Here is a 488,396-nt window from a genome sequence, read left to right on the forward strand (position 1 = left end):
TCCTCCAACAACCTTTTGAAAGAAACATTTTTTTGTCTTTCCTCAATTTTGAGACCAACTGAACCCACAAACCTGTAGCTCCAGACCCCAAACTAACCAAATTTAATGTTTCCTTAATCAGCACAGTAATTTTAACTCTTGGTGTGTGATGTCTACTCACAGTTTTGATGCTTGCTTCTTCGACTTGATCCACGATTAGCTCGACACCATCTCTCTGCTGTTTTCTCTCTCCTCGTGCTTCTCCTTCATGCGTCCTGTCCTCGGATATAATCCAACAAGCTGCCTCCTTGTTTCCTCTTTGACTTGTGTTAAGTTAAGAGTTAAGAGAAATCCAGAAAAGTTTGCCTGCTTCAAAAGCTCTTCCAGCTGCCTGTCTTGTTGTCCTCCTTTAAATGTTTTCTTTTGCATTTTTGTATTTGTATTTTTCTGACTTCATATTGCCATGATAACATAACACAGAGCATTATGGTAGATTAATTCAGGGGGTTCTGTCCTCCTGCAGAACTGTCGGTGATGTCATGGGGAGCAGAAATCTAAAATTGTGTTAATGAGATTTATCTTTAAACAGACACTCACTGATCCTGCAAGAGCAGGAATTTAACTACAAACCCTCATAGTCCCCATCAGGATTGGTCATTGTGCTCTGCAGTAATGGTCACAGTGGCTGGTTTAAGTTTGTCCCATAGAAATCCTTGATAATTTTCAGGGTGCATGAGTGTTAGATTGTATCTCCATCTCTTCCTAAGCAAGTTGCAAACATGTAGGCGGCATTCATCCACAAGATTTTAGTTTGTTTGAGCTGAAATTCAGTTTTTCATATTCTAGTTTTTTTCTTCAATCAACAGGCAGCTTAAATATCCTGAATGACAATTGGTCATTGTCACATACATGTGTTTTTTTTTAACATGATTTCATTTGGATGACTTCACATACACTAAATTAAAATCCATGTCAAATAGACAGGGTGGGCCATTTATATGGATACACCGTAATAACATGGGAATGGTTGGTGATATTAAAGTCCTGTTTGTGGAACATTAGTATATATGAGGGGGCAAACTCCTCAAGATGGGTGGTGACCATGGTGGCCATTTAGAAGTTGGCCATCTTGGATACAACTTTTGTTTTTTCAATAGGAAGAGGGCCATGTGACACATCAAACTTATTGTTAATGTCACAAGAAAAACAATTGTGTGCTTGGTTTCAACGTAACTTTTCACCGCAGGGCTGTTTGAGCACTGTGGTAGAAATGTATATGTACTAGCTCGGTAAGAACAGTTTAAAGTAGTAGAAAAAAGAAAAAGAACATTTTATTCTTTATTCAAAATATTTTTGTAATTATGATATCTCTTTAACCTACACCCACTACACATTTTTTTAGACCATCACTGGTTTCTTCCCGAAGATCTGGAAGCTGATTGACAATAACACCACTGCTATTGTGAGAGTGGCGCTCAGGATTGCAGCTCTGGAGCTTACATTACATTACATTAAGATGAACTATATGGTGAATGGATGGGCCCCGAAAAGCGCTATATAAATGCAATCCATTATTTTTTTAAACATTTTTTTCTCCTTTTGGCACCTTTTCTTACCTTATTTTTGAAATTTTAACCCCTTACTTATGTGCCATGGCTTTCTCAGTGATCCTAGGATAAAATCTAAAAGCATCAAACTACAAATGACAAAGGCCTCAGAGGAATCCCTTAAATCACTTGAATCTTTCTACTTCTTTTATCACTTCCTGTAATGAAAGTCTTATGCAATCAAATTTAATAAATCACATAACAAATCTATTTTGCTACATTTAAATCTAGCTAATAGATGCAATTAATGAATGTATTTTATCAATGTAAACATCTATGTATGTATGCTATCTACTTAAGAACATTTTGCATTTATAAAATCAGCTAAGCACACTGTATACACACACACACTGTATATTTGACCAGTGACTATTTATTGTCTTCACTAATGAGGAATTTATTGATAAATGTATTCATTGTGATAATGAAACATAACCTGTCATCAATATTGGAGACTGAAAGGACTGCTATAAAAGGGTGTTTTGTTTGTTTGTTTTTGTTTCCACAATTCAGCTTGTAAAATAGCACCAAGGTTGATACGTGATATGTTTATATAGTCTAAAAGTGACTGATTCTTAAATAAAGTCCCGATTTCTGGGAGCTTTTGAACTGGCTGCAAGCATTTGTGTCATCGTACAGTAGGTAAGTGCAGGGAAGAAGTGATTAAAATCCTTTAGGGTTCTCATTTATTACACTTTATTACACAAGAAAACACATTGAACATATAGAGGCTACCTTTTGCTTTTAACTACAGAGTTTAACTTATCTGAAACCATTAAGACAGGAAACATGAGCTCAAATGTGAAATTCTACATGTTTATGTATAACCTGGAGCAAATGGTAGCTTTAATATGAGATAAGAAGGTTTTTGTGTTTGACTCAGGCAGCATGAATTACTTACATAGAACTGTTAGCAGAGCTGAAGTTTCTCATCCTGGTTTAGTTGTGTATAAATTTGGACTCTGGCTTCACTGGACACTTAGAGTCTGGATAAAAAACTTCCTGATGCTGAGTGAACAGTTGATCTCTGGAATTTTGCTGGTTAATAAAAGTACAGGACAAAGGTTAAATGACTTGTCTGAGACAATCTGCCTCGAGTGATTTCCACCATGTAATAAATACACTTGCTCGTGCCAAATGGCATAGATAGCTAGATAGCTAGCTAGATAGAAGAAACTATTAGCTTTGGCTAATAACATACTTTCCGGCTCAAAATTAAAACCCTGAATCATCACTACTGGTGTGAACTAAAGGGTGTCATCTTTTTCTTTTCAATCCATTAAGTACCACATTTTGTAGACTGAGCAAGAAAGGCAGTAAGCTCTTCGTTGTGACCCCAGAAATTTTCATTTATCACCTGCTAGCATACAGCTGACACTGCTCGACATCTTGCAGTGTAGTGTAAGAGTCCCGCCACAAGGAGGCACTGCAGGCCTTTCAAACCAACAGTTGCTGTTTCCAAAGCGGCGCCAACCATCACCACCGATCATCGTATGGATGTCTGTTTGTGTTGATACACAACTTAAAGCCAGCGCTGTTCAGGCATCACATTACAGGGGTTGAAAAAAACAACCTTTGCACTGACTTATAGAAGTACTACAACCCCACCTTCTTTTTAAAAAAATATTTTGCAGTTCTCGATTTTAGAAGTATTGGTAGGATTAGGGTAAACACTTGCGATTGTGTGTTTTTAATCAAATATGTTTTATTATTAATATTGAAATGAGTTTTAATCAGGTTAGTTCTTGTCAGGTCAGGTCAGTTCTTGTTGTTGGGTCATTTCTTAGTTACACTGTAGCATGTGACAATATTTAAAAGCTACACTTTAGCTGTGGTGTGTCAAACTTATTTTACATTGCGGGCTGAACACAGCCCACTATGACCTTAAGTGGGCCGCACCAGTCAGTCAGTATAAAGAAGTTACATGTTTGACTGTTTTTTCACAGGACAAAGAAAACGCTGCTGTGACAAAGAAAGAAATCTGTCAGCACAACTCTTTGGGCTACATTGTAAGAAATAAACGTGTAAAATTACAGAAAAAGTTCTGGTAGCTCAGACTGTAGAGTTTGTATAATGTCCTGTTTGTTGTTCATGGTCTCTAATTTCTCCTTTTGTTTTTCTCTCTTTGGTTTCCTCTCACCCTCCAAACCAGTCACTGCCTCTCCTTGAGCCTGGTTCTGCTGCAGGTCTCGTCCTGTTAAAAGGGCATTTTTCCTTCCCAGTGTTGCCAGGTGCTGCCCGTGGGGGACTATCCTGTGACCTATCCTGGGACTATCCTTACAGTAAAGACAACTGTGGTTGTGAACTGGTGGTATATAAATACCTGTCAAATCTCAGTGTACTCCTTGTAGTAAAAGGCACTTGTAGCTGCCTTTATTAGCAGTAGATTGTTGTTCACACACTGAAGAAGTGTTCACACACTGCGTAAATGTACATAAAGTACACACACTTGCTTCAATCAATGGAGTGACTGACAGCCAAAGAAAAGGCAAATGTTTAAGGAAAAGCTTGCCTATGAAAATATGAACATCAATACAAACAAAAGTAATGTGTCATTACCCATCCACTTTGTTTTTGCTGACCATGACCTCCTTTTACATGATCTCAAATTCATCTCTAAATTTAATATTCAAGCCATGATATTATTGTTTCCAAGTGTGATGAGGGTGGGAGGTTTTCTCCACACGATCTGATAGGTACACACCAAGAGCATCTCTTTAAGAAAGCATGTCTGTCACACAAGGTTTGAGGCAACAGCTCACTCTACCAATAAATTATTCAGGCTCCTGTGCCACTGAGTTTAGACATGGCAGAACAGAGCTGGAAGGCTGGGCAGAAACAATTGTGGGAATTTTATCATTTTTTATTCTTCTATATCATTTTTATTCAGCTTTGAGTAGTGGCATTTTTTGAAAACATTTATTAAACATGTAGTTTTAATCATGTTATTACACATATTGCAAAATGTGCTCATAAAGAGATGATCTATTGTGAAAGATGACAGAGTGCAGAAAAAGGTCAATCCATAACACGCTTACAAACACAGACATCACGTAGACTCATTCCTTGGGTAGAGGTGAGATATGTTTTTCTTGTAACTGCAGTTTGTACCTGCAAAAGCAACAGTTTTGTACAGGATGTGCTCATGATGTTCCAGAGATAAGAGTGGAAAAAAGGACGACGACAGGAAACACATGGAGCGGAAGCTTCTTAAAATGTGTTAAAGGTTGTCAACAAAAGGTGTGGTGACTGTCATTAACTGTAACTTATGCATGTTATGTATCTGCTTGACGCAAGAAGGGGCGTAAACCCTGACATTTAAAAGCCATTTGAAGTGTGCTTTCTAGTGGAGATCTATGCTGATAATGTAGTGGTGTGTATCTTCCCATGTGTTTAATAAAATCATTGTTTGGACTCACTTGGACCAGTGGTCCTTTGTCTCACACCTCAATCGCGAATCGGGACACAATACACGACTCCTGTGTTTTCCTCTAGTGGACACTAGTGTGCCAAAGTAATCATAAAAACATCCCACTTTAAAAAAAAAACAACGTACACACAGCAGGGAGTGTCTGCCGAGTTTAGCATGTGGTGATTCATGGGAGTGACATCATCCTGTTTTATTCACGTCTGTGATTCACACCACTTACATTTTCTGTGTGCCGTTTGAAGCATGTTCGTTCTGCGAGGAGATTAGACCGTGAAATCTTAATGCTGATGAATTAAATAAAACATTTGCATGAGAGAGAAGTGGATGAGACAGAGAGAGCCCAAGAGGGATTTTATATGGGGCGCCGTTTGTAAACTGAAACATCGTTTAAATGTGTGTGAGAGAGAGAGCAGTAGGACTGGTAGGACTGCGCAAAGAGCAAGGTCACAAAATTGCATTGTGTTTCACTGAGGCTGAAACCTGAGCAGTTAAAGTATCCTTCCACCAGACAAAGAGTTCCTGTTGACTGCCTTTTACTGCCTAAACCTTTTTGCAAATTGCTGCAAATTATTTTCAGGAAGAAAAAAAAGAATTTGTTCAGAAAGCTGCTCCTCAGATGCCAAATAATAAAATTCATTTTTTAAAATATACACATAAGATTTTTTACACTGGCTGTCAGTGAAAATAAAATGTATTGATCTGTTAGCATCGAGCTTTACAGGCACTAAATCTTCATTGTCCAGTAGCAGGATCCTGTCATCTTTTTTTTGCCAGTGATGTAGGGTGTCTACACATTCCCCTAACAAATAAAAGCTCCCCGGTTTGATCCCAGGAGGAGGCACAAGTCTCTTTCAAGGCTGTGTCGACTCAAATATGCAAAGTTACCTGCTGTGGCGACGCCGTGTGAATAAAGGAGCAGCTGAAAGAAGCTTCTTCTTCTTCTCTCATCTCTGTTATCAACCTGATGCTTAAGTATATCCACAAAACATCTCTCTCCAGGTACTTTATCTGCTCTTTTTTCTCTGTTTCTGATTAAATAGTTCTGCTTTAGTCGATATGATTTAGTTTCTCAGTGAAATTACTTAATTATTCTTTATTATTAGTGGTCGATGAAAATAAATTATATGAAGAAGATTCAAATTCGTCATAAGAGCACTAGTAAAGGTTATTAAAGGCATTCTTATGGACTCAGGGGCCTCTTATTTACCACTTTTAGTACCAATTCAGACGAAAACTGAGGTTATTGTAGACAGTCCTAAAATTCTTAGAAATATGGTTTCTGGGCAGATACCTCCAGCAGCACTGAGGGGAATCTTGGAGTCATTTTTCACCACAATATGTCCTTCAATGTACACATTAAGCAAAAATAACTGCTCTCTGTCAACAGTGCTAAATTGTAAACATCCAGTCACTATAACTGCATTTAAAATTCTTCTTCTCACATGCAAAATGTTGAATAATAAGGCCACATCTTATCTTAAACCTTATATTATGTTATAGAGCACTTCACGCTCAGACTGCAGGCTTATTTGTGGATATTTAAAAGTAGAATGGGAGGTACAGGCTTCAGCTGTCAGACCCCCTTTCCTGACAACTCTTAACTAAGAGGATCCAGCTGTGTGGTGTGTGGCGTAAATGCTTTCAAATGTAATAAATAAGGCACTTGTAGAAAAAAATGCTGCTGTGCATATTAAATGGAGTATTTATTTGTCAAATAGGCATACTGTCACTCCTTAATGTAGTCAGTAAATTTGAAAAAATAGAGCTAGAATGATGAGTTTTTGAATTTTCATTCATTCCATCTGATGGAAATTGTGTGTTTATCTGAGTATCTCTCTGAAGCAGACAGTGTTTTTCTGCCTGTAAAAATGGTCCTCTCTCTCAAGGAAAATTTAACTGAAATTTTATTGATCAGTGAAAAACATAATATGACATCAGTGCTTCTTACTGCCATGAGTCAAAATCTCTATATTTTGGGAAAATGCAATTAATATAATTATAAAGCTGAGACTCATTAAGTTCACTTCATGGAACTGAGTCATGGTTGTCAAAAAGTGTCTTAACCTGTGCTTTTCCTGTTTCAGATGTTCTAATCCACAGAACACGGGTGGAATTAAGGTATGACAAATCGTCCAGAAATGATAGTTTTCACATATTTTCATTTTTTTTCAAGAAGCTACATAAAAGTGGAAACTAAAGTGTGGGTTGCATGTCTTAAAAGAATACATACATAGGTGCATGTGCATTTAGCTGCTTCCTTTTCAAAAGGAAGGTCAAAAAACAAACTGCACGTATTGTTTGTTTAGCAATCAACGTTTATTATTTGCTCCAGTAAAATACAGCGACACACTTTAAAACTGCAATGCGGAAACAAAAATCGTTGTCATAAATAAACACATCTCAAGAAAAATAAAAAATTTGGGCCTTATATTGTTGTTTTTTGCCGTTCCCGAGGCCTGGCTCTACTCTAAGAAGCTGTATTGGATGTTTCAGTGAACACTCAGTTTCCATGCGCGGCGACCTGCTTTGTGCCACTTGTCTCCTCTCGGCTTGATGTCCCTGATCTGACCTACTAAACCTTACAAGTACAACACCGTTTGTGTGTCCTCACATGCACTGCTTCCAAAACAATCCTCCAAGTAATCCAGGCTGATTTTACCCCTTGAGAAAAACACTAATTCCCCCGCTATCCGCGAGTTTTACCTTTAATAAAAGGGTTTTCTCTATTACAGCTTTCATAAGAGGTCATAAGCGGGATACTAATCCCACTCCCTGCCTCCGCCTCTCCCTCTCTCTCTCTTCCCACTACTGCATTGATGCTGTTACCTCCCTCGGTGATGATGTCACTGGCTCAGTGGAGCTCGAGCATCCTTGCCAAAGACAGGGAGACAACAGAGCCGTTTTGATCGCTTCGGCCGAACATCCCAAGCTGCCTTTCCGTTTTCCTTGAGTCCCCACTGGCAGTCACGGGTGGAGGAAGAGGAGGTACAGGTACAAGGCACCAGCAGGCGGTGACTTCCTCAGCCCTTCATGGAGAAGGGAAGCTGTTAGCAGGGGCAGTGCCAGACCTGGAGGAGAGCAGCGGAGGTGGTGGTGGTGTCCGCGGAGCTGGACAATAAAACAGACGAGCACGAGAAATAGAGCCAATTCACGTTATTGGCATTGTCGAGGTAGGGCGGCTTTTTTTCAGTGTTTCCATTGTCACAGTGCTGATGCAGTTTTAATGAAGCAGCCTTTATTTACTTAGTGTTAAATCTCCTGGGGAGAGATGGGCTTAGGGTGCGGCCATTGAAGAGGCTGTCATTGTCGGGAAAAAGGCAGCCTAGAGCGATACAGAGGCATTAAAGCTGCTGTCTGACACCAGCTATGTGCTGTTATTTAACTGCGTCTATTTTTAATAAAGAGGCTTTTATTTGTGTGAGCAGGACGGCAGCAATAAATGCACTGTCATTGGGGGAAAGGTGAGGTAGACGTGTGCGCGAAAGTGTTGTGTCATAACGCCAAAAGCTGCTGAAATGACGCAATAAATGATGTTTTTTATCAAGTCAAAATGGTCAGTTTAAGCTTAATAACGACAGTGTCCATGACTTGCGTTTTATGGACCTGCTGCCATCCTGAAAAACAAAGTTGTTTGTTTTTTAAAAGCATTTAATAAATTCACAGTTACCTAATCAATAAGGAAAATTTGCCTAAAGTCTTGTCAAAAACATTATGTGCATTACTTTAGTCTTTGTCACTGGGAAAATGGTGGCCGCCCAGCTGAGCTCCATCATCAGCTGATTGGTGTGTGAGCAGATTATGACCATGGATGTTATGTGGAAAGGGGAAAAAAAGAAGTGGAAATATATTTTCACAAGATGCACAAGTTGCACTGTGACATGATTAATATTTTCCATTTCAGATAACAAAACCAGAGCCGATTTATGGCACACCTTGTACACCATTCGCTCCTTTTCATTTATTAATCCTGATTTTTAGCCTGCAGTCAGTTCACACCTGTTTTGCTGTTGTACTATGTTCCCTGCATGCATCTTGCCAGTGAATCTGTTCAGGTGCCAGCTGGAGAGGATGTACCAGGAATCGGGGTGACACAGCAGATTTACATTCAGTGATGAAAGACAATCTGAGTCACGAACACGCTCTGAGTATTGGTACCAAATCTGACGTGATCCCAAATCTTAGGCATCAGTTGAGTAAAAGAAATGACAGACTCTCTTATTAATATTCATAGCTGTACCTGATGCAGCATCACTGAAATCTAATTGTATCATAGTCAAGCTTATTGATAACCACATTAAAAATTTTGATGAGTCATGTTTGTACTTGATCCACCCACCACACACTAAAATCTATTGAATGTAATTTTTTTGCCTTTTGAGTGACTGCGTAACGAGTCGTTGGTGAAATGGAGCTGCTGAATGGAGCCAGACCCTGGATTTGTGGCTGGTTTCAGTGCCATTGTCATCCAGAGAAACAGCCTGACATTTAGCTGCTGCTGCACTTCTTTTGTTACAGCTTGCTTTATTATCCATTACTCCCCTGGCTGTAGCTGACCATGCATGGTCTTTTCATGTTACAGCCACTCAGCCCTGCCCTATGCTATTGTCCCAGTCTCATCAACCGCAAGATGCAATATTCCAACTTTACAATTTCTAACAAAATAATGCAAAAATAAGACAACATTTGTAATATTATGCAAACAGAGCACATGCTAGAAAAGTCTGCTATGGCATGACGATCACTTATGAACTGATGGATGTTTATAAAACCAGTAAATCTAGTAATAAGGACAGTCGTTCCCGACCTTTTTCATATAACATGCCTCTGTAGGCCTGGGAAATGGACTCAAGTATCCCTTCTTCACAATGTTAAAATTAGAACTGTACTTTTACTAAACTGTATAATAGTTGATATTAAACATGACCAACAATTGAAATAATGAGGTCATCAGGCATTCAAGAAATTCATGTGAGCAGAAAGCTTGATTTTTTTAGATTGATCTGTCATATCGAGGCCCCACCCATTTGCTTTTCACATGCTCTTTTTGCGAGGGGCAGCCAATCAGAAGAATGCTGGCTTATTAGGATACTGGATAAACGTTGATGATTGAGTGATCCCACTCCCTCCGCTGAAAAGTAGTTAAAATACTTTTAGTTGTTTTAACCCTTTAGACATTTTTTATCTAATTTTAAGCTTTCAGCTCCCCATTTATCAGTCGTGTAAGCTGGCCTAACTTTTTGTCTGTGGTTAAGCTTTTTGTCCATTTGACAGTTCATCACTGCATTTTATGTGGTATTAAACATGAACAAAGTTTCAGATAATTGATCGGTGTATGTACAAGTAATCCCTTTGAGCCCACAGCTGTAAACAGTCAGCTTCTTTACCCTTAGATCCTGATGATGTCATCGTGAAGGGATTTGAATTTGAAATATGGCAGAAAATATACTACTAACTATACTCTATGTTTCAGTCTTCCTTCTCTACTCTTTAGTGACTTTATGACTATAACTTATATATTCAGATCACGTATGCATTCCTTTTGCCGTCCTGTTTCTACTGCTTATCCATTACTTTGAATTAGCTGTTAAAATGCTGCTTAAGTTGATTAAGTTGCAGTTTCTGGGTTTCTTGGGGAGTGGTTTGCACATTAGTTTTTAGTTTAGTATTGGCAGCAACTCAGTTGTAATTCATATTCTCCTCCTTTCAACAGACTTGCAGACCGGCATTACAGAAAGCACCCCAAGGTGCTAAGAAGACAGCACCATGGCAGGGGCCTCTGTGAAGGTGGCGGTGCGGGTCCGCCCCTTCAATTCTAGGGAGATTGAGAAAGATAGCAAACTGATCATTCAGATGTCTGGAAACACCACTAGTAAGTACTCTAACTAGGATTTTTTCATAGAACTGTGGTTTTACTGAAAAAAGTGCATGTTTTTTTATTATCTTCGAGGCTGACTTATACAGTGAAGTAAAACTGTAATTAAGTCTGACAGATGTTTGCTTAACCTGGGGGAGGCTTCTTCTTCCACAAGGCATTAAGCACAAGGTTTTCCAGCTGTAGCTCACCTCGACCTTTAACCTTTCTGTGCGGTTGGATTACTGAACCATTAATTTCCTCTGTACATGTAAGGCGTATTTCAAGACACATCAAATTAGCAACATTTTATAGAGACTCAGACTCAGTTTCTGTGGGAGCAAACCTTTTTCCTGCCTCAGACAAAATGTGATCTAACTGAACTTGTTTGAGACAATATGTAATTACTGCAGGGTCCACCTTTTCAGCAGCTAAACCGAGCAAGCAGTGAAGGATTTAGCACATCACCAGCTTTGCAAATCAGTTGAACATCACGTGTTAGGCGACATAAGCTTCTCATTTATTTTGTAGAAGTCCTGCTATTTATGAATACAGATTAAAAATTATTCCTTCTTCACCATTTTATAATTAATCTTTCTGTTCAAGTATATGCAGTGAACAATTTTGTTATAATCCAAAACCAGCCACATTAATTTTCCTAGGAAACCTGCTCTGTAAGTTTCCTTCACTTTTAAAAAAACATGTACTTAAGAGCAGCACACATTCATAGATTTAACAGAGGACTGAGCGAAGAGACTGGAAAGACACTCGATATGTAGTCTGCTTAGCAAGGTAAAGCCGTTTGTCAATAATTGATGAGACTTCCTAAAATATTTACCGTTTGGCCTAATTTAGGCATCTCCCTCCTCCCTGCTCATGTCACGGGTGACTACATAACGAGCTGGGTGGCCTTTCTGGGCCGTCATATTTTTATGTGGGATGGTGTTTAAGAACTCGTTTGAAATTTTTTACTGTACAGTAGGAGTGATGTTACTTCGTTTGGCTTCCTTCTCTGTTTCTATGGCAGTGAACAATAAGTGTTTGCCTACTTCAGCAGTGTAAACATAGACCAGAGGTACCGGAGTCCATTGGGAATAAACTGGCAGCGTGTGGAGTGATAAAAAGTCCTTGAAGATGTACTGTTTTAAGCCATCTGTGAATTTGATTTTTAATCACACAAATCCCTTTTTTATGTTTTTATCCATGACATTATCCACACACATGTAAATTTAAAACACTTCACGAACACTGCCATCATTGTGTAACACTGTTTAATGCTTGTCTTAAAAAGTGCTTTACAGTAAATTGCTTTGCAAAGATCACAAAAATCAACTAGTCGAACGAATACCAGGGTCTCACACTTAAGCTAGAAATCATTTAAACCAAGAAATAATCAGGTTTATAACTTTCCTGAGGAGGTTTATTCCATAGGTTTTGGCCCACAAATTCTCTGTCTCCTTGAGATTTCAACGGCACCTCTGGTTCAGATAAAACAATCGTGGTGATAGCTTTGGTCTTGGTTCTAATACAGCGATCTACTTTAATCTAGTATAACACAGGTTACTGAAAAAGGTATAGTCAGACCTGCATGTGGGCAAATATGGAAGCATTTGTGTTTGATTTGTCTAATTCTGATCAGAAATTTAAGACGACCTTCTAACAAAGTGGCTGCTGCTATGAGCTAGATCTGATGTCCAGCCCACAGGAGCTGCAGCTTGAAATAATGCACTGCTCAAAAACCAAAGCAAGTGCTAATAAATTAGATCAGAATCAGAATCAGAATCAGAATACTTTATTGATCCCTGGGGGAAATTATTTTTTGTTACAGTGCTCCATTTTAAACCAACATTAAGACAAGACAGACAATACGCTAACTAAGAATAGTACAATATATACATATATATACATACATACATACATAAGTCACTTATAAATAAATATTTGGAAAAGAAACATGTGTAGTTGTAGCAGCAAACAGTGTGTTAAGTGGATGCGTTGTACAGGGAGATGGCCACAGGCAGGAATGATTTCCTGTGTCGTTCAGTGGTGCTTTTCGGTAATCTCAGTCTCTCACTGAACGAGCTCCTGTGACTGACCAACATGTCATGGAGTGGGTGGGAGGTGTTATCCAACATTGTCTTTATCTTGGACAGCATCCGCCTCTCCGACACCACCTTGAGGGAGTCCAGCTCCATCCCCACAACATTGCTGGCCTTACGGATCAGTTTATTAAGTCTGTTGGCATCTGCGACCCTCAGCCTGCTCCCCCAGCATGCAACAGCATAGAGGATCGCACTGGCCACCACAGACTCATAGAAAATCCTCAGCATTTTCTGGCAGATGTTGAAGGACCTCAGTCGCCTCAAAAAATAGAGACGACTCTGGCCCTTCCTGTAAAGTGCTGTGGTGTTTTTAGCCCAGTCCAGTTTATTGTCAATGTGTACTCCAAGGTATTTATAGTCCTCCACAATGTCAACACTGATAGATGAATGCAATATGAGTTTTTGTAGCAGAGGCTTGCTTCTGTTGTTCTCCAGCAGAAAGAAATAATGGGGGATTTTCAGCCACCTGCCCTATAAAGTTTATTAAAACCACAGTGGGGCTTGCAATAAATATATGCAGTATGCTTTCTGAATTTCATATTGTGTTGATGCGTTAATCTGGAAAAAGATACACATTAATTCATTTATTCTTACATATTAAAAGGAAGTCACCACTTTATGTCATATATAGGTGTGAATTTATCATATTTCTCTTTCAGTTATTTTTCCTAAAACCCAGACATTAAACATCCTGTCAACACTTTTAAGAAGCTTCACGTTTTTCAGATGCACAAAGCTGCTTTCAGTGAGACTGCCGGTCTTTCAGTGGAGCAGATTGTTCTCTTCCAAACTGAGTCAATAGCTCTGGATGTGGGCTGGAGGATGTGAGCAGGCTGATGTCATGAAAAAGCCCATTGGTTGCAGTGTCTGGAGGGGATAGAGAATCGGGGTATAAATGCCCCCTTGTCTCTGTGTAGTCTGGGTTGAAGAAAGGGAAAAGACGAAGGAGTTCTGGATTTTGTGTGTGTGTGTGTGTGTCTCTCGCTTCTTTGTGCTCCCTGACATTCATGTGTGGGTCAATAGCCCAGTTCCCACAAAGCAGGAGAATGGCAGTAATCTTGTTGTCTGATAGAAGTTCCCTCCCACGCCGACCTTAATTAAGATGCAGGGGAAAGACCTGAAGGAATAAGGGGCCTCGCTTTAGAAGACTACTTGCTGCAAATACTCTGTAGATTTCTGTTAATTTTGCTGCAGAAAAGTTATGAAGACATCAAAATTTTCACCATCGCAACATAACAGTTAGTAATATATGCAAAAGCAAGAAATCTAATCAGGTATATGAGTGTAGATGCATTACTTTAACATGCATTTGGTGGTTTCTTTCACATGTGTTCATGCATTATATCCCATTTGGACTACATTCTAAAAAAAAAAAAAAAAAAAAATTGCAGTTTCTCATTCAAGTAGCATGAGCTTAGCAGTGCGCTGCACTAAGGATATGAATTGCATATTGGAATTGGCTGCAGCCTAAACCTTGATGCTCTTTCTGTCATGAATCGCTGTGCGGCAGGCAGGAGTTGGACCCAAAATGCAGGACTCAGACTCGGGGAGGTGAACTCAAAACACAGCTTTATTTGCTGGTAGAACAAACATACAAAACTAGACTAAACTGGGAAACCATAAACTAAGAACTCACAGGGAGATCCACACACACAGCATGAGGGACGACGCGACACTGACTCAGAGAAACACAGGGTTTAAATACACTGGGAAGTAACGAGGGGAATGAGACACAGAAGGAGGGCACAGCTGGGAGAAATCAGGACTGACGAGACAAGCAAAGCAGGACGCATTCACATGAGACACGGACCATCAAAGTAAAACAGGAAGTATCACACAGAGACGCGAACTTGACACAGTGGAGACAGCAACTAAGAAATACAGAGACATAAACCATAAGGCAGAGGTCTAAGAACCAAAATACACAGGGAAATACTCAGCTGGGAACACAAGAGACTAGACTAGAGAGAGTAACAAAAAACCAACCATGAGAACATAATGCACAATGCAGAGTGACAGAAAACAAGAAACTCAAACATGCAAAGACACACAATTACACAGAACAGAGGGGACACAGAGAGACATGAAGGGCAAGGGATCAAAACTAGAAGCCATAGAATAAATCACACACACAAGTACAATAATACAAAAATCACAAAGAACTAAAAACGCTGGGTCAGGAGACCCAGGACCGTGACAGTACCCCCCCCCCTCAAGGGCTGGCTCCAGACAGCCCAAACACAGAAAAACAAAACCAAACAGAAAACAACCCAGGGCGGGCGGCGGGGGCCCAGGACGGAGGGCTCGGAACAGAAAACAAAAGAAGAGCACAGCAAACACCGGAGCCCAAGAAAACAACCCAAACACAGAGCAGTTCAGGGGGCCGGCCGTGCGCAAGGCAACGGCGGCGACGTGGAAACAGTTCAGGAGGCCGGCCGTGCGCAAGGCAACGGCGGCGACGTGGAAACAGTTCAGGAGGCCGGCCGTGCGCAAGGCAACGGCGGCGGCGAAGGAGACAACGGAGCAGTTCAGGAGGCCGACCGCGCGGAAGGCAGCGGCGGCTCTCCAGTGTTAGGCGTGCTGGCCATGGCCCGGTGGGCACAGGACCAGTCGAGGCAGGACCAGGCGACGACGGGGCCGGACCAGGCGACGACGGGGCTGCAGCAAGCGAAACAGAAGCCAAAGACGAAGCTGGGCCAGACGAGGACGAAGACTCTGAGGCCGGGCCAGACGAGGACGAAGACTCTGAGGCCGGACCAGACGAGGACGAAGACTCTGAGGCCGGACCAGACGAGGACGAAGACTCTGAGGCCGGACCAGGCGGAGCTGCAGAGGCTGCGGCTGGACCAGGCGTAGCAGAAGCACAGGCAGAGGCTGGCCCAGGCGTAGCAGAAGCACAGGCAGATGCAGCCGGACCAGGCGACGACGAGGCGGTCGCAGGTGGCGGCTGGACAGGCTCCTCGGGCCCTCCAGCGGAGACAGGAGGCTGAACGGGCCCCTCGGACCCTCCAGCTGACGAGGCGGGCGGCTGAACGGGCCCCTCAGACCCTCCAGCGGAGACGGGAGGCTGAACGGGCCCCTCAGACCCTCCAGCGGAGACGGGAGGCTGAACGGGCCCCTCGGACCCTCCAGCGGAGACGGGAGGCTGAACGGGCCCCTCGGACCCTCCAGCGGAGGCTAAAACAAAGCCAACAGGCATGAAGTCCTCTGGCGGACATGAGGACAACTGGCGCTGCACTGAGCACTGACTCTGCCCAGGCAATGCGAACATGGTGCAGTTCTTAGGGGGCTGCTTAAACTTCAGGGGTCCAGAATCAGCTGGGGACTGAGACCTAGCCTCTGGGGAAGCCCTGGAGTGGCCAACTGTGCCAACGGCGGCTAAACCATGAAAAGTACCCTGAGTAGAAATCAAGTTACCTCTCTGCATGGAGTGAATGAGCAAAACTGGCGACACAGGAGACTGAGCAGAGAGAGGCTGCTGGGCAGCTAACTGAGCTACTGGAGACACGGGTGAGAGTGGGAGCTGAGCTACTGGAGACACGGGTGAGAGCGGGAGCTGAGCTACTGGAGACACGGGTGAGAGCGGGAGCTGAGCTACTGGAGACACGGGTGAGAGCGGGAGCTGAGCTACTGATGGTGGTGAAGTAGATAACTGCACGGGAGACTGAACTGAGGGCGTCTGCACTGGCACAGGGGACTGAACTGATGTCTGTTGTAACGGAGGTGGTGAGAGCGGAGTAGGCAGGGGAGTTGATGACTTCACAGGAGAATGAACCAGAGGTGAGTGCACAGGAGACTGAGCTAGAGGTGGTAGTGATAGTTGAGGGGAAAGTGGAGCTGGTGATTGAGTGGATGACTGTGCTAAGGGATGCTGCACTGGGGACACTGGAGACTGCACTGGGGACACTGGAGACCAGAGGTGGGACCAAGTCATTGTTTTGCAAGTCTCAAGTAAGTCTCAAGTCTTTATCCTCAAGTCTCAATTCAAGTCTCAAGTAATGTCAGGCAAGTCAGAGTCGAGTCTCAAGTCACTGGTGTAAAAGTCCGAGTCAAGTCACAAGTCTGAAACTTTGAATTTCAAGTCCTTTCGAGTCTTTAAAAAAAAAAAAAAACAACGAAAAAATAATGTTGCAGTTATATGCTAAATGTAAATATTAGACCATGTAATTTTAAAATCTGTGTTTTTCTCAACACATGACAAAATAGTTAACTTAGAAAATATACACAAATTGTGAAATTGCACCTCTTTAAAATGCAGCTCAATTAAACCTAGCTCCAAGAATAGTTTTCACCGACAGTTCTGAGATAAGCTGCATGTCATTCTTGGATGCGGTTGTAGGACCAGCTTTAAAATCGCATGACAAAAATATCATACACATTAAAAAAAACTGTATCACCAACGTAGCCTGGACAACATTTGCTAGTTAGATGAAGTCAGCTATCTCATCGTAGCATATTTATATGCATATTTATAATCATACGGTTCTTGGAGTGAGTGCATACACTCATGAAGTTTAGTAACTTCAGGTCACTGCAACAAGCCCAGGTACAGTTTACCGACAGATGGGTGCAGGACCTTGAAATGCACCGTGTAGAACGAAAGACCATCGTACGTATCATAAGTTTACCAGTCTCACAAATCGTCGTCATAAATACACATTCGTTAACTGTTTATTAATAGGACCTTTGAGCTCAACGGTAATTAATTAGTAGTGGAAATAATTTCTGGTAGCATCACAGAAATGTAGCAGTGACAATAATATTGTATGCTGTAATCGTACTGGGCAATTAGTGATACAAAAAACCTGTTTTATCCTGTGAATAAAAGTATATGTTTTTGTCAATGTACCATAATAACAGAAGCGAAACGCAATATTGTGTCAGGACAATTCACTATTTATGCACAATAAATAAAGGAGCATAGCGCGACAATTTCTGTTCAGCGCCAGACTTGCTTGTAACCTATATCACCAATTATGTTATGAAAATGACGTATTAACTACTAAAAAACACTGACCTTTGTGTAAATGCTTGGAGCAGACTAACCTGTGAGCTGGAGGGTTCTGGGACGTTATATTTGACCTTTGAATGGCTGCAATCCAGGCCATCCGTCGCCTCTTTGTTACTTCGGAAACATGGCTCGAACAATTTCTCTTCAACGAGGTAATCCGATAACAACCGATCTCTTTACCCGTCGGCTTCCCGTGGCTGTCATGCGACCGGCTATTGCAGTTAATAATACAACAGCTTCTTGTGTTTCTTTTTATCGCTGTATAACTGATTTTAATTGAAAGCCTGCGTGCGCTAGTACCGCTTGCCACGAGTTCCCAGAATCCTTTGCGGTTCTACCCGTGAATGACGTCACATTTTCAATCTCTATATAATATGCATGTTAAATTTTATATTTGGGGTAAAATATCAAGTCTTTTCAAGTAAACCGGTTCATGTCCAATTCAAGTCCCAAGTCATTGGTGTAAAAGTCCAAGTCAAGTCACAAGTCTTAGAACATTTTTTCAAGTCAAGTCTAAAGTCATAAAATTAATGACTCGAGTCTGACTCGAGTCCAAGTCATGTGACTCGAGTCCACACCTCTGCTGGAGACTGCGCTGGGGACACTGGAGACTGCGCTGGGGACACTGGAGACTGCGCTGGGGAAAGCAGTGATGGTTGTAGTGGAGGTGTGACGGGTGGAGGAGTGGCTGAAGTGGCTGCGGGTCGGGCGGCTAGTGGCACAGCTATAGAGCATATTAACGGCAGGGCTATGGGTTGAATGTCTGACTGAGTAGCAGCCTGAATGGCTGGGTGTAGTGATGGTGGTGGTGGAAGGGAAACAGGTGGTAGTGTGGATGACGGAACTAAGGGCGACTGAGTGGCAGACCGAACTGATGACTGAAGCGATGGTAGAGGTGAAAATGGAGCGTGTGGTGGAGTTAATGGCTGTGCTAGCGGGGACACAGGAGATGGAGCTAGCGCTTCTGGCTGGGCAGCTAAGTGAAAAAACACAGCCCCGGAATAAACAGTCCCAAAGTCAGGAAACTCTTGATTGTCCCTTCCACTCACCACAGCTGGCAACTCAGACGTCTCGGGGTCTGGCTGTGGCGGTGGGTGTCGGCGGCGTGAATGCCGTTTTCTTCGGGAAGCCGGAGGTGCGGTGATGGAGGAAACTGGCAACGACGGAGAGATCACGGCCGGCTCCTCATCCTCCGACCACATTGCTGCGAGAAAAGCAGCGGGTGAGTGACAGTCAGAGTGGAGGGTGGATGGAGAGGAGTCCAGTGGCAGCGGCGTGGAAACGTTTCCCGATTGTGGCGGTCGCTGTTGCGGTATGACGAGCTCGCGAGCTTGTACTGTCTCCTTGGCTTTCTGCAGATTGGACAGTAGGCCCGAAAATCCTGAGAGCTCGCGAAGATGGGGATTCCCCTTGAGAATTGCCTCGATGGCGTTTATCCCAATGGACATTGCTTTAATGTCCGAGGCATGGGAAACTCGCTCCCACAGGCTGAAGATGCGGGCCAAATCGCTTTCCCGGGAGGAGCCTGCTGGGTCCATGTCTGGTCGCGTCGTACTGTCATGAATCGCTGTGCGGCAGGCAGGAGTTGGACCCAAAATGCAGGACTCACAGACTCGGGGAGGTGAACTCAAAACACAGCTTTATTTGCTGGTAGAACAAACATACAAAACTAGACTAAACTGGGAAACCATAAACTAAGAACTCACAGGGAGACACAGGGAGATCCACACACAGCATGAGGGACGACGCGACACTGACTCAGAGAAACACAGGGTTTAAATACACTGGGAAGTAACGAGGGGAATGAGACACAGAAGGAGGGCACAGCTGGGAGAAATCAGGACTGACGAGACAAGCAAAGCAGGACGCATTCACATGAGACACGGACCATCAAAGTAAAACAGGAAGTATCACACAGAGACGCGAACTTGACACAGTGGAGACAGCAACTAAGAAATACAGAGACATAAACCATAAGGCAGAGGTCTAAGAACCAAAATACACAGGGAAATACTCAGCTGGGAACACAAGAGACTAGACTAGAGAGAGTAACAAAAAACCAACCATGAGAACATAATGCACAATGCAGAGTGACAGAAAACAAGAAACTCAAACATGCAAAGACACACAATTACACAGAACAGAGGGGACACAGAGAGACATGAAGGGCAAGGGATCAAAACTAGAAGCCATAGAATAAATCACACACAAGTACAATAATACAAAAATCACAAAGAACTAAAAACGCTGGGTCAGGAGACCCAGGACCGTGACACTTTCATAGGCAGCAGGAAGTGAATAGAGTAGTTTAAAAGCCTGTGGGAAAACAGCCATGATTCTCACTTGGTTTATGACCTTGTTAACCACTGTTATGGTGACTTTATGGTCTGATTGCTATTTTAAATTGTTCTTTAGTGCATCATAATGGTGATCTAAATCATCATCTCCATTAGAGTAAAATAGACACCAAAGCAGGGTATTCTTTAAAGCCTCAGCTCAGCCCACAAGCGTTGTCCCTTGTTTCAAAGACGATAACGACAAACTTGAACTTAAAAACAGGGGTGAAATTCCCAGTATTCCCCATTCTATTTATTATTCAACATTGTGACTTTTTCCGGTAACAGTATATCTAACATCTAACGTCTTTTTGAGAGAAATTGTGGATTCATGCCTTTTCTTCATCTGTGTAGTAAAAACCCTCATTACCATAATGATTACTGCTCTTTTATGTAAAAGTGCGTCATGCAAAGACTCATTTGACAGTCAGACTTCATAAACTCAGATATAAATCAGCAAACAGCTGCTGCGGCTGAATATAGTATCTACGTGGCTTTCCTCCAGTCCCTGTCAGTGAGTTCATATCCCCTCTTTCAGACCTGCTGACGCAACCACATTTCGTCTTCTATTGACTGGGGCAGGTCAGCCGTGACAGTCCTGAGCAGCATCACTCAGTCACAATTATGAAGACCTAGCAGCTATGACAAAGACAAACATGGAATGTGCAGTAAAAGGATACTGAAAACATGACAGAAGGGCAACTGAAATTAACCTCGAGCAGATAATCGCTGCTATAATTAGGAAAAAGACGAGGAACGTGGGCGTTCCTGACAGATACAGTGATGAGTGGAGGCATTTGATAAAGTGGGAAACTTTAAAACTGGGCCACCTGATCAGCATGAGCAGTACTATTTTCAGTCACGGTTACGTAAAAAGATTATTTGATGTTATTAGGGAAATATTAGGAAAATATAAAACATATGGAATGCTCAAAATTGGAATACAGTGTAGTGGTATTCTTTCATAATACACAGCTATAAGAATACATTGTTGCGAGTACATTTTAAGGTGGTAAACATTTGCAAAAAGATTAAACAAAAACAGTAAACAGTAATTAATTTTTTTGCCCAATAAGTCCTTCATTTTAAAATTCATAGAATAAATGTTTATAAAGACATATAGATTCAACATTGTAAATATAGACTGTTAATGCAAATCATACACTGTTGTTTTAATAAATCAAATTACATTAACTTAAAATATTTTGTTATCACATGCCGGTTTTTACAGTTCAGTTAATTACCTCCATGCAAAAACTGAATTAGAAACAGCTTTTATTGAGGTATTTGGGTATTTAGAACACTGAAAAAAAAAAGATCAGCAGTTTCTCCGTCTTCATACATTTTTAATATTTGATTACCAAGATATCTTATGTGTATAGTAAAGATGAATGGCAGTGGCCCTGGTGTATACTTTATGTTGATAAATGTATCGATTGGGCTTTTACTTCAAAACACTCCAGACGTGGTGACTAAGACGGAAGAAAATGAACTGCTCGCTTTTCTCGTCTAATTGTCTGCACTTAATGATGGGTCATCAATTAAATCTACAGCTAAAAATTAAAAAGTGCTTCCATCATAAAAAGGGAAGATAGATGGCAAAAGTGGATACGGCAAGGGTTGAAGGAGGTCTCCTCTGTGTGCTTGAAATGACGCAGAAACTGTCCTATGGTGGAGAGATAAGCGATGATCACTGGATGAGATACCTCAGCTATTGATCTTAAACACTCAGTCCTGCTCCCGTGTCTCACTGCAGCCCTCATATATGGTCGGTTACTAAATTAGTTTCAACAATTACTCAGTCAGAAATTCTCTTTTTGTTTGTGGCTACTTTCAGAAAAACGTTTCATTGCAAATAAAAACCTTACATGCATTTAACAAGCTTGGTTAGGATAGTATAAAAGAAGTCTGTACCCGTGCAGTCCGCAAAGGCGGTACCCGGTACTTCCGCTCTGATGGTAATTCGTGCTGCCAGTCACCACCACTCCAAAGTAATTACCTTATCTGAATGCAAGACACTCTTGTATTCTGTGCTTAAGTAGGGATGCAGAGGGCTCATCTTGTATGAATCACAGCGCTGTTGAAGATGAGTACGTTTAGAGAGGATGTCATATAGCGAAGGCTTCTGGGCAATAATGAAATCTTGGTTTTTTGTGTTTTTTTTAATTTTAGGGGTTTGATAAAGCAGCACGGTGGCACGGTGGTTAGCACTGTTGCCGCACAGCAAGAAGGTCCTGAGTTCAATTCCACCATCAGGCCGGGGTCTTTCTGTGTGGAGTTTGCATGTTCTCCCCGTGTTTGCGTGGGTTCCCTCCGGGTACTCCGGCTTCCTCCCACCGTCCAAAGACATGCAGCTTGTGGGGATAGGTTAATTGGATAATCCAAATTGCCACTAGGTGTGAATGTGAGTGTGAATGTGAGTGCGAATGGTTGTCTGTCCATGTGTGTTGGCCCTGTGACAGACTGGCGACCTGTCCAGGGTGTACCCCGCCTCTCGCCCTATGACAGCTGGGATAGGCTCCAGTGCCCCCCACGACCCTGAAAAGGATAAGCGGAAGCGAATGGATGGATGGTTTGATAAAGTAGTTCATGTCTCCTTTCAGTTATTTACCGAGTGAGTGAATCCAGAGTTTGTAAAAGCAGATCAGCGTTTTCTGTCAGAATGGACAGTTTCCTGATTGTGTAATATTTAGGTAATATTTACTATACACCCAGTTAAAAGCAATAAGTAATGTGACTACTAATACTGCTTAGTGAAATATGTCAGAAAAGGAAATTACTGCATAATAAAAGATGCAACACAGAATAAGCTGCAGTGAAGCAGCACAAACTCCTTCGCTGCTACGTAGGAACTGTCTTTTGTTTCGGTAACCCTAACCCTTTTTTAAAATTTGTAACCCTTTTTTAACCCTTATTTAAATAAGAAGTAAATGTAGAGAGATTAGTAATCTCCTTTGGGAGAGCATCCTGTTTCAGATAGGCAGCATTAGCAGAGCATGTTTTCCGATGGTGGGAGAAGCCGGAGATTCTGGAGAATATCCGCACAGACGGGCACAACATGTTTGTGTGACAGAAGCAGCACAGGCAACAGTGCTAAACATTAATAATAATTAGTGAGCAGTCTAGATTTGTGATGGTCAGCAGCAAGATACGATGATGATAAGATGAATGAGGATTATTTTTTAACTTTCAGCCAGGTTTACCTTTAACCAAAACTAAGCAGGCCAAAAATCCTAAAACATTGTGGAAAGGTGAAAAATGGACAAAAGAAGAACATATTTCTTTAAAACTCAATATTTTAAGTGTATTGACGTTGATTGAAGATCCTCTCTTCAAATGTCCTTATGGTTCTCGAAATTGTTTCTGTTAGCAGCGAATACAGACTACACTGCTTGGATAAGTATGGCAAATATGAGGACTGTAGTACATCTATGTTCATATCTGGCCTTCTTCCAGAGTACCAGGATGAGTCACGGCCAGTAAGTGAAGTCTCATCTCTTAGTCATGGCGAGGATTAGATCTGAAATCTGAAACCCAAGTCAGCCACACTGGCCTATATTTCATAGCTGGGAACAGTAGCAGTGTAGAGAGGAAATAAAACTGTGTACACTTACTTGAGCTCGTACTTAGCTCTGGGCCTTTTCCTCTTTTATCGACCGCATCTGCATTAGTAGAGAAAATGGTCTGGAGCCCAGGGAGCAGGGAGGAAGCATCATGTTGGCACCAAGACCAAATGAGATATGTGGGCACACCAACATGTGGAGTAGTATTCATGCCAAAAACAAAAAACAAACTAATCTCGATTTCATTGTGTCTGCTGAGTTTGGACAAATCAGGGTGAAACTGTTTGATGCACAGAAAAAAAAAAATCTCAAGAAATACTCTTTATTAGATGTTTTTGCAGAAAAAAGATAATTTGTGTATCTAATATTTTACGTTGTGTTTATATTGTAATGTCTACGAATGAAAAACAAGCACAATAATATTATCAAAAGGTTTTACGTGTAACTTGAAATATTGCTTTCCCCAAAAATGTGTTTTTCCACAAGTTAAATCTATAAAAAGCTGTAATTAGTCCTTTGGTTCGAAGTGCAAAACCTTTTCCACTCAAAATACTTTAAATACTCTATGCTTTATTTTTGAAACCAGTGTATCATCATCATGTCGATCAGGCCTCGGGGCAGACATCCTTAACATGACGTTAGATTAGCCATCAGTACGATATGATTTAATTATAAATCACTGTTTAACTGGATTTTCTTGAGTTGTCGTCATTCTGGGGATCAGACTGTTAGTGCTTATTCCAAAATCAAATTTTGGCTGCAGAGATGTCTGCCTTCTCTTGAATGTAATGAAAATGTAAAAATCTGGTGTATTTTGGTGCTCAAAACTTGAAAAAAAAATGCATTTAAATAACTCAACATCTCTTATTAAAAATATTGAAATACTTATTTTTAAAAAAAATCACAGCTTTTGATGTGAACAGTGTCATGTAGGAACTATCCTTTCCACCATCTTCAATGACCAACATCAGCTGAGAGGAAACTCCATTAATATTTAAACCCGGCCTGTCTTCATGAGAAGATGCATGTTTCCTACTTCCTGCACAAAATCTTCACAATAAGGTTTTGGCACTTTTTTTGAGTAACTACATCATGAAACATTGAGTATTTCAGATGTATTTTTTCTTTGTTTATTCCGTTATATTTAACAGAAACCAGGCATCTCTGCAGTCAATATCTCGAAAACTGGGCAACCTTCACCAAAACAGTCTGGATGAAAAAAAAAGCAATTCAATCTGGAGGGAAAAAATGATTTAGGGCGAATTGTCCCTTTAATCTGGGATGAAGTTATACGCTATAACTTCGCTATAACAGTGAATACACTGTTTAATGGGGAGAAGGCATTTCCTGTTTGAGTACCGAGATGGATGCTTAAATAGCTCATGGAGGATTTGTGATTTACAGAACAGCTGGCAGACACAGGAAGACATAAAAGCATATAGACACTTCACTGGCCTTCTGGGAAGACTGAAAGTTATAACACTGACAAAGGTGGAATTTATTGGAGGGCTACCAAAGGTCAGCGGAGCCTGACAGATTACAGCTAAAAGCGGCTGGTTGTTTCAAGCTGTATGCTGTTGAAAGATGAGCTGAGCGCAAGGTGTCCTAGAAAAGTCCTGACAGGTAACAAAATAACTGGCCTTTTTGCCTGTTTCTCAACTGGTTTACCTCATTGACTGGCTGACGGTGTGTGACCTCAGCCTTTGATTTAACAAATATTGGATTTTATACTTTGACATGGTCTCCAATGCCTTCTGTTTGGTCCTCTTCTGGATGAAGTGTTCCAATGTGATGCGTTTCTGTAATGAATTTATGTAGGCCAAGCCCAATAACTTAATCCCAAAGGTAGCTGTTGGTGCAGAAAGGAGAGGTGACTGAAACCTTTCCAGCTCTACTAGCACAACATGATACTAACCCAGCTCAGATCCAGTTTCACATGGGTGGTTCTCACCCTCCCTCTGACCCATGTTCCTTGTCCTGTCTTTCAGCCATCATCAACCCTAAGCAGGCCAAAGACAACAAGAGCTTCAACTTTGATTACTCCTACTGGTCTCACACTTCGGTAAGTCATCCGTGCACCCCCGGAGCCCAAACACAACGCATCCACATATTTTCATCAGTTTTGGATATATTTGTTCAAGCCTTACAAGACATTTTTAGTCTTAAATGACCAATTATTGATCTCTGTCCACAGCCCGAAGATGTCAATTATGCATCGCAGAAGCAAGTGTACAAAGACATCGGAGAGGAAATGTTGCTTCATGCCTTTGAAGGCTACAACGTCTGCATCTTTGCATATGGTCAGACGGGTGCAGGCAAGTCCTACACCATGATGGGGAAACAGGATGTGAAGGATCAGCAAGGAATTATTCCCCTGGTACTGACACACTTTGATTAATTTAACAGGGCACATAATAAATTAAATAATTTATCTTTTTGCGGATTATTATGTTTTCCTCTTCCAGCTGTGTGAAGACCTTTTTACAAAGATAAATGATAATACAGACAACAGCATGTCCTACTCTGTAGAGGTGAGTGTGGGCGCCCCTCCTGTTTATACAGTGGATTCAGACCTCACATCTGTTATAAATGTTCAATCAACTGTCAATTTGAAACAGGTAAGCTACATGGAAATCTACTGTGAGCGTGTGCGGGACTTGCTGAACCCAAAAAACAAAGGGCACCTGCGTGTGCGAGAGCATCCTCTAATGGGACCTTATGTGGAGGACCTGTCCAAGCTGGCTGTCACCTCCTACAATGACATCCAGGACCTGATGGATTCTGGCAACAAGGCTAGGTAATGTAGTCAACTATTTCTCGAGTCTCAGGAAAAGGCAGTGAACCACAGGAGGAGTGCTAAGTTAGCACGTTAGCTTAGCAAGTAGCGTAAACTGCCATAAACTGTGTGAGTGCAACACTAAGGACACATATACCCAGTGTTGCCAACTTAGCGACTTTGTCGCTATATTTAGCGAGTTTTCGGACCCCTTAGCGAATTTTTTTCTAAAAAAAAGTCGCTAAAAAAAGACGTGAAAGCCCGTATTGCTTTTACTCTCAACAAGCAGCGGGTGCTGTAACGCAGTCAGTTCTTCTTTTACTCTTTTACTCTTATGCTGTTTTGTGGATCACAAGGTTTAAAACTACTTATAAACACATAAACACAAAGTAACTCCACCAGAGTGCCTATTTCGGGTCACTTTTGCCGGTCCAAGCCCGGGTAAAGGAGCAGGGTTGGAATTGTGACATTAAAAAAAACAATAATTGCTAAAAGAAATTTAATTTGTAGTTCTAAATAAACTCTAAATGCATTTAGGACGTTTTTTACTCACTTTATGTCTCTTCCACGATGTTATTTCTCTCTCCAACAACATAGGTTACAATTAGATAAGCATGACCAATTATGCAAATTAGGCGATGACGTCATTTAGCGACTTCTAGCGACTTTTAGGACAACCAATAGCGATTTTCCTTACTGAGGAGTTGGCAACACTGCATATACCTGCCAATTAACAACAAAATAGAAGCACAAACTTGTTAAGCGAGCTGTTCCTCACAGCAGGGCTGATTATTCAACAGATATTTACATAAAAATGTTCCAAAAGGTACAAAGACCACAAACAGGGTTGGAAGATGCAGTTCAGTAGCGACTCCAGTTAATAGAAGTTAAAGCAATAAGTTATATAACAGTTTACCACATGGACAGTTGTTATGGAGGCTGGTTTTCTGGACACATGTTTCTGTTGTGATATTGCATTTTAACATTGCAGTCTATGTGGATTAACTCACTTTTGAAGGAAGTTTAAAGTGGCTGTTTGGGGAACTGCAAATTCTATTTAGCTCTATTTTAGCTCCAGAGGAAATGAAATGAATGAAAGGGCTAATTAAAGAGAGACTCCATTGAATTAGTCACTTTCTTTCTCTCTTAAAGTAACTGCACACAGGATATGAGGTTTGCAATAAGGAATGAATGAAACTCTAATGAAATGTATGTTTGTGGTGCACTATAAAAATGTCAGATGCATTGCTTAGCAGGCTCCAGGTTTTTCCATTTATAATTCTAGATTGGTTATGATTGTGAGATATTAAACGTCTCTCTTGTTCTTAGACTCTGAGGTTTTTGATTTTGGCTGTAGAATTGGTTGAAATTCCCTCCAAAAATGATTTTAGGGCTTAAGGAAAAACCTAAACATCGTGGCTTTTTGTGCTTTAGTTTTGACCCCTTTTTAAAAATCTGTCTTGCATAGAAGGATGGATACATCCACTCGGACCATCTATGAATACATACAGTGAAAACAGAAGGGAAATGAAGGGAACGTTTACAGTCAATATCAATTTAAATATTTATATATAAATATTAAAACGACAATAGACACAGGAAAAAAATGAATGATCAAAATAAAACAGGAAGCATGAAGATGGGAAGTGTCATAAGGTTTGGGGGATAAAACACAAGCACAGTGACCATGACGTTTACCTAAACATAGCTGCTGTTACACTAAATATACTTTTTTTTAAAAATACGCTTTATATATAACTACCTATTTCTACTTTGAATAGTGTTTTATGAGTGTGTCATATAAAAAAACATTTTCATTAAATTATACTTAAACCCACATCCTGCTGGCTAAAATCTGAACTGTACAAAGTAATTAAAATTCATTGTCTCTGTGCAGGACTGTGGCTGCCACCAACATGAATGAGACAAGCAGTCGCTCGCACGCCGTCTTCAACATCATATTCACCCAGAAACGCCACGACACAGAGATGGATAACACTACCGAGAAGGTAGAGGATTTTTATCTGATCCTCACTGAATTTGTTTAACATCGAGTTGCTGTCTTGGTTTATCTGCCCTCTGACTGATGACGCTGATTTAAGTCTTGATGGGACGTGGAAATCAATGACTCCTTGAAGGTCATGAGGATAATTCTTAAGCTGTTTTTTTTAATAAGGCCTGTCTCTATAATAAAGATGAATGCCTATTGATTCTTTTTTTGTGTTGTTGAAAGCCCATGTGTTGCATCTTATTAATTGGATTCTACTGATTTGGTGTGTGCTGTTTTAGGTCAGTAAAATCAGTTTGGTGGATTTGGCTGGCAGTGAGAGGGCCGATTCTACCGGAGCCAAAGGGACCAGGCTAAAGGTGAAAACACTACAAAAAAAAATCTTAAATCATGTTTATTTATCTGACTAAATCCATGTTAAAGCAGTCTGTGCTTACTGTCATCGTAATCCTTATCTGCCTACTGTTCTGTCACAGGAAGGAGCAAATATCAACAAATCTCTAACCACGCTGGGGAAAGTCATCTCTGCTTTGGCAGAAATGGTCTGTATTAACCATTTGTTGTATTTTTTAAGGTGAAGTCGATTTTGTGTTGGATAAAAATTACAGTTTCCACTGTCTCATTTCATTTTAGGGCTCTGGGCCGAATAAGGTGAGTGATTCACATGTTATTATCCTAATTCATTATTTATTTGAACCTATAGTAAACACAGAAAAAATTAATTCATGCTGACTTTTTGTGTGTCTTTTATTTATAAACAGAATAAAAAGAAGAAAAAGGCAGAAAGCTTCATTCCATACCGAGATTCAGTTTTGACTTGGCTACTGAGAGAAAATTTGGGTATGAACACCGTTTTTCAAAGGCATTGAATGTCTCTAATATTTCTAACATCACTGTGATATGTAAAAGAATCCCTCCAGAAAATCGTGCGTCTGAACCCCAAAAGCTAATCACTTTTACATTTTAATGCAAACCACAACTTTTCTGTTAAATGTAAGATTTATGTTGTACTTATGTAATTGTACTATATGTAATCAAATGACATTTTTTGGGTGTAGCAAAATCTAAATTTTAACTTGTTCAGACAGAGTGTTTTCCTATTTTCCTGACACCACATTCATGCAGAACTAGTGACAATCAAGTACACATTCTGAACTCAAAGCATAAATTTACATCTGTTCTTCTCTGTCAGGGGGAAATTCTCGAACTGCGATGGTTGCTGCTCTGAGTCCAGCTGATATCAACTACGATGAGACCCTTAGCACGCTCAGGTAAACAGAGCAGACAGCACATTTTGTGCTGCAGATTTTTCCTCCCACACAGCTGGTGAATGTTGCTTTGAAGGACACCGGTGTTGGTGAAACGCAGGCATTGTGTAATCCACGTTTCCCTCAGAGGTTTGCCTCACTTTCACACTTCAAACATCCTTCACGGGTTGCAGCTGCAGCTCCGGGCTGCAGAGACGGGGATGTCGGGGGAATTATGAATGTGTATATATGTGTGTGTTTCTCCTCACACACCTGTGTCTCAGTGATCTTTTGCATTCCCAGGTATGCTGACCGTGCCAAACAGATTCGCTGTAACGCTGTCATTAACGAGGATCCCAACAACCGATTGGTGCGTGAGCTGAAGGAGGAGGTGTCTCGCCTGAAAGAGCTCCTCTTTGCTCAAGGCCTGGGTGACATCATTGAGAGTAAGGGACCATTCATTGGATTTATGTGCCCATTATCTGTAGATTGAATTTTAAATTGTTCATAATGGTCTTGGACCCTTTTTTTAAGAGTCAGCCTCAGCTCAGCCCACTCACAAACAAATTTGTTCTCCCTGTGCTCACAGAAGCCGTGATGTACTCACAGACATGTTGATCTGTTCAAATAGGCCAAGAAGCAAATTAAGAACCAGCCAGGGCAATAAAATCAGTGGGAAGAAGTTAATGAAAATGAATAGATAGCAAGTGGTTTCAGACAGCAGTAGGACCAAACTTGGCACGAATGCATTATTCTCCCATTTGTGTCTAAAAACAGGCTGGAAAAAATGGTGTAGGCGTTGTTTCTAGCATTAGCATCTGAAGCTAACACATCATACCAGCTATGTGAGAGGAAATGTTTTGCCTCCACTCCTGTCCTTAGACAGGCAGGGTGCTCTTACATAAATAACACAGCACAAGTTATACATCTCCTTATATTGGGAAGTGAATTCATCTTGATTAGGTATCATCTCAGTAGCACTTTTTTATGTCAGAAACCATTACAGATACCACAGCCTCAGTTATCCACAAGCACCGATATCATATTCCCTTTCTTAGGCACCTGAACAGTTTATAGTGTGTTTGGTGGAACACAAAACTTTTGGATGAGCTGTACAGCAAACCATATATTTGTTCAAATCATTTAAAAATGGTTGAAAAAAACAAATATGGTCAAGAGTTCCAGCTCAGTAATGTAAAACAGCATCAGCAGGAGAATCCTAGCAGCCTGTTTGCACAAAGACACAAAGTTGAACAGTTGATTTATAGTAGAAAAATTATCTATAGAGGGTGAAACTGTTTTGTAACTGGCTGTAAACATTTTTGAATATATGAATATTTTAACATGGGATTGATTCATTTTTGGAGCCAGCCTCAGGGTGACATTAAAGGAACTGCAGTTTTTGATACTTCGTTAGAGGTTGATGCTCACTCATGACTCACCTCTCCTATGCATTAGCTTAGACTATATTACACTTGTTTTTCCCAAAATGTAATCCACTAATTTTGGTTAATTTATATAATTATATCTATATAAGTTATAAAGTATATATAATTTTGGCCAGAACATATAGTATTAGCTCATTGCGTCTCTAATCTTGATACCACTTTTACTGCAGTACTGCAAACAGATGTATTAGATGGATGTTATATTATTTTGAAACCATGCACAGTTCCTTTCCCAGAGAAAGATCAGGATTAATGTTTGGAGCGCATAGAGCATATTAAGACTGCAGTGCTCAGGTGTTCACCAATAACTAAATGAACATTTTTACCTGTGGAGAATTTAACTAAAGGTGTTGTGCTGTCTCTCTGTCTCTTCTCCCAGCATATCGAGCGTCTGGTGCTGATATCGAGGGTTTGAAATGTGTGTTCTCTGTTTCTTGCTTTCTGGCTTTGCAGCTTAGAATCGCAGCTGATTAATGTGGCAGTGTTAAAGTGGTTTTTCAATGTTCTCTGCAGCACCAAAGGAACTGTTCTGATTGTTTTACATGATTTTTAGTGAAACGCGAGAAGCTAATGTTAATGAAATACAAACAGCATGTTTTCCATCCCTATTCAGGCTTTGCTATATTATGGTGCTGTAGAGATCTGAGTATGACTTTATAGATGCACTGATAGGTCAGCGGAGCAATATAGTATGGAAGCTTGTGCACCATAATGGGATTCATTTCATCTTTAATTTCCCTGACGTAGAAATTGTGACATCCATTTCCTCTGGCAGGTCTGTGTGTGTACGACGCGCTTTATTTTTCCGGCAAGAAAACACACATATCACATAAAAAGATTTAATGACACATGCAATGCAGTGCAGTAAAGAATTAAATCCCCTAATATATTCTAAGCAATATATTCACAAAGCATTTAAAAAATAGATAACGATGTAATAAAAATCTGAATAAACCTCAATAAACAAACTTAAAAGTTTGGATGTTGTGAGAAAACAGAATGCAATAATTTGCAAATCTCATAAACATATTTTTATTTTCAATTAACAAAATAAAACAGTCTAAGAAAAAGATGACCTCATCTTGAACTTGATGGCAGCAGCACAATCAAAAACGTTGGGATAGGGTGATTTCCCACTGTGTAGCATCCCCTCTGCACTCTTAACAGGAAAACGTTCCTTCCTTGTCTGATTGAGGATTATAGTCCTGTTATTAACCTGTTGCCAGTTAACCTTATTAGCAGCGATATTTCCCTTAATTTTTTCCTCTTAATTGTTTCTTCCTTCCAAATATTCTCATGAAAGAGTAAAAAGTCTCAGTTTAAATATTTAGTGTTCTGGGGTTAATGGAATATGCGTTTATGAGATTTGAAAATCATGCTGCCTTTATCTCCATTTCAAACATTATTCCAAGTGGGGTTTTTTTTGTATTTTATAATGAATAAATTAAAGAAAACGTACAGTATAGTTGGTCAATAGTAGCAATATAATTTGAACAGAAGTAAGCTATGTATTTTTAAAAATTATAGTACAGCTCAGTATGTTTATTAAGGTCTTTTTAAAGACCACACTGGCAGCAGCACATATAAAAAAATGTTTTTATCCTGTTTTAGCTATAAAGCTATATAAAAGTGGACCAGGTGATATAACACCTTTCCTGTGTTAGATCCCTAAGTTCTCAAGTTCCCTGAAAAAGGTCATTTGTAAAAAATAGAACTTTTAAGAGAAAGAAAATGTCTCTACTTTAAAAAGATATTTGGATAATTACCTTGTTACATTTCCCTTTACAGTTTACGAATCATCAGTCTGTCAACGCCTGTTGGCAGGCAGGATAACAGGGCACAGAGGAACGATAAGATGAGGGTGATGATGTAGTCTTCAGACATATAATCACTTACATAATAGTGGATCTTTTAGGTCTTCTGCACTTTTCATGCCATAGATTTTTACAGTCTTTCCATAATACACAACTTAATTAACCGCAGAGGCAATATTATGTGATCAATCTTGGCGAGCCGAAGCCTGTCCAGATGGATGGGTGTGATACACTTGGCCAGTTTATTGCTCTGTGTTGCCATAGCAGCAGCAGCAGCAAGGTTGTTATTATTGCTTTCTGCTCAGGCCTTTCAGGTGCCACGATAAATCCAAGATAAAGCTCTGAACAGAAAAATATAAGGGGCCCTTTTTTATGTGTTACTTTAATAATAGATTTACCCAGAAATTTCATTCAAAGCTAATCAGACAAACTCATCGCTGTGTCTGATCCTCTACCAGAGAAATGGATTTCTGCTTCCATTAATTTGTTTGACATTAATAATTTCAGCAAAGCATGCTGAGCAGTAAATGCATCTTGCTGCTTTTAGATAATAATCTTAATTGAGAGTTCTGGCTTTCTAATGTTCTGTGCAGAAAATAAGACGCCATTAAAAATGAGTCATCGTGTTTGCGCACACAGGCTCTGCAGAGCTCACGTACTTTGTTTTCCATAACTGGTGACAGTTTTTAATTTTTTGGTAGAGATGCTTGAATGGGAATGAGTAATGGAAATCTTTTCTCATGCTGCTCGAACAGTTTCTCAATGGTTCTGCATTAGGGCTGCCACAAACGATTATTTTGATAGTCGACTAGTCACCGATTATTTATGCGATTAGTCGACTAATCAGATCATCATCCACTGGACGTAAAACTACAGCTTATTGCACCAGCAGCATCTGCTCTTATATAACTATCATTAGCTTACAGCTTTAAGCTTTTAAGGTGCTAACTAAAAATGAAGATGATAGTTTATTCAATTTTAATGAAATTTGCAGATTGTTTCGGTGAAGTTTAATAAACTCCTTGCTATCTAAAATATAACAGGACAACGGAGTATATTCTCCAGCATCTCACACTTTTGATAATCAGCTGTCTGCTTGACGTTTATTCAGCTGTGTAAAAACTATAACTTTAATCTCAGACAAACCGATTTACTCAGGAACAAATAAAATACAAAAAAAAAAAAAGCCAAACAACATTTTTAATTTATCTAAGTGACTCATATATATTTAACCTGAGTAGCGAAAGACGGCGGTGGGTTTGAAAACAATTTGCCGGGAGTCCGGTGTTCTCACCGCGCTAGTGACCTAGCCCCCGGCTAGCTATCGAGCTAGTGGGTAACAGACGTCTCCGAAAACGTCGGAGCGCTTTTGAAAATATGTGGTGTCCTGATAAACTGAGCCGATATTTGAGGTTTACACAGCTACATTCTCAGCTGAAAATATGTTAAACGTTTATTTTGTGACCCAGAAAGAATAATAAGAGTAATATTAAAACTAACTAGCTGCCGCCATTGTTGGAAACTGAGCTGGGCCGCGCTATGAATTCTGGGACACAGCTGCTTCTTCTTCTTCTTCTTCAGGGTTTAACGGCAGCTGGCATCCTTGTACATGCAGTGCTGCCATCTTCTGTTTCAGTCCGTTATTACACTCTTAAATCCTGCTACTTATTCCTGCGTCTTTTGGGATCTTACAAAGCTTCAAACGACGCGTCGACTATTAAATCAGTCGTCGACGGTTTTGATAGTCGACGTAATCGTGACTAGTCGACAAATCGTGGCAGCCCTATTCTGCATATCACGCTGTGCTTGAAGTTTTGTATGGTAGCTACATTTTCGTTGAGTCGTCTTGTGGCTGGATGGCCTCCTTGTTGCATCATTTGAGTTGTCTGTGGCTTTCTGCTGGTGCTGCCCTTGCTTCTGTGCTACCAGTTCAAATTTCTCTCTGTAAGTTAGATTTGTTTCAAGACACGTGTCTTCTTTCTTTTCTTTTCTATTCTCTTCTCTTCCTTTTCTGTCTGCATTTCTCCGTTCTTTTACTCCCTGTTATCGATTACCCCAATCCCCGCTTCCTGTCCCCACTCCCCACGCCCCGTCCCACCCTGGCAGACATATCCGATTACAAGAACAATAACAATAAAGGCCAAGCTGTGAATCAAAGGGATGATCTCTCCACAGTGACCAATGCCATGACGGGGATGAGCCCCTCTCCATCTCTCTCAGCCTTGTCCAGTCGGGCCGGATCTATTGCCAGTCTGCACGATCGCATCATGTTCAGCCCAGGCAGCGAGGAGGCCATCGAGAGGCTGAAGGTGAGCACAAAACCCAGTTTAACCCCCACCCCAGTCTTACACAGTCAGGAAATAAAACTTCAGTGAGATTCACCAAGCATTTGTTGAGGTTCAGAGTCTTTCTAATTGTGGGCAGATTCAATAAAAAAGTTCAAAAAACCAAATTGGTCTTTTATACTTTTTGCCTTTCTGAGCATTTCCAGTAGATTATAACCAAAAACCTGATTTCCTAAAAACAAATGGGTCTTCAGAAATTCCCAGAGCCCAACAAAATGACCACCAACAGGCTTCCCACGCGCATATTTCTGACCAAAACCCAGACTAAGGCCATTACACACTGAGCATATTGTGAAAATTCTGAATTTTATCGATGCAAACACAGTACACGTTGCATTTTTGCAAAGAATTTGTGGGACGTGTACTCACAGCCCACCACAATGCAACTCAATTCATCAAAGAACAGCAGAACTGGCAACCAGTTCTATTCACAGGTTCACACCGAGCACATGTGACAGACGTGAAAAAGGCTTGAGACGCCGTGGCATCTGTCACACGTGCTCGGTGTGAACCTCATCTGTGAAGAGAATGGGGCTCCACTGGGACACCTACCAATTCTGGTGTTGCCTGGTGAATGCCAATCAAGCTTTTTATGAGCAGTGTAGTTATAATTAAAATGATGCACCAAGGAGGACAAGCAGAGCAGGGTCACCCCAGGCCCCCCTTTATCTGTGTCCCTGGCTCTTTCGGCCATTTTAATACTCAATGAAGCTCTACGTTATGGCACAAAGACATTATATTCACACCCTTTTTTACATGCCAACATAAGGTCATCTAATGAAATCACAGATATGGGTCATTTAATTTCTGCTACTTAAAAAAAGTAAGCAATTAAGTAAGCTAATAAAATACTGGAATTCTATTGCTTCATTGCTGAATTTGGATGTTTCTTTGCATTAAGTCCAGATATAGTTATTATTTAAATGATTATCACCACACTTTTTTATTTTTTAACGTCAGGAAACAGAGAAAATCATCGCTGAGCTCAATGAGACCTGGGAAGAGAAACTTCGCAGAACAGAAGCCATTAGAATGGAAAGGTAAGACAACCAGATGCTTAGTTTTATTTTAATTTATTTTATTGCATTGTTTAAATTCCTCTTTAAGATTAAACTTTGGAAATACTAAAGATGCCAAAACAGGAACAACATCCTAATAATTCAAGAAAAGAGAAACACAGGAGGATTACAACACACATACAAAAACTTAAATGCTGTAAGATGAGAGAGGTAATATTCAAAGGAAAAAAAGGACAATTTCCTGAATTAAAATTTCTAAATTTCCAAGATTACAGTTGTTCATTTGCAGGAAAATATATTTCTTTAAAAAACAAACTTTTTTTTGTTTTTATGAAAGTTTTATAAAAGTTTTATAAAAAATAAAGAAGTTCTCTAAGGTTAGTAGTAAATATTCAAAGTTTCAAGGACATTAAAGATATTAAAGTCAAAACCTGCAAAAACTAAAGATAAAAAAGCATAAGAAACCTTGGTGTTCTGAGATTAAAGTCACAGGCTGGATAATCTCACCTACACCACAGCGGCCATCAGGAAACGCTGTGTTAACGTTGTGATTCTGGGCTCAAATCAGGAATAACGTCATATTGCACCAAATGCAACCTACTACAGGCTAAGCTATAATCAACAAGAAAACCAAACTGATGTGGCATGTCCTCAGGTTACAGGATTGTAGAAGCAGTGACGTCTAGCTGTGGTTCTGTGATCAGATTGAGCTAATCTGGCAAAGTAACTGTTTGGCCAAAAATAAAAGCTTTCGGTGATCTGAGTATAGAGCAATTGGTGCCACTTCCAGAATAATATTGGGTCTATGCTTTATTTAGGAACATTTCTCATTGAATCAATGTTTAAAAAAAGTATATTTACATTAAAAAAAATATCTCACTTGGTATGCTGATGATATTCGTCAACAGAGAGGCCCTGCTGGCCGAAATGGGTGTAGCAATGCGAGAAGATGGTGGAACAGTTGGTGTGTTCTCTCCAAAGAAGGTAAAAGATGTATTCTACTTCTCCAAAACCACTGTGATATAATCCTTACCGCTTCGATTATTCACTGCTGTGCTTGTTTATTTACCCCCAAAGCCCACTGATAGCCCTAGAAAGCCCGAGCCCGTGTTTATCGACACAGTCGGGCTGTTTTCCCCCAACGAGGTTTGTAGCTCTGAAGTGTTTAAAGTGTCTCCTCTGATGAGTGCTCGAGCCTCGTCGAGGCAGATCAGACGAGAGTTTCACTGTTTCATTAAGTGTTATCCTAAATCTACTTCATTGCTCACTTCAAACACTCCCTCACTGCACCGAAGGCAGCCATGGGTGTAAACATGGGGGAAAAGATAATAGCAGTGCCCTAATTTCAGTGATTTATGGCTGCTTGCCTGCAGCCCCAAAACATCTGACTTCATTAAACACTCCATGCTGGGACGCTGTGGGGAGTGACTGCATGGTTTTAACTATTGCTGATTGTTTGATGTTTCTTACTGGGAGAGCTTGTATTTCAGACCACCTGTTGTGCACAGCTGACATATGTTATAATGTGAATAACATATGGATGTTGAATGACTCATGCATATTGCTTACCGAAAGTTAACAGTGAAATATTCCCCGTTCTGTGTCAGACGCCTCATTTGGTGAACCTCAACGAGGACCCTCTGATGTCTGAGTGCCTGCTGTACTATATCAAAGACGGGATCACCAGGTTAGAGGCTGACATTTTACAGCGTAATAAGAGGAAGGTGGTTCTCACCCTGAGAGGACAAAACCACTGCAGGGGAGACCAGGAGAAAATGCGATGTAAACAAATGTGATTTATGTAGAAAGTAAAGTCTGCTGAAGCTGTCATGATGACCTTTATTTAATTAAAACCCCACTTGGATCCTTTTTATTATTAGATGCCTCCCATATTATTGCGAATGACTCATAAAAAGTGTGGGGTCAGCTTATGATGAGGGCACACCAGAAAAAGTTTAAGAACTGCTGTATTAGAACGATACTGATTAAAAAAAGGACATTGTTTTTATGCTAATCTAACTTCAAGAGACAACAGGCCTGCATTGTAAACATGTTCTCATCACATGGCGTCATATAATGTTGTGTCAGATGCCTGTGCCTCACTGGCACTAAATGTTCTCCGCCAGCGGCCCAAATGTGGCTACATAGGCCACCGAGAGATAGTGATCCCCATTTAGAGACCCACATTTTCCACAGAAGGTTGGTCACAGGTTTATCAGCCAGGAGATTGTGGTTTGTCGCCCATTTTGACCCTTGTATTGTATTTAGTACTTGTTTTTTTTCACTACATACACTGATTTATATCATAAATGAATATATTCATATACATAAACTGTATATGAAAGATGGACATGCCATAAAGCTGTAATGGTTTTAATAGGCAGTAAGTGGATGAGAATTCCTGTAGTTGTTAAAAAGAAAAGGCGTATTTCTTGGTCCCTGTCCTCAGTGAACACCTTCCTGATGAGATTATGGGCTTAGATGCTAGCTTCAATTAGCCACTATGTGATTGTACTCTGTCACACTGATGTGATTTCAAAAGGAGAAGTAGCAGAAGTGTCGCTCTTCAGAAATCACCGCCTGGTTACTAAAAGAAATTCACTCAGCTTGATGTGAGCAGCTTCCTGCCAGAATTCTTTTTTTTTCTATGGATTCATCAGCCAAAGTAAAGGTATGGCTGGCTAATGATGTAGCCCAGCTAAGGAGGAGGCCATCAGTGATTACTTCCTGTGACACTGTCACCACCATGAGCCTCTTGTCACGGTGGATGGACGCTTTCTTCTGCACAGTGATACGATCTGATGGTGTAGCTTTGAACTGTTCACAGTAACGTTTGTGAATTTTTAAAGTAACCAGGTCATGATTTCCGAAAACAAACATTGTTACTGTGTTTTGGGATTGGGGTTTGGTTTCAGGTGCTTTCAGCACATCTGTATAGCCCAACAATTTAGATGAATAAAAAGCACGACATGCAGGAGGAAAAAGACTACATTTGATTTTGAGGTGAACTGTCCCTTTAAATGAAAAAGGACTAAATGTTACATAGATGAAGTGTGTTATTAACTTGCTTTTATATATATTCATACTAACTTTTATGTATTTTAGGGTCGGTCGTTTAGATGCCAGCAGTCGCCAGGATATAGTCCTCAGTGGTCACTTCATAAAGGACGAGCACTGCACCTTCACTAGTTCTACTGGCCCAATGGGAGAAAGTGAGACTTGTATCTGTGCACATCAAAGTTAAATATTGCTGTAATGTTGTCAGCAAAGCCTCATATGGAATTTTCTTTTCCTGAGCAGCAGTAATCCTTGAGCCTTGTGAAGGAGCTGAGACATACGTTAATGGAAAGAGGGTGACAGAACCCACTGTTCTGAAATCAGGTAGGTGCAACCTGTGCCATAACTAGCACAAACATTATATGCATAGATGTTGTACTTGTACTCTCTGATCTGATGTGATGCCCTTGCAGGAAATCGCATCATCCTGGGGAAGAGCCACGTCTTCCGTTTTAACCACCCTGTACAGGCCCGGGCTGACAGGGATAAGAACCCATGTGCCGAAACCCCTGTTGAGCCTGTGGACTGGGCCTTCGCTCAGAGGGAGCTGTTGGAGAAACAGGGCATTGACATGAAGCAAGAAATGGAACAGAGGTACGCCTTCAGGAATAAAGATACAGTAAAAGTCCATTTCTGGAACTTAAGGTAACAGTTAGTATAAAAAAAGGACCAGGTTTGCACCAATTCTTCTAGATTTTGCTATACCTATTGCAAGGTGCAATAAGGAAACAGTTTGTCCCAATGCACAGATAAACTGAATAAAATGTGTATTTTTATTCTTAGAGTAGATTTGAATGATTGATTGTCGTTCCTATCTTTCCTGTTTTACGTCAGAAATCAATCCCTGTCTATAAATAGTTCTGTCGTCTCCTCAGCCTGCTCATTTTTGTTTGCTCTGTTTGTTCCTGCCACATTTTTGTGCTTTGGATTACGTTGTTTCCACATGTTTTGGATCTTCTTTTTTTCTTTTGGACTTTGTTCTAATTTGGGCTCAGCAGTTAAGCTTGTGTCTTAATTTAACAGTCTTCGAGGGTACCACTCCAGAGACCCGCAGCTATTTCTAAAACTGCATTCAGTTACTTTTTAATATTTTCTGAGTCTGAGACTTCTGAGCAATTTATGAGCCAGTCTTCATGTATTAGAGAAAAAGCATCAGATAAAGCAGTGAGGTTAAAAACAGTGTAACCATGGACTCTTACATGGTGTGCATAATCTATATAGCTTTATCCCCACTGTTGCTACTGGCTGCTTTGTAACCCACCTCCAATCCAGTTCCTCATTTTCATGCTCAAATCAAAGTCATATATATCTACTGTCATTAAAGTCTGATCTTTTCTGTGCTGGGGTCCTGCATTCAGGAAAGGTGGAGAAGTCAGGACATAACTTCCATATCTCCAAATGTAGATGACTACAGATGGAGTGAGAATTTGCTTTTGTGGTCCTGTGACCGAAGTTGCCACTTTACCCAAGCCTGAGGCTTCTTTCTCAGTATCAATGGCTTAAAAACACACAGTGAGGTAGGGCATCACCCACCTACATCAAGTCTTTTTTGTTCACTTTGTTTTTTTGTCCTCAGGCTGCAGGAGCTGGAAGATCAGTATCGCAAAGAAAGAGAGGAGGCCAGCAACCTTCTAGAGCAGCAAAGACTGGTATGGTAATGAGAGTTCAGCTTTGACTGCTATCAGCAGTAATCATTAAAGTAAAACCAACAAAAAAATCTATCTGAACTGTCTTACACACAGATGTAGCTGCAGTTTGTATATTTCAGTATTGGTATCTACTGTTTATATTATATAAACTGTATTATCAGTGAGCAGATTTACAGAAAATACCAAATAAAAAAATTATGATGGTGTTTTCAGATCAAATGTGAAGCAAAGTTCACCTTGCTGGAATTTCTAGGCAATTTTGCAACTCACAAATATTACTCAGCAGGAGAAAGAACCGATACCTGGGATTACATAACAGACACATTTGCACAGTATGCACAGTTGTACGCCGCGACACATTTTTCCGCGCTTTAAGTCTAAATGCAGTTTTTTGGGGCCTTTCATTTCACCAGTTATTAATGATTAATTCAACGTGAATGGCTTGTTCATGTATTTAAAACTTTAATTATAAATTATTAGGATTATGAAAGCAAGCTGGAGGCTCTTCAGAAGCAAGTGGACCGTTATAACCCAGAAGGCCCTGAAGAAGAGGAGGAACCGGAAGAAGAAGGTAAAAACAATTAATACAAAGACACATTTATAAATCTATATTAGGGATAATCATACCTTCATCGAGTCCTCTTTCTGGCCTACAGTGCAGTGGACGGAGAGGGAAAGAGAGCTGGCTGTGTGGAGTTTCCGTAAATGGCGATGCTACCAGTTCACCTCGCTGCGTGATCTCTTATGGGGAAATGCCATCTTCCTGAAGGAGGCTAATGCGATCAGTGTCGAACTTAAGAAGAAGGTTAGAAATGTCATTTAGACTGATGAATATATCCACAGGTCTACGCTGTGAAATGGCTCTTTGAGCATACTCGTTCTTCCCCTGCAGGTGCAGTTCCAGTTTGTGTTGCTGACAGACACTCTTTACTCCCCCCTGCCTCCTGACCTGTTGCCCCCAGAGGCAACTAAAGACAGAGAGAAGCGACAATTCCCACGTACTATCGTGGCAGTGGAGGTGCAAGATCAGAAGAATGGAGCAACTCACTATTGGACATTAGAAAAACTAAGGTGGCTGAACATGCACGCAAGTCTTTGATGAACAAAATCTTAAACTTATCTTGGTAATCAAAAATTCATTAAGTGTCGCACTGAAACTCTTGTTTTAGTGCTCTTCAGTTTGTAAGTCAGTTTCTTTTATTGCAAACATTCGCTTCAATAATTGCACTTCCAAATTAAAAATATCTACCAACCTAATATCGAACAGCAATAAAAAAAGAGCCATGCTTCAGTGTCTTCCTCAGTGCTATTTTATTTCTTCCAAGCTGTTTACTTTTACTCATTAACACCCTGCTCTGTTTCTTTTTTATGTCTTCATTGTTGGTGCTTTCTGCAGGCAGAGGCTAGATCTGATGAGAGAAATGTATGATCGTGCTGCTGATGTGCCCAACAGTACTGTGGAGGACTGTGAAAATGTGATGACGGGAGGTGACCCCTTTTACGATCGCTTCCCCTGGTTCCGCCTGGTTGGCAGGTAAATACTGAGTCCAACACATCGGGACAGGAATAAGAAATACAGAGGCCAAAAAGACCAGTATTAGCCATAGCTATCAGAAATTTAGGATATAGGGAGGCTGCTGTCCACTTTTCCACTTGCAGGACGTCGTTCCTGAGAGTTAAAGTTCCAGGCACTTGGGTTGGAAATGCGGCTTTACTGTGTGTGGAGTGTACTCCGAAATGATGGGGACACCTGCATTAATTATCTGCAGTTCATTCAGTCTGGTGTCCCTACTTGTCAAACTTTGTATTTCAGCCACTATAAAACCTGCCAGTACAAACTGAAGTAACTGTATCAAATACATTTGATAACAATACATCCCAGCTAATGACAGAGCTTTCTACATCAATGGGAAAATCATCTATGCAAGATTTGAGAAAAACATTTCGTCAGCCCTCCTACTCAAAACCTGTTGTTTCTTTCTCTTCCACCTTGGCACATGGCCTCCCAGTGTCTCTCTCTCGCTCTCGCTCTCTCACTTGCACCTGTTATGTAATATTAAGCGTCTCACTCCAGCCTTTAATGTTATTCAGCTCCTGCAAGACATGGAAACATTGGAAACTGTGCCCTTGAGCTGTTCTTTTTCAGGTTTTCAATCTGTCTGTCCATATTATAAAGGTGAAAGCAGGTGTATATTTATCCAGATGCACAACATTTGATGCTTTCAATGCTTTTAATAGTTTACTGCTATTTTATACTATATCCTTTACACTTGCAGTTTAAAAAATTTAAAAAATGTAGCTGCTGTCGAGAACTGATGGGTTGAATTAATGCATAACTATATACAAGCTCACTTTGTACATATGTGGCTGATGTGATAACTCAAAGTGACTGGCCATTTTCAAATGAAATCTGTATGACGTTTAATTTCTGTCATTACCTTTAGATGCAATTAAGCAAGCCCGTGAGCAAATGATCTTATTTCACACACATAAATATTCACTGCCAAAGCTCAGTTGCAGCATATAGAGTACCATTACAGTAATCCAGTGATTGCTGGGAGTAAATCCAACTGTAACAAGTGCCTGTTAACAGGTTGGTCACCAGAATTCATTTTGTGAGCAAATATGGTGTCAAACAGCACTGTCTACAGCAGGAGTGGGGGCACTCCAGGGCTCAGTGGCCGGTGTCCTGCAGGTTATAGATATCACCCTGGGTCAACACACCTGAATCAAATGATTAGTTCATTATCAGCCTCTGGAGAACTTCAAGACATGTTGAGGAGGTAATTTAGCCATTTAAATCAGCTGTGCTGGATAAAGGACACATCTAAAACCTTGACACTGGCCCTTGAGGACTGGAGTTGGACTCCCTCGGTCTATAGAACTGAAGCTGTCATTTAAGGAGGTTCTTTGCATGTGATCCCTTAAAAAGTGATCAATCATGGGACAGAGCTCCTTTGATGATTGGCTCACTTGGCATGATTAACTTTGGTTCCTTCCCCTGCTCACTTTTTTTTAACAGTTTAGATTACAGTTACCTGCAAGAGCGCGCATTCCTTGAATTGCCTTCTTTACATTTTATTCATCTTAGCCTCTTCTTTTAATACGCATGTGTAAAAATCTGTACTTAAAACAGTAAATTTGAATTCCCCTGACACTCACCAAGCAGAAACTTACATGTGCGGTTAAATCTGCGCATGAGGACTGGGCAAATTACAGTGAATACCTGTGTAGGTGAAATAATACTTGTTTTTGACATCTATATCCCACGATCAGCACAACATTTGTAGCTTTCTGCAGTCTCCCATCTGTCTTCTCTTTCTCTGCTCTTTGCTCAACACTGAAACAAACAATAAAAGCTGTTTCTGACTCAGAGGGAAGAAGGTTTTCTCCTGTGGATCAGTGCGTCCCTTCTCTCTAACTGTACTAACCTAGTTCCCATGTCTCTGGCTGCACCAGAAATCCCATTTTCAACACATGCATGAGCGAGCGCATGAGTGACCCCACCCCATCCCCGACCCTTTCCACCTCTGAAATTACTGAGCTGGCTGACTCGCAGCGGGAGGGTCGCGGGGAGGAGGAGGAGTTGGAGGATTTGGACGACCTGGACGATGATATCTTTTTGGACGACCCGAGCTCCGAGCTCGGGGTAGAGGATGATGATGATGATGATGATGATGATGATGATGAGAGAGAGCTCTGCCGAGGCTCCAGCGAAGGCCTGGATCCCTTTTACGACCGCTCACCATTATTCAGTGTAGTGGGAAGGTTGGTGAGGTTTCAGGAGCATGCTGATGGAGGAAACTAGCTCTTTCACGCTGAGATGCAAGGTCCCTTTCCCTTGGCAAACATCAGGGTATATGGAACAGTATTCTTGGAAAAGCAGTGAATAATAGCGTGTATATCTTCACATAGCCCTCCTTGAGTTGTGGGCTGGGTATGCATAAATACACAAAATATAACCATAGTGTGCTTTGTTATTTTATGTGGCAAACATGAGGTGTGATCTTAAAGTGATTCTCTCCATAAAAATTAAAAAGCAAAGCATACCTAAGTTGATTTTTGCCAAACACCCCTGTAAGGTTATCTCTTTGTGCACCTCTGGATAGCTTCCAGCATGACAGCAATGTTTATATGACCAAGACTGTCTTTATTTGGCCCAAAACCACAGTTCAGCTTGTTCTCAGATGCCACTGGATGTTAAAGTAAAACTGTGCATTTCCAGTCAGTGCACTGTATTTTGTGAATTTGACATTTTGAAGCTACATTATTTGCATTTTGGCAGCTGCTATGTTGTTTATTTGGACCCCATAGTGATCATATCGGAGGTTGTAATGCTTGAATTCATCAAAATTGGTACAGAAATTTATTGGATGGTCTTTATCACAGAGGTCAACATTAAAATAGCATTTTAACATGGGAGTCAGTAGGGATTGACTTGCTTTTGGAATCAGGATAAGTGGTTACTAGTGGAACCGCAGGCTTGGCCCTTGGATGCTGGCTCATGTTTTCAGCCCTGCAGCATCTCCTAATCCAGGAGACTGACTTAGTTCTTGGACACTCTTCCACTGAAAAAAGCTCTTTGGTCGTTGGGTTGTAGATAGAGATCCAGCTCTCTTTATTAAGGATAATCCTGAACATGAACGTAGTGACCTAATTTTCATAAAGTCCATGGCAAACCTTCAGGTGAAAGTGGTCATCCATCAGCCATCCAAAGAGTGATTCAAATAGACGCTACACTGCCAGCACTCTAAGGTTACACAAGGAGATGACCTTGAAGGGGAAATTAGTCAAACTGAAGTCTTCTCCAAATTACTGTCCACCTCAGAGATCTGCTGGTTCAGTGTTAACACTGGCATGAAGCATTTCAGTTGGAAAGCTGCAACCGAAATTTGGAAAACAACTTTTCCTACATTTTTTTTAATTGTGGTATTTCCTTTTACTGATTTCCTTAAACACTTGCTTACACTTGCTCAAAGTCAAACCAGACCCTTTAGTGTCTTGCCTTAGCTGTCACAGTATCTCTAAATCTTGAGCTGAAAATGTTGAGTACCACACCATGCGGACACTGGAGTAGACATTTCTGGACTTTAAGGTCCATCTTTTCCTTTTTATCTTTAATCTCTCTTTCAACTAAATGCTTATTTTTCTTTGCTTTTGGAGTGGGGGTATACAGTGGCTCGATGCGTCTCACTCTTACTTAAGTTCTTCTTAAATTCAGTCCAGAGTGGGTCCATGTACGCTTCTTGTTTCTATGCAGTGCTGACGCTGAACGGCTGTTTGAGGTGTATGTCAAATCATAGTGGCTTATAAAAAAGAAAAAGGACTTTTGACTCCCCAAAGCACTGATGCAGCTCAAGAAGTAGATAGAGGTCTGATGTGCATAGTAAGAGGAACAAACAGCGAAATGTTCTCACCGTGCTGTGAAACCTGAATACAGTTGAAAGAATCTGAAAATTTTTGAGCTAAGTGGTGTTCGAACAAAGACTCAAAATCTCAAGATGAAAGAGCTGGTTTCTGCAGCAGCTGTCTCTTTTAGGCATGCCAGAGCACAAGTCTTTTCATTTTGACCTTTTTTTTTTTTTTGTCGGTTTTTACGTGAATACGTCTGATGATGAACTCGTACCCCTATTTTGTACAAATTACCACTCCGGCCCAGGAGGTGCACTTTGATTTCTGATGTCATTCGTTGGTTTTTGATGTAGCATACAGTCTATGAAGCTGTTGGCAGTTTTGATTCAAGCTGAGCCATGTTCCGTATGATGATTTCTGTTCCATTTGCTTTTGATTCCTTTTGAGTCAAAAAGTTGAAAGCATTTTTGTTTACCTTTTTTGTCCTGAGCATGCCTTATTTGCACCTCACCAATCTTGTCATAAGCCTGTCCTTTTTTACGCTGTCCACCCTTAAATGTCTATCCCTATTGGCTTGTGAAAAATGTGGATCAGTTATTCTATTATTTTTAAGAAAAGCATTTCTAATGCAGCTGTTCCCAAATTTCTATTCTCAAAGAAACATAGTCTGTAGCAAAGTGCTTTAAGTTCTCAGTTTGGCTTTATACATTATATAGAGTCATTGTCATGATAGCATGTGATCATAAAGCAATGCATTAAAATGAATTCATTGCTTACGACGAAAACATCTGCTATCCAGCAAAGTCTTGAGCTGGGTTCTAATTTTTAAAGTTAATAAAAAGAATTGAAAGTTTAGCCTTACATACATGCTCCTTAGCCTCACTATCCTTCATCAGTACAACTCAAAAGTTTAGGGTTATTGCATGTGACCCATTATTGACCTGATTATATAGTCATTATTGGATGATAAGGATAAGCCCACTCCAAAGCAATAGTAAAGGGCAGCCATGGCCGTCGCAAGAGCAGTCCCAGCTTCTGTTTGGTTGCTTTGCAGTTCTGTGTTCTGTTGTCCAGTCCAGTGATTTTTATCAAATGTGGCACGTCTCCTTGGTCTGGTTCTTGTTAATGCTTTTTTTTCCCCTTTTATTCTCTCTTTGGCTTCCCATGCAGGGCTTTTGTTTATCTGAGTAATCTGCTGTACCCGGTTCCGCTCGTCCATCGCGTGGCCATTGTCAGTGAGAAGGGAGAGGTAAAGGGCTTCCTTAGGGTGGCAGTACAGGCCATATCAGGTAAGGCTCAAATCCTCAGACTCACGATCGTTGAAGCGATTGACGGGACAAGCTGTGTGTGATTTCTGGAGGGAGTGAGGTGAAGGTTCTTTGTGTTTCCCTCCAGCTGATGAGGAGGCTCCCGACTACGGCTCCGGAGTGAGGCAGTCGGGCACTGCCAAAATCTCCTTTGAGGATCAGCAGTATGAAAAGGTAGTGAAAAACACACTATAGTTATTACAGTTAGTTTTCACAGTGTAGGATTTACTTCTGTATACAGTTGCCGTCACAATTTTTGTGATTTTAGGTGTTTACAAAAAGAGTTGAATTACACGCTGTTCTAAGGCTTCTTAACATTTGTAACATTTTTGTAGAACTCGATGTACCCTCTCAATAGATTTAGGGTTTTCTGGCCATACAAACATGCTGGTCAGTGGCTTTGACCAATCACTTATCTCGAATGTAAAGAAAGGATCCTGCCATCATACAGCGCTGTTTACTTCACTCAGATGGCACCAAACTGTTACTTTTGCTAATATTCCTGCCTTCTCTCCAACTGATAGATGTATTTTGTATTTTTTTTCAATTTTAGAAGAACTTCTTTTACCATTTAAGTTTCCTTTGATGCATTTTCTGTATTTATAGAAACAGCCTCCAAGTACAAGGGCCAAACTCTGAATCATCTCCAGACCTTTTATCCACTTATTTTATGAAGAAATTACCAAGAAATAACCCATACCCGTCATTAAAATTGCCTTTGAGAGAATTCCAACTACATCTGAAATATGTGACTATATTTAGAAATGTGTTATTTCTCTACAATGAATGCAATAGTGGCGCTCAAATGAAGAGGGAAATGCAAAATAAAGCCCTCGTTATCATATACAATAAGTGAAAAATGTTTTGGTAGACAACTAAATGAGTAAATGATGTAACTGTTTAAAAATCTGAGGACTGTTCACCACTCTGCTGTGCTCCTGTAGTTCCAGTCAGAGTCCTGCTCTGTAGGACTGTCCCACACTGGGATTTCTCAGGAGGAGCTTCGGATCGTGGAGGGAGAAGGGCAGAACGCAGAAATGGGGCCGTCAGCTGATGAAGTCAACAACAACACATGTGCGGGTAATCGTATTTTACGAGTGAATGGACACATGTTCTGCGTGTTTGCTTGTGTCTGTATGTGTGTGTATGTGTGTGTGTGGTCTCCTTTTTGGCTCAGCAGACTGAAAATTCACAGGAAAGACTTTAAAAGAAATTATGTTAGATAGGCTTGGATTTAGAGGGCAGACAATGGCAAACGGTGGCTCATGTGGAAGACGTATAAATTAGCCCAAATGCTTGTCTCCAATTTCTTGGTAACTCCAGTCCATTCCTGGTCTGTTCCAGTAGAATTTATTGACAGTCAGCTCAGCATCTACCTGGAATGCAACCTACCCAACAAAAACATTAAAAAGAAGTGTCTAAACATCACTGAGATCTGTTAATGAGTAAAAATGTGAAAAACTTGTCTTTTGAAGTCTTTGAAAACACATTTCTTTACTCCTAAAGAAAATTTACTACTAAATGTGGTTGAAATCTAAAAGTGGTTGAAGTCCTCACCGACCTCCCCTCAGACAACCAGGAGATTTGAACCCAGATGCTTCTTGCTCTTTTTTTATTAACACTAATGAGATCATCTAATGGTCAGAATGATGCTGTAAAGTATTCTGCGCCAGACATTTTACAAATAAAAAAGATGCAAAAAACAATCAAAAAAGCAAAAACACCCACTAAATCTAATAAAAACACACAAAGGAGTAAAAGGAGAGGCCTTTTTAAACAGCAGGGATTTATATAACATCCATACAGTGTTATACAATCTTGCAGTGTCTTTCACCTCACGTACATGTATGCAGTATTTACCAAAGTCAAAGTGTAGAATGAACAGTGTCTGAATTTCTTGATCAATAAAATAGATCACTCTAAGTAGATTGATGATTTATTCATTGCCTTTAGATCAAAAAACTAGAATATCAACACTGAAAAGTCAAGACCCTTGCTACTGGGAAACCTTTAGGTTGTCCAATATCCTCGAATAACAAAGCTTAATCTTTAAAAATTAAACATGAAGGTCACGCCCACCAACCAGATTTAGGTTAGGAAAGAACTTTCATGGATGTCTAGTCTAGTTTCCAACCTGCGTTTATTTTTCTTTTTTCCTTTTTCTTTTTTGTGGTTCCTTGCAGCTGGATCAGATGAGGTGGAGAATCCACTGAAGCCTGGTCTGGATGGAGCACTCGATACAACTCTGGAACATCTCAGGATCGGTAATATTTTTACCTTCAGAGTGACTGTCCTGCAGGCCTCCAGCATCTCTGCGGAATATGCCGACATCTTCTGCCAGTTCAAGTAAATTGCTCTTCACAATATTTCCGCTGGAGATTTGTGATCGTTGGTGTTCTTTTTACTGTTTTACATGCAAACTTTGCATTGATTACTTTGTCTTTAGCTTCATCCACCGCCATGATGAGGCCTTCTCCACTGAACCCCTAAAAAACACAGGCCGCGGCCCTCCTCTCGGCTTCTACCATGTGCAGAACGTAAGAAGAGTCTGCTTGTGTCCTGCACAGCTTTATGCATTGTTCTGTATTTAAGAGTTTAGGCACTAAAATGGACTGTTTTTTGTTTTTGTAGATTGCTGTTGAGGTTACTAGATCATTCGTGGACTACATCAAGACTCAGCCAATTGTGTTTGAAGTCTTTGGCCACTACCAGAAGCAGCCTTTTCTTCCTCTTTGTAAAGATGTCATGAGGTACTGTGTTTGCTTATAGCATTTACTGCATTTATACACATACTATGATGAATATGCTTGCAATTCTTTATATTCATACGTAACTGTGTGTTGTGACACCCAGTCCACTACGCCCCTGCAGGAGACAGTTTCCACGAGTGATGCCTCTCTCCAAACCAGGTAAATAAGATGCTCTGCTCGTGTCTTATCATTTATTTTTGTTGTATTGCTGTGGTACTCGTCTGCTTGCAAGTCGTATCATCTCAGCTTCATGTTGTTGGGTGCGAGCAGTGGATCCTGATGCCTCGTCGGACCGGGAGAAATCGCTGGAGCTCATCCGATACTTGGTCCCAGATGTGTTCAATGGGTCACTGGTGGACTCGCTGTCAGGCCACGCTCTGTCTGCCGCTGGCTTAGCTGCTTCCTTCCTGCTGGAAGGAAACGAGCAAGCTCAGCTGCCAGCTCCACCCATCTCTATCTGTTCAGTTATTAAAGCTCAGAAGCCGGGTTGGTCACTGATCGGTCAGATCCAAGAGAATCCTGCAAGTGGAAACCCTTTTTTATATCGAGTGTTTTTCTTGGTGTGACTTAAATGAGCCAAGTGCATTTTAAAAGCACTAAAAGTATCTCTTCCAGCTCTAAGGTTTTGTGACTGAGTCGCCTCATAGATGAAGCACTAACACAAATATTCAGTGTCAGTTACTAGTTGCTACTTGCTGTGTAGTAAAACTCAAGTTAATCGATATAAAAGGGGAGTTTTCATGTGTCAGGATTCTGCAGTTGGATTGGCTCTCTTGTACTGTGTGTTCACTGTTATGTGGTGCGTTCTCCTTGCAGTTCCCTCTTTGAGCTCCTCTTGATTGGATCACAGTGCCTTTCTTCTATATTAGTCTGCCACGAATGAAACTCTCTCCGATGGGAATGTTAACTATAATGTACATTGTGGTGCATATGCATGTATAACACACCTGAGATTTATCAATCCCTGGGAGTAAATTCACATGTTATAATAGGAAAGCAATCAATCCAAGGAGGTAGAAAACAAACAGATGAAGAATTAAATGCAGCAAAAAGGCAACCATTTTACAGGCTACAAATTTGTCTCACCTACTTTTAACCTGTAACAGTACAGATATTTAAAGCAGTATATGTCTATCTGTAGTGTCACATCAGTTTTGAGCTGGCTACATTTTTAAAAACATTTTAATGAACAGCTAAAAACTAAAACCTGAACAATATTGGTGTTAGTTATCCACCAGATTGTTATTTCAGTTATTCCATTGGCTAAGAATTATATTGCATCTCTAAAAGTGACACTTGAAGCACCTTTAATATATATAAATACATAGTAACTCCCACAATGCATCACATTATACTGTATTTATTCTTATAAAATTGATTTCTGCTTCAGCTTGGGACAAATTTAAGGGATGCATGGATTTTTTTTTCTTTACCTCTGAACTGCTTTTGGGCACCAGTGGAAATTAAAGGATTTCTTTAACTCTTAGTCAGTCTTATTAACATTATAGACTTACTGTACAAAAATGTTACTATTATCCATCAGGCGACCAAGCTTTTATAGAGATTAAGATGTCTGGCATTGTAAATATCCCCACTTGGTCACCTGAACGTTAAAGTGCTTTATAAAGACATACATATGCATTCTCTCACCTAAAGGATGGTTCAGACTTTTATTTCTTTACACAGAGCGATCGAAAATGTGCTAAATGAAAAAAAAGCTTCTTGTACAGTACTGAGTGGGTGCTCCTTCCCTGAATCACTGATTTCCTTTCTTCTCCCGTTTCTCTTTCCTTTGTAGGGTAGGTAGCTGTTCTCCCCGCTGTTAGCTGCTAGCCTGCACTAGGTTTACCCCTATTGTGCCTTCTTGTATAATCCTCTTTCTAATCTTTTTCAACGCAGTACCTGCCACCAAACTGACGGCCATGACCCGTCCACAGGCAGGACCCTGTCACTGTAAATATGACCTCATGGTTTTCTTCGAGATCTGCGAGCTGGAGGCGAACGGGGAGTGAGTATCCCGAGTCAGCAGAAAATTGGGAGAATTTGATGGGCCACAGAAATCTCTGAGACTCTCTTTTTTCTGTCATTCAGCTACATCCCTGCAGTAGTGGACCACAGAGGAGGAATGCCCTGCCATGGCACATTTCTTCTGCACCAGGTATCTTAGTCAGGCTGGGAGCAAATATGTTGCAGTCAAATCAACTGTCATCAAAGGATCTTTTATGCCTGAAGATATTCGCATTTGCCCTCTCATAGCTCTGCTCTGAGAGGGCAAATGCAATTCTACCCAGAATGACGCACATCAAAATCGTCTCCAATTTGGTCTTAGTAATTGTAGACAGCCTGTTCAGTGGATGTGTCACGCTCTGCAACCTTTGAAAAATGTCTTAAAAGCATATTCTGTGTGCTCACTCTATCTTTGTTCCTTCTTCAGGGCCTCCAGAGGAGAATCACCGTTACTATTGTACATGAATCTGGAAATGACATAGAATGGAAGGAAGTCCGTGAGCTTGTTGTGGGTAAGACTGATGTTCAGCTTCTCTAAAGCTGAATACATTTTACCAATAGTCTGTATGAGCTGTTCTCACTGAGGCATTTCTGCTTTCCCAGGACGTCTGCGCAACACGCCCGAATCTGATGAGACCATCATTGATCCTAATATTCTATCTCTCAACATTTTATCTGTTGGATATGTCAGGCCCCTGCACGATGACAGGTATGTACTATGCTTAATGTTTGAAGCAAATATTTTTCATTTAAATAGCAAACTACTGTGTTCCCATAGCTTTTTGAATTATATGGCAGCTCAGCTGAATTTGGAAACCACTTTACGGTTCTGATGTTTGTGAGTCTTATCTGAGAGTGCGCGTTACTGCTGCGGCAGCTCCTGCACTGGAACACGACACACGGCAAATGCATGGCACATATGGGGTGACCAGGTGTCCTCAAACTTCATTTTATTAACCCGTTCTCCCACATTTTGATTAGCTCATGTTTACCAGAGTCAACAGATGCTTGCAGGAAATATGTGGCTTGAAAATAAGTGCGCTGATTTATGAAGTTACCATAAAACCTAAAATGATTTGGAAACAGAATAGCAATTGAAACAGAAGCTAACAGTTTTAATGCTTTCTGGAAAAGACAAATGAAATAAACAAGTATGTAAAGACCATTAAAACAAGCCTTTGCTTCCATTTGTGCTCGTAAAAAGTAAACCATATTTGTTCTTCAATTACAAGTGAGATTTATGAAATAATTTATAGCCCACAAAATCTTTAATGACATCTAATCTGCTGGGATCTGGTCACCCTAAGCATATAAGTTGTAAAAAGCATGGCAGCAGAGTCACAGCTTGAATGTTATGTAAGGAAACTCTGCAAATTCCCTTTGTGTTCTTATCGTTATCACTGTAACTGCATGACTATGCTGTAGATCCCTCTTTCTGACAACAGCAGGTCAGATCCAGAGTCACTTTCTTTGAGTTATTTAAGAATCTCTTTAAAGCTACACTTACCACACCAGTAGCTCTGAAGTCACTCGTCCATGCTGGCTGCGCGACCCTCCTTGGTGTTAATATATGCTGCTGTTGGTTGTCTCATTGCACCTACATGTTGCATCTCACTGTGTTCATCACCTCTCATTTAAATCCTCTCATCACTGACCCCAGTGTAGGTTTAAAAAGTGTTTTTTATTAACCGTGCACCTTAATTTTACTCTGTGTAAACAGATCAGTATAAAATAGAAATGCATGCCCTTCTAACTTTTCCACTGCCATGCATTTCTTTACTTAAATATAAAATCACTAACACACCTTTAACTATTTTGTTGTTGTTTTCTACTCAGTGCAGAGTCATTCATTTGACATGCAGCATTTCATCATTTTATTAAATCACCTGATTGACCTTCACTTTTCTAATGACCCTGGAAATGATGTTTCTGGGTGTGATGTACAACTGGAGCCTAGTTTATAAAGAAAAACAGAAGAACAGAGAAGGTGTATTGTTCCCTTAATGAGTAATAGCATAACTAACACAAAGTTCACAGGAAAGAGGTTAGAATGAGCTGTGGTGAATGTATAACAGAAAAATATGTTCTGACTTTTATACATGCAACTTTTTGTACAGACACTCATTTTATGCATCATTTCCTTGCCTCCTTTTCTTGCATTTTATCACAGATGCAAACCAAGGAGGTAAGAGAGGAGTTGAGCCAACATTTAACAGAATGAGAGGCTGCAGAGACATCATTTTAAAGTGATTTTAATTCAAAGTGTAGTGCAGAAGCAGTATCTGGCCATTGCTTTGTTACAGCCTGCCACTGGTATTATTTGATAGCGGTACACATTGTGAGAAGAGTGTAGAGATATCATGCATTTTTTTTGATAATCCTCTCCACACTAATGGAGACAGGCAGAAAGAAAAAATGAATACAAAAGAGTAATTACTTCTCCTGTTATGGTTTTTACATACCTTTCAAGCTCAAAAGACTTCCATAAATTACATAAATGTATGTGCTTCCTCCTCCTTCCTCTCCTCTGTGTGTTTTATAAATTGAGACATCCTTCAGGATTGATTTAATGTGGAGTGTCTGGCAAAGGATGGAGGAGAGAGGAGTCGAGGAAGTGCAAAACAGAGAAATGTAAAAAGCCCAGTTTGCACAGCTTAATGTTAGCATCCCACCAGTAGAGGGCAGTAGGTTTCTTTTTTACAGCTGATGAGAATTTAGGATTAAACAGCAATTGATTTGTAGATGGACCATTCGGTTAATAAATCAAGTAATTGCTGCCATAAAAGATGTTATTAACTCTTTTTTTGCTTCTTTATTAATATCTAAAATTACTTAACTCTCGTCCTTGTATAAATCTTATGGTAGTAACTCTTATGTAGTAGTAGACCTCCGTGAGTATATTTACAATATAAGAAATATGAATGATGATATTGTAATTATTCACCTAAAAAGTCCTGAAAATTATAGCGCATCCTGACCCTGCTTTTTTTTTCTCATTGCTTAATCTCTCTTGCTTCCCGTATCGCCAAGAAATCTAACAACATCAGCAGCAGCATCGTCCAGATTTGGGTTTACTGCGTTTTAATGTAAAGCAACCGAGAGCTCCATACTGTACTAACCTCTAACCTCTGCTGGATCAGCCTTTCTTTAACCCTAATTGTTTGTCGTGTTATGGGCTCAGTAGCCAAAACTTAAGCTTAATGGCTAAGCGCCAGATCAAGCTGCAGTCCAGTGTGGTCAGAAACTAACATCACAGTATATGATGCTAACATTTTTCTCCCTCCAGTCCACTAACGGAATGTTGTTTTTTGCTTTTGCAGACAGTTTCTTGATTCGGACATGCCTAGGTATATTATTTGCCTCTGTTTTCATGCTCTTAAGTTACACGAACGCCTCATCTTTCTAACGTCCTCCATACCCTGTCATCTCTTTTGTGATTTTGTTACCTTCTCTCTGACTCTGTCATTGCTGTCAGCATTTCAATTGTGCCTCTTTGCTTCTCTGGCTGTGTTGGATGTGTGTTTGAGCTTCTGTCAGGCCGATGACGGACGGGATCTGCATGGCTCTGCTTTGTTTCGCGTGGACTGTCCTTGGCCGTGTCTCTGCTGGAGGTGTCGTGGGGCCAGTATCAAACTCTCGGTTTCCACTTCAGCTGATGAGGCAGATTTTAGAACACGAATGTTTACTCTGTCTTTAGCCTGTTTGTTTACAAATGCTCCTTTATTTGCAGATTACATTGAGAAGGCAGTAAAGTAAAACTGTGAAGAAGGTGCATTTGTACTGGTTACCAGTAGAGGGTGGTAGGAATCCATCACAGAAACATAGCCTAATTCTACAAAGGCAAACTGATATTTAAAAGAGGCTAAAAATAGGTTATTTTCTGCTTTTGTCTCTCAACACTGTTTCTTATGTTCATTTTTTTGGCCTTTACAGTGAAGGAATATTTTGAATCCATGGATATGATTTTGTTAGTCACCTCTAATCCCAAGAGTCAGAGTGTTTCCCATCAAAGCTACAGAATATTAACAGGAACACTGTTCGCTCGCTATTTCTCAAGTGCTGCAATATGGATCACATCATTTACAGTACGCGCTCTGGCACGATACTCCAGTGCAGCTATTAAAATGTATTCCAGTGAACCATTACCTCACCAGTAGCACTTTACACAAAATTGCTGCAATGTTGTGAATATTTTTAAATCCTACTCGTACCTCAGCGGAACTCTGCCAAACACCAGAAACAAATGGTTCCTCACATGTTATGCCAGGAGCATGACTTCAGTGCTGGCTCCCACTTTTTTAGGAGTCAGTAAAGTGCAGAGAAGCACATGTTGGAGGGGTGCAGGGAGGAAACTGCTTCGTTGTAGTGTAAGCGAACAGGTTCCTACTACTGGGGGGAAAAGTGTGCATGTGTGAAGGTGTGAATTTGTATGAACTTGCTAATTGCTGGCAACAGAAAAGGCACCTCTCCTTTATTCACGCGAGCTCTACGCATAGATGTTTGCTTTCTTCTTAGTGACACTCTGTTCACTTTCCCACAAGGTCACCTCAGTCCAAGGCCAGTGGGCCCAACATCTGAACCTCATGAAGAGTCCGTACGGCCTCTTTTCATGGCTTACAGAAACATTAGTTTCCTTTTACAGTTCTTGCTTGGATTATCTTTTTTAGATTTAAGGCAGCACCGGGCTACTGGCCAGAATAATAAGTGACTTCAGTGTGTGATTATTTCCCCTCGAGGGACACGAGGAAAAATTGTGTACATTAGTGTATGGAGTAAATCATCGGAGGAATAGAAAGCAGCATTGTTGTGCTTGAAGAATGGTCCCGTGCTGTTATTTGACCTTCTCTAACGTACAGTAAATCAGCCGTCCTCACAGAACCTCCTCGCTCTATCTGATGAGCTTTGATGAGTTATCAGTGTGAAAAAAAGGCAAACAGCATCCCAGCCACACAAGCACAACATACTTCCTGACTCTCACTGTCTATTCTTTTGCTGATTTCCTCTTTCTCACAGCATTTCCCTGGGAGTTGACCATAGGTATTTCACTGCCCTGTGCCTCATGTTTACCTGCTCGTGCCTCATCCCTCCATTGCCTTTCTTTCTGTACCAATATTCATCTCTGCTCTCTTTGCTTTTCTGTGATGTTTTATACAAAGCAAACATAACTCAGTCTGTTTGTTGCATGCAAAATGATCATATAAGAGCTTTTGTTTTATTGAAAACTAGAGAAATATTTACTAAAATGTTTATATATTGCACAAGTGGATCAGTAAATTGATTTGCTTCTGTTTATAAATCATGATATTAGGGCACATTTTTCTGCTTAAATTGTTTATTACTGGAAATTTTTGGGATTTATCCAGTTTTTTATGTTTACATCTGCAGAGTAAACTTTAGCATGGGTTAAGCTCTGGCAGCTAATCTGTTGTTTTAGTAGAGGAACTTGAGTTTCGACTGCTGATTCAGTTTCTTGGCTTCTTGTCTCATCGGACCACCTCAGAACTTTCTTCCGGTTTGAGGCTGCTTGGGATAGCTCAATGCACAACTCCCTGCTCCTAAACCGAGTCACTCCATACGGGGAGAAGATCTATATGACCCTCTCAGCCTACTTGGAGGTACTGTACACTGCCTGCATTCATAAGAAGGAGAAATAGCTCTTACAGGATCAGAGGTGACGTGTGAGTTACTCTAGAGGAACAATGTTGGAAATGTCTCCTGTTTTATGAATTGCAGATGGAGAACTGCACGCAGCCTGCAGTTATTACCAAAGATATCTGCATGGTGTTTTACTCTAGGGACACAAAGCTCTCAGCTTCCCGATCAATCCGTAACCTTTTCGGTACTGGTAGCCTAAGAGCTGCAGATGGGTGAGGCATCTTAATCTTTAAAATCATCATTTAGCTAATTTGTTCTCTCTGATGATGTTCTATAAAATGTTAAATGCCCTCTCACTCCTGTTTTTTTAGAAACCGTGTAACTGGAGTTTATGAGGTCAGCCTGTGTCACCAGGCAGATGCAGGAAGCCCTGGTAAGAGGCAAGAAAAAAAAATGGTACAGTTTTGCATTTAGCTCAGTCGTCCTGAACTTCTAACATTGCACCCATCCCTCACCAGGAATGCAAAGGAGACGCAGGCGGGTGCTGGACACCTCCGTGGCCTACGTCCGTGGGGAAGAGAACCTGGCTGGATGGAGGCCACGTAGTGACAGCCTCATTCTGGACCACCAGTGGGAGCTGGAGAAACTCAGCCTCCTCCAAGATGTAAGATTTGTTTAATTTTTACTGTCTCTGTTCTTTCGCTCCGGTTGAGTTAAGCCTCGTGAATTCTATACTGGGCTTTGGTGCAGCTTTGCAGTTCATCCACTGCCAGAGACAAGTTTAGAGAGACAAGTTGTTGCTTAATTGAGCCTTCAAAGAGTAACTGAGATGAATGTCATTCAAATTGTACATTTTCCTTGACAAAAAATGCTGTCACTAATTAATGCTGGTTACGTGTCAGTGAGGGGATATTGAGGTTTTCCTAGGGCAAGTGAGAGACATAACGTCTCCCTTATCTCCTGGGTCTCCTCCTGGTTAGACACGCCGGAAGACCCTCAAAGAACTACCTCGTCTGGCTCCTTTCACCCACTTTCACCCAGAAGAAGCTCATTTCCACCACTTTCTGTCACTACCCACAGCTCATGGCCATGTGTGAAAATGGGAATCATCCAATAAACTGACAGTTCCGACTCCGTGCTCAGATTTGCCCTTAGTAAAATGGACCATTGCCACTCTTACCTCACTCCAGATTATTCACCAATACATTTGTCATTCTTCTGCTTCCACTTGTGAGCAGCACCCCAGCTTTCTAATCAATGGATAAGAAGAATTTGCCATCAGAAAAATATGAATAAAGCCAGCTGAGTCCTAGGGTTTATATTGCCCCATTCAGTTTTCTAATGTATGATATTAGAAGTGCCACAGAGAGCCGGCTCTGCTCCGTGCTTCTGATGGAAACCAGACTGGAATTTATCAAATAAACAGCTTTCCTTCCTAATTACCTCTTCAGGCAGGGGGCATTGTTTGCTGTTAGTGACTGATGTTTTTCTGCTAGGTGGAAAAAACCAAACATTACCTCCTTCTGAGGGAGAAACTAGAGTCCACGCTGCTCATGGGCCAGGAGACCCTTCAATCCTGTGTCACCGATGAGCTGAATGAGTCTCCTCAGCCCACTGAGATGGACCCCGAGGTCAGCTGCAACGAAATCACCACTGAGAGGCAGAGGGAGCTCGCTGCTAAGGTCAGCCGTCTTTACCCTGTCAATAATTTATTTCAGGTTTGACTTTATTGTAATGGGTTCTGTTCATATAAACGTTCCTGTCAAGCAGAAATGTAGTGCTTATCATGTCACACGTGATTTTGTTATATAACCCGACATTTTAAGCTCTCTCTCCTTTTTCCGTACAGTGTTTGCGGCTGCTCACTCACTCCTTCAACAGAGAATACAGCCATGTGTGTGTGAGCGCCAGTGAAAGCAAGGTCAGGCTTTAGGGGTTTAAACACACACACACACAGAAAATCAGATTTCTGTTTTTGTCGACTGAGTCCTCACATTTGCTCCGCTGTGGATCCGTGTGACTGTGTTCATTACAGATCTCTGAGATGTCCATCACAACGTTAAGAGAGTCCACTTCAATCTCTGCTCTTAACACAATCACCCCCTCCTCTACATGCCCTTCACTTGTTGAGGGCTGCTACAGCAATGCTGGACTCAGGTCAGTGCTCAGATTGACATGGTTGTTGTTCGTAATTATCAGAGCAGAGTGTTGACATTGGCTGCAGTTCACTTCCAGGGTGCTCTCAAGATGTTCCTCAAAGACATCTAAAATAAGTATTAACATCTCCTGCTGAAAAAACAAAAAAATATATTTAAAATGAATAAATAAAGTCGTAGTTCCAGAAACTCTTGACCTTAAGGTTTCCGCTTTTATACCAGACCCGCATGTAATAAGACAGAGATATAGAGCTGACAGAGTTGAACTCTCTCTCTTTTAAGGTGTTTGACATGTTTCATGTGCTTATCATCAGGAACAGAATCAGCAAATAGGTCTATTATTTTGAAATTCTCTGGTATTAACAGTATTTGGGTCTTGTAAGGCACAGAGAGCTCCTTTGTTGCTAGAGCTCAGATATTCTCTATTTTTACTGCAGACCCCCTGTCCCTCGCTCTCGTGTGGTTAGCTCCGGTCCTGATGCACAGCAGGACGCAGAGGCCAAGAAGTCCATCAACGGAGCCTCTGAAACTAAACCTCAGACCCGGAAGTTTGTCCCAGATATCCAGGAGATTCGAGTCAGGTGAGGAGGAAGAAGTCATTTCAGAACATTTTATTATTTGAGCCAGACCCAAACATGCTATTATATCATCTTTATCTTTCAGTCCCATCGTGTCGAAGAAGGGTTACTTGCATTTCCTGGAGCCGCTCACCAATGGATGGGTGAAGCGCTATGTTGTCGTGCGGCGGCCGTACGTCTACATCTACAACACGGAAAGAGACGCAGTGGAGCGAGCTATTCTCAACCTCTCCTCTGCCCAGGTGGAGTACAGCGAGGACCAGCAGGCAATGTTAAAGGTTGGTGAACCAGACTCCTCCATCAACAGTTTTATTAAGTTATTTTTTTAATGAACTTCACTTTAAGTCAGATCAACCCAACAGGTTTAAGTTACACACATCGCACAGTAAGTGAAAGTTAAGGTGCGCACTTTCAATTTAATAAAAATAGCAAGTTAAGGAAGCAGGTAGAGTAGAAAGTAGAAAGTTGAGTGAGAATCATTCAAAACGTTGCATTAAGCTTGCTGCATTAAGCTTTCGTGGCTCTTTCCACAGACCCCAAACACATTTGCTGTGTGCACAGAACATCGTGGAATATTGCTTCAAGCCACAAATGACAAAGACATGCATGACTGGCTGTATGCTTTTAACCCGCTCCTTGCTGGAACTATCAGGTAAGTTAAAAAAAATCTCAAGGTGGAAAAAAAATTCTAACTGCAAACAAAATCTATTTTTAATGGACATTTTCTCATCTATCTCTCAGGTCAAAGTTGTCAAGAAGACGAGCCGGACAGATGAGGATGTGAAACAAGACATTTTAAAAAATGTCATGAGAGCAACTCAAAGACTATGATGTACATAGATCCTTGTCTCTATCCCGTTTCTCCTGCTGAGCCCCGTCTCCACCGCTACAGTCACCAACAACCATCTCTCTCCCCCGTACGTTCTCTGTTTATCACTAGTGTCCTCAGCACCTAAAGCACCCATTTCCTGTCAGGCCTATTCTGCAATGTGAGTCTCTTAGTCTGAAGAACCTCTTCAAAAACCTGTCACTGTACTGTACTGGAGTTTGTTCATAACTGGACGAGAGAAGAAAATGGAGGGAGTAGCAACAGTTTCTTATCTCAGATTACATGCGTATGGTAATGTACTGTAGTTGTTGTCGGTGACACATCAAGCCTTATACATCAGTTCTTAAAAAAAAAAAAAAAAAAAAAGCAGTGACAGGCATGTTTTCCTAAAGCTGCAAGGATCACATTGCTACATTTGCATCAGTAAATAGAAAAACTCTTCTACAGCTATATATAAAGGTCTAAACTGATTTGCATACAACATACAGCTAAAAAATACGAAGGGACAGTCACGTGTCTCTCTCTTAGGAATATTTCTCTCTTCTTTCTGGTCCATAAATCCTGATATCCAGTAAGCTGCTTCCTCTTCCTAAAACTTCTAGAAACCTTAGCACACACAGCCTGGCACGGGAATGGCATCTCATCATAAACTTTATGTCGCTGTAGTAAATTCATATTGTTTTTAGCCACTCGTAGGAGCACTGAGGTTACCTGCATTCCCACAAGAAGTAATCAGATGTCATGACATTAATTCTCCCATTTTAATCTCTACCTGTATTTTATTTGTTTTAAAATGTGATATATTTAGATATTTAACAGTTTTATTATTTATTTCTGCGTGTATTTATTTTAAAAAAAAGCATTTATATTTCTAAAGTAGTAGTACAGTGCAATTTCTGCACACTGCACTTTTTAATGAGTTCTTTAAATGTTTAAATGATACAACCTTTTCCCCTCGTAATGAATATTACTGAAACAATTTAATAACTCACAGCTTCTTTATGCTGAAAATTACTTGAATAAATGCAATCTGATAAGCGATTAGCATAGTCACACCTTAGACCCAGCTAACGTGCATTTAAAATGCCCAGTAATTAGGTAGATGATATAAGTAGGTGGCCAGTTCATCCTCTGCTGCACAAAGCTACCTTATTCAATCAAAAGAAAAAGATGAAATCTTCTTCACAGTACAGAATATGAAGCTGTTTTTTTCCTGAATGATATGTATATTGATTGAATGTAGTGCCTCTCTTTTCAGGCATACTGCACACTACAGTATGCCTCTGCACCGGTTGCTTTGAAACTACATCCTTCATGCTGCTAAAATACTGTTCTGGGAGTGTCTGCAGGTCATATCATCACTTTCCTGCCTTCCATCATCATCATCGTCATTTCAAGTCCAAGCAGAAGGTTTCATTTATGATATCATAAAGTGTGGAATTTCCATAACACAAAGCATACTCAGAGAAACATATTTCAGGATTTTCACTCATACAAATGGCCATATTAAAAGGAACCCTGACTATGACCACATGTATAGTTTATTATATTAACATTAAAATCACTTAAAACTTAAAAGGGATGCCAATAAATCCACTGTAGATGTGTTAGTAATAAAGATTTGAACTCAAATGCTACCTTGGTTAGAAACACTGAACACGTACAAACTGCTGAGCTGATTGAATGGTCAGATTTTCACCTTTTCTGTAAACAGAGTCGTGATCTTTGGTTTGCTTTCAGAGCAGAGGGTTTACTGTCAGCAGCAGCTATTGTTTCCCATTTTTCAGGTTTCTTCAAGCTATTTTGAATCACTACCCAAAAACATTTGGACGCCTATAAAAAGATTGCTGGAACAGCATTTAGTTTCAATGATCATTTCCAGCAGTATTTGTCAGCTTTTTTAGTGACTAAATGCATTAAATGCATTAGTGCTGAGAATGCAGCCACAGGTTCTTTCTCCTTTTCTCAGCAGCAGGAGATTAATGATCATGTCTCTTGTTTCCTTACTGCTGGAAATTACAATCAAAAGTAGCAGGGATACTGTTTATGGTTTGTATACTGCAGGTTGTTAAAAAGAGCATTTAGTTTACGTCACTGACCCAGAATGCATTGCATACTAATAGTACTTGCAACAGTTTTGTTGAATGTTGGCTATTTAAAGCATATTAAGGCCCACAAGTTAAATAGTCGGGGCTCCTTTTACACAGTTTTAGTCCTGTTGGCAAATTTTTGATGAAAATGCAACCATGCCTCTCGTTTAAAAACCCTCAACAGATAAAGCGTGTGAGCTGTTGTGAGAAGTTGGACTGATGAGCGTGCCTCAGGTCATCCAGCCTAGAGAGCATGCTCAGTGAGAGCATGACATGTCATTTGAGAGTAAGTGAGAGTAAAATTAAACATAACTCCAGTTCAGTATGTTCTTAGTTTGGCTGCTGATGTAATACCTTCATTAACGTCTAATAAGAAGTATCTTTCCAGAGGTTTTAAAGTATTCTGTGTGCTATGGAAATCATCAGTTCATCGACAGTTGAGACAAATCAAACAACCAGAATATTTTTTTGTAACAAACAGATTAAAGTGTACTTCAGGCCACCATATCTCAAACATGTTTTTGTCGCATCTCATTTCCTAAAATTCAACGTGGTCAGAAAAAAGAATGCGTGTCCCCGGGTTTGCTCCAGTCTGGTCTCCATGGTGACTTTTTTCCTCATGTTTTAATTGGGCCTTTTAATGTACATCACATTTGAGCCAACCAAAGTTTTGTTGTTGCAGTCACAAAAATGTAACACTGAATGTAAACTGATCTTTGAAAATACTTACTCTGCTGAAATAATCGTTTTGAATTGTCTTCACATTCCGGTTCCTTATTGATTGTACGTAGGTCAATATCAGGGAACCTTTTGGAGGCTGTGGGACATAGCTGAAACAGTCTGTCCACTAATGTATGGGAGGGTGGTGGTTCACTGTGTCCCAGCTGGGCATCATGTACAGAGTAATGCTGTAGGTTACCTTACTGTCGAGTTTTCAGTATCACCGTCATGCTCTTGGCAGCCTTCACTTAATCTACTTTTTCTAAACCCTCCCCTTTTCAAGGAACATCATTTCCATTTTTGTGCTTCCATATCTTTTTCACACCATTACTTTTCTTTCTCTTCAGATATTTTTTTGCATTGTATATAAACATGATTGCTGTGAACACTGTATTATAAAGTTGCACCCATTTACAAATGGGCCGTAGTTCAGTCGATGTCTCTGAGTGTTGGAGTTTTAGCGTCAGCTGTTTGTGTACACTAAACACATTGTCATATATGAAATAAACATGGAAAATATGCAACACAAAAATGACTTCTCTCTTTTTTTGTTAAAGACAATACAACTTTTGATTTTGGCTTGTCAGTTGGGCAATCACAGATATTGTTATGATGTTAATAATGTTTATCCGGAAGACCCAAACTCAAAAACCCCAAATCAGACTTTAACGTACCCAAAGAGCTCTGCCATCAAAGTCCATCTGGCAGACTTTGCAACTAAGACATAGATGCATCACTTTAGTCTGTCATGACATCAGTTACAGCTAACGGTTCCTCCTTCTGCATTGCTTGGCTTATCAGCTATTTAACAGGTAACTATGCTCAGCATAGAAATGTGTCACATGTCAGTCCTTATCTTGAAGTGACTCTAAGCCCAAGCCAGCTGTATTAGTGTTAGAATTATGAAGGTGAGAACTGTATGTTGGTGTTGTATGTTTTAATAGTACTCAGCAGAGTACAAATCACACATACCTTTCGTGCATTACACTGGAAAAAATTGAGGCCTGCAGTTTGTGAGCTGTGAGCCCATAAAGTCATCAGGAAAGCATTTACTGAGTTCACAGGTTAAGTAGCCAAGGCGGTTTTTCACACACTTCTATATGACTGAAAATCTTTGAACATAAAATGTGGGTTAAAACATTTCAGCAGCTTCATACGGAGGAGGATTAGGGCCGTTGGGGGGGAAAAAAGTGGGCACGTCTTTTTTTTCTTCTTTTCCTGAATTCTGAGGGGAAAAAAGTCAGAATTCTGACTTTAATCTCAGAATTCAGACTTTTTTCTCAGAATTCTGACTTTAATCTCAGAATTCAGACTTTTTTCTCAGTTTTTCTTTCCAGTGGCCCTAATCCTCTTCCATAGCTTCATTATTAGGGAACCTGCATCAATCTTTTATATACAGTTCACGTCATTTGTGAAAAACATTTCTGAAAATGACCCCATCATTTCCTCCATATGTAGTTGTAATAAAGTATAATTCATATAAAGAAAATTAGTTCATATCTATATTTAAAAATGTTTCTTAAAGTTTATATCGGACCCGAGAATCCATTACTGGCCAGGCTCAGGGACAAGACGGAGACAAAGAATCCTGAACTGAAATCGTTGGGAGATTTCCACAACAGCTTCCAAAGCGAACAAAATATCTTAAAATGTTTGTTTTCTAAAATAACTTTTAACTGTAAAAAGAAACAACTTTTTTTTTTTTTTACTGAATCAGCCTTTTTATGTTGGAGTTAAATAAAGTTAAATAAAGCAGTTAAATAAAGGTACACTGTCTGTTTTTTTGAGCTCATGAAAAGTTGTATTTAGAGATATGTAGTCCTCAGCCACGCTAAAAAAAAATTACAGACAAATTATGGATAATTATAAATTAAAAGTCCCAAATGAATACAGACTATTAAGAATGAATTAATCGCAGAACAACTACGATCAGAGAAATAAAATACTCCTGGCACTTTCAGCTCCCTGGCTGTTGCTAAGCAGCAGACGCCAGTGTTGCCATGTCTGTGTGTCAACGTTTTTTAGGAGCTGTTTCTAAAATAATTCTCTTCTTATTTTACTTACTTACTGTTAACATAAGTCTTCATCTTCTGGATTTAAGTTGATGAATTATTATTCTTTTTTCAACATGGTACCTGCCGGACTTCAAACGAAAATAAAACTAACCCTTCTGAGTCTTCCCCAAGTTGTGAGGTGACAAATCTCTGAATAATTTTTGCTTTTTAGTAATTAATTATATTTACAAAATAAAGAATAAAATACTGAAGAACATGACAGTAACGCTCAATTCTTCTACATAATAAATTAATATTTCTTGTGCGTTTTCTTCGAGATATTAAACTGTGGGGTTTCCTTTAACAAATCTGGCAACCCCGTCTGGGACGTGACAGAAACATGCTAGCTGGCTGATGATTGACCCGTATAGTTGTAAATCCATTTAGGAAATCTTCACATCAGCTTACAAGGTCAGATACAAAGCTTTGGCTGTCCCTGGATGATTCAGTTCCTTTATCAATTTAAGCTTAAAGGCGGAATCACAGTTAAGTACGATGTTATAGCGAAACTAAGTTAGCTAAAAATTAGCTAGCTGCAGGCTAAAGTGAGAGCTGTCACAGAAAGTTAGCGCTAGCTGGATAATGAAGAGCTCGAGCTGACTGACAGTGTCCCTAAAGATATCTGTGGTTCTTTTAATACGTTTTCTGTGTGCTGGTTGACTAGAACAGTGTTGTGAACAGGGCGCTATCAGCTGGATGTTACGTTTGCTGACTACTGACAAGACACTGGACAACTATGACCATTAAAAAAATATTTTTTAAGACTGTGTGTTCACTGAACTTATAGCACTATAGAGGGTCTGCTAATAAGTGCGCATTTCATAAATTTGTGAAGCTGTACGTGACTAACACTGCGCGGTGAAGCAATCCAAACCGTGTGCGTGGCACAGTCACTAGAATTGGCAAGCATTCAGTTTGTGATGCAGAAAATCCATGAAAAGGTTTTAGATAAGTTTTACACTGCTGGAAATGCAGCGAATGGGACACAAGGTAGGCAGTCATTTAAGCTGTTTATCACAGAGAATATCCAATAACTACGTTTCAGTTTCCTTTTTAATGTGCAGCTGTCACTTTAGAAATAAACAGCATCTCTTTGATGAGAAATCCATTTAAATCCATTAAAAAGCAAAGAAGCAGATGAACTGTGAAATAAACAAAAGTTGCATATTCAACAACACGTCTCTGTTTTCCATATCCTGTCAGTCTGTCTCTACAGATTGCAGATCGCAGCCAGAGGAACAAAATCTTGTATTTTATGCAAAATAACAATAATGTGTAAATCTTTGTATAATTAAAACAACTTACTGAAATAGATAAATACTTTAGTCTTTATTTATAATCCAGTTTTATAGACTAATGCTAATCACCACCAAAATATTTTGTAGTGACTGCAATTTTTACACTTTTGGTGGGCGGATTCAGGGTAAGGGTCTAAACTCATTCAGTCACATTTTGATGTGTGACTGAACAAAAAACTGGATCCCAGATATCAGAATAAAGTAAATAAAATGACACACACACAAAGTATCAGCATCTGCCGTCAGTGAATGTCATCTTATTTGCAGACAGACTGATGCTAGTTATAATCTAGTTATAATCTAATTTATCTATTCAGACATCCAGATAAATGAAATAAATGTCCTTTCCTCTCCAAGGGTATTATGGCCAAAAAGCTTGATGATGTCCCGCTGGTACAGGGTCCGACCTTCAGTGAACGTAATTTTCATCACTTTTCTGAGATGAATCTAGACAGGTAAGAAAATAATGTTGATATATATCAAGTTACTTGTACAGCAGCTGTGATGCTGTAACTTAGGACTGCTGAATTAATATTGATTTATCATAGTTACTGAGGTTATAGGTAGGTTTTAGAAAATTTGTGTATTTTCTTTAAATATTTTTCTTATTTTAAGAATGGTCAGAAACCAAAGTAATTGATTGCAATTTAAGTAATCGAAATTTCACTTTTTTATGAGTTGATCTTGTTAGTAGATCGTTTATTAATATGTTATGACGCATATACTTCCCATAGGACAATGCACAAAGTGTGATGAGAATATTTTGTATATTTCAGGATCTACATGGATTACAGTGCTACTACCCCTCCAGAACCAGAGGTGATTCAGGCCATTTCTGAAGCCCTCCAGGATGCCTGGGGAAACCCAAGTAGCAACTATATAGCAGGTGAGGAAGGCTTGAAGCTGTGTCAAAACTAACAGGTTTAAAATTATTGTTATTATTTTTCCATGTGTATTGAATAAAGTTTTGTGAGAATTTTTTTTAAAATTCCATATTGTATGCGCAAATCCCAGCCTAGTGACAAGAATTGGACATTACTGCTCTAACTCTGTATTCCTGTGTGAAATATGACAAGGTCACTCTACCAAATAAATACAATAGAAACTGTTAAATGTATGTTGTGTAACTGGAGGAGGGAATACAATCACAGCAGCTTGTGTGGATTAAACTTGTGGCTTTCTCTGAGTGCTGAATGTGAAGTTTTTACTGTTCTAAGTGAGTTTCACTGTCAAAAGAGAATGCTACATCTAAATGTTTCAATCATTTATATTTTCAGGTGCTAAAGCTAAGGCTATCATCAATCAGTCCAGAGAAAATGTGGCAAGAATGGTTGGAGGGAAAGCAGAGGACATCATTTTTACCTCAGGCGGAACTGAGGTGGGCAGGGCTCTTTTTTGACGCAAATAAGTTATATGAGTAATTTATGATCCTGGGACATTACAAACTGGTCATTTACAGTAAAGATTTTGTCTTTCAGGCCAATAACCTGGTGTTGCACACCGCTGTAGAGCACTTCAGGAAGCACTGCAGGGCTGCAGAACAAGGTGCAGGACACCAGAATGGATGCACGGGCCTTCCTCACATCATTACTTCTAATGTGGAGCATGACTCAGTCAAACTAGTTGCTCAGCACCTTGAAAAGGAAGGAAAAGCAGGTAGGAAGCCACTCTGTGTAGCTTTTATTAAAATAAAAGATTAATAAAGAAATATTTCCTGTATTACAAAGGACAGTCTATGCTTTTCTTTATTTTACTTTAAAGAGAAATCTGTCAATAACATGCTTCAGATTTTCTGTGGGCAATCAAAATGTCTAAAATAAATATCAAGACAATTAAAGGTCTTAAATTATTTTATATCCCATTTGCTGCCAATAACATTAATGTCATAATCTTTTTTTTAATGAAGATGTAGTACCTTCTATGTGCCAACACGTAAGAGTGCTAACCCAATGGAAAACTTTCATTTAATTCCGCTTTTTTACATTTTAATTATTAATTATTGAGTTTCTGAAAAGGTCTTGAAAAGTACTGATTTCCATTTTTAAATAGTGCCGGATCCTTGATACTCTTCCAGTCATGGTTCATGTTAAATGTTGTCAAAGAAAAAGTGGATTCAGCATATAAACTGTTAAAGCACTGCCTCCTGGTGGTGAAAGTTTTGGTTTAATTCTGTGGAGGGCAATTACAAAAAGTACCTTTAAACAAATCAAGATTTGCATAACCTAATGTAGGCTCCTTGCCTTTAATTACTCTCTTTGTTTTTTGTTTTTTTCCATAGACGTGACTTTTGTGCCCGTCTCTAAGGTGACAGCCCGGGTCGAGGTGGAGGATATCATTGCCGCTGTGCGCCCCAACACTTGTCTCATCTCTGTTATGCTGGCCAACAATGAGACAGGAGTCATTATGGTAAGATGAGAGAGAGGCTAGAAAATCAGCCGAGTTTCTGCTAGTACTAATCTATCCATTCATCAATTTTTTTCCACTTACCCAGTTCAGGGTCGTGGACGGGCTGGAGCCTATCCCTGCCATACTAATGTTAGAGAAACCATTTTTGGGTTCTTAAATTAGACGATTAACACGTAGGATAGTGTCTAGCTTTAAAGGAGCTTATTTTCTTATTAAATCATTACTTATAATTGCAATGTGTCTATGAGTCTATGCAGCTCTGTTTACAGCTGAATGCTGAACCACCTTCTTGTTGTCAGCCGCTTCAGGAGATCTGCCAAAGAATAAAGTCTCTGAACAAGCAGCGTGAGCGCCTCAGGATCCTGCTCCACACAGATGCTGCTCAGGCCTTGGGGAAAATCCGAGTTGATGTCAGTGATCTGGGAGTGGATTACCTCACCATAGTGGGACACAAGGTCAGGATCTGCTGTGTGGGACATCTTAAGAGCTTTTTATAGCAAGACTAAAATGTTATTGAGAGGTTTTGTTGTGTTTCTAGTTCTATGCCCCTCGCATTGGTGCTTTGTACGTGAACGGCCCTGGGACCAAAACTCCATTGTATCCGATGCTTTTTGGTGGAGGACAGGAGAGGAACTTTAGACCAGGGTGATGATCTTTACTGTAAAATACTGAATAAGAATGAAACACTGGTATTAATGAAATAAGTGCAGTTCTAATTTATAAGTGTCTCCTTTCTGTCTTTGTTATTATTACAGCACAGAAAACACACCGATGATTGCCGGTCTTGGAAAGGTGCATTTCCTTCACTAAATGTACAGTACTGGAATGATTTCTAGGACTTTTCTAATGTTTCTCTTGAAGCATAAACCATTTATTTTCTCAATATTTTCTCAGTTAGAGGCCCTCAAAGTACAAAGGGATTGTTTAAAATAATTTTTCCAGCATTTTTTGTTTAATCAAAATTCATAAGTGAAGGACATATCCACATGACATTTTCTGGCCAATAATGGTTTAAACTGATGTATGAAACCTTGTATTTCATTAGTTGCATGTTATAAATGCTTTATACATACAGCACTATTAAGTGGTACCACAGTTTCTTTACAATAGAACTGCAGTGGACAAATAACATGAACAAACACATGATATTATTTTGGTTTGTTGTACTGAATGTCTGCATTAATTACTATGGTTAAAAGCAGTCAAAGTTCGATGACTAAAAATGGTTATTGCTTGTGGTGGAGATGGAAGATTAATCAGTAATGCTCTAAATATAAATAATGTGACACTTTCCAGCATTTAAAAAGCTTTCAAATACAGTGATTTATTGTGGGTGAATGTTTATTGATACATTGTTTACCACAGAATCTGTTGTGTTAGCATTATAATCATGGGCAAAGCAAAACACTTATTATTGCTACAAATACTTGAGTTGCATAATATAAATATTGTACTACAAGTATACTCACCAATCATTTAATTAGAAACACCATAGAGGTTCTCTTTGTCTCAGCTCTGAGTGTCAGGGGGTCCAAATAAAGTTGGAAACATAGCCACTTATCCAACTGTGGTCATGGGGAGGTCTGAACTGGTCCAGCTTAGAGCCAACACTTGGACAAACCCAGCAAGTATTGCTGAAACAGTGACTTTACTTCCCTAGTTTACTGATGAAAACTAAATCGCCATTGTTTCCACAGCATTGGTCAGATCGTCACTTACAAAGCAAAAAAAATATCTGTTGAAGAAAACAAATGCACATGTGTTTGTTTTTTAAAATACATTTAATTGACAACTGATTTGGTTAGTAAAAGGGTGTGAACAGACAAACAAAGCCAAAGCAGACTAAGGCTAGTGTTAAATCACACTTCAAAAAGTAACTATAAACAAGGGGACTATAGGGACAGAGCCATATTACCAAACAAGTAGATGGAACAAGTTGGTGAGGAATCGGAGGATGATTTTGAACTGATGTGCCAGCTGAGGCGGGAGCCGAAACCACAACGATGCAGTGACCATAAAACAGACAAAGAGAGAGTAAGAAATAGAGGTGTTGGGTAGACACTAGAGGATGGGTGTTATGAACGATACCCATCCCTAGGTACACACTGAATCCAATGTTTTTGGACTGTAGGAGGAAGCTGGATTACCCAGAGAGGACCCTAAAATCCATGAACATGAGGATTACACAGAGAGAGACCAGGAGATTCAAATCTGGAGCCCTGTTCCTCCAAAATGACAGTTTTAACCACTGCGCCACCCTGAAGCAGGTGTTTATTAAAGGTTTCTGGAGCTGTAACCTCTAGAATCGACACTCAGACCATGATTTATCGCTAGTAAGAGGTCAACGGTGTGCCAGAAAGAAGAAGACTTCCCCTACTGCTATTAGTCCACCTGAACTAAACCAAAAGGCAGATTGGTTCATGAATTCATGTTATTTTACACTTTATATTGTTTTATATTCTTTATATTGGCAGACAGAAGACTGCCTGAGAAACCTCCTGTGTTTGCCTGAACACCATTTTTACATTCTATGTGAACATTTTTGGCTTTTTTTGCCAGACAGAAAACTAGGGGGAACAACATGCAGGAAACGCTTTGGGGTGGAATCGAAGTCAGACCCTTGCAGTCTTTTTGGCATATGGGTCACATATGCCCATATGCTTATGTGGCCTGCTGCCAAGTGATTGTCCTTTTTTGCTTTATTGAATAGTAAGCAGGTGTGGAGGTGTTTCTAATAAAGTGCTTGGTAATTAAATAGCTGTAACAGTGTGCCTCTTTTAAAGCTACCTATTTATTATTTGTGTGTCTATTAGGCTGCAGAGCTGGTGACCTCTAATCTGTCAGATTATGAGAGTCATATGCAAAGAATTAAACTTTACTTAGAAGAACGACTGCAGGTGAGCTTGAGTCTGATGTGCACCTTAGTTTTGTTTGTTTGCATTGTGATGAGTAGTCTTGAAATTGTGGTTTTGACGGTCTTTCTCCTCCTTCTCTGTAAAATGTACTCCTTTGCGTTTCTTTCATTCTTCCAAAGGCCGTGTTTGCAGGCCGGATCCGCTTCAACAGCCATTTCCTCGGCTCTGATATCCTCCCTAACACATGTAACGTGTCCATCCTGGGCCCAAGATTACAAGGTGATGTCATGACTCTTCTCTGTCCTATGTCTGTTTTGGCTTGCTGGTCCCAACAGTGTCCTCTAACCCTACACCAATGTTTGTCAGAGGCAGGTCATGACCTGCACGAGGCTATTTGTAAACTACAAAGGCTTTGAATGATTAATCTCTCCCCCTCGTGCTTTAGGCTGGAGAGTATTGTCAAACTGCAGGAGGCTGCTAGCCAGCGTCGGCGCCGCCTGCCACTCAGACAGTGGAAACAGGTAAAAGAGTCCCTCTTTTAAGCTGTTATGCTTTTGTCCACACACTGTATTGTTTGCTGTTAGATAACACTCCCCTCCTGCTCTCCTCCTGTTTATATCCATCAGACCTTCCCACATCCTTCTGAGCTGTGGCGTCCCCTCAGAGGTGGCAGCTAACGCTATGAGGCTGAGCGTTGGCAGGGAGACGACTGAAGCAGATGTGGATGCAGTTGTGGAGGACCTGAGGGAAACCGTGCAACTGTTGGAAGAAATGAACTGATGGCTTTCATTTGCACAAAGTTATTCTGCAGGTCAAATAAGAATGCACAGAGCTAAACATGCGCCATCTGTGTTTATCGACACTTTAACCGATCATGTAAAATGCATGAAATATTTCATATAAATAATAAAAATGGAAAACTCAAAGTGACCTTAGGGGTGATGTTATGTAGGAGTGTACTCGGCTCCCATCACGTCATGTGAGGAGCTCTTCAGCTAATTGGAGTCGGGGAACATGTGTGAGTGTTATGAAATAAAATATTTACATGCACTTTTAATATTTTCTCAAGTCAACGATGAAATGTTTCATGTGGGTTATAATATTCTACATGTACCAGCTGCTTAGTCGCCCTTCTCTTTGATTAATTTTTAAAATAGTTGTAAAAAATGACTCTCATTGTAATCCACCATGCCTTGGCTCGGACTTCTCCCATTACTTAAGTTTCCGTGCTGCCTCAGCTCCCCCATCTCCAGTGAAGTGTGTGTGCATGTGCCAGCATATGGTCACTGCCACTCAAAGAGAGAGCAGGAGGCCACGAGTGCTGCGCCTCCACCCGTCTTTCATTACCTTTCTTTCTCACCGGCTCTGACCCCCTCCTCTCTCCCCAACAGCTATGCTGGCCAGCTGGCTCCCGCTCGAGTGTCGCTTTCCCGGCTCAGGAGGAGCCAACGAGTACACGAGGGCTTTTTTGTTGTTGTGTGGGACTTTGTGCGTGTGAGATGGTGTTTTACTGGAAGGGAAAGAGCTCCAGGGAGCTTGTTCAGCCTGTGCCATAACCCACTGATAGCAGCGAGGCATGGTGCTTCATCGGACCATCCAGGCAGCTCGAGCGGGAGATCTCGCAGCCCTGAAGGAGCTCGCCTCTTCTGGTCACCTCTCTCCAGGCATCACTGATGCTCAGGGTGCTGGCCCGGTGCACCACGCAGCCAGGTGTGGACGCCTGGACTGCCTGCAGTTCCTGGTGAGCGAGCTTGGGCTGGGTGCTGATCCCCGGGCCTCGAACAAGGCCACACCAGCACATGATGCTGCAGCTACTGGCAACATCCGGGAGCTGCAGTGGCTTGTGCAAGAAGGAGGCTGCAACATTGAGGTAAATATATCCACTCATAGGAATCTTGGCACAAAAAGTTAGAGAGTGAAACCCATCCTGAGAACTTAAGGAATTAACTTGACTTCCACTGGCTTGAGTACATTTATTAATGTATTCCTTTCGCAGGTAGTTACACCTGTAAAGGCTAAACCAAGAAGTAATTGTTAGAAAATTCTTTTTTTAAAAACTGCAGTGTTTATTGAACCTTTTGATAAATTACATTTATTAAAAGTTTTTTGGGGGAAAATCACAGTGATGATGTAGAGTTCTCAAAAACTCACTTGGCATTACAGAGTTATGATAAATTAACAAATTATTACATTGTAAATGATTAAAACACAATTTAAAGAGATATCAGCTGAAGTGGAATAAGGGCCGGACTGTACTAGTGTGTAATACCAATTTTTACCACAAGATAGTGGAAGTATGTCATTCGAACCTTTATTTTAGTAGGTAAGTCACTAAGTCACTTCCTGCAAAGGAAAGGAAAGGAAACCTCCTGATAAATTAAGAATAAGGCTAAAAAGAAGTGTCAGAAGTTAAAAGAATAGCAGCAAAGATGCAGAAACTGATAAAAATAAATAAATAACAGCCATTGGAAAAACAAACTCTGCCCCCTGGTGGTGAAAGTTTTAGTTAAATTCTGTAAAAGGCGATTGCAAAATGTGAGAAATACATCATCATCTTATTCATTAAAGATTTGAGAGTTCTGTTTTTCAGGTATTTCAGTAAGCTAAATGTTTTCAGTATTCCACTATTCCAAATTTCAGATTTTGTTTAAAACAAACATGAAAGTAACAAAGGATGAAAAAGAACTATGATGATTTAATTGTTAGTTGTTGTTTTTTAAAGTATTACACGGTCATCAATTCATCTAAAATTTGGTTAAATGTATTTTAGAAGACGTAACATACAAGGATAGTCTGAAGGCAATAACTGAAAACTATAATTAATGGAATTAGAAGACTTTAGAATATCTGTTATATGCAAAAGAAGCAGAATAGGAATAATAAACACACATTAAAAACATACTCTTAATGACTCCACTTGGTTATTTTAGCTATTAAAATCATTTTGTTCCTTGAGGGTCGAAAAATAAAGGAAAAAAAGTAATAACAGTAACAGCATAGGGAAAGGAATTAATTACAGTAGTTAAAGTAGTTTAAAAAAATTCTCTAAAAGCTTAAACCTATTCTGATGTATTACTGACTGATTACATCATATGGTTTTGACTTAGCTGACATCCATTATGGTAATGTATCACATGTCCAGTAATTATGCCCAGATGGTTGCAGGAAGTATAACAGAGTAGAAGCAGAGTAAAGTTTATTTACATTGTTTTTCAAAACTGAATGTGCAAGATCAGATTTTTAAGCTTCTATTTTACTTACTGATTATCGGAAATCTCTTAGATAAGAATCTCTCCTGCAGCTTTTCGTATAAAAAACAGAAAGCATTTACGGTTCAGTCTAAGGAGCTCGGAAAGTAAGGGACTTAGGCTACTATGACCTGAATGACTGAGAACCTGTGCACACACAATTACTCTTTACTTGTTTTATGTTACTGAGCCTGTAGAGGAGCAGGTTTTCAGTTTTGTCCACATCAGATCTCTGCGAATGTTTCCAGGATAGAGATGCTGCCGGTGCCACGGCCCTTCACCTCGCGGCTCGGTTCAGTTGTGTGGAGGTCATTAAGTGGCTGCTTTCTGTTGGCGGTGTGGCCAAGGTGGAGACAAACTGTGGAGCTGTGCCTGCTCACTACGCCGCAGCCAACGGGGACCTCACCTGTCTGAAACTGCTCATTCAGGAAGCACCTGGGTGAGTTCACAGCCCTAATTTCACTTCCTAATATTACAGGCTCTGTTTGCCTGCCTGAGGATGTTTGTACAAAGATAATCATCTGCATCCACACTTTTCAAAGCCATCCAGTGGGCCGAATTGGACCCTCTTACTAGATTAATATTAACTGACTTTGCGTTTCCATTTTTCCATTTGTTTTTAGTAAGTAAGTTTAGTAAGTATTTTGTTTTTGGAAGTATGTGCAAAGAGTTGCAAGTTTGTGAAACTTCAAGTAGCGCTGTTAGGAAGAAACTTAAAATGTTAAAAATTTAAAAGTTAGAAATGTTATACCTTAGAATAATTTTTGATGATACTTCTGATCTGCTTTATTTTCCATGGCACTATAGTAACTGACGGACCCAAACAAAGCATAATAGCACCTGAGCCGCTGCTATTGGAAGTTCTTAAGCACTGATTAAGTGCAAGTTTAAAAAGTGGTGTTTCAGACTCATTCTTCTATCAGGCAGGTATTAAATTTAGAAACTTTTGCTCTTTTAAAGCATTGAAAACACTACTTCTCTTTGCCACTGAGCGATCACCACAGATCTATAAGCATACCATCCACATAAAACGAGATTAGCGGTTATACGATGGCCAGAGACCGTGGAACAACAGTCATAAAGTGAGCGAGTCCTAAGTTAAACGTTTTTCAGTTTTGAGTGATGCAGCTTCCAGTGGAAGTGAAGGATAACGCTGATTGACATGTGACAGCGTTGGTTACCTTTACAACTAGAGCTTAAACTGTCCAGCATTGACCAACTGTTAACTACACAGCAACTACACAGCAATGCATGAAGGATTTTCTTTATGCACAGAACTACCCATAAGGAGTCCTAACAGCACTTGGGTACAGAGCCTAAAAAAGGCGGGCGTTAGCTTGGATCATGCCTCCATTAGGAAGATAAAGTATTTGTAGACATTATGAGCAACTAATCTCAATCCGTCAAACATTTCATTTCAGTTTGTAAAGTTTCTTCTTTTTTGTCCTTAGCAGTGAAGTTATATTTTTCACTGCCCATCCCCATTTATTTAACCTGCATGAAACAACACATGAAGGACACCTTAAGAGCATGCTGGGTAAAGAATCTACAATGAACTTCTTCACGATGTTGTACTTTCAGATGCATGTCCGCAACATCCACAATCACATTATTTAGCAGTCTGCTGTAAGTATAGTTCTCTGAGAACTGCTGTTCTCTTTTCTATAGATAAATTCTCCTCCCTAAAATCGCATCTTTTTTTCACCTCATGATATGTTATCAGTTGAGACCAAGGTAATGGGATAAGACAAAGGTGATTTTAGGTATATTTTTTACTGTTTCACTGCAGCCCTAGATGGCAGATTAGTTCTTTTAAGAACTTACTTTGTAGAGTAGGGCTGGGTATCGTCACTGATTTCTAGAATCGATTCGATTCTGATTCACAAGGTTCCGAATCGATTCGATTCAATTTGATTCAAATCGATTCAATTTGAATCTGGGAAATTTTGCTGCTGGTTCAGTCAATATTGTTTGGAGAGGGATAAAACCTGCAGCTTCAGAATCAGTGCAAAAAGGAGGTAAACACAAAGCGCATACCTGCTGAAACATCAGAATCAGCAAGCTGTCAGCTTTCAGCCGCGACCGTGTCCGTGCCGTCGGGTGAGAAAAGCGACATCTCACTGATTCTTATGCGTTAGTGCGTCCACGCTTTGTGTTTACGTCTTTGTGCAGAATCCGTGTACCTGCTCTCATTTACTGTTTTAGCTGTTTGGTGGTGGTTGAAATTTTGTGACTTGTAACCTGAGATTCTGGCGTTTCAGGCAAAATAAATTTATAATAAAAAAATCGATTCAGGATTTTAATGAATCGATATCACGTTATCCAAGCTAGAATCGATATAAATCGATAAATCGATAATCAAAAAACAACCCCTATTTAAGAGTGATGTCCCACTTGATCTTACACTGACTCACTTCCAAACCCTTAAAAAAATCTTATCAATAAATATCTGTGTCACCAGAAAACAAAGTAACTGCAAATTACTGGATAAAAAGTATTATTATTATTACTACTATTGCGCTGTTATTTCTCTTCAGCGTAATAAAGTTGGTGCAGAAATTCGTAGTCCCCAGATTATGACTGCAACTGCTGTTGGTCTGGCTTTTCCTCTACTGCCACCATGACACCGACATTTGTTGTCTGCATCCCCACAGAATTATCCTCAAAGGTGCTGGAGGGTCAGTCCAAAACGCTTTGGTGACTTTTCTGCCATCATCTGGTCAAGTTTGATGTTTGTTTGAAGTTCAGGAGATTTTGACCAAGCTCGTGATATTGTCAGCAGCCACTCTTTACCTGCACAGTTTTATCCCTGTTCATACAGATGCTAAAGGACAAAAGGTCAAGTATAGAAAAAAAAGTCTTTACCACTCTAAATGACAAAAATAGAATTACACATGATAACACAGGGAAACAGGTTCTAATACAAAAGTTAGTTCAGTCATCTGCAATTCTTAATGAGCATAACTTTTTCGATTATGGCATGAGGTCACATTTACAGACATCTGAGATGATTAAAGGATGTACGGTATTGGGTTGCGCTCATCAAAAGGAACAAGTAAGTAAACATAAGCACCAGCCCTCACTTCTTCCTCCAATTAAACTTTTCCATCTCCTAAACCCGAGACAGCGGCACAGATAATGGCGCGTGTGGCTCTTCCTGCCTTATACTCTTGTTACAATAGAGTCTGACTGTAATTTGCATGATGCATGGCAGAGTTTAGAGCATCACAAGTAACCATCAGTGACCTGTGAATAATACATGGCTACATGTTGTCCATCACATTCGGCCTGCAGTTGTTAAAGAGCCGTGTGCACACCAGTGGAAACGCTGCTTTGAGGACCAAAAAAGATTTAAATTAAAGAAGAAATTTCCCCTGTGACATAATTTAACATTATTGCTTATATTAGATTTTTGCATAATTTCCACATCGATGTCCAGTGTGATGTGTATCCATAGATACACGCATGGTGTGCTCATTATTTTTGGTGTTATTTTTAATATGTTTTACCCACATTCAGCAACTAAATATTTATTTAATCATTTCCAGAATTAAAAACATACTTCAATTATCTGTGCTTTCATATTTCATTAAGATATTGCTCTGTTAGAACACATCAGACCATGTTGGCCATGAATACCAGATTTTTCTCTCTTTACAAAAACCTTACACATTATAACAATTTCTAACTTAACTACTAACAAAACATTTTTAACAATAGCAACTATAATGAAATAAGCAAACCTATATGTATCTTTGAACTAATTGAAACTGAACTGAAAAGAAAGAAACAATTTAAACCAAATAAAAATAAAAACAGATGAAATTATAAGCCATAAACTCTATTTAACTTGTATGTTTAATGAGAAAATGCTCACAGTTAAAAAAGCTGAAACGGTACAACTCTGATATTTTAGTGGAAAAAGCACTGTAGGTTTTTTCAGGTATTTTATTAATGGATCTGAGTAACTGTGGTAACTCTAACTAATACGATACAACAAAATGATTTGTTAACCGGAACAAAAATTGGAACTAGACTTATAAAAGAGACAAAAATGAACTGTTAAAATAAAAATAAAAAGGATATGTCCTTAGTTTTAATCACTGACAGTGGTTAAATTTGCTATACCAACAAACAAGAGAAGGCTTTGGTGCATATTTTTAAAGAGACTGGTTATTTCCATGGCCTGAAGTGTTGGATCTGTAGTGGAATATCTCTTTTTAACTTCTTAAATCTGCCTGTGCTCATATATTTTTTTAATGGCTAACCTCCATCACCTGTTTGTGCACAGGTGTGTGAACCACCAGACGGCTACCGGTGCTACTCCGCTGTACCTGGCCTGCCAAGAAGGGCACCTGCATGTTGTCGAGTACCTTGTGAAGGACTGCAGGGCTGATGTGCACCTGAGGGCCTATGATGGCATGACCTGCCTGCATGCTGCTGCTCACATGGGCCACCAAACTGTGGCGTTGTGGCTGGTAAGTGAAGAAGCATAAATCTATGAAGCTGTTTTTTACATTTGATGCTTTCTTTGATCCGTATTTAATTAACTCTGAACAGGTGACCTGCACTGATATCAACCTGTCCTGTCAGGACATAGATGGAGCAACTGCTCTGCACTTTGCTGCCAGCAGGGGACACTATTGCATCTTGGAGAAGCTACTACACATGGGTTCAAAGGTCATGAAAGATTACTGGGGAGGGACCCCACTTCATGATGCTGCAGAGAATGGAGAGCTGGAGGTCAGAGCTAACTTTTTTCCACATTTTTTATATCTTATGTTTTGTGTTATGCCTGAATAAACTCAATTGTATTAATAAAACTTGTCTCGTTTGATCTCTCAGTGCTGTAAGATCCTGCTGGCCCATCAAGCCAACCCCTCAGATCAAGATATTGATGGGTTCACAGCAGCAGATTTGGCAGAGTACAACGGACACGCTGAATGTGCCAGATATCTCCGTGCCATGGAGAGAAACGTAAGATGTTTGTCACCTGCAGTATATTTTATTTTGCACGTTTTCCCTTGTTTGTTTCCTCTCTTTGTTTGCCTTGGCATGAAAATCAAAGCTCGAGTACGGTCAAACATCTGGAAGATCTTGGAAGCTCAGTGAATCATTTTCTTAATTTGTAACATGTATTTCATTCAGGTCAAGCCTATCATTCTCCTGAGCTGTTCTCTTCCACTCAACCTGATTACATTGCTCTCAGTTCAAGAGGTCTGAGAAAGTGGAGGATGAAGGCTTTAGGGCATTACAGGAGATGATGGCGTGAGTACTGTGGCGGGGGGGGGGGGGGTATTCTTCTTTCTTTGTTTTCCACAGATGAGTCTGTCAGGCTAGCTCTTTTGGTTCGTGTGGAATGCAGCGCACTCCTCAATGCGATTGATCAATATTTTAGAGCTGACACCTTGTTTTTGCTGGTGTTGCCTGTTCAAGTCAGACGTCACTGCAGGAAGCACTTACCTGCATTAGGGTTAATCAACTCAGAATACTGTGATGTAAGTCATTCCTCCTGACATGCACAGAATCAGGTGATTTTTTTCAAATAACTTTGGCATATTTCATGAAGACAAGAACAATTTGAGTTACTGACTCATAACGTCACATGAGTAGGCTGAAATTTCATAGCTTTTAATTTGCATTCTGTAATTCACAATTCATTTTAATTCAGTTTTATTTATACAGTGCCAAATCACAACAACACTTGCCCCAAGGTTCTTTATATTGTACGGTATGTATATAATATAAATATATAATAACAGAAAGAAAAAAAGAGAAAACTAAACAATTATATGACCCCCTAGGAGCAAGTGCTTTGGTGACAGTGAGAAGGGAAAAAACTCCCTTTTTACAAGAAGAAATTTCCAGCAGAACCAGGCTCAGAGCAGGGTGGCCATCTGCTATGACTGGTTTGGGTGAGGGGAGGAAGACAGGACAAAAACACGCTGTGGAAGAAAGCTTAAGAAGATCCTTTGTAACCTTTACTAAAGCTGTTTCTGTACTGTGGAGAGCTCTGAAACCTGAATGAAAGTTCTCAAATAAGAAAGGACAGAGGATATCCATTTGAAGTGCTGCTTAAACCGAATCCAAATCAATTTTAGACCGACTCTTAAGTGTCAAAAGTGTCTGAAATCGAGATCTCGTCTTCTTCTATAACCAGTTCTGAACATCAGTATGATAGGATCTTATCATAGTTTGAGTAAACTCCACTAGCTGTCGGCCAATAGGATCCATGAATAAGTCAGCGGAGAAGAGCAGCACTCATACATGAAGAGGATGATGATAGGGAAGTAGTGAGGCGTGACTGCCGAGCTCCTCTTAAGAAATAATCCTCCCATGAACAAAGGGAAGCTAATTAGCGCAGGGCTGCTGTGGCGTCCGACACAGCCCGAGCCACCGCCAACTAAGGGCCTATCAGTTACTTCTCTCCAGCGGCTCAGGTGGAGGGCCCGCGGGTGAAAATGCTGAGCCCGTTATGGGATCCACAAGCTTAAGTTTCAGCGTTTTCACCATTCTGATGCCTGGAGCCGGCAACTCTATCCCTTTGTGGAGCTGGAGAGCAGGATGTCATTGGCATCAAACACACATTTGACTGTCAGTCATGTTTTTTTCCAAGAGGCTTGGAAGTGCTATGATTGTCACCTCTGGATGCTGTGTAATGATGGTAGCAGACTGAATGGTATATCGTGTTTCTTGGCACTTTATGAATTGGATACACTAACAGAGACTCAGTGTGAAGTAAAAGGTCATCTGACAGACAACCGACCAAACAGTCACTCGATTTAAATCTTTATAACATTTACAGGATAGAATATGTAATGATTTAAATCCAGCTGTGGCAGAGATAAGGTGTGCAGGTAGACGTGCCTTAATTACATTTCTGGAGGTGTTTTACGTTTGTAACGTAGATCGCGGGTTTCATCGGTTCTTAAGTGTCAGTTGGATAATCTCATTTCCGAGAAGTGACCTGAATGTAGCGGGACAGTGACCGCTGCAGATCTGGACTCGCTGCCATGTTTGGATCACTCACAGCGAGGTCAGACTCGTTCAGCGCTGTCATCTACTCTTCCCTCATCTCGCATCTCAGCAACAGCTGCAATCAAATAAACAGTGTGCGGTGTGAGGTTTACTTCACACGCACACGCGCGTGCACACACACAGAGCAATCAGGCCAAAGATACTGGTGTTTGAGATTTTTGTTATTTTTAGAAACCTTGGAAAGAGCATTCATCAGTCATCACTTTGGTTTTTAAGACACACGTCTAAAGTTTTACATTTCTTTTGAGAAATAAAACACATGTAATCTAATAACTTTAAAGAGAATTTAATGAATTTTGTTGGGCTCATCACATCACTTTATCCTCTTGCACAACAGAGCTGTGAGTCTGTCCAACTCATAATGTTTGGGTGCAAAATGTGATATTTATTAGGAAACTAGTGCAGAGATATTTTACAGCTCTATAAAATATGGACTATATGGACAAAGTGCTGAACACATTTAACCTACCGGAGCAGCTCAGTCATGGAAGTACATGCAACGAAGCTCCTGGTGCACAGTTTTTGTTCTGATGTTAATGGTCAGAGATAGTTTGGAGCACTGCAGTTACTAAATCTCAAACCTCGCTCTGTGACTCACATGGTCTGACACTTCATGGCTGAACTGCTATGGTTCTTATTTGTAAAGCCAGAGTACATTACCAGGTGCTTCATTTTATACATCAATGGGCTAAAGAGGTGTGGCCCAATACCTTTTGTCAGTATAAAGTGTATCACTCATTATATCCAGTGTATCATGACTTTCTTTTGCTATTATATATCTGGTTTTAGACTGCAAAAAAATTTTGAACCCTGAATTTATTTTTCAGTTTTATGTGCGCTTTCATATACGCTATAAAAGGTGCTGTATGGGACATTTTGCTGGCTAGTTTTGGGTCCACGGGCGGCTTCAGAGCAGTGGTTCTCAAAGTTTGGAGGGCCTGATACCCCTTAGAGAAGGACGGCATCATAGTGCCAGAGTGTAAAATATTGTTGTTTTGTTATATCCCTTTTTTGACTATGAGATCGATATGATTGGTCCGTCACTCCCAACTTCTTTCAGTGTGATTGGTTACTGATGTGAAGGTCTATGTTTTAACTAAGTAGTATCTTTGAACCCAATTTAAAGTGAGAGAAAGAAAAACGCAACATTAAGTAGAAAAAAGGCAAAACCAATTCCAATTAGAAGTTCTATAAACTGCATCAGTTTTATGTCTGTGATGTAAACTTCTATATATGGTGTCGTATTGTGATGACCAAGTTACAGCACATGAAAGGTCGAATTCTTTCCCTACATTTTGATACCATGTTCACCTTCTATTCCTTCTGAGTCAAAATAATTTTCTAATGGAGTCATATCTGTGTTCACGTGTGATACTTTGAAATATAATGAAGCTGTTGTACAGAGGAAAGTCGGCTGAGTCTGAGGGGTTTGGGTGGGAGCATTTTTGATTGATGAATGAGCTCTTCTATTCAATCGTCCCAGGTGGAAAAACAAAATCACCTGATTACCCACGCGCATGTCTCTGCTCCAGGTGCTTTGACAAGTCTTCCGCTGATACCTCCCTGCGTGTAACAGCATGACCGCTGGTTTGTCAATGCATTAGTGACATTACCGGCCATCCTATCCGGTCCCTCAATTATTAACAGCATTCTCCGATCAGAGTTTATTGTTTATTACCTGGCGGCCCTTGGCCACTGTTAAGAGACGCTGATGATGGTGTCAAACAAGTGGACGGTGATCTTAAGATAGCACGCCCCAATACCTGGCTGCACAAGTCGGTGTGAGTCATACCACGAAGTGTGCGCCGAGAGAACTGCTCGAGGTCAAGGTCGGTGAGTTTTAGTTTGGTCTGTTTGTCAAAGTGCAATCGTTTTTTTTATTGTGCTCATGTGATTTTGTTTGTGCGTGTAAACTGTATGAGTGGTGATCTTTAATGTTATGTGCTTCTGTCTTTGTTGCTCTGTGCCAGGAACTACAGTTGAAAAGCCTCTGTAGTTAAATTTGGGCACATTTACACGATGGACCCAAGTGGTCGTTAATTAATGAGCATTGTCCCTCACCATATTATAAGCTCTCTTTCTTGTTTTTATACTCGCGCCTTATTTTTCTTTGAGCTGAAGGAAAGTGAGCGGACAGGCTGAGTAATTAATTTTGTGAAATGAATGGAAAGTTTTGTATGTTCCGTTTGAGAGGCCCGAACTGGCAGATGTTTTGGCAGCATTTTGCCTATTTTCTGATCAGTTATAGCCTGTTACGGTTAGGCATGAGTAACGCTCCAGGCTCATGACCTTACTTTATTTTGTCATTGTTGATTTTTGCAAATTGGATGTGTTTTCTTTAATCTTGCAGTTTCCAGACATGTCCAATAGTAGTTACAATATTTCAGCACTAAGTAGACAAATACTTTCAGTTATTACTTTTGTAGCTGCAGCAGATGCAAAAAAAAAAGAAAATGCTGTAGATGTTCCCAAAAACAGTATATCTGTCAGTTGGTAGTCTCGCAAGCATTTACCTCCATGGAGGAAACCTGAGAGTATATTGCCATGTGAGTGGACATGTATTTACACTATAGCGGTCTGTGTATAATGTGCAGCCGCTGTATACATTCCCTGTTGCAATTTATCACTGTGAATATTTCACGTGGAAGCAGGTTGTTTGAATGATTGATTCTAGAGTGCAGAATTACAAGACATGTTTCTTAAACACAAACTGTGTTTCTGAAATAATTAAACTCTCCCATGGTTCGACCCACAGGGACTGCAGATTACTGGAGCTGCATGTCTGACAATGAGACAGCATTGAGTAGCTGTTTCTTAACTCCCTGGCTCCTAATCTGTAGCGATCAGAGCCTTTGTGGTCTTCGACAAAAAGGAGAGCAGATCCAGGCCAAAAGCAGGGTTAGGCTATCTGAATATGCGTGGCAGTAGTGATGGGGGAGTGATGAAAACCAAATGCTCTCTGGCCACTGCATCTAATTAAACACACACATGCAGGGTTCATCGTAGTTTTTAGGACACTGAACTGTTACGAAAAAGGTCACAAAGGAATCGGGCTCCCCCTTCCCATTTCCCAGCCCGCTTGTTGTTTATCTATTTATGGATTGCACAACTTCTGGGAAGATTATTCCTCCGCCCGAGCTGTGTCACAGCATATTTCGTGTTGCTCGACATCAAAGTGCCGCGTGAGAGGAAATGGCACGGACCACCTCATGGACGTAACGCACAACAGCGTGCAGCAGCATATTAGGCCTGGCTTTGAAGTTTTGGCTACTAATAATGTCCTCTGAGAGGTGAATTTGATATGTATTCTGTATGGAGTGCATTAGGACAATGCAGGTTCATTAAAGGCGACCTAAATGCTTCCATACATCCGACAGCCTGCCTGGAGCGGTGTGAAATGCTGCCACCTATTCAGCCGTGCATGTGCTTGTTTTCTTCTTTGGTTTGGTGCGAGTCTTCAGGCTGTGAAATGTTTCATGTGCTCATTTGTACATCATAATCAGAAACTTCCTTTTTTATTCTAATTAAAAACCTAGCAGACTTATATCCTTGATAGCCTGTAAAAAACAACAAAAAACAACAACAACAACAACAACAACAACCATATTTAACCTAAAACAACTGACACTTTTGACACTTTCTGGCACAGAACCTGCTCCCATATTGAAATCATCTCGTGTGACTGGTTACACTGCCTGAATCTACATTTTTAATACTTTAAAGGCTCCCAAAACCTGCTGTAATCTGGGATTTCCTGTTTGTGCCTAAACTTGACATATTTACCTGTTAAGTAGTTTGTATTATGGACAAAAGTATTGAGCCACACCTCTTAATCTTTGAATTCAGTCGCATTGCCACAGGTGTATAAAATCAAGCACGCAGCCATCCAATCTGCCTGTACAAACATTTGGATCTTTGTAAAGAGCTCACTGAATTCAAGCATGGTGCTGTAATTGTGCTGAGGCACATAGAGAGTAAAAGTTGCCAGTGCTCTTCTGACTCAATAACTGCAGAGCTCCAGACTTCCAAACCTCCTCTGGCATTAATGTCAGCATAAAAACAGTGTACAAAGAGTTCCTGCAGGGGTAATGGAGGTGATGTAGCATAGGTCCCCAGTACTTTTGTCCAAATAGTGTATGATTTAAGAACAAACTGAAAGAAAAAACACACCTGAAAATCATCTTTTCCCCTATCTACAAATGATGAATGGAAACTGTTGTAAATGTAAGATTTGACTATACTAACAAAGAGAAGAAATTATGTCCTCTCTGTGGTTGGTTTGATGTACTCCTGTAAATTAAGATTAAAGACTACAGTCGTACTTTACACACAACTATCACACAGAAGTAATAACAAAAGCAGTCTGAGACTGCATAGCTTCCCTCCACATCATGGATGAATCGAGTCCCTGGATCCAGTTGGTGTCATTTTGTTGTGAACATCAAGGCCATTTCCCCCAGCTTTTCCTCTTTCAGTTTAAGATATACTTTTATCTATCTTAAAAGTTGAAAAATTACAAAAAAAAAGAACCTAAAACAAAATAAAATAATGTCCTTTTTTAACAGTTTTTCCAGTTCAGGGGGCTCGTGTGGCACTGAATCCTATCCCAGCTGTCACTTGGGGAAAAGCAGCCATACATTACATTCATACCTACCTACGGCCAGTTTAGAATCAGCAACCTGACTGAACACGCCTGTCTCCGGACTGTGGGAGGAAGCCAGAATAGAAACAAAGACCCCAAGCAGGCACAGAGAGCCATCTCCATGTAACATAGGTCAACAAATTCAATAAAGCAAAACGAGCACAGCAAATGTGAGGTGAAATTAAGATGGCTCAGTGTACACACAGGGTCAAGTGTAGAAGGACAATCCACACTAAAATGTGTATGTTGGTACGTGTTTGTGAAGATATGATGCAGAAAGTACAATTTTGCCTCATTTCGCAATATTAAAAAAATCCTTGCAAAAATTCCTGGATCGAGATCAACTCCAAAAGTGAATTACTTCTAAGTTGGGCAAAGCTCCATTTCTATTAAACTTCTCATGCAAAAGTTCTGTGTGTAACTTTTTAAGTCAGGCAATCTGAACCAATCACATAACCTCCTTGATGGAGATCTCTTTTCATCTGTTTCTGTGGTGTTCGCTCAAACGAAATCTTACTCCATAATGAGGTCACACGTAACTAGACAAACCAGGCTCGTTGCATGAAAAGCACTTGTGACGTCATGCAACGGCCACCAAACTGCAGTTCAGTGTGATGGTGGGAAACCTGCAGCAGTTCAGGTGAGGTGAAGAGAGAAGTCTCTGAAAATGGATCATCTTACAGCAGGCATGATGTCACCTGATTTAGATGACAGGAAAGATATAACGCAGTAAGCACTTCTTTGATCCTCATCATTTTCTAAGACAAAAATGTGAGTGTTTAAAATAGAACTCTGACTGAGCACGTGCCTTATTTTATTAACATTAACATCAGTCATTTCAAATTAATACTTATCAAACTCCGTATGTATCTCGGTTTTTTAAAAAGTAGGAAAATAATTTCAATCAAAGGCCGCTGTTGTCATTCATGGAGTCTGGGCAGTGGCAGATGTCAAATGGCTGCAAAAGTCAACCTTTTTTAGTTTAAACCTGAGAGTAACATAGCTGAAGAGGTAAATAAAATGTACATAAACAATTGTTTGCTGTAAAGAAGTCAGCATGTGTGTCCAATAGTTGTATTTTCACATGATAGCATCAATAACCAGCATATAGTCCTCCTCTCCTTTTTTATTCAACTCAGTTTCATGCTCACACATGTAAGCATGATTCATAATTACAGGCTCAATACAATGGCCAGCGTACAGCTGCATCCAGCCGAATAGCTACATCGGTTAGCTGGAGACGCTGATTGACTGGTGCTTCCTCTGTGATCAGGGTCAGAACTTTTGGGTCATTTTCAGAGCTGATACTTTATTGCTTAGCTAGAGAGCATCTATGTTTTCCTGTCTTTCACAATTCTTAAAGCATTTTCACTCAATATCTAAGGGCGTTTGCATGGCTCATGGGAGAAAATTATCGTCACGGTGTTTAGCTTTAGTCATTGCTTATAACCAGCAGCATTTATGAGCCATAAATAAGTAAATCAAATACATCAGGAGGGAAGTGCCGAAAACACAGCTGCAGCTCTTTTGGAAGTTTCCCGCTCCTTCCCCCTCTTCTTATCGACAGTAAAGCTGAACAATATTGCTTCACTTGTTTCCTTTTGATGGGAAATTACAACCAAAAGCAGCACAGTGTGCTTTTTGCTTTACTTTTTTTTCATTATTCAGAAACTGTGAGCCGTTTGAAACGACGACAGCTCTGGAAACCATTGCACACACAAAGGAATGGAGGCTTTCCTGAGTCAAAACATGCATTAAACATTTAGGGATTTTAAAATCATGAAAAAGTGTGCTTCAGCTGAAAAGAAATTTGGAGCATATTAAGGCCAGCAAGTTGTAATATTCAGGGTTCATTAGACCTGTAAGTAATGTATAATTCCATTGATAGCACTGTCAAGCTAAAAATCACAAAGGCTTCACAACAAAATGCAAAAAAGTTACCCAAAAGCAAGTTTTAAAACTTTTTAAAAGAAACAGCTGAGTCCACAGATCTCAGGCTCAGACAGAAAGAGGTTCAGAGTCTAGGGGTCACTGTTGCAAAAGCTCTGTCTCCTTTAATTATTAGCTGGCAGGCCGTAATCACCTGATCCTAGGGACCTGCTGGCGATGTATGGATGTAACGGTTATCTGATAACCAGAATCTTAAAATAAATCCTAAAGTCAGTGGAGAACCAGTGCTGCAGAATTAACCATGGTGTGACATGTGAACAGCTAAAACTGCAGAACTGCAGGAGGTAACGGTAACGATGGGTCATTTCAAATCCTAACAATCCAATTGCAATGAAATGAAGGCATGAATAACAATCCCCAATTCAGAGCATAACACAATAGACCTCAACTTGGTAAGCAAGGTAAAAGCTGAAACAGCAGTCACACCAAGCTTCCTGATCCTGATTAGCAAAAGTGGCAAGGGGAACTAGAATTTGCATTACAGTTTTTAATAGAGTCAAAGCACGTATGTAAGATGTGTGACTGGGGCTTAAATGAGATACAAAACTGGATTCCATATATGCAGCAGTGATAAGAAATTTCTTTAACAGTAATCAAAATGTGCTGAAGAGGGAGCAGCAGAAACAATAAAGTCCCCAAACAGGAGCCTTGTGGCACACCATAGGCAAAAGAAGTGAAGAGGACCTGGACTTAGAAACAGCCACAGAAAAGGAGCATTCAGAGAATTTGAAGAAAGATCAGATGTAAATAGTGGAGCAGCACGTTGGCACGGTGGTTAGCACTGTTGCTGCACAGCAAGTGTCTGTGTGGAGTTTGCATGTTCTCCCCCGTGTTTGCGTGGGTTCCCTCCGGGTACTCCGGCTTCCTCCCACCGTCCAAAGACATGCAGCTTGTGGGGATAGGTTAATTGGATAATCCAAATTGCTACTAGGTGTGAATGTGACTGTGAATGGTTGTCGGTCCCTGTGTGTTGGCCCTGCCACAGACTGGTGACCTGTCCAGGGTGTACCCCGCCTCTCGCCCTATGACAGCTGGGATAGGCTCCAGCGACCCCCGCGACCCTGAAAAGGATAAGCGGATGGATGGATGGATGGATCAGATGTAAATAAAACATCTTGCAAATGAGAATCATTTTGTGGTTGTGACATATCTTCCAAGTATGAAATAATTGTACAAAAGCAGCTAAAGGAAGCTGCAGTTCTGTAAGTGCAAGTATAAGGACAAACAAGTATTTGTAAAGTTTGTGCATCATTCTGCTTCCTTGTTGAAGAAACTTGTGTTTTGTTTTTTTAGTAACCCGTATATTGAAGTTTGTAGATTGCCGGTTAATTTTCGATTGTCTTTGGTGTTTGTTGTCTTATTTCTGTTTGTTTGTTTGTTTGTTTTGCTTTTTTGAATTATGAATAAATTTTAAAAAATCATTTATTCAAACTGAATATAGGAGATGCTTCTTTATTATTCCACGTTTTTTTCCTTTTTTTAATCCTTATTACCTCTTTTTGTCACACTCTGTTTCCACGTTTTCCAAGGTGATTATAATTATAGTGCAGTAAAGTGCAGTAAAGTCTTATTCTAAATATTTTAAATGTTTGCAGGCCTACAGTGTAGATAAGCCCATTGAGGTTCCCACTCCAGCAGAGGAGGTGAAAGTAAAGCCAGCCCTGGTGTTGCCGCACAGCAGGGAAGACTACTACGGGAGCCTGAGTGACACATGCACAGACAGTCACAGCAGTAACTCACACATGGACAGTTTAAAGGTAATCGCAGTTTAGTTTTTATGATGCTTTCTGTTTTTTTTGTGGTTTCTTAGAGCACGCCAGTGAGTCCTTTTATTTGTTTACAATAGCAGCATGAGAATGAGGAGTCTCCACAAGCAAGATGCCCTCAGTCCCTGCTTGCACCTTCTTTACCTTCTGGTTCATCTACACCTGCCCAGCCTCAGAGGACTGCCGTCAGTAGAATAGAGCAGGTTGAAATCACAACATCTGGTGAGAGAAACATCTGTGGAGCTTATTTAATTGCTCTTATTGCAAAGCAAGGCAAAAATTTATTGCACAATTTCATGGTAACAGTGAGTCATTTCAAATATTAATCTGCTTTAAAATGACTGGGAAAATGACTGCTCATGACTTGTACTGCAGTTATTAGATGTTTCAAGCAACCCAAGGCCGCTGGGAGTGAGAGAACTGTCTGTACTGATAAGACAATGTTGCCTGATGCAAACCTCCTGGCTGAAAGAAAACTTCTTGGCGACATGAAGTCCATTAAATCTTTGAAACAGTCAGGAATATCGGGAGTTTTCACTGGACAAGCGGTAAGTATTCTAGGCTTCCTTATTTTAAATATCCTGTCATCAGATTCACTTCCTTTCTTTGGATAAAAAGCTGATAGCTAGAACTCTGCCGCTTCATGTATCTCTGAAGAATAAGATGGTGGTCCTACCTACTGAGGAGGCCAACCTGTCAGACATTGATTATCTGGTGCCCACCCATGATGAGAGAGGCTGTCCCATAGCAGAATGGAAGAGGCAAGTCATGGTGAGACAGCTGCAGGCCAGGCTGCTGGATGAGGAGGATCAAAGGAGAAAGGTAATGTTGTCTGAGAGATGAATTAGGGCACAATTTAGTACTTTTAATCAAGAAGTCATTGTGTACAAATCGGATCTTCAAGGTGCTTTTCATGTAGGACTAAATCAGAGAATTTCGGGAGTAAACCAAGATTGATGTGACTTTTTAGACTAGCAGTTCCAGAGAAAAGGGAAATGAGCCTGATTGCCATTTAATTGTTGGCTTTTAAGTAGAAACAAAAGACTGTAGCCCCAATCCAACCTTTTAAAATTTATCAAACAGTTAGTCGATAACACTTTAGTGTATGTCCTGTATTTAAAAAGTGTCAGTTTTTGCTTCTAATGGTACTTCTAAGCCCTTTTAGATTATACAGAATGCAACTGCATGCAAAACAGTCATTATGTTGTGTGGATCTTTACGTATTAGATTCTTTATAAAATCCTTTGTGTTATAGGTTGGTATAAGTTGTGTTTAATATTTCAGCTTCTGTAACAGGAAGTAACCCAACCGTTGGGTTACACTTGTAGGTACTCGTGCACACACTTTCCCCATTTCTTTTACATTTAAATCCCAAAGGCAAAGGCCTTTCTGGTTTCTTGGAATAGTCATTTAAAAATGAACAAATATTTGGGAAAATATTTGGAGTGTTTCTTGGAAAAGATGGAGCACATAAAATGAATAACTTCATCGACAGACAACTTTGAATTTCCGCCTGCTGGCTGAGCAAAAGAAGCTATCTCCACTTCTGGGTGGAGAAAGCTTTATTTTCTCGCATTAAAGACAAAACGGCTTTTAGTCAAGAAATGACCACCACAATAATCTATAATAATCAACCGTAGTAAGGTCTGCTATTTGAGGTAAAGCCTAATTTAAACAAAACCTCCCCTAAACAAATGGTTACAGTCTAAACATAATGAGAAAAGCAAAAATTGCAGCTCGTTCTTTGTGTTGCTTCTCTAAATCTGCATTACTGAAAATCTGAAAAACACTTGGAAATTCAGTCCCCATTTACTTTTAATTGCTCATAACAAATCACTGAACACATAGCACATTGTGAGTCAAGTCATATTTCTGAGGTTTGGATGAGGTCTGTGTTGCAGTTTTAATGTATCATTACTCTTTTTCTTGCATGCCAAAACCCTCTGAAATGTTTAAAAAATGTAAAAATTACATCCTGCGTGTTTATCTGGTGTTTGCCTCTTCTTTTACAGGAAAACGGGAACAGATTTGCCAAAGTCAGCTGGAGGTACTCCCAAGCCCACAATGCCATCCTGGGGCCCTCTGGTGAGCTGCTGACTGAGGGTGATCTCATCTATCTGGAGCAGCAGATTGCCAACGTCTCCCTGCAGAGGAACTGTGAAGGCTACGAGTTGGAGTTGGCTCGTCTAGCTGAGGAGCTCAGGCACATCCTGCCGGCCCCCATAGTGAACATCACCGTCAACACGCAGTTTGGGAACTTCACAAATCAAGTTCCCTTACCTGTGTGGTGCGGCCGTATCTCGGGGATCGTAAAGAGCATGTCTCTACTCATGACCAACCTGACGGACCAGCCCTACTGCAAGATGCCCAATACAGAGCTTATCACAGTGTTTTCTCAGACGTCAGACAGAAAGAACTCCACTAGGGGACGCAGGGAGATGATCGAGGATGAAATCCATCAGTTTGGAGTGTCTGTGAGGACTCTGAAGTCAAATTTTGAAACGCAGAACTTGTCGTTGTTAGCTGAACCTTCAGAAGCTCACATGTTAACCTCTTCCACACAGTTTGAGGCCCCAGAGTCAGGAAAGCAGGTTAAAGGGCTGAATCCAGCTGCAGAAATAGATCAAAACAGTGACTCTGGTATTGACTATGATACAAATGTTCCTGATGTTCAAGAGACCATTAGTCTTAGAAAGGAGAGGATAGTTGTTCTGTTTTTAGGCCACTGGAAGAAATCTGCTTACACTGTGGCAATGAAGAGCAAGGATGCAGCAGAGAGGAAGATAAGTGGAGGAAACCCAGACATGGGTGACAGATCTGGTCATAGGAGTAGCATCGAGAGTGCTCAGTCAGAGATGATGAATAGTTCCCTGGGACACTTCTTCAAGCAAAGAAGTGCTGTCAACAAGATGCTGGGAAACTGGAGAAATATGATTTCCAGTGTCCCTTCAAGGCAGATAAGAAGGTAGGATGGGGTGACTTTCCCTTCCTATTGAAAACTGAAACTGTTCACATCTTTAAGTAACTTAATCAGAGATTTGCGTGGATGTTTGTGTGTCAGATCATATTGTAATTTTCACCTCACATCAGAATCATGGAGTTAAGAACAATATCTGTTTTCTTTTAATGCATATATGCTGTTCCTCCATAGTAGATGTTTATATATTTACCCAACATGCGAAAGGTCACTGGTTTGAGATCAGGAGGAAACACAAATACCTTTAGGGTTGCGGGTTGCATCGTCAAGATTTGCCAACTCAAATTATCTGTAAATTATCTGTGGTGACCCCTTGTAAATAAGGGATCAGCTGTAAGAAGCTTTATACTGTATAAATGATACACGAGAAGTGTGGTTAACGCTCAAGCAACCAAGCTAATTTAGCAACTAGAATTACAGAGGGGTTCATTATAACCCTATTATACGTTATATAGCAAAGTATAATGGGTGTGTGTGTGTGTGGGGGGGGGGGGGGGGGGGAATTCTGTCTTGGGCAGGCCTGGCAACGAAGCTCGAGAGAGAGAACACCAAATGGCCAGGCATTAGCCTAAGGGGCCAAAGAGGCAAAATGGGCCAGCCTTCTTGTGGGCTCACCAGCTGCAAGAGATACCATAGGGGTTGGGTGCAATGTGCCTGTTGAAACTAGCTCTTGGGACATGGATTGTCAACTCTCTGATGGGAAAGGAGTCTGATACATTGGGGTTTTCCCAGCTGAGCTTGGAGAAGGCGGTCAAACATATCCCTTGGAGGTTCTTCCTTTTTCAGGGTTCTTCAGATTTATGGCCCCATTGCTGGCGATAAGTCTGACTCATTTCCGTTAGGTGTTGGACTTTGCTAGGGATGCCCTTTGACACAATTTTGGAGTGATTCTCCCTGACCTGGAAATGTCTCATTGATTGCCTGGATAAGCTGGAGAAGGTAGCTGGGGAGAGGGTGGTCTGGGGCTTTGGTTCCCATCCCTTCCCCTGTCTCGACTTAAACTAAATTTAAGCCTGAAACCAAATAAAAAATATTTTTCAACATAAATACCAAATATCAGGCTTGGATTCTGCTTTTTTTTTTATTTATAGGACATTTATAGGACAGTAAATCAGAATTAGAATACCTTATTAATCACTAAGCAAATTATGTCAATAAGTGTCTATAAGTTTTGTACCAGTACTCAGAAAATACATTTATATTAATGCTACATAATTACATAATTTTGGGCTTGGTAAACTATGGACATATGGTATCTCCTTGTTCATGCTTGGTGAATGACAGATAGTCAAATACATTGTTGTGTAACCTGCAGTGTTATCAACAGGCTCCAAAGGCAGAAAGCCCTCTACTCGCCAGAGCAGTTCTTACCCCGTCTGGATGGTGTTCCTGTAGAGTATGACAACCTGACCCTAGATCTCTTCATGCTGGGCTACTTTCACATCTTGGAGCTGGACCTGCCAGTCGATGAACGGAAAATGAGGCATCTTCTGTGCTTCGAGGTATTCGACCATGTGGGGAGCTTCCCCTGGGAAATGGTCAGGGACTTTCATAAGGACGTCATTCAGGACATTGAGGCTGGGAACCGTGAGTGGAAGGACGGCTTCGAGGACATTAAAATAAAGTTCTTTGGGAATACCTTGAGTCAGCCTGAATGCTCTACAGAAACAGTAAAACACAGCCTCCCAGAGGTTAGACAGGTCCCTAAAGTCATTGTGCAGACGCCTACGCCAGATGAGGGGACACTCTACACTGGAACTGACATTTCCAGTTTTAGTAATGAAGAAATTTGTAAATATATTGACCGTAGTTTTGCTTTTTGGAAAGAGAAGGAGGCAGAGATTTTTGATTTCGAGTAGTCACTTGTGTCATATTTTTAGATAACATCGGGGCTGGCTATCAAACTAATTAATGAACTAAACATTTCCATCATCAGTTATGAAGTAAAGTTGGCACAGATATCTTAAACCTAATTGTCGGAAGTCTTGTTTACTTAATGTTTCATCGTAAATTTCTTTGTCTGAATTATAATTTTGTTATTTATTTTTACTGTTTATAAAAAATATATATGCTTTTAAGAGTAGAATATTTAGGTACTGTGGTAATAGTATTGAAACTCAGTCAAATAATTGTCAATATCATCAAGTTTCAGACGATACCCAGCCCTGTTAAAAAAGAGTGCTAAAAGTGTTTTTGTTCAGTTCTTTGTTAAGAGAGCATTTTGTGGTAAATATTTGCAACAAAGCCTCAGAGTGATCCATGGTCTGAGAGAAACCAATTCTGACATTCTTACAAATAAATCTTAACAGAGCTCAATTGATTTTCATTGTTTTCATATTCATTTCACTGATCTTATCCTTCATTAAAAATCTTACTTTTTAAATGTTTTTTTCTTGTTTCTGAGACTCATAAAAACATGGACCTGGAATCTCCTAGAACAGCTTTGAAAAGTTCTTACTTACCATGTTTTGAGCCTTGGTGATGCACCTCAGTTCATCCTTAAACAAACAATATTTGTTTCTTCCGATTGGGTTACGTGTAAACACAAGGTTTGACCACCAGGTGGGTGGGTCTATGCTCGCAGACAGATTTGCGGGGCTTAAAGTCATGCCATTTTCTCAGATGCCACTGTTTTTACCGGTTAAGCACAAGTTATCCCAGGTGAGACTGAATCTGCCACACCAATAACGGACACATTTGAGAGGAATGAGACCCTTTTTCATTGATTTCATTCATGTTTTGCGTTTTAATTGTTTTTTTTTTTACTTCTGGTTTTGTAGCCTGGTTATGTTTAGGCACAAATATGTTTCAAAATTTCTGGTAAAACAAGTCTCTTCACATTTAAAAATGATCATTTGAGAGTGACCTGTCTTGTTAACGCTGTAACCCAATGTGTCAGGGCACAGACTTCATAGGACACTTTCTGTGTAAATGAGGACCATCACTGGCTTTGATAATCCAATCCAATCCAATCCAATTTTATTTATAAAGCACTTTAAAATACCCAGCACAGGAACAAAGTGCTGTACAGAAAATAAGTTAAAACAATAGAATAACAAAAAACAGCAAATTAAATAAATAAAACACATAAGACATAAAATTAAAACAGCCCTATGTTAAAGCAAAAACAAGATAAAACAGCATCGAATCACCTAAAAACAACTAAAATAAAAATAAAAAACCAACATCTCACGTGGTGTCAAAGGCCAAGGTAAAGAGGTGGGTTTTCAAGAGTGACTTAAAAACAGATAAAGAAGTGGCCTGTCTAATCTCTAAAGGAAGCTCGTTCCACCGTTTGGGAGCTGCTACAGCAAAAGCACGATCTCCTCTAAGTTTACGCCCAGTCCTGGGTATCTTCAGGAGCAGCTGATCAGCTGACCTGAGAGAGCGGGTGGGTGTATAAGGCTGTAGCAGCTCAGAGAGATAAGATGGAACTAGGCCATGGAGAGCTTTAAAAGTAAATAAAAGAATTTTAAAATGAATCCTAAAAGAAATGGGCAGCCAGTGAAGTGAAGCTAAAACAGGGGAAATGTGCTCAAACTTTCGAGTGCCAGTTAAAAGATAAAACAGGATTAACTGACCGCTTGAAAATAAAAATGTGCTAGATGACCGTACAGCACACACTTGAACTCCTGAACAAGGAACAGTTGTGGCAGCATTATTGTTACTCAGTTGTCAGCTGTCACATTTCCAATTGTTGGTCCTCTTTTGCCGCTCCCAGGCCTGTTAAGAAAATCCAAAATATGCGCCTTTAACAGCAGCTGCAGGTCCTATACATGTTGTTTGGAATCTGACTTCAGCACAGCGTCACTGTCAGCCCTAAAAATAACTAAGACGACAGAAGGCAGTCCCCCTCCAGTGACTTAGCAAAAGCTTTTTGCCATGCTACCCGCTCCATATTGATCTAAACAGCCGCTGCAATCCCCATTTTTACTAGGAGGATGAAAAGTTTTTTTCTGTTCCAGCTTATGTGGTGAGTATGTTGTTAATTCTGTATTTAGTTTTTATTAGATGACAGGAAATGTTATTTGTTGTTGATTTCAAGACATATTTTGACCTAACTATAATATCATAGGCCAAAGGTACTCTGTGGTCAGCACATTAAAACTCTGATTTGACTGTTATTGTCAAATAAGAACAAATGTTTTCTATTTACTCTACAACTATCATGTAAGAGATGTCATCCAACTCCTATTCAGTGTTTAGAAGCTGTCATTTCTCCATATGATGCTGCTACTTCATATATATGTTTACCACATAATCCGGTTCATGGTGCTAAATTTCGATAGTTTTTGGATTTTGAACTTCATGGTGAGGTTCTTGCTGATAATTAATATCATTTTTTTCTTGCATTTATTTGCTTTCTCTACACTTTTAGGTAATTGCTAATCTCAGTTGTTTATTGCACCAGCTGAAAGAAGATCTGAGCTACATTTTGAAGTTGATAATGGTGCGTAATGTGGATGACCTGGACTTCTGCCTGTCCTCCCATCCTCAGAGCATGCTCGAGGGCTTGCGTTCACTCTGTTCTCACCCCAAACTTGTGGATGTGACTTTGAGCGCGGGAGGGCGAGATTTCCCCTGTCACCGTGGTGTACTGGCGCTTTGTAGCATGTACTTTCACTGCATGTTCTCAGGGGATTTTGTAGAGAGCATTTCAGCACGTGTGGAGCTTCATGATGTGGATCCTGAGATCCTTAGCTGCTTGCTTGACTTTGCCTACACAGGCAAACTGACTATCAACCAGAAAAATGTGGAGGGGTTGATCTGTACCTCCAGCAAGCTCCAATTCCAGACAGTGCGAGCCGTGTGCAGCCGATACCTCCAGCATCAGATTGATGAAACAAACTGCCTGGGAATCCTGGAGTTTGGGGACATTCATGGCTGTCCTGAGGTGGTTGCCAAAGCATGGGCCTTCCTCCTGGAGAACTTTGAGGCTGTACAACAGGGTGATGAGTTTCTGTTGCTGGGAAAAGATTGGCTGATCTCATGCCTGTCTGATGAAAGACTACAAATCCGGTCAGAGTGCGCTCGTGTGGAGGCTATCCTGAAATGGGTTAGGCACCACAGGGAGTCTCGACTCTGCTATCTCCCTGAGCTCCTTAGCTTGTCCCGTCTCTCTCTGCTCAGCCTGGACTACCTGGCTGACACCCTGCTGAAGGACAGTCTGCTGCAGGCCTCTCCCAGCTGTACAGAGGCTGTGGAAAAGATTTACAGAGAGGTTAGTGAGTTTCTACACTTTTTCTCTTCTTGTTCTGCTACGAGTTATATTACAAAAATAATGTTACTTTCTAGAAAATGGATTTAGCACCTGAACATGTGGACCGATTCAACTCCCAGAGCCCACAACCAAACCTAGAAGAAGTTCTCTTTGTCATGGGAGGTCATTCAATGGATGATGAGGACGACTCTGATGAAGAGGAGGACCGAGACCCAAGACTGGAAAGACTACAGCCCAGAAACTGTGCCTTCTACAACACAAAGACCAGTAAAAAAAAAAAAAACAACAACAACAAAAACTCTTTCTCCCCCATTTAAAATTTCAAGTTTGTTTAAGTTCAGATTCCATTTTAATTTTCAAATTTGTTGGAAAATGTCTGTGGGATTCCTCAAACCAGTTTGGCACATTCTGTAGGTCGTTAAATACAGTGTTGACAGAAAAATGGCCCTTCAGAAATGTGGTCTGGATGTGACAAAATTGGATCATCTTCTCAATTCCTGAACTGAGCATTTTTATTGCTCAGCCTGGAAGAAGGCATTTATGTTATGTTTTGCACATGGAAAAAGTTTTTGTAAAGCCATTTTAAGCTTCCTTTTTATGTGGAGGGGCAAAAGCTGGCCAGGAGTTAACGACCTGCCAAAAAGCTTTTTGTATTTACTGTTTCAGCTCAGCAAGCAAGAACCTATCGGACCTTGTTTGGCAATATTATAGCTTTACTTAATTTCACTCCAATCCATTTGTCATTTGCACACTGTATTTGTGAATAATTCATCAATTGGTCCGTGAAATATTCTCAACTTCAAGTCATTTTCTCTGCAGAACGGTGGCATGAGCTCCCTAATTTCCCGAATCCCAACAAGTGGGGTTACTCTATGGTCTCTTTGAACAATGATGTGTATGTGTCAGGTGAGTCAAGTATACTCCACACTTTTAATCAGAATAGACAGGTTGCACCTCAAACAGTCCTGGAGCTCAGTGATTTCCTGGTCCAGGTCTGGGGAGATCCCCCAGGACACAATCTCACACAATCTACCTGAGTACTATTTTGCAGCAAAATGGACCAGCCTGCCACATCACGTTTTTAGTCAGATTTTTGGTCTGTCTTTGAGTCCTTGGTTGATCATTTTCATTTCCATGAAACAATGTGCCATCCTTTCATTTCTAACACGATACCCATTCCATATCAGTATAGATATCCAACATGATGTTTTTTCCCCATTGAGAGCTGATGTGTTTCCAATGTGTTTCTTTCATTTTTTAGAACACTGTTGAAAAAACTCTTAGGTTAAATGACAAATGATAGAAAGTCAAGAGTGCAGCTCTCCAGTTACTTTTGTGAGGAATCTAAAACAATCACAGACTTTTGACAAACTGATCCTTTTTGCCTCACAGGGGGCTCGCGAGGTTCGAATACCAATACCTGGTCGACCACAGAGACCTGGAAGTACATCACAAGAGAGGGGAGATGGGTTACTGTGGCACCTATGCTCCGACCTCGGACTAACCACACATCAGCAACGCTCAACGGGGAGATTTATGTCATCGGAGGTAAGAAAATAAATATCGGTTTTGCATGTGGTGCCTTAAACCTGCAGCAAAAATCACAGAAGATAATCACCACTCTAGCTGCTTGCTTCAGCTTCTCTGAGGTTTTCTTTAAGAATGTTTTAGTATTTCTCCATTGTTGTGGAATATTGTTGGTATGGCCAACTTTTTGCAGTTGCTGAAACTCTCTATAACCCTCCAGCAACCAAATTATTTTATAATGACCAAGTTGGGTCATTTATGACAGGAAGGCTTTAATAAATGGCTATGTTTGTCTTTTTCATACCATTTCCTTTATCTGTGACAGGTATTCAAAAAGTCTTTCTATCATGTTTAAGCAAAAAGGCTTTAATACTTCTGCAAATTAAAACAAATCAGTTCTTTGGAAATGTGACATATTCCATATATTTCCATTGTAACTTTCAGTGTTAAGTGTCTGACTAAATCTTGGTCTGTTAGCCAAGGTTCTATGTAGTGATTAGGAGTGGAAAATTACAATAAAATCAAAGCCTGCAGCACTAAAAAATGTAAATATATTTACCAAAACATTCTATTATGTGAGCTACACCAGTTTTACTTAAAAACACCACAGTGGCTCATAGAAATATCTGGCTGGGATACTAAATAAGTCATTTTGTCACTTGAATGTTAAATGTGACTATCGATCGTTAATTTTTCCTCTTAGGCACAACGTCAGACCGAGTTGAAGTTGAGCACTACGACCCTTATAACGACACCTGGGCTATGACTTGCCCCGCCTTAAAGTATGTGACAAACTTCACCGCCACAGCTTGTCAGGGGAAGCTTTATGTAATTGGGTCATGTGCAGTGAAATACAATGCACTGACCATGCAGTGCTACAACCCTGTCATAGGTAAGGATGCCCTGAGTACCATCCTGAGCACTGTTCACAGTACTTCTATAATGCATGCAGTCCTATTGGTGGATGTTTTGGCATCTTCATTTTAGCCACTTTAAATAATATGTTATATTACTTTTTTGTAGCAGTAATTTCTTCAGTGTCAGATGCATATTATCCAAATTAGAATCTCTTGAGGTATATATGGATGGGTAAAAATTTAGCTATTTTAAATTTGCATAATTTTTTCCAACATTAATGATCCCTCATAACATTGCAAGCATTTTTCTGTTAAACATGGGAGCAAAATACATTTTACTCCCACAAACGTCACAGTATAAAAAGTCAAAAATCTTTTCTGTTCAGCATCATTTTTCTGTGAGCATCAGTATTATGAGACGTATCATAGTTTCAAACGTAAAATCTCTGTTACGTAAAGGAAGAGAAACAAGCACTGGTACCCAGGATATTCAATCTCTTTTCTAATAATTTACTGGGAAAAAAACCTTTATGGTCTTTTTTGTTGAGCTTTTGTTTCTCAGTTTTTATCTTTTCTTTGTGTCTCTTGTCACATTTTTTCTTTTGGTGTAACATTGTTTACTTTATAGCATTTATTTTATTAAAACTGAATGAAGTGCCATAATGTTCCCATAAAGTGCCATAAAGTGCCATTTACTTTGGATATTTGTTTGTGCTTTAATCTAATAATTAACATATTTGTTATATTTTTCTTCATAGATAGCTGGATCAGCGTATGTTCACCATTTATCCCAAAGTATTTGTCCTCTCCTCGTTCTGTCTGCGTGGATGGAACTATATATCTGGTTGCTGACAACACTAAAAAAGTCTATGCTTATGATCCAGAGGCAAATATATGGCAGAAGGTGGGTTTAGTTATCACTGCAGACAGCAAGCTAAATACATTAAATAGTCCCTTTGCACGAATTCATCCTACCAGACGTTTAAGTAATACCTTTGGTTTTTGCTCTCTTCAGGTCCAGCTTCTACACATGCTCCACGAGAATGGCGGCCTTGTATCACTTGATGGGAAGCTCTTTGTTACCGGAGGCCATTGGAAAGGTATGGAGGGGGACTATGGGGTCGAAGTGGAGGTTTACAACCGAGCATCCAACATCTGGGAAGTGGAGTCCTCCCTGCCAAGACTTTGGTTCTACAGTGGAGTCTGCACCATCTTCTTAGACCCAAACCAGTGGCCTGAGCTTGAGTCAACATAAAGTCCTCCTCAAGGCCAAAGAGTTAATAGAGATGTGTTCCTCTCATACAAATGCCTACGCTGCAAAAGGAATGCTTATCCCTGGATGTCATTGTGCCTGAGAATAGCACATTACATGACCCTCAGGTATTCTTGGATGTTTTTTAGGGCTGTGCTCTACTGCTCAGCAGGTGTTTATTTATACTTTGTATCATGTGTTTGAGACCTGAATTTCTTTGTGTTACTGTATGGTGCACATGAATCATTAAATGTTTGCAGAACTAGCTTGTGGGCTTCTATTTTTAGAGTTTTTGTCTGTAGTCATTTAAAATCTGCTAATTATGTTCCTGAAAATTGGTTAAAGATTTTATAGCATAAAAATATTTTAGACCATTGTATAAGGGATCATTTGAAAGCTCAGGCTCTAATTTAATTGAAATGTAACAGGATTTATCCTATGTATAAAAACAGTGTACCGCACCAAAAAAATGAAACGAGTGGGGTTTAATTTTCCAAGTTTTAAATGTATTTCTGTTTATTAAGTGTCCACAATAAGAGGAAAATGCATGAATTTGTATTAAGTAAGGTGCCTTTACCTTTATCCTATATCTGTTACCCGCCCCCCAAAGACCCTTCAGATATCAGAGTTGGTTTCTTCCACCTATCCAGTGACTTTAGTGACTTTAAAGTAAACAAGTAAACTTGAAAGTAAGTAAAATGTTTATATACATATACACACATACATATATAGTGTTTCTGTTCACCTTCAGTGCTTTGATCATTAACCCCTTGGAATCCTGTTGCCTGGCTCCTGGTCTCTGCGCTGCCATGAAAACGGACAAGCAAGCGTTCTGCTTCTATGACAACGGTCCCGGAAGCGCGTGGTCACCATAACAACTGGCCTGGGATTGAGCTACATGTCTTCAGTCTTCTTAGCTTAAAAGTTTCCTGTCCGTGATTTTTGTTTCAGCTTTTGAAGTTTCTCCTCACGCAGTCGCAAACTAAGACATCTGGTGTTTTCATCTTATTATTTAAGGACATGCTTGGTTTTTGCGCTTTTTTTCACTCAACTTTTAATAACTGTCGGACGAAAAGTGTACCAGAGTAAAGCTAACTAACCACCGAGCCCAAACGTTGAGTAGACTAGCAAACCTTTTATAGCTGAAGCTGGGCCGCGATGACTTCTCCACAGGAGGAAGGTGCACACTCACCCAGACTGGAGGCAGTGATTCAGGTTGGTAACTCTTGATAAAGATAAGGAAAAGTTTATATTATTGGAGTCATTTTAAATATTATTTTCAGAGTTTTTCCTGCATGGGTTTACCGCCCTCTACAAGATGTTTGTCAAAAGCAAAGGAAAATCATCATTAATAAAGATATATTTATTTAACAGTTTGTATTGTTGGCGAGTCATTTGAACGTCATTCATTTAATGCTTTTTTTCATCTTAATTTCTCAAAGGACCACGAAGCTTAGGTAAAGACACACTGTATAAGATGGCATGGACTTACTTGCTTAGCTGTCATTTAAAACTCATTTAGAGTCAAGAACAGGTTGATTTTATTCTAGTTTACATCTATGTGTACTTTGAAGTTTCAGTTTTAGGAAAATATAAGTCTAGTATAAAAAGCAAAGTGGTTTAAAACTGATACAAGTTCTCCCGTTAATTAATTTTTTTTAAGATATAACGAAAATAAAATAAACCTATTACATCACCACTGAGTATTACTAATAATATAATTGGTACCCAAATACCGTTATAAATAATATCGGTCAGACAGGCTGATATCAGTGGGAAATAGTACTTTAGACTGCAGCTAGTAGTGGCTTGGTATCACCATATGAAATATCTTTTATTCTTATCCATGACCCAAAATGTGTAAGGTAGCTTAAAATTATGTCAGCCATCACAACAATATAATACCATTTATATATAATGTTACAGACACATAAACAAATAAATACAAATACATTTTGTCGTGACTCTTAAGACTTATGCTGTACTGGGATACTCTGAATTTGTGGTGTTCTTGCTTTTAAGACAAAAAAATTTCCTGTGTTATGCCAGCTAAAAAATTAAAGGCGACCTATAATAAAATAGGTTTAACAGCTGGAATAAAAATTAATAACTCATAATTAGGGCTGCCACGATTAGTCGACTAGTCACGATTGCATCGACTATTAAAATCGTTGACGACTGATTTAATAGTCGACGGTCATTTGAAGCTTTGTAAGATCCCAAAAGAGGCAGCAATGAGTAGTAGGATTTAAGAGTGTAATAACGGAGTGAAACAGAAGATGGCAGCACTGCATGTACAAGGATGCCAGCTGCCGTTAAACCCCGAAGTAGAAGCTGTGTCCCATAATTCATAGCTCGGCCTGGAAAAGTTGTCAACAATGGCAGCAGCTAGTTAGTTTTAATATTACTCTTATTATTCTTTTTGGGTCACAAAATAAAGTTTAACATATTTTCAGGCGAGAATGGAGCTGTGTAAACCTCAAATATCTTCTCAGTTTATCAAGACACCGCATATTTGCAAAAGCACTCCAACGTTTTCAGAGACGTCTGTTACCCACCAGCGCTAGCCGGGGGCAAGGTTCACTAGAGCCGGTGAGAACACCGGACTTCCGGCAAATCGTTTTCAAACCCACCGCCGTCTTTAGCTACTCAAGTTAAATATATATAAGTCACTTAGATAACTTAAAAATTTTATTGTTTGTCTTTTTTTAGTATTTTATTTGTTCCTGAGTAAATCGGTTTGGCTGAGATTAAAGTTATAGTTTTTACACAGCTGAATAAATGTCAAGCAGACAACTGATTATCAGAAGCCTGAGATGCTCGAGAATATACTCCGGTGTCCTGTTATATTTTAGATAGCAAGGAGTTTATTAACCTTCACCGAAACAATCTGCAAATGTCATTAACATTTAATAAACTATCATCTTGTCTTTATTTTTAGTTAGCACAGCGGTCCCCAACCCCCGGGCCTCGGACCGGTTCCGGTCCGTGAGTCGTTTGGTACCGGGCTGCGAGAGTTGAGGCTCAGGTGTGAAATGTATAGTTTTCAGGGTTTTTATCGGTTTTCAGCATTATTTGTTATCGTTTTTATCGTTTACTCGGTTTTCCTGGGTCTTTTCACACGTGTTGTGAATAAAACCTTTTTTTACCGGTACTAGTTTTATTTTGTTGTATTTATCCGTGACACCTTAAAGGCCGGTCCATGAAAATATTGTCGGGCATAAGGTCCGTGTCGCAAAAAAGGTTGGGGACCGCTGAGTTAGCACATACCTTAAACACTTAAACACTTAGGGCTGTAAGCTAATGATAGTTATATAAGAGCAGATGCATGCTGGTGCAATAAGCTGTACGTTTTACGTCCAATGGATGCATGATCTGATTAGTCGACTAATTGCAAAAATAATCGGTGACTAGTTGACTACAAAAATAATCGTTTGTGGCAGCCCTACTCATAATATATAACTCATTATCAGTTGTCAAGATAAGTAAAGGAGCCAAGGTAAAAGTCTAAAGGCAGTGCAATATACTTTTTGTAATAAATAAATAAATATAAAAAATAATATATATAACACAGCACAGAGCACAATAATTTAAAATCTAAATAAAAGAAAATAAGTAAAAATGAATGAATTAATAAGTGAATAAGCAGTAACAAAACCTTTGTAAATCAAATGAAAGCTGAACATATTAAAATAAAGATAATTAGAGTAAAGTGTAAGACTGAAGTAGTACTCCCATAGTGTAATCTCTAGGGTAAAGTGTTGTGTGTTGGTGTAATTGTAGAAACTGGAGGAGTCCCTCCTTCAGTCTGATGGCAGCTCAGGAGAGAGAAGTCTGACACTTCAAGAGGAGGGACAAGAATCCATGGCCACACCTGTACCTGTCTCCTCTCGCATCCGTCAGATCATCACCCGCAATCTAGCCGAGGATCCAGCAGGTACTGAAAAAAACTTTAAATGGCTAGTTTGTAGATTAACTTAACATTACTGGATATCTGAAAGGTGAATTACAACCCTTTCTTCTGATAATCCCTCTGACTGACTCTGACTCTTCTATATGTCTGATCTGTTTCCTTGTCTCAGGCAAGAGTTCAGAGTTCAGTGCACTGGAGGAGAGGAGGGATCTAAGGGGGCGACTGTCTCCCAGCCAGATGGACCAGGACCAGCTGGTAGTCAAACAGTCCGGTCTCACAGAGAGGGTAGGAGTGACGAATTCTCAAGGTCAACAGTAGCTTTCCTGCCAAAGGCTACTATCACAAATTTTGTTTTCTTTTTTGTTGTTATTATTTCTTATTTGTCAGGGACCAGGCACAAAACATGGAACTCATAAAAAAAGAAAACCATGTATGCAACCCCTGGTCCAATACACACAGTTAAAAACAAGTTATAAAATAAACATATCCAATATACAAGAAAAGTAATCAAATGATCAGAAATAAGAACCATAAAACCATGAAAAACAACTGGTGCTCATCAGTTTGCCAAGGGTCATAAGGTCATTTACAAAAAATTTGAAGCAAATCATTTTACAGTGAGAAAGATTATTCACAAGAGGAGTGGATGTCACCTCGAGGTCAGATTGTACAATGCTCAGAGAAACGTAAAAAAATGGGAGCTACATCTCAGATTCTACAGGCCTCAGTTAGTGTGTTAAATGGTAGGTTCCCTTTCAGTCGATTCACTCGGTACAACACATAAGTATGGGATATCACGCCCTCGCGTGTCCTGGCTGAAGAAACCTTTATTCACGCCTTTACGGCAGATGACGTGTGATGACACGCGCAAGGCCCCGCCCGCACATATAGCCGCTGCCATCACCGTCATCCCTCAGTTCTTACGCTCTTCACCTCGCTGAGAACACCTCTGCTGAGTTGGGCTAGCTAGCTACTGCTAGTTAGCTCCGTTGTCTGCCAACTTGAACCTAGCTTAACTGCCCCTGTTGGTGTTAGCCTCCACCGCCCAGCTGGTGCGTAGGCTGCCCGCGGAGCGCTATTTTCAAGTTTTTCTTGTGCAGCGTTTCGCTTTGCGTTTTGGGAATGGACTCCAAACCGAAGCGAGCAAAGCAGAAATCTTCTGTTCGCCCCTGTCCTCAGGGATGTGGTTTCTCTTTGCACGACAGCGACCAGCACGATGCCTGCCCTGTCTGCCTGGGGATCGTCCACGCTAGGAGAGCGTTGACGGAGCCCGAAGCTTGTGCGTTTTGTCGCCAGCTCCGACGCTCGACCCTGGAAAGACGGGTGACGTTTGTGGAAAGAGTGCTGGGACGCTCGGCTGTCGCACGGCATGACCCTCTTCTTTCCGAGTCTGGAGCCCCGGCTTCGTCCGAGTCCGAAGACGAAAATTTTCAGGTCGATGTCCCCGCGATTAGCTGGGCTGACCACATGGAATACGTTGACGGGTTAGCCGATGACGGACCGGAACCATGCAGGAGCGCTGACGGGCTTCAGCCTGGGTTGAAGCCCGCCAGCGCTCCCCAGGAAGACGATGACGTGCTGGACATCGGCCTGGATATCCATGGTTTGTCGGAGGATGAGCAGGAGAGCTCATTGTCGACCCAATATGCCGCCGCTGCTGCGCCGGTCGGCCACGATGACACCTCTCTTTTCTCCCTGTTTCGCCGTGCCGCTGAGAAGCTGCAGGTGGACTGGCCCTCTCCTCCACCAGCTCGGAAGCCGTCGCGGTTTGCGGGTTTTTTCCTTCCACCGGAGCCCGCAACGGCCAAAAACTGCCTCCCCATGTTCCCAGACTTTCTCTGCGAGCTAACAGCGTCATGGGACAAACCTCTGTCTACCCGCGTCACTGTGCCCGGCTATGGACAGTACATGGAATTGGACGGCGCCGAGGGAGCTGGTTTAGCTAACCCACCCCCTATGGAGCCGTCTCTGGCTGCTTATCTGGCCCCGTCCCATAACCATGGTGTCGGTGGCCCCGCAACTCTGCCGTCCAAGCACTGCAGATTCTCGGCCTCGCAGCTGGAGAAGATTTATCGGGCTCAGGCCGGCACCGCTCGAGCCATGAGCTCCGTCACCATGCTCCAGACGTACCAAGCAATGTGCCTGGCGGAGCTTGGATCGCTGGTTCCGGAGGACAGCCCGCTGTCACCTCTTCTTAACGAGGTTAGAGTCACCACGGATTACATCCTCCGTGCGTCTCGCTGTGCAGCGCTCTCCCTGGGCAGAGGGATGGCTTCGACAGTGGTGGCGCAGAGGCACCTGTGGCTGACCCTCTCCGACGTCCCTGATAGAGACAGAGCTGTGTATCTGGACGCACCAGTGTCTGCGGCTGGGTTATTCGGACATTCACTTGAAGCCATTCAGGCTAGATTCGATCTGAGGAAGAAGCAGACGGAAGCTCTGCGCGACATCATCCCCAGACGCCAGCCCCAGCCCAAGCCCACTGCTAGCTCTCACAGGCCCGCCGCTCCTCTGACAGCTGGCAAGAGACCGGCGCCCACTGCTGGAGTGGGAGGGCCGCCGGCGAGAGCACGTACTCCGGCCCGAGCTCCACGCCAGTCGGCCTGGGGCAAAGGCCCTCCCCCGGGCCCCCGACGGGACCCGACGCCCAGGAGGAAGAAGCCTCAGCCCTCCTAGCTGTGATTGCGAGTGGGGAAGGGATCCGGCAGCAGGGAGACGCTGCTCTTACCCCTCTGTTGCCGCACAAGAGGTGCCGCTTAAGTTCTGTTCAGGTTGTCAGCCCCAGAAGGCGCTGCACTTCCCTATCGCGGTCTCCCAAGCACATAACCCCTGCACACGGTTCAGATGTGTTGAATGTTCAAGCGACCACATCGAGTGTTCCCGCTGTTTTTCATTGTTATGCCCCGAAAAAGGTGCACCCAACAAAATGTATAAATGTACATGTTCCCATGTTGCAATCAATAAAGAGTGTTGTTTACTCTCAAACAATCTCAAATGCTCAACCTGCAGGCGAAATGAGCCAGGTCAGGCAGGGGATGCAGTCCCCTGCAGACACACTGGGGGGCGACGGCGCCCCGCCGTCAGTGCTGCAGGCCAGCCGGCTGGCTGCTCACTTCCCTCAGTGGCGCGCTTGCGCCCCCTCTCCGTGGGTGCTGCAAACCGTTGCCATGGGTTACCGGTTGCAGTTCCGGGTCAAGCCGCCTCGTTTCCAAAGAGTCGTGAACACGATTGTCAACCCCGAGGCAGCCTTGGTACTCAGAGAGGAAATACAGGCGCTATTACAGAAGAGAGCAATACGGGTGGTCCCCGCTTCGGAGACGGACAAAGGTTGGTACAGCCGTTATTTTGTCATTCCGAAGAAAGGGGGAGGGCTTCGTCCCATCCTCGACCTGCGAGTCTTGAACACGTACCTGCGAACGTACAGGTTCAAGATGCTAACACTCAGACAGCTCCTGAGTGCAGTCGGCCCGGGAGATTGGTTTGCGACAATCGATCTAACAGATGCTTATTTTCATGTCGCTATACACCCGAAACACAGGCAGTTTCTGAGGTTTGCATTCGAGGGCGTAGCCTACGAATACCTAGTGCTGCCGTTCGGGCTGTCGCTCGCTCCCCGCACCTTTACGAAATGTGCCGAGGCAGCGCTAGCGCCCCTCAGGAAGAGGGGCATCCGCATCTTGGCCTACCTGGACGACTGGGCTCTCGTGGCTTGCTCCAGAGAACAGGCGGAGACGCAGCTGTCGCGGGTTCTGTCACACATTCAGACACTGGGGTTCTCTGTGAACTTTCAGAAGAGCTCGCTAATCCCAGGTCAACAGATCGCTTTTCTCGGTCTGGAAATATGCTCTCTTTCCAGCCGCGCACGGTTGTCAGAGCACAGAGTGGCCGCGTTTCATCGCTGCCTCGCTCAATTTCAGCTGGGACGCAGACTGCGTTTCCAGACGATATTGCGCTTGTTGGGCATGATGGCATCTATGATCGCCGTAGTGCCGCTTGGGCTGTTGAAAATGAGAGCGTTTCAACGCTGGACTCTCTCTCACCGTTTGTGTGCTTCGCGTCACCTCCGGAGGAGGCTGCCGGTAACTGCGTCTTGCATGCTAGCTCTCCGTCCTTGGAGGGAGCCCGGGCTACTGCACCAGGGCTCTCGGATTGGGAGGGTGTTGTTTCGCAAGGTGGTGTCCACAGATGCTTCCCTAAGTGGGTGGGGAGCGCTGTGCGAGGGTGCGTCAGTGAGAGGGATCTGGTCCGCGGCTCAGCGCCAGCTGCACATCAACCACTTAGAGCTGTTAGCAGTGTTCTTAGCTCTAAAGCGTTTCCGTCCAGTCCTGCAGGGCCAGCATGTCTTAGTCAGGACGGACAATTCAACAGTGGTGTCTTATATAAACAGGCAGGGAGGAACACGCTCTCTTCCCCTGTTGCAGCTGTCTCGCTCTCTGCTGTTATGGTGCAGTGTTCATTTTCTGACTCTAAGAGCCACCCATGTCCCGGGCCACCTGAACCTGGGGCCGGACCTTCTCTCCAGGGGGGGTCCTCTGGTGAGAGAATGGAGGTTACACCCTTCAATAGTGGCTCAGATTTGGGATCTATTTGGCGAGGCGCAAATAGATCTTTTTGCTTCCAGGGTGAATGCTCACTGCCCCCTGTACTTCTCCATAATCGACCACGATGCACCCTTGGGCTTGGACGCGCTAGCGCACCAATGGCCAGACGTGCTCCTGTATGCATTTCCCCCAGTGGAAATGATATCTCCAATTCTGGAGAGGGTGCGTCGGCATTCCCTCTCTCTGATCCTGGTGGCCCCTTGGTGGCCCGCGAAGTCGTGGTATGCAGAAATAATCAGCCTGCTTGCAGCAAGTCCTTGGCAGCTTCCTCTCCGCAGGGATCTCCTCTCTCAGGCGGGGGGGGAAGTGTTTCATCCGCGCCCGGATCTGTGGCACCTTCATGCTTACCTGCTGAGAGGTTAAACTTGGTTGCTAAGGGTCTGCCACCTAGTGTGGTAGCGACGATTCAGAGCGCCAGGGCCTCGTCTACTAGAGGCTTGTACGCTTACAAATGGCGAGCCTTCGAGCGATGGTGCCAGGACCGCCACACTCTCCCATTTCAGTGCTCTATTGTGGATGTTTTGACATTCCTGCAGGAGCTGTTGGATAAAGGCCTTTCGTTTTCGACGATCAAGGTTTATTTAGCGGCTATATCTGCTTGTCATATCGGTTTTGACGGGGTGACACCAGGTGCGCATCCCCTCGCCGTGCGTTTTCTGAAAGGGGTTCGCCGGCTGAGGCCCGTGCTTAAGTCCAGTGTCCCGGCTTGGGACTTGTCTTTGGTGCTGGAGGCCCTTTGTGGCCCTCCGTTTGAACCCGTTGAGTCGGTGGATATGAAACTTCTTTCGTATAAGACCGCATTACTTCTCGCTTTGGCCTCGGCGAAGCGAGTGGGGGACCTTCATGCGCTGTCTGTGCATCCTGCCTGCACGCAGTTTTCTCCTGATGGCCGCAAGGTCGTATTGCGTCCGAATGCCGCCTATCTTCCCAAGGTCATGCCTGCATCTTATAGTTCAATGGAGTTTGAGTTGCTGAGCTTTTGCTCCCCTCCTTTTGAATCTGAGGAGCAGAGGAGGGTGCATTCTCTTTGTCCGGTGCGTGCGCTACGCACCTACATTGAGCGCACTCGGGATGTGCGTTTGTGTGACCAGTTGTTTGTCTGCTTCGCTAATCCGAATAGAGGTAGAGCTCTGTCCAGACAGAGGCTGTCCCACTGGATTGTAGAAGCTATCTCGCTGGCATACAGCACCGGAGGTTTTGCGTTGCCCCACGGGGTGGGAGCTCATTCCACCAGGGGGATGGCGACCTCATGGGCTCTTTTTAGAGGGGTGCCTGTGGCTGATATTTGTGCAGCGGCTAATTGGGCGTCGCCGCACACTTTTGTGCGGTTTTATCGGTTGGACGTTACAGCCCCTTCGGTGGCTCATGCTGTCCTTTCTGCTGGGTCTACCACTCACTAAGGATGTGGTGGTCCCGTTCCGGTTCGGTGGCTGCTCTGCGGGGCGTGTATATAGGTCCCATACTTATGTGTTGTACCGAGTGAATCGACTGAAAGGGAACGGTTAGTTATGTCTATAACTTCTGTTCCCTGAAGGAGAGGAACGAGGTACAACACAGGGTGGCCCCACTGAGCAGTTGGCTCGGTGAAGAGCGGCTATCGAACTGAGGGATGACGGTGATGGCAGCGGCTATATGTGCGGGCGGGGCCTTGCGCGTGTCATCACACGTCATCTGCCGTAAAGGCGTGAATAAAGGTTTCTTCAGCCAGGACACGCGAGGGCGTGATATCCCATACTTATGTGTTGTACCTCGTTCCTCTCCTTCAGGGAACAGAAGTTATAGACATAACTAACCGTTTCATGACAGTACACTCAGAAAAAGACTGAAACTGATGGCTTGCCTGGAAGGGCTGCTGGGAGAAAGTCTCTTCTCTCTCAGGTTAGGTTTGCAAAGCTGCAACCAAACAAACCTTCTGGAACACTTCTCTTTGGACAGATGAAACCAACGTCAAGATATGTGGTCATGAACAGCACCACACAAACACAACATATGAACACCTGCTGTCAAGCACGGTGGTGGAGGGGTGTTGACTTGGGCTTGTTTTGCAACCATAGGACCACCCTGCGAAGTTGTCTCTGTGACAGTTAAAGTTTCATGCAAAAGGAGAATGATTTCATGTACAGCAGAAAATATAAGACATATAAGACAAATATAAGAAAAGAATCGAGGAGATTTAAGAGAGCTGTCCATAAAAAAGCAAATCTCAGTTAAGTGAAATGAATATTGTAAAAAAATAAAAGTACCCACACACACACACACACACACACACACACACACACACACACACACATATATATATATACATGTATATAGTTGATATCAAGCACACTAGAGCATTGACTGCAAAAAGCTTCGTAGGTTTGAAATGGGATATGTTTACTGTGAGCGTCAGTGTAGCGCTGTTTTTTCCAGTAGGGAAGCCTGTTTGGGGGCTGAACAAACTAACATTGAAGGAAGACTGAAACTCCACTTAATGTATGGTAGTAAAAATCTAAGGAGCGGAAAGGGCAGCATACACATGCTCAGACTAAATTAATTTGACTTTGCACATGTATGTATATCATACTTTTTTTAATGAGTTGCTGTAGAATTACAGTTTACATATTAAGGTAATTACTGTATAAGCAACCATTGTGTGTGTGTGTGTGTGTGTGTTTGTTAGTGTAAATAAGAGTGGGGAGCGTAGTTCATGAAGGGTTTCCTTGTAGTCTGTTCAGGTAGACCTCCTGTGCTCACGAGGACGCGTGTCTCCCTCCGCGGCCCCCCATGGTTGCCCCTCCATGTTTTGGGGGAAAATTGTGAAGGTCACTGGCCTCCTCCCCGAGGACCGTTGAAGAAAAACCTAATTTTTCATAGTGCACAAAGCAGCCATTTATGATCACACTGCCCTCATTCTGCTGCTTAAATCTAATGATCTCGCACTGCTTGCTTTGCTCTTGGAATTCATTTTAAAACCGTGGCTATAAATAAAACGTATTTAGGTTGGCTTGTTTATTTTGTGAATATTTTTAGAAGTGTGAAAAGGCACTAAACAGACGAAACTAAAGCACAGCTTGTGGATATTTGATGCTCAAACCCAAAGAGTAGCAATTTGAATCTGAATATTTTGTTTGGTGGTGACTCATAAGTCAAGAGGTTCATTATGAAACTCCTGTCAAGACTCATTTATTATGCTGAAAGCTCTTGTCTTCGTATTATTTCCTCTATGTAAAAGCAGCTTGATTTTTTTTGGCAGCTTTGCTTTTATGTGATGGTAATGCAGTTTGCTCATCAGTACCCGAGAGCCAAAAATGCTTCCTTGACTTTGACGCTAACATTCAGGCCAGCAGCCTTTCATTCACACAGATTTCTCCATCAGCACTTACAGCTGAAGGGCTCATATCACTGAATGTATCACATACATTGCATCCAAGTAACCTCCGTTTAATTAATCAGTGTATTGTACCTATGTCAGTATGTCTCATTTGCCCCATATATAGCAGCCAGAGAATATCACTGTGTCAAAAATATGATTGGTCAGTAATTCAGAATTGCTTATTGGCTTTCAGTGTTAACATTGATTATCAGTTATATTTTCCAGCCTTGAGCATTTGTAGCTGTTCCATGAGACCTTGTGTGAAACATTTTAAGTCAGCATTTGTCCGAGGTGCCCTCAGCTTGAACCTTCTTTCCTCTGTAATTTGCATTGACTACTGTGATTGAAATTTCTCTTGATAATTTCCACATTGTTCATAAACCTGCACTCTGCATTTTTTGGTGGGATAAATGTACAGGCCCACCTGGAGTATAGGGTTTCTAGTGCTAGTTTTTGATCAGCTAGTTTTTGATCAGCAACACACTCTGGAGAGCTTCTCAGTTGGGGGTTGGGGGCAGTTTTCACCCTGCCATCCAACAGCTACAGTCTCACAGCTGGAATATGTCCCCTGCAGTCCTAGGGGCTAAAATAACAACAACCTTAGCCCATTTTATGCCATAACTTTGTGATCAGGCTGATGCATTGTGACTAGTACGAGAAAAAAAAAGTTTCTCCAAGGACGCTAGTCTTCCTGTCTCCATTTCTGTGTAATTGTCGCTTAGTATTTTTCTAGCAGTGAGGAATCCCAAGATCAGACGACAGACTCGATCTCTCCAGTGTGTCCTGGGTCTGAGAGTCTCAGAGTCTTCCTCCTGTGGGACATGGCGAAAACACCTCACCTGGGAGGTGCTCAGGAAGCATCTTAATCAGATGCTTAGCCCTCTTTGGGTTGTCTCTTTTTTAAAGTAAAGGGGGAAATGCTGTACTCTAAGCCTCTCCTGAATGACTGAACTCCCGAGGAAGTATTTGAGATTTTCTGTCTCTGAAGAGGCCACCTTTCCAATATACACATATCCATATCCACACATAAACAATATCCACAGTGGTAGGCCAAAACTTAAATAACTCCAGAGTTGAATACCAAAAGGTAATAGGTGGTATAAACACAAAAGTAATAGTTGACAAATCTCAAATACACCAATTTATTTGGCCATGCCAACAAACAGAAACTAGCATTTCTACTTAAGTACAGAATGTCTTTACCTCTGATTGTTTTTAAAAGAATCACATCATAATTACCTCACTACAACAGGTACTTTAGTTACATCCATGCAGATGATGTGCCGATCCATCTGTCAGTCTCTTGTTCCTGTCTCCTTGACTCGTGTACCCCATGACACATGAACTTCTCCACTTGAATAGGAACTCGTCCTAAGCCACTGTGGGTATTCCACCCTTTTCTGGCCTCAGACATAGAGGTGCTAATCCTCATTCCAGCCACTTCACATTTGGCATCAAACCACTGCCTTCATAGATTGATGAAGTCACATCACACGTCGATAAAAATAAAAGATGTGACCCTGAAACCAACCAATCTTGAAATTGCACCTTGAATTTCTGTCCATAGTTATCGTCAGAATCAGTGTTAAAGGGCAGTTCTGCCAGAGTCCATCAGCCACTGGAACAAAGATGAACTAAATGAACTAAAGGAACCAAGCTCTCACTGCACTGCCCCCTGCCCCCGAAAAAATGAAAAACAACCAAACAAACAAGTTAAACTGCCATATATATATATATATTAAGCAATACAATTATAACTAATATATGCAAATTATTATTTAAAATATCATCACATGGTTTAATGAGCATTTCGTTTTCATTTCATTTTCTTGTAATTATTTCAAGGTTGAGGCTTTAAAGGGTTAACAATTGTCCTAATAATGCATACCGTCGAAGCACCACTCACAGGACACCGTGGGGGGCTTCAAGCTGAGGTCAAATCCCTTGTCCAAATTCACAAATACGAGTCAACAAGTTGGGCAAACTCATAAGCATCCTCAAGTATGATTCTTGAGTAAATAAGGAGCTGGTCCAGACTTCTCTTACCAGGAATAAAAGTGCATCAAATAAAGTTTTAAAAGCTTTTTTTTTTTTTTTTTTACTGAAGTTCTACTTCTGTTACACAACATTCCAACTTCATTCATTGCTCAATCCAGTGTGCCAGCATTTGCCTAATTGCACCAGAGTAATAAAAATGGCAAAAACGAGAGAATTTCACCCACCTATATCTTGAAACCACACGTGAAAAACAAGTGCCACAATCTGTTTCGTTTCCCCTGTAGATTTAAGGGTTCTTTGAGTGCCGTGTCTCTATATCATAATGTTTGTGGCCCAAGTCAGTTGAACAAAGTGTGTGACAATTCAAAAACATACATTTTGCCAAGCTTTCCTTAAGGCTCTGAGCTGACAGAAGACTGTTAACATAGTGCTGGTGAAGTCACACCTGGACTCTTAAAGCCTTCCTCTGTGTCTCTCTTAAGTCACTCTTCGTGATCCCTGTTGACCCCAGAAAATTGCACCTGAACCAGGATAAACCTTGACCTAGTTTGTGCGTTGGATGGCTTCAGGAGGTTGGAGAACATGTTGGGGTGAATTCTGAACCTTCTGTGTTGCTTTTGGAGGCCTGCTAATGTGCATTTTCTCAGACACGGACATCCATACCCTACTCCTGAACACTTAGAGATTGCCTGCACAGTACTGCGGTGTGGCAGTCAGTTGGATAAAGATAACTCATGCTGAATGATTTCTGACACCAACTGCCATTTGCCAGTGCCCTGTGGAATTTTAAATCCCCCGGGTCTCTCCGTAAGAACCCTGTCAAAGAGATAAAGTCTGTTTTTAAGGATTGTATTACTGTCTTCTTTTACTGTTCTACCCCCCTCTGTCCCTAGTTTGTTTTTCCTGCTGGCACAAACCCATTCATTTATGCTGCAATTTGAATGGAAAACAGCCAGAAAGTCAGACTGTCTCAAAATTGTAAAAATTAATTACTTTCCCCAGAGAAAGAAAATGCTTAAAAGCCCTCCTGAAGACTGAATTTTTTGATGAAAGTATTCCATTAAACCTCGTAGCCTTTGACATTTCTTCTGCTTCTCATGTTACCTAACTTTAAAGTCAGACATAAAGCCTACTTTTCAGCTCTTTTTCACATGTCAGAGATCTCTAATCAGATGTGAAGTCTGTACTGATTGAGTTTATGTATGTATGTGTAGGTTTTGAATTGCATTGTCCTTGCTGGACACATTTGTGTTAAGCAGTGCATGACCAGCCGCGTGTTTGTGAGCACTAAGCTTGCATTATGAGTTTGCCATTTTTACACAGATCACTTGTATCCCTTACAGGCCATCACAGCAGCTGTCCCCATGACCCAAAAGTTCACTCTATGGTAACATGCTCTCAGCAGTCCCTCCTCTTTTCCTTCCATTCTCCTTGTTTGTTATCCCACATTGTGTAATTACTGTCAGTGATGATACATAAACAGCTTTCACAATCAGCTGGGGCTCTTTCACAGAGTCAGCACTCAGGGGGTAATTTGAGGGGAGGGAGGAGCGGGTGAGCTGTTCAAGTAGGACAGTAAGTTTTTGGGCAGCTTGGGGGCGATGGACATCCGCTCCAGCTGTGTTTAGGAATCTGACAGATAGTGCACTCCATTAATTCCCTTTATTAAGCCTCTGGGTCCAGGCCAAGCCAGAGAAAACGATTGCAGCTGTAACCCTTCACATGCTGGCTGGAGTGCGCACTCACGGCCAGATGTCGCCCTGGGTGAACCACAGATAGAAAGAAAAGAAGACTGAGGTTGTGAAATAGTTCCTGGATAAGGCAGAAAATTTATATCTTTGTTGAAAATCAGGTATGAATTCACAATGTCATATAGCAGAAAACGAGAGAATACGCTTCCCAAGATACTTTATCAGATAGATAGTTATCAGATACCCAAATGTAATTACATTAGGTCAGTGAGAAGATATTGCAATCCTGAGATGCTAACTGAATGGGCTGGATTCTGATCTTATACCACATGAGCAAGGCAGCAAGTTTTGGCACAAACACCAAAGACTTCACAAGGGCCTTGAAAATGATTCTCTTGTTGCTTGCTGGCAGATGAATCAAAGCAAGATTATCCCTTGATGTTGTCTGAAATATTTATCAAAAGAGACAATACAAGGAGTGGCAGAAATCATAAATATCAAGAAGTATAAAAACTCTAATTCAAAGCACATTTTAAGGGCCTGAAAAGTCTTACACTTTGGAGCCATAAGCAAGGCTCAAGAAACAGATACTTGGAAATTAAAAAGAAGAAAAGAAAAGGACTCAAAGCGACCATATGGAGGAATAAAGTATACCATGACATAAAGGCTGGTTTTTGTATAAATTGCATTTTCGGCATTATTGCAGAATGGCAGTAGATGACCTCAAAGAGCAGAGCTATGTTAGGATTGGGCTCAGCTCACTTTAGGGAATCATGAAAGCTGATCGAGGGTGATTGTGCTCTGAAGCAGATCATAAATAGCATGGGTGTTAAGCGAGCGCAATTCTGGGCCCACGGTAAGCCCTGTAAGCCCCGAGTTAGTGCAGAGGGAGGACTGGGATTACTTGCTTCTCTCTTTGGCTTTACAGTCACCACCGTATGCGTGTGTTGTGAAGGACAATGAGTTCAAGCTCACTTGGAGATGTGAGTGATGAGAGTTAATGATGCAAGCAGAGCAACGGAATAGATGGTGGTGTAGGAGGGTTAAGCAGTGGTGGGGTTCTCCACACCAGGCTGTTATGGCACCCTCCTGGGAGCTTCCTGCAAGGAGCATGGTTAATCCGGAGCAGCCCCTGGCCTCCTGCTTTACAGCTGACTGGGGACAAACTATAAAAAAGCGTCATCTCTGTATTTTGTGGAGTAAGGGCGAGGCGCTGGCAAGAAGCCCATGTGCTGCAGCCATGTATGAAAAAGCACAAACAACCCTCGGTGTCAGGGTAGGGTGGGGCCCTTGAGGAGTTACCAGGGTAGCCTGGTCATTGGGTGCATCAGGTAGTTGGGTGGTAGGGATGGTGCAGGCTAAACAGGCACAGATGCTGATGGAAATTAATTTCTTGTGCTTTATAAATAAAAGACAGTTTGACTAAATTAAAGAAAATCTGTGTTTCCCTGACCTTCAAGCTCTAAGGGGCTGTATCCATGCAAATCTAGTTTTAATGGTCACATATTTTATTTTTTAGAAAGTCAATGAAGTCCAGAGAATAGAAGATAGTCCTGATAAAGCTGTAGCTGTGTTCTACATTAGAGCTTGTGATATGAGTGTTCTAATAGTGTACTGCAGCTTTAGGTGTGTATAAATTCTCAGTCCCATTTAATCCAGGGTTCAGACATGATCATCATTTCAAGCTCATCTAGCAACTTGAACTAATGCTCTAATACTATGCTAATTCCAGTTTCAGACACAGTGAGTTTTCTTGGAATGTACTTATCATGTACATATCATTCCAATAAGTACAATTATTTACATCTTTACTACAGATTTGCCTGCAAAACACTGTTTAAACTGCTGTGAGAGGACAATCCGCGACCATCTTTGCAATTACTGAATATGCATATGGAGAAGATGAATATAGTCACCATGATGCTGCCCATTGACTTTAATGTAGTCATTTTGAACACTGAATGTCAGAATTTTGGCCATTGCATCTTGGTTTTGTGAAACTAGAAATTATCATGTTTAGATGACAAGGGTAAATCACAGGGTAATAAAAAAGCTAGAATTTCATAGACAAGAACTAAGCCACAAACTTCTAGGACAGACTGAACATGACAAACCCGGTTAAGGGATCCAGTTTAGTAAGTCAAATTAGCAGCTGTTGGTGTGGCAGCTTTTGGCTGTAGCTACCTGTGTTGGTGCACCAATCAATCTGCACAGAATGAGACTAGCAACAACGTAGCAACGAGTGATTATGGAAAAATTTGTCCAACTCAATGATTTGTAGCAGTGATAGGGAAAATAACTATTAGCAGCTTAAAGTAGGTGCCCCCAAGAAAATGTTTCTCATCTATAAGGGAAGTGATTAAATGAGGTAGTAAAAACATTAAAGAATTATCCATGCAACTGGATCCTGATGTAATAAAACCCAAATGTTTAACAGAAATGAAGAGCTGCTGTGCTGGTTGAGGAGCCAAAGAGTTGGGTTGACTGGGAATCTGGAACATCAATTTTTGTGGTTTTTATTATTGTTATTGTCATGAAAGAACAAAACAATATTAGCAAACTAAATCTGCTTATTGTAGCAGGCTGTAAAATTGTTTATTTCTGCTGTTAAGTTGAACATATTAACATGGCATCTATGAGGGTTGACTCACTTTTGGGCCCTCAAGTGGCCACTGCAGTTTTCTTCATTTTTCAGGTATTACTCACCATAATTGGTTGTTGGGACATTGCTACAAATCTCTACGTGTTAGTGCATAGAGTGGTTCAGTACTGTTGTAGAATAAAAGAAATGCAAGGCTCAAATTATACATGTATAGGATCCTTATGCGCGTGCATAGACAAGAGGCATGAAGATTTATCGCCCATCTATTGTAGCGCCTGAATTTACCAGGATCCTTTATCTGAATCCTGCATTCTGCACCGTGTATATTGAAGTAATGGATATTTTTTGTTGTTGTTGTTTGTTTATGTTTCTTTTTCTCACAGTGTTGGATTTCTTTTTGATGTGGCTACGAGAGTTACAGTTTCAGCATCACATGGCACCGAATATACATGGCGCTCATATCCTGTAGTATTTATAAAGTGCATGCTTGTTAGTAAGTCAGTGTTATTGCTTTAGTTGTGCCAAAATACTTAAAAAGATGCATAATCACCAATGCTCCACACACAGCTGTTTCCAGGAGTCCCTTTAAACACAGCTGCTGCAGTGCTGTGCGTTTCAAACACTCCGCCCATGTTGTTCCTCCCTTCTCAGTCCCTAAAGCTGTCACCTCAACAACGGGCAGTAAAAGATGTTTTTGTGCTCCCCATGTCCTCAGAGAAAAACACCAAAAGCACAGAGCCAAGTGCGTGATGACCGTAAGTGTAGTTTGTAGTATAAATTTCTGAAAAGGGCATTTGAAAATGTGTTAATAATGGTGGCAAAGTGGCTGGGTCCAGTGTTGAACACTGAGACTATTGTCTTGGCTCTCTTGGAGCCTGCTGGAGAGATTAAGCACCAAGAGAAGAGATGAGGTACAGAAGAGAAGAGGGAGGGAGTGGGTCGCAGGGTTGATTTGACGAGCTTGGATGGTGGTTTGGAGCGTATTGCAGGGGAGGGGGGGCTCGCTCGCTTGCTCTCACTCTCTTCATCTCTTTTTAAATGAGAAGTCGGCAAGGGCAGCTAGAGGCACGCAGTGTGTTGTAGTGCTCTAGGGCCATGTGGTTTGTATTAGTGAGGACAGGGTGTCTGGCACCAGCATAGAGAGTGGGTGGTGCACAGGGAGTTTAGGTTGTATGGGGTTGAGAGGTTACAGGACATTTGGATTTCAGATACGGGAGAGAAAATGAGATTCCACAATGAGGAAGACCAGGACAGTATTGATATTATCACCCCTTACTCTGTCTTTAGCTTAATACTGCTGCTCTTTAGATTTTTAAAGCCAATCAAAATTTGACATTTTTGGTTTGGAATGTATTTCAATGAGCTAAAATACTTTGAATACTTTGAAATACTTTACTGAAAACAGTAATACTCGAAACCACAGAAACTGCGTAATGGTGATTGAGTCTAAGACAGCATGGCAGAGCTGGGTACTGGTATGAGTCTAGACAATGCCGATGAAGATGAAGCAGATGGAGACTTAGATGAGGCTCTTTGAACGACCAGGTTGAGGAAGACATGAAGAGGAGGTGGAGAGAGGTGCAGGGAACAGAGGCTGATTGGCTTGTTTGAGGCAGATAAGAAAATATCAGAACACAACAAAAGAAATGAGTTGACACCATAGGAAAATGGGAAATTATGTCACGGTTTGCCCTGGCAGACCGTGGGGATGTGTGGAAGGAGGACCCGAAACCTGGACTCTTTAGTGAAGACAGTGCGTTTATTTACAGTGAGGTAAATAACAGATGCATACAAAATTCCCGTTGCTTCCTAGACTCCCGTGTGTGTGTTCCCCTCCGTGCTGTCCTTCTGGTTCCTCGTTCCGCCTGCAGGAAAATAACAGAAGCAGCCGTCAACACTGACCCCCGCGGGCATACACGATCTGCACTACCGTACACTGACGCACACTAACTTGGGATGTAACGCAATGATCCCACACCGGTGGGAGCTCCAACACTCTCCTAAATAGCTCCCCCGACGAGCCCTGATCAGCAGCAGGTGTGTGGCAGGGACTTCAGGTGTGGCCAGTCCTCCAGCAGGGCCACACCCATTAGGCCTGCAAGTGCCTGTCATCCATCCTACAGCCACACACATATACACACACACACACCCTGCCTACACATACAATAAGTGGAACACAGACATGACAGCATTGTGCAGAAGACACACACATCACAAAATAATAATAATAATAATTATAATAATTATAGTCCACCCCGAGTCCCCGGAACCGGGTCCGTGACAAATTATGTGAATATTTTATACAGTAGCTACTGATTATATAAGATAGACCTGCATTCATCTATTTTCTGCCACATATCTGAGTCCAGGTTGCAGAGACAGCAGTCTAACCGGAGGTGTCCAGACCTCCTTCTCCCCAGTTACCTCCTTAAGCTGTCCAGGAGGGAAACTGACACATTCCCAAAGCAGGAAAGAGACATAATCCAGGATTGCTTCCCAGTTGGACGCCTGAAACACCTTAACTGGAACTTTAGGTTATGATAGAGCAATGAAAGCCCAAGCTCCATCCATATTACTGCACTGTTCCTTCTGCTCCATTCTTCCCCCACTCACTAACAAAACACCTGAGATACCTGAACTTTACTGCTTCTGTGTCTGCAGTAAACAGGAATACAAGAGTAATAGTCTATAAAATAAATAAATATTAAGGTAGCCTTTTGTTGCACTTTGCAAAAACTCCTGTCTTTATGAATAGTGGGTGATTTTACAGTGAGTACCATACAGCAGAGAGAGTTCAAGGCTTCTCTGAAACTCTGTAAATAAAATAAAGTTTAGGTTTTATAGAGAAAAGACTTCTGAAACTTCTCAAAGTCCTTCTGATAAACTGGTAAATGAATTCAAAGGCCATGTGTGATGTGCACAATAATGTGCATCCTTCTAAGGCTCTGTTGCTTTGTTGTATTTGTTTGTTGCTCTACTCCAGCTTGATCAGATACTGATGTTGCAGCCAGCGGTGGACTCAGACCAGCACAGTGTATCAACAGAAGCCATGCAACCACAGAACAAGGAGAGAGCCTATAGGCAAAAACTGCTGGCCTATCAGGAAGCCCAACAGAGACAAGTCCAACTTGTTCAGAAGCTGCAGACCAAGGTAGCTAGAAATGGATCTCACAGTTTAGACACCTCTACACGTATGCCTTGAAGCTTCCTAACCATCCGTCTTGCATTTGTCTTATATAAGGTGATTCAGTATAAGAAGAGATGTGGGGAACTTGAAGAGCAAGTTCTGGAGAAGACTTCGGAAACTGAAAAGATGAGATTGTTGGTGTGTTTTTACGACAGTATTAGAATCAGTACTGCTTCGGTATAAATTAAAAATTTAAGTTTTATAAGCCTACTAGAGTCATCTAGAGGTTCATTTGCTCCTTACACCCAACTGACTGTTAAGCTGATGATGCATGTTTAAAACAATCTTATTAAGCTCTTTGTTTTTTATAAATTTCAAATGCAAATGATCTCGCCTGATAAAGAAGGAATGTGGCACAATGCCGGGTGATATTGATAAAGTCAGTCTTAATTATTATCACAATTGCATTACAGTCAAATAATTAAAAAAGTAATGTTTTACATTTTTGCCCTTTTTAATCTCACACAAAATAATTATTCAAAATTAATTTAAATATAATTTAAAACTATTAGCTATTATAACTCAATCTGGAATTTATTTTAGAATCACGTTTAGGTTTTCAGACAAATGAGCATATTGTAAATGTATTGGGTTTGAGCAAATATTGGTATTTTACCTATACCATTTTACTACTCAATATACAGTATCACCATTACTAATGAGTTCACTGTTTAATAAGCAGTAGACTCTGTTTTTGTGTGATCTTTGACAGCTGTTAACTTGGGCAAAGTTAGATTTTTGATGCTTCTCTGCTCTGTGGACTTGCTTTCAGAAAGTACCACTTTTTTAGTTCCATTTATATAAAAGATGTATGTAGCCTCTGTGACCCACTGGTTTTTAACACTGAAGCTTTAGTGTTAGCATTTGTCTGCTCCGTGTTGCTTGTCTTGGATGCAGGAGTAACCTTATTTTGAATTTTATTAGCTAGCACTAACAAGCTTTGTAAACAAGCCATGTCCAGAAATTGTACAGATGCACAAACACAACATCTTCTAATTAGTGATAAGTAATATAAATAAAACACTACAATTTCCCTCACCAAAAGTTAAGCACAATCTTCCTAGAAAACCCTATTAAAATGATTTTTTAAAAATGGCTGAGGTTAAGTGTACTGATTTCACTGAGGCCTGAGGGCAATGATTGGCTAAAGCCGCCCGTGTGGGAACACCTATAAATCAAAGATACCAGGCTGTAAATTTTAGCTCAGTTTTGGTACTAACCTCAAGTGGCCATTAGAGGAACTGCATTTATTGGCATTGTCTTTTACCCCTGGAAAATGTCAAACACTAAATGTACTGCATTATATAGTGTATAAGCTGTTTTAGACACACAGGTAAACTTTATTATGTCCCACTTTTATTCAAATGCACTTAAATGTATCAGATTGCAAAGCCCACGCAGAGACTTTTGATTAGTACACTGTAATTATGGTGATTTTTGTATATGGCCTCATGGTTATCAGGATGCCCGTAGTAGTTTTGTGTGTTTGTTCAGCTGCAGGGCCACCTAGACAAAGTCGAGTACCTGCAGCGGGTTGAGCAGGATCTCAACGTAGCTATCCAGAATAAGTCAGCTCAGCTGGAAGAGGAACAGAAAAGGTGAGTGGTGGGCACTATGCAGTGGAGGTACCCATGTTACACAGGCAATAAAAAAATGTGTCTTCTACTCATAATTAATACATAACACTGTAAAAAGTGCACAAAGTAAAAATCCATAAATCAGAAAAGCTGTATCAGAAGGGAGGGATGCAAGAAATTTGCTTCTGTTTTCTTTTTCTGTTTCGTCTTGAGAAGCAGAAATCAAGTTGAAATATTTCTGAGAAATGTTTGGATCAGAGATATTCCCAGTAGTCGCTCGAGCTTCCCTGCAGTTCTTCCTTTCCCCGTGCTGCAAGGGAGAGGCTGAAACCTGCCCTTGGCAAATGACCTCGGCATCCAATTTGTCAGAGAAAATTAGTGGGACTGTTTTGACTCTGTTCTCCAGAACATTTTAATAATGCTCCACATTAAACGTGGGCCAACCTCTGGAGCCGAGGCCAGATTTTAATGCCCAGTGATTTATACAATTATGGAGCTTTATTTGAAATACCCGTGGTGCAAAGTCTGCCAGCAATCAGTCATTTTTATTGCCTAAATATCTCACTTATTGCAGAGTTACCAAGCTCTGTTCACTTTAGCACTTTGTGTAATATAAGTATAGTGTAGAGATAAGTCCCACAGCTACCACTTACAAGTCCTCATTATTGAATCCCTCTTTCCTCACATGTCAGTTCCCTTTTAACTCGATATCATCCCATTCATGCAAACAAGGGTTTGGCTGCCTCTCAGACAGATAACCAAGCAAAACAATGTAGCGTGCTTTACTGTAAGAGGGTGTGTGTTGAGTGTGAGAATGATGTAAACATTTGGTAAATGACTCTACAGGCAGATCTGGTTGATATTAAATCTTATTCAACACAGATATTGTAAAACTGTCACACATGTTTACCCTGTAAGCGCAGCTGGCAAGTGTGGATCTAAAAGAAATATATGTTTGAGTGATAATGCTGACTATAAGAAGTTTGGGTTCTGTGACAGGGTTTATAGGAGGCTGTCAACACGGCTATTTGTCACTTTGTCATACGATGGGTTTTTTCCAGGAGTGCCAGCCTCAGCCAAGTGAATTCCATGCTGCGGGAACAGCTGGACCAGGTGGGCACTGTCAACAAGGGGCTAACCGAGAGCTTATGGAAGGCCCGTGAAGATGCCGAGTCGTGTGATACTCGTTTGCGGAGAGAGCAAGAGGTGAGAAAAACCTCAGGAATGAGGTGCTTGAGGCAGAAAGGCAACGGGGTTCATCCCTTTCTGTATAGAGATTGTGCAATTAAACTCCTGTTGAGTTCACATGGGGTGGGAATTCCATTCATAGCCAGTTTTGTCAATTCATTCTCATTCCCTGTTCATTTCACTGCTATGATTTTTGAGTTGTTGTTTCCTGTGAAAACATTCCAACTGCTGAGGGGGAGGAAAATTTTGTGCAAACAATCTGGCGTTCGTGCTGTAAATGGGCTACATCTGTTGATTCAGGGAAATCCAATTATTTGTATGTTTGCCAGCGTGAGTCCAGGAGTTCTATTATTGCATCTGCTTGGGATCACAATAAAATTAAAGGTTGCTATAAGCAGCCCACACCACCTTAACGCCAGGTTCTACTCCGGTTTGCTGCTTGTCTCTGCAGACGTGTGCCTCCCGGTTGAGTCGGGAACAGGCTCATGTCAGAGCGCTGTGGCGCCAGGCCGCCTCCCTGCGGAGCAGTTTCACCCAGCTAAGGACGTTCACTGACAGGTGAGTGTGGCGTGCTGCCAGAATCCCTCCGGCAAGTCAGAATTCCACAAAACCCCCACCTTCTCCTGTGAGTCTCACGACTGTGACAACAATCCACCTCTCTCAGCCACACATCAAAGTGGAGCAGGTCAACAAGGTCATTGGCCCCTGCTTATTGTTTCTCACTGTGGGGAAATACTGCTCAAGGTGCCTGCACTCACTGTTAAAATCATCCATCAGGACGAAGCCTAAGCTGTTGTCTTCAGGGAGACTTGGCTTCTATAGTGCTGAACCACTGTATTGTAGAGTACTTTGCTTTTATAGTCAGTGCTCAGTTCATAGACAGCTTTGTCATGTCAGATGCTGAGCTGCAACTTAAACTTAAGACACTTCAAAGAGAGCTCAGTTCTCAGAGCTTAATCATGAGAGGCATTCATCATCTTTTAAAAAAAAAATTAGGATAAAAGTTTGCAACTGAATGTAACCATCATCCACTTTTCTTATGCTTTAAATAATTTCAAATGTCATAACACATTCTGCAATCCTTATTTTCAACAGAACTCTGTCTGATATGCGTACCGAGTGTGTCGCAGCTAGCCGGCAGCTGCACGCTGCCTGTATGAATTTAGAGGCCAGAGTAACACAAGGAAGCCCCTGTGGTGGTGTGGAGATGTCCGCTCTGGAGAGGCAGCTGAAGGACAAGCTGAAAGAGGCTATGCAGCTTCAGGCTCAGTGCGATGCAGAGAAAGTCAAACTCAATTCCAGGTAAAGGCCTCCCCAAGTACAAATGTCAAGATTAAAGTCAACGTGTCAAGATTAAGTACAAGATGGTAAAGTTAAAGTCAACATCTCAGAATTAATGTCGGGATGTCAATATTAATATCAAGAACAAAGTCGAGATGTTTAGATAAAAGTCAAGATGATGAAAACGAGGTGAAATCTACTGAGTTAACTTTATTCTTGAAATGTAAAGTGTAATATTGACTTTTTACTTTTTCTCTCAAAGCTTTAACTTTATTCTCAAAATGCCAAAACTCTTCTTCCTCTAACTTTTATTTTTTCAGCTCAGCTTTATTCCTGACATTTCAACTTTTTATTGACTTTATTCTCAAAAAGCAACATACCTAAAAGAAATCTACCATGTCTGTCTTTTAACTTAATGTGGTTCTTGTGTTCCTTTGTGAAAATGTCCTATGGTTACCTTCATTTTGTTTAACAACCATCCACCGCTGGTTTCAGACTGAATATAGTAACTGAGTAACTCAATCTGTGGGTTAGACTAACTGCTCTGGGCCGTCACTATTCCATTTTCATAAACTGAAACAGGAATACTGGCTTCAAGGTCATGTGCAGTGCGATTGGTTGATCATTTAGGAAATTCTTATTTTTCTATGCCTGAATGAAAAGACAAGTATAATCCTTTTGATGAAACCCCAAACCTTTATATATGGAGTAAATCTAGTTCTTTTATCTAGTAATGGGAATCAAGTCTTTTGTGCCATCTCTTGTAGACTATGAGCAGAACATGATAGCATTGATGGTCTAGAGGGAGGAGTACATCCCAGTCTCTTTCTGTCTTCTCCTTGATGTCTCCTGAACTCTCCTGAACCCTCTTTTCATGGTCTATCTAGAATCCTGGAACTGACCGACACAATGAAGCACCTCCAAAGCCAGAACAGTGAGAAAGATATCAGCCTCAACACCATGCAGATCAGTCTGGACAGGATGGTAGGACCTTGGGAATATATGGTAGGAGGTGACAGATAGCTAAATTGGCTCTAGTCTGGACCTGAGGCTTGATAAAGTCCATAACTTCCTAGTCTAGAGGGCTGCAGTCTGGGGAATGTCAGACTTACTCCATGTACGCTGCTTATCTGACTTAAATGGTTTCCTGCTCAGGAGACAAGGCGAACCGAGGATAAAGCAGAGATGGAAATACTCCACACAGAGATCCAAGCCCTCCAAAAGATTTTACACCATGTTCACCAGGTCGGAACAAAACAAAGTAGTGAATTAGATTGTGAAGCTGTTATGCAATGAAGTCAATAATGCCTTTTATTTTTACTATAATTTCTTTATAGTTAGTGAGCAGTGAGGGGGACGGCTGTGGCCCTGAGAGTGTGTCATCCTCGCCTCTTCATGGCCGTTCTCCTCTTAGGAACGCTACTGTGATATCAGTACAGAATGCTCTCTCCAAACACCAGAAACAAACACAGGTATAACAGTTATCTAACACACAGTCTGTGCGCTTCTTCTAATTTATATCTGAAAAAGTCAAACTTTTGGGCATATACTTGTAGTATGTAATTTCAAAGAAACAACAATCTCCCCACTTTGTAATAACAGTTTTGTGTTTATAAACACACGTAGCACATGTGTTTATGTGTTAAGAGTGTGTTTGCCTTGCAGGTTTGTGTCTTTGATTACATGCTTTAACATTACCTAGTCCTCTTATCCACAATGAACTTTAAATAGTTTAAATAGTTTATTGCCTATAAATGGAATGAGCTACACAAAACTGTGAGGACATTAACTACTACTATAAGCTACTATGAAGTGATTTTTTTTTCATTTTTTTACTTTGTCATATTTGTCAACTTAAAAAAGTTAAAACTTAAAAAAAAGTTTAAAAAGTTAAAAAGTTTAAAAAGTTCCTACCTCAGCTGGACTGATCAGAATCAGCTGATTTGTTTTTAGGGTGTTTAATAAAGACATGAAAAACTTTCATACCTTCACATTCTGAATATTTTCCAAGTAACAGGGCCACAAAGCACATAACGGAAACTTCGCAGGTTCAGAGTCAGTTCATTTTTGCAGCATTTTTGAGCCATTGTAGCTTTACAAATCCAGGAGAATGTGAAATTTTCAGGGCTGAAAAACACATTTAAGATCTGTTGATGCAACGTGGAAATGTAGTACTTTTACATTCTCTGCAAGTGTCACAGTCTAAACTCAGAATCGTGGGTTTGAATCCTTTGGCTTAAAGCGCCTTAAAGTGACTGTTGTTGTGACTTGGCGACTTGTTGTAATGTGGCGTTGTATGGGTAGAATTTAATGAATTGTATTGGCGATTCTAAATCAGCTTCAGGTATGAATGAGTGTGAATGGTTGTCTGTGTCTCTCTCATTGTTTCTTCTCATGTAACTCTGTGTTATGTGAATTTTTATGTTGCAGCCTTTCAAGCATAAAAAGCTCAATCACTCACACTGACATATAACCTGCAGGAGCTACGTGCACGTTTGGGGGCTGCTCTGGAGCAAGTGGATACACTGCGCGAACACCAGCAAGAGAGGGACGCTGAGAGGAGAGAGTTGGAGCAGAAGATTCAGGATGTGAGGCGGGAAAGTCAGGAGGATAAAAAAGCTCTGGAAGAAAGCCTCAGGGACAGCAACAGATATCACCGCTCACTGGAGCTCATCTCCAGGTACATCCTCACCAAGTACTTCTACTTCTTTTTCTTGACTACACTTTGATTTTGGCATTTAGAAAGCTATTGAACATGCTTTGTCTCTTTCATGTCCACTGCTTATTTCTTTCACCACATCACACAGTGAAAAAAGCAGCCTGGAGAAGCTGCTGTCGGGGCTTCAGCAGGAAGTGGACTCCCAGCGTGCTGAGATGGAGGTACTACGGAGCTCCTCGCTAGAACTTCAGAGACAGAGGGATCTCCTGAGGCAGCAAAGGGAGGATCTAGAGATGCAGCTGGCACGCCAGAACACGGAGGCCCAAAGAGGGTACAGCAAGATCACAGAGAATGACCATTACACAAAGCACATCCTGACAGGCATGATTGTTTTCAAGCCCCATTTGTTTAGAGTTCAGATCAGTAACACATGTCATTCTCCAGCCGGCAATGCACCCACATGACATTTGGATGAAAATGTAAATGATTTACATAGCATTACTGAACTCATGCATGAGGGATACTTTTCTTTCCCATTTTCAGGGTTTCTTGGGCTAAAAAATTTGATTAGCTGAGAATTGGAGAAGGACATGCAATTGAACAAAAAACAATAAAAACAGAAAAAAGAAAACTCGGCACTTATGCCAACATTTCTTCATTTTTTTTTTAAAGTACAGATGGATTACTGTTAAAGGGATCGTGTGTGAGACCAGCAGAACAGTGGTGGGGAGTTAAACATGTGATATAATTTCTGTTTCAGTGAGAGGAGTTTGCAGGAGCTCGAAGGGAAGCACTCGGATCTGCGCAGGGAGCTTGTGATGGTGAAGGAGGCTCTGAGCCAAATCACCCTGCAGAAGGAGGTGTTGGAGGATGACAAGGCCAGCCTCACTCTGGCTCTCTCCAAGGTTAACAACTCAGCTCCTCAGCGCAAGTTTTGCAAAGTTTCTCTGAGATCTGTCATAATTCTTTTAATATTATTTGAATCACTCTGCAGATTGAGTCTCAGAGTGCTGCGCAGGAACTGGCCTTCAACAAACTCCAGAATCAGGAGGCGGCGCTGAAAGATTCTCTCGACAAAATGGCCGCCCTTAGTGAAGGCTTAGCAAAAGACAAGGTGGAGCTCAGTCGTATTCTGCTGGAGGTCAGTAGCCATGCAGTTCCCCCATAACATACAAAAAAAGTAGAGAGCACGAGGTGAGATGACTAACTTGCTCTGCTGTGTGCTGCACTGTGAGTCACAGATCTGTCATCAGGTGCTCCCAAACTTACAGTATATAAATCATATAACTAATATATAAAGACTATAGGGTTGATTTTGATCAAGAGCATATTATTTGATATTATTGACTTGGAAAATTTCTCTTGGTCTCACAAAGTCATATAGCTCTACTCTATACCTGCAGTTTTTGTATCCTGGTGATTGCTGAAATTAAAGTTAATTTAGAAAATAAATAAGTGCCCAGAGGTGTAACCAAGCAGACTTGCTACTAGAAGGAAAGGAAGTAAAATGAAATATCCTGGCTTCCCTTCCAGACAGAAGGAGAGAAGAGGGAGCTCTGTGAACGTAGACGGGAAGCCGAGGCGGAGCGGGCAGCAGCCAGAGAGGATGCAGCGCGGGCACAAAAGGAGATGATGGATCTGCTCGCCGAGAAGCAAGCCCTGGAGAGCTCCCACAGCCACTTGCAGGATCTCTGCCAGAAGCTAGAAGCAGAGCTGAGTCTCCTGCAGAAGGAGAAAGCTCAGGCCCTGGAGAAGCGCTCGCAGGTCAGGCCGCTCACGCTCCTCCCTACTCCCGACGCCTTGGAGAATTGGCTGATGTTATTAACAGCTTTCAGCAGGTTCACGGAGCTTGTTGTCACATTAAAATGCATAGGAGGTCCTGGATGCATCTGCTGTGTTTTTTCCTCTCACATTTGATATGCAGCGCTCCACTGTGTGTTTTATATGTAACTTGGGACATAACAAGCAGAGGACCTTGGTGAACAAATGTGAACTGGAAAAGATAAATAGACAGACATATAATATCCAGCAGGAGTTTTGGTGAAAGCAGCAATAAATTAACACCTAAAGTATTTCCATTCTTCCTCAGCAGATCCAGATCCCCCTGTTCCGTCCTCTAAAGAATGAAAAGAATCCTCTCCTGCTGTATTATCTGTTCTGAATGTGAAACTAGGATATCCATGTTGATCTGAGCAAAAATATAACACACCTAAAAAATCTGACAAATTCCATCCAAACATTTTTAGATAGCTTATCTGTAAAAATAAATCAAACTTGGATGAAGCAAACCCTGTAGCGGCATGCATCGCACTGAGCTCATGTTTCATCCCCATATTGGGGGCCTACACACATCCATAACATTGGTGTAATTCATCCACTTGAATATTTACCTAAGGAGAGGCTGAAAGACATTGTGTGCTAATATTTAGTTAGTGTGAGTTCATTTTTTTTGTTTGGTCCAAAATCAAATTATAGTGATTGTTGCTTTTCAAACATTCTGCCGCAGTGAAATATTAGAAATAGCAGGGGTTGGTTAAATATAGTGTGCTAGTGTGTCAGTAACTGGTACAGTATATTAGGGTCATTCTGAGTACTTACTGATAAGACTAATCACACCTTAAACACTGGTCAGCACCAATTAATAGTTTCAATACACTGCACCAACTTATTGTCTCTGATGTAGAGGAACACAAACAGCCATTGATGCAATGCATGTTTGACCGGTTTTCTAATAATTCACTGGTGGAAACTTCAAAAGTGTCTTTTAAGTTAAACTTCAAGACTCAGCATGTGGAATAGGTGGCTACTCAGAACAAGTTACAGCACTGGAAAGACTTCATATGGAATCACCCGACTAGTGTCGTGTGAAAAAGCAAGTTTAGTACAGCCAGTTAATATCTAGCTTGTAGAACCACCTTTATATAAGCAATAAGTTGATTGTTTTTTTTGTATGATATTTTCAGTCTTTCGCATGGTTGTGGATGAATTTTGGCCCGCTCTTCTTTACAGGGTTGCTTCAGTTCATTGTGGTTTGCAGGTGTTTAAATATGCGCAGCTCTCTTATGGTCTTGAAGCCTGGACTTTGAGTTTGTCATTGCAAAACCGTGATTCCTTTTTTTCTCCCACTCTGTTGTACATTTGCTGCAGTTCTTGGGGTCATTGTCCTGTTGCATGAGCCAGTTTGGGCCAAGCTTTGGCTTTCATACAGATGGACTCACATTTTACTCTAAAAAACTTTGGCATGCAGAGGAGTTCGTGGTTGATTCTTTGACTGCAAAGTGCATCACATCATCAGCCCTCCTTCATTGTGTTGACAGTTGATATGAGATTTTTGTGCTGTGTTATTTTTCTCCAAAAGGGGTGGTGTCTTATGGTCAAACATCTCCCCTTTGGTTGTGTCTGTCAAAAGATGCAAGTTTGTGAACAAATTGTGGTGTCACATTGGTTGTAGAGAAGAGGCTTCTTCTTGCCAACCCTTCCAAATAAGCCATACTTGTTCTTTTTTTGCCCCCCTTGTACTTCGATGAGTCTTTACACACTAACTAAGGCTGTAGAGAGATGAGACAGTCTGACATTGGGGTGAATTCACACTTCTGGGAAGGCTTTGGTTGTGTGTTAACACACACTGTAATGCTCCAGATCAGACAAAATTTGTACTTTTATAAAAGCTGTTGACACTTAATAGTGATCTACTAATTAAGTGCATCTTTTTAACATATGGCTAGTACCTACCCTTTTAATTCCTACAGAAGCTGTGAGAGTGGAACCCTGTGAAGCTTCTTTCTCCATATGTATATATTGTATGTATTATATTTTGTATAAAAAAAAAAAAATGTAAGGTTGGACCCGGGAAGCTTTATTCACAGTAAGACAAGAAAAGATGGGCGTGTGTTACTCAGGTGGCTGCTAACAGCGGTAATGGAGCTCTGGGAGAATCTTTGAAATGGGAGAGAATCAGTTAATGAAGTCCAGAGCTGTGAGGTTGCCTGAGATTGCTTAATGATTCTCAGCTTAGAAATCTTACTTTGTCCGGGGAGAAGGGTGAGACAAGGGAGGGGTAGCTGGTAGGCAGGCTGGCAAATACTTGTTTCCAAAGAAAGTCAGAAAACATGAATGCAGATGAAGAACAAATCCGACTGTGGTCTTTTGACTCCACTATAGGCAGCAGGGAGGTTTCAAAAGCAGTAAAGCAGGAACTCCAGGAGGTAAACTGGGAAGCAGATCAAACGCAAGAGTTACTTTGCGAAACTTGCAGAAATCTCAGTTACACGAGGTTGGCCGATTTACCACCAAAGTGGAGGCGACAATCTGGTGGAGACACTGCCACAGCCGGTCCTTAAGTACCTAGTACTGATGAAGGTAATGAGTTGCATGTGTGCAGAAACAAACCCGAGAAACGACAGCTCTGCCCAGCTCTTCACCTGAGAGCAAGACAGAGAGAGAGAGAGAGAGAGAAACCGACAGCATATACTCATATGAACTGAAAGCTCTTGTGCTTATTATAGAAGCAAATCAATATGCTTTTAAATTAAAATAAAAAACAAACCTTCCCTCAAAATGATTCAGTCCATTCTTCAACTTATTTTCTTTGCAAACTTAAAACAAAGGATGTGTGAGACATTTATTATTTATTTTTGGAACCATTTTGTTAGTTCCATTATTTCACAGTTGAATCATGTTTCAGTGCAGTTACTATACTGTTACGGGGCGCTGTGTCTCCTAATGAATGTTTATGGAGGCAGGAGGTCTGTCTAAATTTAAAATCATTAGAGCCAAATTTTTTAGTGGTTTAGTATTTATTTCTGCTAGAATTTTCATGTTTCACAGGGTTCACCCACCTAAAAGGTTCATTGTCCTCCCCAAAAGACACATCACTGTAGTTTCCAGGTCTGAAATCTTAAACCAAAGAAATTATTTAAACTCGCAATCTTTGTAATGGCCTCCAGGGGGCCACAGCTCTAGTTCCAAAAAGACTCCATATATAGATGTCTGTGTGAAAATAGCCGTCAGCTCCTCTACTCTGTGACCTCAGGGAACAATTTACTAATTGATTGCTTTTTTTTAGGCCATATTCAATCAAACATGAACTTTATTTGACAAATTGTGATGAGTTTTGGAGTCGGAAAAGGGGATTATCCAGGGTATAATCATGAGATAGTCCTCTGTTTCACAGTCAGATCTGCCCCTCATTTCAAGACACTAAGATGGCAACAGGACTTCACTAACCACTGGTTGAAGTCATGGTGTCCCTCTCTCCACTCCTCTGCTACCCTGTGTCTTCTTCAGTTTGGATATTGCTGAAATACAAGTTGTTCAAAAGGCATCTCTGAACCACATCAGCTAATTTGCTTTCAGATGGAAAGGAGCAGCAGCGCTAAACTCAAGGGCTATGTTGGTTGCCCTGTTTAAAGGCTGACCCAGACACCCTTCAGATGAACCTCACCCCGCCCCCCACCTAGCAAGCAGGTCTGGCCCGGATCTGGTATCAAGCCGGCACTGCTGGCTGACTTCTGGCACGATAAGACATATGTCATCCAGATATGGGTCAGGTCTGGCAATGTAGCCACTGTTTGTGCGATGGAATGCCATATCTGGCCGATTGTGGTTTGGTTTATGTGGCCCAGGCTCATAGAAAACAGGTCTGGCCCGGATCCGGCATCAAACTGGCACTTCTGACTGACCGGTGTCATGGCAGGGTGTATGTCAACCAGATGTGGGCCAGGTCTGGCAATGATGGCACTATTTATGTTCCTATTTTCCTATTTTAGTTAGAAGATCCAAATGTCTTGTTGCAATACTATACTGCTATGGTAGCCAAAGTTTCAAATGCAGGTTTGACAGGTTTGTGAGTGGGCACTTTATCCAAAACCTATTGAGGGTTTACTCATGTTTACCACTGGGTGGTTGTAGCTCAGGAGGTAGAGCAGGTCACCTACTGATCGGAAGGTTAGTGGTTCGATCCCTGGCTCCTCCAGTCTGCATGCCAAGAGTGTGAATGTGTATGAATTTAGTTAGGAAGCACTCGGTTTAGAGAAAATGGGTGAATGTAGCATGTTGTATAGAACACTTTCAGTAATCTTGAATAGTGAAAAGCGCTACATAAGAATCAGTCCATTCACTGTCTGAACAGAGTTTTGTCATGTTACTTTTGAACTATTATGCACATGTTGTTATTACATGGCTTGATTAAGGTACACATTAGGCTGACATCTGGGGCCAGAGCTGAAACTTCTGGGCAATGACAGGGCCACCAGTGTGTCTGCAACTGGTCTTGTGCTGGCCCATGTGTGGGCCACCTCTGGCAAACCTGATCTGGGCCACCGAAGGGCCGTCATTCTTTGCGGTATGTGGGCCATGTGTAAGCACATTGTGTGGGCCAGATCCAATCCATACCAATGTTGCTATGTGGGCCCTTATATCCATGGTTTTTCTTTATTTCATTCCTTCAGTTGCCACACGCAGGTCGTGGCCATAGGTGAGGGTATCCATCTGTCTCCCACTTGTCACGAACAAGACTCTGGCTGAAAATAATCAAAAATGTATTTGTCATAAGTCTGTTGTGAATTGCAAATGCAATATTTTAATGTTTATAATGATGTTGTGTAAAGAAATGGTTTTTTTTTCTGCCTGTGCTCATCTCCAGGTCAAAAGGCAGTTGCAATCTGTGACAGAGGAGCTGTGTGCGTGCAAGAAGGAGCTTGAGACACAGACCGCAGCCATAAAGAGAGCTACCCATGACAGGGAGGAGTTGGCCAAGGACAAGGCAGCTCTGGATGTCAAGCTAAATTCCGCTGACCGAAAGGCCTGTGGTTTCACGCAGGAGCTGGTTGCATTGAGGTCTGTGTGTGTGTTTGTGCGTATTTGTTTGTGTGGTTGGACCTCTGAAATGTTTGGGACCAATTTGATATTTAAAACCAGCTTCACCAGTTTGTTTTTTAGCATTTGCATTCAGCATAAATTGGAGTTAGGCTTGTATCAGTAATGTTTAGTTTGAGAGTGCAAGGAATGAATGTAAGTGAGCACAGTGTCCTCAAAAGCATGGGTGTATCTCTGTGTGTTTGTTTAAATAAAACCAACTGCCGTCGGGTATTTACGGTCATTTTGACTTTTTTAAACAAATTTTACTTTCTAAAGCGTAGCGAGTCTCGTGTAACAAGAGTCTTTAAGTAACATGGTTTTATTTGGAAACTACGCTTGTGATGGATTATTGGGTTTTATGACCTTCTACACCTAAAAGGTTCAAAGGTCTTTTTTCAGCACTCAAACCGTTTTACCACTGTGTTGCAGAGCAGAGAAGGAGTCCATGGAGACGGCCCTGTTCGAGAGCCAGGAGCTTGCCTCGTCTCTGGAGGCCGAGCGCTCCAGGTTGGAGGGGGAGAGGCGCGGCTTGCTTTCAGCTAACGAGGCCTTGACGCGTGAGTAGCCCTCTCCCTCAGAGACCCCACTGTTCTCTTTGCCAAGCCCCCCGGCCGTGAAGCCTTTCCAGCAACCCACAAGAGATCCATATTTCAGCTGTGAGCTCTGCAACAGCTGGGCTGCAGCATCACTGGAGCTGCTTTCTCAGCTGACCAGGGTCTCACCACTCTGCACAAACATACGCATGAATCAGATAAGCAGGGGTTAAAGTGAACTGAAACGATCCAGAACAGCCCTGCGGCAGCTTTAGTTGATCAGTGGTTATATCTGATAGGCAGTTTAATACATATTATTATAAATTAAGTTAATTTTCTCTGTGCCGCAGTCTGGCTTTGCTTACAGTTGATGCCATGGAGACACTTGCTCAACAAATCAGAAAATAATATTATCCCATGGTCACGCCTGCATACTTCACACACATCCTTTTAGACTCCCCTGCAGATGTGGTATTTTTCTTTTCTTGCTATAAAACAAGTACCACAGGACGGGAGTGAGTATAATTTTTTTTTCTTTTAAGTGGCAGGTAAACCTAAATTAAACTATTCAAACTTCATCAAAAACAAAAAACCTGCTGTAACTGAAAAATGTTATGTTTGGGAACGTCACTCTCAGAGATAGGAAGGTTATTTTGAAGAGTAAACATGCCTCAACAAGAGATATTTGACAAACACATTTAAAGCTTGCATGTAATGTTACCACTTTTTTCAGAGATAGTGTAAAAGGTCTTAAATTGAACGATAATGAGTTTCTGTTTCTTAAAGGTTTTATTTAAGTTTCTGTGCGTTTAACAGCTGCAGTTCAAACTGGTTAGTTTGACTTACCGTGGTAAAGCGTGGCGCTTGTGGTGTCCATGGTCAGTGTTTGGTTAGGTATTGGGTAACAGTTAAGTTTGAATTTAAGCTAAAGAAGATGTTTAGTATCATTTGCCAAGTTCCACTTTTATGCTAGCTTTATGTAACATCCACTTACGCTGCATTTCGTATTGTATTAGTTTGTCCTTTCTGTCCACTGCACCTCAAGATCTTTGGGTCTACAAATGAGTGCCATTAAGCTAGCATGTTCTTTGATAAAAACTCTGAATAAAATATTGCTGCTTCTGTAACATCAGTGGTTTTTAAAGTTTGTCTGCAACTGAGGTACATGGATGTATTTACCTGTGCAGGTGAAGCTGCTCAGATGCGAGCAGATGCTGAACGGCAATGTGCACAAGCAAAAGAAGAAAGAAGTAAGTTGGAGGAAAAGCTGGCTCAAGTTGAGAGGAGTACCCTGCTGACTTTGACCAGCAAACAGCAAATTCACAGAGAGCAGCTCGAAGCAGAACGTCAGCAGAAGGTGCACTTTGAATTTGCTGGTCTCACTGTCTATTAATCTGTTAATTGTACTGAAGTGTCTGTTTGCTGGTCCTTAGGAGCAGCAGCGTGCAGAGCTGATGCTTCAGCGGGAGCAGGCCGAGGAGCAGCTGCGCAGACAGTGTGAGGAGCTGCGTGCGCACAGCCAGAAGGAGCTGCAGCAGGTGCGAGAAGAGCTGGCCAGGCTGAAGCAGGAGTTCGGCCAAAGTCTCCTGCAGGCTGAGAATGAAAAGCAGCAGGTACATGAGGTGGTCTTTGCAGGTTTCTTATGGTTCTTATGATTGTCAGTGATGTTTAAAATGTTTGTGTATTTGAAGGTAGGCCAGGGGACGACATCGCAATTCTGAGCATGCAGAAGATCTGCAGATGAAATATAAAAGGACTGGAAGATAATACAATTCCTAAAGAAAGCAGAAGAAGCATGAGTTACAACAGAAAAATGAGTATGCAGAATACAAACAGGGTTACAAACAGGGTTGCGTGCAGGTATAACCAGTGAGAGGAGGAAAAACACAATCAGGTGAAGGCAATCAAGGAAACATGAAGAAAGGACCTTAAAGTAAAGGAGAATAGCACAGAAAAACAATAGTTAAAGTAAACCAGGAAGTGGAAATGAGGAAGACAAAGGTTCAAATTCATTGGTAAGTTAGAGGGAGACAAAGACAGGGAAAGAGTGCAGACACTAGGACAATATAAAAATTACTGACAGTAAATGACAAGTACGAACTGTGGAACCGATTTCTTTTTGTCCAAGAACCAGTGGCCAAGTCAGCTTCTTTTTCTGAGCTACGTATGAATGATTCTGACCTCGCAGTGTGTTTTGATCAGGCTTTGTCTCAGATGGAGGCAGAGAAGGCTGTCCTCACAGAGAAGCTAGCATCCCTGCGAGAGGACCTGGCCACAGCGGAAATGGATATGGAACGCCTGCAGAGGGAATCACTTCGCAAACAGGAGCAGGACAAGGTAAAACTATGACGGGAGCATACTGGCTCTGTTCACGTTTCCTTGCCGTGTTGTAACTCGGCTGACCGGTTTGTGTTTTCATATGCTGCAGAACCAAATGGCTGTCCTGCAGTCTGAGCTGCGTGAACTGCAGCTGCATTTTGAAGAGTCTTTGAACTCGCATGAGAGTGACAAAAAGAGTCTCACTGAGCAGGTCAGAGAGTTGAACCAGCAGAGAGAGCATGCGCAACAGGAGGTAGGAACTTTTAAAAAAAGTTGATGTAAGATTTTAACTTAACCTATTTTGAGTTTATTCTCACGAGTATCATAGATCAGACCAATCAGTATTCACTGTAATACATAATCATTGTGAATTAAATACCAGCCACAGGTACCAACCAAAGGACCCTGAAACATTACTTGTTTTCTGTGATTATACTTTCACCACATAATATCTAGGAAGGTACCGTGTCTCTTGTTTTTTTGTTTTTTTAAATATATGGTGTATCAGTTGGCTCTCACTAAATTGGCACAGGTTTGTACAGTAGTGTCACAGAAATGGTTCGGAAACTTTTAGTTTGTTTGGCTTGGCATTGGATGGGAGACCTTTCATCTGCTTCTGCTGTGAGGGAGAGTTTGCACCAATTTGTACCAGTACAAGCGAGAGCCATTTACCATAAGCCTATGTTGACATTGGCTGGTGTCACAGAGCTTTGCTAACATCAGGGTGCCATCAGGTGCAGCGTGCACTGGGCCAAATCCTGCAAGGAAAGGTGGTGCGGTGTCCTCTCTTAAGATTTCTACTCAGCTCGCAGTTTCTGTGTCCTTTTCCTGTCAAGTCCACAGGGGAAAAGTTTGGTTCTGTTGACCTTAATATAAACATTAAAGTGCAATTAGAGACTATAATTTTGGCTCAGTGACATACCTCTCGGAGCCAAATGAGGGAGCCGTAAATCTCATCTCTCAGGGTTGCTTAAGGTCAGGAATCCAAGCACAGGGTCGCTGGGCGTTTTAGTGAAATAACAAGCTCACACTCACCTCATTAAGATGTAACTGCAGAGCTGTAAAGGCCCCACCATGCCATGATTTAAAAGCTTGGCCTTCCTGGAAAAGGAGATTGTTTATCTGTGTGGGGCTTATTGGTTTCATTTAAAAAAGAAGCAAAATTTAGCGTCACCCTGTCTTCGTGCTGTCTCCTTAGTCATGTCAAAGTATAGTGAATGGGGATGAGTGGAGCCAGAGCACAAGAGTTTTGAGGTTTGGCCGGCCCTCCCTACCATATATCAAGTTAGGCTTCAGCAGCGTTGTCATATTTGGCCACCCCTGCTCGCTTCCTTGTTTGATTATTTTCACTAATCCCATCTCAAGATTCTCATGTCAGAAAGCAGGAGTGAGGACATGTGACAAAGAATCGAAGAGCATGAAAGACGAAGAACGATAAGGGGAAAGAGGTAGAACGAGAAAGAGGAGGATACGGTCTCTGGTACCATAATATCAAATCAAAGTTTAAGTTAACCTCTTGTGTAAATAAGCCAGCGGTGGAGTGTTTATTTTCTCCGTCGCAGCAGCGAGAGGCTGGCTCCGCTGGGACTCCGGGTCCCCCTCTCCCATCCGCATAACACAACACTGCTGCCCTCATATTCTCTGCCTCCTCCACTGCCCTCCACCCCAAAAAATCAGATAAAATAAAGTGGAGTTGGGCTGGATCAGCACTGGCTTGTTTTTTCTCACTTTAGAGTTTATAAGGACGAACCATCTTGTGTGGCCTCTAAACATAACACTCTTCCTCCTCCTCATCCTGCTCCTTGTCCTCCCTCTTCTCCCTCCTTCTCCCCTACCACTTCACCAGGGGGGCTGCTGTTTATCATGTCGCTGTCTTCGCACTGTGAGCTGCAAAGAGGAGACAGGGAGAGACAGCACCTGGCTAAAGGCCCAACTGGCTCTTATGCGTGCCCCGCTGAGCTCGGGCCTCCCTTCAACACACAAAAAGTTGCCATAAAACAGAATATTGGTCAGAGAGTATTTTGAGATAGTGCAGATAATGCTTAAAATAGGAGATGTTGAGGAATAGCTTTCAAACAGTGAGGCTATGATGCATTATCCGATCCTAAGTCGGCATGCAGGAGGATTTTGTTACCAAATAAATTCTGGGCTGGAGCGAGAAGAACTCAAGAAAAAAGCTCAGTGTTTCTAAACTATTTATTTCATTTTCTTGCTCTTGTTTGTGACCCTCTAATTTTCTTTATTGATACATCATGCCTTTAATTCTCTGTAACTTTCCCATGAAGTTGGAGGGCCTCCGTCAACAGCTGCACGAGGGAGAGGATGGACGTTTTAAAGGGCAAAGGGAGTTGATTGAGGCTCACAGAGAGCTTCAGGGCTGTGCACAGGAGCGAGACAAGTTACGCAAAGATGCTGTGGACCTGAGAAGGCTCTTGGGTAATGAGACCCGAGAGAAAGAAGCCATCCAAGCCTCAAACCAGGAGCTGAGAGCTCTCGTCAAGCGAGCCGAAAGTGATAACAGCAGGTATGGCTGCCATGCAAGGCACGTTGCTATAATCGTCCACCAACAGTGGATGTTTATCATATTTTTTAATGTGTAAATATTAACCACGTCTTGACTAGTTTGAGACGAGCTGTGGAGGAGAATGAGCAGAAAGTGGCCGTCTTAGAGGAGCAGAGGAGCTCAATGCAACAAGAGGCAACAGCTCTTCGGAGCGGCATGAGAGAGCTGGAGAAGTCTCGTCTGCAAGCGCGCAGAGAGCTGCAGGAACTGCGCAGACAGGTGAAGAATGACTGAGGTCACTGGTTTCCATCTGATTTATTTGAAATGAAGAATTATATCGGAGTAATTTGTGCTGTGCTGACATGAACAGGTAAAGGTCCTTGAAGGAGAGAACATCCGGCAGAAACAGGAACTGCGAGAGCTGCAGGCCAGGGTATGTGAGGAGGAGCAGAAGGAGGAGGAGGCACGTCGTGAGGCTTTCACCCTCAAGCAGAGAGTGCTGGAGTGTGAAGCTGGCAGGGAAGCGGTGCTAAACGAGGTAGAAGGCCTCCGGGAGTTAGTATGCTAACAACACGCTAGAGCAAACATTCAACCTTGGCTAACATACCTCACATGTCACACTCACACAGTGACAGTCAGCATGAACCATAACACACTACTGCGCAGTGGGTTTGAAAAATCCAAATGTTGCTCAACATTTTAGCAAATTATTGAATTATAAATTCATTATTCAAGCTCTTCAGTCCCATAAATTCACATTGAGGGTCCCTAAATTCCCATGACCCCTTCCAGCAGTAAGTGAATATCGGGTGGATGTGTGTATTCTGCATGCCAGAATAAATTGATGATCATTATGATATATTAGAACGCTGATTAATGATGATGTTTCCCTTTTCAAACTACATATAAACCAGTCTGTAAGCTCAGTAAACCACTTTAGGTAATGGCCAATATATTCTCCAGTTTGATCTGAAACAGGCCGGACCAAGAACGTTTTTAACATAAAACATCTCCACATTATCTAAAACCAATCTGAAAACAAATGATCAAAAATAAACTCGTGAAAATAGAAGCAAAAAAATCAGTTACACGTAACAGCAAGTCTGCAAAAAGTGCAAAACCTGTACGTTCAGAATATTTTGGAGCTATACAGCAGTAACTTCATTTCTTTATAAGCGAAACATGCAACATTGCTACAGTGGTTAGGGCTATCGCCTCACAGCAAGAGGGTTGTGGGTTTGAATCCACTGGCCAATATAGAAGAACAGTTCTATATTTCTTATTCCCGATGCTAAATACCTCTCAGCATTAACTATGTCCCACCAAAACACACTTTGTCCCACATGTAGCTTGTTGGGATCCCATCACTTAAAGTGGTCTGCATCTTTGAAACTCTTCCTTTAAACCCAAATGGAAAATAAACAGAAAGAATTGACAGGATTGTGGGTTTCATGTTATGATTTACTCGTGAGACTGATGCCCTTTTGCGTTTTTCTAGAAACAAGTGCAAAGGGACACCCTCATCTTCATTTGAGAAAAGCCTGATGTATAAAACTTAAACATTTGCTATTGGAGGAAAGTTTGTTTTTATTTCTCTGACATGTAGTGGGTTATAAAGAAGGGTCAGGGTTCCACAGTATATTAATCAATTGCTGTTACTCCTTATTTTCTCATTTCTGAGGCTCTATCAGTGAAGTCGACAAGCTTGTCATCGGGAAACAGATGAACTTCTTAAAGCCATGTTGTTTTTATTTACACAGCTACATTTAGGCCACTAAAAATCCTTTGGAGCATGATTGGAACTACAGTTATCAATAATAATGTTTTAAATGACAGTTTTTCAGTGTTGTAGATCAATTTATGTTCACATTATTAATGCTGCAGTTAAACAGTTAAAGATTCAAATACATGTAAAGATGTAAAAAAAATTTAAAAAAAGATAATCATCATCATCATCATTTACAAGATTGACATATTTTGTAGTGAGATTTTGGTCTCTTTAACGTTTTGGTTAAGGAGCATTTAATAACCTGTTAATTTATTAGGTCGAGCTGTGTCCTCAAATTATAATAGATTACAAATTCTGTTATTGGTTTATCGCATTTATCACATGAACACTGCTAAACATTTTCTACTTTATGTAATTAACACATGATGAACCATATTTAGTTTTGCTGATTTTTTCTTGGTGTTTGCACAGGTCGCAGGTTTACAGCGTCGTGTGATGGAGCTGGAGTCCACGGAGCATCAGAACCGAGAGCTACTGCAGGAAAAAGAAACTTTTCAGCGGCAGAGTGACCAGAGGCACAGGGAAACCACCGCCCAGCTGGAGGCAGCACTGGAAGATGCCAGGGCGCAAATCAAAGAACTCTCCATGCAGATTGGTGTTGCTAAAAACAAGGCCCAGAGCGTGGAGGAGCAGCTGGAAGTGAGCGATGCCAAATGCAGGGACCTGGAGCTCAAGCTGGCGGGGCTGTATGCAGCTCTGCGCCGCACTGTTGGCATCAACCACGTGAGGCTTTCAGACAAACCAGGGTCACGAAGACGGTTTCCTTCCCCTTGGAGAAGCCACTTCTATTCAAAAGGTATAGTTGGGTCTTACAATAGGGCATCATGGTGCCATGTTTCTCTCTGAAAAATTGAATCGATGAGTGTGGTGTCTGGTCAGGAGGAGAGAGTGTGGCCAATGGATCTCTGCTCTCCGTGGCCTATGGTGAAGACAAAGAGCTTGACTTGGAATCAGTCAATACAGCCCTGCGGGAATTCCAGCAAGAACTCACAGATGCTCAAAGAGACAGGGTATATTTAAAAATCTTAATAACTGATTATAAGTTCAATGATTCAAACTCTGATATTATAGTCATATTTTTTTCACTTAAATAATGGCTTTGCTTTCCTCAGGATGAAGCCAAGGCTCAGGTAGTCAGTCTAACTCAGCATGTGACTGAACTCAAAGACAGTCAGGATAAATCATCCTCCCAACTACTACAACTACAAAAGTCTCTGAAGCAATTAGAGGAGGGTAAAAACCCACTGAACTCTTCACTCATACACAAACTAGCAGTAGTTATTTGCCTAAGCAAGCAATATGTTTTACATATATAACAGATACATATATTCTTTCAGGAAAACGAGACGTGGAAGAACGATTGAACCAGGCACACACTTCGCTTTCCCTGCAGGAAGAAGCAGCACATTGCACAGAGAGAGAGAAGAGAAGCCTTGAAGAGGAGCTCAGGGCTAGTCTGCAAGCCGCTCAGGCTGAATCCAGAGCACTTCAGGTACGTAAAAAGCAAAATATTGTTGAGAGAAATGTTGACAGCATCTTCTTTGAGGCTGAGGAAATCCTGTTCTTCTCCCTCTACAGGACAAGTTGGAGGTTGTTCAACAGTTAGAAACTTGTTCAAATTCAGAACAGCAGAAACTGAAGGAGTCTCTGGAGGCAGCAGAAGGCAGGGTGAGAAGTCTGGAGCTTTCTCAACGTGCTCTCGAAGGCGAGCTGCAGAGGGCCCAGCTGAGAGTGGCAGAGCTGGATGCTGAGGCAGGTGCATTACAGGAGAGGCTGACGGACATGAGGAGAAAACTGGGTGAGAGTGAAGACCGGTGCGCGGCGCTGAGGTTTAGTGAGGAGAGACTGGCCACGTCATTGGCTCAAGCTGAACAACATGAGAGTCAGCTGAGAGAGCAGATTCACAAACTGTCAAACACCCTCAGTGACAGCAGGAGCAACACGGGAGCCCTGCAGGAGCAGATAACGCAGCTGCAGAGGGCTCTGACTGCCAGCGAGCAGGACCGAAGGCTGCTGCAGGTACAGTCTCTCACCTGAACCCTCCATCCAGCAGGAGAACAACTCCCATGTTTTAGCTGGCCTCATCAGCTGTGGCATATTTTTTATTTACTCTGCTGTGGTTTCATTCAAACTCGTCAAAATCTGAGCAGTAAATTAGGCGCTACATCTATCCCATCGAGCATTTTATCCGTTGATTAGAGGTCTAAAAGATTCTAAATGGTCCGTGGCAATCAAGACTGAAATTGGGTTAAATGTGAAATTAAAAAGTGAAATTAAGTTGATCTTTCGATTCGATTGGACTTTTGTGACACAATGTCCAACTGCGCTAAAATAAATGAATTGTTGATAATGTATCAATACTCTGCATTCACTCATTTGGCTAAAAATCTTCCGTCTGCGTACCCAATAAAGGAAAGAGTAAAAGTGTCATGACTTCAACCAAACAGGGGATTTCAACAGCCATTTGTCGGAGTAAATGTCCTAATATTTGCTAATATTTGCTAACATGGTGCCACAAGTGAAAGAAGCACCTGGAAACCAAATGTCCCTTCTGAGAGAAACTTCAAAAGAGAGCTGGCTCTGAACCAGAGGCAACAAGACTGTTGGTTGGACTCTGATTGTGCCTGATACGGAGATGAAGGCAAGATGTAAGCTAGTGGAGTATTCTTGCAAAAACATTTTACAAACGGGCTTTCACAAAAACCAAACAGAAACTGATGGATATGACACATGATCTAGAGGCTAATTTGCACAGAAATGAATACATCTGTGCCTTGAATTGTTTGGCTTGTCTTTGGTGTAACTTGGGCACAAAAGGTTTTCAAAAACACTGATTTAGATTTGGAAGGTGCAAATGAATATGTTTAGTAAGGCGACCAAAGTGTATCAAGAGGGGTTATTTGAGTTACTTCTGCACTCTTATTAGTAGTCTGGCCATTTTGCTCTGACCTTTGACATCAACAAGTCATTTTCTCCCAGAGAACTGCCGCTCTCTGGATATTTTCTCTTTTACAGACTATTTTCTGTAAATCTTAGAGATGGTTATGTGGGAAAATCCCAGGAGCTCATTAGTTTCTGAAATACTTAGACCACCTGTCAAAACCCAACAACATTCAGACTATCTTAAATCATCATTCTTTTACACTTTGGTGCTCAGTTTGAACTTCAGCAGGTCATCTTGACCATGTCTAAATGCTTTACTGGACAGGGTCCTTCCGTGAAAAAGGTGATCCATTGCGTTGTGTTTTTGTCGATGTGCATGTGTCCATAGGAACGTCTGGATAAAACACGAGACGCCCTTTCAGAAAGTAAGAGGCTGAACCACATGCTCGCAGAGCAGAACCAGAACCTTCAAAGAGTCCAAGAAAACTCAAACTTTAATATTTCTGAGCTAGAGAAACATAACAGAACACTAAAGGAGGTGAGTCACAGTGGTAGAAGTGTAAGCAAATACAGGTACAAAGGTCAAGACACTGTTTTGATGTGTGGTTGATTAACTGTGTCCCAGAGCCTAAAGCAACAGCAGGAGGCTGAGCTTCAAACCTCCCAGCAGCTGCACAGAGAGAAGAAAGAACTCCAAGAAAAGGTCGCCAATCTCCAGAGCTTCTTGCAAAAGCTCCAGAGTGAGAGAGCTGAGATCGAGAAGGTGGTGACACGCTTTGGTAAAGACAAATCTGCACTTAGAAAGGCGCTGGAGAAGGTGAGCTGATTGGCCTGCTGCACAGTGCTTTCAAACACTGATTACACTTATCAGCTTTCTCCCCGAAATTCAGAAAGCTCGGTGAGATTCTGTGTGGCTGTTGTGTCAGTGTGTAAAAATAAAACCTGAAACAATTAGCATTAAAAACTAATACATTTTGGCAAGTGCTATACAAATAAACTTTATTATTTAAACAAGGGATCACCAAAAATGCAAAACAGGAGAAACATCCATAATCTTTAGTTGCTTTACTTCTTATTAAACCCTGAAGGGCCAAAGCTTTACTTTAGGAGCTAACATGGCTGAGTAAAGTTTTTTTTTTTTTTTTTAAGATTGTGTTTCTCATATCAGTGTAGTTTCCTTTATTTATGAGAGATGTTCTAAAATACTCTAATGTCATTATTTATGGAATCTAAGTAATTTTATCCAAATCCATCATATTTCCACCTGATCTTTATGCCATACTGTTCCACTGTAGAAGGGATGTATTGCCTGAAACTACACCCGCCTCTGAAAGCTACCAACTGTTTATCCAAACAGAGACCAGTACCAGGGAGATAGTATTTGGGTATCTGGGCAACAAACAGTTTTCCAAATAAGCAGCAAGTTTGTCTGAACTCTGGTTGCTCTGGTTGTCAAACGAACAAAAAAACGTGGACTTTTTAATATCTCTTAATGTTTCTGTAGTTCTGTTAGCCGTGATGCACGAATGCACAAATATATTTTACACAAAATCCCCATTATCCTCGTCACACCAGTGGACCGGTTCCTGTGAAAACTATGAAAAGTTGTAAGAAAAGTAAATTGACAGATTTATAATGTTTACAATTAAAAATATCACAACAGCACGTGTAAATATATGTGTGGGGTTACTGGAATGTTAAAGTCAGTCGATCAAGACACGGTATACACGAGATTTCAGTCAGGTGTTAGAATACACTGATTGTTAAAAATGTTTTACTTGTGTGTGTGGCACACAAAACCTAATATTATAAAGCTGCCAGCCTTAACAAACACAGGGGAAAACACAGATGCTGTAGTTATAAATAAGCATGAAAGAGGATTATTCATTATTTGGGGCTTTTATGTCATAAATCAACATAAAAGTAAAAAAAATAAGAACAGTAGTGACAAATACTGAGAATGAATCCCAGTTACTAAAAAGCAAAAAGCTGAAACAAGGCATTAAAGCCACGATCTTAATTATTTTTTTAAACCCAGGCCCTAAAGTATTACTCTGCTTTTGGTCAGTGGACCTAAAAGATATTTTTGCTGAATATGAGGTAAAATATCTGTAATATACGAGAAAGCCAAACCACAATTGGCTTTAAATGTAATTAAAGACTGCAAATTCTACAACTGCTGGAAGCCTTTGTGTGACAGCAGCCAGGTCTGAAGTAATCCACGTTTAGTGTTGGTCAGAAGGCTCCTGGACCAAGTGAAGACATATAAGACACATAAAAATACTGAACACTGTCTTTATTATTCTGTAGTTTAGTGTTATTATTTCCTGAGCTTTCTGTTTGCTGTAGAAAGTCATCCCAAACTGAGGGAAATACGGAGGTGGACTGTGGGAACCGAGAGGCTCTGTGCTCGGCTTCTGCTACACCGATTACAGGAAGGCACACGGGTGCAGAACAATCATGGTAAAGTCGTTCACGTTATGTCACCCTCGTGCTGTTGTCAGGTGGAGATGGAGAGGTTGAGGAAGGAGGAGGAGGCAGCATCTGTCGCCAGAGCACGAGAGGAGCTGGAGCAGAGGGTGCGGAGCCTGGAGCAGCAGCTGGCTGGAAAACAGAACGAGATGCAGACTCTGCAGGTGAGAAGCTCCAGGATTACAGCAGAGGACGAGCAGGGACTGCACTGGCAGCACAAACTGTTTTATAGGATCTATACGTAATCCTCAAACAATCCAGCTGTTCCAGCAACTGAAATTATGGTTATATTTTCATCATTTTTAATGGCTATGTTGTTTCTCATAGCATCCTGTTTCCTTCATCTATCACAGACAATCTAAAGTTTTCTAGTGTTCGTAATGATGATGTTAAAAACTCCAAATAAACAGAAAAAATCATTTCAGCTGTCATCGCTTCAAGATACTGAATTTAATTGACACTGAGTCATTTCTGTGCACTCCATCGCTGCTAGAGACAGTATGAAAGATTGATTGGTTAGTGTAGTCAACTCAATGCGATGAGCAAGGGTTGGATCTGACTTTGAAACCACACACCACACACACCCGGGATAATCTTTCTTTCTGGCTCTAATAACAACTATAATTTACAAAATGGACTTCATGTTTTACTTAGTATGACCTGAAAGTAGAGTCCATAAACTCATCAGAACATTTTTATTGTAAAAGGATTGAAGGACAAGCAGTACCAGCAAACAGTTTCACAGCAAATATCATAAAGACATTTAGTAGATTGAAAAGGAAAATTACAGCGTCGTCGCATGTTTTTTATCATTAAACAAAAAGTAATTTTAAGTGCTTAAATAATGACTCACCTGACTAACCTAATTAAAACGACTCTAAGATGATGTTTCTGAGATAAATACCATCCATTTTCCACTGGTGGGTCAGTCTTGTTATGACCTACGATGTACATACTCATGTACATGTACATACATATAGAATTGACTGGGCTAACTCAGTTAAGCCTTTCTGGACCCAAAGAAGAAGACTTTCCCATCTCAAAGTTCAGGAGTTAAACTCTAAGTTTGTGGTTTCTGGAACAGGATCCAGATGTTGTACAGCTGTGGCATTCAGGTGTGGCAGAGAGAGAGAGAGAGAGAGAGAGAGAGAGAGACGGTGTCTTCCATAAAGAAGCCAAAATGTCAGTGGATCTGAGAGCAGCCTATAAAGACACAACAAAAGAAATGTGTAAATCAGAAAATGCAGAAGTTAAAGACAGCTGCCTTCCAAATAATGTGTTTGTAAAAATTTGTGATCAGAGAACCCCACCAGGAGACACTAAAAGTACACAAAAACCCGAATTTGACCTTTTCTCTCTGTGTTTTCAGTCTCATAATCTTTTCTGAATTGTCCTCAGGCCCACATCTCCCAGTCAGAGCATGCTCACGCACACCGCCTCCTGGAGGTGACAGCACGCCACCACCAGGAGTTGGATATGGAGACGGAGCGTCTGAGAGACAATCAGCTTCAGGCAGAGCAGGCTTTGGAGAGCAGGGAGAAGGCACATCGACAGAGGGTCAGAGGCCTCGAAGAACAGGTATTTTAAATCTACCTGTGAATGTTTTCTGTGTGATTACAGATATTGTTTTTTTTGTTTTTTTTATCTGGGGTTTTTTGCAGTTGCTGGCGCTCAAAGAGCAGCTCGATCAGGAGACGAGAAGACGACAGGCCTATTTCAATCAGATGCTTCAGCCCGGCGTGTAGTGAGAGTGAGAGCGTGCTCCTCCGCCTCTGTTGGCTGCTTCCCAACAGCGTTACGTTTCAACCTACATCTCCATACAGAGAAACCCACTCCTGCATTCGCTCCCACCTCGCACATGTGCACACAGGATTACATTAATCCAAAGGAAAACTCAACAACAACAAACAAAGAGCGTTTTGTTTATAAGTGAACTGGATGTGCCAAATTGTTTTAAGGATTTCCTCTGACTCACCGCAGTTGGCGTTTCTAAGTCTGCTCATGCTGTGTCAGTTTTCTTGGTTCATACTTTCTTCTTTTTCCTAGATTTTTTTTTTATTTTTGCAAACTCATTTGTCATATTGATCATGTGAATCCCAGTAAGAATATATATGAGTGCAGATCCAAATATTTAGAATAGTCATTTGCAGATTTTAAAAGATTTTTTCTTAGGATGTCAAAAAGACTAAATAAATGAATGTTATCATGTGTGGTGTTTGACTTAATCAGTACTAATGGTGCAGAAGTTTTGATTATTTTCAATAAACTAAAGCGCAGTTTCAAAGTTTCACAATAGTGTTGGCTCTTTCACGACGTGTGAGTTTTGCACTCTTACAGCATTTGTGAATTTAGTGTTTCTTGTTTTCCTGTGTGAGAGAATGACCTTCTGTCGCTGTTGCCATAGATTTCTGTCAAAGATAGGTGCACACTCCTCATGATCCTTTAAAAGTTCACTGCCACTTATCCTGTAATCATCCACAACCCTGAACTATCGCAGTAGCATGTTTTCATTCTGACTTTGAGTATCTTAAACACCAGTAACCCGTTTCCATTTTCTTCCATTTGAATTCACACTTATTTCCCCAACAGTTCACACACATGTCTTCTCACTGTGTCACATAGCAGGAGTTTCACTGAAAGGGGAAAATCCTGTCAGTTTCTTTAAAGCAGCCCTTTGATTACCATAGATCCGCCCAGTGCTTATCCAGTTACCGGCCTCGTTCTAGCTATTGGCTAGAAGGAGCTAATTATGCAAGGTAGTGAATCCCTGTGGGGGAGGTGGGGCCAAAGCTGAAAGAACTCCTTTGGCAAGCAGAATAGAGCTTTTATTGAGGATATTTCTAAGCTGACTATCAGGGACCAAATCACTGGATTGTTTTTAAAAAAAAAAATCTCAGCTGAATCAGGTTGCTCCCCCTCTTTCATTCCTTTCCTTCGTTTCATTTCAGTGAGACAGAGTGTAGCTCATGCAGTGCCCAGCAGAAAGCAGAATGCAAGGAATCTGCAGTATTCCCCTGTCTCACACAAGAAGCCCAGTTCACCACTGAAGGACAAGTGAGGAGAACCAGAGAGCAGTCAGAGGAGGATTCAGAGGGAGAACGTGCGGTCTTGTCTTGTTCTGCTCTGCTCTGCTCTTGTTGCCTCAGGTGTACGCGCTCCTCCCTCTCCTCCGCTGTGCCTGCTGTCAGCTCCATCCCTGGGTGGCTGAGGCCATGGTGCTGGTGCTGGAAGCCCTGCTGCCCTGCTTCTGCACCCTCTTCTTCCTGACCCTGCTGCCCGGCGTGGAACCCGCTGTGCCCCTGGAGGACTTCTACCCCTTTGGCCGGGACAAGGGGGACTCCCAGACCATTGCTCAGGATGACGGCGGCTCCGGGCTCCTGGAGATCTCTGTTGCATTCCCCTTCTTTGGAGACAGGCACACAGGACTCTATGTGAGTACAGAGGAGTGTGTTTCTGCTGATGTGTTTTGAAATCACTGGTTATGAGTGTGCATGCACTTGGTAGCTGGCAATTGGATCTGAAATGTTGTGGATCGTATAAGAGCCTCAGGGAGCTGAGATGTGGCACACAGCCAAATACTACATTGCGGTACCCTCAGAGAATTTGTATACGTTCATGTAGAATATCGCGTTTTCCCCTCACGGGTGTAATCATACTCCTCTGTGACTTTCTCTTTACATCTGCCCCTTTCTGCACTCTGAGGTCCCTCGAGTGCACAGAGGCAGAGCAAGAGACAAACTATTAGCAGCACAGTGGTAACTCCTGTTATAATAAATCTGCAAAGAGCTGTTAAAGGAAGTGACAGTTTGTGTTCTTACTGTCGCCGCAGCATCTGTGAGTGGTTCTCTTTTCAGAAGGAGCGAGAGAGCGGAGGGAAAATATGCACAGCAGAGAGAGAGAGAGAAACAGCACTCATGGGAGGAAGCCCAACGGTTTGACAAGGATTTTCGCACAGCACAGTGAAACAGCCTTTGATCTGCCTTTGTCATGTATTGGGTTCGGTTCCAGCGCATGGAAAGGCAGAACTCCCTTAAATCAACACCACCTGTTGTGGTGAGGCATCTGCGTTTGCGCTTCATATCTCCCCTTCCTCCCTCTTCAAACACTGGGCGAGGGAGGCTGAGGAACCATGGCAACAATGGGCAAGGTCAGAGGTTGTTTTTCTAATCTGAGCGTTTACGCCACGAGCGGTGAGGTCAGCTCCCTCATGTGGAAAAATGTAAAACTCTCCTGCATCTAAACGCAGCGTAAAGACAGAGACGCGATGTTTACGAGCACAACTGCTGGCACTTCTCCTTTAACAATACTGATACTCTGCAGTGAAATTAGACAAGATAAGACATGTTGCTGTTTGCTTGGCTTGTTGATCTTAGACTGAATTATCATCTGATAGAGAGATAACAATCTAAATCTGAAAAATGTGCTGTGTTGGTAGTGATGTGATACCCCGTGGCTCTTGCTTTGCGTCTCATTCTGAGGTCAGAGAAAGCAAAAGCAAATTATAGAAACCACTTGAAATTACAGTCACGCTTGTTTTAAAACCTCACCTGAATCCATTTAACATGCGCTGTAAAGCAGGCGGCCCACAGGGCAATATCTGCCACCAGAGAGCTGCTTTGAACAGGTAATATTTCAGTGAGTACTAAAGGGGTAAATTTGTATGAATAATTTCTCCCAGGACTTTGTTCCAAGCCTCTGGGCTACATGGAAGCTGCAGAATCAGACTGGTTTTAGATGGTTTGTGGGCGCTGTCACGCTTCATTATCATAACTGATTCCGCTGAGCAGTAAACATGCCTCGGAGCATATTTCTGAACCAGGACGTCTTGTTTGCAGGAGTTTCCGTAGATTTAAGGATCATCACAGCCATGCAGCGCTTGTTTACAGATACTTTTAATGTCACCTAAGATACCGACTTGGTCCCACTCCAGTCCCATTTCTGCCTCGTAACCAGGCTGTCCCTCTGTTACGGTCTGTGTCAGGGAGTTTTCTCATGTTTCTCTCCTCCTCCGGGTCCTCCCTCCCCTCCTCCCTTCCTCCCACGCCTCAGATAACATGGCAGGGGTCTTCCCCCTGGAACTGTCCAGCTGCTTTATCTGAGAAATGACCAATCACTTTAACATAATGCAGATGTATCTGCAAAGAATCTTAGAGGGCTTCTAAACAATGCGTTTCATGGATTAACTACTCTTACGGATGACCGGCGTAAACACAGCGAAGGAGCACATCCAAGGTCAGAGAGGAAAGAACACAAGTTTAAAAGCAGATGTGAGAATAGACGGGCACAATCAAAGGGAGTTAGTGCAGAGAGAAACTCTCATGGATAGTGGAAAAAGTCCCAAGTCTTTCAGTGGATTAAATAGACTATCACTGCAAAAACTCAAAATCTTACCAAGTATATTTGTCTTATTTCTAGTCAAAATTATCTCATTACACTTAAAATAAGACACAATCAGCTACAGGGCAACATTTCAGTAAGCTAAAGGAACTTGTTTCAAGACAGTGAATCTTGAAACTAGAGAAAAACTAGAGATTTTTCACTTGTTCCACTGGCAGATTTTTTCACTTATTTTAAGCTAAAATATCTTGTATTAAGTGAAAAAATCTGCCAGTGGAACAAGTGAAAAATCTCTAGTTTTTCTCTAGTTTCAAGATTCACTGTTTTGAAACAAGTTCCTTTAGCTTACTGAAATGTTGCCCTCTAGCTGATTGTGTCTTATTTTAAGTGTAATGAGATAATTTTGACTAGAAATAAGACAAATATACTTGGTAAGATTTTGAGTTTTTGCAGTCACTGGAAATAAATGCACGTAAACAACATTTCAGTACATTTAAATGTTTCCACCGAGAACGTTCTACAGCATATCTGTATTTTTACAGATTACACATCTGCTAGTGCTGATCTGGTCTTCTGAAGAGCACCAACACTTTGTACAGTTTCATTCACTCGTTTCACTCACCACCGTGTATGGCCCAAAGATGTGTGCGTAGAGTTTTATTCTTTGTACTCTGCATGGGTGCATTTTACATGCATGTGTAGGATGAGAGATGTGTGTTATATTAGAAGCAGTTCATCCTCCAATGGAAACGATTTTTCTGCACATACTTAAAAACATCTTAAAGTGTTCAAGTGAATGATGCTCTTTTAAAGAATCGGGCTTTTGGGAATACACTTCTTCTCTTTGTTGCAGAGAGTTAGCGGAGGAGGCTGATGCCACTTTGAAGCAGTTTAAGGGAAATGTCTCTAAAACTAACACTTACTCACAATGGGAGTACTTCAGCTACAGCAAAGCTGGAGTATTTATTTGTTCACAGGTAATGCATGACCCAAAAATAAATGAAATGCCCCACTGTTCACCGGTGTGTGTAGGAATGTCCCAACAATGTTAATCAATCTCAGCTCATGAGGAAAAACTTTTGTTAGTTTTGTTGATGGAAGAAGTCAAGCATCTCGTATTTGCTTAGTTATGGCCACAGTGATTCTTTCTGAGATTCGGGACTTTTATTCGTGATGACTGAGCAATGCCTGCGTGCTCTTGCACATGCACTACACAAAGGTCAAGTGTGTGGTGGTGATTGCCCGATGAATGCCTGGCCTGGGTGTTCCCAGCACTCAGGATAAAACAATACAGTTCTGTATGTAAGAACGAAATGTAGGCTTTTTCTTTGGCAGTACATACAAAGCAACAGATTCGACTCCAACTCGTACACGTGTCAAGTGCCCCCAAAAAATACTGACTCTTAATATTTTTTTGTGTGGAGACAAACACGTTGCATTAAAGCAATGTAAAAAAAAAAAAATCTACTACACGCACAAAAAAACGGGTGAGGTCCAAACACCAAGAAACATAGAGCACAATCAATCTTATGGTGGCCCTCACGAAAAACGTCATGACAGGAAGCAATCATAAAAATACAGATTTATTTAATCATCATGAAAAAGTCATCAAAATACAAAAAGTAATGCGTTAAAATGTTACAGTACACTAAAGAATCGTATACATGTATATATTGATCACATTCATTTTTTTAACTGTCTACAAAAGCATTATAAGCACAAACCACATCATGAATAAAAGTGTCAAACCTAAAAATCTTCTAACAGTGAGAGATTATTGATAGTTTGCACTGATGACGACTCATTGCGAAACACATTTACTTTGCCCACAGGCAAGATGAATGTGACGAGCGACACAGGGCTCTGACCCGCGCACTCATTGGCTAACAATGTTTTAATCTGTTTCTGGATTATCGTCCTTTCTGACACAGAATGGCCAAAATTTACAAAACAGACTTTATGTTCCATTTAGCACGACTCAATATGAATCCCCACAGTAGACTTGTGACTTTTGACCATTAACATCTGGTAAAGGCCCTCAGCGACCCTGAATTGGATAAGTGGGAGAAAATGGGTGGTTGGATGGACCCGAAATAAGTGAATGAGGCCATAAACTCAAAGGAAAGTGTTTATTGAGGTCAGGGCTGAGGGACATTATCCCATAGACTTCTAGAGGACTGGAATCTTTTTCCAGCCACAGGTATCAGCCCCTGGAGGCCATTAAAAAGAATGCAGTTGTAAAGCTACATCCATCTCTTATACTGTGTATGGTCTTCCTCAGTAATTGATTTTTGTTAGAAGAATATTTAGCAGTGCTGGTATTCTGTTTGGTTTTGTATGTGGCAGAATGTGAAGAAAAAAAGACTGAAGGTGGGATATTTCACAAAGTGTGAAGTCAGCAGCTGATTTTGGACTCTGCATTTTGAAACTTTAATCCTGGTGTTTTGGTTGCCATCATTTTTGGTTATGTTGCCAACAGAAGTGACTAACTCCAGTATCTAGTATTTTAAAAAAGCCCAATGTAGAAGAGGGAGAACAATGAAACCTTTATGTTTCCCAGGATGGGAACAAAATTGCCACAAAATTAGACATTTTAACATGGAAGTCTATGGGGACTGGGTCACTTTTGGAGTCAGCCTCAAGTGGGCACTCATGGAGTTGCAATTTATGGCTTCGTTTTTCAACCCAAGAGATTGCTGCTTGATTGTAACCTGTAGATGACAAATGAGGTCCTTGATAGAAGTCATTTTAAGCTCTTGCACTTTTAACTGTATGACTGACAAATTAAGACTTTATTTGAGTGCCTTTACGTATATATTACACCAACCCTCCACTTCACCCGTTCTGTGAAAGCATTTCAGTGCTTCCCTGCAGTTGTCGACAGGATTTATTGCCTCGCTCTAAACTCTTTGTAGCATAAGGTGAGCCGGGGCTAAGGAGTTACAGGCCAAGTGCACAGACTGTAGACTGCAGTCACTTCCTCTGGTCTCGTCAAATAATTGGACAGGGTTGTAGCTGTGAAACCTCCGTTTCTGACAAGGAAAATTAATGTTTTCCTGAGCCGATCCATGGGCACCTTTTTCATTTAGGGGTTTGCTTTGGCTTGACTTAAGCCAGATGAAAGTTTATTTTACTACATAAATTGCTCAGCTCTAAAGAAAACCACCCAAGCAAAATCCTGGATGTATCCGGCAAAGAATTCCCAAAAAATAACAAGAGCGTTAGGAAGAAGCAGAAAGAAGTGGCACCGTTCAGAGTGAGAGTAAGAAATATGGGGCGAGAGATGCTTCTTACAAGGTTGAATGATCGCACCACTCTTCGGTCTGACTCTGACCTTGGTCACGTTACAGCGCAACACATGGCACTGGCTTTGAACCCATTCACTCTCCCACGAGTGTGATGTAGGAACATCCTTCTCCGGTTTGGTACAATCTAGTTAGAAAACGCAAGCACAGGAAAATAATGCGATATGATGCAAAGCAATAGGGTCCCAAGTTCATTTTTATTCCTCTGAGGTCATTTTCATATTAAAGTAGCATTAAAAAAAACCCAAAGAAGTATAAATACACTTCTTTAAGCCGTTCCAGATGCTACAAGAGATTCGATTAGGTGATTAAACATATTCCAGTATTAGAATATACACTCTATTTAGTGTTCATGACTTCCTACACTAATTCTGCTGTAAGATGATTCACTTCCAGACCGCTGCCACCACAGGTCTCTCATTAGTGGGCATGTGGGTGTGCAAGGTTTGTAATTCATGTGCGTCCTTCCATTCCTTTAGCGCTGTGCCCTCTCTCTTGTTTTTCTCCCAGTATCGGATGGCGCTCTGGCTGACCTCCGGGCCCTGCCCCTGCACTCGCTCCAATGTTTCCCCCCCACACATTGGCCACATTCTCACCACATCACCCTGGTGCAGAGGGGAAGGCTGTGGTTGGGCAATTAACTGAGCCCCCGTGCTGTGCCAAACAAAACTTCCTCAGCTGTTTTTACAGCAAAGTCCTTCAAATTATGGTTTTCATACATGCGTGGAGCAGAGCTGAGCCATCTGACGTTGCTTTGTCACTGTCATATGCAGCTCGGCCTGAATGTTAAAAGAGAGGTAAAGTTCACGCCAGAGTTTAGCGGAAACAGGGTTGGTGCTATGAAGGGAAGAATCTCATGCTGTGGGTGCACAGAAATAATGCATGAATGAAAGCCTTTCACACGGATTCAGCCCTTTATCCCGCAGAACTTTCCTCTCCACTCAGGTTTAATCGTACCTGTCAACATCGGGATTTGAAAAAGTTTTTCCTGCACTCTGCCCAGACCGTCCCTTCACCCCTACCGCTGGCCAAATAGCCTTACATCAGTGGTTCTTATACTTTCGAAGCCAGGGAACATTTACAAGGATGCTCTCATAATTCCACTTAGCTGGTTTGGGTTTGGCATCACTTGATCATGAAGACTGACTCAAATGTTTGTCCATGCTCACCAGCTAGCTAGCAAGCACAAATCCAGATACAATATGATGCTTTAAGAGCTACAGTGCTCCCAGTTTGGAACAGCAAAATGATGGACTTATAGATAATTACTTTGTGGACCACTAGTTTGAGAACCATGATCCTACATATAGACAAGGATTGGAAGACTGAATATTCAGGGATTGGGTTCACTAGTTCAACACAACTCCTAACCTTTCCTAATGTCCAAGAAAAATTTCATTTTTCAGGAATCAGGAGAACATGAATTATACTGGGAACAGTGGTTTAATTTAATTTTTTTTTTTTTTTAAAAGAACAACAATTAATAAATTGTAAAATTATGTGCTCTTATGTGGGCTGATCCCCACAGAGGTTACTGCTGGAAAGCACCAGTTTCATTTTGTGTGGGTGCAATTATCTTTTCTGAACCCCAGCTGGTGAACACTGTGACCCATTTGTATTTAATGAATAGTTGGGTTTCAGATCCACTCTTTTTTATGCACAAAGTCTGCACAGGTAGACTCCTTCCTAAATTATGCTTAATTTTCTCACTTTCTTATTGCAGTGTCCCTTCAGGAGGAGAGTATCCTAGCTATTATCCCAGGTGTTTTTGTGGCTACAATTGAAAAACCTAATGACAGTCATGTTGCTTAATTGAAAAGAGGACAGCTCAGAGGAAAGCTGAATGTGTATGTGATTGTGTGTATTCAAAAAGGTGACCACGAAGAATGGGCAGATTGCAGCTTTTGTGCAAATTTCTCATCCAAACTTTATAATAATTTGTAACAACAAATTTTATAAAAACGTGTCCACCTGAATTTCTGAGAACTAGTTTCAGTGGCCTGTCTCATTCTTGGTTCCAGGGTTAAAGTTTGAACTTTGAGCTGAGCACCAAGCAAACATACATACATACATATATATAACAACATTATGGATAATTTAGCAGAACAAAGTTCTGATATTAATGTTATTTCCAATGCAGCTGGAGACCAACTAAACGTGTATACCACAGAAGAGTCAACTGTGCCCTCTGCTCTCTGCTCTGACTGTGTCATGAGGCTTTCTCCTTTCAAAGCGGTCTGTGAAGAGCGTCACTGTCTCTGCTCTTTTTGACACGTGTCAGGTTAGGTATGTAATGTCCTCTCTGTAGGTTCTCCTGGGCAACTCTAGGGAAACTTAGTTTTTAATAAATAAATGATCCTGTTTTTGGCCTCTAGAAGTCCAGCTGTTTTGATTGTAACGATATAAAAGAAAGAAAATCCAGAAATAAACCAATAAATATATATTTTTCCTGATTATTAGTGTGACTCTTGATGTAATATCTGATGACTTCCCAATCAGTTAATCAAGTGATTAATTCATTACTTTACATATTTTAAGAAGCTTATATTCTGCCATGCAGTAGAACATCCATGCACATTTCTCACAGGGGACAGATTCGTTTACCTGGTTATTTTGCTGCGGGCAAATGTATGGATTTACAGACCGTGAAGTTCTTCCTGCTGTGATGACTTTGCAGGTGTGTGATCAGCAGAAACTGGGTTTTTTCAGCTGCCGTCGTTATTTGAAATAAAAGTAGTGTCTGTTCGCTACACAAAAGTGCAAACATCCGTTATGGGAACTTTCACCACCCCATGCTGCTGTTTATTTTGTGAGGTCAGAAATGCTCCCTCCAGCTCTTCCTCAGCACGCTAACCCCACCAAGTCCTCCAAAGAATTCACAGTGGTTAAATCTGATATGTAAATCTATCAGTTTATTACTGATTTAACTCCAGCTGTTCCTCCGTCTCAGGTTAACAACAATGGCCTTGTGTCCTTCCTGAGAGAGGTGTCGCAGTTCACACCTGTAGCTTTTCCAATCGCTGGAGACAGAAGGGTCGTGGCGCCGTTCTGGGCTGATGTGGACAACCGTCGAGCCGGGACAGTCTTCTACAGAGAGAGCCAGGATCCTGTGATCCTCAGGAAGGCTTCGGGTGATGTCAGGACGTACTTTTCAGAGTTCCCCAACTTCAATGCAACGTGGGTCCACATCTCTACATGGCATCAAGTCACCTTCTTTGGAGGAAACTCTCAAACACCAGTATGAATTCTCATTTAACATCCTGCAACCATGTAGACGCAGTACAATGAGGGCCTATCATGCTCATTTCCAATTCTATTTATTTATTTATTTTAAATCTGCATTCAAATGAATACAATCAGCATGAATTTATTTTGTCTTCTGGAATGGTTTGTGCCAGAAAAAGGTTTAGAAATAATGTTTAAGGGGCAAGTTTTGATTGGTTGCCCCTCAAAAACAGAAAGTTTGAACAGGTTTGTGGGACTAATGTGGTTGCATCTTAAAGATCCAAAAGTAGAAAAACAATTAGCTGAAAGCTTGTATAGAGACGAGCCACCTCCTGCTGCCCATTAGCAAGAATGCAGATTGAAGGCACTTCTGCTCTTTGTTTCATCTTTTATCTACAGTCTTTTATGAGCTGAGTGTTTAGAGCAGTCTGAAGTCTGAGCTTTTAGTTCACAGCAATTGCTTTTGCATACACTGACCTCACTTTTGAAACCTTGACCATGTTTAATATGATCATCCAACAATGGAACAGGAGATACATGGCAGAGTATAAGGAAAAACAGAACTAGCCCTCTTTAAAGTGCCTTTAGGGTCTAGATAAGTGACTCTTAACCAGGGATATAGTTTGGTTTCTTGAGTCTTACAGAGTAGTTTTATATGAATGGCCTGAGTAAATCATCACCTTGAGGATTCTGATTCTTACAGAATTTCCTAGAAATCAGGAAGCCATTTATCTGAGCCTGTTTCTCTTCTCTGCAGGTGAATACTTTCCAAGTGGTGCTCATTACAGACGGAGAGCTTTCCTTCACTATATTCCAATACAATAACATCACTTGGACCACAGGCATGCATGCCAGCAGCGGAGGAAACCTCATTGGGCTAGGCGGGATTGCAGCACAGGTAAGGTCACATGTTTATCTGCAGACGTTGTACCTCCGGTGTGATACGCTCTCCGACAGCATTAATCTAAACTGTAATTCAGCTTTTTTTCTTTTCTTTTCTTTTTTCTTTTCTTTATTATGTCTGCCTCTTCCCAGGCAGGTTTTAACGCTGGTGATGGCAAGCGCTATTTCAACATCCCTGGCTCTCGCACAGCTGATGTCGTAAATGTTGAGGGAACCACCAATGTGGGCTTCCCGGGCAGATGGGTCTTCCGCATAGATGACGCAAATGTAGAAGTGGGAAGCTGCAATAACTCTGGTAAGTGCTGGTCTTTGGGGATTAGTTCTTCAAATCCACTTTGTTGTCTTAAGGAAAGCTACTGTGCTCATTTTAGCTTCATTTTAATGTTCTTGGACTCAGATTTGCATGATTCATAGCTCAAAATAATCCTTATTTGTCTTATATTGGACTTTGGTGCAGCCCTTTAGTTCAGTGTCCTAGTCTGGAACAAACCATTTAGCTTCTTTTCTTTTTAAATAAAAGAGACTAGAATGTGGTAAATGTAGATGTTAGATTATTTTCCCTAACACAGCATAAACTTAGAGCAAGGCCTGGATAAGTAATAGCACTGGTGCCGGACACCATCTAAACAGGTAGACCTCACAAGTAAAGCAGAGATTTAGGTATAATAAACAGACACAGTGATCATTTCCACCTCCTTATTTTTATGAAGAACCTTACTAGAGTTGCTTTGCATGATTTATAGGTAAAACAATAATCCTTCTTTATCTTCGTTACCATGTCCCCCAGCTAAGCCACTGCCTAAAACAAAGCTGTTTTTACATAATGTTTGGCTTCCTTTTTAGCTCTTTGTTTTTTGGCTACATCTCAGAAACTGAACTCTTTCACAATACATGACATCATACAGATCCAAGAGTTAAAAAAAATGTTTTAAAACTGAGTGTTCAGAGTCTGAAGCCTGAGCTCTGTGCTCACAGGGATTACTGCACATACTCTGACCTCTTTATTTCAAACTTTGGTTTATGTTTAATATGACACAAGACTGGAACAGTACATATATATGATTAAAAAAAAACAAGGAAAAGCATAATGCCACCTACCCAGATCTAAAAAACAGATCTAAAACAAATCCTGTCATTGTTAAATTGAATCTAAGGTAAGTTTAGCATAATTAATAAAGTTTTACACTAGTTTTTACACAAGGCTCATCGTCGTGATTCCTCTTGGGTTAAAGTCGTTTTCTAATACAGCCAGATTTTAACACTAAACTTACAAAAGATTAACTAAACAGTTCCATCGACCTCCTTCTGCAGCGTCAGTGTGCCCACACCTCCGCCCATGCCTGAACGGAGGCCAGTGCATCGATGACTGTATTAAAGGCAACCCCTCCTTCACTTGCTCCTGCTTGGCTGGCTTCACCGGTCGAAGATGCCAAATCGGTGAGTTATGGTTCACACTGCTTCCTGTTCTGTCGCTCTGCACATTGTGAATGACTTCCTGACTACCTGAGATGAGGAAAATTAATGTCAGCAGATTTTCTCTGCCTCACCGAAGGGACACCTGGATAATTCCTTAATACCTGTATCAGTTTCTTCTCATTACTTGACCCTGACAAGAGGATTCTCTCAAATTAAAAATGTCATGCTATCTCCTCTGTGTTTTGTGTTCCTGTCACTGTAGATGTCAATGAGTGTGCCTCACAGCCTTGCCAGAACGGAGGGACCTGTAAAGACCAGATTAATAGTTTCATGTGTCAGTGTCCACCTGGTTACACTGGGATTCTTTGTGAAACAGGTAAAACTGACACATTACCATAAAGTGGTATCTTTTCCAGTTGATCATTCATATTTGCAACTTTAAAAATGTACTTTTAACTTAAATGGAAATATATTTTTTATTTAAAATTTCTCCTATTGATCTGGAAGAAATGCAGTTAATTTAAGTAATACATATTTCATATGTCATGCTATCACAGAAAAAGTTTTGTGTGATGTCTGTGGTTTGTTTATTTGCTACAAAGCAGAAAAGCTGAAAACTGCTTATTTCAAACCGTGTGTGAACTGTGGAGTGCCGCACTGTAATTGCTCCAGTTTAGCATTTTCACCACAGAAAAGGTTGAGGGGTTTTGTTTTTTTAGGATATCTTGGTCCAGCCTCTCTGGAGCTTCTGTGCTTCTTCCCACAGTCCAGCCTGTGGAGATGTATCAGACCTCTTTTAATACCTTTCGCAGCCAGCAGCACATACTTGGAGAGTGAGGGGAACAGTGTGGCGGATATATTAATCAGCTGAGTAAATATTCCATGAGCGTGTCTCTCTGTTTCTCTACATGTGTGTGTATGTGCGCACGCTCGTGTGTGTGTTGCAGACATTGACGAGTGCAAAGACAGGCCGTGCTTCAACAACGCGACGTGTGTACGAGGCGCTGGCGCTTTCACCTGTGTGTGTGAGCCGGGTTACACTGGTGTCCTGTGTGAGACAGGTGAGCGGGGGGAAAGTAGGCATCATTCTCCAGAGGAAATATTTTCTGCTGCTTTCTACATCAAACTGAGTCTTTTGGCAGATGCTTCTTTCCAAAGAGCTTCCCAGTCTACCTAGACAAATGGGTTACGGTTGAATGGATTTGCAAACCAACTGGTTTTTTTTGTGGGGGGGGAGAAAGTTCACCAAAGTCACGTCGGCCTCCAAACCAAAAACCTTTTTTTACTAGTTCTCTTTAATTGTTAATGAAACTTGAATCTAATGGTGGATTTAATAATCGAGCTCAGCACAGCTCATGAGTTCTTGTTTGTACATGAGACCAGATTATTGTTAATCCCACACACCTGGTCAGTGAAACTGTACGCTTTCCGGAGGGAAGCTCAGTGCTCCTAATCCAGCAGAGCGTCTTACTCAATAATGTCTCGTTTTTCCCCCTGACGATTAATAAATCTTAATGACTCAACAGCAGATAAAGCTCTCGTGTCTAATTAAGTGGCTTTTGTTAATCCTGCAGACATAGACGAGTGTGAGTCGCAGCCCTGTCTGAATGGAGGGGAGTGCATCGACCGGGTGAACAACTTCACCTGCATGTGCCCCGCTGCTTTCACTGGGACACTCTGTGAGACAGGTGAGCAGAAGAGCGTGTTCAGAGAAGAAGTTCTTGACATAACCTTCCTGTTTAGCTTTCCGTTACGTGGCATTTATCCAAGTGGGTCGAGCACAAAGGGGGAACATTTTTAGGTCTTTTGGAGTGTTTGTAGCTGAGCTGCTTCTCCAGTGTTCCAACATTAGGAATTTCATTCTATTGCCACAGCAAATATTTTCAGCTGACAGCTGTGTTCAAAAAGGATATGTGAAAGTATGATAAAACATCCCTAATCATGAAGGAGAAAAGTGTGCCAGTTATTTATCGGAGTATGAAGGTTAGTTTCCCTGTGATGAGGTCACCGCTGTATTTATTTGTCCATCCTCCTCATTTCCACAAACTCCAGCAGCAACATCGAGAGCTGAAAAGTAAACCCGGTATCAAGTGCCAAAAAACTTGCAGTTCCACTAATGTCCACTAGAGGCTCTAAAATGAGTCAGTCCCCATAGATTGTCATGTAATAATGTCCAGATCCTTGGATTGCTGTGACCTGGATGACTGAGAGCCTACACAGACATATTTTACTGTGATTATTTTTATGTTGGCTTGAAATAAAATATCTCCCTCTGCTGGTACTGTAGCTTTCTGCAACTTTCTGAAACTTCTGCATGTGTGTCCTTTTCACACTTTGGAGAGGCAAAGTGTGCAATTAGACACAGTGGACCGGCGTGTCCATTTCATGTTTTGCCGTGACACTGCATTGCGCAGACATCTGATCAGCATCTGTTTATCTCAAATTTTAAGATGTTTTCCACTTGAATATGGTGGTGCTGAATCTGTGATCCCTTTATGAAATGTTCTTAACAACAATTCTAAAATGCAGGAAAAATCAGCATTATTTTCTTATGTTTTATCCAAGGATGTAAAGGGTAACGGCGACTAAGCTACAGTTAAACTAAACATGACATTATTATGTGCTTAAAAAACTCACTAAAGTAAAATCAGGTACCTGCATGTGTGTGAATCTTCATAAAGATTTTAAAATTTCTTAAATATTGAAATAGGGTCCAGAGCCCAATCACTAAGCAGTAGCTCAGAGTCGCTCCTCCACATCGAAAGGAACCACTAGTTCAGCATCTGACAAGGATGCTTCCTATGGGAAAGACCCATCACACTCTAGCAAGATGATGGAAATGGCCTGACTTTTAAATAACACCCTTGTAGTTTTACTGTCCCCTCAAAGCCCCCAGAAGAACTGAAGGAGGCGGTGTGGGAGGTCTGGGCATCTCTGCTTAAACTGTTGCCCCTGCATCCAGAACCCTGAAAAGTGCCAGAAAATTAAAAAGAATAAATATAAATAAATAAAATCTGGTGAAAGATATAGTTCTAATGTATAATATAGCTATAATGCTGGCTGTTATGACATTTCATTCATGCCAAACGTACTGGAGTTGTCCTATACGCTCATTTCAGAGTGAGGTAGGCGGTAGGTGAGGAATTATATCTGCTTGAATGAACCACCTTTTAAAGGGCATTCCTGTCTCCCCCTCTCAGAGCTGCTACCAGTTCAGGTCAACCCCACCGAGGCAGAAAACCAGACAGGTAAAAGCAAGCGCAGCTCCAGTTAAAGCTTTGGCAAAACGTTTTCTCATATTATTCACATCACAGCGTTTCACGTTTTTTCATCTCCAGCCTCGTGTGAAGAGCTGGACTGCAAGAAGAACCAGATCTGTGAATACACCAGCTCGGGAATCTACAACTGCACGTGTGTTCCAGGCTTCTACGGTGACAACTGTGAAGGTATTGTGCAGCTGGCCCGGCTGATGCTCACTGCAGGCAGCTGGGCAGGTAGAGAGGCAGACTGGGGTATTTGAAGAGGAGCTGTGCTATCCCACAGGAATTTGGATCCCTGCCCTGGAAGAGGCTGCTGTGATGATGGATTATTGTAATTATCAAAACTGACACGGCCTCGCCCAGTTTATTACGGGAACCAGTCGCTTGATGTTGTGAATAATTGTTTTATAGCACATTTTATTAGTTTACCAACAAGAGGAAGTGCTTTGTCTAGACTTAAAACGGCCTCTTTATGAGTCAAAGCTGCTCTATGGTATTCAGGCCATTTCTGCACACAGAGCTGCTGAAATATCCTTCCGCACCGCTACTTGCTTCCCTGCAAGTTGCACCACTCCTGTTGCTTCAGGCACAGCTGCTGCTTGCATAACCAGCTTAATCACAAAATATGTAAAACCCCGCCTAATGCTTCTTTTATAAATGCATATTAAGTCATTTTGTTTTAGGGAAGAAGAACAGCAGCAAAGCTAATTCAATCTCCCAGGAGAGGCTGCTGACACCGACTGATAGCAGTTGTTGCGAGGCTTTATTTCACCCACTGAAAGGCTCTTTAACAGCATTTGAGCCATTGCAAATGCATGCTACTTCTCACCCTTGAGCTGAAATAACTATCAGTGCTTATATAGGCTCTCTTAAATCTCCCAAATACTTTCCTGCCTGGCTCACTTGGAAGGCACAGCGGAAAAAGGAGCACGATCCTCCAAGGAAGAGAAAGTAGTGGGACGCAGAAGTGCCTAATCAGGCTCCCAGATCAAAGCGCCTGGGCCGCACAGGTGGCCAATGAAAGTGGCTCTTGCAAAATTAACAATCCATTAATTGCCCTCGGGGCCTTAAGTTTTGGTCACAAAATATGCTCCATATCATCAGAAAAATAATACCCTCCACCGAGCTCCCGGGACTTCAAAGTGGAGCGGTTTAGCCGCGATACGGCCGCGTGCTTTGATCCACTGCTGCAATTAGGAAGGAGAGGAAAACACAAACATTCTTACAATTTGTACAGAGCGGATGTGCAGCGCGCTGACTGCTAATCTTCTGCTGCTGTGAGCTTTTTTGGAAAAGATTAGGGAAAGAGAAATGACAGCGAATCAATACTTAGTTTACAGTATAGCAGATGAAAGACACTTGGTGCACATATGCAAGCATATGGTGCACATGTTGACCATTTATACCTTCTGTCTATGTTTACACTTGGGCCAACACTGAAAACTTCTTTTAAGTGCATGCTTTTAAGCAGCTGGAGCAAACTTTCCAGCTTTGACTCCCTCTCCTTCTCTCTGTGTGTTTGCAGACGAGTGTCTTTGCCAGAATGGTGGCGTCTGTGTGGACATCAACGGGACCTGTGAGTGCCCTTCAGGCTATACGGGGCTCTACTGTCAGTTCGGTGGGTATGATATGTTTAACCCTATCAGGTGTCATAAAAGACCTTCGATTACTTAAAGATCACAGAAGCAGGGTATATCCAGAAAGGACCCCCCGTGGTTTCCCCACACTAGTGCAGTTAATCGTAAAATGCCCAGTGGCAAAGGATGAGAGCATGTAAAGGGTGAGTGGTGGAAACTCTAAAGATTACTCAAGTACAGCTTTTTATTCTGATTTCTTCTTCTACAGCACATTTTGTATGCAAAATATTGCACATGCAGTTGGATCGAAATTTGGTTGTATTGTTTTTATCCCTCGTAACCTGTATGGGAGATATATGCGTGAAATTTTATGGGCTGAAAAACATATTTAATCTCTGCTATGTTTATGTGTTTTTACCCACAGCTAGTGAGTATCACTAGCTGTGAGATTTTAGTTAGGAGAATAGTTTTTAAAAATGTCTTTGTCCACTGGAATTTAGCTGGCAGATTGTCTGTTCTAATAAATCTAATACATCCTTCAAATTATGAAGTTTATTGTTCTTTAAGTCAGCACCATGTGTGACATGTTTTAATTCTGTTTTTTAATGTGCAGCCCTTCACCCTAATCAGTATGTCTTTTTTATTCAAACATGCTGTTTTTATGTTTCTTTTATGCATGATCAAATGTTCTGATTTTCTGGGGATTTCCTTGCCTTGTTCTTGGTTCTCTTGGTTCTTGAGTCTCATAGAAATGAAGCAGAAGTCATTTTTCAAACACTTTTTAACCCCTCTCTCCCTCAGAAGTGACCCAGATGCCATGCAGTAACGGCAGATCGTGTCCTGATGGAAATCCGTGTTTGGAGTACGGAGGAGCGTACCTGTGCACATGTCAGACGAGAGTGGAGCTGGACCACAAAGACTTTTACCCCTATGGTAAGAGGCTCAGGCACCAACCCAACAGCAGTGTTAGTGCGCGAGCAGCTGGTTGCTATTGCAACAAAACACATTTTTTATTCACTTTAAAAGAAACGGTTGTATTTACGACGTGGGGAGAAATTTATAGATGATTGATGCTGTTATTGGAGGCGCTTATGAGATTTTATAATTGATCCAGTCATAAAATGACAAATAATCTGTGTTTCCTTTTAAATCTGGACCGAACCCATGTGCTTGAATAAAGTTTTCCCAGCGCAGTGGAACACAGTCAAGTCTCGGTGTGTGTTTTTCAGTACAGCCCGAATCGGTCTGCGATTCCTCTCCCTGTCTGAATGGCGGCTACTGCTATGAGCTTGACGGAGGCTACACCTGCGAGTGCAAGTACGGATACTGGGGGAAGAACTGTGAGAAAGGTAGTACCATCTCTTTTTTTAAAAAGGAATGCTTGTGTGTGAATTCATGAAGCACCGTGACAAAAACATCCTTTAGGTTTGTGCGTTATTACTGCGGGCTCAAACCCAAATGCAGCTTTAAAGCACCAGGAAACATGCCATTACTTGTAATGCTGCTTGAAATATTGCAGCGCTGAAAGGCTTAAGATAATTTGTACTTATGGCTGAGTTATGAGCTATTTTCCTGAATTATGATTTGAATTGCAATGTACTGGAACAGGTTTATTTTGTGTGATTAAAAGCTGGAGTGGTCTCTGCTTCAAGGATTCCCTTTTCCCTGTCTCCTTCCAGTTAGACTCAATACCTGTGCTTCTGGGCCCTGTCGCAACGGAGGCTCCTGTAAGGAAGAGGCTGACAGTTACCGATGTGTGTGTCCTTACAGGTTCACAGGAAAACACTGCGAAGTGGGTGGGTGCCAACCTTCCACTGTAATTTACAAACTTTAACTCTCAAATTTACGTGAAAGCAGGTACAGAAATACACGGCAGTCCTTTCATCAGATAACCTTGTCACTAATACATCTGTTTAAGTGTCTTTTAAACCGAGCAAGTCAGTTTAAAGTCTAACCATTGTAATACTGCTTAAGGAAAAGTGCAGAAGTATCACCAGTAAAATATATTTGAAGTATGTTCAGTTCATTTTAATTTAATTTCGGTTATAAGGCCCAAAATGTCACACGTTTAACTGAAGTCCAGTCCTGGAGACATCTACATGCCAATATCAGATCATCGAGTAGGAGCCGGAAATCCATCAAATCTTTAATAAGCTAAAGTTAAGGTAACTAAAAAAAAATAGCATTTTTTTAATGGTAGTGAGTGGTGGACTGTCCACTGAGGGTATGAGGGTATTTCCAGGTGGCCTTGGCGTCATTTTCCCCCTGGTGTAAACGTCAGGAGGAACGAGATGACAAACTCTTCAAAATCCAAACCTCTGCTTCGACTCTCAGTCTTGCTTATAGACTTATAAGCTGTCTGCTCTCACTACGACATCCTTAGCGTGTAAGTTTACACGTCAAAGGGATTAAATGGGATTAATTCATGTTACCATGAAAAAGCTTCAAGTTCTGTTTTATTATGTGGATGTTTTGTTCCAGGGAAGCCGGACCCCTGTGCCTCCAGCCCCTGTCTGAATGGTGGGACGTGTTTTCACTACATAGGAAAGTACAAGTGTGAATGCACCGATGCCTACAGCGGCAGGCACTGTGAAATAAACAGGAGCGCGGTGCATACCTCTGCAGGTAGGGAGACTGTATGTCACCACACAGCAATGCCAGTCTGATGCTGGTGTTTATACAATGTTGACCTTAGCTGATTGGAACATACAGGGGATATCCTGAGCGCTCAAGTGTACAGATACTGGCTTTCTGTCTGAAGATAATCTTAGCAGTGTTGCTGCTCTAGAGGCCCCACATTTACAGATATAGAACGGCTGCATAACCTATAAAAAGTGAGACCTGATTAGACCCGGTGATTCACGTCTACACACTGTAGCAGCATGCTGGAGGTAATTTTAGGCGCCTGAATGGAAAACACCTCTGTTGCTGTTAGTGTGTCGTGGAAGAGCTCGTTTAAGCCTCAGTTTGTGTTGCTATGCAGCCACACTGACATTATCGCCATGTTTGTATCCGTTTCAGAGCTGGGCTGTGGGTCACCTCCACAGGTCAAGCACACAGAGGTCCAGTTCTCCTCAACAACACCAGGCTCCATGCCAGAGTACATATGCCACCCGGGCTTTACGTCTGTTCCCAGAGCCACCCAGAGCATCAGTGGCATTCAGGCAGTGTTCATTATTGGGAAGCAAATTTTGATTTTGATCGTAAGATTATAGCAGACAAAATCCAAAGTAGATTCAGTTATAATCTAAAGTTCAAAAGTTTGTTGTTTTTACTGGTGAGAGTTGCTCCACACGGTTTACAAAAAGTCAAATGCAAAATGTGTTCACATGTCTACTCTTCTCTTCCTCCCCAACATTGACATTTTGCCACGTTTTCATGAAAAACAAGGAGCATGGGAGCTGCTTGTACTGTTTCCCAGGGTCAGATCAAATGTGCATGTCTAACCTTATCGCACCAGGAGATTACTTCTGGTTAGATCACTTCCAAACTACAAACTTAATTAGTTCTGACTGGATCTCATGTCTCCAGTTTACAAAAATGTCAATACATTTCATCATTGTATTTGTCCTCGTTCACTGGTTTTTATTTAGTTATCGTTTTGTTTTTGTTTAAAAAATAACAAGACAAAAGGTCATTAAAGAAAAGTACGAAGTTACTGGGAGATTGTGTTAATGGAGACTGGATCCAGCTGCCTGTTTTTAAGGTCTGTAACACATCTGGACACGTGGATGGCTCCTCAAAAAAGATCCCAGGGTCATTCCACATGAAATCAATCAAATTTGGAAAATGTTTCAATCCAACTCCCTCAGAATCAGACATTTTTATTGTTTATATTTGTTATATTTGAGGAAGTTTCACCTTCATGCAATTTTTTTCCAAGTTATAGACCTTTGAAATGCACAGGCATGAGGATGGGGTTGACTTTTTCCCTATTAACTTTCAGGACTGCAAAATGCTGCTAAATCACTCCAAGTGTTTCAGTCTAAAGCCGCAGTTTTGTCTTTGTTCTTTTTGTCTTCGAACATCAGTGTCATGGGGATCTAACGCTCCAACAAATTAATTACCTGTGACCCACAGAAATATGCACTTATTCCCTGGATGTTTGATCTATTTTCTGATAATTCACTGGATAAAACTCCAAAAATGCTTTTTGGGTAAAACTCTCAAAGATCATATCACCATGTGGGATGGGCGGCTGCTCAAAACAAGTTACAACATACGAAATGTCTCAGACTTACTGACGATCTGATTCCAGGCTGATGTTCTAACCATGATTGCTTCTGTGTCAAATTAATTTTCTGTTGCTGTCATATTTTAACATCTGTGAATGTAGTTAACGGCTGTGAAACAACAATGGTGTTCACATCTTCTCTATGATAGTTTGTGATAGACATCACAATGATCAAAAATCGTGAGATCTTCAAGGTCTCAGAAGGGGTCATGTGAGCTGTGAATGCTGTCTTTGCAGTTTTTGCTTCATTGCATTGGTTGTGACAGTTTTCTTTGTGCAGAAGATGGTATGTCCCTTTTTATTCAGAAAATAATGGAAATTAAAAAACACAAAATGTAATTTTTTTATGTTGAACGTAAAAACGAGCAGAGGGAGTCAGGTGGGAGGTACTAATTGATTTTTCATGGAAACCCCAGTTACCACGACAGGTCTAGGAAATGAAAGATGTGCATATATTTAAGAAAGTGATTTTCTGAGTTCTAGAGTAACATCTGGAAACTCCAGGATTTTGTTCTATTTGGATTAGACTATCAACTGATATTTTTCTCTTTGTGGTGCAACTTGTCATATTTGCTCAATCCAGCCTGAGAGCTGAATTAAAGTAGTATTTTCTTCATTTTGTGATGAAGAATTTCATGTTTTTCATGTAGCTTTTTTCTTTTTTACATTATTGTGAAATTCAGCTAATTCAGGTTTTTTAGATATAGATTATATAAAAGTACTGCGAGAAAAAGGCCCGAAATTGGGTCGATGGACTATTTTTCAAAAAAGTGTATTTGAAATCTGAGGCTAAAATTTCACTCAGTCATCATATATGTGTGAACTTCATGTGCGAACCATAAAAATTTCCTGGAAATTGGAGATGATTGAGCAGAAAATGTTCTAAAGATCAGCTGAATTGAGATTGAATGACCTTGTTATCTTTATTCATACTAATTTGTTAATTTCTGCATTGTCACAGAGATCAACGAGTGCTTATCCCAGCCTTGTCTTAACGGAGGCACGTGTCGAAATAAGATCGGATCCTACCAGTGTGTGTGCGCCAGTGGCTTCAGCGGAAACCGCTGCCAGATAGGTAAGGATCAATCGAAAGCTTACACTTACAAATACGTTCACTTGGACCACCTGTACACAGGCACGTGTTTACTTATGTGTGCATCTTTATCGCCTTAAGACATAAACGAGTGCCTGTCGGAGCCGTGCATTAACAGAGGAACGTGTGAGGATCGGCCGGGCTCCTACCTACTAATACATTTTTATTTTCATAAGTGACTTCTGGTCGATGTTGTTGAAACCAGCTGATTATAACATCATCCAAAAAGCCTCTTTACCCTGTAAAAGGCTTTCTCTCTCCAATGGTAAATTGTTGTGAAGATAGCTGAATGCATTGTTAATAAATTCTGCCACACTGTAAAATGTCTGTGTGCAGAGCAGGACATGTGCGAGTCCAACCCCTGTCTGAATGGAGGCGTGTGTCGGGGTTACAGAAGAAACTATCTTTGCATGTGTAAAGACGGCTTCTTTGGGGATCAGTGCCAGATGTGTAAGTATGTTGTGCTGATGTTATGTGATGTTATGTATGATATCCAGTTTTTAATAACCCTGAGTTTACTGAGTTTAGCTAAAGTTAAGTACAGAAGAAGTTTATTGTACATATAAAAAGGGTGTGAGGTTGCTTCCTCGCACCTTATTCAACATGCCTTGAAACTATTATCTAAGCCTTTAAGGTGTTCGGTAGAGTGTTTTCTGAAGTCACAGATAAATTCCCATTGACTTCTATACAACTAGAAGTCTTTTTGCTGCCCTCTGCTGGACTTGGAAAAGAAAGCAGGTTTAAGGCCCCTCTTTTGGCTTCGCTTTGCAGATCCGGACACTACATCCATCTTTGATTTACTCCTGCATACTTATAATGCTTCATTTGCCTCACACACACTGTCATGCATTTTTTGGGATCTATTATATGCGAACTGGAGCACATAAAAATCTGTCATAGATAACCAAAACAGTGTAAATATGCTAAAAACAAGTAGACCCATTAGAAAAATATTTATGAATAAGATATAATAGATAAATGGATAACTGCACTCAGTTATTGTAGTTGCTAAATAGCTTGGTTGATTGATGGTTATTGATAAACAAGACTGAGAGGGGCTTGCACACTTCAAAGGTTGCTCACTGTTCCCGGGTGAATCCTGTTGCTGCATTAGTTTGTCTTTGTCGCCCACCAGTGGAGGACCCGTGTGTGTTAAAACCTTGTGGGAACCGTGGCCGCTGCTGGAGCGACAGGAGAGGAAACTACAACTGCATGTGTAAAGTGGGACTCACGGGCAAAGACTGCGAGAAAGGTCAGTCGACAGCCTCACCACTCAGCACGCTCAACACTCAGAGCACACTTAACATTCGGATTAGATATGTAAAGTTGCCACTGTCCCCAGACCTGCTGCCCCCGCCCGGCCTTCACGTGCTGCGTGTGGAGGAAAGCGAGGTGGAGCTGCGCTGGGATGAGCCGGAGCCCTCAAACAACCTGATCAGCATGTTTGCCGTCACCTATGCTCCCCTGGGTCAGAGCAACTCCAAAACAGACTACCTAGACAGGCAGAAGTCCACCCACGTGATGCGAGGCCTGATGCCCGGCCTGCTGTACAACATCTCCACCTTCTCCATCAAGCTGAAAACCAACAGCAGTGACACAAGCCAACCTGCCACAGCACTAATACGCACCAGTGAGCATGCTCTTTAATGCTCTGTAGTCTTAGTATAATCTCAGAAGCTGAGCAACCAACTAAGGCACACAGATAGATTATAGACCTTTGATGAATCAGAATACTTTATTAATCCCTTAGGAAATGATGTATGTTACAGTTGCTCCAAGACAGTAACAGTAACTGACTAAAATATTTAAATAATAAAATATGATGTCTCTCATCTACATCAGATATGATGACATTATAATGTTGCCTAGCAACCACCTACAGGGGGAAAAAAATCACAGACCAGAATAATACTGTACCATGAGCATGTGTTAGATGGTCAAAGATGTCATTTTGACACATTAAAAAAATGGATTGAACCGTTTTTAAACCTTTTTATAAAAATCCGAATTGGTCATAGAAATGTTCAGAATGTCGATGAAGGTGAGCTTTCTTTAAAAGAGGTGGGAACGCAGTGAGTTCAAAAGCAGGTGAAGAAAACCATTGAATAAGGAGCTGTTAATCATTATGAAATGTTGAGCCCAGCAATGTTTATGACTTTTTTGTGGGTAATAAAGTAGTAAAAGTAGTTCACCTGGAACCGGAAAGCATTTCTTTGTCTTTGAATGTTTCCCTGCAGGGCCCCAGCCGGCGGAGCAGTTGCAGGTGGTCAACGTGTCCTCCTCTCAGGTGTGGCTGCAGTGGCTGGTTCAGGCTGCCCGCCATGCAGCCGTCAGCAGGGTGCACGTGTCCTTGTTGCCTTCAGATGGGAGGGAGGGTCGCACTGCTGTTCTCAACACGAGCACTACTGAGTACACCTTCAGGTCAGGTGCAGCACTTTAAACCAAGCTTTTATTTTTACATGCTGCCGGGTCATTTGTGTCTACCAAATGTTGCTGCCGAGGTCCGCTTTAAATGTTTTGGTGTAATATCCCTTTCAGCCACTAGTGGGAGCCATTTCATCAAATTTACTAAGCTTTTAACAGGGTACCATGAAACAGATAAGTTGAGGTATGACTGATGCGGACTCTTTGTGAACCTTTCACAGCTCATTACAGCCGGGTCAGATGTACACTGTGGATGTGTTGACTCAGAGTGGAATCAGACCAGATGAGTTTCCCTCCATGAGCCACTCACCAGGACCTCTGTCATTCTGGACAAGTAGGTTACATCACTCAGCAGCGAATACAAGAGCTTATACAACAACTTTATGTTGTTATTTGTATTTATTTCCGCAATTATGAGAAAACATAAAAAGAAACCCAAAACGATCTTTCACCATTCTTACGCCTCAGCTGTAAAAGGCTAATGGGTTGCTGTTGTCACCCCACCTGGTGGACACTAAAGTAGGTCCCTCAGGTAACACAGACTCACTGATGGGCAGACCAATCATCAACAGTCCGTGTCCCCCCCCCCCCCCAAATTACTATTTTGAGCCAGGAAAAGCCTGGAAGTACTGAAGATGACGCTACATTATCTGATGGTCCCCTGTGAGCCATATTTAGAAAGGAAGGAAGAGCTGCCCTGTAAAAGGAAGAGACCTTCAAAAACACACTGGCTGCAGGAGGAATAGACAACTACTATTGGGGTGAGGGGAAAGAGAAAAAAGCAGGTGCGTGCAGCGAAAAAGGTAAAAAAACAGGAAGAAAAAGGAAAAAATTAAGGAAATGCATAATAAAATGGAAATTGAAAAAAGGAGAGTGGATAAGTGCCCAGTGCATCACGAGAAGTCTATAGTAGAATAACTGATCCCGCTCTAGCTCTAAGTTTTATCAAAAAGGTTTGAAGCCTAACCACAAGTATAATGTCATTGATCATATTTTATATACATTTTATGATATTTGAGACATTTCTATAGTCTCCAAAACTTTCTCCAGACAAGGCCTTGTACAGGCCAGAGCAAAAAAGCTACCTAATCATTTGAGGAAACTCAGCCAAGGAAAGAGATTATTTTAATCCATTTAATACAATCATTTGACCCTCTGGATGTGTTACCCTCAGGGCCTCTTCCCCCACAGAACCTCTCCCTCTCACACGTGACCCCAAACTCAGCCTTGATCACCTGGAGCCGCCACCCGAGACACGTCTCAGACGGCTTTGTGGTCAACGTGACCCGAGGGTTGAATACCAGGAGTCGCTTCTTGCCCAACGGGAGAGTGGGATCGTACACCCTCCGTGAGCTGACCCCAGGGCAGCACTACTACGTTGCCCTCACGTCGGTCAGAAACACGGGGCCGGAGCAGATCCACAGCGTGCCTCAGCACCTTGCCTTCACTACCTGTGAGCTGTGTGCAATCACCTGGATTTGTTTTTTTCCTTTCAAATTTGAAATCTGAATTTCCCGAATCCTGAAATGTTTTTTTTTCTTTCCATGTAGTGCCAATGCCGGTCAGACCGGGAAGGAGAGAAAGACCAGCAGGGACAAGACAAGATACCCCATCTCAGCCTCAGGACGTGGCAGGCACAGCAGAAGAAGAAAACTCAGAGGAACTACCCAGGTACATGTAGCATGTCAGTTACTATTATAACTGCTTTAAATATATAACAGTAGATCAACAGTTAATGCTAACCAGATAGCATTTTGTTAATCTGTGCTGCAGATACACAGAACTCATTGACAGGAGGGGAAAGATAACAGCAAAGTTCACTCACCTGCCTCGAAAACCCATCCGGCATCGAACTAGTAAGTATAAGCAACTATGTGAGTGTCACCCTATATTTTAAAATATTTGGATAATATGAACACTTAGCCATAAACCAGGAACAAAAATCAATGAAATATTTTGGAGTATTTTAAATTTTTACTCCTGAGTCACCTGAAAAACTCCCCCCGTTGCTAGGGGAGTTGTCCAGGCTATTCAGATTTTTTCTCAGTAAGTGCTGCTGTGTATTTTAATGGATTCATTCTACATTAGTAAGAACGCAGTTCTTTCTGTCAATTTTTTAGTTTTATGGGCATTTTAGTTGTTGAAAAAACCCCCAACCAAAATTAAATTTGAAAATCAGTACCTATATCAATAGACAGATGTCAGCAAATGAATTATTATGATAATTAAGACACAGTAATAACAGATTTTTTTTTTTAAAAAAAGAGAAAAACAATAGGATTGCGAAAGTGATTTATTAATTAATTTATTAATTAATGTATTATTTATTTATTAATTTGACACAAGTCAAATTAATTTAAAAAAAGGAATAAATACATATAACTTAAAAAACAACAACAAGGAGATGCCATAAACCCTAAGAAAAGAGTGGAAATATTTTTTTAGCAATAGACAATCAACTCGAAAAACTGATAAAAACTGGTAAAAAACAAACAAACTCCAAATTATAATATAATTAAAAATATATATAATAAAAGAATAATAAAATAATGAATAACAATGAATGGGATAAATGGCAGCAATTATTATTAATATTATTATTTCAGTCTTTTTTATTTACAAGTTTAGCAGTTTTAATCCTCTGCACATGCACCCATGATGCTGTAATACGTTTTAACCATTCTGTTAAATCAGTGGTTGTTTCAAGCTAAGGGACTGGTACGTAGAAACCTCCTCAAAATCTCAGTTAACACTTAAATTTCACCTTTCCGACTTTTAATTTGTTTTTTTCGTGATGATTCTAACAGGAAATGCTTTACCTTACAGAACCTGAGCCACCAGTTAGGTTAGAGAAGATGGAAGAAACAACAAACAAAATCAGCCTTGCGCTGGAGATCCGAGAAGAAGCTTTAAGAACAAAGCTTGGTAGGTGTTTTTTACACATCCTCTCATGTAAGCTGATCCCAGCGATGAGCCTCTTCTACACATGACACTCATGTTGTGTTGTGTGGGGGTAGAGCTGGAGGCTATCAACACATGCTATCAGCTGTGGATAATGTGGAAGAGTGAGCCTGAAACCTGAGCTGAGGATGTTAATGGCAGCTGTTGTCTCATAGAGTCGCCCCAGGACTGCCGCAGTCTGCCCTGCCAGAACGGAGGTACGTGTGTGAACGGAGGCGACACCTTCATCTGCGACTGCGCAGACGGGTTCAAGGGCAGGCAGTGTGAACTGTGTAAGTTTATGTTCAACTTCTCTACACGTTCAGGGTGGGATGAGTCAGCTGCTTTTTGGCAAATCCTGTAAAAGAACTAAAGCCTGTATATAAAAGATGGATGTAGCCACCCTGACATCACAGCTGGTTTTGAAAGCCTCAGTGTTAATAGTTACTGCTGCCATGTTCGTTTTTTGGAGTCAGAAGTGGCCATATTTGAATGAGAGGGTGCAAAGTTATCTTCAATGAATGTATGAAGCTACATTCATAAGTGGAGGTGGATTACACCAACTACTACTAACAAATTCCTAGAATTTCACTCAGCAAGCATGAGACTACACTAGCTGTGACACAGACTTATATTTTCTCAGATTATACCATTAAACTATAAACCTAACTGTAGAAAGATGATGATGCAAAAATGAAATCTTAACAACCAAAGAGTCAAATCTGCACTGGACTATACCCCATTTCAGTAGAGACCTGACGTACAATATACACCCAGTAGCGCCGCCCACTCTGAGAATAATTGACAATAATTAATAATTAAGTAAAAAAACAACTTATAGTTAGTAGTCCACCCTCTCCGCCAAATAATAACGTGACTTCAGTCTTCTAAAAAACAACACGGTAGTAGTCGAATAGCTAACAATAAAGTTTCACAATGCAGGGTGCAGAAACCAGGTGATGTCACAGTGGCAGCATCCATCTTTTCAATACAGTCTATTTGTGGTGCTAGAGACGATGTTTAGGGATCAGTGGAATACATGCTCGGGCAATCATGAATATCTTTGATGGAGAGGTAGGTGACAGTTCAGTGAAGGGTTGTTAGGTTCATCCTCTGGGGACCATGAGCATGTGCGAATGCTCACATCCCACCGTGTCTTTCAGCAACGCATGCTTGGATCGATACAAACCCTCCTCTACGTCACAGTATAAATAATGCCACTCTATCAGTGCAGCCTCTCAGGTTGTGAACATCGACTCATTTATGTTAGATTTGCATGCTGTCATGAAATGTCAACGTGAGAGCAGTGAGCTATGTATAGACCTTCATTATCTTAAAAGCAGGAGCCACAATCCACTGCGAATTGACCCCTCTGACATTTATGAATGGCTCTTACAGGTCAGAGGCACGATAAACAACACAAATACACCATCACTCGATTCGCACAGCACTGGCCTGTGTGCACTGAGCCACCTTCCTCACATTCTTTTGGGAGCTACTGTCAAATTTATAACTCAGTGTTTCTTATGGATGTTCAGGAGAGATCTGCACTTCTACACACTGTAGGCATCTTGGTTTAAGTTCGAATCTTTCCTGTGACAGAAAAATCGTACTCGTTTAGGGTTTCATTTAAAATGTTTACACTTAGAAACTACTTTGCAAATTGTAAGTAGTTCACAAGAGTCAGAAATTAGTTTTAATGGATTTAATACGCGATGGCTGACAAATTAAAGGACAAGGCAACTTTAAGTGTTTTAGTACCAGCAAAACTCAGGCTACTGAGTGCAACCAGCTTCATGAAGGAGGTTCAATATCCTTCTGTCTGGATTCACTTACCCTAACAGTCAGGATAAAACGAGTTACTCTGCCATCAGTCAACCTGTCCATGTTTGTGAGTGATTTGATGCTGTCAACCCTGCCTCTTTCCTTTTGTATGCATTCACTGGTAGATTGGGAAAGTCTTGATTAATTTATTGAGTTGATAACCACCCTCACTCACCCTTAACCTGATTGTTGCTGTTAGATTTGTGGAGACACATAAGGAGGGGATATCCATGCATGCTGACCTGGTTCGCAGTTCATCACAGGGCCAACACAGAGATAGATAGACAGTGTCAGAGCATATGAACTGGACAGGCAACCAACTTTTACAGCATTTGGCTCAAGTCACTTCAAGAGTCAGTCTTATGTGATTGATGAACCTATTTGCTGGGCCACTTTTACAGGCTACACAATAAATTTAAGGATAACTAAGCTACTTTAAATCGCATCATGAATCATGCATGGATGATATGCTCACAGAGAAATGTAGCCACGTTTAGAGAAGTGTAGAAATTAGATTGCAGAGGCAAAGCTGGAGATAATCAGGAGAGACGTTGTAGAAATGAATCAGTGAACCCAACGCAGAATATTTTGAACACATTGTCATTTGTTTTGCAGTTTTCAACTGAAGGCATGCTTTAAAACTACCCTATATGAACAAAAATACTGAGTCACCAGCACGTTAAAGCTACAGGAGCCGTAAAAACCCCATACCATGAAGCTCCCAGCATACAGTTTTTGTGCTGATGTTCATGCCAAAGGTTGTAGCCCAGTAGTTTTTGAGTTAGCAGAGAGTTGGTGACTTTTGCACACTATGCATCTCAGCATAGTGTGTAAGGTCTCAGATGCTGCTCTTTAGGTGGTCTGATACTGTGCTGCAATGAAATTTCAGCAAAAATGGACTAGCCCATCATTTTTTTCCACATTGATTCTTGGTTTAAACAAGTAGCTTAATTAGATTCTATCTTAATTCAAGGTTATTCATTACAATTTGGAATCACGTCGTATCTTATTCTAATTTTGACAGTCCACTTGAAACTTGAATGACTTATTTTAAATTATTTGTAATTTTTTAATTATAATTTCCTCCTACTTTGTTCTTCAGTTCTGTGTTTCTTTTTTAGCACTGGTTTTAAAAATGTGCTATACAAATCAACTGTAATAATATTATTTATTATTATATATTAATGATTGTTGGTTGTAAAAGGTATGACTGTTGTGGTTATTTCACAGTATAACTGTTTGTAGTAGAATATGCACATGCCTTTATTCGAAGCATTTGGAAATGACTAACGCTGACTGAACAGTATGTCTCAAAAAGGGAATAAACCTTATTACAATCAAGTCATGCACCTCCTCCTCCAAAGACAGAGTAGAAGAATATTTTATTTCACTTATATGTACATGCTGATGAATGTGTGTGTGAGGACACAGTCCACATACCCCACCTCCCCGCTGACTCTGCACCCAAACATCCAGCGTCAGATTGTTTAAACATTCCTTTCCTAAAGCCATCCATCAGCCGCAGAGAAGCTCTGCTCCTAAACCATCCCGCAGACTTTTCCTTTGCTGATAAAGCACTCAGACCTCATGTTGTTTAACTTTAACCTCTGTTTTTGCAGCGTGCCAGCGAGTGCCACACCCGTGTACCCGCCTGTACTCTGAAACCAAGAGCGTGCCCGTCTGGGAGGGTGGTGTGTGCCATTACCTGTAAGTCACGTCAAACATACGTCTGCCAATCTGGGCTTGAATTAAATGTTTAAGTGTGGCCTAATGGATCCAATAAAAGTGCCTGCATTCTCTTTCGTAGGTATAAAAGGACATATAAAGTGCAGCAGGATGTGTGTTATCGAGAGATTTGTGAACCGACGCCTTCCAAGAAGAGTCAGAGTGAGTTAAACAATCTGTCTGCGCAATATTTGTAAGACGATAAACAAATGCAATGCTGTTCACAGACTAACTTTAACTGTCTTAACAGCCAGAAGAACAAACACACAACAATAAAGGTTTGTGATTTTTTTTTCAGCCCTTTTTATGAACTGCTATTGTAGAGGATCACAAGATTTTCAGCACTTACCCTCAAAATGAGACTTTTCTTTTCTCTCTCTCTCTCTAGAGCACTTGGAGCCTGAAGAAAGGACTGTCATCACTGTCATGTGAAAAACCTCCTTACTTCAATTTTGGTGTTTATAATCTACTTGAAGTAACTGATTATGGTCATTTTTTGTGCTGAAAAACCCTGTCAGAGCCCACTGTAACATTTCACAAACAAACCATCAACCATCTGAATATGAGGCTGCATCCCAAGAGTTGCCTTTGTAGCTCGCGGTAGCACGATCAGTCAGATGAAAAACGTCCCGCATCACGTATCATTTGCAGTGTTTGCTGACTGAGTTTCATACAACCACATATGGTATGCAAATATGAATCCTAGGCAGTCAACTGCACTGCATCAGAGACCTTATATACCTCATTTCAACGTCCAATGCTGACACATTCGGAGAGGTTTACGTTTGTGATTCAGCTGCAGGTTTGTCCCTCAGGGAAGTAAAGGCAGAGTCTTTTCCTTACATCAGTCCCATCATCTCCTTACGAAGACAGCAGGAAATGTGTACTTTCACCCTTAAACTGATCTCGTCCTCTGACAATGATGCACAGCGTTTTCTGTGTAGAATATGTTCCTCTGTGTCTCAGCAGGCGTCGCTGCTCACTAATCTGTAAATAGTGTTTATAGGCCATTTTGTAGGTGAATATTTTAATAATAAAAATGTTAAAATGATTCCTGTTGTGTGTGTGTTGCAGTTCTTGCCATCATTTGTCACACTGTGTTGAATCTATCGTGTTTTGACAGCATCAAAAACTATACTAAAAGTATTTTATTAACAGATTAAAGGAGAGCGGTTGTACTCATTTTTAGCGCCATTATACTGTTTTTGGAATCTATTACAGTAGCTTAGCACAATTTAGCATTAGTTCATGGCTCACAATAATCCTTATCTTAAACTGGGTCTTGGTGCAGTGCCTCAGTTCGCCCTCTGTCTGAAACAAGCTGGTTTGGCTCATGTCTTTTAATGTGTTGCCCCTCATAAATGGTTTGAATAGCAAGTAAGTGGAGTTGTGTGCCACAGATGACCATATTAGGGATATCCTGTTTCACTGATAGGCATCATGCAAAGCCAGAGTAGGAAAAAATGTCCATAGGCTATGTGCAAAAGATAGATGTGACCACCTTGGCATCTATATTTTGAAGACTCAGATTTGTAGGCATGACTATATTTGTGTTCGTCTGTTTGTTTTGTGCTTTTTTAGAGCTATAAATTACCATATTTAGAGATTGCTAAGCTATCAGCTAACACTGACAACTTAGTTTATTAGTACTTTTGTGTGGTGCTAATAAAGTGGCATTTATAAATTGTATAGCGGCTCACAGAAATGGAGATATTTTCTGATTAATGCCAAACCAACATCCAAATAAATATCGTGGAATTTCACTCTTTAAACACAGACCGCTTGGATGGTGTGCACTTTACAGCAAGCCAGATGAATGCATTAAAACTGCTACAAAATACACCAACAGCTCAAACATGGTTAAGTGCTACAGTTTAATGACACTGCTTGGTAAAGGTGAAGCCTAAGAGACCGACCAGTAATTATCCGCTTGTTATAAAGGAGGAAATTAACTACAGAGCTCAAAATCTTTACCAGGCTGTAAAAGTATTGTTTATATAGCTGAAATTGGCTATTTTAACATGAGAATCTGCGGAAACTGACTCACTTTTGGAGCCAGCCTTTAAGAATCTGAGCAACTGCAGTTTTTGGTTCACTAACTCTGCAATCTGAAGCTTGAGTTTTGGGCTCCCAACCTCACTCCCTGGCTACTTTTAATATGAGCATCCACCTGTGTTACAGTATAAGTTTGACAGAAAATAAGGAAAAGCAGAATAGGCTCATTTTAAGAAGAGAAAACACCCACAACTTTGTTTACTCTGTTAATGGAGACTTTTTTTTTAAAAGTTTACTACTGAACGTCACTGCTCTTCTCTTTGTTCCTGTGTGTGTCTGGTTTATTGAGTTACTGAAGCATGCAAAAGTGGGCGGAGATGCAAAATTAAAGACTCCAAATCCAAACTTTAGCTTTAATCATTAAATTAGGCCAATTTGGGACATACTTCATGAAAGAAAACAGAGCATGGGCATGCCTTGGGTTTTGTTAATCAATCACCCCAGTCAGAAAGGAGACTGCTCTATCAGAACATCACCACATAACAAAAGCTTCCTCGCTGCTGTAATTTGTCTGCCTAACGCCCTGTAGTCATGAGTCTCTAGCTCTGCCAAAGTGACTCTTCTAAGCCTCAGGCTATATACAGACAGGGGTCAAATTAAAGGCAAATGTAAACTAAATAAAGAAGAAAAAAAAGATGACGAAGGGCCACTGATCGATGAGAAAATAATATGAATCATATTTACCAGAATTCAAACCAGCTGGAGGCAGATGAAATATTAATTTGCCATATTAGACCCACTTGTTTACTGCCTTAAAGAAAAGCCTCACACCAGAGCCACTGGGGTATTGTTTATATTACAGTGGAACAGCTGATAAGGACACTGCAGTGAGTGTCACAACAACTGGATGTTCTCAAGTAAAGGACATGCCCTCCATGCCAAAAGTCCAAAGCTGAACAGACAGTGAAGCAAGAAATTTCAAAGAAAGCTTCCACTTAAAACGGAGAAGCTGTGCCATCCAGATCCTTTAAGGATTTTGAAAAACTTCTTGACGACCTTAAGTTGTTTCATCAGTATATCTATGAACTGTTATACAGAACATGTAAACAACAAAGTTGTTTCTCCGTTTCACATCTGCTGGACTCAGAGACCAGTGTTGCTAATCTAGGAAACCTTGTTTCAGTGAAAATGAGCTATCTTGTGTTGGGTTATATGACTGGAAAGAGGTGTTGTTGGTGCTCTGATAATGTTTAATCATAATCATTGATCTCATGAGATCAAATATGTGAATTTCTTTGTGAACTTAAACCTAAAAGATAATGTCATTCCTTTATTAAACAATTATTTTTTTCAGTTTTTCTCCTAAATATATCCGTTTTTAATATTTTTGTTCCTTTTTTCTTTTATTTCCCTTTTATTTCCTAGTAGATTTATTTTTAAACTGCCATTTTTTAATAAAAGAATTTAAAATTTGTCTTGTAAATATTTCCCTCACAATTTATTTAATTTTAAAAAAATAAATATGTCTGGGGGTTTTTTAATCACACGATTTGAACTTTTTCCTTTTCAGTTTGACTTTTCATAAATATTACATTTTGTCTCATAAAATTTCCATTTTTCTTATAAATTTAAATAATTTATATCAATCTGGAACCTTTTGCCATACTTTTTTTTTTTTTTAGCTTTTGTCATTATAGCTTTTTCTTATGCGTTTTTTGTAATTTGCAATCCTTTTCTTTTAAATTTAACTGGTTTTTTTTTTGTAAATTTCCAACCTAAATCACCAACCCAACAAAAAATAACCTTTTTTTAAAGTCTAACATGCCATCTAGATAAAGTCGGTCTTTTTTCCACTTTATGCATTCTTTATATCTTTATTTGAGGCATGCGTATCTTTTAATGTAGAAATTATAATAATATAAATAAATAAATGACATTAACTTGTTGTTTCCTTATTGTCCGCTGGCTGTAATATTTCCGACGGCACGTGAAGGCAGCAGAAGCCAGAGCGCTGCGCGCCCCCGTTGCCCCCCTTCCTGCCCGGAGTGAAAACTGAGAGGAAAAAGCGTCGGGAGCAGAGACCATGGAGGGGGAAAGCTGGATGTATTAGCTAGTTTGCTGCTTAGGGCACTTTTTACTCTTCTTTCGCTTCTACCCACAGAAATCAAAGCGTCTCAATGTGGAGATATCCGGTGTGTATTTTACGTTGCTCGTAAATCTCCTGAACAGTCAAACAATCAACTGCGAGTCGGACCGCGGACGGTTAGCACAGCCTGACTGAAAGTTAGCCCGCTCCGGCTAACTTAGCCCGCTCCAGCTACCACGAAAGGACAAAAAAAACCCTAAAAACGCGATAGTGAGTAAGAGTGTCGGGGCTTGAAGTAACTCGTAATGTTGCCTCCCGGGATTAATTTCAGATACGGATGAGAAAGAAATTCTCTGGGAACAGCGAGAACAACAGCGAGCCAGACAACCACCGTCGTTATGCTGGGGTTGATCCGCGGCTCCGACAGCCCGTCCGAGTCCCGAGTGTGGCCGCACTCGGTGCTCTGGAGGCTGGGGGGCTTCTTCTTCCTGCTGCTGCTGGAAGGGGCCGGCTGCCTGGCCAGCCCGGGCAGCCCCGTAGGCGTCAACAACAACAACAACAACAACCCCGGAGTCAACATCTACATGAGTGTGGAGGAGGTGAAGAAGCTCCTGGGTAAGGAGGCCTGCATAGTAATCCAGCTGTGTTCAAACTTTGCAATCTGTCCACTTGTCTGTCCACTTCATGTGTTTGTGTGCCCCTCACATCTGTAAATTTAGCTTTAAAACTTGGACGAACTCCACCGAACTGTTACAGCTAATTGTGCAGGTACATTATATCAATGATTTACAGCTGTGATTCTTTTCTATTTTTTTCTAGTGTTTCCTCTGTATTTGTAAAAGTAAAAAAAATTCTCATAAATTCTTACTTTTTATCTGGCAAATTTTTGAGTTTTCTCTTCTAATTGTGTTCGTTTTTCATAAAATAATATTTGTTCTTGAAAAATTGCCCCCTTTCCCGTATATTTCACTGTTTTTGTCTTTTGAAATTGCCCTTTTAATCCTAAATTTGCCAGTTTTTGTCCATTTGATTCGTCAATTAGTTTGTGGGGGTAAATGTTTCAGTTTTTCTAGTGAATTTTCTTTTTTTGGGGGGGGGGTTTCCCCCAAAAAATTCTCTCGTGAATCAGACGTTTTCTACGGAAGCGTAGAGCTGCCACCCAGGCAAAAGAAAAATACAAGTGTATCACGTTATAAGGTGAAAGGTTTATTGTTCTAACAAGATACTTTTCCTGTTTGTACAATATACTATCATGTTTGTACAATATACTTTTCACGTTTGAACAACATAATATCACGTTATTACAATATACATAATTATCACGTTCGTACAATATAATATTTATATTGTACGAACGTGATCCTATATTGTACGAACGTGATCCTATATTGTACGAACGTGATCCTATATTGTACGAACGTGATCCTATATTGTACGAACGTGATAATTATGTATATTGTAATAACGTGATATTATGTTGTTCAAACGTGAAAAGTATATTGTACAAACATGATAGTATATTGTACAAACAGGAAAAGTATCTTGTTAGAACAATAAACCTTTCACGTTATAACGTGATACAATTGTATTTTTCTTTTGCCTGGGTGGCAGCTCTACGCTTCCGTAGTTTTCTTTTACTTTTCTCCTTTTTTTTTAATGTCCTATTTTTGCACATTTGTCTAATGAATTTATCCGTTTATCTAGGAAATATAGGAGTTTAAAAATATTTTAAGTTTATCACTTATGTTCTTGTAAATTGGCAAGTTTTGTCTTAATTTAAGACTTTCTTTTAAAGATTTTTTTGTCTAATTATTTTGTTCTATTTGGTAAATTTGCAAGTTATTTCTTGAATATTTATTTAAATTGTCCTCGTGAATTTATTAGTTGACTGCCAGTGTCACTGATGAGGCATCAGTACTGTACATGTACGGGTCAAAGTAACCTTTACATGTTTCTGATATGTTGTGATATAATTGGTCGTCGTTTTTGTTGTTGTTGTTGTGGTTGGTCAGTTTATAAGGTTGTGTCTCATGATTGTTATGATGTTGCTGATTAGGATTAAATGTACAGTGGCATTAGAACATCAGCAGAATAATCAGAAGTGCTGGTTGTCATCTCATGACTGTGCTGCTGTTGGTGCAAGCCATCAGTGTTATGTTGGTCTAACACTGTCTGAATGTTTAAAATCTTAGTGACAAGGTGAAGCCAGCCTGTGAATCGGTCCTAAGTTGTTAATGGAGGGTTTGCTTTAGAAGTGTTGAACGTGCACTTTGAAACCAGCCATTTACCATGTGCACAGGCTAATGAAGGGGTAGAAGTGTTTGTATGTAATGTCCCCGTGGAGGGAGTAATCTCGTGTTGCAGCTCCTGCTAACTGACGTCTTCCTTTCGATAAACGAGTCATCTTATAGTGGCATCAGCAGAATTATGTTGTTTCTGTTGGGGAATCTTTTGGGAAGTACCTCCAGCTGCATCCAGCTTTTTTAACAGGACCGTGTGCTGGTAAACCTCCCTGTGTATGGGCCTAATTTATAGCAGGGACTTTTGGGATGTGGTGTTAAATCATTTGTTTGAGAATGACCGGCACTGTTGTTTGATTAGTTATTGAACAAGTGTTTTTTTTTTGTTTTTTTTGTGAGGTTACGTGTATTTACCGCATCACCAGGGATTAGCAGATTTAAAAACAAAAAAAATTACAATACCCTTGAGATATTTAAGGAAGTTAAATAGGATTTGATGGGGAAAATACCCATTTAGTTTTCTTTTTCCATAGTTTTTGAGCCCTTAAGTCTTCAAGTACAGGAGATGTCACATGAGTCACATGAAGTCGTCAGGGCTGTTCTTCTACATCACTATGTGAATGTCTCCTGTACTTTGAATCTACAGGGGCTCCGAAAGGGTGAAGTAGTAATGTAAATTAAAAAAAAAAAAATTGTAATTTTTAACCTTGATGTACTTGGAGGCTTTGTAACACATGAATTCAAATATTCACTAGAAAAAGTTGCATTTCCTGTGAAAATGCAGTGTGAATGCCTTGTAGTGTAATCTGAAAACAGCAGAAGAAGGAGAACCTGTTGAAAAAACACTGTGTAGAAGCTGAACTCTTTGCTGAAAATGGCTCTATTTGAAAGGGCAGTGTTAAGAAAGCAGATTACATGCAAGCAGGGAAGATGTGCGGCAACTGTCACATGTAGGATTCGAACCATTGCCACCGGATCTCACGGCGGCTGCTCATTCCACTGAGCCAAACCAGTTCTGGTCTCAAGCAGAAGAAGCTAAATTGTGCTGAAAATGGGTGAAAATGCTGAATGTTCAGCAAAAAACAGACAAAGAACCTGAAAATTGTCCTGAAAAGAGGTGAATCAGCAGAACCCGGCCTGTCTGCTCTAAGAACGGTTGCTCCATCTCACTGAGCTAAAACATGGCTCAGCTCAGCAAGCTAAACTGGTGATCACACTGATAATGTTGTCCCATTCAGCAAAATGGCCCAAAAAATCGCATAAAAAGCTTAATATCTGAAAAAGTATAGAAGTTATGAGCACCAAAAGATACAGCACGCTTCAGCAGAAAGAGCAGAACAGTTTAAAGTTTGAAAATCGGCTGAAAACTGGGGGACTAGTTAACCAGCAAAGGTCAGAGCAACTAGAATAATAATAACTAGAAAAAGTTGCATTTCCTGCGAAAATGCAGTGTGAATGCCTCATATTGGAATCTGCTGAAAACAACTGAAAAAGCAGAATTATCTGCTGAAAAGAGGTGTAGAAGCGGAAGTGCTTGCTGAAGATGGCTGTATGTGAAAGGGTACACTGAAGAGTGTCAAGAAAGCAGAGCGGAGGCAAGCGGGAAGATGTGTGGAAACCGTCACACGTAGGATTCGAACCTTTGCCAGCGGGTTGAGGCATTCACACATTAATATCATGGTAAAAGTTTCTGTGTGTAAATTTAATATCCTAAACTTAATGTCCAAAAAATATTTGCTGATTTTGAGGGTCAGGGACTTTTTCCAGATTTAATTTTATATGGAGTGACTGTGCCGTGTATAATTGCAGGAAATGTAACGAGAATTTCCTAAATTTTCAAAGAAAGGACTGTAGTCTCCCTGCCAAAATTATGCCCCCACCATTTCCCAAATTGAGCCCTTGTGTCCTCATGCCACATGCATTCAGTATTTCATTGCCTGCAGCCTTGACTTGTTAACTGCCCCGGCACCAATGTACCACCCTTTGTGCTTTCTCTCTCCTCTCTGACTGGTGTTGGATCGTTGGCTGACTCTGTCCCTTTGGGTTCCCCTTGTTCTCCATCACGTTACAGTTAATCTTCTGCTGCCAGACCAGGGCCTCTCTTGTGGTTTGCCTGAAACCTCATCTGGTTGTACGGCGAAATCTCTTAATGTTTGACAACTATGTCTGCGGCGCTAAAAGTATGTGTGGACAGAATCTTCCATGATGCAGCAGTAACTGCAGGAATTAAACTTGCTTGAGAGTTGAGTTGCCCGGTGTCAGCATCGTAATGTAGACAGCCTGCCGGAGAGTCTGACTGCAGTTTACTTTTGGTTTTAATCAGGTCTCTGTATTTTGTAAGATGTCAAACACATTTATGAAAGCAGATTTATAACATGCATCTACAAAAAAATTTAATTTCATAGGTCATAGTGGGGATAATTCAGTTTCTGCAGTTTTTTAAGACTTCGAATAATTCTATCAGGCATTGTCAGCACTAAGTTGCACTATGCTGTGTCTAAATGTGACATAGTAAAAGTGCAGGTTAATGTGTCTTCAATAGGTTAGTTTGACTCTGAACTGACATTGAAACATAAGTCACAAACCAGCTGATGAGCAACTGTCATTTTATGCAAGGTACAGTAAGTTCATGTGTTTTATTATTCATTGCTGAATCAGTGCTGTCCCCTTATTCACTATAAGAATGCTTTGAGAGCAAGCTGTTGCATAAATAAGACTATCTACAACAATCAGGTTGAGTGGAAACAATGCAGCTTTTACATTTTAGTTAACACCATATGGAAACACCTTTGAAACCCCCAAAGTGGGGGTATTCAGAAGTGCACTTTACCAGCCTTGTGTGCAGGAACATGTCCGTGACTTCAGCTAGAGGGGGCTTTAATCTCCTAAAATAGTTTTCACTACCACAACAGGAAAAGCTTTTATTTAATATAAAGTAAAGCTCTGAGCCTGAGGTATGTGCTTGGCCATGTAATTAATGTGTTATTCACACAGCCACTCTGTGTACAGTTACACTGTTAACTGGCCTGTGAGTCAACACATAAGACTCTTTTCTTGGGAATCTTTGGGACAGATCAGAGTAGGAAAAGCAGGTGTAAGTAATGAAATTGGCTGGCCTGTTTTTCAGCATTGTTGCAGGTTGTTGCATTATTTCAACAAACAGAGGGCAACTCATTAAGTTTCAGGAACACTTTGAGTTGTATAGAAATCTATGGGAAAATAGACTCTTGCTTCATGACATCAGTAAACACATTCCTGGTGAGTTTATTGCCTAATTGGCTAGCTTCAAGTCTTGCTTGTGGGAAGGCTGCTTGGTATTTGTGGCCATTGAACCAAGCAAACTGTTGGCAAAGGGAACAGAATTTAGAATTTTTTTTGGGAAACCCTGCATTTAACATCACTTAGGCAGGTAAATGATCAAGGATCTAGTTGTGTCATCTGCATAACAGCTGACACAAGTTATCAACATTCAACTTCACACTCTGCTTCTGAATATGTTTCTATTGCGGGTCTGTCTTAGTCGCAAATGTAGGTGACACATTTGCATTTACATTACGAGATTGTTGCGGTACAGAGCCATGTATTAAATGAAGCTTCAAAGCAAAGAATTTGTGTCAGATTTTTATCACTGAATTATTCAACGTACTCAATGAATCATTGCTGCCCTAAAGTTGACCTTGAAGGGCTTGGCTAATGTAAACCATATTTTAATGTTATGTTAACATGACCCCAGTCTACACCCCCCAACAAAGTATTATCAGAATTTATTCAAAGTTTTTCGAGCTATCAGCAGCAAACACTACCAAAATCATTAACTTTTTGGTAACGGTAATAAAAGTGGACCAAATGTAGAGCCTTGAGGAACACCGCAATTAAAAATGGAGAGCAGAGGAGCTATATTATATATATAACCACAGAAAAGTTTCCATTAGAGAGGCGAAGGTGGAGAGTAGAGCTCAGCATTGTAGATTGTGTAGGAGAATAGTGTTTGACTATGTCAGAGGCAGCATTGAAAAAGCATTGAGAAGTTGTTGTTATAATAATAAAATGTAATATAACCATTTAATGTAGTGTTGGAGTGGTGTGTGCGCTCATAGCTGATGGACTGTCTGTTTTATTCTGATAACTCTACCAAACAGTCTGACTCTCAGGGGGCTGGTAAAGAACCGGAAAACTCTCTGCATGGATGACAGACGGGCAGCATCCCTGATTGATTTTGCATATGATAAATGAGTAGAGAACTGTCTGCCTCAAGAATCCACATGCATTCCTACCCTCAGCTCCCATATCAGCTCTTTCTCCAGGCCCACATCCTTGGTCTGAATTGTGTTGCAGCTGTGCAGGTCAGATTAAATTACTGAAGCAGTGCTCGAGCCCCAGGATCAGTTTAAAAGATGAGCCAACTCTTTTTACAAAACGTTACACTCCTCCTGATATGAAGGAGCGCAATGAACTTCCATGAAGGTTGAACCCATAGTTTGTTAATCACATCTGTAAGAAATTACATTTAAGTAGGGAAAGAGTTGGGTCAGTTAAGTAACAACAGATCTTATTCAGAGGAAGAGGAAAGAGGGGAGTGTCTGTTAATCAAGTTATTCTGTTGTCCATAAAACATCAAAAACCGAAACAGGCCATCACTTTCTTACATCAAATATAAGGATGGGAATCAAGAAATAGTTCCATTTGGAATTCTAAGCTAAACATTTATACTTTAAGGCAAAACTTTACTGCTAAAACTTTAACTCACCACCACTTACCAAATGTGAATGTTTACTATAACAGTCTGTTAGATCTTCCATTTTAGAGGCTTTTCAGAAACCTCTTAAAACCACCGTGACCGTTATTGTTCGTTTGGTTTTCACACAGACGCTGCATCACATTGGCCACCTTGGACTGCATTCATGCGGCCCGTGACCCGAGCTGTGACACTGGTTTTACAGGCCTCAATGGCTTTCTTTGTGTCTTTCTCTCTTTCCTGTCATGTTGACCATCCATGCGATTATTTAAAACATGAAGCAAAAATAAGTTTTCTGCACATTCATTTACTGTCACCTATAATAACAACCTCACTGAGCCTATTTTTCCAGGGTACGATCCCCAGTGGGTTAAATCTGTAACACAGAAGATTTTTCTTGGTGGAAAAGCTGCATACAAGATCCTTGTTGTCTAATCTTTGCTCTGTATTAGTGCAATGCTTTTCCAGAGCTCTACAAGTCAAGCAAAACCTTTGCTTCCTCAGACCCCAGCTAAAAATTAGAATTGTGCAGACAAAATGAGCCGTTTTCCTATTAAAATTGTTTTGAAATACTTTTGGGTAAAATGAAATATCGTGATAGAATATGGGTGAAATGCGCATGCACAGTGCCTTTGTTTTCATTCACACATGGCGGAAAAAGCATGGTGGCGACGGAGAATGAGAAGGGTGAAAGCGGATTGTTGAATGAAACGGATGAACCAGAATTGGTTTGTAAAAATAGTGCAACTTCACTGGTGTGGAACTGGTTTGGCTTTCGTCCATCAGATACACACCAAAGCACAATTTTTGGTCGAGCATGCAAGCGGGCCGTTGTTATTACTGTGTTTTTCGGAAAAATACGGCACACTTAAAATCTATCCTTTGATTTTCGGAAAAATCGACAGTGCCCCTCATATCCTGGTGTGCCTTATGTATGAATTCTGGTTGTGCTTACTGACCTCGAACCGATTTTATGTGGTACCCTGCTCAAAAATCTGTCAAAAATGTTTGAGTACGACTTTGCTAAACTACGAAGCCACACCGCTTGATGGATTGTCGGAGCATTACGGCTACCGTAGTCAGGAGCCTCGCGGAGTGATATGTACTGTGCTTCAACATAATATTATCGTATTGTGTGTGTATAACCTCTTTTTAAGTTTTGTGGATATTATACATGGTTACGCTCAGGATATGTCGGCCAATTTCCACTGGAAATGCCTTTTGGTTAAACTGTCAGCAAGGAATTTGCATTTGCAATGTTAAATTTTTATATAGCTTTAATGCACTTAAAAAAAAAAAACAGCTGCTTGTTTAAGTGAAAATACATTGATGGTTTTTTTTTGCACTAATAAAGTTGTGGAGTTTTGTCTTGCGTCAGTTATATCGTTATCGCATATTTTCAAATCTATATTGTGATAAATATTTTTGGCCATATTGCCCTGCCCTACTTTTGGGAATGGGAATTACGTTTAATGCATCTAAATTTGTTGAGAGACTGAGTCAGTTTCATAAAGGAAATCCAACAGAAAGCATCATAGTGCTACCAGAATAGTTTTATTATTAATAATAGATTGCATTTATGTAGCGCTTTTCGAGACCCTCAAAGCACTTTACAATTCCACTATTCATTCACTCTCACATTCACACACTGGTAGAGGCAAGCTACAGTTGTAGCCACTGACTGACAGAAGCGAGGCTTGCACCATCGGCCCCTCTGGCCAACACCAGTAGGCGGTAGGTGAAGTGTCTTCTTGCCCAAGGACACAACGACCAAGACAGACAGAGCAGGGGATCGAACCGGTTACAAGATGAGCTTCCCAACCCCCTGAACCACGGTCGTCCTTAAAGGGCCCTTAATAACTACTACTAATAACTACAATATAAATATATCTAATGGCGGAAAAAAAAAGATTTTTAAAGACAAACAAGTGAAATAATGTTTGACATTCTAAGATGTATGAATTATGTTTATTATTGAAACACGTGATATCATAGTTTGGCTGCTCGATAACGCAAGGCAATTTACAACTACATCGTGTATTACATGACTGTATTATTTTGGACATGTTGAATTACTGCTTTGCTGGTAGGTTCACTCTCTGCTGTAGCATGTACAGCACATACACGAACAGCATAAACATCTTAAGGATTCAAAAATCTTAATAAAACTGAAGATGTCTATGATGGGCTGATCAGGCAAGTCTGTGTTATCTTACTTAGTGTTCAATGCAATATATTTTACTTTATAACTTCTTTATTCGTCAGCTTTATCGCTGGTGGGAGGAGCTGGAAAAAATGCTTTTCTTCACATTTAAGCTTGTTGATCAGATGGTTTGAAGGACTGTCACTGGGTTTTTACCTCTGAAGGATTTGATTATGATCACAGTAATGAGTGCCGTTGTTGTCAACTCTGGAAACCCATTTTCTGTTTTAGGGTGCTGTGCCACCAATGCATTGTTTGCTATGTGTCATAGAGATGCAGTCAGTAAGCGTCAAATAGTCTGAACAGTACGTTATGATGAACTGAGGTGCTGTTTCAAGGCCCAGTTTAAGATGAGGATTATTTTGGACTGCGAGTCAAGCAAAGCTACTCTAGTAAAGCTCGAGGAAAAAAAGATGGAGTGAAGATAAATTCAGAAAGACAAATGGAAAGAGAAAGACGCTAACGCCAGAGACGCAGAGGATGAACTGTCAATCATATCAAGGAATATTTTCAAATGTGACTCATTCAAAGATACTCTTAGACTGCAAGAATCTAAGAGCAGCTGAGACGAATAATTTTATTTTAGTAGTCTAACATTAAACATATAAAGCTGGAAATGAGCATAATAGGTTTCCTTCAAAACATATAGATCCTTTCCTTTGCACATCGTTGTTCCTTCCAAGGGGAAAACTTCTAGCTGTGTAGTCATGTTTTTCAGTCTCGCAGTCAGGCGAGTAGGTCAGAGTTGAGTGTAAATCCTCCAAAAATGACAAATAAAGCCAGATCTTTTTCAACATGCAAGCTAAGGAGTAAAACTCTACGTCCAGGTCGGGTAACAGGCTTTCCTCCCCTCCTCCAAAGACCTGAAAGACAAAGCCGGGGCTTTGAAAAAGAGCCTGTGAACAGTGAGGAGTGATTGGCAGCAGTATTCATTTCTTTCATGCCACTCTCCAAGGATCCCGTAGCTGAATAGAGGAGCCCCTGCCTTCACATCTTTTGTCTGAAAATCTCTGCACTCAGAAGTTCGTTTTAGAAGATGGTTGCCCTCCTGTTGAAATCGGAAATATACTGTCATGTTTTCTTTCAGTATTGTAGGGTTATTTAATTTGACTTGAGAAATGTTAGGAGCAGGAGAAGCTTAAATCAGATGGAGCCTTTTCATCTTTGTGCTGTCATAAAATAGGTGATATGCTGTGTTAGGGGAATGCACCTCCCTACATCTGACCTCGTGCTCACAACCTAGCCTTTCAAAGGCTGCTGTACAGTCGTGACCAAAAGTTTTGCCAGTGGCCTCACTGCTAAAACTAAAGTTTTATTTATTTGCCAATAAGTTTTTAGATATGTGTGAAATCCTTGTGATTGTTGTTCAATAAATCACAAAAACGTGTAAAAAAACAAACTTTGTGCCACTGCCAAAACCTTTGGCCACAACTGCACACACAAAGCCAAATATAGATGAGTAGGTGTGAGATGAGAGGCCTCTTAAATGACCCTTTATTCAGGATGAAATGAAACTGCTGATCATTTTCTCAGTGAACTGGTTGATATTTGTTGAGTAAACGAATGAGTCCCTTTTGAGCAAAAAGTAACCATGAATGAGGAGCCTTTTTATAGGACAGTCTTCCCCAGATTCCTCTCCCTGCCTTCATTCGCGTCTGCCCTCGGGCTGCTCCAAGGAAGAAAAGAAAGAAACTGATGTACAGCCTCTTTGAAGTGAGTGAAAGAAAGCCACAAAGATGGTGACTTAATGCGAGTTTTTCTTCTGGCTTTAAGGAACCCTGAAGTTCATCTAGTGCTGTTGTTTGCAGGCCATCTGTAAAAGCTCAGCAGTGCTCTTCGTTCGGGAAGTTCGGTCATGCTAAATTCACATCATTAAGGGGGATTCAGTTTTTTATTCCTAAGCTTGGATGCTAAAACTCCTTTTTAGTTACTGGATGTAAAGAAACTTCTAAAAGTGGTTTTCTGCAGAGAAAAGCGACTAAAATGTTTCCAGGGAAAGAGATGATGATGTGTTTTCAAGAAAGAAGATTGATCCCAGTTTAGTTCAGTTTTAACACACGTTTACAGAAAATATGCAAAAGTAAGGGTAAAGTAATGTTTCCGTGAGTGTGAACAAAATAATCAGAAGAGAAAAAAATAAAACTAAATTAAAGAAAAAGTTTTAATGTATTCATTTTGACTTTTTCCTTTCTTATAAATCAAGCCCATAAATCAAATCCCGTTACAGCAATGCACTGTAAGAGCTGAGATGACTAACATCTTCGAGGAGGAAGTAAAAACCACAAGGTTCGTGTATTTTGAACCAATGGAATGATCATCAGTTGAATTCTGCTGCTTTTGTCTCTGGATCAGCAGTTTGGTGTCTGTTTCAGCTTTCTTTCACTGCATGATGTGCACGTCTCCTGAGGCACGAGACCGCTGTCGCCTGGTGTTCCTTTTTTTTTTTGCCCCCAGCAGGCATCACACAGTGGATGCAGACCACCAGGGACAAGCAGTTACTAGAAAAAATGAAAAGATGCCCAGTGTGGAGGTCTTTGGTTGCTCTGACGTTTGTCTTGGTTTTCAGTAATCTGACCCATAAACAGGACTGACTTCACAGCGCTGTTGTAAAGTCTCATCCTGCCCTTCTGCTTGATCTGCATATATTTCCAGATAGTGTAGCCTGCAGAAAAAGCTGTTTTTAATTTTATCAGGGGGTTAAAGACCCTTGATTTTTTATTTTATTTTACAGTGACATAGAGACCCTGATTTAACAACTAGAAAATTGCGAGCTTCCTAGCTACTTCACAGGCCTAACAAATGTATCACTCGCACAGCCCAGGAACTGGACTTGGCTTCATTTTCCTGTTCTTGTATTTTCCATAGTACGTATGTGCTCCTAGCGTTATCTTTCCAGTCATCTCCTGAGACTGTAAACGACTCTGTCCCAGCCTGGCCTACATATGATGTACTTAAGCTTCCCACCCCTCAGACCCCTGTACCGCAGCTTTTTTTATGGGACAAACTGGATAGAACGAACTTGATTGCCTGTTGAATCTAACTGTGAGCTAGATGGCATGTCAGGTGACTGCCCGTGGAGAATTGGTAGCTCAGCGCCTCATATTAGAGCCAATGTTATCAAAGCAAAAAAAGCTGGTTATTTGTTTGTTTGATCCAAGCTAAAATTAAACCCTGCCCTACATTACAATTATATACGTCTTTTTCAGTTAGAAAATAATTTAATCTCTTTTTTGGGGGTGGGGGACTTTGGCTGTGGCGTATACTGATTTAAAAAAAAAACAAAAAAAAAACACCAACTGAGCCATAGTGTGTTGTCATGCAGGTTATTATTAAATCCTACAAAGCTGTAATGGCGCCAATGGAATTTTGCATATTAAAACACTACAAGAAAGCTGTCATTTAGAACTCTTCTTTTAATGATTTAAAATATGTGCATGATGCTATATTGTGGAGTCATGATTATCCGGTTCTTTTAATATTTGTTCTTGCATACTGTTTTTCTGCGCTAATGTGCTTTTTTTGTGGTCTAGGCAAACTGCTACACAAACATATTCACGTCATTCAGTTGGAGGGGATTTCTAAACTTAGTCTTATTTTAGATGTTACTGCAACAGGCTTCCTGTACCTGCAGCAAAATACCTTTATTCAGACATTATTACCAGTGGAATAGATTTGAAGATTTTGCAGTTGCTTATTGCAACTTCTGGGATATATGCTGCTTTAACTTGAACCTCAACTCAGCTAGCTTTACCTTATTTCCAGTCACACTTGAAAATCAGGCCTTTTCGTTGAGTAGCTCCACTGCGGCTCTGATGTCTTTACCCCCCGCCTCCTTCCTGTGTCTGTGGATTTGTTTAGAGTTTCCAGTTGATAGGGTTTCACGTGTGCCCTCATTTTCTCCTTCTTTGGCTTGTGTGGCCACTATCTTTCCAGAGAGAAGCTGTAAGGAGTGTTTATCTCCTGAGCACTCAGGGATGGAGGCTTTGGGAGGTACAAGAGGGTCTTTGTTATATCTGCCCTGGACTTTGCCACCTGGCCACTACCACCTTTTGTTCTCCTTTTTCAAAGTCTGCAATGTGATCCACAGCTCGCAGAGGAGTGTTGACTTAAAATGTAGTGACACTCTGCTAAGCTGAATTTCATATTACTGGCTTATTGCTTTGTTTTATAACTGTGTAGATACTGTGCTGTGTATGAAATGAAATGGTTTCACTTTTGATATGAAGGTTTCAAAAATCTTTCTTTCAGCACATTATTCATTATTATGGGGTATTTTATTATTTTTTCCCCCCTTTGTCATTAGTTACCCTGTTCCAGTGGGAAAGCTCCCTACTACAGTAGCTTTGCATGAAACAAAGTTGCTTTGCATGATTCACAGTTCATAATTACATTAGGAAATATTCCAAAAGACTCTTGAAACAAAAACATTGAGGGGAGGTCCAATTTATTGACTCCATTTAGTAGATGTGAGACGTAGCAAACACTGATTGGCTACAGACTCGTTTTTGAAAATGGACATTACTCAAGTGGACATTAGAGGAACTGAAGTTTTTGGCACTTCAGTTATTCAGGTCTGAACCACTAAGAAAAATGTAGGAAGAGGGATGAGAGTGAGTAAGCCCCTCTCCTCTGTCATGGTTAGAATCAGGGTTGTTGTGCCCTTAAGGAAAGTCCTCATATTGTGGTGAACAGCAGAGGACTGATTGTACTGAGCTGCTCTGAGGTGTAGTGTGTCAGTGTGGTGCTCTGTGTGGTTTTATACATCATCTCATGTGGCTTTTATAGGGATTTGAACATATGTATGTTCTTTCTTTTTACATTACTAGTGTCAGACTAGGACGGCGTCCTCAAATGTTCACCAAATCTTTATTCTGAACAGCTTCTTCATGCTATTCATTTTTGTGGTGCATCTCGTTTCTCCTAGATATATAAATCATGCATACTGTATGTTGTTTGTTTTGTTTTTTTACTGACTCAGAATGGACCTTTGTTACATGGCATCCGTCAGAACTTCATTGGTGTGGTCAGAAAGATCATTCCATACTATTCACTAAGATGAGATATACTTGAGATCTATCCCAGAAGCTGGGAAATTCCTGTTGTAGCAGGCAAAACATTAAAGACTACATATAGAAAACTATATACCAGCTTAAACAGAGTAGAGAAATGGCTAAGTACTTTTTTTCCAGTTAACTTGAAGAAATAAGTACAAAAATCAAGTACGAAAGAAAAGCATTTAGAAACTTGAGTATAATACAAGCCTAAAATTAAAATACAAATACAATAAAATTATATATAAAACACTGATTAAGTGTTTCTGTGACTTACTAAAGTAGCATATTTGGATTCTTTCCTTTTCTTTCAAGCTATGCTGTGTTTCATCAAATTCACGGTATTATTGAGGACCAGGAATATGAAGCCTCGGCTCTAAACGTCTGGGATGAGGACTAACTGAAGAACTGGACATCTGTGCTAGTTATACACTTATTCAGGCAACCTCTTATCCCGTCTTTCTAAATAAATGACCACACTGAGCTGCACCAATCACGTGTGGTGCACAATGAGGCAAACGTTATTTTTCATTAATTATATTTGGCTTAATTTGTAGTTAACCACCACAAACCTCCGTAAATCATTATTATGTATAATTAATTTAAATATTCTCCTCCCAAACTTTGCACTCTGAAAGGGAAACTCCTACAAATAAGGCCAGCTCCTAAAATTACAGTGTCTGTACATTTTAGTTGCAAATTATTAATAATATGGCTCCTTGGTAAATCCTGACAGTAGTTCTTCAATGCCAGCTGGCCCTAGTGTTGGTGAATCTGGCCTCAGTAGATTCACTGACTGATCATTGGCGAGGCACATGTGTATGTTGGGAGCATTGCTGGTAATTCTTACCCTCCGTCCTTTTGCGAGCCAAGTGACTGAAAGTGAATGTATGGTTTTATGTCACCGATCCACCATGCTACTATCAGGGCTTAGCAAAGAAGCTTTTGTACAAACACTTCAGCTTTGAAAAGCACTTTAAATGATTTGAGCTGAAGCCTTATTCTTGTTATTACTATAACTTTATTATCTTCGGCTAAACTAGTTTTGAATCCATTTTTCCACAGAGCAGGCTGTGGATTATTTCCACGGTGTCTTACAGTGAAGTGGAGGGAATCTCTAGGATGGAAGGAATGTTAGGAAGGAAAGCAACCAGAAAGAGCAAGCGATTACAACGATCAGCTCTCTGAAAGCAGTGTAATGGTTGAATTACCGAGACATGATTTAAGGGATCTGAACTTTAAAAGAATTTCCATACAATAATACTTCATAATAATATGTTTGTACTTGTTTCTTTGTTACTTAGACACTGGTTACCTCACGGATCTCTGCAAGTTGGGTCATGCACTGCTTTCGTGTCGTTTACTTTGCCGCTGTGCCAGTATATTGGTAGTAATTTCATGCATGAATTTTTTTTAATGAATTCTTCAGATACTTCCATACAAACAGACAAAACACCCACTGTATTAAATCATCTGCTGTTAGGAGCACTGTTAAGTTTATTGACCGGGGCACTGCATTAATTGTGCATCCTAGTCATATGATTATGCAAAAATTAATGTAAGGCTGCAAAAAATAATTCTAGTTTTATATTGCTCAAGTGCTTGGCCTGATAACTGTGGGTTTCTTTATGGATGGGACAAGAAATGTGGCATCGGTGGTGAAATGCTGACGACAAACTGCTTAAATGCTGCAGTGAAACAGAAAAATTGTGCGGGAAATGCCAACAACACTCTCTCAAGTGTCATGCTGGAGAAGTCTGAGTTAGCATCAGAGCTGGTGGCATCTCTAGTTGTTTGATGTGCAAGGCACACCACTAATCAAAAAGGAGTCCTTTTTACACACACATCTCCTGGTAATACTGTTTTTCATTCCAGAGAGCTGAGTATTTAAGTCAGGGATTAAAGTGCAGTGCATGGTTCAACTTCCTCCACCTCAGGAACCACTTATTCCCCATCCTCAGTCTGTGTACACTTACAGGCTGCTGCTGCTGCTGCCACCGCCTCCGATTCCTGTTTTGAAATTCTGGCATTTTGGGTGGAAAGTGCTGTGAGAAACTTGAGCCACTCTCGTCTTCTTGGAGCCTTTATGCCTGGCTGCATAATTTAATTGGTATAAGAGATGTGTGTGGCCTCATGTTGAGACAAGGGGGGCACACAAAGTTGAGCACGAGTAAGGTAATTATTCCTGTTGAGAGGTGCCAAAAGTACAGACATTCTGTACTCAAGTAGAAGTACAGTTACTAATGTTTAAAAATACTCCAGTAAAAGTTGAACTTCTTTACTCAAGTAAAGGTGAAAAAGTACAAAAGTAGTTCCTCAAAGAACATCTCTACCACCTATTTTTATGCAAAGCTAACTAAACCTTGTCCCACATTAATGTAATAAAGAAATTATATTAGTAGATAGGAATACAAACTTTATGTTAGTCTGATATTCAGTTCTAATAAAGGTACTAAGCTTGAATCAGGTAAGTAGAACATGAGCAGAGGGGAAAAAAAGGAAAATAAAAAATAGCTCTATTTTCTCTTGCCTACATTGTAGAGGTTGTCTTTGCCTCTAAACAGGTGTGGTGGTGGTGGTGGTGGGGGGGGACCCTAAAACCTAAAATCACCTGTAGTGGCTCAGAGTGGGAAAAGAATCACAACTTACAATAATTTCTGTTGAGAGCTGCAGTAGATTTTCTTAGTTTACAGGCTGTGGTAAGGTGACCTGCTGCTCTTTGTGGGTGTACAGAATTGAATTCAACCAGATGTGAGCAGATGTTTCATGAGTTGTCCTGGCTGATTTCCATCCTCTACACTGACAGTATGTTTATGCTGGGGGTCTTTTTCTAGATGGTACAAGGTTCTTACAAGAGTGGATTTCAGTGAATGAATCTCAGCATCACCAGCTAAATTTCAGATTCAGCTCTGCTATTCTTAATGTACCTAACTCTGACCATGAAACCACGGACACTGTGCACACAATGTTCTTTAGTTTAAATCCATCACAGTACAGCAAACTAACCTGTTTGCCCTAAAAAAAAAAATCAGTCCCTTTATGCTTGCTAGTCTTCTCTAGGGCTAGCTACATGCTGAAGTACTGAGATAGCAACTTATGGACACCTGCAGTCGTTCCGGTGTTGTGTCAAAAAACAACACTGGCCCACTCTAACCTCTGAGTATGACACACGCTTGTACCCGTTTGATCTCGTTTTAGTCGACATTTCCTGGTGATTAATACACAAAAAGGAGTGCCTTTCATGTGTTACTGTTTAGGCTCAAGTCTGCTTGATGTTGGTGGCCTGCAGTGATGAAATAACTCCCTTCAGTTCCGACAAACCAAAAGTAACAAGCCTGTTTTAAGCTTGTAAGAAGTAGAAAGTACAGAAATCAAAAAAAAAAAAAAAATGTAGTGTGTAAAAGTAAAAAGTTGTCAGACGAAAAAACTCAAGTACAGATACCTGAAAATTCTACAGTAATCGAGTATTTCTGCTTTGTTTCTTCCCACCGCTGTTCCTGTTTGGGCTGTGTGCTCGAATCAGCATGCAGTTCTGAAGCTGCTGGAAAAGCAGAAAACTGATTTCTGATTGTGAGCTGGTGCCGATCCAGGTGCAAACTTGGGTCCTGATATGATCAATCAGATCAAAGTTTCAGCATGTCCCCTCAGAATCAGTTCTTTTTTTTAAAACACAACTTTAATTTAAGGAAGTTATGCATGCATTTTACTTTGAAGTTATGAAAATTTAAAATTACAAGCTAGTCGAGACAAAAACATTTACTGTGAACATTCCCTAGTCTGCCTTTCAGCACACCCCTTTTCTTTCCATGCAAGTCAAATCCCCCTTTTTTTTGATTTAATCATCCAAAGGCTTAGTTTCTGAATTTTACCTTTTCACATGCTAAAAATGTGATCAACAGAAAAAGAGAGAGCAGCTGTCTTGTTCTTTGGACTCGTTAGAAACTTTACGTAACCCTCGTCGCCTCTGTTTTTAATTGAGCCGGTGTAAGAACGCCCTATGACGGGTGCTCTGAGACACCCAGGGGTACTGTGGGAGCCTGGGTGCATTCTTCACTTCTCTTTAAACTAGATATTCACAGACTGATAGACCCTTCTCTGCCAGACAGACTCTTTCAAGGAGTGATAGCACTGCCTTGGGCACTGGTTGGGGGATTTCACCAGCATACATTACACTTTTTGATGGAGTAAAAAAAGAAAAAGAAAAAAAGCTTCTTTAAAGGCTTGAATTCGTTAAAATAAAAGGGGAAGAAACAGCACAGAGTACCAGCCTGCTGAGCTTTCTGTGAATGGTTGCACAGATTGTGAGTGTCGGGTTTAGTTTCCTAGATTGGAAATTATGCTGATATTTTTGGACGCTGTCTGACTTAAACCTTTTGAACTTTTTCACATGACCATTAAGTGTTATTAAGTGCTAACAGCGCAATTAGAGCAGGGCGATATGGCCAAAAATATTTATCACGATATATATTTGAAAATTTGCGATAACGATATAACTGACGATATAATGGATGTGAGACAAAATACAACTCCACAACATTACTAGCGCAAAAAGACAACCTTCCATTTATTTTCACTTAAACAAGAAGCTGGTTTTTATGTACATTAAAGCTTTATAAAAATGTAACAGTGCAAATGCAAATTCCTTGCTGAAAGTTTAACCAAAAGGCATTTCCAGTACAAATGGGCTGACATATCCTGAGCATAACCATGTATAATATCCACTGAAGTTAAAAAGAGGTGCTTTGCAACATTAAACTGCAGTGTGCAGTACGTATGTTTCGGACCATAAGGTGCACGGGATTATAAGGCACATTAAGCGAAACAAAGCAGTCAGATAAATCAAACTTTATTAAACTCATTCTTCTTGCTTCCTCCACTTCTGTACCATTGATTCATTAATGTTGAATTCTCTGGCAGCTGCTCTATTCCCATGTTGTTGCAGTATATTAATGACTAACCTCGTATTGTGGATGGATTATCTCAGTTGTTCTCCTGACTGAAGTTTGGTCCGTTTACAGCATCCTGCCATGCGATTGCATTTGTCTCTAACCATGAGGAACCTTCCCCTTAACTTTTATAAGTGGAAAAAAGTTAGCGTTCATCCTCCAGCTTCACTGTTTATGTTATGCTAACATAGCTGTGTCGCTAGCGATCACCTAGCACATCATTATATACCAGCTAGCCCAACTTCAGTAACCCTACAAACGTCACTGCTGTTTAGTTTCCTGTCTTCATTTATGTTGGAAGTGATAGCAGAGCTGTACGTTTGATTTTTTTTTTTTCAGAAATCTCTCAGTCAGAACATGCAATATCATGCTTAGGTAACTAGCGAGACTAGCGAGCTAACTTCCGCTAGCTTCCTGCTAACTTCTAACTCTGTTAAATGTAATAACTTTTGTTTTCATGGATGCCTGGAAGTTAAACTTTATAGTTACACCTGGTAAAGCAGCAATGCTGATCGTTTTATTAAAGATGAAAGAATTTAGACAGGTTTTAACTCTCAGTGATGCTGCAGTGTTGTTTGACCTGAAGCATACAGAGTTTAAGACCCAGATTACTCCCAGATTTAAGAGCATCTTAGTCCGACAAATACGACAATAACAACGGCCGCTTGCATGTTCTGCAAAAAAATGTGCTTTGTTGTGTATCTGACGGACAAACACCAAACCAGTTCCACATCACTGAAGTTGCACCATTTTTACAAACCAATTCTGGTTCATCTGTTTCACTCAACAATCGGCCATGTGCGTATGAAAACAAAGGCACTGCGCATGCGCGTTTTACTCCCATTCTATCGCGATATTTCATTTTCCTATCATTGCCTAACATTATACCGGTATTACCGTGAACGGTATAATATGGCCCAGCCCTAAGCGCAATGATGTTGCAATGTTTAGTCCATCTCTCTTTACTGAGGAGAAGCCTGCTAGTGCGGCTAGCAGTGTGACTGGATATTTAACCGTATACGAGACTTGCTCTGAATGAGGAAATGTGTTATAAAAGGTCTTTTATGTCCCGTGATCTCAATAATTTCTTCACAATAGAGGTTTGTTAAGTGATGTCAGTCCACAGAGTTTAAGGGCTCAATCATCTCCTGGACTGGATGAGGTTCTCACCGAAGTAAAATCTGTTCTTTCTTCTCACACAGGCCTCGACGCAGAGCTGTACTACGTGCGACACGATGTGGTGAACCATTACGCGCTTTCCTTCAACATGTCTGTGCCCACTGAGACCAACAGCCTCTACTTCACATGGTACTCCAAGACAAAGGTGAGACCGAGCCGAGCATGTTCTCGGCACACAGGTCATCTGATCACTCATGTGAGGGAAATATTAACATTTCTTCTCCGTTCCTCGTTTAAAGGTTGACTACCGGCTTTCATTCAGCGTGGAGAACCCTGTAGCCCTGAACCCGCCATGGTGCAACATCTCCCTTCAGGGGGAAGTGCCCCGTGTTCCCTCTGGTCTGTCAAATATTCACCTTTAATTTTTAAAGAAAAGTTCTGAAAATCCTGAAGCTATGATGGAGTTTTTATGTGTGTGTAATATTTATGTTTTTGTGTGCGTGTTTCCTCCGCAGTCTTCAGAGTGGACATCTTATGTTCGGGCAAAGTAGATGAAGAGGCATTTTTAACAATGCAGCTGAATCTGACCATCCATGCCAACAACTACACAGTGCTCAACTTCAAGAGGAGGAAAATGTGCTATAAGAGTAAGAATCTGTTCATGTACACAAATGTGAGGTTTAAAAACTCTCTCAGCTCTGAAAATTTAATGTGAAAAGCTCCTTATGAAAATAAGTTGGATCACAAATGGGTGCAAAGTTTTGAGCCGTCCCATGTACTTAGAGGGCTCGTAACAAGGAAAATCTTAATAGTATGAAAAGACATTTTTAGCTTTATTAATTATGAAGCTCAAAACACAGTAAGAGCTTTGTAGTGAAATCTGATGGCATCTGACAATTTTCAGTAACATTGGAAAGCAAAATTGTAAATTAAAATTTTAAATCTGATTAAAATAAAATAAAATGGGGTAACTGGAGAACTGCTCGGGGGGGACTGGAAGAACTATGACCAGTCAAATGTTATTAAAAACATCCAGGGCCACTCAAGGTAACATGTAACAAATGACTTCTGTTTCTGTGCGCTATAGATGATAAAAATTGAACCATCGCGTATCAGGCTGCACCTTCTTCAGGAGCTTTAAAAAACCCAGCAAAGCAATTAATCCTCTTTTATTCTCGCCATTGTCAGCCTGTAAACAGTAGTACTTGGTATGCTTTCGGTGTCATTTCAGCTAGTCACGCACATCACGATTTTTCTTTTTTGTAACCTGACACGGTTGGTTGCAGGTTACCTCACAAGCTTTACAAATATTCATTCAGATGTCAAAATGGACTGTAGACACTGACTGGTCTGTGGTAACATCACAGCCCGTGTGAAACACAACCAGTGAAGTGACCACAACACCTTCTGGCCTCTAGGGGCAATGGTGAAATATGCATATCCCTTCTAAGGCCATCAGACAGGAACCATAAATTAGAAAGACATCTCACAGCTCACAGCAGTTTAAAAACACTCTTTCCTTACCAAGGATTGTGTAAATGCAGGGGGATAAAAAAAAAAAAAAAATTAATAAGAAAGAGACATAAAAACATAACAGCAGGGCAGACACACTCGAGCAGCATTGATTTAGATTAAGAAAGACTACAGATGCACCAGGGTCCTAGATCTCTCTTCATGTTACCTTATGTATTTAAAGGCAGTTTACCAGGCGGCCATTAACCCTTTAAAGGTCATATCAATAAATGTCACCTTTCTAATTTCATTAAATAAATAAATAAAAATCTGTCATATTGCTGGTTCCCCTACATTATAAACCAAACGTTAAAGTAACAGTAGGTAGATGTGCCGGTTCTTGTGTTCCTTGTTTGCTGCTATTTTCAAACTGCCTGAAGATAATTACATGTGGCCCAGAGGCTTCTTGCCATATGCCCCCATGGAAACAAATTTATTCCCGTCTTATTTTAAGCAGGAGTCGAATTGGTAGCATGAACAGATTCTTTGTGTGCCTGAGTTGCAGTCATTCCTCCCTGTCGCTGCCTGCAGTGACACAGGAGAGGGCTGAAAATGTTTGTCCGTGTTTGCTGATTTATGATCGCAACTTGTTGTCAAAATAAGTTAACTGCTCAACTTTTCAAGGGTTTCAGCATCACCCTCTAAACAAGACCAAACTAACAGAGTGAAGAGTTTGTTTTGCGTTCTTCTGTTTGAAGCAGAGCTTTTTGTTTAAAGTTGAGATAAATGAGCTGCTTTTGGGCTTTATAATAAATTGCACCAAAGATTTAGGAAAAAGAAAATCCCCGTCGTGTAGTAGAGACATGCTCTTTAATTTTTTTTTAATTTAAACCACATTTTCTGTGTTGCTGTCATGTTGTATGGATAAATTACTTGTAACGCTCAGCTGTTATGCATCACTGCATCACATTCACATCATAGTCTGTTGGTTGTGGATGGAACTTGTTTTTTGTTTTTAGGGGAAAAAGTGTTTACAGGCGTGATAGTGTATACAGGTGAACCAGTGAGAAGAAAAGTTGGTTTAAATCACCAGAAGAAATATGGAGAAAAGCAAAAAACACTTTGCTAAAGTGCTCATACCAGCCTTAAAATGAATTAATAATCATCAGGAGCATGGGTTTATAAAGAAAGGCTGAAATAAGAGGTTACACCAAGCCTATGTTAATAAAGCTGAGTCCGAGCTAGAAGTTAGCATCATTTGAATATATTTTGATAATTTGATGTTAAATGAAGTTTATGTATTTCTCTCCCTTTCCCCCTCCCCAAACAGGAATCGATTCTGAAAAGATCCCCATTCCTCTCAACAATAACTCTCTCCCTCGGCCTGACTGTAAGTAAACTTTCCACCTTGTCCCCCTCTTCCTGCTGCGTGTATTGTTCACAGGTGGCATCAGCCTAGTGAGACAGATGTTAAATCACTATGATGTCAGCTGTATAGGAGTCTTCAGTAGTCTGTCTTCGTTAGGAAAAAAGAAAATGAATTGAGGGCTAAAGAGAAGGATTCATTGTGCTATTGAAGACCACTGTCAGCTCCCACCCACCCCTCAGAGTTGGAGTGGTTGTTCTCATCTATTCAGACTTGTGTGAGCCTCCTTGAAGCAAAGCACCATTAGTGGGTCGTCTCCCTTCTGCTTGGGTAGGCCCGAGGAGCCCGGGGCCCTCGGAGGCTTTTAGAGAGGTGATGAGAACAGCTCTCAGATGCTGGACCCCGGGCACAGTCACTGCTTTTCCAGGTCTCCATTAACTCTTGAGTGGAGCCCGAGGTGCTCTCATACTTTCTTTTCCATGTATGCCTTTTTTCTTTTTTTTTTTATACTGTGGCCATCATATCATATTTTTGCATCATGCGATTATGGAATTTATGCTGTAATCTCACCCCTTTTCCTTTGTCTTTTTTAGAGCGGCTTGTTTGTCTGATTCTTAATTTGTGTCATTTTTGTGTCATCAGTAGATGGTGTTACCGCTCCCACCACCTCCACCCAGGTGTTCTATATAAGCGTGAGTGTCTGCTGCATTGTCATCTTCCTCGTGGCCATCATTCTGGCCATCCTGCACCTGCACAGCATGAAGAGAGTGGAGATGGAGGACAGGTACGGTTCTTTTGCTTGTTCTGCTTCCAAAGAAATCTTACACCCTGATGTAAGAGTGACGTCTTAAGAGCAGCACTTCTTCCTGTAATCTCCACTTCAGATGAAGCTTGCACAGGTTATCAATGTAAAATTAGATCAGCACATTCAGAAAGGTTTGCCATCGGGACAGTCAGAAATTTTAAAAAGCTAACACACTTATCATTTTAGACATTTTTAAATTCAATTCTGAATTTAAAATCATTCTCCTCCCAAACAAAATCTTTAATAAAAGGGCCACGTCATATCTTAAAGACCTCATAGTACCATATTGTCCCAATAGAGCATTTAACCTAAACAGACTGCAGGTTTTCAGGGGCCTCTTCTGTGGAATCAGCTCCCAGTTTGGATTCAGGAGACGGACACCTTCTCTACTTTCTACTTTACTGAGTTATACTACAATAGGCTTGTGTGGATGTTTCACATAATGCACTGAACATCTTCTCCTCACTCTCTGTGTGTTTATACACCACTACTGAATTTAATCAGTAGTAATTATTAGTATTTATTATTAACTCTCCCGTAATGTGTCTTTTGTCCTGTCTTCCTCCTCCTCACCCTCATTAGCCACAGCAGATGGCTGCCCCTTCCTGATCCTGGTTCTGCTGCAGGTGTCTTTCTGTTAAAAGGGAGTTTTTCTTTCTCAATGTCACCAAATAGTCTTACGCTATAAAGCACCTTGAGCCATGTGACTGTCAATTAAAACTATGACCTGACTGACTGAAAGAAAATGACTATCCTGTGCTTTAGGGAGGATGTTTATCAAGGACTTTTTTTTTCTTTTTAAACGTATAATATACGACTCTGTGTCTTTCAGTGTGAGTGACAGTGGAAGCTCACAGGGCCTTTCTCAGCCGTCCACCCAGACCACGCAGTACCTGAGGGCTGACACTCCAAACAACGCCGCCCCTGTTACCAGTAAGATTTTACCTCCCCTACACCACACCCTTCAGACTTGTGAATCACAAGATGAAACATCTGTTCAAGTTTCATAAAAAAAACAAGTGATTCAGTTTTCCACACATTTTCTTCTCTTGCTCAGGTATCTCCAACTTGGATGCTTCTCAAAATGCAGTAATTGGCTGTGAATGACTCAGTTAGTTTAACTGGTATCATATGATGTAATGAAGCAAACAGTTCCTGCAGTAATGCTATCTTCTTTCTTGTTGTTGTTGCTCCTCTCCTTGTGACCTGTTACTGTGGGAATAATGTGTAACTGTCCTCACCATGTGCTTCGTGTCAGACAGCAGTAAGAGGAGAAAAACGGGCCTGTTTTAGTGGTTGGCACATTGTAAACGCAGACGTGGGAAGAGCAGGCCAAGCATCTAGTGTTTTAAAACTTCTGTTTTTCTCCTTTGCTAGAATCAACGCTAGGGCTGTTCGATATAACGATATATATCGGATGACAATATAAAAACGTCTATCGTTTCATTTTATGCTATCGTTTGTTTCGTGGTGTCACAAAATAAACTGTTTGCGGCAATATTTTTTCATCGTTTTGATGGTCACTGTAGTGGCTATATTAATTAAAGTTCTCTCTTTCTCTTATATTTAATATAACCACTAGAGATGGCACGATACCACTTTTTTATGTCCGATACCGATATCATAAATTTGGATATCTGCCGATACCGATATGAATCCGATATAGTGTTTTTTAATCAACAAAACTGTTTTTTAAATATCTTGCTGCATTTTGTATAAGTTCATACTCAAGTTTAAAACAACAACTACACTAAAGCTATTCTGTTATACCTGTATGCAAAAAAAAATGTTTCATAGTTCAGCAATACTGATCAATCTAATAAACTTAAACCTACACCATCCTCCCTATTCTGGTATTTTAAAGAGTACTTAGGATAAATATTAAGCAACCTAACTAATAGGGTTCCAACTCCCAGCAACAACAAAAATAAATAAATAAAAAATGGGGAACCACCCCTCACGCTCCACCTCATGATGCTTAATCGACGTAATCAACCTTAATTTGATGCAGTGTGAAAAAAATGCACAGAAATCAATTATTTTTCAAGAAATATTAAATAGATTCAACATCTTTCTTCAACAAAATTGCAGACTGCACAGATGGTACCTTCCCAAAGGAAAAAGTACTATAGCTTACTAGGGTATATATATTAGACTTAATAGTTACTATATACAGTAATGGACTTCTATTCATTTTGCATCAAATTAAAACTTTGGGTGTCAGATAATTATTTATTAAAAGCTTGACATTTTAAATGAGAATAAGAAAGAAAAGTATGTCTTTGTGCCCCCTTTTCCCTGTTAATGCCCTATCGGCCCCCCTGGCTAAACTTTGCTAGATCCGCCCCTGCACAGTTACCAGCCGTCAGCTACGTAGAAAAAGATCCTCGAGTAGAAAGTAATATTAAATACATTCTAACAACAGCTGATCAAGCTTAAACGTGCTTCTGTTGTTCAGCCGCTGGTTTCCTCTTTCTGGTGCAAAGTGGGCCAAAAGCAAACTAGAGAGACGGACTCACGACAGAAAAGCTGATCAGCTGATCGTTAAGCAGTTTCATGATTGAAGTAGCAGCAAGAAGAGGCAGTCGCTCCATATATCGTTTGTTAAGCTTAACGCAGGAATGCTTTACAAACATTCAGAGATGGACTTACACACTTGCTTTACTTCTCTCGGGGATAACTTTGTCGGAGATGAAATGCCGGGTTGCTAGCGAAGCTCCAAATGCTATCCAGAGCACCGACAGGTCCCGCATGCCACAGCCGCTCTATCACGTGATGCATACTGCTCCGACGTGCTAACGTTCTGAGGTGAGTTACGGCGTATTGCAAGTTTTGTGAGGTGCTTTCGTGATATTTAATGGATCGGATTACATTTTTTATTTTTCTCCGATATCCGATCCAGTAATTTAGGTCAGTATCGGACCAATACCGATACGTAATATCGGATCGGTCCATCTCTAATAACCACACTACGGATGGACAAGCACCTGTTTTTATCTGTTGTTGGCAACAACGACGGTAAAACCATCGCGTGTCCGCTTGTTTATTTTCCACATAAACCTTTCACAATAAAGCTCAAGATCCTTTTGAGACTTTTCAAAATAAACTGAATCACGTGAAAGAGTAATGAGAGTGTTTATTGATCAGAAGCAAAAAAAAAAAGAGCCGTCTGGTGCTGAAAAATAAACCTTAGACTCAAACGTTAGAACAGGCTTTTCCCCGCAGCACGCCGTGTAATAAATACTCACAAAGAAAACGGCGTCCGTTACAACTTATGTCTAAAAATGTATCGTTTCATGCATCGGTTAAAACACTCGACTCCAGGTACACGACGCCCAGCTGGAAACACTTCACGCAAGTCGAGCTGCCCGAGATTCACAGAATTTACAGAAAATATACAATTTTTGTGATTTATATCGTTATCGGGACGATAGATGTCTTATATCGGGATATGAGATTTTGGTCATATCGCAGAGCCCTAATCAACTCACATTTCTTCTTATCTCATTCAGATAAAATGATGACATGAGTAGTTTTCAGATTTAAAATAATGTTCCTAAGATGCATTAAGTACAAAGAAGTCTACAGGTCGTCATCAGATATTACACATAGCACGATATGTTGGTGCAGGGAGGAAGACCTCATGAAATGATGATGTGCCTGTTTCAGTTTGGTGGGAGAGGTGTGCGTTTGAGTACCACAGCTGTACACAGGTCTATTTTTTGTCAGTAAATGGTCCATCGCTGCCCTCTTGTGGATTCAACCCTCATCTCAACCCCACTGCCTCTTCTCCTTGTGTGTCTTAAACCTTTGTTGCTAAATGTGATTATCTCAACTGAACTCCCTCCCCTCCCTGTTTAACTCCGCCCCTGGTGGATGAGCGTCCTCACCTAGTGAGCATGCCTGGTTTGATGGATGTTTTGAGCTGAAAGGTTACAGCGAGAGTTACACATCCACTCATTCATTCAGGTCATGTTGTGATTTTGTGTGCTTTCTCCATTAAACCTCTTCTCTCTCACCTTCTCCCACCCGCCACTCCCTCCCTGCCCTGCTCGTCTTGTCTTCAGACAACCACCCTGGTTCTGCACCCATACTCCAGCTTGCTGCCTCCTCCTTCCAAAACCCTGGTGCTCCCCCTCATGAAACCAAAAGTAAGTTTCTGGGAAGTTAATTACCTACTGTGTATTATAGTTAGGATATTGTGAGCAGCAGGATGAAATCACCTCCCTGTTTTTTGTTTGTTTTTTTCTTTCATTTCAAATTTTCTATTTGTCTTGGCTGCATGTACAGGTCAAAATCTTAAGCTGTACATACCACCTGCTTTTTAGTGGCATTCTTTGTCACCATATAAAATCATTATTTACAATAGTTTTGACTCAATAATCAATATCATAATCATTTAGTGTTTTATTCAAGGAAGAATCCTGTAGATCCTCTGGTAGATGGTTTTAGGCTGTGAGGTTGACTTTCTTTGTTTTATAATTTTGTATAATAATTGAATTTATTTGAGTTTTGACTCCCAGTTTAAAGAAATCATAATCAGTGAATATGTAAAAAGAGTCTTCTCCTCCTCTCACCCTTTTTTTCTAAAATTATCTTCTTTAAAATCCAACCATGTTTCTGAAAAAACTTGGATGCAAATTGTTACATTTTCTTTTTATTTACAAATCTAATAAAATCCACATTTTGCTCGCAATAGAACATAGAAATCATATTAAATGTTTAAACTGAGACATTTTACTAGGTCATGACAAATATTAGCTCAGTTTAGATTTGATCGCAGTAACACACCTTTAAAAAAAGTCGGGAGGGAGGAAATGGAAGGCTGGAGAAGTAAGTGGTACTAAAAACAAAAAAACAGCTGGTGAAACATTTCGCTGCCTAACAGGTCAGTAACATAACTGGGTCTAAACAGAGCATCTTAGGCTACGTTCACACTGCAGGCCAAAGCGCATCAAATCCAACTTTTTTGACCCTATGCGACCCATATCTGATCATGGTAGGACAGTTTGAACAGCACAAATCCGATATTTTCAAATCCGACCTAGGTTACTTTGTGGTACTGAATCCGAAACATATCTGATGTTTTAGAAAGCGACTGCTGTTTGAATGGTCATGTCGCATTAAATCCGTCTTTTACGTCACTGTCACAAGACAGATGCCAGTTATCAGCGCTGGAGAAGACAAACGAGAAAGCATGGCGGCCATTGTTAAAGGACGGGCTCTCTTTTTTCTCATTGTCCTTCTTTCGCTAATTAAATTGTCAAAATTCTGTCGATTACGACTGCTGCAACAACACCTACCAGCTCTGTAGCCGCCATTTTTACTTCCGTAAACAGAGCGCGTTGTGTGTGACGTCTTCTTTTGCGCATGTGGGCCGCTTTGAGGGCTATGAACCGTTCACTCTAGAGTATGTTTGCTGTCACATTTTATTTGTAGTGTGAACAACCAGACAAAAAAAATTGGATTTGATCAAAAAATTGGAATTGAGCATTAAGACCTGCAGTGTGAACGTAGCCTTAGAGAGGCAGAGTTTCACCAATCTGCAAAAACCTGCAACTACAAATTTTGACTTTGGAATAATATACCTCAATATGAAATTGAGAAGGCTGTGAATATTTCTTCATTATATTCAGTGCATAATGTCATGGAAAGATTCAGAGAATACAGAGAAATGTCTTTGTGCAAAGGAACAAGGCTGACAATGAATATTGGATTCCTGTGATCTGCAAAGAAGTCATCATATAAACATGATGCAGAAATGCACAATTCAGCAAAAATGATGCTGAACCGCATACTGCAGTCTGGGTGCCGCACTGGCTGTCTGTAGTCCAGCTCTTTCACCAGCTGAAAACATTTGGAGCATTGAAGATCAAAGCAGATCCAGGACTGCTGAGCAGCCAGAATCCTCTAAGAATGGAAGGACATTCCTCTCCCAAAAGTCTGGCAGCTGCTCTCCTCAGCACCCAGACATTTACAGACTGTTGTTAAGTCATAAACATGGCCCTGTCCAAACTTTTTTAAGACCTGCAACAAATTCGAATTGACGTTTTTCCCTTGAAATGGTACATTTTCTCAGTTTGTAAAGTATGGGTCTGTGAGATTTGTAAGTTTTTATTTCCATTTTCCAGCATTTTTTTAAAATTTGCATTGTAAAAAAACTAACAAAAAAAGAACAGGGTTTTGGCAAATTTGGACTCCTTTCCTTAAGGACACTGTGGGATACTTTGATCTAGTATTGGGTTTTCTTGAACTGAAACAAGAACCAAAATGAAATGGATCAGTGAAACTCCTTAAGTCTAAATAAAACACATAAACATAATACGAATTTTAAGTAAAGCACAATAAAATTAAAAATTGCCTGAGAAGTCGGGCTCAGAGTACTAGGATTGATTGTGTGCAGTCCCAACCACGTCTGTTCTCATTTACATTGTTGAGATAACCACTGCTCATAGTTTGACCTGTAGGGGGCATCATCGCTCTGCACCATGATAGTTTTTGCCACACTGTGACAGTAGAGCTTTAAGAAGAGGTGTTTATGGCATATTTCTAAATGTTTTGACATTTAAGATCCTGTTTTCACTTCCTCCACCGGGCTCCTCCTGTGTAGTTTTGGTGGTGAATCAGCCTAAAACCTACACAGGAGGAGGGTGTTAAGGATATCAAGGGAGTCAGGACCACAGAAATGTATTCTGTGGACATGATCATCCTGACTCCATGAGACGAGATCTTGCATGGGGCTCCAGACCGAGGGTGCTTGATGATCGTTTTATATTTTCCTCCATTTTTAAATAATCACACCCTACAGTTATCACCTTCTCACCAAGCTTTTGGCTGACGGTCTGGTAGCGCATTCCAGCGTTGTGCAGGTTTACAGTCCTGACATCCTATGCCAGCATCTTTGGTCTTGCCCGTAGTGGTGGAGAGGCTGGAATGGAAGAAACTGATTCTGTTGACACATGTGCTTTATATACACATGGCGAGTTTAGATCAGGGGTCATTGATTCTTGTTGACTCTGGTTCAGATCTTTTTCTTTCTACAGGAAGAGCTCTTTAGTTTCTAACTGCTTCTTTAGCTAGCATTTGTTAACTGTTGTGTTTGTTTATGTGTGTGCATAATCTATAAGGAACTTTATAACTTCACCTCTCGCCTCTGAAGACCAGCAGTTAATAACAGCGAGTACATGGGGAGCTTATGTAATAGATGTGCTGTAACACAGGACTTTGCATGAAGTCGCTGTGATGCAACATGTGCAGGGTACTGTACATGTGTGGCTTTTTCCTGGAATTGCTGTCATTTCTTTTCTTTGAGTCTACATATTTTAGAAGAAATATGACATTTGTGATCCGAAGCAGAAGCTCCCAGGTTGTTTTTGTGTGCTAATCCAGGTTTAAAAAATGTGTCAGTCATTTGGTAAGAGGTTTGTTTAGATTTGGATTATGTGTGCCTTTTAACCCTCAAGCAACATAGATAAAAAGTGAGTAAAATGACAAAGTGGAATTATTTATGACAGGATTGCTGTGTCTTTCAGTGTGGATGTTGTTTCATCTGCGGCAGAAATGTTCTGTCATTAATTATGATTTTCAGGGGGGGGGGGGGGTTGGTTTTTTTAGATATGTTTAAACAAAGATCATCTCTTACTTCTTATAAACCAAATTTTACTTTGTTTCTATAGAAAATATGTATTGCAGTTTGTCTTATTTTACCATTTTACCATTGTGAATCCATTTCACCTGCTTTTGTGCAAATCGAAGTGGAAACGGGAGAACCCACTGCAAGACGACCCTCAAAAAAAACAAGAAAGGAATGGTTTTAGCACATAGTGGGCACAAACTGCTCCCCCCTCTGGTCTGATTTCACAGAAGCAATGGAAAAAAAGGATGCCTCCAGGATGCCAAACATATATATGCAGATAAGAGAGCTTGCTGCATCTCGCATCACAGTGTGACAAGAGTGGAAGGGATACCAGGACACAGGCTGTTGCGTGAGGAGAGGACTGTAAAACCAGCAGAAGGACCTGCATACATCATGTTGTAGCATCAAATTATTTTGGTGATTGTGTACTTTGATCAACGAGAAATTACAATGAAGTCATCGTACTCAAGCTGTTATTCATCCTTTGGTACTTCGATGCTTCTGCAAATGAAATTAAGACCACAGGTGTCAAATATGTGGCCCAGGGGCCAAAACTGGCCCTCCAGTAGGCCCCACAAAGGATGCAAGTTACAGTAAATTAACTGTTTGTTTGTTAAATAAAATACACTGCTAGTCTGGGTATATCAGTGCAATTTAGGTATTGGTGCAAAGCAGATGCCTAGACAGATTGTTTAATTAATGGTTGATGTTTGGATTCAAAAATGTCACATTTTAAGGTTTTTTGGGGATTTTTGTTTGTCTTTGGGGGTTTTTTTTTATTTTGAAGCAATAAACTCACTGAAAAACTCAACAAATCTGGGAAAAACTAAGACACAAGGTTGACATTAGACATTTATTAGGACATCTCAGACTGTTCAACACTGATTTTCAGAATGTACTAATATTTCTTTACAGGTTAAAACAATAATAACAAAAATTTCAGATCTAATTAGGAATGTGTTTACAGCCTATTTAAATGAGTTTTGCTCCTGACCTAAAAACAAACAAACAAACTTTGCATTAACTTGTCACATCCATGGCCTTAAAAGGTTGTTGGAGAAGACAAACTGAACTGTCCCAGCAGCACATAATGCATACACAGCAGGTTTCATGAATTAATGAAATGTGTTAATTTATTTATTTTTTGTGTGTCTTTACAGGTTACCCATCTCTGCGCATAGAGAAGAATGACCTGAGGAGTGTGACTCTGATGGAGGCCAAAGCTAAAGTTAAAGATATTGCAATCTCAAGGGACCGAGTTACACTACGAGACGTCTTACATGAAGGTATTTCCCTTCCCAGTATTTTAGGCCTATGCCCCGGTGTTTTGCCTTTTAGTGACATTTCCAGGGAGACTCGAGTGATTTGCGCGATCCAGTCTATATACGCATGAAATGAAACAGATTTTAAGGAGCTTCAGTCATGAATAATCTTGTTATGCTTCGTTCAGCATCATTTGTTCATTTAACTTTTCAGCATGCACGTTTTTTACATGTTCGGGGTTTTCTATATAAAGAACATGAACAGAGAGAAAAAGGAAAAGACTAAATGTTAAAAAAAAAAAATTAAATGAGATTGCTTTAACAGACTGAGTTGAGATTTAAGCTTAAATTACAAATTACATGGTGCTAGCATAACCTAAAGGGAGAAGTGCTAGTAGAAACAATAATTAGGCTTTTATTTGTAATTGGAATTACTCCTTAATTTTAAGAAATAATGTTTCTGCAAAAAAACCCATGCTTTCACTTTTAGTATTTGAACATTTCTAGTTGAAATATGTCTGGTTCTAAAGGCCTTAGAAATAGTTTCTGCTGTTGGCAGTTAAGTTGTTTGAAAAGGTTTTGTGTGGTTGAAGCCTGCCAGGATACATCAGCACACCTTTAGAAACCAATGGGATTGTAGCAACTGCCAGCTGGAGGAGAGTGGATCAACTTCAGTTAGTGTTTTGGTGCTGTAGGTACACCGTGTACAAGAGTGAATACTGGCAATGACGTTGGCCACTTGCGTAAGGTCAGCACTCATCAGCTTGTTTATTTCTCCTGTAAAGTGAGATCTTTAAACATGGGAGTCCATGGGCACTGACGATATGGTAAAATACACAATTTGTATATAAATATAATTTGTGGCAAAATTGAAAGTTCAGTGATATAATTGAAGGATGTCTTTATTAAAGAAAGCAAAATTAAAAACATAGTGGACAGAGTTGGGACAAACGAGTTTGTGAGTCTGTCAGCGGCAACTTAAACTCCTTTGATGAGGAATGTAAAGGGTCACCCAGGATGGGTTTGGCCTTCTTTAAAGTCCTAACCTTGCACAGGTGAGGAAGGTCATGCAGGGTCACACCTGCTGTTTTGCTGCATACTGTAACTCTACCTTGCAGTCTCAAATCACAGGCATAGAAGTCATAAAAGAATGTAAAAAGATGTTTAAATTAACCATCAAAATTATACAAATGTTATTGAGAAATCCCATGTTTATTTGTAGCGTATTGTGAGCATAATACTGACAATAGGCTTCATGAATGTGGTTTATTTTTCCTGTTGTGGAGTACAAGCATGCCTCATCAGATCAGTATCAATAAAAAGTTGCCAAGAACGTCAAAATAGTAAAAGTTCATTCCTGCTCAGGCATATGATTTTCTAACAGAGAGCCTTAGACACTGAATTTTCTCAGTCTTTTTCTCTTTGGCCTCATTAAAGCTAAATGTCAGGGCTTTGGTTTGGCTCGATCTGTGCTCCTCGCTTTGGAGACTATTCAGCTTTGTCATGGAGTAAAGGTACTGACAAAACTGTGATTCGTTTTCTGGATATTGGCCCACACCGGGGCTTAGAGTGAATGATGTAACATTTACCCAAGGGTGCATACAACACAATGGAGAAGAAAATGTGGGTGTTGTGTTTTTAAATGCTGCTTGACAGCCTTCAGTGGTTTAGTCTCTGCTTCTGTTTACAATGTAACAGAAGCACCACTCTTTCTCTGATACACTAGTTTTACTTTAAAGAGGTTGTGCTCACAATAAAAAGCCTCGTGTCTAAAAGAAATAATGAAATATTTTACAAAGATTGAAAAATGTTTCTCCTAGTAACAAATAACAAATAATATGGTTTTCCAAAGAGCTCATAAAGTAACAAACTGTTAGGACTGGAGAGGAGAACCTTTGAGAGGTTTTGGAGTTTCTTCAGAGAACAGGAACTAGTGGAAAGAGAGATGGAGATGGAGATTACTTGCTGCCTTTATAAACTATTCATGCACTCTAGTATTAGATTGTGGGCCTGAAGTTGACTCATGTATGTAAACTTGCAGTAATAACGTAATTGTAAAAACAAACTGGGATTATATTGATCCCAGATGTTTACAGACATTTGTCAAGAGTGTTACCTCTAATTTGGCATTGATCTTACTGAAGCTGGAGTGGATTTGTTGTGATGATCTCATCTTTAGGAAAGATTAACCCCTCAGATGTATAAAAGTAGACATTTGCTAAAAAAAAAAAGGGGGGGGGGGATCCAGTAAGTGGTGCAGAAGGGTGCTCATGATTTTATCAATGATGGGTAATAGTTGTACATTGGCCTCCGTCACAAGATGCAATCAAACATCAGCACAGAATTCCCAGCAAGTGGTGTTGTGCATACTTTGCACAGCTACCAGTTTAATATCTGGGAAATGTTCTGTCACATTAACGTGTGTAGGATTGCAACATTTTTCGCTCACAAGCAGTGCAGTTCCTGCTATGAAGTCCTAAAGCCAGGCACAGTCATGCTGTGGTACAGGAAGTGCGACTACAGCCAACATGTCAAAATTCACACTCTGTGTTCCCTCTGCGCTCAGCAAGTACAGCACACGTGTAGCACGTTGCCTTCATATGGAAGTAGTGGCCGATCGCACTATTCCCATAAGACGCGCCACAGCAAGCCAGAAGTCAGGCAAATGAAATGTGCAGCTGTTAGTGTTATAATACCCATTTCCCTCTGTGGTGACATGATGACTTTGCAAAAGTAATGGAAATATTGACACAAAGTAAAGCAAAAAAACTTTACAAGGTTTAGAGCTCTGCTCTGTTCTGTATTATCAGTTTTCTCCAGCAAGGAAACACTTTCTAACTGCTGGTATTCGGCTGATGTGCAAACAAAATGATATAAAATGTATTCATAATAAGATTTTATTTATTATTTATTATTTATTAACCTTTATTTAACCAGGAAAAGTCCCATTGAGATTAAAAACCTCTTTTGCAAGGGAGTCCTGGCCAAGAGGCGACAACACGTTGAAATTACAAAGTTACATACATATTATAAATAACAATTACATTTTAAAAACATTTTTCTCTGGCTCTCTCAATCTGGACTTAAAAGATTTGAGTTTAAACAACAAAGACACAGAAGGTCACGTCTCAGAGGGGTGAACTTGGAGTGCAGTTGTGTTTTTTGGGAGCCAGCAGGTCCCGACAGGCTTGACGAAGAAGGCGGGAGAGAGACACTAACCCTGTTGTTAAGCTTCGACTACTTTCCTGTTGAAACACAAGGCATAGTTGGCCCTGAGGCTCAGTTTTTTTTCTACGTTTATGTTGATGGTTTATGTGCTTAAATGCCATTTTAGCTCAGAAAAGTCCTGGAGCTACAGGGTGACAGTTTAGACAAAGGAGATGATGAACACGCTCACTTGGCCTTTCCACATCGTAAGCTTTTCTCAGTTGGTCTGAGTGATGAAAGCTCCTCTGAGCTAGACTGAATTGCTGTTGCTTTGTATCGCCTTAGTGAAAAGCAGCCAAAACTGCCTCATCCCATTTAGCAACAAGGCATTTTAAGCAGAAGCGTGTCTGCCTCTGTTCACTAATCAGCCAGGCATGGTAGCCTCTGAGTGAGGTGACATTTCAATCTTTGAAACAGTCGCCCCTGGCTTTCTTTCTTTTACCCCTTTCCTCTGATTAAAAACCTGTGTTTTGTCTTTGACAGGCACTTTTGGCCGCATCTTCCACGGCGTGCTGCTGGATGAAAAGGACCCCAGTAAGGAGAAGCAGGTCTTTGTGAAGACCGTGAAAGGTATGCTCCCTGTTCCAGCTTAAGTAAACATATTGTAAAAGAAATGAAAATACTGACCACTCTGGTTTATCCCTGTCATCTTGTCAATAAGTAACTTTACCCAGTATGTTCAGGGTTATTCAGAGGAATGAGGTTACTGAGGGGGAGCACGCTCAGATGCACTGTAGTCTCCAAATCTGTGTGGACACGCAGCAGATCAGTGGAAATATTTCTTTTCTACCCCCCAGACAGTACATCAGAGTAATATCATTAGAATATATACCACTGCAATAATATAATCTGATCATTTGTTTTTACATTTTTATTTTCTATTGATAAAAGAAGTGACATTCTCACACTGCGAGTCCTGCTACCTTCAACTAAAACATTAAAACCACCTTTTTAATACTGGAAAGTGTATTTAATTCCATGGGTCACACTGGGAGATGAGAATCAGATTGAAGGAGCAGAGATGCATAGTTTAGTACCAGGATTTAATTTTATGTGAATTGTGATTTAATTTAAGTTTTATCCTTATTAAGTCCTCGACCGGCCTAGAATGAAAGTTGATTAGGCTTTAAAATGGGGGAAAATAATGATGGTTACTGTTCTACATGATGGCTACCAAACATCTCTTTCCTACAAACAGTCGGCTGTGGGACATTTCACGGATGCTTGATCCAATCAGGATCTGGGGAGTTCGGAGGCCAGGTCATTTGGCTTTTATGTGGTCCGGTTAGATTCATTGCCAGTCCTCTGCCATACAATGAAATGTACAGGCGGTTCTTTGCTACTTTAACTGTTATATAGAAACACAACAGTGGTTGGTCCATTGATTTAAGTGCGTATTTTATGCTTCAGTCATTGAGGAGTGAAAGTGAGTGAAAAATGAACCAATGTCCAAAGAAAAACTTTTTTTTTTAAAGACCTTCAGAAAATTTGGAGAGCTATTGCTCAAGACCACCTTAATAATTTCAACAAGGTTCCTCTCCTTGGAAGCAAAATACAAATAAAAAGTGGCTGTAGATTTTCGCACAGTGTTGTATAACAGTGGATTTGTGGCATGAGTGAGCGCTGCGATTCCATCACTGAACTGAAACATGACTGTAACACTGAAGATGTGGGTGGGATGACAAACATCGGCGAACTGAAACATAACCAATACGTCAGGTTGCGGTTTGGAGTTGTTTTTTATGCCCTGCGGATGAGCACCGATGATTGTTACCCAAACACTGTCTCTCAGAAACAGTAGGTACTTCACTGCTAGCTTCATCTGATGACCCTATATGGGTTTCAATCCAATAAACAGACACACGAATTTGACAGTAAATGAATAATAAGTCTTACTCACGCTGCGGGTTGCATGCCAGCGAAGCAGCTCCCGTATGCAGGACTGTCAGGTTCTTTGTTAGCAGCATGTGTCTGCTTTCTCTGCCAGTTGCCTTTTGACCTCTCTATTCTCTCATGTTTACTCAGTGAGGGGTGGATACCACTCGGCGAACAATGTCTTCATGCCAGTTTTGGCTTTGTTAAACTCTTTACTTCCTCCTCATTCGCCTTTTGGGAGGGGAACAATACTGCTTTCCATAAGTCCCAGACGATGGCAAAGCTGCAAGCGCAGATTAAAAACTGGCTCAAGTTAGTTTTCCCCTGAAGTTTCCCACTACAAATGACTGCTGGCAGAGAAACTGCAATGAAATGATAAAAATCAAACGCCACATGGCACCAACAGACGCTCATTGCTCCAAGTTTGTTGTTTTTAATTTAAATGTTTGTTTTTTTGTGTCCAATAAAAATTTTCAGATCATGCTTCTGAGGTGCAGGTGACGATGATGTTGACTGAAAGTTGCAAACTTCGTGGCCTTCATCACAGGTAAATCTTGCCACATATACACATAGCTGGGCCTTTAGAGAATATTAAATATTCAGGCATCCTGTTGATGCACACGAGGGGAAAAAAGAAAAAAGAATCTATTGCTCGGCATCATATAAGGAATCATAGCTGCTGTCATACAGTTACCGTCCCTTTAGAGTTTTTCATCAGTTTTTTAATTACAGTTTCTTTAGAAATGCAAGCTTACAACACCAGCATGGTTCATGTCTTACGTCACCGGTTGGATGTCTTGTTGACACTTGAGCATAGCATGCCAGCCTTGCTTCTGTGGTCGTCTCTTAAGAGTCACTTTAAACATTGATGAAAGAACACCACATGTTTGCAAACAGGGCTGATACCTTAATAAGGAGTGTGAATCGAAGTCAGTCTTTGTGACATTTGTAATAAAATATTGTCTGAAAGGCTCTGAATTTATTTTAAAGGAGACCTTTTCTTTTTTGTTTTCTTGTACATACTGATAAAATGGTGGAAGATTGGCAAACAGGGTATCTGAGTGTCTGATATATGTGATTTTTATATTCTTGACACAGTTTTATGGCCCAAAAGTCATCATGGATTGTTTTTAGGGAATGGCCGTTTGTGAAATCAATTTGTTGTTAGCTTTGTGTTTTGTCTTAAGACTTCATGAGAATTTAAAAAAATTCTAAAATAAAATTGTTCTTCAAATATATCTTCTTCCAGTAGTGGATGTTCAGCTCAAACTTGACCTTTTTCATATAAAAGCCAAAAGCTAAACACTCGATTCCAGTTTTTCCCCACTGATCTTTATGACGTCAGTGAAGGCACAAACCGTTTATGTGATGATGTTAAGGATACAGAAGCCCCAACGACCAAAGGTTTTGCTTAAGAGAAGCGGCCAATCAGAAGAAGGTTTGTTTAACAAGATGGGTTAGATCCCTAAACAGTCTTTTTCTTTCAGGAAAAGCATAGACTAAGGACTGCAGCAAGGCCCAGTGAAGACGAACAAGGATTATTTTTGAATTCATATACGAAATATTATATAAAAGTAGTAGCTAAGAATAAATACACGGAACAGGAAATTAGCAAAACGGGTGCAAAGCAGCATTTCTTCGGCAGATTTTACCCGAAATTTACAGCAGCCTTACAGCAGTGTACTTGTGTGGAAAAGATTGTCGTCACGATGTCCCACGCCTTCCTCTTTCCTCTGCATGACATCAGCTCTGTCATATTTGCTGACAGTTCCTCTTTGGTGTTTTGCATGATAATGTCCTTTACTCTTCCTTTAATGTGCAGTAGACGTGTACATGAGCAGAAATGATGATCTGGTACACTCAGGTCCTGTTTCCTCAGTTGGTTGCTTTCTCTTTTCTTTTAAGAAATCTGCTTCCCATAAGCCACGTGTGCACAGAGGATGGAGAGAAGCCCATGGTGCTGCTGCCTTTCATGGCTTGGGGTAATCTGAAGCAGTTCCTGCGGCAGTGCAAGTTAGCTGAGGCTAACAACCCACAGGTGAGGCTTCAGCTCAGCAGACAAACTATAATCAAAAGCAATATTAAACCCCCCACCATTAAAAGTCATGTTCTCGGCCATGCCTGGATCTCTTCGGGCACATCTGTCTTGTTTTGACGGTTCCAACCACCTGCTCCGTACTACTCAAGCAACTTTTGTCTCAAACCAAATTTCTTCTGGAAGGTCATGTCTGGTGATGAGTGCTTGGTTTTCAGCTATGATCAAGCTGTGCGCGCGTGTGTGTGTGTGTGTGTGTGTGTGTGTATATGTATAGATAGATACAGAGATACATCTGTCTATATAGAGATATCTATGTACGGTATATATGTCAATCTCATCTGAACGAAATATTTTGACATACAAGCAAAATAAGGATGTTAAATTCAAAGCTGCATATCAGAGTCAAAAATAAAACTGGATACATTTATGGAAGAATAAAAAAAAAAAAACAGGAAAATATTGCATTAAGGAAAACTAATTGTCAGCGGTTATAATTGGGAAAGTACACAAAAGAATTACAGAAAAAACACAGATACATCACATAAATGCACATTTATAAAAATATGTGACTTGAAGGCAGTTGCAAACTGCTTTTTCTTCAGGCAGGACCTTTCGAAGTGAAGGGGTCCTGACGGCAAAAGTGATACATCAATGCAGCATGTAGACACACGCAGCTAACGCTGAGGACAAAACCTCCATGATCACCTTAAACCTTTTTACCAGTAGCACCAAATCTGCTTGATTTGACTCTATTCATTGTTAGCGTTTTCCATTAGACGCTAGAACCCGTTACCAGGTGCTTTTAGTACCTACTCTGCTCGGGTTCTAAGCAAGCTGAGTCAAGCCGAACATGTGACATCAACAGACTGTTTGCCACTGATTGGTCAGGGAGGCATTGATTGAGTCATGAAAATGACTCCATGACCAGTATCAGACCTGGCAATGAGGGAAACAAGGAGCAGATACAGTTCAGCAGGAATACCATCGCCTTGATGGCCTCCATTATGGTGTTGTGTCGCATACAAATGACATCATGTGACTTTATCTCATTTGTAAATGGATGGTTGCTATGGTTAGGCTCACAACCCATGGGAAATAAAGGGAGAGAAAAGATTTAACTCCTTGACAACAGAGGTGGGACCAAGTCATTGTTTTGCAAGTCTCAAGTAAGTCTCAAGTCTTTATCCTCAAGTCTCAAGTAATGTCAGGCAAGTCAGAGTCGAGTCTCAAGTCACTGGTGTAAAAGTCCGAGTCAAGTCACAAGTCTGAAACTTTGAATTTCAAGTCCTTTCGAGTCTTTAAAAAAAAAAAACGAAAAAATAATGTTGCAGTTATATGCTAAATGTAAATATTAGACCATGTAATTTTAAAATCTGTGTTTTTCTCAACACATGACAAAATAGTGAACGTAGAAAATATACACAAATTGTGAAATTGCACCTCTTTAAAATGCAGCTCAATTAAACCTAGCTCCAAGAATAATTTTCACCGACAGTTCTGAGATACGCTGCATGTTATTCTTGGATGCGGTTGTAGGACTGGCTTTAAAATCGCATGACAAAAATATCATACACATTAAAAAAAAAACTGTATCACCAACGTAGCCTGGACAACATTTGCTAGTTAGATGAAGTCAGCTATCTCATCGTAGCATATTTATATGCATATTTATAATCATACGGTTCTTGGAGTGAGTGCATACACTCGTGAAGTTTAGTAACTTCAGGTCACTGCAACAAGCCCAGGTACAGTTTACCGACGGATGGGTGCAGGACCTTGAAATGCACCGTGTAGAACGAAAGACCATCGTACGTATCATAAGTTTACCAGTCTCACAAATTGTCTTCATAAATACACATTCATTAACCGTTTATTAATAGGACCTTTGAGCTCAACGGTAATTAATTAGTAGTGGAAATAATTTCTGGTACCCATCACAGAAATGTAGCAGTGACAATAATATTGTATGCTGTAATCATACTGGGCAATTAGTGATACAAAAAACCTGTTTTATCCTGTGAATAAAAGTATATGTTTTTGTCAATGTACCATAATAACAGAAGCGAAACGCAATATTGTGTCAGGACAATTCACTATTTATGCACAATAAACACAATAAATAAAAGAGCATAGCGCGACAATTTCTGTTCAGCGCCAGACTTGCTTGTAACCTATATCACCAATTATGTTAAGAAAAATGACGCATTAACTACAACAGCAGACTGACCTTCGTGTAAATGCTTGGAGCAGAGTAACCTGTGAGCTGGAGTGTTCTGGGACGTTATATTTGGTCTTTGAATGGCTGCAATCCAGGCCATCCGTCGCGTCTTTGTTACTTCGGAAACATGGCTCGAACAATTTCTCTTCAACGACTAATCCGATAACAACCGATCTCTTTACCCGTCGGCTTCCCGTGGCTGTCATGCGACCGGCTATTGCAGTTAATAATACAACAGCTTCTTGACATTTTTGTGTTTCTTTTTATCGCTGTATAACTGATTTTAATTGAAAGCCTGCGTGCGCTAGTACCGCTTGCCACGAGTTCCCAGAATCCTTTGCGGTTCTACCCGTGAATGACGTCACATTTTCAATCTCTATATAATATGCATGTTAAATTTTATATTTGGGGTAAAATATCAAGTCTTTTCAAGTAAACCGGTTCAAGTCCAATTCAAGTCCCAGGTCATTGGTGTAAAAGTCCAAGTCAAGTCACAAGTCTTAGAACATTTTTTCAAGTCAAGTCTAAAGTCATAAAATTAATGACTCGAGTCTGACTCGAGTCCAAGTCATGTGACTCGAGTCCACACCTCTGCTTGACAATGAAAGCACCCCCGACCTAGAGATGACCAAATTTAAGTCGAGATTTTATGAACCTGTTCTCAGAGCAGGTTGCGTGTAAAACCATTAGAATAAATGCGTCAGAATATGCGTGGCTCCTCTTTAACCTCTATTAAGCCATTAAAATAAATCCCCCAGATTGAAAGAGAAGTCAGATTCCATCGTAGTGTCAAGCATGAAAGAACATTTTGTGTTTGCAGCAATCAGTGGCGAGTAACACCTACAGTAACTACTGTTTACACTGTTATTAAGAGGTCTGTTGATACAGTGATGAAGCCGGTGCTCAGGGCAGAGGTTTGTAACTCACTCCGTGGAGACAATCGGGCTTTTGTACAGTTAACCCCAGGGAGGCTTTCATGCGCTTGGAGAAAAGCCACAGCAGATCCAACCAATCAATCAGCTGCAAAATACAGATGCAGAAAAATGCTTTGCGATCACAAGATGAAGCTTGCCACACATTTACAATAATCAAATGCCTTTTTCAGGCACACATCAGCACCTTCCTTCTCGGCAGCTTCAATACGTACCTTTGGCGGCTACGGGAGACAAAGACTTAGTCATTAAGTTGGAGGTGTTGCAATAAACGCTGAGCTATAAATCAGCTCAGTATCAGGCCAGCTTAGATGAAACTCGCGGGGAAATGCTCCGAGAGCACAACATTCATTCTGCAAGCGAACATCTGGTTTAAAAGGTGTGACTGTGGAGGGAGGGAGGGAGGAGGTTTGGAGCGTTGACCTTGTTCTTAGACATTTTTCTTTCACCGACAGCTGAGATGTATTCTGCACAGTTTGAATGTCTCATAGCAGCTGCACATGTAGCCGTTTCGCTTGAGCGGTTGACTTAAAGTCTTCTAATCTTCGTTCACTGGTTGCCCAAGTCTTTGTTTTTCGGTATAGTCCCAAGCGTTAATTTTGCCTGCATCACAGTATCAACTGTCAGATAAGACAACAAAGTCCATTTCCAGTGTTTACATCCAAGCCGGGGATTGTGCTGAATAAATCAGACCAGATGCAAGAGAATTGAACCATACACACAATTATTTGGAGCTGTTACTTAAAGAGCTCAGTGTTGTCTTTTCAGCTCTCCGGGATGTTTGTTACAGGAGCAGCCTCACTTCGTTAGCGGTCGAGTGTCTTTTCTCTGGCACACCTGCTGACTTAGAGCTATTGTCAGTAAGCCCTTCAACAGCTCCACAGACAAAGCAGACTCATTTCTTTAATGCAAGACTCGGTTAAACCTCTGAGTAAAAGAGTTTCTGCGTCACATCAGATTAAATCCTCAGAGCAGTGTTAACCCTTAAGCAGCCAAACGGCTAAAATGACCAAGTGCGGTCACGTCTAACTTTTATCTAAGAAAACTGTTTCTCTCATATCTATATTTTTACTTTATCTGTGACTGATATTCTAAAGCTACTCCATAATACTTTGATCAGCAATAAATGACAGTGAAGTCCGTATGTTTAGGGTGTTCTCCTTTGTTACATCCATGCTTCAGTTTCAAACTAACATCTTAATTGTAGGTGAGACATGTTTCAGATATTTCCATCATCACTTTGAGCTTTAAGTATTTGCCTCAGGGCTTTTGCAGCAGTAAATCTTGCTGTTCTGTGTGTTAGCCATGGTTCACTGCAAAAACATGACAGTGTTGTTATTAAAAAGTGAGAAATTATAATAAAATAAAACCATATGTTTTAAAAAATCATTTTTACGGTTAAGGATATCACAATGGTACATGAGAAAAATACAGCCATTTGTAGTCTATTTAATGAAGGACTGCAAAACTTTACCAACATAATATGAATTCTTTTTTTGTTAGATAAAGGCTCTCACTTTACTAGATTTTTGAATGCAGCATCAAATTAGTGATTCAGACGCTCAAAGTAGTAGAAATGTAAACAGAACACTTAAAGTTGTGCTTTTTACAATCAGGGTTTTTTTTTTTTTTTTTCCCTGTAATGAACTTTAAGTGTAACAATAAGAGATTTATCATAGTTTCAATAAAGTCAATCAAAGGAAGAGAAAGAAGTATGGGTGCTCTGGAGGTTTGATCTTGTTTCAGATAATTCACTGGGGAAAAAAACTTCTAGCAGTGCGTTTTGGGTAAACTTTCAAGGCTGATACCAGCATATGACAGGTTGCCTTTTTGCCTACATTTTGTCATCTTGTAGCCATGATCCCTTGTGTGTCAAAATAATTTTCTGATTTAGTCATATTTTAACACTCGTAAATGTTGCTTTTGGTCATGATGGTGATATTGGTGTTCACCAAACGAACAGACTGTGTCATGTCGATTGTGGCACTTGCAGTGTTTAGCAATGCTTAAATGTGTTGTGTGGGTGTTTTGGTTTTTTGGCTTTGAAAAATGCATTTGGTTATCTCCTCTACTTAAGAACAAGAATTAAAAAGCACAAAAACCCACCTCTGTGCACTTCAAGCCCTTTAACTCAATTAACTACAATTTTGAATGGCTTCTTGAGCTATTCTAAAAAATACTGTGCAAAACAATTAGCTACTTCTTTGGTAAGGTGGGAGCTTTTCTCAGATTTAATGACATTTAGGGAGCATTTAGGTTTTTTATATTATTTTATTTTTTGATGGCAAGAAAATCAACAAACTCCACATTGAAGCACACTCTTAGAGTTTGAACCCAGGACCCTCTTGTTGAGGGGCAGCAGTGTTTTCCACTGAGCTACCGCAACATTCTGCTGTGTTTACACAGTGTACATGAATGATCTTGTTGCATGAGGTAGGTATATAGATGAGGAAATATTTCTGAAACTGTTGAGTCTAGACAGAGATTAATGTGGATGTAGCCTTAGTTTACCCCTTTATCACAAAAAAATAACACCTGTCTTTTTCTCCTCGGCATGCTGACGTGTGCTAATTATCTTATTATACTCGATGTTGACACTGAAATAAGAGTTTAGAGGTCACCAAAGTTGTTACACTTGAGGGGTATGTATATATCTTTGAAATTTTAAAGGTTGCATTTAAACAAGTCATGTCAGGTCTTGTTTTTCCAGTCTCCTTGCAGTTGAATTTATAGAGAAAAAATAGTCGTGGTGTATGTAATGCCCATATTTCGCCCACATTGTCCCGTTCCAAAGAAAACTAGAACAATTTTACACAGAAGTCACCAGGTGTCCTCTCTCAGTCTTTACTTTTTCCTGTCAGTCTCTCAACTGCACATTGTCGCCCTCTCTCCCCCATTTCCTTTCAGGCAATCTCTCAGCAGGACCTGGTTTACATGGCCATCCAGATTGCATGTGGAATGAGCTACTTGGCTCGCAGAGAGGTCATACACAAAGACCTCGCCGCTAGGAACTGCGTGTAAGTTTTCAGTGACCTGACTCTAGCTGTCGTCACGCTGTCCTCAGTAGCTTTCAGGTGATTTGGTTTGGAATTTAATTTGTCAAAAATAAAGGCCGTGCTTTCCCTCCACCGACAGCATTGACGACAACATGCAGGTGAAGATTACAGACAATGCCCTCGCCCGAGATCTCTTTCCCATGGATTACCACTGTCTGGGGGATAATGAGAACCGGCCTGTCCGCTGGATGGCCCTGGAAAGCCTGCTCAACAATGACTTTTCCAGTGCAAGTGATGTGGTAAGAACTACCAGATATGCAGTTTACTTCCATAGACTGTATATAAATGATGGACACAGCCACTGTGTTGTCAACCATTTAGGATTATTTTGTTGCGCCCTCTTGGGCTTCATTTTTGCTTTGTTTGCTTGCTGTTGCTTAACAAGGCAACGCTGTAACTGTGATTCGTTGTCAACAAAACAATAGCAGAAGCGACCTTTCCTGTCTCACTGAGGTTTCTAAATGCAAGAATGTTTCCAGTAGACATGATGCGGTTAAGGCGATCCGGGAAATGGCACCGATTGTGTGCAAGCCATTCTTAGACACTTGGTCAAGGTGTCAAAGGGAAAGGCGTGTCTGTGGCTCTTCTCGCTTTCCTGTTCCAGGATAGAAGACCGGGTGCGACGGAGGCAGTCGGGAAGTCTGCCTAACAGATCCTCAGAGACACGAGCCAGACGTGTCCCCACCCCCTCCACATTCCTGTTATGGTCACACCGCTCCATGGCAATCATGGCACTTAGATTTAACAGAGGCCTGGCATTAACAGCCTCCCAGTGCAAGTCCATACAAGTACCTGGAGCTGTATAGCATCTTGAGTGTGTTGCTGTTAAGCACACAAATGTATTGTGCCCTTACATCAGCAGGTACACAAATCAGATAGCAAGCGACACAGGATGGGAGCGTTCCTATTGGCATGTTTAAGCTTTACTGGGAATGTTGGCAGTGGCTTATTCACTGATGTGGGAACAGGGTGGTTTACCGTAGAACACGTTTTTGTTTTATTGTCCCAACCCCCCCTCTGAAGAGCCCACCTTGCTCTTAGTTCCTAAACAGTCCTTGCACTTCCTTTTAAAGGTCCTGTGTCACCCCATTAAGGCTCGGGGCATACTAACACAGCAGAAACTCAATGCTTTCTGGGCTATTCTGTCTGTCAATGTCAGTTTTATTTTAGATATTATGGCTTCCAGAGTTTAAACAAACAACTTCAAGGTCAAAACCTACTGGAAGCATCTTAAATATGATTCGAGTAATTCATCTTTTCTCTGTTCAGAGGTCAGAGTGAACACTCGCAGGCAGTTTGAACCCTGATAATAACTGCTTACACTTTCACTCTCAACAAAAACTGGCAGCAGTGATTTATATTCCAAATACATTTCTTGACATAATTTCCTCACATTGTTCATTTGGAACGTCGTGTATTTGAATACAAGTACAACAAGTGGGAACGCTACTTTTCCACCCTCTGGTTATGTTCGCCCTGTTTGATGAAAACACATTAAAAGCTTGTATTTTTTTGTAAAGTGCTGTGAATGAATGCTAAGCACTGGTCTCAGGGTTATTCAGAGAATTTGTGTGTTCACAGTGGGCTTTTGGAGTGACGCTGTGGGAGCTGATGACTCTGGGGCAGACCCCCTACGTCGACATTGACCCTTTCGAGATGTCGGCTTACCTAAAAGACGGGTACAGAATAGCACAACCAATCAACTGTCCAGATGAGCTGTAAGTTGCCCCCCACCACCACCACACATACTCTGTATTTTCACTTGTTTATTTGACTTTGGTAAGAGTTGGAGCTAGTTTTTTGAGTCGTCCTTCCTTTTCTTGTCCTATTTGTCGACAGTTTACAGACGTTAATGATATACAGAACCACAGCAACACTAAGTCCACTGGTATCCGCTGGGTAAGGTATAGATCAGTGTGGCCAGGTTTGGCTTCTGTAGGATTATTACTCTAATCCCACAATTTTCTGATCTGCAATGACAACAAGTCAAGGATGATGTTTTTTATGATTGTAAGTAGCAGTTCATCAGTATGGCCTTCTCATTACAAGATGATTTAGCCTTTTTTTCCCACCTCGAAAGTGTAACAAGAAGCAACTCAATTAAGTTTCATGTAGAGCTGGGCGATATAAGATTTTTTCATATCACGATATGTTTTTTTTTTTCATTTCAGGCGATAACGATATCTATTACGATATAAGCCAAATAACTATATTTGTAAGATTTAAATGTGCCGTTGCTCACAAGTAAAATGTGAAATAATCAGCAGCTTATTTTGATTTAAATATTTATTTCCCATAATAAGTTCAACAGGGTAGATGTACTTAAGGAACATGAGACTTTTTCAGATAAATAAAGGCAAATATTGCAAACTACACAAAAGGCAGCCGCTAAAGCGTTTAAGTTTCAAAATAGAACAAACGAAACAGACTAAATTGTCAATTCCACTTAGAAACAAAGTATTAATTCTAAAAATAAATCTTAGTTTGTGTTACAGAAGAACAGACAAAATTGACTAACTTTTGTCAATATCAAATAAACTGAGAACTAAAAGGAAATTCTCGATCTCTCCTTGTTGTATAGCTGAGCTTTTCAAACAGTTTTAACAGTTACTTTAGTCTGACAAAAGCCGAATGACGAATTAGCGCTTCCAGTCAGAGACTGAGGCTACGTCCACACGTACACGGGTATTTTTGAAAACGGAGATTTTCCGTTTTCGTTTTAAAAAATAATCCCGTCCACACATAAAGGCAGAAATGAAGGAAAACACTGCTATGAACATGCCAAAGCAGCAGGTGGCGCTAGATTCCTAACCGTGCAGAAATGTTGGCCAATCAGAAGTCTAGAAGCCTCGGTGGGAAAAAGTAAACAAAGCTGGGGCATAGAAGCAGAACCGAGTCGTATGTGTGGAGGGACAGTAACTGTGTGTATATGTAAGCATTTAAACACTGCAGAGAATAGAATTAACAGTAACAGTATTGTAGAAATCCATTTCACCGAAACAATAACGTGGCGCACAGTGTGACGTCAAAAAATGCGCACACCTTTGACGCTGCGTTTTCTCCGTTTTTCTAGTCCACACGTAAATGCAAAAACGGAGTTTTCAAAAATCTTCGTTTTCAGTGACCAAAAACGCCGTTTACGTGTGGACGAAAGGTGCAAACGCATAGAAAAATCTGCGTTTTCAAAAATACCCGGGTATGTGTGGACGTAGCGCATGCACCAGTTTATTGTATTTCCAGACTTGCTTTCGGCACAATTTACAGTGCACGCTACTCTGTTTTTGTCAGACTTGAAATAGCCGAAATACCTTCACACTACGGAACTTCTATGGCTCTTCCGTTCGACAATCTCTCCGGCATTGGAACCATCATCTGTTTTCTCTTCGGTCACGCTCGGTTGATTTTTCTAGTCGGCACACTCATTTCCTCCATTACGCGCTGGCTCCATTACCCGCTGGCTGCTTCCCAAACAAATACACATGTGCGGCTTGGCACTTGTGCTGTACGTAACAAGTCACGTGACGTGACGCTGCGGCTGTGATTGGTTCAGCTCTGCGCTACGTAATTTGGATTGGCTGTTTTTTTGTTTTGTTTTTAAGAGGACAAGAGCGGCGAGGTCTATCGCGATAGTTTAATTTTTCTATCGAGAAAAAGTTATATCGCGATACATATCGTTATCGTTCTATCGCCCAGCTCTAGTTTCATGTATATAGTGCCACTTGATCGCCTCAAGAACTCCATATTACTGTAGGCTGAGAGCAGTGCAACCTAGAAGTAATAAATGTATGCGCTAGCTTTTCAGCACAAATCTGAGACCGGATGACTCAGTGAATGTTGTCATCTTAACACTAAAAGGTCAAAAGGTCAGTTTGCCTACTTTAAAGCAGTAGTTGTTTACAGTTAAAGTGTTTCATAATTTTTAAGAGAAAGAAAAAACCCCACAATGTTTTTCCACAACAGACTGGTAACGGTGCAACAATATTCTGGAAAGCGTGGCAAATCATCACTGTCCACAGACAGTGGAAAAGAGTGTTTCTCTTTTTCATTTTAAAGGGAAGCGTCACTGCAGATCAGTGCAAAGTTCAGTAAAGGTCATCACCTTTGATGCGAATACTCGAAACGCAGACCAAGTCCTTTTGCACTGTTTCCAAACACTTTCCTCTGCAATGTGTGCCTTTCTGTTGTTTTGTATATATTCCTCTAGTTTGTATATATTCCCCTTGGCTGTATATCTGTTCTGTTTGCTGTTTATTCCTGACCCTAACCCTTCTGCACAGTACATTGACAATAAAGCGCCATTCTGTTTATTTTATTTGAGCACCAAATAAGTGAATATCTTCCACTGGAAGACTGTTTTCATACTGGCTTTTCCTTTAATTTGTCACATCTGTAAGTCTGCAGTGAAGAGTGCATTTTCAGCTGCAGTGAAGCTTGTTATTGGAGACTGTCGGCACAATAAATGAGCTGCTAGTTGACATATTGTTTGAGGACCTGAGTCGAATCAAACTGTTCAGCTGCTACTAGCTTTGATTGATGCAAAGTTTAATTCCATCAGGCTGTCAAGAAGAAGAGGCAATGTTGTCCCACTGGTTTAATTTTTTGGCATCACTGCAGTAGTATTTACCATCTGATCCCCCAAAATAGGTTTGTGGTGAGGAAGCTCAAAGCAGCCCTGGCAGTGCATGGATATTTAGTGTTTGGTGAAAATTAACACTTGCTGGAAGCTGACTTGGGAGAAGCAGAAATGTGTTTGTGCCATGCCTGACAAATTCTCGTGGTATTTCTGTCTTCGGGGTGTACTTAAACCTGCAAAAGTTATACTTTCCATTCCCAACAATCTCTGAAAACAGAAAAGAGAGAAGAAGGTCATCCTCCACATTCATCAAAAAGAGTCCACACAAGATCAGTATTAAAGCATGTCAAAATCTGGGGTATTTTGATGAAAGAAAACAAAAAGACTGGCTGGATTTGACAGATTTTACACCTTTTATCCCTTTGCCAACCAGTTGACATTGCAACTTACATGCATGTTTCCATTAAGTCCAGTAATCTACATTGGTTCCTGTCCGTGCTGAAGTACTAAGAATAGAGGATATTGTTTGCGGCACAGACTGAAAGCCCATGAGGCAGATTTTTGATAAACACACATTTATCTTGACTTTGTTGAGCTTTGTTGTTCCAGCTCTGCTGTATGTCTGCTGCATTACTGTTTAAGTTCATTGAGAGAAACGAAAAACGGACTCAAATTCGTCATGCGTGCACATGCTTGGCAAAGAAAGACAATGCTAAAAAATCACATGGAGCCGAGCAGTTATCAGACAGTGCTTTAGATATCGAAAGAAGATGCAGATTCTAAAACATGGAGAGCTTTAGCATCAGAGATTACTTCACTACATCAGGATCTGACTAAATGTGAAATACAGTAACGCTCTTCCCTTTGGTTCCTGTGTTATGGCATTTAATTATTCACCGGTGACTGTGTGGACTTGATCATTTGTCTTAAATGTTGCCATAACCAGTGTGTTTATAAGTGTCTTCTTAAGTTTGGCTTTTAACCACCAAGTTCCAATTAATTGATGAGTGCAGATGAAACTCCCTCCAGGTGCTCCTTGGATATTACTTTTACACTAATTCCTCGGAGCGCCGCCATCCCAGCGCGGAGGCATTTAAAGAAAACAAACTCGTGTCAAATCCCCACAGAAATGTGCAATTCTCGATGATTAAAGGAAACTCAGGATCTGATTACCTGAAATCTTTTAAGTCATCAAAAAACTGTTTCCTTGCAAATACAATAGATGTTGAGGCGATGGCTTCCTTTACCACAATACTACAGCTTATGTAATCGAGGCCGTGCGCTGATAGAGGTAATTATATCTCACGCATTTCTACCAGCACTGCACAGGCAGCTCCTGGTTCAAGACAATACAGCAGTTGCAGTATAATACTAGACGAACGCTGCCTTTAAATCCAGTTTTTCTCTTATAAAAATAACAATTTATTCACTTTCATTTTATTTACACTTACGGAGCTTCAAGAGCACCCCCATGATGTCACAGCATGTATTCATTTGTGTTCCTGGACATGAATTTCTCCTTCTTTTTTTTCCATAGCTGTTGATTCAAAGATTTTCCACTTTTTTAAAAGTTGGAAAGGTCAGCGAATGGACGCATTACACTTTCCCAGGATATCTGCTTGTTTAGGTTTAGGCAGTGCCAGTCTAAGCTGGGAGGCCCAATTTTCAAATGATCTGTGAGGTGTTTTCAGACATGACTCCTCTGTGAACTTTGACCCGATCCTTCTCTGTGTTGCAGGTTTGCAGTGATGGCTTGTTGCTGGGCCTTGGACCCCGAGGAGAGGCCCAAGTTTCAGCAGCTGGTCCAGTGTCTCACAGAGTTTCACGCAGCGTTGGGTGCTTACGTGTGAAAGCAGTGGGTGGCACTTCTTCTTCTACTAATCCATTAAAGCAACGACACTAAAGGCTGGCGGACACTTTTCACGAGGAATGCACATTTGAAATCGTGCCTTATCACATGAAAGATGAGCAGACTTGTGCCCGATGCTTTTGTTTTGTACAGTTCTTTTGGAGTTTTTATATAGTTAAATTACCTTTTTACAGCATAGCAAAGTAAAACGACTCTGTGTTCAATATTGTTCCATTTGCTTTGAAAGCATCTAGAAAAGGCGACGATCTCCACACGCAAAGAGGACCCGAAGAACGAAAAGATGAGGACTTTTTGTGCCATTGAGCGACTTTTTAAAAGAACAATTTAAGCTTCTGCAGTATTTTCTACAGATTCTGTAATGTTGTGCAAATTTTAGATTTGTTTTGGGTGTAAATAACTCCACAGCAGAATGAGTTAGGTACCAAAGTGGACCAGAGAGCTTCAGTAACCATAATCTTCTCGGACACGCTGCTCCGCTCAGGCTCGGTACGAGAGGCAGATCTGTTGAAATGATTTCTCTGCAAATGGTACAGCGTTTCCTCTGCCGTGGATGAGTTTCCTTTACTGGAGCGCACTCAACAGAGACGTCACACCAATTTTTTTCCTATGCCAGCAGCGTGTATAAAGACATGTGGACACCACAGCTGGAACATCAGCTCTGCAGAGCTATCTGTATAAACCTGATTTTTACACGTGGACACTTATTCTTTCAATGTCACTGCTGTCTTCCTCTTGTACTTTTTATTTCCGCTGTCAGAGCCACAGAGTGTGTGTGTGTGTATGTGTGTGTGTAAAAGGTGGATGTGATGTGACCAGTTGGTTAGTGAAGCATCGAGTGGAGCGTTCTCGCCAACACCATCAGATCGAAGCGTCTGAGAACCAACGTTCCAAGATGGATTGATGTCAGAGGGACATAAATCATGGCGAACAGAATCTGTGGGATGCATCTGCTTCTTACTGAAGTACAGTAGACTATATATATATAAAAGATTGGTGTAGGCGCTGTGACATCACCCATGGTCTTGCTGTCTTGAAACCAGATGTGACGTGTTCGGGGGGGTGGATTAGACTGAGACATTTGGTATCAGCTCACTGACAGTGTAGTCATGGTCTGAATCGACACCGAAGCTGTGACGTCACTTTTGTTGTACGATGTTTGGCAAGGAGACAACGGCCGATATAACAGTGCGGCCGTTATACAGAGGCTTTTGTGGTTTTGTGCACATTCTGGTGGCAGAAAAATATCAGAAACAAGTGAAAGAAAACAAGATCATCAGAACAAGTTCTAAAAAAAAATAACAGACATCTGAGCAGAAATGTGAAAATGAGGCTGTGAATTTTATCCATCGCAGAAGAGAACCTCTCATGTTACAAGCCACGAAGCGAACAGACCGGACTGAAGAAAGCATTCGGCTTTAGTGAGCGACTCATCAGGCAGCTTTCCAGAGCTTAAAAATCTTTAATAAAGAAAAGTTCAACACAACAGTAACGGGTCATTTTGTGGCCTGAACACAAACTGAGCTCAGCTTTTGAACCACGTGATATCTCTGTGGTTACAGTGTGATGATGGAGCAAGTCTTTGTTACCTTATTGTTCATTTATTTAAGGCGGAGTCTGGAAGGTCTTCTATAAATCACCGCTCATGTTTTCTACAGCACCAAGTCAGCCGTGTCACCTTAAACCACAACCGATCAAATATTTGCATTAAATGTTCCACACATGGCTGCAAACGCATTTGGATGCCTTTAGTTTTGGCACAAGGTTTACGAAAATGTCTCACAAGTGTCACTCGCTGCCAGCGGTTCTTCTCCACCCACAGAACAAGTCATTTACTACGTCCATCTTCTGTGTACAGTGTGTTTTTGAGCTGCATTGTTCGGTGTGAGATCGCAGCTCTTCACACGACTGCTCGACTCATTTTGATTTAATCACTGTGAACACACACGCCAGCTTGGTCTCATCGTATCCTTCCACTATCTTTATGATGTGTTTTTTTTTTTTATGGTCACTGCATGTTGAGATAAGGTTGTAAACTGCTTCCCAATTTCATATCCACAAATTAAATGGAATCTTTTGAATATATTACCCCGTTCTTGTCTCTTTTTTTTTCTCTCTTCATCCAAAGCTTGTTTTCTGTAGTTCCCCAAAAGTCACAGCCACAGTGGGGGGGAAACCTAACTGTATCTAAAGACACCAACTACAGCGAATCATCTCCTAGTGTCTGCATTACTCACTGTGCATTCTTTCTTTTCTATGCTTCATTGTTTTATGTCAGACAATTCTGCACCGGACATCTTTTATCCCTTTGCCAGCCAGTTGATGTTGCAACTTACATCCATGTTTCCAGTAAGCCCAGTAATCTACATTGGTTCCTGTCCATGCTGAAGCACTAAGAATAGAGGATATTGTTTGCTACACACTCTGTGAAAGCCCATGAGGCAGATTTGACTTTGAGCTTTGTGTTTCCAGCTCTGCTGTATGTCTGCTGCATTACTGTTTAAGTTCATTGAGAGAAACAAAAAACGGACTCGAATTCGTCGTGCGTGCACATGCTTGGCAAAGAAAGACGATGCTGGGAAAAAAAACATATTTTGGACAACGCTTTAGATATGGAAAGAAGATCCAGATTCTAAAACATGGAGAGCTTTAGCACCAGAGATGACTTCTGTGCTTCATTGTTTTACGTCATTTGGTTTTGTTTCGGCTTTAGGCTAAAGTCACATGAACGCCACACTTCTTTAGGATGTCGTAATGGAAAGTTATGTCAAATCTAATTTGTTTTGAGTCCCTAAATCCCCTTGCTTACAAGTCCCTCCAAACCTAAATGCTATCAATTATATCTGTGGCCCACAGGCTGGAAAAATAATTGATAGCAGGTAAGAAAAGTGCAGTACTGAGGGAAACAGATTGCTGAAGTTTGTTTAAATTAGTTCGAAGCTGCCAAAAGGCCTAAAATAGATACAGACACACACCAGACCTGCAACAATATAAAGAAGAGAGGTGACGATCAGTGAGCAGAGCTTCGCAGATGGATGTTTGCTTTGAGAATGTTGATGGAGAAGGTCTGATGCAGAGGGTGGTTGTGGGGAGATGGAGGCAGAGGATCGCGAAGATGTTTACACACAGACTGATGAGGGATAGTTCTTCATTTAGAACCAGACTGTGTCTTTTTGTGGAGCTTTTTGTCTAGAGATGAGTTTTCAACCACTGCAAACCTGCACCTGTGCACTCTCTAGAGCAGGGGTGTCGGACTCCAGGCCTCTAGGGCCGGTGTCCTGCAGGTTTTAGATCTCACCCTGGGTCAACACGCCTAAATCAAATGATTAGTTCATTAACAGGCTTCTGGAGAACCCCAAGGCATGTTGAGGAGGTAATTTAGCGATTTAAATCAGCTGCGTTGGATCAAGGACACATCTAAAACCTGCAGGACATCGGCCCTCGAGGCCTAGAGTCCGACACCTGTGCTCTAAAGCAGCAGTCTCAAACTCGTGGCCCACCTCACCCCTACTTGCATATGCATGTATCTTGACGTGAAGAAATATAGTGCAATTTTTTTGGACCTTGAAGTTGCTCTATTTTGTTGAGCAGGATTACTTTGAGTGCAATGTAAAAATAAGTTCTTTAAAAAGCAAAAGAATAAATGCAGAATGAAACGCACAGACGGTCGCTGCAGTGGACGCTTTTCATTTTGTTAACCGTCAGTTTCACTTCAGCTTTTTCTAGAACTTTCTTCACTGAAGCTGGTTGATGGATCAAGAGTAGCCCACAGACCACGGACCTGTTGTAATACACTTTTTGACCACTGCCTCCATCTGACAACAGACGCTTTCTGCAGGTCGACTGGCTGCCAACACAGTACCACCGCTTAAACCACAATTTCCCCTTAAGACACAGGTGACGACGATCGGGAAGTCAAAACCACAAGATGTGAGGACAGGCTAAACACAGAGACAAAACTGCTCACACCAAGCACAATAAGAGAGACTGAGTGACACAGAAGGGACTAATCCGGCCTGCAGAAGTGTAGCTGCTGTCAGCACTTGTCAATGCGGGCTGCGTTGACGGTGACGTGTAGTTACATTTCTTGGGATTGGGAGGATTGGGAGGCACAGCTAGGGAAACGGTGCAGAAACTAAAATAACAAAATGAAAACAAGAACTAAAATCTCAACGATTTCACTAAAACTCAGAGACAAGTTCTCCAGAATGGAGACATCACCACCGCGGCCTTATTTGTTTTGAGTAAATCAGCTGGATGGTCAGGCATGTGGCGTCACATTGTGGTATTTCAGTGAAGCTTGAACCTGACATATTTTCAGAATGTGCTCAGTCATCGGTGGCTTTCAGATTGTGTCACGGTGAAGCCACTCTTTCAGTTTTTCTACTTTCCTCACCAGCTGCAGGCACAGCAGAGCGCACTGTAACGCGGCCACAGGACGCATTGAGCAAACACTCCTGCATCCTCAGCAGCAGACTCTTGTGTCACAGTACGGCAGAGTTTAGAGAGTTTCTGGCTTTCGAAGTTCCTGTCTGCGGGGGTTTCTGGGTTTAATTCACTGAGAACCGCCAGGCAGCTCTGTAATCCTGTTTCTGGGAACTGGGCCCAGTTTGAGCTTCCAGTTTGACTCATCTTCATTGCTGTCACTCCGTTTCCACTGACTTTACATACTTTGCACACATTTTCCACACATTTCCACACATTTCAGCTTCACTGAAAGCCACCAACAGTTTACTTGTACACCCACTCCAAGCGTCACAGTCTGAAACCAAAACCTGTTGTTTTTGTTTTTGTTGTTTTTTCCTCCGTGTGATTTTGTTTCTCTAAAACCGCCTTTGAGCATCAGCATCATGGGATATATCATGATTTCAATAACCTGCAGCAGTTTAAGGCATTGATAACATGGATGTTTGATCTGTTTTCTGATAACTCACTGGCGAACACTTTAACTGCATTCTGGGTAAGCCTTCTCCATGTGGGACACGTCAGTGAACAGGGTATAATATGTGACCTGCCTCCTTTTAGTCTCAGCTAAAAGAGGATTCGGATATCAACATGTAGACAAAAACTTGGGCCTTTCTTCACGGTGGGGTCCCACTAGTTATTTAAAGTTATTTGGTCCCTGAGAAAAATTGCCCACAAAAAAAATATAATTCCTGAGATCACTCGGCCACTTAAACAGCTCCCCCACTGATAAGGTGTTGATTCGTGGAGGAGTTGCATTAAATTCCTTTACATGTGGAGCAGTGAGGTCGAAAATAAGTCATTTCTGTGGTTAACTGATATGTATATGTTAAAACTCCTGCAGTGTTTGACGCAATAAATTTCCTTACTAGTGTGTTTGCAGACAGCTTTATAACAGTGCAAAGTCTGGATCATGGCTGATGTTTTTCAGACTTGCTCACGTCCAAAGTCCAAACGTCTCTGCAGAGCATGTTTAGATATCCAGATAAGAGAGCGCAGCTCCACCTTGTTCAAAGAACTGAAAGAGAACGGATATTGATCTCTTGGAAAGACCTGCTCTACCTCTCAGGAGGCAGGTTATCTACCAAGCAGAAAGTGGCGGCTCCAGTCTTCAGTCAGCATGTCTAAGTATCCTTGAGTTGCTATCTGATGCATCGATTGGAGTATGGTCGCGTGTGAATATTAAAAAGGTGTAGGAGAAAACGAATAGGTCAATAAGGCATGTTTGAGTGTTCATACAGAGTGGAAAAGTGCTATATAAGGACAAGTCCATTGCCATTTACTTGCGGATACGAGAAGTTGGGTAATCTCCGTCGGAAGAAAATCATGGTGGACAGGATCTGAGGATCTGTTTGTGGTGTTTTTAGTGGAAATGTGTGGAATCCCTTCTAGATTGAGCACTGGTACCAAACTGAAATCTTACTCAGCTTGAGAGTGATTCTCTTCTGCAGTTTTCTGCTGCACCCCAACCAGAGCCTGGGTCCCAGGAGGAAGACAGTCTAAAAACTTCTCTCTAACTTTGTAATAGATCATGTTCATTCAATAAGAATCGATGTTCAGCAGCTCTGCACATCAAACATCTGTCTGAGGACACATGGCTGGACACAGGCCCAGTATTTTTTACACCTGCTTTCCCCACTTTTTATAATTCTGAAGAAATATTCAGATTTCCTGTGCTAACCCCATCAACTCATCTTGTTCTTGTCCAGCCAAACTTTGACAAAAAAGCCTGGAAACGCCCAATTAAACACTACCATTCACCTTGAATCCTTTTTTTTTTATTCCAAAGTGGAAAGTTTAAGAAGCACTCATTTAGACTATCCAAAACACTAACGAGTGCTGCCTGGGGGGATCACAGACCTACAGTTTGAGGACAAAGTGATGAAAATTCGTTTCTTTACTGTGAGAACAGAAAAGTTAATCATCCACGTGGTTTTGTGGCTCTTTGGGGGATGCTGGTAAAGGTGAGCAGTGTTTAAACGCGTTTTCCAAACTCCAGCGGGTAAGTTTCCTTCACGGAAACGTTAAGGTGATTGTGACCTCAGCTGTTGGAATTGTTTGCAGCTTCTTGCACCGCGTAAAAATCCACGTGAATAAATGAACACGCTGTTAAACATTTATTGTGGGGAAACACTGACCTCTAAACGGCTTCATTCATTAGTCTCTCTCCCTGCCTCCCTCTCTGCTCATTAGCTCGGGACAGAAAACGGCTCTGAGTGGCGCATACCGCGCGTAATGAGCTGCTGGAGAACAATACGGGGCTCACTGGATACTTGACAAAGACTCCTGCTCACATTAGAGCCCGTCTGCGTGTGAATAACGCGGTGAGTAACACCGGGGACTCCGCTCTTTAACAAACAGTTCAACTGTCACAGGTGAGCGCTGCGCCCCGTGACTCAGACCTGTTCCCTTTTCACAAGTTTCAAAACATTTACGCGTGGAGCCGTGGGCTGAGTCCAGTTACATCATCAGCGACGGGCATAAAAAAGAAGAAAAGAAAAGAGAGCGCACACAGCAGCGGGGGGAGGACGCAAACATGAAACCTGGAGAGGAAGCCTTTCTGCTCACTGTGGAGCCCCGAGCCGAAACGATGGACGCGAATCCGCGCAGAGACGCGAAGAAGCCCAGGACGCTCCGCTGCAGCATAAAGGTGAGACACCGGCTGGCACTGCGCAGAGGACGCAGCGTGTGCGCATTTATCCTAGAGGAGTGCGCGACTTTGCGACTTTATGCACACAAACTGAGTTTCTACTTCGGCTTCAAGGGGAGCGTTCCACTTTGTTCTCCACTGAGTTCAGTGGACCCACCTGTGGGTGCATGAAAGCAGCCGCACCTTACCGCGGCAAACATAATGAGCCACATAAATGTGGAGGTTTAATCTGAGGGCATTTCACCTTTTTCCCTCCATAACTTGAAGATTTTGCCCTCTGGGTAGGATTGCCTAAGCGCAAACCGAGCTTCACCTGAGATAAACAAGATAAAATCGGTCATAATGTGATAATAAGTCTCTTGTTAGCTAAAATAATAATAATAATTTTAAAAAATCAATCTGAGCTAATTGAAATCAGATTTAAATGCAGTGTTTGCTGCTTGGGCTGATGATGCTGGAGGTGACCTGCAGGGAACAACTTGCCGCTTTCATCTTAATTAACGTGTTTCTAATCTTTCCGCACAAACTGAAGTTCACCCCCGCCAAAATCAAATGTTATTTCCAAGGCAGGAAGGGATTTTAATTTTTGTAATTATAAATCAAACATTTTTCTCCCTTTTCACTTTGGGAGGTTAACGATGAGGAATCCAACACGGTAAAGTGCAAAGTCTCAGTTACAGACTTGTTTACTGTGAGTAAATGTATTAATACCACTAATGTAAAAGATGCATTATATTAATTAATTATAAATTAAATAAACTTTCTAATTTTAGGCACTTTCATCTAGTTCAGAATGAAAACCTTAAAGGACTCCGTTTTAAATCAAACGTGTAAAATATGTTTAGCGATAAATAAATAAATAAAAAAATCACTTTTTTCATTTGGATATATATATTTTGATAGGTTGTTAAAAGAGGGAGCTTTGGAGTTTTAGATGTATAAGTCTGATAATATTATATGAATTTATATTTTTACAAAGTTTTGGGGACTTTAATTCATCAACTGCAAATCATTTAAGTTTAATTCACTTCACGAAGTTTATTGACAGGTTCAAGCAAAGATCCACCTTAAGATGGTCAGACTAAAGATTTTTTTTTATTTATTTATTTATTTTTTTGGCTTTAGTTAAGGATGTTATTCTTAATAATATTAATAATAACTCATTTATGAAGCACCTTTCAAGCAACCCAAGGTAGCATTACACACTGAAGTCAAAGGCTTCAAAATTTCTTATTTAATGTTTTCAAGCAGTTCATCAAATTCTGCATAAATTAAATCTGAGTGTTTTACAGTGTAATGTTTGACAGAGACTGAGAATTTAAACAACCTTTAAAACACGCGCGCACGCACGCACAAGCACGCACACACACGCACTCGTTTTCATATCTTAGTGAGGACATCTAATTGACATAATGCTTCCCCCACTTACCCTAAACATCCCAAATGAATGCCAAACCCTAATCCTTAGCCTAAACCTAAACATAACCTAACTGTGACTGTAACCCTGACCCTAAAACCACATTTTGAGCCTCAAAAATGCCCTCAAACTTGTGGGGACGGGCACTTTGTCCTCATAAGCAACTGTTGGTCCCCACAAGTATAGTAAACTTACAATTTATCTGTCCTCACATAGCTATGTAAACATGTACAGACACACACTTGCCTTAAGTCCAGATGTTACTGCTGATCCAAAACCACATCACACATTCACAACAGTCAGAGTCTAAACTCAACATGGATGAAATGTAACAAAGAACACAACTGAAAATAATGAACTGAACCTGAAACATTCCCAGGAGGCTTTGTGCTCACCTGTGTGGACCTCTCCACGGTCAGAAGAATCAAGCACAGATTATTAAATGAAAGGTGTGTGGAGGGAAAAATAAAAAGATTACTCAGCGATTAAAAAGCAATTAAAAAGTAGGTTTGGTTTACCTGCAGAAGCAAAGACAAATGTTCAGCTTTGACTAATTTAAATTCTCAAAGTGAGGACCAGGGGCTGACAGCAGCTCTCCATCCTTTCATATGGAAAAGAAATGAAGCACTAACCTTTCTTTATTCACTTATAGTACAGGATACTGCAGCCTTTTGTATGTAAATGATGGATGCAGCTTTTGGAAATCACCCATTAGTTTTGAACTTCCACATTTTAGATGCTTCAGCACCTTATTTGCTTGTTTTGTCATTATTATTAAAAATATAGAAATAAAGCAGCAGAAGTTGGGATGAACCACGGTGGTTGCATCTGTCAGTCAATTCTTATTTGTGGTAGTAACTGGAAGAGCCATTGACCTAACCGAGTCCAACTTTGTGGTGAGCAATTATGAGATGTCACAATTCTATTTAGTGGAAATGAGGTTTTAGATTGGGATGAAATCATGATTTACTGGTAAAAGAGCATCAAGGGGCATCAATACTGGAACAGACTGGCAGCAACGTGGGAACTATGGGCCAACAATTATTTCACATTTTAGCAACAAATACATTTTTTTTTTAAAAAGTACACAAGTTTTGGCCACTATCTTGTGTTTTTCTTTTTGTTGTTGTGTTTTTGGGGGGGTTTTGGAGCTGGAAGTTACTGTGTTGCCACAGCCAGATTATTAGATGAACAGGCATTGATTCCATTAAAAGTGCTCCAAAAGAAACCCCCACAGCACAAACACGGCCCACAGGGCCAGTTCAGGGACGCCAGTTTGGTGAGGTGACGCCTAGGAGGCATCATGGCCGCCTGTGTTTCTCACCAAAGGCGAACCTCTGGGGCTGAAAAATGACGCCATCATGGAAACAATGAAAAATGCTTCTGTGATGCTTTAAAATGGGGGAAAAACTCAATGCAGAGATTAAAACAGTTTCTTGTAGCAGACTGTAAACATGTTTATATCTGCTGTAAAGTTTTAACATGGGGTTTTATCGAGGATTGGCTCACTTTTGAAGCCTCTAGTGGACACTAGAGGAACTGCAAAGACTAAACTAAAGCATATAAGGCCTTTGTTGGCTCAGAGGTTGCTGTTTGATTGTCACTCAGTCATCCAAACTTTGGGAAGCAGTTTTAGCGCCTTGAGCACAAGCTCTTTTTTTTTCCTCTCTCACTTGCTAATCGGATCCTTGTTGTGGAAATTTCATCATGTTTCTGCTTCAGATAAATTCCTGACAGAAGAGAATGCTGATAACTTTGTTTTTCCATTACTAATAACTTCATTTGATCCCTTTTGACAGCAGTTTTATGTGTTCGGGATCCGCATCCAGCTCCAGTTTTGTTATGTGTTTTGGCTCTGCTATTAAAAGACTCAAAGCACTGACTTGAAGGAGAATTGTTGCCTGAACGCGTGCCAAAAGGAGCAGTTGTTCTTCCCTTTACGGCAGTAATGGGAGGAAAACAGTTTGTTCTTGAGTTGTGAGTAATATTAATGCAAACACTGGTGGTTGCTTTCAAAACTCTAAGAGAAATGACTCCTCTTCTTCACCGTGTGAGTGACACATATGAGTAATAGGTTTCGGAAGCCTGGGGGGGTGGAGGAAGTTTCTTAGCTTTCCAGAGGGAGAGCGTTTATTTGAGTTTGGAATCTTCTGAGTGTTTACCTTCGATGTTCTCACGTCGCCTGTGGTGGGTCCGGCCGCTGCAAATCTTTCCCTGTTTATCTTCACTTTAAAGCCCTCCTCCGCTGAAGCCAAGCAAACATAAGCAGGGTGGAGGACAGTGAAACAGCGAGACTCGTCCTGCAGGTGTCTTCACATCATCCTGAGACTACACAGTGAAATTTGTGAGAATGCACCTGGACTTCAAAGGTGTCCAGTGTTGTGTTTAGACAATGGGAGCAGTTCAGCATGAGTGGAACAGCAAGCCATTTGTCAGAAAGCTGTTTCTAAATCATTCCTGCAGCCTTTTCGGTCAGACTGTACCGCCAGAGCTTTGAATAGCTGTTGTCCTCCAGTCTAACATCAAATGACTAAAAAGTTATAAAGCTGTGCTCTTTGTTCTCCGGTCAACAAAGGCTTCACACGAAGCAATCACATCCATCCATCTTTCCTTGATACCGCTACAATTTGCACCACGCTCCGCTCTCTATTTGTTCAGCTTCAAGAGCACATTCTGCTTGTTTTCTTAGGTCCTCTTGAGCTACACCTGGAGTCTACACCCAGGTGACACAGTCAACCTCTCTTTAAGGATAGCTCTGCCAGCGTTTGGGCCAAGTTTCTGCACAGGGGCATGTAGTGTTTACATCATGATCAGGAGCATAAGAAGCATTGGAAAGCCTCACTGCACCTGAGCATGAGGCTCGCCTCTGTGGCTGAGTCACAGTCAAATCGCATTGTATTTCTTTATCAGGGTATGGTGAGAAGATAAGCACAGCTGCCATGTCTACTGCAGACAGATGCTGTGCTCGGATTAGCACAAACTGCAAACGCAGGTGAACACCAGAGAGCAGCCGAGTGTTTTCTAGAGAGTAAAAATGGCCATATTGGCACATATACTGGTACTTCAATACGGTTTTTTGAAAGTAGTTCCAAATAACGACAGCAGTCGTCGCAATAAGCTCTAAATGATAAGGCAGGCGTGTCCAACTCCAGGCCTCAGGGGCCGGTGTCTTGTTAGTTTTATATATCACCCTGAATCAAATAACTAGTTCATTAACAAGCCTCTGGAGAACTTCAAGACATGTTGAGGAGGTCATTTAGCCATTGAAATCAGCTTTGTTGGATCAAGGATGCATCTAAAACCTGCAGGACACTGGCCCTTGAGGCCTGGAGTTGCACACCTCTGCTGTAAGGTGAAATACCGAAGTTTTTTTTCATTTGCCCCCTTGTGGGCTGCGAAGGTACTGCAACCATTCGCAATAAATGAAACGTTCAGTTTCTTAATTTTGACATTAAATATTTAAAATTTTAAAGAATCAGAACTCAGGGACTGTATTGGAACATCACCTGCTAATTAATCTAATTAATAAATTTAATAAAATCCTAGGAGAGCTATGGTGTTGTTATAAAGGGGGGAAATATCAATTGAACCTGAACCGTGTTCATTTATACTATAAAGTTTGGCATTTTAACATGCAAGTATCTTTTATACAGCCATTGGTATTCACAGGTTTTAAGGAGGCTGTGTACTAGTCTACTTCTTGGATTGGTGCACAATTTGAAGCGCGGCCTAAAACTCGAGGCTCGGGCAGTCAGCGCTGGATGTGCGGTTTTGAAAATGTTAAACCATCTCCTGAATGCATCATTCCAGTATATTTAACAAACTGATATATGAGTAATATATCAGTCTTACTCAACTGGAGAATAAGCACATTTTCCAGAACTGCTTTAAATGTCAGTGCTCCTTTGTCCACGATGCTATTGTGCAGAAAATCTGTTTTATGTTTGTTTCACAATAAGGGGAGGTGACCTGTGCACATACTTTCTTTTAAGTATCCTCAGAGAGTTTGTACACATTTCAAGCACTTTTTTCCTTTTATTTCCCCCTTTTTTTCTCTCTCTCTCTTTTTTTTTTTTTTTTTTTTGTGACTAGAACACATATAAGAACAAAATAACCACAACCCGTGTCCATGAAAATAAAAGCTTTTGGAATTCAAGAGTGAACTTCCCTCAATTCTTCCCTTCACAGCAGGGTTTAAGGTTGGGACAATGACCTCCAATCATAGAGAGCTAAAAGTGTTCAAAAAGGAGAAGTAAATGAATAATGCTCAGAGAATCCAAATACTTAAAGTTTGTAAAAAAGTTTCCCTTTTAACAAACAGCAGGGTTTTGTTTTTTTTTTTTGTTTAATTAATTTTTTATGCAGCTGACACAATTATCTGCTCTTTTCCCTTTCAGTAGAACAATCCTTCCAATTTACACAGTTGAATGGAGGAAAATCTAAGTTGTTTTTTTTTAATTCGCAAAAAAGCCATGTCCATGCATTTAAACATACAGATCAGAATCTGTCATTTAAACCACATGTTGAAAAGACTTTGTCCAACCTTTTCTTCTCCTCACGTGAGCAAATGCCTGATTTCTTTACCTTTATTTTACTATCTGCTCTTTATGGGACAGATTTGCTAATGTATTGTGCCAAACATGCGATTTGGCATTAAAGTAAAATATATCGATACTGACAGTGACAAGCCTGACCTTGTTGCGCATGTAAAGGAGTTGCTACGGTTGCCCTGAGAGGCCAAACGGACTGCAACTTAAGAAAACACCAGCAATAAGAAAAAACGCTGCAAAAGCACACAAAACACAACGGAAATAGGAAAAACGACAATGGAAATAGGAAAAAAAGAGATTTCCAAAAACACAAGGGAAGTGTTTCTGGGGAGACAATAACTGGACGGACCAGTTAGAAACATGCTAGGTGTGTTTAATCATGATTTTCATATACTGATTACAGATTTTTAGGCTAATAGTTAGGCTAACACACTTACCTCTCATCTTTTCTTTCCTCACAAAACAGACAGATCCTCCACTTCTTTTAATTGTCTCCCAGCGCAATTCTTAGCATATTTTGGTTCCTGCAACTGATCCGTCGGGTTATTGTCTCCCCAGAAACACTTCCCTTGTGTTTTTGGAAATCTCTTTTTTTCCTATTTCCGTTGTGTTTTGTGTGCTTTTGCAGCGTTTTTTCTTATTGCTGGTGTTTTCTTAAGTTGCAGTCCGTTTGGCCTCTCATGGCCACCGTAAGTTGCTTCTCTAGGCTTTCTCTAAGTACAGGGATGAGAATATTGAAATTGAGTGCACAAACATTTGCCACATTTAATTAAATGCTGATTGTGTTGATATTTAATGCCAAAAAAAGCACGTCTTTGTTTTTCTAAACACAGTTGCAGTCAAAAAATATCATCCTTAAAGCTAACCACATCTATGAGGTCTCATGCCATTTTAACCTGTTTAAAAAATGACCATAAACCCTGAGCTTGGTGGCGTTGGTCTCTTCCTGTGAAAAGGGAGTTCTTCCTTCTCACTCTCACCGAATGCTCTTCATAGGGGATTGTCTAAAACTGTAGGGTCATTACTGTGCTTACTTCTCTCTGTCTGTCCCCAAACTTTCCCACTGGCTGGGTTTTATATATAAATCTCTGCTTAAGCTGGTTTTCTCTGGTCTGTGTACATTTGTGTGTTAAAACTGTCATCAGTACAGCTGACCCTCTGTTTGTCTCCAGTCAGAACAGAATTAGACAAGAAAAAAAAAAGAAACAACCTCCTGCCCCCCCGCTTTTCCCTTCCCCCAAAAATAATCTACAGAAGGAGTTGAAATTGTGATGCATATCATATAATGGTTTAAAAAGAATGCAACACTGCTTCATCAGGATTAACTGGACATGTCTTTAATTTTTTGGCATTCCAATAACTGAAGATTAAATGTTACTTCTGGTAGACCTGCTTCCTGCACAGAATCAGAGATCTGTCTCTTGCATTTGTTTTAATTTGACTTTGTTAAAATGGCAAAATGAGGTCAAAGTTGACCTGAAACATTTTAATTTGGTCAAAAAAAGTTTTTTGCCTGCCTGTGCAGATAGGTGCTGTCAAATCACTTAGGTAATTGAAGCCTATTTGACAGAAAATGAAGATGAAATATTATCAGCCGTGTAAAAGGATCCATTGTGTGTGCTAACCAACCATAAAGCCACACTTTAATAGGAGCATTAACTGTTCTGAGGCGAATGCAGAGTTTATTCTCCCTCAGATGAGCTGGCAGCTGGTAAACACGCTGAAAGCTGGGATTTATCATTGTTTTCATAGTAAATTCACCGCTAATCTCAACATGTATCCTCAATGCAGTATCCATGGCCCCCGGAGCAAAAAGTAAGCAGTGCGTCTGTGAAAGCCTTCTGAGACACAGAGAAGCAAGTCACTCGTCTTTCAGATCACTGGGAGTCCATCCAGGGGGCGACTCTGATCTGGGTGTGAAGAGAAATTCTTGGAGGACAAATTCCACAACCAGATGGAGACGCAGTATGAAGCGGTTTTCCTGAAACGATCCCAAAATGTTGTCACCGGATAAGTGATTTCATTCCTCTTTTGGATCTGTGCTCTGGAGCTCCAAGGAAGCGCTAATGCATTACTGCTTTTGCAGTGCAGACATGCCGTTTTCCAGAAAAAAATCAAATCATGAGTCTGGCAACTTTACTTTTGATTTCTAGGAATCATTAAGAAACCTAAAACTTAGCAACTCATACCTCATTACAACCTCATTTAGTGGAGTAAAACAAATGCATAAAAACTTTTTAAAAACAAAGCAGAAAACATTATTATACATTTTTAGTAGATTCTGCAAACATGTCATAAACAGGCTGAGATATTTTATGAAAATCAATCACAAAATAATATGTCTGAGATTTTCCACATTATGAAGACGTACTGCTGAAGCGAAGCAAAGAAAGCAGCATGGCTCCTCAGGCTTTAACCACAGTATAGAAATTAAAACTTTGAGAAAATGATGTGAAGGCTTGGATCTCATTCCAGGACATTTTCAATCATTTTAATGTTCTTTAAAAAAAAATCTATACCGTATTTACATTGCCGCATGTGATGCTTTTGTAATTCATATAATGAATCTGATTCACAGCTTAATCCCTTCTTCTTTGCAATTTTTCGCGTTTTACAAAAACCATCCAGTAACCAGGACTGGGAGCTTTGGCAGGCCATATGTTTGACTGTATATAATAAACTCTTTAACTGATGTTAAAAATATAACCTGTTTTTTGCTCTTAGGTTAGAAAACACAAACTTTTACCTGCAGAAAGAGGCTAACTGTCTGCAAAGTCTTTAGTTGGTATGCCTGAAGCCTTGTGTAATACTTGGAAAGGAGTTTAAGGAATGCGGTGCAGATGAGTTTGTACTCAAAGTGGAGATGCCTTTTTGAAAATGTGTTTCCTCTGAATTGTTCTGTGTTCTTAAAAACAATTTAATCCTCTAAGACTAATTATTTTAGGCTTTTTGTAATGGTGCCAGCTGAAACTGCTACAGAGTAGCTGACACGGCTGACATCCCTGTTTCAGCTACAGATCCCCCATTGCTGCACATTTTGTCTTTCCTCCTGCATATTTCCACACTCCACTATTTCACGAACATAACCGAAAGAATAAAAAGACCTGTCTTCTGTGTCCTAGCTGTTCGTGCTCTGCCACGGCCTCCTGCAGTTGTCCCAGCTGCTGTACAGCGCCTACTTCAAGAGCACCATCAGCACAATCGAGAGACGCTACGGCCTCAGCAGCTACTCCTCGGGAACCATTTCCTCTCTGCACGAGGTGGGAGCCAACAATAACTTACCCTCATCCAGTGTAGGCTCATGATAGCTTTATTTCAAGGATACCGATGACAAAGGAGGAACTGAAGTGCAAGCAACAAATCAAAATCACACTTCCTGACAATCCGAGTGGGACTCGAGTATTTTGGAACAGTTTTATTGCAAATGCAGGCGTCAGGAGTGATGAGAGATTGTTTCTGTACGTGCTCGGCGCAGAGGTCACTCTGGGGTTTTTTTTTATACTCCAGTGAGCTTTAAATGTTTCTCACACATATAAATGTTTTCTGTTTGTCAAAGACAGTCACAAATAAACTGCATTTTTCTGTCTGTGGCGATACTCCATGAAGAATGACTTTAGCTTATCTTCTTATGGTTTCTTTAAGGCTGCTCTGATGGATATTTTCTCAGTAACGCCAGATCAAAAGCTTATGTGTAATGTGTAGTCTCATTAAAGTGATAAATTCAGACAATTATCACCCAGCTCTGCACTTCCTCTCAGTTACATGGAGCTTTACTGTTGTGATTGTTTCTGTCTCCAGAGATCTGGATTACGAGGCAGGGTCAGGGGCTTAGTGAAGCAGCTTCAGGTTTAACATTGTGTTACTAATGTTGTTCGCTTCTTATCGGAGTACAATGCCAAAAGATAAGAGATCAAAATAAGACAAAATGACCCCATACCAACCAATCATCTCCTGCAGCAGAGAATAGCTTCAGCATTCCTGGAAATCAGTGTGCAGAGTAAGAGGCAAGCTTAGGGAACAGCACAGTAGACACAGGAAGTGACAGGGAGGAAAACACAACAAACAAACTGCACACACGTGTTTTAAATGTTGCTTTCCCCCATGAAGCACTTTGAACTGCACCAACTGCACTTTCAGTGCTATACAAGTTGTGTGCAAAAAATTCAGCAGAAACGACCACAATTTGGATAAATGAAATGCAAATACAGATTAAAGTGACATCTAATTATGGATCCTTAAATTACCTCTGAATTGTGCTAGATTGCACCAAGTGATGCAGCGTTGCACAACAGTGACACCCTGAGTTTAATGCATTAGGTGTGGCGCTTCCTCTGGCTCCTCTCTGACTTTTTTCTCTGTCTCTTAGATCAGTAACAGCATACTGATTGTGTTCGTGAGCTACTTTGGGAATCGGGTCCACCGTCCTCGCATCATCGGCGTCGGTGGACTGCTGATGGCCATCAGTGCCATGATGCTGACTTTGCCTCACTTCCTGTCTCAGCCGTATGAATACGGCTCTGTTTTACATAGTAAGATGAAGCTATAAACACATTGCTGCTCTGTCTCCGCTGACACTGCCCTCCTGTGACTCTGTCCAGAGCTGAGGGGGATTACAAGTGTACAAATATGTCCAAAAGACTTATGAGGCTTTACTTAAGAGTTGCAGCATCCTCTAACAAAGGCTCCATAGGACTCAGTGGGAGTCAAACAAGTTTCTGCTGTTTGGTCCTCTGTGTTCTTTAGCATGTGTTTGGAAAGCCTTGCTGGTGCTCCCCAATTGAACTTTTGCATAAATCTCTCTGAAAGCTAAGAAGATTACAATTACCTCTGGGGCATTTCATTTGCAATAACAATGTTCTTCTTCCTTTTCGCTTTGCCCCCAGTTAAAGTCATACAGAGTGTCAGCGGAGGGTCAGAGAAGCTCCAGGAAATGAAATAAGTAGTACGTCTGTGTCTTCTGGCCTGTTTTTAACTATAATTTTCCTTGTTTTCTACCCTGTGTGTGTGTGTGTGTTGATACCAGATCGCCACGAAATGTGCAACCTGCAGAGCACCTCAAACAGCACACAGTCGTGCAACCGTGATGAAACGAGACGTCTGACCGACACCAACAACCTGTGGCTGCTCATGGCCAGCGCTCAGCTGCTCTTTGGTGTCGGATCAGTGCCCATCCAGCCCTATGGGATTTCCTACATTGATGATTTTGCTGGGCCTGCAAATTCCCCTCTCTACATAGGTGAATGACCTGCAGTTCAAAGATTGATGGGACCACATTAAACTGAATTATTTAGCAGGGTTTCGTGTGAAAAAAAACTGATAAATACACAAACGCAAGGAGTGAAAGTACGAGTATTTTGTGTTGGTGAAACTGAAAACTAAAGTCATCACTCTGTCTACAGACAGCTTAGAGGATGATATCAGATCACTGAAGTGTTCAGAAACCAGCTGCTGCTTAGATTTTAAAGTACTGCTCATCGACGCTGTCAAGTAGACTCAGAAACTCGAGTCATCAGTAGAAGTGTTAATTCTTCCAACAATGAGTTTAAGGAAAAACATGGCTGTCATTCAAAATCTTTGTGATAAAGATCCTATAAAGATAAAGATAAAATATGTCTGTTTGCAAGAAAATTAGCTTTGATTTCTAATTTTCCCCTTTAAATCTCATGCTTTATTGCTTTGCATCAAACTGTGGCTAACAGACCTTGAATATCAAGATTTATTCCTGCAGAAGCCTTGAGTCAGAAATGTACTCCCCAAAGTGATGTTTATAACAGCATGATTCACAGAGATAAGTCAGGTTAACCCCCGTTTTTCCATGGAATATTTGAGAATATCTGTTATGAATGAAGGATAAATACAGATGGAACCGTTTAAAAAAATATTCCCGTATGGAATATTGTACAAAAATGACCCCACTTGCGAAAATAGCTTGGAGGTTAAAGCTGGAGTCTTTTAGAATCAGTTTGGAGGCTTTAGTGGAAAAATACAATCTTTTTAAAATGGTAAGGTATTTGACTGGCTGCAGCTCAACGGTCCATCACAGCCTGCCATCTCTTATCATTCACAGCCATCCTGTTTGCAGTTTCTGTATTCGGGCCTGCCATCGGCTACCTGCTGGGCTCAGTCATGCTGCGGGTCTATGTGGACGTGAACAAAAAAGATTTGGGTAAAGCTGAGTCTGGAAGTCATTTTATTGGGTTAAAGAGGTATGGATGTCTTACGGCGTTTTTCACCGATAATTCCAGGAGAAGCTGCGCTCCAACTCAGACCCGACGATCCTCGCTGGATCGGTGCCTGGTGGATGGGCCTGCTCATCTCTACCGGCTGCCTGGTTCTCACCTCTATCCCCTACTTCTTCTTCCCACGTACCATGGCTTCACAAGACCACGTAAGCCTTGCTCTTATAGAAGTCTTTTAAACAGCAGAGCACATGTCAGGACTGTGCAGTCCACAAGAAGCATCCATAATGTAACTGTAAATATTGGAAGCAAACAGGGATCTGACACTTAAAGGACAATATTCTCTATGTCACATTTGACTGACCTCTGCTGGCTTAATGTAAGTTCTGCAGGTTGTTTTTTGTTCTTGTTTTTCTTTCAGTTTTTCACTATTTAAGGCACAGTTTCAGTCTTGGTGACCTCAGTGGAGCGATTTCACATACAAATCTGCGCTTGTGAAATGCTTTAAGAAAAATATTAGATAAGCATAGTTAAGCTAAAACTTATCTATGACTAGATAAGGAGGAAGTGCATGCCCCCTCATTTTTTGTGAAACCACAGTTTCACTTCCAGCTTTAACTTGACTGACTTAAAAACAATGAAGTTCAAGTGGGCCAAAATACAGTTATTAGAAAAAATTAGAACTACTAGTGAGCTCTTGTGACGTAGAAAAGTCTTTTTTACAATACTTCTTTCCTAAAATATAAAACCATATGCAGGAAAATTACAGAACAACATTGACACAGCTTAAAGCTTTAAAACATACTGTGCCAGTTTAAAACATCAACCATGCTAAGGTAAATATTCATTAATGAACTGTTTTTTTTATTGTGTTGGGTTTTTTTTAGTCCAGTAATCATAGACTGTGTTTTTAAAACTAACTTAGCTGCCGGGAATTCTCATGTTCACACAGCAAATGATTGTTTTCTGCATGTTTTGAAACCAGACACAAGGACAGAGGGATGCCTCTGACTGTGAAACTGAGGGGACACTCATATGGTAGCAAATTGCCCTCCAACCTGGGGTCATAAATCTAGTTTGCACTTTGGCCATTTACCCACAGATTTGTATATAGTTTGACTCACAGGAGACGCCCCCTGCTGGAAACCTTTAAAAACATGCATCTTTCATAATCCAGTCTGTCATCAGTTTCCCAACAGCAGTTTTTGATTTAGTTAACAGGAATGAGCAAACAGCAGACATAATTACATAAATGTTATCGATGGACACAGAGGGGAAGTGGTTAGCTGAAAGTTGCACACAAAAAGTGGAAGTAATCTTCAAACAGAACAGTAATAGACTGACAGGTCATCATCAGCCTTTTTTCCCCAGTATAAATCATAAATAAGCAATGGATGAATGTTGAGTTATGCAAATAAAAAACATGATAATAAGGGAGAGGTTTGAGAACCACTGAAACACATGATGCGTCTTTTAAACTTTCGCGCAGATTCAAACTAACAGTTGGCAGGCTCTAAACGAATTCTTTTGAGAGACAAAAACTCCACAGAAATCTTTTCATTGCAGTGTTTGACAGCTTTTGGGTGATTTTGAATGCTGCTGTGCAGAGCTTGTCAGTTCAGTCTAATGTTCCCACGTCACACGAATGCAGCACAAAGACACAGAGGCTTATGTTGTAGGACAATGTCGCATGAAAGGAGAGAGAAACTTTGAAGTGCTCCTCGAAAGATTGAGATCAAACCCATGAGATTTTCATCCTCTGGAGCCTCCATATGCTCTCCTGTATGTCTGAATTTGTGCCGCTGCCTCCCATAAATGTCCCTGTCTTCATTACTCACTGAACGTGTGAGGATCTCTATCAACTGCTTATTTTCCCTTAACAAAGATGAAAATACACCAATCAGACACTGACAGTTCAGGGCTCATTACTGGCACCTGTTAGGAGTGTGTTGGATACAATGTGTGGATTTAAGTGACAAAGAAACAGTTTAGATGGCTGAACGGTTATTATGGTTAACTAAGAAGCAACAGTATGTCTCGGTTTTTCTACATTAAAAAAATGCTGCTGTAGTAAATGAAAGAAATCTATAAGCAAGACTCTTTGGACTTAAACTCATGTTTGACTGCTTTAGGACATCTTATCAGTGGTTCTCTTTTGCCTCACCCATCCATCCATTCATTAAACTGCTTATCCAAAGTCCGATCAGGTGGACTGGCCTCTACCTAGCTACACTTTGAAGATCCTCTTTGGAGGATCCTGAGGTGTTCCAGATACCCAAACCCCATCACTGTATGTCTAACTCTAGTATATCTTCATATATCCTCTTCATATGTCTTTGCCTGCAAGCGTCATTTTGTTCTCCTCATCAATGCCATGCATCCATGCTGCAAGTCAATAAGAAGTCAGTAAAGCTGCATTCATGGTCCTTCTGCTACCTCTAGAGGAATGAGAGGAATGAACATACTTTCTGTAGCATGAACTAACTTCTTTTTTAAGTTTCAGGGAATTTCAGTTGGGTGATTTGAAACAGCTCAACAAATATCAGCCAACACATAAAGGGTTTTTTGTGCAATTTGGCACCCAATCTGTCAGCAAGCTAAAGGTACAGCTTCTGTATTTCCCAGGGAGAAAAAAACGATGGAGAAAGATCTATGACAGAGGGGGCAGGAGAAGAAGATAAGAAATTATTTTCAGAGGTAAGGACTGCTCAGCAAGCAGCATTTGATAAAACTATACTGAACACTGAAACGAAAGCTAATTTAGCTGTTGCTTCGAAATAGCTGCCCAAACAAGTGTGTTTCAGTTCTTCGAGAAGGATTTGGCAGGAGTCACAATTTAAGCCGATGATGTTGTTCAGCATCAAGTGCCAAATTCTATCTTTGTGCCTGTTGTTTTGGTGTTTTCTGGCTCAGGAGTTGGTGAGCTCAGACAACATCTGTTAATGCACCGCAGAATGTAGAAAGAGTAGCAGTAGGACCAAGATCTGTCTACAAAGAAGGCACATGCACTGGAGCTTAGAGTAGAAATTATTAGGTGGCTCATTTATAATTCGAGTTAAATTTTCTATTCTGAAGTGTTTCACTAGAACCTCCAGGTGGGTTCCCACACTTGCCAAAATCCCCTCTAACACCTGCATAGTGCACCATCAGACCATTAACATGACTAACAAGTGGCCTGATCATGCAAATATTAACTTTACTATGCTTTCCATTTCATGCCATGCCCTCTGATAGGTTTTGTAGTCTCAGCTGAACTACAAACATTACTCTAATGTGATAAAATCAACTTCTTAGGACGTCATTAGCCAGCGTAAAAAATGTGGATTTATGTATCAAGAAAAGCTTTTTAAATGAATATTATGAGCTATATTCAAGAAGTAGAAGTAAATGTTAGAAGTAGAAAGCAGCATAACATAGAAAGAGTTTATTAAATTACAAGTACAATAAAGCTGTGCTTCAATAAAATACTAGAGTAAATGTCCTGTTACATTCCACCACTGGTTCTAGCCATGCTCTCATCTGATGGGATTGTGCATATAATGGTTGATGGTTGTATGCTACTCGATACTTTCCAGGTGACTCGAAGTGAGTCTGGCTCAGAAGATGAGGACTCTTTGCTGGGCTTCCTGAAGAGTGAGTTTGTTACATTCCAACTGCAAAGATCTGTTAGTTTGATAGCTTTATGTATCTTTGTCACAAAAAACAAGTAAATGGTACCAGAGTAAAAATCAGAGTGTCTGAAGTTATTTGCATCTGTGTCTGATCAGGTTTTCCCAAAAAGTTTGTCGACCTCTTGCTGAGCCCTCTTTTCCTGATCCTTGTCCTGGCCCAGTGCTGCTTCTCGTCGGTTATTGCAGGGCTTGCTACGTTCCTTAACAAGTATCTGGAGCGACAGTATGCAACTACAGCCGTATATGCCAACCTGCTCTTTGGTAGGTACCAGAGTAAAGATGTCATGGTTCCAGGATCTCGTTTGGCATTTGGTGAAATTATCCTTTGATTTTTTTTGGACATTATTTTGCTTCTTATGTTTATTTTCATTTTTGTCTCCCTCTTTCATGTTGCTATGTTAGTTCATTTGTCCACTTAAGTTCAACTTCCTGTTTTACTTGGTTATCGCTTTTCCTTACATGTCTCCTGTAAGTGGACTCCCTATCGCTGTCCTTCCCAGTGGTAGCTTATCTTTTCCTGTTTATACGCTGACCATGTCTTTTATGTGGGCTTGCACTTTTTCTCCCATGTCCTCCATGAGTTAACAGACTTCGCTGCACCATAGTGCTAATGTGAGAGGCACGTGAGAAATTATTATTCCTTTACATGAAATAAGGTCAACACCAACGAGTAGGGCAGAAGTGCAGGAAATGGGGGGAAAAGCTACAAAATAGGCTGCTTTTAAGAATCTATATTATTACTGATGCACCTGAGAGATCCAGAGCTCTTAGAAAACCGTAGACTTCCAGGAATGGTGATGCTATTTTCCAGAGAAGCGTTTGGTCAGTAAGTGGTGATTTTGCACCTTATCCCTAATCTGGAATATGACCTGCTCTGCAGCATAAGTTACCATGACGACGTAGACTGCTGAGAAGTGAATTGCCATAGTAACACTGAAAACACAGAGTTAACCCTGTAGCCACCCCGATAAGTCCAAATCCTGCTTCGGTGTTCAGGCCTCTGGTCACTACCTGTGTTTGATTTGATGTGTGCTCAGTCCTGCCTCTCTTTGGCGTCCGTGTATCATCCTCTCGCCGCTCAGGTTCACATTTCTTTCATACAGACTCTTGCAGCGGCCAATAAAGGCCACATTTGGCTCATTCTTCAGATTACTGCAGCCGTTTCAGTGTCAGCTGTTAAATATTTCAAGTAATAATGAACACTTTTAATGGGATGTTTCAAACATTTTATGAACTCTGGAGAGTGGAAATTAAACTGCGTGCTAAAATCATTTAATCGATTCTCTGCAGTGAGTAGGTTCACTTTTGATATGGCAACTTTCCAAAGCAGTCGAGCTGCCAGTTTTTCTTTGATGAAAATGTTTTCATCATTTTAAACAAATTGGCCTCTCTGTCTGTAAGGATGTTGGCAAACAAATGTATGCCCTGATAAAATCTCAGGTTCGAGTCTGAACAAGCACCTCCATTTGGCATGAAGCTAGTACTGTATCACACCCTTCATTTATCCAAAGAGAATTTTCAAAACGGTAATAAAGGAAACCAATGGCACTGAAGAAAATCAGTTTTACTCAAATTGCACATCCATGTTTGGCAGCGCGCATGTTGTTGCTGGAAGTTTGTGCCAGCGTCAGTCCGCCTTAAGGTCTGATAATGGCTGTAAGTTGCGTCACTCTGAAGTCATTATAGCCTCAACAAAAAGAATACAAATTAAAAAGCTGTCAAAGCTAAAAAAATGTCCCAACTCAGTTTGGACATGAGAACTTCTCAGACTTCTGAGAAATACTTTGTTCACTTGTAAATGTTTCACTCAAGCTGTTGTAAAATGTAATTCCACTCCAGTTTATGCTGGAACATGGCTTTGCTGGCTCTGCTCGGGATCCAGCATATAGAAAGTTAGTCCTTGGGGGGGGTTTCAGCTCATGGGTGTCATCGGAAGATGACATCATGAGATTTTCACATCTTTTTTACTTAGCGGTAACTTATGTTTCCCAGGTTCTGTGAACCTACCGTCTGTGGCTGTGGGGATGCTGGCTGGCGGGGTCATCATGAAAAGGGTGGGTCTCTCTCTGAAGGCCATCCCACGTTTCTCTGTGGTGATGCTGACCATCTCCACCCTCTTCTACATCCCTCTGTTCTGGATGGGGTGTTCAACACAGAAGGTTTCAGAGGTCAATCATTTCCAGAACAGCCAGTCTTGGTGAGTTTGTGTGTTTTATAGAAATAACAGTAATATTATTAATCTGTATAACATCTTTTATGCTACATGTAAAGCTCAAAGTGCTAAAAAAATGAATAAAAGTGATAAAAATAATGAGATGAATTACATTTAATAGCAAGATAAAGGTATACTGCTCATCAACATATATCAAGATGGATCTGATGTGAAATCAAAAATAATCTGTCCAGATTTGTATGTGCAAAATGTGTAGGACTAAAACAACCTTAAATATGTTGTGTGTGGTGTTGGTGCATGGGGATTACATGCCAGAGTAGTCAAAGTGCTGCAATCACAGTTTTTTAAAGATTACCAAGTCTGTTTTTATTGGACAGATTAAACCAATATTTTTTTTCCTGAGTCATCATCTTGATGGAAACACTGAGAGTTTTCATCTTTTTTTGGCTCTAACATCTACACGGGATTATAAACACAGTTTGCTCTCAAGAACACCACCCAGCACTCATCACCTTTCAGAGCCGATGGTAGTGACCTGTGATCCAGTCCCTCACCTTCAAGCACTGGATTATAAATAAACTTCAGTCATATCTGCTTCTTTTTCTTTAACTCGCTGCTCTGCTGTCCTCCGCAGGTCTCCACCCAGCTGCTATTCAAACTGCAACTGTCCTAACAGCACCTTTAATCCCGTGTGCAGCTATGACGGCATTGAGTACATCTCTCCGTGCCACGCTGGCTGCACGAACTTCACCAAAGACCCCGACAACACCCACAGGATTCGGGTCAGTGGCATCTGTTGCTTATGCCTTCCACAATGGCTGATTAAAATAAATAGGCTTATGTTATGTGAAGCTATAATGTTTTCTTTAGCTGTATAAATACAGTATGATTTTTAACTGGCGAGCGGATAAAAGTGGAAAAAATTACCCTACCATAAATCATCCAAATCAATCTGAGAGATTATCTGGTGCAGAGTAATCACATGAGATGTGGATGCCGTGTAAGTGAATGAATTTGTTTTTAGAGCAGAGGGGGGAAAACTGTTTTCTTTTCTTATTCTCTGTATGGGATCAAAGAATAATCATTTGGCCCTGCTCCTGCACAGCGTCTGTAAATTGCTCACTCTGGGAAATATTAACCTTTATTAGCGTAATGTACTTCAGAGCTTAAAGTGCTGCAAGGAATCCATACCACAAATAAAATGCCATCGAGAGCCTTTGCAAAAATCAACTCGTCAGGGTAACTATTTCCTTATAAGGTTATAGTTTTAACTTATAGTTATAGTTTTAAGCCATAAGGTTTATTAGGCTTTTCTAAAGTGTATCTTAGATTAAAACTTTAGTATAACATTATGAAAGTAAAACAGAGCCACTTTGACGTTGCTGTTCTTACTTGGATCCTGGATGTTGAATCTTCAGTGTTCATGCAAACATGTCCGCGTGAGCCCACAGTGGGTAGTTGCGGGTAAACTATGGGACTCTGTGGGCAGGGCAAACCCACACGTAATACCCCAACTGGGTGTGCCCACACAGGGCCACAGTAAGGCAGCCATTGCATTTTGTTTGGTTGTTTATTTGCTAAGGATTAACGGAAAGTAATTAGGGCTTTAAATGCTTTTAGTTCTTAGGATTTCATATTGAGGTAGTGATATAGTTTAATACTTAAGTTTAAGACTGACATGTTGTGTCTGATTGACTAGTACCTTCCAGTCTAGGCTCAGTCTCGCTCAGTCAGAACCAAAGCAACTCACAGTCAATATCTAATCGATGCTTATTAGTCGCAGAACTAACGAGAGCTGTTTTAAAAATAGAGAAAAAAACTGCAGCGTTTAAACGTCACAGCTTGTGAATAATCCTTCAGTGGGTGGATTGTGTGACCGCTATTCGAACATTAGTCAGTTTGACTCAGCGTGTAAGCCCACCACTGAGGCACAGACGCAGACAGAGCTGGCTGCAGCTAGCTTAATGGATTAATGCTCAGTAATCAGGCGATAATTATTTCATCTTTGATGTGGATTCACATGTTCACAAGTGCAAAGTTGAATGTGGAATTCAAACATCTACTTGAGAAATGTCTCCGATTTTTGCAGGTTTCTTTTTATGTATTTTAGTTTGATTAAATCAGGAATATCAATGGAAATTTGATCTGTTTTTAACCAGAGCCTTGCAGTTTTTTTTCTTGAAAAAATATAATCTTTTCACACTTATGTGAGAAAGAGCGTTCATTCATCCATGTATTATTTGCTGTTTATCCGGGTCCATATTCATGGGGTCCATGGGGCAGCAGTCAGAGCAGAAATGCACAGACCACCTCTTCAGTCTCCTCTGGGAGCACACTGAGGAGTTCCAAAGCCAGCCGGGAGACATCCTCTCCAGCATGTCCTGGCTCTGCCCTGGGGGCTCCTCTAATTCTCAGGTGTTCATGAGTCATCCCTGCTTCAACTGGCTCCATTCCATTTAACCTTCTCAACGTTTAAATCACCTGCTGATGTTCTAATTTTGGGAAACAACAATCAGCCAAAACATAACAGCATTACAAGCTGTACAAAAGATTATAACTTAATCCGAGACAGGACAAAAACCATGCATATCAGAACAAACAGGTAACATATAAAATATAATATAAAAAATATAATCTCTGCTTTCTCTCTGGATACAGGAGTATACCAACTGCAGCTGCACTGCCAGCACTAAGGCCAAACCAGGTCCTTGTGAGAATGGCTGCTCTCATTTTCTTCACCCTGTCATAATCGTCATCGCTCTAGCATCCCTCATCGCCTGCCTAACGCACAACCCCATGTACATGATGGTGCTCAGGTGAGTTCAAAGTTACAACCCTCTGACGGGTAGCACGATACAGTGTGCTTGTCCACGTTGTTAAATACTTATCTTGAATTTTTATATAGATATTTATTCACCTGCAAAAACTGCATTGGGACAGTGGCTCTATGTTATATTCCTGTAGCTTCTTGTTGAGCTTTGGGCTCTATTAAGATTTTTATTGTTATTGTTTCTTATGTTTCTTATGCTGTTTCCTGGTGTCTCCTGAGGTTTCCTTGCTTTTGTCTCGCTCTGTTTTGGCACGTTAGTTTCCTCGCCTTCCTCGTTTCCACCTCCTGTTTTGTTTTACTGCTTTTCCATCTCTAATTCCTTGATTGGCAACACAAAAGCCAAGGACAACATTCACTGATCTGTGTCTTATACCCCCTAATGTGTGAGAGTTCATGAAGTGATTAATCACTGCCACATAAAACGGTATGGAAAATGCAGATGTTGCTCGTGTAACATTTTTTTCCTGCGTTTTCAGATCTGTTCCTTCTGATGAGAAGTCATTTGCCATAGGAATTCAGTTTCTACTCATGAGACTGCTAGGTAAGACAGGATTACCGTATTACTAAAGAGGCTGATGCTCCAGAAACATTTGTAGTTTATAGGGAAGAAAATGGTGCAATATTGAATTAAAACACAAATTATAGTGTTAATGATACATTTCTTTATGTTCATTTGCCCCCAAAGTCCAAGATAACCTCCAAGACCCTGCTGCTCTATAAAAACTACAGTGGTCATGGTTGTATAAAGAACCCAGGAATAAACTATGCCAGCTATATAAGTAAACTAACAAATGGTGCAAATTTTTAAGAAATTAATAAATCATAAATAAGTAGGAAGTGGTATTAATTTCATCACCCGTGTTTTAAAAATCTTTTCTGATTTAATTTTAAGCTCATTTTGCTGAAGGACCAATAAGTGTATGACACGGCGAGGCTTCTGCCATTCATTAGAATTCACAAAAATCATTACTCCTCCTATAATATTGGTCAAAGTTTAATCCAATTTACATAGACTGACCACCAAATGGGTCTTCACTCAAACATTTGTCAAGATCAAGGTCACATTTGCCATTTTATGGGTAGAAAAAAGGTGCACTGTGATGATGGGAGTAACTCCAGCTGCCACCCCTGCTAACCCCGACCTCTTTTTCCATCTCAGCTTGGCTCCCGGCCCCTGCTCTCTTTGGGATGGCCATCGACACATCGTGCCTCAGGTGGAGAACTGTATGCGAAAAGAAGTTTAGCTGTGGTTACTATGACAACAACATGTTGAGGAACCGGTGAGAACATTTATCACTCAGAACAGACTTTTTTGTACTGTTATCAAAGGTTGTGTTTTGTGGTCAGAGCTGAACTGGTGGCAGAAAGTGACGTTTGTGATGTCTTTGTGTCCACTGTGTAAAACAGAGTCGACACCAAAGAGAGCCTAAAAGAAACATTAAAAAAATTCAGCCTACTATGAGCATCAGCATGATATCATTATCATGTCAGTAAACTGCACCGGTATAATGTCTGTGCTGTAGAGTAATAGAAGCAAGCGCTGAAATCCTGAATGTTTGATTTCTTTTCCGATAATTCACTGGAGAAAACATCATAAAGTGCATTCTGGGTTATTTTTTAAGGCTCATATCACCCAGTGGGATGGTTGGATGCTCAGAACAGATTTTACCCTATGAAAGGTTTCCTGTTTTTAGCTACTTTTTGATATCAGGCTCATTTTCTAGATGTGATTCCATCTGTGTCAAAATTCTGAGGGGATCAGGTGGGAGAAAGGGAGAACCCCTGAACCAATCAGGCAATGACCTACACGATTCATACCCTCATTTTGTAAATGATGCTCTTTACTAGAATATTGTCCATCCAGTGGCACAAAAAGACTTTTTTTAAATTTACTGATAGAATTTTGCTGGTTTTCTTTTGGATTTTGTTGTCCACCTCGGACTGGTCTATACATATCAAACAGGTGTGCAGTTCATCTAAATCTGAGCCATGCATTTATTACTTATCTGACTCCCTGCAGGTATCTGGGCTTACAGGTGGGTTATAAGGTCATGGGCATCGTCCTGCTGATGATTCTCGGGTGGAAGGCGCACCGGACCGAGGAGTACAGTCTGGCAGATGACAAGAAGGACCACTCTGATTGTCCCGCTGGGAAGCAGGGTGATCCAAACCTTTTAAAGCTTTGCTGCGGTGTTAAACGTTGAGTAAAGCTTTCAGTGGAAGGAATCCATAGTCAAGATGGGCCAGCACTGTGACCTCAATTTCTTTAGGCCCACTCCTCCTATCCAGTTCTTCAATGGTTGGACAGAGGATATCCATTTTCCACAGGGGAATATTCTCTATGTTTCTGGATGCATTTTGATTGGAGTAATTCAGACGTTATGACCAGCAGAGCATACGTTAAAGCACATCGTTTGTAAATGGTAAATGGCCTGTATTTGTATAGCGCTTTACTAGTCCCTAAGGACCCCAAAGCGCTTTACATATCCAGTCATCCACCCATTCACACACACATTCACACACTGGTGATGGCAAGCTACATTGTAGCCACAGCCACCCTGGGGCGCACTGACAGAGGCGAGGCTGCCGAACACTGGCCCTCTGACCACCACCAGTAGGCAACAGGTGAAGTGTCTCGCCCAAGGACACAACGACTGAGACTGTCCGAGCCGGGGCTCAAACCGGCAACCTTCTGATTACAAGGCGAACGCCCAACTCTTGAGCCACAATCGCCCCACATCGTGATACCTCACATTCTCCTTGGGTCCAGGACAGTGAAAGGACTTTTGAACAACAGCTAAATGTTTTTATTTTTATTTTGTGCGTACCTGAACAGTAGGAATCTATTCAGGTTTCTATTTGCAATGCGAACATATTCTGTATCTAATTAACTGTATAGCTTAATATTTAAGTATATATATTTTTTATAGATCATTGTCTCATACACAGAGACGTGTGATTCCTGCAATACTCTTTTCATATATGAGCCTGTGTAACACTTCAATTGCAATTAATATTCAGATATTCAGATATCAAATACATGCATTGTTACTCATAAACTGAATAAAATGAATTAACCATACAGTAGTCACTAGTTTGGTTATTGGGTGGATTGCAAACAAGTGTGAGTGTTACTGGATGAAGTATGTCTTTATCTCAGTATCTCCAAGGCTGAATAATCCATCAGGTCAATTGGTTTGTTGGATTTTTAAGAAATATACAGCTCAGGTCATAAATAGTAGGGAATGTTTGTCTTTATCTTCATGTAAGATGAATCATCAGAGTCAGAATACTTCATTAATCCCAGAAGAAATGATGTGGTCACAGTTGCCCCAAGACAGTAAGAACAGTAACTAAACTAAATTAAATAGCACAATATAAAAGTTACAAAATATGACAAAATGGCTCTAATTATAAATATCCCAGTATGTTACACAAATTTAAATGTATATAGTTGACACTGAGGCGGCCTTCTTATTATATTGACTCACATTAGTCCTATGTCATACTTGTTTCAACCTTAATCTGCAACAAAGAAAGAGCAGACTCTGTGCTGAAATGGTTCACACGGGGCTCCAGGTTCCAGGTGCCCTTAAAGCTGCATGGGAATCTGAGGCTAAACAAAATGAACGAAAGATGGGAGGTGGAAGTTTGCAGTGCAATGACTAGTCACACAAATCACGAAGACAGAAATGAAATAAGAACATAAATTATTAAAGTCTTGATGAGAGACTGAGCTAAAATTAAACAAGTCTACTATTGAGTAGATTTAATGTCAGATAAAAATGATGATGAAATGAAGTCCTTGTGGCCTGGGTTATTTTTGATCCTACTAAAATTCTGGATATCCTCGTATGCTTCAGTCATATCCACTGTTTCATATCCAGTGCTCTATCTCTCTCTCTCAAAATATGTATTGTGTTTAAAAGATATCAAATCAAGTACTGGTCTGCGTCTTCTTATCATGCCAGTTTGTACCACAAGATGGTGCAGTGAGTCAATGCAACCCTTATTTAACCAGGGACACCAATAAAAACAGATTCTTATTTACAATATTGGCCTGGCAAAAACCATGATTGGTAAAAACCTATATATAAGTAAACAAAGTGTACAATGTACAATTCTAACAAATGTAAAAGTCAAAATTTGCCATTAACATATATTATTCATATTATTCAGATATTCATCAACGCAGCCTGAACTCACTTGCAGCATTCGGGCTTTCATGCCGTTATGTAGACTTCACGAGAAGTTCTCTAGGTTTGTTTGGATGTTGGCTGCCTTTTGGTCTGTTCTCTGTCAGGATGATCCCCCACTGCTTCAGTAATGTTGAAGTCTGGGCTCTGGGGAGGCCAATCCATGACTGATAGTGTTCCACTGTTTGATTTTCTTTCTTTTCCTTCCTGAAAAATTAAGCTGCCATAGATCTGCTGATGATATTGCATAGTGGACCAAAATTTGCTGGCACTTCATGTGTTCATAAATCCATCAATTCTGACAAGATCTCTAACACCACTGGCTGAATGTAGTCCCAAATCTTGAGAGAGCCTTCACATGTGTTTTTACAGATGACTGCACGTCTTTTGTCCTCTCTTTGTTCACCTTTCTCAGATTTTTTCTGAGATATGTCACCATACTGTGATCAAATTTATTTATTCATACATCCCAAAGTTGAGAAAATTGTGTGCTGTAGCGGTCAAGACATTAAATACTAAACATTAAACTATTATTTTCAGTTCAATTCAATTTTATTTACACAGCACCAAATCACAACAACAGTCGCCTCAAGGCGCTTTATATCGTACAGTAGATCGTACAATAATAGATACAGAGAAAAACCCAACAATCATATGACCCCCTATGAGCAAGCACTTTGGCGACAGTGGGAAGGAAAAACTCCCTTTTAACAGGAAGAAACCTCCAGCAGAACCAGGCTCAGGGAGGGGCGGGGCCATCTGCTGCGACCGTTTGGGATGAGAGAAGGAAAACAGGATAAAGACATGCTGTGGAAGAGAGACAGAGATTAATAAAAGATATGATTCAGTGTAGAGAGGTCTATTGACACATAGTGAGTGAGAAAGGTGACTGGAAAAGAAAAACTCAATGCATCATGGGAATCCCCCGGCAGCCTACATCTATTGCAGCATAACTAAGGGAGGATTCAGGGTCACCTGGTTCAGCCCTAACTATATGCTTTAGCAAAAAGGAAAGTTTGAAGCCTAATCTTAAAAGTAGAGATAGTGTCTGTCTCCCGAATCCAAACTGGAAGCTGGTTCCACAGAAGAGGGGCCTGAAAACTGAAGGCTCTCCCTCCCATTCTACTTTTAAATACTCTAGGAACAACAAGTAGGCCTGCAGTGCCAGAGCGAAGTGCTCTAATAGGGTGATATGGTACTACATTACATACTGATTATTTAAGACCTTGTATGTGAGGAGCAGGATTCTGAATTCAATTCTGGATTTAACAGGAAGCCAATGAAGGGAATCCAATACAGAAGAAATATGCTCTCTCTTTCTAGTCCCTGTCAGTACTCTTGCTGCAGCATTTTGGATTATTAACTGTGATGAGTAGTAAGATGTTCTGGCTTTGCGGAGGGCTTTCTTATAAAGCAACAAACTATTTCTCCAGGCAAAATGATGATCGTCTAAATTTGTGACACGCCATTTCCTCTCCAAGTTTCCTCTCCGATTCATCTGCTTTAGGCTACATGTTTGAGAATTATACCACGGAGTCAGGTACTTCTGATTTGAGGCCTTAGTTGAAACAGCTTAGGGTATAAGTGAAGTAGAATGGCTCGATAAGATAAAGCAAAATACAACACAAGGTAAAACAAAACAGTATATTAAAAACAGTATATTAAATAGAAAAACTAAAGAGATAAAATTCAGTAATAAAAATGACATAGGTAAAACATTTCATTAAAATGCAATAAAAGTAAAATGTGCAAAACATTCATATAGCCATATTGTGAAAATAAAACAATCATAAAACAAAGTAGAACAATTTACGGATAAATGAGGAAACAAAAAAAATCTGTAGTTTTTTTTCTTTTTGACATTTTAAGAACGTGTTTTCTGAAAAAGCTCCACACAGAGCTGCAGTGCTGTAAAGTGTTAGCGCGCGCACGGAGCGCGTGCCAGTGTCTTCGAACTTCGTGCTGAACCCTGAAAACATCAAAGCGGCGCCCGGCAGCACCTTCTCTACACACCGAGGCCCATGACGTCATTTTATATCACGAAGACGGTACCACGCATGCGCACAGGGGGGGAGAGAAAAAAAAAAAGCCAAAGCGTCACGGAGCGGTACAGCAGCAGTGTATGTGTGTGTGTCCTCATCACGAAGAGAGAGAGTGAACGGGAAGCAGCACCTCCGCCTTTTCCATCCAACATCTTCTCAGAACTCGAGTGGGAACGCGCTCAACTACACCTAGTCCGTACTCCCCCCCTCTTCTTCCTCCTCTTCAAAATGTCCGTGGGCAGTGACTTTGGGAATCCTTTAAGAAAATTCAAACTCGTCTTTCTCGGGGAGCAGAGTGGTAAGGACGCCTTTAATTCTCTGTAGAAGTTGATGTAGTGGCTCGGTGCACCTGCTGCTGCTGCTGGGGCCGGTCGGCAAGTTCATGTTTCAGAAGGAAGCAGAGCTTGATTTAGCCTGGTGACAGGGCGACTGTGTGGAGTTTTAGGACTTAAACTGAGCACCAGGAAGGAGAAAAAAAATGTCTGAGCGGAGCGTGGGGAGGAGATTTTAATCAAATTAGCAGCCCGTGAGGCTTTGCACAATAGTCGGGAGTGTGTGAATTGTCCCTCTGGCTCTTAAGTTTAAAAGTAAAATAACTGAAGCACTAAACCTGAAACGAGCTCTTCGGATGGAGTGCCGGCTGAATGCATGCAGGGAGGCTTGTACCAGCCTCAGGTCTGAGGTCTGATGCTGCTGGGGATGGTACAAGTTGGCAAATATTCCTGTGTGCTGAGACACACCCAGGTTGTCAGTGGCGATGAGATAACTTGTGTGGCTGCAGTCTCTGCCCTGGTATTGTTCCAGCCTGCCTGCCTGATGAGGCTGGGACCAAGTTTGTGTGTCTGTGTATGATGACCTGCTCAGTCATTATTATTTCACACTAAATAGCATATTTCCCCCCCATCCTAAACCATCAGAGTCCAAAGCTTCTCCTTGTCTGAGGTTGTTTTCCTCAGGATTACACAGCTGAGCTCCCTCAGACATGAGCTGAATGTCTGGGTTTTGTCTTCTGAGTAGGGCAGGTCGTTTTATGGTCTTGAGCAGCCCAATGAACCACATTAGTCACAGTTCAGGGCTCCAGCAGGTCATATTGATTACCCAGTACAGTGGGATCATGCATTAGCTTGAATAATGCTTCATTTACAGCAATGTGCCATGTTTATTACTGTGTCTAACTAATAGGACATTATGTAATTTAACCCTGAAGCAACCAAGCTATTTCAGCAGCTCTAAAGAAATACTTTCAGTTTCTCTATTTGTGGTTGTAATGTCTTTACTGTGTCTTTATTTGTGAAAGATAATATAACATTTTTTATACAGTCATTTTATGTAAAAATCCGTTAAAAACACAAATGTACAAACAATTACATGTACAATTACATGTATATATATTATATGTAGTCCTAATGCTAGACATGAAAATGCATTTTAAAGCTTAGGCTATTTTGCATTTTATTATTATATATTATTTGAGGCTTTAGTAACAACAAATCAAAACCTATGAGGTTAAATATATGCTTATATTTACATACACACCTTTCCATTCTATTTGTCTGCCTGAAAACGCACTCCCAACTGCTAAATAACGAAGGCCAAGAAAAACAATGCAGTGATTGCTAACGTAAGTCGTCCACTGTGCAGCACTTGTATATGTGTCCAGCAACCACTGTGAATAATGAAGACTTCTGGGAAAGGGTCAGCAAACCGGACAAAAGATGTTACCTCCTCACGGAGGAGAAACAGAGTGCGATCTCACAGCTGTCGAGTTTTATTACCATCCATCACGCAGGTACAATGAATTATGTGAAAGATTCTTTTTTGGCTCTAGCAGATGCACTTAAGTCAGGTGGATAAACATCTCATTTGTCTGCAGGGACGTTTATGATAATTTTTTTTCACCAAAATCATCAATCACAATCAACAATTGTGTTAAATAATCGTGAACTCAATATTATGATATTCAGTTAGGCTGTCATTGTGGAACTCTACTAAAGCCTTGATGGAGATACTTGTGACAATAACAGCTCATTTGACTTCTTCCTAGAAATTAAAATGATTGAAAACTGTAATTAATAAGAAAATGTATGGATATATTTTATAAATAAAAGAAACAGTGAATGAGAAAAACAAAGAGAGCCACTTTAATTCTATTCCGTTGGACCCTTTTACAGCTAACCCTTGTTTCTCTTTTCTGAACTGAGTACTTTCTGTCATATTTCAGGTCTACTTCCAGAACAAAAGCACTGGTGTTTAGGAATTAGTGGGGGTGATCTCCGCCTATACAGCATACTCATACTACCTGTGGAAAAACCCAGAACCTATTCTAATGGTTGCTAAACCAGATCTTTATTGATACATACTGAGGTGTCAAAACTCGTCATTAAGGGTACTGGTAAGGTTGACAAATATCACCTTTACCGGGGGGAAAGAGTTTAGCAACTTGAAGTTAAACTAGGTCATAGGTAAGGTGAGGTAAGGGCCAATTGCCCCCTGTTGGCCATTAGAAAACAATGCTTGGTAGGTTCTGCATCCATCTTTACATGCAGTCTATGAGGAGCCCCCTCTGTTAACAACTGACACAAGTGTTTTCATCTATGAGTCCAGCTATTCTGTAGTGCAGGGGTGGCCAACCAGTCAGAGACCAAGAGCCACTTTTTTTTTACTGTGTTACCGCAAAGAGCCACATCATACGCATGGGCACACATGAACATCACCCATCCTTTCCTCCCTCTCTCTCTCTCTCTCTCTCTCACACTCACACACACACACACACACACACACCTCTGCTCAGCCAGATTTATTGTAAATGTCACACACCAACATGATAATGACAGAAATGGACTCCTACAGTACTAAAACCACAGGCCAGTCATTTTCAACAATGAACATTGTGTGCACTGTCTCACACACACACACGTTTGAAACAGACCGTGCAAATATTGCCAACTGAGGCTTGTCTTGTATATCACAACTCTCATCCAATGCGACACTAAAATACTCACATGCTTGAAGGTCAGAGTGCAACTGTGATTCAATAGCCGTGTTAATGTCCGATATTCTGTGTTCAACAGTGTGGCGGGACAGTTGGACGTCTGATACCATGCGTTTTAATTTGTCGTTTTCAGGAGAAAAGAGTCCAACAACATCACTGAGGCATTTTTTAACGAACTCCCCTTCATTGTATGGCTTTTTAGCCCGTGCAATGTTCCAAGCCAGCTGATAGGATGCGAGCGTTATGGTCTCTGACCGCTTCGTAAATTTTTGGAAAAACTGTATCTGCTTTTCTGCCTGACTTTTCAAAGTGGCCAACTCGTGCTTGCGAAGTTCAGTCCCTTTTGGAAATTCCTGGTCGATGTTAGCATGGAGTGAGCTGAAGTGGCGCTGAAGATTTGAAGCTTTGAAATGCGCTAATGACGTCTGACATATAAGGCAGAATGGCTTACCATTGCGTTCAACAAAAAAATATAAACTCTCCCACTCTGTTAAAAACGTCCTGTGTTCATCTTCATATTTTCTTTTTGCTGTGCATTTTTTTCCTGCCATTTTAAGGGCGAACTTGCTCCTACTGGGAAACTTTGCGGTATTTTCATCTCACACACATGCGCATTTGATGAAAAATACCGTATTGAACTCAAGCGAAGCGAACGCGCACATTTTAAAACAACAACATAAAAAAAATCAAAACACAAACATAAACTTTGATATGAACGTAAGAGCCGCATGAAACCAGGCAAAGAGCCGCATGCGGCTCGAGAGCCGCGGGTTGGCCACCCCTGCTGTAGTGCCTTGGATCTAGAATTTGTTGGTACTGTCCTACACGAGGCACCAGCGGTGTGCGCCTAATGAGAAAAATGATAATTACAAGTGATTTCAAAGCATTGTGATGCTTCAGATTTCCCTTTTTAGCTTATAAAACCAACAGCACATTCTGCTCAGTCGGCTCGCAGTGCTCTCGTCAGCAAATGAAAGTAAATTAGACGCAGTTTATATAAAATGTACAAACATACGCCTGCTAGTTAGCTTTTTCCTCTTGGGCAATTTTATGACATTAAGTGCCAAGCAACAAGCCAAAGGGGATTTATTTGGCTGGATAAACATAATATCAGGGAGTGCACTGTCTGTATTTACCCAACCACAAAGCCGTCTGATTCTTTTGACATTTCAAATTATGGTCACACTGAGAGACATAATGTCTTATCCAGTAAATTTATTCGTTTTAGACATGAATACAAATAAAATCTTTATTTTTATCTCTTTGTGTGCTGTATAAAACTTAATTTGAGGCTTGTGTAACCCATATTGATTCATAGTTCAAATAAGATTTGTATAAAAGAGGCTACTGAAGGCAAGCAAGCAAAAATGGCATTTAAGCAATCATTGCATCTCATCTCACTGTAAGTGTTTTACCTGTTTATCCGTTTATCTCTCGTTTGTTTGTTAGAATTGCGGATCATTTTTCACAGTGTGCACACAAAATATTTCTAAAACGTAAGGTAACAAACGAAGGTCTGTTTCAGCCAGGAAAAATCCCTGTACATGAACATACACTAAAACTAACTAACAATAGGCCTGAATTATTGATAAAGGACATTTCTTATCCTAAGCAAAGTGGGCCACTTGGTAATTAAATTTCCTAATTGTTCAGCTTGTTGTTACAGCTTGAAGTCATTGCTCACCAACACGTGGTCTTAATAAATGCCGTTGTAGGGTGTTTACTCACTGGCGAACAGCAAGACTGCATTTATCAGCATTTTTCTGTGTTTGCTCTATTGCGGTGAAACTTATTTTATGCTACACATGCACACCAATGGATTTGCTGGGTTTTGTGTTCAGCTCCTGCGATACATAATAAAGGATTTTAGACTCAGCATTTCCTATAACAACTGCTCACTTTCAGGTGATTAAGGCGACTTCTGCAAACTTTTATTAGCAAGATAAATGTTTGTAAAACAGCCATGTGGGTTTGTCAGTAGTGCTGGATCATTAATCTGATTTTAATTTAAGTTAGATTTTGCCAATGAGTTGTTATAAAACCAAGTTAGCTTCTATATAGCCCGACCTGTGACCTGTGGTGTCTACTTTGGTGGCTTCAAGATTACATCTTTGCAAGTGAATCACTGAGCGTGGAGCTCCCACTCTGGGCAAGTTACTGCCCCAAGTGGAAGAGTTTCGGTATCTGGTGGTCGTGTCCATTAGTTAAGGGGAAAAGGTGCGTGAGATTGAAGATGGATTGGGACCAATCTGTTGTGGTAAAGAAGAGAGAGATGAGCTTAAAAGCAAAGCTGTCAATTTACCGGCCGATCTATGTTACTACTCAGAGTAAAACTTCTGCTCCTTCCCATCAAAAGGAACCAGTTGAGGTTGTTTGGGCATCTAACTGGGATACCTCATGGAGACTTCCTATGCGAGGTGTTTCAGGCATGTCTTGGAGGGGTCAGACCAGGACTTGCTGGGAAGATTATAGTTTTCAGGATCAAATCCAACTATTTCTTTTGGCTGATGTTAGCATGTCTGTTATGGCCCTTTTTTGCAGCCTAGATTAAGATTTTTGCCATAACATAGAAAGTTTGTTGTGGTCTAAAGGCACTTTAGTTGGTCTCATTCTTTGGGTTTTCTTACCCCTCAAAAAAGCTTAAGAGTGTGCCAATGAAAGGGCATAATTTTTTAAATAAAATTACTTTTAAAGAAAGACATTCTTTATGAAATGGCCAGATATAAAAGGAAAATTAATTGTTTTCTGTCAAATACAGTAACATAGACTCTTTGCTTTTAATATGTGGAGACCAGTCATGTTGACCCCCCCTCCCAAATACCCATTCTGATTCAGGAAACATCCTGATTCTGAATTCCACTGGAGACCCAGCAGGTCTGTACATATATTCTTGTGGAGTTAAGTGTGTTCCTGTTATCAGTGCGAGGGGACTTTATTTGTCAACCATCCAGACAGCAGCAGCGGCAGCCTCATCTCCGGTGGAGCTGCGTGTCTCTGACACGTCGACTATAATTGCAGCTGGTGCCCAGGCGGGCGTGAATCCCATCAGCTCAGCCGCTATCTTTTATTAATATACACAACTGGACTGAAGTATGTCACAAAAAAACACCCCTTATTGTTCTTTTTGAGTTGAGAGTCCCTGTGTACAGTGAAGGCCCCATAATGGTGGACGTGGCTGAAAAATGTCTATAAAGGGAAAGATGGCACGATGTGCTGTTTTTCATAAAAGAATCCACTAACGTCAGAGAGGTGGAGGCTCTACATTAAGTGGGTGGAAGCAGGAGGCAGAATGTGAAATGAGCTGTCAGGAAGCCATACTTCTTTAGGTGTTTTACACTCCGTGCACAAAGAAGGTTGGCTAAACATTTCCTTGACAAAGCTGAGGGCTTTAAGCAGGCCAATCAGCTGTTTCCAAGTATGCGCACCCACACTCCTGGTGGCAACCGCTTTTTACCCGTTCCAGCCTGAGTGCAATCAACCAAGTCTTTGTTAGAACACCTCAGATTACTGATCTGCATTTATTGGGCTATGAGTATTGTGCCTTAGGCGTCTTTTCACAGGAGCAATACTACATGGTACTTTGTAAAAGGCAATTGTTTGGAGCTAATCCCCTGGCTGAATGCTTCATTTCACCCCAGACAAACAGATGGGAATATATTTGGAAGACACATCCTCTTGGCCGCCATGAGCTTTTGCTCACTGAATCAAAAGGCCATCTTCTACCCTTTGCTGCACAGAGATTACCACTGTACAAACCAGCGCTGGCTTCAAAATACTCCTGAATCACCGGACTGACATGTTCCAAAGTAGGGCTCAGTTAGTTGTCTAATGCATCAATCAGTATGTCTCTAGGAAACAGCTTTCTGAGCAAATGAAACTCTGGGGTTAGGCTCACAACAGACTGCCATACACCAGCCAACAATTTCTCACTTTCAGATTCTGAAACCACAAACCGTGTATTTCTCACGTTTCAATAACATACAGCTTGTTGTGCATACTCTGCACAATGACAAGCAGAAGGTAGTGCAAAAAAGTCTGTAGCAAGAACAGGCAAGTCAAACCACTGTAATGTTTTGTTTTTTTTGTTTTTTTTTTAGCTTTATTGCCTGTGGCTCAGTTTTGGCTCCTGTTCTTGGTTTGATGGCTTCTATTTGCACCAATTTCATGGTATTTTTTAAATATTTATTATTTCTGATTTTGTGTATCTTTAACACTCAACCACTTGACCTTTATGTGAACAAATGGGGAATTTCATTAACCAATTTCTTAATTATTCTAAGCAGGAATACTTTCCTAATGCCTCTGTTGGTGTTTATTCTATCTATACTTTTTCCTTTATCCATGATATGCTATTCTAAAAGTGTTCTTATTAGAACATTTTCTTCTAAAATGTTTCTTATGTCATTCCTTTCAACATTTTTAGTAAATTTAGTAAAGAACATGAACTATATGAGCAAATGGCATTTATTTAGTACATCCTTCTCTGTTGCTTCTTTCAATAGTGCACATTTGAGTGAATTATGTGTTACAGTCTGCTGATATCATTTTAACACAAAAATATAAATCAGCTGCTGACTCTGTGGTGCTTTTTTCAACAACAGACTACATTGAAGTCATCATAGTCACGCTGTTTTTCATCCTTTTTTGTTGCCATGCTTCAATTTCAAAGTAAATCTGAATAAACATCTGGTTTGTAGATGTTTGAATATTTTAAAAACATTTGAGTGAGCGAATGTAGTGATTAGAATTGCACCAATGATGTGAAAAAACAAACAAAAAAAAAAACTTATGTTACACAACTTTTCATTGTCCTCGCCATAAAATTGGTACCATTCCTGCAAAAAACTTGAAAATCTATGGAAGCAGACAGAGACATTTATGGTAGGAAAGATTTTTACTGTATGCTATATGCCATAAATACTATAAAGGTAAAATATGCAAGAGGCTCATTCTTGCCAGGAGTATAGAGAATATAAAACATTTGAATGTAAATGGTAGCCATGCAGTAAATGGCCTCAGAGCTGATTCAAACGTTGGCAAATCCGGGTTTCATACATTTATCAGCTGATGGGAAATTCTCGCTTTGTGAATCAGAGGAGGTTGTAGATGAAATATGTGGAGAATGTGTGCTTTTAGCGTGGGTCGACTTGTTTGTTGTATTCCTGTCGTCACAAATGTTCCAGCTCCTTAAAACTTTATGTAACACCTTTGCAAACAAAAAAAAAATAAAAATCTATATTTATCCGGCTTTAGCACCGTAATTTCAAGCTGCAAAATACCCCTGCCGGTCTAGTAGTAGGAATAGTTAATAATCTATTGAATTTTCAGTGGTGGGAGTGAAGTTGACTCATGGGATTTAAAATAAATAAATAAATAAATTAAAGAAAACACCTACAGGTGATTAAAAGTAACTTCCCTGTTCAGAAATTTTCCCCTCTGAGTAGTTATAGCTCGCTCTGCTTTCTGCACTGCAGTGCTTTGAGTTTAAAATAGAGCCCCAGAAGAAAGGAAGGTGCCACTCACCTTCTTTAAATCAATATTTCAATATACTTAGAAATGACAAGCTTGCTTAGTTTTTACTGATTCTATAAACCAGTGTCAAATTTCATATTCCCATTTGACCTGTTACTGGGGCTGTACAATAAGTTGTTGAGCATCTGAAAGAAAGTAAGTTTAAAAATGTAAAATTCATAGATACCAGAGATCATCTTCTGACTTATAGATTTCTACAAACATGGAGCATTGCTATAACTTTAGAATTGAATGGAGCCAGAAAACTGAATGTGGCTCTGTTTTGGGGGGTTAGTGAAGATAAAGACAATAAAACTGAAACGATGGAGGTTACATTGTGTTCATTCAAAAATCTTACTGAGAGTTCTAGATAAACCGAGACAAACCCACCTTCTGCAAAAACAACACCTGAGACCAGATGATCCACATTAGTTTGTTTTGAAAGATAATTTGATGCTTCACCTACAAACATGTTTAATCAGTATTGCAAAAGTCATTCCTAGACAACTTTAAATCCACTGCCATCTCCAAAGTTAGTCAAAACAAAATCTTTCATGTTGTGCAAGAGTGTGTAAGACTAGACGGCGTCAAGTGAGTGATGGGTGGAACAGAACAGGCGAGGTCTCGCTGGGTTTGATTTAACTCCTCATCATCTCCTTTGAGATTCACTAATTTGACTAAAACTGTCATTAACTAAAATAATGTAAAGGATAAATACAGCTTTAAATCTCTGGAGTCTTTAAATGTAAAGTGGAGCTGCTGTTTTGGGATTTCAGCCTGTCCCACCGCCTCCTATTCTAAAAGTGAATCATTAAAACTGAGTAGCTGGAGACTGAGCTTGTAGCGTTTTCTATGATTGAGGAACTGCAGATTGGCTGTTCAACACTGGCACTTTGTCTAGTCTTCATTCCCTGAGTAGCATCTGTGTTTGCTGTAGTATCTGCCAATCTACCTCCATCTAAAGATAGCTGTTCTTCTTTCATTTCACATCTAATTGCATCTTCCCAGAAAGTATTCTTCTCTTACGGATTGAGGGAAATGACTCCCTGATAGCTTTGATCTGCTATTGATCGGCTCAGCTGGCCATTAATAGTCTAAGTTAGTCCCTTTATCTGTGGCTTTAGGGCAACAATGCAGACTGTTATTTTTTTATATTCCAAGCAGCTGGGGCTCATTACCTGTTTTATGCTTTCATTCTGGTGATAACCATGGACGGAGGGCATATGGTTTTATGTGGTTCTTCTGTCTCACTCGTATAGTGCCTTCAGGGAATTTCTTCATATGTGGCACAAATGCTCACTCAAGAATGAACTGGCTAGATTTTCAAAAGAAGACATGTTCCCTTAGAAAAAATGTTTATGGACATGACTCAGGAATTCATACACAAATGACCAAATTTATAGGATAAAATGAGAAAGTGGTGGGACTCTGTATCCAAATATATATTCTCTCACCATATTGTCAGGGCTCTGTGTGCGGGCAGGTGGAAATGTGGATCCAAATGCAGGACTCCGAGACGAAATGTAACTGAAAACCACAGCTTTTATTGCTGGCATGAAACAAAACACAAACCAAACCATGAAACCAAGCACTCCATACTGTACAGTAATGCCACTGTTTTGCACATGTCTCAACTCTGTATATTTTTATATATTTTGTTTATTGTTGACTCTATTTAATTTGTAAAATATGTGTATACACACACACACACACACACACACACACACACACACGTAGAAAAACATTTAGTATACACATCCAAAACAATTTTTTTTTTTTTGCATATACTATTATATATTTTACATATATTTATTAGTTTCAGATTTAGCCATTCGTATATTTTGCCTGTTTATGTTATTGTATTTTGCACAACTCTGTTGCTTGTGAAGCTCACACACAAGAATTTCACTCACATGTATTGTACCAATGTACCTGCACATGTGATGTGACAATAAAAGTGATTTGATTTGATTTGATTTGATTTGATTTGAACACACAGGCAGGATTTGAGGGTACGACGCGACACTGGGTTGAGGAAAACACAGGGCTAATATACACAGGATGGTAATCAGGGAATGGGTAACAGGAGGGAGACACAGCTGGGAGAAATTGGGGCTGACAAGACAGGAGGAGCAAAGCTGGACACACTGATATAAGACACAATCCTTCAAAATAAAACAGGAAACAATACACAAGGATGCAGACTAGGAAACACAGACTTAACACGGGCAGAACTAAAAATAAACCAGAATAAGATGGAACATAGAACATCATCATCAAATAGATCAAGAAGATAACCAAAAAATACAAAATCAAACCAAAACATGAAAACTCAAAATACTGGGTCAAAACTGACCCAGAACCGTGACACATATGGTACCTGGGGTAGGCTCCACCCCTCGTACAACCCTAAAATGGATAAGCAGAAAAGAATGGATGGCTGGATGGACGGATAATGAAAAAAGATAGAAAACCACTTTGACAAAGTGAAACTGAACCACATTCTTGTATTTATATTAAAAACACTGCAAGAAATTATAAAAAAAAAGAAAAAACAACAACAAAATAATAGTAGTAAAGGTCAGTTTTTCTCTGACCTTTACTACAGTGAGACAGAGTTCATTTAGCCAGCACGGGACAACTTTAATGTATCGTTTTTATGTTCCACAAAAACACTTCTCTGGCCATTAGTCTACACCATGACTGAGAAGTAGAGATGGAAATTGTAATGATGTCAAGCATTTGTTTAGAAACTGAGATGTGACACTAATCTTTGGTGCCTATCTATCAAATCCCTTCATCCATGTGAACTACGCCTTGAATGACCAACACACCTTTCCAAGTTGCATGGACCTGACTGAAATTTACATTTCATTTCATGTGCTTGCCGTCTTTTCTGTGCTGAAAGTCTTCAATCTGTGACTTCCACTCTATCTGAAAGTATTTTATGTTTTTGCACTCTTCCTGGACCAACCATCGTCTGCCCATACACTTCTACACAACCCTAAGGAGAGGTGCCCCTGGTGACCATGGTAAAAAAAAAGAAAAAAAAAGGCAGGTCTCATTTTTCAGACCCACCTTTATACTGACTATGATGCAAGTGCTGTTTTTGCCGCTCAGACATTGTTCACCTTGCCTAACCAGCATTGTCTTAAGTGCTTATGTCTGCTGCAACACATTTGTAAGTGCATACCATAATGTTTCAAAAATAATTAGGGGTCTGATATTATGTTGAAAGCTGTTTTTTGTTTGCCAAACTGTAATTTTAATGTTTGTCTAAGTGTTTTCAGTTCTGCAGTGGTTGGTTTGCAGTCAGAGAATACCAAGCAGAGCAATGGTAGCTCTGTGTACAGTACTTATGCTGCACAGCTGAGCGGGTGTGTTCTCACAGGCCCATGGGAAAAGCACCGCCTCACTTATTCACTCTGCCCAGAATAAAACAAATGTGTGTGCTGCCCATGCAGTGATGTAGAGAAAGCGTCTGATTCAGTTCACCCTCTCAGTGTGTGAGGGGAAGATTTAGGATGTATCTGACGACACACTTTTACAAAGATAAAGCGGCGGGCGTGGGTGCTGCTCTTCTACAAATCTAACGTCTTACCCTGTTGTATTAGAGATCAGGTTTAACAAGGATCCAGGAACATTTGAAAGTGCCTGACATTATTCAGGCAGAGAAGCTGTTTTCAGACTGTTCTCTCTAAATTGTGTGTCTTAGAGACAGATTGGGTTCTTGCTTAATGTGAGATCTTTTGAAGGAGAAAGGCAGAGAATCCCATTTCAACTTAATCCCAGTTGCTCAAACAGAACGGCTCGGTGAATAAAATCCCCGCTGTGGAGGAAGGCTGTCATTTACCCGGCATGGGATGTGACACTTGACTGAGTTCAGCAGGTCTCCATCGGTGTTTACCCTTTCTCCAGCTTCCCAGATGAGTCCTCATCATGGGGCTGAATGCATCCTGCTGAAGCCTTCATTTGACCTGCGCTAAAGGGATGCAAGGCGTGGTGGGGGTTTTTTCTCTTTGACTAATGGGGTTTTTAAACCTTTTTATCAATTCTAGAATAACAAATGTTTTCAAGCACTGATTAATATAGTAGATGTGACTGCAGGAATATATTGTCTCATTGAGATGCCAGTGTGAGCAACATGCAGAAGGTCCTGCAGGGATTTATAGAGTGGAGGCAAGCTGAACATTCATCACTGCAGTTTAACATAGTAGGGAGCATTAAATCTAACTCAGCGGGCAAAGAAATGAATCACTGCAAGACAATTTGCAGAGGAAGGCAATGCAGAAACCCAGCCCTAAAAAATCGTAAAAAACAAAAACAAAAAACCCAAACAGTAAAACTGACATAAATGGGTGTGGAGAGGATCAGAAAAGCAGGACACGAGGAACACAAAAACAGGTGAAAAGCAAACCTTTAATGAGTTGTTGCAAATGTCAAAAAATACAGGCAGGGAACAAACAGAAATCCAATTGTGAACACAGGGAGCCAGGGAATGAATCAGCAAAAAACACCGGGGAGATTAGACCAACAACAATGTCAAAACAGGGACCCCAAAACTTCCAAAAACATCAAATGTTACAAAAAACAGGAAGAAAGAACTCAAAGCATCATAATCATCTCCCAAAGCTTCTAGGGAGTTTGGGTCTAGTGTTTAGGTCTTGTGTTGACAAGCTGAACAGATCGCCATAATCTTCTTTTTTAACTAAGTTTTGTAATTTGTCTATAGCAGGTGTCACAACCTTTACTACCAAATAAGCCATTTTTGAGCAATTTTTGCTTAAAAAGTCTGTATGGAGCTACAAAACATATTTGAGTCTTATAATGACGGTAACACAGACTGCTGAGTAAAACTGGTTCCAGCCAGGTTACAGAAAGGTGTAAGTAATTAAAATATTCCAAGCAGTGGTTTTATGATTATTTGGTACCTATCTTTGCATATTAGTTACAGTATTACTATGTGTTGTTGCATTTATCCTTTATCTTTCTCCCTTTCCACACCCCTCTGCAGAGCTCACTTTGTCTTTGTGTTCATGGACAGGAAGCTGTCTTCAGACCTTGCTTCAAGTCTTTTCTCTCTCTCCTATTTTTTTTTTTTTTTTTTTTTGCAAAGGCAATCCTTGATCTGAAACACACTGGCTTCAATGCTTGTTTTGTTTCTACTGCAGGTAAATCTGACTCGAATTTCATAGCCTGTGATTAGCCCTGAGTCAGCATTTCTTTGCTGGGCTCAGTTTCCAAATATCAAAGCTACATTTTGTTACAAACTGCTGGTTCTGAGCCAGCAAAAAAAAATCTGAAGCTTTGCTGAAAACAAACTCAAGATGTCCTACATTCTTTAACCCCTGCGTACCACTTTGACCTCATTTCACTTTTACATTTGCAATTAATTGCGATAAAAATTTGAACGGACTACTTCTAAATGATCATTAATTAAATACCAATGTGACAAACAAGCATCACTACCCTTGATGTTCGATCTGTTTTTGGTAATTCACTGGAGAAAATGTAAGAGAGTGCATTTTTGGTTCACTTGAAAGCTTCATGAGTGGAGGAGGCTGATCAAAACAAGTGCTTTTGGTTTTTTATATTTGGATACCAGGCTCATCTTTAAGCTGTCATTCATTCCTTCTGTGTCAAAACTAGTTTTTAATATATTCAGAATCAGATCAGCTAATTTTAAAGGAGTCAGGTGGGTCTCTTCACGTTTGCTTAATTTTATATGGAATTACCCGTTTGGACATTTGCCAGAGTCAGGTAAAGGAGCTTTAAACACTAAGTGTGTTCCTGATTGTATTACTTGTCTTGGAAAACATAATGGCTGTTTTCTCTGTCCAAACCTCACGCTCCTGATGCATTACAGTGCTGCATGTAGCTGTAATAACTCATAAAGCGGCAAAATCAACATTAGTTTAAACAATCTTGATTTGCAAATAGGTTAGAAATAATTTATTCCATGTGATAAAAACAGCTGCATATTTTCATTGTCAGGACATCAAATGATGTTAAAAGATCTGCACTTTGGCCAGCATGAGCTAAATATATTTTCCGTTTTCCTCGTACTTCCATTAACAGGTGGTGATATGGACACCTGGGTAATGCAACTTTTTGTTTGTGGTGGATTTTTTTCCTTGCAATATTTTTATGGGGGCGGCACCATAGCGCCCTCTTTTGACAGTCTGCCACCGGTTTAAATCCTCACAGTCAATTTTATTCATCATAGTCCACTCTAAAATGTTTGCACAATGCAGAACATGTCACACATCTTTATGATCTTTGACTATATTTATATTCATATGAAGCCTTGTTAAGCCTTGCAACCACTTTTTAATTAATACACATTTTTCTCTTGTGACCGGTGGTTGCCAGCGAGTCACCGACCAGTTTGAAGGAACATTTTCTTACATGCGATCAGAGAAAGTGCCCACTGCTGACGATTAGAAAGAATGCAGATTTAAGGCTCTTCCTCATTGGCTTCAATCTTTATACCTTTAAGTTATGTCCATCTTTTATTACATCTGCTGTAGTTCTTATCTAACAAGTTGACCAGAAATTTGGGTGTTTCTGATTTCCCAACAACCACACGTCATGCTGATCATTTAACTGCAGATGTTACCCCCATTGAGAGGCGAGCCTTTCAGTTTAGAATGAGATTCATCCTCGATAAATAACATAAGTAGGACTTTTTAAAAATGATGTAGTGAACCAAGTTTCACTAGATATGTGTGAATGACTGGAAATGAAAGCAGCGTCCTGGTTTTCTGACAGGATACTGGGTAAAATAGTTTCATTTCTGCAGCCTCCAGCTGCTCTCTGCCTTCTGAGAATGAAATCTAATTTAATCATTAAAACGTCATGTTGGTCTCTCTGAAGCCCTCTGGCCACAAACAGCAGAAATATGACTTCTGTCTTCTTTCCCAAGGCAATCACAAACACCAAAGAGTTATATACCTCCAAGCTGGTGTCACACCTAGGTGGACATGGGATTGTGTTATTGCTGTGTATGTAGCCGTATTGTTGTTGTTGCTTTTAGTAATGCCTCATTAGGCTGCATAGGAGCTGAAATGGCTTTCTGAGTGCTTTGTGTGTGCACGGGAGACTCAGCCTTTGAGTCTGAAAGCATCTTCATCCATTATTCAGAGGTATTGGTAAATGGATGTCCCGTCCATAGTCCCTTTTTTTTCTGCAGGTGTAGTTCATGTGACAGGCATTGTAGAAATAATCAGTACTGCACAGATTCCTGAGACTGCCACGGGGCCGATCTGTGATCTAAATCTGATGCTTCTTTTTGTTTCTGCCTGATTCTGATTGGTCTACATGGGTCAGCGTGTTCGGATGCAGCCAGAAAATAAATATTCAGAAATGAATGACTGAATAAAGAAAAGCTATACAAAATTAAATATACAAAATAAATACAATGTTCTTTATATTAATTACTTACTAACGTTATCATTAGCAGGTATTCCTAAAGTATTTGACAAATGTATATTTTGACATCATTAAGATTCTTGTGGATATTAACCTGCTGTATTTACTTTGAGCTCATTACTTTTATTCTTGGAAATGAGTAGCTTTCCATGACTCAAAATAATGATGTAGCTTCAGAGAATCTTCTGTTTGAAACAACCAGCTTTCTTCTGATTGGCTGCCTCGTATAAACAGTAAGAAATCAGAAGAGAATTGGCTTAAAGGGGGAGTGGCCTTAAAGTGGCTTGTTTCAGATGGAAGATGAGCTGCTTTGCAACACCTAAAGTTGACCAGTATAGATATGACAATATACATTTAAATGACTGTATCATTGTCAAGCTTAAAGGCTCCTTTTTACTCCTAAGTGAAGAAAACAAGATAATAAACATGCTGTAGAAAAATTGTACAACTATATTTTAAATTTAAGTGGTTAAGAAGAATACTAACTAAATGTGGAAAACTAAAATAAAATATCAAAAAAATATCTACAGTACAAATAAAAAAAAAAACCTTTAAATGTAAACACACAAACTCATATATTCACTCAGCCGTCGTTCACTTAAAAGAATAAATAAATAGATGTTTATTGCAAAGGGCAGTACTATCACAGTGAAGTGAGCAGTGAGGTTTGTCTATGGATGCGTTGTGGTAGCTGTTCGTCTCTCTCTCTACACTCTGCGTGCACCTGGAAAAAGCCGTCAGAGGGAAATGTTAGTGGCTATGGAGTTGGTGACGAGGATTAGTTAGTTCAATCAGCTGCTTAAATCTGACATTTTTGCAGTTGTGATGTCACTGCGTTTCCTTGTTGCAATGCATGGTACAGTAGTCTGGAAGTGAAAAGTCTTGCATTGTGTGCGCTCTAAAGGAAAGCATCGGTTCAGGTGTTTAAAAAGATTCACGGCACCTTCCATTTATTGAATTTATTGAAATTTGCTTCGGGCAGTTTACAGTCGGTCTTTAACCTCCTAAGACCCGAACTCTTCCACGACATGCGTGTTTAATTTCTCTTTGATATTTGGGCATATTGGGGCCCGATGAATGTAAAAACAAAGAATTACCAGATTTTTTTTTTTTTTTTTACCTCATTTTTGTTTTTAAGAAAAATAAGAGCCACATATGAGGATATTCGTTTAAAATTTTGATAGAACAGTAGCAGTGTAATGTCCTCGTAAGTGGATATCAGGCCCATGTAGAGAAAAATTGAGTATTTTGGTCTAAATAACCCAAAATGTGATGTCCACATATGTGGACGCCAGGTCCTAGGAGGGTATATCGCCCAAATCTCTCCACACTACCATATTCCTTGGACCCTCTTTGTAACAGTGTCCTTGTCTTTTGAGTCTCGGTCTGTGTCCGGGGGGTGTCGTGTTCGCTAAATCTGTCCCCTGAGTTTTCATTAGCATTCTCTTTTGTCATTTTCTTTTATGTCGCTCACACTCGTACATCTAATATGTGTACCGGTGTGTACGGCTACAGTAGCCCAAACAGCAGCATAAGTGGCTGCTCCTCCAACGACTTGGCTCCAAATCTATTCCAACAACACGATTGGTTCTGTTCAGGGCTTTTCTCATCGTTGTTGGCTTTTCGTGTCATCTGTCAAAACAGGGAAGATAGGTTCAATATAAAGTCGACAGAACCCATCTCATATTTCTATAGGAGAAAAGTTATTTTGCGATAACTATCATGATGGTTTTATCACCCAAAGCCTAGTACAGGTTCTATAAGGACTGACTCATGCCAAGCAGTTCCAACAGATTACAAGAATAAAAATATGCAACTGGAAATGGTGGATTTGTTAAGAAGAAATAAGCTTAACCCAACCTACCCTTCTTTGCTTGTGATGGGCAGTTGACAGGCTTTGTCGACTCCAGCGTTTTCGGACCAGATGTGTGTTTGCTTGGTGCATAATTCCACCTGTGTGATGATGAAGCAGAGTCCCACATTTTGCTGGAGGCATTTTCATGTCTAGTGGCTTAGTCTTGGGATTTACCAGTAGGGATGGGTACCGGTGTCCGGTGCTATGATGGCACCAGTTCTGACATAAACGGTAGTAACCAGACCGAAAAGCAGCGCACATTTCGGTGCTTTATTTCGGTGCTTTTTTTTCCTGAGCCATGATACACTTCTAGCCAATCGTTTTACGTTTCCGAGGATAGTAGGCGGGTCCAGGTACGTGCGTTCTTTTAGAGCAGAGCTACAGATTAAAAATGCCCAAGGCGAAGCGGTCAAAAGTCTGGCTGTACTTCACAGCAAAATATGCAAACTCAGCAGCCTGCAACAAGTGCTTTAAGCTGATACTGTGATACTGTCAAAGGAGGTAACACCTCAAATCCGATGAAACACCTGGCGACGCATAGCATTTTTTTTAAAAGCCCAGAAATGCGCCGTATGATAGCTTGCTGCGAGACCTCACACCGAGCGCATCTACTGTGCGTGGGTTGCCTGTTATCGGACCCGGAGTTAGCAATATCCCCCAAAAACCCCGAAGAGGAGAGTCCTGGCCCCTAGCCCTGTCAGTGTAGCAGAAATGATGACGGATGATGATACAGCAGCAGCCGTTCTTCTCTGCGTGAGTCGCTTAATGTTGTTCGTGTGTAATTTACGTTGAGTAGGCTAACCACGTTATTACATTAATGCATGTAAGGTGAACTAGCAAACATCATCATAGCTACATGTGGCTGTCTTCTTGTTTGATGGCAGATACTCCCTTCACCCTGGCCAAAAAGGCTAAAATGACCAAAGAAAAAGTGGAAAACAGTTAAACATGAGAGGTTTTGGACAAAGTTTGTGTTTTTTCCATTGATTAAGCACTGCTTCCAGCCAAGAGTGATACCATATATGCCCCATAGCTGCAGAAAAGGCTAACATTGTTATCTCTTTACAAAAAACCAGCTGAACATGAGAGGTTTTTGGACCAATTTTGTGTTCTCCATTCTTTAAGCACCGGTTTGAGCACCGTTTGAGCACCGGCACCGTTTCAAAAGTACCGATTTGGCACCGGTATCGGATAAAACCTAAACGATACCCATCCCTATTTACCAGTATGAAAAATGTACAGTGTGAACTTTTACTTCAGTTCATCCAGGCACACAAAAACCTTACATGGCATTAGGTGACGTAAACTGCATGTGATGCTAATGAGAGCAGAATGTGAACTTGGAATTTGTGATTATTTTCACATACAGGTAGTTTGTGATTGTTAGCTGTTAATATAATTTTACCAGCACGAAACTGAAAAGTTTTAGACAGAAACATTTTTGGCTTCTCAATTGGTAGCAGTTTCTTTTGATTTGTTAATATGCATATCATTTCCACTTAGACTGTTGGAAAATCATTTGGAGGCCATCTGCTCTTTGGCATCCTCTCGCTGGGTTCTGGGTATCGGCTGCTGTGACTATGAATAAACAAGTGCACAGATGCAGGAGTCAGTATCTCTCCCACAGGTCTGTATCTCCTCCAGATCTTTCTGTTCTCCTTTCCCTGTGAGGACAACCACAAATAGCCACATATTCTTCTCAGCTACCTCATTCATTGATACATTTTGGATATCTGCCCATCTCCTGTGGGTTGAGCACTCATCTCAGTGTCGTGCAAAAGAATGACACGCACTGCATTATTTTTAGCCGTCTCCTACAAGTGGGAACCAGGCCCATGTAAAAAGCACTGCTCTGCTCTGATTGGCTGCCAAGACCTGGAGGGTATTCCATGATGCCTGCCGCAGAGTGACCAGCAGTGGTTTTACCTGCCGACTTGGCACACAGCTTCAGGGCTGAATGGACAAGTTAGTGTATTATTCAGCTTGACAGAGATCAGCAGGAAGAGGCTGTTGGAAGTTTATTGTAGTTTTATCTCTGTATGTGTGTTCGTTGTCCACTTTTGTGTGCATCTGTTTTCATCTCCTCAAAAAAACCCTTGAGTTATTGGCTATGCCATCAATTTTCTTTGAAATACAGTCATTGGGGAAAAAACGTTTCACAGCACTCTTTGCACTTCTGTGAAAAACTAAGTACACTCTTACTGGTTCCACGGGAATTATGAGGGCAAGTAGCAACATGGGGTCGCTAAACAAATGCACTTGAATAGCTGATTATCAGCAACAGCGAACAACTCTATAAAGGCAGAGGTTTTGGCTGTTTGCTGGTCTGGAGTATTCAGGTATGAGCAAATTCATACCACTGTCGCACCATCCAATGCTCAGAGAAACTGCAAAAGCCAAGTGGATGGGTGATGATTTAGCGTTGTTTTGTAGCTGCCGGACCCGAACACCCTGCAGTCACCGAGGTAACCATGAACTCCTCTGTATAACAAAGTATTTAGAGTCAGATGTGAGGCCATCTGTCTGACAGTTAGTACTTGGTTGAAATTGGGTCATGCAACAGGACAACAGTCCCAAGCACAGCAGCAAAACTACAGCTGATTGGCTGAAAAAGAAAGGAATCACACTGTTTTAATGAACCAGTCCAAGTCCCGACCTTAACCTGACTGAAATGACCTTAAAGAGAGCTGCACATAAGTGAATGCCAAATGCAAACTTGACTGAACTGAAGCCACGCTGTTAAGAAGGGTGGGCCAAAATTCCTCCACAGCAATGTGAGAGACTGATAAAGTCAGGGAGAAAACCAGTACTTCAAGTTGTTGCTGCTAAAGATGGCGGTAACTTGTATCGTGGGGAGCATTTTGTTTTTCGCAGGATTGCACAACTCCTGTGAAAACTTCACTTTTCACATTACGCTTTTTTGTTTTAAAGACAAAGGGACTCTTTTCACAATTTTTGTAAGTTTGCCACCACCACAGGGTTTTTAAAATAAAACAATAAAGATGTTAAAGGGATGCAGACTCTCAGCTTTAACTCAAGGAATTTAACAAAAGTAATGGATTACCTGTTTAGGAATTATAGCAATGTGTTTACATACATTTTTAAAGGCACAGAAGTAATTTTATGAGATGATATTTATGTTATAACGTTCACGAAGCAAAAAACATAATCCAAGCAAATAATTTCATTTCATAGGTGCAGTTAAATTCAACAACCGTGTGCATAGGCAGCGACAGAAACACTGTTTTAAACCATATTTGTTTACAATTTGAAAACGTTTGCTGAAATAATTATTAAGTTTGTCCCTTGGTGAGCCAGTTATGAAAACTGGGCTGCTCATTTGACACCCCTGTATCAAGTACTGCAACAGTAATAGGTTTATTAAGAACATTTTGTGCAGCCATATTTTGCACTAACAACATCAAAACCCCTAAGATTCACAGAAAAAATATAAACTTTGCAGAAGAGTATTTTTAGTTTGAATTAAAAGTCTCAAGCTTTTCTAAATTAAGTAATTTATGTCAGTCTTTGCCATTAAAAAGCAATTGTGCACATGCATACTACACATGTAATATTACAATACTGGTAAAAGGAAAAAAGGGCAGCACGGTAGTTAGCATTGTTGCCTCACAGCAAGCAGGTCCTGAGTTCAATTCCACTATCAGGCCCATCTTTCTGCGTGGAGTTTGCATGTTCTCTTCATGTTTGCGTGGGTTCTCTCCAGGTACATTGCCACTGAGTATAGTTAATGGATTCCTTTTTCTACTATATTCATCACACATTAGTTTTTCTTGTCACTGACTGTATGTGTAGAGAGGAGCGAGTCTGTAACCAACTCGTTTTATGGATGCATGGTTCACAAATAGCAGAACCTAGTGTGAGCCTGACCATGCAGGGCCTTTAACCTGCCATAAATTGCATTTTGAGCTCTTAAGAGACGCCTTGATGAGCAGTGTGCTGACTGGGCTCAGCGGTGTCCGGGTGATAAAAGTGCAGGTTGTGCCGCAGCAGGTGCCCGGCACTTTCAGTTAATTGGCTGTCATTTTGCTAACTCACTGTGCAAACTCTTTGAAGCATCACTCCAAGTAGAGACTTCATTAAAATTCTATTTTACCCTTTATTTAGAGGTGACTGTAGAATTATTGGCTTACTCTGTGTATTTATATGTTAACAACAGGAATGAGTCTATTTGATGTTAAAGGGGACCTAATATTTTCATTCCAGCTCTGTATTTTTATTCTTAGACTCCACTACAGTAGCATTGAATGATTCACACTTCACATTTATCACAGTGATTTATATTTTCCTTCAGTGGGCCTTGGAGGAGTTCAGACTTCATCTGAAACCAGCCATTTCAATTACTTCTCCTTGGTAAAAGAAGGCTTGAAAAGCAGGTAGCTGGGTCTTTAATTCCTGAGATGACTATATTAGGAAACTCCTCCTTTTTTGTAAGATTATATAAAGCTAAGACTAGAAACTTTATTTCAGATTTTAGCCAATATTGACAACCACTATTGGAAAAGTTTATCTGAATAGGCAGTATTCAGATAAACAAATGCATTGTGCAATAAAAATAAAAGTTATCAGCTGGTTGTAGTGCAAGTGCAGGTCGAACTGATGAGTGGAAATGATATGCAGGCGGACCAATAATACCAAGGAATTGAGTTACTGACAACTGGTTCTCTACGAGAATCTGTTCACAATCCCTAGTCATGACATTAGAAAGCTGGCTGTAAGCTCAACAGATTTCACAAACCCATTAATGTTGCTTCATAGTGCACCAGCCCTCTGACCTCTTCTCACATTCAACCTGGAACCTCTCAGTTCGTCTGCTGACGAATGCTTGTTTTAGGGTTGAGTGGGGGTAGTCTGTCTGCAGAGAGTTTTTGTTGTCAGTGGAGGCAGTGTATACAATATTTGGTACAATACACTGCAGCCAATGGCGGAGAAGTGTGTTCTAACATACAAAAAGCTAAAGTGAAATCGAGTGTTAAAAACAATGACAAGTGTCCACTGCAGCCACTGTTTGTAGTTTCCATGTAGTATTTTTGGTCTTTTATGGTTTTTCCATGCCTTGCCCGTTCCCGGTGAACTCCCTCCCTATTCCGACTCACTTGTCAACAAATAAGCAATTGACCGACATACATCATCCAAATCCGCTAATGTGCAGTTGTGATTTTGAAGTACTACACAGTTGCAGGTTTGTGGTATGTGAACACTCCTTTCCATTTGCTGTGCAAATGAAAAACACGTATGTAGATGGACACATTTGTGGGACCATTGCGCTTCATCCTCAGGCCTTGGTTCATCTCAGTGTGATGTAGAAAAAGAAAAGCCAGCCAAAGATGTAGCCCGAGACTCCCAGGACAACAAAAGCCAAGCAATGACACAATCAAGACAATCTGGACTTTCCACTATTTTCCAATTTCTGTTTCTAATGCATACACCACAAATAAACAACAAAGCCTCATGGGACTTGATGAGTCAGGAAGTGAAATTTGCCCCATTAGTGATATTGGTTACTATTCCACCTTTAGCCTATGACGATAATGCTGTGTGAATTGCAGTTGATCAACTGTTTCCTCGGTAGGATTTTTATCAAAGTTTAATTATTTACAAATGTAATACAAGTGACAGTTTCTCTATTTGCATCATAACTAAAACACAATAATTCAGTGACTTGACATTTTCAAGTCAAAGACTCGCTGAAAAAAAAAAACGATGAATGAAATCTGTTTTTTGCACATTAATCTAAAAGTTTGGAAATTTCAGAAAACAATGTTAAAAAGAAAAACATTTTTTGACAGGTTTTCTCCACCTTTCTCGCATTTTTTGGTGTTAAAATGCAAGCATACAGTAATATTAAGTCACTCAAACATTCAGTTAGACAAAGAAAATTTGTTTTGGAAGAACTGACAGAAGGAGATTGTGTAAATAATTGAGTTAATTTGTAGTTTAAAATTGATGAATGACATTTACCAAAATAGTTAGCCAAAATAGTTATTTTAGCCAACATAGTTTGTCACTTGAGGGGTTAAAAAAGGATAATTAAAAAAACTAACTCATTCTCAGGTCATAACCAATGGTTTCAATAATGTTTTTGAGCAAACACATCTCCTTTGGTCAAATGTAATTGGTTAGATTCTGTGTGTTTCTATGCAGATATGTTTCTAGAGATGAAGTGTCATGAAACAGTCACCTGGGTTGGTGCTGTCATATGACTGCAGGTTTAAATAGAAGAGGATGTCATCGAGTTCACATACAATGCTGCACGACAACGTTAAAGATTTAAAATGTCTTATGTAACCTCATGATTTCGTCCTCTCTAACCCCTGCTGCTGCTATGTAACAGAAGAATGAGCCGTCTAAAATTACCACATCCATTTGAATAAAGTGTTCACGGCCAATTGAAAATGACAATAGAAATAACAATTGTTCCCAAACACTGCTGCGTAATGTAGGCAAAACCAAGTAAAATGAATAATTTGACATCTTTTTCATACAATGAAGCAGCCGTCTCTCCACAGTCCTCATAGGCCATAATAAAGGCAACACAAAGAAGGACATTAGCATAGTCATTTCAAGACCTCTCTTTTGAGTCCGGCAGCAGATCGGGACCTGAGTGCACTGCTCTTAAAATGAGCCCACTGGGTCTTTATTAACAGGTTCAGGCCTGCTGGTGAGAGCCACGTGGAGACGGTTTGGGTGAATGAGGCTGCTGCTGCTGTCAGAGCTATGTGTTGTAAATAGTGGGCCATTTGCACAAGAGCAACTTGCACTCTCCATCTACTTCAATTAGAGTGTGAGGGTAATCAATAGGCTTCAGACACTGAAGAAAGAGCTTTGCTGAATAGCCTAAATGTCAAGATGAGCCATTTGCACAGTCGGCCTGGAGTTTGAGGGGGATTTCATCAAACTATCAAAGTAGATGATAGCAGTAAAAGTGGCCTCATTGCCTTCACACAGGGACTATCCTGTTTGTTATGTAGTATTATCAGGGCATCGTGTACTTTTACACATCTAGACAAACTTCTCCAGCCCATCTGGTGGGAATCGTTCGTGAGCCAGCTGAGAGACATCATCTCTATGGCATGTCCTTTATGCGCCCATGAGTCTCCTTCCAGTTGGACATGCCCAAAACACAGGTGATGTCCTGGTCAGATGCCTGAACCATCTCAGTTGGCTCCTTTCGATGTGGAGCACTGGAAGCTCTGTAGCCGACAGACTTGGAGGTCCCAAAATGTATTTCTGTCACTTTGTGTGTGGCTTCAAACCACCACTCCAATGTGTCACCAATCGATGCAGCCAAAGGAATCACGTCATCTGGAAAAAGCAGAAATGGGATCCTGTGATCGCCAAATCTAACACTTTTTTTTTTTTGTCGTACCTAGAAACTTTGTCCTTAAAAATTTGGACATGTGAAAAAAGTTCAGTCCTGGTGTCCAACATCCAATAGAAATGAGTCTGACTTAGCTTTGCCAGCAATGCAAGCATTCATCAGTTTTAGCACTTTTTTAAAAACCTTACCTGTTGAGTTTCATTTCACAAAGACTAACTAGGATTGTAACAGGCGATACATTTTACATCTAGACTTAAGATGTACATAAGAATTTATCTATATCAGAAAGCAGTTTCATCACTAGCTTAAGTATAAAAGCATGAAAAAAGTAACAGTATACAACTCTGAGTAGAAAATGTATATCATGTGGAAGAATAAAGAAATTACAGAGACGGTAAATAGTTGAGCTGGGATGTCGGTGCTTAATAAGACAATCAGGGTAGTTTTTATGTCCTCATTCCTGTTTCCCATACACCAGAGAGTTGCAGGAACACTGTTTTTTTTATGAATGATCTTTAATGTCATTGTCCTTGGTACTATCAACAATACTAACTAGGTACAGAACTAGAACATAAACATCCCAAAATACAAAAGGATTTTGGTGTCTGGGTCCATGACGGGTACAATGAAATCCAGCTGGGCTTTCTTTTTCTAACGAATTAATCATAAAATAAATGTAAAGTCGCGGCATCAGCAGATGAGAACAGCAGCATTATACACGATTTGGCCAGAGTGAAGTGTCTTTATTTCTGTTTGTATTGACGTGTCAGAGTATTTCTGACTCATGTTTACAGTCAGTTTAAGCAACAGCCCTGAAAATGATCCCAGTTTTTAATCGCTACCAGTCTCGATCATGGTGGCCCGTTAATAACTAGACTTATTAATTAATAAACAAACACTGGAAATGACCCATAATTTAACATAACATATCAGATATCATAGCTGCGGATCACAACATGACTAAATAAAGAATTAGGTATTAAACAGTCCTGTGAATATTTGGGTTTGCCCTCAGAAAAGTGGCTGTTACTTAGAAACATCAGATCAAAACATTTGAAGCAAATATACAAGAAATAGATAAGTTTAAGTATAGGTATAAGTAACGGAATACAAAACTTGTATAAAATAAAGGTAAATGCAGTCATTTAAGGACATTGTTTACATTTGCATTGGTAATATGTTCTTTATTTTTGTGGAACAGTCTAATTCTAAAGGCTAGGTCTGTTCTAACCCTGCACGTCTCTGTTACGCCGCCCCCTGGTGTATTTTTGGCTTGTAGTCGAGCGGTTTAAATTGCAGTTGAACTTTTTATTTCATGTTGTCCTTCATTTTGAAATTTAATAAGCTACAGTTTCTCTCTGTGATCCCTCTGCGCCACGAGAACGCACCTCTATTAGAACCTGAATGAAAAGAGGTTATTGCTGTCATCGCTGCTGCAGCTTTAGCAGCGGCTTTTTTTTTTTTTTTACATTTGTATGTCTGACTAGAGCTACTAATCACGCGAATCCCATCATAATCTCTAAAACGGTGTTAATAGCAAAAGAGGATGAAATGATTATGAGGAGGAAATGCTCAGAAATGCAGAGCTAATTCTGAAATGTAATCAAAAATCTGCCTTGTTAATCATTTCTTTTTAGCCTAACAGAAGATCCACTAAATTATTGCAGCCGTGAGCGTAACTAAGCTTCCTGTTTCCCTGGTAATTAAATTCACACAAACAGACCTGCAGTTACATCTGAAGATACTGACAAAAATTTAACTAACGCTAAGTGCAGCCTTTTCAGAGGGGGAGAGGGCTGTAGGAGGGATTGGGAAGTGTTTTTGTTTGCTTGACATCCTGTTTATGAGAATGAGTGTCCATCATTATGCTGCCGCCTCCAGGACAAATTAAACTGGGATGTGGTGAATGTTCCCTCTGTGGGAACAAAGATGAAGAAGAAGTGTCTGTTCAGATTTACTCGAGTCAGAGGAAGAAATAAGGACGTGCTGTCTGTCCCTGAGTTTTGAAAGCAGTGACTGAGAGGCTCACAAAGTGCTGTCTCATGCTGCTCAGCGGTGGCTCAGGATGAGTCAGCAGCGAGGATGCTGGATCAAACTCAGTGTCCTAATGTTTTTCTCCCTCTGATAAGCGTTCATGTGAAGGCTTCAAATGCCCAGGGCAGAAATGGTGACTGAAAACTCCACAGTTCACCTGACTGTTTCCCATAAACACACACGCATACCATGTTATGAGATAAGTGACATTCTTTTCCTGCTTTCTCATCTCTCCGTTTGTACATCACTACTTCTTCTCCTCGCGTTTTAGTCCCTCCCACAGGTGCGAGCAGAGGAGCCAAGGAGAGAGGAATCGAGGCAACGGCATTTTAAAGTGATGTCAATTAAATATGACATTTGGCACAACTGCATGATAAGTTGGGCTTTATGGCCTAAGTACGTCTGTATTTTATGATGTCAGGCTCAAGAGCGCTCATTGCGTTTTTATATTCAGGGCTACTTTTAATTGGCAGTTTGCCATCCTGTGACAGGACAGCATGGTTTGAAAGGAGCTTGTGGAATACCCACAAGCTCAAATCTAATGTTTTGTGTTTCTTGATGCACATTTCCCACAATTATTGTTTATATTTATCAATTAAATTAATAATTTGTACTTTAAAAAGACAGAAGATGGAGGTTTTCCAGTGTTACTTCTAACTAGGATATTAATGTAAAAGACTTTATCTGGTTAAGTTTAAACATTAAAACTGCTGTGGGTACCTGGCTGCCTCACTTTAGGCTATTGTCCTACACACTGATGTTTGTATTCTAACTAGGACACACAAGATCTTCTTTTACTCTTTAAGTATGATAGCAAAGCTGAAAATCAGCCAAAAAGCATTTCACTGTGATCTCCACAGTGATCATACTGGAAACGCTGGTGGTGGCTGGAAGGGTGCAACGTGCTCAACGTGTTAGCTGTTGAAGACCATGCTGTGGATGCAGGGCTGAGGTCATTATGCACTCGCCTCTAACATCATTCTGTGTTAGTAGCGTAATGAAGTTGTTTCTATCCCGGACGCAGTTTTTCCACTTTATCATCGTGCTCATGAAATTAAAAAAGTCTGTATTTCCACTTCTCACAACTTTGCTTGACCTTTTTCCTTCTCCCTGCACACAAACTGAAATCAGCTGATCGTTACGTAAGTGCACAGGAATAACATGGCACATCTGACACTTTATTTCTGTCCTCAGCTCATGTAGATATTTGAAGACCTTTGTAACACAACTTGTGACATAAATGTAGCCACGAGTGTTGAATTTAATGCAGCAAGGCATCACATAACTGCGTCACAGCGTTACCTGTATGTGATCATAGTAACCCCTTATTATAATTTGATATAAATGAAAATAACGAGTTGTTTAAAGAGTCCTCCTCCCTCCCTGCTTGGTATGTTCCAGCTGTGTGCCACACCTCTGTTATACCCGAAGGAACAGTAAATGACTGTAAATGATCTACCTGTTGATCCTGGATTATAACTCCTCTGACAACCTCCTCCATCCTCCAAATGCATTTTAGGACCGAAACATCCTTTAGTGTGGCACAGAGACGTGGCTTTCCAGGTCACGGGCAGGAAAGAGGACTGAGAGAAATGAGAAAAATCTGTTGTTTCCCTTTTTCTGGTCTGTGTGTCAGTTTTCTTTGCTTCAGCGGATTTCATCCATTCGTCATCTTCATCTTTCAGAAGTCTAGACACGGTGGTGTCATCTTCTCCAAATATAAAAAATCTGTCCAGTAGTTTTGAGTCTACCCCCAGGTGCCCTCCCAGTTCTCACTTTGTTAATTACTTTCTTTTCGGTTTTGTCATTATTCTTATTTTTGTCTCTTTTTCACCTCTGTTCTCCTTCCTCTTGCCTATAATCCGGAAATCAATCACAATGAGCCATGTTGAAGGATGTCTCGATTCCTAATATTCATCAGGAATATCTCTTCCACTAATCCTTATTATGGTCGCAGGGGAGCTGGAGCCTATCCCAGCTATCATACGGCAAGAGGTAGGGTACACCCTGGCCAGATCACCAGTCTGTCGCAGGGCTAACACAGAGAGACAGACAACCATGGTGGATTTCAAAGTAGGACCTTCTTGCTGTGAGGCAACAGTGCTAACTGCTTCTCCACAGAGCTGGTTGATTCCTAATTATAATACTTACAAACTAGCATTATTACTGACTAACATTCCAAGATTTTAAAATTTTACTTGTAAAGCATTAAATGACCCTGCTCAGTACCATGCCAGTGTGTCTGGGTGTGGGATTGGTGAAGGGGCTTTGCTGGTTATTCCAAGGTCTTGGCCACCAAACAAACATAAACACAATGGTAGCGTCTTGCCTTGACACTCTTTTGTTGAAAGACGATGAGTATTTGATATGTGGAAATGTTTTTATGTTTATTATCTTGGTTTCCTATTATTTGCCCTGCCATCAGCCTTCATAGTCTTTGACTTCATATTGTACAGTGGACTAGATGAGTCATGATGGAGTTTTAATTACCAATAAAGCATGACTGAATTAGCAGAGCTTGTTAAATTAGATGGCATCTTAAGTAAGTTAGATGATATATTGATAAATTAGCATGAGATCATTAGCATAATCAGTAGCTACGCTGTAGATCCTGCCTTGCAGATAAGGAGACCAAGTGAGGGCACAGACACATGCAATTAGTCTGCCTAATTAAAACTCTCTCTGCAAACAATTGCAACTGGGTGCCCATTTGATGAACTGTGAATATAAGACAGATTATGTTTACTGAGCGAGCTGGTGCATTTATTTCTCATGAACCTGGCAGGGCAGCAGCAAAAAATCTTGTTGCATAGCTTCACTGAGGGTATACAGCATATAGATGAGCAGCTATGAGGTTACAGATGAGCAGTTTAATAAGATTAAGTGGTGGACCTCAAAAATTTAGCCAAGCCATGCAGTTGTTCTGAAAGAGGAAACTATCCATACAAACTGTTTTTTGTAGCAGCCAATAAACAAGTTTAATTCTGCAGTGCTGGTAGACATTTTAATCCGGGAGTGTGTGGATACTGACTCAGTGTTAGAGCCTCCAGTGGACATTAGTGGGACTGCAGTTTTTCTTACTTTGACGGATTCATCTGCTTGTTTATCTCTGGTTACTATCTGTCTTTATTCATAACCTGTGGATCTGAGTGTTGTGAGGCCACTCTAATAGCCATTTGCCCCCGCACACTTTGTTAAATGTCAGGTTTATTTATACAGTTATATTTTATACTCTTTGATATTGCACCATCCACAGTCTGTAACACACTTGCTGACCAGTGGCTTTTCAGACTGAACCGTAGTGCATATCACTGTATGAGTGAGATGGTATGAGCTGGCTCTTTACCATCTGCACTGCTGCTAAATGCATACAAGAAGGGGGGCGTGATTGATTCCTGTCGGCTTTTGCTTTTCCCCATTCTCCATCATTAATAAACCCATTGAGGGAAAACAAAATTTGAAAACCATTTGTGCTATTTATCAATAAGTCAGTAATTTCTAACCAGCCTTCTTTTCTGGACCTCAAAATATGACTTATGATCCTAAAATGATGAATGAATCATTGAAGAGATTTGAAATGAGTTTTTCATCCATTTATCAGCACATAACATGAAACAAACATCAGACCTGTCAGACACATTCGGGGACATGTAGAACATCTTTAATGCAATTCATGAAGTCATTCATGCTACAAAAGAAATGTAGGGCAGGCATTTTTAGTAAACACTGTTATTGTACATTATTTTAAACATGTGATGAAGATGTTTAGGGATACTTTGGTGTAAAAGAGACATAGGTCTTTGTTATAACAATCGCTGATAATGGAAGCCTTTATTGAGTTCAGTTCCTTTGAAATAGATTATTAAGTTATAACTGATGCTCATACTACTGACAGAGGTAGGCAGGTGGATCACAACACTGTGAACCTGCAGTACATGGTTTGTTTTGTGTTTTGTTTACTCTCGCTTTCTTTAACTGTAAGTTAGGCACTGAAACTATTCTGTTAGATTTTGCTTTTATGCTTAACAAATAGCCAGTTAGGAGTGAGACCAGTGTTAATATGGATATCACAACACAGCTACAGGACACGTTGTGATGGCAGGCGTATTTGACTACCAGGGGAACTTAGACTTGTTTTATTTTGCATCCAAAGCCCATTTTTATCTCAGGTGGACCAGATCAGTAAAATTATACCCTAAAAATCATTCTTTAAAACCAAAGAAATGCAAGTACAGCTTTATTGAATCATCTGTTTGAAAAACGGATTATGAACAATTGGAGTGCAGTGCCAGCCTGTCCCAGGTGGACCCCACCCTTCACCATATGACAGCTGGGATAGACTCCAGCCTACATTTTTAGATTCTCATTTTTATTGAAAAACTGAACATATTAATGATTTCACTGCAATTTTCAAGCTTTGCAAAGTGGAACAGATTGGACCCTTTGAGGAGCCGGTCCTTAAACCTTCACTGTAAGAAGGTTGAGACTCGATATTATATTATGTAAAGTGTCATAGCTGATGAAATGATAATTGCATTCTCATTAGATTACATTACAAAGCACACTATGTTTTAAACTGTATAAGGTATTTGATATTAAAAGAACTAAAGCGATTTTATTAACAGCTAATATTTATTCTCTTGCAAAAATCCAGAAAATTGGATATTGATCATTTAACATTCACTTTGATTGACTGTAGCTAGGAAACATAATCAAGCAGCTTTACGGTTATTATCACTTTTTGATTGGTGCACAAAAATGCATGAAATCAGAGATCGAAAAGCATCAACACATAACAAACCAGTCTCCTCTAATCCCATGTTGAGAAACAGGTTTTTCTGCACTTTATAAAGCAGGAAAGTTGGAGTTTATGAATCTGCTTGCTGGCCGTGCCGATTGCAGATGTTTTTAAATGTCAGTAAAACTCATTGAAGCCTCAGATAATGGCACTGTGGATGACTTTTCGTCCAGGTTTCCTATCATTTTATAGCAATTTCCTTGCATCTCATCTTCCTGTTCCCCTGACTTCGTACATCAGATGGGAGGTATATGTGTTGGGGAACACCTAAATTCTAGTAGCAGCAGCACTGTAATTATATTCACACCCGATGCCCCTGCTGACCTCCTGGTCACCCCAAACACACACTAATGAGCTCCCTGGGCAGTCGTGACAGCCATGGTAGAAACCACAACTACTAATACTGCTGTTACACTCGCTGAGAGCCTGAATGCTGGAACACAAAGCCCCTCATCTGTCATTTAATGCATTCTGTCTTTTTCTTGTCTTGCAGTTGGAAAGACGTCTTTGATCACACGGTTCATGTATGACAGCTTTGACAACACATATCAGGTAGGTGCTGCAAGCACAGGCTGAATGGTTTGGCTCTAATAATTATCCTGATGGATCAGTGACACTGGGCTGCAGGCATTTCCTTTGATAGTGAAACATAAAGCTGGGCGTAAATCGATAAGTTGAAGACAGAAACTTAGAACAAATAAGGCCTAAGTAAATTAGATACTGCGATAATAATGAAGGAAATTAATACACAGCAAATACAAATTCTTCTCTTTGTGTAAAATAAGGAAATTATGGCCATCAGTGATTTTAAAAAAGACACCTTTGAACTGAAGATCAAGAGCTCTTTGAATCCCTGTAAGCAGCCTAATCTCACTCGACATCCTAAAAGCAAAATAGTACTTTTGCAGCTACAGCACTTCCAGAGCTCTTTGTGAGCATCTGCAAAGCACCCTTAAATAAAACCTGCAGCTTTATTGCTTTATAAACAAAAAGTATCTACTTACATAGTAATAAAAACAGAATTAAAAATAAATCTCGCAAAACTATTCTGTCCGCCCTCTCTGATAGTTTAAGAGGGAGTCTTGCTGCTCGCTAAGGCTCTTTTATGGGGGAGTTTACAGTATTATGAGCCTGAGTAATATATGGAAAAACTAAATCTGATTATCTGAAGAAAACCTGACTACGTCACGACAAGACAGACGAAGAGGAAGACTTTTTTGTTGCTGAATAGTGTTGATCATATACATTATTAGCATTATTGTTTTGAAGCATGACTTTGCATATATGTAGAAAACAAAGCTTTGCATTTCATGTGAACTTCAGGTCATTTTCTAAGACAAACCGTTTCCATCAGGTATAAAATTAGCCTGCAGACTCTGCAGAGCTCCAGCAAAGTTAATAATGTTCTGCCTCTAAAACTGGAGACCTGCGGCTTTGATCCCACAGGCATGTGTTAATCTGCTACTGCCTTTAAATTATCTACAGCAGCCTCTAAAGAATTCCTCAGTACCTGATCTAACCTTCTTCCACACTACTTCCATCTACCTTTACTTTTTTGTCCTACAAATTCAAATAATTTGACACACAGAAGAATGATGTTGTTGCTTAAATGTTACAAAAACAAAGGACCAAAAATGCCAAACATGGATCTCAAAGGCAGTCACCATTTCAAATCCTCCAGCCTGATAAGGTTTTCTCTCCATTATTGTAGGGTCTTTACCTTGCAATGTAAAGCACCTAGAGGCAGCGTTTGCTGTGATTTAAGACAATATAAATAAAATTGAATTCAATTCAATAAAATTTTTCTTGACTAAAAGCAAAAACAGGAAACACAAATCCCAGTGAAGTACAATTTAACGGGAAATCCAGACAACTGAACATGAGGAAATAAATTAGAGGGGCAAAATAAATTGACAAAGGAAAGGACAAACTAATATATATACACTCACAGGACTGATTACCCAATAAGGTATCAGTGGAGACAGTTAAGATGATTACAAAGGCCAGAAGATACAGATAGTTACAAAAAAAAAAAGAGTTTGTCTTCCTGCTTTATTTTTGGAAATTGAGGCAATAAACTATAAAAGCAATCAGTAAGGTAAATTCAAGCATAATAAACTATCACCATGAAACAACATGCAGTCACTTCAACTTCTGAAGTACACTCTTGGACCTGATCAGCCAGTGGTACGAAAGGTACATCCATTATTCACTGGGATGTACTTTGGAATATCAGTTCAGTTCAACTTAATTTTTTTCATATAGCACTAATTCACAACAGCCACCTCAAGGTACTTTATATTGTAATGTTAAACTCTACAGTATTAAAAAGAAATCAGCTTTGCAACATATGAAAAAAAGGAAATGTATTTGACTCTAAGCAGGCCAAAGAAAATTACATTTGTTTGTTCATTCATGCTAATAACATGCCAAATCCTCTGGATAATTACCTTCATCCAAATGCCACTCCATAGCTTTTAAGCTAGTTTTTGTAGTACTTACTTTTAATTAAGAGTGGGTGATCCGAGGAGTGTGAATCACCTGGGATGAGGATCTCCGAGGTTGTAGTTCTCTGCCAGAAAATAGTGGGCTGCCTGCTCTGAGAAAGGTCTGCATAGGACTGCTTGTGTGAAAAGAAAACATTTAATTTTCAGCACAGAAATTATGGTCCATCCACCACTGACAATCCTAAATGGGGGATAAGGTTTTTATTTATTTACATGGTGCTTTTCAAGAACAAAATTCGGAAAGTCCTTTGCAATTCTGCAAAGGGAACAAAGATGTCAGTGACACAGATGACAACTGTCTTTGTTTTGTTTTGTTTTTTTGTCTACAGCTATAAGAGGTCATTTTTTTGTCGCTAATCAGCAGGCTAAGCAGGAAAGCCTTTTCCTCCTGCAACATTTTCCATTTCCTCCTGTGGGAAGAGAGAAACTTGACTGGCCTCCTTCTGCGGCCCTGCTGGGAGGGGACAAAGGCATTCTTAAGCCAGCTGAGACTCCCCTGAGTCTCCTCCCTGGGTTCCAAAAACACCTCAGGTGGGAGGCGTCTAAGAAGTATCCTATTTAGAAGCTGAACCACTCCACTGCTTGTTCCAGTGTGGAGGTGTAGCGGCTCTCAGCCGTCTGACACATTCTTATTTCAGTCACTACTCACAGCCATAGGTGATTGGTAGGAATGTAGTTCAACCAGTAAATCAACAGCGTTGCTCTTTTCACCGTAACAGACCAGTGCAACCTCTGCAGATCTCCATCTACGCTCTTCACCCCACACATAAACAAGACCTAGAGATACTAGAAGGCACATCATCCCCAAACCAGAGTGGGCACTTCACCCGACTGAGAACAATGGCTTCAGACTGCGAGGTGCTGATTCTCATCCTGGCTGCAAAGCGCCCCAGCGGGAGTACAGGTCGTCACTCGGTGAAGCCAGAAGGACCACATGATCCACACTAAAAGCAGATCACCGAGCTGGAAACCCTCCACCCCCTGGGGGGTCTCTTGTTCATGGCTCCATAAACACTATGAATCTGAGACAACAGGCAGCTTTGGCACAGTCCAGGGCCCTCTGGAAAAAGGCTGCCTTGCATCAAGGCCACTGCAGAAGATTTGAGTTCTGAATGCAGCAGGAGAAATTATGAATTTGAAATCTAACAGCCGTCACAGTCGGTGCTAAGTGCAGTAATTCTGAGAAACGTGTGTGTGTGTGTGTGTGGGGTGGACATGCTTCTGACGAAAAATAACTGTACCATCTTTATGGTGCCTGAATGGACAGACACCGTTCCTTCCCCCATGCTTCTTCAGACATGGTAGGCAAACAGATGCTGGGCTGATAGAATCTGCTTATTTAATAAGCTCCCCATATGCTGTTTAATGTCAGTCTCTGCCCCTCTTTGCTGTAATGGCAGCAGGCAGAGAGAAATATAAAAAAAAATCAGGTTATCAAATTTGTGCACAAGCTAAAATCATTTGAAAGTCCTTGTTGATGGTGCGTTTTTTCCTTTGTTTTTTTTTTCTTTTTTAAAGCTAGTGTATTAACCATTTTGTTTCAGATGCCACAACCTCAACTATGTAGCCACAGATCAAAGCCAAAGCTAAAAAGTCTTCCCCAGATGCATTTGTGTGTGTGTGTGTGTGTGTGTGTGTGTGTGTGTGTGTGTGTGTGTGTGTGTGTGTGTGTGTGGTTGCTGCCCTCCTCTGCCCGTGTCTTAATGCCTCTTGTTTCCCGCCTGGCTCGGTGACAGGTAGGGCTGTAAATGATTTTGCAGACTCAACTCCAGAGACAACGGAGTATTAATTAAAATTCAGCGCACATTAGTTGAGTGTGAGTGTTTATGCGGCTGCTCAGCGGGGAAGCTAGATTTGCCTGGTGAGGGTGGAAAAACGATAAGAATACAGCCCGTAGGAGACATCTGTCCCGATGAGCAGATTTAAGAAGTCGTGGTTTCACTTGCTTTTATTTTCACGCGTTAGATTTGAGCAGATCCAGTTGAGTCTTTTGAAGTAAGAGCTTAAGTAAAGTCAGAGACAGAGGGCCATCAGGAAGATGAAACCGAGCGTGGCGGTGGCTTTAGTCAGCAGGAGGACGTGAGCGAGGTGAGCTACATTTGCTGCCTCTAAAGCAGCAGCCTCCCATCAAGCAGCCATCCAGCCGCGAGAGAGACAGAAGCAGGCGTCCGCACCGCCTGGTAGCACATGCTAAAGGGCTCAGAGGCCTCTGGGAGCAGAGCGCTCCTGTCGGCTGTGGTGGAGCTGTCACTCAGCCCCGACTGCCAGGCTGTGATTGCATCTGTCTGCTGTGCCCAAATATACAGCTGCTTAGTGTAGCAAGGGGTGAATCTGATTTATTGGACAATTCATATTCGGTGTCGTGGGGAGGGTCTAATCACAGATGGATAGAAGCTGACATATTACTTTTTTGGTGCTTCTTTGGCATCAGTATTCCAAATTTGTTCATCCATCCATCCATTTTCTTCCACATATCTAATTCAGGGTCTCTGGGGGCTGGAGCCTGTCCCTCCAGTCACAGAGCAAGAGAAAGGGTACACCACAGACAGGTCGCCAGTCTGTCAAAGCGCTAACAATTAAAGTGAAATTCAGAATTGCTTTTAAAACCTTTCATGGCCAGGCTCCTGCTTATATAACAAATCTGCTGAGACCACCTTCCAGCAGTCGGTCTCTTGAATCGTGTTATCAGGGCCTTTTGACTGATACAGGCTCTAATTTTAAATCCAGAGGCATCTACGCTTTGAGGCTGCAGAACCTAAATTTTGGAACAGCCTCGTCAGCCACGTGACCAAGCAAACAGGGCTATAAAAAAAGTGGCAACTGTTGTGTTTTAATCCAAACCACCTTTGTCAAACCGAACCGTAAATATAGATTTTGTACATAGGTTGTGACAAAGTGACCTTTTTTGACACTTTGATATATATTAAAAATATTCAGTGTTTTGTTTTTTTGTTTTTTCATAAAGTTATTATTCTAAACTGTATGAATAATTGTCGCATCACACCTTCAGGAGCTGCTCGGCCAGTGAAACCCGTGCCATGAAGCTCCTGGCACACAGTTTCAATGCTGATGTTCATGCCAGAGGAGGTTTGGAGCTGTGCAGTTACAGAGTCAGCAGAGCACTGGTTTTAAACTGGCTAATAGTTGAATTGCCGACACATAAAACTCAGGGTTTGATAGAACAAACAAGCTGAAGATGTCACCGCTTGGTTTTATTTTTCATTCTTACAGCAAAACAATGAACTACTCCCGTGTCTTCTCTTATTTAGCACTTCAAATTCAACGTCTTCCTCTTCCCTGCTCCAGGACTGAAACATGGGTTAAATCTTAAATTTAATGTTAATGACTAAAAATTATGAGTGCACTGATTCTAATATTATTAATAAAATTCAGGAAGCTCTAATTTCTATTTATTGCAGCCTGCTGAGTGAGAATGAAGACTTCATCATAGATGCACTCTGTCATCCTATTAGAAACTTAAGAGCAGTTGGATTTTTTGTGTTCTTAAATGTCTGTGACTGCAGCGCTGTGATTGCTCGCTGTGATTCGAGGTCTGCGGGTTTTAGCTGCGTCCCTGCCAGACAGAGGACCTTGAAAGTAGAAATGTTCAGATTCTCTACAAACATAAAGGCAGCAACCAGTAATTTTCTGTCTCTTCTGTTCAGTGTTTATTTCTTTGTAATTCACTAGCACACAAACTACTTAAAAATATAATGTCACCAAACTCTCTCCGATCCGTTAAATTCATTTTCATCCCTAGATGCCAGCAGGATGGGCTGTAAAGGCTTCGTCTGTCTTCCAACGACACGTGCTGGTTAAAGATTTAAAAGGGATATTAATAATTTCTCGTGGTCTAATCCTTCTCATGTATAGTTGTCCATGTGGGATTCTATATTTAAAACTAGGGCCAAGAAGAGTCTACAGCACCTCTGCCACTTCCCCAGAAAAACATCTTTATTCTTTTAATGCAATTTAATTTAATTCAATTTCAAGTTAATTCAAGAATATATAATAGCATTTGTTTTCTCATATAAAAAAAAATAAAATTTAAAAGCGAGTCTGTGTTGATAGTTTTAAAAAATGACACTTTTAACCCCCTAGTATACCACATTCATCTTTAGCTTGGTATTTTTAGTCTTGGATTCGACCGGTCTTCTTATATCAGCTCTTCGGGACGTCCTTCTGTTCTCACATGGAGGCTATTTATCTCTTTAAGGGAGTCGTCTCTAAAAAAGGAAATTTTTGCTGTTTTGCTCCTCACCTAGCTTCCACAAACTGAATCTGGTGTCGTCCTCGGTATGCTGGTGCATATAAAAGATATTCTTCCAGAAAGAAAATGGGCGGGATATTTTAGATTTCACTTCTAATCATGTTTAATGTTTATAATTTGAATTTGTTGAGGCTGGTGAGTTTAATCCTGGCAGTGCTTGATGTGAGTGGGTCTAAAGCAGCAGTATAAATGACATCCTGTCCTTTGTGCCAGATTCTCTGAGTTAGTCCACTGTGGTAGCTGGCATTACCAAGGAAACGAGTGCGTGAGCAAGCTGCTGATGCCCAGTTCTGTCAAAGTGGGCAGTGGGCACCCCGCAGAGCTGCTCAGCACAGAAAAAAACACAATCTATACATCCGGCTCCTTATTTAGAGATCAGCACAATTATTGTTGTGTGCATCCTCATCCTCTGATCCAGACCTGTCACCCGTCCACAGTATCGGCTCCAACTGGCCACTCCTGTTTGCAGGCCGAGGTCAGACACCTCAAAGCTGCAGCTGCAGACTTAGTAGTAGCTGGTTGTGCCAGCTACTACTGAACCTTTTACACCCTCTTCCCTCCACGTATAAATCAAGAAACTAAACATCTGGATGTGCTGCATGACAAGGGATGTACATCTTTTTTTTTTTTTTAAATCCACTGTAATTGAATGCTTTTTTAAGCTCATCCATATCCATCAACAATTTATTCTTAATATTAAAGATACATGGTGCCCAACAGAATTGGGTTGAGTTCTCCAACTTGACTGCAAATCATTAAGCTTTTGAGACCTGACGTATTGTTGGACGTTCAAGCAACCAAGCTATCGTTTTGTTACTGTTACCTTTGTGATATCAAAAGAATAAAAACTGCTCCTGAAAGAAGGCAAGCTGTGCTTTTCAGCAAGCCATGATTCACTACAGAAGTCACAATTTATTCTTCAGTGAGAGCAGCTTCAGTTTTGTGGTAAAAATGAAGTGTGGGCATGTAAAAACTATTAGAAAATTGTAAAACACAGTGTGAGCAGAAGACAAACATGTATTAAATATGAGGTTAAATCATATTTAGACGAGAGCAGAAACTGCTAACTTATCACAGCACTGGAAAGCTATAGATCCAATCCATAGGTTGTCCTGCTACTATGATTTACTTCTACATAGAGCACAGACTTAATCAAACTATGAGATATCCTGTGGTACTGATGCTCAAATCTTTCTGAAGGAAAAAAGACATTTTGACAATTGGGGTGAGATTTAAAATTCATTTGGTTGCAGTTTCCAAAAGAGATCAAGTCCGTTTTTCAGCCCTGAACATTTCATGTAGATGTCTGCTATACTTATGAAGCTATGAGCGCTCAAAAATAATGGAAAAAATGCTGTGTGTTAAAAAGCACGACCAAGCTTCTGCCCTTTCAGGATCTGTAACTTCTGACAGATAGAAAGATAAAATTCTGCCTGACTTCAATAAATATCCTAAAGTTATTCTACATAAAAATTAGCAGATTTGATGGCGTCAGTTAGATAGTTTTTCCCAGATGAATGCCTTACTAAAATTAATGTTTTTCACAAACGTAATTGCATATCTTTAAACGAAGCCCTGCTCATAATTTTCAATGTGAAAGTACATTTTTCAGCCCATTGAATCCACTAAAAGAACCAACCTCAGGTCTGCAGTTTAATATTGACTTCTTGGATGCAGTTTGTCTGAGCCAAAGCACCTGATGATATCATGGCAGGCAGCAAAGCAGAAAGCTGTGGGCTTGGCTGCGGAGAGTAAACATCCTTTGAAGAGGGAACACACTGCCATCTGCCTTATGACACAATAAGGAAATGATTAGATTGCTGTTACTGTATAAATGTACGATGAGAGCTGTGATTAAAACAACCGACCAGAGAGTAAAATAACGCAGCTGTTCTTATTATTTAAGTGAACATTTGCAGGGTGATGCTGACACACCGTGACCTTCTGCAAGTGTCTGTATTTGATGATGAATCACTAGACATTAGAAACTTGTAAGTAGTTAGAATTGAATCAGCAGTGCGATAAAACTGAACATTCACCATGTTGTGTGGATATTGATCATCCCCTACATGAGGGTGATGTGATCATGCCTGCATGAAGAGTCTGTCCCCTTCTTCACCTTTTGCATCTTTAATGTGGCTGATTCACTTCCTCGCTGTTTGCTTTTCTGAATATTTGGAGTGATGTTGATTCGTGGCTATCTTCTTTCCCTAAACCAGGCCACAATTGGAATCGACTTCCTGTCGAAAACCATGTACTTGGAAGATCGAACGGTAAGTTACAGCTGTATCGTGTCACGAGAGAGATGTTAAATGTTAGTCTCCCTCAGACAGAAACTGTGTGAACTGTGATTGTGTTCAGCTGTGGAACAACGACCTGTCTGACTGCATGTAGTCCTGCTAGTTTAAATGTGTCTGCTGATCTCAGAGAATCTATCATACAGCTGTACGATCTTGGAAATGAAAGGTCTGCTTGTATAAATAATGAATGTTTGCGTGTGTGGGGGGAGCTTACTGTTTTCAGGCTCTCTGACTATCTGAATGATCTCAGCCTCCTCAGCTTTCACTCTCTGAACCCCAGGTGAGGTTGCAACTCTGGGACACAGCAGGACAAGAGCGCTTCAGGAGCCTCATCCCCAGCTATATACGGGACTCCACCGTGGCCGTGGTGGTCTACGACATCACAAGTCAGTGCAATTGCTGCTTCTTTTTTATTGATATGTCACAGTTTTAATGTTAAGCATGCAAAAGGCTGTGCAAAGGGTACCGGGATACTGTATTTTGAATGTATTTATTAAAAGGGATGGTAAAGAGAGTGATGGAGATAAGTGTAAACCTCGAAGATGTAAACAGACAGGCGTGATCTTAGTCAAACTGCACATTTACAAACGTAATCCCTCGATAGGTCACATGCTACCTCTGCTTCAGCTGATTGAATGTAAACAGCACCAACAGTAACCGTTCTGAAGCCCAGTACTGCTGCATTGTGGTCCAGGAAGTGTGTGTGTGAGCCATGTTTCCATGAAGCGCATCACACTGCACCCATGTGTCTTAATCAGCACTCTGAGCTCATCAGTCTTGTTGCCTGAGGATCTCTCCTTCCCCATATGACGCTGGAACCGTTTATGTTTCCTCTTCTTAGCTCCAGCTCTGCAGCCCCGTCATCTCCTTAGTGTCTCCTCCAGGTCAACAGGTCTTGTTCCGTTTAGCGTCGCTGGTGTACTCGGCGGCATCATTTATTCCCATGTAGCTGTCTTTTGGCAAACTGGAAAAAACACAGTGAGAAAGGAAAACAGGTGCATAGAGCAACAAAGATATATTAGTTATTAAAATTTGAGATGGTGAACTCTTGATAAACTGTTCCAATATTTGCTTTTTTCCCTTTACTGACAGCAGAGTCAGACAAAACACCCACTGTGGCTTTTCAGAGGGTTAAATGTGTTTTATTATCTGCAGGCAGAAGAGCTGCAGAGTATTGAGAGGGGCCCTATATTAACTGTGCACCCTTCATACTCACAGCTCTAATCATATGATGCATTAATTCTGTACAGGTAGCTCTTTTCACAACATGGCACACAATAGCCTGTCTATGTTTATTAATTATTAACACTAATAATGCCGCAGTTACTCTGCTAAAAGGCATGCTGGGTAATGGTTAGTGGGCAGATAATATGTTGAGGCTTATGTCCTTTAATTGTTCTTACAGGGAGCTTAAATTTGCTCATAAAGTGCTCATAAAACTTAGAACTAATGCATGCTGATTGGGCCTTTAAGGATTTATGACAGGGTAGGCTCCCTTAATAGTTCCTGTTTCCAAACGATAACTCCAACAGACGTTAGGAGCGTAGTCAAAGTCCATCAGAAATGTCCAGGTGTGTAGAAGAAGAAGCTCTTTGTGGTGGTTGATGCTCTCTAGAGGCTGATACTATAAAATCTCTGCTGCTTCTCACTTTCTAAAGTGGCTCATGAGGCTGTGATGTCATTAAGGTATTTTACTCCAATTAAAAGAAATAAAAGTGAACCGTATCTAGTGTCTTAACTACTTTGATCAAAAAGCTTCAGAAAGCCCCTTCTGGAGTAGCTTGCCGGCACTCCCTTTGAAACAGGAAGTCAACGGAAGTTCTCCATTATATTAGAGATTGCAACAAGGAACAGGTGAGGTAAAGATAACGTTACTCAAGGCTAACAGGTGTTTTTCCTGAAGACGGAATTGTTTGTAAGTCCAAGCAGAGTTTATTTGAAGCTGCACTTTATTAACACTAACCAGCCAGATGTTTAACTTCAATTGAAAACGGCAGCATTAAAAAGTGACCTCATATCGACCCGAGAAGCAAAACAGGTGGTTAAGACCTGACTCTGTGAAATCTTATTGAAGAGTAAAGTTCATTGTTTGTGTTGTCCAATTTTAATTATTCTGTGTACTGCTCACAGAAGAATGAGCTGCTCTAAACTTACATAAAGGCCATCGGATGCTTTGGCTGGAGGACCCTGAGCTACACCTGCTGAAGTCATTCCTACTTCACATTTTGTATCTTATTTTGTAAAACAGTTGGATTTCCACAATCAGATTCTACAAATATCACGTTTCATCTCGATATTTCCCATCAAAAGTGATTGAAACAAATAGGAGCAAAATTTTTGTCACTTAGATTTCATTTCACGTTCCGATTTATCTTTCCACCCTTAACAACAACCATTTTTCTGCTTCTCCACAACATATTTCTTTCTGGTTTTGCTTCTCCTTGTACTGTGTAGCTTTATCTGGATCATGTTTTCTGTCCAAAAGAGAAAACAATTGAGACACTCAGCATGTAGGAAATTAATTTTAACCCCGCTTTATTAAAAAACACTATCCACTCCTCCTTAACCCATGTTCTCTTTAACCTTGAAAAAAACATGGAGTCTTGTCTCATCAAATTCCCAGTCCAAGAATACAACATGACCCTTTATCTACATGCAGGCCAGCATGCATACTCATTCAACCCGACAAGGTCAAAGGAATTTATTAGCAACCTTAACATGTTCCAGAGCCAGAAGTAGCTGTGTTGTATGTTGATTTATTGTATATTTCCATATACAGTACTAACCATATTCATGTGCACTTCAATACGCCCTCTACCAGCTAATATTTTTTGACCGGGAGTCATTTTTAAAACTGTAAATCTTCTTTATTAATGCAAGATTATCAGTGAGGTTCTAACTGTTACTACTGTTTTTCACAGTGAAATTACAAAATTACATATTTTCCAACACTGATGGGAAAAAAAACTACAAAAGTCCAACCAAAAAGGAGAAAAATAAATAAATTCAAGACTGAAATGATAAATTTATATGAAAACAGTGGCAAATTTAATAGAAATGATTGACTAATGATAATTATTAAGTAATCAATAATTACATGGAGAAACTAGTATAACTTTGCTGAAAAAATGTCACACTGGGAGAAAAAATAAAACAAATCTATGAGAAATATTTTAGAAAAAAACAGTGAATTTCCAAGAAAAACATGAAAAATTTGTGCGAAAATCATCATTTATTAGGTTTTCGTTATCAAACCTGAAAACCAAAAGTGAATTACGTTTTCGTGTTTTTGTCACCCATTCAATAGAAATACATCGTCTACAGCAAAATTAGAAAATAATCTGATATCATATTTTGTCTTGTGGATTAAAAAGAAAAATCTTTACACAGTCTGATAGTGACTCGAATTTTGCCTAGAACATTTTTTGCATTATTTTATGATAAACAACATCATAAAATGTCATACATTTTCGTAAATGGGACACACAGCCTTATAATTTATTACAATCCTTTTTATTATACAAATAGATTTTCCTGTGGGGCACCTGTGTTGGCACTACCACGCATGTTTAAAAATCAAATCAAATGTCAGTCATTTGAGTCTGATGTTAGTTTTTTAACAGTTTTTTTTTTTTATATTTTAATTTTTTCAACAGATGTCAATTCTTTCCAGCAGACATCAAAATGGATCGATGATGTGAGAACGGAGCGAGGCAGTGATGTCATAATCATGCTTGTTGGCAATAAAACAGACTTGGCAGACAAGAGGTATGTCGCTCTGATCTAATGAACAGATCTTTGTTGGAGAGACAAAACTGAAATCAAGCAAGTTTGATGCAAAAGTTAAAATTTAGATCTTGTCAGTTACATTGGTGTTCATGAATGTTGAATTATAAAGGATGATCCGGTGTATCCTCTGATAAAAGAGAATAAGCATTTTTATCAGAGGATTTACCATCATTTGGCCAGATTTGGCTAGAACCGACAACATTGTAAAGAAAAAGTAAATAATGTGCTACCGCAAATTCCCAAGAAAGCAGCCTGCTTTGATGATGGATTAGCTCTGTTTTTCTGTGGAGGGTTTCCTGGAACGCCCACATCTGGAAACCTTCCAACAGGAGAGGAGGTGACCCTGTTTGTTTACCGAGATCAGCCACAGTCTTTTGGAGTTTAAGAGTCAGAAATGTGAAAATGAATCAGTCTGCGATGTGTTCTACAGTAGCACGGATCACAGATTCTGACCTGAGATTGATGCGGTGAATATGACAGTCAGGGTTGATCTTTCCACACAGGAGTGTGGCTGCTCCTCTGCATAGGCCCATTGCAGCTGCTGCTCCATCAGTTTCAAAGTCAATAAACCATGCGGGTTGTGACGCCTTCATGCCATGGCTTTGTAACTGCAGCTGTTGTAGGATGAAAGGCGGGGCATACCTGAGGAGGTCATCAGTATGTTGCAGCCAGCTGATGTTAGATGTTGGACTGAAAAATCTTATATAAATATTTACGCCACCCCAATGAGAAATAAACTGGCTATGCTTATTACTATTATTATTAGTATTATTATTATAGTGATTATGGGGGGGGGGGGCTCCTGTATTTGGAGGACTTCCTGTCAGACAGCCTGCTTCAAAGAGGGAAAATTATTGCTTGCTTTAGTGTTTTCGTCTGTAGGGACACTTGAGCATCATGAGCTGTGTGCATGAGGGAATTCATTTTTATTCATATTCTATATGAAGCTGCCGACTGTGTCTGTGGAGGAAAGAGTAGGTGAGAAACTGCTGATGAGACGCAGTGTTTAATAAACCTGAGATTGATTTCAAGTGGGCCGGCTGAAAAAAAAAAACAGGGTAGACGTGAGAGGACATGGAGCAGAAATATACGTTAGTGGACAGGAGAAAATAAAGAGAGAATTGAACCATAAAATTACTTTTGTCCTGGTGCAAAAATGTGTTGATGTGTATAAAATGCAGGCTGGAGATCAATTTCAGATGGTAAAAACTATGTGATGTGAAAATTGAATGAAAATGACCAGCAAGTCTTTTAGAAAGTTACTGCCTTTTTCTCCGCCTTTTTTTCTGAAACCATTTAGAAGTGCAAAACATTTAACTTACCCACTACATGTTATTTATTTATGCAGAGTATGTGTTGAAATACAGACGGAGACAAAGCCTAGTGCAGCCAAGCTGTTATATCAGTTAAAATAACCAAATTGATGATATTATTATACAGTTTTTTTAATTTTGTTTTTGTTTACATAAAAACATTTGTTGTCAGGAAGTCCAAGAAGTACATCCAGCAAACTGTGACATTACAATGTGGGCATACCTTATACCTTAGTAAAATTTTTACCCATGAGTTATCTGCCAAGCTGAAGTTTTGGTGGTTTGCTAGTCTGGAGATTTCAGGTGTGTGTTAACACTATGCTCTAAGAAACTGGAAAAAATGAAAGAGCTAGAACTCAGACTATAAGGGCCTCGGTTAGCATGTTCACCTCATACAAATAAATATTAATTAATTATTCTAGAGTCAAATGTGAGGCAGACTGGGTAATTAACAGGACAATGATCCCAAGCACAGCAACAAATCTCCAAGAGAATGTCATGGTGTGTCCTTGGTATGTCCTTGGTGTGACCCAGTATTTTGTATTTAATCTATATTTCTTGATTATTTGTTATTCATGGTTATAGTTCTCTTGAGGTTATATTTTGTTGTTCTAGCTTCTAATTTCAGTCAGTGTATCTTCCCAGTGTCCGTGTCATGTCTTCTCTGTGCTTTTTTTCCCTGTTCCACAGTTCATGCTTCTGTCTCAGTGTCAAGTCCGCGTCTCTGTGTTATACGTCCTGTTTTACTTTGACAGTCTTTGTCTTGTTAGGTCTGATTACTCCCAGTTGTGCTCTCCTCCTGTGTCTCATGCTGTCTGTTATTCCCTCTGTGTTCCTAACCAAATTCTAGTTCGTAATTCCTGGTTTGTTTTCGTAGTTTAAGTTTCCTAGTATTAGTTCCCTGAGTCTACATGACTCAGGGAACTACATGCTGTAGTAGGTTTTTCTACACACTGCTTCTGTATTTTGGTTTAGTTTTTGTTAAATAAATAATGTAGAATAGAATAGAATAGAATAGCCCTTTATTGTCATTGTACATGTGCAAAGAAATTGTAATTGCTCCACACCAGCTGTGCCGGAATACAATATAAAAAGTAGACAGTAGGAATAAATAGCAAATATATATATGTACACACATGTATACAAAATAAGAGAAAGGCACGTGTGTCATTTGTTGTTGCATTACTTTTACATTAATTCTAAGACCTGATAGGGACCGGCTAATTCTTTATTGTGTCCTGACGTGTAAAACCTTTGAACTGACAGAGGATGAACTTTCTTTTTTTCCCATGATTATATGAACCACAGCCAGTTTGACTGAATGATAAATGACCTCACAGTGCTTCCCATTGTTCCTGCCACACCACTGGAAGGGTCAGTTCCTGTGGGGAAACAAAAGGCTATGAAAAGTAACAGAACTTTGGTTATAAATGGTTATAAATGACCGCTTGCTAACTGGAAGGTTGACATTGAGCGTGGTAACGAATGAAACGTAAGAGTAGGTTTCTGTCTGTAAACATGGGTGCGAGAACTAAAACCGATCCCCTGATTTACTGATTAAATGTAAATATACTCAGGAAGTCTTTATCTTTCTTTCTCCATTTGTGAAATACAAAACTTTACTGAATGTTGGGTTTTCCTCCACAATCAAGTAATTTAAATGTTATGGCCAGCTTTATTTTAGCATGCAGTAGCAGCAACTTTGACGGCCTTAGAGAGAAATTCCCTTTGGCATGTTTGTGTCTGAACTCTCAGCCTGTCAGTAACTGTGAAGGGGAAGCAGGAAAAAATGCTGCTGATTGCAACTTTCAGAATGTGTCTCGCTGGACCTGTCAATAGAGGTTCATGGCCACAAAAACAACAGGCGAAGTAAAAAAGCTCTGGTTTGAGGTTACACTGAGACTGCGTGGGAGCTGCAGGTCTGCAGTGGTGTATACACACACATAAATTATCCCACGCAGTGTAAGAAGTATATTTATCATCTTCAGCTGGTGGAATTTCAGGTGATGTCTTTATATGCTTAATAAGCTTCAAGCTATTTTAGAAATGTGTGCCTCCAGCTAAAGTGCTTAAACTCACTGAACCTTTTTGTCTTTAATTTGATGATAATTTAGCTTCGGTGCAGTTTAGTTTTTCCTTTAATGCAGTGTGGACGTTAAAGCCTTCCAGTAAATGTTCCGTGGTATAGAAGTAAAGGCTGTTCAGTGCATTAACATCACCTCACCATCCTCTTCCAGCGTGCTTAGGTAAATCAGTAGTTCCAAGCCTGACAGCAGTTTGTTGAAATCAGTGCAGGAAATCTGAAACCCTGCAGGTTTTTAGTGCTCCAGTTTCAACCAGCAAAATCTTAATGAAACAATACTACATAGTGTCCTATCTCTTGCTTATGTGCTTGGACTTGCAACAGATGATACTCCATAATTGTTACCATTATACAATATATTACAATGCAAACAGCTTTTTGTACAGGAAATTCACTGACAGCTGTACAGACTGTTCTCAGCCTCTTCAGGCAATTTGTGACTAACACTGAACATTTTCCTATGTAATATGTGCACATCATTTTTGTTAGATGACATTTTTTTTTCCCTTTCAGTTAACTAAAATCATTTTTCCACAAACAGCTTTAGTTTCTAGTTGACTACAGTGTCCATGTAGGCATAAGAAAAGCATCAATATTAGTTTGGTGGAGCCATATTTTGGACTTCATGTGAATGCAAGCCTTGAACCTGCATTCTTTTTAGGCCAGCAGGGGGCGACTCCTCTGGTTGCAAAACCCCTTTTTTTATTTTTATTTATTTTTATTTTTTTTTACCTTTACAACGATTTTAAAATAAGTCATTGTTAAATTTTTTAAGATTTCTTGAGGAGAAACAGAGATTCATGTGTGGCGATGTGCTGTGGTGTGATGAAATGATTATCAGGAGGAGCACCTCTCTGAGCCGGGCTCTCTTTGTGTTTGTTGCTTTGTTTATTCATGTGTGGTGGAGCTTTTCACAGTGCTTAGTGCTTAGGGGAGATAAAGTATGCAGAGTTTAGGTACCGTACATCCCCAGGAGCTCTGTATCAGAGAAATCTAGTGTGCATCATACACCAGGCAGCCTCAGCTATGCGAGGCCTGGTGTGAAGACAGGAAGCAGCTCACCACATTGTTTTAGTCCCTTTTTTTTCTTCTATGTTTTTGATCCTACATCTTACCCCCAACCATGTCTTGACATGCAGACAAGAGGAGCTAGGGATCAAATCTCCAATCTTGCGACCTGATCTACCTTCTAAGCCACAGCCACGCCCTGCTGACCCTTGATGTCAGAACTGAGCTGAAAAGTTCAGCCTCATTCAACCAGTTGTCACCAAAACTGCTTATCCAATACGGGCACTGGTTCCCTGCGTGCTCTTCCAAATCCTGCACAAATGTGATTGGTCAATTTGACTCAAACTACAAGCAGAAAGCCATAAAAAAATCCACAAAACCATCACTTGTTGGTATCCACCCTGAGGCTGTTTGGTGCATGTTTTTCTCCCAGTTTCACTGTTAAACCTAAAATCCAAAAGTCTATACATATAAAAAAAAGAATCACCTGGTCTGGTAAAGTGTATTTTAATGAAAAGGAAATAATGATCAAATCAGTGCTTTTGTGAAGGGATTTGATTACTGTGAGTGACATTATTGTTGGGATAATCTGTGCCGCGAGAGAGAGCTGATGTCAGTCATTTCGATTACAACTGTAGTGCTTTTCAAGTGTGCGTGAGCGTTGCTAGGATGCCACATATCCCACATCCATCACGCACTTTTCTTTCCAACTGCTTGTCTGATGATGACTAAGGCACCATGTTGTTTAAGTTGGAAGTCAGACAAATGCATCCAGAAATAGTCCCAGAAGCTCTGGTGCAACTCTGTCAGGTGGTGTTATTATGTAAATACGTCTCTAGTGCACTGTTTTCTGTTCTCGCTGCAGGAACTTCTATTTCTATCCCCGAATCTCTTTCTTCTGCGCAAACGTGACGTTACTGAAAGAGGCAGGAAGCGGTAAAATATGAGGCTGCCGTGTTTGAAGCTTTGAAGAGATCAGTCGGATGTTTTTAACGGAGTAAACACCTAACAATGCTTTCTGTGAGGACAGACTGGTCTAGTTTTCCGGGGCCGATTTAAGCCGCTTGTCTTAACGAACCTGCTGGCTGTTGAGGCTGTGGAGTCAGCAGGATTGAGCTGATCTCTCTGTTTGTGTTAATGGACACCTGACACAGTCTCAGTTTCACAGCGAGAGCCAAACAATCGCTGCCAGATTCATTAAAATGTAATGCAAATTGGCTGTTATTAATTTCTCCCAGGACAAAGTAATTAATCACTTTCAGCACATTAGCCAAGCCTGGTGTATCCTCACAGCCTAAAATAATAAGCTGCTAATCGTGCACTTCACAGTGAGTCTCTCTGCAGCATCCATTTGTCTTTGATGAATGTTAATATGACAAAATTAGCCTTGGCTTTGTGTCCAGATAAACAGTGTATTATTATCTCCAATCTGCAGTGTTTTGATTGAAACGACTCTTCATTTACAGGCAAATCACAATCGAGGAAGGCGAACAGAGGGCTAAAGAGCTGAGCGTCATGTTCATAGAGACCAGTGCCAAGACGGGTTACAACGTCAAACAGGTGAGTGGGTTCAGAGAGAGCCTTGTGTTGAGCGTTTGCCATTTCTCCCTGTGAGTGACAGGTGCAGTCACTGAAAAGCTGCCTGGATGGAGGGCAGCTTAAAGGTGCCCCGTGGAGATTTTTGTTTACATTCACTGTGTGCGTCCCTGAGGTCTGATAAACACGCAGAAGAGACTTCCTGTCTCATAAAACGGTTTCACGGCCGATTTCCTTCTTAATACGTGATTTGCATTCAACGTGCCTTGCTGGCAGTCTTCAGGTTTCAGTATGTTGAATCCTGGATCCTTAAATAGCATCTCAGGCCTCATCGTTCCACATCTGTAGCTGCATGTGGGAGCATTTTGGCCACTGGCATGTTGGCTTTTTGGAGACAGCAGTGACCATATTATTTAGGGTGGAGTGCTGAGTTGTATGCTAAAGTTTGCTGGCTTGGTTATTAAGCTTGTTATTAAGATTGTATGGGAGCGTCACACAGACACAGATACCTGCTAATTAGTGCTCAGCAACATCCAAATAAAATCCCAGAATTTCACTCATCAAAGGTGAAGCTCCCACTTCTTGGACAGTCTGTTCAGTACAATTACCCGCACAGCAAGCCAAGTTATTTAATATAATTATTATTTGTTACCAGGCTTATGACCTGCTGTGCCTGTTCCCTTCGCTCATGTGTGAAACCACAGACATTTGTCATGTTTTTCTTTTTATTTATTTCTTCATTAAAATACTGTAAGTGGTGAGCTGGCAGTGTGACTGTTAAATAGTTAATTCTGATCGATTAACACATGAACAACAGCACAAACATGATCCAGAGATCCAGTTAGGGATTCCAGTTAGCTGAGGTGAAGCTAACTGGAAAACCGAACTGGAATATGCCTCTATTCCTGTAATACCGTGGCTGAATCATAGCAAACTTCACTTGATGAGGATGGAGTGTTTCTTCCTCCATATTTATACCCTCCATGTTTATTTTAGCTGCAGTGTGTTCACATCCAAAACAGAGAATGGTGCAATAAAGCTGTTTTTTATCGAAAAATTCATTTGTTAGCACTGTTGGTCAAAAACTCGGCCCTGCTGCTGCTACCAAGGCAAAGCTCTGCATTCATTCTCTAAATGACATTTACTTACTAACACTAATGTTTAGAAAAGATTTAGGGCTTTCAGATACAAAGAGAAGCATAGCCTGGTTCATCAAAGGTGTTTCTGTTCCTGAACAGATGATCTTTGTTGGAAACAATGACTGTCTGTGAAGTTAATAAGCAGTGAGATGAAGGGAAGCTGCACTGTGTCTGTCAGTGAATGGTGTTCCTGGCGGGCGCCTCGCTCGCCACACAGCAGCGGAGACAGAGGAGGCTATTCTTCACCTTATTTCTGGGCACTAACAGTGAAATGGCACCGCTGAACAGAGCACTGTGAGACCTGCCGAATAAAGGTCACAGTCCTGCCTTTTACAAGCTGCTGGGCTGTGCCAGCCTTACAGCAGAAGGCATTTATTTTTATTACCTATACTGGTCTATAAACATGATTTGTTATCGGGGTGTAACTTGTCACAGATTGCCGACAAGATATTTGGGGTCATTTTAAAATGGTGTTATCATTTGCAAATTTGTGACTTTAGAGTAATTCGATGAAGAATCCTCCAACCTGGCCCATCACTGTCAGCTGACTTTTTTGTGTATAATAATTTTAATATTTTTAATGAAATTTTAATGAAAATTTTTACGTGATATACAATGAATATTTTCTGCCTTACAGGCACGTCCAAATTTGTTACATTTGATGAAATGTTCAGGACTGAAGACATGTTTAGGCTCTGTTATAAACTGCAGCCAAACATCAGTGGCACAATCTAAAGAACAGGCATGGCTCACCCCCAAGCCTCTACTTTATTTATTTATTTATTTTAATAAGGGGTTATCTGATTCGCTCCTTGTCTGGCTTCTCACCCGGATCTAATTTGCCTTGGGAAAATTGCCTCAGACAACATAACTCACATTTTCTGTTTAGATTTCCTTGATGTGGAGTGGCCCAGCTCATATTTTTCAGAGGATTTATTTATCCCTTCCCCAGCTCTTTCAATTAATAATGTAATACTTTAATGTAATAACAATTAATATGCTTTATTTTGTATTTACCTTTATTTTTTTGACCCTAATATGCCACCACCTGAGCTAATCAGCAAATGTATTAGGATTAGATTAGACGCTAAGTGTTGTGTGACCCTGTCTTTATTCTGCTCTTGTTTTTCAGCTGTTTCGGCGTGTAGCTGCTGCCCTTCCAGGGATGGAAAGCATGCAAGAAACCAGCAAAGAAGGGAGTATCCTTTAAGCAGCAGGCACATTATTGTTGGTTTGCATGGTTCTTCTCTTACACACCAGCATCTAATGTCACTGTACCACCCACCCTTTACCGGTCGCTTCACTCGAACTGTATTTTTGTTATTTGGTCGTTGTGTGCTTTGCCCCCACAATCCTAGCAGGTGCAGTTAAAAATAAGGGAAAATACAGACAGTATAAAACACTGTTGAGTCACTTGTAGGTTTTGAACAGTCGAAAGTGTCCTTGTTAACATTTTGGCTGACGGCAGACTGCAGACACACACGAGTTCGGTCAGTAAGTAATTCGTCAATGACGTATGACTTTGTGATTTTGCGTCTGCATATGATCACAGTGGATTTTGAATCAAAGAACATGTGTTTGAAGTGCAGACATTCAGCTTTTATTCATGAGATTTAACTAAAAATTTGCGTTAAATTATATCCATTTTTATACAATCCCCTGTTTTCAGATTAATCTAATGTTCATTCAAATACAGATATTTGTTCTACTGGTTCTTTCTCTATGATATGAAATCTCTTTTTTCCCAGTATTAGTAAATCTTTTATTTAAATTAGGTATTTTAGTTTTAGGGTTTTGTTTTTTACTATCAGTCAAATTTGTAACAAACAGCTACCTTTTTGATTCTAGTTAACACATTTCTAATTGAAGTAGCACTAAAATGAAATTGTTCTGTGGGTTCATAACCTTGATAAACTGACATCCATTACAAAATCACATTACAGTCCTAAAACAAGGATCACATTGTGTTTCTGCACAGGCCTGAGCTTGAGGTGGTAGACCTTCATATAGTTAGCCAGTCTTCTTTTTTTTTTTTTTTTTTTTTTTTTTACCATATATTAACTTATTTCGCCCGCTTTAATATAGTTATGTAGAGATTGTCTGATAGTAGATTAGCTATCCCTTTATTATTTGCACTAATATAGCCTTTATAAGCATGATTAAATCTTTAATTAGACTCAGTCTGTTGTTTTAAATAATAAATTTCCAAGAATTTGGAATTAATTGCATTAGCTATTCAGCTTCTTTTTGTAATTGAATTCAAATACATTTTAAACCCTCCTAAAAAAAACGTAATATCGCGAAAAACTGAGAAAAGAGGAAACATTCTGTTTTCATGCCATCAGTCACCGCACAGGTGGTGAACTCTATTTAATAGACGACTGCCACCCGTCTAATTAAAGTGTTTTCAGCGCGACACTCTCAGGTTTTTGTTTTTTGTTTCATCGCTGGTGCCTGACAGGCAAAGGAGGGGGCGGTCAGTCAGACACTCAGTACCTGCGGTTTTGTCTGCAGTGTCTCAGGTTTGCTCATTTAAACAGTGACAGGAGTCTCAGCCATCAGCTGCATACACCTGTCCTGACTGACACCTCATATCTGCTGCTGCCAGCCGAGCATGTCACAGCTTCACCTGCGGACGGTTTGTCGGGACCTGAAGCATTAAACCCTGGCACAGTACGCTTTTTATTCAGGAAGTAGGAGGACCGTGAATGCTGCAAAACACATGAATTTTCACAGAGTGATTACTGCATCACAGATAGTTCTCCAAACTAATGAATAATAAACTTGTTTGAAAGAGTAATCTACTATTACTATGAAATAAAACACAAACGGCTAATTTATTAATTTATTTATAATTATTCTACAGAAAACAAGTGTTTACAAGTAAGAAGTCACAGCATTAACATTAACATGCCTTCAACCGTAGCGAGGCCCCAGTGGGCACTGAACTGGGTCAGAGCTGCCCTTCTGTTCTTGAGCTATTCGGTGGAGGATGCTGGAATCAGTGGTCTTGCCTCGCCCCTGGCTTCACCGAGCGGTGACCTCTAACTCACACTGGGCCAGTTTGCTGTTAAGTGTGAAGCAGCTGGGATGAGAATCAGCACCGCCACGACCTGGAGTAGTCACTCTGGATTGAGGATGAGTTAAGTTGCTTCCCCAAGTGGAGGAGCCAAAGTATACTGGGGTCTTGTTCAGTTGGTGAAGCCCTTAAAAGCCCTTTTCCCTAATTCTGTTCTGATTTTTGGGCCAATCAATTGTATGATATTGTGAGAACAAAGGCTGTATTGGTTGTGGTTTTTACACATATAAACAGATAAATAAGAGGGAACCAGCCCAAGGAGATTGATAGATAAAGACCAACCAATGGGAAAATCTGCAAATATACAAAGATTGACATTTAGCAGCAGCATACAAAGAACAATGATGTACACGATTTCCATAGCCAGTAATAAAACATAAAGCACAATGGCAGACAGCATCCAACCTCTTTAGGTATTGGCCAGGTGCATTCATAAAAAGCAGGTCACCTTCATCCAATAAAAGTCAAAAAGTTGCATGAATCAAGTGTTTTCTCACTTGGAGGGAGAAACAGGATTGATTTCTAAAAAAGTAACTTAGTTTTAGTTTTAACTAGACACAAGCCTTTGAATGTGAGTTTTAAACGACAAATTCTGATCTATAATGATCCCTAGATACTTGTAAGATGTCACCATTTCACAGAGCAGAGCGTTAAAGTGAAGCTGCTATTTACTGACTGAGAGAGGTCTAAACAGTCAGTAGTGGCCGAAAGAATAAATTGGCAGATATAGATGATGTTTTGTCCCTTAGAGATGGGGGCAAAGCTGTCCTTTAGTTCCTAATTTTGTGAATTACATATAATCGCTTTTAAGCTGTCACGGGGTTATTTGGTATTTATTACTTTGATACTACGTGGTACTTATTGCCTTTTCATTATTTAATGATCACCCCATTGTTACCATGTTATTTATGAGCTGTAAGTGCTGCTGATTTCATGTAAGGATGATTTTCAGCATTCTGCTTTCTGTGAAAATTCACTGCATGTTTTCGTATCTGATGTTAAAGGAGACAGATGAAGCCAGTGAGACAGATTTGGCTGTAATTTTCATCAATAACCCTCAGGCAGTCTGGGTTTCTGCTTTCATTTTTACAGTTGTTACTTTATCTGATTACATTTTTATACTCAACAGTGAGGTAGACTATTTCCCACATTTCTCTTTCTATCATAGATTTTTCGGGTCAAGAAAAACTAGCAGTTTTCAACCTAAAGTCTTCAGATCCCATTGCTTTTTCAGGCTTTGTAAAGTCATTTAAATTTCCCATCATGGCCTTTGTTCTGGGACCTCCTGTTCCTTCCATGTGCGTAAATCCCAACACAAAGTAGAACGAGCATCTGTGACAACACATATGACTTTAATTATGTCAGATGCAGCCTGAGAGGCGATGGTGGGGGGAAGGTGGGTTGCAAAGTGGGATGCACGTCTGATCTTTTTGATCTTCAGAATAAGGATGGTGATATCAAGCAGAAAAAGCCTCAAGTATTTGAGTTTTAGATTCTTGAAGATATTTCTCATCTGAAATACGTCTGCAGTTCTAAAAGCTGACTGGGAGTCGAAGGAATTTAATTTACTGGAGCTGTCACTTTGGAGGCAGGCCTGACATCACGTGGTTGTGACTTGTTGCCCCACCTTACCATGATGTGAGATACTAAGGTCACCCCGGTTGAGGTGGGAGCGGAGCTTGGGAAGGGATTTCAGGACTGCGTTATATATATGTGGCTGATAGTTGGTGTCATAGGCCACCACATCTATTCATAGATGGCCGTTCCAGTTGGACATGGATGGCCTCCTTTACTCATCACACCATCTGTTTTCTCTGTTGATTATGTGAACATTTCCATGTTCCCCTCATCTTTAATGGCGAATCTCTATCTGAGTCTTCTTTGATTATTCTTAAAATTTGTCTAGAACATATTTCGTGTCCATCTATGACATGTTTATATTATGGAACAGCTTAGAAAGGCACAAACTTGTCTGTATATTTGTGATCTCTCAAGTCACACTGTATATCAGGACAGAAAGTAGGATTGAATAATACTGTGGTGAAGCACTGGCGAAGCAGGAGTGTCAGAGATATTCAGGTGTGCTATGTGGGGGCTGCTGTAACGTCACACTGCCATCTTCATGCAGGGATGCACTGCAGAGATCTAACGAGCTCACTTCTTTCTAAATTTCTTAAACTATGATGAGGAGGAGTGATTGCAGCATTAAAGTGTACATACAGCCACCTGATGTTTGTTTTAGATAGGCTTGAAAATGTGTGAATCATAATATAACCCATTCTGTGTCCTAAAACTGCTAGCAGAGGTAAACACGACCTGGTACCCAGCAGACAGAGCGAAGGAAACATTCTTTTAATTATGCCTAAAGCTGAGCTGCATTCACAGTTTCTGCTGCTAATGTTGTCATAGGCAACTAAGTGAGCAGTCTGTGAATATGTTCATGCAGCATTGCTCAGAGAATTTCATTACGTTTGTGCTGGTAGTGGCCATGATGTGCCCGTTCTTCTTCAAATAAATAAGAAATAATACCACACGTACTGAAAATATTTCTACTGTAAGTTTGTCATCCTGTGGAGGTAAAAGTAACCGTAGCAACCGTATGAGAAGCGTAACCTGTGGTGGAAAATGCTTTTTAAACCTAAATTTGTCAACAGAGTCAACAAACATTTTATGATGTGTTATATGAGATTTATCTGGAAATTATTTCCTGGTCCCCAAACAAATGTCCAGAGGATTTACCGTCATGTCTGCTATGCTAGCTAACAGCAGTAGAAACTGAACTTTCATAATAAGAGCCCTGGTATTGTTGTCTTGACTGGTTGTCATGGGATGAATGGTGAGGCCAGTGCAGAAATCCTGCAGAACTGCACTCTTTTCAATGGCCAGCAGAGGGCAAGTCGTGAATTCAAAAAGAAATCAGGCCTGCAGCACCTTCGCTCTGGGACCACAGTAAACACTTTTATAATGAGTTTATGCTGCACAGGGAGCTGCTTAGTAAAAGCTGTACTTTGGAAAACACACTATGACTGTATATAAAAGATGGATGTAGCTTCCTAGAAAAGTATGTTTATTATGTAAAATATGGTCAAAAAAGATGATAAAACAGGAAATGCCTCAGAGGTTTGCATTTGGTGTCTCTCAGGCCTCGCTAGTCGAACCCAGTTTAGTTTTTACTAAGAGTTGTTCTGGTGTTATAAACTATCTAATAGATTCGGTAAGCTAACAGCACTCTGAGGTCCTTGGATCATTTCTTTATTGCAGCCATGTTTCCTGTTTTAATGAAGCATTATGGATGTAGGGTGCGAGCGGAGTGAGGTGGTGCGGTGATGGATGACAGGTGATGACAGCAGCTTTGTGGCTCTGCTGACACTGTCACTTAATGGAGCAACTCCTCTGTTATTGCATTGTGAATGTTATTAATCTCACCGGGAGAAGGGCGCAGATAGGCTGAGACCAGGATACACGTGTGGAAACTGCTTTTATTACAGTTGGATATTTGTCTTCATATTAAAGTGGTTCATCTCCAACTTCAGATTTTTAGTTTTGGATTCTTATAAAAGGTGCTTTGCATGAGTCACTGCTCCAAATAATCCTTACTTACTTAGTGTTTGAAGCCAGAGACATTAGAAGGATGACACAGCATGTCTTATTCACACGAGCACTTTTTTTCTACATCTGAGTGCTTTCTATCTAACGCTCACTCTCCGATGAATACATCAGCAGCTTTTGGGACTGGAGCACCCAAGAATTGAAACACAAATCTTCGGATTAGTAGATGACCTGCTCTACCTCCAGAACTAAAGCCACCCCGATAGATTTACATACAGAAATGTCCAACTTCTGAAAAGTATCCTAAAGTACATGCTCAGAACTCGGTTGGGACTCTGCTGAAGTGTCACTCAAGCCCAGATTGCTTTGATAGCAACCTTTAGCTCATCCATGTTTGTGGGTGTTTGTCATCGTCTCCTGTGTTCTTTGTGGGGTTCTGCAGTAGTCCTGGCACTGTGGGCAGGTGCTGGGAGAGGAAATTGGCATCCCCATTAAGCTCATTGACAGATGGAAGCATGCAGTGCTCTTAAGTCTCCTGATGGATGGCTGCTCAGTCACTGTAGACCAGTCAACACCAGCAGATGAAATGCACAAGTACTACTTTTTTTTTTCTTGGCTAACCATATCTATAAAGTGAATTAGTTCTACTGACAGAGACGTTTGTATTGTTCGTGTATGAATCGAGCCCTTAGTGAAACTGCAATCTAGTGTAACTTTGTGTCTGTGTAACTTGTTGGGGGTGGAAGGCTTTCTAAAGCTTGCCTTCATTAGCTTTAATTGGTAATCCTGTACATGCTTCTTTTCTTTTTTTACATCCTGGAGAAAACTGAAATGAAAGTTAATTCAGGGTCAAACTTTGTAAATATTTAATCTGAGTATCCATAATTGGAACGGAAGAGATGACATATAAATAACAATTTGCTGACTCAAATGGTAAAAGGGAATGAAACAAATCAAATAAAATACTGAGTGAGCAGAATGAGCTTTAGCTTTGTGGATTTCTTTGAACAGTTTGTCCCTTGTTGCCTTTAATGGCTGGTTTTAAATTGGGGCCAGACAGGTCGTGCTGATTTATGCTGGATGTCACCTGTGCAGTGCAGCCTTCTGCTCTCTTCCTGAGAACAGCTTCCTGTCTAATCACAGCGCCTCATTACCGCTGCGGCGCTGCAGATGGGGAGAGTGAAAAAGGTTCTTGACCCAGATCGAGTGCTGGGGTCATCCATGTTTGTAAGAGAAAGAGGAAGGAAAAAAGAAATCGCATCAGACCAGGATTATTATAGTTTTTATTTTTATTTGTTTTTTGTCCTTTAACTTGAGTTTATTCCCAGTTTCCAGAGTGGCTTTGTTGGTTTCAGTTCAGTTTTCATTGTTTGTCACTGTTGCTCGGTGTGGAGCACAGGTGTGGCTCACTGAGCTGGCAACCTTTGTGCCAGAAGGTCACAAGGGCTCGGGTTTGATTCCCTCGGCCACTTAATCTGTGTTGTTCTAGCGGATAAGCAGGCTGTGAAAATTTACCAAAAACCATAAAAACTTCAAAAAAATTGTAGAACAGACAATAGCTTTCATTCATGGATTTAAGTTTAGAGTAACTGTCTCCATGTCGCCAGCAACAGCAACTCTTTAAGATTTAGGTGAATTTGCAGCTGATTCCACATCGAGGAGGCTGCAGAATTTTACCGCTTTTATTTTTCCAAATTCTCCATGATAGACAGTATTTACTGCCTATATATAAACAACATCAGCACTATATTTAACAGCAATATAGTACAACAGAAGTAGAAAGTAATGTGAACTTTTCCTACAAAGCTGGTATATTTCAATCTGATTTTAAGCTGTTAAACAGATATTTGGAGCTGCTTTGACCAATCCCAGCTAAATTTTTCAGTATGCTTTAGGGACAGATGTGTCCCCACCTGGGTTCCAGGCTCACTGGTGACTCTGGGTTGGATGAGCGGTTAGGAAACAGTTTACCAGTGCCTCATTAACCACTGCTAAAACATGCACACTAGCTTTTCAGGCAGCTAAAATATTCCAGTTTGATGGGGCTCATTTGGTTTGGAGATGTTGGCAGCCTCAGTTTCCAGATGGGATCCAATCCAAAGGGGAACGTTCCTGTATATGTTGCATTTAACTGCCGTCCTTGAAGTGACACATAATGACATGCAACCATTAAATATAAAAATATACACACCTGAACTGCTGCCTGGAGCAGTTTGGACTGGTATCTGTCAGCCACACTGGGATTGTTTCTTAAATCACCTGCATGGAGTATATAGGTCACAGTTTTTCAGGCCTCCTTCTTACACATGCATCATGTTCAGCAGAACAGTAATTAGTAAGTAGGAGGCTGCTGCTGCTGCTGCATTTATCAGTAGGTCATCATACAGAAGCACTCAGTCATGGTTTACTTTTGCCTCCATAAGACAAAAGAGCTCATACTGACCGGGAAATAGACAATAACAGCTCACCGGCATTGTGGGAAAAATCATTCTGACTTACAGAAGCTACTCATTAACACGCCTTTGTGCATCAGCTTCCATTTTCAGCTGCTAACAATAGACGAGAGGTTTCCTCGATGAGCTGGGTAATGTCAGCCTCATGAACAAAACACGTTTGTCAAATCTCAAGGTTCACCGTAACACCATGACAGGTCTGCCCGTCCAAGAGCGAGTCAAATTCTTTACCGATTCTTTGACACTGAGTAACACAGTCACATAGTTTGCCTTTTGCTTGGTTAAAAGGTAATTCTTCGTGTTGCATAAAATTTTCTTTAGGTGTCTTGTGGAACGATTTTTGGATAAAATGCATCCAAACCTCATTTGTAGGTTAATTGAAACAAAACTTGAAGCTAAAACAAGGCGTGAACAAGCATCTTAGTAAAAAAAAAAAAAAAAAAAAATATATATATATATATATATATATATATATATATATATATATATATATATATATATATATAAAAGCTGAAAATGAAAGCTGAAACAATATTGTCCACATCAAAATCTAATCAAAATAAAGCTGAAAGTTTCTAGTTTTTGACATTTATGACAATGAAAATAAACATTTTCATTGTCTTTTTTGGAGGACAATGAAAATAATTTTTTTTTTATAATTTTTAATCGTTATTATTGTTATTGTTATTATTGTTGACTCATGAAGAACATGTTCAGTAAGAATTGTTGATTGAAAGCTAAATGCAAAAAAACAGCAGCATCTAGTGGTGGACACTGGTAATGCAGGCTTTTCCTCTTTAGGTCTTCATGTTCCCAAAGGTTCCTTAATCTTCTTCTTCAGTGATTGACATCAAGTTGGACAAACCGCAGGAGCCCCCGACCACTGAGGGCGGCTGTTCCTGTTAATGCTCTGCATCCATCCTGAGGGGGAAAAAAAGAAAACATCATTTACACCACATGCTTGTTTTGTTGCTTCCTATTGGTTAACCGCAGTTGACTTTGCACGTTGCGAATCTGGCCTCCTCACCTGACGACTGGTCATCGGTTGGAGTGAGCAGTGTGTGGGTTTGGTTCGAAAGTAGCCTGGTTTTATTAACAAAACTGCCAAGTTTAAAAAAAAAAAGAAAAAAGAAAAGAAAAATCCTACAACTTGCTAAAAAAGGATGTTTGTGGAGGAGAGAACACCAAGTTGCTTTATGTGTACATTTTTTAAAGAGTTTCCCCAGTTTCTTTTCTATTTTTGTATTCAGGGAAATCTCTCCGGAAAAGAGTCATTCCATAAAAATCAGTCGATGCCTCCCACCTGGCCCCCTCTGCTTTTTTCTTTTAAGTGTAGAATAACATTAGTGTTTAAGTGTTAGTTAAGTGTTACAATAGCATTAGTGTTTAACACATACTATGAATATTTTCTGAGTTACAGACCCCTAAAGTACATTTTTTATTTCACCTTACTGATTTCTGTCTGTTATAAAAGTTCAGGAGATGAAAAAAAGCAAATCAGTGTTAGGCTGTCAACATGATAGGATCTGTAGAGTGACAGAAATATCATTGGTATTTCTAGTAATTCAGTGGAGAAATTAAAAAAAAAAAAAGTGAGATATGTGGCTGATCCAAATAGGTTATAGCATCTGAAATGTGACTTACATTTTGATCTTCTTGTTGTGAGTCCTCCTGTGATAACACGCTTGAATGTGGCTTATGAAACAACATTGGTGTTGTTATGTTCTGTGAAATGGGTTAAACATGTCAGCCTATGTAAGCCTGAAAATATTCATAGTCTGAAGGTAGAACTCTGCATGACTTCAGTAAATATCTTGAAGTTACTGTACATACACAACGTGCTGACTCTGAGGGAGCCAGGTGGGAACTTTTTAAGATTTTGTTGATTTATTTTTTTGTTGTTTTTCTTTTTCTTTGTTTTCTTTTTTGTTTTTTATGGAATGACCCAACAAGCTCTGTGTGTGAGAGCTGGACAAGAGACGGTAGGCTTGGATATATTTTTATGGATGCCACTGCTGTTATGGGCAAATGCAGAAATCCCCCAAACTGTAACCACTGAAAACTTGTGTAACTCCTAATAGACCTTTTTTTTCCAACTTCCCTTCTGCCCATAACTCAGGTGGGATCCATAACTTGGTGTTTGAGTCATTACAGGACAAAGTTAACTTCTCGAGTATCTAATGCATGCCTAGTTTTTAAGCATAGGTACTGTTTACCCGTGTACACAAGTTTGAATATGTAAATGGTAACATTACACCCGTGACTCAATGCACTCGGATGACGACTAGTCCAAGTCTTTTTTTTTTCTGTCTGTTTGTTTACGAACTGGATTTGTATACTTGACTAGAGGATATGTTTTTGTCGTGTGTGTGTGCGTGCGTGCGTGTGTGTGGGTGTAAACGTGTGCTTTCTGCATCGGCAACGTTAGAATGCAGTCACATAGAGGGCCACTGACAAGTCGCATCATCCTCGCCACATTACGGCAACTTCGGGGTCACTGTTTTCACCTGTCAGCTGCTGTTGCATTGTGTGGTATCTTGGTGTTTGTGATTATGATGCACATACAGTGTACTTACTGTAAGCGAGCAACGGAGGATCAAAGCCCTCGCCTTGGGTCACAGAGGACAGGCTAAAGTTCCCTGATGACCGGTTCTGTGTTCAAACCGACCTTTAACATTGTAAATCAGTTTCATTCCTGACAATAGACTAATTTGCACATGTAGACCTTTCAGGTTAATATGAAGTTATGAGAAGCTTCATGGTAAATGTACAGTCACTTAATTCAAAGACATTTCTGATTGTCATAGAAACTGTCGTTTCGTGTTCCCACTGAGATGAGTTTTTTTGTTGTTGTTGTTGTTGTTGTTTTTTATGTTTGTAGTATGAGGATCCATTTGTGCCATAATTATGTTCACACAAAGACACACTAAGCATTTGTCAGCTGTGTTTGCAATGCATGCAGTGCAAACAGGCTTCCAACAGAATCTTGAGGCAAATGATTGCAGTGATTCTGTGACTGTGAAGCGACGTAAAAACTGCTGTCGGTATGATGGTGAAAAACCAACCATGGACAGACGTTGACTCTGGCTTCTCGTAAAATAAAGATGCAGTCAGACTGTCTCTTAAACTAATATAAGATAATCCATAGTCCAGTGATGAGGTGAGGTTGCGTCTCTTTCATTTGTTTTTTTTGATCAAAGTCTAGAGCAAAGTCAACTGATGATTATTCAGTGCCAAAAGTCTGCTGAAGTTCTATAACCTCACCTGATCATTATTTTTCCATCATTTATGCTACAGAGCTGGCTTTTTAAAAGATTTTACTGTGTTACATGTCAAAATGCTCTTCCCTAAAAGCTCAGACTCACTTAGTATTTAATTCAGTTCAGGCACAGCCGACTGAGCGAGAGCCCTTCGGTCAACTAGGTGTCTGTGCAGACGAAGAAAAAGTCACAAGTTTTCCCTGGATGAAGGATCCCTAGCTTTTGTCTGGAGATCTCTTTTAATTTTTCTGCTTTGAAAGCACCCAACAGTTGGTGCTCCTTTACACACCTGTGGCTGCAGTGCAGGTTTCAAGTTTCGAGTTTTATCGTCATATAAAGGAATGGAAAAATCATAACCAGCAATGAATGCCCTGTACTTAGAGGCACACGTGTCTGATGCCCACCCTGCAGCCGAGGTGGGTCAGCAGAGATCTGCTGCTGTTGGGCAAAAACACCCACTAGTCTGGGACTGACTCTGCTCCAGATGATGCCATGACGTCATGTGTCTTTCTATTTATTTTATCCCTTGTAATAAGTATAAATCCTATATTGGATGAGGCTCTCGTCTTTTTTAAGTGCTGCTCTGCTTGTCTCTCGTTTTTGTGAACAGACATGAAAGTTTAAAAAACGCGGCCAGTTTTTTCAAATCCGGTAAAACGAGCAGGGCGACTTTTCGGGCATGTTTTGGCCACATAGACAGCAGCCGTACAAATGTAATTTTGACACCAGTGGATCCTCATACTAGCACCTAAACTGACTGCTGCCGTTTGTATGATGCAAGGTTGCAAACGGCTCTTAAAAATGTCCAGAGTCGTAGGATTACGTGGCGGTTGTGAAGTCAGTCAGAACACTACTTTGACTTGTCTTTGAGGTGAAATCTTTCCTGCACTTTTTAAGAACATGTTTTAGATTTAGAGTGACGATGTTGATGTTTTAGAAACATGGTTAAAAAATAATAATATTTACTGTGTCTTAGAGTAGAATCAAACATGTAGGAATTGTTCACGTTCACACAAAAAAAAACCACACAAAAAAATAAATGGGGGAGCACTCTGGTGAAAGCTAGTGAACCTTTCTAACCCACATAATGAGCCAAATAATAAGACTAGTGAGAGACGGGATTGGTCAAATATGATGGGAGATCTGGACTGGAACATACTGTTTTGCAGGTTGGATTTTAAGTTTGAATCCCTCAAAATGAAAGTCTTGTAATGTTTACTCTCTTTGTGTTGCTGCCTCGTGAGGAGGGAGGTATTTATGTTTCAAATCACAGCAAAATGATTGATCATTACACACTCACACACTCGTATTTATTCCCCTTCGATATAAAAGTCCACCTTTGTTTCGTTGTTTCCTGTTAACATTTCTCCTGAAATGGACCAAGTGATGCAGCAGATGTCTTGTTGGGGGAGGCGTTGTGTGTTTGAGGATGTGGGGGGGGAAGCCCTGTGCTCTGGCTTTCCATTCACACTGTACAGAAATCTAGCATGTCTCTCCAAATGATTAATAAAGATGTCTTATTACCAAAGTCATGCACGGGACTTTTCTTAAATAAACTTTACTTCTTCGTTTCTTTCTTCCTTAGCTTTGGAGGACCAAAGCTGTAAAAATCCAAAATAAATGAAATAAATAAAACATTTTAATAAGATTTGTGTGGGGGTGCCTCCCAGGTGGGGGCTTTCAGGTATGTCTTACTGGAAGAGGCCCCAGGTAGGCCTACACTGGAGATAATATCCCAGAGGAGCTGAAGGAAGTGGTCGGGGAGAAGGAGATCTGAGCCTCTCTACTTGAATCACTGCGCTCATGAACTTTATAAACGGCTGAAAATAAGATTAATTAAAAAATATAATTGCAAATACAATGTATTTATATATATTTTAAATAATTGCTACCTGATTGTATCTTTATACTATATTTCGTTATTTTAATTTTATGTTTTTAATAGGTCATTTATGTATTTCTTTATATAATTTTAATTTGACAGTTTTGGCCATTTGTACTTAGCCAGAGAAAAAACAAAGACTATATAAAAGATGGACATGGCTGTCATCGTTCTTGAAACAAGGACGTAGAGCTGCTGTAAAACAATCTGTAAACGGTCAGAGCATTTCCAACCCAGATCCAGTCCCACCTACCTAAAAAAAATAAAAAATCTTAGTTTAAGTCTTTGTTGGCAGCCTAAAAAAGCAATGATACAGTAAATTAAAAACTTCTTTTTGTATTACTGAACACAAAATATCAAAGGTTTCCTTTATACACACTGGATAAAAGCCAGACTTTCAAAAGGTGTCTGTCTTAAATTTTAACCTTTTGAAAACTACAACACAAAAAAATATGGGACGCAATAAAAACCCTGAGATGATTGGATAATGCTAAAACTGCTGTACTGTCATGACTTTAAGCTTGCTGTTATGTGCACTCTCTCATTGTGTAGGTCACAATAAGGAATTATTGTGTAAAGTTATCACACGTGTCGTGGCATGCATGGTTTCTACTTTGACTCAATAACGATTATCTCCAGTTTCTACTCATGACGGTTTGCTGATTTCATTGCTGTTTCCAGCTGTAAAACAGAAACTAAATGGTGACTCTTTCTAGGCCACCTGTGCAGGTAATAACGTAGTGTTTCAATCACAAGAATGAAAGTTGATCTTTAATTTGTTTAATTAATCCCAGACGTATTATTCTGTACTGCGAGTGTTTGTGTGAATTCAGATACTCAAACAGGAATGTACTATTGTTTGCAATGCAGTACTGAGGAAATGATCTTACACCATGACGTTGTTGCAAAGTTTCCCCGCTGGAGCTGAAAATATTTTTGCGGCTCCGGGGTAAATAACTGCCTCATTAATCAGTCTGACCAAAGAAACCTGCAGGTGCTTACGCGGGCCTTCAGTTTTTAGGTTGGTGTAATTTACCACAGTATTTAATTCTGATGCTAGGCCTAAATTATCCTCCAGGAAAAGTGTAATTTTATATTTTAGCATTCCAAATCTAACTGAAGTCAGTTATCTACATTATCCCACCACTGCTGAGACAATCTGGGAGTTGTTTCCTGTTCTGTTCAGCTTTAATCTTGGGTATTACCACCATCAGGCCTGCACTGAGAGCCAGTAAATACATTGCAAAACTGAAACTGGTTCTTTCCCATATACACAATCATGCGTGTGCGTGTTTGTTTGTTGCTGCCTTCCTGATACATTCCCGTCCAGCCCGCCCCCGTGGCTGCCAGCTTGTTTTGAACTTGGAAGCAGCTTCCTGTTTGGCAGTCATTTAACACTTAAACGTGGGAATATGGTATCTAAAGGCAGAATAACACACCGCCTGCCAATACATGACTAAGAGTGTGCAGGCTAACAGTTGAGTCCAAACCAGTGTGACAACTAACAGATTTTCAGCTCCATCCAAACAGCACTGACCTTAATGTGACTGAGACAACAAACACATCATAGTCCTCTCAACGTATCTTCTTTAAAATATGTCGGGCGGGTTTAACGTGCACATAAGGTGGAACAAAAAGAAAGTGATGATCCAGTTTGCAGATATCATTGAACGTGGAATATGTGCCAGATGCTCGGTGAATGGAGTTTTATAATCCACTTTCGTGGTTGAATGAGTCTTTTGTGGCAGGTTTTTGTTGTGCGTCTTCTCCACAGAAATTATATTCAGAAATCCCCTCCTGGCTTCACTTTCTTCACTCACTTAAATACTTCATGTGTCATAAATGGTGCATGCGGTAAAGGAGGAAAGCTCATGATTCTTTCAGATGTCAATAAAACCCAATGGAAACTTGTTTCAAAAATAGTTTTATTAAATACTTCATGTCCTAGCTATCATAAATACAGAAAACAATAAGTTATGATGGCTATTCAGGAGCTGAAATGGAGAGGGGACCATCTGTTCTGAGGGGGTCTAGGTCTACGGGTGTTAGCCGCTCTGGGACAGCTGAACTAAATCCCACAGCAACGGCTGGGAGAATTAATCCTAGAATAAATAATGGGGAGACGGAGCACCTTTGGCTGAGGACAAAACCGTGTCCTGACAGGATCACAAATGAATCCTCCTCCCCCAGCGACCACAGCTTCCCTTCAAAGTTGTGTCTTCTCTTCCTGAGAGCGGCCACTTGTCAGTTTTCGTATTTTTAAAAAGTCTCTTCTGTTGAAAGTCTGCGCCAGGATTTCATTTCCCTTTAAGATTAAACAAACAGAAAAATTTAAGTGATCATTTTTACTAATAATCTGTAAATAAAAGCTACAAACTCAGGACGTACACATTGCTGCCAGACACGATTCTCTCCTGGTGTTGCTTCGTCAGGCTGAACCTCCTGAAGAACGTGGGCAGTTTGAGCTTCGCTCTGGCGGATCTCGAGGAAATGCTGAAAAGAGAAAAGACTCTCGTGTCAGACTGGGCTTTGGGAAGAATGCTGTAGAGCCGAGGCGCTAATGAGAAGCTGTGTGGACAAATGGACTGCTCGGCACTAATGTGTAAATGACTCGGTATGACAGGAATTTTATATTCAGCACTCCCTCCAAAGAGGTTTTGTTCTCATTTTCTGCCATTTAAAACATTTACAGTCCTCAACTTCCACGTTGTAATGTTTAAAGACTCAAAATGATAAACCCACCATTCTCCTTGTAACTGTTTATCTTCTATCCTCTCCTGTGCAGCTGTTTGCTTCTCTCCGTCCTCCTCTTCCTCTTCTTCTCTTACGTCCACATCCTCCGGTATCTGGTCCCACAGCTTGCTGTTGACCCACAGAGCTTCTCGAAGACCTCGACCTCGGCCTATGCAGGTCACCCGGCGACACAAAGGGCAGCCCACGGTGAGCAGACCGTTCCTCTCCGTTGACATCCTCTCCAGACACGAATCGCAGAAGGTGTGCCTGCAGTGGAGCACCCGGGGGATCCTCTCCACCCGGGAGTAGGGCAACAGGCAGACGCTACATTCGCCATCCTCACAGAGAACCATGGTCAACCCCGACAACTTGTGGAATGAATGATTTTTCTACAAAATCTAAATTTTTAATGGGTGTGAAAAGGCTTTCTGCAAGTCCGGTGTTTAGAAACAATGGTGAAGATGATGGCTCCTGCAGGTCCCAAGCTCACCAAAGTGACTCTCTAATACATTAAAAAAAAAACATTTTTATTAGCTATTAGAAGCATTGCTGCATCAAATTTAAGTTACATTTGTAGTTAAGATGTCCAATTAAGATCTAATAATTTAATCTTTAAATAAAGGTTAATCTGGATTATTGTAGGATTATTGATGTTCTATTCCAGACAATGGAGCTGATTAGAAAGGACAGCAATATACCAAAATACACTACCATCTAATATCTTATGCTGATTTGAAAGAAAAATGTTTCAATAATAATAATAAAGAGTGTACTTACAGCTGGCCTTTGCGTGTAATTTATTGTCCGTCTTTGGCTGCACAGCTCAGCCTCTCTGCAGTAAATGGTGTCAGAAAGCCGGCTCGTCTGCCTCCTGTTAGGAGTGTCTGTTGGGTTTGTGGGGGCGGAACAGAAACGTCTCTAGCTCTTTCTCTTTCTCACGGCCCCATACCCACCCAGCATAACAGCTGGGGAAGCAGAGCGGCTGGGACGCTCTTTGTTCAGTGTTTGACAACAGGCAGGTGGAGAAACGGGGAAATGACGCAATGGAAGGCGGGTGTAGTCAAACAGAAAAAGTAATCTAGTTAGCTTTAACATTAAAAACATCCTTATGTTTCAAGATAAATTGAAAAGGGTTGATATCCTTTAGGAAAAATAGAAAAGGAGGGCTCGTCCGGGATTTGAACCCGGGACCTCTCGCACCCAAAGCGAGAATCATACCCCTAGACCAACGAGCCAGTTGCAGGGAATCCCGTGGTAGCGTTTTTATATGTTAACACATCCATGAATGTACTTAATCAACAATCATCGCATCGCTATAAGAGAATATAATCGCAACCTCAATATAAGGACTAACCGATGTCAGCAAATTCCTGAAAACTGTTTGGACGGAATCGACGTAAGAAATATTTTTCCTTCCAAAAATACAACTGACCACAAAGAGTAGGGACCCTACACTATTTTCTTGGTTTCTACCGTGACTGGCACAGCATATAAATCACCGGTTCTGAGACCGTCCTACTTTGGCAAATCGTCCTATACGTACGATAATTTGAAAGTGACTTCTGACAAACCGTAACCATAACCCTAATCATAACCATAACAAATATTCACATTGGCCTAAAAAAGTGAAGTCAATTTGGGGTTTGTGTTTTTGCGCACGCGTGGCGCATGCGCAGAAACAACGGGTAGAGTTTTTAGTGTGGTGGGACGGATTCCCAGAACACCAGAACACAACCACAAGCCAATTCAGAAGTGAAAACGCGCATTAGCTTGAAAACTGGTAGCAGTGCTGACCACTTACGTAGACTCCACAAAAATTCACTGCAGATGTTTGAAGTAAATATGTCAACAGTCCTTAACGGTACAAAAATTGGGCTCGTCCGGGATTTGAACCCGGGACCTCTCGCACCCGAAGCGAGAATCATACCCCTAGACCAACGAGCCACGTGTTCATAAAATGTCTGACAATATCCTTTAATCTTCTAAGAAGCCAACAAGATGACCTATATTATGATAATATTTGTTAAAAAATCGTTACAGGCAACAGGGAATTTCCAAATACGAACTTTCATAGCTAGGCGTGTGGATAACAGGTCTGTTTTGAGTATTTTAAACAAGCTGCTTCCTGTGCTCTGAAGTTACGTACAGCGTGTTGACATCACATGCAGTGGTGGAGTTACCGCCATACCTCAGGAAGCGCGCTGTTCGGCAGTCCAGCTAGTGATGTAAACAAATAAAGTTGGATGAGTTGACACGGACCAGCCACAGCCAGCAGCTAACGTGAGCTAACAATGCTGTAAGCAGAAACCACCTCCGTGTAGCAGTGAGGTCAGCCATGGTTTAGCTCGCTGTGTATTATGGGTTGCTAGTAACGTGTATGGTTGCTAAGTTATAGTAAACTTCTTGCGTGGGGAAAGGGCACGTGAAGCACCCGTAAAGCAAGTCCGCTTTAAGTTACTAACAGGGCTGACGTTACTTTGAACCAGATGGAGGCTTTTCTGGGGTCGATGCACAGCCCTGATCTGAGGTAAGTTGCACTGCGCTTAAAGAACTAACTTGGGCCATGAGCATTTACAGAAATTACACCCTTTTCATTATTTGGCTTTGTCTTTCAGCTCAGTCCTTTCATCGTGTGAGCCGGAGCTTCAGGAACTGATGCGACAAATTGACATCATGATCAACGATCAGAAGAAGAAGTGGGAAGATGAGAACCGCGCCTTGGAGCTCAGGCTGAAAAGTAGAGAAGAGGAACTTTTAAACTCAAGGAGCACAATTGAACGGAGGGACCTGGAGGTGAAATAGAAGAGCCTAAGAGTTTATACTAAACAGGAGCAAAGTTCTAAAAGATAAATGATGATGTGTACACGTGTTGATCCAGTGTTGGTACTCCTCCCTCGATCCTGTTAGTGATGTTTGTGGACAGGATGTCAAAGTGTAGCCGGTGTGAGGTGGTGTCCATTGTGGGAACCTCAAAATCACATCCCTGTGTTGTGCAAATGATCAGATCAGCGAAACTTCAAGATATAAATATAAAAGGACATATGTATTAACATTAATGTTTCTGGGACATTAACAGGTCAAAGGTGCTGCTAGGTGTGCACATATACTTTGTGGCAGAGTGCAGTGAGGTGTGTTTAGTCTTGATCAGTATGTGTGGGTCTGACTCAAGTAGATGAATTAAAGAGTCTGATAGCAGCAGACTCTCAGACAGTGAGGTTAAAAGAATCTCCAGGCTGATGAGCTTCACGCCGACTACAGATTCGGCATTCCTGATGAGGTTATTCAGTCAGTTTGCATCCATCAGATATTGTTCTTCATCACAGCATGACCATCAGCATGCACTGGAGCAGTTTGCAGCCAGGATGAGGGCATGCACCTACAAGTCTGAGGCTATGATCTTAGTCACAAGTGATGGGAACATGGAGTGTGATGTGCCTGCAAACTCCTAAAGTGCGTGCTGAAATCTGGAGAATGACCTAACGAGTGTGGTGGTAGATACAAGCAGCTGAAGTGAGTCTGGGCGTAGCGGTAGGATTAGGAGCCAGGACATCTGGAGGGAGCTCAGAGTCGAGGCACTGCTCCTCGCTGTTAAAAAGAGCAAGTTGAGATGGCCTCTAATCAGGACACTTGCTCCCTTTTGAAGGTTTCCCAGCGGCGTTGCTTTGTCTGCTGCCGCCACAAAGCAACGTCAGATGAGGAAAAGAAAAATGGATGTTGTTGATATGATTAAATTAGCCTTTATTTAAGTAAAACTAGATTTGGATCCTTTATTTTTGTTGATGATGATAAAATTTGTAGATTGTGAACCTGGAATTTTTGTGGGGCACCAACGATGAAGTGGGGTGGTGCGTCAAGGCTCAGTGTGAATAAATAAAGAGCATTTTGAGTAGAGACTAAAAATAAAAATATGCAGCTGGTAATGAGCATAGCCTCAATATAAGATAGTTGCTAACACAGCTCATAAATTGAGTGCTCATATTAACTCTTTCCAACACCATTACTGTCCTCACCCATGACTGTAGATTGGATTACTCCGCAAGCAGCTTGAAGATGTCAAGACGGGTCCACAAGAGTTAGCCGCCAAGTACGAGCAGCAACTGCGCAAACTCCGTGAAGAGGTGCGAAAACTTGTCTGTTACAAATCTTTTCTGCTTTTGCTTGGGCAGAAGTTTACAGTTTTTCTGTTTGTACTCACTCTCCTGCATGATTTCAAATATAGTAAGTGCGTTTCTATTCCTGCAGTTGGATAAGTTAAAGAGAAGTTACCATAAGCTTCAGCGCAAACACCTCAAGGACGCTAACGCAGGAGTGAAAGAGACAGACCTCCAGAAGGTGAACCCTGACATCACCCCAGTCATGCCATTGGATTGCTGCCGTCTTCTGGGTATGTGAGGTATAATGAAGCTCCCCTCTCTCTGCAGGAATATCATCAGCGCTCTCTGGAGTGGGAGCAACAGCGCACCCAGAGCCGGCAGGAGCTCACAATCCTGGAGACCGAGAATAAGAGCTTGAAAGATGAGCTCTCACACATAAAAGTAAGTTCAGTGACTTCAGCATGTAAAGAAAGCAGAGGCTTGTTTGTTTTATTCACCACGTGTTTTCTGTTGTTTCCAGTCCCAGTGGGCAGCGCACCAAGTGGAGAGGGAGCACAGGGATTGCTGTCTGGAGGTGCAGCGCCTGCGCTCTCAGCTGGAAAAAGCTCAGAGAAGTCTGCACACGCAGGAGCTGGAACTGGAGCGTCTCCGACCACTTGAGAGTTGGAAGGTAGGTTCAGAAACCTGGGGAAGGTGATAGGACTGAAGATTTTCAATTACACAACACTCACAACAAGTTTCTCCGACATGTATTAAGCCTGAAAGAAAATGAAAAAGACTTTAGTCTACCGATCAACTTTATCAGTGTCGAGAAACTGAGCTTCAACATTTAATCCAGTGCCCATAAACCTCTTAATGTTGATTTTTCAGTTAAGCATTTACAAGCTCAAAGTTCCTCATAGGTGCCAGGTTAAAATATCTTTTAATCAGCTGATGATCCGCTGTTTTGCAGGTGCTTTCTGAGGAATGGGAGGAGCTGGACTCCCAGGATGCATTTGTGCGGCAAGCCAGTCTTGAGCGCCAAAGACTTCGTAACGAAACAGCCAGATTCAACCAAGCACTGCAAGCTAAAGATCAAGTCATTCGGTGGGTGTATGTCTAGTGATGTAGTTCAGCAACTTATACAGAAGGGGGCGTACTGCGTCCACACTGTAGGCAGGATATTGCTTTGTAGCACTGTAGCTTTCCAAGTGACTGACTGAAGTATCTGCAGCCAAAACGAGAGCTGATCAAATTCTTTAAATGCTAAGCAAACTGGCCATCTACCTGCAGACTGTGTCAGTTGTAGATGTAGGGAGTGTGAAAAATGTGGTATAACTGGTCTGTGGGCTACTCCTGCTTGTGCTGTTGTTGGTCTGTCAGCGACTGTTAAATACGACCCGAGTGTTGAAAACCACAACAAGTGTCCACTGCAGCCACGGTCTGTACTTTTCATACTGTAGTTTTTCTAATCTTTAATGATTGTTTCATGGTTCTCCCGTCCCTAGTGAACAAACCTGTTTATTTAAAATTACAACATCAGTAATGAAGTGATACTTTTATCCAGCCTGCATGAATCAACACATCCTCCCTAACATCTTTTCTTCATCTTCTGATGTTTTCTGTTGGGAAAAACAATTAGCTATTGTCCATCATAAAGGTTGCCATCCTGTGAATGTTTGCGTGATGTTCTTGTGCAGCTCTCTGGAAGACTGTCTGGTAGCTCAGGGCTGCACCGGTGTGGAAATCCTCAGACGAGAGCTGGAGAAGACTGCAGCCAAGCTCCAAGGTGCCCAAGCATATCAGGGTCATCTCAAGGCTGAACTGGCATGTCTCAAAGAGAGGTAATGTTAGTCCGCCCCTTCCTGTAGTCCAAAACCCAAGTTAGTTTTTTAGTCTTTTACTCCTTTTAGTCCTGTCTTGTGCTGAAGCAAATAGTGAGTGAGTGGGAATGGGGTGCGCCTGATTTATATCACAAGAAGAAAAATTACAGACCGAATCACTTTTCTCCAAATCAGACGTATTTTAGGATGTAGCTATCAGGAGAAAAGGAACCGTGGGAGCAAAAAGTTGCAGAGTGATGCTAATATTTTTTAGTCCTTGTGTGGGAATATTGAATATTTATGCAATGTAGCTTTTGAATGTCTTTGGACCTCGGTGATCCTTTTTAAATGTGTATATGCACTGAAATCGACCTGAAGTAAATTAAGAAAAAAAAATGCAGAGCACACAGAGTTGTCAGTGGATTTCATTCAGATCTTTTTTCTGTGCGAGTCATTGCTTTTATTTCTCTGGACTCAGGCTGCAGGTGGTGAATAAACAGAGAGATGACAACTTGAAGACGGAGCAAGAACTGCGAAGCCTGAAAGCGGAATGTGACTCTTCTATGGCTGAAGCGAAAAGGGTCTGTGTTTTTGTTTTTGTTCATTTTTTTTTTTTTTCATTCTTGTTCTTGTTGTTTAACATCAGCTCTGCGTCACTACCTCATGTCCTGCCTACGTTTGATCTACAGCTTAGAGAGGACCTTGAGCGGGCCAGGCAGACTCACAGCGGCGAAGTTGAGGGAATGAGAAAGGAGGTGTCAAAGCTGACCAGCGAGCTGCACGAGCGCGACCTCGCCGTCGCCAGTCTGAGCGCCTCCTCGTCCAGCATCAAGCAGCAGCTTCGCGATGAGGAGGAGCAATCAGAGAAGAAGTCTGCTGAGCTCAAAGTGAGTTAATTCAGTTGAATGCAGTGCCAGTTCACAAAAACAGTGATTATGTAGGTAAAGACTTCTTCTAGAGAGAAAACTAGAATGATCAGACGAGCCTCTGTGAGCAGCAATCCCTTTAAAAATGGAGATTTTCCAAGGCCCCTTAAAGCATCTTCTGCTAATAACAGCAAGTTTATAAATGATCTAGATTAATGGACTGCATGAATGCTGTACTGGGCAGGGACTGGACAGTGAAACTTGAAGCTTTTAACCAGAAAAATGGTAGACCCTTAACAAGCTGATGGTGTAACGTCCTGTCCTTTGCTGCTCTCCGTTTGTGTAATCGGCTCTCTAGAGCACAGGTGTCGAACTCCAGGCCTTGAGGGCCAGTGTCCTGCAGGTTTTAGATGTGTCCTTGATCCAACACAGCTCATACAAATGGCTTAATTACCTCCTCAACATGTCTTGAAGTAGATCTGTGCGATATGACCAAAATCTCATATCCCCCTATAAGAATTCTATCGTCCCGATAACGATATAAATCACAAAAATGTAACATTTTCTGTAAATTCTGTGAATCTCGGGCAGCTCGACTTGCGGGAAGTGTTTCCAGCTGCGCGTCACGTAGCTGGAGTCGAGTGTTTTAACCGATGCATGAAACTATACATTTTTAGACATAAGTTGTAAAGGCCGCCGTTTTCTTTGTGAGTATTTATTACACGGCGGGAAAAGCCTGTTCTAACGTTTGAGTCTAAGGTTTATTTTTTAGCACCTGGCGGCTCTTTTTTTACTTCTCATCCGTAAACAATCTGCTCTTTCACGTGATTCAGTTTATTTTGAAAAGTCTGAACAGGATCTTGAGCTTTATTGTGAAAGGTTTACGTGGAACATAAACAAGTGGACATGCGATGGTGTTACCGTCGTTGTTGCTAACCATAACGCATAAAAACAGGTGCTTGTCCGTCTGTAGTGTTGTTATATTAAATATAAGAGATATAGAGAACTTTAAGAAATTAATATAGCCACTACAGTGTCCATCAAAACGATGAAAAAATATTGCCGTAAACAGTTTATTTTGAGACACCACGAAACAACCGATATCGAACAGCCCTATCTTGAAGTTCTCCAGAGGCCTGGCAATGAACTAATCATGTGATTCAGATGTGTTGACCCAGGGTGAGATCTAAAACCTGCAGGACACCAGCTCTCGAGGCCTGGATTTCGACACCCCTTCTCTAGAGCCTGTTTGTTTCCCACCTAAGAAATATTGGTACATTTATATTCAACATGAGGAGTATAATCAATCACAAAGGCTGAAAAATCTTTAACTCATGCGAATGGATTCATCTGTGTTCACATACACTTGCTTTCACTTTGCATTTAGTATAAATTTGTTTTTACAGGCGCTTTGATAAATAAGACACTTACTCACAAACCTCGATTTCCTGACGGCTGGTTTGCTATTTCTTAGCATTTATTCTGTATCTCTGGCAGATTAATGCAGCCTGTTTTATGCTAAATGTGAAATTATGTTGTATTCTTTGAGGTTCATCACATTTTTCTCATTCTTTCACAGATGACTCATGCACAGCTGGAGATGGTACAGGCTGAGAACCAGCACCTGAAAGGTCTGCTGCAGAGACTGCAGCCTCAGTCACCAAAGGTTTGTCTGCTTCGATATCAGTCATCACTCATGTTACAGACAGGAGCCTTTTCTTTGTGCCTCTTCTGTGCTTTTTTACTAAGTCCGAATCACTCCTCTGTCGCTTTTAACCCCCTGAATCACTCATCGCTCCACAGAGGGGAGGCTCCCCGCTTGCCTCCCTGAGGGAGAGTTATGTGTCTTCTCTGAGCAGCCTGGAGCAGGAGAATCGGCAGTTAAGGCAGACACTCGCTGAGATGCAGTCACAACTTGAGGCCTCCAATCAGAACAGTCAGGATAAATATGAACACGCTGTGCTCAGCCATGCTGCGACTGACCAAGAGCAGCCTACGTATAACAGGTAGCGAGTATATGTACACAGACAGGCTACTTTCCATCAGCGGTCGCCTGTAAAAGAGGAAAATTTTCAGTATTTTGTAAAAACTAAGATATAAAGTGTTTTTTCCATATTAGATTTAAATAGTTTGGGGTGTTGTTTTGTCACAGGCCACAGGAGAACATGCAAGTCAGAAAAGCTCAGGCTCTAGAGAACACCACTCGCTATGAAGGAGAGATCCAGATGCTCTTTAAAGAACTTCAAACCTCGTCCAAGACGTCCACAGGTCTGTCCCGCAGCCAGTCCCAAGGTAGCAGGCCTCATTCATCTGCCTCCTCGTCCTCCAGCAGCAGCACCACAACAAGACTGTCCACGAGAAACTCTGTGCTAAGCTCCAGCAAATCTGCAGCTGATGGACAAAACTCGAGCCCGGGAGACTCTCTGACCAGCAGCGATAAAGAGATTTCTTCTCCCTCTTCCGAGGTGAGCCTCATCAAAATTGATGTCCTGTAACATTTAGTTTAGTTTTTTGGGGTGATGAATCCTAAAGTTGCATTTTTTTCCCCCTCTTTAGGACCTTTTGTCTGCATCGCTGACAGACACAGTGGTCACTCGTTTCCTGGAGGAAGAGAACCTACGGACTGAGGAGCTGCTGCAGAGTTTGGACAGCCACATCTTCGGGATGAAGGAGAAGAACAACAAGACGTTCTCCACGTTCCTGCACAGCAGCTCGGAGCTGGAGTCTGCCCAGATGTCAGTGCAGGATGGTCAGTGATGGAGTCACAACAGTGCCAGCTGTGTTCTTGGGCTTTATTATATCATCATGAATGATCGCAGATGGGTTAGTGCGTCCCTTGATTGAGTGTTTTTTCATATTTATGCCTCGAGTTAAACCAAGTGTTCCTTAACAACCGTCTGTAGTAAAGGTTGTAGGCTGTTACACTTGAATGTGTGTTTATCTGTGTGCTAGAAGAAGCTGAATGTAGATTACAGGTCTGAAAAGTGAAGCCAGAAAGCACAAGTGCCTTGAAGCTGTATTTTTTTTCTAATGGCCAGCAGGGGGCGACTCCCACAGTAGCAAAACAAATCCATTTAATTTGAAGTCTGGGAAAAATGGCCAGTGTCTCCCTTTGCCTGTGGCTTTGTGTAACACTTTCCTGATAAATCTATGGGCTCAGTCTGTTGCTTGAGGTCATAATGAGAACAACGTGATGTCTACTTCGCAAATGGTCATCCCCTTTAGTGTCCAGAAGGCAGTTAAACTTATATGCTTTAAGGCATGCCTCCCTTGTGATTGACAAGATGCTGCCCTAAATCCTGCACTGCAAGATTCAGGAAGCAGGAGGAATGTGTTCGAACACCACGTAAGTCAAATGTCCAGGTAGAAGGACAAGATGATGAAGTTTGAGTAGGAGAACTCGGTTGGTCCAAACTGCTGTTTTTGTTTTTTTGTTTTTCTTGACCTGCATATTTTATTTTGTCTGGAATGCAGCATCGATGGGACATTTGCATTTCCATCCAGACAGACTGACGGTGCAGCGAGCCAAAGGAGGGTCCATCCTCCCCATACGTCTGTCATAACTTAGAAAATACCACATCGTTTACACTGCGTCCATGATGGAGGGAGAGTCAAACACACACACACACACACACACACACACACAAACACAACCCATCATCAACACCCGTCTGCAGAGGCCCTCCAGCCCGTCGAGCGCAGGAATGCGTGCACCGTGCCAATGCTGGCATGGACCTTCATCCCCTGCGGCGTGCTTCGTCCTCATCATTAGAAAGCTGATGGAATGTTAATTTCTTCCATGTGCACCGGTGAAAAAGCCGAAGGGGGGCGTGGGGACAATTTACTGCTCTCCCAGTGAAGGACGCTCTGATCGAATGGAAATAAAGTGGGAAACAAATCTCGAGAAGTATGTGTCTTTCATTTTTGCCTTCATAATGTTACAATAACAAAAGAGAAGTGATGTTCAGCTGAGCTCGCTGACTTCTCACTTTGGTATTCGTGAGCCTGCTTTATGAGCGCTTAAAGCTCCAACAAACAGCGCTCAGGAATTTGGCAAGGCAGGCAATCCTCTGGCTCTCTGCAGAGGGAGGTGAAAAGGTTTTTATATGTGCTGAGATTCCTTGAAGGGGCCTAAGTAAAAGGGAGGAGGAATTGATTTACTTATGTAATAATTCACAGAAAATAAATTCAGGCTGTAAGATGATTAGTTTAACGAACTGAAGTCTTTTCACCTTCTCGGGGTTGATGCTGGTAGCTTGATGCAGCACGAGAGGACACCTACCACCTCGAGGACTTGCTTTGAGGCAAGTCTTTGAGAAATTACTGCAAAAGCTATCTGGACTGGTGAAGTCAGCACCGCTCGGCATGACTTTGTCATTTTGCTAAAATGGTGCCAAGCAAACTTTTAAAGCACGTTTGATCAAATTTGACTCGTTTTTATCGTTAACTGTTCAAAATACATCCTCCCTCAAAGTGGATGGATTTCAAGATGGCTGCAAAGTGATGAGAATATTGATGACTGTGCAAGAAATTATAATGAAGTCATCAGAGTCGGCCCTTTCTCCGTCCTTCATTACTTCCGCGATTCGTTTCAGACAAAAGAGAGATGAAGTGCGTTGACCTTGTTTCCCATCCTTTACCTCAGAGAACCAGCAGAGGGAGACATCACAGGTGGTTACAGATCTGCACAAGTCAATGGCAGCGCAGCTGCCAAGTTTAATTCTCCTGTTATCTGGTGATATGCTGTAATTCGGAGAGAGCTGTGTGGGCTCACAAGAGGGTCTAACACCTCACCGAACGTCCTTCGAAATACCAGACATCAAATACACATGCAAATTAGTGAATCCTCTGTGGGAATATCTGCTCACAGTTATCAACTGATCTTGATGGATTGAGATATTCAGGGTATTTGTTTGAGGAATTTCTGCTATCTGTAAGATCTTGTCACGGGAATAAAGAATGAAGCTTGATTGTTTGTGTAAAGGCTGACTTATCTCTGAATGGCTGAGGCAGTGCAGGTTCGTGGGGATTTCTCAGAGCAAACTGGGTTGATTTGCCAGCAGATTTTGAGATTTCTCAGCATTAAGTGGTTGCAAGCTTGTAGCATTGAAAGAGATTTTCAACCCTTTCAATGTTTGAACTTATCGGAGGTCAGAGATTGCTTTAGAAATGTTACCAAAAAGGCCTCAAATGTGGGTTTAGCGTGACTCAGATGGTTAATCGCTTCTCACACATTGTTGTACCTTGATGGATGTCATATTTAATATGTATTTTTATGAGTTGCTGAACTTCTTTCACAAGATAATAACTTTTCCCAGAATTGTTGCTGCCTGCATGTACTCTTTGTTGCACATTCCTCTCTGAACATGCCAGACGTGCTTCGCGTGTGTTCCACCTCTACTTCCAGCCATATCCCTCATATGACAGGAACGTCCCATTGTTCTTAAGAGTGTGTGTGTGTGTGTGTGTGTGTGTGTGTGTGTGTGTGTGTGGACAGTGTTGGGAGATGGGGGTCAAAGGGAGTGGGTGCAGGTTGCTGCTGGACTCTTCTCGTGCAGCAATATGGCGGCGGACGTTTGCTGCAGGATGCTTGGAATGCTGCAGAGACAGAGGGGCGCGCTCTTATCGGCGCGGCAACAGAGTCAGAGAGGCGACGAGGAAAAGGCTCATTCCTCTAACACACAATGAGCATGTTAACAAGTGTCCCAGTTACAGTGTGTGTTTGTACTGTAGTATGTAAACAGAGGTGGAATAAGTGCTGGGATCACAACTTTTTCTGTACAGTAGCATGCAAAATTTTGTCTTCATACCCTAAACATTGTATGACGTAAAGGCCCTGAAAGTGCATGAAAGTGGGTTTGAATTTGGGACTTTTAATTCATTTATTTTTGCATCTCATAATCTCTTAAGTAATGGTGATGTCCACAAGAAATTTCCAGCGCTAACAAAACATCTAAGGTCGGCTTAGAAGAAACTGTTTTTTTTTTCTTGGGAGTATCACTATCATGGGATAGAGTTTCAGTAAACTGCACCAGTTTAGTCTGAATGATGCCGATGATTAGAGACTGGATGTTGGATCAGTTTTCTAATCATTCACACAGCAAACCCTTGAATGGTGTAACCCACACATCTCCTGGATCACTCAGTTCTACTTTGCAGGCAGTGATGTTGATGCTAAAGTAGGTACAACATTTCAAACCTGGTAAGACAGTCAAAGAAACCCCCAGCCAGTACGGCTTTGCTCCAGTTAATCAAAGCCAGCTGCAAATCTGCAGGCTGTCTGGCAAAGAAACCACAAACATTGTCAGGATTGCCAATATTACTTCAAACATACCAGCGGTGCTACAAGTTAACACTGGTCCGGGTGTGACTGCTGTCTGTTGTAATTCACGGTACCAGCTTTGTCATAGACTTCAGTATGTGACTCTTCTCCTGCTGAGTCTCAGGCAGTCTGGCCCTCTGCTGGGAAGAAGGAGGCCCACCTCTGTCATACACAGTAACAGGAATACTTAGACCTTTGATGCTTTATGTGCTCATGTTTCTTTGAGTATTCCCAGAGAATCAGAAAACTTGTAAGACTGACAGTAAGATTTATACTTTGGATCCATACCAGGCTGGTATTTGTGTGTATGTGCCTGCAGGAGTTTTGAATTCCTTCTGCACTATCCTTTAGCCCTGAAGCAAAATGAATTGAAATTCTTGAAAAAAATAGAGCAGATAGTAATTTTTTGATATTCAGCTGAGTGAGAACGGGAATTATTTGATGTTGTCTTATATAAAAGCTATTTAGAGCATTCCTTGTCCACCGATGGCTAATGAGGTCATCCGTTTGGATCGCCTCCTGCAATTAATTTGCAGATCTCCCCTTGCAAACACCCCCGGGCTACCCTCATTCTTTCTGTCTTATGCAATGACATGCACAGGTTGAGTGCGACCTCGATGCCGTATTTTCTCCTTGTGCATTTAGGTGCAAGCGATCATGATGATGATGCGATCACTTTTATGTTGGATTTTTAGTTACATATGTAGTATTTTCCTACAACCTAATATGCACGACTTGTTAAAACACTGAATAAAGCGATTGTTTGAGATTAAACATGGGGTGATTTGCTTGATATGGTAAAGCCTGAAGAGAAAGTAGAGAGAAAACAAAACAATAGACAGCAAGTGATTATAATCTACGCCCTAAAAGCATCCTGGGATACGCTGATGAATTGGTAAGGGGAAAAAGTCAGTTTACATTCTTTCAGTCGCAGTGACATAAACAGCCGAACATGTTTTGATTTGTACATCTTTCCGAGAGAAGAGCCTGAAGACGTGACGTCCTTCCTCATTTAGAGTAAAAAAAAACCCCTTCTCGTCTTTCCATGACACTGTGGAGATGTAAACCAAAGGAAGTTTTCTGCTTTGTGAAACTATTTTAGCTCTTTCACTGTCACTTGGATTTTGCACAGATGAACTGGCTAGTTTGTGGTTAATTAGCTTCTCTCGCTCTTAATACAAAGTTAATACAAAAGATAACCGTAGCTACCATGACATCACATGTTTGTTTGTTGAAGATTCAAAACGAACCTTTCCTCCGTCGCCATCTTGGTTATAAAAAAACCGGATGTGACGAGGTGGGCAGGTTTGTGAAACTGATTATGATTAACAGCTTGCTAGCCAATGATTAATACCACAGGTGATCCTTCATTTTGCTGTGTGTGTGACAAAAATGATAAAAATAGACTTCTTTTATTCAATATAAACCCCAATGAGTGACTGAGCCTATGAACTCAACAGGAATGTATTTACAGAGGTCAGAAAACTGTTTTCTTTTTGACATTTATAGACCTCTTTGCAGCTGCAGCTATCGCCATCTGGTGGCATTCAGACAGAATGCAGGTTTTAGGCACTCGTGCATAATCTTCTGGCCCAGATGTTCTGACCCATGTTTATTAATTTAACCAGCTAAGTTAGCACTCCACTCTCTTGTCCAAATATGGTAATGTTTGGGTTCGGAAAACTTGCATGGCAACTTATTGTGAAGCATCGGAATGGCAAAAACGCAAACGATGACCCTTTGAAATAAATCTAGAACCAGAGGCTGTTGTCGGATTGTAAATAAAAGGTAGATGTCACCAGTTTATAAGTAAACTATGTCGAAAATATGGTGGACGTTAGTGTTTGTTTCATGAGTTATTTCAGGGACAATTGCGGAGAATGCTTGGGTTTACTGTGAATAAATGATCGTGAGCCAAAAATGCCTGTGTGGGAAAAACACACAGACAAAGTGCTTCCTTCACTGGTCAAACATGCCATCAAAAACATGTCTGTTTTCATATCAACCAAACAAACTGAAAAGAAATCTGATAGCTTAGTGGATTCTGTACAAATGTGTATACACGCGGTTCTCAAGAGGGAAGACTTCATGGTCCATTACTTTCAGGCAGCTGTTGTCACTTGACAAAGAGGTGGGGGCAGATAACAGCAGCGTTATCAAAACTGAATCTCTCTACTCCAACAACACCCTTTTCTCCCAGTTTTCCCTGAAGTATGCAGGAGGCTGAAACATCCAACCCTGCACCAGTCAATACTTCTTTTATGTCTTAGATTTGCACCTATGTGCTGTGGCAGGTACCTTCTCATTTGCTCTACAGAAATGATTGACCCTCATCAGTTTCCCCCCCTTTCATGCTTGGGTCAACTCTGAGGCCACTGTGTATTTAAGTCTTTAATTACACAGGCCATAAAGTCGTCAGTGTTGTGGGAGATCAGAGAGAAAATCGTCATCACCTGTGGTGATCACTCTGCAGGCGGTCCGGGTCATAAATCAGCGGGGTCTAACGGCCGCTCCTCCTGTTGAGGATTCAGATCTGACGTTTCATTTTTAATCAGGTGTGCTGTGGTTTAAACTCATCTGCGGCTTTAAATGTGTTTGAAATGTTTGGGAAGAAGTGACAAAGCTTTAAAAAATGCAAACACAGGCCAAGAATGAGCGGCATCTGTTTGCTACACAAACATTATCTGAGGTATGTGAGTGTTGCAAGTGTTTAATGTCAGTTGGTAGTTGTTAGGTATTTATTTATTCCCTTGTTGGGACAGGTCACAGCATCAGTAAGGTAGAAATTTAAAGTGGAAATGTTTGCTTAATGTAGCAGAAAATGAAGTAAAGAGGGTTTTTTTTCATTTGGGCCGTAGAGGAAATTGAACTGCACTATATGTATGTTAATAATACATTGAAGTATGTGAGTATTTGGACAATACCACCAATTTTCATCATAAACTAAACGGTTGCACAAAAGTATTGGAATAATTAACGTATTACAGACATTCAAAGTAATCGGAGACATTTTAATTTAAACACTCTTGTTCATCAGGCTCTGTTTATGTTCAACTTTTATTATCAGAGCCAAGTATTTGGACTGATACAATTCGCCACAGCAGGTTTTAAATTTGATTTCAGTCATAATTTAAGGGGTTTAACATTACAACACAGCTCACCATTTTCAGAGGATTAAAGGTAACTGGAAAAGTGGTTAACAGTTTTATGGCCTTTTGCATTCAACTACGTGAAATTAAGCAAACTTGCATTTGGTAGCTGCTCCCTGGAACTCTCAATATGAGCTTTAGACATGTCGATCCAACTGAGTGTTTCTTTTCCTTCTCGCCTCCTTGCTCCACATTCAGAAAATTAAATTCTAAGGAGTATGTTCTGAATGCTTCCTATTTATCATTGCCCCCCTGCCGTCTAAGAATGCCATCGGGCACGTAATAACCACCTGTCACTGCACTATTAGCGGGTTGCAGGTCTCCTCCCACGCTCTTAACATGCTCTCCCTGAGCTACACGTTGCTCCAAAGAGAGTGAATTTGTATGCAAATGGCTTTGCTTCCTGTTCTCTATCTGCTTGGGCAAAGGGTGGGATTTCCTCATTCCTGACGTCTGACCCTTCCACTCATCTGTCTCACGTTTCCCTTCCCTTTAACGGCAGTCTGCCATCTGGAGATGGAGGTTATCACAGCAGACCTGTGGCCTCTTTACATTTGTTTACTTAAGACATTTATTTACCAAACCTTTGTGCTGACGTAGTTCTTGAGAATATGAACAGGTTATGTCTGTTGGTGTAGAAATCCTCATGTGCGCGCCTTTAAAGAGATCATTAGGGGAAATCTGCTACAAATGTCAAATAAAGACTCACCTCGATCATCTGAATGCTGTGGTTAGTTAATAGTGGAACTCTGATAAAAGTATAGTTTCTTTTATCATCATTAAGTATCTGGAAGTTAAGTCATTTAGAGCATTTTTAATGCTTTGTGCACCACATGACAGAATTTGAAGCCACAATATGTTTTTTGTTCAACACGATTAGCACTGGTGTGGAGATATATCGTGGTTTGAATAAACTGCACCAGTTTAAGGTCTGTGATCTTGAGGAACAGAAACAGGTACCTTGGATGTTTGATCAGGTTCTCATAATTCACTAGAGAAAACTTCAAAAAGTGCATTTAGGATAAACATTCAAGGCTTTTATCACCATGTGAGATAGGTGGCTGCTCAGAGCAAGTTGGAGCAGATGAAATGTCTATTTTTTGTTGTTTTAACCTACATTTGATATCAGGCTCATCTTCTAGCCGGAATTCCTTCTGTGTAAACAAATAAACACATTTCCAAGTAATTTTTTAACACTCGTGAATGTAGCTTATGTCTGTGAGACAGTTTAATATAGTTCTTTTGAAGTTATGAGATCTTAAAAAAGTATCAACCGAACCTTGTATACTTTGAAGGTCTATAAGTTGAACAGTTTTTGCAGCATAAAGTTGACATTTTGCACACCTACAATATGCTAAAGTTACTGTAGGGTTTGTGTTTTTCATTTAAAAAGGGACCTGAATTAACACAGATCCATCATGGAGACAAGTCAGATTTAGCCACACAGACTGATATTCACTAGGTTCTTTAATACAAGAAAATATCAAACTTAAATGTATGAATAATAAAGCAAAGACATAACAATATAACTGATGCTGAATATTAAAGACCATTTTAACAGCTCAGAAGTACAAACATGTTGCATGTCAGTAAATATGCAGTAACATTTTCATCTTTCATTGTTATCTGTGTAATAATGGTAGATATTAATATTTTGAATTGTCCACCATAGAACAAATAACTATAAATATGGCTGGTACCAATGTAAATCTTTGCTGGCGTCCAGTCTGTCGCAGCCAATCATGGTTGAAGTTTAGGATATACGCAGTCTGCCCCAGAAACACTTTCTCCAAACACTACGGTGGAAAACTGGCAGAAATCGGCCCTCAAAATCCAGCGAAACATCCGTAATTTTAGAAAGGAATGTCACATTCCTTTGCAGTTGACTGAGCCCAGTCTTTCAGAGTGCCTCCTATCAGGAAGTGCTGCACAATGGGAGCAAATTGCCAGAAACACAAAGTCAGACATTTGGGGCAAAGGTGGGGGCAGACAGAGGAAACCGTGTCAGCCCTCATACAATAACCTTTGCTGCCACACTCGGATTCAATAATAAATATATCCAAACATGAGCCAAAGTCGGATCCTCTGGGGAGAGACATTGATTAAGAATAAACTCAGAAGCTTTACAGCCAAAGTGATGAGTTACTCCTCTTTGACAAAAGGGACGATTCTGATCTGATTCAAACTAAGCAAAGGTTTTTCAAACTTTAATTCAGGCAATGACAAGATACAGAGAAAACACACACACAGCACGCCTACAGCAAATGTTCTCATTCATATTTTCTGATGCATTTATTTATATTTTTCAAACTTACGGGGTTTCAGATGCTCTTAATGTCTGTCCTGCTAAAGCACGCTGTTAAAAACATGTCAAGTATTTGCGTTGTTTAAAGTCTTCAGTGTTTAATACGTGACCTAAAAAGACTACTTTACGTAAGCTGGATGTAGAATGTGAAAAGTGGCATTAGTCCTAAAAACGTGTATGAAGACAACATCCACCAGGTGCTCGCTGTGTTTTCAGCACTTATCTGCTGTATTTGATGCACTGGTCACTAAATTAGCTCAAAATGCTGCTGGTTATAAGCACTGACTAAAACCATGATTCTTCAGGCTCATATGCAGCCGTGTGTCCTGTTATTATGTGAAAAACAAGAGCTTAGACATCATATTGTTATTCGTGATATTTGGCAAATTGAATAACAAAGTGTAGTAAAAAATATAGTCCTACTTCAAATATTAATCTTTATAGTTTTATAAATGACATTTATTTAAATGTCCTTGTTATGTTGAAAGACATAACACTTTTCAGAACCTCATAAATTTTAATAGTGGGTCGTTACAGCTTTTGATGACTGATAATGTATTGTTAACTATGTGGTGTTAGTGTGTTTAATCATTTTCAGATTCAGAGATTTGCTTTTGTTTTGGGGGGTAAGGGGATTATAAATGTAGTGATTAACCCTTTTATTACTGGCTTCACAATGGATATCTGTGTTCAGCAGTTCCAGTATCAAAGATATTTGGTGTCCGGAGGTCGACCACCTGCTCTCCGTCTGACACGCTGCCATTTCCAGGCTTCCAGCACCGAGACATCCATCTCTAGTGCTTGGCAGATGGTTCAGACTGAGAGGTTTTGCCCTCACCGTGGCTTTAGGAGGCGTCTTTATCTGGCCTGGAAGCTTTATCCCAGCCATCTGCTCACAAAGAGTCTGCATGGATTGGGGAGGGGGCAGGCGAACTTATATGTGCAAACACATACAGCAACAGCATTGACACGAGGCTGATTGCTCAGGCTTGTGGCACTTTGTTGGATCCAAGAGTTTGGATCAGGCAAAGAGATGGTAACAGGTTGATTTTCTTTCTTTTTTTACAGACCGCAGCAACATACTCCAGGTGTTTCTCTTTGTATTTTGGAGTGGCTGTAATGTACGTGCAGCCTGCTTTCTGTTTTGTATACACTGCATTCTTGTTGCAGGAGTCCATATGGTGGGGGCCTGACAGGTGCATCTGCCTCTGAGCTGCAGGGCAGTAGATACTGAGCAGCGCTTTGTTTCCACAAAACATCTGCCTCTTGGCCTGAAGCCCTGTGAAACCCAGCTAAACCCCAGTGTGGTTTCAAAAGTCAGCCATTCATTAAGATTCTCACAAAAGTCAACTTTTTATGTTGACGCTGGCTCAGCAGCAGCAGAGTTAATGGAGATGCACATGCAGGCCTGCATATTATTAAGTTATTATAAGCCAATCTGTTTTATTGCATTTCACAAATCCTTTCTTTGTCTTTATTTTTAAAAATCCAATTCTAAGTCAATTTTAGCTGTTTTAAGGGGTATTGCTAAATGTCTTGGCCACTGTGATACAGGAATTTGCCAGCTTTTGAGATGAAGTTTATTTAATTTTACATGTTTGATAAAAATCTGCAGAGTTCATTTGATAACCTCCTGTTTCCCAAATTCTTTAGATATAATTTTTCCAACATTGGGCAACATTCAAAGGGACGGCTTCAGAAGAAAGCTTGTGTTGTCTGTCGACACAAGTTGTGTGTTGTGAGCCAAACAAACGTTGCTTGTTTCTCCCGAAACGGCTGAAATGAGCTCAACATCTTCCAAAGGTTTCTGCAACAGTACCCACGAGGAATGTCTGTGGATCAGCTGTTCTGGTGTTTACACAGCTCGGATGTCACATCGGCACCTTCTCATTTTATATCAGAGACATCATTACCTCAGCGATATTTTTAGACTTGGAAGGCTTTAAAAATAAAATTACCATTACTCAAAAAATACAAAGGCACAGTGATAATAGAAAAGCCTTTCACACCGTGTTCTTTGTGTGAACTTGAGAAGCGGTTGACTTGAAAGCTTTCACTGTGCTTAACGCAGCAGAGAAAGAGTCTGCCCTAACCTGCCTTTGAAGGTGGCCTTCGAAACACTTGGGCTACGGTCTCTGAGGCAAGGAGGCGCATCCTCATCTCATTCTTTAAGCACCTAGAACCAGGAGTTATTCATAAAGCGCGTTGCTCTGGCTGGTTTCACTTTTATTAGTGTGAGAAGAAGAAGAATTGATCTGTTCTGGTAAATGAGATGACGTGTAAGTGAACCTGTAGGCATATTGCCACAGCGGTCGCTCTTAGATATCGTCCCATAAAGCAGATGGTCAGCAGCATTCAACTCCAGTATGCTTAATTTCAAACTGTAATATTTATTTACAAGCACATCCTGGGTTTTTTTCAAGGAAAGATGTTAACCTCAGCCACAGACGGTATAATAAGATGGACTTTATCCCCATGACATCATTCTTTTATTCAGAATTTAATAGTTATAGTATTCTTCAGTCTTCTTGGTTCAGAGTGATGTCAATTTTGTCCTTGAATGGTGATCTCGGGGCTCCAAGCGGGTGTCCACATGCCTGCTACTCTTTGTGACATGATGCAATGCAAAAACTACCCATGCACGCCTTGGGCCGATTTCTATAACAGAAATGACTCTTCAACAGCAGAGTCTTTAGCTGTGTTTGGAACAGAGTATAACTGCCGCCTAAGACGTGCACATGCTTGCAAGTAACACCTCAACCTGCGTAACGGCCCAGTCATCAGCTCTTGCGGCTAGAATGCCGCGCTTGTATCTCAATGGTTTTCCAGTGAAACAAAACTTTAACTGTTGACCTGAATCACCCTAAACTGAGTCTGGAGCTGAATCAGGTGAATGCCGTTGCTGTAAAGAAGCCCACAGGGCACTCGTGGAAATATGTGTCCTTGTCTTATCTGTAAAAAGCATCACCCACAGGCACAGTCCTGTTTACTGTCCCTCGCTGGTTCAGTGTCACTTGTTTACCTTCATGGTGAGGTGAGGAATTTCTGATGTCATCAGGTGCAAGAGGCCGTTTCATGTTAGACCTGCTGTAAGTCAGACATTTGTAAATGTTTTTCACCTCCAAACCAAACATGGCTGCTCATGTGTTTGGAGTGTGAGGACACACACGGGGTGTCTCCACTATCTGCTGCTTTCAGAATTGGTAAATACTCACACATACAATGAAAAAATCCACTTCATGTAGAAGGGGTGTATTCGGGGTGTAGGAGTTGGCATGCTTTTTTACGCTTATCTTAGTCCGATCCTGTAAGTGATTCACAGCCACTGTCAGCTAAGAAAAGGTTTGAAGTCATGAATTGGGACAGCCATGCAGCAGTGTTATTCACTGAAGAGCCCCCCCCCCCCCCCCCCCCCCCCCCCCCCATTAAAAGAAACTGTCAGTGGCTGCCGGTTAACCTCCAGTTGTTCCCTGTAGAACAGCAGACTGGAGGCTCAGTTAGACCCTATGCACATGGTAATGTGAGGAATGCGGCCATTTCCTCCTTTCTGGAAAACAAAAGGAGCTGCTGAAGCACCAGGCTTGTCCCACCTCACATACCAAGGGCAGTGCTCCCAGATCGCAGTCTGCTTTGTGTTGGCCCAGTCAGCCCATCAACAGGTCCCAGTGACTGATCTTAGGTATCACTTCTGATGGCAATCGTCCTTGAAAATATGGCGTAAATTAGACTTTCTACCTTTCTTACCCGAGGAGTACACAGCCATAACACCTGCCACCTGTAAGAAACAAGTATGAGACACATGTAAACCTGGAATATATACAAAGAAATTAAAGAAATGCTTGAGAGAAATATTTTAGTTAGAAAAACTTTACATTGTTGAATTCATTGAAAACAAAATTATGTTGATTAAAGTGAAAAATCAAAGTCACTGCTTATGTCACAATGTGACTTGGTTGCCCTAAATGTTTACGTCCCTTTAGGCACTCTTAGTAACATTTAGACATGGGGATGGGTATTCTTCCACCAGGAGGAACCTAGGGCCCAATACAACATATGGTAAATGGTCTGTATTTATATAGCGCTTTACTAGTCCCTAAGGACCCCAAAGTGCTTTACATATCCAGTCATCCACCCATTCGCACACCGGTGATGGCAGCTACATTGTAGCCACAGCCACCCTGGGGCGCACTGACAGAGGCGAGGCTGCCGGACACTGGCGCCACCAGGCCCTCTGACCACCACCAGTAGGCAACAGGTGAAGTGTCTTGCCCAAGGACACAACGACCGAGACTGTCCAAGCCGGGGCTCGAACCGGCAACCTTCCGATTACAAGGCGAACTCCTAACTCTTGAGCCACGATCGCCCCATATGATCTGACAAGGGTATGAGGATTTTATCCTAGTATCTAACAGCAATCGGCAAACCACCTTCCCAGACCATCACTGACCTAGCTCCAAACTGGTCAAGCTATACGATGTTGCAGGCAGCATAACATTCAGCAGAGCATCTCTAGAAACATGCAGGAGTACCCCACTGGAGATCATTCTGTAGGGCTCTGGCAGTGCTCCTCCTGTTCCTCCTTACACAAAAGACCTTATACCAGTCCTCCTGGTGGGTTGATGCCCTTCTACATGCCTGTCAGCTCAGGATATATCAGTGACCACATTCTTGACACTGTGCTGGGAGACATGACAAACCTTCTTGGAGAAGATCTTGAAGGAACCAGACATCTGAAAGGGCTGCTTATTCTACCAACAGTGACAGCGATACCAAATCTCAATGAAGTGAAATGACTTTGTGATTATACCGGAATTGAGTTTGGTTGTACGCAACTGTATTTTTTTAGGAGATGAGGTCTTTTGATGGCCACCACTCGATGTTTAGGCATACGCTAAAAATAACCCTCCAGCTAAAGGTTTGAGATTTGCTTCTAAAAAACAGAAATAGCTGAGTGGGTTTTTACTTTAGAGCAAATAAAACTGATAACACACTTAAAATGACTGTTTTACTACAGTGTAAATGTGATGAAATGCTAAAAAGAAGCTGCAACCAGAAGCTAAATGGCAAAAAGTAGCAAAGAGAAACTAAAATGGCAAACATAAGCACACAAAGCAACACTTCCAGATGCATTTACCCTTTATACCTGTATATGGATGAAATATTGTAAATGTGTCTACTGTCAAACTTTAAAGGCGATTTAAAAAATGCTGCAGCTAATTAGCCTAGCTTAAAGACAGGATGCTAGGAGACAGGGCTACCCAGCAATTACTTAGCTTGGCAAAACTCTCAGTCTTTGGTAATGACTCACCTGTATATTCTGTTTTTCCCAAAAATATTTCTATAAATATGTCTTTAAAAGAATAAAAACTTTATTAAACAAAAAAGGTTTTTTTTCTATCGTGGGTTTATTCTACCAAGTGACTGGCATTTCTGTTTGCTTTGTTTTAATGATTTATGGTCTGATTATTAGGTGTTTGACTTCTCATGTAGCCTGCGGTATAATGCTGAGAAAGAAGTACCTGGAAATTACTATTGTTTGTGGCGTGGGAAAGGTTGCATAATCTAATTTCCAGGCAACAGGAATGCACAGTCACTCATACGCTTCATGTTACCAGCACAGTCTTTCCACATATAATTGGTGTGTGTTTGTTTAGCTGTCCTCTATGGATAGAGATGACTTATTATCACAGAGATCCTAAGCTTTATAAAACTGAAATTCAGGTTCAAATTTGTATAAAAGGAGACTATCAAAAGCATCACTCCTCACATGATCTTTGATCACTTTCATAATGACTTTATAGTTTCAACTGCCATTTCAAATCTTAAATTCTGTTTTATTAAGTATGATCCCAAATGGAGTCAAAAAGGGGGCTGTTGTATCATGTAATTGTTTAACCCATGAGCGTGTAGTGTTCTTCACTTTGTTACGTTTGGTTTCAAAATATCAGTGCTACACTACCCAATGGGTGACATTACCTCGTCTATGTTAATCTTTTATATATTAGGGTTTTACCTGCTAATAAAAATATTAGCACCCTCTGAATAGGCTTTGATATTATATTAAAATGATCAGACTCACTGCTTTCCTTCACTCAAGCTTAAAATGCATTTTTTTGCTTATCAGATGGCTAAAAAATACCAGGGGAATTCACAGGCTTCTGTAAAGCCAAACTGATTCTTTGCCCCAACTGTATGTGGGTCAGTTATGCTTATGTGCATAGTGAGGGCAAAAGGGCAGTTTTGGAGCCAGAAGAACCTACGCTGAACCAAAGACTGAATGTACAGAAACCGGCATCATTCTGTCTCATTACATATAGACAAATGTGTGAGGTGTCATAAACCTAAGCTTATCCAGAGGATCATTAAATGGTGAAACCTTTTTATCAGTTCTTCAGCATTCTTTAGCAGCTCTTGGACTTCAACTGCCATGCAAATCGATACCTGCGACTGTTTAAGATAAAGCAACCTGCCCTGTCGGCTGCGAGCATCACATTATAAAGAGAAGACTTGTTTACACTCACTACAACCTCAAATCACTGAATCAGTTTGATGGTGTTCATGCACTCAATAACATTACTGCTGCACAGCCCCCACTGCCAGCTGATCCCAGGGTCTACATCCACATGCAGCCGGTGCTTGAGGTGGAGGGGAGAACAGCAGATGGCAGGGCTGCCCCCATCATGTCTGCTTTCTTGGGAGAACAATGCATCTCTCAGAGCTCTTATTAAAGGAGGGGAAGGGGGGTTTCAGTCCGCGGACAGCTGGCAGGCAGCATGCCTCACGTCGCCCCTCTCCCCTCCATGTCCACACATACACACTGCAATTAACTGGCACGGGCTGCGGCTTAAATATTTACCAGGTCCATGCAAACAAAAGAAAAAAAGATTAGTCCAGGTCTCAGTGATATGACATCATTTTTCATCTGCAGCTCAGTGTAGCAGGTATATAATCTGTTACCGAGTTTGTGTCAAATGTCAAGTTTGTGTATAAGGATCACAGAGCAAGAGGACCAAAACGCAGGACAGAGTAAAAGCTCCAAATCTTTTATCGGGTCTGAGGTCATTCAGGGGTGGGCAGACAACAAACCAGGTGAGGATGAGCAGGCAAATGAAAGGTCAATAAAACAGGTACAAATGTACAAGGAAACAAAAATTCAAGAAGAGAAGAACTTTGAACAGGGAAAATAGCTGGAATGTTTGACTGTGATCGTCTATAGTTAGATAGCCATAAAAGGTGGACATGGGTTCTGGGGCTAGAAAGCGAAGCCAGTATGGAAGTGCCTTAAGCATGCATTCTTTTTTATGAAAAGCAGGGGGCGAGTCTATAGTTATAAATAACAACTGTATAACATTGTATAAAAAACTATGAGGAAAAAGAGGCTACAGTTTACATGATCTATGAGCTCAGTAAAAACTCCCTTGATGTGATATTCTGGTTTGTTGCTGGTTAAAAGTCGCATTTAATACAACACGATGTTCAGTATGGAGATTATGATCTTCATAAATCAGGAGAAAGCTGGAGATTGTGATGGGCAGGCCTACCTTGTGATCTGCAAGTTTCTGTTGGGTCCATCCTTTTCATAAAGATAACAACCACAGAAATGTTTAGCCTGAGGCTTAAAAAAAACAAACAAGACTTTGCCTAGCTTCATAGTGTGTTAAATGTATAGCATAACTTGATGTACACTTTCCCAAATATGTAATGAGACGTCTTTGTGAATGAGACCTCAGCAGCCGTGATAGGTCTGGTTGGTCGAACTGAATAAAATAGGCCTTTATTGTCACTGTACATGTACAAACAAATTGTGGTACGTACATGTGGCATAAATGCAGTTTGCTCATTAGCACAAGGATAACACTTCTATGGAACGTAGGGCTGCTTGCTAATGAAGCTAGTTAAAATAGTTTGTATTGTGCTGCCAGCGATGCATGCAGCTCTTTTCATACCTCTGATGTATGCGCTGATATGTCATTGGCCATCTTTCATATACAGTCTATAATAAAACTCGCCAATAAGCTTGGAATCACGTAAAGTTGCTGCTGTTGTCTGAGCTTGGTTCTGCTGCTTTAGATAAAGCAGTGTTTAAAAGCCTCACTGTGGAAACTGGCGGATTTTTCTTGATTTTCTGACATGAAAACAAAGTTACTGAAGTAAAAGAAATTAGTAATAAAATCAAGGATTCAGTTTGTGATGAGAAACGGAGACAGACTGGCTTAATTTGGCACATCTAAGTTAATGTCTAAAAATAAAATATAATGATAATATAATAAAACTAAATAGCGTTTTGTGACATTTTTTTTATTTTGACGCAAAAATTCTTCAAAATATAAAAATTTTTTTAACATTGCATTCTTAAAGTATTTGAACGGCTATTTTACTGCTTTTTATCTTTTTTGTGCGGCAGTGCCACAGAAACGTTCAAACATGAGAATGCAGGGACTTAAATCTTCCTCAGCTATAGAAACTGTGCATTCAAATGTCCTGAAGCCGCACAACAAAAAACAACAACGAGCTCTTTTACATGACACAAGCAGCCAGCTGAGGGGCTGCTGCTTCTGCTGCTCTGAATCCATTTTTTTTAAACACACCGCCCCTCTCTCTTCCTCTTCCTCCTCCTCATCCTCTCCCTCCTCCCCTCTGCTCTGCTTTTGATCCCACAGGGACTCGGAGCCTTTGCATTCCTGTCATTCCAGCCGCAGCGAACAATCAGCTCTCAGTTATTTATTAGTGCGCCTCGCAGCTCCGCTCCGCTCAGTCTGCTGCCTGCTACCCGTCAGCGCGCACACATGCGCACGGAGGAAAGGAGCTCCGCACACTTGTGGACGTTTATTTTGAACAATAAGCGCAGATCATTGATTTGAGATACGACGGCACCGCTCACTGTGCGATGAGACAAAAAAATTGGTGAGTTTAGCATTTTATCTGAATAGGTTTATCTGAACGTTTTCTGTCGGTTTGTGTGTGGACGGAGTCCACTCCGGATGGAGTTACTTACTTAACAGATTACATCTGAGTCCCGTTTTAATTCATGAGCCACACACAGATCCATCCATTTACAAAACAGTCTCATTCATGCAGGAGCTATAAAGGCACAAACCATTCAAATGTAGAGTTACCCATAAAGCTTTTGCATTTTGTGTTTTATGTGTTTATAATTCAAACTCAAATAGTAAAGAATTTAAAGACTTTTCACACTTTGTAAAAACAAAACAAGAACATTTACTTTGGCCAAATTGACCCTGTGGCGGCCGGTTCTGGTCACCAGGCCCTATGTTTCACACCCCTGACATTAATGTCTTTAAACTGATTTTTAAATAATCTTTACTGCTGCTTTTTCAGCTTGGAGGATTAGACTTGATGATGTTTTGCGTAATTCACTCTTGATCTCATGTAGCTGTGTAGCTATTTTGTGCGGTCAGGACACATTGTGGTGGTTTAATAAGGCATTAATTTTACTCTCTATCCAGATTTTCACGTTGAAAGTTAAAATGAGTTAATTGTATAAAGTAACCAGTGCATTTTAAAGCATCCATCATTCATATTCTGAAGACTTTATATGTCTTCATCATGTTTTGGGCATTATCTGATCCTGAATCACTGGAATCTTTTGAGTCTGTGCGACCGTTGAGTATTATGCTTGTGTGACTGGAGAAAGTTATGCATTGCAGCATGTGGGCCATAAAAACTGGATCTCCAGTGACATCACTATCAGGGGTATTTCCAGCTACAGCTCGTGCACACACAGCATTGTGTAACAGAAGTGTGGATAAGTTTGTGCAGTGTTGAGTCTGACCACAGTTCTTTTCCTTTCAGATGTGTGATTTGTGAAGCGCCCACGCTGCCACATCGAGGCTTGTTTTTGTTTCGTTTTTTTTTTTTAAACTGTCTTTTCATTGGCTGACATGAGAACTGCCGAGGAGTCCTCTGGAACGGTCCTGCACCGTCTCATCCAGGAACAGCTCCGCTACGGAAACCTGACGGACACGCGCACGCTTCTAGCCATCCAGCAGCAGGCACTGCGTGGAGGCAGCAGCGGCGGCGGCACCGGCAGTCCCCGCTCCTCTCTGGAGAGCCTCACTCAGGAGGACACTCAATACATCCAGATGTCAACAAGGCAGGAGCCTCAAGGTCAGGAGCACCAAGGAGACAGCTTGCACTCTGAGAGCCCCGTGTGCCACCTGTACCATCTCCACAAGGAGGAACTGCCTACTTACGAGGAAGCCAAAGCCCACTCCCAGTTCCTGAACTCTCAGAAGGGGCAGGCGGAGCACAATGGACCCAGCATGGATGTAGAGGGAAGTGGAAGTGAGGCACAGTGGGATCTGAAGAGAGAGCACGCTCGCTCTCTCAGTGAGAGACTCATGCAGCTTTCTCTGGAGAGAAACCGGTCTAGGAACAGTCTGCCTATGAGTTCCTCACACAGCTACCCACAGCTCTATAATCATCACAATAATGTTTTAAATGCTGCGACACCTGACAGACAAAGGGCTCAGCCGTGTGCAGAGCAGCGAGGACCACCCCCAGACTATCCTTTCTGTGTCAGACTTCCTGGATACATGCTCAGCCACTCACAGGAATATGTGCAATACAACCAAGACCCCCATCCTCCCCTCTACACACAACAGCACAGGTAACATCCACAAACACATGCGCTATCAAAAAAAGAAGAACAGCCCCAGAGAAGTCTGCTGTTCTTTTATTTTGGCGGTCTTTTCAGCACTGTTGCTATCTCCTGTCTGCAGGTTTGTGTCTGCTCAGTCGCAGGAGACTCACAACAGCATCACAGCAGCTTCAGACTGCAACTCCCCTCAGAGCGACACATTAATGCGGGAGAACGAGCGGCTCAGGAAGGAACTGGAGGTGTACACGGAAAAGGCCACCAGGCTTCAGAAGGTGAGAGGATGGTAGTGAATGGTTCGTTGAGGTCGTGAGAAAACAAAAGTTTTTAGCTGGGGCAGGAGGTGACGGGTTTTCTCACTAATTCAGAGCATGGAATCTCTACAACGCATCTCCTTTTGTCTTTAAAAACATGTCGGCATGTGAGGAGATAAATGGCTGGCACCTGGGATCACGAGTGTTCAGTCTGGAATGTTAATTCCATTATTCATTCACGTAGTGTTAAAGAGACATTTCACAGCGGGTGGCATTCAGTAGACTAATTAGCCTCATTGATATTAACATTTGCAACATAAACCAGACAATATGCAGGAATTCCTCCCCCAGAGACTCATTTTCTCTCTTTCTTCCCAGTTGGAGTTGGAGATTCAGAGGATATCTGAGGCTTATGAGACCCTCATGAAAGGCTCTGGAAAGCGAGAAACTCTGGAGAAAACGATGAGGAATAAACTAGAGGCAGAGGTTAAGAGAATGCATGACTTCAACAGAGACCTGCGAGGTAAGTTTCCATTTTTATTTGTCTGTCTCCTGGCTTTAAACCTACTTTATGCGTATGTGCTCATTGTGGTATGCTGGTCATCTCTGTGCAGAGCAACTCGACGTGGCTAACAAGCACAGAGCGGACTGCGCCGACCCGAAGCAGCACGTCTTTGTCAAACTCTTGGAGCAAAGTGAGTCTGCATCAGTCTTTTGTTACAAACTCCTCTCACGCTGCAGTTCATCACAGATTCAATCACAATTCCCTGTGAAACACTGAACAATAGCAGGAACATAGCTGAGCAGGGATTGGTTTCCTTCTTTAGTGATGTGGTGCTGTCTACATGTTGTCACACAAATGGGTGTATCTCCCCTGTAAGTTACTTTTGGCACCTAGACTCCAGACCTTTTTTTATGCTGCAGTAAATGTGGCCTGGATTCCTGAGATGTTTTTAGGGCTTTCAGGGTGTTTGCCACTAGGAATGCCCCCCCTCCCTTTTTTTTTTTTTTTTACTGATGTGCTCAGTTTTGCATCGCTACTAATGACCTCCCTTCTCAAGGGGAACTAATACGTCTGGGTGTCCTGGCCTAACTCTACATGACCCATGACTTGCTCATTCTCCTTATTTGGGCATTTCTTTTTCATGCCATAGCTTAATGATGATCGGCCAGTTGTGAATATTTCTTTGCTCCCTTTTAGCTCTGTGCAGAACTGAGCTGTAGAGAAATCCCTACAGCGAGGATTAGGTGGAATAACACTTATGTTGGAACATTTGGGCAGTAAATGCAGTCGTGTCAGTGTCTATGATTATCTTTCCCAAACGGTTATCTCAGCATAGCAGAGAAAAGCAGTACAATAGTGGGATGTGTAGTTTATATGTTTGTGTTATGAGAACCACATGAAATATATTTTGAGCTGCTTGTTTACTTCACGTCCTCAGAGGCATTCCAGAGCTTTTACCAGTACAAGGCTATGCCTGTGTGCGTAAGTGGATAAGAGGAAGTCTGCATTCCCTCCACAGGCATGCACTCATGTTGTGTAATCAGCCCCCTTTTAAAGAGGCACATCAGTTAAACTTTCTAAAAGGGCTCATTGAAATGCAGACTAGCTTTCAAAGATTCAATGAGAAATATTGTTTTTACTGATCCCATGTTTACGAGGGCAATAAACTTAGCAAAAAATGAGGTGTCAAATGTTTTGATGTTGAACCACATGCCTTTATGTCTGTTGTTGGGTCACATTCCTTAGAAAATGCACTGAAATGCTCCCGGACTGAAGGCTTCACTGACCCCAGCGAAGGCCATGGGAGCTTCTCTTTAGAGGAGACCAATTTTACTCTTTTTTTTTTTTCCAGTGATATAGTTTTATAGGCTTAAAAAAATCAAACAAAAGCCAGGAAGAATCTCAAAAGATTTATTTTTAAGTTGTTAAGAGCCTCGTCACCTTCATTAACCTGCTGTTTCCTGTATTGCAGATGAAGAGCAGCAGCGGGAGCGCGAATGTCTGGAGAAGCAGATTCAGCACCTGCGAGTGTCCAGGGAGGAGTGCCAGCGGAAACGGGAGCTGATGGAGCAGGCTCTGGCCTCGGCGCAGACTCGCAACCGTCAGCTGGAAGAAGAACTTCAGAGGAAGAGGGCGTACGTGAAGAAAGTGGAGAGGCTGCAGAGTGCGCTGGCCCAGCTGCAGGCCGCCTGTGAGAAGCGGGAAGAGCTGGAGCTCCGGCTACGCACGAGGTTGGAGCAGGAGCTAAAAAGCCTCAGGGCACAACAGGTGAGGAAAACAAGCCCCCCCCCCCCCCCCCCCCCCCAATGGTTCAGTTAGCAGATTTTAACAATGTGAACATGTCCAAGCGGCTTATCCTGTAGAAACACTTGGCTGGCTCACAGGGTGAAAGGGACCAGCATTAGTCTGCTAGAGGATTCCTGCGTAGTTAAAGTAGTAAAAGTGGATTGAGGGATAAACACATTTTCAGAGAGTCAGATTTAGAGCATTTTGTTTCCTTGGGTGTTAAACGATCTATTCTGTCTACCGTTTCAGTCCCAGAACCAGAGCACTGATTCCACAGCTTCAGAGCCGAGCTCGTCCAGGTTGCAGCAGCATCTGAGGGAGAAGGAGGAGCGTATCCTTGCCCTGGAGGCAGATATCACCAAGTGGGAGCAAAAGTACCTGGAGGAGAGCACCATGAGGCAGTTTGCAATGGATGCAGCAGCCACAGCTGCAGCACAGAGGTACAAACAAATCTGTCAAAATGGAGTGAAGATTCAAAACGTAAAAATTGCGGGATTATTTAGAAAACCGTATATTTTATTTTCAGAGATACAACTATCATCAATCACTCCCCGCGGCACTCTCCGGACAGTAGTTTTAATGAAGACCTGCCGTTGTCCCATCACAGACGTCAGGAGATGGAGAACAGGTGATCATCTTTTCATCCATACTTCATTGTTTCCTTCTGCCTGCTCTGTGGTGTTTTTTCTAAACTCACGATGTTCTCCGTGCGTTCAGGATCCGCGCTCTTCACGCTCAGCTCCTGGAGAAGGACGCGGTGATCAAAGTCCTCCAGCAGCGCTCCAGGTTGGAGCAGAGCAAGCCTGAGAAACAGGGGCTTCGTTCGGCCAGATCCGTCCCCTCCATCAACATAGCGACCGGCGGCATGGAGAACAAAGGTGAGCTTCTTCCCTTACTATTCGTGCCGAGCTGAGGAATCTGGAATCTTTAATTACACACGCTATCCTGTGACAACTGCCAGACAGAATGCGCACACCCTGAAAAAGACAAAAACAAGTAGGACACAGCCCTGTTTTTAAACTGGAATGCATATCATCTCTCACTCCAGAATAGCCCCATCCAGAATAGTCATGGGAAGAGCTCTGCGCGGCAGATGTTCAGGAGCGCGTAAATGTGGATGTAGGCGGGTAATTAAGCAGTTTCTTCTCTTTGTCTGCAGGAAAGAGCCTCTCAGATGACCAGACAGGTTCAGCTGTGCTGCAGCCCAAGCTGCTTGCTGCTGCTAAGGTCCTGAGCCGAGACTGCAGCACGCAGAGCGACGAGGCCTCACAGGAGCCTGAGGCCACAGCAGAGCACGGCAAGCTCAAGATGTGTGAAGCAAGCTCAGCGGCTACACCTGGTGGGTTTTTCGAAGTGCTTAAGGCCCAGTCAGCTCCTCACAGCTCATTTTAAGAATGTGTCATTGAATTAAATAGAAAAATCACTCCGACAAGTAGCTTTACATTGTTTCCTCCAGTCAAATCAGCAAACATGAATATTACAGCTGAAACACTCGGATCAAAAAAGATCCACAGAGGCCTCTGGCCACGCTGCGTTTCTACCATAATATGGTTGAGAGAAAATAGTTCCTCCAGGAACCACGTGGTAACTGGGTCATGATTTCTAGAAAAAAAAGATGTTGCTACTTAGTTTTCACATCAGGTTTTTGGTGCTTTCAGCACCGCAGGGCAAGTGCAGACTTCTTCACAGAGGATATTTCCAAAAACGAGCAACTCCAAAACAATCTGGACGTATAAATAACAAATATTTATCTAAACGAATGACACGTGCATCGGCAGTTTGCCTTCCAGTGTTGTTTTTTCTAATCTATAAATTCTGTCCTGCCTGTAGAAACCTCGGAGGAGCCAAAGCTTCCGCCGAAGATGCTAAGGAGCCTCAACAGCTTGGGCGCAGACGTGGTGGAAATCCTCATTTGAGCGCTCGCTGCGGCTCGTATGACTGACAGCAGCTCTGACACAGACTCTTGGCTGAGACTTTAAAGGGCTTCCTCGACGTCTGGCTTAAATCAACATGTGTGTGCTGAGATTTCCTTCTGCTGTTTCTGCACAACTCATAAACGGGCAGTTGGGATTCGTTCACGGTACCTGGACAGTATTTCAGCGTGACAGGAACTGGGCTGCTGACTGTGCATATATTGTGCATGTTTCTCTTTTTATTTTTTAATTATGTATTGTATTTATACATGTAAATGCTGCTCATAATTGATGTGATTTTTGTTTGTCCTAAATGTGCACCACTTTCTTTTTCTAATTATATACACATGACTCACTTCTTGGTTTTGTTTTCCAGTAGCATCCCTGTTACCATGCCCTCTGAAAGTAATGGGAATATTTATAAAATGACTCAGAATTTAACAGAGCTAAATTAACAGTTGCCCTCCTCTTTAAAATACATTCGGAGGCCTTGCTCGCAGCTCAGAGGGGGATTTGGAAACATTTTTTTGAATGCGAAGCCTGCAAAATGCCTGCTCGGTTCTCTCTTTAAAAAGCCTGTGAGGATTGACGCCGTTTCTCTGGGGTCCGGTTTTCCAGATCCCCGGCTAATGTTTGGGGCCTCAGAAGGTGGCTACCCAGCGTTTCGCTCCCCTCCCATGCCACAGCGGAGCTAATCTTCTCACATTCCTCGCTGAGGGAATGCTCCCGTTAAAGAAAAAGGCTATCTAAAGTCTGACCCTTCGCCCTTGTTAAAATGGCAGGCATTCTCCACATGACTCCTTTTCTGGGGTGGTTATTTCTTCTGAGTCGTGGTAGCTGGATCTACCACGAACGTCGAAACGGTCAACTATAATTGGCCCACATTTGCTACTCCATCGCTGTTATATTCAGCTGTTTTTCAAGTATCTCACATTTCTGGGTAGACTATACTGTAAGCCTAATATGGACTCTTCTATTTATTTCTCCCTGCGTGATGTAGGATCACTGAACACTGATGAATGTACACTTCTGTTTTCAATGAATGTGTTTTCTATTTAACTGGAATGTGCCACACTCCATGGGGAAAGGACATTAAAACTCATCATCAGTGGATTTCTGAAGAAGCCAATAAGCTTATCCAGTTTTTAAATATTAGCGTGTGAAACCTCACGTTTACCCGATATTCTCCTTCATCCTCCATCACAGTGCATTTGCTGGTCAGTGCAGTGTGTCAGAGTTACTGCCCTTTGCTTATTCTGCAACATGTTTACACAAATGGCTGTTTGAAGTGAGAGAAGTTAATATATTTTGTAATTATTATTTTTTTCATATCTACTTTAAATGGTCTTGTTTCCTGGTGCCAAAGATGGACTCTATCTTTAAGTTATAGTTGATGATGAATACAAAAGGTTGTGTTAAGTTGCCTCGCTTCAGCTGGTTGACCCAACGTGATGTTGCTGTGAACTTTTGTAAAGGAAACATTTGTATGTATGCCTTAACATTTCACAATAATAAAGTTTTAATATATTCCTGATAAAAGGCTCTCTGTTCTCTTCACCGAAGTAAAGCCGTAGATGTCACCCGCTGGTTTGTAAACATTTTAAATCTGAAATTTTGGTGCTTTTGCCAGCTTTTTTGGAACCACAAGTGACCATATTTGGACAATTAGAAGGATTTACTTCACCCGCTAACATCAGCTAGCTAGGTTTACTGAATCCAAATAGGGTGCACCAACGGTTCCTCATTAGTTCAAAGATAAAAAGTTTAAAAATCACCTCTTGCAGTTGTTATGAAGGCAGATATCAGCTATAGAAGCAACCATTTATATCAGGCTGTAAAGACGGTGACCTCGCCTTCTTCTTTTAGCTGCCCCCTTTAGGATCGCAACAGTGGATCATCTGCCTCCATCCCTAGCAACCCCCTTTGTCACACCAACCGTCTGCCTGTCCTCCTTCACTACGTCCATGAGTCTCCTCTATTTTCTTCATGCCTGGCATCTCCATCTTCAGCGTCCTTTGTCCAGTATATCCAATATCTCTCCTCTGCAGAAGTCCAAACCATCTTAGCCTCTCTAACTTCATATCCACACTTGAACTGCTCCTCTGACATACTCATTTCTAGTCACTCCCAGTGAAAATCTTAACATCTTCAGCTCAGACACTTCCAGAGTGGCCTCATTTCTTTTTGTCGCTGTGACCCTTTCCAAACATCTCAGTGACCTCAGAAATCTTCGAGTTTGAAAAATTCAGCCAAAATCCTCTATCCTCTGTCCACTTGAGGCTGATCCCCAAAGTGACAAAAATCTACTAGTTTTGTAGTTTTGGTCTCTTTAGATATACTGGATTTAGGGGATGACCAGGCTGTTGGGGTTAAACATTTGTACTTACTGTTTGACTCCAAGTTTTCTTTAAAATGTCTCTCCTCAGTCATCAGTCATCCTTCCAATAAATCTACTACACCAACTGAGCCAAGATTTTCTCTATTCTTCTGTGACTTCTATGACTGCTCAGCTGTGGTTGGTCTTCTTCAAGCAGAGACACAATATGATGTACAAAAACTCTGCAAGTAACAAAATGTACCGTATTAGTTTCACAGCAATCTTTTTCTATCTTGCTGTTAAGATAAAGGCATCTTGCATGACAAATACCAGAAGCTGTACCTCAAATCCTAAGAAAATTAAGTTCTTGAGGATTTTAGATTTCATCTCACACAAAGTGATTCTCCAAACCTGCCCAGCAGGAACTAATCCACACGAATTCTCAGAAAATAAGAGAACCTGTAATGTTACTCAAGTTAAATGGAAATACAAATTTAACCTCAAATAATCAGATCAAATGCCAAGTAATTGATTGTATTTTGATGTGGATGTGCTTTCTTATATATTCTCAAGATGTGCAGGGACATGTAGGAATTCCTCAGTAAACTTTTAATTTTAATGTAAATATTTTTGTCTTCCTTGTTCCCCCTTGCTGAGGTTGGAATTTCATTCCTCGGATGCCAGACATTTTCCTCTCGCTGCCTTTACTTGTCATAGGCGAGTGCCACTTTTCTCAGGCGGGGAAAAGCTGCAGTAATAAATCGCCATGTGTTGAGTACCATTTTCAGCTTTGGCACCATGCGGTCTGTGATTTCCCATTATTTTGGTCCTATCTGTGCAAATGCAGATCACATTTCCTGACTCGTATGTCAGTAACTGTGAGTGAGGTGAGGCTCAGCTGAGGGGAAAGGTTAGGATTACGTGAGCACTAAGTTTGAACAGCATCATAGTGGGAAATTTAGCTGAAAAGTCATCCTCATCCAGTCTGCATGGAGAAAGGTTAAACCTTCATGTATGCATTCCACATACATGCGGACTGGAGCATAACTTACAAAGACTGTTGTCAGGTTATCGCCGTGATTTCACCACTGTGACTCCTGCCAACTGTGCGCGTGATTCAATCAGAGTGGATCAAGAACAGATGTCAATGTTCTGAATTTCGACTTTGTTTGTTTTTCATGGTATGAAAGTGCAGACTCCACATAATTCACGCTTCATCTACAGTCAGAAAAATGTTAAAGTCAAGCGCCATTTGAAGCAATGCGAGATACAATCGAAGTGTGTGTGAGGAATGAAGGGGACAGTTGGTAACAAATCATTTGTCCTCCTTTCCTTTTGAGCACATTTTGTACTAAAGGCATGTGTGAAATATTTGGAAAAATAACTGTGGGGCTCTGTGTTTTGCCTTGATTTCCATGGAGATTCCAAAACTTCCTGCCTACAGCAGCCATGGAATGTGCCCCCACCCCCTCAGCGTTTCCACATAAATCAGGGCACTGACTTCTAATTTTAGGGATGTTAGAGAGACGATGCAAATCTCTCAGAGGAGGCCACTGGAAGCAAATTTTTCGGCCTGAGTCCACTGCAACATTATTTGCTGAACTGCTCGACTTAATTCAATTAAGCTTTATTTATAAAAAGTCCGTTTACAATAACAGTCACCTCTATGTAGTACGGTAAAGACTCAACAACATTAGATCAAATGAGCACCACTTGGTGATGGTGGAGACGAAGAACTCCAGCAGAAGACGCATCCAGCAGGGAGGAGCTGACATCTTAGAGAAAAGGAGCTTACTCTGCTCTCCTACTTCAACCCAACGTCACAGCAAAGCTCTGTCGATTTCAGCGGAGCATTGTTTGGGTGACATGTCACTCTCTGTCACGTTCTCATGAGGATGATGTCTTTTTATCTTGCTAAAGTGTTTTGTCTTGGGTTTTTTTTAAGACAAAAGTCCAAGTCATCATTATCAGCTTCTGCAGCGTTTTATCAGCACTGTTCATGTGCAGCATGTCTTTAAGCTCCATCCATCTATTTTCTTCTTCTTACCCAATGGGCTGGGGCCTAGAGTGAGAGGGGGGTACACCCTAGACAGGCCACCAGTCGATGGTAGGACCAACATAGAGAGACAGACAACCATTCACACTTACATTTGTGCCATTAATCATTTTATAATCTCCAATTAACCTAAGCCTATGTATATCCTTGGATAGTGGGAGGAAGCTGGAGCACCTGTAGAGAACCCATGCAGACACGGGAGAACGTGCAAACTCTCTGGCCAGATGGTGACTTTGAATCCAGTTCAAACTTCAACTCCACTTTGCCCATCGGGGACCCTCAACATGAACATCTGAACATGATCCTTCATCTGCTCTATGTTGATGTGTATATATTAGCCTAACTATATCTCTGTAGCTAGCCACCAGCTACCACATCATTATATGTTAACATCTGGCTAATGTAAGTAACTTTCTGCTAAACCTTACAAATCCTTTTTTTTCATGGATGCCTGGACATGAAACTTTACTGTAACATCTGGGAGAACAGCCAAACTGAGTTGAAAGAATCTGGAGCTTTGTGAGCTCTCTGTGGTGCCTCAGTGTTTGATTGAGTTCAGACATAATGACTTGTTTAATTAATTGAGTTGTGAGATAATGAAGCTGCCATGTTTAAAGGGGTTCTTGGGGAGAGTATACTTCATTAACCACGGAGAACCTCTCTTTGGTGCTTTAGCTGGTTGCTGTCTGGGTCTGCTAGTGGTTTCCAGTGAATCAACTGTGCTGCACAATCCAGAAAGGCCGATTCATTGTAGGGAAGGAATTATTAGATGAGTCAAAACACACTGTGTCTGTAGCAACACGGAGAGACGTGCTGCAGAGGACAACCTTCATGCCAGAGAAAAACCAAAAAACCAAAATAAAAAATGAGTCAACGTTAAGATCAGACATTGTACAGCTGTGAAAAGTCACTTAACTGAAGTCTGAAATGGTTATGAGTAATTAACAATGCAGACAAATGAGTAAGAGTCAAACTGGTATGTCACAGAAAAACAGTGTTTCTTTCTTTTGCTTGTACTCATGTACTCATGTTAACATTTCCTTGATTTTTAATCACTGATCTTACTAACTTACTGCTTACTTCCTTGGACTCATTTAATCGTTCCAAATAAAACCAGTCACAAATAATATCCCAAGAATTTACGAGTGTTTCACAACTTAAAGAAACATACCAGCAGGTGTATGCAACTGAATAGGCACAGCTGGGGAATTCCATGGCATGCCTCAGCATGCAGCAGTGGTTGAATAACCCTTTATGATCCAGGTGGATATAAATGATGACTATGTGGAGAGAGCTAATCGCTGATGAAAGATCGTTTGTGAATTTTCACTCATGTTAATGTAGAAATTAAGAAGAACTTGATACTGTTTTAACACTTAAGTGGGAAAATACTGTAGTGACTTAAATAACTGTTATACTTTATCTTCAGATATACTCTTTTAAAATGTTCTCTTTTAGTTTATCGTACCAATACTCTTTTCCTTTATATAATTAATCATTGGTGTATGAAGTTTATCGTTTTGATTTTTCTTTAGTTTTGGGTTCCACTTTTGTTATTACTCGTACCTCCCTGTGTTCCTCTGCTTTGTGTTTACTAGGAGTTTTCCTACTTCCATATTTAGCAGCATTTAGCATTTCCTGTTTTACTTTGAAAGAGTTTTTATTTTCCTGTGACTGCTTTTTCAATCTTTCTGTTGGTCTGGTTGTCTTGACTGTTTTTACACGTTGTTAATTACTATGTCCTGCATCTCTTTTAACTCTTTTGTATAATCCCGGTCACGCAACAGTATATAATCTTATGAAACTTAATATTAATACAATTTAATATTAATATCCTAAATTATAAAACATGAAAAAAAAAAACAGAAAAGGTGCCATAAATTTGATAGTCAGAATCAGAATCAGAAAGACTTTATTTATCCCCAAGGGGCAATTAGTTTTTAGCTTTAAAAAATAGTGCAAACTAACTGAAGTAGATGTGCGCTAATGCTGAAATACATTACAACATATTTACTTATAATAAAAGAGCAATTTTTGATTGTGCTAATGGAGGGCAGCATATTTCCAAAACAGGGCAAAAGAAAAAGCCATGGCATCAGCAAAGTCGCTGGGCAACAGAAATATCTATGCCAAATTCATCCAACAGTTGTTGAACCGACCTTTAAACAGACATTTCCACCTGTTAGCTAAAAATCAGCCAGTCCCAAAAACAGCATCATAAATCCCTTAAAAACTAAAGTACAGTTTCATATATCCTAATCCTGTTGCTGTTTCTACAGAACTTTTTCACATGTTTCCCACAAAAAATATGTATATATCTATTTGATCACACTGATGGTATGAGATGTTGTTTGTAATCCAGCAGCTGAATAGCCTAACGATATGACCCAGAGTTGTGCATAGTTTTATATCTTTCCAATGGTTTTTACTTTGTTGTATACATTTGTTCCAGATGGTGTTTGTGGTTATGATTAATTGTGTAGTTTCACTGTAATTTTAGTCTCAGTAAACAACAGAGGTGTGGACTCGAGTCACATGACTTGGACTCGAGTCAGACTCGAGTCATTAATTTTATGACTTTAGACTTGACTTGAAAAAATGTTCTAAGACTTGTGACTTGACTTGGACTTTTACACCAATGACTTGGGACTTGAATTGGACTTGAACCGGTTTACTTGAAAAGACTTGATATTTTACCCCAAATATAAAATTTAACATGCATATTATATGGAGATTGAAAATGTGACGTCATTCACGGGTAGAACCGCAAAGGATTCTGGGAACTCGTGGCAAGCGGTACTAGCGCACGCAGGCTTTCAATTAAAATCAGTCACACAGCCATAAAAAGAAACACAAAAATGTCAAGAAGCCGTTGTATTATTAACTGCAATAGCCGGTCGCATGACAGCCACGGGAAGCCGACGGGTAAAGAGATCGGTTGTTATCGGATTACGTCGTTGAAGAGAAATTGTTCGAGCCATGTTTCCGAAGTAACAAAGACGCGACTGGATTGCAGCCATTCAAAGATCAAATATAACGTCCCAGAACACTCCAGCTCACAGGTTAGTCTGCTCCAAGCATTTCCACAAAGGTCAGTCTGCTGTTGTAGTTAATGCGTCATTTTTCTTAACATAATTGGTGATATAGGTTACAAGCAAGTCTGGCGCTGAACAGAAATTGTCGCGCTATGCTCCTTTATTTATTGTGCATAAATAGTAAATTGTCCTGACACAATATTGCGTTTCGCTTCTGTTATTATGGTACACTGACAAAAACACATACTTTTATTCACAGGATAAAACAGGTTTTTTGTATCACTAATTGTCCAGTACGATTACAGCATACAATATTATTGTCACTGCTACATTTCTGTGATGCTACCAGAAATTATTTCCACTACTAATTAATTACCGTTGAGCTCAAAGGTTATATTAATAAACGGTTAACGAATGTGTATTTATGAAGACGATTTGTGAGACTGGTAAACTTATGATACGTACGATGGTCTTTCGTTCTACACGGTGCATTTCAAGGTCCTGCACCCATCCGTCGGTAAACTGTACCTGGGCTTGTTGCAGTGACCGGAAGTTACTAAACTTCATGAGTGTATGCACTCACTCCAAGAACCGTATAATTATAAATATGCATATAAATATGCTAAGATGAGATAGCTGACTTCATCTAACTAGCAAATGTTGTCCAGGCTACGTTGGTGATACAGTTTTTTTTAATGTGTATGATATTTTTGTCATGCGATTTTAAAGCTGGTCCTACAACCGCATCCAAGAATAACATGCAGCGTATCTCAGAACTGTCGGTGAAAATTATTCTTGGAGCTAAGTTTAATTGAGCTGCATTTTAAAGAGGTGCAATTTCACAATTTGTGTATATTTTCTAAGTTCACTATTTTGTATGTGTTGAGAAAAACACAAATTTTAAAATTACATGGTCTAATATTTACATTTAGCATAACTGCAACATTATTTTTTCGTTTGTTTTTTTTTAAAGACTCGAAAGGACTTGAAATTCAAAGTTTCAGACTTGTGACTTGACTCGGACTTTTACACCAGTGACTTGAGACTCGACTCTGACTTGCCTGACATTACTTGAGACTTGACTTGAGACTTGAGGATAAAGACTTGAGACTTACTTGAGACTTGCAAAACAATGACTTGGTCCCACCTCTGGTAAACAAAGATAAACTAAAGCAATAATTTTGACCAAAGCAGAAAATCACAGAAAATATTGTTCTCATTTTTTCCGTTAAGTTTAGTTCTTATTTTTATGTCAGTTGGCTAAAATATTTTTTACATGTACTTCTACATGAAGTTAATAACTTTGACATATACCAGGGGAGCTTCGAGGATGTTTTAAAAAATTGGTTATCATGTCGGGGCCCACATGAAACCAAAAGATATATGATCGGCAATATACATGGGGGGAAAGTAAACATCTGGACTTTTGGGGTGATACAGATGTTTTACATGAAAAGGGGCTAGAGAAGACTTTGAGCATAATTCTATATTTAAAAGCTGTTTTATTTAAAACATAACCCCACCTACTAATGCAAATTTTCACTGAAATATACTTTAGAATGTAAATTAAAAATACTCATTATGCAGATTCAGTAGAAAAAATATTAAGTAGAAAAATTAGCTAAGTAAGTTTTTTTTTCTGAGGGGGGGTTTAATATCCAACACTGTGATTTGCTCTGATGAGGAACCAAAAAAGTTGCTAACCAAAATGGCTATAAGATGAAAAACTTAGTGTGACTAAAAAGGGAAAAGGGGGGGAATGGAAACATGTAGAGAATGTAAAGATGTTTTGATGACCTGCTGCTGCTCTCTAGTGTTTATGTGAAGGTATTACAGTTGCTCCTCCTCTCAAACTGACACCTGGTGTGCTGGGACTGAACTTCATGCCAGAGCTTTTTCAGTAGTGGGGAAAGCATAAAGTGTAAGATAACAAAATGTCTTTAATAAGGGCTTGGATCTTAATGTTTTGAAGCTTTACTTTAAGTTTTGTTCCTGTCCTTGTGATTGGTGACAAAAGGATAGCAACATGAGTGAAAGGGAAGATTTAGAAGCTTTCTTTGTTTGTTTTGCATCTAAGCGAAAATGAAAACATAAAAAAAACCCTAGGGATATGTTTTATTTGATTTGCAAAGGGAGACTGAGCTCCTGTTTATTAAAAAACAAAAATCAGGCAGTGGAGATCATATTAACAGTGTTTATTTCTCCCGTAAATCAGGAAATTTACATGTTAAAGACAGCTTAACACTTTAACAGGATTTTTGACTATTGTACATTATGAGGGGTGCCTGAAATCCTTTACTTTAAAAATATTGGGGTGTTTTTTGTCATTTAATTCTTGAATTGTGTGTCTGGTCGCTTATTTCTTTGAATTAATTACTTTCTGTGCGGATATTTCATTGCTGTTGAAGCATAGGCAGCATCAAGTGGCCTTTAGAGGAACTGCAGTTTTTTGCACTTCCGCCTTGGCTTCCTTTTTTCGGAGGTTCCCACTTGGCTCCAAAGTGAGCTCGATTGCGTCCGTCGATCACGTGACTAGAGTGTCTTAGCGTCCCCTTAACAACCGCCTACCTCCTTCAGCCCGTTGTACCGCTTTATGGCGCTAAAAACATTTCTATTGGCTAGCGATCGAGCAGTCCCTTCTCTGGTTGGTTGAATGTAGAAAGTAGGTGCAGTCCTTTCTCAGCGGTCTTCCGGCTTGCATTTTGAGAGTGAAAAAAAGAAAAGACGAATGGAAAAATTGTAATCCACAAAACGAGCATTGCCCAGCAACTCATCGATACGGTAAAGTCTGCGCACACACAACAGCCTTTTTGTCCTTTTAGCTGTAGGAAGTTTGTGCCGCTGTACTCTGTATAAAGTTCAGGATTTGGCATGAAAAGCAGGTTAGCGGGGCTAGCGCTTCCAGTGTTAGCATGCTGCTAGGTGGGATAGCTGCCTAATGAGGCAGCTTTTCGGTTTTAGGGTTACAGAGGCTAAAACAGCCACCACGGTGGATAGTATCTGACTGAGCTGAAAACGGGTGTGATTCTAGTTGAAAGGCCTTTTCTGTGCATGCTTGTTAACGTCATATTTGGTGCGCATCGACTCAGTTTGCTGCCTGTCATACGATACCGACTACATAATGTCAAACAAAGGTACTGAAGACGTTCGATCCTTTTCAGACACTCAAATACAGCTTTTTCCTGTGATGTTAAACAGCTCTTAATTTCATGGACACGTTCTCTGCCCTCCGTCTGTCCGTTTTACGTTCCCGCGCTGCATGTGAAGGGTTAATCTACATGGCTTTTGTTGTTGTTGAGGTCCTCGGACTGGATCGTCAAGAGCAGAGGTTTTCAAATATTTTGTGACCAAAGGGTGAGCTAAAATTTCACGGCACACTTGTATTTATACCAGGGGAAAATAATCTCTATTCAGGTCGGGAATTTAACCCCATCCCGGGATACTTAAGCTAACCCTGTGTGGTATTCGGGGCTTACAGTCTCACGTTGTCTGTACGTAGCTACAATAATTAACTTTAATAATTGGATGTTTTAGTATTTTCAGTAAGAGTGAAGATAGTCTGTATCCATAACTATGCAAAGCACGTCCATAATGAACAGTTATGCCGTAAAATATATTTGTGTCATAAATATATTTAATTTTTAAATCGTAGTAGGCATACAGCGGCTGTATGGAAAAAAGCCTATTAGAAACTGAACTGTACTGTGCAAAAAGTCTTGACACATTGGGAAATGGGTGCAGAAATTATTTGAAACATGCAAACATACATGGAAATACAGTACATAAGGCCAAAACGGAGTTTGTGCAGTTCTAACGAGCTTACATTCGTAACGTTTTGTATTCATATTTACATTAATTTTCAAAATAGCCTCCATGATTGAGCCTCCATTGTGTTTTACAGATGGCGGTGGAAACTCATTTTTGAACCTCTTTCCTCACCTCTCGTTATATCCACAACAATTTCACCCCAAAAATCTCACTTTTGGATTAATAACTCCATTAGACCAGTTGTCACAGATTCTCAGTCAGTTTCTTGTGTAATTTGGCAAATCTGGCATTCCTCAGCCTTTTCTCCCTGTTTCCCATGATGCCTATGATGGTGTTTTTAACTTTGTCATATCCTGTGTGCATCTGCTTTGCATCCTGTTTTAGATCATAAATAGTTAAAATGAGCTCCCAGCAATTCCCCCGACATGGGCTGCCTGCTTCCAGTGGGGGAGCACCTCAGATCCCAGCACCTGGAAACCTGGTGCCTGTCAATCAACCGTCAAGCGCTTCAGGTAACATTTAATCACACAAAAATGGCAGAGAAGATGTAAGTGTGTAGTTGATGTCTAATCAAGTTGTTTTTCCTCAGGTGGAGGTGGTGGAGATGCAGACAGCAGTCGGGATGGTGACCACGGTCAGCATGATCATCCACCTGCCGGTGGCGGGGGAACCTCAACTTTCAGAGATGAAAAGCAAGAGACCATGGTGGTCAGACCATACCCACAAGTACAGACGCAGCTCGGCCAGCCTCCAGCTGCCACCCAAAATGTGGCCATTCAGCCCGGCACACCTGCGACCTTACCGACCCCCTCTGTCCAGCTCCCACAGGGCCAGCCTGCAGTGCTTACTGAAAGCCAGATGAAGGTGACCTTTAAGTCTCTGTTTGAGTTTCTATAAACTTAACCATCTCCAAAGTAAAAGGAACATAATTTGCTCTCTTATATTGGCAAAGTTTTCTGAGTGTAGACAGTGTTCAACGTAACATTTTCCCCCCTGGTCTCAGTTTTTGCAATTCCTGAAAATAATAAGACGCCAATTTTCCTTATATTTTAAAAAGTATGTTATTGTAGACTAAGCTACCCAACAATAACTTAAAGTTAAAATTAGCTCTGAAGTACCAAAAGGTTCAGTAAAACTCTGATCTGTGGGGGGAAAATGTAATGCTGTAGACAGGAATCTCATCATAGGATATTTCTTTTTTTACTTGAGCTTGAACCTTTCACCTGGGCTGTCTGAATCTGATCATCTAGCTTGTATTATTTGTTAAAACAAACAGATGTTAATTTTTTTAAATTGATGTCTTTTTCAGGCGGTCTTGAAGTCACCAATGCCAAGTCGTCTTATTGCTCCAGCACCAGCTTCCAACCAGGCTCATATGCCCATACCCCCCAAGGTGCCTGGTCACATAACAGTCACCATCGAGAGCAGCATCGCTACCACCCCGTCTATCCCTGTGGCAACCATCAGTGGTCAGCAGGTGAGTCTTTTCTACATTTGCTTTTAATGTTTGTCTTTTTCCTGCTGACAACTAAAGACCTGTACTGCTTTCTTGGTGTTTAAGGGTCACTCAAGCAACGTGCACCTGATGCCGAACTTTCAGATCATCAGGACCCCTGCTGCAGTTCCTCAACAGTCCTTCCCACCACACTTGCCTCGAGGTATATAGCGAGGAAGACTCCTGTGGGAGTACCTTTAGTGCAGCTTTGGGAAACGAGTACTTGTAAATGATCTGTCAAAGAGAAAGTAAAAGTTAGATGCAAACTGATTTGGACAGTCATCTCCTAAATGTTGTCGACAGTATGTCAGGCTTGCATTTTGATGGATTGCTGTATTTTCTGTCCTGCAGGGGCTGCTGCAGCAGCTGTTATGTCCAGCTCCAAAACTGTCTTGCGGCCAGCCACTGGAGCAAGTGCAGGCACTGCCCAGCCGACAGTGCCACACATCATTCACCAGATTCAGGTGCCCTGCAGAACTTTAAAGAAATAAGAATATTCATGTTAGTTATGTAGAAGCACAGAGTATAAGGCTGCTGCTGTTTTTTGTTTTTCCATACTGTCCACAGTCCCGATCTCCTGCAACAACCTCTACAGCTGTCCTCCCAACCGTGGTGGCTCCCATCTCAGTGACTAGAACTCAATCTCCAGTTATCAGCCAGACAGTCTCACACTCTCCAGAGGTGATACATGGGTAAGAAAAGATAAAGTCTGAGATCGTTCAGTATGTTCTTAGCCAAGTTTGTTTGCAGTTTAGTGCTACTTGTTTACTTTGCATTTTTGAAGAGGTCATATTTATCTATTTATTTATTTTACTATTTCAGGCGTCCAGCAATGACCATTCACCCCCCTCCACCCGCTGTCAGCATCCAGAGGCCTCAGGGGACCCGTGACACAGCCACACGGATCACTTTGCCATCACACCCTGCAGTCGGAGCTCAGAAGTCCCAGCCTCCGCACACAATGACACAGGTTACTACTCTTGATGATGCACTGCAAAAATATGCAATATTTATTTTGCATAATAACTAAAATCTTGCCTTTTTTCCATACAGAAATCCATATTCAGTAATGTGACACCAGTAGCTGCAGCAACTGTGGCACCAATAGTTGCCACGAACACTGTGCCATCAACAACTACAATAGGTATCAGCTTTTATCTTGATTAGCATGTCAAATCTTTGTAATGTTACTAAAGAAGAAGCTGAAATCTTGTTTCATTTCTGTTTAGGCGCTGTGACACACACCCAAATGACAAGTAGCACGATTGTCACCATGACAATGGCCTCACACTCTTCTCATGCTACAGCAGTGACCACCTCCACCATCCCTGTTGGTATGTTGACTCTTTGGCCTCGTTCATGCAACATTCATTTTTGTGCTGCTGCCTTTTTAAATGACATGGAACAGAACGAGCTGCGTTTTTACAACTTGGAAGTAATGAAATATTATTTCTAGTGCATGCACATCCCTACATATGCTATCTCACCTTTCATTATTAGCATGTAGCTTTTCTTAACAGTCTTCTGGGGTGTTGTTCACAGCTAAAGTGGTCCCTCAGCCTATCGCCCATTCTTCACCCCGTGTTCAGCCTGACTACCCAGGAGAGAGAGCCAACCTCATCCCCATCCCTGGCCACAGGTCTTCTCCCAACCCTGTCACCATGGAAGCCCGCAGCGACAATAGGTGAGCTCACTGTGCTGGGGAATTTAGTCTGATCATATGATGGGGTATTACACAGTTGTATCAAAAATCTGTGCGCTTTCCTCTTATTTCCTCTAAAGTTGTGGAATTAATCCAAGTTTAATTTCAGTTGAAATTTTTGGCCAATTAGAAAACAAGTTGTCACATTGTGTTTTCCATTTGACCTTTCAGCATATCCTCTTTGTTGTTCTCCCTCCATAAAACTTCCAATTCAAAAGTATTAAATATATTAAATATCTCTTTAAGTCTGGACCAGCATGTGGCAATGATCCAGATCACAAGAGTTTAAAGTATAAAACATCACAGACAATGAAGACAACCAATCCGATCTTGTTTTAATTCTTGTTTCTTTCTTGTTAAGACCTTCTGTACCAGTGCAGTTCCAGTATTTCCTGCCTGCCTACACTTCGTCATACCCTCTGCCACATACCTACACCCCTATTAGCAGCTCTGTGTCCACCATCCGCCCGTACCCCGGTAAGCACTTGCTATAGTCCGAGTGTCTGCTCATTATTGGAAGGACTTAAGTCTAGTTTAGTGTAATGTAGAGCCTGGGATTTGAAAAATCTTTTACCCTTTTGTGCTCTCTAAGTTACTCCTCAAGCTCCGACTTCAGCGTTGCCAGCTCAAGCTGGAGTGGGCGTGGCGACCACTGTGCAATTGAACCGCATGCAGCTGATGGCAGTGGACCGCATCGGTCTGCCGTCTGCACAGATCAGCACCCAGGGGATCCAGCAAGCACCGATCGCAGCGCAGGGCATTCAGCCTGCATCGATAGGCGTTCAGGGTTTGCACACGTCTGCGTCAATCACCACACAGGGAATGCAGCAGGCGCCGGTCACTCAACAGCAGCAGCAACCGCAGTCTGAAGCAAAGCCTGGTAGTTACTTAGATCATACCAAATAGCATGGTCTCTGAGTCTTTTACTGAAATTTGTTTGTAATTAATGTTTGTTTGTTTTTTTTAAATTCAGGGGTTGTTTTGGCTGATGGCTTTGTAGCAAGCCCCATTAGCAGCACCTTCAGCACGACCCAGCCGGTAGCCACCATGGTGCAGGCGCACACCCAGGGGGGAGGAGTGGGAGGAGCTCCCACACTGGTCTCCTCCCCAAGACCGAGTATTCTCCGCAAGAAGCCCGCCAATGAAACGTGAGTATAACACATGAAGCAGGGTTTTGCAGTAAACCTTACATCTTGTTTTTTCTAAAATAAATATGGAGAATGCTTTTCTACACTTCCCCTTTCTCAGGTGTGTTCGTAAGAACCTGATCCCCGCCCAGTCTGAAGCCAGTACTGGGAGAATTGACAGCGGCGTGAGAGGAGCGGGATCGCCTCGACCCGCTGGGTGAGCTTGTGTCTCATTTGTTACATGCGTGTTCATTTCCTGTTCTGTGTCAGTGATGTAACGGGTTTTGTTCATCCATCAGAGTGAAGCCCAAAGCTGAGGTGCACATGGCAGTGGCCCCTCCTGTCATAGCTACAGTAGAAGCATTGCCTTCTCAGGGTGGAGAGCAGCAGGCGGTGTCCTCGAACACCCAGCACCTCGCTCAAGCCATCCCCACCATGCTGGCTACACCCGGCCCCGTGCCTCCCTCACAGCCCTCCACTGTCCTGTCCTCCTTGCCGGCTGCCATGGCTGTGACTCCCCCTGTCCCGGCCTCGATGGCCAACACTGTGGCTTCCCCCACCCAGCCGGCTGCCAGCAGCACTCCAGCATGTGCCGCGAGCTCTGTCTGCCCAGATGTGAAAATCAAGCAGGAAGTGGAGGCGATGGACACCTCTCAGCCAGGTGACAAACGTGTTTGTGCTCCAAATGTTAAAGTCATCTTTATAGAAAATATAAATAAAAACTAACATGCAGGCTTCCCCTTAGATCCCAACACGAGTATGTCAGCGGCCCCAGCCCTCACCACACAGACGTCCACCCTGAGCACCCCAGCCACAGGCGATCTGATCCCTGGAGCCTCCCCGAGAAAGAAGCCCCGCAAGCAGCAGCATGTCATTTCCACAGAGGAGAGCGAGATGGTCGAGACTAACAGCACGGATGAGGAGAAGACCCCAGGCAGGCCCATCACCGGCAGGGCCGAGAGACGGGAATCTCCACCAAGGGAGTATGTCGGTATGTAAACTGATCATGGCGGTGCGGATGATGATGGTGATGTTTCCTGTCTGCACTATTAGTTTTGTAACACCTGTTTCTATGTTGAAGATGAAGAAGGAGTGCGCTACGTGCCGGTGAAGCCTCGCCCACCTATTACACTTTTGCGGCACTATCGTAACCCCTGGAAAGCTGCTTATCACCATTTCCAGAGGTACAGCGACATCCGGGTCAAAGGTGAGTGTCTTACTGGCTGCAAACACAAACATTTAATATTTCATACCAGCAGCAGCTTTTTCAGTAACTGCAAAGGGGGGTTGCTTTTTAATTTCACTGTAGATTCCTATATGTGTGGTAAATATTGATGGATATTTTTGTAAACTTTTGTGCAGCTGTATGATTAATTAATTATCCATTAATGCATCAAACATGCAGATCCTGAACTCAAAAACAGAGTTGAAAACATGGCTATTAAAGGTATTTACTTTAATTACTATTATAATTCAAATGAGAACCAAAAAAAGAAAAACAGAGGTAAGGGTGATGGCTGACACAGTCACCCGGTGGAGAGTTAGGCCATGATCAGGGACTGTTTTTGACCCTAAAGGCCACCCAGAGATGAACACTACATTATAATTGTACTTAATAAAATCACTGATGATAGACTAAATAAATAGATTTTAGGTAGATGCTTGTGCATTTTAACAACTTTAACAATAATACAGACAACAATGTAGTTAAACAACTTACAGTTGGTTTTATTGGAAATTAACTTTAAGCTATTAGGCCCCAGGGGTTTTCTGAGCTTTCTGCTCGAAAATGAAATGACCAAAATAAATGGAGTATTTCTCTGCAATTACAAACTCTGTGTAAACAGTCTTGGTATCAAAATAAAGCTAACACTTGTGAGATGTCATCAGACGTGTAAATATTACTGCAGATGTTACTATGGCAAAGTTGCTGTGACTCAAACATAGAAAAATTTGATTTTTTTTATATCCCTCGTCTAAGTATTTTATAGCATATAACACCTTTGAAAATATGCTTCAGTTCACATTTAACTCCAGAAAATCATAAATCAAAATATGGATATTACCTGTCCACAGGTTCATGGTGACGTAACTGCTCTTTTAACTGTTTGGTGTCTTTGCTTTGTTTGGTGTTTCCAGAAATGGTTTATATGAGATTTTAGCTGAGATTCAGAGGTTTCTGTGGAAACCACTCATGTCGGCACATATATTTCTGACCTCGTGTTGTAACTGAGTAAACGTGATCTCCTCCCTTTTTCCCCCATATTTGGGGGTGCTGGGTGCTTAACTAGTTAAAAAACACAAACAAACATCTGTCTCCTATTTTTTGTGTCACATAGGAAAGAAGCATCAATATCTAATGAAAAGACTTATTAGTTTGGCCTTGCTGTGTATCATTGTGGTGTTTGGTGCAGTTTTCTTGTTTTGTGGGGTTGTTGTTGTGTTTTTTTCAAGTGGAGATGAATATCTCTAACAAGTTGATTTGTTCACATTTGCAAATCTTAATTTGTAAGAGAAATGTATATATTTTTTGAGTTTGTGCAACATGCATATAGTTTCATTTTTCAGTATTTGTCTGTGGGGCATTTTTCTATGTTTTAACAAATGTTTTTTACATGGCCTTACAGAGGTGATGCTAAGGGAAACGTGCATTTTTTTTCCTTTTTTTTTTTTTTTGGTAATGTGCTGGAAAAGCTTGAAAATTGACCTTGAAAGTGCTTAAAAAGTGCTTGAATTTGACCCTGAAAAATGCGTGCAAACCCTGAAAAGCTCATTAATGTGAAAACACTGTTATAAATAAAGATAAATCATTACACGTAAAAGACACTGATTTAAATTGCAGGTAAGTCATAACCATTTGTTTATCTTGACACAAGTTGAACTAAACATCGAGTGAGTTTAGAGTTTGAGGGGTTGAGCAAAAATGCACTGTTATGCTTCTGAATCATGCAAGACAAAATCAATTCAGTTCAATTCAGTTTTATTTATACTGCGCCAAATCACAACAACAGTCACCTCAAGGCGCTTTATATTGTAAGGCAGATCCTACAATAATACCAAATATGCAATAAGAGTAAACAAATTCCTTTTGTTTGTATTATAATCTTGATTTTATCATTTAAAAAAAAAAGCCAAACTCAAATAAAATGTTATAACCGTAATTGAGGTTAAAATTAAAAAACAGAGAGGAGCGATCAGTGAAGTGTTTGAAAGGCTTATGTTGAATCTTCTTTGTCATTTTCCTCAGTTTAATTCTGCTTTTTGTTAATGTTTCAGAAGAGAAGAAGGGCTCCTTGCAGGATATGGCCAATCAGAGAGGAGTGGCATGCAGAGCACAAGGCTGGAAGATTCACCTGTGTGCGGCACAGCTCAGGCAGCTGGTGGGTGCTGACCTCCTGACCTTTATTATATTGGCCCAGTTAATATAGTTTTGTCTTTAAATTGGGGGGAAATAGTGCTTAAAGTGAGCTTCTGTTTTTAAAAAGAAATGTAATCAATTAAAAAAATTGTTACAATATTTCAGTGTGACTTTGCATTTCAGTTCAGAGACTTTTACGCTCTTTAACAAGCAGATTTTTTTTTATTTTTATCGCTTGTTCTGCAGTCGAGTTTGGAGCATGATGTGTACAGCCGCCTCTCCACCCTTCAGGAGGGTCTGATTCCAAAGAAGAGGGCCGGCGCAGATGACGACCTTCACCGAATTAACGAACTAATACAGGTGAGGTTGTTGCTGCACATTAAAAATAAAGGTTTCACTGCTCAGGTTATGCAAATTTTAAAAAATCAGTATTTCCTAAGTTATACATGTGGGGTGGGCCGGAGTTAAGAACTTCAGGACTTCTTTTAAGATATTTAGTAAATAGATAATTAAAACCTCAGCGGAGAAAAAAAGACTAAACAGGAATGAAAACATGAAGAACGGTGCGAATAAAAACAGCATACCTGTGATGTGTTTAATGCCAGACTCTCACTGTGATTAGCAAAGTTAATGACAAAGCAAAGTTCAGTGCTTCACCCTCCAAAATACACTCATTTGGTTATAAACCATGTGGATACAAATTTTATTGCTTATTGGGTGAGTCCGCCTGCCCTGGTCCAGTGATGATGCTGAGTTGGTTATAGAAGAATATTGTGTCTCTCTGAATCCAGTTCACTTTTTAGAGGCGATTTGGTTTTGTCAACTTGTCTGAATTTCTCCTTAAAGTTTCGAACAGCACAGCTTATGAACCCACAATGTAAAGCATCTGAAAAATGAAGTTTATACTAAAAACAAACCAATGTTCTCTCTGCTTTTCTCTCTGTGTCATCAGCAGCAAAAACATGTTTAAAACTAAAGTAAAATTGATTTCAAAGTCCAAAAATTTAAACCCTGGACATCTTCTAAAATCACACAGTGGGGCAAACTGGAGTTTTTGGCAGGCCATTTCTGGCCCCCGCGCCTTATGTTTGACACCTTCATTATAAACACAGACTTGGCTCTCTATGATCCTAGTGACAGCAGATAGCCGTCATATGGTTATGTGTAACACAGCTGTTCAATGGCCAGCCAATCCAATTAAGCTTCGCTTTAAGGGGGAGGAGACAGAGGATGAACTGAGGGGCGGGACCAGGCCCAGTGTAAGATAAATAAGGATTATTTTTAGCTGTAATCATGCAAAGCTGCTCTGGAGTCCAAGAATAGAAGTATTGGCTGGAAATGAGTATAGCAGATCCTCTTTAACACAGATTGGGCTTCTGAGTTTTGTAAACTGCTGCTTTTTTTCTTCTTCTGTAGTTTGTTCATGTAGTTCCTTTTTGTTCTTGTTAGGCAGGCTGGAAAAAGGCCCACAACTTCTCTCTTTCAGGTACATGTAATGTTAGTAATGAGTTTAGCAAACTCAATCAGTACATTTCTCCTCAGGGTAACATGCAGCGCTGTAAACTGGTGATGGACCAGGTGACCGAGGCCAGAGACACCATGATGAAAGTGCTCGACCACAAGGAGAAGGTCCTGAAGCTGCTCAACAAGAACGGCACAGTCAAGAAGTCCTCCAAACTGAAGCGCAAAGAACGGGCGTAAGAGCGACCTCCCCATCTGCCAAGAAACCGCTGCCGTTCCCACCGCCTCTCTCTCCGTGTAGGGGTGAAGGAGCTGCTCAGAGTTTTGGTGCTATGATTTGCTGCATACAATCACACGCACCCTCCATATCTGTGGGCACAGAGAAGAGCAACAGGACGGCTTCGAGGAACAGGAACTGGTTCTCGTTCAAAACACAGGAACATTGTAGGTTGTTAGAGTGGCCACTTGATGGCCACCGTGTTTTGTTTTGCCCCCTTCCCCTTTCTTTTAATGTATGAACCCCCCCCGAAAGATCCTTGTTACTAACTTAGTTTCTGCCTCTTGTAAGACTTTTGGCACATTGTGTATCTGTGATATTCGGCTCTAAAAAGAGGTGCAAGGTGAGTTATCCAACGGAGCCGGTCAGAATCATTCAAAAGGACTCCTTTAGCAAACTGTAAACGGACTAATCTCAGTCGTGCTCTTTTCATCAGTCTGTGCCTTTATTTTGTCAGTGTACATGAGATGGACTGGGCCGAGCTGCTCCACACGCTCTCCAGATGCTGTTAAAATGTCATTTAAAGAAAAGTTTCAGGTTACTTCTACTGCTTCCTTTTTAAAAAAAAAAAATCCAGCAGCTTAATTTGTTTAAAGAGAAAACAAAAAAAGATATTTTATCAGCCATAATTTAGGCGTAATCTAAAAATCCGGATATGAGAAAATATTTCAAACTGCCATCAAATCTTTCACTTAATCTGGAATAAAGAGAGCGGCTGTGCTCGTTTGAACAGCGGACTGAATTCATGTAAATCACTGTAAATGTGCTTCTGTTTTTCCATCGACCTCGTTCTTTTCCAGTTTTGTACTTGATGAAACGTTTTGTGTGCTGTGTGACGTGCCGCTTTGTGCTGCAGAGTGTACGAGCTGAAGTGAGCCTGAAACATCCAGACCTTGTACATTGTTTTTGTCTGTGTGATTATAGTAAAGATACTGAAAACAATACAAGTTCTGCTCTTATTTTTGAGTTTTCATCCTGCTAATTGTGTTCGTATATAAAAACATTTCACAGCTTTATATAAATATGAGTGGATTAGGAAATTATTCTGACTCAGATGGAGTCACAGGTTGAGGATGAGCCTGGTAGCAAAATGTTCTACCTGGTTCTAAGCAGGTAGAACATTTTGATCTCTTTACACAGTGAGACTTGCAGTGGGTGTAAAACAGATGTAGTTTCAGTTTGTAACTGAAACTCACCCTCCCTGCCTGTACGCCAGTGTTTGAACGTTGCGCTTCAAACTGTACTACAAACCAGGAACTGATACTTGTTGTACTAATTCATATGCAATTAATTAATTAGCATATGTTCAGCATTCAGTGCAGCATTATAGAAATATGTATGACTATGTTCTTGCATTTTTGCAAATCTCTAAAATTAGAAACATCCTGCATCAGAATATTATTGAAAAACTAGTTCATCCATTTATTATTTGTAGGCTGGATGCTGTAATTCAATATTATCAGGTTGTCCTAAAAGACTTCCTGATAAACCTTCAGATTATCAGTTTGGATTTGGGAGACAGACACCCTCTTTACTTTTAACATTAGGCATAAAAATATATATATATATATATATATTTTTTATAAAGCTTATAGTTGGGGCTGGATCAGGTGGTAATTAGTTATTATTAACCTCCTTCCTCACCTCACCCCCAGCCTATTACAGCCGATGGCCGCCCCTCCCTGAGCCTGCTTCTGCCAGAGGTTTCTTCCTGTTAACAGGGGGTTTTTCTTCCCACCGTCACCAAGTACTACATGAAAAATCTGATTCAGTCCCACGTGTCACTTAATTTGGCCACATGTTGATGCAGCTGAATTTCTTCCTTTATTTTGGTTTTTGCTTCTGGAATAATCTGACCTGTCTGTTTTTATTCGCCTTCTTTTATCTTCAGGCTGAGCCCAGTCATTCCCTTTTACTGCATGCTGTTTTACAACATAATTGCCTGTGATACATCACAACGTGTTGGCACGTATTTGACCCATGACAACAGCGTGTTTATCAATCAGGAAAAGTTATTGTCACTGGCATTTATATAATCATCATTCCACTTTTGACTCAGACTCTAACTTGTTTTTTGAACCATTTAAGTTCAGAAAGACCAAAAAAATGAAAATATGATGACTATTTGTGTGCTACTGTGTACCTTATCAACCACCATGAAACCTGACTTTTACTATGTGAAAATAACACTTTATAAATAGCAGCAGTAGGTGTTTAAAAACAAATAAATTTAGGGGGGTTTGCGCTCGTATTAAGTAAATGTTTGGGATGTGGCATTATAATAGTTACTCTCTTGGTTCTGCGTTTGCAGGAGCAAAGTCAAAGTACCATAAAGTGGGGCTTTGCCAGGAAAACTTCCTGGTTTAGAGCCACTCAAGGAACTAGTCCCTCATCAGTAGCAGGGGCTTCCACGCAACACATACCTGTTCTCAGGTAAGCGCTGATTTCTCTAAAAATGTAGCTAGAAAAGATGGATTTTTTTAATATTTATATGTTTTTTGTGTATTTTTTTGGTCTTTAGTAGCAAGGTTATAAAATTCAGTGTATACTTTTGAACAAACATGTCTTCAAAGTGAAACCCATGCTTTATTTTAGTTGCCTTTAAAGTTTGTGTAAATGTAGCAGAAGACTGCTTTTTAACATATCTAAAATATGTGGCTGTTGTATAAATCTCCAGCAGTGATATGAAACCAACTCTCAGTCAGGGTTTGTCCTGACTGAGAGTTGGTCTTTAGGGGTTAACTGCCACAGATAAGAATGATTAGTCCAAGTCCAGTAAAGGCTGTTGAGCCTTTTAGCTTGTTTTAAGGATACTGATGTATTTTCCTGTTACTTCTGATCATTATATCAACAATAATGCTTGTCATGTTTGGAAAACTGGTTACAAAAAATATTTTGGGGTGGAATAGGAGGGTGGCTGAAACACCCTTGAGCAAGTGCAAAACTGTGGAAACTGATTTTTATAGCATGGCTAAGGAAATCTGTATTGATTGTGTTTTAAGTTCGATTGCTGTAACTTTTCCTTCATAAGAAGTAGAAAAGAAAATGTTTTCGTTGCAGATTTAATTCACATTTCAGCGATGCTGCACCTGAGCAAGGTAGGAATGAGTTCTCTGTTTCTATAATTAAGATTCATGATCCTAAATCATTACAAGGCCTTTTTATTCATGATAACTCCCAATTCACCCAAACAGGGAGATTTTGTATGGGTGGACACGGGCACCGGGGTGCCGATTGGGGCGGAGGTTAAGGTCACAGACACCGGGCAGATTCAGCTGCTCGATGACGAAGGAAAGGTACAAAAACCCGACCGATACTCTGCGCTCCTGCCAGATTCTTTACAATAATGTGAAATCTGCCTTTAAAAGAGCTGTATTTGCCTTCTGTGTAATTTGAGATCTTTAATAACAAACACACAGGAACACAAGCTCAAGAAGTTAAATGAGAAAAGCATCCGGCCCATGCATCCGACCTCTGTGAACGGCGTAGACGATATGATCAGGCTGGGTGACCTGAACGAGGCCGGACTGCTCAGGAACCTCCTGGTACGACACAAGGAAGGAATCATCTATGTAAGTTTATGTTCCCTGGATTCAATGCAGAGCCGCCTAGTTTTATGACATCCATAACCATCCATGGAAATGCTTACTTGATGCGAACAGCTTTCAGGCTCAGACTTTGCCCTGCAGTTTATCACTGTGTTGTTTGTCTCCATAGAGACCAATGAGCCTCTGTTTAAAGAGAGTAACCCAGTGTTTATGAGTCCCAACGCCAAAACTCAACGGAGCGTGTGTTTAATTATGAATTGGACCTTTTTTGTGGTGTAAAAACACTGCTGTGAAAGGCTGGGGGCAAATTATACTGAGTGTAATATCCTCTATCTTATACTTCTCAGTTATTTTATCGAGCAATCATTCAGCATTTATCTCTGCTTTTTTTTTACTGTGACTAATCTGTGAGAGTTATGTATCACATGCTGAGTTTCCACCATGATAACGACGTGTTTACTCGCTGCTCTCTGTTTTAAAGACATACACGGGCTCCATTCTGGTCGCAGTGAACCCTTACCAGCTGCTGCCCATCTACACTATTGAGCATGTGCACATGTACACAGACCGGCGGCTGGGTGAAATGCCGCCTCATGTCTTCTCCATCGCAGACAGCTGCTTTTTCAACATGCGCCGCAACCGAAAGAACCAGTGCTGTGTCATCAGGTTGGGTTTTTATGTCAGTTTTACCACTCATATAGTCACAGATGCAGTTCAGACTCTTGGTTTTTCAATTTTAAGCTGCATCTATATGAATTATAATGAATAAATGTAGAGACTAGGAAAAAATGATACAGCAGCAGCAAAGGAAAAAAGCATGAGAAGGTAAAGTGGATGACTTTAAATCAGAGTATTCACTTTAATATGTTTATTCTTTATCAAAGCATTTGATTGGAATTTTATTATTAGATTGTGATCATACATAGATACATACACTTCACATAAAAAGATTGTTTAAACATATAAAACTGGTTTATACTACGTGTACATCTAGATTTAAATTATATTATGTTTTGATGGATGTTATTTAAGACTATTTGGCTTAAGTGAAATCATCCCAAATACACTGTAGAAATTTCTTAATAGGAACAAGGAATATAAAATTATAGGGAAACAGGGAAAAAACAGAGACTACACTTTTAAATGTCTCAGTAAGCCTGCAGTCTGAGAGCACCGTTCTCTGTTGGGGTGATATGGTACTCTGGGGTCTATAAGATATGATGGGGTGTTTATATGTCAGGAGAATGGTTTAAATTGAATTCTGTTCTTTAGTTTTTCCATCAATGCCCTCTGATATTCTTCTATGAAAGTTTGGTAGAATACCTGTTTAAGTACCTTAAACCCTTCCCCCCCCCCCCAATTCCTCTAATTTCAGAAGATGACCAAATATATGGATATGGTCACCAGTAGGTCCACCACATTTCCTCCTTTGATCATTGAAACATCTCAGCATTTAAATTTCGCCCATTTATTGGAGTTATGAAATGTTGCCCCAGCACATATTTCTGTTTATCTGTGTGTTGTTCACATTAATACCTCTAAGTATTTGATAAAGGCGCTAAAGGTGAAAAGATTTGTGTCACATATTCAGATTATTTAAGACTGCAATCTTTATGGAGGTGGTGCATGCGTGAGCTAGCTGGGCTAAATTCTGACAATTTCTTTAGTGAGCATCTGTTTGAGATGGTATAAAATCCTTTAAAAATCATGTTAGTGCTGAAATTTTAAGTACTCCAAATATTATATACATTTATTACATCTTATTGCACATCATTCTTTTTTCTTTTCTTTTTTTTTACTATCAAGTCTGTTTTAAAAGATAACAAATGATTGCTGGACTGAGTAAAATGATTAATTGGAGCTTTTGTTTATGGGAAAAAGAGAGAGCTACCTTTACAGGAGCGCCTAAGTGCCCAATAAGTAATAAATGTGAAGTATTAACAAGGTAACACCATTATCACCACTAAGGTTAAAGGTAAGGTAAAAATATTCACTAATATTTGGACATAACCTACAATTTGCGTTCTTTCAGGCAGTTACCTTGTTACAGTTAATAGAAACTACAACCTAGAACCAGTTAAAAATTTGTCCTCAGTCTCTCCAGACTTTACATTTGTCACCTAATTGAATATTAATTAGTGAACATAGTGGGTGCCTTTTGTTACCTTTATACTCAGCCAACTGTTCATGATCCTTGTCTAATTCACCTAACAAGAAAATATTTCCCGATGCTGGAAGCTTTAGGAATTCAAAAAAATGAAGCACTATATGTAAAGAAAAAAGACACTGGTGCGTTAATACATCATATACATAAGACTAAAACAGCAAAAAAGGGCCCAGTTTCTATTATTATAATGGAAATAACCAAAACTAGCATTCGGTTTTGGAGTTTCTCTAAAGTTTCAGTTCAGAAATCTTTGTTATTCAGTCTGGGTGACTAAATGAAAAAGATCCTTTAAGTATGCTCTAACAGGAAAGACCAGGACTCATTAAGTGTCCTGGTCTTTCTGGAGATAAAATGCGCTTCCTTATTAGAATGCCTTGTTATTTTATTCCTGAGTTTGCTGCTTGAGTAATAGAGAAGATCTGAACTGATCCAAGCAGAACTGCTTTATCAATGTATTGAAGTTTAATTTTGAGCCAAATCCTTTTGAGATCTTTATGAAAATATTCAGGAAATCCATCACATCTACACCCCCCTCGTGTGTTTTATCAGCGGAGAGTCGGGAGCTGGGAAAACCGAGAGCACCAAGCTGATGCTGCAGTTTCTGGCTGCAGTGAGCGGTCAGCGCTCCTGGATTGAGCAGCAGGTCCTAGAAGCAAATCCCATCTTAGAGGGTACGCTGTCTTATCCAGCACCTTTTTGTCATTTGACTTGCCTTTTATTAACTGTAGCTTATCCTCTCAGCCTTCGGTAACGCCAAAACCATTCGAAATGACAACTCCAGTCGATTTGGGAAGTACATCGACATCAGCTTCACCAAGGGCGGGGCTATTGAAGGTGCCCGCATTGAGCAGTACCTGCTGGAGAAGTCCAGGGTGTGTCGTCAGGTGGGAATTTCAGTCTGCTGAACTTTTCGGAAACAGCATTGTGTTAAAGCCAAACTTTCCTGTAGTAAAGAACACATGCATCAATGTGCAGGCACCAGACGAAAGAAACTACCACATCTTTTACTACATGCTGATGGGCATGTCGGCAGAAAAGAAGAAGATTCTTTCCCTTGGAAACGCCGCTGAGTACAAGTATCTGACCATGGTACTGTGATGTTTAGATTAAAGATTGGATTTATTTATGTTTTCTGAAAATACATGGAGCAGGTGGGAAAAATCAACCAAATTAATTTTTAATTTTACCAAATTAAAAATCTTTATAGTCATGGTTTCTGTAACCATAATATCAGTATATCAGTTTCATGGGATTTGTCATAGTTTCAATAGCAAAACTGAACAGAAACAATTACTGGTGCCCTGGATGTTTGATCTGATAACTCACTGCTTATTCAGTTTTAACTCATGTGACCACACCAGGGTAACTGCACCAGCTGTGAGGGCCGTGACGACGTGAAGGAGTACGCTCACTTCCAGTCAGCTCTGAAGATTCTCACATTCACAGAAAATGACTTGTGGGAAATTTCCAAACTGCTCGCAGCCATTCTTCACCTGGGCAATGTGGACTTTGAGGGTAAAGCAGTCATTAAAAATGAAGATTATTTTGAAACAGGTGCAATCATTCAAGTAACTGACATTGATTTCCTGTGGAATTCCAGCCACCATCGTAGATAATCTGGAAGCCTGCAACGTCCACACGTCGACCAATTTCAAAATGGCGAGCGAGCTCTTGGAGGCATGTGCCGTTTTCTCTGAAGATACAGCTAGAGTTAAGAGATCATCTTGTCTGATTGTGCTACCTTGTTGCCTCAGGTGGATCCCAAAGCACTGGGGAAAGGTCTGACTCAGCGCTCCTTCCAGACTGCCAGGGAACACGTGACCAAATGTCTGACCTCTGCTCAAGCCATGGACAGCAGGGACGCATTTGTCAAAGTAAAATGAATGTGTGACGCTGCAGCTCATTTTAGCAGTCAGGAAGATAGGCCTAGATGGTTTAAAGTAGGTAATCAGATACTACTTTCCTGTGTAGATTGTAATTTTATCCATCCACCAGTCCATTTTCTTCTGCTTATCTGGGCCAGGTCGCGGGGGCACCTTAAGCTGAGAATCCCAGACCTCGCTCTCCCTATCCACTGAGAGATATAATCTCTCCAGCATGTCCGGGATCTGACCTGGGGCCTCCTCCCGATGGGACATGCCTGAAACACCTCATCTAGGAGGTGCCTACGAGGCATCCTTGTGAGATGCCTGAACCACCTCAATCGGCTCATTTTGATGTGGAGGAGCAACCACTTTTTAATCTGTGATCTCATTCTTTCAGTCACTAACCAAAGCTTGTGACCATAGGTGAGGGTAGGGACGTAGATCGACCGGTAAATCGAGAGCTTCACTTTTACACTCAGCTCTTTCTTCACCAAGACAGACCAGTACAGTGGCAGCATCACTGCAATGGACCAATCAGTCCAGCGATTTCCCACTCCTCTTTCCCATCACTCGTGAACAAGAGCTTAAGATACTTAAACTCCTCCAATTGGGACAGTAACTCGTCCCTGACCCAGAGTTGTTACCCTTTTCCAAGGTGAGGACCATGGCCTCAGACTCGGAGATTCTCATTCCCGAATAAGCCCAGACGATGGGCTAAAGGTGCAGGGAACAAACCCTCTTGTCCACCAGGAAAACTCTAAAGCACAGGCAGCAAGCCGAGGGGATACTAAAATACCCACCCCAGCCCGCCACCTCTCACCACAGAAATTCCATTCTGAGACAGAGTCCAGCCGATACGATTACAGATTAGCCATCAGCATACTGATAGGTTAATTTAGTCATCATCAGTAGCAACTGGTCACAGATCAGTTTCCACGTTAAAAAAAAGCTTTATTGCTGGTGTCCGTGTATTTGTTCCAGGGTATATACGGAAGACTTTTCATTTGGATTGTGGAGAAAATCAACAGTGCCATTTACAAGCCGCCTGATGAGGAGAACGAGGCCAAACAATCCATCGGCCTTCTGGACATCTTTGGTTTTGAGAACTTTAGTAAAAACAGGTTGGTGTCCTCCGTTCTCAGGCCAGGCCTGCGTGGGTACTCTTACTAAGCCTCTGTCTTTGTTTCTTCTTTTTCTGCAGCTTTGAGCAGCTGTGCATCAACTTCGCCAATGAGCAGCTGCAGCAGTTCTTCGTCAAGCACGTCTTCAAGCTTGAGCAGGAAGAGTACGCCCGTGAAAACATTGTTTGGAAGCACATTGACTACCAAGATAACCAGCGAACCCTGGACGTACTGGCCAGCAAATCCATGAACTTGCTGTCGCTTATTGACGAGGAAAGCAATTTCCCCAAGGTCTTTGTCCTCGTCGTACTTTAAATTCTCTAACGGACCAAAGCAAGGAAGGGTTTTAAAAGTGTAATTTAATTTTCAGGCCACAGATGCCACCCTGCTCCAAAAGATGAACCAGTATCACGAGAAAGGTGGCATCTATCTTCCCCCAAAGAACAACTACGAAACACAGTTTGGAATCGAGCATTTTGCTGGAAAGGTCTTCTATGACTCACAAGGTACACTTAAGTCATTTAAAGCCAACCTGTTTCGTCCGATTGGTAATGTTCCTCTGATGTTCTCAATGTTTTGTTTTTGTTTAAGGTTTTCTTGAAAAAAACCGTGACACCCTGAGCTCAGACCTCATTAAGATGTTGGAAAAGTCCACCAACAAACTCCTGAAACAGGTGTTTCGTAATGACCTCAAATCCACCTCCGGTAGCATCAAGATTGCCAACGCCAAAATGACCATAACATCAGCCAAGGGAAACACCGGGGTTAGTGCAGCCTTTTATCACTTGACCATTCACATCACCATCACTGTATAGAATTTTTTACACATATTTGCACTTTATTTGTATTAGCAACAAGTACCAGATGGCAAGAAGCGTGTGCCAACACTGAGCGGTCAGTTCCGCCAGTCCCTGGATTCCCTGATGAAAACGTTGACTGCATGCCAGCCGTATTTCATCCGCTGCATCAAACCCAATGACTTCAAGAAGCCCATGGTGAGGAGACAGTCTTGGTCCTCTCAAACAGAATAAAACATGCTTGAAAACTGGAAAAAAAAGAAGAAATTGCTTCAAATCTCATTTAGTACCTCTTTGTCTCAGCTGTTTGACAGAGAGCTGTGCATGCGGCAGCTCCGTTACTCCGGTATGATGGAGACCATCAGGATCCGGAAAGCTGGGTATCCTGTACGCTACACATTTGATGAGTTTCTAACTCGATATCGTGTCCTCCTGAGGACTTCCATCTGTGATCCAAATACCGTGAGTTGTTTTTGACAAAATCTGTGTTTTGATCAGCAAAATTCTTTCTATGACCAACTCATATGTAAGCATAAATCCAAATGAAAGTCTTCCATATAATGTTATTTACGTTGTTGTCTTTCTTTTTTTTTTTTTAAATGCTGGTTTAACAGGAAAGCGAAGAGAAATGCTGTGAAAGTATTTGTGAAAACCTGCTTACCGGAGAAGGTGACTGGAAGACTGGAAAGACAAAGATATTCCTAAAGGTTTGGAAGCTTATAAGAACAATCTTAGCTGAATGTATATGGTTTGAAATACTGAAATATGTGTGCACTAAGCAGTCATAGACTTCCAAAAACCTAACATGCCCTTCAAGGTTGTCTCATAGTGCACCTCTGCGGTCTGTATTTATCCCTACATACACAGTTGCCTACACATTTTTCTTAAACGTACGGCAATCTGAAAACATGCACTGCTGATAGGAAGCGGCCTTTACAGAGAAGGGCCTGTTCTTATCAACTGTGCCGCAGAAATTCAATACAGATGAGGAGAACTAAAATCTATTGGAGCACTCTGCTTTGCCAGCATAGAAATACATAAGTACATAAAAGAATCTCACTACTGTCTGAACGTCAGCAGTCAAGAACCAGCGCAGGAAATGAAAAGGAAATAAAATGGTAATTTCTGCTGTTTTCTTTCAGGACCATCATGACACAATGCTTGAAGTAGAGCGAATAAAACAACTAAATGTGAAAGCCCTTTTGATCCAGAAAGTCCTGAGAGGCTACAAATACAGGTAGGAGGATTAGATCTGCATTACGCTTTATTTATTTATTTATTTAGTATTCTTACATGTGAATTACTGCTTCAAATTTGCATGATTCATGCCATCTAAAGGAAAGAATTCCTGAGGAAAAGGTCAGCCGCGATCGTGATTCAGAAATACTGGCGAGGACACAAAGGCAGGAAGCTGTACAAAGTGGCAAGTCGCGTTTTCAAAAATCAGCATTGACTCGAGTGAAAATGGAGGCGTCGCTTGCTTTAAACCTTCGCTCATCTTCCGATTCCAGGTGCAGCTGGGCTTTGCAAGGCTGCAGGCACAGGTTCGCTCTCGCCAGCTCCACTTCCAATATAAAAAGAGAAGGCAGGCGACCCTCGTGCTACAGACCCATGTTCGAGGACACCTGGCCAGGAAGGAATGGAAGCGCAAGAGGAAGGCTGTAATCCTGCTACAGGCACACACCAGGGGCATACTGGCGAAAAAAGCTCTCGAAAAGATGAAGAGAGACGTAAGTACCACCACCGATGTTTCATCTTATTTCCACTGTGCTGCTATCTATCAGTTATTTTAGTTTTTATTTCACATTTATTTTATAATGTTAGAGCATAATTTCAAGTATTTATTCCTTGCTTTAGTTTACTCCATCCATAAAAGCATTTATCTTTATGGCTTTGTGAAGTTTGGTAATTTGTCTGTTGTTGTCACCAGCGAGGAGTGGCCACATACCCTGCTTTATCATCTGTTTACTCAGTGTGAGGGCAGAATTTACACAATGCACATCAAGCTGTAGTAGGGAACAATTTAAACTGATGACTGAGACCAAAACTTTAGTTGATCTGTGACCTTAGTGTTTACGGATGAGCAGTTGATTCATTTCCTGATAGGCTTCTATGTAGTCTGACTTATTTTTGCAACAAGGTTAGTTGCCCCCTGCTTAGAGCACTGTTTTTGCTCTTTCAGATGTACCTCTCTGCTAAAGAGAAAGAAGAGGAACAGCGGCTCATTCTGGAGAAACAGAGGCACTTGGAGGAGGTGTTGAGACAGAAGAGAGAGATGGAGGCCAAGCGGCAGTCAGACCAGGAGATGGTGGATGACATGTTTGACTTCCTTACTTTAATGCCCAACACTGTAGGAGGGCAGGAGGGGCAGGCACCCATGGGATATGAGGTTTGGAACCAGATGTTTTGGCAGGTGTTGAATGATTTTTAGATATAAGCCGATGAGTCACACGTGCTTGTATGTGTTTGCAGAATTTTGGTGGGAAACGGATAATTGAAGAGATAGACATTGACAAAATCCAGATGGAGGAGGATCTTCCCAACGAAGACTATGATGACCTGGATGAGTACTCCTTCGCCAAGTTTGCCTCCATGTACTTCCAGGGTGCAGCCACCCACACCCATATCCGACAGAGGCTTCATCAGCCCCTGCTCTACCATGAGGATGAAGATGATGTTCTGGTGCTTCTCTTAGTTCACCACACATCATAATTCCACGTGTTTCTGTCTGTTTTTAATACAGTTTAATCATGTCTCTTTTGTGCTTTCACCAGGCTTCGCTCACAGTGTGGTGGATCATCCTGAGGTTTATGGGAGACCTCCCTGAGCCAAAGAAACGGGCCCAGGTTAGGGTACCCTCCTCACAGGATCGCTTTATGCCACAGGAGCTGATGTCCAGAAAGGACAGACGTCTCAGCAACATGGTGGGCCTGGATCAGGTAGGAATCAAAACCTCAAAAAACGGAATGTCTTTAAGTTTGCTCCATCTTAATCCTGGCAAAACGGAGGTTCTCGTTTTCAGTCTGGGGTCAGTCATTCCCAGCAACATCAAATTAAGACTGCTAAGAGTCTTGCTGTTATTTTGACTGAGAACTGAATTCAGAGTCTTACATCTAAAAGCTCATTCAGTCTTTTCTCTTTTATTAAAAAAAACAAAAAAGTAAAACCTTCGTTGACACATAATAGTACAGAATGACTAGACAGCACTTAAATTTTCTCCCACCTCAATTCTTGTAACTTTCTCTTTACATAAACTTTCACATAAAAACTGCTACTGATACCTTATAGCTGCAGCCGGCCTCTCTGATCACCTGATCAGGGTCTCCTAATTGTTCCAGTCACCTAATTAAAAATCAGAGCTGATCATGCTTTTGAGGTTATAGTTTCTAAACTTTGCAATAGCCTTCCTTGGCTAATCTGTGGTTTGTTTCAAAGACTGCTGTAGACTCATTTTTGTAGATAATCTTTTCCTTAATCTTTCGCCTGTTATTTGTGGCTTTTTGTTCTTCTATTACACGTGGATATTGGCGTGCATGCAGGAATAAATGAAAGGCCGTGAGTTTCACTGTGTGTCTGACTTATGCTTTTCTGCTCAAAGCACTTTTTGGCTAAATGTGACATTATAACACTTGATTCGCTTGAAATTCTTTTTAACCACACTCACACTCTCATGAATCTTTCATCATCAAAGAGTACACACAACTGCGAGGTAGAATGCATTACAAGTAAGACCATCAAACCAACTGGACTAAGACACTGTTGCACAAGACGCAGTCCAAAATGGCACTAGAGGATGATCTTGCAGGAGAGACTTGACAAATTTAATCAGTGTTCATTTTGATAATCATGGGCCAGTTTCCAGAGATGTTTGACCATTTACTTTTTCATTTTTTTAGAGGGTGCTGAGAAATAGAAAAGAAACAGAAGCTTCTACAGTCCCTGAGCCACCAGGACAAAACAAAAGGGGCTCCATCTTTATAGACATCCTGACAAGAACCAGGAAGGCTTCTGCTGTGCCCAACCAGACCCCTCAAAACCAGAAGGTGTACACTGTACCAGATGCAAGCGCTCGAGGACGAAAGGGCTCCACATTCACTGACCTACTGTCCAAAAACAGAAAAGTATCAAATGTTCAAGAAAATGGAATCCCCAAATCTGGTTTAAACTTCAGAAAAACCTCGATCATCATGGAGGAGGTGAGGCAGAAGCCAGAATATTTTGTTGCCGTTCACTTTTTAACCAAGCTAATGGACATTTACATTTTTCTCCAACAGTCAGATGATCAGACGGAAGTTTCCAAGCCTGCCACTCTGCAGACTGTGAAGGAGGATCCCGAAGTCTTGACTGGAGAGTCGGACACACTGGACAGACCCCTGACTTCTCTGGAAAAGCTTCACTACATCGTTGGATACGCCATCGTCAGGCCTGACCTCAGGTTACAGAAGTTTGAAATCGCATAGCTCCGCTGTTGATATCTCTTTCCGAGCTTCTGCTAATACACAGTTTTCTGCAACAGAGATGAGATTTACTGTCAGATCTGCAAACAGCTTCATGACAACAACAATCGTACGGGCTTCTTCCGTGGTTGGATCCTGCTGTCGCTTTGTTTGGGCGTTTTTCCTCCCAGTGAGCGATTTATAAAGGTGAGTACAGCAGCCGTAACAGCTGTGCGCATTTCAATGCTGTGATGTTTTACCTTTTACTCTTGTCTTTGCAGTACCTCCAAAGTTTCATCCGCTTGGCTCCGAGCGGCTACTCGTCCTACTGCGCTGACAGGCTGCGGCGCACCGTGATGAACGGCACACGAGAGGAGCCTCCCTCCTATCTGGAGCTGCAGGTGCTGAGATTTATACAGCTTCATATGAAAAATGCAGCATTTTCAAAATTCCTTCAATCTATGCTCAGTAACTCTAAATGACAACAATACTTTATGCATTAAATCTACACCTTAGCCTGATGGGTGCCTCCCCAGAAAAATAATACACAGCACCTCTCCAAAGGTTGATTCTGTTCATCTGGACGTAGCGTTTTGTCTCCTCTTTAGGCCAAAGTACTCTAAAGTCAAATGTGAGGCCATCTGTCTAACAGCTAAAGGGCTAAAATTACTCCACAACCACGTGGAAGACACACAGAAAACATCACGTTAGAGGGCTGCACTTTTTCAGAGAACTGCATATGACTGCAGACTTCTCTGACTCTGTCATTATCGTTATAAAAGAAAAGAAATTCTGTGCTGAAATTTGATGAGATGCTACATTAGCAGCTGACACTAGCTATACAAACATCCTGTAACATGCTCACATCTTTTTAAAAGAATTTCAAAAAATGCTGCCAGGAGACGTCACAGTCCACATTTACAGTGTTGGTTTGGTCTCAGTTGGAATTATGCGGCATCTGAAATCTCATTGAAAAATTAAACCGCACATGTTTCTAGATATATTCCTTTACAGTTGAAAAATGTTTTTGTGTAAGTTGAGTAAGCTACTAACTTAAGGTGCAGAAAATATGCACAAACTGTGATTTCCACTTAACTAACATGTTTATTTCCTGCACCGTGACAGGCCACCAAGACAAAAAAGCCCATAGTTGTGACTGTGATGCTTATGGACAACCGCTCCATTAACCTCCCCGTCGACTCAGCATCTACGTCTAAAGAGATCTGCCAGCTTATCTCCAACAAAATCAACCTCAAAGACAGCTTTGGCTTTTCCATCTACGTCGCCTTGTATGCAAAGGTACATGTTTACAGACGGATCCAAATTCTTTCATCTGAAATGGGAAGCTGATATGCGGAAAGCATCCTGTGGCAATCAGAGCGTCCAGAATAGACATCTATCAGCCGCTCATCTCAATTTGTTATAAACAGCTCATAAATATAAACCCTATGAGCTGTGAAGATGCAGGGCCCAAAAGCGTTAGTGAGTGAGGATTTTTTTCACTTTGCAGTGCAAAAACGCTCATTACCAGAAATAACTTGTTGACAGAGCCGAACGCTCAGACCTAAGCCTTTGATTTCCGTGGCAGAAAGGAACGAGAAGAAGCAAAAGAAAAACAGAAAAAATGTAAATAAAGCCAGTTAAAATTTGTTGTTTTGGTTTTTTTTACATGAAAGGAATATCTGAAACCTTCCTAGTTTTCCACTCAGTCAAACCCGACTTACGGTGTGACTTAAACAGCTTTTTATTGATTTATATTATTCCTGTTTGTAAATGCTCTGAATTGGGGACCAGTCTTATCTACCTTCCTTTCATAAACAATGCTCCAGAGCATGCTCTGGTAAAGGAGGTAATAAAAGAAGCATCTTTCTTTAGATTTGGAGAATTCAACCAAGCTCTGATTATTTCCGTATTGTGCAAACACTAATGCGAGCAGGAAGTCACAAAAAATACAAGCACGTGCAAAAAAAAAAAGAGGCTCTAAGGGAAAGAAGCACAGAGGTGACCCAGAATACACAGTAAAAACAAAAAAATCATGATGGGATGCTTGCAGTGTAGTTATTTTCAAGTGATGGTCATACTGGTTACATGCCTCCCTGATAATTGTACGAGTTAAATATGAATACAAGTATGTCAATAAATGGATAGATATTAACACGGTAAGCTGTGTTGAAGGTGTGGGCTCTGGGCAGCGGCCGGGAGCACGTGATGGACGCCATCTCCCGGTGTGAGCAGGACACAAAGAGGAGGGGAGGCCAGGAGCAGCACGCCCCCTGGCGTCTCATCTTCCGTAAAGAGATCTTCACCCCCTGGCATAACTGCAGTGACGACAAGCTCAGCACAGACCTCATCTACAAGCAGATCATCCATGGCTTGAAGTCTGGAGAGTACCAGTGTCAAAAGGTGCGCTCCTATTGCTTGTATTGTAACCAAGGATTCAACTAAGCATTCCTGCCGTACACCTCTAACGTGAGTTTTTCCCACATTTCACTTCCCCAGGAGGACGACTATGTCGACCTCGCTGCAAAACATTTGTACATCCAACACGGATCGGACAGCCGCCCAGAAAACGTGAAGGATGTTGTGCAGGACTGCATCAGTAACTCTCTGCTGGAGACCAAGACAGAGAGTAACTGGGTGCAGATGGTCAGCACTGCCTATGCTCAGGTCAGTCGCATCCTGGATCACATGCTGTAACACATAGAGGGTTAAAAAAATGTTGTGGGTAGAATCATTTCTTTTGTCTTTGTAATCCGGTCACAGGGCTCGTATGTGAGTTCCAAACAAAAGACGGATTCGCTGAAGGCGGAGATAGTCGATTACGCTCGACAGAAGTGGCCCATCTTCTTCTCCAGGTTCTTTGAGGTTGCCAAACTTTCAGGTAGGCGTCTTTGTTCCTTGTACATAAAAGTGTAAACCTTTAAGTTAAAATCAAACCGTAAAAAAGAACCGTTGCTTGAGGCTGGGGGGGTAGTTATCATTTAATTCTTGTTTATTTTAATTTTTTTATGCTCTGTTTGAGGCTCAACACTTACGAGTGTTCAGATTGTCAGCAGCAAATTGTCAAATTTGTGAGCAAGCAACAATCAGCCTTTCTGCTTTAAAATGGCACCAAACTGACTCATTGTTGCAGTTCCCTTATTGTCGTTAAACTCGGCCACTACTGCTGCTTTTCACTGATATATTTCACATTTTCTGCATTATTTTAATATCTTAAACAGCTTAGATTAAACTCTCAGGAACAGGAAATGATCAGTTTCTCCATGATGTTCCCAGGCCCTCCACTGCCAAAGAGCAAGTTTATTGTGGCCATAAACTGGACAGGAATCACATTCCTGGATGAGCGAGAGAAGAGGCTGGCAGAACTCTCCTTCCCAGAAGTAATGGCTGTCAACGCTGTGAGGTAAACCTGTTTAGGCTTTGTTCAGGAGAATCCAAGAGGGAAACAAGATTACCTGAAGGTATACTCTTGTTAACACGGATGCGCTATCTGTGAAATTCTGGCTCCCAAAAACTATGAACAAGATAAAAGATAAACAAGATTTGTTTTTGTTCTTCTGTCCTCCTTAAAGGACAAATCTTTAATAAAAACATTTGACCTATTTTAAAGTCTTTTTAGCTTTAAATCACAGTCTTGAATATTTATTATAAGGCAAGACAATTTTGTCTTTTTGCAACTGTAATCGTGAAGGAAATATTGGATATTTTCAGAAAATTGTTCCATAAACAATTTGTTTTTTTAATAACTTGTTGAATTTGCTAAAAGAGGAATGCTTTAATCGTGTTTTTGGCTCGGTGGTGGTTCTCAGGAATGTTAAAAAATCTGGCCAGGCCGTGTCTCTGATGACGCTGAAAGGAGACTTCACCCTGAGCGGCCCCTCAGCGGCGGACATGGCCGAGCTGATTACCATGTTTGTCAGTGGGCTGACGGAGCGTTCGCAGTACGCCGTGGCCCTGAAAGAAGTCGAGAAGCAAGGTCAGTGCCCCACTTCCTCTTCCTTTGAAGTCATTTCTCCTGATTATTAACTGACTGACTTCTCAGTTGTTTTTCAATCCTCTCCAGAAGACGCCACGTTCCTCAGCTTCAAGAAAGGAGAGCTCATCATGCTCATTAAAGACAATGATTTCTCTCAGGACCACGGCTGGGTTAAGGGCCAAAACGATCGCACGAAACAAACCGGGGCCGTCCCCATCGATGCCATCACAATCCTGCCAACGCTCAGCAAACCCACCAACGAGGTCATGGTACGGAGCAGCCAATCAAATCAGAATAAACGTGAATCAACGTACAATTGACCAAATTTTGGAAAAAAAAAAAAGCCTGAGAAATTAGTGATATGAAACATTTTTATGATATCACAACACACATGAAGACATATCTATCTATCTATCTATCTATCTATCTATCTATCTATCTATCTATCTATCTATCTATCTATCTATCTATCTATCTATCTATCTATCTATCTATCTATCTATCTATCTATAACTTTTCATTGTTTTCACTTTCATTACTGTCTTGCTGTCAGTTCAGCACCTGCCTCCATTTTTTTCAGTTATAGACCTTTTTGCTAGCATGAAGACTAAATGCGGTGGGTGTTTCCTTTTTTTTCAGAACCTCATCAACCTCTCACCAAACCAGAGGAAGGACATCATACAGGCCACCATGAAAGAAACAGGCACAGTGGGGAGAATTGCTCCTTATTCACTGAAAGATTTCTCTGTCGAGTATTTCAGGTATCTGAAAATTTCGTCCATTCTTCTGCTGGCTTTTTTCACCAGCAGATCAGTGAAACAGTACTGACAGCACCACTCTTTCTCCTCTTTCCAGGCAGCCCATTAAGGATGTGAACCGTCAGGTGATCGCTAGGAATGCTGCACCCGAAAGGTTGTGGGTCCACTCCAGAGAGCCAATAAGACAGCCACTACTCAAGAAGCTTGGAGGCCACCCAGAGTTCACCCACAAAGCCTGTCTAGCTTTCACTGATATCCTTTGGATACTAGAAGATGCAATAATTAAAAAAATTTTCACCAATTTTTTTTACATGGTAAACCATTAACAAAGAAGCTGGGCAAAGCCTCTGGGTCTAAAAAGTGGAAAACAAAGCTGCATTCTTTGCAATGGCCAGCAGGGGGCAACAAGTCTAATTGTGCAGAGCTCTATGAGCGCATGATCTTACTTTATACGCGACTTATGACCCCAGCAAACACTTTCCTTATGAGTTTATGGTCTCTATCACTAGATTTAAGTCTTATTTTATAGAACATGATTCTAATTTAAGTTAGTTTAAAGTGCGTTGTGTTTTAGGGCATGTCAAGTCATTAACAGCATAAGGTTTCTCAGTCACAGGCGAGGCCTAGCACACAGCGATCAGCATCAGCACACCAGTCAATCAAAGTGGGCATACTCCTAACTCTAGTGTCCAGGTGGAGTTATAAAGATTTGTTATGAAGGGTGAAACTATCCACAGAGTCTGAAACAGCGGCAGGCTGTAACATGTTCATTTCTGCTGTAAAGTGGACATTTTAACACAGCGGTCTGTGGGGACTGCGACTCGCCAGCCTCACGAAACTGCAGTTTTTTTGGCACTTCCTCTTTGGTTTCATTTTTCCGTTTCACAGGTTGCCGCTTGATGACGACGATGCTACTAAAAGGCAGACACACTAGGTGGTGCTAACCTAATAGAACATTTGCAATCATCTTCTGCTATTCAGCTGCCATTTTCACAGTGGCATCTGGCCCTGCATTCAGTCACATAAAGCCTGCAGTAAACCTTAGTGGACAGATATTAGCTAAACACCTCAACATGAAACAAAATGAAGTCATAAAATTTACCTGCTTCTTTCTCTGGACATATTCATATTTCTTCTAACTCTTTTTGTTTATTTTAAGCCCAGAACCTAGTAAGCAAGGAAAGTTGGAAACCAGAGTAGTAATAAGTAGTACACAGAAGAAGAACTGAAACCACGAGACAGCTGCAAGGTCTTGAAATATAAGAGGGGGGAAAACAGATACTGACTAATGGGATGTTACAGAAAGGTATTTCTGTAACCTCAGCTGTTCAAAATCCACCATTGTTAGCCATCCTTGACTGCTGTGTACCAATCCTGAAGTACATGGGTGATTACCCCACCAAGCAGCAGCAGAATCCCCTCGAACTCACTGACCAAATCTTCAGCCCCGCCACTAAACACGATGCTCTGAGGGATGAGATTTACTGCCAGATCATGAAGCAGATGACCAACAATAACAACCGGTAAACATGTTATTTCCTGTGTACATGCATCCAAAAATTTGTAAGACGCGATGCATGCAGAAACTCACCTGACAGATAATCACACAGTCACAGTTGCAAGAATGAACTGTGAGTAGTTTCTGTCCACAGCCTGCCTGTCTGCTCTGCACGCTCCGGTTATTAAGTTCTCTCTCAGTCTTCTTGGTCTGTTAGTCATGGATCACTCCAAAACAGTGAGAAGTGGAAAATTTAAACAGTATATAAGCCTATAATGTTAAAAAAATACATGTACACATTTCCACACAACTTTCCATGATGTTGCATAAGATGCTCATGGAAGGACAAACTGTTCAAAATATCACAAGATATAAATAAATATAATATATATGTGCCTTCTCAGACACTTAAAGGGTAAAATATTGGAGGTTTTGAAGGTAGCCCTTCTTTGTTTCAGTGCAGGAGCGACCGGGATAGAAATTTTCTTTATTATTTTTTCTATTCTTCACCCAGGTTAAGCATGGAGCATGGCTGGCAGCTGATGTGGCTAAGCTGCGGCCTGTTTCCTCCCAGTCAGCCTCTTCTGAAACATGCTCAGCGATTTCTGGAGTCGCGACGCAGAGAGCCACTTGCCTCTGACTGTTTGCAGCGCATGCAGAGCTCTCTGAGGTTTGTACCGCACGCTGGCCTGTATTATGTATCACACATAAACACAGAGACGCTTTTGAGTGTGCGACAGGAAGAATGCGTCGATAGAGTCTGCTTCTCGTTTAAAGTTGGTTTAAAGAGTAAAAAAGGACTGAAAGTTGCATCACCCTCCCTCAGGTGTGAAAAGGAAATGTCAAATAATTTAACTTCTTTTTATAGATTCACTGAGATCAAGTTGTGCAGAACCTGCTTGCGGTGATGAACACAGTCCTTTTCGTACAAATGTGTTGCATCATCTTCACAGTGAAAGGACCACATTCAGAATTTGCATGACCTCAGTTATAAATATATCTGATTTGCATCCAGGCTTTCCTCCATAATGCTAACAGGCTTGCAGAGACTCATTTGTTATTAAAGCTTTTATTAGTAATCAGAAAATACAGAAAGAAAACATTTATCATTCAAACACAAGCATACTGGTCACAACAAAGGGGGGAATAATTCTACTTTTTCTTAGGACAAAAGAAGAAAGTGAAGTTAAAAGACAACCATGATGATTTACACGATTTCCTGTCTTATGTCTCATTTTGCTGTGGTGGACATTCATGTTAAACTTTTTCACATAATGTGGTATATACAAGGAAGCAAGGGGACTGCTAAATGCTCAGTTTCACACAGTTTTTTTCTACGATGTTACTGAAATCTCAGGCATTTGGAAGACCTGCCCACATGCTTTGCAAGTCTTATTTACAAGGGGCAGTGAATCGGAAGAACTGTGGCGTAAAGGAAATAAAAGTCATGTAAAGCTACTCTAGTAGAATCCAAAAATGAAAATATGGAGTTGTGAATTTGAATAATCATGCCCGTACTGGGCTCCCTTTAGTCACCTATTGCAACAAAGCAGAGATACTAGGTCAGAAATGTGGAGAAATGCAAAGTGTTGCAGCCAGTACTTTGTTTACATCATTTGAATGTTAGACGTAGGTCTGTTAAGTGTGGTCAATGTGACTTCGAGGCAATGCTGATGAATATCAACAAGCTCCATGAAGTGTTTGTCTCTTTGTTCTGTGACCTTCCCAACAAGCATGTGTCAAACTTTATTAGGTGAGGTGTGGTCTAAGTGAACGTCTATAGGTATAAATGGTAAGGTCAGAAAAAGCATTAAAAGGAGGAGCTGCGCTGGAGGTGGGTTACAAAAAGGATTGCAAAAGGAGAAGTAACTGTAGAAAGACTAAAGCAGTTTAAATAGCATGTCCTGAATGCATTAGCTGAACAGCTAATGTGAGGTGGTAAAGAGATCAACTGACTGGAATTATGGGGTACACTTGAGTCTGTGGCCTCCTTAAAATATATGTTCATATCTCTAAATTACTCATATTCTCATATACTCACACTCATATTCCAAGAAGTCCAAGACCACATGCTTTTTGGTACTGGAGTAACATTACATTTTTGGCTCATTAATTATATACACCAATCAGGCATAAACGAATACCACAGATTATCTCCTCATCGTGGCACCTGTTACTGTGTGGGATATATCACGGAGGAAGTAAACATTTTGTCCTCAAAGTAGATGTAGAAGCAGGAAAAATGGCAGGCATGAGGATCAGAACATTTTGGGGGTGTTCCCAGTCTGCAGTGGTCAGTATCTGTAAAAGTGTCCAAGTCCAAGGAAGGAGCAGTGGTGAACCAGCGACAAGGTCATGGCTGGCCAAGGCTCACTGATGTATGAGACTGAAGGCTGGCTCATCCATCCATCCATCCATCCACTTGGCCTATCCCAGCTTGTAGCCACTGTAGCTCAAATTGCCAAAAAAAAAAAGTTGGCAATTTGGTTCTGATAGAAAAATGTAAGAATACACAGTACATCACAGTTTGTTGCATATGGGGCTTCCACAGACCAGTCAGGGTAGCCATGGTGACTCCTCTCCACCGCCGAAAGCACCAAAAATGGGCACATGAGCATCTGAACTTAACCACAGAGCAATGGGCAATGGAGACCACACCTCAGAGCTTACAGGACTTGAAGGATCTATTGCTAATGTCTTGGTGCAGATACCACAGCAGGCCTTCAGGGGTTTAGTGGAGTCCATGCCTCAATGCATCAGGGCTGTTTTGGCAGCAAAAGGGGGGCCAACAGACTGTTAGGCAGGTGGTATATTTAGCATTTAACCTAAATTGAGGTGGTACTAAGAAGAAAAGTCAGTTGCTTTAGAAACACTGAACCTTTGGACTTATCTGTTAGGAAAAAGAACAAAAAGGCAGGTACCTAATAATTGTTGTTCTGCTCTAGGATGGAGCCCAGGAAGCTCCCACCTCACCATGTGGAGTTAGATGCCATCCAACAAAACAGCACCCAGATCCGCCACAAAATCCACTTCCCTAATGACACAGATGAGGTAAAAACACCAACTCTTTTAATGAAACCAGAAAAGGCCATTGCTGGGTGGAGATTGCATTTTGGTGTTATCTGAGATTAATCTCATCCTTCTCCAGATATTTGAAGTGGCCACCAACACCAGGATCAAGGATCTGATTCTGAACATTTCCAGGAAGCTCGAACTGTCTTCAGCAGATGGCTTCAGCATTTTTGTCAAAACAAATGACAAGGTTCATTCAGTATTTTTATACAATAGACGGTCTGGCATCTTTGATGAACAAAAACCAGCCTGTTGTTGTGTTTTTTTATTCTGTTTCAGTTTCTCAGTTTGAATGAGACAGACTACTTCTTTGACAGTCTGAGGCAAATCACTGACTGGTCCAAGAGTGTGAAAAGGATTGATGGTAATAAATCATCTTCTGATTAGAATGACGGCGGGACTTTAAATGGTCTACTATACACCTGTACAAACCTCTGTGCTCGTGTGTGTTCCGCAGGTGGGCTGGTCAACTATACTGTGTTCTTCATGAGGAAGTTGTGGTTTAACGTGATCCCTGGCAGAGACACAAAAGCAGATCTTATCTTCCATTTCCCTCAGGTACATTTGAATGATGTCTCATTTTCCAATTTTCCAGCTGATATGAAGCGAGATGTTTCCATTAACACAATTCCTCCTCACACAAATCTAGTAACAGTTGCCTGCAACTGAAAAACGTTTTGAATACTCGGTTAAAAAGTGAAACTTTGGCCAAGACCTGTTAAAAAATAAGTTAACGAAATGTCTTTCTAATTTCCAGGAGTTACCCAAATACCTAAGAGGCTATCATGTGTGCACCAAAGAGGAAATGCTCAAAATTGCAGCTCTGCTCTTCTGCATAAAGGTCAACAATGATAAGAACCAGTTAGTCATGATTCCCAAGTTGCTGAAGGAGCTGGTGCCCACTGACCAGCTGAAGGCTATGTCTGAAAACGAGTGGAAGAAGGTAGGACGGCTTGCTTCTATCTCACCCTATCACAGGGCATCCTTCTCTGTCTGCATTTCCTCTTTTACTACATCCACAATAAATCTCTGTTGTCTTCCTTTTTAACTCCTGCAGCCAGCGTCATCTTAAACGTTCTCTTCAGTTCAATGAAATTTTATTTTTACAGCGCCAAATCGCAACAAAAGTAGCCTCAAAGTGCTTTATATTGTAAGGTAGGCCCTACAATAATACATACAGAGAAAAACCCAACAATCATATGACCCCCTGTGAGCAAGTACTCTGGTGACAGTGGGAAGGAAAAACTCCCTTTCAACTGGAAGAAACCTCCGGCAGAACCAGGCTCAGGGAGGGGCGGGGCCATCTGCTATGGCTGGTTGTGGCGAGAGAAGGAAAACAGGACAAAAGACATGTTATCTTCGTCCAGTATATCCACTATCCCTTTTTTGCATATGTCCAAACCATTTTTTTTACAAAGCTGAGTTCACTTACACTGAACACACCCAGGTCTTATTAATGCCACACCTGCTGAATCAACTAGTCACTTAAATAGATCCTGTGCGACAAACTGAAGCAGGCTAAAAGATCTTAGAACTTACAACTTTTATTGTCAATGTACAGTTGCTTGCACAATAAAATTTGGAAGCAAGACACACAGGGGAAAAAAAGCAACATAATATCTCAAACATAAGACATAAGATCTCCAAAAGCAGCACAACGTGGATCCATAAATTCTGTCACAATCCAACGAAACAGCTGAGAAACAAAGTCGCTGACATCTATCAGTCTGGAAAGGGTTACAAAGCCGAGGCTTTGGGGCTCCAGTGAACCACGATGACAGCCGTTATCCGCACATGGAGAAAACCTGAAACAGGAATGACCAGCCTACCAAAAGTACTCCAAGAGCGCATTGACAACTCATCCAACAGGCCACAAAAGACCCCAGAGCAACATCCAAAGAACTGCAGGCCTCATTTGCCTCGGTTAATGTCAGAGTTCATAACTACACCATATGAAAGAGACTGAGTTCCAAGACCAAAACCACTGCTGAGCAAAAGGAACACAAAGGCTCGTCTGAGTTTTGCCAGAAAACATCTTGATGATCCCTGAGAGTTTTGGGAAAATACTCTGTGGTGTAGCGTGGTAGTGTGACGGTCTGGGGCTGGGACCTGGAAGACTTGCCGTGATAAACAGATCCATGAATTCTGCCGTCTACCGAAAAATCCTGAAGAAGAATGTCCATCCATCTGTTCGTGACTCAAACTGAAGCATGCTTGTGTTCTGCAGCAGGACAATGATCCAAAACACACCAGCAAGTCCACCTCTGAGTCTCTTAAGAAAAAACAAAGGTGGTTCATGCTTGCAAACCCTCCAATGTGGCTGAATTACAACAATTCTGCAAAGATGAGTGAACCAAAAGACTCACTGCCAGTTATCGCAAACTCTTCGTTGCAGTTGTTGCTGCTAAGGGTGGCTCGACCACTTATTAGGTTTAGGGTTCGCTTTTACAAACAGGGTCATGTAGGTTTGGTTTTTTCCTTCCCTCTTAATCATCAGTGTTAATGCTAGAAAACCATTAACCTCATTAGAGGCAGTGGTCACTTGAAGGTGTTGTTTCACTCTGTGATACATCTGTACTTTCATTTTCAGAACATTACCGCCTCATTTAACAAACAAACTGGAATGACAGCTGATGAAGCTAAGGTGGCGTTCCTGAAGGCGGTTCACCGTTGGCCGACATTTGGCTGTGCTTTCTTTGATGTGAAGGTGAGGCCTCCAGCGAGTGCAGCTCACACGATGGTTATCTTGGTATCAGCTATCAGATTGGCTGCGTGGGCAGCGTGTTTATCTGATCGCTATTGATATCTGTCACTATTTGTCGGGCCTCTGGTCTTTAGCACTGTTTCTGCAAATAGTGCAACATGACTCTAGCTTGACAGTTTCCTCATTTGCTTATCTTTCTTTCTTTTCAGCAAACATCAGAGCAAAAATTTCCAGATATTGTGCGAATTGCCATCAGCAAGCAAGGACTCACAATCATTCATCCAAAAACCAAGGTTAAAGAAAGTCTAAAACTCTATGGAGCAATAAAAATTTCAGTGCCCTTCTCTCATATCAACATTTTATTCATGTTTTTATTCATGTTTTTTTTTTTTTCTTTGAAGGAAACTCTGGCAACTCATCCATTCAACCGCATTGCTAACTGGTCCAGTGGAAGCACCTACTTTCACATGACTATTGGTAATTTAGTCAACGGCAGCAAGTTCCTGTGTGAAACGTCACTGGTAAGACGTGAAACACTCTGTAAGTTTTGGTTTATATTTCGTCTACATTTCCTTTTCTTTATATAACTCTCTTCTGTTAAAAGGGCTACAAGATGGACGATCTTATAAGCTCCTACGTTAACATGTACCTCAGCGACAGGAAGACTGTGCAAACCAGGAACCGCCGCTTTGACATCTAAACTCTGTGGCATGACAGCTCGCTGAAAGCATGCTGTGTGTCTGTAACTGCAGACTGAAACTTGTACTCACAGTAGTTCTCTGTTTTTGGATTAGCAATCAACTTTTTTGTGCTTTCCTTAAAAAAACATTGAATTATTACATGAAACGAAGTAGTTGCAGATTTCTCAGTTTTTATTTAAAGTCATGTATGCTCTGGTCTGTGTATGAGTAACAAAATCAGAAGTTATTGGTCTCTTTGGTGTTTTTAATGATGGACACAAAACCAAAACTGTCTCAAGTTAAATAATTCTAGCGTGTTATTATGAATAAATAAATCCAATTTGAATGAGTCTGAGTCAAAGTTAAAGACCTAGGTCTAATAAGATTTGTTCTTGAACTTCGTGTAAATGTCAGTTTCATTACATTTGTGGATTTTTTTTTTTAGCTCAAAATATTTGACCTGTTTCTGCTCACCAAAATGTCACAGATGTCATTTATGTGCACAGGACGCATCGTTTCGCACGTGTACTCAATTTTTTAGATTAAAAGAAAGTTGAATTCCAGACAATTATTAGACATTAATTTACCTGATGTAAAAACATTAAAGATTTTCTTGGAAGCAAAGTTCTATTCAGTGTTTTGTTTCTCAAAAAACAAAAAAATGTTACAAAGTTGAATTTTCCTCACACTGGAAAATCTTCAAATCACAGTGAAAGCTGGACAAGTGTCAAAGCGACTTCACAATTTGTGTGTTTAGGTTGCACACGCAACCTTTAAATTAGCCCATCTTCAAAAAGTATATCGAAAGTTAATCTCCACAATGATTTTCCCTTTATGTCAATTTTACAGATGCAAATTTTTTACTCTGTGTTAAAATTGTGAAATAAAACATCCCCCCAGTTAATGTGTCTTGGCGAGTTGAACTACCTAAAAGGTGATTATCATGATTGATTTGTTTTTAACTATAACCCTGTGATCATTTCTAACTGTCCACTGTCGTACAATAAAGCTCATCGTGGGACAACTAATATGAGCTTTCTTTGGGAAAACTGTGGGTTAGGAGATTGAGGAGCTCTACCGATCAGAAGATTGGTGGATCGATTTCCTAAATACTCCAATCACCATGTCGAAGCATCCTTGGGCAAGATGTTGAATCCCTGCATTGTCCCTGATGAATCTCAATTTTCCACTTCTTTTAAAAGATGCACAACTACATGACATCACTCACTGGTTTCTGAAGTCATGCTCTGAAGTATGGGCTCAAATTGTGGTCATAAATATTTTGTACTTGTAAATCAGTTTTGTACTTGCAAATCAGGATTTGTATGTGTAAAAAGAATTTGTGTGTGTGTAAAAAAGATTTGTGTGTGTGTAAAAAAGATTTGTGTGTGTGTAAAAAAGATTTGTGTGTGGACTTAGCCAAAAAATACGTGAGAAAGTCTGCACTCAAGTTTCAAGTTACAAGTACGAATTTTGACCCTATTTTTCTTCCTTTCATCTGATTGGCCAATGTCATGTCAATCACAAATTTAACTATCCAATCAGAGAACAGATGGCTTTGCCTGTCAGAGGGGTGCTTTTTTGAACTGCGCTAAACAACAGCAGCACGTTGACAGCGTAAAGACAGAATAACTCCAGCTTTGTGTCTTTTTCCATTCTAGCTGGTCAGCTGGTGGGTAACAGGCATCTCCGAAAACGTTTAGAGCACTTGTGCAAATATGTAATGTCTTGATAAATCGAGCAGCTATTTGAAGTTTACACAGCACCATTCTCACATGAAAATATCTTAAAAGTTTATTTTGTGACCCAGAAAGAGTAATATTTCAAACTCCGCCACTCTGTGTTCCTCCGCCACTGCCTCGTTTTTTGGACGAAATGGATTCTGGGATAGTGCATTTCATCATTTCAAGCTGATTGGAGACCAAAACAGCCAATCAGATTTTTTTGCATCCAAGTCTGTGATTGGCTGGTTTTGTGGCACAAATATAACGGTGTATAGAAACAGTGGAACGCGCACGGGCGGAAATGTTGAGAGCGCAAGCAACACATTGCGAGCGAGCGCAAATGCAAAAACTGAGCAAGAGGGGCTGCTATTGTGTGTGTGTATGGATCATAGCAAACACTGAAATACATTTTTTGCACGCAGCAATGAGTTTTGTTCACTCAAATTTAGCTTTTCAGAATAGTGGCACAAAAATAACGCCATACAATTTGAGCCCATACTGAAGCCTTGAGATGAACAATTGTGAAGCCAGACATAATCTTCCTTTCTATTATAGTATAACCAAAATTTACACAATAGACTTTTTGTTTTTATCCAACTTAACCAAAAATGAGTTAGCGAAACCATAGACCCAGCAGGGAGGTATTTAAAGAGATCAGAGCAGAGAGCTATTTTTTCATCGACTTCTATAGGACTGCAAAGCGTTTTGCAACAACAGATCTGGCCCCCTGGTGGTCATTAAGGAGAATCCAGGCTTAAGACCTTTCAACGTTGGTTTCACTTTTTCAGATGTGGAAATTGCATCCATCTTTTATACCGTCTGTTGTCAGCAGTTCCTACACACATCACCAACAGGCTCAGCTGTTACTCAACATTACAAACAAAATTTTGGAACTAACCATTGCAAGGTGAAAAGGATCAAATGGTGAACTTTGGATAGCTGTAAAAAAAAAGGAGCAGCTAAATGTTTGATGGATGAATAGCAAATGGATGGATGAATAGCAAAGCTAATACGTTCACTGTATTATTGCAGCGTCTTTACCTTACAATATAAAGTGCACTGAGGTGACGGTTGTTGTGATTTGGCGTTGTATAAATAAAACTGAATTGAATTGAATTCAATATAGGTTTAAAGTTAGTTCAAATACACATTCGATTATTGTGTGGATGCCCTCAGTTTTCAGCCGATTTTCTCCGTTCAAATCTTTAAAAATTCTGCTCTTTCTGATAATGGGTGCTATGACTTTTGGTGCTCATAACTTCTATACTTTTTGAGATATTGAATTTTTTTTTGCAATATTTTTTGCCCATTTCTGCCATATTATCAGTGGCCTCACTGATTTTCATTGCCGGGTTGACCTGTGTTTTAGGTCAGTGAGATGAGCATCCGTTCTCAGACTGGGAGGCCCGGGTTCAAATCCAGTCAACATTTCTTTCAGTTAACAGTTAGACTTTTTAAACTCTTTTCAGCACAAATACCAGCTTTTTCAGCTGTTTTCAGCAAAAACCTCTTTTCAGCAGAATTCTGCTGATTGAACTCTTTTCAGCAAAATTTTCAGTTTTTTCTGCTGTTTTCAGAAAAAACTCTTTTCAGCAGAAATTCTGCTGATTGAACTCTTTTCAGCAGAATTTTCACCTCTTTTCTGCCAAAATCCTGCTTATTCACCTCTTCTGAAAAATTTTCAGCCTTTTCACCTCTTATCAGCACAATTCTCAGCAGCTTCTGCTCATTTCAGCACAATTGTCAGTCCCTCACCGCTTCTTTGTGAGAATCAGTTTGGCTCAGTGAGATGAGTTGCCGCCATGAGACCAGAAGGGCCAGGTTCAAATCCTGCTCAGGGCAATGTTTTGTTTTTTGTTTTTTTAAATTTCAACTTTTTCAGCTTTTTTCAGCAGACATCTTACGCGTTAAGGCATCCACACAGCATTTTCGCAGGAAATGCAAATTTTTCTAGTTTGAGGTTACTTTTGTTCTTGAGTTGATTAACTTCAAATGAAAAAAGTTGGTACTGATGCTTTTAAAATGTTTTAAATCGGCCTGAATGTATTTCTGTTTTCATTTGTCATGTCTAACTGATAAACTTAGATGTTTGTTTACTTGTGGGAGGCTGTCCACAGCTACATACAATGACGGAATTATCCTTTAAAATGAAAGCATCTCTGTTTTTATTAAACTCTTTCATCAGCAAGAAAAAAGCACGTTTTATTGACTAAACCCTCCCAGCAGTAAGAAGAATGATAAATTTATGATGCTGTGCTCTTGCACAAGGGGATGTTTTTGCTTCGGGGTAACAAGACGAATAACAGACAAAGTGGAGAAGCCGAACAAAAGCGGGGGGCTGTCCCAATTAGCAATTGGCAGTAGATTAACAGAGTAGTGATGTCAAAGCTTCTCCACAGTCTGCAGATAGTGGTTTCATTCAAGTCTACAGAATACCATTTGCATATCGATGATATAGAGGAGAAGAAGGGCCAATGTGTCTGAAACACAGCTGTGAAGTTCATGTATGAAAGAAATATTATCTCCCCTTGGTCAGTGGGTCCCCTCTCCACATCTGTCCGATGGCTATGCGACTGATTATTTTGGGCATGCCAATTCAAGATGCCCCCAGGAGGCAAGACAGCAACAAGGGCCTCTGTTTCCTCCAAGCACCCCCCTCTCAAGGCTTGTTTTTCTCTGGCTCTCCTATAGTGAGGGCTTGGGGCCCCCTCCAAAACAGAGCAGGCCATGTACAAAAGATCATCTCGGAGACTTCAGTCATAAACTTTTAACAACACAATTAACAACACAGTCCATCTTCTATCTGTCAGTGGGAGGCTGGGAGTTCATGGTAAAGGCACTTAATGCACAACTAGCCTTGGTTACCATGGAGCCATACCCCCAAAACTCATTGCGACTGAGGCATGCCATTCTTCTTTCCGCTGCTGAAATGCGCCGCTCATTCTGACTCAGCCTATTGTGAAGCGCACAAGTGGCTCTCTGAAAAGAAGGGGATGGAGAAAGAAAGGGTGGGGTCAGGGTTCAAACGAAAGGCTCCCATTGGGACTCCCTTTCTGTTATCAAATTTGTTGAGACACAAAAAGAGCTACAGTCTCATTCCCGAGAACATCTTGAGAGAGAGATAGGGGGGTTATAGGACAGCATTCCTCATGTCAGAGCGCCAGTTTTTCCACACAGCGGCAGACGAACTAGCTGTCTTCACGTACAGCTCCCTGCTCCTGCACTGATCATCTCCTCTTTGTCTTCCAGCAGCAAAACTTTTCTTTTTAGGAGTGCCCGTCCAGTAAGTCCTCTTTATTATTTGTTCCTTTATAACTTAAACTAAATACTTGCCTCTGCCGTTGATTTACTAAATAAACCTTTCTGTAAATTTCTCACTTTGCTCATGCAAACCCAAACAGCTCAATCTTTTACTGATTGCACTGTTTCAACAAATTTCTATCATTGCTTACTATGAAGTGGGCTCATTTAATCCTGTTTCACATTAGACAATGGAAGATTTCACACATTACAGCTGCTGCAGCTTTTCCATAAGCGCTGTGTGTAAAGGACCAATACCAGGATGCTCAGTCTCCTCTTCACTGCACAGATCTGCTTATCCAGATCGCCGTGATGAAGGCGTATTTCAGCTTTGTCTCTCTCCAGGATTATCTGCATTTATGGAAGATTTTCCATTCAGCTGCTCCGTTTCTGGTTTGTTATCCCTGCTGGGACTGCAGTTCTCTTTCTTCAGGGGGACTGAAAGCTCTGACTCTGAGCCCTGGCTGAGAAATGCCCTGGCATGTGGGTCCCACAACACCCACTGAAAAGAGCCACGCTGCTTCTTAAAGGGCCAAAAGTCAGGGAGTGAAATTTAGCCCAGTCAGGTTTTTTTTGTGTGTGTGAGTCATTGTGGTTATTCTGCATTGTTTAAGCACATAAGCTCACATATCTATATTATTGCTAATATATATTGTAATATATCTATATCACTAAAGCACTTCTGGATGGATGCAAACTGCATTTCGTTGCCCTGTACCTGTGCATGTGCAATGACAATAAAGTTGAATTCTATTCTATTCTATGCTATTTTTAAAAAATATATTTGAGCTAAAAATAACTGTATGAGCACTAAAACATAAAGAGAACACAGAAACAATCAGGAAATGTTATTGATAGTCTTTGGATATGGATCTTTTTCATATACAAGTCTAGAAAGTTCTTATTTTGAAGTAATAGGAAACAAACATATATCTTTAAATGTATATCTTATTCTTTGCTATCATGTGCAGAAATCATTTTATTAGATACACCATGATGGTACCAGGTAGGTCTACCCTTTGCCTCCAGAAGTGCCTTCATTTTTCATGGCATAGATTCAACAAGGTGCTGGAAACTCCTCAAAGATTTTAGTTCATATTGACATGACAGCATCAAACAGTTGCTGTAGATTTGTCAGTTGCCTCTATGATCTCCCATTCCATCACATCCCAAAGTTGTACTGTTGGACTGAGATCACTGTCATGTTCAAGAAACCAGTTTGAGATGATGTGAGCTTTGTGACATTGTGTTATCCCATCTGAAGATGGCACACTGTGGTCATAAAGGTATGGCATGGTCAGCAACAATACTCAGACAGGCTGTGGTGGTTAAATGATGCTCAGTTGGGACTAAGAGGCCCAAAGTGTGTCAAGGAAATATTCCCCACAATGTTACAGCACCAGCAGCAGCCTGAACCGTTGATACGTGGAAGACCAAGCAAAGTTTTCCAATTTTCTAATGTCTGATTTTAGTGAGTCTGTATGAACTGTATGTTGATGTCGACCTCTGACATCAACACGCTCCTCACTGGATATTTTCCGTGTTTCGGACCATCCTCTGTAAACCCTTTGTGAAGGAAAATCCCAGTAGATCACCAGTTGAGATACTCAGTCTATCCCATCAGGCTCCAACAACCAATCAAAGTCACTTAAATGACCTTTCTTCCTCCATTCTGATGCTGAGTTTGAACTTCAACAGGCTGTCTTCACCACGTCTACATGTCTAAATGCACTGAGCTCCTGCCATATGATTTGTTGATTTGATAACTGCATTAATGAGCAGTTGAACAGGTGTACCAAACAGAGTCTGTTTCACTTTCCAAATCTTCCTTTCATGTATTTAGCTTCTAAAGTGAACTCTCTCACAAACAGGCTTGCTGAATTTAAGGAGGGTTTTTTGCATTTGGGAACCTTCCATCAGCTACAGAAACATCTTTTGTGTGGGTTGACAGTTCAGCCCCAGCTAAACACGGTAGAAATGTTGGTTTTGGATCCAATAGAAATACCAAAGTGAAGGAAGCCTTGCCTTAAATTAATTAAAGTCAGACTTTGCTGTTCACGCCCCGGTGATGTTTCTGTGTAGAGAGTGAGCTAAAGCAACAGGGAAAAGAGAGCAAAGAATACAAAGAGTGAACAGTTGGAGCTTGGCGGGGTTGGATGGAGCAGTGGGTGGGTTTTCTAAGGAAGAGGTGATTGTAAGATCTAAAGAATATGCAGTCTACTGGGACTGTTTTTGCTGTCTTGTGTGTATGTGTGTGTATAAACTTAAAAAAAAAAATCAAAAGTACTCAAATTCAGGTCAGAAATCTGACCACCCCTGCAGCCTGCAGCGCAAAATTAGACCCGTCGTAACTGTCCTGAATATATGCACTTCTGCTTATACTACAGAAATGGTTTAAAGGTAATGATAATTATAATATTTTCTGTCTCCACAGTCACCAAAATGGAGTCTGCTACAATGCATCTGCCATCCAATCAGTCATCAGAGAGCTGTGTAGTGTTGGAGACCACGATCGAGAACCAGCTGTTTGGATGGTTCTACCTCGTGGTTTTTGTTCTGGCGCTGAGCGGTAACAGTTTGGCTCTCTGGATTTTCTCTCACCAGCGTGGCGTTTCTTCTCCAGCTAACGTCTTCCTGATTCATCTGGCTGTGGCAGACTTATCGTACGTCATCATCCTCCCGCTCAGGGCCACCTACCACTTTACAGGAGGCCACTGGCCCCTGGGCGAGGTGCCCTGCCGGGTGGTGGGTTTTTTGTTTTATGTCAACATGTATGCCAGCCTGTACTTCCTGGCCTGTGTAGCAGGGGATCGATACTTGGCTGTGGTTCATGCTGTGAGGTCACTGAAGATTCGTCGCGCTCGCTATGCTCAGATCATCAGCTTCTCTCTTTGGGTCCTAGTTACTGTCTCCATGGCACCGCTGCTTGTCACCCATCAGACTGCACAGGTGGACAACATGACGGTGTGTTTGCAGCTATACAGGGAGAAGGCCTCACGCAACGCTCTGATCTCGCTGGCCGTCGCCTTCATGCCGCCTTTCCTCGCCACTCTTTCCTGTTACCTCCTCATCATTCACAGCTTGCATCGCGGCTCCAGGTTGGAGCCGGCGCTCAAGCTAAGGGCCCTGCGCACCATTGGCCTGGTTATGCTCATCTACGTGGTCTGTTTTCTGCCTTATCATATGAGTAGGGCCACCTTCATCCTGGGCTACAGCCACCCAGACGTCTCATGCCAGACACGCAGAGGCCTGAGCCTGGCCAACCGCCTCACCTCCTCCCTCACCTGCCTGAATGGTGCTATGGACCCGCTGGTCTACCTGTTTGGGGCGGAGAAATTCCGCGGCACACTGCGGCGATTGTTTTGTAAAGATAATGGCGGGATGTCAGGGGCCACCAGCGGAGAGTTAAAGGGAACACATGAGAGCTCTGTGAGTGCCAAATCTGAGTTCTGAGGAAAAGCAGCTAGACTCAGACACCTGTGCAAACTTTTCCATCACAAGCAGCTTCAGGTTGATGATACTTTGATTGATGCTGTTTCCAAAGGCTGTTTGAGAACCAATTCTAGTGTCATCCCCACACCATTCCCACCAAATCCTTAGAGAATTAAACTGACATCACTTTGACACTCAAAGAATCCTGAATTCAGCAGCAAAGACGGTGGTAGAAGTTTAACTTCCAGGAGAGGAACAAAGATCTTTAAAACCTAAATTTGGGGCAAAGTCAGCAAACTTTTTTAAATCAGTTATAACTTCTGATTCTGCACAGACTGTTTATCTTGGTGACCACTGAAGATAATGCTTCAAAATAACTCCCACACACACAAGACTCGAGTAAATCTCATTCTTCTTTAACAATTTAACGCAATGGAGAATGTTTAAAAGCAAAATTACTGCAATTAGAAGTAAATATGACATTTGATGAGTTTTCAAAATGTACTGTTGGCTTGCTTTCAGCTCAGCAGATCCCCTGTTTTTTACTGTAGTAGATCTGGTTTCATAAGACAGACAATTTGTACTGGTTACTGACGCCTTTGATGTTCTGTTTAAGCTTCTTGTCGTTTCCATTAAAAGTTTTTTGGGTCCATGTTAGAAACCAACTCTCAAACCAGTCAGAACTGTGCCCAATACCTGCTAATGTGGGACTCTCTGTACAAAAGCTAAGCTATTTGAATTTGTTTGGCTATAATTTTTGACAACTGACGGTTTTAATAATAATCTTTAGAAAAGGTTTGTTGCAACATAACAACTCACTTGTTCCGGAGATGAAGCAAAAAACTAATGATGCAAAGTTTTTAATTGCTTCTGCTGTCATATATAATACTTAATGGGGGTTAAACTTGAGTACTAATTGTTCCGCCTACTGCTTGTTGGAAATCCAAAACAGCAATTCATTATTTACATAGTAAACTTTCAGTGTATATTTTCTATTGTTTTTTTATACTGTAAGCCAAATGTGATGAATATGCATCAGTCACAGTTGATAATATTGTTGTTTTTTTTTCATCTAAGGTGACATAGGTTGTCCTTGCTTTGTGGATAATCAAATGTGCGTGCACATAGTTTAACACTATAAGTGAAATGTGATGCGATCCATGTGAGAATTTTAAAAACTCGTGTGATCATGTGTTGTCTCCTAAAGTACAAACATCCAGTTAAATTTTCATTTGTTTGAATTTTTAGTTTCAGGCCAAATATCTGGAAAATGTTTATGCTAATTAGCATTGCTAGCATGCTAATGCACCAAATCAGGAAGTTAAACAGGGTAAGCATTACAGGTAAGGTAAGCATTATACCTTTCAAATATTAGCACTGTATGTTAGCATGCTGGTGGACATACCCACTAAGGCACTCACCAGCTTCTAGACTCCACATTTTGAAGACTCACCATTAGCACTGTGGCTGCTGTTGTGTGAGGTGAAGTTGAAGTGCTAAGTTGGTTTGCTGCATCCATAAATTGTATGGGTGAAATCCACAAGCACAGAAAAGTGCTTATTGGTGTTAATTAAGTAACAGACTAAAAAAAAGCAAGAACAACAAGAAAGAACACAGTCCAGAAGTTCAGATGAGTGACTCCTATCACCAGTATTATGCTACAGTCAAGTTAATGAACAAAGTCATTGGCATGGTGCTGTTGCCTTTGAAATGGTTGCAGTCAGTTGCCATTTTCAAGGCAATTTTAGTGCATTAAGATGACATCAGTTTGCTAACAGTTTGCAAGTGAATGAGGTCGAGTCAGCAATCTGTTTGTTGTAAAATGGCACGTGTGTTTGACTGCACAAACAGAAATTCACATTACCTACTTGCATTCAGAATTCAGAAAACCCACCACAAACAGTGATGTAGTTTCTACAGGATGGTGATTTAACTGTAACATGCAACCACAATTTATATAAGAATAGAACCAAAGTAGAAGCAGTTCAGTTGAATCTTGTATTGTAAAAAAAAAAAAAGATGTGTCACAGAGAAATTGTCTCAGAAAAACAAACTGCGATTGCCTTGCAATCCAAAGTTGTTGATGCAGATACTTTCAATCAGTTGCTGCTGGGTCAGTCATGAGCTGCTGAATATTCCAACCTACTTTTACTCTGGTATGACTGACCTAAGAAAATCACCTCTGATTCCAAAAACCAGAAGTAGAAGTTATAAGAAAGTCCCCCCTGACTTATTATTAAGAAGGAATAGCATGGAGTAGTATGCTGTACGTATGTTCACTTAAAGTTACTGTAAAGTAACATTTTAAGGCAGATCTTTATGGGGGAATGACACTTTTAGATCCTCATGTGGTCACTAGCGGAACTGCAAACTTTGAAACTTTGCTTGCTTCATATTCCAGCTGTGTGTTAGCATGCCAGTATTAATATTTAGCTCAAGGCAACGCTGTTCTTCACAGAGATACTATTAAGGCTGTAGCCCTTTGGATTAAGTCCAGATTTACTCTACAATGGAGTGACAATTTTATTGAGAGTGGACTGTGTAAATGTGCCCATTATTATACTGCTGTTGGATATTTCCCTGCTATCACATTTTCATAGATGCAAAAATTCCTGTATTTATGTTTCTCCAGCTCAGCTAGGAATGACGTGGACACAGTCACAGCTTTTTATAAATTCCTGACATGAGTCACTGTATATGTTAAATGTGATTGACAAATCTCCACTGTGAAAATATTTTTGGGTTTTCAGTTTCTTAACTCTCCTATGATGCTACGCATTTCTGTTGCACTGTTACTTGACAAACTAATAACTATTGTTCTATCTACAGTTTGATAAAATGCAACATGTTAAAAATATGCTCTGACTTTAATGTGCGAATGATTGTGTAATTCACTGCAGCAAAAATGCACCATTTGTGTGACATGTCCAGTCCCTCACATAAAAACTGCAGAAACTCAACATGTCTGCTGCTGTCTCCCGAAAGCAAAAGTATGATTTCACGTCCTTCGCGTCTGTGGCGTTGACGTGTTCGCCGTGAAAGTGGTAAAACTATTTCAAGTGCGGGGACAGAAGGCAGCAGTGACTTGTCACCATGTAGTTCTCTTTTCATATCATGTGACATGTTGTGGTTTGTGAGCAGCTCATTTTCCTCCCCTTATTTCTGCAAGACTTCCTGTCCATCACATGAACATGGCAACTACTTTAACTTGTATTTCCTGAATGTATATATTGTAGAAAACCCCCGAGCTCCCTTTGGTTCATCTGTGGTTTAAAGAATAGCAGTATGCAGGCTGAATATGATGCACCTTGGTTTATTTTTATCAAAGAACAAAATGATCATGTTTGAAAAACAAATCAAGGTCCTTATCTTCTTTTTTCTTTTTTTACTGTGTGGGTTTTAAAGTAAATATATCCAGTAAATTCCCTTCCTGTAACTACTAAAAATCATCATGGTCATGTTTTCTTTCTTACTTCCTCTTTTCACTTCTTGTAGCTCAATTTTTTACATATAACTTCATTATTTTCTGAAAGTTCACATGAACAAGTAAACCAAAGAGGTTAGGTATGCTGGTTAATCATTCGTGTAAGGTGATAAAGATTTCTACTGTGCAAACAAAAGTGTGTATTTCCATTTTACAGCTGTGCGGCTATGTTAAAGAAGAGGCCGAGTGAAGGCACTAGGGCCCTCCTCTCTTTAACTTGACAAATGAGGAAGTTCAGGGCTGAGCTAGTAGCAGCTTCCTTTTACAATTTGCGGAGGCAGTGGATGAACAAGTGAAAGAAAGAACTAAAAAGTATGCACCATGAGAAGATGAAAATAGCCAGAAAGAAAAATTGAGTCTACTTTGTTTTGCTGGGATCATTTTTTTTGAGATCACATGCAAAGCTCCTGAGATCGAGCTCTTGGGTGAAAAACAGGATGCCAAGTTATCAACCTTGGTACCATGGCAATATAACTCGATCCAAAGCTGAGGATCTACTTTCCAAAGCAGCAAGAGATGGAAGCTTCCTCATCCGGGACAGTGAATCCATACAGGGAGCCTATGCCCTCTGTGTTTTGTAAGTTATTGTTTCTTTTTATTATGGCTCGCGGTTGATTCTAAAATGCCTGCATATACTTCATGTTTCTACTTCATTAAACCTTCGTGACATGCAGCACCAGCTGTGAATCGTATCGAATCGACACGATCTGGTTGTCAAACTGTATATTTTGTTCAAGAAACACAATTCCAAACATGATCGTTTGTGCACTGTAGCTATAACACAGTTATTAGTTAAAGTTCCTAAAACTGTCTCACCATATCACATTACATTTTTTTTTCTTTTTTTGCACATACACACTGCAACACAAGACTAGTTCCCTTTTATTTGCATACAGTGCAGCCACAAAGCACCACCCTTTCCCCTCTGCACATCATCTTCCATTGGGTAACCTTCATTTAAAAATGATTCCAACTGCTCACTCAACACATTGAATCCGCTTGTTTCTTCACCTTACATTCATTCCATGTTCCAACCACAGACATTTGCATTTATTTGATCCACAGATATCAGAACTGTGTGTACACATACAGAATCCTGCCAAATGAAGACAAGAAGCTCTCTGTCCAGGTGGGTTCACAGTTTCCATCGTTCTGGTCCGAACCCAGATGAGTTATTATAGGTACTGTGAAGATGAAATGATATTTTCAAAAGTATTAGTCACACATTGCTAGTGCAATGCTCAGTTGTAACCTAATTAAAGATGTAAGCCCACACATGTATTTACTGTCCACCACTTTGACCCAGACTGAAGTATCCTAACAACAGGCGAGATGAATGCGTAAATGACTTTCAAGATCACTAGAATCTGAAGCCGCATGTATTTTTGGTGTATGAGCGCGCACGTGTGACGTTTCCAGTTATCAGATTGATTAGAATAAAATTTAATAAACACAATAATGCATCATTATAGTTGAATTTCAATCTGATGATCGAATACCCCCAGTATTAATAAGTATTAATAGCTTCAGCTTGGAGGTATGAGCATTAACTGAAAGAATAAAGATGACATGTTAAACATCAGCAGGTAGTCTCTGTTGAATGTTAGCATGCAGGCATACAGATTTCAGCACAAAACTGTCTGTTAGCTCAGTAACTCAGAGCTGCTTACAAGGCTGCAGTTTAAAACATATTCTCTTATTATACACTAAATATCATTGCCTCACAAAGCTACACTGATAGTAATTTAAAAGCCTTAAAATGTAAAATTTACAGACTTAGGATTACAGACTGGGAGCACAACAACATCACCCTAAAAAAGCCATAAATACCTCTGTTATTTACTATGATTTTTAAATCTATAGAAAAGAGACTTTATGGTTCAGCAAATGACAAATGCCTGCTTCTCATTTGTATTTAACCTTCCTGCCTTCTTGGGACCTTTTTGTGCCACTGCTATGTGTTAAATGGCTGCCATTTCCACTGTGTTCAGTGGAATATAACCAAACTTGCCACAGGATAGTTTTTACCTGTCAATGTTAATATTCCAGTGTGAATTCCTTAAATCAGCCTAAAATGGCTGAGCAGCAGAAATCCCCACACCCATCACCCTGGGGACCATTTTCTGCCCATTGACTTCCATTATAAACGCTATTTTTCAACCCCAAATTATCATCATATGATTTTATTTTTTCTTCTTTTCTTGGATGTCAATGAAGACTCAGGGCCTTGAAGTTTTAATTTTTAAATTGCAAAAAAAATGCAAAAAAAATAATGGCAGGTCAAAATGTATGTTGGTGCCAATCTTTGGTCCATCTAAAGGCCTACTTATAATGACAATCACATATTACTTCAACTGGTTTTTTGTGGAAATATTTAGTTTCGTTTTTTGGTTTTTGGGGCTTATAACACAGGGCGCTCATGTAATAACACTGGGATTTGAAGGGTTAAAACAACGAAAATATAATTAAAACTTTACATGAATATTTCAGGGAGAAGTAGTTTTACAAGGTTGGCTAATTTAAAGTGGAATAAAATATGGATATATGGTCTTTTTATGGCGTGGCTGAGAATGGTCCCTAGGGTGATGGGTGTGAGTTTTTTAAAGGATGGCAGGAGGGTTAATCTGCCATTGGCGAACTACCCTACAATGAGCCAGTACAGAAACTGAAGCAGGAACTAAGAGTTTTGCAGTAAATTAGTTGGCAATGATAAAAGCAAGACTCAATCTGATCAGAAGCAGATCAGCAGATGCTTCATTATCTTGGTATTTGTTCAGTGTCAGCTTTGCAGTGTAAGTCTGAAGAGATTAGAAAACTAACAGGCCCCACAGAGAGGATATAAACACCTTGGGCTTGACAGAAAGATTGAACAGAGTATCATCTGTATGTTTTTTTTAAATACTGTAATTATTAAAAAAAAAGGTGAAAATGCTAGAGAGCTTCTAAATGACTGATTTATGCACTGACATAACAGCTATGTATAATTGCTATGCAAACCCGTGGCCTTAGATAGAAATTCTGTAACAGCAAAATGTGCTGAGTCCTGAAATAAGTTTACTGGTATGAAGTAGCAACGTGTCAGGTTTCTAGGAAACGATAAGTCAGCACTGTTACCTTCTAACGTGCCAGGTAAAATGTGACCATTTCGTGCTTTTAAAAACTTGTTAGATGAGGTAATAATGTACACCTGTGCAGTTTAGTTTAAAGAAAGTGCTTTAAAATAATGTAACTGCCCAATGACTGCAAGTTTCACAATTGAGTTTTACGAGCCGCACAAGAGACTAAATGCAATGTAGCTATATAGAGAAACCAAACCTATTTAAGGGACTATAGTTTTTAAAACCTATTTCTGTTAATGGTTTAAGTGTACGATTTAATTCTTATGACAGAGCAGGGATATGTTTACTTCCTTAAAATAGCTGATGATTTATGGGTAATAATATGTTCTTTTAAATGAAATAAATTGCAAAATTACAAAGGAATGTCTTAGAATGCAACTGGAAAATACCGCAGACAGTAGACAGGTCTGACATCATATGGGAAGTAACACTTACAGGTTATGTCATCTGCTTTGGTAACAACAACAAAATTCATCCTTTTGTTTACAAAGAGTGATTAAAAAAAATGTTTGCTGTTATCTTCTCTGCAGGCATCTGAAGGAGTGCCTATTAGGTTCTTCACAATGCTACCTGAGCTGGTGGAGGCGTATTATAGCCCCAACATGGGTTTAGTCACCCACCTGCAGTACTCTGTCCAGTGGGAGGAGGAGGTAGAAGAGGAGCCAGGTCAAAAACTTCACTTTGTCTCTATATTGGTTTTGATATGGATGAGAAAGTATTGTTTGTCCTAAACACACTTTATGTCTATTCTGCAGAACAAAACAGTCATCCTCCACAGCTCCCACCCAGAAACATCCCACTTGATGTAAAGGACGGTGACTCCAAGACTTCAGAGCAAGCCTCCAAATCCTTATCAGACATATACCTGGCGAAACTGCAGCATATGGACTTGTCCATGTATGGTCACAATTACAGACAGTTGCAATGTCTCTTGTACCTACAACAGCACTATAAAAGTAGAATTTAGGCATTCGGCACCAAACTTTCCAAAACAATTACTAATATGAATTTTCCTGAAGCTAACTGAGACTAGAAGTGTTTTAATTTACATTTCTCTTATGTCTCCAGCTTACCAGAAGAGCATGAAATGGCCATCCAAGAATACTTCAGGACTTCAGTCTGCTTAGATGCTGAACAAGTTCAAAACGGTAACCCTAACCTGCCTGGCCTCAAGAAGCTTATAATGGCAGTCTGCAAGAACCTAAACAGGTATGGTGTCCATTTAATGGAATGTGTAATATTACATACACTTGAATGGATTGGGTTGATTGACCCACGCGCTGAACTTTTTTGCGAGGCAGTGAAATTTCCCGCGTCATGCCAACTCTGGAGGTGTTTCACAGAACGCTCGACCAACAGCTCTCTCCAGGGATTGGACCAAAACAAGTTGGTGGCACCCATAATCCTTTGCAGTATTATCAGCGCTTAAAAAGCTGTTCTCTTCATGTATTTCCTCCTTATTTTCAGAATTTCTGTGATTCGGGTCCTGTGTCCTGTAGACTTGAGCAACTAACAAAACTGCTCTACTCGATAGAAGATAAGGTAAAGTACTGTAATATGTTTTAACAACAGCTTTTTATATGATAATAGAAAATGTTATAAGATATTACAAAGGACGACTCTGCTTCCTTTTTTCAGGTTAAAGGTTCTGTTTTTGAGTATGTTGGATTTGATGCGGGCCCACGGAAATCTCTCATACCAATCGTTACGTTTGAGGTGCTTTCTTTAGTACTTATGTCTACATAACATTTGTCATACGTGTGTATGGTTTATTTGATCGATTTCTTCTTTCACTGGTAGGTCAAACAAGAATCTCTTGGTATTTCCACAAAGATGTTCCTGAAAGTGGACATTGAAAGTGGGAAGCTCTACTTTAAGAAGTCAAAAGATGGACCCGAAGACAAATACTTTGTGCACAATAAAAGTAAGGACTTGAGGAGTTCATTTCTATCTCAAACAATTGATTGTCACAAAATGCAAACATCAGAATGATTAATTTAATCGGATTAATCTCAAAATCACTTTGGTGATTTCTTTTTTTAATTTTGTTGGAAGGATTTTAATAAAATTTGGTGATCCCTTGTCTCTATTGACGTTACAATAGAAAAACAAAGGTGTTAAACTCAGCGTTCTGTGTTGGCGGAATATTTTACAGTATCTTGCTATATTTTCTAGACTCGACTAAATGGCTACAGTGCCTATAGTGTCCACCAGAGCTTTTGTATTTTACCCTGTGCTCTGTCCTGCTGTTTTGCAAAGAAAAGAAGCAATGTTTTTCACTTGGTCTTTATTTTGGAGTAATTAGCTACCAGAATGAAACATTTATTATTAGAATCAAACATTCTGACATATTTCAAGAACACGCTAATCGTTAGAAGATTGCTCTTACACGTGTGAGACCACAGAGAAGGTACATTAGCCTGGTTCATTGGAGGAAGCAGTTGCAGTTATTGTTTTCTAAATTACTAATTATATATAAGAACATCTTTGAGTTTGTAAAGTTCAGAAAAATGTATTCAGGTGGTACATTTGACTCGGGTCAGTATCTTAAGAAATTAGGAACTTTAAGTAGTGCCACAAAAGCAATTTTTCCATGCTAATAGACAGATAAAGTGGGACTTGTAGTCATAAGAGTTTTAATCAGTCAGTAAGCCTTAAAAATCATTATGTAGAAAACGTCATACATGGACCACTGGTGCGTGCTACTACAGACAGTATAAAAGATGAATGTAGCCACCCTAATGTTATGTATTCGTTTTGGACTCTTTGTTTTTAATCCTCAAGTTGAGCTTTTTGGCCAGAAGTGGCCAGTTTTGGAGAAGAGAATGACTCTGTTGCAAGTTTGTTCATTTTGCTGTATTCATATACATAAACTGAAGCGATGTAGCAAAGATTTTTATGAGTGCTAAGAGATCCAGTTAAGTGACTACAGTTAGTAAAGGTGAAGCCTGACAGATAGTGAACGCACAATCAAAGAAGCAGATAGATGAGTTTGAAAAAATCAATTCACCGGAGTTGTTGTGAAGGGGGGACAGACTGGCGATCTGCCCAGGGTGACCTCACCTCTCGCCCTATGATAGCTGGGATAAGATTCAAGTCCTCTCACAACCCTGATAAGGATAAGTAAAAGAGAACAGATGGGAGGTATTTTTGTTTATTGGAAGTGGAAAAAAATGTTTATTACTGCTGTGAAACTTGATGTTTTAACAACAGTGTCTATGAAGAGTCCCTTGATTTTTGAGACAGCCTCATTAAAGGAGCTGCAGACTTTGTGCTTGATTCTTCAGCCTGGAAGTTGCACCTTCTCTGCAGCAAGTGCAAATAGCATGTGTGAAAACAAATGTCAAGAACTACTTTCAACTATCAAAAGCACTTAACTTAATAAGAATACTGCTCTTATCCATCAGTCCTGCAGTTGGTGAAATCCCAGAAAATGCACGCCAAGCTGGTCATTGCGGTGGAGACGGAGAAAGAAAAAGTTCTGCGGAAAGAGTTTGTGTTTGATGACACAAAGGTAAGCGTCTTTTTAAAGGCAATGCTCCCTATTCTGACCTCAGTCATGTGCACTTCATTAAATGTGATGTGTTTTGTTGTCTTGTGAATCCAGAAAAGAGAGGGCTTCTGTCAGCTGCTTCAGCAAATGAAAAACAAACACTCAGAAAAGCCTGAACCAGACATGATCACAGTGTTTGTTGGCACCTGGAACATGGGTAACAGTGATGTCATACAGAATTCAGTGCTTCAGTTAACTTAACTGTATATAATATAAAAACGGATCTGCAAACCTACAGGAAATGCCGGCCCTCCCCCGAACATCAACTCCTGGTTTCAGTGTAAGGGCCAAGGGAAGACACAAGATGACACAGCAGATCATATTCCACATGATTTTTATGTCATTGGGACTCAGGAGGATCCTTTGGGTGAGCGAGAATGGGCAGATACAGTGAAAGGTGTCCTGAGGAACATCACAAACATTAGCTTTAAACAAGTGAGTAACTGTGGCAAAGTTTTGAATTTGTAGCTGAATGCAAACACAAAGCACTAATGAATCAAATATTCTAAACATCTCCAAACATCCAGGTGGCAATTCACACACTGTGGAATATTCGTATCGTGGTCCTGGCCAAGCCTGAGCATGAAAACAGGATCTCTCATGTTTTTTCAGACAGCGTGAAGACAGGAATCGCCAACACCTTGGGTAAGCAGTTCCACTTCTCCTTGAGGCCTGTAATGATTGCTCATAAAAGTTCACAGAAAAATGACCCATCAGTGTTTACTGGTTTCAATTGCAGGAAACAAGGGCGCAGTAGGAGTGTCCTTCATGTTCAATGGGACATCTTTTGGCTTTGTCAACAGTCATCTGACCTCTGGAAGTGAGAAGAAGCTCAGGTGAGGAGAAAGTTACACTTTTCAAAGTATCTTTAAAAAGTTTGAATTGATTGGTAACATCATATAAACATATACAACATACATATACACAGGGTTCCTGGGCTCAAAATTAACCTTTGAGGGTAACTATGCAAATAACCATGATTGGTTTGCCTTTAGTTAAGGCAATACCCCGGACATTTATCAACAAAAAATGTATCTAGGCTTAAACAAATTAAACTCAACTCTTTGCGGCTTTCCTTTGATAGAAGTCACAAATCTCTTTGAAATGCGCTAGCATTTTTATAGCCTCTTCAGGGAAAACCCGATGCAGATATCAACAAAGGTGTCATTTCAATGATGGATGGGGAGGTAAAAATCCTAATTGTCTAGTGACATGTGCAAAATACCCCCCTGTTCAATTATTCACTACTTCCTAACAGAAACTTAGCAGTTCAGTAAATGGAAAGCAGGAAATGTAAATGTGCCTAACAATCAGCACAATTTGGTTTTAGCCTGCTGCTGACATTGACAAAATGTAGCCAGAAACACTTTTTTTAATCGTCTTTGCAAAAACAGTTAACATTATCTGTTAAATATTAGCTTAGCAGTTAAATTGTGCTAGCTGCTAAATATTGTAGGACCTTTACCTTAACCTATAAAAAGAACCTTGAGGTTTGAGTGCTTGTATGGTCAACTTAACAAGCATTCTGCATGACAAAATGAGCTGCAGCTTGGTAGGTATACTCAATCTAGTACATTTTCATGTTGTGCACTGTGTGCAGTATGTATTTATTTGGACAGACCACAGTTATTCTAATCAAACACAACAATTTGCACGATTATCAGAAATTAACGTTGCAACATTTGATCGCAACGCTTGATTACTGCCCTAGCTACTGCATTTTTGGAAACATTTGTTATTTTTCTTGCCTCAGACCAACAATTTGGGGTTTCGTCCAGATCTGGATCCAGAACTGCTAAAATAATGCTAACTTTCCAAAAATGAACTAGGGGAGGATGGGAGTAAAAATGAAAAGTCCATTCAGGTCATCTACTAATTGGTAGGCTGGTGGTTCAATCCCTGCCTGAACCAGTCTGTATACCAAATATCCCTGGGAAAGATACGAACCCTGAGAATGTGTTTGAATGTGTGTGTGAATGTTGGAGAGTAAGTAGAAAAACCATGGGGGAAAAAAAGCCCTTGAATATGGGTGAATGAGGCAAGTTGTACAAAGCGCTATGAGTGCTCAGATAGAGCCCGAGGTGTCCATTTACCATTTGTTATGAAAGAATTTAAAATACACAACAAAATAAAGATGTCAGCAAACCAAAAGCGCTGAAAACAAATGTTTCAACTAAAAATACTCCTACCAATAGGAAACGGCAAATACTCACTAGTAGTTCTAAGCACTCAGCTAAAGCAAAGCACCAATAAATAATCGTCTGCAGGGCGATTCAGTGAGAGTTGTGAAACACACATGTGCAAAACGTTTAAAGGCAACCACTAAATAATGCTCATCGCCTAATGGCTTATAAGTCACTAACCAAGTGCGTGGCTTCAAAATCAGTACCGTGCCCTTCATCACTCTGGGTTTTTTGCAGCCAAGATGGCGTTGGTGAAAACGCTCATCTCAAGGTTTCAAAATGGAACTTTACAAACCAGCGAGTGACATCACAGTACCCATGTCCATCCTTCATATTATCTGTGTATTTGCCTAGCTGTTACCCTGGATGAACATCCTTTCTGACTAATTTAAAAAATAAAACAGCTGTTTTATTCAATATTATCTGAAACTAGAGACTGAGCCTGTGAAGCCTTCAGGCGAGTGTTCACTGAGGTTACAGTGGGAGTCGGCGGCGGCTGTCTTAAACACAATCACAAGTCTTTTTTTGGCAACCGCAGAAGTCGCCCCCTGCTGGTTTTTAGAAAAACATCCATGTTTAAGACAATTCTATGTTAGCTTCACTTTTCAACCCAGCAAGCTACATCCATCTTTATACTTTATACTTTTAAAAAAATTATTTATTTTCCATCTTTTTTACTCTCATCATCATCCCCTTATACTAGTCACACGGCCACGATGGCAACCATCTTTGTCATTTTTCATGTCGGATTTTTAAAAATTATTCATGTTTTTTATTTATTTATTTACCTATATTTAACCTGGACAACATAAATGATGAATATGTATCCTCCTCTTTCTGAAGCCTTGCTTTAAAAGTCAACGTTTTGCTAAATGGCAGTAGAAACAGAAAACTTTATTGCTTCCTCCACTGATTCCTCACATTTTTGATGTTACTCCAATATTTTTTGCTGTATTTGCAGACGGAATCAAAACTATGCCAGCATCCTGAGATTTCTGAATCTAGGAGACAAGAAGCTTAATCCGTTTGACATCACACATCGCTTCACGCACCTCTTCTGGCTTGGAGATCTGAACTACCGCGTTGAAATGCCATCTTCTGTAAGTCATAAACCTTGTTTTATATCTACTTTACATACAGATTCATGGACTTTGCTTTGTTGTGGTTTTTCTCTCAGATGCATGGTTATGTTTTTGTTTTTTTTAACCCTGCTGGTTGTCAGGTGTCTGAGCTCTCAGCTGCTAACACTTCCAGTCACTACTTTCCCCTGTTCCCTTCACAGGAAGCTGAAAACATTGTGTCAAAGATCAAACAGCAGCAGTACCAGGAACTGCTCACCAAAGACCAGCTCAGCATGGAGAGGAAAGAGAGCAAGGTCTTCTTGCATTTTGGTGAGCTTTGATGAATACTGATCAGTACATGTAGGCATACAGCAGAAAGAAGTGTCTTCACTGTTGTTGCCATGCTTGGGATTTTCTGCAAAACACTGTCCTTTTTCTTATAATTGTGTTTGCATACATACGGGTTTTATTCTATTTTGATTGTAGCTGAAGAAGAAATCACATTCGCGCCCACGTATCGATTTGAAAGAGACACACGAGAGAGGTACGCCTACACAAAGGCCAAAGCGACAGGGGTAAGCTCACGTTTTATCACATCTCTGTTCCCCTACTATGCATCACGGTCACTTCACTGAGACTTTTAATTTTATCTGCTTCATTGCTGTAATTTTTTTTAATTTAATCCCAAATTATTTTATTCACTTCATCATGTTCGAATGTTATTAGTTTCTTATTATGCATAAAATTTAATTTTATTTGTTTTAACGTACTCTTAATTTTAACTACATACTTTTAGTGTACTTACAGCCTATTTCATTTTAATGAGGTTTCATCTTTTGAATTTAATTTTAATTTAAGTTACCTATCGTTGAATATTCTTGGTTTGGATTTTTGTTGGCTTATTATTCTTTCATCGACAGTTTAGGAAAAGTCAAAAATCACATTTACTGATAGCAAACGGTTGAACATGCAGCACCATCTCTTGAACCGATCCACGTTAGCAGGGCTATTTGCTCATGTTTCTTCCACAAATGACTGCCCATCATGCTTCTTATATGTTGGGCTATTTATGTAGAGTTATACTTGAATTGTTTTACAGTCTTCAATTTGAAAATTCAAGTATTTTATATTGATATTAAAATTAAGATGATTTTAACTCTACAGACAAAATACAATTTGCCATCCTGGTGTGATCGCGTCCTACGAAAGTCATATCCTCTGGTTCATGTTGTCTGCCAAGCATACGGTGAGTAATCTTCTGTTAAACCTTTTTTTCTGCGGCTATATTATACATACAGGGATGTATATATATACCAGGGGTGCAACAACACATGTATCGATATTGAACCGTTCGATACAGTGCTTTCGGTTCGGTAGGCATATGTATGAACAATACAAAAAAATTTATTTGTTTTATCAACTTTTCTTCTGACGATGCTGTCTGTGTTGAGCGCTCAGTGAATCTGCGTTCGACTACTCCGCCTAGGCTGCACTGTCGAGTGCAGATCTACTGAGCGCAGCGCAAGCTAGCAAGACAGAAGCTAAGCTCGTTGCAACATGGCAACTGCCTCAACGCTAGCCGAAATTGAACCTCCCCCACCCTCATTCAGATCTGGCCTTTGGAACTATCTTGGTTTTCATGTGAAGCATGACCCTGATGATAAGCGTGTCATGGACAAAAGTAAAAAAACAGTATGTCGGATGTGCCACGCAATGCTCAATTGGTGGGAACTAGTGCGTTAGCGCAGTCAGCTTGTTAACGTGTTGGCCGTCCAGTCCCACGCACGGGGCGATCAGCGGTAACTCGTTAACAGAGATTTGCCGCGTTATGCCGTTAATGTCATTTTAACGACATTAACGCTGACAGCACTAGTGGGAACACAATGAATATGACTGCACATTTACGCCGACATCATCCTAGTGCAAAGACAAGTGGAAGCAGACAAAAACAACAAGCACGCATGCTACAAACTTTACCCGAGTCATTTAGATAGCCGTTAGCACATGATTCTCCTTATGGGGACCTGATATGTTTAATAGGCTGCTGAGAATATAGCCCAGAAGAAGCGTATAAAAAGAATATAGCTTTTATTTTGGAAAGAGCCATTTCTCTGTAATAAACTCTTTTCCAAAGATGAGTGATTGTTTCTGTCTTTTGAGTTAAAATATATATTTATATGACAAATTAAAAAGGCATGAACATTTTTTTGTATCGAAAAAATATCGAACCGTGACACAAAGTATCGAACTGAACCATGAATTTTGTGTATCGTTGCACCCCTAATATATATATATATATATATATATATATATATATATGTGTGTGTGTGTGTGTGTGTGTGTGTGTGTGTGTGTGTGGAAAAAGAGAGTTTAGCTCACTTAATTAATTCCAAATAACTGTCTTTAACTGGACCAAGCAGCCAATATGAACTTATTGGTGCCTACATAAAATAAATAATGAGCCATTTTATCGTATTAATCTTTCAACTGCTGCTGCTGACTGCAGTCTTCATTGAGCTGTAGCAAAACCATGAACATTTCCTAAAGTTAGACCTTTTATAATATATAGAGAATAATCGTTCACTAATTTTATATATAGATCAATAATGTATAAAAATGTACAGTACTAGACTAAAGTTTGACACACCCGCTCATTCAAGAGTTTGCTACTATCAAGTGTATGAAATGAAATGTAAATGCAGTTTATACGCTCGTCACTTCTTCAGCCAACTTCATGAGCTCATCACCAGGACCACACACACACACTGACCTTTTGTTAGCTGTTTTTGTTTCACTCTAAGCTCAAACCAGCACAGAACATTTGATGCAGCACTCTGTGTCCAACTGAAAAACAAATGATGATCCCACCATCAAACTACACCCTTTCCTCCATATTTTGAGGTAGAACAATGCAGATTAACATCTATTTACTTCCTCTGCATCTCTCAGAACCTCTGATTTTTGACTGATCAGAGTCAGATTTCCACTGTTCTAATGTTCATTCTCTGTGGCCCTCACGCTCTTCTTCTTTTGTTTTCACGTTTTGTTTCGCACTTAGAAAATAAGAAAAAAACCCTTGAACGCAAAAGTGTCCAAAGATTGAAGTGAAACTGCAGCTGAGACGTCCTTTCAGGCTTAATATGTGTAAAATATGCACAGAAGTGTTTATAAGTGTTTGTGTGAACTTGCAGGGTGCACTAATAACATCATGACAAGTGACCACTCCCCGGTGTTCGCCTCATTTGAAGTTGGAGTTGCCTCGCAGTACGTTTCCAAACAAGGTATGACCCCCCCCCACCCAACCTACGCCACAGATGAGTCCGCTCAATAGCCGCAGTCTGATGCCGCTTTTATTTTTCAGATCCCAGCAGTGCGCCTCCTGGTGGAATTCAGATCATGAACTGTGTGGCCATCTTGTCGACAAAATCGAAGACCAAGTTCTTCATCGAATTCCATTCCAGTTTCTTGGAGAGTAGGTTTCCTCTTTCTGATTGACCGCATCTCACTAGATTCTGCTTTAAAGGAACAGTTTGCCTCAAAATCACATAAAAATCATGCTTCCTCTGGACTGTAAGTGCTGTCTATGAGTCACAGTCAGAATGCAATGGACACTGATGGCACTCAAAGGGAAACAAATTGAAAAAGCAAACACTAAACTCTCAAATCTGTAAAAATACAAAGAATCCTGCCACCAGGTGACAAATACACTTTCCTGAAACCACAACTTTATTACTCAAAAATCCCCCACAAGCCTGGCTGTGAGAAAATTCTCCTGGGAGTTGTTTTCTCTTTGGTGAGCTACACCCACTCGTAGTACCACTGTGCAGAAATCAGTGTGCACCTACCCGTGCCGAGAAGCCGCTGCTCACAGTGTGACAGGATGTAAACATTAATACTGCCGTGTCAGCTAGCTGCACACTTCTTCTGGTCGATGTGTGTAGACACTAGAGAGAAAATACTTCCTACATTAAACTGCTTACTCTATTTAAAGTAGACCAATTCCTCTCCTTTCCAGTTCCATGCTCTTATTCTGGGACTCTACTAGAGGAGCTTTGCATTGTTCACAATGCAAAATAATCTTTTAATTTTTTAAATTTTTATTTATTTATTTATTTATTTATATTTTATTCATGCTTGAAATGAACTGTTTTAACCTTGAAGCCCACCTTCGCTGTGCCTGAGATTATATGTTATCTACTCTTACTGATGTCATGCACAGCCAAGATCTTTGCAGTAGACTTCTCAAAACAAAGGGAAAAAGGTTACACCAAAAACTATCAATATGAATAAACAGCACTGCAGGCCAGAGCATGCATGTATGTATGCATGAATATTGGGTGAAGTGTCTCATCAAACGGGCTACAATGACTAAAAGCAAGCATTTCCAACAGAAACTGTAAAGACTACAGAGGGAGAGAACAGCGAGCACTCCGATGGGTCTATAAAAGTTTGGTTTGGCAACCAAGTAGAGGTAAACCACAGACACAGCTCACAGCACACACTACTTAGTTATGGCATCAGTCAGTCGTTATTCATAGTCATTGTTTCTGTCTTTTAAAGCTGACCCCTATCATCTCTGACCCTGAGTATCTTCTGGACCAGCACATCCTGATATGCGTGAAGTCGACGGACAGCGACGAGTCGTACGGTAATGAGCTCGCATTACAGCTTGCAATTTGGATACGGTGGGCTCAGCAGCGCTTACAGTTTGCTGGTGTGTTATCCCTAAAGGAGAGGGCTGTGTCGCGCTGCGAGCCGCTGAGATCAGCTACACCGAGTTTCAGATCACACTGACTCACCACGGGGAGAAGACGGGAACACTGACAGGTGGCATCCAGCTACGCACCTCTGAGGGCAAGCCCACCGAGAAGCTATACGGTGAGGCTGAGCTTCGACACAGGACGTATTTGTTCGATTTTTTTCTTCTTCGGTTCTTGAAGCTTTGTTCTCATTTTGGTTGTTTTTTCAGATTTCATCAAAATTGAAAGGGATGACCCCATCGCCTCCAAAGGCAAATCTGGAGACCTCAATAAGTAAGATTTGGGGGGGTTTTGTGAACCTGTTATGCATTCCCTCATGTTCTGTCATGGCTCGTTACGTATAAAATCAACCACATCCGAAAAACATTCTCACCCTCAAAATCAGTTGTTTTATTTCAGGAAAATAACTTCAATTTATTGAATGAAGTCATGCAGAAATTTATCTTTTTGCTGTGAAGATTTTTCCAGCATTTTTAACCCATCACAGCTGAAAAACATATTTAACCTCTGCAAACAAATGAGTTTTACGCACACTGGCAAAAAGTCAAAGTTTTATTCAGCACAGATTTTTTTTTCTGTACCTGACTTGGAGCATCACCAGTTCGATGTCTTTCTTTGACAAAGCTTTGAGAAAGCTTCAAAAAGTGTAATATGGTTAATTTCTCTAATCACCCTGTGGGATAGGTCTAATATGGTCAACATTTTTGTGTAGCTTATGATCGCCCTCTATGATTAAAGTCATTCAAAGAGTTTGAAAAACCTCTTCAGAACCTGAAAATGTTTGATCAGTGTCCATCTGTAAAGACTATCATATGGAACATGTGCACACCGGAGTTTAAATTGAATTTACAGCCATAAACCACACTTACAAGTGTTAAAATATGACTGTGGGAGAAAGTTTTGTGACACAGATGAGCCTGTTGCACGGAAGTTGATCCATGTTTAATACTTTTGAATCTTTGCGATATACGGGACATCATATATTGCTGTTTTCTCACAATCATCTGATGGGTGGCTGTAGGATGACTTTGAAAATCAAGAAGAGGAAGTAAGTGAAGACAGGGCTAGGGATTAAATGGTGGAAGAATGATGCGTAGAGTTCAGGCTGGAGTTGAGACAGGCTCTGGGTGGTAGGGAAGAGTTACAAATGACTGGAAAAGTAGAGTAATGAAGAAGTAGTGAGGGAAACTTCTAGGAAGGTGTTGGACGTATCCTTTGGTCCTGATGACATAGCTGTGGAGGTGTGAAGATGGAGGACAGGGGACTTTCTCACCAGATTGTTTCACATCATCCTGCAAAGTGAGAGAATGACCGAGGAAGGGAGAAGAGGTTAACCAGCACCAATTTTCAAGAACAAGGGTGACGTGCAGATCTCTAACTACAGGGGGATAAAGATGATGTGCCATACCATGAAGATAAGGGAGAAAGTTGTTGAAGCTAGTTAAGAAAAGAGGCGATGATCAGTGAACAACAGCAGCTTCATGCTGAGAAAGAGCTCTACAGATGGGATGTTTGTTTTAAGATGTTGATGGAGAAGTGTGGATGGGAAGGTCAGGGCGAGCTGCACTGTGCCTTTGCGGATCAGAGAATATGATAGGCTGATGATAGGGTGCCAAGACAGGAACTGTGGTACTGATGGGCTCATGGTGGGGGTGGGATTACATCAGAGATCAGCTCTGAGCTCCTTCTTGTTTGCAGTGCTGATGGAGAGGCTGACAGATGAGGTCAGGCGGTCGTTGTATACGTGATATTTGCAGATAAGACTGTGATCTTTAGTGAGAGCTGGGAGCAGGTGGAAGAGATGCTGGAGAGACGGAGTGTGCTCTGGGGAGAAGGTGAATCAAAGTTAAGAGAAGCAAAACAATCCACTGTCATGCTGGTGGCATAAATCGCAGCTATGAGACTGCGATTCAAGTTTTTCTGTTGCCTGATTAATTTTGATTGCTGGTTTGGACCATCAAAACTACTCAGTGTGATTTTTCTTTTCTTTTCTTCTTCTTTTTTCTGGTTAACAGGTCTTGTAGCAACCAACCACATGATATTTCTAACCCCAATTACATGGGAGTGTCATTCAGAGGTGGGAATGTGATAGATAAAGGCTGGAGTTACAGCATGCCACCGCGAAATGTTCCCTGTGGTGGACAAGCCGGAAAAGAGCCAAAGAAGGGTTACGATGTGAGCACACGCAGCCCCACGGGAAAGCCTGCTTCTGTGTAAGTGTTAGCCTCTTTCTGGTTTGAAGACACTTCAGTTTCATTTCTAAAAATACCTCTAAACCTTTATCTGATCTGATTCTATAGAAAATGAAACCGATGTCATTAACTTATGATTTCTCTGACAGGGGTGAGAACGGAAAGACGTCAGAGATGTTTGACAACCCGTTGTATGGTTCAGTGACCAAATCACATGGTCGGTCTAAAGACCAAGACCAACAACAGAAGGACCTTCTCATACCCCCAGATGTGCTATTTGGATCCTCCAAAACAGCAGACGGAGATACCGATCGCCCTCCGGTGCCCACCCCACGCAACCGCTCCTTCACCTGCTCTGAGAACAAACCTCAGCCTCCAACACCAGTCAGCCTGCATCCCCCATCACAAAAGAAACCAGTGGTGCCCTCACGCTCAGAAGGCGGGATGGGCCTAAGCCGCCCTCCTTTGCCTGCTAAGTCCCGACCGGGTGTGCCAGAGCCCCAGACCCCCAAACCAAGAGACTACAGAGACACCTCAGAGCTCACCAGCAAACACAGACCACCAGGAAGACCTGGTGAGTCTCGCAAAGACAGCAAGGAACCTACTCAGGTTTCCAGACAGCTATAATACACTAAATGACATCTCTTTGTCTTTTTTTTGTGCATCCAGACGTTTCCAAGACGGGTCGCCCTGTGAAGTGAGACTGAGAGGTACAGCTTCCTGGCTGCATTTCTGGAAATATTTTTTAAAAACCCTTGTCTCTCATTTTAGAGGACAATCACATATCTGTGCTGTCATCATAGAGAAGTCAGTTGGCTTAGCTTTGCACCTGTCCAAAGGTCTAAAAAATTCATCTGCCTGTCATCCTCAAAAACTCACTTTGTAAGTTAGACTGAGCCGGGCTAGCAGTTCCCCTTTATTTCCAGTCTTTATGCTAAGCTAAGCTAACTAGCTTGTAGTTAGCTTAGTTATCTACTTATCTGAGTGCTAGTGAGACATTAAATGGGTGTACCAGTGTCTAACTCAGCCTTCAAATGTATGTAAACTCATTTTTTAGTTTCTTGGATTTCTGCAAAGCTCGCATTGGAACGTAAGTTTGAACCTGAAACCTGCTTCTAAATTAACTGTTACATTTCATTTGGAGTTTTTACACTATACAGTAGCTGATGAATGTTTACCGCACAGTATTATCTTGCACAGACATGTTTGCCTTTAATATGTGCAAATGATGCTCCAATGAATTCCAATATTAAAGCTTGAATTACATGTTGTGTGTGTGTTTTATGTCACGTCACAAATGACTGCTTTTAAAACTTGGAGTGTAGGCTGCTACAATCTGCTGCGAGGACCAGACCGGTCACACTGCAGTGATTTGCCTCCATCTGCTGGTCCCTAAAGGAACTGCAGGCAGTCTGAGACTTGCAATTTATTCAAGGGGACTTTCTGGCTTGGTGTTATTGGAAATACATCTACATTTTCTCTTTAATCAGCTGTGACTAAAAAGGTGAGGTGGCACAGTTCCTGATGTGCACTTTTAGTACAAACTGCTTCTACTACTACGCCTCTTCATTGTCGTAAGGCTGCAGCCTGTAACCTCCACCCATCTCGCTTTTGTGCCTCTGCCTTTGCTCCTGTTCCCATCAGAGACCCAGCTATTGTAGCTCAGCCAGCACACTCATCTCTGATCAGCCTTTCTTCCTCTTTCCATCAAAGGGTCATGCTTACTACATGTTCTACCCACCTTAAAACTCATCTTTATTTCATGACACATGTTTACACACCCCAGTTCTTCTGTGCAGCTCCATGTTTGAGTATTTGTTTGGCTGGAAGATGCTGCATATTTGGGGAATAGTCACCAATAGTTATAGACATGGTTGAAGACATGCGTTGGTGTACATTGGCTGTGTTTTCTTGGTGTAGATGTTGAGGCTAACAGCCTAGCCAGTTCTGTTGGTTTAGTTGGTAACTCTTTTGGAACTGGCTGAAGAGAGAAGAGCAAAGTCTCTGATGAAGTCCAAGTGTGTGAATGTACTCCACTGCAAATATTTTACACATATGTTGACTTTAAAATATGACTGAAATAACACCAGCGGTTGCTGTGTTTTCCACCCTGAGTATTTGAGAATTAGAAGGCCCTATCATGGTTTTCCTTACCTTTCATGTTATACAGTAACTGTCTGTAGTTGAAAACAAAAATCCCAAAATGACAAAGTTCAAGCAAAAATACAAATAAATTCTGAAAAAACAAATTACAGACAAACAAATTCATAATTACAGAAATGTAATTACAGCGACTATGGTACCAGCTGTCTTTGCATTGTGCATTTTTTTCTGCTAAATAAAATAAATAAATATAATTTAAAAGTCATTTTTATTAAGTTCGTGTTTTGTTTTGTTTTTTTAAATTAAGGACCCACACCCTCCCTCTCCTAGAAGATGTAATTTGAAACTTTGGATGCATTAATTATAAACTTCCAACATATATTTATTTATTCTTTGGTTGCACCAGAAAAAAAAGATTTTGTATTTTTCATAAGCATTTTGTTAATGTCAGCTGACAGTGTTAAACTTTTTTTTAATTATTGTCTCTTTAAATTATATTTTATTTTATTTAACTGAAATATATTTTCATATGAAGTTTTTATTTATTTATTAATGTATTTTGGGGGAAATCGCAATAAAATTAAGTCAATTAGATAAACAACTGTGCAAGCAACGTTTCCCATGCATGAACGTTGAGCTTAGCTCTGTCGCCTCTGTGTGGCGAACTTTAGTAATTACACCCTGGTGTGTCTCAGGAATATTAAGGGTTTGCTACGTCATCGACAGGCGACGCGCCGCTAGGAGAGGGCAGCAGTAAGAATGGTAAGGAATCACGATGAAATTATGACTTTTCTGTAGAGTTTATAGCAGATAGGTGCGGCAGGAGAGAGCCTCTGACCCGAGCACACCTCGGTGTTTCTCTCTAACCTTTATTCTTTCAGCTTTAAAAAAAAAAAAAAACCCACCGCCACGCTAACCGTGCAGCTAACGTTAGCATGTGTTTCTGCTCCGCAGCTTTTTTACTCGTTTTTCAAGTCGCTGGTGGGGAAGGACGTCGTGGTGGAGCTCAAAAATGACCTGAGGTTAGTATTCGTGTTCAATTCGCTCACATAACCTGCTGTTTTCCGGCCTGTGTTGTTTGGTCGGCGATTGCTGTTTGGAGCTTCGTTAATAGTCGCAGCAGCGCTCCTACAGTCACAATTCGAATATTGATTTTTTTTTTTATTAGTTTTCATTTCATTGCAGCAGTTTTTAATACTTCTCAGCTTTAGTTCCGTTTTATTGAATTCTGCAAGAATATTCCAACACAAACAGCTCACTCTCAGTCATACACATTCTCAGAAAGTCAAGCTAACAACATTTCCTGTGTGTTTTACTTTGTGGTTGTTCAGTTTGTGAGGTTAGAGTTCCAGGTTAGTTCGTTATGTTACGCACTTCTGCAATCAGTCATCAGTGAAAGGCCTTAGACAGCGATCAGTGGGCTCTGAGTCTCTATTATGAGCTCAGCACTGAAATATTTATTACGTATTACCGTAGCTGTCACTGCTTAAATGGAACTAATCTGCATGAAACTGTCGACATAAAACACAGAACGTTTTATTTCTTGTAACTGGTCACACTGACGACCACTGATGAAATGATTGTCGTGGTTGACTTCTTGTTGGAGATGATGTGGGGGGGTTTTCTGAATAAAATCTGAAGTGTCTTCAAACAGGATTGAAACTGGACTAAATGTAGCTTAAAGCAAGATTTTGAATCCAGGTTGCAGCCTGTCAGGTCACAGCCGCATAATTACATTTGTTTTAACATTACTTCAACTTCTGTATGTCGGATAAAAGTGAAGCGGAATAAAATGTTTTGTGAGATCAGAGTCACAAACCTGTCTGCTTTGTTTCCGTGTTGCAGTGGTGGTATCAGAGCTTTCTTTCATAGACGGAGTAGATTGAACAAACTACAATGAGACTTTCTTGAACACAAACTGTTCCCTTCTCAGAGTTAAACTTTGGAGCAGGGTCCTGATGCCTGTCAGTAATGACGGTTTTAAAATAAAACAACAGGTTTGTGCTGCTGCCTGTCGTTTCCAGTACAGCTTCTAAAATATGTGCAAATTACTGAATATTATATTTTGGTGATAATTCTTATTGTTTCACCACCCAGACCTGTGGAAATAAATGTTTAAATACCCATAAATTAATCAATAACTGGCATGGAAATCCTGAGGTCAGAAAGAAAACCTCAGAAGTCGTGTTTGCTTCACCTGGGCACACCTGACTGTAAATTCCACCCAAATACCGATGAGCTGTTCCCAAGCCTCATAATCTAAAGATCAATTGAGCAATTTTGGTTTGTATTTGTGAACAGAGTCATGTTCATGAATGTGTGTGTTTCTCTCCTCAGCATCTGTGGAACGCTTCATTCTGTTGACCAGGTTGGAAATAATTCATTTGTTTTCAAACGGAAGCTGTTCAGTTTTTAAATTTCTGCACGATTGCTCACTAAAATGCCGTTTTCACATCGCTGTCCTCTGCTTGCGTGTTTCAGTACCTGAACATCAAGCTCACAGACATCAGCGTCACAGATCCGGAGAAATATCCACACATGGTAAGTTTTGCTTCTGGAGACTTTCCACATTTCATACAGGGGGGAAAAAAAGACTACAGAAACAGATTAGGCTGTCGCTGCTAAACAGGAGTTTACAGTTTTACAGTGTACAGAAAAAAAAAGGCTGTTGCAGTGTACTTACAAGGTTTTTAAGGTTCTGCTACAGAGGTCTGTACAACCAGTAAAAGAAACTACATTCTCTGCTGCTGTATGTGAGAATGTAGAGATGCTGCCCTTCTACCTGATGAATCTTTTGATTAGATGAATATTCCAGCGGTGAAAATTTGCACAGGACTTCTGTTTTCCACACAGAATGATGCATGATAAATAATTAGGGGCTCAATTATCCCCCCCAAAAAAGACACACAGACAACAGCTCCTCCCGAGTTATTCAAATATGTTTACACAAATATCTTTTACATTGATTGTGTTTTTCATCTATTATACACAAAGCTTTCAAGATTTCCATCTTTGTTTTCATCATGTATGTGAGCTCCATTTGCTGCTGCTCAGTTTTTAATGAGGTCAGGAGGAAAAACTAAAGTTAGATATTTTTCCCCGTGTTGTTGTTGTTGTTATAATACAGCATCAAGAACATAAGTGTAAACTTTAGCTCCTTATTTAAAAGTTGCATAAAATCAGAGTTCGGACATTAGGAAAGGCCTTGAATGTGCACTCCTTAAAGCTCACCAGCAGCTCCAGCACCGAGTGACGGCTGTCTGTCTTCACACTGTTTTCATTTGCTGCAGCTGTCTGTGAAAAACTGCTTCATCCGTGGATCGGTGGTCCGTTACGTTCAGCTGCCGGCAGACGAAGTGGACACTCAGCTGCTGCAGGACGCTGCACGGAAAGAAGCCATGCAGCAGAAGCAGTGACGGGGCTGCGGGACGGGGGGTGGGGGGTAAGGGGAACAATGAATGGGTAGTTCTGGTTTTGGGTTAAGTTTGTGCAGCCTCTCTTTGTCTCTGAAAATGTGTGTTTGACACTGGGGATCAATCATTTGCAGTTTTTGTTTTCTTGTTATTTTTTTTTTTTAACCTCACAGACGGTTTAGATGTCGTCGTTTGATCCCTTTTTTTGGTTTTATATAGAAATAAACTAATCAGAGAGTCCGGAGAGGAAACCTGCTGTGATGTTCATGTTGATGATAACAGGCACGCTTTGCTTATCAAGTTGTGGCTTTTTTATGCCTCTTGGAAATAAACATTATTTTATTTATATTTTCATGACATTTGTGATTTATTTTTTTATTTTTTTAGGATGATCTTGGTGACATGTTGGAGGATTTGAGTTTTTGCTGCTGAAGAACTGTTTTTCTATTCCAGTATTTTTGAGTACTGGAGTGTCCACGTCAGATTTTCAGGGCTGACGATCACATTTAAGCTCTGCTTTAAAAACCGCAGCCAAAAAAATTTAGACCTACTCAAAGCAGCACAATTTAAAGCCAAAATTTTTGAAGTTTTTTTCCAGTGAATAATCAAAGTGGTCAAACATCCAGGGTACCGGTGCTTGTTTCTGTTACTCCATGTCGCAGACATTAAACTACTGCAGGCTGTGATCTGTCCTTCCAGCTACCGAGCTGACTGAAATGAGCCTGTTACATTTTACAGAAGAATACTTTAATGGCTTTCATGCTGTGAGATGTTCAAATGTCATTAATGGTCATTTAAAAAAAAAAACAATTATGCAAAAAGGAGTTGGCCTGTCTGATCTCCTTCATGCTGTTGCTGTTTTCTTCAGCATTTTGAGCATCAAGCTTCCTGCAGCAGTACGTCTGTTTCTGTCCGTCTGCTGTTTTTCATAGGAGTATCAAACTAGTGATTACAACTGGGAAATTACAATAAAATTAAAGCATATTCCCATACAGCTTCCTCTGATCCTTGCACCACCAACACCAATGGCCTAATTCCAGTAAAAGCTTGCACGAGAGGTATACAGTACTAATGAATTCATGGCAGAAATTAACTTTAAAAAAATGACTATAGCACAGAAACATCCAGCGACTCGTTCACTTTCAGGGTTAAACAGTGAAAGTGTCAGGGGTAAATGAGTGTTTCAGTTATTGACAGCTTTTATTTTTTCCTTGGTTTTAGATGGAAAGATCTGGCTGAGCCAACCCTAATAATACATGGATATTTAGAAGAGTTCAAAAGCCAAAAACAAGGTTGAAATCATCTCTTCAATCTCTTTGTTCGAGTCTGTGGCTGTAACCAGAGTGGAAGGTACAATCGTTTGAAATGTTACATGAAAACTGAGTGAAAAAGCCACGGTGAATACTTTCGATTAAGTTTACTGCCACCCTCGCCATCCAATTTCAGCCCAGTGTTTCAGGAACACCAGTCAAATCTGTGCCCGTAGATCGAGGGACATTCCTCATGAACACAAAGTGAAAGAAAATAAAGCGCTCACTCTTGAGTTAATACATAGAAATCCAATACCTTTATTTTACATTCATACATCTATAACGTTGTACAATAATTTTAATGCAGTTAAAAAAAAAAAAAAAAAATCCAATCCGAAAACAAGTCCTGAAGATTTACAATGATGAGTCTGCACGTTCAAAGGTTGGTGACGAGCATTTAAAAATATACACTCACACGCTCACACACAAACAGGGATCTAGGACAAGTGGCGTCCTTGAGTTGTACCTTAACAGAGCTGGGCTGAATGGAGAGGAATTCAGTCACCATAGAGAAAGGCACATTGAATACACAGTGTATCTACAAAAACAAAAAACCTCGACATTTACACGACTTTTACCGTAGGATCTAGAACAATGAGCAAAACTGTAAACCTTCACTTATGAAAAACAAATCAACCAACAGAAGTCACACCTATACGAATACATTTGAAGCAAAATGTTTTTCTTGGTCGTTACAAAGCAGTACCTTGAAATGCATTTCAACACTTAGATTGGCTCTGCCCGCAGAGAGCAATCCTACGGATATAATTACACAATATGTCACAATATTTATGCAGTTGCCCACTTCGTGCACGCCAGAACCCGACACCGGTTAGAGAGTACCTCATGCACATCCTCAGACAGCAGCAGACATCTGATATGTTTTACACCAAATCCAATTATTTATTTTTTAATTCCCCGCTCACGTGAATATGGCAACTTGACAACATGTACGTACATCTACATAAAAATCATGTATAGACAACTCTATACAGCCGCAAATCCCATTATCTTAAAATATATGTACCACCCGTCAAAATTTTCAATACTTTCAGAAAAGTAAGTTCTCTGATATAAAATACTGTTTTTTTCAAAAAAAACTGATTGTTTACATTCCATCCTTCTCAACAAAATAAAGCTTTTTATATACGTACCTTCGAAGCTTAAAAACACTCCCCACATACATATATATTTATATCTATATAGAAACAATAAAGTGACTAAGACGCCATGTGGCTCTACGTTCACATGTAGTGGAAACCCGTTTAGAATGGCATACGCAGCCAATTTACATGTCTAATAAACACAGTGTGGCACTACAATTTTGGATGATTGTACAAGTTGGGGTTCATAAATGCCAAGGTCAAGATTGCCTCCTTTAAGCTGCTTCCTTCATCTGGCTCAGCATGCTTTCGTCAAGTCAGTGGGCAAGTCTACTGTGGACATACGGTACTGGATCTTTGTGTTAGTGATGGCGCCGTGCTTCTGTCGAAGATGCAGCCGTAGCTGGCTCTTGTGGCGGAAGTGCAAGTTGCATTTTTCACACTGAAAAAGAAAGCGCAGCGGCGTTATTTTCACTCGCTTTGGTTGGACTCGACTCAGGAGGTTCCTAACTTTGAAGTATCATTCTTACATGGTAGGGCTTTTCGCCTGTGTGTATGCGGAGGTGGCTCTTCAGCGTCTGCAGGTGACGGAAGCGGGTTCCACAGATCTCGCATGGGTATGGCTTCTCGCCCGTGTGGATCAGCACATGAGCGCGCAGATGAGCAACCTTGAAGAAAAAAAAAAAGTGGGAGTGAAACTTAAATTAAACTTTTCAGACATCGCATGTTTTATATCAGCACGTCTATGGGCACTCCTGTCGAGCTAAATATGATTACAGCTGCCCATAATTACAGCTCATTAGCACGGTTAGCTGATAATACAATAGAGAGGGAAAAATTTTTGTAAGACACTCTTGAGTTTAAAAAAATAAATAAATAAATAATGTAAGGGCATAATTACCTGTACAAAACGAGCTCCACACGTCTCACATTTGTATGGCTTCTCTCCTGAGTGGATGCGAGTGTGAGTCTTGAGGTTAGCTGGTCTGTTGAACTGAGCACCACAGATATTACAGCGATACGGCTTCTCTCCTGAAAACAAGAAGCAGCACTTTAGATTTCAGCAGCCCCTAAAGCCGATGAGTTAGATAAATGAGACTCGTGAATTGCTTTTACCTGTGTGGACAGTCTTGTGGCTGGCCAGGTTGCCCTTGTAGCGGAAAGCAGCCTGGCAGCGGTCGCACTTGTATGGCTTGTCGCTGTGTACTTGAAGCATGTGTTGTTTCAAAGCTTCGTCTTCAGCAAATTTGGAGTCGCATTCGTTACAGAAGAACGTGCCGTTTTCTGTTTAAGAGAAAAATCTGATGTTGACTTGTGCTCCGAAAGCGCTCAGATTCATTTTGGAGGTGAAAAGAAATCTCAAACTCACCACAGCTGGAGTCTGAATATTCTGAATGAAGCTCTGACATTTCCTCTGATAGACGGGACCTGGAGTGGTTGGGACAGACTTCCGAGTGCTGCGGGGACTGGGAGCCACAGGACGAGCATGTGAGGCGGTTCAGGTAGTGTGGAGGGTGGCCATCGCCATTCCTCAGAGACCCCTCAAGCGCACTGCAGACACAAAATCGAAAACTAATCCAGTCAGACATTTCAAATCAGATTCTTCCAACATAAATTTTATTACAAAAATAAAAATCCTACAACTATCCTGCCTGATATTTACAAACACTGAATTTCACTTCATGCCTGTTTTTTCTTATAAGAAAAAGAAATTTTATGTGCTCATAAAGAATCTTAAAATCTGCCCAGTGTGTCATCACCTCAACTATACATTTCCTTGTTTTGTTTAAAGCATGCAGATGTGTACGTGTCAAACAAAAACCCACCTGTTAATGATGTTGTTGAGACGACTAGCCTGGGGTACTGGTAGATCCTCGCTGTTGCTCTTGCTCGTCGTTTGTGGGTCAAGGTTCTCCGAGTCGTTGGGGTGGAGGTAGGGTTGCAGGGCAAGGCGTTGAGGTGAGTGAAGCCCAGGATCCCTTAACCCCACCTTGTCCTCCTTGGCGCTCTGATTCAGCACAATGAACTTGTACTTCTTCCAGTTGCGAGCTTTGGGGTCCTGCGTGCCTTGTGGCGTTTGCGCTCCAGCAGCTTGGGAGAGGCTGGCGTTCTTGCTGCTGCTGGACTCTGTCGGGGAGTTGGGCTGGCAGTCTGATTTGAGGGGGCTCTGCGGGCTGCTCATGAGGCTCTTGCGTCCAGCGGAGATTCCCAGGGGATAGTGCTGATGGATGAGATCTTCCTCGGCCTGAGGAGCGTGCTCTTTGCCCAAGTCTTTCTGGTGCTCAAGGGACAACATGGGAAATGCACGCTTCCTTGTGCTGAAACCGACAGACTGGCTGACCCCCTCGTGGCTCTCTTTCCTCATCTCATCGTCTCTCACTACCTCCCTGGAAGCATAGGTGGTGGAGTGAATGATGCCGGAGGAGTTTGTGCCAATGGCTCTGCTGTAGTCTGCCCTGATGCCGCTGTCATGCGGAGGACAGTGCTTGTGGTGGATGCTGCTCTTTGAGAGGTCAGCAAAAGCATTTTTGGTATCGGCCAGCTTGCAGAGGGGGAAGGGGAATCCTGGCATGGGAAACTGCCCGTAGAGATGGTAGTTGCTGGGGGTGCTGACCCCGCTGAACATGTTTGAACCGTAGTGTCTCCCGTCCCTGAACGGAGCTACACGGCTGTGCAAACTGTCAACAACATCATGGGCTCTGTAAGCATGGACATCCTGAGGTAAAACCAAGGGACTGACCAGAAACTCGTCTCTAGGCAGCTTGACAGTCGGATCACTGTGAAGAGAACGAGGATGCCGTAAACATGGAGGTATTCATAACCATGGATTTATTCTTATCAGCAATTTAAAAAACACAAACAAAACAAAACTGGCTTCCACCCACCTGGATTTGATGAATCTGTGGCAGGTGTCTACAACGTGGTCCATCTGCAAGTAGATAGCTGTATTCATGATAGCCATGATCAGACTCTCCTTTAGTGTGAGACGGGAGGTGTACATAAACTCTAGCAGGATGGCAAAGCCCTCTGGGTCCACCTTTGGGTCCAGACTGATAGCACTAAGGTTGCACTTGTGGGAGTCAGTGAAGATAGTGTAAAACAGCCCACTGCAGCAAACGAAAGGAGCAGACATGCAAAGATCAGTCGCTTGTTCAAAAGAAATAGAACGGCACAAACGCCGATTTTAGTTTCACACACCTGCAAGCCATGAGAACGGTCTTGTGTGCACGAAACTGCTGCCTGTTGACCAGGATAGTGACATCTGTGAGGATATCTCTACTGCGCAGCCGGTTCAGGTTGAGCAGAACATCACTTGCATGGCGCGTGAACTGTATGCAGCTGTCTGCTGCGCAAGCCATTTTGTCAAGTTCTGCAAAAAAAAGGGCAAAAGCATAAAGATTATTCTAATTTTTAAAAAAGAAAGCAAGTTTAAATAAAATATTCGTGTATTTGGCTGCCATGCCACAAAGAGTATGTGTGCTTCAAGTAGATGAACTTGGGCTCAAGTTACTGACGATCCTCCGAAGGCAGCACGCACATCACCAGAAGGCGGCGCCATTTATTAAGTAAACACTGTCTAGACATTTAAATTTCTTCTTTGGAGTCATTTCTCTCCCCCTCACTTTCTCTCTCTGAACCTCTGGTTAACAGCTCAATGCAACAAACTCCTTTGCACACGTGAGCATTTTAAGACCATCCAGACCTCCAGACGATATAAATGTGCACGGTTTAAATACACTCCACAGAAAGAGAAAAGTTCATGTTGGTCATTAAAACTTGTACATTTTTAAGGCAAACACCTGCGCATTACGCATTAATGAGCTGTAAGATGGGCGTTGTGGTCTCAGAGTTGGGGCTCTCCTTCAGCGCATTCGCAGCTGTACAAATAAAAGCGAATTGACTAAGTTATTACTCTAAACTTTTTGTTGGCACACAAATAACCTCCAAATTTTAAATTCATCCGCAAGATGTCCTCACCATGGCACTTTTTTTAAACTCACACCGGTGCAGCTGGGAGGGTAACACAAGTGAGAGTTTGACTTGTTTGCTGTGGTAAAACCGGTGAAGCCCCGCAGCGCTGCGCAGCGCATGTCTTTAAGCGCATTTCTGGGTCAATTACTGCACGAGAGCAAAAAACTAACATTTAATTAACTGAAGGAAGAATCGGCTTCACGAGACGGCAGGGGACTCATAACCGGATATTTACTTCAGTGTAACTAGACACGTCCGAAAATAGAACCAGAACAGAATGCACCTTAAAGCGACTGATGGCCAATCATGAAGTACTTTCTTCAGTACTTCCCCCCCTCCTCCTGTGAAACAGAAAACCTCCGAGGAGTATCACAGCTTTTAAACTTCATTTCAGTGATAGGACGCGTTTGTATTTATTTTTAAATCTAAAAATATCTATAGTTTTATTTTCATTTCTCGGGTCTCTCGTCTCAGACTGCGCGTAAATTACTGCACAACCGAAACTGCGCACGTCTGGGTGAAAAGCTCTCAACTCGGCGTAGTTTGGTTATCATGCAGCGAGCTGTCACAGTGGAAACATGAGAGACAACTTGTAGCCTCTGCCGCGGAAAAAAACCACACACACACACACACACTCAATCGCTCTCTCTCTCACACTCACACACACACACACACACCTTCCAACTCTAATATTTCCGCTCCAGTGTTACGGTAACAGCGGGGCTCGCTGTGCGCAGCTCTTTGCGCTCCATTAGAGCAAATTACGGAGGAAAAAAGAAAAACGCTGAGAACCTGCGGCTGCCACGCTGCCAGCAAAGTTCGTGTGAAAGCGCAGCGAGCCCACTCAAAGTGAATCACCGGGCAAGAGCGATCGCAACCGCCCGGACACCTGATTTCACGCGATCTCCGGGCGGCACACGCTCATCCAGCCCCGCCGTAGCTACAGCCTCCTGATAGGACGGGCTGTCAGCGCGAGCGTCGCGAGCCGGAGCTCAGCGGCGGCCGCCGCTCTCAGCCCCGCCGCCTCACTGCGAGCGCGCGACCGGGCTGAGAGCAGCAGCCGCTCGCGCTGTCACAGCCCGTCAAACAGCCCAACAAGCACACAAAGCACCGGCATACATGTCGAAAACAGCAGCAACAAATAACACATAACAACTTCGCGCCAAATTAAAGCAGAAAAAAATAATATGGAATTTAAAAAATCACCTGGTAGCGCTTTCCTAGAAACTTCTTGCATCACCACTTCTAAGAACCCCAGTTCTAAGAATCAGACGAGCACAATTCTCGGAATTTGAGCCCCGGACCGTACCACTCTCCCGGGGCAGGGGAGAGGGACCTCCCGAACTGCGAGTTAAAACAACCCGTTTCCAGAGCAGATATCCCTCCGATTTTCACGCAAGGCGGCTCTAACGGCGAGAAAACTTAAAAGCAGCGTTTAAATAAGCACAAAAATGTGTATAATATTTTAAAAATTTGAACATTTAGCAGCCACATCCCCCGCCTTTTGGTTCGATCCGCAGTCACAGGACGTCGAGCAGGCGACGTCACCAGTTCCTTAAACCCGGCCCCCGAAATTCTCAGAACTAATTTATATTCCATGACTTAAGCAGCGCATCGTTTGGCTGCCCGTCGTCGCATTTAACACACAGACCGTACATGTACAGCACACAGACAGCCCTCTTAATTAGGCCCATGCGGACAGGCTCGCTCCTCTCTATGTCCACGGTTCTTTTTTCTTTGTGGTTTCCTGCAGGTTTGCTGTGACCACATAGACGGAGAATACATCGAGTCACCACCGGGGTTTGTTGCAAAAGGAAAGCTTCGATAGATTTATTATTCACAAGTACTGTAGGCAGCCTGTTGAGCAGTGTGGATGCCACTTGTTTTGTTTTTGGGGTGTTTTTTTTCTGTCAGTTAATCAGATTTTTCACTAGGTAGGTTGAGAGTTTTTCTTGTGATATTCTCATGCGCGCATAGCGGTTTCTTGCACTGCCTCTGCCTTTTGGTTTTTGCTTTAAAAGCAGGTGAATCTGAGCGGATTGTCGCTAAAACAGCTGCTAGTAATTGAGAGCTTCGGTAAATGAACTTTGAGATTGTGTAGGAAACTTGCAGAAAGCATGAGGTGAGCTGAGGAAGAAGACTGCACAGGAGTGAATGCATTTATATTTTTAATAACGTTTTTTAAATTATGCGAGGAGGTGAGATGTCAGGCTCATAGGTAGTGTGTTTTTGGCGCTATTATAATGTTATAGACGGGGAACTTGTATTCTGTTTCATGCTGCATGTACTTGTCCTGTTTTTCTGATTGGATTACTGGGATTAATTGGGAAGGGGAGGATGCCTGTCAGGTGATGTGCACACTTTAAATGCAAAGTGAAAGATTCCTGGAAAATTAATTAAATGCATTGCTGTGATTTTCTTCCCCCCACTCTACTTTTTTTTTTTTTTTTTAATTTAAGGCATGTGTACTCCCTGTTGCATCATTTCACAGAGTTGGGCAAGAATAAACTCCTCAGCCTACTGGAAGTGTGTTTTACTTGGTGCTTTCCTCTCTGAAACCAGCAGCAGCACTTGGGCGTCTGCGTGAAACTAGAACCAAGTGTGTAGATTTGTTACATCCCTACATCGAGGGTAGAAGGGGTGTGAATTTATGCGCTTATTACTCGCTAATAGTTGGCTTCTGTGTCTCGTTTAGGGGATGCCAATAACTGAAAAGTACTATTCATTTCATGAGTTTGTGGGCTTGCATTTACTGTCAGTGACTCACCCTGGAAACTTTGCTTGTGGTGATTCCAAACCACGGATTCCCCGTCTTTTCTCATCCCGTTCACTCCTTGGCACAGAAGGAGCATTTGCTGAGCTGGAGAATATAACACAAAATAACAGTAATTATTGGAAATATTAGGTCGAATGAATAACAGACTTATGTCTCCTCGAAAGAAGAGACACAAGTCTCCAAGTAATTCACATTTGTGGTTTCTCTTGTGTTTTATGAGATATATAGTGGGTAGCACTGATTAAATATTCAAATAATGCATCTGATCTGCATTTACTGTAAATATTAAAGGGCAAAGAGTGACTGAAGATCCATTTTAGTGGAACATACAGCTGAGTTATGTGGATTTGTATTTAATTTATAAAGCCTTGTAGTCTATCTTACATTTTTGTAATTTAATGCATTTGTATAAAATTCAGAGTTATTTTACATGTTTTTTCTAACTGTCCACAGGTCAAATTTTTCTGAGAGAAAATAGTTTTAAAATATCTGACACCACAGATTGCTTTTTCACAGCCCTTTACCTCTGAATTCAGCGAACAACAAACTGCGTTTCCTTTTCTTTTCCTTCTTTCTTTGTTTTTTTATTAACCCTTTGCATGGCGACACACTCTGTAACCATCATTTCCCCGTGGATTGCCCGAGCATCCACCCATCTGGATCCGGCATCCCACTAAAAACACTCCAGGTGTTCACAAACCATTGGGGAAAGGGGGGGAAAAGTCTCCAAAATAATTAAGACGCGCGCTTTTACAGCAATCTCCGATTCAGCATTGCCAAATAAAGACTATGTTGAGCTCCAAACAAAGAGCAGCGTCAACTTTATTTCAATCCACTTGGGGGATGTTTAAGGCGCTCCAGCACAGTTATGCATAATGCACGGCCATAAACCATCCAGGAGTTCGGAGAGAGATGTGTAATTTACCAAGGCCCCATGCTGTGCCCGGCTATAGAAGGAAGAGATAATTACTGCAAATCCTTGGCAAACTTTTACTCAACCAGTTCCTAGCAAAAATAAATGACCCACTTACAGAGGACAGAGAGACAGTGCTGAGTGGCTGATCAATATGCCCCCGTCTGAACTGATAGAGAGTGTATTATTGCGTTATGAACAGTTTATCGGTTAATCCTTGATCTTCTTTCAGGCTGTACAATTAAACAAGCGTTCGTGACGTCTGGGTCTCGGCTCCTTTGTCTGAGCACCACGCCGTTCAGAGACAATATAAACAGGCTGTGACAGTGATTCAAGTCTGACCGACCGGTAACAGCTGCACATTTAAAAAAAAATCTTGTACACTTCTGACACAATGTGAAACGTCTCTAAGCCGTATCATTGCCTATACTTGGAGCATGATAGGTCATTGAATAGAAATGCCCACTGACAAAAGCCTGAGGCCCGGAGGTTGCCTCACTTTTTTTTTCATAAACTGCACACTTTTGTCTCGTTTCACAGCAAATTTCTGCCAACTTCAGTGTTCATTGTCAGCAAAGATGTGAGTGTGGAGTTTTGTTCTGAGAGGCATGATGCAACCGCACTGTAACACCAAACAGATAATGCTGTTAGCTACAGAGGTCTTTTTAGTTCCTTTCTTTAAAAGAATTTCTTTTTATATTGTTGAGTTTCACTTTTTTAACTCCATGCATCCCAGAAGCATTTTTTTTTTCTTTCTGCATTTGTCCACAACTAAGTTTCTCTTTGTAAAACACAATCACTACTGCAGGTCTGAATTGTGGCACGACTGCAGCGTGGCAGTAAAAAGGGTTTGTTTTCCACATCTTATTGTATGCATTTGTACGTTTTCCTTGATCCTCCGTCTGATGAGGTGATCGTAAACACACCGTACTGCATGCATGATTTACAGCAACATGAGGTGTAATAAATAAATTCACTTCAAAAGACTTCCTGTGCAGGTAACGATGAGCTCACGTTGCTCAGAATCTTGCCTTTTGCTTTTTTAATTAACAGACGAGTCATATTGTGGCGTGAAATCATGTCTGTTTGCAACAATACTGCCGCGTGTGTCTGCACTCACACGCTTGAGTTTGAACGTTGCTTTTTGGTGCCCCTTGACTAGGTTAAACGCACGTGCGCGCGCACACACACACACACACAGGAAGATTACCAGCAGCTCAGAATCACAGAGATAAAGAGCTTGCAGACGTTCACATTTATCTAAAAGGAGAACAATTATTATATGTTCATGACAAAAAGCGATCATGACCATTTTTGCAAATGCATTTTATTCAAAGGGTGATTCCTAAATAGTCATCAGTGTACTTTTTACACTGTTCAACAGAGGTCCTGAAAAGCTTTGAGAAAGATTTTTTTTGTCGTGTTATTTCCAAAACAAAAATATCATTCCACTTGCAAGAAAAGTAAGTTTTGGAGCAAGTTTCTTCAGTGCGCCTATGTGGATAACCTTGAGTTCACTAAGCAAGCTACATGCTAAGGTTATAGTCAGAGCAGAGGCGTGATGGTAGGCCAGAATTCCAATTTAGTCATATCAAAGCATGTAGATTCAGGACTTTCTCAAGGCCAGCTGAGAGGAGCCAGGAATGCAGTCTGCAGAGTCGAACTTGTTGGAATTTTCCACACATACCGAAAACAGTCTCCTGCCAGTGTGCCATCTGCTGGTTGATGGGTCAGTTTCTTCCACGGAACATGAGAATAAATAGTGGAAGCATGCGGCAATCTCTACCATCTTCACTTATCTTCACAATCTGAGGGCTTGCATTTTTTTTCACACGCCCAGGGCTGCAAAGCGTTCGAGTTCCATGTGCACATGAGGAGTTGTTAAATTTGGAAACAACTTTTGCAGACATTACATTTCAAAGCCTTGTTATGCATCTCCATGTGGATTCAGTTTTGTATTTTAATAGAGGTATCCGCATTCTGACAGGCAGCTTTAGCACAAGGATTCAAATGGTAAACAAGTGGGTCTTATTTCTTTGCACCACCCTCTGTAATGATCCAATAAGAACCATCTCTCTGAATCGACCCCCCTTTCCTGCTCTACTGTCACAACACCTATTAGTTAGCATCAAGCTGTAGATCTTGGTATGCTGGAAGTGCACTGGAAATTTTTCAAGGCTCCTTTCTCGTATCGCAGCATTTTTGTTTTGTCTGTGTGTTCTGGCATGTGCACTGGATTTATAACCACTGTAATCCCAAACAGATAGATAAAAAAGATCAGCTTTTTGAATGCAAACTGACCTAAACACTGACAAAATGAACAGAAGATCTTCCTGTTAAATACTGACACAACATTTGGCTGCTTCTAAGATGTTATCTACTCCATTTTAGGCTTTCTGTTATTTTAATGTTCCCACTATAACCTCAATAAGCAGCTTCTTACTAGAGAAAAAACTATTTGCTGTGCCATGCAATATTGTCAGGTTTTGATCACATTATACTATTATTTTAATGGGCCTGTTATATTTTCAATTGAGTCTTACTGTAAGAAAATTACAGCTTTTCTACTCCCTAGAATATGAATCCTGTGGTATCATAATCTGTCATTTCTATATTTCTATTATTATCTCAAAAAACGTTTTCTTTCAATAAAACAACGACAGTAATTTGCTGTGTAAAAATGCAAGCTTTAAAGTGCTGCTAGTTGTTGAGTTGCTGTTAAACTCATTTCAATGTTCCAATAAAATTGCTGTAATTTCTTACTGTAAAGTATGGTTATTTATTATGTACAGTATAATAACATCAGTTGTTTGGTTGTCATTATACAATTATTTTAATGCTTATTTAAGGTATGGTAATTTGCTGTATATAACAGAAGCGTTACAATGTAATAGTGTTAGTTATTTGGTTGTTTTTCTTTTGTTCCTGTTCTGATCTTAATAAACTGTTTTTATTTGAACACCTTTTTGGTAATCTGCTGTATAGAATATAAGTTTTACAGTTAGTCGAGCTCATGCGAGTCTCACCAGAGAAGAAATGCTGAATTGTAACATAAAAATCTGCACATGCACATAGGTTAATGTTTTCCCCTCAAAGGCATCAAAATGCACAGAATTCCACTGTTTTACATCAATTTAGTTAATTCCACATTAAAATTTAATGTTGCATGGATGAAAAGTAACTTAAGTTTATCTGATTGGGATGCGGTGGGTAGGGAAGCACTGCTGTGCTGCATCTCTGGAAAACACCTGCTTCTGCAGTTCAGCATATTAATTTCACACTGTGATTGGACATAATTGAGACATTGTTCAGCTCTTTGGTGACACAGTGAGAAAACACAAACACGCTGTCTCAGCTAATGGCAACCAGTGATTTTAGTGTCTCGTGTTAAAAGCGATGCACTGTAAACAGACCTTTGTGAAAATGCCGAGTGCACAGGTTCAGAACGATTAATTCCAACCTTGCTGTTCTCACTGTTTAGGCAACAGAGGTAATATTTGGAGTGTATTTCCACTGTGCTGATGGAATCTTCCCCTGTCAACAGGTTTGCGGGGATGTAAACGGTCCGGGCTCAAAGCTGCTAAACCAGTTTGAATTCTTGTGAATGTTCTGAATGTTCACTCCCACTGCACAGCGACGCTAAAGCGTTTGTCAAGTAAAAGTAAAACTGAAGGGGAACACTCAGTGGGAGCACTGCTGCAAACATGAGTTTGTAGAAATTCACTCCACACAGATGCAGTCGCAGCAGTGTGTTTTGTTAGCGGGGACTGAGCTCTCACGTCGCCCCCCACTCCTCCCCCATTTAACTGTTGCAGCTCTGCCTTTGCTGGTTTTTCCTCTCTCTTGCCCTCACACTCCATCATGCTGCGGCCCAATTTTGATTTCCACCATATCAAATTCTCACATGTTGCACTGCTTCCACTGCCAGGTCAAAGTAGCCGCCTGTATCCAGTGCCAACTGCTGATACTGGTCTACAGGGCTGGCTAAACAGGAATTACACACACCTAGCTCTAGGCCACAGTTCAACAAGAGCTACGTACAAAGCAGCAACAGTGCACTCAACACATCCAGCACTTCAGCTCCTTGTCTCTGCTGCTTCTGTGCTAGAAAACTCCTAAAATATGAATGCAGTCCTGGGTAAAATTCTTGTTAGACTAATATACATTTTTAACTACCTCAAATCCAGATATGGGAAGTCACTGCGGTTGCAAATATAAAACGCCTTTCATTATAAACACAGGAGCTTTGACATTAGCCCTCATGTTTTGGTCGAGAGTCCACATCTGCATTCATTGTTGCCAGCCTGTATTTGTATACAGTTATATTTTTATATCAGCTTTTATGTGCTATCCTCCAGTCGAAGCAGTAAATGGATTTAAATCCAATGTGGAAACGTGGGATGAAAGCAATCCCACCAAGCCCCAGAAATCAGAAAACTCTGGGTGCTGACGTGGATTCAAGTGGAAGATAATTCCAGCATTTAATGTAAATAAAATATCAAGGAAAATATCATGCATAATTTATTAATGCACATTTACATTTCAAATGTTAATATGCAGATAAAGAAAGTGCCATGACTCTCTTTTTTTCCAGGCAAAGCTTAAAAACGTATGTGCAAGTTTTCTCAAAATGTGTTTCATTTTCTCACAACACTGACTGCCTCATCAGCACCCACACCCAGTTAATATATAAAACTAGACAGCTCTTTGTTCTGAATGATTAAAAAATAAAAAAAAAATAAAAACTCCCACAGATTATTTTTGCTGGGAAAAAAAAATCTGCTCCTATAAGCGTCACACCTCATTAACCATTTGATCGAGTTCAAAATAAAGGCTCTCTTTTTTTGGCAGTGAATGCATTTTTGATTCAAAGTTAGTAACACTAACATATACTGCATCCCTTTGTGCCTTCATTAAAAGCATCTCCACAGCCCAGGAAATGCCAGGTGGAAGTTCATATTGTGACAGATCCTGCGCTCGACACATTCTTATAATTGTTATCTGCTCTACATCACACAGTTACCTTTGATATCTGCTGCACTGTCAGAGATGCTGTGCTCTGCATGCACGGGACCACAAACAGTTCTTAGTACACATCACCACATAACAGAAAATTAAATTTTCCAACCAAAGTGTGGATTGCACCGAGCACTAACGTTCTTTTAACTGTAAAACAAAACATTACACCCAAGAGTTTAGCTTTTGCAGAACATAGATTTATCTAAACCACTCACCTTTGTTTTGTTCTGTGTCCTTTGTGCACTCACGAGAAGATTTTTGGAGTCTACACTTGGCATGAAAATCAAAAGTGAATCAAAAAGGTCCCTGAAATTGTTCATATCGCATCTTTGCTTGCGCTAAATGTCTATTTTACATGTTTTTACATATTGCAGATAAAAGCTGTGAGGGCATTATTTATTGGAGTCTGTACTTCCATTTGCTTATCAGATGTCAGTTGTTTTATCATGACCTGCACTCACTGTATGTCCTTTTTTGTTACTTTGCATGGTTGTTCATATTGTGGCTGCGCAGACAATTCAGCAGTATATTGATTTGATCTCAGAGATTAACTGACTGACATGAAAGATATATGGAAATTTATCAATACAGGTGTTAGCAAACAGTTTCTGGCCTTCCTGTCAAAGTGTTTGGCTGTCTGCCATCCTGCTGAGGTATGATGTTCTTACTTTGACTTATGAATGATGAATAAAAGGGAAATAGTTTCAATCAGGTTAGCTCGTCCTACCTCAGAAGCCAAATTAAATACAATTAGAAGATCCAACAAAGGAATTTAGTTTATAATGATAACTTAGCAAAATGCTAAAATGCTATTTCATATGCTTGTAATGTTATTTCTTAACCTGTTGGAATATCTTTGTCTCTTGTACGATGGACAAAAGTAAATTAGCATTCAACAGATTCAGAAATTTCAAATACATTTCAATTAATTAAAAGTTTGCTGATAATTTCTTCCCAGCAAAGCTACAATCATCATTCATTAACCAGCAGCAGCACCCAGTTTTTTCTATTTTTTACTCACCTTTTTTCTGCTGGAAGGAGTGAGGCATGATGGGATGTGTAGTGGGAATCAGGTGGCAGCGCTGATTTTTGAACTGCACGCTCAGTTAAGGAACCGGAAGCGCCTCTGCTGTAGCTTGAAGAATTGTTTTCACCAGAGTTTTATTTGTCTGGCAAGTAGCTGGATGATCCGGGATGCTGAGGCAGACCGGTACCAAAGCCTCGCTCCTGAGTCGCAAGCAGCCAAAGCTTGAAGGGACGAAGCTGGAAAAGGGCACCGAAGCGGTGAGTTGTCGGTGATGGAGAAGCTCTGGCGAAGCCTCGTGTCTGTCGTTGTGGAGCAGGATGGGAACGCTTCTGGAAAGGCAGGCACGGCAGCGGGGCTGAAGTGAGTCAAATCCACTGAGCACGCTTCACGTTAGTGAAATGGTCCACAGGGCATCTCTGTGGCTCTCTGAGCTGATAGGCTGCCTGCACTCTAGCGTTCATTGATTGTAGCACTCACAGTCGCTCCACTTTTCCACGAATGCTAAAACCGTGGGGCAGGCTCAGTTTTGAAAAAAAAAAAAAAAAAGAGAGAGAGATTAACAGCCTGTAAAATAATCCCAGTTTTCTATATATATTTCATTTGAATGAAGAGTCTTAAATCCCATTAAGCCATAGCAGCACAAACCATAGACTAGCAGTGCCTTTAACATGGAGGAACTCGGGCCATCTGCCAGATCAGTTTTTCATATAGGGCAATGACACATTGTTTTATAAACAGAGCTTTTATACAACAGACATTTCAGTGTCCCGAGCATTAATCTACCTAAGCTTATCTCAATCCATGGAACTAGATATTGCTCTTTATAACTTGTCTACTGGAGGGGGTGTTATTACATCACACCAGCTGTCACTCCAACACGGCACGCCCAACAGGAAGGTCAGCAATGTTTCAGCAGGAGACAAAATTAGGGAGCAACGCCCTGACAGGAGTAAAAAAAACCCTGATATTCATCCTAAACTGTTTGTTTGTTTGTTTGTTTGCTTTTTGTCATAAGGTACTAGCAACTAATATATCTGCATCTCATTAAAATGTAATCATTTGATGGCAAAAGCACAACACAACTGGTGCTTGATGAGGTACTTGTGAGCATGAAATCCATACTGTTAAAAGCATTTTGCCAAATGCATGTGCATCAGTTCTAATCGTACTTGACACCTGATGTTGAACTCAGATTAAATGAATACACATGCTGTCTGTGCAGATAAGCTCACCTCACCGGGTAAGAACTCCCAAAGCTCTTACCATTACCAGCATTACATGCTGCACAGCTTTACTATGTCAGCTGCAGGCAGTGTGTTGGATAGAAATGCTATCATCTTTATGGAAAGGCGTCACGTGGCTACATCAGAATGTGCACTTCTATGAGCAGAAGAAACTAAATATCAGAGAAAAAGCAAAAGATATACTGTATTGGGCGTTTGACAGATCTATCCACGTTCAGTACGTTCATCGCAGCCACGGGATAATCCACTGGATGAGTGGACTAATATTCAGCCAATCCTGCTAAAGCCAAATTAGTCCAACACATTTCCATCATATTTCAGAATAAAGCAGCCCTAACAATCTGAGCTCTTGGGATACTGATGGCAAATGACCGGTGAGCCCTGCAGATCCCTGTGATCCAGGGATAAACTTCCCATGAAGAAGCCTAAGCCTCTTAAGTGATACACAAATGAAAGCCAACAACAGGTCACACCGACTCAGAGGAAAACTTTGATTACTGTACTGTCCTCTTCCTGTCACTGGCAGCCCCAGTGAGGCGGAGAGAACCTGGGCAGCATCGAAGGAACAAAACAATAAAACAACATCAAGACTAACTAAGGTCCAAGCGGTCACCCCCCCTCTTCTTCCACCCTGAGGCTTATAAGAGGATGGCTTCTGTTGAGCAGTGTATGAGTGACCTTAATCATAGGGGATATTTGGGTTTTATTTGGCAGCGATGTAACGCACGCGGTCATCACTGCGTTCGACTGGCAGGCATAAAAAATGAGAGGGGGGCAAGGTCGGTTTGCAAAGTGTAATCCATATCATCCCGTTACAGAGGCTGCACATGCCGGTCGCCCCGGGCCAAACAGCATCAAACACATTTTGATGCTGATAATGATGTCGGATTATGCTGTCATCTGATGTAATTTCGGCCTGCATCAAATTAACAAAAGAGGGATCAACCGAATTCTTTAAAAGAGGCCTTTTTAAGTTGTTGTTGCAACCTTCTAGATGCAAACTTGAATTCATTTCATGTTTATTTTTATCCAGGCAAACTTATACATAACATATTTCTAGCTTGGCCTTTCCCTTGGAAATATAAGATCATCCTCGCCCGCCACAGCATGCCTCGCAGTGATTCTTATCAAGACTTTATATGAAATATTTTGACCCTGCTCTGTCTGGAGAAAAAATTTACACCTGCTTTATTTTCCAAAAAACCCCCAATTTAATTAAAACCCTTAGTACTCCGAGAAGAGCAGCTTGAATTTGTAGATAATTACCAAGCCTATCTATCAAGTGTGTCACTGTCATATTAATCATTTTTAACACTTAAAGATCTGAAATGTCTGATCTCCCATAAACGGTCCCCAGCATTGCACCGGTGCAGTTTCCTGGAGCTGTTTCAGGATGTTTGTGTTTCAGATAACCTTTCTAAAGGGAGTCGACTGCAGGTAATTATCACGTAAGCAAAGGAAAATACCTGCTTGTCATTTTCTCTTACCTGCTATCACGTTTTTCACATCTGAAATCTAGCTCCACTAGCAAGCAGCCTTTGTTGTGCCGACATGGAGCTTCCATCGCATCATGGCTGTCGCTATCAGCTGTAATAAAGGTCACAAGAGCCAAATATAGTGCTTTGCATTAGCTGGCATTTATGGAGTGAAGAGAAAATACAGTGAATGACCCACGCAACGTGTGACAGGTGATCTGAAGTGACAGTCTGGGATTGTCTTTCTTCATGTAAACACACTTAAAAACAGATGTAACCACACTGTGATCTTCAGTATCAGGGATACAATTTGAGGGATTACCCCTCAATAGCCAAGACTGAGGTATAATTTGTTAGCAGAAACCGAGCCTCATCCCACAGGAAACATATTAAAGTCATCTGGATAGCTGCTGTATTTATTTTGGGCATTTTCAGTTCAAACTGAAAATCATAATAATAGTTTTAAAGCCAACAAGGAAAAGCTCCTTATGTCCTTCCACCTCAGCTACTCTGCAGTTGAATTGCAGCCCATAGGTAAAGTGTGGAACATCTATGATGTGGATCATTATTGTGGTTTGGGCGGGAAGGGGGTCATACATGTGTGTTTTCTGAAGGAAATCCCTTTTTGATTTGTCAAAATCGCTAAATCTAAAAAGTGACCACAATAGTAAAAAGTAACATGGCCACAACTGTTATTCCAGAAACAAACTTGAAGAAGACACAACTGTAATGTTACCTTGTTACATTAGTATTATTCTAATTTGTGTAGGGGTTTTTTGAAGCTCAAAGTGACCATATTTTTTTTAAAAATAAGCTAGCGCTAACTAGCTAGCATCATTAGCAAGCTGCATTCCTGAACTTTACAGGTGCATTGCACAGACACTGATGCTACAAACTAACAGACTGATGAAACAGTAGAATTTCACTCACCAAAACTGAAGCACAAATCTCTTACAGGGTCTGTGCCACACAGCAGCCATATAATTTAGCACATAACTGAATAAAAATGCTTCACAAGGCTAAAAGACCAGAAGGCCAAATTTCAGGTTCATTGCTGTTTTTGTTTGGAATCAGAAAGCATAAAACGGACCTTATAAAGTCAAGCCTTTTATGCTAATTGCTATTGTTTAACTGAAATACTGTGCTGCTGATTAGTTTGAATACTTGGTTCATCCTTGTGTGATAGCCAGGCGTTACTGGGCCAGTGGGGGAACCCTTGGATCTGTTGCTGCTGCGCAGCAGGGGAAACTGAATCGCCACAAAATAATTTCTAAAATGTATTTTTTGCTGTGAACTGCAGTGGACCTATTTTCTTTGTGCACAGAAGAGCTGGGTTGCTGATGCTGCTGCACTAACGGTTTGCTGCTCTCTGTGGATTTAACCCGCTGCATTTTTCAATATATGTACAGCTGTTACATGACCTATCATGGCTGCTGTCCAACCCCTATACTATAAATGTGGAATAAGACCAGTGATACTAAAGAGCATCATCAGATTAATTCAAACTGCTGCCCCTGACCTTGCTTACCATGGACATCACAGCTTAGCCTACTCATACTGCACTCTTTTAACTGTCCAGGACTCTCAAATGGCCAAAATGATTAACATTTAACATATTATAAAATAAATTTCACAATCTAATTAACCAGGTAACACCAACACTTTATTATCTACATATTCATTACCTGATTTTATTTATTTATCAAATTCAAGCCAATCAGATGCCAACGCCAGCTCTTTCTGGCCATCTTAATCTTTTTAAACTTAACATTTTAAGTACTTAAATTTTTTTTACATGTTTTTCAAACTGCCTCTAGAAAATTATGTCACGCTGTCAGTTTCTGTTTCTCACAAATTTTATTTTTTTGTCTTTTATCCTCCATGATTTTCTATCCTATCAGCTTTTCTATTCTTTTACTGTAGACAAACAGCGTATGAATGATTAATGAGACTGTTGCAGTGAGGAAAATGTGAAGCTTTGCAGGGTTTCTGAGTGAACACAATGAACAAACAGTGACGTGTTGTAAGAATACTTTGGTGTATTGAATCCAGCTTTGTCCTGCTTTTGAGGTAAGTGATTACGATCTTTAAGCAGGCCTGAATGTTAACTTCACCTATCCTATTGTTGTTTAGTTTGGATGTTCTGTTGTTTTTACACAATGCCCTCAGATTTTAGGAATCTCCCAGTTACATTCCTACATGTTTGGAGTTTCACAGCACAAAAACAACAGCATTGTTTGTGGGCCGAACATGCTGGATCATCGTTATTACATCTGAGACAATAAGGCATTCCAATCTTTGCAAACTGAGCAGCAAAACAAACCTCCAGCTGCTGAATTCAAAAACTTGGAGCTGCACAGGATGAGCGTATTGGGAGTTGTTTTTGGAACAAGCAGTCGTCTCACTCGTCCGGCCTGTGCGACTTTCTCCTCTGTTTGCTTTTCTTTTCTCTGTATTTAGATGTTCATTATACACACATGACACCTCTGCACCTGACAGCCTCCAAACATGCTGGCATGTTGGATGTTGTAACTTTATGCAAAAACAAAAGACTCATTCTTCCTCTTGCAAATTAAAAGCTGTTCATTGGCAAAAAGAAGAAAAAAGTTTCTCTTGTTCAGTCAAGTGCACGATAATTTTGCTGCTACAGACTTTTTTGTGTGGCACAACTGATTATTTGTGGTGGCAAGCACTTGCTAACTGTCATCACAGATGCAGAATTTCGATACTGTTCAACCTTGCTCCGGCCGTCGTCCTTCTGTGATCAAGCAAGAAACTTGCTTTAAAGCCAAATGCCCTCTATGTACAGAGCAAAAACAGATTAAACACCCCTGCAAATATATCTGATTTTTCTGCCAGAAACAGTCCCGACCACCACCTCCACTTCCTACACTTGTAAATATTTTACGGTTTGGCACGAGTCGCTGCAATAGAAAATCTTTTATATCAACAGTAAGATTGCTCCTTTGTGTGCATGCGTATGTTCGTTTATATCTTTGGTTTTTAAAAATCAGTTTTATAATTGTGTTTCACATTGTTACTGACACCATGCTGTAAAAAAAAAATAGGTTTTTGGTTGATAATATCAGCCAGGCATTGTGCTTAACTGCTCTGCTGTGGGTGAGACGCTTAATTGTTTTCACTGGGGTGGGGTGGGGGGGAGAAGCCATGTTAAATGGTAAAAATCTCAAAAAAGATGATTTCGGGATACGACGACAAAATCCGGCTGCTTTAAACGCATTTCAAAGGTGCAGCGTGAGGCTCACAAGTATGCATCATTTATGCTAAAACCTTTGCTGTAGGCAGAGATTTCTCTGTCTGCAATTTTAATACATATTTACATGCTAAAACATAAGAATTAGAATTCATTAGTGTAATCTGAGGTCTGGATCTAGATCGGGAGTTGTTTGATTAGTAGCTTTGGGACATTGTTTTTGTAGTGAGTGTGCCTGTCTCCTACTTTTGTTTTTCCTTATTTGGCATGACTCTGTAATATGGTTGTGCATGAGGACTAATCTCTGCTATCTGAGCTCTAATTAACAGAGCGTGCATAGTTCCCAGACACATTTGTTGTTTTTGTTTCCTTTCTCCAAAGATCTCAGTGCTGTTTTTGTGCACATGCACTCCCTGCCTTCTGATAATGACTGCAGTCGGGAACCAAATGACATTATGTACAAAAACATCACTCCACTCGTGTTGGTTTCACTTGCCAGGATGTAACCTGCATGACCTCATCGTCAGCCTCTAATTCCTGAAAACGGAGCCTTTATGAAACTAGGGGTGCAGTATTTAGATGACAGTTGGTTTCTTGTTTTCTTATTCAGCACGCAGGCACTAAATAGATCCTTTCACTCACACTTTTTTGAGGAAGTACACGTCGCCCGTGCAGCAGCTGCCTTCGGTATAATGTTTGAGTTTCACCTACTTCAGAGGAAGTGGTGTGGGGGAGAAGACGGTGTTACAACCAGCAGATAAAACAGGATATCCGATGCTGGAACAATTGAAACGCTAAAACTCGACACGAGATTGTTTTCCCTGTTTGTTGTAATTCTTGTCTCTAGTTAAAATGAGTAAAACAGGACCAAGTTGGATCAAAAACTCCAGTCTGATGTGTCTGCTGTGCTGGACTCTGCCTGTGAGCGCGTTTCTTCCCGTATGTTGTGGATAAAATTGAAGCCCATCATGTCTGTGACATGTGTAGCCCCAGTCCCTAAGTGCCAAACATCAAAGAACCCCTGATTTCCTCTAACCAAGCATGTTAATTGGGGTTTGATTGATAACTTGAGTTCACAGGCGATGGCAATGTGTCATCTAAACTGTTCCAGGGTGTCTTTGTGAAATCAGCTTTAAGAGTGGAAGAAGAATTACTGGCGGGCCCATTAAAAAATTGCCAGTGTACACACTTGCAAATAAGCTGTCACACATTACAAATGAGATTACCTTTTGCAGTTTCCCCTGGAAGTTTGAGATGAGTGGATGCACGGGTGAGACACTAAAATAGCTCAAATCGCTTGGTTTTTATCAGCGTGCTCGATCTGCAACCGCTGTTTATGCTTTCTTCATGCACGCTGAAAAAAGTATACTCACAGCTTGGAGCACAATGTAATCAGTCGCAGTGAAGTAAGAATTATGGGTGGAAAGATAGAGCTCAGAGTGAATGATTCCATTTTGCATTTGGCTTCCACAAAGATTTCTTTTAAATGTTTTCATTACCCCTCCTCGTTGAAATGAATCACCCCATCAGACTTACTTTTAACAGAGATAAGACAAACTATCTGAACGCGCTGGCATGTGCAAACACGACAGATACACAGCGTCAATATTATGCTCGACAACAGTGCGAAACAGCTCTGAGAACAGAGTCAGGTGAAAAGCAGTTATTGTATTTGCATGCAATCACGAGCATGCAAACTAATTGTGTAGTTTGCATGGCAGAGCTCACTGAGGTCAGACAAAGCTCACATGAAGCGAAGCCTTTGTTGGACGCCTGGTGGCGGCTGGCTCGTGTTGGACATCAGAGGCGGCGGCGGTTCATTTCAGTGAAGCTGAGGATAACGAGTGCTCGGCCATTATGAACTACACAATGCTGGAGTAATATTCAAATAATAGTATTTAATAGAATAGTTTAAAAAAAATGTGGCATGCCATTAGTGACAAAATATCAGTTGGAAGCCTTTTTCGTGGCAGAACGAGAGGACTGGTGCTAATTAAATAATTACATAGGCCCTTATGTGGATCATAACCAGCTTTAAAGATATTAGTTTTTTTAGCAAACCTTTTTTTTAAACATTTGGCTGTTATGTACATGTTTTTATGAGTTTGGATAATAATGATGATGATGTCTCATCTCTTTTCATTTTCATATAACTCACTTATCTACATTACTTAACAATAAAAAATTTAGAAAAGGTATATAAAAAAGGGACATTATACAAGGATATTAGAAAGCTTAACAAGGTTTCTCAACGTCAGTTCACAAACGCCATACTGAAGTTGTGTGTTGAAAACCCAGCCTCAGTACAAACATGCTAATTGAATTATTTAACATCGTAGGGCACCAACAGGGGAAATGCCATGTTATACGCATTTCACTCAGTCACAGTATTGTGAAAGACTTACTTACTTGTGGCATATTTAAATATATTTATAAAAACATGCAACTTTACTTTGCAGCATTAAAATTTTCCTTCTACTTGGACGCTCAATCAGTATAAAGGTCAAAAGGTCAAATAAAGATAATATAATTAGTAGCCCAGTTTCATCCAACCGGATGGTTTAGGATGAAGGGCCGCTGGAAATTAGCGATTTTGGTGAAGAACTTTTGTCCTTAGAACTGATCTCAGAGCATATTACGGAAACTAGCCAGCCAACAATTTAAGGCTTCAGTTTTTGCTTGAAGCGATCCAAAATTAGTGAAATTTGGTTATTTTAATTTCAGCATTGGCACGCTGGTTAGCACAGTAGCCTCATAGCAAGAAGGTCCTGAGTTCAGTTCCACCATCAGTCTTTCTGTGTGGAGTTTGCATGTTTTCCCCGTGTTTGCGTGGGTTCTCTCCAGGAACTCTGGCTTCCTCCCACAGTCCAAAGACATGCAGTTAGTGGGGATAGGTTAATTGAAATCTCTAAATTGCCCATAGGTGTGAATGTGAGCACAAATTATTGTCTATGTCTATGTGTTAGCCCTGCGACAGACTGGTGACCTGTCCACGGTGTACCCCGCCTATTGCCCCGCAACCCTGAAAATGGATAAGCAGAAGTGAATGGATGTATATTTCAGATGCATTTTAGCCATAGACCCTATAGACAGATATATATTTGGATATAAAGAAAATTCTGGAAATGTTGTCAAATAAGCAACAAAAAAGGCTTCAAAGCTTTCAGTGTTTCAATGTTTTATTGAGAACAATAGGTCAAATGACTTTTTGTAATATGAAAGAGGTTACCATTAGGAGATCACAGTGCAAAGAATAACTTAATATTTCCATATTAAGGAAAAATATTTCAAAGGAAAAATAGTAAAGCTTTCTCTCAGGGTCACAAGTTAATGTTACTGAACATATTTGGCAGGTTAGTTAAATCTTGTAAAATAGATTTTGATAGTCATGGGACTTCCTGTTGAAATAAAGGTCATGAATAAAAAAAAGGTCTTCCAGTAACTTCAAAACAATGCACTGTAACCACATTCACTGTTGTATGTTATACTGTATCCATAACAGCTGCTGTTGTTATAGTATACACTATAACAAAGGGCCTGTTGCAAATGCTTCACATGCACAAAATCACAAATATATGTTTGAGTATATATTCGATTCTGTTATTACAATGACACTATAAAAATGGGATTTTTTTTAAAAACACTAGTATTGAACAGAACCATCTTTAATGCCACTGTTGAACTACATTAACATAAACTGTGTAGGATTTATACTCATTAGCTTTGTGTGAGCTCTTACAGGTATTTACATTTACAGGTAATTATTTCTGTCAGTGTAAACTGGTTTTAGTCACATGCTTCATATCTTAGTATCAATATGACAGTGGCCAAAAACACATGTGCGCTACTGTGTAAACAACAGTTTGAACAGACTGAACACAGAAGTCATGAAGCAGCTATGAAACAATTACTCAAACTGCTCACTGTGTGACACAATCAGAGCAAGCACTGAGGCCTTTTTAACGTATGCAGACTACAACCCAAAATGCACTGGTTCAATCTTCTGCTGTCACTCGTCGATAAGTAATATTTCTTCATACATCAGTAATATTTATTCTAATAGTTAAGAAAAGAGTCGCCGAAAATAACGAGCGCTGGCTCATTCTCATGGTTCCAGAAGGCAGACGGTGCGTGACAGGACATGCGAGCACTGCAGCATGCAACACGCAGAGTTTGAATTTGAATCTGTTCAGATTATAAAATGTACCAATTCACACCTCACTGGTTGAATGCTCTAAGTTAAGACTGATACTTGCTGAGCTTCTTCCTTTTTAATCAGCACCTTGAATTTGCAAAGTCATTTGTCCGCTAGTCTTTAGCAAGTACCTTAACAAAACCTTTTGGAAGTTACGGCTTGTGAGACAAGCAGAAAGTCTCCTGTTAAGACCAGCTGGACACAGTGCTGCACAGTTTATTGCATGGCTGTTAAAAATAGATTGTATTTCAGACATGGGAAGAATATGGGAAACATATATGCCATAAATATGCACAACATCATGTAAAAGTCAAATTATTGGAGATTATGTATCGGAATTTCGGGAGCGGGACCACGCCTCCAAACACGCTCCTTCCGGTTGTCATCTATATAGGTTCCCCCCAGTTCTGCAAACTGTTCATTTTCATTTACGTGCCCCACCCTCCCTCCCTCCTTGTTCTCAATTCTTTAACTTCTTCACTCCTATTTAGTACATGGGGATCTGCCAGGCCCGGGAGCCGTCGCCAGTCCTCTTCGAGGCCTTCCCCAAACCGCAGCTCAATTCATGTCCAAGTGTTCACCTTTACCTACTAAAACGCTGTCAAACCTAAAATGAGGACGTGGGCCCAGCTAGTGAAAAGAATGTAAATCATTAAGCTAGACCCCTGTGATCGTGTTAAGGATAAGTGGTACAGAATGGATGGATGGAGTGTGAGTGAGGGATGTGTCTCGACTGCAGGCAGACCAGTTTATTTTATTTCTCTTTTAACTTAATTAATGAATTTCAGTCATTTTTGTGTGTGTTTTGTTTTTGATCAGCGCCTGTTGTGTTAAATATGCAATATAAATAAACTGACCCATGTTATGTTGTAATAAGAGTAAAATATGGTTTGCCACCATCTGAATGGCCTCATATGTTGCACTAAAACCTGTGTATATCGTTCAGCACTGATGGTGCCCACACAGATGTGCGTGTTTACCAATGCACCTTCTTATCACCGTGGATGCTCACTGTGTGCTGATGGCAAACCCATTCCTTGATAAATTTATTTATTTTAAAACTCTTTTTTTCTTTTTTGGGGGGTGTAGTTCTCCGTCTCAGTCCATCTTAAATGACCACAGAAGGCAGCAGCGTTTCTGAGCCTGAGGGTCTCTATTTTTCTTTTGCATGGTAGCGTTTAAATGACATCTGCACAGCAGCGATGTTCACTGCGAGTTATCAGAAGTGTGTCTGAGCAAATGTGGTGATTTCCTGTCAAAATCCTGTTTGCTTTGCCTCATATGGATGCTGTGAATCTTATAAAGACATAATATATCATGGGAATATGTAGTTCTACATTTGAGAAGTGTACAAGCAGACATTGACAGAATGGTGAAACTGCACGTATCCTTTCTTCTAAAAGCCAAGCCTTAATATCTATGGGATGATATATCTTTTTTTTAAAATATCTATTCACGTTACTAATTAACTTTACTAGTTATGAGACGTTCTACTTGGTATGTTACACAATCTTTTCAGCCTTTTGTTGGCCCTGTCCAAAGTTCCAGACACTAGTCACGCTATTTGGCAGCCATGTTAATGCATCTGGGCAACTACATGTTTTAAAGCATTATATATGGTTACTTTAATTTACTTTACTTTAATTTTTATGGAGTTTAAAAATTACGTGTATGAAAAATGCTTTAAATCCTTGCTGTTTCCCCTGAAAGTTGAATATCTTTTTACATCTTTGCGATTGCTGAATTCTTCCAAAGATTTCAATTTAGGATTCTTGACTGCCATCTCTCTTTATTATAATGTTGCTGCCTTGTTTGAACTTTATAAGTCATGATGAGCTTATATACTAAAAAAACACACACGTTTCACATATGATATATATATCATATCAGATATATGTACTGTGTTTATTTTGTGTCTAAATTTAGTTCTTTACAATACAAAGAAGTATATCTTAGAAAAAATAAATAAAAATGCAGTTACACTGACAGATATGCATCACAAGTCACAGTAGCTCTACCAAATGACACTCATACAAAAAACATTCTTAGTCGAGAAAGTTTCACTTCCTGCCTGGTTAAACCAAGAAACAACCTCAGGGTCCAGCTTTAAGTCAGCTCCCATGTTAAAATGTCTAACTTTACAGCAGAAATAAACATGTTTACTGCCTGATACAAAAAAAAAAACACCTTTGGTCTCCATGGATAATTTCCTCCTTCATAAAAACTATGAATTTTCATATAACTCATCCATCTAGAATCTACAGTTATGAGAATAGCCACTTTGACTGACAGGTGTGCATGTAGAAGACGCTGACTAGGCCTTAGATCCTGTAAATGGAGTGACCAAACTGAACTGCTGTTAGTGCTGTTAGTGGCTTTTGGAGCATTTTTAATAGAAAAATATTGTGACTTTATAGGTTTCTTAATTTGCACTAATTAGCAGGTATCTGTGTATATCTGTATTGCATCCACACAGCTTATGAATGATACTTAATAATGAAGCTAGTTAGCATTAGCTGATAACTTTGCACTCCATCCTGTCATCCAAATATGCTCATTTGTGTTTCCAAAACAAATAAATAGAAACAAGAATAACATAAAGGTGGCCAAAGTACTAACAATAGCCAAGCCCATCTTTTATGTACAGCATATACATGAGGGTTGAAGTATCGAAAAACATCAAAGGGAGGAGAGAAAATATAAAAAGGTAACTTTAGCTAATGCTATGTCTTCTTAAAATCCCAGTGCTTCTATAATAATGACCCAGAAGATCACAGGTCTTCCAAACTTACACATTTGTTTGGACCTCTGGCTTGTACCTCCTGTCACATCTAATGTCTAACTTATGTGATTACCTGTGACAGGTTAAGTAATCATCTCACACTTTGCAAAGGCATCCTGTGGGCTGG

The 488,396-nt window shown here is 40.8% G+C and overlaps 18 protein-coding genes across 41 annotated transcripts; 16 read left to right on the plus strand and 2 right to left on the minus strand.

Moving 5' to 3' along the window:
• Positions 1-7,876: 7,876 nt before the first annotated feature.
• On the plus strand, positions 7,877-62,200 carry kif1aa (kinesin family member 1Aa). Of its 7 annotated transcripts, XM_080877936.1 has the most exons (51): positions 7,877-8,186; positions 10,727-10,885; positions 25,868-25,941; positions 26,074-26,256; positions 26,345-26,410; positions 26,498-26,676; positions 28,553-28,664; positions 28,945-29,022; positions 29,140-29,205; positions 29,297-29,314; positions 29,425-29,503; positions 29,856-29,934; positions 30,214-30,356; positions 31,738-31,776; positions 35,279-35,481; positions 36,478-36,557; positions 37,445-37,520; positions 38,144-38,223; positions 39,642-39,748; positions 39,837-39,917; positions 40,007-40,187; positions 41,170-41,242; positions 41,723-41,813; positions 41,899-42,047; positions 42,135-42,313; positions 42,639-42,776; positions 44,702-45,010; positions 47,765-47,883; positions 47,990-48,075; positions 48,846-48,981; positions 50,085-50,247; positions 50,348-50,438; positions 50,533-50,651; positions 50,755-50,810; positions 50,922-51,137; positions 52,551-52,659; positions 52,743-52,809; positions 53,086-53,170; positions 53,262-53,367; positions 55,979-56,005; positions 58,159-58,273; positions 58,392-58,525; positions 58,625-58,686; positions 58,772-58,917; positions 59,750-59,935; positions 60,103-60,174; positions 60,289-60,410; positions 60,847-60,990; positions 61,073-61,265; positions 61,521-61,639; positions 61,729-62,200. In XM_080877936.1, the coding sequence occupies exons 2-51, from the start codon at positions 10,780-10,782 to the stop codon at positions 61,769-61,771; spliced, it is 5,685 nt and encodes a 1,894-aa protein (XP_080734062.1). In that variant the 5' UTR covers positions 7,877-8,186; positions 10,727-10,779; the 3' UTR covers positions 61,772-62,200. The 7 variants fall into 7 exon arrangements, with proteins under 7 accessions (XP_080734062.1, XP_080734063.1, XP_080734064.1 ...); XM_080877937.1 differs by lacking the exon at positions 50,922-51,137 and having other exon boundaries at positions 35,348-35,481; positions 48,846-48,975; XM_080877938.1 differs by lacking the exons at positions 44,702-45,010; positions 50,922-51,137.
• A 4,789-nt stretch (positions 62,201-66,989) lies between these two features.
• On the plus strand, positions 66,990-74,185 carry scly (selenocysteine lyase). Of its 5 annotated transcripts, none has more exons than XM_080878671.1 (13): positions 66,990-67,091; positions 68,336-68,433; positions 68,755-68,864; positions 69,256-69,356; positions 69,457-69,634; positions 70,257-70,384; positions 70,684-70,839; positions 70,923-71,029; positions 71,140-71,176; positions 73,198-73,281; positions 73,419-73,518; positions 73,685-73,760; positions 73,866-74,185. In XM_080878671.1, the coding sequence occupies exons 2-13, from the start codon at positions 68,342-68,344 to the stop codon at positions 74,017-74,019; spliced, it is 1,323 nt and encodes a 440-aa protein (XP_080734797.1). In that variant the 5' UTR covers positions 66,990-67,091; positions 68,336-68,341; the 3' UTR covers positions 74,020-74,185. The 5 variants fall into 5 exon arrangements, with proteins under 5 accessions (XP_080734797.1, XP_080734795.1, XP_080734799.1 ...); XM_080878669.1 differs by having other exon boundaries at positions 67,006-67,165; XM_080878672.1 differs by having other exon boundaries at positions 67,038-67,170.
• A 178-nt stretch (positions 74,186-74,363) lies between these two features.
• espnla (espin like a) lies at positions 74,364-97,206 on the plus strand. Of its 2 annotated transcripts, none has more exons than XM_080878667.1 (11): positions 74,364-75,109; positions 76,736-76,926; positions 80,779-80,965; positions 81,048-81,230; positions 81,333-81,464; positions 91,713-91,874; positions 91,964-92,105; positions 92,259-92,431; positions 92,541-92,705; positions 93,896-94,848; positions 96,188-97,206. In XM_080878667.1, exons 1-11 carry the CDS (start codon positions 74,816-74,818, stop codon positions 96,717-96,719), a joined length of 3,114 nt encoding a protein of 1,037 aa, XP_080734793.1. In that variant the 5' UTR covers positions 74,364-74,815; the 3' UTR covers positions 96,720-97,206. The 2 variants fall into 2 exon arrangements, with proteins under 2 accessions (XP_080734793.1, XP_080734794.1); XM_080878668.1 differs by having other exon boundaries at positions 91,967-92,105.
• Positions 97,207-98,677: 1,471 nt separating this feature from the next.
• klhl30 (kelch-like family member 30) lies at positions 98,678-104,200 on the plus strand. Of its 2 annotated transcripts, none has more exons than XM_080877334.1 (8): positions 98,678-98,833; positions 99,239-100,081; positions 100,201-100,348; positions 100,901-100,987; positions 101,474-101,629; positions 102,312-102,500; positions 103,224-103,369; positions 103,481-104,200. In XM_080877334.1, the coding sequence occupies exons 2-8, from the start codon at positions 99,308-99,310 to the stop codon at positions 103,718-103,720; spliced, it is 1,740 nt and encodes a 579-aa protein (XP_080733460.1). In that variant the 5' UTR covers positions 98,678-98,833; positions 99,239-99,307; the 3' UTR covers positions 103,721-104,200. The 2 variants fall into 2 exon arrangements, with proteins under 2 accessions (XP_080733460.1, XP_080733459.1); XM_080877333.1 differs by having other exon boundaries at positions 98,684-98,833; positions 100,156-100,348; positions 103,481-104,199.
• Positions 104,201-104,581: 381 nt separating this feature from the next.
• On the plus strand, positions 104,582-152,926 carry crocc2 (ciliary rootlet coiled-coil, rootletin family member 2). Of its 8 annotated transcripts, none has more exons than XM_080877516.1 (36): positions 104,582-104,932; positions 107,501-107,654; positions 107,800-107,915; positions 124,861-125,028; positions 125,119-125,202; positions 126,559-126,662; positions 127,703-127,847; positions 128,281-128,387; positions 128,925-129,131; positions 129,998-130,115; positions 130,266-130,355; positions 130,448-130,582; positions 131,591-131,805; positions 131,918-132,100; positions 132,530-132,674; positions 132,764-132,910; positions 133,303-133,533; positions 138,413-138,606; positions 139,057-139,184; positions 140,348-140,517; positions 140,594-140,773; positions 141,363-141,497; positions 141,589-141,732; positions 143,765-144,003; positions 144,102-144,261; positions 144,353-144,520; positions 146,183-146,567; positions 146,651-146,781; positions 146,884-147,004; positions 147,109-147,263; positions 147,350-147,790; positions 149,043-149,192; positions 149,280-149,471; positions 151,159-151,290; positions 152,525-152,704; positions 152,788-152,926. In XM_080877516.1, the coding sequence occupies exons 1-36, from the start codon at positions 104,876-104,878 to the stop codon at positions 152,869-152,871; spliced, it is 5,895 nt and encodes a 1,964-aa protein (XP_080733642.1). In that variant the 5' UTR covers positions 104,582-104,875; the 3' UTR covers positions 152,872-152,926. The 8 variants fall into 8 exon arrangements, with proteins under 8 accessions (XP_080733642.1, XP_080733643.1, XP_080733648.1 ...); XM_080877517.1 differs by having other exon boundaries at positions 146,654-146,781; XM_080877522.1 differs by having other exon boundaries at positions 144,353-144,415.
• A 1,405-nt stretch (positions 152,927-154,331) lies between these two features.
• sned1 (sushi, nidogen and EGF-like domains 1) lies at positions 154,332-185,404 on the plus strand. 2 transcript variants are annotated; one of them, XM_080877525.1, is made up of 30 exons: positions 154,332-154,557; positions 162,719-163,006; positions 163,751-163,891; positions 164,029-164,191; positions 165,208-165,333; positions 165,575-165,688; positions 166,260-166,373; positions 166,887-167,000; positions 168,513-168,560; positions 168,651-168,758; positions 170,098-170,190; positions 170,951-171,082; positions 171,379-171,498; positions 171,829-171,945; positions 172,631-172,774; positions 175,345-175,458; positions 175,813-175,926; positions 176,612-176,728; positions 176,819-177,106; positions 177,714-177,897; positions 178,122-178,234; positions 179,075-179,353; positions 179,451-179,571; positions 179,674-179,756; positions 180,727-180,825; positions 181,017-181,133; positions 184,284-184,371; positions 184,472-184,551; positions 184,640-184,667; positions 184,778-185,404. In XM_080877525.1, the coding sequence occupies exons 1-29, from the start codon at positions 154,339-154,341 to the stop codon at positions 184,663-184,665; spliced, it is 3,864 nt and encodes a 1,287-aa protein (XP_080733651.1). In that variant the 5' UTR covers positions 154,332-154,338; the 3' UTR covers positions 184,666-184,667; positions 184,778-185,404. The 2 variants fall into 2 exon arrangements, 1 of the variants encoding a protein (XP_080733651.1); XR_013971009.1 differs by lacking the exons at positions 179,674-179,756; positions 180,727-180,825; positions 181,017-181,133; ... (2 more) ...; positions 184,640-184,667; positions 184,778-185,404 and having other exon boundaries at positions 179,092-179,353.
• A 3,008-nt stretch (positions 185,405-188,412) lies between these two features.
• Positions 188,413-243,136, plus strand: ryk (receptor like tyrosine kinase). Of its 2 annotated transcripts, none has more exons than XM_080877561.1 (16): positions 188,413-189,085; positions 208,848-208,969; positions 209,064-209,163; positions 209,280-209,411; positions 211,547-211,606; positions 212,225-212,366; positions 213,220-213,320; positions 216,455-216,538; positions 221,184-221,309; positions 224,976-225,062; positions 226,845-226,914; positions 228,273-228,405; positions 234,463-234,572; positions 234,691-234,850; positions 236,193-236,329; positions 240,923-243,136. In XM_080877561.1, exons 1-16 carry the CDS (start codon positions 188,869-188,871, stop codon positions 241,032-241,034), a joined length of 1,893 nt encoding a protein of 630 aa, XP_080733687.1. In that variant the 5' UTR covers positions 188,413-188,868; the 3' UTR covers positions 241,035-243,136. The 2 variants fall into 2 exon arrangements, with proteins under 2 accessions (XP_080733687.1, XP_080733688.1); XM_080877562.1 differs by having other exon boundaries at positions 212,228-212,366.
• Positions 243,137-247,509: 4,373 nt separating this feature from the next.
• On the plus strand, positions 247,510-272,058 carry slco2a1 (solute carrier organic anion transporter family, member 2A1). Its single transcript, XM_080879030.1, has 15 exons — positions 247,510-248,165; positions 257,255-257,392; positions 258,499-258,661; positions 259,156-259,368; positions 260,200-260,298; positions 260,378-260,520; positions 262,937-263,008; positions 263,887-263,944; positions 264,079-264,243; positions 265,975-266,179; positions 266,790-266,937; positions 268,814-268,971; positions 269,462-269,526; positions 270,145-270,265; positions 271,006-272,058. The coding sequence occupies exons 1-15, from the start codon at positions 248,052-248,054 to the stop codon at positions 271,187-271,189; spliced, it is 2,046 nt and encodes a 681-aa protein (XP_080735156.1). The 5' UTR covers positions 247,510-248,051; the 3' UTR covers positions 271,190-272,058.
• Positions 272,059-275,245: 3,187 nt separating this feature from the next.
• rab6ba (RAB6B, member RAS oncogene family a) lies at positions 275,246-341,193 on the plus strand. 2 transcript variants are annotated; one of them, XM_080877091.1, is made up of 8 exons: positions 275,246-275,521; positions 307,677-307,735; positions 316,180-316,233; positions 316,511-316,646; positions 319,917-320,028; positions 325,920-326,013; positions 328,261-328,327; positions 337,051-341,193. In XM_080877091.1, exons 1-8 carry the CDS (start codon positions 275,452-275,454, stop codon positions 337,113-337,115), a joined length of 657 nt encoding a protein of 218 aa, XP_080733217.1. In that variant the 5' UTR covers positions 275,246-275,451; the 3' UTR covers positions 337,116-341,193. The 2 variants fall into 2 exon arrangements, with proteins under 2 accessions (XP_080733217.1, XP_080733216.1); XM_080877090.1 differs by having other exon boundaries at positions 275,301-275,521; positions 316,541-316,646; positions 337,051-341,190.
• A 2,046-nt stretch (positions 341,194-343,239) lies between these two features.
• On the minus strand, positions 343,240-345,270 carry LOC308393986 (uncharacterized protein). Its single transcript, XM_080878067.1, has 4 exons — positions 344,862-345,270; positions 344,094-344,586; positions 343,740-343,844; positions 343,240-343,656 (listed from the first exon to the last, which is right to left on the minus strand). The coding sequence occupies exons 2-4, from the start codon at positions 344,435-344,437 to the stop codon at positions 343,611-343,613; spliced, it is 495 nt and encodes a 164-aa protein (XP_080734193.1). The 5' UTR covers positions 344,438-344,586; positions 344,862-345,270; the 3' UTR covers positions 343,240-343,610.
• A 976-nt stretch (positions 345,271-346,246) lies between these two features.
• Positions 346,247-354,745, plus strand: cep63 (centrosomal protein 63). The gene is made up of 14 exons (XM_080877209.1): positions 346,247-346,611; positions 346,700-346,877; positions 348,107-348,202; positions 348,327-348,416; positions 348,506-348,619; positions 348,699-348,848; positions 349,131-349,264; positions 349,858-350,001; positions 350,459-350,561; positions 350,670-350,867; positions 352,426-352,512; positions 352,650-352,852; positions 352,999-353,311; positions 353,403-354,745. Exons 1-14 carry the CDS (start codon positions 346,571-346,573, stop codon positions 353,601-353,603), a joined length of 2,052 nt encoding a protein of 683 aa, XP_080733335.1. The 5' UTR covers positions 346,247-346,570; the 3' UTR covers positions 353,604-354,745.
• Positions 354,746-371,301: 16,556 nt separating this feature from the next.
• amotl2a (angiomotin like 2a) lies at positions 371,302-379,236 on the plus strand. The gene is made up of 11 exons (XM_080879005.1): positions 371,302-371,526; positions 372,436-373,252; positions 373,365-373,515; positions 373,873-374,017; positions 374,109-374,189; positions 375,471-375,766; positions 376,034-376,224; positions 376,311-376,412; positions 376,502-376,662; positions 376,944-377,123; positions 377,615-379,236. The coding sequence occupies exons 2-11, from the start codon at positions 372,525-372,527 to the stop codon at positions 377,698-377,700; spliced, it is 2,121 nt and encodes a 706-aa protein (XP_080735131.1). The 5' UTR covers positions 371,302-371,526; positions 372,436-372,524; the 3' UTR covers positions 377,701-379,236.
• Positions 379,237-387,741: 8,505 nt separating this feature from the next.
• On the plus strand, positions 387,742-399,230 carry sap130a (Sin3A-associated protein a). Its single transcript, XM_080878184.1, has 21 exons — positions 387,742-387,886; positions 389,258-389,385; positions 389,463-389,737; positions 390,183-390,350; positions 390,435-390,531; positions 390,720-390,832; positions 390,936-391,060; positions 391,191-391,338; positions 391,422-391,512; positions 391,598-391,702; positions 391,911-392,052; positions 392,432-392,547; positions 392,663-392,950; positions 393,044-393,218; positions 393,319-393,414; positions 393,497-393,858; positions 393,943-394,188; positions 394,279-394,404; positions 396,474-396,577; positions 396,802-396,915; positions 398,098-399,230. The coding sequence occupies exons 2-21, from the start codon at positions 389,274-389,276 to the stop codon at positions 398,254-398,256; spliced, it is 3,162 nt and encodes a 1,053-aa protein (XP_080734310.1). The 5' UTR covers positions 387,742-387,886; positions 389,258-389,273; the 3' UTR covers positions 398,257-399,230.
• A 1,431-nt stretch (positions 399,231-400,661) lies between these two features.
• Positions 400,662-425,820, plus strand: myo7ba (myosin VIIBa). The gene is made up of 48 exons (XM_080879001.1): positions 400,662-400,726; positions 401,354-401,391; positions 401,488-401,589; positions 401,713-401,865; positions 402,323-402,507; positions 404,558-404,679; positions 404,750-404,892; positions 404,984-405,097; positions 405,370-405,523; positions 405,609-405,685; positions 405,763-405,882; positions 406,855-406,994; positions 407,075-407,285; positions 407,365-407,500; positions 407,586-407,758; positions 407,846-407,989; positions 408,095-408,253; positions 408,406-408,498; positions 408,934-409,028; positions 409,130-409,214; positions 409,303-409,521; positions 409,974-410,180; positions 410,264-410,473; positions 410,566-410,730; positions 411,688-411,987; positions 412,066-412,226; positions 412,308-412,434; positions 412,509-412,628; positions 413,353-413,526; positions 414,403-414,630; positions 414,727-414,894; positions 414,991-415,108; positions 415,504-415,630; positions 416,037-416,203; positions 416,291-416,472; positions 416,843-416,964; positions 417,059-417,213; positions 418,331-418,484; positions 418,974-419,129; positions 421,405-421,510; positions 421,608-421,721; positions 421,811-421,895; positions 421,989-422,089; positions 422,289-422,474; positions 424,122-424,238; positions 424,445-424,528; positions 424,637-424,756; positions 424,840-425,820. Exons 2-48 carry the CDS (start codon positions 401,374-401,376, stop codon positions 424,933-424,935), a joined length of 6,693 nt encoding a protein of 2,230 aa, XP_080735127.1. The 5' UTR covers positions 400,662-400,726; positions 401,354-401,373; the 3' UTR covers positions 424,936-425,820.
• Positions 425,821-429,707: 3,887 nt separating this feature from the next.
• Positions 429,708-436,784, plus strand: gpr17 (G protein-coupled receptor 17). The gene is made up of 2 exons (XM_080877788.1): positions 429,708-429,922; positions 432,374-436,784. The coding sequence occupies exon 2, from the start codon at positions 432,382-432,384 to the stop codon at positions 433,390-433,392; it is 1,011 nt and encodes a 336-aa protein (XP_080733914.1). The 5' UTR covers positions 429,708-429,922; positions 432,374-432,381; the 3' UTR covers positions 433,393-436,784.
• Positions 436,785-437,112: 328 nt separating this feature from the next.
• Positions 437,113-455,861, plus strand: inpp5d (inositol polyphosphate-5-phosphatase D). Its single transcript, XM_080877787.1, has 27 exons — positions 437,113-437,432; positions 437,921-437,984; positions 440,505-440,640; positions 440,730-440,871; positions 441,043-441,183; positions 441,276-441,360; positions 441,442-441,516; positions 441,613-441,690; positions 441,775-441,898; positions 443,382-443,488; positions 443,582-443,684; positions 443,766-443,962; positions 444,055-444,172; positions 444,267-444,363; positions 446,672-446,810; positions 446,993-447,101; positions 447,258-447,346; positions 447,936-448,017; positions 449,963-450,052; positions 450,133-450,243; positions 451,163-451,242; positions 451,332-451,419; positions 451,503-451,649; positions 451,741-451,804; positions 453,547-453,744; positions 453,873-454,297; positions 454,393-455,861. Exons 1-27 carry the CDS (start codon positions 437,293-437,295, stop codon positions 454,422-454,424), a joined length of 3,261 nt encoding a protein of 1,086 aa, XP_080733913.1. The 5' UTR covers positions 437,113-437,292; the 3' UTR covers positions 454,425-455,861.
• A 658-nt stretch (positions 455,862-456,519) lies between these two features.
• smx5 lies at positions 456,520-459,587 on the plus strand. Its single transcript, XM_080877789.1, has 5 exons — positions 456,520-456,588; positions 456,781-456,848; positions 458,164-458,194; positions 458,308-458,367; positions 459,117-459,587. Exons 1-5 carry the CDS (start codon positions 456,586-456,588, stop codon positions 459,240-459,242), a joined length of 288 nt encoding a protein of 95 aa, XP_080733915.1. The 5' UTR covers positions 456,520-456,585; the 3' UTR covers positions 459,243-459,587.
• Positions 459,588-460,647: 1,060 nt separating this feature from the next.
• On the minus strand, positions 460,648-466,875 carry bcl6aa (BCL6A transcription repressor a). 2 transcript variants are annotated; one of them, XM_080878691.1, is made up of 9 exons: positions 466,302-466,741; positions 464,851-465,022; positions 464,538-464,759; positions 463,479-464,429; positions 463,022-463,203; positions 462,769-462,936; positions 462,554-462,684; positions 462,183-462,320; positions 460,648-462,094 (listed from the first exon to the last, which is right to left on the minus strand). In XM_080878691.1, the coding sequence occupies exons 2-9, from the start codon at positions 465,009-465,011 to the stop codon at positions 461,951-461,953; spliced, it is 2,097 nt and encodes a 698-aa protein (XP_080734817.1). In that variant the 5' UTR covers positions 465,012-465,022; positions 466,302-466,741; the 3' UTR covers positions 460,648-461,950. The 2 variants fall into 2 exon arrangements, with proteins under 2 accessions (XP_080734817.1, XP_080734816.1); XM_080878690.1 differs by lacking the exon at positions 466,302-466,741 and adding an exon at positions 466,831-466,875 and having other exon boundaries at positions 460,649-462,094.
• Between the last annotated feature and the right edge of the window lie 21,521 nt (positions 466,876-488,396).

This window comes from Rhamphochromis sp. 'chilingali', assembly GCF_963969265.1.
Source record: "Rhamphochromis sp. 'chilingali' genome assembly, chromosome: 3".
Lineage (NCBI taxonomy): Eukaryota > Metazoa > Chordata > Actinopteri > Cichliformes > Cichlidae > Rhamphochromis > Rhamphochromis sp. 'chilingali'.

What these genes read in the sequence shown, in the direction of transcription:
- kif1aa (XM_080877936.1), top strand. Translation starts at nt 10,780, where the DNA reads ATGGCAGGGGCCTCTGTGAAGGTGGCGGTGCGGGTCCGCCCCTTCAAT. An exon ending in AAGCAAGAAATGGAACAGAG is followed by an intron (nt 40,188 to 41,169) that starts GTACGCCTTCAG and finishes TTTTGTCCTCAG; the next exon opens with GCTGCAGGAGCTGGAAGATC. An exon ending in TACAGCAATGCTGGACTCAG is followed by an intron (nt 60,411 to 60,846) that starts GTCAGTGCTCAG and finishes TTTTTACTGCAG; the next exon opens with ACCCCCTGTCCCTCGCTCTC.
- rab6ba (XM_080877091.1), top strand. Translation starts at nt 275,452, where the DNA reads ATGTCCGTGGGCAGTGACTTTGGGAATCCTTTAAGAAAATTCAAACTC. An exon ending in GCTTTGACAACACATATCAG is followed by an intron (nt 307,736 to 316,179) that starts GTAGGTGCTGCA and finishes TCCCTAAACCAG; the next exon opens with GCCACAATTGGAATCGACTT. An exon ending in AGAAACCAGCAAAGAAGGGA is followed by an intron (nt 328,328 to 337,050) that starts GTATCCTTTAAG and finishes CTTCTTCTTCAG; the next exon opens with TGATTGACATCAAGTTGGAC.
- slco2a1 (XM_080879030.1), top strand. Translation starts at nt 248,052, where the DNA reads ATGAAACCTGGAGAGGAAGCCTTTCTGCTCACTGTGGAGCCCCGAGCC. An exon ending in CCATGGCTTCACAAGACCAC is followed by an intron (nt 260,521 to 262,936) that starts GTAAGCCTTGCT and finishes TGTATTTCCCAG; the next exon opens with GGAGAAAAAAACGATGGAGA. An exon ending in TTCCAGAACAGCCAGTCTTG is followed by an intron (nt 266,180 to 266,789) that starts GTGAGTTTGTGT and finishes TGTCCTCCGCAG; the next exon opens with GTCTCCACCCAGCTGCTATT.
- crocc2 (XM_080877516.1), top strand. Translation starts at nt 104,876, where the DNA reads ATGACTTCTCCACAGGAGGAAGGTGCACACTCACCCAGACTGGAGGCA. An exon ending in AGCTAACGAGGCCTTGACGC is followed by an intron (nt 139,185 to 140,347) that starts GTGAGTAGCCCT and finishes TTACCTGTGCAG; the next exon opens with GTGAAGCTGCTCAGATGCGA. An exon ending in AAGCAGAACGTCAGCAGAAG is followed by an intron (nt 140,518 to 140,593) that starts GTGCACTTTGAA and finishes GCTGGTCCTTAG; the next exon opens with GAGCAGCAGCGTGCAGAGCT.
- sned1 (XM_080877525.1), top strand. Translation starts at nt 154,339, where the DNA reads ATGGTGCTGGTGCTGGAAGCCCTGCTGCCCTGCTTCTGCACCCTCTTC. An exon ending in GGGAAGCTGCAATAACTCTG is followed by an intron (nt 164,192 to 165,207) that starts GTAAGTGCTGGT and finishes CTCCTTCTGCAG; the next exon opens with CGTCAGTGTGCCCACACCTC. An exon ending in TGGGGATCAGTGCCAGATGT is followed by an intron (nt 175,927 to 176,611) that starts GTAAGTATGTTG and finishes GTCGCCCACCAG; the next exon opens with TGGAGGACCCGTGTGTGTTA.
- bcl6aa (XM_080878690.1), bottom strand. Translation starts at nt 466,861, where the DNA reads ATGCAAGAAGTTTCTAGGAAAGCGCTACCAG. An exon ending in CCACAAGACTGTCCACACAG is followed by an intron (nt 462,685 to 462,768) that starts GTAAAAGCAATT and finishes TCTTGTTTTCAG; the next exon opens with GAGAGAAGCCGTATCGCTGT. An exon ending in GTGGAGCTCGTTTTGTACAG is followed by an intron (nt 462,321 to 462,553) that starts GTAATTATGCCC and finishes TTTTTCTTCAAG; the next exon opens with GTTGCTCATCTGCGCGCTCA.
- inpp5d (XM_080877787.1), top strand. Translation starts at nt 437,293, where the DNA reads ATGCCAAGTTATCAACCTTGGTACCATGGCAATATAACTCGATCCAAA. An exon ending in ATACTTTGTGCACAATAAAA is followed by an intron (nt 441,899 to 443,381) that starts GTAAGGACTTGA and finishes CTTATCCATCAG; the next exon opens with TCCTGCAGTTGGTGAAATCC. An exon ending in CAAGGTCTTCTTGCATTTTG is followed by an intron (nt 447,102 to 447,257) that starts GTGAGCTTTGAT and finishes TTTTGATTGTAG; the next exon opens with CTGAAGAAGAAATCACATTC.
- sap130a (XM_080878184.1), top strand. Translation starts at nt 389,274, where the DNA reads ATGAGCTCCCAGCAATTCCCCCGACATGGGCTGCCTGCTTCCAGTGGG. An exon ending in TCAACCGTCAAGCGCTTCAG is followed by an intron (nt 389,386 to 389,462) that starts GTAACATTTAAT and finishes GTTTTTCCTCAG; the next exon opens with GTGGAGGTGGTGGAGATGCA. An exon ending in GAATTAACGAACTAATACAG is followed by an intron (nt 396,916 to 398,097) that starts GTGAGGTTGTTG and finishes ATTTCTCCTCAG; the next exon opens with GGTAACATGCAGCGCTGTAA.
- espnla (XM_080878667.1), top strand. Translation starts at nt 74,816, where the DNA reads ATGGTGCTTCATCGGACCATCCAGGCAGCTCGAGCGGGAGATCTCGCA. An exon ending in TCCGTGCCATGGAGAGAAAC is followed by an intron (nt 81,465 to 91,712) that starts GTAAGATGTTTG and finishes AAATGTTTGCAG; the next exon opens with GCCTACAGTGTAGATAAGCC. An exon ending in CACACATGGACAGTTTAAAG is followed by an intron (nt 91,875 to 91,963) that starts GTAATCGCAGTT and finishes TGTTTACAATAG; the next exon opens with CAGCATGAGAATGAGGAGTC.
- cep63 (XM_080877209.1), top strand. Translation starts at nt 346,571, where the DNA reads ATGGAGGCTTTTCTGGGGTCGATGCACAGCCCTGATCTGAG. An exon ending in GACCACTTGAGAGTTGGAAG is followed by an intron (nt 348,849 to 349,130) that starts GTAGGTTCAGAA and finishes GCTGTTTTGCAG; the next exon opens with GTGCTTTCTGAGGAATGGGA. An exon ending in GAGCAGCCTACGTATAACAG is followed by an intron (nt 352,853 to 352,998) that starts GTAGCGAGTATA and finishes GTTTTGTCACAG; the next exon opens with GCCACAGGAGAACATGCAAG.
- scly (XM_080878669.1), top strand. Translation starts at nt 67,121, where the DNA reads ATGATTCAGTTCCTTTATCAATTTAAGCTTAAAGGCGGAATCACA. An exon ending in GAGAGGAACTTTAGACCAGG is followed by an intron (nt 71,030 to 71,139) that starts GTGATGATCTTT and finishes TTATTATTACAG; the next exon opens with CACAGAAAACACACCGATGA. An exon ending in TGATTGCCGGTCTTGGAAAG is followed by an intron (nt 71,177 to 73,197) that starts GTGCATTTCCTT and finishes TGTGTCTATTAG; the next exon opens with GCTGCAGAGCTGGTGACCTC.
- amotl2a (XM_080879005.1), top strand. Translation starts at nt 372,525, where the DNA reads ATGAGAACTGCCGAGGAGTCCTCTGGAACGGTCCTGCACCGTCTCATC. An exon ending in GCCACAGCTGCAGCACAGAG is followed by an intron (nt 376,225 to 376,310) that starts GTACAAACAAAT and finishes TTTTATTTTCAG; the next exon opens with AGATACAACTATCATCAATC. An exon ending in CGTCAGGAGATGGAGAACAG is followed by an intron (nt 376,413 to 376,501) that starts GTGATCATCTTT and finishes CCGTGCGTTCAG; the next exon opens with GATCCGCGCTCTTCACGCTC.
- smx5 (XM_080877789.1), top strand. An exon ending in GAGCTCAAAAATGACCTGAG is followed by an intron (nt 456,849 to 458,163) that starts GTTAGTATTCGT and finishes TTCTCTCCTCAG; the next exon opens with CATCTGTGGAACGCTTCATT. An exon ending in CGGAGAAATATCCACACATG is followed by an intron (nt 458,368 to 459,116) that starts GTAAGTTTTGCT and finishes CATTTGCTGCAG; the next exon opens with CTGTCTGTGAAAAACTGCTT.
- LOC308393986 (XM_080878067.1), bottom strand. Translation starts at nt 344,437, where the DNA reads ATGGTTCTCTGTGAGGATGGCGAATGTAGCGTCTGCCTGTTGCCCTAC. An exon ending in AAACAGTTACAAGGAGAATG is followed by an intron (nt 343,845 to 344,093) that starts GTGGGTTTATCA and finishes TTCTCTTTTCAG; the next exon opens with CATTTCCTCGAGATCCGCCA. An exon ending in ATCGTGTCTGGCAGCAATGT is followed by an intron (nt 343,657 to 343,739) that starts GTACGTCCTGAG and finishes TTAATCTTAAAG; the next exon opens with GGAAATGAAATCCTGGCGCA.
- gpr17 (XM_080877788.1), top strand. Translation starts at nt 432,382, where the DNA reads ATGGAGTCTGCTACAATGCATCTGCCATCCAATCAGTCATCAGAGAGC.
- klhl30 (XM_080877333.1), top strand. Translation starts at nt 99,308, where the DNA reads ATGGTGCGTAATGTGGATGACCTGGACTTCTGCCTGTCCTCCCATCCT. An exon ending in TGGAAAAGATTTACAGAGAG is followed by an intron (nt 100,082 to 100,155) that starts GTTAGTGAGTTT and finishes GTTACTTTCTAG; the next exon opens with AAAATGGATTTAGCACCTGA. An exon ending in CAATGATGTGTATGTGTCAG is followed by an intron (nt 100,988 to 101,473) that starts GTGAGTCAAGTA and finishes TTTGCCTCACAG; the next exon opens with GGGGCTCGCGAGGTTCGAAT.
- ryk (XM_080877561.1), top strand. Translation starts at nt 188,869, where the DNA reads ATGCTGGGGTTGATCCGCGGCTCCGACAGCCCGTCCGAGTCCCGAGTG. An exon ending in CTCGCCGCTAGGAACTGCGT is followed by an intron (nt 234,573 to 234,690) that starts GTAAGTTTTCAG and finishes CTCCACCGACAG; the next exon opens with CATTGACGACAACATGCAGG. An exon ending in ATCAACTGTCCAGATGAGCT is followed by an intron (nt 236,330 to 240,922) that starts GTAAGTTGCCCC and finishes TCTGTGTTGCAG; the next exon opens with GTTTGCAGTGATGGCTTGTT.
- myo7ba (XM_080879001.1), top strand. An exon ending in TGCTCGATGACGAAGGAAAG is followed by an intron (nt 401,590 to 401,712) that starts GTACAAAAACCC and finishes ACAAACACACAG; the next exon opens with GAACACAAGCTCAAGAAGTT. An exon ending in AACCCACCAACGAGGTCATG is followed by an intron (nt 416,473 to 416,842) that starts GTACGGAGCAGC and finishes CTTTTTTTTCAG; the next exon opens with AACCTCATCAACCTCTCACC.